This window comes from Trachinotus anak, unplaced genomic scaffold (assembly GCF_046630095.1).
Source record: "Trachinotus anak isolate AG129_WGS33_773 ecotype Australia unplaced genomic scaffold, CSIRO_AGI_Tana_v1 ptg000013l, whole genome shotgun sequence".
Taxonomy (NCBI): domain Eukaryota; kingdom Metazoa; phylum Chordata; class Actinopteri; order Carangiformes; family Carangidae; genus Trachinotus; species Trachinotus anak.
The window spans coordinates 16,949,029-17,482,381 of NW_027273864.1; the positions used below are offsets into that span (position 1 = coordinate 16,949,029).

The 533,353-nt window shown below is 38.5% G+C and overlaps 29 protein-coding genes, 1 long non-coding RNA gene and 1 pseudogene across 65 annotated transcripts; 14 read left to right on the plus strand and 17 right to left on the minus strand.

The window, feature by feature from the left end:
• Positions 1-252: 252 nt before the first annotated feature.
• LOC139630485 (sodium- and chloride-dependent GABA transporter 2-like) lies at positions 253-17,992 on the minus strand. Of its 2 annotated transcripts, XM_071493984.1 has the most exons (16): positions 17,797-17,992; positions 16,685-16,758; positions 16,159-16,329; positions 15,140-15,274; positions 13,552-13,692; positions 13,141-13,222; positions 12,233-12,365; positions 11,430-11,564; positions 11,227-11,330; positions 10,823-10,947; positions 10,416-10,528; positions 10,114-10,251; positions 9,765-9,867; positions 5,096-5,196; positions 4,552-4,722; positions 253-809 (listed from the first exon to the last, which is right to left on the minus strand). In XM_071493984.1, exons 3-16 carry the CDS (start codon positions 16,313-16,315, stop codon positions 660-662), a joined length of 1,788 nt encoding a protein of 595 aa, XP_071350085.1. In that variant the 5' UTR covers positions 16,316-16,329; positions 16,685-16,758; positions 17,797-17,992; the 3' UTR covers positions 253-659. The 2 variants fall into 2 exon arrangements, with proteins under 2 accessions (XP_071350085.1, XP_071350084.1); XM_071493983.1 differs by lacking the exon at positions 17,797-17,992 and having other exon boundaries at positions 16,685-16,961.
• Positions 17,993-20,858: 2,866 nt separating this feature from the next.
• On the minus strand, positions 20,859-38,015 carry frs3 (fibroblast growth factor receptor substrate 3). Of its 2 annotated transcripts, none has more exons than XM_071493840.1 (7): positions 37,884-38,015; positions 33,104-33,229; positions 32,927-33,015; positions 32,570-32,756; positions 31,597-31,758; positions 29,444-29,565; positions 20,859-29,362 (listed from the first exon to the last, which is right to left on the minus strand). In XM_071493840.1, exons 3-7 carry the CDS (start codon positions 32,990-32,992, stop codon positions 28,052-28,054), a joined length of 1,848 nt encoding a protein of 615 aa, XP_071349941.1. In that variant the 5' UTR covers positions 32,993-33,015; positions 33,104-33,229; positions 37,884-38,015; the 3' UTR covers positions 20,859-28,051. The 2 variants fall into 2 exon arrangements, with proteins under 2 accessions (XP_071349941.1, XP_071349940.1); XM_071493839.1 differs by lacking the exon at positions 37,884-38,015 and adding an exon at positions 35,142-35,359.
• Positions 38,016-39,434: 1,419 nt separating this feature from the next.
• Positions 39,435-41,501, plus strand: tspo (translocator protein). Of its 2 annotated transcripts, none has more exons than XM_071493847.1 (4): positions 39,435-39,579; positions 40,322-40,497; positions 40,599-40,737; positions 40,869-41,501. In XM_071493847.1, exons 2-4 carry the CDS (start codon positions 40,325-40,327, stop codon positions 41,040-41,042), a joined length of 486 nt encoding a protein of 161 aa, XP_071349948.1. In that variant the 5' UTR covers positions 39,435-39,579; positions 40,322-40,324; the 3' UTR covers positions 41,043-41,501. The 2 variants fall into 2 exon arrangements, with proteins under 2 accessions (XP_071349948.1, XP_071349947.1); XM_071493846.1 differs by having other exon boundaries at positions 39,468-39,658.
• A 343-nt stretch (positions 41,502-41,844) lies between these two features.
• Positions 41,845-44,110, minus strand: uqcc2 (ubiquinol-cytochrome c reductase complex assembly factor 2). Its single transcript, XM_071493848.1, has 4 exons — positions 43,903-44,110; positions 42,629-42,703; positions 42,124-42,190; positions 41,845-42,006 (listed from the first exon to the last, which is right to left on the minus strand). Exons 1-4 carry the CDS (start codon positions 44,038-44,040, stop codon positions 41,897-41,899), a joined length of 390 nt encoding a protein of 129 aa, XP_071349949.1. The 5' UTR covers positions 44,041-44,110; the 3' UTR covers positions 41,845-41,896.
• A 24-nt stretch (positions 44,111-44,134) lies between these two features.
• Positions 44,135-46,686, plus strand: tomm6 (translocase of outer mitochondrial membrane 6 homolog (yeast)). Its single transcript, XM_071493849.1, has 3 exons — positions 44,135-44,294; positions 45,192-45,327; positions 45,439-46,686. The coding sequence occupies exons 1-2, from the start codon at positions 44,197-44,199 to the stop codon at positions 45,286-45,288; spliced, it is 195 nt and encodes a 64-aa protein (XP_071349950.1). The 5' UTR covers positions 44,135-44,196; the 3' UTR covers positions 45,289-45,327; positions 45,439-46,686.
• On the plus strand, positions 45,809-46,686 carry cunh1orf74 (chromosome unknown C1orf74 homolog). The gene has a single exon (XM_071493845.1). It carries the CDS (start codon positions 45,809-45,811, stop codon positions 46,598-46,600), a length of 792 nt encoding a protein of 263 aa, XP_071349946.1. The 3' UTR covers positions 46,601-46,686.
• A 1,201-nt stretch (positions 46,687-47,887) lies between these two features.
• On the minus strand, positions 47,888-51,584 carry sirt4 (sirtuin 4). Of its 4 annotated transcripts, none has more exons than XM_071493844.1 (5): positions 50,953-51,584; positions 50,135-50,204; positions 49,720-50,026; positions 48,917-49,211; positions 47,888-48,820 (listed from the first exon to the last, which is right to left on the minus strand). In XM_071493844.1, the coding sequence occupies exons 2-5, from the start codon at positions 50,202-50,204 to the stop codon at positions 48,668-48,670; spliced, it is 825 nt and encodes a 274-aa protein (XP_071349945.1). In that variant the 5' UTR covers positions 50,953-51,584; the 3' UTR covers positions 47,888-48,667. The 4 variants fall into 4 exon arrangements, with proteins under 4 accessions (XP_071349945.1, XP_071349944.1, XP_071349942.1 ...); XM_071493843.1 differs by having other exon boundaries at positions 50,764-51,584; XM_071493841.1 differs by having other exon boundaries at positions 49,720-50,204.
• A 137-nt stretch (positions 51,585-51,721) lies between these two features.
• sxph (saxiphilin) lies at positions 51,722-60,254 on the minus strand. The gene is made up of 18 exons (XM_071493838.1): positions 60,115-60,254; positions 59,461-59,521; positions 58,866-59,029; positions 58,509-58,608; positions 58,234-58,410; positions 57,944-58,106; positions 57,771-57,835; positions 56,725-56,882; positions 56,433-56,619; positions 56,191-56,339; positions 56,011-56,101; positions 55,030-55,077; positions 54,743-54,925; positions 54,443-54,590; positions 53,212-53,294; positions 52,923-53,107; positions 52,303-52,489; positions 51,722-52,209 (listed from the first exon to the last, which is right to left on the minus strand). Exons 2-18 carry the CDS (start codon positions 59,513-59,515, stop codon positions 52,166-52,168), a joined length of 2,187 nt encoding a protein of 728 aa, XP_071349939.1. The 5' UTR covers positions 59,516-59,521; positions 60,115-60,254; the 3' UTR covers positions 51,722-52,165.
• On the minus strand, positions 60,156-70,689 carry sfi1 (SFI1 centrin binding protein). The gene is made up of 32 exons (XM_071493819.1): positions 70,353-70,689; positions 70,099-70,230; positions 69,941-70,012; positions 69,706-69,816; positions 69,206-69,300; positions 69,002-69,119; positions 68,753-68,855; positions 68,476-68,632; positions 68,189-68,350; positions 67,985-68,055; positions 67,814-67,906; positions 67,618-67,715; positions 66,805-66,871; positions 66,050-66,180; positions 65,869-65,950; positions 65,610-65,788; positions 65,426-65,501; positions 64,774-64,869; positions 64,593-64,669; positions 64,373-64,475; positions 64,179-64,275; positions 63,411-63,571; positions 63,249-63,323; positions 62,628-62,702; positions 62,357-62,533; positions 62,073-62,269; positions 61,908-61,991; positions 61,612-61,777; positions 61,420-61,510; positions 61,140-61,284; positions 60,937-61,036; positions 60,156-60,294 (listed from the first exon to the last, which is right to left on the minus strand). Exons 1-32 carry the CDS (start codon positions 70,403-70,405, stop codon positions 60,166-60,168), a joined length of 3,573 nt encoding a protein of 1,190 aa, XP_071349920.1. The 5' UTR covers positions 70,406-70,689; the 3' UTR covers positions 60,156-60,165.
• Positions 70,690-70,991: 302 nt separating this feature from the next.
• On the plus strand, positions 70,992-83,608 carry eif4enif1 (eukaryotic translation initiation factor 4E nuclear import factor 1). Of its 12 annotated transcripts, none has more exons than XM_071493831.1 (20): positions 70,992-71,328; positions 72,052-72,199; positions 72,289-72,362; positions 73,679-73,806; positions 74,167-74,441; positions 74,740-74,938; positions 75,129-75,292; positions 76,012-76,171; positions 76,555-76,731; positions 77,640-77,911; positions 78,552-78,626; positions 79,184-79,370; positions 79,967-80,055; positions 80,404-80,540; positions 80,937-81,018; positions 81,121-81,244; positions 81,774-81,919; positions 82,010-82,046; positions 82,275-82,445; positions 82,659-83,608. In XM_071493831.1, the coding sequence occupies exons 2-20, from the start codon at positions 72,101-72,103 to the stop codon at positions 82,844-82,846; spliced, it is 2,784 nt and encodes a 927-aa protein (XP_071349932.1). In that variant the 5' UTR covers positions 70,992-71,328; positions 72,052-72,100; the 3' UTR covers positions 82,847-83,608. The 12 variants fall into 12 exon arrangements, with proteins under 12 accessions (XP_071349932.1, XP_071349931.1, XP_071349929.1 ...); XM_071493830.1 differs by having other exon boundaries at positions 70,993-71,328; positions 82,010-82,088; XM_071493828.1 differs by having other exon boundaries at positions 70,993-71,328; positions 81,774-82,046.
• A 1,837-nt stretch (positions 83,609-85,445) lies between these two features.
• patz1 (POZ/BTB and AT hook containing zinc finger 1) lies at positions 85,446-99,837 on the plus strand. Of its 3 annotated transcripts, XM_071493834.1 has the most exons (6): positions 85,446-86,902; positions 88,873-88,936; positions 89,047-89,218; positions 90,189-90,347; positions 94,789-95,001; positions 95,423-99,837. In XM_071493834.1, exons 1-6 carry the CDS (start codon positions 85,647-85,649, stop codon positions 95,899-95,901), a joined length of 2,343 nt encoding a protein of 780 aa, XP_071349935.1. In that variant the 5' UTR covers positions 85,446-85,646; the 3' UTR covers positions 95,902-99,837. The 3 variants fall into 3 exon arrangements, with proteins under 3 accessions (XP_071349935.1, XP_071349936.1, XP_071349937.1); XM_071493835.1 differs by lacking the exon at positions 94,789-95,001; XM_071493836.1 differs by lacking the exons at positions 90,189-90,347; positions 94,789-95,001.
• A 1,538-nt stretch (positions 99,838-101,375) lies between these two features.
• Positions 101,376-107,391, minus strand: LOC139630480 (solute carrier family 2, facilitated glucose transporter member 11-like). Its single transcript, XM_071493963.1, has 11 exons — positions 106,863-107,391; positions 105,961-106,121; positions 105,503-105,627; positions 105,274-105,403; positions 104,780-104,928; positions 104,291-104,478; positions 104,073-104,183; positions 103,373-103,474; positions 103,216-103,291; positions 103,003-103,130; positions 101,376-102,901 (listed from the first exon to the last, which is right to left on the minus strand). The coding sequence occupies exons 1-11, from the start codon at positions 107,034-107,036 to the stop codon at positions 102,707-102,709; spliced, it is 1,539 nt and encodes a 512-aa protein (XP_071350064.1). The 5' UTR covers positions 107,037-107,391; the 3' UTR covers positions 101,376-102,706.
• A 3,179-nt stretch (positions 107,392-110,570) lies between these two features.
• Positions 110,571-122,200, minus strand: LOC139630479 (solute carrier family 2, facilitated glucose transporter member 11-like). 2 transcript variants are annotated; one of them, XM_071493962.1, is made up of 12 exons: positions 122,057-122,200; positions 118,953-119,051; positions 117,650-117,810; positions 116,506-116,630; positions 116,181-116,310; positions 115,954-116,102; positions 115,535-115,722; positions 114,765-114,875; positions 114,176-114,277; positions 113,430-113,505; positions 112,738-112,865; positions 110,571-112,089 (listed from the first exon to the last, which is right to left on the minus strand). In XM_071493962.1, the coding sequence occupies exons 2-12, from the start codon at positions 119,025-119,027 to the stop codon at positions 111,871-111,873; spliced, it is 1,464 nt and encodes a 487-aa protein (XP_071350063.1). In that variant the 5' UTR covers positions 119,028-119,051; positions 122,057-122,200; the 3' UTR covers positions 110,571-111,870. The 2 variants fall into 2 exon arrangements, with proteins under 2 accessions (XP_071350063.1, XP_071350062.1); XM_071493961.1 differs by lacking the exon at positions 122,057-122,200 and adding an exon at positions 119,505-119,801.
• On the plus strand, positions 121,971-129,087 carry tgfa (transforming growth factor, alpha). 4 transcript variants are annotated; one of them, XR_011693162.1, is made up of 9 exons: positions 121,990-122,281; positions 123,038-123,067; positions 123,195-123,362; positions 123,563-123,742; positions 125,187-125,301; positions 126,063-126,212; positions 126,375-126,466; positions 127,024-127,196; positions 128,955-129,087. XR_011693162.1 is itself a non-coding variant. In XM_071493965.1 (8 exons), the coding sequence occupies exons 1-8, from the start codon at positions 122,242-122,244 to the stop codon at positions 127,029-127,031; spliced, it is 783 nt and encodes a 260-aa protein (XP_071350066.1). In that variant the 5' UTR covers positions 121,990-122,241; the 3' UTR covers positions 127,032-128,787. The 4 variants fall into 4 exon arrangements, 3 of the variants coding, with proteins under 3 accessions (XP_071350067.1, XP_071350066.1, XP_071350069.1); XM_071493965.1 differs by lacking the exon at positions 128,955-129,087 and having other exon boundaries at positions 127,024-128,787; XM_071493968.1 differs by lacking the exons at positions 121,990-122,281; positions 128,955-129,087 and adding an exon at positions 122,308-122,366 and having other exon boundaries at positions 127,024-128,787.
• Positions 129,088-130,675: 1,588 nt separating this feature from the next.
• Positions 130,676-134,670, minus strand: hdhd3 (haloacid dehalogenase-like hydrolase domain containing 3). 2 transcript variants are annotated; one of them, XM_071493970.1, is made up of 3 exons: positions 134,648-134,670; positions 131,653-131,987; positions 130,676-131,394 (listed from the first exon to the last, which is right to left on the minus strand). In XM_071493970.1, the coding sequence occupies exons 2-3, from the start codon at positions 131,980-131,982 to the stop codon at positions 130,999-131,001; spliced, it is 726 nt and encodes a 241-aa protein (XP_071350071.1). In that variant the 5' UTR covers positions 131,983-131,987; positions 134,648-134,670; the 3' UTR covers positions 130,676-130,998. The 2 variants fall into 2 exon arrangements, with proteins under 2 accessions (XP_071350071.1, XP_071350070.1); XM_071493969.1 differs by lacking the exon at positions 134,648-134,670 and adding an exon at positions 133,891-134,125.
• Positions 134,290-138,335, plus strand: trub2 (TruB pseudouridine (psi) synthase family member 2). The gene is made up of 8 exons (XM_071493964.1): positions 134,290-134,541; positions 134,712-134,846; positions 136,174-136,248; positions 136,335-136,396; positions 136,487-136,568; positions 136,884-136,956; positions 137,107-137,243; positions 137,325-138,335. Exons 1-8 carry the CDS (start codon positions 134,424-134,426, stop codon positions 137,645-137,647), a joined length of 1,005 nt encoding a protein of 334 aa, XP_071350065.1. The 5' UTR covers positions 134,290-134,423; the 3' UTR covers positions 137,648-138,335.
• A 1,718-nt stretch (positions 138,336-140,053) lies between these two features.
• On the minus strand, positions 140,054-158,234 carry rab44 (RAB44, member RAS oncogene family). 3 transcript variants are annotated; one of them, XM_071494024.1, is made up of 10 exons: positions 158,044-158,234; positions 145,479-157,660; positions 144,449-144,522; positions 144,041-144,126; positions 143,829-143,954; positions 143,664-143,745; positions 142,154-142,268; positions 140,633-140,731; positions 140,435-140,511; positions 140,054-140,311 (listed from the first exon to the last, which is right to left on the minus strand). In XM_071494024.1, the coding sequence occupies exons 2-10, from the start codon at positions 157,644-157,646 to the stop codon at positions 140,224-140,226; spliced, it is 12,915 nt and encodes a 4,304-aa protein (XP_071350125.1). In that variant the 5' UTR covers positions 157,647-157,660; positions 158,044-158,234; the 3' UTR covers positions 140,054-140,223. The 3 variants fall into 3 exon arrangements, with proteins under 3 accessions (XP_071350125.1, XP_071350126.1, XP_071350123.1); XM_071494025.1 differs by having other exon boundaries at positions 143,829-143,951; positions 145,479-157,664; XM_071494022.1 differs by having other exon boundaries at positions 145,479-157,664.
• A 107-nt stretch (positions 158,235-158,341) lies between these two features.
• On the minus strand, positions 158,342-164,385 carry srsf3a (serine and arginine rich splicing factor 3a). The gene is made up of 7 exons (XM_071494029.1): positions 164,290-164,385; positions 163,027-163,077; positions 161,827-162,037; positions 161,606-161,740; positions 159,288-159,326; positions 159,103-159,189; positions 158,342-159,016 (listed from the first exon to the last, which is right to left on the minus strand). The coding sequence occupies exons 2-7, from the start codon at positions 163,031-163,033 to the stop codon at positions 158,989-158,991; spliced, it is 507 nt and encodes a 168-aa protein (XP_071350130.1). The 5' UTR covers positions 163,034-163,077; positions 164,290-164,385; the 3' UTR covers positions 158,342-158,988.
• Positions 164,386-174,032: 9,647 nt separating this feature from the next.
• Positions 174,033-189,295, plus strand: fkbp5 (FKBP prolyl isomerase 5). Its single transcript, XM_071494028.1, has 11 exons — positions 174,033-174,272; positions 180,214-180,346; positions 180,528-180,672; positions 181,814-181,956; positions 183,040-183,154; positions 183,279-183,435; positions 185,430-185,520; positions 185,732-185,815; positions 185,905-186,090; positions 186,289-186,528; positions 187,301-189,295. Exons 2-11 carry the CDS (start codon positions 180,242-180,244, stop codon positions 187,400-187,402), a joined length of 1,368 nt encoding a protein of 455 aa, XP_071350129.1. The 5' UTR covers positions 174,033-174,272; positions 180,214-180,241; the 3' UTR covers positions 187,403-189,295.
• A 2,160-nt stretch (positions 189,296-191,455) lies between these two features.
• Positions 191,456-208,044, minus strand: LOC139630502 (sodium- and chloride-dependent GABA transporter 2-like). 2 transcript variants are annotated; one of them, XM_071494027.1, is made up of 15 exons: positions 207,867-208,044; positions 202,386-202,576; positions 200,870-201,004; positions 199,858-199,998; positions 198,372-198,459; positions 198,133-198,265; positions 197,158-197,292; positions 196,573-196,676; positions 196,206-196,330; positions 195,880-195,992; positions 195,009-195,146; positions 194,802-194,904; positions 194,617-194,717; positions 193,801-193,971; positions 191,456-193,723 (listed from the first exon to the last, which is right to left on the minus strand). In XM_071494027.1, the coding sequence occupies exons 2-15, from the start codon at positions 202,570-202,572 to the stop codon at positions 193,610-193,612; spliced, it is 1,788 nt and encodes a 595-aa protein (XP_071350128.1). In that variant the 5' UTR covers positions 202,573-202,576; positions 207,867-208,044; the 3' UTR covers positions 191,456-193,609. The 2 variants fall into 2 exon arrangements, with proteins under 2 accessions (XP_071350128.1, XP_071350127.1); XM_071494026.1 differs by having other exon boundaries at positions 207,822-208,043.
• A 14,024-nt stretch (positions 208,045-222,068) lies between these two features.
• LOC139631067 (sodium- and chloride-dependent GABA transporter 2-like) lies at positions 222,069-231,705 on the plus strand. 2 transcript variants are annotated; one of them, XM_071495028.1, is made up of 15 exons: positions 222,069-222,620; positions 223,807-224,008; positions 224,360-224,494; positions 224,803-224,943; positions 225,050-225,134; positions 225,250-225,382; positions 225,558-225,692; positions 226,056-226,159; positions 226,266-226,390; positions 226,483-226,595; positions 226,708-226,845; positions 227,201-227,303; positions 227,687-227,787; positions 228,380-228,550; positions 230,225-231,705. In XM_071495028.1, exons 2-15 carry the CDS (start codon positions 223,813-223,815, stop codon positions 230,387-230,389), a joined length of 1,845 nt encoding a protein of 614 aa, XP_071351129.1. In that variant the 5' UTR covers positions 222,069-222,620; positions 223,807-223,812; the 3' UTR covers positions 230,390-231,705. The 2 variants fall into 2 exon arrangements, with proteins under 2 accessions (XP_071351129.1, XP_071351130.1); XM_071495029.1 differs by lacking the exon at positions 222,069-222,620 and having other exon boundaries at positions 223,615-224,008.
• A 12,550-nt stretch (positions 231,706-244,255) lies between these two features.
• On the plus strand, positions 244,256-248,331 carry LOC139630488 (green-sensitive opsin). The gene is made up of 5 exons (XM_071493988.1): positions 244,256-244,714; positions 244,890-245,058; positions 246,411-246,576; positions 246,751-246,990; positions 247,809-248,331. Exons 1-5 carry the CDS (start codon positions 244,351-244,353, stop codon positions 247,905-247,907), a joined length of 1,038 nt encoding a protein of 345 aa, XP_071350089.1. The 5' UTR covers positions 244,256-244,350; the 3' UTR covers positions 247,908-248,331.
• Positions 248,332-249,789: 1,458 nt separating this feature from the next.
• On the plus strand, positions 249,790-254,114 carry LOC139630202 (green-sensitive opsin-like). Its single transcript, XM_071493394.1, has 5 exons — positions 249,790-250,211; positions 250,358-250,526; positions 252,058-252,223; positions 252,844-253,083; positions 253,540-254,114. The coding sequence occupies exons 1-5, from the start codon at positions 249,848-249,850 to the stop codon at positions 253,636-253,638; spliced, it is 1,038 nt and encodes a 345-aa protein (XP_071349495.1). The 5' UTR covers positions 249,790-249,847; the 3' UTR covers positions 253,639-254,114.
• A 5,100-nt stretch (positions 254,115-259,214) lies between these two features.
• LOC139630201 (green-sensitive opsin-like) lies at positions 259,215-261,362 on the minus strand. Its single transcript, XM_071493393.1, has 5 exons — positions 260,915-261,362; positions 260,630-260,798; positions 260,327-260,492; positions 259,950-260,189; positions 259,215-259,849 (listed from the first exon to the last, which is right to left on the minus strand). The coding sequence occupies exons 1-5, from the start codon at positions 261,297-261,299 to the stop codon at positions 259,751-259,753; spliced, it is 1,059 nt and encodes a 352-aa protein (XP_071349494.1). The 5' UTR covers positions 261,300-261,362; the 3' UTR covers positions 259,215-259,750.
• A 3,846-nt stretch (positions 261,363-265,208) lies between these two features.
• Positions 265,209-267,407, minus strand: LOC139630203 (uncharacterized). Its single transcript, XR_011693129.1, has 2 exons — positions 266,903-267,407; positions 265,209-265,349 (listed from the first exon to the last, which is right to left on the minus strand). It is a non-coding gene; the product is annotated as an uncharacterized lncRNA (long non-coding RNA).
• Positions 267,408-267,884: 477 nt separating this feature from the next.
• Positions 267,885-270,390, plus strand: LOC139630200 (green-sensitive opsin-like). Its single transcript, XM_071493392.1, has 5 exons — positions 267,885-268,376; positions 268,498-268,666; positions 268,839-269,004; positions 269,147-269,386; positions 269,498-270,390. The coding sequence occupies exons 1-5, from the start codon at positions 267,992-267,994 to the stop codon at positions 269,594-269,596; spliced, it is 1,059 nt and encodes a 352-aa protein (XP_071349493.1). The 5' UTR covers positions 267,885-267,991; the 3' UTR covers positions 269,597-270,390.
• Positions 270,391-279,733: 9,343 nt separating this feature from the next.
• Positions 279,734-293,847, plus strand: LOC139631402 (green-sensitive opsin-like; annotated as a pseudogene).
• LOC139630199 (green-sensitive opsin-like) lies at positions 284,610-286,746 on the minus strand. The gene is made up of 5 exons (XM_071493391.1): positions 286,291-286,746; positions 286,006-286,174; positions 285,727-285,892; positions 285,350-285,589; positions 284,610-285,249 (listed from the first exon to the last, which is right to left on the minus strand). The coding sequence occupies exons 1-5, from the start codon at positions 286,673-286,675 to the stop codon at positions 285,151-285,153; spliced, it is 1,059 nt and encodes a 352-aa protein (XP_071349492.1). The 5' UTR covers positions 286,676-286,746; the 3' UTR covers positions 284,610-285,150.
• A 5,244-nt stretch (positions 293,848-299,091) lies between the features above and the next one.
• synprb (synaptoporin b) lies at positions 299,092-303,998 on the minus strand. Its single transcript, XM_071494211.1, has 5 exons — positions 303,863-303,998; positions 303,114-303,238; positions 300,054-300,252; positions 299,687-299,878; positions 299,092-299,603 (listed from the first exon to the last, which is right to left on the minus strand). The coding sequence occupies exons 1-5, from the start codon at positions 303,884-303,886 to the stop codon at positions 299,226-299,228; spliced, it is 918 nt and encodes a 305-aa protein (XP_071350312.1). The 5' UTR covers positions 303,887-303,998; the 3' UTR covers positions 299,092-299,225.
• A 9,223-nt stretch (positions 303,999-313,221) lies between these two features.
• On the plus strand, positions 313,222-380,136 carry cadpsb (Ca2+-dependent activator protein for secretion b). Of its 7 annotated transcripts, XM_071495170.1 has the most exons (30): positions 313,223-313,809; positions 329,451-329,564; positions 331,543-331,875; positions 339,515-339,595; positions 339,887-340,120; positions 341,559-341,680; positions 348,618-348,729; positions 349,812-349,951; positions 350,386-350,452; positions 350,833-350,941; positions 351,034-351,246; positions 357,437-357,573; positions 357,668-357,855; positions 358,666-358,767; positions 358,874-358,937; positions 359,033-359,156; positions 361,490-361,522; positions 364,420-364,526; positions 366,361-366,390; positions 368,975-369,131; positions 369,237-369,378; positions 370,147-370,308; positions 371,594-371,749; positions 371,887-372,034; positions 372,148-372,222; positions 372,346-372,429; positions 372,847-372,879; positions 373,083-373,190; positions 378,646-378,750; positions 378,845-380,136. In XM_071495170.1, the coding sequence occupies exons 1-30, from the start codon at positions 313,477-313,479 to the stop codon at positions 379,019-379,021; spliced, it is 3,990 nt and encodes a 1,329-aa protein (XP_071351271.1). In that variant the 5' UTR covers positions 313,223-313,476; the 3' UTR covers positions 379,022-380,136. The 7 variants fall into 7 exon arrangements, with proteins under 7 accessions (XP_071351277.1, XP_071351278.1, XP_071351279.1 ...); XM_071495176.1 differs by lacking the exon at positions 370,147-370,308 and having other exon boundaries at positions 313,222-313,809; XM_071495171.1 differs by lacking the exon at positions 366,361-366,390.
• Positions 380,137-380,828: 692 nt separating this feature from the next.
• Positions 380,829-480,288, minus strand: ca16b (carbonic anhydrase XVI b). Of its 2 annotated transcripts, XM_071495169.1 has the most exons (30): positions 479,518-480,288; positions 465,813-465,903; positions 456,679-456,783; positions 426,492-426,671; positions 421,317-421,465; positions 414,922-415,017; positions 412,793-412,859; positions 409,703-409,860; positions 408,419-408,611; positions 403,008-403,192; positions 400,478-400,586; positions 400,337-400,386; positions 399,492-400,233; positions 398,345-398,483; positions 395,593-395,684; positions 393,593-393,684; positions 392,202-392,298; positions 392,001-392,083; positions 391,365-391,499; positions 391,119-391,253; positions 390,095-390,267; positions 389,817-389,952; positions 388,516-388,662; positions 387,973-388,066; positions 387,326-387,402; positions 387,011-387,139; positions 386,589-386,735; positions 386,319-386,461; positions 384,938-385,073; positions 380,829-384,040 (listed from the first exon to the last, which is right to left on the minus strand). In XM_071495169.1, exons 3-30 carry the CDS (start codon positions 456,722-456,724, stop codon positions 383,894-383,896), a joined length of 4,077 nt encoding a protein of 1,358 aa, XP_071351270.1. In that variant the 5' UTR covers positions 456,725-456,783; positions 465,813-465,903; positions 479,518-480,288; the 3' UTR covers positions 380,829-383,893. The 2 variants fall into 2 exon arrangements, with proteins under 2 accessions (XP_071351270.1, XP_071351269.1); XM_071495168.1 differs by lacking the exon at positions 465,813-465,903.
• Positions 480,289-533,353: the final 53,065 nt, after the last annotated feature.

Here is a 533,353-nt window from a genome sequence, read left to right on the forward strand (position 1 = left end):
ATAGATAATATTTATACTTAGATTGAATTCTGTCCTGCACCTGGCCTTGTGTAAAGCAGACCATATCAAACACATACAGTATTTTAAGGTTAATATGACAGATTAAAAGGGCAATATTTAACACTTACTTCAATTCCTTTTTAAGGCATTCTGCATTGTACGGATACATCAGCTGCCACCATCTCTGGAGGTGGTGATTTTAAAAATCTCAGGTTCAGAAAGACTCAGTAGCATGACTCAGAGACACTGGTAAATAGTCAAAACAGTTCAACTTTATTAAGGCTTGGCAGGCAGAAACTGGACAAGTGCAAATAATAGGTGAAGTCAGGGTGTGGACTGCAGTCAGTAACAGCCAGGCAAAACCAGACAAAAGGAGCAGGATCATAAAAAAAAAATGCTGTAAGGAAAGGCTTATTAAAGGTTTGCTTTAATTGAAAATGGATTTAAAAAACTGTACAAACTTTGTGTTCTCTATACTGCATTTGTTGGTTTAGCATAGGGACACAAGACTCCCTGCTTACAGTGCAAGTTGCAGACCTGACATAGTAACCCAGCAGAGTTTATTGCTCATCATAATTTCTTAAAAATGCTCAGCTTGAAAACCTAGAGCTAAAAATAAGAACATTATATTCAAAACATTATCAAAAATGTTCAGTACTTCACACTTGCATCTCCATCTCAGATCCACCACTTCCCTTGTATTCATTGGCAGCAGGAGTAAGAGTGTCATCTGGGTTCAGAGGACACTGCTCAGGCTGCTTTGCTGTGTTGTGTGTTTTGTTTTCGGGGCGGCAAAGCTGCCTGAGGTTCTGTGGAAACAGGGTGGGTCAGTCAATTCACAATAGGTAAAAAAATCCAGTCAGCAGGAACATATAAAAAAATGAGGGAATAAACAGTCCAAACAACATCAGGCTCTCTCAATATTCCTAGCTCACTGTTAAATTATTGCTGCATTATATGTATACACACATATAACAAACAGGGAGGAGCACTGAGAGAGGAATATTGCCATCTTGTACTCGTGCTTGATACCCTGACTTTTCCTCTGGTGCCATAATGAAGTTTGCATTTGTGGTTTTTATTGGAAATGTCTCAGCATCCACTGGATGGATTTTCATGAGATTTGGTATAGATATTCAGACCGCCCTCAGGACGAATTGTAATATCTTGGGTTATCCCCTGCCTTTTCATTACTATTAAATGTTTACATAAAGATATTGTTGTGATGTTTATGGCTCTCCTGGCCTGTTTGGGTAAGTTTAGAGAAATCTACCAGGAATTTGTACTACACATACAGCAGTGGACTGACCAATGCCCTGTGTTGGTAGATTATGTTGCTTTGAGCTTCTTCCCGAAGCAAGGGTATGTTCACTTTTTTTGCTGGATCCTCTTCACCAAGATCTGTAGTTCCAAAGCAGTGGTCACACTGAAATAAATAAGGAGGCTGGGGTTTTGACTGTATCAGTAAAAAACCTTTACTTAAAACTGGAGTTGGAACATTACAGTGATCACATTACAGTCAACACACCTCTGCCTCCACTCTCAACCCTAAGACTCATTACCAGCATCTTGTATAAAAATGTCGGAAGGGCATCTCTAACAATAAGACGTTAAAGACATTGGTTTCTATTTATCTATGAAAGCCCCTAATGGCAACATGCCATCATACGTCACCATGACCACAAACTACTCTGCTCTTGAATGTAACTCTTTCTAACTGTGTTCTGCTGTTGTCTGTTTGTTTACCTGTTCATTATTTTTGTGTACTCTTGACATAATTGGAAATGAGGGCATGGCCTCAATGACTTGTCAAGATTTAGATGACTGAATAAATGAAATTAATGAGTTGTTGAGTGAAAGAAAAATAAAATGCAACTATTAACTATTCTGGCAGTGTGAGAATTTGATACTTTTTCTAGTCTTATGTTGTAGTAAACTAAATAGCTGAGCTTTGGACTATTGGTCAAATATAGTAAGCTATCTGAAGACATCACCTTGGGCTCTGGAAAATTATGATCATTTTTCACCATTTACTGATGTTTTACAACTAATCTAATCAAAGAAATGTATGTCCGATGAACTGAAAATGAAAATAATCATAAGTTGCAGGCCTAACTAAAACTATGGTATTTTCTGTATTGCAGAGTGTATATTCTGTGACCAGTGTTATTTCAACATTGTTTTAATAAAGTTAAATGATGCGTGGATTGATTGATTTGTCCAACAATAAAATAATAATAATAATAACAATAATAACAGTTGATTCATAATATAAATAATCTTTCAGTTAAAAATGTTTCACCTTAATTGTTCCACTGTATAAAATATGACAATTTACTGTATTTCTTTGTCTTAAGTTATAGTTAATTAAATATCTTAACAGTTTTGGACCATTAGTTGCACAAAACAAGCAAAAGAGGCATTTTTCACAATTCTTTCACAATTTTCAAACTTTTGATATAGAAAATAATTAGCAATTTACTCAGTCATGAAAACAATTATTACTTGCAGCCCAGACTTTTTATCATATTGGTAGTAAGCATTCCAGCGGATCTACCTGTCAAAATGGTGGGAAAATATAACCCCATACATATGTACTCAAGTGCTTACAGGCACAAATGTATAAATTGTGCAAAAAGTAGAAAGGCCTGGTCTATAACCTCTAGTTTCTCACATTTTTAAGCATCATTAGTGTCAAGTTGAGTTATTCTGCCGCACACAGAGGCATGTGCAGCTGTATCTCCTTCACTAGCTTCTCTGTCTGGAGGGCAAAATACGAGCTGCTGTTTAAAACTAATTCTGCCTTTCAACTCTGATGCTTGTTGGACAACAGCACTTGTAACTATTGCAGGGTTTAAACTGGTCTCACTGTTGCATAGAGTCTTTGTATTGTGCCTGAATGAGTTTTATTTTCTGCAATGTAGGCGTGACCTGTTACCTCAGCATCTTTCTGATTTATAAAGACAAATACAAAGCTGATAGTTTTAAATTTGTGTACTATGTTGTTCTTTTCACTATCATACATTACAGGGTATCTGCACACCTTAAAAAGCCTGAGAAAGTGAGATCAGTTTCTTCAAAAAAGGCCTCATGTTACACGTATGTAAATTATAAATGCGAAAGTTGATTGTGCATGCAGGAATGCACAACTAGGTAGGAAAGTAGCTAGGAAACATCTTAATTAATTGATATTTTTTGTATTTTTGCCACTTACCTAGATATTATACAACTGGGATATATATATATATATATATATATATATATATATATATATATATTATAGTAACTGTTAAATCATGTCATGACTGGACTGTAAAATCCTGCTGGGAAGAATTTGCAATTTGTTGGTGGGATTGCCTCCACAGGAATATGATATATGTTCTTCTCTGCAGCGAGTTTTTCAGCTTTTTTTTGGCACCTAAATAGATCCACACCATTCGTCATAGAAACTTCATTGAAACGTCCAAATATGCGGCTTGATTGGGAGATTCTGAGCAACTTTTCTCAGTGATATGACTCATAATTTCTGAAATATTTCCAAATATTTTGTCTGCATTTTTCACCATAGCAATAAATGGACGGACTGTTCAGAAGTAACAGTAGGTAACATCACACGCAGAGTGGGGAGAGGGTCTTAAAATGTTCTGAAAAATTTCTGTTTAAATTGTCCTCACAACCACAAATTTCACAAATAATCTTTTTCCTCGGATTGTAGGCAAATTTGTTTCGTTTCGCAAAATGTGACTACGAAAGCACAGTGACTCGAACAATTTATACTATGAGCTTCAAAGTGGCAAGAGTACCATCCCATTGCTCCAATGACTCTTATGTGAACTGAGAGCAGAAAATCAGGAGGAACACAGGAAGTGCGTCATTTTTGAATTCGCTGCAGATAATTTCAGCTGATGCTTCTAGCTGACTCCACACACACAAAAAAACTAGACAAAGAGGTAGATCACTTCATAGGACATTATGTTGACTTGCAATTATGGGTGTGACACATACAACCACAAACACGCACACAAATAGTTATTTATCCAGAAAAATAGAGAATAGAGGCTAAAAATGTTCCAACGAACTGTTTCAACATGTAACTCAACAACATGTAGTAATGATAATACAGGTGATCAATCTGAACCAGAAGTTATTCAGCAGTCATTTGCAGTTGGTGGATTCCAAACAATGCAGATTAGCTGTTGGCATTTCAGATAATGAAGCTCAGGCTTAGGCTTTTGTTTTTAGCAACTAGAAATACAGTTTAGTGCCAGCCAGCATTCCCACCACAATTTCTTCAAAAATTGCATAGGCTAGTTTGGATAGACGCTGTCTAAAGGACACAGAATATGGGAAGTGACACAGAATACGGGAAGTGACACAGAATACGGGAAGTGATCTTACTCGCTGTCCTTTAGACAGCGAGTAAGATCAAAAAACAGAGGCTACCACACAGTCTTATCACTAGACTGTGTGTTATCTTTTAAGTGTGAATGGTCACATAACACACACATGATCACATATATATATTTCCTTTTTTTTTTACTTAGTACATACCTGTATTATTGTCCCTTTCATCTGAGTAACTTTAAAGATGATCCACAAAGGTACTAGGAGAACACAGAACAGCCCAAGAAGCCAGCCCAAGGCGTAGGCCCATGTTGGGTAGATGTAAGTTTTGTTGAACTTGAGAGGTTTGTATCTCACCACTGAAAAGATGAAGGTACCCTGACAGTGACAATAACAAGAACAACAAAAAATTGTTATTTTCATATACTGCCACTGAAATGTTTTTGGCCAACACTTTTTAAGTTCCTGAATGAAACTAGGATTTTTAAAATCCTAGTTTCATTCATTTGCATCTCTTCCTTAGTCCTCATCTTTCACCATTTACCAAGCAAATAAGAAGCAGTGATGAAATCTGAAGACAGAAGGAGACTGGCAGTAAACCCCAAACATCAATGAATTTGATGTTTTAATGACCAAAAGGAAGTGAGCATTTGTTCATTGCCTTCACTCACTAATCAATCTTTTTCATTTTATGCACAAATAAATAAAACTACTTCTTTTAAAAACTACGTTTTCTCCTTATTTCACTCACTAGACAAACAGCAGGGGTAATGTAAAGCCAGCAATACTTCATTAGTGGCCTTGGACGATAACCAATCATGTCCTCAATGTCGTCGAAGAGGTGGTCTGCACCTGGTAATAAAAAGGAAAGTCAGGGAAAGTCTCAAAGAGTTTTCACTATTTTCATATTAGACAAAATTAGGAATAATGATAAAGAAATTTTACACATGAAATGTCATCAAATAGTCAAATGTAGAGTAGGCCTACAGTGTGGAGTGGTTAGCTCTGTATACAAGCAGAAAACAGTATAAGTTATAAAAAATAATGTACTGCTTAGCTGTAAAGACCCATAGATAAGGTTTTCTTTTTTTTTTTTTTTTTTTTAGCAATTATGGAAACAAACCTGATTTGTAAACTTACTTCACAAATGATCATGATGACTGATTGACACCACACTGTACTGAAGTGTCTGACACCTGACTGAATGAATATTTTTTTAATGCCCACAGTACTAGCATCTGGTAGATTACAGTTTTTTTCAGTTACATAAGCCTCATATCAAGATCTATTATCAATAAATGACTTCTTTATAATTAAGTCTATGCAGTGTGAAACATTCAAGAAACTATATCATATATATCATAACTATATATATCATATGAAAGTTTCACATTTTTTTCATTTGTTATACATGGTGTTTTTAGGACAAAATGACAAATTCATTCATAGGTTCAACTGGTTCAACCTGACAAATATATTTGTAGTTTGAATTTAAGATTAGCTATTGTATGTGCTGGTGACAGTTATAATACTTTTCCTAGTCTAAGTTTGCTTTAGTTATTAACACCATAGTCACATATTTTCTCACTCTAACTTCAAACCCTGTGAGGCAGTATTTAAATCCCCTTTGACAAGAGGTGGGAAGGTGGGGGCAGGGTGAATAATGTGTTTTTGTAAAGTGAGTGTATAGAGCTCTTTAAGATCTTTTGTATTCATTCACTTTCAGAGAAAGAATGCCAAAGAAACCAAACACCCCTCCTAAAGAGGGTCCAGTGTCAATCAAGCTTAAATAAGCTTAAACAGGAATGATGGAGGGAACAAAGCTGAATGTAAAAGAGAACATAGAAATTAATGTGAGGACAAAATATCTACCCAAAATCAAATGACCCAGGAGTGAGGTGGTTAGGTTTTAAACTCAGTGAATATCAAGAGTAAAATGTTGGTAACAGTGTAACTGTGGAGATAATGTTACTGTTTTCCAACCCAGAACAAAAAGGTGTTTTTTTTTTTTTTTTATCATCATGTGTAGAGTAACTGTGCAAAGCAGTCCCACTGTGAGGATAAATTGTAAGATGATTAGTACTATTTTTTTGAGGCGGATACTGATGTCCTTATTTTAACTTAAAAATTGACAATTATATATTGGCTGATTGTTTTCTTCCATAGGAACACATAACATAAACATAAACCTTTGTGACAATTATGCCTTATATTTTGGTATTAAACAATTATCACTAACAGAGTGTAAATGTGCTAGTGCTCTCTGGTGGACAAACCATGTAATGGTGTCACTACATCTAAATGACCTCAAAGATATCTTTGCTATTACTTTTCTGAAAATTCTTGATGTTCATGAGGTAACATAAATGTCACTTCCCATATTCTGTATATGTGCTACGATAAAATCAACATACAAAGAATAACTCAGGTTCTGTTTTCTTGTATGGGAATCATTGCTTAAATTTAAATATTCAACAAAAATGGTCTCATGCTGTCCCTCAGGTCTTATTGACTTTATTTTCCACAGCTTTATGTTTCTGGTGCAGAAAAAGTCAGCAAAAGTGTTACAGAAAGTATGGTTTGAGCCCCCCCTTTTTTTTTTAATAAATTAATGAACAATTATGCTGTGAACTAGCTCCTTTTATAGGGAGATTGATCAAATATTTTGAAGGCCTGTAAGATGCTTGGCTGGCCAAATATTTGGGAATCAATGTTTAATAAGGTCTGGGTTGAAAACCAGTGATTTTGTGATTTTTTAAAAAATTCTAATATGTAAATTTGATATATTTCATGGTATAGATAGCATTCTCTAATAGCTACTGTACAAGGTGTTGCCACCAAATGCTCACAGACAGATACAGATTTTTATACATGGCATTACATCAAATGCACAGCATCTCGTCACAATCTGGGTTGACACACTTCCCTGGATGTGCAAAACAGGTACAATCCACTGACTCTGAACAAAATATATTATCACACCACTAAGGCTAACCAAAACTCAAGAAATATCACTGAAACCACTGCTAGGCCAGAGGAACTCCACACCTGATAAGTCAGACACTATTCTGATAGGGAACTCAATAATCAAGCAGATAAGAGTGGCAAAGACTGAAATAGCTCTGGTAACTCTGTCAGGGAGCTAACAGGGCTGTTGCAAGTTATCCTCTCTACACCACTCTCTACATCCAAGTAACATGAGGATTATTATCCATGCTGGGTCTTTTCACATTCTGCACAAGATCTCTGGCTCTGAGATCCTGAAAAAAGACTTTTCCCTGCTCCTGGAGACATTTAGTGACTGTTCATAACATGTATTCATCCTAGCCCTCATTTCAACACTGGGGAAAGGAATCAAACCTTTTAGCAGACTGCTTGGCCTGAACACACGGCTGGTATTTGTGTGCGGAGCACACAAGCAGAAAGTCTGTATCTCTCTCCGTTAACCTGATCCTCTGCTCCACATCACCCAAGGCATTCAGAGGATGTCTCTGTCCCAGTCACATGACTGAGTCATCGTAAATGTGTCACTGGTGAGCCACAGTCAGTCTCCCTTACTGTCACAAAATCCCAACAGCTGAAATTAGCTCTTTTTAATGTCAGATCATTGGCAAGCAAATCATTTTCGACCGAGTTTTCGAGTTGAAAATAATTTGCAGTGTGTGTGTTTAAATTGAGCCTTTGCCCAGGAGTATATGTCATCAGGTTGTAACAAAATGGTAACCTCCCAGGTTGAAAAATGAAGCCAACTAGGAAGCACCAGTAACTGCAATTCTTTAAATGGCCGCTTAAGGCTGGCTCCAAAAGCGAGTCAATCCCCAGAGACTCCAATGTTAAAATGCCCAAATTTACAGCTGGAATAAACATGTTTACAGCCTGGTACAAAAACTATTTTGGTCTCTATACCTAATTACCCCCATTCTTGACAAATGTACGGGGGTGAATTTTTATATACTGTAACTTATCTGTTTCAATTTTATTAAGGCTTAGAGTTCTGCATAACTGAGGGTGTGCCACTTTGAGTGAAAGGTGAGTGAGTGTATGCTTGCCACAAAGCAACGTGTATCAAAGTCTCAACTATACACACGCTCCACCTCTTTGCCCATTTTTGGATTAGCCAAAGGCACTGGCAAGATGGCGACGGTGGAGCTGCCCACTTTGAGCTTCGAAATCACTCTTCAGAAACCTATAGGTGACATCACACAGGCTACGCCGATCTTTATTTACAGTCTACGGTTGTAACCAACTTTCACTGAGTGTTTCAACCCTTAACCACGACACTCTGCAGTCAGTGATGGGTAAACTACCCATTTGCTCCTGGCCTCCAGCATCCTTCCTCATGCCAACTCTACAGGTATATCCAGCAAGAGATCCATTGTGCCTCCTCTCCATCAGGTGAGCTGCTTATGTCTTGCTCCTTTTGTCCAGAGCTGACAACAACCACCATGTTGATTTGGCTGGAAAGCCTCTGCAGCTGATCTCCACAAGGAACAACCCATGATTGCCATCCCTTGACCTTCCACTCCGGAACTAATCCCTCCTCCCATGGTACTATCATGGTACTATTTTTGGTCTTTGGTCGACTACAATACAATATCTGGATAGTGGGTCACGTGTGCATCCTCTAGGAATCAAGCAGACCCCAGCCTGTTGTCTACTGACATATACATATAAGGCAAGACCACATTATAGTTTTAAACTTTTATGTAGTAAACCACATCCAAATAATTAACTCACCTTAGCCAAGTGTTGTGAGTGTAAACCAAAATCCTTGCATAAACCTAACAAAACAGGACTTGGATGAGAGCCTCTGGTGTGACAGTCATGTGCTTTGTGCTCCATAATCCACCCCAACCACCTCCTGGCAACTCCACTGATGTTGATAAATTAAGTGCTTCTTTCATTCAAAGAATATATTCCCTCTGCACATTGATAGAACGATGCTAAAGGGCTATCCAATGTGGTAAAAAGGGTCCCTGAAAAGGGGTCCATGCCTGACAAGTTAGGAGTGAGAATGTGTTGGTCTGTGCCTAGGTGCCCATTAATTGTGTCATAATCCAACCATGATCATGAGCATGGAAAGACAGGTTAGACAGCAATGTTATGGCCTACCTTTGCCAAAATCAACTTCCTCAACCTCATGTGCTCTGGAAAACAATCCTTTACACTACACAACAGGTGCCTAGTGGCAGACAATCCAAAAACATATTGACCCATGGAACAAAGGCTTTTAAATAATTTGTCACAAAGAATATGTGTAATTTCATCTGTTAAGAGAATTTTTTTCACTGAAGAGTTCTTTAGCCATGACCCAACCACCTAAAACCTTATGATATTTTAGAATAAAGAAAATTCCAACATGCACAAAATAAACGTATAAGGATATTGTTGATTAACTCTGGATAACCATAATAACTCACCATATATCCATCCAATTGCTATCGACTGACACACTGAAAGAAGAAGAAGATTGTTGCCACTACAAACATAATGGTCAAAGAGTTGAAGGAAATACAAGCCACCCTGCAGGAAGATAGAGGTTTGATTGTTACTGCACATCAACACAAAACACACATTCTTGTACAAATTCAGTTTTGCTTCATTACAGTTAGGATAGTACTAAAGCAGCTCACCGTGCTGTATGACAGATTGTTCATAAAAAAGGTTTGTTGAGTAATCAGTATTGGCCAGTTCTTGGACAGTTCACAGACTCTCTTTTACTCACTGTGAACTGACCTCAAACATGAAAAGTTCTGGGAGACACCTCACCTCTGTGACGAGAAGGAGGCCGAGAAAGAAGCAAACAGAGCAGAGACAAAGCAGCAGCAACTCTCGACGATAAGCTCTTCGAAACACAGTGGGAAACATGTCTGTCACTGAGGTCATCAGGCACTCAAGACTCACAAACTGCAAGAGACACAGACCAATGAGCAAACTGACACACGTCAGTGAAAAACAAATACTAATCTTACCTGCAATTTATAATTTTTAAGTTTAAAGTATGGAACTAATTTAATGATTAAAAGTGGCTAAATGCAAATAAGTGTTGTTTTTTTTTTCTTTTATCTCACCTGTGTATCTGCACCTAACAGGATGACCATAATGAAGAAGCATATAGCCCATAGCTGAGGGAAAGGCATCATAGCTACTGCACGTGGATAGGCAATAAATGCCAAGCCAGGTCCTATATTAAGACACATGTTCAGCCATTTAATGTCACTTCTATAATTCTATTCAGGTGATGTTATGTCAACATTGTGGGTAAAAAAAAATCTGATAAAATATCAGATAATGTAATTGTTACAAATTTACAAATATCCCTTAAATTCTTACATGGTTATTAAGGAATTGTGACCAAGATGCAGCTTTATACAGTAATATCTGTGGGGCAGCCTTTCAGGTTCACAGAGAGGTTTATTTAATAAAGTGATCATTGAGTGTATATATTACAACACAAGTTGTGTGGTGGTGTTTTTACCAGAGGCAGCCACTTCAGATATTGGCAGTCCTTGTTCGTAGGACATGAAGCCCAAAACGGAAAAGATTGCAAACCCTGCCACAAAACTGGACCCACCATTTACCAAACAAAGAACAAATGTGTCTCTGAGGAGACAAACACACCAAAAACACCAACATTGTTAATCAAAACAGTGGAAAATGTTACACCGAGATTTATTTATAAAAATAATAATAATAATAATAATAAAGAAAATAATTAGTATATTAATGGATAATGAAAATAATTTTTAGATACAGCCCTAATCTAGTAATTATAGTGAACAAGAGAAAACCTATTTGCTAGAATATCAGGCCAGCCTTCTGTATGTGTTTTACAAATGCATTTAAATATAGGACAAAGCTCAAAATGCAGAGAGCACTTACTTGTAACAATCATTGTTATACTGATTGTAACTACCCAGGGCGGTCAAACTCCCCTGACAAATCCCGAAAGAGAAAAGAACCTGTGCACCTGCATCCATCCAAACCTAAACAAATTCCATAACATAACATAAACATCAGTAAAGTTCCAGAAGTTAAAGTACTGATGGAGATGTCTGCTGTTTGCTGTATGACTTTTTACTTACTTGAGGGTCCACCAACCTTGTTGGGTCAGGGTACAGGTAGAAAGCTAAGCCATCCATAGCTCCTGGTAGGGTGAGTCCACGAGCCAACAGAACCACCAACATGACATAGGGGAAAGTGGCTGTAAAGTAAACTACCTATCAACATGAGACAAAGGCAGGTTTTTGCTTTTAATACATTGCAAAAATTAGTCAATTAATCGATTTGTCTTTTGACAGAAAAATAATCAGCAGCTATCTAGATAAACAATTTAATAGTTTTAAGTCACATTTTAAGACAAAAAAATGTCAAAATTCTCCAAATTCAGCTTCTGAAAAGTGAATATTTTCAGGCTTCCCTAGAGCTTTGAGAAATTGGCATTTTTTGTTGCAATCTTCTGAAATTTTATTGGCCAAACAACTGATAGTTGCAGTCCTGGTCTGCATTGTTTTTTTATGCTATATGTTTGGTGCTGGTAGTGTTTGTTGGGTGGTTATGGTCAGGGATAGTGAAAACAACAAGGCGCCTGGAGAGAAGCTCATTGCTCTTTTTTGCTAATGCTTGACAAACAGTATTTGCATTTGGTAATTAAAGCCATTCCCATTGTAAAATCTTTGCTGCGATTATTGCTATTCCCCTCCTCTCTTTAAATTATATTATAAAAACAAACATTCTAAAAAAGACTACTTGATGAAAAAAGAACACATACATCTTGCATTGGCAGAGGTGCTGCTACGGCTGAAGGATCAGAACATAAAATCAATGACCCTCATGCAAGAACCACTCATCAAACAGATTCAGTGTCATCTTCTTAACTTAGCTCTACCTTTCCAGTGGATCTCACTCCTTTCCAAACACAGAAGTAGCACAGGATCCATGCCAGTAAGAGACACAAAGCCAACTCCCACCTCAGGCTACCAATCTCTTCAATCCCTTGAGATATACCCAGTACTCGTCTCCTGAAAATAAACACATAAAATTGTTAAAACGGAAGACAAAAACAGTGGGAACTGTTCAAGACTACTGTCAGTGTGTATAAGATAAGTAAGAAGGTTATGAAGATAGTAAGGAATGGCTAATTAGTGTGACTGATCTTAAAAATCAAGTGTTCTTGGCCATTTACCATTTGAATATAAATGTCATCACTTCATCATTTTAGCTTCTTACACATTTGTGTGAAATTATCATGATTAGCATATGAATTATTGAGTTGTGACCAATAATGTGTTTTATGAGGTCACTGTGACCTTGACCTTTGACCTTCACCAACCAAATTCTAATCAGTTCACTGGTTTGTTTGTTTTTTAAGAAAAGTCAACATGTCAGCCAAAATAATTTATTATAATGGGCTGGATCATACTTTTTGGTGGAAGGAAAGTTTGTTCTACAGCCATGCTAGCCATAGCAGCTCTGTGACACTGCTAGCATGGCTAGTATGGTAATGTCAGTATGTTAACATACTCAAGGTACGTTGCCTCTAATGTACAGATGTACCCAAAATTTTGTTGTTAAATTTGTTGTACTGACACTCTATGTACCAATGTACCAACAAAATGTTTTGATAATTATGATTTTCCATTAGCATTATTTCTATGTCATTTTAGCAGATTCCAAGCCATCACCACACAATGCAGTGTTAAAAGGTTGTGGACAAATACACGCAAACCGCAGGGTGCCTATCCACCTTCAGCGTCAGTGACAACTAACAAGAAGACAGATATGAATTATACTTACTCCCAGAATTCAGTTGCAGGTGTTGTTGCGTTTGCTGTCCAGTTTAAAGACGCATTTGTTTTATCAAATTCTACACAAAACTCTGAGAAAAAAACAAGTGATATTTTATTGGATGGAGTGTAGATAAACAAATTTGATAACAAAGCGACACATAGTTCTACATACTAATAAATTACAAAATAATCCCGACAATTCTACACTAATTTGAGATGTGAACAATCTTGGAATACCACTGCGACAGGGCTTAAGGAGACCACTCACTTGAGCAATCAATCAATCAAGGATGCAGGCAATTTATTAGAAATTCTTCTATTTCTCTTTCAATTCAAGTCCAAGTTCATGGGTCTTTTTCTGTTACTGTGTTTATGAAGATATAAGGTTCTTGATTTCTGTATCTGTCTACATGTCTACCTGTGTTCCAGGCGTTTCTGCAGCTGGCCCATGGGACTTCAGCACTGAAAGAGGAGAAGAGGTAGAAGAATGCCCATGCCTGGATGACAATGTATGACACAGCAGCATATGCAATCACCACCTGGGTAGCATAACCAATTCCTGGGGAGACAGACAAAGTGCAATTAATGTTAATTTTTGACAATAATGGGAAAAATAATAAAGCAGCATGTATAAAATCTGTATTCTTAAAGAAACAGTATCAGCTGGCCACAAATGTGAAACAGGTTTTGGTGGGATAATTTCAGCACAGTTGGAAACACAGCTATGCCAGCTGTTCTCACAACAGGCATGCCTGTTCACAGTTTGGCATGGATCAGTAAGCTTTAAACACTATCTGAAGAAGTAGAGTTTCGTCTCACTGTCCCAGCTGGCAAACCTGCCATTGTTAAGGTTAATTGACTGGTAAGATGTTTGCGGGGTCTGTGATCTTGTTGATACATGGGAAAGAAAGGGAGAGTTGTGTCACAACCTGCATAGTCATCTTGGCTTATACCAACTGCTCACATAACCAGTATTCCTGAGCAAGGATACATAACCTGCACATCAAAGTGTGAAATTAATCCATCCATCAATTTACTTATTCTTATTGTCATGCATACATATAAATGCCTCCGAAGATTATGATTTATATCGAAAGGTGGAGCATCAGGCCCTTAAGAGAATGTCAACATGTATGCCTATTCCCTCATTAACCACTCCAAGTGCATCTCAAAGTTTGTACTCTTGTCTGGATCATATAATCTCCGATATGAAGGACTTCCATCCAGGTACATTCACACCCCTGAGTGAAGAGGGTCATTCAGGTTTCTCAGGTGTGATAAACAGGTCTTTTAAGACACGCAGGTGTTGATCATTATGGCTGATTTCGCAGTGAAGTACAGTTACCTTGTTGTTCTCAAGTCAACCAACCAATAAATCTCTTAAACTTATGGGACTGAAGTTAAGAACACATAAGCACTTTATTGATAAATAAAGCCAATAAAGTCATAGTCAAATCAGGCAATGCCAAATTTGCAGTATGCCAATCTCAATACAGCAAGAAATATCCATATTAGAAAGTAATTCTGTTCTGTACTGAGGTTATTTCCCTTTAAAACAGGTGAAAAAAAAATCAACACTGCTTATACTCTGTATTCTCAGTATTTCTTACATTGCTGGTACTTTATGACATTTATTTCCTACAATTTAAAACTACATGCTGACTTAATACAGTGCACCTATGTTGTATTAAGCTATGCCATATTGGACTAACATATCAGAGCTTGGAGTGGCATATTTATTGTGCTCAGAGGTAGATAGATGATGATAGATGAATCAGCTTCATTATATATCGCTCCTGAAGATACTCAACTCAATTACTATACATGTGTACCCAACATTTGAATACATTTTGGTGAAATGGTAATGAAATGTTTAGCCACATTTCCTTCACGAAATGTTTTTTGTATAATACTAGACATAGACGTTTGTGTGAAAACCGTGTGGACGGAAAGCATCTTTGCACGCTAATCTGCTAATTACATAATACTGTTCTGTTTACACTGACCTTCAAACAAAGGGCAGAAATGTCTCCAGCATGTGATACACCCCTGAGATGTGAACTGTCCCATGGCCGTCTCCAGGAGGAACATAGGGATACCGCAAGCGAGCAGAAACAAGACATATGGAACCAAAAATGCACCTGAGAGACACATGATGAGTGTGACAAATAAATCAAAACACTGTTCTCTCAGGGTTCACCTGGGGCACATCAAGCATCTTTGTTCATGTTAATAAATCAACTTTTTTTTTAAAGGAACACACACACATTCGATGAAAGAGGTTGTTTGATCACACATAACAGTTTACAAGTCAAGATTTTACAAAAACATTGTCTGTGGCTTTTTTGGTCTTGTCTTTTGGATGGCAAAAACTGTAACCCAGTATTAGCCCACATAGGTTCTTACAGTATTTGCAGTAGACACTTTTAGCAGTACAATTAATTTTAAAGGACCAAATCTTGTCACAGATTGGGGCCTCGAAAAATGTCAACCACTGGGTGACCTGATAGCTGAGAGGTCAGGGTGTGTCCCACATGAGCACATGTGAGCAGGTGAGTCACTGGTTCAAGTCCTGACTGGCCTGGCTCTTTTGTGCATGTTGTTCCCCCTCTCTCTGCCCTTTCCTGTCACTCTCTACTGACATATTAAATAAAGGCACAAATGCCCATAAAATATCGCCAAAAATATATCAAACACTGCTGGAGTATGGCAGAGTTTTGGGAATGGTGCAGCTTTAATGTCAAACAAATGTAATTAACAATGGTTTTTTAATAAATAAATGACTGACTTCCCAAGTTGGCAAAAACAATGGACACCTTTGTCCCGTGAGCTGCATTTGATTACACAAAGAAACAAATGAAAAAAACAGTAGCTTATCATTTCAATCTCTTAAGGTGTCAAGGTTATTTTTCCATATTTGTTGGCATTACATTCTGATTAAGTGCGATTGCTTGACTTTGTGCAGAATGATAAATATAAAAGCATAACGCATGACTGATATTTCTAGAGTTGCCATTCTGCTTACCTCCCCCATTTTTGTAGCATAAATAGGGGAACCTCCAGAGGTTTCCCAAGCCGACCAGGGTTCCTGCAACAGCCAGCAGGAACTCCAACTTGTTCGCCCATTGGCCGCGGTCCAACAGCTGCGTCTTTGTCACCAGTCTGTTATCTTGACTGGGCATCTCGAGGCTGTTACCTTTGAGGAGGTCCATTGACATGTTCAGAGACAGAAGCAGATTAATTACAAAGACGATGAAATCTGACCTGAAATGTCCTTCCACCTCCTCCACATTTATAGGACAAGGTCTTTCAAACCTGTGGAGCTCTGAGTTATGCACAGAGACAAAACTACTCAGCTGATTATTTGGCACCGCTCACAAGCTTTATTTATTTATTTGTTTGTTGAACTTTAAACTTGCCGGATTATCAGGAATGGAAAGTTTTCACCAGCAGGTGTTTATCAGAAAGCTGCACTTATTGGAGCACATGCCAGAATGAAAGTGATGCATTTAGCAGCCTGGAATGAAACAAAAACACAGTGAGGCACTTACCCCTCCCCCAAGAGTTGCTTACAGCAACAGCAAACTGATCAGTATTCCTCTCAGCCGGGTGCACCGCAGCATCTCTACACAAACATGTCATGAGCAGAGCCAGAGTAAGAAACAAAGTGGCTATGGTTTCCTTTGGCTCCTCAATGACCTAAATACTGTCGGATTGGTCCGCACAGCATCATGTCTCACTTGAAATAGTGTTTGGCTCTGACATAGGTCCAAGGTCTACTTCCCTTCTGTATTTTTCCACTGAGGCAGGAGCAGCTTGAATCATTGAGATTAGCCCAGTTGCTAACAACTAAACCAAATCAGCTGAGTGTCTCGGCTATGTCAGTGGCTGGAAACAGGCTTCAGTTATCTGCCAAATGGGAATTTGGAGTCTTGGGTAATAAGTCATGCAAAACAATACCAATAACCATTTCTGTATGCAGACAGCCATTACTGGTGTGCATAACTAGACCTGACTATCTGGATAGATGTATTTTACTTGTCTATTTTGTTTGCACTCATATTGTATGGCATGTTATTATTGTAATACAGTTAGTACACAAAGTACAGCCTTATCATGTACATCTGCAGATATTAGTGCACTGCTCTACTTTTTCTTTGTATATTTATTTATATTTAATATTGCTGTTCATAAATTATTTATTGTCAGTTTTATATTTCACTTGACTTCCTTTTTTCTAGTTTTTATAGTCATCTACTCAACTGTTCCTCTCATGCTACAATGACTGTACTATCAGTAAAGTTCGTCTTATCTCAGCATCATAAATTGCCACAGATATGGAAGCTGGAATGTGCAATGGTTCATTATAGTAAGACAAACATTTGATGCATTTATACAAATGTTAACATAAAACATTTAATTTATAATCAAATTATATTATAAATATCTTGAAAAAAAAAGAAGGTCTGGTACAAAATATTCTAGATAAATGAAATAACTTTGTAAATAGATTTGCAAAACATTTTTTTAATGTGCATTCCATCTCACAATTAAATAATCTCCTCTTCTGTAGTGTTTGAATTTTGAGACTGCAAACCAGGAGAATTGCACGGTTACTAGGTACATGAAACACAATGTGAAATAAATTCAAGCTGCTACTCACCAAGTCTGATGATACATTTATCTGAATGAACAGATGGAACAGCTTCTATATTGTGTGAGAGGGTTAGGCTAAAGTCCAGCTCATATTACACCTAATTAGCAAAGCTTTCTCTTTGGTGAAGGGAGCAGCACAAATATTAATTCTTGGAACATGACTGGATAAGGGAGTGTCATACAGTGCACAAAATCAACCACCTCCACTCGACGTATGAAAGAATTCTTTCATGACGCCCCTGAGGAAATGTCATGAGACGATCAGCCAAGTTAACACCAATAAGGCAGTAGTCCAACCAGAAGCACAGGTTCACCCACAAAGTCCTCTCACAGACAGAAATGTATAGTTATTATGTAAACAGTGGTGTCGGACTACAGTGGATCTTCAAGGTTGTTGTGGTTGTTGAGGTCTGTTTGCCTAAAACCCTAATCCACAATATTTTGACCACCAATCATAAATCGAGGCCTTTCGTTGTGCCTTTTGTCATCAGCACTATGCTCCTCTTCAGCTCACCACGAATAAGCAACACATGAAAACAAAAATAATCCCACTACTCACAGTGTCTCATACTGAAGATGAAGACAGAACAGATGGTACCTTTAACTAATAGAATGAATCCTATTGACTTTGGTGACCTGCTGATATTACCTTTAGAACCACTAATGGGTCAAAGTTTTCAATTTTCCAGTGAAACATCTCAAGTTTTACCTGTACTGGCACATTTATGTCTCCTGGAGGAGTCCTGATTATTATGATTCCCTGACCAGGGTATATACAGAAATCCTGAAATTAAATGTAATACCGTTTAATACCTTTTTTAATACCTTCTCAATATTTTTTAAAACCAACACGACATTGAGTTGCATCTGTTTTAATCTGCCACTTTTCTAACTTTTACACTGACTTTGAGATCTATAAAACTACACACTCTGGGCCAATACGACAGAATTTAAATAGGGAACATGGGTCAACAGAATAGATTTAGAGACTCAGTCATTTTGAACACATCTTGTTTTTTTTGTTTTTTTTACTTTTTTGTTACAACTTCTTGAATAAAAAACATAATAGATTATATAAAACGTTCATATAAAAAGTTCCAACACACTGGCATACACTACATGGACTAGTTATGCCATTACAACCAGTGAACGGACTCGAACCTGTTTAATAGCAGTGTGTGGACACCGCAGAAGCTCTGCACAGTGTTAGTGTGGCGCCCGCAGTCACCGGGGATCTGCCGCCGCTGCAGCCGCAACGTCGGCTTGGACGGCGGCACTGGTTTGCGGTGCGGCGCAGCAGCACAGAAAGTAGAGACTGATCACTGCTCTCCGTGTATTCCAGATTTATGGCTAGTGCTTTGCATATATGATATTGATGTTTTTGTTTGTTTGTTTGTTTGTTTGTTTTTTACAATCCGAACAGTAAGTCTCTATTATTCCCTACCGGTCCTTAAACGCCGGGTCCTCTGGCCAGTTGTCTGAGAATTTGCATTTGCCCAAGACGACGACACGTTTGGTTGTAAGATAGGCCTAATAAAGTTTAATACCTCATAAAATGACGTTTAACACATTCTAATACCTTTTAATGGCCTTAATTTTTTTGCTAATTTTATTTACTACCTTTTAATACTTTTTAAAACCTCTAATGCCAGGTACTCATTTGTGGTTTTGAGAGAAATGTCTCTCCAACTTTTTGACAGGTATCTATGAAATTTGGCACAGACATCCCTGCCTCCCCTTACAACTTTGGTGATCCCATTACCTTTCATCTAGTGCTATCAACTGGTTTGTAAAAACAAGTATAGCCTCACAGAGCCAGCAGCATGGCTGAAGACTTAAAGTCCTGTTCATTTCTGCTTTTGCTTGATGGGTTGGCTTTTGTAATGACCTGACTTTGGAGTCTTGTTAGGGTTAGAGTTGGTGATTGCTCTGAGCTGTTTAGGTCCAAAAGAAAAGGATGAAGAATCTGCAGGTGTCTTTATAATCTGAGAGTTTGGAATTCCTCCCAACTTTGTTTAAGCGTGCACTTAACTAGTTGTGAACATACCACTAAAATACATATATCACTATATTAAATTGATATTGCTGTCAAACAGTTGCCACATCCAGCAGTTGCAGTGCAACATTGCAGAGAATTTTTTTTACTCTGTTTTTGGTATCCAACTTCTGAAAGAAATATCTGGCTCTTTAGCTACTAAACACTCTACTACATTCACCAGTTTAGTCCCTGACAGTGTCTGTCTGCTGTTGCTGAGCAGATAGTGTAAAGTAGGTTTTTAGAGTTCTTTTTTTTTTTTATCTGTGAAAGCAGCTGCCTGCTGGAGCCGAAACAGTGAGAGTGAACCGAAAGCGAAAATTTATGGACAGCAGAATGCAGAGACTCACTATAAATCTCCTCAAAACCAATGGGATCTGCAGAATCACATGATAATGCCCTGCGGGTGTATCACTACAAGCTATTTCTTTCAAACTGTCATATTGTTTTACATTGTCATTTTATACATTGCTACTATGAAATATCAATTATCACCACTTTAAGTACCCCCAAAACACCATTACATGACCTAAGATAAAAAAAAATACATTGCACAATAATGATTGTTTTTTGGCTCAATAATAATGCACTCTTACAGTGCATGAAAGGAATTTTAACTCACATATCACTAGGCACGTAATTATTGCAATTCACATTCAACTGGCTTATCCGCAATTCAGAAGTAGCCAAAACTACTTTTTGTGTCTTCAATCTCTTTTCCTTTAAATGTGCAGCCCTACCACAATTTCCTGTCACAGGTTTGCACACACGGAAAACACAGCTGCTGTTTGTTACACAGTGAAACAGCTGAACTGTTTGTAGTGAAAACTGCAGTGGGAAACTGGAAGTTCGAGATGATCGTCTTTCCGGTGGTCGGACAGAAATCCAACACTCAAATGACAAACTGTGGCACAAGTTTCATGACATCATGTACAGGCATTGTCTGTCTACCTGTGTTCAGTTACAACAAAATGAATTATTGAGCGCTTCAGTTAAGTTCAAACCTCTCCAGACTTTACATTACTGACGCCAAGTAGAGTAGAAACAATAAAAGCTCTGCTTTATTTGTGAGGCTCCTCTTTTGATACAATAATTCAATAACCATAAAACAAGACAGACATACGAACACAAGACAAGACAGCTACTATTTAAGGCATATATTTACAGTTTGCTGTAAATCTCTAGAGCTAACAAGAACCATGCTCTCTGTACATCAAATTATTAAAATTGTTTACACACAGGCAGACACTAAGTACATGCTCAAAAGAAGTTAATATTCAGCTGCAAAAACAAATGTTGAATTAAAATCACGGTTTAATTTCTGGTTTAAGCAAAAATGGGAAACATGATTATGTTCACTTGGATAATTAGTAATTGATTCTGGGCAGGTTGTCGAGCTACAGACAGCTGTATATGTCAACACAAGAAGGCAATCAACTCTGAATGGTGTTAACCCAGTTGACATAATCTCTCTCCTCAGGGCACAGACATCGCTCACACAGCGCAGTTATTCTCAGCTGTTAGGCCGAAGGATGAATGACTATCCACACAATGGTTTGAGTTTTGTATTACACACATTTAAACAGGCCCGTTTCATGTATGTCTTAAATATTCCTTTGAAAATAATAAATAGACCAGAGCAAACAAAGCATTTCACCTCCAGGAGTGATCAGGTTTGATCATCAGCCCAAAATAAGGTTCAGTGTTCACATAAACTGCTTTGACCTGACTCGTTTCTTTCTCTCTTAAAAAAAGATTTTTTTTTTTTTTTTTAATCTTGTACTGTTCAGTTTGTCGAGCAGTCTGTTCTGGTATATTTTATAAAAATATTCTAGGAATACCTTAAAAATATCTTGCAAATGCTGTAATGTTAAAAATTTTACATGTTATGAACTGAAAGAGGCACGTGATCCTGGAGGGAAAAGCTTTCTTTGCTCCTATGCATTTATTGATTCTTTGAGACATTAAAAGTTTGACTTAAAGAATAAAAAATGGACACTGTTTAGTGCGCAATAAGATATTTTCATAGCTTCATTTTAATATTAGAATTACATTTACTTTTACATTTTGCACAAATCCACACTCTATAATTGATAAAATTCAGGGTAAAATTCACCAAATGTCAGGCTCACTTTGTTTTTGGGATGAAGAGGAAGTCAGATAACATACAATGCATTTCTGTGAAATGACCCAAATGTTTCTTTTGACAGTCCAACAAATGAAGCAAATCAGCTTTTTATATTCACCTCTAATGGCAGCAATGATGAGATCCTCACTGCATACGTATTTAAAAGCCATGGATGGACACAGAAACATACAACAAATATCTGAAGAAACCTTTTCAAACCGTGACAAAAACATAAAGAAGTTCTCCCTCTTTCAGCAAAAATATTCAGCATGGTTAAACCTTCAGCTGTGCATTCATATCACAAGTAGAGTCTACAACAGCAGTGAGTCACTCCAGCCTCACTGGATGAGTCAGAGAGTACCTGCAGTTCCTTGTAGGTCCCAGGTTTCGTTATGCTCAAGCATTATTTGGCACTCATTCAATTCATAAATTGATATAATAGTCACAAAGTTCAACCAATGCAACCTGTATGTAAATACACAAATCTGTCACAAAAATGTACAGCTCAGACCCGTACATGTACATCACCCGCTGATGGCAATTACACTCATACCAGACAAAAACAAACCAGATAAAAAGAAAAAGAAAAACACAATAATAATAACAATAATAATAATGATAATAAGAGATATTACAGTTTTATGATACTTTTCAGTATTTTGAGATTCATCTTGTAGCATGAACATGTAGTTGAGGTTTTACAATGTCATTTAGATTATCATTGTTTGATGGGAGATGGGAGAACATGATGTACAAAATCACTGAAGAGCTGCTGCTGATGATGATGAAAACTATGATGTGAAGCACTATGTTGCAAACCACCTTTCTCTCTGTTCTTACTATATTCTTAAAATCTAACTTGTATGTGTATTTTTGTATTATATTATCTCACACTTTGAGTAGTTGTAAATTGGGAAAGCACACAAAAAACAGGAATCTCTGAAAGGAGGTTTATTTCCACATTCTTCAGCACTATGAGAAGAAATGGCAGCTGATGAGAGATCAGATGGTCACGGAGTGCAACACAGCCACATGGCATTATAATGACAAACACAATGAAGTCTTATAATTAACATTGTATGCTACAGAACATGAAGGTCATGATTAAACACCTTTTCAGTCACATTGAATTTGGCTATTACACTGCATCTGACAAACCACTGAGCAGATTATTAAGGTCAGGTTTTGTCTCGTGTAATCTCACCAAATTATGATTCATTCAATTTTCAGCTCTATAATTTAAAGGAATAGTTCCAACATCTGGGAAATATGCATTCTTGCTGGAAGCTTGATGACAAGACTGATAACACTTGGCAAAGTCTACTATCTTTCAACCCAGTTTAGATAAATCCATGCCACTCCCATATGACGAAAGCCTTGACAGAGGGACCGTGCCCAACACTAACCCACATGAAAGTGGATGTGGTCTCATCTGAACTCAGCTGGAAAATAAAATACAGTCGGCATGGCTCTGTCTGAACATACATACATACTTCCCACTAGCACCACTAATACTCACTAATTGACACATTTTAAAAATCAACAATTTTTCATTTTATTTATTTATTTATTTTTTCTTGGCCTGGGGCAATGACTTCTTGGAGTCCTCACCGGTTGCCTGGCAACTGCTGTCCAGTCCACAAATTGCTGTTTTGACACTTTTTGTACGTATTAAACAAATGAGATATAATGTGTGAACTACTAAACTTGAGGTGCTAGTAGTTGGATTTTTCTTACTTAGCTAAGCTAATCTTCATATTTACCGACAGACATGTGAGTGGTATTAATCTTCTCACCTAACGCACAGCAAAAAAGTGAATAAGCATATTTCCCAAAATATTCCTTCAGTTTGGCACATTTCTTTCAAATCCAACCTGAAGTATGAAACCTTTTTGACTAAAACCCCTTTAAACTTCAGACTTTCAACAGGCGGTGACTTTTTTCTTTTCCCCATCAGGCCGCCCTCATAAACAGCACTGAAAATGTTTTCCAGCTTGAATTTGAAAGGCACAGTGAGAGATATCTCTAAATGGACATTAAGATACATGTTCATGTTTGTACAGTGAACACAGAGCCAGCCCTTTTGTTAAACAACCCATTCAATAAATTCGGTTTGGTGGAACTTGGTGACAGGAGTTGTTATCTCAACTTGTTTGCTCCTTGCCCTGCAGATTACACCAGCAGAACCAATCATACCCACGAGCGGCGCTTAATCATTTCAGACACCTGTGAGAAGCACGCCTCAAGCATAAACACTGAAGGTTATGAGGATGAAATGCTTGAGATAGCATTGACTCCAGCCTGACAGAGTAATGTGGGTGAGAGTTGCACTTCGTTTGAACTCAAGTGAGATCACATGAGAGGTTTTAGAGCTGAATGATATGAAAAACAATTATTAAATATATCTATTTATTTTTTTATTATTAATCAGTAAACACAGGAGTGTGTGTTCACATGCAGCATCATGTGGTAATGATGCTGCAATCACTTTTAACTAGTTTTGGGTGGTGGTGAGGTTACGGCGTTATGACAAGATAGTTGACACATTTAAACATGGACTCTTTTTTTTTTTTTTCTTAAATGACCATAAACATAAAACCACATTTAACAATATTCTGAGAAATTAGATGAACCTCCTGCTGCTTCCTGTATGAAACATTGCCACTGGTTTGAGAAAAATTTATACAATACAATAAAATTTAAATGAAGTACTGGCAATGGTCACCTACTGTATGGCACTGTTAATGTGAGTTTAAGCAAACACACTGTCTGACAATCAAGAAAACAGGCATCTTTTTTTTTCTTTTTTTTTTTTCTTGCCTTCATAGCTAAAATCGCACTGTGAAGGTTGAAAAGAAAACATTGTACCTGAAATAATAGTAAGACTGCTGATTCACAGAAGAACAGGCGATTAAATACATTAAGCCCACAGCTCTATAGACTACTATTTAAATTTCACACCTCACACATTGGTCTGATTTCGATTGACAAAACAATAATTCACCTATTATTGCAAAAATGTAAACATCCCTCCAATGTATCATGACAATATCTTTGCAAATACAGTCAAAAATGTAAGTATTGGGACAAGTTAAGTTTAGAGTTGGCTTTTTTGTTATAGAAGAGACAATTTTTTAAATCTCATATCAAAGTGTGATGCTCAAGCAAAAATACACACTATCAACTTTTCACTTGGGGTTATTTAAGACTTCTATGTTAGGAATGTTTATCAGAAAGTAGACAGAAACTGTTGCTCCCTTTTCACATTTGCATTACTATCAAATCAGTGGCACTGAAGTCATCACTCAATTAACGGATTATCAAGTAAAATTGTCAAACATTTGTTCATTTGTGACGAATTTTTCTGTTTTTACATCTTGTAAATTGAATATTTTGATTGGAAAAAAAACATCACCATACAATTTTGATAACTAATTAATCATTTGAGTCATTTATCAAGGAAAAATGCCAAATATTTCTTTATTATTCATTGATTAATTGATCCCAGATGATAAATCTTAGTCCATTTCAACATTAAGAAAAAAGAATGCGAAACATTTCTGTCTCCTCACAAAATCTGATGCTTTTTACTGTTTTACCATCATAAATTAAATGTCTTTGGGTTTTGGGCTGTTCCTCTGACAAAAAAGCAATTTAAGATGCCACCTCAGGGAAGTAATAAAAGGCATTTTTCATACTTTGTTGACAGTAGGCTAAATGATTGACACTTAAATTATAACTTTTAGTAATTTCATGAGAGATTTCAGTTGGAAAATGGTCATGTAAGTACTTTTGTTTTTCCACAAATTAATTTCAATAATCATCTTTGCAATTCAGTTAAACTGCACTTTAACTCATGTTACACAGAAGCCAGAAAACCCTCTTCATCAGAAGTTGAGAATTTGTATTTGTGTCTCATATTCATCTCTGTAACTCTGTTTAAAAAGATCAACTCCAGCAAAATGCCACAACACATCTGCATTTGCAGGCCTATAGACGTGTATAAATCTAGAACATTTTGGCCTTCGTCTGGCAGCTGTGAATATCAACTTGATATGAGCGCTCAACAAAAAGGTGACAGCATCAGTGGGCCTGTGCTTCTGCTATCCCTCCGACCAGACAGCCAGTTTGTCAGGAGAACAATCTCAGTGAAATTTAATTTTGTCCAAATGAAACATTCTCTGAAATGGTACAATACATTTCTACTGTTCAGAAAAAATCTCAGAAGAACACAACAATGCTACTTCTATTAACAATATGGTAAAAGAGCTGACATCGCAAAAGTTTCACTTTGACAAGTACCTGTAGCTTACATGGGCTACTGTTAGTATTTACATGTAGCAGCATAAAACCACCCCAGCTGTGATTATCAGACTACAAGATTACCATTCTTATATCTCGCTCTGAAATGGCTGTTGATGTGGATGAGGTGGAACGTGCGGTTCTTATTAGTTTAATTTCTATTTTCAGGTTGTTGTTTTTTTTACAATTTATATCCCATCTGCTATCACCTTATGCCTTTCTGTCCTATAAGTCCTAATGGCACATTAGATTTTATTCATTATACAGTTTGCAATTAAGTTTTGGCACTTAAAATATAAATACAGTCTCTCTTTTTTTTTTTTAAATATAATTACGCACAGTTATAACAGTAATATACCAGTGTCCAGTGATAATTTGAGGTGAAACTTTGGTCTCCATATTACCAACTGGATTACAAAACGCTGGTCATCACATGGAAAACAAAATTATTACAATTGAAAAAAAAAGAATGAATAAATAATGAAATAAATAAATAAATATCTGACTAAGAAGGTTAATAAATAGCCTCACAAAAATCTTCACTGCATGACTTGGCAACATACTTGATTACCCTTTAAATAGACCACTCACACCTGATCACTGACAAATTATAGATTCAGCACATTTTAAGTGAGGTTATAGCTTAATGCCACTATTTGAGGTTATCGATGTCTCCATCAAAACATTTAAATAAACCTTAACTACAATGCTGACTGAGAATGTCCATGAAGTAATTGGCCCCTTGCTTTTGGTAAAAGGAAACGGTCGAACCTGTGGCTCCAGTGGAGAGGGAGTAGTTACAAAGACCGTTTCAGCGGCCCAGGGTCAAAAGTGCAACGTGACAAGCGTAAACAGCTGTGGATCTCCCGCGGGTCTGGGATGATGTGCAGGAGGTGTGATCAAAGATGATATGCTACTTTTTCATCTGCTGCATGTGGATAGGAGGGAGCCAAAGCTCTTTTATTCCATGTGTGCTACTTTTACCATCATTCAGTTTAAGTCTAATTCTCCAAATATCACCAAATATAGTTTTATTCCATTTTTGAACTGGATGAAACTATTTCTATAATATGATAAAATACAATTCCATAGGATTGTGTGCAAAATGCTCTATAGGCATATAGTAACAAAGAATGGTCTCTTCCACCAGCCACAACGCTAGATTTAGGTGCTTGTGATGAGGTATGAATATTGGCCAGTATCTTGGAGGAACCATTAACCTTCTTGCATGCCAACAACTACTCTAAGCCATCTGTAATGAGCGTCACATTTCTGACTCTCATTGTGTTTAAGTTAAAAAAAAAAAATACCACATGGATGTAGCATAACTAAATGATAGGGACAATAATATTAATGAGTGGAGATGGGTTTAAGAATTCAAATTTGCTAATACAGTATGGCAATGAATGCTTCCACTGAACAGAGGTCACTGCTCTAAGTCATAGCTAAGCATAAAATCATACATGTGTGTTTTTCATATATATGTATGATTGTATGCTTATATAGAAATATCCATATATCCAGCAAACAGTATTTGCAGTTAAAACTGCAGATTTCTCAAGAGGGCTTCACACTACATATCTAATAAATAACAAAATAAAATGGCAAATTCTCTTCAGAGATTTCTTATTTCCTTTTATATGCACAGATAAGTTTCAGTAAGTTTCTAATTAGGTACCTGTATCGTATTAGTCAGCCCGACAGTTGAATGGATGGATGACAGTGAAGGGTCCAGTGTGCTAAGATGAGGATAAGCCTTCATCTGTCTTCATCGCTCCTCTTCAGTTTGAACACCGTTTACAGAGGCAGGTCTGTGCTGTTGTGGCGAGTCTTTCTGGAAGTCCCATCATCCCTGGGCAGAGCTTTCTGCAGATTGGACATGGCAGCTGTCTTCTTTAGGTCAATGACTGCGTAGCACTCACTGCGCCGGGGTGCCTGTGGGCCACATTTTTTGGGTGGTAGGCGCTGGTGCTGTGGCTGGGTCTGGGCACCCCCACTGCTGAGGGCTTGGCAGGGAGTTTCTCCCTCTAGGTCCACCTGGATGTAATTCAGCTGCCGCGATGGAGGCATGTGGCTGTGCTCACAGCCTCCAATCCCTGACCTCGATCGCCTGCCGAAATCAAAGCTAAATATTCGCCCCCCTCTGTCTGGCTGACAGGGCCGTGGATGTGGGGGGCAGGCATGTCGGAGCCGGGGCGGCTGGACCTGCTCTGTGTTGACATAGTTCTGCAGAGCATCTCTGTGGATGCCCCGACCATCCTGGTGGTACCCGTTTGGTGTCCCAGGACCTTCTGAGAACTCATAATCATCAAAGTCTTCCTCTTCCTCTTCATATTCCTCCTCATCCTGCTCATCATCTTCCTCCTCTTGCTCGTCATCCCGCTGCAGAGCTCTGTACTCCCACACCGGGGGCAAGGACGGCAGGTTCTCGTAATTAAGCAGAGCTGTCCGACGATGACCTCCACCCATGCCCCTCTCACAGGCGTAGCCCTGTGGGGGCAGGGACGACGGGCCATGGGAGTGTGGGTGCAGGAGGGAGTGGGAGTGACTGTCCCCAGTGCTGCTGCTGCTGCTTGAACCCACAGACTGCGACACGCTGCTGGGACTCAGACGCTGCTTCCGGCCGCTTCTCAAGCCGTTGATGTTCTCGTAGGTCAGCTCGCCACTCTGGCAGCCGTCGGGGTGCTCGTGGCCCGGGTGGCGGTGCGCATGGTGATGGAAATGGTGATACGAGTGAGAGTTGCACAGGTGCATAGAGGGCTCATCTCCTTCCGTCTCCGAGCCTGTTGCACCCTCTACTGGCTGAAGGTTGTGAGGATTGTGCCCATGCCTCTCCCTCTCTCTCTCTAGCAGATGGCGTTGTGCTGGAGTGGGGCCCAGCATGAATTTGACCTCCTGTGAGGACGGCTGTAAGAACACCTGAGGATCTTTATGCTCCTCGAGGGGACAGCACCGCAGGTTGGACTGCGGGTTTCCTTGGCCCCCGACAGGCATGGCTCCCCGTGTTGTTTCAGGGAAAGTGCTGGGCCGCACCTCGGGTAGAGAGTGCACACAGTGACGCAAAGAGAGATCCCCCTCCATGCTAACAGTATTTACATAGGTGTGGGTCTGTCAAGGAAAACACAAACAGGGTCAAACTGTGAACTATGACAGACATTGTGAGCTATACGGAGCATGGGTGAGTCTTACCTGATCTTCCAAACCCATGAGGCTATGTCCATGATCATCAGCAAGAGAGGGTTGGGAGGAATCGCCTCTGATTGGATAACCAGGGTATCCATTGGGAAAAGCTTGGACAGGGAACGCTGGAGCTGCAAACACAGGTATGTGACAATATAAAGACACAGAAACAACAGCATGGTGGCATCTGTGGGCAGGTGGAAGACTGATTCAGTCAGTATAAAGCCACTGATCTCTCTGGAAAGTTAAGGTTCTAAAAGTTCATTAAGAAGTTACAGCAAATACACTTTACCTCCCATTCACTGTATTTACTTAATTTATTGTACTGTTATGAAGTATAATTCAAATGTTTTTGGTTTACAACTGTGGCCAAAACCTGACTTGGCTCAAAACATTCAGCACTAGGCCTGTGTCAAAATTAAAGTTTTATTCCCCAAATGTTTTCAGCAAGTTTGCCTTCATCAGGGTGGTCATATAGTAACAGGCACGATTCATTCATTCATTCATTCATTCATTCATTCTCAGTTTAGCTTGGCTTCGGACTGTAAATGAAGCACTCGTATTAATGACAACAATCAAGTTTTCTGAGGAAACAATATTCACATTCTCATTTTGTTATAATTGAGGTTATGGTAAAAGAAAATCCTGTGTTCACCCATTTTACTTTATTTGGACTAACCTTAGGAAAAAATGTTTCTCTGACATGAAAATCACATCAGTATTTCTCAGGGATTTTCTTTTCTCAATGCGTTTGAGACAATTAATTCCAAAGAGACTATATATCATAAAAACAAAATTATTATAATTTTACGGTATACTGCAAAAATCTGTTATTTTCTTCTCACTGCAGTACAGCACTTTGTATATAGAAAACGCCTGGGGAAAAAAGAGGCTTAGCACAAGTTTCTGTTTTTATTTTTTGTCTGTTAACTGGTGGTAAACTAAGCAGACTAATGTCAACAAGAATATAACCCCACAACATGGCAAGACCAGTACTGCAACCATAACCAAGGTTGCATCAGCGATCCCTAACTACAGCAGATCTACTGAAAAAAAGTGCTTCCTACCAACACTGACACCAGCCAGCTGTCAAACATAGCTCTCACACTGCCTTGCTCTGCACAGGGGAACATGGAGCTATTTACTCACATCAGTGATATCTATTTTCTCTAAGATTTGGCTTAAAAGATGTAAAAACAAATTCTGCCAGACAATCGAACATCCTCCCTTTACACCAAGAAAACTGCCACATGGAAAGTAATATCAATGATATTAATTGTTTTTCCTTCACTGCTTTATTTTTCAAATTGGTACATGACATGAGGTCCCAGTGGCACAGCGGAGGTGTCACTCACTCACTGTTTAAATCTAAAATAATAGATTTTTTTTGGCCACTTGGGGGCAGCAGAAACGAGTCATGAACACAAGATTGACATATTGTCACATTTTAAGTTGATATGGGGAACTTGTGAGCTGACAGTTGCTTATTCACACATCCAGCAGTTACAAAGCAACATTATGAGCGGAAAGCGACACTGTGAGATCAGTGAAAGTGAACTAAAACAGTAGAAGCTGTGAAGTGGAAAATCAACAACATCATCATGTGCTGAAACTTTTTGTAAGTTGCTGGGAGCTGTGATGATAATTCTCTGTAGGTCCATCACTATGAGTGGCCTCTTTGTTTTATGTTGTCATTTGATAGGCCCACATTACTATTATAGAAACACTGATCATAGAAAAACACACTAATGTCTAATATTGAAGTATTCAAAATAACATGATAAAAGCTGTGATTCATATCAGACTAAAATCCTGAAATTAAAAGAATGACAGATTTTCTCAGGAAATTAACATTTTGCACTTTCAGATTTTAGTAATATTCAACTAGAATTCATTTAAACGCAAAGACTATGAACAACAATATCCCAATATGAGAATTTCGACACAGTACAGTCATAAAAAGAGACATTTGACAACAACAGGCTTAGTTTCACCTGGTGTTATTTTGATACCTTTGTATCTGTGACTCAGTCCAACCTGTAGCTATTAATAGCTTACATATTCTGCTAAATATACTGCTTTACTGCTGCATGCAAGTTCTACAATTAATCACAAATGAAGTGTATAATTAGCAGCACTCTGCTTGTGTTTGTGTGACTCACTGTTGGGAGTCTGTGGCGTGCGAGACATCTCCATCTCCGGTGTGTGACCACTGCGACTCATCATCATCGACTCTTCCACCACGTTGATGCTGTTACATTGCATCAGCTCCTGGAGCAAATTGAAGATCTCTTCTGCCCGGGAACACTTGAATGCAAAGATTCCTAATCAAATGAGAACATTTACAAAATCGTTAGAAATTAATCTGTCACCAATACCAAAAACCCCCACAAAGAACTATGGCTGAAGAATAGATGGTTATATAAATGATTTACACAGACCATATCAATAATTGGTCAACTGACAATTTGGCTTTAGGTTACTGGCTATATTTTCTTCTTCTACTCCCAAACAACAAAAGGTTCCTGTGGCTAAATATCTAACACCTTTAATTATTTCAGTAATTCAGTTAAAAATGGAAAAGTGGTAGTGGCCTGTTACAAGGTTACAAGCATACATGAGAAAACGGTTTGTGAACATCAGTGTTGTGAAAAACTTATGCCAAGATCAGACTTGTCAACATTTTTGTTTAAGGAAGACTCACTGCATCAGATTAGGTTCAGGCCAACCTGGCAGCAATAACAACAACAAAGGGCTTTTTTCCCCAGTCAGTAAGAAGAGGGTAAGTGTGTGAGTGCGTAGTGTGCATATATGTGTGGAGGCTTATGGGTCACACCTAGAGGTGTGAATAAATTGGTGAAATAGTAGTAATGCTGCAGGTGCACAGAAATAAAAATAAAAAATAAAAAAGCTTAAAGTTTTATGAGAGGTTTCTGTGCTGCTATGGGTCAATGCCAAAAAACACATCATATAAGTTGTCAAACTAGAGAAGGCAAAATAAAAAATGCTGACGCCCAAGTCTTTTTGTTTGGATGTCGTGAGGCATCCAAGATTCTGCAACTTCCAAAAATGGTTAAATGGAACAAATAAAACTAAATAGAGAGAAACCAGAGACACAGAGAAAACTTTTCTTACCCTGCCCGGTTTGACAGCGACGACCACTCTCAAAAGAAAATAGGTTGGAGTCATAACCGTAGCGCCGCAGGCAGAGATATGGCCACCGAATGGCATCTCTCTTGCGTGTGTGAAGAATGAGCTCGGTCTGTGTGAGCTCCATGATGCCAGAGCCCAGCTCGTTGCCCTCATCGTCCACATTAGTGACCTAGAATAAATAGAAACATGAACTGAAGGAATCAAAAGTGCAGATATTTACACTGTAAAATACTGAAGTTTATCACAGCCTAAAAATACATCGAAACAAATCATACAAGTGGTGCTGTCACAAAACAATCACAGTAAGACAGAGCTTAAGAAATATTTAGGCTTATTAACCTTAAATTTAGTGAGATGGTTGTCTCGGATGGGGTCTCTGTACAGACAGCTCCAACAGCTCCCCATAGCTTCAGCAGGCCAGCTGAAACCTGTCACAGACGAAGCAAACATCATCTCCCACTGCTCTGAACAACATCAATGTCTCCTTCAGGGAAATCTCACACTTAAACGTCTTACCTAGTCCAGGCCATCAGTGTGAAGGGATTCACGTCTCAATCCCAGGATCTTCTACTGGGCATCGGCATCACAAGCCACTTAGTTTGCTGGACTGACATCTTCAAGTGAAGCATGACGTTGTCCCCCCTGAAACCATGAACCACATTTAGGTTTAAACAGAGAATTTTTTATATATCACATATAAATTTGGTTAATCTTAACAGTAGTAAATGTGGATTCAGAGTATTGTGGTGGTGAAGGGATTTAATACGCTGAACCTGTTGCATGTCATCCCTCCTTCTCTCTCCCCTCATTCCCTGTGACCTCTCTACTAGCCACTATCAAAATAAAGACAAAAACGTCCAAAAAAAGAAATGAAGGCATACTTCACAGGCAATGTCTATGATGACGCCCTTAATTTTTTTCCCTTTTATCTTAATCAACAACAATAAAAAACATTAAATAATTTCAAAAGTTTCAAAATCCTTAAACTGAACTGTCATATAAAAAAATTCAAATTATGATCAAACATGAAATGTAAAAATAAATAACAAAATAAATGTCTTAGTTTGTGAGGAGAGTGAAATGTGGTTAAAAGTAGAGATGCACTGATTGAAAACACCAAATCTGTACCAGCGCCATCACCGACCTTACTTAGTGGTTCAGATATCAACCAGTCCACACTAACTCCAGTTTCTTTGTCAATTTTACTATAAAATTTATTGTTTTCACTATCATTTACATCCTTACACATTAAACTCCATGTTACCCTGAAGTAAAAAAAAAAAAAAAATCCAATTAGAACTTAAATGAGAAGTCGATTGATTATTCAATTAATAGAAAATTCATCTGCAACTGTAGCTGAATAATCATTTAAATAATTCTTAAGTAAACATTCTCTGGTTTCAGTTTTTGAAATGTGACAATTTGCTTTCTTTCTTTGTCATACATGACAGTACACTGAATATCTTTGATATGATCAGACCAAAAAAGGCATCTGAGGATGTAACCCTGGACTCTTTCCTGACTTTATATAGACACACAACACAGACAGAACGATTGACTGACGAAATAATCCGCAGATGAATCAATTATGAAAATAAACACTAGTTGCAGCCCCAATCCAAATAGTGTCCAGATTTTGAATTTGGGGAATAAAGAGCACAGGTATTACACTGTTAAAAAGCTGTATCACCGCATTCAAGTTAAAAGCTTCAAAAAGCAAGTAAGTGAACCTCTGAGTTGAAATTATTTTGTCACAGATCTCTTATGAACAGTTACAAAAAAAACAAAACAAGGCAAAACCCCAATACCACAAATTACTCTAAGAATAATAATGTACTCATGGAAAAAGTACTGAGTTCCCTGTAGTTATTCCTGTGAATCACCCACAAAAAGTCAATATATACCAGACAAAGTGGATTATTATTATTATTATTATTATTATTATTATATCAAATACACAAGCTGAGCTGAGTTGAGCTCAACACTAAAATATACCACTGGACACCACAGACATTATCTCCTGTTCTGTGTGCTCACTCCTGCACCTGTGATCATCGACCTGTGATTTCTGCTCCTAATGTCACCCTAACGCAAGCCACAAACACGTTTCACCACCGCATTATGTGAGCTCTAACCTGGGCCTCCACATCTGACTGGAGATGCCAGGCTGGACTCCACACCACACACACACACACACACACACACTACCTTGAGTCAATGCGAGCAGGCTAAATAGCTAGGCTACATTTCACACTTGCCACACAGTTAGAGACTGAATGTGCTTTTCCTCCATCTGAGCCGTTTGCAGCCTTTTGCTCGATCAGCCAAGCCGACGCAGAGCCCCCAAAACAAGCCGACGGCGAGGCTCCCTCTGCCCCATCAGTGTGCTGAGACCCCGGCACAGCCATGCTACCATGAAACCCGTACACTGACACTAAATGCACAACGACACGGTTCAATGACCATTTCTCCCCATTGGTGTGAGGGTACAACAGCGTGAGCACATAGCAGTCAAAGGGTGAGTGGAGAACGACAGCGATGGTTTGCTACTCACATGTCTGGCACGGATTTTTTTTTTTTTTTTTTTTTTCTCTCCTCTATATTAGCCCTAATGCGAAATAAGCATTGAGACAGCGATTAGTTATCGGCGCGGCGCCTGCTGCTGCTGGTAGCGGGATGTGGCACTTGCACGACAGAGACGCGAATAAAAGATGCAGAGAGAGCAGTAAAAAAAAAAAAAAAAAAAAAAAAAAAAAAAAAAAAAATGTTGTTATTTTATTTTTTTTTTTTCCTCCTATTACGCCCCCCTACTGCAGCACGGGCCTCTCTGCCTGTGTGACATTTCCCAAGCAGCTGGGGTGAGAGTTCACAGCCAGACAACGAGGCTGAGAGGAGCGGCAAGAAGGTAAGAAACGCTGGAGGACCAGGGAGGAAAGGTGTGCCTGCCTGACAGACGGTGAGGAGGGGCAAAAAACCCACTGTACTAGGGAGGAAAGAGCATCACCAGCAGTGCATACAGCGTGGTTTTACGGTAAATAATACAAAGTGTTTTTTTTTTTTTTTTCCCTCCACCAACACTTAGGCTAAAAGCAAAGTGCCCCCAAGGGCCCCAAAACCTTCACTTCGTATCACTTAGTTCTACATTATTTGATTAATGGCAAATTTGTTGGACCGTTGTACAACTGAAGTTGAAAAATAGGCTATCCAATGTTGCTTTGTTGGGCCCCCAATCTTGTGGCCCTGGTCATGTGGACGGATTCTGTATCAAAATATAGTTTCAAGTCATTCACTGTTTTAGTTTATATGGAGCTTATTTGCTTCCTGGAGTTATAGTTACATTCCCTCTCAAATTCCTGGGCAGGTAAACATGAACACTACAGTTACATTAAATACTAAATGCAATGTGCAATAACTCCCCTATTCTTGTTCCAATCACACAAGCAACCATGCTCTTGTAAAATCATTACATTTTATTGGAATCACTAAAAGACACAAACCTATTAAACCCTTCAAACAGCTCAGAGATCTCAAAGGCCCAAATAACTTCCTGGTACACAAAAACTATATAAATACCACACAGCACAAAATCAACAGCAACCTTAACAGCACAATGCAATCCCATAAAGTTCGGTCCATTCAACCGCATTATGATACAATCACTGTTTTTCATGCAAATAAAAACATGAAAACAGTTGTGATTGCAACAGTGTATAAATACATGAAACTTTTGATGCAGTGCCAAGCTTGAAACACGTCCAGAGAAGCTACTTCAAGCTACTTCTGTGTTCTCCGTGCCTGTATTTGTGCACAGGAACATCTTAAATTCAATGACTTCCCCCCTTATGTGTAAAAATATAAATAGCAGAACATTTGGTAATCACAGTCTTCACCTGTACTTAAAGATCCCATCCCTGACTTCTCAAATTTATTTTTACCAATATAAAACATATATAAGTTTGTTCAACAATTGCTGCAATCACGAAATGGATTAGTGACATACTTGTATAGTACAACACTGATCCTTTACGTCACCACTTTAAGTGCACTAAATAATGGCCTGAATTGTTTTTGCAGAACATTATGATGTCACAGTGAAGTGGATCTTTGACCATTTGGATATAAAATGTAATTAATGTAATGTATGTAATGTAATAAAATGTAATTCCCTCAAGGTGGTCTTGAGAGACCACATTCAAGAGGCCAAAATGTGTTTTGTGAGGTCCCCGTGAGCTTGACTTTAACTACCAAAATCTAACCAGTTCAGCCCAAGTGAATGTTTGTGACAAATATGAAGAAAATCCCTCAAGGACTCACTGAGATACTGAACTCACAAGTCCAAAACCATGCTTCATGAGATCACTGCGACCATGCCCTTTGACCACCAAAATCTAATCAGTTCATTATTGAGTCCTAATGAATTTTTGTACCAGATTTGAAGTAGTTCCATCAAGGCATTACTGAGATATTGCATTCACAAGACATACTTTAGTCACAGGGCACTAAAAAAAGTTCTAGGTCAAAGTTTAGGCTGCAAGTTACTATTCATTTTACTGTCAACATTATAGGCTGTGGGTTAGCACAGAGGCAGACAGACAACACGAAAACACAACGCCTCCAGCCCCGGCTGTTGCCGGCGTGGAGGCAAAAAAGGCTCAGTAATTTCCTAAAACAGCTGGGCACTGTAGTTTCAGGTTGTATTACTCCTATATGAGCGGGCGTAATGTGCTTTTTTGAGGACTATCTTAAACTGTAAATTAATTTTTGTGAGAATGGACAGATGCAACGGTCTGGCTAATTCTTAGATTAGCTGAATAGAGCGACCCAGCAGAGGGCTCATTAGGTCCCTGGGCCAGATAATCTGTTTTTCTGCATTTCTTCTTGGGGAGACTCACAAAAAGAAGCAATATGACTGCAAAGACACTAACCACAACGAAAGAGACACAAATTCCTGCAAAGACAAGCAAAATGACCACAAGGAGATGAGAAAGCATCTCAAAGAGAGACAGACTGACCACAGAGAGACATAAAACAACTGCACAGAGATGGTAAACACTTTCAAATCATCAATCTGTGTGCTCATCAGTGTGTTTACTCAAAGTCTATGGCAAAGAGGAGTAAGTTATATTAGGTTTTAGGTAGAATGTTTATAGGATCAATTACGTGTTGGTTTCAGATGTATCTTTGAACAATCAATGAGTCAAACCTGCTTTTGCAACCAGGCTAACTGTTCAACCTGTTGCCAGAAGTAGCCTATATTTGAACTTTTCGCAGAAACTAAGGAAAAACGGAACCTCACAGGAGAGCAGAAGCTGGCGATGAGCGAGGGGCGGGAATTATCTTGACTGTTTTGTGATCTTTGCCGTCTCCTCTCCAGTCACGTATTCAGCTGTGTGCGTTTTGTAACCATCGAGGAAATACGAAATAACCGGCCGAGCAGGAAGCAAAGGTAACGATAGCTTCTGCTGCTCCTTTTTTTTTTTTTTTTGACCTTTGGACCACCGTCGCGTTATAGCCTACAACATATTTGTTTAACCACGAAATACTTCACCGACCAACCTGTCAGAAGTTCGCTTGTGATTCACAGGTCAGGCAACAGAGTTACAAGCGAGGGCCCGTATTTACTAAACTGCTAGAAATACAAGTTTGATCATAAGTGAAAGATCCTCAAGTACTCCCACTCATCAACGTAATAATAAAAACTATTTATTCAATTATTTATTTTTTTTACTTACAACACATGCACACACATATGTATGTACATAGGTACATAGCTTTTGTATATTAGTCTATTATTTGCATTTGAACAATGGATGCTAGAGCCCTGTTTTTTTTTTTTTTTTTTTTTTTTTTTTTTGCATCCTTTAAGGGTGCAAAGGGTTCCTTCTCTGAGCAAACATGTGATCACTTTGGGGTTAGTGAATTTACTGTTACACTTGGCTGCAAGTTCAAGAAACTCACTTGGAAAAATATGTCTCACTCAGCAAGGAAAAGAAGTTGGTACTTTATATTAAGTGTGATTTTCAGAATTTGGTCTGGCTGGGGAAAAGCAGTGAAATCAACAATTTCTCTGTTCTCACAAACAGAATAAAGGTTTCACAAGATGGACGAGTATAAAGATAGATGTTCTTAGCAAGACCTGGGGCCTGTTCTTCAAATGTAGCTCAACTAATTCAGGCTAACATGCTGATATCAGGCAAAAATAATCTTGTTACTTCTCATTCAACTCACCTGATTCTTTGAATGCCGTTTGAGGACTGATTTGTTCATGCTTGATGAAATAGAGTCTAAACATGTCTCACGTCTCTTAAAAAGCACATTTAAATGCATTAACAGTTATCACCTAGATGAGCTCCGTAGTTAATCATTTAATACATTTTATTGTTCAAATGACAATTTCCCACTGTAATGTCTAATTACATGTCAAAAAAAACAGTAAATATTGTCATAATTTTCTGATATACATTAAAGATGCAACATCTTCATGAAGGGAGTCCAAGTTATAGAATATCAAGAAATGTTGACGTGCTTTTTTTTTCTTTTTTAATGACATTATAGTTTTATCCCTACCTTAAATGTATTAGGATGATCCAGCTAACTTTCAGTAAAACAATTTTGAGCAGGTTTGGGCTGAAGGATTTCAAGTCAAGTTTTAAACCAGTTCACAAGAAAAAAAAAAAAAAAAAAAAAAAATCCGGACTCATATTCGCTTGCAAACATTATAATATGGACACTTTACATGTTACCATATATGAAGAAACCCGGTTGTAATGTCTTTTTTTTACCCCCCCGGTTGTTGTCATCGAGTTAGAAACCAGCTTCAATGACGTCACTAACTGTCTATCCTAAGGAGACGCCTGGTTGGTTGCCGCGCAGTGACGTCACGGTGTTTGGCTCTGGGAGTGTCTGCGGAGTGACCGCTCCGATAAGGCTGCCCTGCCCGTCCAGCGCACTTATATCACAACACAGCAGCATGTCGGATGATTTCGCTGTAGGTGTGTAGCTTGCACTCGACAACACAACATATATACTGTAGCTACATACTGTGCGGAGGAGCTGACACCCGAGTTAGAGGTAAGTATCTTAGCCTACAGCTAACCCACCACCTATAATGTTGACAGGAAAATGCATAGTGACTTCCTGCAGCCTAAACTTTGACCTAGAACTTTTTTTTTTTTTTTTTTTTAGTGCCCTGTGACTACAGTATGTATTGTTAATGAATGTCGCCTCCCCCTTATCAAACAGCAGCCGGATAGTGAAGTAGTAGCTGGTGAACATAGTGGAGCATGCTAGAAACATGTTTTTCTCAGGAGAGCTGGAGGTGAAGGAAACCATCTGCAAAGCCAGTTTAATTGGGACAGCAGTTGTGTGTTTCTCCCGAGTCCCATGATGCAGTAAAACATTTAGCTGTTGGCTGGCTTGATGAGGACGGAGGATAGGGCTGGGATATTGTTTGGATGTTTTGACACTAGCACTAGGAGTAGGAAAGTTTGTGTACATTTTCCAATGCTTTGAAAAAATAAACATGTTTCTTCTTTAAGATCTTTTTTGTCAGATTTAACAAAGGAAGCTAAACTTGTTAAGATGTTAATGTCTAGCGGTGTGAGAATATTGTAATGTAAGAATGTATAAATTTAGATTTAAATCGGGAATCATCTGTTTAAAATTTACAGTAAGGAAGACAGTAGTTACAGAGCAGAGGTTAAACATGTATACTGTGCCCTGCTTTTATCTCAGAACATGTGGCTGCCTATGATTGGGATGACCGCCCTGCCACACCTGGGAGGGCTCTATGGCGGTTATATCACCCGCAAAGAGGTGAAGACCTGGTACCCAACCCTGCAGAAACCATCCTGGCGCCCACCAAATGCAGCGTTCCCAGTGGTGTGGACGTGTCTATACACTGGCATGGGGTAATTCTCACTGACTTGAGTCCTACAGTGTTTGAGGTGTACAGCTGCAGTTTTTTTGCACCCTCCTTATCCATTATCTTATTTTGAATTTCATTGCGCAGGTATGGGTCCTACCTGGTGTGGAAAGAGCTGGGAGGTTTCACTGAGGATGCACTGGTTCCACTGGGGCTTTACGGGCTACAACTGGCTCTGAACTGGGCCTGGACTCCTATTTTCTTTGGTGCACACAAGTTGAAATGGGTGAGTTTAACATTTAAATGGAATTATTTCATTTCATTGGGACACCATATGAGAAGATAATGGAGAGCAAGTGTGAAATTTCAATATCCTACATTGTTATCCATTTAACACCCTCTCTCTACCCAATTCAGGCCCTCATTGAGATTGTGTTTCTTACTGGGACTGTTGGAGCCACCATGGTTTCTTGGTATTCCATTAGCCGCACTGCCACTCTGCTCATGGCGCCCTACCTGTCCTGGCTGTGCCTCGCCACCACTCTAAATTACTGCATCTGGAGAGACAACCCTGAGAAAAAAGAAGAGTAGGAGACAATTCTGTGTACTTTTGAGAGACTTCTTAAATTCTGAATCATTGCAGATTTGAATGTTTTAAAATCCTTTTTCTATCTATAAAATTACAGTGGAGTTTCACAGCTTAGTCCAACTGATGTTGGAGGATTGATAATATAGAATCAGCTCAAAGATCAGTCTGCGTATATGATGGCCAATGTCCAAACATTTTTTTAATAAATCATGATGACGCCAGTTAGAAATCTTTGGTTAAAATAAATCCAACTATTACAAGCTGCTAGAAATACCCGTATATCATAGAAATGTGTCAATACCAACACAAAATGCAACATCAGTCGGGCTACGTGATTAAATAGAAATCATTGTTTTTTTTGTCTTTTTTTAGTAAGACTGTGCCATGTGTCCATCTATGATGAATGAAGTCTTTTGTTGTAGTTACTGGTGTAACTCTTAAAATAAAAGATTTCTGTCCAATTTACTATTTAAATGTGTATTATTTCCAAAGCACAGCCATGGATGAATGAAAAACTTTCATTCGATTTTTTCGAAATATCCTAAATAACAAACAGACAAACTGAGACGAGACAAAACTTTGGTGGAGATTAATTTCATTTTGCTATGTAAAATGTGTCTCTTTACAGTGTTTTTAGTCTAATTTATGTTTAGGAGAAAACTGATTTCCCCTCATTTTTCTTTTTCCTTTTGTTGTGTCTCTTTCACCCTTCAAAACAACAGACAATAAAACTAACAAATGCAGTTGAAATAGTTTGAAAAGTTCATTTTAACAATTCATTGCAAAAAAAACAGTCCAAAAAGATACCAACAATAAGCTTTATTTCTGTACATGCAATGAGAAAAGAAAAAAAAAGTTATTTTTCAGGAGCTTTCTCTGGAACATCTTCTGGCGATTTGGAGGAGAATCTCTCCATCAATGACTTCCACAGACCCTTTTTTTCCTCATCCATCTGTTGCGTACTACCTGTAAAATTAAAATAAAGATACAAATTAATTTTCATTTTACAAATTAACTGTAATGATAATTTTTTTTTGTCACTTTTTTGGAAATGGTCAAGAGAGAACACAGCACATGTGATACCTGACAAAATCAATTTGCATTCTTCCACCGTAACGCCAGTAAAGCTTGTGTCTCTTACACGAGGAAACTGTGGACAGATAGAAAAGAGATGTTTGCATTAAATACATTAAAGTCTTTTTATACAGTTGACTGGATTTCACACATGAATAGATAAAAAACAAACACACATTCCAATGATTTTCAAAGTGCCGCTATATTTACAGACAATCTGCAAAAAACTACTGACACCTTTGTACCGACTATAAAATGTTTTATTATCCTTATCACAGAATGAACACTACAAAGTGACTGTCACAAGATTTTCTTTACAGTCTTAAACAAGATGGAGAAGTTATTCTTTAGATGATACATTTCATGCTAATGACAGCTGTGGAGGGGGATGTACTTCAACAGATGGATTTGTCTTTCAACTGTTGCATTTAAAGGGAAAACTGGCCAAATAATTTATTTCATTTATTTTGAGTCATCACAAAGAAACACCTGACATTTGTGAATATATACTTACTCGTTGTCTATATACGTTGCCATTTATTCGGGCCAAACTTTCATACATCTGGTCACATTTCTCTGGATCTGAGATCTGGAGGGAAAAAGTTCAAGTGTAAGTAGTTAAAATGTAAAGAATTGGACAGATGTCCGCAAACCAATATAACTGTTGAGTGGTTAAATCTATAATGATGAGCTATTTTTCACTCATTCATCATATTTTCAATTAATTTTTTTTTTTCTCAAAAGTAACAAGTAACTTTATAACCCAACTGATGCATCGGCAGGCTGATGTTCTCTGCAAATATCAGTATTGGTGTGAACTGCATGTTGGCTGATAGGTTTGTGTTGTACAGTTGTTTTGATGCTTCATTAATTTGCAGTGAAGTTAACTTAAGATTTTTTGTTACGTTTGCTGTTATCTGTTTTTGAAGCCATAAGATAACCAGCAAATATTTTTTACTTCTGCAACTTGTGCATCAGATCGAGATGAGCTTATTGCTATATCTGGTGCATTAAATGTATTGTGTATTGTCCCTGTTAAACAAACAATAAATAATTAGTGTCATGTTTTTGACGTAGCACTCATTTCTTACAACATTTTGATCAGAGAGCCATTATTTTACTTTGCCATTTTTATTCAGTTTTAATTCCTCTTTTATTATGTCACTGAATTGGTTTTATCTTTTTATCTCTTATCTCTATGATTTTGGTCTATTTTGCTGCCCTGGATGAAACACTTTGTAACCTGAGTTTTGAAAAGTATTCTCTACAATTTTAAAGGATCATTAATAAAACTAAAACAACAACAACAACAACAACAAAACACTTGTTCAAGAGATACGTTTATGTTTTTCAAAAAAATTATCAATGTAGCATTTATTTAAACTCCCAAATATCTACAAAGTAAGATATCGGGAAGATATAGCAAATAATAACTAGCCTTAAAATACATTGAGTATTGCTGTATAGGTAGGGTGGAATGCAGTAGCTCCCGCAGAAGTGTACTGCAGTACCACAGTGAATGTACTTACACAACCACTTACAAAACACTGTTTACATGATGAATTTTGCTCTCTTATTAAGTTGTATTTGCCGTGTAGATATAAACACAGCTTAATTAGTTCAAGCCTCTAAAGCTGCACCTATGCAGTTTATAATAAAGAAGCTCCTCGGTTAACAACAAACGATTAGGGCACACAAGGTCGCCGTGTGTTCGTCCTCCTAACGGCCGGTAAAACCCTCAGCTTAGCTCGGGTTGTTCGTGTGGCGGAGCTGCGGCAGCGACGGTACCTGTGTGTTTTCACCCTCACGGAAGGCAGAGGCTACTCTCTGCCGCAGGAACGTGCCCAAATCGCGGCCTTTCTTGGTCTCATCCCGGGGCCACTCCTCGCACAGCTTCAAGAACCGACGGTACCGAGTGGCAGACATATCGGAACGACGAACAATTATCGAGTTGAGTAAGGACGTTAGAGGTTTGAGCTTTGTCGCGCACCGTAGCGGTGTTACATCTAAACTCTTCCTTCTCCTCCTGCTGATTGTTTGTTCCGCCCGTTGCCAGTTATCCTTACACCACACGTTAGCACGATGAACGGTTCAAACGGTAAAAAGGGCTCATCCCCCGCTGTAACTGACTGGATCCGTTCAGCTTGTCGATTTGCAACAGACCGAAACGACTTCAGAAGGTGAGTTGATGTGGATAATGTGTGGTTTTTTTTTTTAACATGTGCTAACGTTAGCCACACGGCTAGCATCACTGATTCCATGAGGGGGGTTGCCCTTGAGTCTCTCGCCTGGATGTAACTACAGAGCTTATTAGTCGATTAATCATCAGCTGAGTTAATGAATAGAAAGTAGCCCGTTTTCATAATAACTGTTTAAGTGACTGGGCATGTTGTGGTTCCAGCTTCTCACGTGTCCGGATTTGCTGCGTTTTGAAATATACATTAAATATATCTGAGTTTTGGATCATTGATCTGACAAAGCAAAATGATTGAAGGTGTCATTCTCAGGTTTTGGGAAATAACATTTGAGATTTTCCTCACCATTTTCGCCATGTAATAGACTAACTGACTATGCGATTAATTGAGAAAATAATCGATTGATTAAATGATTATCATAGTAACTGGACCATCTTTTTCTAACCATTACCAAGCAAGGTGGGGAACTGGGCTGGGGCCCCAGAACTCTAGGTGCCCCAACAGCTCCAGGCCTTCTGTATGTCAGCTGTTTTGTTGATAATTTTTAATAAGAAAACTTAAGCACCACAGCACAATGAAAACTTTATAGGTCTTGCTTTATTACTTTACAATGCAACAATATTGTCACAATGCACAGACAGTGGAAGAAACAAGATTGTGATGGAGGGAGCACAGCAGGTCATTTTTGCTCCCATTTTATAGCCATTGTCACGGTGTATCATTATTTTTTTCCCCCATTTTGAAAATGTATTTTCAGCTGATGGAGAGATGTAGTAAAGAGAGATGTAGTAAAGAGATGTAGTAAATTTTTATTCCATGTGTTAAAAGCTTTAATCTTGTCAAAAATAAATCCTGACTCAATGGATGTTTAATCTCCTCCAGGAATCTTCTGGTCAACTTGGGTTTGTTTGCAGCTGGTGTTTGGGTTGCAAGAAATCTCTCAGATTTTGACTTGATGTCACCTCAGCCTGTAACATAACCTGGTCCAAAATAGAGCGCCACCAAAACCAGGATGATGGTGAGATCATCACATTATGTATATCTCTTAATATGTAGTGACAAAATTACAGATTAATATTAATATGTGAGGAAAATATTTGTAACTGACATGATGCTTCTGTTCTTCTAGGTATCTTGGACCAACAAAGAAGAAACAAGGGATATGAATAAACAATCACAAAACTTTTATGACAAGTTGTACTTTGAAAAACAAATCATCTTGTTGACCTGAATTTGCTTCACTTTTCTGTTCTGGTGATTTTTTTTTTTTAATTATTATTATTTTTGTCTCATTGTAGATGTCTTGAAAACAAATAATAACATTCAGTCAATGTCTACGTTCTTGTCTTTGAAAGATAGATTTTTGAAATAGCCGTTTAATTTTTAAGAACTAACATACTTTTCATTACGGGAAGTGCATCAGAAACTTGTCTAGTTATCGAGGTGTAACATTTTGGTACATTTGACTGTTTGATCTGTCTGATGTGATTTATTCAGCTATGTCCAGTCAGGAGCTTTTTGTTGCTGCAGCTCGTAAAAGTCTGTGCATTGGTAGAAAATCTCTCTCTGTTCCTCAGAGTCTGGACCTGGCTGCTCAGGTCTCAGCTGTTGATCTGGGGTTGAAACCCGCTCTGCTGTATGACAGTAACAGTGCCAGTTCAGAGCAGGTACAGCAGTATTTGAGCTCTTTGCAGTCTTCCCAGCTTGTGTCTAAATCACTTCTCACATTGGATTTAAATGGAAACACTCTCATTGTTAATCCAGTTACAGTCAGATCAAATATAGAGCTGACACTTCATGATGGCGGCGTGGCTGTGATTGATGTCTGCCACTCACTGGAGAAGCCCACCATCACTGACCGGCTCAGAGGGGAGCTGAAGAGCGTGATAGAAGATTTACTGCTTCTTCTCAGAGGGTTTGAACAACTGAAGGAGGCTGAGAAACCTCTTTATGTTGGAGAGAAATGTGAAGAGTGGAACCTGTGCACAGTCTTCGGTCTTTTATTGGGTTTCCCTGTCACCTACTGGTTCAATCAGACCAAAAGCTTTGAAAACTGTCTGTCTATGACTCCCCTGATGGTGACTACAGCTGTAGCAACATGGCAGGCAGATACTTCTGGTCACAGATGTTGTCTGTACTCTTTCAGCGTCCCTGCTGTTCTGCTTAAAGAGACACAGGCCAACCTGGAGTGCTGGGGTCTTCGTTTACAAGAAAAATTTCAGCAGCAAAATGTCCTAAAGGATCTTAGCATATGTCAAAACACAGTTACTCTGCCCTCAGTCTGTTTGTGATGCTAACATATGTTTGTTTTTACAATACCCTGATACAGAATATATGGATGTACTTCATCACTCCATTAAAGTTTCTCAAAACAGAAGTTTATTTCAAAATGTGCAATGGTATTCAAATCCCGGGTTAACAGTAGCATCAGTGGTCAACACAAGACATACATAACCTGAATTATGACAAAAGTAACTGAAAACAAACCCTCAAGGAACAAGAAAACAAATTATTCCATCATTCTAAGGCCATTTTCAAAGTAATAATACAGAGGTATTTGTTTATGTGCAGGTATGTAGAATAATGTGCTTCAAACACTCCACTGAGGAAAGAACATGACCAGAGTCACTGAACAATAAAACACACAAAAAAAAAACCATTTAAAAATAAAGCTATGTTAAATCCAGTCACGAAGAACTGCAACACAAATCATTTGAGTACTGTGTGTTTCATCAACAAAACAGTTGAATTTAGTGTGTCCTTGAAGTGTCCTGTAGTCTTGTATTGCAACATAATACTTTTCGTGCATATAGAGGAAATTAAATGTTCTTTTGACCAACACTATACAGTTAATGGCCAATGGCAAGTAGCAATTACACACCTTTTCCATTAGCAGCCTTTTGGTTAAGATGCATAATGAGGCTGCACTGTAATTGGTGGTGGAAGAAGTATTCAGATCCTTTATGTACATTGTTGGTACTAATGCATCCACAGGTTCCACTGGTCTAGGTGGAGCTAGGTGGAGCTACTGTACACACACACACACATTATATGTATGTGTGTGTGTACAGTAGCTCCACCTAGCTCCACCTAGACCAGTGGAACCTGTGGATGCATTAGTACACACACATACACATAATGTGTGTGTGCGCGTGCATTTTTAGAATATATATATATATATATAGATGTATTTTATGTATTAAAGTGAAATATAGGAATAAAGTAGCAAGAAATGCAAATACTCAAGTAAAGTACAATTGCCTCAAAATTGTACCTAACAACAGTACCTGAGTAAGTGTAACTTTCCAACACTGCATGTCATTCCTCATTGCTCCCTGTCGCCTCTCATCTGTGTCTCATCTCTCGTCTAACTTGTTGATGTCAGGGGGCATTTTAATTACAAAAAGAAATGATATAGTTAGCTAAAATGGCCACCAGTGGTGTTTTATTTCATACCAACAAATTATGATGTTTCAGGACATAAATGTTGCAACATTTAGTTAATCTGAATTCAGCACTACAACTGCAAAATTGTAAATTTGTGACAAATAACACAGAAAATGACCTGACATGTAAAATGCTTTAAAATAATTTATTTAAAAGAACTAAAACAAGAGTTTCTGTTATGACATTTCAGATAGAAACATTTGCTTTAGTTAGTAAAACAAGTAAAACAAGATCCACTGCTTTACAGTCCGTTGGACAGACACTATTTGTAACACAGTTTAAAAGCCTGACAAAAAGGTCCACTCTCTTCACTGTTATTTAATGCTTCTAAAATGTATGCCTCAATCTCAGCATCACATTATATAAAAACATGATCATATTCCATTCCAGGATAACACAAATGAAACCTTTCCAAAACCATCTGATTGTAGTATATTTTTGCATACTGTCTTGAAATAGTTTCCAATTTATTAGATACTTATCGATTGTGTCTTAACCTGCTACACAATTTTATGCCTTTTTCCAATATCAACCTGCACTTCTAAAAAAAATTCTTGTAGTTTAACATAATACAAACAAGTCAGTTTAAGCTGATTTGTCTGTACAATATCTTTAAATAAAAGCAGCATCAGTGTACTTTTAGTGAACAGAGCCAAGATATTGATCCCCTGATACTGATTTGTTGTTTCCAGTGAAGTTGGGTTTCTGAGACAGGCACACATTTTTCACTAAAGGACATTTATATTATTAACATTCAGTTGTTCTGCAACTGAATGTTATACAAAAAGTGTCAAACAGCTGAGAATATCATCCTGGAGGTGGTTATAATGATAACTTGTTAAAACTGAGGTAGTGTGCACAGCCTTTTTATTAGCTGAATGCAGAATATTCAAACTTGATGTCCATGACAGTCAGAGGGGGTGAATAACTGACAGCACTTCACCACATCGGCCGCTCACTTTCAGCTCAGCCAGGTGGTCGGCTCTTGTGGGCCCGATGTTCAGTATGGCGACTGGCATTTTCCTGTCACTTGCTGCCAGTAAGAACCTGTATCCTGAGTATACCTTGGGAAATAAAGTGGGACACAATTTAATGCAAAAATTCAGAAATAATTGTGTTGTAACCGAGTGTTATTGTGACCAAGTCGCTCCAAAATCTACCTGTAACGAGGACCCCACGACTAGCACCGCGTCCGACTCTGCCAGTCTATCATGCACAAACTGTACCGTCCCTTTTCCCACGGTGTCTCCAAAAAACGTGACCTCAGGCTTCAGTATTCCTCCACAGTCGTCACAGGAGGGAACTCTGAAATGAAGGACCTGCTCGTCCTCCAAGAAGACATCACCGTCTGGCGCCACAGCACCAGCCTGAACTCTCCAGTCTGGGTTTAATGATATGAATCGTTTCTGGAGCTCCTCCCTCGCTGAAATGGCACCACAGCCTAGGCACAGCACCCTGAGAACACCCATATTTCATCATCACATTTCAGCACCTGGGTGGTGATTTATAATGTCAGTGCAGCCACATAACAAAAACATAATTTCTTAATTACTCCCTGTAGCTTAGCCAGTTTTGGTTTTATTTGCTCAGGTTTTGAGTTATTGGTCTCAGATATTTATATATATTTCTGTCAAACTATTTCTAGTCTCAATGAAAACAGTTAACAGTGAGGTCTGTGGATTATTATTGTAAATCTTAATGCTAATTTTTTATCTATGTTTATATGCTGTGACCATTACAAACAAAGTCGATTCAGCATACATTTTAGAGTCTGATACCTACAAACCTGTCCAATAATATTAAAACTATTGATGTGGCTTAATAGCACTAAGAGAGAAAATATGCTTTTTTTTCATTTGGGGTGAAGCAACCCTTTATTGCCGCTGTTACTCAAACAAGGAATCTGAACTTCACCTATACCAGTGAGAGCTCATGATTAAGGTATCAGGTGATGTTTTCTTACCTGTGGGCACAGCCATGGAGCTCAGTCAATCTTTTCTGTCCTGCCTTTGAGTGAAGCGCATCTACATTTTGTGTGACCAGCCAGTGCAGCTTCTCCTTCTCCTCCCACCGCTGCAGGACCTTGTGTGCAGTGTTTGGCTGATGTGAGGAGAACTGTGGCCACCCGACAAAATTTCTGGCCCAGTAGCGCTGACGGGACTTTGCGCTGCGGACAAACTCTGCATGCTGCATGGGTCGTCTATCAGTACGGGCGTACAGTCCAACGCCCTCTGAACGGTAATCGGGGATGCCTGACTCTGTGGAGAGACCTGCTCCACTGATGACAAACAGGCGTCTGGCCCGGGACACAAAGTGCTGCAGCTGGTTCAGTAACTGGGCATCAGTGGTGCTGCAGGTGGGGACAAAGTTCGACATACCTGCAGGGACTGTGGATGCCCTCCTTAAAGGTGCTGAGTGTAACGTGAGGGTCCACCAGGGCAGTCTCATCTGCATCAGGACAAATACATTGCTAATGGTTATAAACTGAATCACTAGTGTCATTACACAAATTATTTAATCTTCCTCCACCAAGGGGCAGTCAAAAAGTCAAAAGACAAAAAATTGTGAATGCAAACTGTTAGGTACAGGGTTTCTGCTATGATGGAAAACCAGGAGAGATGATATGATCTAGAATTATTTAACAAGTGTCATGCAATTAAAAGTCAATTTATTCACTTTTATTTTACATTGTTGTCATTATTTCCTGGCATATTCCTAATAATAACATTAAATAATCATGATCAACATGATCTAAACTTGAAAATGAATAAAACGGATGGATGGATTAACCAATCAAAAAAATAACTAATTAATTTGAGGTCGGAGCCAGGTTTTTCTGGACATTTAAAATCTCCGTAAACAAACTTTAACACTTTATTTATAGCTCCTAAAGGAAACTTAAATCAGCGCTCATCACTTTACAAACCCTGCAGACACGCTGAAGGTAGCTAAGACGTTTTACGACCACACATGCTATCACAGTTGCTTAACATGACATAACACTTACCCTATTTTTATGTTTTATTCGCTTTAATGCCAGTAAAGCTTGAATATATGAACAAAGCCAGAAGCAGTGAACGGGTCACTATTCACTTTTACATAAGCTGCCGTTTCAGCCGGTAACTAACAGCTGGCTAAGGAGAGCTAAAATGACAGCTAGCTAACTCCGCTAATGTCAGTTAGTTAACTACTGTACCTTATTTGTGAGTTACAGCGGTAACTACAGTTAAACGTTGTTGTAGTTTCTGGCACAACAAAGTGTCTGCGGCTACTGAGTGTTGGTGGAATAACATGACAAACCGCGACAGGATGATATAAGATAGGAACCTTAGCCGGACTGTGACACTGACAGGAACAGGAAATGCCCGGTTTTATGTTAACACCAAACATAGTCGCGCTGGAGTCTGGGAGTTGTAGTCAAAGGATTTTCGTTAAGGTGAACTGATTTTCCCGAAATGAAAACCGGGAACATTTCCAGTTTGGCGGTCAATAAATCATTAAAATATCCTATTTTTTTCATCTATGAAATAAAAAAAAAAAAAAATCTTGGAGGAACGTTAATTTTTATGACACGTATTTCTTCCTAACAAAGACAATAGTAGAGTGGACCATTTACACCAATCTATTTTTATCTCATGTATGAGAGGGGTATAGTTCTCTTTAAATAGATTATCTAACTGTGGTGCAATATTTATCCCCACGTATTTAAACCTACTGGAGTGCAGTTTTTTTTTTATTTCTATTTCATTATGTCATTATGGGGTATTGAGTGTAGATTGATGAGGGAAAAAATATTTTTATATTTTAGCAAAACAAAATGTGAAGAAAATGAAGGGGTCCAATGACTTTCTGAATGCACTGTATCTCTTACAGGTTGTATTCTCACCTTCATTTTGCCTTTTAATTACAAATACAGTGATATAACTGGCCCATGTAAACAGCTAAGAATTTAGGTGAAACCTAGATACACTTGCACATGGATATATTTCCATATTCCACACACACAGATATCCTTTTACAAGTGTAGTAATCTTAATGTGGCATGGCAATTACTGCAGTACTGGGCATCACCACAGGTCCTTTGTGTGAGACCTTGCTGAGATAATGTCATGTAATGGCTTGAAAACATTTGCTACAGCAAAGCATTTTGTGTCATTGAAAGACACAGAGATTATACATAACACACCACTAATTTATAATGGCATCTAAAAGTTGCAAAAGTGAAAGCAAAGGTAATGACCGACAAAAAATGTTGCAGTTGTTGAAAGGTCCTTCACTTCATTTTGCATGAAACCTCAACCCCTTCTGTGCATAAGTAGTCATCCAGCAGAGTTTTTGGTTGAACATGAAGATACAAGCGATGGTTTTAACCATTGAGAAGCACACGAAAGGTTGTTTCCTTCTCTCTGTTAGAATATGCTGCACACGTCCTGACTGCAAAACTCCAAGATATCTGTAAGGAAATGCAAGGTATGCATTAGCATTAGTGTTGTTTATGTATTTGACATGCATGACAATCGGCCAGTGTATTTGGTTGTAGTTGTACCAGAATGCGTGCAGTTGAAGACGGTTTCTGCATGAGTGTAAAACTCCTCTCCGAGGATGGAGCGATAGTCCTTATGGCTTGTGTGGACGAAACACTGTGTTGCATCTTTAAACAGCAGATCACTTTCTCCATATTGCTGAGACTCAAAGAGCTTGAACTCCGTGTTTGGATTAGCTGCCAAAGTTTCCTTTATGATTTAAAAAAAAAAAAAAAAGTGTTTAAAAAATTAAGAATGAATTGAGAAAGAACAAATATCCACCTACAATGCCAAAGATCATAATTCAAGAGTCTGTCCTGAATTACGTCAACATTCATCAGAAGAAACAAAAAAGTGGATCTCTCCAAAAAGTGGAGCTGCTATCAAGACCTTGTCAATTTATTGAGGCAAGGATCTTGTGTGGCTTCGAAGATTTGTTTACAAGTCAAGTAAAGCATCAGACTGTGAACTGAAATAACCCTGTCCTAAATGCAATGGCAAGCCCTACGGAGGTTTGGAGGCTAACAACAGCATCAGGTTTTACTTTAGATGGTAGAGGTGCTGTTGAGCCACACATGTGTACAAGGAAAACCTGATTTAAAACACCCCAATTTATCATTTAAATCTGAATACATAAGCTGACCTGCGACTTCATGAGGAAGTCGTAAACTCGTGCCGTGAGCACTGGCCGTGTCATGATGATGTTGGGTGGGATGACTCCGAGATTACAGCTCTCCCACTCTGACAACGGGGCTCGGCGACCGTCACCACACAGCAGCTCAAAGTCTGATGGTGTCCACCCCTCTGCCCAACCAGCAGAGCTCAAACCTGAAGCACGACATGACAAAAACATAATGTGACATAATAAACATACAATATAAGTAAGCATCAGTGTGTGTGTTTATGTAAAAACTTTCTCTTGAATATCTCACCGAGGATGTTGGCCTGAAGGCTGTGCTGCTCAAGGAAGGCCACATCGCCATAGCTTTTTCCACTGGGATCTCCAACCAGACACCTATGAACGATGAGTAAAGGGGTAAACGGTCAGTTCAACCAAATTATATAAAAATCAGCAGCAGCAGCATCCCCAGCTGTTGGGATGCGTTCCCCGCTGATATTATGGGGGATTTGGGTAATAACAAGCTGAAATTTACACGACTTACCTTTTATAGGTAGACAAGTCAGCAGAATGAATTTGATAGATTTGTGATCTTCCCTTCCTATTAAACTCAGGGGGAATGGTATCTGACAGCAACATTCCCAGCTGTGAGGTCAGGTCAATCTATCGATCTATCTATCTATCTATCGATCTATCTATCTATTTGTACAGGGCTAGGGGGGAACAGATCTCGATGGGAAACAGACTTGGACACAAGTTCATAAATTAGCAGCTAGTTAGATTTGCAGTTTTAGCCCCAACTCTTCCCTGTTGCCCTGTGTCCACTTTATAGTGTCAGCGAAACACTGACTTTAAATGTGAAACTGCATTCAGTTCTTTTAACGGTTATGATCACCGGATCTGTTTATTTTGGAGAGGAGGAGACCTCTATAGATAATTCCAGCTCCAGGTAAAAACCTTTTGAATGACTGACACTGAAGAAATCCAAACCGGGAGAAGCTTATGGCAATGGTGGTGAAGACAACAACTCCCAAGATCCCCAACCTCATGATGTCATCCAACGCTGTCTTTTGTTATATTTTTGATTGAGAGACCCCTATAGCGGCAGAAGTTACATACTGTGCATTTAAGAGACAGATATTTAGTTGTTGGAGAAAAGAAATAGCTAAAAGCAGAGTGAATATTGGACTTGCACTTGTCCAGCTGACACTAACACTACTCCAAATAAAAGCACTGCTGTATGTGTAAATGAGCAACTTGTTACTAAAAAGTTAAATATATGAACAGAACTGGTGATAATATGTCAGTGTTGGGTTTACAGCTGCCTCCAAGTGGCAAGAAAATCTGGTAATTCAGGTTTAAATATATTTTTGCACCATAAACTTAGTTCCATTTACATCACCTGCAGTGGACAAATATTTAAAACAGGGACGTATAAAACCTAATCTATCTCAATGGCTGAATACAACTACAGGTAAGGGAGAAAATGTACTTCTTCATAATTTGAGCAGAAAACTCTGGCAGAGGGAAGCCGCTGGTCATACCTTAAAGCCCCCATGTTGCCATAGAACCGCTCATTGTGGTTGTCAGTGCAGCGTTTGGTTGCAGCCTCCCCGGTGCCTCCCATACACACTTTACACAAATTCCCCTGAGAGCCAGGAAGACAGCCTTTCCAAAATACCTTGTTGTACACTAAGAAAACACAAAGTGATAGACAGCAGTTACATGTGTGGGTTAAGTTTAAAATGCCAATAAGACAAGAAGCCAAAAACAGGAAATTGTAAATGTGAATATTAAACAAGTTTAATAAAGCAGGACTCCATATGAATGATTGGAAACAGCACCTTGGTTTGGATCACAGGGGGAGCTGCTGTTCTGCTCAAGGCTTAATGTGTGTCTGTATGGCAGCAGCCAGCCTGCGGGGCTGTACATGTGGCTCTGACAGGAGCGACGCCCTCCAAGGTTCCCGATGAATATGTTTCTGCTGGAGCGCTTCGCAACTGCTACACCCACCACTGAGGGCAACACTGAGGAGACAGACAGCGGGGGTTTCCATGTAAAGGCAACAATCACATAAGCTTTCAAGATCACTCTAAATTAGGCCTTAAACTGGTTTTTGTTTTCATCTCACCATCTGTCTCTAAGTGAGTTGATCCTTCAGAAAGTGCACATTTTCCCCCTGAGAGAGTCCAAGAGAAGACAACAGAAATGGAACAGATAGAAGGATTAAATATTAGGACAGCAACTCATCTAATGATTAATCTGATGATTACAACCAACCATTTTAAGTGCTGCAGGCAGAAAAGCCGTAAAAAGTGGCAAAAAGTGGCTAAAGCCAGAAACAATCTTTAGGATTGAAAGAATAACTTTCTCCATATGACTGCAACAGGACAAGTTCTTCAAGTAAAAATATGGAAACTTTACATCCATTAATTGTTTCATGTCAAATTTGTTTTGTAGTGAAGCAAATGAGAACAAAATACAACCCTACGTCCGGGTTGTCCATCCGCCCATCTCGTTTTTGGGAACGTGATAGCTCAGTAATGCCTTGAGGGAATTTCTTCAGATTTGGCACAAAAATTCACTCAAGGACGAACTAGAATTTGGTGGTTAAAGTTCAAAGGTCAAAGTCACTGTGACCTCACAAAACACACTTAGCCATAACTAAATAATTCAAACACTAATTAAATGCAACTGGACTGGTTGACGGAGGCATATAAATGCAAGGCACTCATTCTAGTTAATGTAATTTGTTTATACTTATATTTTATAATTTCTTCTCTTTTTTTGATTTCTCTATAATTATTTGTTTTTGTATTAATATCTATTATTGCTATTTTAATTTGTATCCTTTGTTCCACAATGATTAAAAAATCCTGGACAGTGAAGGATTATACATTGCATTACAATTGCTAGTGTTTAGTCAATTAGTTCATAGACTAAAAATTAAAAATCAATTTATCATTTGAGTCATTTTTAAAGCAAAAATACCAAACATTTACTGGTTTCAGCTTCTCAAATGTGTGGATTCTGTGTGTGTGTGTGTGTGGGGGGGGGGGGGGTGTATATATTATGATGTGTCCTTAGAAAAACAAAATACATAGATTCTTACCGTAATATTCAGTTACTACAGGGACAAGACCACATTTCCCAGCGATGAATGAGTGAGTTGCATCCAGCGAGACAGCATCCACCTCATCCCTCTGTCATAAAGATACAGGTAGTTGGAGCATAAATGATAGTACTTTAAAAATAATAAAAATCCTGATATTGTGCAATTTCTATGACTTGCCTTAATTTTCTCGATACAGTTCCGCATTGAGACTGCGCTAACACACACCAGTGGGTCTGACTTAATACTGAGAGCCCACTGTTCACATTTCTTCTGCTCTGCGTGGCTGATGCAGCACCAGCGCACAACACTGTCCTCCAGTGAGCTCCCTGCACACATACAGGTACAGTGACATCACACAATCACAGCCAGTCTGCTTTCAATATAAAAATGAACAACCACACATCAGTGGAGTTAAGCACCTTCGTGTCCAAGACCTTTGAGGAGAGCTACATAATCAAGTCCCAGCACCTGACTGACGTCCATGTCATCTGGGAGAACAGCTAATTTATCTGTCGCATCTTTGAAAAGAAGGTCGCTTTCCCCAAAAATCGATGAGTTGAACAGTTGGAAGCGTTGCCTCTCTCTTCCTCGTTGGCCAAACAGCATCTGAAGAATAACAGGGAGTCCTTAAAGAATAAACAGACATGGAGCACACAAAGAAAATGTGGGATATTTGTGGGAAAAGCAAAGGAATGACCAAAAAAAATGTACCTGCACAGTCAATAGAAATTTGCGAGCAACCTTGCGAAAGTTGAATCTGGTGACCATGCCCCCTCCTGGACCACGTCCCAGATTACAGTTTCTGTAGTTGCTGAGAGGAGCCTGTGTACCATCGGTACACAGTAACCTGAACTCATCACTCTCACTCTCTGACAGAACAGACAGAATATGGAAGGAGTTGTGAAAAAGCAGGTGATTTCAGCAGTTTTTGTGCAGGTTTGGCAGATGCAGGCAGTTTCAATCATATATCCATTACTTTAAGCTCAGTGTAAACTCAATTAGTGGCAGCAGGTGGTGTTCAGGTGTAACAACTGACTCAGGCTGATGGTAAACCTTGTAGTCAGCTTTGCTGGTAGTTTATTATTAAATATTAAAGACCATCTTGCAGTTGGATCATACCAGCTGTGACAACTGAAAACAGGTTGACATTCCAACCCAGGACGAGTAGTAGTTATTACTACATGATTACATGAGCACACAGTACTCATGGGTCACTCATTATTTATTTATTTATTTATTATCAAATTATAATTTAGATTTTTTCAAATTAACTGAGCTACTCTAAACTACCCCCTGACAACTGGGAGCAGTGGTGGCATAAAGGTTAGAGGAGCAGCACTTATCCAACCCTCATCAGCACCACTGGGGTGCCTTTGAGCAAAGCCCTCCACTGCTCCAGTGGAGCTGCTCAGTGGCCAACAGGTCAGGCTGTGGTTATACTGGGCAGCTTCCAGGTGTGAATGTGGGTAACTGTGTGATCGTGATCAGGACGTTCCTGTCAAAGTCAGATTGCCTCTCAGGGAAACTACTCTGAATAGATAAAGGTTTAAGAAAAAATGAAAACTGCAGGAGTAGATTAACAGTACAGAGAGAGAGATTAGCTCTGACTGGACTCAAACTGGGGATGTTGCAAAGACATGGTCAGTGTCTTAAACCCCTAGACCACAAGGATGCTGCAGAAAAGTTTTTTCAATTGTAACTGAATGAATAATTAGTAAGATAAAATAGAAGAACCTCCATTAGAAGATATTGTTTACCTTCAATACTTGTAAGGGCTAAATGGTCCACAAATGCGACATCCCCTGCTCCGCTCTTGAGACATCTGTGACAGAACAAAACCGGTAAAAGGAGAAATTCAGTAATGTTTTTACTGTTATTTCACATGTGTATAGTAAATATGCGTCCTTTTTGGTCTTTAGTTAAGCCTGACCTGAGGGCTCCCTGGCTGTTGTAGAACGGCTCACTGTGGGATGTTTCACAGTGGTAATTCTTCTGGCGAATATAAGACTTCTGGCCTTGACACAGAGTGCAGAGAGGAGGTGCCATGGCAGAAGCTCCTGGAATACAGCTGGCACTGAAAAAGGTACTGACATCTGCTCAATAAGAGAAAAGAATTCAGGGGACTGAATAATAAGAGAACCAGAAAAGAGAAAATAGAAAATAGAAAGAGGACACTTTCACACTGTACTGCATTCACTGGTTGCTGCTGATAATTATTACCCTGACTGAGCGGCTGCTCCTTTGACCAGCTTAGGTAGTTTCTGGACAACAGGAAGCCAAGAGGAAGACTCCATCCAGCTGTCCATCGAACCCCACTGTGACAACTCCTGGTGCCCTGCAAGGATCGTATGTCCAAGCTGCTGTTTCTCACCACAGCCACAGACAGAATACAGCCTCCTGCAGAGCAGACGCAGGTGGATGATCACAAACAGGTATAACTGGCTCAGAACACGGTGATGAGGAGACATGTATCAGAAATGTGAAGTAAAACCTACCATCACTGTATATCTCCTTGGCAATGGTTACGAGGCCGAACTGCTTCACAGCAGAATAAACTTCTCCTGCATCTAATGTCACTATATCAGCACGGTTTCCCTGAAACAAAGAACGCAAGCAGTGTTTCCTCACTGTTCATACACCTTCAAAGTCCATTCATTATACAAACATCTTTTTACATATATTATATTATATATTTAGAATTTGGATTTATCAGTAAGGGGTAACCAAATCTTACATACACAGCCTAGTTTTGATATTTCTTTATCATCTTTGCACATTTTTTATACCTCCATCAGTCTGAACAGGTTCTAATTAAAAATTATGTAGTGCATTTAATGTGAAGGATGGCTCACCCTGATCTTATCGATGCAGTCAGTTGTGCTTGACGCTCGGATGCATGAGAGTCTGGCAAAAGCTGCCACGGCAGCTGGAGGCAGTGACGCCACTAGAGCTTTAGCTAGTTCTGCACACTTCCTCTGTTCAGGATCTGACACTGTGCACCACCGCATCTTCTTAGCTGTCATGCAAATAACAGTTCAAACAGTCCACACAAGTCAGTCAGAAGAGTAATATACTGTGCACCTTCTGCAGAATTTAGTTGTTTGTCAACTTGACACATATTTGTCAATATTTGTTTATTTGTTTAGATGCAGGTATTTTATGAATTTCTTTGTGCATTCATTAATCAAGAAAATCTAAAGCTAACTCTGCGTATCAGTAAACTGTGAAATGATTTGACAACATTTATAGTTTTAAAACCAGTTTTAATAATGTCCTTAAAAGCAAAATGCTCCACAAAGAGGGCAACAACTTTCCCAGCAACAATCAGATGGCAAAACTAACAAAAGAAAAAACAGACATAGAACATTCAACAACAGTGAAACTGAATATGAGCAAAAAATGACTTATCGTTGTAAATACATGAACTGGTTCAGTAACAAAACTTACCCCTGATGCAGCAGCCAAAGATGAAAAAGAGTAAAATAGCATAAACTCCTCGCATTCTGCCCTGTAGTAGATAAAAGATTCAGACAAATCTGTCTTATGCAGTATGCAGAGCACAACAGACAGCTGTCCTCTCCGTTAGTCTGAAATCCCTGATTTTTCTGCATAGATTTTCCAAAGTATTAGAGGCACTGGTACCAACGGGGAAACAGAAAGCTTATTGCGCAAGGGCTACTCCTCTGAAAACAGTAAAGTCACTTTTTACACACATATGGAAAATATTTAGCACCATCTGTCACAAGGACGACCCCTATCCAATGTTTTGTAGAGTTAAAGCGCAGAGGTGAAAGCTGCTTAAGGGTACTGGGATTTTATGTTTCTGGACAGGCTGAGATAAGTTTAAGACTGTTAACATGATATTTAACAATAATAAATAGCATTACCTGGACATTAAGGTATCCATTTTCCTATAAAAGGTCATCATGAAAGTTCAAACAAAAAATCAAGCAGTCTTATAGCTAAATATGTGTCAGCAGTTTTCTCCTTCAGTTCTCAAGTCAGTCTGCACATTGTTTTGAGAAGTCTGATTGCAGCAGATGAACAGCAGTTCAAGCAATCAGGTGTAATCACTTTGGGATCATGTGTGAGGGCCTTTACCGTTTCCTGTCACGTTGTAAACACACAGTCAGTTTCCATGTCTTTTATTTTTCAAGGGAGAGAAGAAACTCCTGAAGCATTGAGGACAGTCTGTAAGTGCTGGATTCTCTCTGCATGTAGCAGCATCGCTGGCTTCCGTTTTGCCAGTTCAGTGGACAGTCTGCTGATGCGCTCCTCCAACTGTCAATATCAAATACATCAACTGTGATACAGATTAAATCACATTCTCTGTCAATGATTTGATATAGTTTCCCCTTATGTGACCTCTGAATGCTGAATTTCTTTCAACAGCCAGAGATTTAGTGCTCAAATGAGGCCTCAGAAGAATGTGTGCATGCAAAATTTAAACCATCAGTGCATTTGGGAAGTTACCTTGAAGTAACTTGGCACTGACTGTGTGCCCTGTCTCTTTCCATAAATCAATTACCTCTTACAGTTTAATGTATTTCCACTTATGATAGAGCAATACTGCATAAATTCTGGCAAAGCAATGAAGAGATGCTTTTTCCCAGTTTGGTCCAAGTGAGTGGATAGAGTACTTTTTTTCTCATTAGCTATATTTATAGGCAGCCATAGTAATGAAATGAATGGCGTGGTCATTTTTCTTTTTTTGAATGATTTTACAAATGAAGAATACACTGAAGTGAACTGAAGTAACCTCTGATCACTGTTGATGTTTGAAACACACATGTAAACTGTGTTGAGTTTTGAAACACCAACAACGACCTGGGAAAAAAATCATAAAATGATTTTTGAGTGTCAACACAAAAGTGTTGTTACCTGTTAAACATAAAAACTGTGAACATTATCTGATCTTCTTACCTCCTTCAACTCCTGACAAACAGAATCTTTTTCCATTTGTTCATCCTCTCCACTGGTCTGCAGCCAACTTTGCAATACCTCTTTTAGTTTTTGCCATGCCCTGAATGGACGCATGGACACACACAAACAAACATAAGTTACTATGGTGACAACGTGGATAACAACACAAGAACAGAAAAACTGATCTTTTCTTTCTTTCTTACCGGAGCTGTTTCCTGTCCTCTTGGAAACGTTTCATGTCCAGCTGAATGCTGAGCAGTTCTCTTGTTAGAGCTGATACTGGATCAGTTAATACACCATCTATATGGGGACCCTCAGTTTCTTCACTGGATGCTCTCAGATGCATCTCTTGACAAAGCACAACAAAAACTTGTTTTGGCCATGATGTTTACGATGGTCTTTATAATCCAATCTTAACAATCATGTTTTATAGAATTCATTTAAAATAACTCATTACTGGGAAGAAAAGTGCAGCTACCATACCTGGATACCTGGAATCATGTTTAAAGGGAGCAAACTGATGAAAAGGCACAAGTGGGGCATCTCCAGAACCTGGGCTGTTTGTTTTTCCCAGCTTGAAAAATAAACCCCAACACAATATAACCCAAGTTGAGTCACTTAATTTAACACTGAATGCATATTGATAGCTGTCTAAGTCAAACAGATGATTATTACCATATTTTGAGACTCAGTGGTCATGAAAGCAGAAGGAGGTAAAAGAAGGTCTTGGTCTTGGGTTTCCTGAAAGGAGTCTGCAGGATGGTTTCTCTGTGAAGGCAAACTGAACTCCAAGGGTTCTGGAGCTGCTTCAGTGCCGGCAGTGCCAGACAGGCTTTGAGGACTAGAAAAAAGAAAAAAACCTTTGTCAAGGGTTCCTACTGAAATATTTTTGACATGATGTTTCAATTTTAAATTATTTCTAACATGGAACAGATGCGTGATTAATATAAAATAAACATGTAATGCTCTACCCCTTATGTGGAAAGACCGTCAGAGGAGACTCAAACAGCTCTTCACAACAACGCGGCTGTCGTCGAGGCATACGGGTGGGAAGCCTGCAAAAAAATGACAGACTCTGTGAGGCTGAGTCCATGTGCTGAACACAGATTCCCAGCCTGTCAGGGACTCAGACTCACAGCTTGCTAAGCGCTCCATCTTCAGTTTCCTGCTCCACTGAGTCAGATGAGGAAACACTCTTCAGTCCAGGAGGAGTCAAACAGAAGGTCACACTCTTTTTTGGTGGTTTGACTGCTTGCTCTCCTGCTTTACAAAGTGCCCGCTGTTTCCACCGCATAGCACAACGTTTAACCACTCTCTGGAGGTGACATGACCTCTGCAGAACACAGACAGACTTGAAGGGATCTACATGTCTGAAGTGAATTGACCATAAAATTGAATAAATACACACACACATACTCACTTGCTCTTGTCTGTGTTGTGTGAGGCTCACTGTGAGATCATTCATGTGAGCAGCATATGTGAGGATGCACGTCACGCCCTCCCTCAGCAGCTGGTCTCTGTAGACCTGTGCAGCTCTGGCTGCCTGCTCTTGCTTTCTGCGTTGCTCAGTGACCCACAGCCTCCATCCATACAGGACCTGCAACATCAACACACATTAAATCCTGTTAGCACCAATTCTACAATTTTTGTGTTCAATTTCCTCGTGAGGCCCTGAGAAAACAATGTGTTACCTTGGCCTGAAGAGTGAGGGACCAGTGCCAGAGCGCTCGCTCCGTCTGCTCAACTTCTCTCCGTCTGTGCTGCAGCTGTTAGCAGGAAGTAAATCAAAGTCACTGCCAGTTTAACTGCAATAAGTCAAACCACATACATGCATATTGATTTGCGAGTCTGACTTTGATATCTACTCACTGTAATTCTCCACATAGCAAACAATGGACAATTAGCACCACAAGTAAGAACATCTTACAAACAAAACAGGGCTAATTCTCTTCTTTTCCCTATGATCATCAATTTCAAAGGGCAACTGTAACAATTTTGTATTTTATATTCATATTTCCATAATATTGGGGGATATGTGACAAAAGAATCAAATCAAGAATCAAGAGTCAAAATCAAAGCAACATGGATATCCTGACTTTTAATAATAATATCAAGCTCTAAAAACACTGGATCCTGCATTTTTTTTCAAACTTTTCAAAGATGTTCCAAAGCTGCAGAGACATTTTACAACTCTTTTCATTGGTTGAATAATACAAGTATTAATCATCATGACAAGTAAACTGACCTTTATGTGTACAATCAGTGGAGTGCCTCTTTAAGTGTTCAGCATGTGAAACATAACATCAACAAACCTTTATTTTCCACTGTTCAAAGTAGGTCTGGTACATCTTTAATCTCAACAATAAGATCCCTTGTCGTTTCATCACCTATGAAATGGTCACATTTTTAAGAATTACTCATTAATCATAGCATGTGGGCTTTATATAAGAGTTGAGGGAAAGTGAATTATAAACCTTATGTTTCCGGTATTGGTAGTGATGCTTATTCCACATTTTCAGTGCTTTAGAGAGGAGTTTGGAGTTATGGTGCTGTCTGGCTTTTTCCATATACATCCTCTCCCTCCGAGCCTCTCTGGTTTGTCTCCTCCAATGTCTGAAATACCGCAGCTGACGCACTAAACAGAGAAAACATCAGCTTACAGCACAAAGTGTATTGCATTTGAGGTACATGCTCCTAATCTTAACAGTAGAATTCTTCTTATGATAGTAGTAAAATCTGTGGTGAGGACAAATACGATGAAAAAAGTGATAAGCAGATGATGATTCCATTTGTCTGGGATAACTGGAGGAATCAAGTTTCTTTCACACAAGAAAACACTATAGAGAGGCTAGGATCAGGGATATTGATTTTTGGTTGTCTTTGGTTTGTAATATTAAGGTTTCCCAGTGTGAGAGGTCTCACTTCATCACAGTTTTTGTTATTTTATGTGTATCTGAAATTTGGCCAATCGGCTATACACAGTGATTATGAGAGCAAATCAAAAAACATTAAACAAACACTTCTTAGCTATGGAGCTGTAAGTCTATCAAATGTACTTCACTACCAAAATACTTTGGTAGAAATGTTGAAGATCCTCTTGGAAAATTCTGTTCGGGGTTGCTGAGAGGTGACATTCACGTAAATACAATTGCAGTTGTTTTTTAGAAAATAAATATTAAAATGGAGAATGTTGTGTGTGAGTTCATGTTGTTTGACTTTTGTATATAGTCTATGGTTGTTACCTTGATTTATGGACCTCTGAGCCCTGCTGACTGCTTCCTCCTGCTGGTGGCGCTTTGACACTGCATGCGTTGCTGCTTCTCTCCACGCAAGAAACACCTTCAAAGATTTAGTGCAAAGGAAGCAATGAGCAAAGGCACTGAAAAAAGGAACAGTTGTATTAGTATTGAGGACTAAGACCAGACTGCTTAATAACCTTAAACTGAAGAAAGTGCTGAAAGTGATTCTGTGCTTGTTGCTCCATGAGCTGACCCTCTGCCTGCAGCACTGCATTGTCCCTCCACACTGACATAACCATCCTGGTGAGACATAAGAGAAACTGATGATGCTGATACATACTTGCGGTTTCTAAATAGAGAAAGCCAGACTTTGATTTTAGATTTTGGAGAATATATCTATGTATTTGTGTTTAATACCTGAGAGAGCTCTGTGTTTGCCGTCTGTAAAGTTCTTCTGTATGGCCATAGATCTGAGACATTTGTAGGTGGTATGTCTGTGAATAAACCAGGGCATGGTGTATCAGCTTTCACATTATCTTTATCGCACCAAATGTATGATATCATGTGATTATATTTCCTGTAACTGACACTTATGTACCTTCCAGGCCACAAAGGTGTGTTTGAGAAGTCTTGCTTCATGGTAACGCTGCATTTCCTCCAGTTTGCTCTTTCTCTCTCTCTGGTTCTGAACAAACTGATCAAAACACAAGAGAATCACAAACACACAGATACCAAATACAAATAGTTGTGTCTACTTGATTTTCTTTAAAATATATAGAGCTGCACTGATTATTAGATTAGTTGATCGACAGAAAGTTTAGATAATCAATTAATTAATTTTAGATTTATTTATTTATTTTTTTTACCAAAACCACCAAACATTTGATGGTTTTAGCTTTTCAAAATGTGACAATTTGATCTTTTCCTTCTTTCTCAAACGGGAAAGTAAACTGAATATCTTTGGGTTTTTGACTGCTGTCTAAACAAAGCAGGACATCTGAAGACACTGCCTTGATGGGCCTCTAAAGGGGGAAGCATCAGAAACTCTTGTTATATTGAACAAACTAATTGAAGGAAGAGGGTAGTGTTTGTGGGACACATTCAGCAGCTTACAAAGCTACAGCAGTCTTCAGAATGTTTTTTTGTTAGTTTTGGTTAATTTTGTTTATCTTAAGCCAAAAGCACTGACACCTCACAGTGTATGTAATGATGGTGTACAGACTTGACAGGACAATGACTACAATAGGCACCTTTTTCCATTTTTCCAGAGCCCGTTTCATGCAGCGCAGGTCACCCTGATGACAGGCCTGCTGCTCACGGTTTCTCCTGATGTGCAAACAAATAAACAGACAAATCTGTAAAACAGCAGAACCATAAGCTCACAGCTCTGACGTTCTCCAATAAATCACTTCAGTAGCACTAAGTTTGCCTCACGTGTCTCGAATCTCAGTGCTGTTGTCCTTCCACTGTGTCATCGTCTTGAGGAGAAGTCGGTGCAGGTACATAGAGTCTGAAGCTTTCTGTTTCTCCTCCTCATTGATCTGCTGCTCCGTCCTTTGCCTCCAGCGAGCCCAGGCTCTCTGCATGTGGCATCGCTCTTCATGAAGAATTGCCTGTTGACAACGATTTATCAGTCAGTGTCTGATACACAGCTGTGCTCTTTATCAACAATATGGTTTTAAAGCTGGCATACCATCCGCTCAGAAAGCATCTGCTCCTTGTGCTTCTGTGACCGTCCCCACCAGGTGTAAAACACCCAGGTGTACTGACGCTGCCTAATAACATAGTGTACAAAGAAATCAGGCCACCTCTGCTTGGTTCGGACACAAATCTCAAAACAAGTACAAGTCTGGAGGAAAAAGACAGTAACTCACTGATTATAGACTTCTGCCTTGCGTCTTCTCTGTGTGTGGAGTCTCCTCTGCAGAGTGAACTCAACCCATGAATTGAAACACTGAGGCAGCATGCGCTCTGCAAACCAAACGTCTGCACGATGCTCCAATTCCTGCAGAACAGCATGATATTTTTTCGTTAACTATCAAAATATATGCATACAGGAAATTATGATTATAATCTACTGTTTGCCTAAATTTTAGCATCAATGGTTAGACACATAAAGGAAATGATTAACTGTTATTTCATGTTGGAAATATTGCAGGGCTGCGAGTTAAGATTTTCATTATTAATTAATCTGAAGAATCTGAAATTATTGGGAAATTATTACAATTTTTATAGAACCCAAGGCAACACTTTCAATTTGCCAGTTTTGTCTCACTAACAGTGAGAACTGCTTTTAGAGAAGAGCAAAAAATACTCACATTTAAGAAGCCACTTGAAAATGTTATCAATATAGTTGTTGAGTAATTTCCTGTTAATTGCCTAATTAATTCATTGACTAACCATGTCAGCTCTGAAATGTAAAAAGAAATATTTTTTTCCAGCTTTACCAAAAGTCTGTCATCAGGGTAATTAAAGCTATATTTGAGTGAGTAACTCAAGGCAATGACATAATGGCAGTTTAGCTGAAGTCCATCTTGGCAGAAAAATCCCTGTAATTTTTGGAAAGATATGCCTGTTCTGTATGTAATGCTCTTGTACTGAAAATGCTTTCTTTTCATATGAAAAATACCTGCATATGTCTCTGCTCAGCAAGTTTCTCCCTCCAGTAGTGAAAACAGCTTCTCAAAAGGGATGTGCTGTCAAAGGATAAATCACTTAAGATAAATATTTAAATCCAAATTAATCACACAGGAGTAACTTAACATTAAGTTTTGAACACATAGATGCAACTCTCTATACCAAGCAATATATTCTTTGACTCCAGGGCAAATGTAGGTGAAGCCACCCAATGAAACTAGAATTATCGCCTTGCGGTTGTATACCTCCACCACCTGGCCTGTGGCAGGAAACATGGTCACAATCGCCCCTTCCTGTGTTTTTGCAGAACATTATGATGCATAGTGACGTTGACCTTGGACAATTTAGATATAAAATCACATTACTTCATTTGATCCTCATAAAATTTGAGTTCAATTGTGTCATAATTAGCATATGAATTTGTGAGTTATTCCAAAATGTATTTTCCGAGGTGTCAATGATCTTTGACCACCAGATTCTAATCAGTTCATCCTCGAGTCCAAATGAACGTTTGTCCCAGATGTAATGAAATTCCCTCTGGGCGTTCCTGATATATTGCATTCAGAACAAAATGAGATCACCGTGAGCTTGAACTTTGACTACCAAAATCTAATCAGTTCATCTTTGAGTCCAAGTGAATATTTGTGCAAAATCTAAACAAATTCCCTCATGTGCCAAATTTGAGGATGTTCCCTCAAGGTGTTACTGAGATATTGTGTTCACCAGAATGCAACGGACAGAGGGACAATCCAAAAACGGCCCTGGCTGTCGCCAGCACGGAGGTATAAAAAGTAAATAAAAGCACCTGTAGTTAATCTGTGCCATTTCTGTTAGTGACTGAAAACTCTTGTCTTCAGCCTCCTCCAGGCGGTCCTTCCACAGCCTCCAAAACTTCCTCATCATCTACAAGAAACACAAACATAATATGTCAACCATTAATGCAAACTTTAATTGAAGTACTTAACTTACAGTATAATGTAATTTCACTGTTGATCTATTACAGTTTGATAATAATGCTGGAGAGCCATGTTGTTGTTCAAGCGATGTGTTTTGTTCCAGATGACGTTGAGAGAAAGTCCCTGCAATCCAGCACTCTGCATCAACAATACACAGTAATCAATACACGAAATGATCACATTCTGTACTTAAGTTGCTTTATTTTTGGTTCTTACCAGTAGATGATGTTGGTGGTGTTGAGTCGCCATCTGGTTTATTTCAGTTTTGTTTCTGCACAACATCACATCTACTGCCGAGCTCAAGAATCAAGCAACTGTACTGGCAATTATAAGAACTTACTATCCTACGTTTGACTATAGTAGTAGTATGAAAATAAAAGATATGAAAGGTATGTTAATTTTATGTATTGATAAGGATACAAGCTCTCCATCGCTCCAGTGCTCTGCGTTGGGTGCTCTGTATGGCTAACTGCCCAGCAGCTTGCAAACGGTCCTCCTCACTCCACCTGCGATGCAGCGCATTTCTCCAAATACTCCAACACATCCTCGCCAGACGGAGATTACAGGCGCGCTGAACTGCAGCTAAAAAAAGAAGAAAGAAAAAAAAATTCTGAAAGGGAATATTAAGAGAAAACTGTGCAATAAGGCTCAAAAGGTGAACATACACACCAAAAAAGTATGTATTCTAGGCAGGTATTTAAAATGACCTTGTGACTTTCTTTTGGTTTGGCAGGAGGACACATAACCCATCCACTGATGAAAAGTTTTTCTTTTCAGTTTGAGAATAAAGTGAAGTGAAGCCTTGGATTCTTTCTTTTTCTGGCAATGGGAAGCTGTGTGCATTTCTTTCCACTGAAGCCAAGTCTTTGCAAAGAAAAGAGCAGCGGACACATTACACAAAGTAGAAAGGGAAATAGTACAGAGATCAGTATTTATGTTGAGGCTAAAGACATGAGTTATGAGTGAGTCGGATAAGATGTTTACCCTCCTCTGTAAAGTCAGCGCCTGGTGTTTGAGGGCTTGTTCCTCCAAAGTGTAAAGGTCCTGATGCTGCTGCAGCCTAGTTTGCCATAAGCTCCATGCAGAACTGCACAAGTACAAAATAAAAAAGGGAAAAATGTATAACTTGCTAAACATTATGAGCGTAGATCTACAGTATTGTGCAAGGGCTGCAGGCACTGTAGATGTTTAGCATCTGTATAAAATTGTGCTTTGTAAATACAGTAAACCTACTGCAGAGTTGCAAGTCTGTTCTGCTCAAAAGCTGATTCAAGCATTCTCTTCTTCATTCGCTGCATCTCTGTGAAAACCTCCCACCTGTCCCAAACCAGACGCATGCGTTGCCTGTCAGCTGGAAACAAAGTGATAAATGACACAACAGCTGACAAAACACGAGGCTAAATGAAGTTGGATATGTTCCCATTTGTAAAATCATACCATATGATTGAGCAATTTGCAATTTGCTATTCTTTTCCCTCTGCGATGACATAAACATTCGCCAGCTGTGGAATACCAAGTTATACAGATAATACCTGAAACACAAAATAATTTATTAGCATACACAATACACAATAACCAACTGTGACCAGCTTTCTGGGCTACAAGACTGTAAAGTCCAGTGGTGCAGGAAATACTCAGATCCTTTACTTAAGTTAAAGTACCCATACAAAAATGTAAAAATACTCCATAACAGTAGTAAGTCTCGCATTTAAAATCATACTTAAGTCAAAGTACAGAAGTATTATCAGCTAAATTGACTTAAACAATTCATAGACATTTGAAACATGAAGAGTGGCTCCAAAAAAGACAATAGTCAGTTGTCACAAGCCCAAAAGGTTGGAAAACGCAGGTTTAATCTTTAACAATATGTTTGGTTTTTTTTATGTATTTGAGTCTTTTATGTAAATTTTGTTCATAAGTATAGTACTTGAACTGACCTGTAGTGACACTCTGCCCGCATTGTAAGACTCCACTCCCTCCTCGACGTCCACCACTCCTCTCTCCATCCTTCAAATGCTCGTCTCAGCTCCACGCTGTCATGATGAGACCTGCAATATGAAATACTCCCTTGAACTAGATAACTAGACAGTGATCCAGCTTTAAAAATAAACCCATCTATACATATAATTTATCTCCAGAACTCGACTTTGTAAAACAAATGTAACATATTACTTGGCTTTATGAGGTGCAACTCGTCCAAAGGTGTTCTGCATCCATATCTTCAGGAACTTTCTGGCCAAATGCCTGCGATGGTTGAAAAAGTCAGGCTAAATTATAAATTATAAAAAAAACCCCAGCAAGTTAAAATACAGTAAATTAAATCTCAGCACCTTATTCTCAGCTCCTTGAGTCTTCCACCTTTGTTCCAGTTGTATCCAACTCTGTAGGGAACCTTTCTGGTGTGAACTTTGCGGACTTGTTTTGTTTCACCACTGCTCGGTCTGTGTCGTCCCTGCATTGTGCTAAATCACGTCACGGACATCGGTTACAGAACCGAAGCATTAGCGTCAGTTTTAAAGCAAAACAAACAGTGTCCAGCACTTTTGAACCTCATTACATAACGTTATTAACATCTTTTATCAACCTGAGGAAACGGTTCAGGTGGTGCACCGCCGCGCTTTTGTTTTTCCTTGTCATGTGACCGCGAATGTGACGCCGCGCGCCACCAGGGATGTTGTTGCCAACGGCAACGGGCTACGCCGACGTCCAGAGCAGTGTACACACTGCATCAACTCCACACTGAGAGAGTTAAACGTGTCTGTCTTTTTAATAATCTTTTCATTTTGACGGCTGTTTCGAGACCCCTTCCCTCCGTACATCTGTTAAAACTGCGAGTGACATGTTTACTCTCCCTGTGCGGCGAAAAGTCAGGAACACAGGCAATGTCAGCCCTGGACAGCCCGGGAGGGCGGGATCTTATATTCTCACATTACCGTGAGGAGATCGCTATGACGGATTTACAAATCGAACACACCCCAAGACAAAAAGTAGCTGCCCCAAATAATGCCCAAATAATGTGTTCTAAATTTAGTGTAATTTATACTCCTACAAAACAAGTTGGGTTTTTTAAACAGTTTATATAGCTGCACATAAATGTCTTACGAGTAACATGTAATTTCTATATTATTGTTTAAATATCAAAACGCAACACAGCTGACGCACGCCAGACTATTTAAAATTCTACAAAGGCGCAGTGGGCACAGTGTAATCTTTCCAAGGACCTTCTTAAAGCGGCGATCTGAGGAAAATTGGTGCTACGACTTAGAAAACAGAGAAAGAGCAGGCTATTATTTGAGATTACACAGAGTCTGTGTGAATTAATTTGTTATTTGGACCTGTATTTATTTTGTTGAGTTTCCCCAGTACAGTTTGTGTTTCCTGAAATCTCTGCAACAACTCAGCCGGCTTTAAATTTGGTACTCGCTGGGTGGGCATTATCCCCCAGTCCCCAGCTAGTTAGCTAGCTAGCTAAGAGCTCTAGGTTAGCTAGCTAGCTAACTATCGTAAGCTGACGCTGCTCGGCCGTCAGCTGCCGGTCCTCCACACAGCGTTCAAACTGAGTGAGTAAGTTTTATTAATGTACTACCTAGACAGTCTTTTGTGCAAATTTAGTATAACGAACGAGGTGTAGAGTTAACTATATGTGGGAGCCTAGCCTAGCTAACCCTCCACCAGTCTCTGGGCTAACTGTTGTCGTATGTTCTCCCGAAACTCAGTGAAGAGTTGATTCATTTGAACAAAGACTGGTAAAGTGGCGTCAGTGTTTCATACTGGCTGGAGATTTATTTGTGTTCAAAACAGCGTCGCTTACAATCCAGAAGCTTCGGACAATTTGTCAATTAACGGGAGGTAATTTATTTTAATTGACGTGTCACGTCTCATGTCAGCGTCTCTGGCTGTTGTCAATTAAGTTGCTAATTAGCTAGCACCGTTTGCTAATACAGTCCTCATGTAAGTAAGCCCCACCTTCGGTAAATTGTGTTAATTTGATTATGGTTTTCTTTTTGGTTTTGTTGTGTCTTCATGTTTGAGGCCGGGTCGCTTTTTTTAATGTTTGTTTTTCCAACTGACCGAGAATGCCACTGCGTTGGTTAAATTTTAGAAAATGCTTTTATTGATCAGTTGATCGACTTCAGCTGAAGCAGTGAGGTAACTTTAACGCTGTGCTGTCAGGACAAAGCCAAATTAGTTTTTTTTTTTTTTTTTTTTTTTTTTTTTTTTTTTGGAGCTGCAACAACTGTCATGGATGAATAACGTATAAATCTGAACTTTGTTTCCAACAGGACAGAGACATTGTCGGGATAGAAGCGGTTTGTTCCTGTCTAATCAATCATGGAGAATGATACTTGTGTTGAGTCGAAGACTGGTGATGCTGCTGTGGATCAAGTTAAGCAACAGCCTGCAGCCACAGCTCCTTACAGATACACTAAGGTGATAAACAACAACTATATCATCATTAACAGGGTATAAAGAAGTATTCCCTAACTCAACTTAACAATTTTGATAATGTTATTGTGTAGGAAGAGCTTCTGGAAATAAAAGAACTGCCAATCTCCAATGAAAGGCCAGAATGTCTCTCAGATAAATATGACAGGTAAGAATTTAATTTCTGGGATTTAAATATTCACACCATAATAACATTGAAAAAATTATCTGGGTCTACAAGGGAAGAGACTAATTTTGTTGAAGGAGCTTTGATGTGCTCCACTGAAAAATGGATGTCACTTTTTTTTGGTCTCTTTTGGACCATAACCTTAATTTGATCTGATCATATATATGTGTTCACTTAAACCTTGAGCTGATGGGAATGAAAAAGCTTAAGCATTTATTCCAAGTCTGCAGCATTAGTGGCTTTCACTAGAAGTGTAAGACCATTTTGGAAGACAAAACTGGTGGAGTTAATTTATGGTTAACTTTGGGCCAAGAGGGTAGAAAGTTCTGATTTCATTATATAAAGTTATACATTGCTTGAAAAAACAGGCACTGTATTCAGTGTGTACAGATCAAAGCACCATGTCGTCAAGTGCCTCTGATGTCCAAAGTACATCTTGGCATAAAGATCAAAGTCTGCATTAAGTAAAGCTTAATCAAATTTTGTGAAGTGTGTTTGATCATTTGATGATTTAATGGATCACATTCTGAAGTACAGCAGGTAGGCTAATGAAAATCAAACACACCAACTTTTCACAAAGTGGTCTGAATATCCTCAAAATCTGCTCTTGATCATTAATATTTATTTCTGCAGAGTCTGAGAGCAAACCATATTCATTTCTTTTTGAACATAGAAGGTGCTGCATGTGGCTGGTGGAAAAATTGGTTCTGACGTTAGTGATGCCGTCTTGAGTATCGGCACATGTATCAAAAAAATGGCTGGTTTGCAGTTGATTTAAAATTTTAATTTGATTCTAAGAATTCTAGTGAGTGTTAGCTTGAGCCAAAGGTGGGCTTGGACTTTAACATTTTGCAATAAATGTTCAAGGCAGATTAGTATTAAGGAATTTTTTTTAGTCTCCAGTCATTGATATCTTTATAATCAAGGTAGCCTTTTAGCCGATTGTCAGGACATTCAGAGGTTGACTGATAGATTAAATATTCTGATGTGTTTCAACCTTCTTTAGCAACCTTCCATGGCAAGCTGTTTGAAATATCAAGCAAGCTTGTAATGACATCACTGGTTTTTAAATAAAGTTGGCCATACTGATTCCTATAAAATGTAGTTACATTCTACTGTAATTGTTATTTCTAATGCACAGAAGTGATTAAATACCAGCATTAAAGAAAAACTGACATTAGACATGTAAGCTTTGTTTGTTTTTGGAATTATTTTATATCATTTGAATTATTTGTCTTGTCAGTAAACATGTGGGTATGTATTTTTAATATTGTTTTTCAAATGGTGTTTCGATACAGTGACGGTGTCTGGGATCCTGAGAAGTGGCATGCCTCACTGTATCCCACTTCAGAGCGTAGCTCTCCAGTGGAAGGTTTTAAAAAGGATTATGTGGATGACAGAGTTCCTCTGAAACGAAGAATCCCAGGTAAATGATTGTTTATAGAGGCCAAAGCCAGAAGGGGCAGGCTGCCACGGTCTAGGTAATTGATGAGAAAACCCTGGGCTGTTGAAATCTTATCTAGCAGAGTTTTCTGTAAATATAATGCTCATAACCACTGAGTATACAGTATCGATTATGCTCAAGCAAATATTTAAAGATTTTTATGTTAGAAAGTAAAAAAAAAAGTATACATGTAGTACAAGTGAAATGTATTTATTAAAAAATTAACAAATTCCTCTTCAAACCAGAGTCCTGCATTGGACTGATGACTTGGTATAATGTGACTGTTGGTGTAAATTGTGTACTCAAACATCTAAAACCAGCCTGTTTGCTAATTATATTCAGATCCTCGTGAGCGGTTAAAGGAGGATGATCTGGATGTCATACTGAGCCCGCAGCGACGCAGCTTTGGAGGTGGATGTCAAGGCAATGCTGCACCTGCACCCTACGCCCGTCGTCCAGTCAGCCCCCTAGAAAATAAGGAGAATGAAAGTCTCCGTCTAGGAGGAGCACGCAGAATCGGCAGTGGACGCATAATTGCTGCCCGAGCATTTGAGAGAGAAGCTCGTGCAGAGAAAGAGAGGGAACGTGAGAGAGACTTTAAAGACAAAAGATTCAGGGTTGGTGTTCACTGCTTTCAGTCTATCAATAATACATTTCCCTAATTGTCCAGATGCAGTGCTGTTACCATGTCTTTACAGTGCTAAGTAGGATTGCTAAGAAAGATGTGCATAATAGCAGCCACACAGCATTTAGTTTTTCACTAAAAATGTGGCCCCTTACTTATTGCAAAGTGTACAAAGAGTTCACCTCAAGACTGGTCCAATCATTTAGTATAATTTTAGCAGCATGTGAAGGTATTTTCTTCAATTTTACCTATACAGTAGAATTATATTTGTCTTGTATCATCATTTGCAGAGAGATTTTGGTGACAAACGTGTGTTTAGTGAAAGGAGAAGGAATGACTCTTATGCAGAGGAGGAGCCAGAGTGGTTCTCTGGGGGTCCCACAAGCCAGTCTGAGACAATTGAACTCATTGGATTTGACGACAAAATCCTGGAAGATGATAAACGCAAGTCCAAGCGGTCAAGGAAGCGGACAGAATCTATGAAAGAAGGCATGTCTTTCTATGAAACTGTTCATCTGAATGACAGCAACATAATACATATTTAATTGAATTTTATTTTTTGTTTTTAATTGGTTACTTAAGTGCATGGTATAATTTTAATAACTAGCTTAGTGGGACAGCTAATGTATGAGGGGGTTTTTAAGATTGCGATCTTTATTGTCACATTTATTATGTGCAGTGGTGGAATGTAATGGCGGACAAGCGGAAGAGCAAGATGCGGGTTTGCAGTCTACAGCTGATCAGGAGGTTCCCCACCCTGATGTTCTACCGGAGCAGTCAGCTGGAGACTTTGACTTCAATGAATTCTTCAATCTGGAGAAGACAATGCCAGGACTCGCTTCTGTAAGTACTGGGGTGCACTGTGTGATTTTATTTTATACATTTTTTTTTTTTTTTAATTTATTTATTGGTTGGTGATTTAAAGGCATGAATATCACAGATGGGATGGCATTTATAACTCCTAAAACCCTATCAATTGATTATTTTACTCTTGCCTGTTACTTATGCTGTATACTAAACAGTGAAAGCTCAGCAGTAGAGGTTTTCAAGTGTATCTCCATTATACACTTATGGTACAGATTTGACCTGACAAATTACATGGTCTGCCCAAGCTCAGTCTTTTTGAACCCAAACATTAGGTCTGCAGAATACTTAGAATACGAGAACCTCTGCTGCACAGGCTTGATCTCATTGAACTTGATCTGAGGTGGTGGGTATTAATCACTGAATGGTGCACTTTTAAAGAACTTTGCCAGTGGGCTCTTGCACAGGGTTAAGGAGAAGTTTAAAATGTATCAACAATCCAAATTTATGCCCATCATTATAGCTACATTAGACTTTTTATCAATTTGAGAACTAACAGAACCAGTCTACAATCTAAATGAGATTGTGGTATTAAATCAGCACAATGCCAAACAGCAGTGCATTCATTGACACTGCCCTCAATCTTCTAGCACATTTTGTGCTAAATCGATGGAAAGCGAACTAAACGTAAGTGTCATCTCTTCTTGCAACCTTCTACCTTCTGTCTGCCCATTATTTTCTTTTTCACTCTCTCACAGGCATCTGTGTCTGTCTTACAGATGATAGAGGATGTTTTGGGGGAGGGCCCTGTATCAGCTAGCCGCTTCAGTCAGTGGTTCTCCAGTAACCTGAGCCCTTCAGGCAGTCGGTCCAGCAGTCTGAGGTCCACACCTCATGAGGAGCTGGAAAAACTAGCAGGTAAATTATTTGGTTTCCTTGCCTTTCCCACAGTTTGTCTGAAGGTATTTCATTTAACAATATAGCCTAAAACCAGGCCAGACTGCTCTTTGGTGAAAGAATCTCAAAATCAGGGGTCTGTTCTTTAATAAAACTGGTTTAATGAATTATCAGGATAACTTTGTGTTTAAGATTTAAGGGTGTCTTGGATTTTGAAGTTAAAGAAATCTAATCTGCACATGTATTATTGGCTTTTAAATTCGTCAACCCCATCCTGCTGCTTTACTGCGTCAGCCTAAATGCTACATGAATGCTAGTTCATTTAGTGCTAGCTTTGTAATGTTCATATTCCTAAAACAGGTTGAATATCTTAAATCTTGAACTGTTTTTCTCCCTTTTTAAAGGGCTTGAGCCATGCTGTACATCTCCTAGCCAAGGCCCTGCCCCATACTTCACACCTATTCATTCATCAGAGTGCAAGGAGAAGGTGGACATCCTGGAGCTACTGCACAAAGCCAAAGTAGACCTGAAGCCCCTTCTTTCCACCCTGTCAGTCAACAAAGCTCGGCTACGGGAAAGCAGTAAGTTTCAGTTCACTAAAACATTCCACGGTTAACATGACACAAATGGGAATATGAAATGCACTAGATAACTTGTTCATATATGGTTAGGCAATATGGATAATAATTTAAGCATGGTATATTTCAATTGGGAACAAAGATGGAATAATCAGGTGGGTAAAGTTTTTGGCTAATCTAGACTAATTTGTATAGTCCATAATTCATTCCATGAACTGATTTGCAACTTTGCTTACAATTGCCAGAAATTCTGTAGAAATGGTTATGTAAAATCTGCTACTAAATGTTTTGTCACAGTATGTGTTGTCATATTCCTTAGACCTAGTTCCATGGTACCAAAGATGATTGTGAAAAACAGAAAATATTAACCTATTCAAAAGATTACAGTTTGAGTCTTTGTGGCTGTCCAGCATCCTGTTGCCATGTTACTAATACACTCTAGAGAGAACAGGTTTTCTATTTACTTTGATTATTTTATTAATATTTTTGCAGCTTACATCTGTGATTTTGATCCTGGTCACAGCCTCCCTTGATATGGCACTTCATTGGGTTTGTTGACACTAAGGCTGTGATCAGATCCACAGAGGACTCTATTTAATTATACTTTAAAGAAAAAAATGCATGCTGATATTAGGTCTCACTGTCAGAGGGAGGGAAGAAGGAAAAAAAAAAAATCCAGGGTTGTCTGTCTAAAATGTTGAGCCTGGCTAAGCGTTCGCCACAATGCTATGCAGTTTCATTGGCCACAGCCTCTGTTTACCTTGTCATTGGACAAAAGATGAAATGTTTCTCTCCATAATAATTTGTTTTCTTAAAAAAAAAAGTGTGCAGTGTCCAATTATTTTAAATCTCCTCAAAATTCAGTTTTATCAGTTCTCTTAATAGTTTTTAATGTATTTGTCTGTGCCCAGCTAACTCTGGAGTGGTGCTCTCGCTGGAGGAGGTGGAGGGTGAGATGAAGGGGATGAAGCTGGACTCTGAACCACAGGTGCGAAAGGTGCCAACTCCACAGAGAGGTAATGGCACGCCCTTCATGGCTGAGCATTTAGAGGAGGCTTTAACGGGTGGCTCCAGCGCCCGTCCACGCTCGCGGGACACAGACATGTCGGCCTTTAATAAACTCGTCAGCAGCATGAAGGCAAGTGGAACTCTGCCAACTCACCCCAAAAACAACACAAACAATGTAAGTATTTTTCTTTTTTTTTTTAAATGTATATAGCCCCAGGCTTAAACTGGATAATTAACAGCTCTGTGCATGTTGAAATGGAACAGGTAACTTTTGAAACAAATCTGTCCCTGAGTGATGTTTGTTAGCCTTAAGACTAGGTCCCCCCCCCCTTTTTGGAAAAAATTCCAATGGAATAAAAGGTGATGGGCATAAATTTGCTTCTCAAATGTTTGAGGTTTGTTTTGTTTTTAATGTTTATTTGAAAGCTGTAAGTGTCCTTTTTTATGCAAGTCTCTTTCTGAATTGGTTGTACTGAGGCAAGAGCCAAAATTTGTGTCACTGGATGGATATTCATCAAGGGAAAGTACATTAACCCAAAAGCATAACTGACTTGCATGAGGGACATTTTGATTGTGACTCACTTGTAAAACTCTATGTCAGTGGGTTTGCAGTGACTAAATTAATGGAGGATTCAGCACATGTCCTAACTTTTACATATGGTGTCACCCTTTGAAAGCCAGTTTGTATTCCAGCTGCATTTCAAAACGCCTGCCACAGTCTTCACTGCAAAATGCTTACTGGGATGGGTTTTTATAAGCAAAATGTTTTTTGGTTGCATAGCACGCATCAAAAATTTTGTCCCTGTACAATGCAGCAACCTTCAGACCCAGCTGTGGTGACGTTGTCTGAAGCTCAGGTGCCTGCTCAGCAGCAGAAAAACATATTCCAGGTGTGTATTTTTATACTTGTATTACACATCTCCATTGTAGTGCACCATTATCACAGAATAAAACTTTTGTTCAACAGATGGAGAGAGTTATCTGAACCGCAGGAGAAAAATGACATGTATAATTGGTCTTTGTAAATGTTGCCTCAGCAGCTACTGTTGACAAAGTCTTCAATGCTGCGACAAGCTGCAAGGCACATCACATTAAGGTTCTGAAAAAATATACACCAGAAACAGTAGATGCCCTTGTTAAAATTGGATTGTGTTTGAGGGGCAAGCTGAATCAAATCATGTCATTCTTTGTCCCAGGGTGTGAAACCCAATGTGCAGCCAGAGTTTTTAAAACGCTACATTATGATTTTAAAAAAGAAGAAAACACTGTAACCTTGTGCCTGCTGCTTTACTAGAGCTGTTGAGGATGGCTGCTAGTTCCCAAGTAGGCAAATTGCCTGAGTCAACTTTGAGGGATAAATACTCTATCCCACATTTTCTGAACAGCAGTTCTACATTGAATCTAACTCATACCAATAACATTAAAATGAATGGGTTTTGTATTGTAGGAGCTCTTAGGTGGCCCTGCTCGTAGTGGCTCCCCTACGCTACTTGGCAATCTGTTGGGCAGCGCTGAGGGCCCAGCAACCTCTGCCCCTCTTCATGGCCTACTACACAAGGGCCCTTCCCCCCCTCTCTTTCCACAGAGGGCACCCTCACCTGACTACTTCAACAGTCGGTTGCAACCTTCAGCAGGTAAGTTCAAGTTGCAAGTTGCAGCCTTAAAAAAGACTTGTGAACCATACCATGGAATTGGAAAGAACATGCATGCACAGAATTTCTTTTATGATAACTTTACCTTCACATTTCATTATCACATAATCAGAAATGCAATTTTTATCAATATCCATCCAAGAATATTTAATTATGAGTAGTAGTAGAAAGCTGTAAATGTGAAGAAACTAGAGAAATTGTTTTTCCACTGTTAGGCAATGCAATCCAAACTTTATTACAGCTCTGATGGCATACCAAATTAGAGCAGAAAAGACTGAGGCAACAGGTGTGAAACAAATCTTAGAGGCTGTGCCTCACAGGGGCAACAATTACAAAAGCTTAACATCGTGAGCCATTAAAGTGCTTTTCTCTTCTGCTTTCTTCATGACCACAAATGTTAGGTAAGTTTACGGTTATCTCCTGCTGTCAGGATGCATTGGAAATGCATATGATCACAACACAGCTAGTAGTGCAAAAGTGGGTCTGTGGACATCTTTACTTAAGCATCAGTTTTGTTTTTTCATTTGATAGTTTTTTTTATTTATTTTTTTTAAATTTTTTTCCCTCTCATATCCAAGGTTTTCCTGTAGGTCCTCAGCCCATACTGCCAGAACAGTTTGCTGAAGTACACCGGTCCATCAGCCCTGGATCTGCTGCACAACAACAGGTAATATAGAATTAATAGCTATATTGTTGGATTACTAAAGATAGACTTCACACATAATACAGTTACATTTTATTTTGGCCTTTTTGGGTGTAATGGCAGTAAACAATACTAATGGCTTGGATTTGAATGGTTGACTTAAACTTAATGTATTTTTGCTGAACCTTATTTTACAAGATTAATGCATAGTTGAGCAGTGCTCCATGTGACCTCAAAAAAGGAGAGGTTGTAATGCATGTAGCAGTTTTAACCTCGCTGACATCAGTTTTCAATGGAACAGAGAAGTCCTATAAAAGTTGCCCTGCAGACATCTTTTGGGGATCTCTTCAGCTGTATGTATTGTTTGTCCAGATGAGGGCGCTCTCAATACCAGTGAATCAGGCTGACCTCGAAGCACTGGCGTTCCAACAGGACCTTGCTCTACATGCCCACCACTCATTCCAGTCCGGCTACAACAAGGCACCACAGGACAAGTCTTTTCGAAATAGGTTTGGGTTTTGTTTTTTTGTTTTTTTAAGCATATTCAAATACTGCACGGTATTCATGGTTAAATGACTCTTGAATTAAATGTGATTTAATGCCTCCTTAGCTAATTAGCTGCCTTTTTATCCTTGGAAGAAGACATTTGTGTTGGGCTTCTTTTCTTGCTAGTTAATTTTAGCAACTGAAATGATGGCAGATGTAGCTGATGTGTTACATGTTTTTAGTTTTAGGTTGTTTTGTTGTTTTTCAAAAAAACAAACACCTCTTCAACCACTGTTAATATTTTGATACTGGCATTAGTCTACTTAATGTATGCAACCAAGCAAAGACATATTGGTTAGCATTTGCTAGTTATGTATGGCTGATGTGCCATATGATGCTGATGTGCTTGCAATCAACAGACCGCAGCGTGTTAATCGCTCCCCTGGTCCAGGCCCTCAGCCTGCTGGGAGAAACTCTCCAGGCAATGCTGTCACCAGCATGGTGAGTATTCCCCCTCTAAAGACCAACTAATCTGCCTAAACTTTTCTGCCTTTTGGTATTGCTAGTATTAATTTTTTTTTTTTTTTTTTTGACCTTCTACAGTTGTCTCCTTCATTTACACCCACATCTGTGATCCGCAAAATGTACGCCACAAAAGAGAAAAGCAGAGATGAACCATTAAGTCGTTCAGAAACCAAGGAGGAGGGAGCCGCACATTCTCAAGATGGTATAGAGCATTCATTTTTTCAATAACAATAAATAAGATAACATGTTAAAGTGAAAAATACTTATTTCCAACATGTTCTCAAGATGTTGAAGGACAAAGAAGCACAGTACATTTAACATAAAAACTAAGCAACACAATCCTAAAAACCTAAATTAATCACCCCAAATGAAAAATAAAAAAGATAAAACTACCACATCTAAAAAAAAAAAAAAAAAAAAAAAAGACAGTTTAAGTGACAGTGTCATTGCTGCACTCATTATAAATCTGTTATCCTGTTGCATTTAAAAAATCCTAACATTTATAAGCTTCTCCTATTTTAAAACTGGATGTGTTGCAGAAGGCTGCTCCACAACATGGTACCAGTGTAATAAAAGGAACTCCTGGCTGCATTATTTACTCGAGGCACTTTACAACGCACCTTAACCCCGGTATTATAGTCATGCTGAGTATGGACCATAATCCTCAATGATTTGAATGTAGGTTGAAGTACTACAACACTTACTTTGAGATTTGGGTTATGTGATTACAGACAGCAGCTCACCAAATCTATACCTGGAAGCAATGGATGGAAATGCTGCCCAGTCTGGGGGAGTAAAGGCCAGCTCGCAGACCTTGCCAAGCAAGGAACAGGAACGTCTCAGGCCTGGCTCCGCTGGACGACATACACCTACCATGGTACCTCCAGGACCATCCTCGTCTTTTCCTCGTCCCATCTACCCCGTACCGCTGCTATCTCATGTACCTATGGTGCGTCCTCCTCCCCAGCTCCACCCCAACGTGGTTCAGCGAATGTTGGCGCAAGGTATCCAGCCCCAGCAGCTTGGACCTGCTCTTGTGCAAGCCGGTTAGTGTGTGTGTGTGTGTGTGTGTGTGTGTGTGTGTGTGTGTGGCTTTTTTTTTTTTTTCTTTCTCCCCCATTCTCATCTTTTATAAAACTTATTTTTACTTAACCATTAAGTCTTTTTGTCATTGACCTTATCTTAAACCTCTGACACTGAGAACTAAGGGAAGCCTTGACTTGTATGCACAGGTATATTTCCACCACATGTTGACCTTGCACAACTTCAAGGCTTGCCTCCTGCCCTGCTTGGACAACCGCTGTACCCTCTAAGTGCAACAGGGCATCCACTTCTACCTCCCAGAGCCAGTACTCAGATGCAGTTAGCAGTAATGCAGCAGCAACTTCAGCAGCAGAGACCAAGTAAGTTGATGCAATGTCAAATATATAACTGCTCAGTGTGATACTGGCACAAACTGGCTAGAGCTATTCAGAAAAATATACAGTCCTCATACATAAAACTATGCTATTTGTACCACAGAACCGATATAACTGTAGGAGCAGAGTTGGGTTAAGTTAAATGGATAAGAACTTGGCATTAAAAGATGTTGTTTTTTTTTTCCTCTTATCTTGCAGTACATCCAAGTGTCCCAGGCCCTCAGTCACAGAGCCAAGGTCCCCACCGGACAAATGGCTCCCAGCAACACGGGGGCAGCCCTCCTCTAGGCCTTGCCAAGTGGTTTGGATCAGATGTGCTAGAACAGCCACTCCCCTCCATGCCGGCCAAGGTCATAAGTGTAGATGAACTGGAGTTCCGGCCCTAAGAAAATAAACACTGCTGGATAGCAAGATTTTCTTTGTTTTTTTTTTTTTGTTTTGTTTTTTTTTTTTGTTCTGCCCATCTCCACCTCCTCGTTACCAGAAAAATGTGAACTTTAATTTGAAAGACAGTGCACAGAACTGGACAGTCTAACCATGCCATGCTTTGTCTTCAACTTTGAAGTCACTGCTTTTGAAGAGGTGAATGATGGAGATGTTGTTGCAGCTGAGTGAATTTTTTTTTCAATTAGACTCTGTGCAGTAAATAATGTATAGGCCTAATTGTACAGACAATGGGAAAGAATCTTATTCTCCCTGTAAATAGGTATGGTTTCTTTAACTTGGTATGGGGAAGGTGAAATTATCCTGCAGTTAAACTGAAAACTGTGAGACAAAGTCACCAAGAGCTGGTAGCATTCCTCCGTCGTGTTCACCGTAATACCCCTCCCAACCCACACTGAGAAAGGGCCACTACTAGTGAGAAATATTAGGTTGATGAGTAACTTACGTGTATACTCAGACTTTCCTTTGTGGCATGGCTAGTGGCCCTTTTCTGTAGAAGGAGCATTTCAAGATAACTCGAGGGGATGGCTGTGCCTTTTTTTTTTTTTTTCTTCAACTGTATCCTCTCTCATCCATTCTGTCACTATGAGGAACAACACTGCTCACACTGTCAGTTTTTGGAGGGTGTTTGGGATGCAGTTTATGTGCGACTAAGTTATAAAAAAGCACAAATAGAATAAATAAATAAAATCTTCAGTAAAATGGTTTGTTTGTTTTTAAATGCTTTTTATTACTTTTGCATTGTTATCATGATCACAGAAGGCTGGGTGATATTTGTACTAGCCATTTATATTAGCTATAGCAGTACAATCTCAAACAATGCAACAGCTCTGCATTAGATGCTATATTATCAATGCTATTGCAACCGTACTTTGCTGTGGTGTTGAAGTGTTTCTAATGTTCTGTCCACCTGATTTACACAAGAGGGCAGTACAGTATTAAATGCATTGACAGGCATATCAGTACAGCACCACCATGACCTTAATAACATTAGCTGAATTAACTTAGGATGTGTCAATAAAAAGAAAACTGTCCATGATAAGTTTTGTAAAGTTTGAATTTATGATGAGCTGTTGTTGAATTGCTTTGTTCTGTACTAGTTCCCCTGCTAAAGTTGCTACTTGATGCAAATCTAAATTCTCGCTTTGCAAAACAAGTGACGGTGGTCTATTTTTTTTGCACTTGTCAGGGGATGTACTGAAGGCTGTCTTGTAGGTTGTCTAATCTCATCCAAAGCATTTGTATAACAGGACACTGACATGACTACACATGTAGAGAGATTCAACACCATTATGGTGTGCAACATAATACATTTACAATGATTTGCCTGTTGATGCAAGGGCCAGTGTATTTTCATATATTGTGGCTTTGGCAAGTTTGTGGGCTGATAATTTTTGAGATATATTAGTGCAGGGATCTCAAAGGCATGTTTTGAGGTCTTTAATAAATATTGTCTACTATAAATTTAAAATTCAAAAATCTTGGTTACAATTTTACACATTTAATGGATCTTTACCATTTGTGATTTAAAAAAAAAAAAAATCATCTTTGAATCGAGTCTGAATTCCTAAATTAAAAAAAAATTTCTTTCCTCAAATCTAGTAAAACTGTTAATGTTCAGTATTTTTTGGGCTGTCAGGTGTTGATTTGACTGGTTATTTTCAAGATGCCATGGTAGGTAGTGGTCAAGTTAAACTTAAAGTATCCGTATCAATTGCTGATGGGGCACCATTTATAATGGATCTATAAGTTGTAATTAATGGCTTCATTAATGTTAATTTACCAATGCTTTATGGCTCAGTTATAAGCTACCACTGATAACTCTGGGGTTGCTAAGTCGTGGAAATCCTCCAACGCAACACTTTTGTCCTATTACCAAGTTCTTTAATCTGATGGACTGTTTATCATTAGTGCGGCAGGACATGCAGAGAAAAAAAAAAATCAATTTATAAACAGCTTATTAACATTTACATCTAGAGACTTAATTGTGTGTAGAACCTGTAGAATTAAAGGTGATTGACTAACTTCTTTGTAATGACTCATTTAGACAGAATCGAAAAAACTGGAAAAAAAAACGTGTTATCCCAAGTAATGAAAGATTACACTGTCCTGAGCGTCTACTGTACTTTATATATAATTTCACGGGGAATTTTTTTTATTGTCTTGTAGTCGAGCCAGACCTCACCTGAAGCGACCAATGCAGTGTAATGTTTTACATGTGTCTGACTGAGCTCAGAGAGGAAGAGGAGGAGGAGGAGGGGGGGGGGGTATTTCGGCTTGGTTTAGTGGGGGGAGGGGTTTTTATAATCAGACCAAGCAGGAAGAGACCTGCGTGTTCACATTTTGGCTTAAAGACATGAGAGACCCCTGCGGTGCTGGGGCTCTTCTGCTCCTCTAAATGACTGACACCGCTATGACAGAATCGTTTAAAAACAAAAAACAACAACAACAACAACACACATTTCAGTGTAAAACCCAAGAGATTTTTTTTTTTTTTCACAAAACAAGAACGACCCCCACCCCTCAAGAAACCGGGGTCAAAGTTCACAGGAAGCTGGGGGGCTGCCATTTTTCCCTGCTGCTACTGCTAACGTTTAACGTTAGATGCTAAAACCGACGGGGAGGGGCGGTTGGTTTTGGATTTTGTAGCTAGCTGGGATCAACCGATCGAAATCGTTACACACAATCCGCCATTCCTCCGGCCGCTGTCGTGAACAACCATCGTTATTGGATGAATTCGGCATGGAGAAAGTAGCGGAGCCGTCTTGGACTTCTTCGTACACCTACCAGGTGAGCAAGCACAGTGCGGAGATGCTACACAACCTCAACGTTCAGAGGAAAGATGGAGGCAGGTTCTGCGATGTGGTCTTGCGCGTCGGCGAGGAGAGCTTCCCTGCCCACAAAGCGGTGTTGGCCGCCTGTAGTGAGTATTTCGAGTCGGTCTTCAGCCGCCAGACGGAGGGCGACGGCGACGCAAAGGAGCTGGAGATGCACACGATCAGCCCGAAAGTTTTTAAAGACATCCTGGACTTCGCCTACACCTCCAGGATCGTGGTGCGACTGGAGTGCTTCCCGGAGTTGATGACAGCTGCCAAGTTTCTGCTGATGCGGTCGGTCATTGAGATCTGTCAGGAGGTCATCAAACAGTCCAACGTCCAGATCCTCGTCCCGACCTCTCGGGGAGGAGACGCCAGCCTTTTCCAGGCCACGGGCGCCACGGAGCTGGGTTTCCCGGTGGCACAGCAGGACGTGGTAAACGGGACGGGAATGCTGGTGAACGGTCAGGGCTTTGCTAACAATGCGCCAATGCATGTGGAGGGGGCTGAAGACGCCGCCGCCGCCGCCGCCGTCTTACTGGAGGACGGCGGCGAGTCGTCGGTGCCAATGCTAGAGCCCGTCGAAGGACTGTCGGTGTCCCCATCGACGGAATTAACGGGGAACACGCTTCATCACGACGCTGGCTCCCCTGGGTCAAAGAGGGGCAGGGGGAGACCAAAGAAAGCAGGTGGAGCGGTGGAGGCTGCACACTTCAATCACAGCAACCAGAAAGACAACGGGCTGTTTCCTTGCGGGACTTGCGGTAAAGCTTTCACAGAAGCCTCCCGCCTGAAGAACCACGAAGCGCAACACGGAGCCTCGACTGGCGGTGTAAACAACGTCGGCGACAGCCTGTCAACGACGGGGGGCATGTCTTTAATGCCTCACCCCGGCCTGGCGGAAAACGGCTTGCAGTTACACGGAGGGCTGACGCTGGATAACGGTCGCAAACGGGAGAGGACCAGGCGACACGTCGGCTGTGACATTTGCGGGAAAGTTTTCCGCGACGTTTACCACCTGAACCGACACAAGCTCTCCCATTCGGGAGAAAAGCCGTACGCATGCCATGTGTGCGGGCTCCGGTTCAAACGCAAGGACAGGATGTCATACCATGTGCGGTCCCATGACGGGTCAGTCGGAAAACCGTACGTGTGCCAAAGCTGTGGTAAAGGTTTTTCAAGGTGAGACGAGCTTTATTCCCACTGACAGCATGCCTTTTTGTTTGGGAGGAGCAATGACTGTGCCTCAATACCTGGACACATTCCAGGACACTGCACAATTTGCAGTGCTGCTCTTCTGTTATGGTCACAGTTTGCAAGTCTGTCTGTGTGTAGAGTTGTTAATTAGCTTTTGAGACATGATGTAGCCAGCTAGTTTATCACTTGCAACTTAATTCAGGATTTAGTCCAAAATTAAGGGGAATTGGTTAAGATTGATAGATGGTCATTCTTTTGAGTTGGTACCATAAACAGAAAAACACTTGCCACTTTCTGCAAGCCCTGGTCCAGTCGGTGTAAAATGTAGCAGTCAAATGTTGGCAATGACAGAACTTTCAGTTGTTGTTGTTATTGGGTACTCTGAAACCGCAGAGCTGTTTCAGAGTGCCTGTCAACACCATACCCATACCACACACACCAGTTTCCCAGGCTCGATGTTCACAGGCCCTGTTACAAGCTCACTGTCACCACCTACTGCTTTGGAGGTTTATGCGCAGGACAGATAGATAAAAATCAGTCACATGTTTAAAAAAAAAAAAAAAAAAAAAAATCCATAAAACTAGTAAAGGGATAGAGTGGATGTTTGTGTGAGAGCCATCACAGTATTACTCATGAAGACTTTCACTGTAATTTAATCCCACCAACAGGTGTGCTGCATACAAGGAGAAGAGTTACTACAGAGTATTTTTTTTATCTTCATTGTGCCAGCACGTTAACGCCTTCGGGTGTGAATGAAGGTTTCTGACTGATTTATATTTGTGACACTGATAATGTTAATTTTTCACAGAAGAATTGATTTCCATTTAGTTGCTTCCGTTTCAGGGTCTTTATAGCGTGCATGCCAGCTCTCTGTCACACTGTCATGGTTTAATAGGGTATTTGAACAGAATGAAGCCATCGTTAATGTTATTTTACTAACATCTGTGCTTTTCTAGTCTGAAAAGTCAAAATGGCTGCTGTGAGAAAAGCCAGCCACCCTTTGTGTTGGGAGCTCCTTCAGTGCTCTTTGTTGATTGTTTGTGATGGAGGACCTCTTATTCACTACATGCATAAGTACATCATTTAATTGCTTGTCATAATTTCCTAGGCTATGTTCATGCTATTACCACGAACATTATCTTCATCTCTTGTATTAATAGCCCTATAAGGGCCACCTATTGTTACATATTGTTTCCCCAGTCCTCAACTTTCAAGTGATATTTTAAAATACGACATTAGTTTACACTAACTATATTAATTTCATGGTATACTGAACAGTTGTCAATTTTACCATTACTTGAATCCAGTGTTAGATACTTAGTCTTACTAATACGTTATTATTTTCATGATATCTTGTTGTTCTCCATTAAGTCTAGATGTGATTGTTGTCACATGAAAAATTGTACCTCTGATAAAAATCTAGTGAAAAGGAATGATCTGTTGGGTAAATGTGACTGACTGATAGAAATTTGTTGCAACTGAGCTGCACCATTTGTTTTCATACTGTGTAACTACACGTAGCTTCCTGGGTTTGATTAGTTCATAGAAAAAACAAGCAAATTTAGCCTTAAATTAGCCTCAAAATCTACTGATCCCATGGTAAAGTAACACTATTTTAAAACCCTCAAAAGGTTTGAAATTCTGGATTGTATGCCTTCAGTCTCATGCTTTTATTCTAACCTCTTTCATAGATTAGTCAACCTCTGATATTTGACAAGACTTGGTTTGTAGGTGGATTTTGATTCTACTTCTACTAGAAGAAAATCTTTTTAAAAGTGATATCTCACAAATTGAATGTAACATTCAAACTCTAAGACAACGTAGAATGTGATCATAGTGGGGGGAATCGTATCACATGTCAGTTTGCATGGGAAAGTCAACACCCACCAGGCGTCTTTAGCTGCGTGGAAATATATTAGAAATTAATAGTCACAGATTGCCTTTTTTCCTTCCAGACCTGACCACCTGAATGGACATATCAAACAAGTTCACACAACAGAGAGACCCCACAAGTGCCAGGTAACATTTAGGATCCGTATATTGGAGTGAATTTGAAAACTCACAGCTAATGAAGGTTTTAAATTATCACATGTAAGAAAGGCGTTAACATGTTGATTTCTTTATTCCAGATTTGTAATGCCTCTTTTGCTACAAGAGATCGCCTCCGATCACACCTTGCATGCCATGAGGACAAGATCCCCTGCAAAGTTTGCGGCAAGTTTCTGCGTGCTGCCTACATGACGGACCACCTCAAGAAACATAGCGAAGGAACGCATAACTACTGTGGCATTTGCAACAAAGGTAATCCTTTAAAAAAAAAACAAAAAACGTCTGCATACTACATGCTCCACAAGTTCCTCTGACACCCATGTCCTGACAAATATTCAGAGGTTGCCGTCTGAATTCTGGTCGGCAGTGCTGTATGTTGAGCATTGTACAGCTTCCATGTGTGTGCCAAGCAAATACTTGCAAATGCATGTACCAGATTCAACATGTTGTGGAGTTTACCTGACAGGTTTTGCCAAGGAGGTGGAGAACATTACTGTCACAATAGAGTTGTAATGAAGACCTCAAGGAAGTATAAATAGTGTTTTAGTGTGCTTGTTTGGTCTTCAGACTGAACACTGGTTCAGATTTCATCTTCTCACCAGCACCATGGGCCTTTCCTCGCACTTCATCGATGTAATAGTATTGTCTTAACACAGCCTCGCTGGCAGGGTTGGGATTTGATAGCAGTGATAAGTGACTCATCGCTCTGTTGGTCTTGCTGAACTACCAAAGACATATAGTTTTCTAATATATTTTTTATTAATAATTCTATTTATCAAAGTAAGGTAACTGGCTAGCAACAGCATAGTGTTTTTGTTTTTTTGTACCTGTAGGTGAATAAAGTGGCAATCAGAGGGTGATACAAGGCTGAAAGTATTGTTATTTGCTCAATAAGAACATCTATTTGCAATTTGCATCACACTTTGTGTTAAAATGTCTGTACTCTGTTGCTGATAATGTTCCTTGTGTGGATGAAGAAAGACCCAAGGCATTTGAATGAATTAGTGTGTTTGCTTGTGGCAGTACTTTTGCCAGAGATATTGTGATGCTGTTCACTGTTGTGATTTACAATTTAAAAAAATGGGTATTAATTGAACTTCCCGGTGATTGCAAACATCAGTACTTCAGCACTTTTGATCATATTTCCAAATCAGTCAGGGTTGACGCTGGACAGCCTGTCCCTGTCAAACAACTGCCTTGTTCTTTGTTCTTCTGGTCCCAGGTTTCTCCACTGCGTCCTACCTTAAGGTGCATATAAAGACACACCATGGCTCTCCACTGCCCCCCTCTACCACAATGCACACCTTCCCTGAGCCAAGGGGGGGACTGCAGATGCACAACGGCACCCCTTACCACATGGGACGCCAGTGCTCAGTGGAAGGCAAGCAGCCGCCCGCCCCATCCCAAATTTCCATGTTTCTGGCTTTCATGTGCACTGCTGCTTTTTGGAGAAACATGCTGCTGCTGCATCTCTGTGTATGTTTAAAACACAAGCATACATCAACCTCTGCTGCCAAGCTTTTTCCTCAAACGTTTACTATCGTGCATTTTCATCTGCTGGCTTTCTGTTAGCTAATTGTGGGTGTATTTTATTAAGAGGAGGCAGTGTATACAAAACCTCTCTGTGGCAATTAGGTAGAGGGGAAACATCTGGGAGTATTGTATACCTCAATGAGGACATTTTCGGTTATTATTATCTAACTACTACATCATTTTAATATGAACTGCAGATAAGTAGCCCATAATCAGGCTGTTCCACATGAAGAGCTGGACTTGGTTGTACCAGCTCTTCATAAATCCAACACTAAGTCTGAGGTCTGTTTTAAATTCTTAGCAACTAGTAGCTAGTTTTGAACCAGTGATTTAGTAAATTGTTGAGTTGCACCATTAAAACCTGTCTTAACTGGTAAAGACTTCAGTATTGGTTCGTAGGAAACATCTACAGCACAGTCTAATCAAGAGCAATGAACTGCATCAACAAGAAGTCATTGTAGCATCATAAGCTAGCTAAAAAAAAGATAGCTTCCAAAAATTACAGCTTAACAGATATCTTTTGTAAGAGTAGCCTATTACTTTGCTGTATTATGTCTGCATTTCAGAATAGTATTCATACAGTTTAAAATGAGAGGAAAATATCAGATTATACTGACCTAGTTGACGTTATTTACTTATTTAGTCAGATGTTATTGGCATAATGTTTGTTAAAATTGGAGGTATGTTGGGTTATTTTTTGTGACATATAATTTAAAATCATTAAGACTGACATCAATATCAAACAGTATTTATCGAGTTTCAGGTCAGTCAAGCGTACTTCACATTATCTCTTTTAATCTTTTAATCTATGCTAATATTACCCAGTGAAGTTGGTTTGGCTGGTGGTGCAGTTACACCTGGCAATTACTAGGTGAAAATATTTAGTAACTGACCTCCACATAAGAACTAGTTTGTGTGGCACAACCCGTTTCAATTTAGTAGTATAAAACTAGGCTAAGTTTGACCTTATGGTCAGCTGGTGCAAAAGGCAGGAGGAAAAGTGCTGGAAACATTCGAAGCACACAGTTGTTTCACTGACTTTTGTCAAAGGTCAGGATTGCAGAAATGGCTAATGGAAACCCTTTTCAATCATAAACAGTGCAGATTTTGTTATAGAGTGAATGCAAGTCAACAGGCAGGCAGCTCTATAACATGGATCTCAAACTACATTGGAAATCATGACCTTGTCCGTGGTTTGACAAGTTGGGATATCTGATCCTATGTGTCCTCATATTCTACTAAAACACAGCATTATTCCTTAGATTGAAGACTTAGCTTTATTAGGCTGGAAATTGGGAATATAATGTGGTTAAATTTCCTCATCATCACCTACAGTAATTGATCACATTGACATTTGTAGACTTAAAAGTTGACAGTTCTTACTCATAACAATGTAAGAATGTAGAGTGCTGAGTCACCTTTGCTTTTGTATGTGTGTGTCTGTCCAGCATGGCCATGGCAGTATATGGTTAACGTGTCTGTTCCTGCTTGGCTGGTCCATCAGCAGTTGTTCAGCAATGCACAGTGTTGCATGATCGTCCTAATATGTGCTCCATTTGCCCTGGATTCATTGAAACTTTTGTAGATGTGCCATTTCTGTTGGAGAACCAGTAGCATAGAGACAGTGCACAGCATACTGTGAGCCACAACCACAATTGGCAAAAATAACAGCAGAAAATAATTTTATCTCTTGATTTGTTATTGGCACCGACAAATGGCATGACAAATAAGTAAGTGAGAGTAGTGCTGAAACAATTAAACCATTGGATGGTAGTAAAGGATGATAATAATAATAATAATAATAAGAATAATAATAACCTTCATTTATAGAGCACCTTTCTAAACACACATTACAAAGTGTATCACATAAGGCAACAGCAAGCCAATCAAAAAAAACAATTTCAAATACAGTAATAAGCAAATAAAATAAATAAAACCCAACACAGTGTTGCCAACAAAAGAGCAGTCCATAAGAATCAAGTAAAATAAGGAAAAGGTCTCTGATAAAAGTATGTTTTAAGAAGAGATTTGAAAGAGGTCACTGATTCTGCTGACCTGATTTCCTCAGGCAGCTCGCTCCATAGATTCAGGGCTCTGACTGAGAATGCTCTGTAACTTCTAGTTTTCAGTGGGAACAGATAGAAGACCTCCACCCAAGGACCTCAGGTTGCATCCTGGCTCATGTGTGACGTAGAGGCTAGATATGAGAGATATGAAGAGCTTTAAATGTCAACAGTAAGATCTTAAAATCAGTTCTAAACACACTAATTTTACACTGGGATCCAGTGCAAAGAGGCTAAAACAGGCACCAAGTGGTCACAAGCCTGGCAGCTCAGTTTAATGCAGTCTGGAGCCAGTTAATGGGTTTCTGCTTGAAGCCGGTGAAAAGGCCTTTGCAGTAGTCGAAGCATGAGGAGATGAACACATGTAAAATAGTCTCTGTGACTTTTGAAGTTAATTGATCATATTTTGGAAATATTTCTAAGATGATAAAAACTAGACTGCACAGGTCGTACAGTGTTCTGCTCAAAGCTCAAGTTTCCATCAAACCAAACACCAAGATTCTGTTCAACAGGCGTATTATGTTCCAACAGGGAACCAGCAGATGGCAGGATTCATTTTGCTTTGTGCTGAGAACCAATTATACCAATTGCCGTTTTGCTTGAGTTAAGCTGCAGAACATTTTGTAATAGTTTTTGACATCACAAAAGGAAAAAAGACACAGAACCTCATGTTTAAAAGGTCTGAAGAGAACCATTTTAATGCTATACCAGATATTTCTCCCCAGTGCCTCAGTGATTCCAACACAGTGAAATTGTTATTTCTTAATCTTGATCACATGTGCAATTAACTGCAATTTTTGGTTATTCATATTATTCATATTATTATTATTATTATTATTATTATTATTACTATTTTTAGCATTAGCATTGTTATTATTGGCATTAGCGTTCAGTTGCATCACCATATTTATCCAGCCCCAGGTCTGTTGGCAAAGACACAAAGTGTGGTAAGATCCCATGTTTTTGCTGCTGAGTTATTGGAATATATTGTCAACAAATTATATACATGAGCCTTTTCCTAACTTGTTTCCTGTACTGGGTCGGGTGCACAGTAAGCAACGGCAGGGGAACAAGGGCAGGCTATGTGTGTGTTTATTCGCTATTTCTAAAATTAAGTGAATCATTTGTAATAAACATTTTTCAAATGGAGTCACAAAATGGGAACTTTTAATGCAGAAAATATCTCTACACAGTCTACCAAAGATGAAGATCAGAGAGCTGTTAAAAACAGGATAACTGGTGAAAAACTACTTGCAATGAATCAACAATGTAAAAATAATTAGTGTGCCATTTGGGCAGAATATTTGTAGTTTATTTGCTTGTTTAGATTATACTTAATGCATATTGCACTTTCTTTCTCTGCAAATTTAGCATTTAGCAAAGTTTAGCAAAGTAAGAGAATTATGGGACTTGACTGGTCGGTTTTAGCAATTCCTCCAATTCCTCTTCTGCTATAGCGTGGAAATGGCCATGGCCAGAAATGTGTGCTGTCACTATATTTACTGCAGTTTTCACTGTAGTCTTCATTTAGCATCATGCTATATGTGAGACAAACAAGTTGTGTGTTTGAACATTACACTTTGTTATACACAGTATGGGCTTTTTTCTCACAGGGATATTCTGATATGTCACAACAGGATACACAAGTGTAACTAATAACATTATTACATTAATGATGTGTGTGTGTGTGCGTGTCGGTGAGCCAGCATTGTGCAATAGCAGAGTGCTGACATTTTTTGCACCTATATTAAAAGTATGTAGTTTAATGTTTTTAATTACATCTGTGATCATAAGTCAAAATGTCCACTGTGAGAAAATCCTGTACTCAACTGGCTTAGTTTGTGTTATTTTATCTGATAAAACTGGCTTGTTAGTCGTATGGATGATATATGGAGGATATTCAGCATATTTTTTCACAAACATCAACTGTTTTAGTTAATTATTTTGATAATTATTTGCATTACAAGTGACTTAGTTCAGGAATTTGGTATTTGCTGAAAGACGAAAAAGGCAAAAGTTAATTTATTCTTCGTTGACAGCATCAGTGATGGGACTCACTCAGCATGGATTCAATCATACTAGTAAACCTGTCTAGTATACTGTGTTTACAGACAGCATTTCAAATACTAGTGATGAAATGAAGGTAATTCTGTCCATATGGTTTCCGCCGGCCTGTTATGTCTGTCCTTCCCCCCTTTCCTTTCTCCCTGGCGGGGTGTTGTGTAGACCTGTGCGCCAGTCGCCAGCTGCTTCTCACCTCGTCTGAGGCAGAGGGTCGCTTTCATGGGCTCTCTGGACACCCAGTTCTTCCCCAGCCTGGCCCTCCAGCCTTGGGCCTGCAGCCTGAGCTGCTTATGGGGAAGCCAGGTGGGACTCCATATTTCTGGGAGTGTCGCTCTGGCGGGGTGCCTGGCTTCCCCGTCCATGGGCCTGTCGCAGGTCAGTACAGTCCAGCAGGAGGGTGGGTTGGGGGCATGGTGCTAGCATGGCCCACTGGTTGGATGAGCGCAGTACAATTCTCAGTGGACACTGGGCAAATGGACTGAGCTAGATGATAGTATGGTTTAATGCTATAGCCACTTTTTTGAAGCAACTCCTTTTTCTTTTTACCCTATTGAGTTTTTGATATGTAAAATAAGTTGTCACAATTTGTCCTAATTGTGCTTGTTGCCTTGTCACTTAACATCTAATGTTTAGTTTTGAAGTTTTTGCAGGTGCCAGCCAGCTACTGGAGTAAAGATATATTTGACAAAACCTGTTTTATAATCTAATTATCCTAATTCATGGCTCTTCTCCCTCCCATTTCCCCTTTTTCTCCTTCCTCACTATCCTCCTCCTACCCATGTGCTGTTCACCTCAGACGGACAGGAAAATGCTGGGAAATGTCCACATCTGGAATCAGAAGAATCAGATCCTTCATTTGGAGAATTGCCCAACGGTGATGACCTTAAATCTCCACACAAACCCGATAGGCCGGAGCTCGAGATGCCCTCTTTAGCCTGTAATGGAGCCTCTGTGGGGGCACTGGGGTCCCCAGAGGGATCCAAAGCCAAGACGGACCCTGAGAAGAAGTTTACGTGTGGGATCTGTGGTCAGGCCTTCCGCACCAAGTCCTACCTCAACAAGCACCAGCACAGAGTTCACAAAGCCCAGAAGGCCCAGGGGGTTTCAGGGTCTGGCTTAAGTGAGCTGGCCCCATCCCTGACCTCTCCTTTCTCCCCTCAACAAAACATGTCTCTGCTCGAGTCCTTTGGCTTTCAGATTGTCCAGTCTGCTTTTGCCTCCTCACTGGTAGATGCTGAGGCAGGTCAAAGTGGAATGGACTTTGGAGGGAAGTGACATAAGTTGTAAGAAAGCTTCTCACTTGTTGGACAAAGCCGGATTGCTCACAGAAGATGCTCTGTATTTGGGAATATCTTTGCCTCAAGACTACTTCTTCTGTTTGTTACGTTGCATAATGTGTATTCAATATTTTTGTCAGAGACCGCCATACGATTCCTACTTTTTCTACTTTTTCAGAGTATGAAAAGTGTACGGTGTTTATATTTTCTTTGTAGAAAAATGACATGAAGGTTTTATTTCCTTTATCTGATGTGGATCTGTTGAAGTTATGTTTGGTTGGCTTTCAGTTGTTTTTGGCTTGTGTGTTATTCTTGGCTGCACATATGTTCTTGACATGAGATGAATTATTTACTGCATTCTTAAAATGAGGAAACTGTTGTCTGTTGGCCCACTTTAATTGCTCTGATGTACTTCAATCAACCCTTGGCCATTACAGCAATTTTTAATGTTTCATATTCCTCGTTCCCCTGAAGGCTATAGACAGTCTTTACATCAGAGCAACAAGAGGGCTGAGTTCTGTATTTATGTTGTTCTTTGCTTCTTTTAAAGAAGACTTTGTTTTTCTTAAGGACAGGGATTTAAATTGGCCTCAATTTTGATAGCAGCTTTTGCTTGGAATCTGTTAATTGTGAATAACTTACCATATTCCCAACAGGCCCACGGCATATTTCATTACTTGTTTATTATAAGCAACGACTTTGAACAAAAAAAGTCAGTTGACAGGCTGCTGAGTAGCACTGAGCTTAAGGAATTGCTATTGAAAGGATTGCAGTCGACAACAGACAGTTCAGAAGCACTTTTAAAACATGTCATTCAAACTATAAATTTGAATTGTTACAGCATCTATAAAAAGAGCAGCTGGCAGCGTAAAAGCTACCAAAAAATGATCTTACCTAAAACAAATGAATAATTAAGCTACCTCATAGAAGAAATGAACACCATAGTGCTTTGTTGATCATAGCTTAATCGAGTTTAATTATTCTGCTAACGTCATTGGATTAAGGGAAGAAAAGGTCATAGTTCAGAAATGAAAGAAAACTGTATTTAAATATAAATACACCAAAGCTTAAGATCCCAATATAAAAGTGCAGTCATACTGATAGTGCTACCTGTTTTTACATTATTTTAGAAAAGTTTTTGAGGATTGTTATTATTCACCATAAACCCAAGTGGATGTGAATCTTAACCAGAAAGCATTGGTACACTAATGTGACAGCTGAAAAGATGTGAAAATATACTGGCAGCTCATTTGGATGTGAAAAGCCCTTCATTGTTTTGATTTGATGATTTGTAAAATTAATTATTCATATGGAAAAACTGCAAAAGTAAGGAGAGGAAAGCCATTTATGATTGTGATCTATACTGTGTACAGGAATATTTTGAAATGAAATGGGATTGTTTTTTTTTGTTTGTTTTTTTTTTTTTTTTAATTGTCCGCATAAATTTTGATTCCAAATTGGTCTTGAAACATGCCTTGAGCTTGTTGGGAATTAGCTTTGTATTCCCCCCAGACCCCCTACAATGACGATATTTCCAGTTATTGTTTGTTAGGTATTAAACAGGGACCAAGGTCAGGTATATTTTCAGTATATATTTTGAGAAATGTAAATTATATTTTATTAACTTATTCATGCCCTTGGTTTTGTGTACAGTTTTCTTTTTAATAGTCAAACAAAAATCTTGTGATTTGCTCATTTTGATAATTTTTCACTCTAAATTATGTTAAATGGAGTTGTGTGTTTTTTGTGTGTGTTGTACAGCAGTTAAGGGGTTAGAGAAAAGATTCACACCCTGATCCACCAGCCTCTGGACCGACCAAACGTAATGCAACTTTTACAGAGTCAAGTAATTCAGCTCACTTTAATTCTCCAGTGTTTCTTCGTCTTTATCACCTTCACATCATGTATTGATCACCCCCCCCCCCCCCCAACACCACCACCCCCCCCCCCCCCCCCCCCCCCACCCCCCCCCCATATCAGAGTATTAGAGTTTCTTTTGCTGTTGTGTAGATGATAACAACTTGTGTTTGCACTAATGGCTGCTCAGTTAAGGCACAAGCTATCCTTCATGTTATTGTATAGTGAAGAATTTAATCCAGACTGTTGAATCCAAGACATTCCTCTCATTAGAACAAACTTCACTTAACAGTTTTTGTACTTTAACCCAAAGGGATGTTATTGGTTAGAAGAAATTGTATAATTTGAGTTAAATTAAGTTTAGGTCTGCAACTAATGACTATTTTCATTATTGATTAATCTGCAGATTATTTTAGAATCAGCATGTCCCCAACATGGTAAAAAAAAAAAAACAGTGAAAAAGAAAACCAATGAAATTAAATTTAAATAAAAAAAGATATTGTTTGCTTTATTTGTTTGACCAACAGTCCAAAACCCAAAGATATTCAGTGTACTCTGATACATGACAAAGAAAAGCAGCAAGCTCATCATGAGAGCTGAAACTAGAGAAAGTTTTTTTCTTTTTTTTTTTTTTTTTTAATACAAAACAATTTCTTATTTAAATAGTTGCCCATTAATTTTCAGTTTATCAACTAAACAATTTAATGGATTGAGAGAATGAGTTTCAGTTCAAAGAATAAATCACACAGATTATTTTCACACTACTCCCTCTTGGTTTTGTATATATTGGAACAAATGTACTTTGTCAAAATAACACAATTACACAACATATGATTTAATTATTGGATATCATAAGGAACTCTCATACAACACACTCATCAGCTGATTAATATATTTCTCACAGGTTGATGTTGTTTCATTTTGTTGTAAAACTTCCAATAGTGAAGGGGCTAGTGGTGTCTGTGTATGTGGGTGGGTGGGTGGTGACGACTGTAAAAAAGAGAGTGTATACATGTGCTCTCTGTGTTTTTGTCTCTGTGTTTGATATGTGTTTCCTGCTTTTTGTTTTAATTATTATTTGTGATTAATTTAGTCTGTTAAATTCAGTACATTCCTATATTATTTATGATTTTATTGTGATTGTATCAAGTGTATATACCCTTCATATACACATTCTATAGATTATATATAAATATATATAAATATATACGAACGAACCAATATGATCAGTGTTTGTCAGTGGTGGTCCTGTACATATATAGATTTTTGTTCTTGTCTGTTATGTGGAGGGGTGTTAAGTTATGGCCGTTATGACCGATTTGACTGAAAGTGTAAACTGCATGTTCTGGCATGCGAGCTGAGCTGGGGACTGAATGTCGATCACTGGTTGGTGGCAGTGATACTTTCACTGTTCACCGTACTGTCACTCTGCTCTGGTAGCGCTCACACTGCCAGCTGCACGACTCGTGTTTGACCAAGTTTTTTTTTTTTTGTTTGTTTGTTTTTTTTTTTCCTTTTTTTCCTTTTTTTATCCACTCTGCACTAGTATTTCCTCCTTGAAAGGTAATAAGGGTTGTGTTGTTGTTGTTATTGTTTTAAATCAAGTGGAAGATGCCGAAAGGAAGGAGTGTTTTTCTTCACTGGGATGTATGATTTTGTTTCACTCATGCTGGTACTCGTGCAAAAGATTTTTGATGGATAATTTAGGCCTAAATGTTTTTGCTTTCTGCTTTTGGTCTGTTGCAAAGTGCCTTCCAAATACTGATTGTGCACAGCAGTGGATTAAAAAAGGTCCTCTTTTCTAAAGGTTGATAATTGTACAGAGTGACTTGCATTGACACTTTTGTATAAAAACACACAGAAATGTACAATATGTTAACTTGGTATTTTATCATCGTACTCAACAAGATTGCTCTTAAAACATGTGAGCTACATGTTTTGTTATAAGGTCTTTGGACATATTTCAATATAAGCATACTTTTCTATAGATATTTGTTTTTGTACTCTGTTATTGAGTCTCATCTCTTGTTGGTACAGAGATGGGCATCAAATAAATTGCAATTGAAAAAGCTCCTAATATTTGTCTCAGAATTATTGGTGGTAGATATTGACACATATATCTGGTTTATATACTTTGAAACACATTCACACAAACAGACAATTTAAAGTTCCCTGTTCAAAAGTTGTTGCTGTTGTTATTAGGAGACAAAGCACCAAATATTCATTGAGTTCTTTCTTTGTAGAATCTTTCTTTTCCTGCAGTCAGAGCCCATTGAACCACTACAGCAGGGTGCTACATATGTTTTATGTTTCACTGACATAAGATTATGTTTGCATTTAAATACCATGCATCACATGAGTGATATGAAAGGCAAAACTAAATCATAAGCAAACAAGTGAAAGTTCATTATCATAGAAGAAGAATGTAACGAGGCAAATGATATATGAAAAGCAGGTCAGGGTCTATTGAAAATCGTTAGTAGTAATGTTAGTCAGATAAAATAATGGGTGTTTGGAAAGTGCTGTTGTCTGTACCAGACTAGATTTGTGATATCCTTAGTTGTCAATCTCACTAGTTACACACAGAAATGTCAAATGAGAATTTGGTGTGACCTCCCTTTGTCTTTAAAACAGCACCAACTTTCAGTTCTTCAACGTACTTTGCAGGTAGGTTACAATTAAATGACAACCTCTGGCTTTGAAAAATGAAGTCAATATGAGAATGCCAAAAACTGCAGTTCCTCAAATGGTGACTTGATGTTGTTTTCAAAAGCGAGTTAATCCCTGTGTTAAAATGTCCAAATTTACTGCAAAGATAAGCTTGTTTGCAACCAGGTACAAAAAACTGTATGGCTAATTTCCCCCTTCATGACAATGTATGGGGGGTGAATTTTTATATAACTCACCCCTTTAAATTTTATTGAGGCTTACATTTATGCCTGATTGAGGGTGTGGCCTCTTTGAGTGACAGGTGGGTGCTATCACAGTTGGCCAGCTGTCAGCTCGGAGTCTCTCTTCAGAAACCTATAGATGATGTCATGGATGCTACTTCAATCTTTATTTACAGTCTATGGTTACAACCATCTTGGAGCACTTGCTACAGTTCTGTGGATTTTGACCCCATGATGTTGAGATCAGGACTCTGCAGAGGCCTGACCATCTCCTTGGTATTCTTGTCACTGAAGATGGTTCTTGATGACTGTGGCTGTAAGTTTGGGGTCATTGTTGTGCTGCAGAATGGTTTTGGAAGCGATCAGACGCCTCCCTGATGCAAATGTGTGATGGATAAGAACCTAAACATCTAAAGTGCCAAAAACCTTTGCACAGTGCAGCAACATATTAATTGCATAAAGGTTAAAAAAGATATTAGACTGCTGAGCAGAAGATGAATATGAAACCATGCTTCCTACAGGTCTCTGTACTGTTACTTAAAGCAACCAGCATGTCCACAGTCAGTCAGAAAATTATATCCTCATGGTTTCATGTTAATAATTATAAAGTACTCAAATTGTATTATTTAGACTAGTAAATGTCAAATTCAAATTACTGACTTTTTTTTAGAACTGAATCGTAAACCTAGAACTGTAAAAAGAGTATAAGAGAGTTTAATAGAAGCAATTAGAACAACAAGGTCATTTAAACATTTCTTATTTCCCATGTTTTAGGTAAATAACTATAATTAGGTAATAACTTACAAATGCTTTATTTTTAATGTTAATATATTTACAGCATTCACATTCTTAATGTCAGCAGTCTGTGTAATTTCACTGACAGTTTATTAGACACCTTTGCTCTTGAAACAGTCTCATTGCTTTATGGCATGGATTCTATAAGATGTTGGAAACATTTCTTTGAGATTCTGGTTCATGTTGACATGATAACATCACATCATTTCAGCAGATTTGTCAGCTGCACATTCCTGCTGCCAATCTCTTGCTCTTCCACATGTTCTGCTGGATTCAGATCTGGTGACTGAACTGCACTGAACTGTCATGTTCATAAAACCAGTTTGAGACTTGCTTTGTGACATGGCGCATTATCACGCTGGAAGAAGCCATTGGAAGATGGTAAATAATGACCTTAAAGGTATGCACATGGTCAGCCTCAGGTAGGAATTTGTACTAAGGGGCCCAAAGTGTGCCAAGAAAACATTACCCACACTATCACACACCAGCGGCATGCCTGGGCTGTTGACACAAGGCAGGTTGGGTCCATGGATTCACGCTGCTGGCGTCAAACCTGCATGCCTCAGCAGAAATCCAGGTTTATTAGACCAGGCTACATTTTTCCAGTTTTTAACTGTCCAGTTTTGGTGAACCTGTGCCCACTAAAGCCAGGAGTGGAACCTGATGTGCTCCTGCAGTTTTAGCCCAGCCGTCTCTGAGATGCTTTTCTGCTCACCACAGTCGTAAAGTATGATTACCAAGTTACCTTTGAGTAGCCTTTCTGTCAGCTCCAACCAATTAGTCAGTCTGGCCATTCTCCTCTGACCTCTCTCATCAACAAGGTTTTTCTATCCAGAGAATGACTGCTGACCGGATGTTTCTTGTTTTTCCTCACCATTCTGGATAAAAACTCAAACCCATCACATTTTTTCCACATTCTGATGTTTGATGTGAACATTAGCTGAAGCTCCTGATCTGTATCTGCATGATTTTATGTATAACACTGCTGCCACATGATTGGCTGATGTGAGCATTGCATGAACAAGCAGGTGTACAGGTTGTTCCTCAATAAAGAGCTTGGTGAGTGTATATGATCTGCTTAAAACATTCCCGGTGTTAGATGTTTATGCTGAAAGAGACAGTTTGCTTGTGTAGAATAACTCATTATTAAAAGGTTGGTCCCAGAAATACATGTAGTTTAGTGTTGAATCAAAAGATTCTTACATAAAACGATATTTAAAAAATGACAGAAGTCATAAATAAACACATTTTTTAAAAAAGTTATAATTTAGTTGTAAGACTATCGTCTGTCTTTTCAATGTCAACTCCACTGTTCTTGTAATTCAATTTGTTAAAGTCCTCCATAATCTCAACCATTGTTTTTCCTTTGGTCTCAGGGACAAAATGAATCAGAAATGCTGCACTGAAAATGCAGTAAACCACGAAAATCAGGAAGCAGAACTGCCCAAGTAAATCCTGTATGGAAACACATAGAAACAGGCTGTGTAACATTAACAGCAGGGTGACATAAACACAGTATGTAGATTAGGAGAGAGATGTTATACACTGTATCTCACCACTATGTAGCCGAATAACATCCCAACAAGGAACATGCTGAGCCAGCTGATCGTCCCACTGATCACATAAGCAGAAGGACGCCAGGCTTGTAGGAAGAGGTCAGCAGGAAGAGCCATAGACACTCCGGCTAAAAAAGGCAACCAAAAATAATTAGCTTGAGCAGTGCTTATTGTTTTACTTGTGAGGACAAGGACAAGCAAAAGAAAACTCACAAGGTCCAAGTCCATAAATGCCGATGACGCAAAAGATCAGGCTGATGTTCACATATGGGATCCACGAATTCAGATCCTGCATGAAAGGACAAGCACTTAGATTTTTTTCCTCTACAAGACAGAGGGGAGGAAGTGTGCAGTGTTGGAGTGCAGTTACCTTGATGGACAGCATGACAGTGAGTAGAGACATGGTGACGCCCATCAATAGATAGCCATAACCCATCAGCTTCTTTCTGCCAGAACGATCTATCAAGAAAGACTGAGACGGGGGTGTAGTGTAAGGATTACAAATCATGTGAAGCAGCAGTTGCTTATTCAGTTCTTTATCACAACAGTGTCTCGCAGGACTTAATGCCTTATATCATATCTACTTGAAAAACCCTCAAAATAATGTGCAGAATATTTCTGATGTCTAATTTTTTATTCAAGTGACCACAGAAAAATAGGAAACAAAAGGTGTGTTTTTCAAAAATGAACAGTTTTTCCATATTTGCCCATTTCTATTTTGTGTTATTATTGTGTGTTTAGGTGCTTGCTTGTGGGTCTTACTGAAAAGTTCCCCTTTCCCAGTCTTTTCTGTGCCCCTCTACTTTCATTTTTATTTATTTTTTTGTCAAGAGAAGCACTGTAATAGTGTTGTAGGAGTGAATGTTACTGAAGTACTAGATATTATTCTCCCACAATATGACCTAGTTAAATCACGTACACTATAGGAAACTGAGCTCTGTGATAGTTTGTGCATCCAAACTTTAAACCCAGATTTTTAGACTCTTAGTAGATGTAAGCTGTTTGTTATTGTCCTCAAGTTGTCAGCATCATTTCATGATTCTGATGCATTCTACTTTAAAGGCACTTACACACAGGGTTACGGTGATGAGCTCTGCTGCTCCAAGACCAATGGCCAAGTAATGCATCTGGTCTTCAGGCACTCCTGACTCGCGGAAGATGTCAAAGGCGTAGAAGTACAGCTGAATGAGAGAATGGAAGATGGAGATGAGAGGCCAAGGGCAAACTAGACCACGCTATGTGAAATAGCTCTCAGATTTTTTTTTTGTGTTATTCAAAATGAACGTACAGCATTGATGCCGCAGAACTGAACACCAGCACAGGGGATGGCCAGAGTCAGCAGCTGCCATCTCACACAGCGAGAGCTCAGCACGTCCTTCACCGTCTTCGCCTTCTCTCCCTGTGACTTCTCTCTCTCTTTCTGCATGTCGTCCAGCTCCAGCTTTAAGTTATCCTCCCGCCACAGCCACTGCAAGGCTATTACACATAACACACACATAAGGAACACACAAAGACATTCACAATCTATTAATCAGTGGCATTATTATGATATTACTGTTATTATTTTTACTATAACAATCAGTCTGAGTACTGAAATAGAACAGCATATACAGCTGTTCCTTGCAAGTCCACACTTCTATCAGTGATAATTTGGGTATTAATGATTCAGAAACGTTTTCCTCAGAAGTCTCTTCTATTACTGTCAACTTTTTTCCAAAAACATTAATTTTGTAACCTTTGTAATCCAATGTGAGATGCAGATTCAGAGTCCACTCACCTCTTTTGCAGCCTTCAGCGTCTCCTTTGTCGATGTAAAGGTATCGAGGTGCCTCAGGGAAGAAAAGCAGGGTCAGAAACTGCAGGATGGCAGGAACACCACTAACAGCCAAGAGATAAGGCCACATTTCTTCTGTTCCCATCATCTCCCTAAACAGTGAGTAAAACAATGAGTTGGACAGAAACTTACATTGGTAGAGTAATTAATTATGACTTTGTGCCATTTATCCCGAGCTTAGCTTTACAAGGTTTAACACTTTGATCTGAAAAAAGACAAAGTTTTTGATCATGACTTGAAAAAGCTAAATAGCTGTAAAAGCAATTTGTACTCTACGTGAACAAGCATAAGAGACTGAATTACATACAGTCATTTGGTAAGTGGTAAGCAAGTTGTTGTTTTTCTGCTCAGTTTGTCTCACTGTTGTTTTTGTTGTTGTTGTTGTTTGTTTTTTTGTTATGAATATTATTTAGTTTTAAAGTTCAGTCATTTCTTACTTGATACCAATTATTTGACCCACGATTTTCCCAAAGCCAATGAAGATCGAGGTTGTGAGAGTCAGGAAACCTCTGAGTTTCTTTGGCGAACTCTCCCCGAGATACATGAGGTGAACGCTCAGGCCAAGACCTTTGGAGAAAGACAATGTGAAGACAAAACACCAAGAGAGCCTGACAAAAACTAGAAGATGAGAAAGAGAATAACACACTACACATCACCAGAACATACCAACATTATATCCGTAGAGAAACCTGCCCATCAAAATCATCTCAAAAGATTTGGCCATGCGACTGAAGAGCATGAGCAGGGCAGCGACGATCGCCACAACATTGTTGAACAAGAGAGCTTTTTTCCTGAAAAACCAAAAGATACATCAAAGAGTTTATTAAATGACTTCAAATTTAAGTTAATTTAACTTTTATGTTTTACCCACATGATTTCAGCCTTCAACATTTACATCTATAGCTTAACCCTTTGGCAAACACAATTAAGTATTTGTCTTTTTTGGCTTCCAGTTTACAAAGTGGTTCTTTTGGTTCCAAACCCGTAGTTTGGCAGGTCACAGAATTTTGAAAACCAGACATGTCAAGTAAATAATTATTGAGTGTTGGCTATATATTAACAGCCCTATCCAACCCCACAGATATAGATGATATAGCCATGATGTTTGTGTGTGTGTCTCTCACCGGCCATAAGTGACAGGAAGGCTGCCACTGTGAATAGCCCCGGCCCAGGCTCCAAGACTTAACACAGCCACAATGAAGGACCAGATAAGCTGGTCAGCAGAGTCGTCCACTGGAGTTTCATACCTTAACATCCATGTGTAGTTTACAAAACTCTGAATGTGCTGTAGAAAGTTCAGAGAGATCAAGGTCAGAGTCTTGATTTTCATGTCCCTCACCAATGATGACACCATGAGCTCTTATGATTACTGAGTTGTGACTGGACGAGGGTGATTTTGCGTCCGTGACAGAGACCTGCTTCAGATAAATAATCCATCATACTAGGTGGATTGTTGTGCTTGTTATTTTGTCAAAGCAACTGTTAGCGTGTTTGCTAGATTAGAGTTTTGAGAGTCAAATGCTGAGCAGAATCACATTGAAAAATAGTCGGTGTATATATAGTCAGTGTAATAATATAATAATAACAACAAAGGTTTTAAAAAATAAAATGCTCAAAGGTTTTGCTGCTACAGCCTTATCGGTCTGGTTTGACCAGTAACTTATGGTGACTAACATTAACTAACTCTACATGGGTTTTGATGTGCAACTCACATTTTTCAGCCTGTTATGAGCGTCACAGTCTCACTTTAAAATGATATTACCAATACAAAATTGATACAAAAATACAATACAATGTTTGGCCAAAAGTCCAAACCTTAGCTGAAGTGCAGCTCATGAAAGCAAGAAAATAAGATGTCTGCACTACATTGAGTGTGTGCAGACGACACAGGGAATACAGAATGAAGAAGGAAATAATAAGGTAAAAGGTTTTTGTTCCTGTTGATGCAGGTAACCTGATTCCTGCAGCATATGTTGCCGTGATACATTTTAATGCATGCTTTGCATCAAACCAACAGAAAACTCACCGCTGCAGGAGAAGCGATGACAGACACTTGAATCCCATACTGAAATGACCCACCAATTCCCAGCACCAGCGACAGCACATAAAGCCTCCAGTACTGCAGCTGAAAAGTAAAGTGGAAGTGGCATTTACATAAATTACTTCGTCTTTCAGCTGGACAGTTGTTAATTACAGACATTGTAGCAGAGGGCAGCGAATGTGTGCTGATTCTTTTAATGGTTCACTGACACGGACCCAACATGTGTTTAATGATTATATGTTTATAAATGACATTATAAATGACATCCATGACCTTTTAGTATGACATCAATCACACCTTAAGTATAATCATTATATGTTATATATTTTAAGTTGTTTTACATTAAAAAAAGTTATGTAAAAATATATATATATTTAAAAAGCTAAAAAGCAAGCTTTTCTCTTTTCTCTGACTTATGATTAATTGCTGTATATGGTTAAGTGTGCATGTCTGTACATGTTTTGTTGCTGCACTGAGCTTACTGCCTTGCCAGTAATCAGTGATAGAAAGTAACATTTACTCGAGAACTGTACTTAAAGACAGTTTTGAAGTACCAGTACTTTACTTCAGTAATTCCAGTTTATGCTGCTTTATAGCTCTTCTCTACAATTCAGAGGGGAATACTGTACTTTTTACACCACAACATTTATCTACAGTTACTTTAATTTTACATACAAAACCTACAATAAACTTAAAAGATATGATGCATTATTATAGATTAAAGGTCCTGCATACAAACACAGGGTTCTTTGGTTATAACAATGATTAGACCTACAAGTTGAAGTTGTGGGATTTATGTGAGAGTTTATCTGCAGAAAATAGCAACAAATTATAAGTTATATACATTTATAATGAAAAACATATCATCTTTCGCAACCTTGTGAGATCCATAATTTAACACATTGAAAGGGGCAATTTTGCTGGTAATGCTTATGTACTTTTTCTCAAGTAAAATTTGAATGCAGAACTTGTATTTTTACATTGTGATATTACTTTTACTAAGATAAACCTTACTGAAACTGTTTTTTTTTTTTTTTTTTTTTTTTTAAATCAGACTTAGTTTCAGTGAAAACAATCCAAACAAGTTCCAGTCACCTCATGCATTTTATGTATTAATAGTGGTCTATAAACATTTTCTTTATGATTAATATGACAACAAATATTTTTCATTTTGCTTAAGATTCATTTGATGCTGACTATTAACTTATAAAAAGTTAAAATCTTTCAAAATTATAATTATTATAAAGTTATATGAAGTGGCCAACAAACTGTAACTCACACTAGTACACTGCCGATTTTTACTCAAATAAAATATTGTTTGCACTTTCTGAACACCATAATTAAACTAGCTATTGGATGAGTGAAGATTTTGAAATCTGTATTCAAGTATTCAAAAATACTAAGCTCACACTATTGAGAATCTTTTTCCATAAACATTGCTGCAATGTAACAATCGTCACATACCTTTTTTGATGCAAACTTCATTTTCTGCACCGGTTCCCTGGATGCTGGCTGCAGAAGGAATGCAGGACCACCATATATGAAGGATGCCACCTGAAGTTACACATCAATAGACTTTAGTTGTCCATTCATGCTGTTAGATCAAGATCGTCATGTTTGACGTGAGTGATAAGGATGACCAAGCGCTGTACTAGCTTAAACCTGGTCTGTCTGGCTGATTCCTGTGGTTGTTACAAGTCCAGTATTTCCTGCCAGTATATTCTGTCTACTAGTTAGTCATTATATTAATCTAAAGAGGGAGGTGAACTCATATGGAGCTTGTATTTTACATCACTCATTATAGACAATCCTATGTAAATGCAGTACATGCAGACATTAAAGAAGCACTCTGCTGATTTTACACATGACAATTAGTTTGCTCATTAATGGGAGTAATGCTCAGTCTGTAAAAATAGTTTTAGAATTTCTTCTGAGGCCCTGGAGGAATTTTCTAATGCTTGAGAAAATAACCTTGATGATGTAAACAGTGTTGTAATCAGGGCTATCTAAGCTTGTGCAAGATAATGTTTAGCAAGAAGCCTCTGACAAACTGGAGGTGTGAAGTTAAAAACAGACAATCAAAACACAATCTTGAAGGGCACAGTCAAGTTGCATTATGAGAGTTGCAGGCCCCATCACTTAGAGATTAGCCAATATCAGAGACTAAATGTCAGGATTCAATGCACAGATTTTGATCACCCTTTTTTTTTCATGTCTCTCACAAGTAACTGGACTTTATGGAAGTGCAATCCTAAGCGGCCGGACTGTCCCTTTAAAATTATAGTCTGTTTAAGAATTGTTTTTGCACAAGAGCTGAAGATCTTTAGTCATTCCAAAATTGAAAAAAGTCATAAACACAAACACAGACACACACACACACACACACACACACACTTACATATGATCTATAAATATATCTTTATGAGAATTTGATACAGTATATACAGTATTCAGCTCTCTGTGAGAGGAAAACCAGGCTAATGTGGTGAGTATGCTCCTTTTGAAAGTGTGGCATCAGTGGGGCCTGCCTCTTTTTCATACCAAAGTCACTGGTCACAATGTCAACATACATGGCCAAGATCCCATCTGACAAATATAACAGCATTACATTTTGTATCTGTTTGTTCCAACATTGTACTGACAATATATGATACTTATTTCTTATATTGCACCATTTCCATCAAATAGAAATATTTTCAGTGTCTTGTGTATCATATCATTCATTTCATGAGGGTTTTCCCAAAATGTAAGCTTCTTCATGGGATCTTCAATTTATGCTCAAATGACGAGAACTGGCCCTTACCTTATCTGCATAATTTTTACTGAACATTTCCCTTTTTAGTTATTTCTCGTCATATCTGCTTATTGTGTCTCTTTATTATATGTTGTTTGACGACCCCTCCACGTGGGCACTAGGTGTCCCTGTTGTTCTCTGTTCGCCTCTGTTTCACAGGAAGTTGAATGAAGGTGTGCTCCACCCTTTAAAGTCCCTCATTCTGCACCTGGTCCCTCTCTCGCTCTTGGGGTGCTTCCCTCTCCCCATCAGCCCCTATGACAGCTGCTGAGCTTTCTGTTACTTTTTTCTTTATATAGTTGTTCTTTAGTTTTCTTGGGTTGACTTCTATTAGCTACTTTTTTGAGCCGCCTACTGATATGTGTTTCCCATTTTTGTCACAGTCTTTGAGCCGGATTGTGACAATAAAATGTGAAATACTCAAAACTAAGATGGCCTGCTCTAATGAGGTCATAACATCAAATGAAACGATTCTTGTTTCACCTGATGTCTTGTGCATCATTTTATGCACATTTCCTTGAAAATCAGTCTCACGTTTGGTCATTTGATACTTTGTAATTTTGATTATAAAGTTCTGTGCATGTTTCAACCAAGTGTTTCTGTACAATGGATGCAGATAGACCAGTCAGTGGTTCAGATGCATTTCAAGGTAATAGGAATTGTCACAGTTTTGATGTTTTAAACATGTTTTATTCTGTGAAGTGAAGCTACTCCACAGTGCCACTTGCCTCCCCGAACTCAGTGCCAACACTGTGGTCTAAACAATCTAAAGTGAGTGTTTTGCCCAGTCCTTATTTCTCAGACATAGCAAAAAGCTTCCTGGCTGTCTGTAATGTCACCCAGTGTGATGTTATTTCATTGTATTTTGTCTGAAAGGGACATTTTGAAATGGTGAGAAATGATGTTTATGTAAGGTACTTTATTTGCTCAAATTCAGTTAATTAAAACAAAAAAAAATAATGACTTTCACAGTCGACATAAACATTTTTCATCCATGTACAAACGGTGGGTTACTAATTCCAGTCTTTAGTAAAAGCATTAATGCTCAACATCTAAGTACCATTTTCATGAATGAGGTGTGCACAATGTTGCATGTACAGTCTGTATTTAATAAGGTGCAAGTGAACCTGACTGTGTCTTTGTTTTCATATAAATACATTCATTTTGATAAGGTCAAGCATCAACCACACAGGGAAAAGTGCAGTACTCTGTAGAAGGACCTGTGTGCAGTTTATTCTGACTTTTAACCTCCCAAACAAGAGAATAAGGCAACAACTTCTCTTTGTCACATTAAAAGCTATTTGTAAGTTTTGCATTTGCTACGTAGCCAACGTCAGCATTAACACCTGTTTTGCTTGCCAAAGTAAAACTTCAACCATCTTTGCATTTACAACACAAGAGGTATTATATGCCCTCTGAGAAGTGCTACCACTTCAGGGCAGACTGGACTCTACAGGGACTCGCTAACGGACCACCTGGACCTAGGGTTAGCTGGTTAGCATGCTAACTTCAGTAGAACGCAGGAAGTGACAGAAATAGAGGCGAAACAAGAGGGTTGATTTCCACCACTAAGGAGTAAAGGAATGAAGTTTGGTGCTGAACTCTCAACATTTCTTCTAGACTGGTAAGTAAACAGCTGTTAATGGTAACACTGGATATGCAGCGATAGCAAATCTTACAGACAGCTCATTTCAACAAGAAAATATGTGAAATATCTTAACAAAATGCATTGCAGTTTATTTACTAAGCTGACAGGCTCATTCTGCAATTATTCTAAAAACACCTTTATAAATAAATGTCAGATGTGTTTTCAGAGGTTTTTTCAGCAGCGGCGGTCAACAAGTCTTCCTGCGGACCGTCAAATCATTTTTTAATTTACTGAATCACTTTCTAATCAGCAGTTGATTTCTTTTCTGCCACAGAGCTGGCTGAATATACTGTAGTTTTTAATTAGCTTTGCTTCATATTAATCAGTGACACAGAGTAGCAGAAAATATAAGTGTATACATGTGAAGGTAATTCCTTTAAATGACCATAGAAAACACACCCCAGATAAAGGAGTTATAGTAGACCTAATATAAAAGTGAACATTCCCCTGTTACTGTCAGACCGCACATGACTTCTTCCAGTTCAGGCAGGTCAGGTGAAAGTGAAACATCCAGTAGATGTGTACTGTATGTTTAAGGAGGAAACGTCCGTCTACAAGGCCGAGGAAAGGCACACTTCACCCAGCTGATACTGAGCTTGAGTCTGTGATGGGCACTTTTTGTCCTGGCCTTTGAAGTTGAGCTTGTGGAATTCACTTGTGATGACTGACAAAGACTTCCCCTTGGTCTCCGGTAGAAACAGGCCGACATACAACGCAGACAACAGGCAGACTGCTCCGAAAGGCACAAAGCAGTACTCACTCAGCTCGCTCTGTGAGGGTAAGGCAAAAGAAAGCCGTCAGACTGATGTGAAGTATGATTTAAATCGTGTCTAATAAAATGTCTAATTGTATGTCTTAATCTAGACCATCTTCAAATCTATCACAAAACACCACCATTATTTTATTTCTTAACTATACCACTCGTGTTTTTTTACCAGTGTTTCCCCTGGCACAGGGTATGCTGCTGTATGTTACATGTTACTCTATGCCTCTTCACCTCCTGGCCCCAATAAATCACTATGATTTAAACAAAAGCCTTAAGGCGCCTTCAGACTTTGTGATTACAATGATTGTGTAAGTTTACTGTCACACTGTGTGGGATGTGTCTAATAAAATCCTGGTTTACAATCTGTGTCATACTGTACGATATCAATTTGTGGCATGTCAGAACGCCTGGTGATTCATAGCTCTATGATGTAAATAGACAAAAGAATATGAGAGCAGAGTCACATCATCAGCGACATCATACATCTGTGCATTTAATCTTTCCTTTAGTCTCTCCTATTGAATAATGTCTATTAATATAGTTCATGTTCACTTTGTTTCAAATTGTGGGTATAATTTTGGAACAAAGCACTTTATATAAAATATATAAATATGCTTGTTTATTGTTAGCACGTTTGTTGTGAGAGACTGACCACCAGAAATGGAAAGATCATCCCAATGATGAAAAGGTTGAGCCACATCATGGAGCCAGCGATCATGTAGGCTGCAGGCCGAGCGGTCTGATTGAAGATCTCAGTGGGCAGAACCCCAGTCACTCCAGCTGAGAAAAAACAGAAAACATTCATTACTAACCTAAATACTAAATAGTATATCTGCTGCTATAAATGTACACAGTATTGTAAATAAATATCTCTTCACTTTAGTATTGAAAATGGCTACTGGATAGCAGGCCATAATGATTCCTGGTAGAAGTGAGGTATTACTCCATATCACCTGAAATATGCACAGAGGAGCCACTTTGAGTTTTTATATAAATGGAAACAGCTGTTGGGATCTGCAGGGAGCAGCTGTGTTTATAGCTAATTTAGATGCTAAATGACCTTCAACATCCAAGCTTCAGTTAGCTTATGACATATTTAGCATTTTGTTATATTTAGATTTAAATGGTTTACTGCAGCATTAATAGTTTGTAGGACTTGGTGAGGACATGAGAATGGATATGTTGATATAAGTCACTAAAATGTAAAGAATGGAATAAATTGTGTACATATTAAGTTCAACATTGAACTGGTCAGTCTTGACTATGTTTATTTTCATTTCATGATTTAACTTGAGACATTTTGTGATTCCTTCTGGAGTAAACTGATAGAAATGGCACACTGACCTGGTCCCATGCCAAAGCTGAGAATGTAGGTGAAGATGCAGGCCATGCTCAGGTACGGCATCCAGGATATATAGTGCTGTTTGCAAGTGGGGAAGAAAGCAAAATACATGCAGTGACCAACTCAAATGCAAGAAGAAAATAAACCAGATCAGACATTCTGCCACTATCTCATACCTCATAGATGGGTGAAACCATCTTCCCCTCAGCTCTGTTTCTCAGTCCATTAAGTTTATTTTTTTTACCCCAAACATTAACCAATGCCTGAATCTTGACAGGGTGCCTCCTAGTGGACTAACAAACATACTAAAAATGTATGAGATGACCAGCAATGTCACGTCAGTGCTCTCACACTGGATGTATTCCTTTACACTGCAGCACCGTGTTTCCATGAACATATACAGTGAGCGTGACACACAAATGAATGGGTGATAAAATTTGGTTTTCAGATTTTCAGTTAATCTGGCAAAACAGGGAGGCTCTCTCTTGTCTGTGACTGTGAGCTTTTGTAATGTTTGTCCAACAGTCTTCATGTTAGATTCAGTTACAGTCTAGTTCTCAATTTGGTTAAAATTAACAATTTTCAAAAACTGATCTGTAACTCTGACTAGACAGCTCCACAATACCTACTCAGTAATTACTAATTGTTCATCACAGACAACTCACATAATTATCCCCATTAATACATTTTCATTGTTGACTTATGATTGGAAAAGTTCAGTGTGTAGGTCATTTAAGTGGTTTAATACCTCAAAGGACAGAGCGATTGTGAAGACAACAGCCCAGATGGTCATGAGGATGAACCCTCCCATCAGCATGAACCTCCGACCTTTGCGCTCAATCAGCAGGTTCTGCAAAATATCAAAATATCTACATCAGACTCCGTTTTTAGTCTTTATGCTGAGCTAAGCGGAGACTCTCCTGTCTGTGGCTTCATAGAGCGTTTTGGCAAGAAAGTGAATAAGCATATTTCCCAAAATGTTGAACTATTCCTCTGACATAACATCTATTCTTTAGTGACATATTATGTACTATATAGTCAATACAGAGATATCCAAGAACTCCTTGTATATATTTATTATTTAGCAGCAAGTTTCAGCTCGGTTCCTCTCTCATTTCTTGGAAGCTACACAGGTATTTGTGTAGTGTGTTACCATATCATGTTCGTCATCATATGGCAATGTTCAACAGGGACAAAGAAATGCACAGTACACGGCGCTGATCTTACACAGAAACTATGCCATTATCCTGCAATGAATCTTTAAGAAGAATGCAAACACCAGTTTCCCTTTGCCTCCGGCCGGTTACATAACATGTGCTTTAATGATTGATACTTACACACATTATACAGGCTGTAAATTCACATGTTCCGGTTCCAATTGTGACATACTGGATTTTATCATCAGCTATTCCTGCCTCTTTAAACACATATGATGCATAGAAGTAAATCTGGAAGGAAAAGAACATAGGGAGACATGAGAGTACTGCAGAGCATCATTACAAGTATTTGAACTGTTGCTAAGCTGATTAAGCATTTTGTACACTGAGTAATTGTGTTAATACCCAGCCACCCCTCTAAACCTGCCAAGCATGTGGTTAAAAGCCTTGAAACACGGGGGTATTTAGTCAGTATTTTCTGATGAGAGAGCAACTTGATGCAGCTCTGAAAATCAGTCTAGATGTGTTCCCAATGCTTATACAGAGCAGGAATGTAAAAGACAAATATCGATAAATGACAAAGCCCTTAAGTCTTGTATCTCATACTGCACATTTAAATCATTAATCATTCACTGTGTGTTATAGTGAGGCATGACACTCCCTCACCAGTATGCATTATTAATATGACCTGCAGGAATGTAAAGAAATCCGGACACCACGCAAGCCGCTGATGGATCATCTCAAATTTCTAATCAACTGTTGGATGTAGCAAGAGGAAACTGTGACCAAAAGAACATATGATACTGTTACTGTAGATCAGTATCATTAACACTGATCCTCTCGGGTTACATAAGATGATTTTCTATTGAGAGACCCCACTACACCCTCAGGAACTCAACACATACTGTAAAAATCTCTCTGATTGTGACATTAATGCCTGTTCTTCTTACCGAGTCATTACCACAGAGCTGCATAGCACTGCTGATGATCATGACGGAGATGAGCTGCCAGCGAACAGAGCGGTCAGTAAACAGCTCCCAGGGTCGCTTGGGCCTCATGCCTTTGGTTTCAGTCTGTTCCTGCAGAATCTCATCGAGCTCGCTGTTCTGGACCTCACAGCCACGTAGACGTCTCAGAGCTGGCCAGGACAAAAACCACAACTTTACAACCTGCGAAGGTTTTGTTCCTTTGTAACATATTATTTTATATATATTGCTGATGTGAAATAATGTATAATACATTCTTATGTGCTTGGTTTATGGTGGTGGAAGAAAGATAAAAAGTACAATACTTCCCTCTGAAATACTACGGAAATACTACTTTTAAAGTACAAGTACCTTAAAATTGGTTGACATATCTGAGTACCCACCATTAATACAAGCCTCCTTGTCTCCCCTGTCGATGAGCAGGTATCTGGGGCTTTCTGGGAACCATGGCAGGGTCAGCAGCTGAATAAGGCCAGGAATGGCATTACTGGCAAGAAGGTACTGCCAACACGGTTCACTGCCCAAAATCTCTCTATAAATAAATAAACCAGTGTTACTGTAGATATCTTTGAAATCTACAGCACACATTTTTATTTCATACAGCCCATACCTGAGTCCGACCACTTGTCCTAACACTACACCAAACGCTGTAAAAACAGCTGATGACAAAGAGATAGCCCCCCGTAAGTGCTTTGGTGCACTCTCTCCAAAGTACATGGGCTGCACGTTCATGCTGATTCCTGCAAAACAAACAGTGGCTTTACAATTTTCGTTTCCGTGTCTCGATTATTGCTTAAATGTCAAAGTTACGTTTAGTTCTATTCAGTCTGCTGAATGCAGGATGAATATATAATTTAAGGGGATCATCAGAAGTTAATTATTACATTGTCAGAAGGCAAACATATAAAGTATATCTACTGACGTGACAAACATACCAGCATTTATTCCAACTAGGACCCGTGCCATAATGATCATCTCAAAAGACTTTGCAGCTCTGCTTGTCACAGCTAAGAGTGCACCCGTCATGAGGAAAATGTTGTTCAACAGCAGACATTTCTTTCTTTTGAGGGAGAAAGAGAACAAAATTAACACAATGCTAATAGCATTTGGTGATCAATTAAGTTTAAAGAAAAAAAGCATCAATGACCTCATCTCTGGCCATCTTGCAGGAATACCATGTGGGAAAATCATGAATATAACCCCCAAAACCAGCAATGACTAGATCCTACCCACAGGTATATTCTGTGTGGCTCATATTGCAGAGCTCCATTATTGTCCAACAACTACTAAAACCATAAGTACAAGCCACACTGTCGCACTGGGTGACATGTTCTGTCATTGTGATGAACATGGGCACTGTTTATTTTTAGTCAGTCCCATGCACACAGTCCTGCTGCCATAACAGTGATTAGAACAACAACTGTGTATTAATCCACCAGTGAAAATAGTCCCAACAAATGCACTGTTTTATTCCTGTCAGAGTTACTTTCGCAAAAACTACAGTGCCCAGCTGTTTTAGGAAATGAAACATGATATTTGTGAGCTGTTTTTAAAGAGATGCATCTTTATTAGGTACAAGTGGTCCACAGGTAAAGGAAGTCAGAAATTGCTGAGAAATGAACAAACAAATATATGGTTTTAGTCTTTTTATGGGATTTGTTGACAATAAGAAAAAATAATTCTTTAAAAACGATGTTCATTGTTTTTTGCATATGTGGTAGTTCCACCTGCCAGCCTTATTTGTAGAAATTTAAATTTTTGTTATCTTAGTTAAGTAAACTCTAATTTGTGTTAAATAAAAACCTGTTGTTTTAGTTGCACCCATGTGTGTCTTCCCTTATTTGAGAACAGTAACAGTAACAGTAACAAAAACCTCAGTTCACCAAAGGGTCATATGAATGTTAGCACATGATAGAGGACAGTAAATGAACAATCTATGTATTCATTTATATGTGTGTGCATCAGTGGGTTGATCATTGCCTCTCTGCATGCTGCAACAAAAATCTCAATTTCTAACCTTCTGCACTTGTGCATTCATATATTTACATACATGCAGCATGATGGAGCCTCTTATATTACCTTCCGAAGCGTATGGTCATAGGTCCTGCAATAAGAGCCCCTGCAAAGCCCCCCAGTGAAAAGATGGAGACAATGATTGTCCAGATGAGCGTCACCTGGTAGTCCTCCAACTGGATGTCCCAGCGCTCCAGGAACGTCTCATTTATGAAGGTTTGAATAAACTGTGGGAAGAGACAAGATGGTTAACCATTAAATTCCCACTGAGTTAACCAAATACACACACACACACACACACACACACACACACATACACACACACACACACACACACACAAACACACACACACAAACAGAGAAGGAGTTAAAGCTGACATTGATTACCTCTGCTGAAGGACTTTTTTGCATTACTTTCTTAGTCTGTTTACATGTTGGTGGTGATGCACATTGTGATTTCTGCCTCTTGGTGATTTAACTTTTTGATTTATTGAGAGAAAGGCTTGACTCCTGCAGGGTCAATCTGCAACATCAGCAAATCAATTTTACTGTTATTCTGAATGTTGAAATATCTGTTTCTATTGGCAAGGAGCAGGATTGTCTGTTGTTGGTGGAAGTTTGTGCTCTTCATTTTCAAGTGAAGCTGCTGTTGGTTTCATTACTGTAAACACTAAGAAAAGATCCTGTATCTGCAATTATTTTCCACAGCACAATAAAATTGGATATATTACAGAGAGAATGACTAATCACTGACACAAGTAGCCTAATTCTTGTTCACGCCAAAACTGTGACCCAAATATGGAATAATACATATGCTGGTCTGCACAGCTTGTACGGTCAACACCAAACATACATATAGAGAACCCATAAGATCTGTATTAATCTACTACAATTCCAGCCTTAGTGCACACTAAACTGGCAATTTATTAGGTACGCCTAGTTATAACTTATAATTTCTAATGGAACTATATGATCATTTTGGAGGATGTAGTTTCGGGTGCTGTTGAACTACATTACATTATACAAAGAGGTGTTTCCTCCCCTCACTGATATAAAATCAGGTGGACAAAAAAAATAGAAACGCCTGTCAGCATAACACAGCACAAATCAACAGAACCACAAGCTACATCCTCAAAATAAAATAATAATAAAAACTGAACATTATAACCTACATGAAGATGGGAATTATTGCAGGATTGTTGTATAAGACTGCATTAGTTATAGCTAGGAGTTTCTAATAAACTGCCAACTGAGTGGCCCCTCTCACCTCTGAGCCTCATCACCTCTTTAAATAGATAATTAAACATACTGTATACACAAACACATTAAATACAGTTTGATGAACTGAATTAGAAACTCAAAAACCTACTGTTGTTGGGGAATTCATTATGGCAAGGTTGTAGCCATACTGCAGAGTTCCTCCAATGGCTGCAGAGGCAACCATTAGCACCAATATCAGAGAACTGCCCTGTTGATGCAAATAGACAGACAGGCATGCACTTTACATTTTATACAGCAACATTTCATCAAGTACTTGGTAATTCGCTTAAATATTGTAGAATCAAGTCAGATAAAGGATCTGTTTGTTTCTTTGTTTGCTGTAAATCTATTATTTGTTGCAAAACTATGACACTAGCAAACATTGCCAGTCAAAGTTTAGTCTGCATATTTTGTAACTGGGCACCGGTCTTTCGCGGGATTGTAAATTTTGTTGTTCATGTATTTAAATAAAATCACATTAAAACACAAAAGATCTTCAAATAGCAGCGCAGTTTATAGGAACTACATAGTCACCAGAATCCAGATTTTCTCATGGATCTCCTGCATGATGCTATCCGAGTCTTCTAATCAAACAACAAGGGAATGAAACTCCAAAACAATCTACAAATTACTTATTGAAAAGTGTAACTATCTAATGTACCTTCTGTGCACCTGGGTGCGACATTGTTGGACCGTGGTGGTAAAGAGGTAAAACTTGACTTGATAAAGTCCGAAAGCAGAGAGCCACTCAGCTCAGCCCACCTCCTGGCGATCCGCAACAGCACAAGCTTGGACATGCGCTTGCACCGTGCGTGAGGGGTCGTTAGGCCTTTTATGATTGGCCGCATTTGCGCAAGCCTTTTACGCACAAGTGGTCAAATACTTAGCTGACGTCTCACCGGGACTCCTGCCTCGACAATGATTTACCGTGGGGAAGCAAGAGTGTGATGAAAATTAATACCACATAATGTTTTCAGCAAGTAATTCAGAACAACACATGCGCAGTCTGGTTAAGGGAGGTTTTCCATCAACCACAGAGGAGTGGGTAGGTAGGTGGGAGGTGGTGCGGGCTGACGCCTGGGTTTTCACTTCATAAATAGATAAACGAGGGGAGGGTCAGCTCCCAGTATCTTAAGCATGAATAAATCACCTGCACAATGCTCTTGTGGTTCAGCCTGATTTTCACTGAATACAATTCTCTTCTGATAGACCTCATCAGTGTCCGATGAAGTGTGTTGTTTAAGCAGCTTTATTTCTGATGTGAGATTTTCAAATTAATATATACCTACATTCATTTTTTTGTTGTATGTTTTAGTCTAAGTTTGGCAGTTTAGAAATAAACAAATGCATTAAAAATACTGTTCTTTATGTATCACATACCCTGTTGACAACTAGCAAGCACCCTCTATGCATTATGTATGTACCAAGCAGGACTACTCTATGCTGGAATACTAGAATACTCTAGATCTGGACACAGGACCCATCTATTAGGCTACAAAATTAGATAATAATAATGCAGGGCCTGCCTTTGTTGACATTGTACCTAAATTACGCATATTCCTCAACAAATGTGCGGTTAATCAAATGACCAAAGCCCAGTGAAATGCAGTGAACCTGAAGCTTTAGGGTACCCGGGGCCCACCTCACCTTGTTAATCCAGTCTTCCAGTATCTACTTAAGGTCAACATTATTTTTATTGTTTTATTATTTTTGTATAAGTTGATATACAGTATTACTGACACATTGTTTTGCAATATAATCTCATATTTATTATTATTATTATTATTATTATTATTATTATTATTATTACTGTCATTAAGCGTCATGGAAATATGTGTCCTTAGCAAAGTAACCGGTCATGTCCAGCAGATGGTGCTGGTTTGAAATGTTGCAGGCTGCTACAACACAGAAATCTGTTCATTTAGTAGTCAATAAAAAGGGAAGTTTGATGGTAAAATAATAAAAAAATTAGAGTATGTTTACATACATTATTAAAGAGGGTGCATCATCATTAAAGTGATCAAACAGTAGTTCCTGTTGTCTTTTGAGGTTCAGATGACTGTGAAATAATTCCAGTCACATCTACCCTTTTTATTTTTATTTTTACAAAAAAACACAAATTACTGTAATTTGAGTGTTTAAAAGGAAAAGTAGAAGTAAATAACTGTTAAATCTGAATCTATACCATCAGGAGATAGTTTCCTCTCTTAAATCAGTCAAGTGTCAGATAAAATAAGGAAGGGAGACCAGGAAATTACTTTTGACTACCGCTGGAAGGAAGTATAGAGTGCACAGATTCCCAGTCAGTTTGGGAACAGCTTGATTGTATCCAAGAACACTTAATTGCTGCACTTTCCAGGAAAGTTTGGCAGCCTTTCTGAACCTGATGCGGGTTACAGCGGCACTATAAAATCACTAAAAATCACTAAAAACATAAGAGATGCTCCTTCGGAGCTCGTGAATATCCACACCAAATTTCATGGGAATCTGGCCAACTTTTCTCAAGATATCTCATTCTGGACCAAACAGTTTGACAGATGAATGAACAGACGGACCAGGAAAGCTTTTCTTAGGCCCCGCTGCTTTAAAGAAAGACAAACAAACAAATGAAAAAGCTTTTGTTAATTTTAGAACCCAGTTAAAGAGAAAAACATGTAAATCTGTTAACTTTTTTTTGGGAGAAGAATAGTTTTATTTGTATAGCTCAGAAATACAAGTAAAGATCTCTGCAACATAGAATACATAGAATACTAACATCTTATTCCAACTAAAGGGGGGGTGGGGGCTGGGGGGGGGGGGGGGGGTAATATCCATGGAATTATACTTTATCCTAAAATACTCAACTTATTTTTTCTAGATGTTTCAGGGACTGTTATACAACGCACTGTACATTTTACATGCAATTTTAATTTAAATATGTATTATTTAAAATAGCTCAGTTGCAGTAAATGAATCAGATATAGGCTAAGGTTCATAGCATAAATGCAACTTAAAAAAAAAAAAAAAAAAAAAGAAGTGTGATCTTGAGGTCATAATGAGGCGATGCCCCTTCCTCCCCCTCCCTCTCTGTCTCTAATTGGTCAGCCTCTGACAGGATTACACGAGTTTCCTCAATTGAACACGGGGGGGTGGTGGTGGTGGGGGGGGAGAGTTAGACGTCCGTTCATCCTACAGGAGGAACAGAAAGGAAGAAAGTAAAGTGACTTCTCCTACCGCAGCCTCTCAGCTATCAGTGGTTTGACTGAGCGTTTTCTGTGCCGGTGGCCGCTGCTGCCGCCGCCGCCGCCGCTCGTCCTGGGGTCTGCAGCGCTGTTGACCCGTGTGGTTCCTCACCACACGCCCGCATTTCACTGAAGCTGCTCCTCAAGTGTCTCTGGCTCGGGCTTCAGATCGTCAGGATGACGCGGATCTTCTGGGATACAATTTTCCTCATCAGCGGTGAGTAGCGGCTTCAGCAGGAAGGAGGCTAAAGTGAGCTCTGTCTTGTCGGTTTGAAGTTTAGATAAATGTTGAAATGAAACATGTAAGTTGATATATCTGAATGTGAGATGAGGCTCCTCGGTCCTGCTCCCCGATGATTCAACATTAATTCAGTAGATTGCATTACGTGCTTTCTCTGTGCTACTCTGTATTGATTTGTCGGTTGCATTATCCTGTCTGTGCTTCATGTTTCTACCCCACGGTGGTAACAGTATGCTTTTTAGTAAGTTACTCAACGTATGTAAACTAAAGTGGCTGTATTATCCTGATGGATTAATGTGCTCTAGGTTTTATGGTGGTAAAATATTTCTGAATTCCTTTTGGCTTCAATGAACCTTTTTGCATCAAACTCCTCTGGCTGTGTGTTTTTTTTTTTTTTTTTAAAGCTAGTTTGAGTCTAGTTGAGATTGCGTGTCTTCACAGGACCTTATGTATTTATAGTGCTTTAGTTTCATCCTTTTAGTGGATGCCTGACCCTGTTACTATTGTTGGGTACCAGTTACTCAATGAAGCATCGATATTACATTGAAGACCAGGTCACATGATCATAGCAGCACAGTGGCAGATTATCTGGGTCTAACCCTCAGGTTGTTCATCATATAGTAGAATATGTGACACCTAGTGTTGCATATTCTAATGTCACATATCCTGGTGTTTTGGGGTGGGGGTGGGGGATTCACAATACAGTAATATATATTTTTTATATTCCTATAGGTACTTTTAGTATGTCTGTGGTACTCAATGGTGAGTTTACAGTGAACTTTTTGGTATTTCTGTTATTATATTCTTGCAGGGATTTGTTGTTATTCCTATAATTTTTCACATCAGGACTGTATCGTATTCTAACAGATGTTTGGTTTCCTCTCTGCAGGTTCCCTCTTTACATTTGGAGCAGGGCCAAGCAATTCAACAATTATTGAAGCTCGTATTTCCGTTGATACAAACTCCACTGCTGCTCCAAACACCTCCACAAGCAGCTCTGCAACAACCAGCAGCACAAGCGCCACGACAACTACAACAGACATCCCTACTGTTAATAGTAAGTCTGAGTACTGCCATATTATGTGAAGATGTAGGGGAAGGTTCAAGTTCATTGTCCGGCCAAAAAAATCTTCTGTCTCTGTAGTGTTGGAGCTGTTTATCTGATATTATATGACTGTAGGTATTTGTAGGTATTCCTTTAATTCTACACATCTGACTTTATGATGTGTTAACAGCTGTTTATTTTCCTCTTTACAGATTCCCTCTTTACATTTGAAGCAAGTCAGACCAATTCAACAATTATTGATGCTGGCATTTCTAGTACAAATTCATCTGCAGCTCCAAACACCTCCACGAGCAGCTCTGCAACATCCAGCAGCAGGAGTACCACTACCACAACTATTGCAACTACAACCCTTAGCATCCCCCCAGTTAAAAGTAAGTTTTACTGTAGTTGTGATAAGATGCAGGGAAGAGTTCAAAGTCATTGTCAAACAATCTCAAGAAGAAAAGTCACTGCATTTCAGATGAACTGTGCCAGTTGTCCTCAATTCAGCCCTTGATACACTCTCACTGCAGCGTTTCCACAGCAGGAGTTCTCGACACTGTAAAGCTCCCCACTGAGCTGCAGTGCATCAACATTATGCAGACAGTGTGGCGCGCACTGATAATTGATCCTCTTAGCGTGAGTGAGGGCAGCAGTTGTGGTAAATTAAAGACTATGAGCAGTATATTCAGCATTTCCTCAAAAGCTGCACCTACAGTATTGGGTTATTATGTGAAAAGCACCTTACTTGCCCTAAAGGCTGGTTTCTGTCTCCATGTTCTCGCTCAACTGCCAAAATCACATGGAAAAGAGAGAGGGGTTGGTAGGCAGATGCCTCAGGGACAACAGAGGGCTTTCACAGAGTCTGAAAGAAGGAGACAATACATGTAGGCTGCAATCCAAAAGGCCATTTACCTTTGGAATGGAGTGTGTGACGAAGGCTGTTGAGCAGCTATCTGTCTGCTTGTTCATCCTCCTTCCCACCCTGAATGCCACACTGTGGCATCTGTTTCAGCTGCTTGTGGAACACTGACGTTTGTTTGAGTCAGTTATGTAGGAATTTGTCTGACTGTACAGCTTGCGGGAAAAAAATGTCACATTTTGTCTGGCTAGTTCATTCAATCCCATATTTTTGTCCTGTTATTTTGTTTGTCGGAGTGAAAACTAATATAGTTGCTTAAAAAAACAGCAAGCTACAATAAAGGCTTTAATTTCTGCTGAACAATAAGGGTTCCTGCAGGGGTGTGTTCTCCCTTGTGTCCTAATGCAGGTTGATGGACAGAGGTTTTTGTTTGTAGTCTCCCACCAGGAGTTTTCTTTGACTTTCCTTGACTCTAATTGCCGCTCCCAGGTACAGTGAGAGATATAAGCCATCCCACATCCACACGCAACTGTGAACAAAAGGCTTCAGTCTACCGGTAGTGGCGTGGGTGTCAGCTTTAGGATTTAGAACATGTTGTTGTTTCAGGTCTCTGTGAGATTAAGGCTATTTTTAGATTTATGATATTCACCCGAGTCATGTTCTGTACACTGACTAAGGTCAGTTGAATTACATTTGATACTGTAAATTCAGGGTAGAATTCATGCACTGAAGTACTACTATAGGTTGAAGGTTCTTGTTCTTGTGTTCCCGTCCTTTACAGTAATTCAACTAAATATTACTCTCAAAACTCTCGAAGAGAAACGGGGCCACACAACTGCAGCAAGAAGATTTATTCTGCATTGGTTTGAAGGGGAAATATTAGTGGTCATGATCTGAGAAAAAGCAGAAACACTGTCCTAAACTTTCAAAAACCTTACATATACGTCTCTCTGAAAATGTCAACGTCTTCACAGAGTTCGTGGCTGCCGCCGTTTGGTCTCATTTCGACGACTGTCCGGACTCCCACCGCCATTTCTGCTTCCATGGCACGTGTCGCTTCCTGATATTAGAGGAGACGCCTGCATGTGTGTAAGTCAACACTCGTCTCTCTGAATCTTTTTTTCATTAGAAATGGAAGCATATACTTTAAAATCACATCAATCATAATTATAGCTGAAACTACTCTCAAAATGAAATGTGATACAGTTTAGAGCACTTTGAACTTCAGTTGCACTGGGCTTTGCTGTGCAGTGCGGTAGAGAGTTTAATGTTCTGGAATTTACATTTCGTTGGAGCAAAATGCTGTCACCCCTTTTTAAAAGAAACATCAGTGAAATCACGAGATCCAAAGCCATTAGAAAACTTGTGTAAGAAAGCTCCAGCTGGAGTGATTTTGGTCTCTGTGTTTCTGGAGAAAGCTGCAGATGTGAGAGGAAACGTGCATGCAGTTTGATGTTTAATCTAAGTGAGCAGAAGAAAACAACCTTCTCCAAATCTGAAGAATACCATGATTTATTTTCAAAATAATTCTTATTCCCAGAAAACATGAGCTCTATGTATTCACATCTACAACTTAATAGGCTACCAACCTTTATGCCCCTCGGCCCTGTAACCTCATATTTTTGCTTTCAGTTTATCTTTAGTCTTCAATATGATCAGATGATTGTTTTCATGTCATTGATATTTTATTTTCCACTGAACTGTGCTCTTAGATTGTGACAGTTTTAGCATTTCAACATCTGGAAGTGTTTTGACTTCACCTGTTGGCCAATAACACTTTGATTTGAGCTACATATAAAACTCGTTAGCCACAGGTTCTCTTATTAGACTAATTTGACTCCATGTTTCAGTTGTCATCCAGGCTTCATCGGGATGAGGTGTGAACATGCAGACCTGCTTGCTGTGGTAGCAACTAATCACAAACAACAGACTGTTGCCACGGTGCTGGTGCTGTGTGTTATTGGGTGTGTTCTGATCATGGTGTTGTGTACACTTTTACAGTAAGTAACAAGCATATCTTATTATATTTTCTTCTTTTAACAATATCAATCTCCCTCTCCCCTGCGGCGCTCTCTGGATACATAGCTGATAAACTGCGTCTAGGATAGCAAACATGGCAAAGATCTTCAGGATTATAAGTACTCAAGTTGTTTCTTTTTCAGTTGCTGGTGGAGGCAGGACTGTCGCAGGCGGAACCATGCACATCATTATGTCCCAGAGAAGCATGTAGCATCCTGCTGTCCATCTGAGAGCGGTACCTTTCTTTATTTCTCATATTTTAAAAAAAAAAAAAAAAGAAAAGTGAATTTCCAAGGTTGTGTTTGTTTTCATTTACCAGCTCTTTGTGATGCAAATGACTAGTAAGTGAAATTAATGCCTGACAGTCGATAGCATAGCAAGAACTGCATGAATATGGATGGTTCAATGCATGCTGTGTACATATGTATGGGTAGTGTCTCAGTGCTTTCCAACCTCCTTTGTATTCTGTCTGTGGCACGAAGCTGTTTGCTCTTAGATTAACTAATTTGAAGAGGTCATAAGTATGTAGTTTGATTTTCAACAAAAGTACTTTCCTAGCTTTCTTTCCTCAAGCAGGAGTAAACTGTATTTGCAGGAAACTATTTTCAGCAGCGGATTAATACTCAATTGGTGCAGTAGGGAGTATTTATGGTAGCATGACGTATGAGGGATGTACTTAAAATAAACTACAATGGCCACGTTTAGGGTGAACATCAGGTTTCACCCAGTGAGACGTTGTGGCATATTGATGTGTTTCTTATAGTTTTTGGACAAACATTGTTTCCCTTTCAGTGGTTTGAGACGACTTCTTGCTGGAACATGAGCTGTTTGCATCATGGCGGGTTTGATTTTCCTCATCTGTCTGGTCTGCAAACCCTCAGGATTGCATCGAAAGTGGCATTCACATGTTTTGCTCAAGCACACCTGCCCAGAGGCGAAGAAACATTATCCGCAGTGTGGCTGAGGTAGGCCTGCTTGATGTGCGTGGTTAAATGCTCCATGACATTTTTTTTTTTTTGGGGGGGGGACTTTTGGACTGCAACCCAGGAACATGTTTTCTTCACTCTTTGATTCTATGGAAATGCACACAGAACTGCAACAGTCTGTCTGAAGCTCCTGCCAAATCCTATATGGGAAAAGAGCTCCATGTGTCCTGATTACTGTTTATGGCTGGCCTAGAGGACATGGGAAATGATCTACAAGGCCATTAATCATCCTGTGCAGATGTCGGATAGGAAAGGTGTCTACTTTGGGCTGCGGGACAACAATAATTCATTGACTTAAGTCAGAAGAAGACCCCAATTCCTATTTTTGTCTTTTAATATCTTTGCACACTTTTCATCAGAACTCTACAAGCACAGAGGACATTTTTCAAGAAATTACGGTGGGGAAAGTGATGCTTTAAAAACATTTTAGTGTCTGTTTTTAGAGAAGGAACTCACTTGACCTGACAGGAGTAGGAATTGTAACTGGACTGACTGGTAATGGATTAAAAACCCAGGACATACATGGACTTCCATCATTAATTATACAGAAAGGTTGCAACTGGAAATTGTTTAAATATGGTTTTCATATGCATTAGAGAAAAAAATCATTCAGGCATTATTTCAAATGATTTGATAACTCCAGTGTTGCTACTGAAGCTTAAATATCTGTCAGTTTTATTTTTTATTCCTGAGCTGTACTTGAACACGTTAATGCATCAGAGGTTTTTGATTTGCAAGCTATAACTGTACTGACACATGCACATCCTTGGTGGCCACATTGTTTCTATGGTACTATGGTAGAATTGCACTTTTCTGCAAGCTTGCTCACTCTTCATAAAGAAACCTGCACTTACTGTACATTGTAGTCACTTGAAAAAGCGTCCACATAATAAGAGATGCCAAATACATGTGTTTCTACTTTGCCTCTATGAGCACTGATGGGAAGAGGTGCAGGGTTTATACACATCCTCTTGAGCATGCATGCACTTAAATCACGGCTTGCATTTTTAAAGCAACACAAAATACTTGTTTATTTCAAGTGTATTATAGCATTGCCTCTGCTTTGAATTTAAATACTTTTAAAGTGAGAAAAAGCCTCTGAACATCAGTTTAAAACAAAAATATTTAAGATTTTCTTAAACTGGAGTTATGATTGGTAAAGGAATTAAAAAAATGATTATTACAAACTGACACAGACATAAAGTGTGTACACGCTTTGTGTTATAAGACAAAGAAAAAAAAAAGAATTTGATGGCATTTATATGCCAAAAGACTCTGAGGAGATGATATGCTTGTCTTTGTTTACAGTATGTGATGATATTTACATTCATAATGTGTGAATTTCTGTTATTACAGCATTGATGTGTAAATATCAAAAGCACACAGAAATATTTTGTATGTATGTATGTGTGTGTGTGTGTGTGTGTGTGTGTTTGTGTGTGTGTGTAGTGTCAATACAAATTCATCTGAAAATGATGATTAACCCTTTACTGTCAGATTTATGTTGTCACAATTGGAAAGCCTCTATTATCTACATTTGTTTTCCAATGAAGAATTAAAAATGCAAGTATGTGTTGGTGTCTGTATTTTTTTTATTTATGTACTTAATATAATTTCTCCCTCTCTCTTGAGTCTGTTTTTTGATTCATCACATGACCCTCTCTTCACTTCTGAAGCTCCTTCCGTTTTAAATACCCTGATTTTCTGACACTCAGCTCTTCTGTCTTTCTCTTCAAGACGAAAATGCCAACATGAAACCCTGGACCTCAGGCACAATTGAACAAAGAGCCCAACTCTTGAGTGCTTTTTTAGCTGAAGGAAATATTTCAGTCATCTTCTATATTGCCATTAAGTATTATTTAATTTATTTATTTGTCATTTACAGTTCACAGAATTATACCTATTCATGTTAAAACAGTAGTTCACTGTAGAAGATTGCGCTGCATACACCCTGCTTGTTTATTTCCATTGTATGTCATTGGGTTGATGTCATGCTCATAATGTGGTGCATCTCCTCTGCTCTTTCCTTTCGCTCTCTGCATGAGGAGCTTTTTTTTTTTTTTTTTTTTGTTTTGCAATCCCATTATGTCTGCAATTGGATTTCAGTGGAGCCCTTTAGAGCCGTCTGGCTGAGCTACTAAACCAGCTTTGAATTAAGCAGCTCTTGTGGGTGCTTCCCTAAAGATACACAATACTCTTTAACATACAAAGCAGTGCAAGGGGAACCAAATGGAGGCAAGTGAAAACAAGGCAAAAGAAAAGGAAATAAAGACTTATTTCCCTGGGTGTTGATTCATATTTTTTTTTGAAGTGCAAGATACGTTTTATGTACAACAGGAAAGTCTCATGAATTCTTTAAATCTGATTTGGAAAAGTGTCAATACCTATTCCCCATAAGAGGTTGGGGCTCTGCTTTGAATTGCAATGCCATTCTGTTTTTTTTTTACTCTGCTTCCTCCTCTGGTCCTTTTGATCCTCAGCCCAACATTCTCATTATCTGCCTCTGACCAGATGGTTTGAAATAAGAGTATTTACAAAGGTATTAGGGTTAAGCAACCCTGCCATGTTCTCCTAACTGCTAAGCACTGAAACAAATCATTAGGAATGATGAAAGCTCTGTGCCTTCAGTTAAAAGTTCACGTCACCCACATCACCTAAAAAGGAATGCAATCTGCACTTGTAGCTGCTCCTGAGAGTGTGAGAGCATGAATGTATTGTTTAGAAATAGAGTTTGGTACCCATTCTGTCTCCATGATTCTGCGTTTGTCTTGCTAAAGTTATTTTCATTTGTTAGTGTTCCCTTTAATCACTTATGATGACAACCTTTAATCTTTGGTTAAAAATATTAGTATTTATACTTATACTACTTATAAATATTTGAAGAATCATACAAAGCCACAAAATAGCTGAAAATTCTGTGACGACCAAAACCGCTCATGGGTTAGAGGTACCACTATAAACATCAGAAAATAGTGAAAATATTCCAGTCTCACAGATTCCAAGGTGACACCTTCAGTGTTTTGTTGGACCAACAGTGCAAAAGACCAAAGATACTCAGTTTACAGTGATGTAAAACAAAATGGGAAAAAAGCAACAAATCCTCACAGCGGAGACGCTGCCACTAGTTATAAGTTTACAAGTTATAAGGTCAAAAATGTGTGTCAAGATGTTTAAATAACAGGAAATAAATGTTTCCAAGACATTAATTAACACAATAAAGTGTAAAGAAAGTAGTTGCTGACTAATCAATAACTTGACTAATCATTGCAGCTCTACTCCCACTAGAATGCTGCATGCAATGCTTGGTTATTGAGAAATTGTGCTCAAGTGAACTCAGTGCTCAGTGGTGAAAAAACTAAATTACCTCCAACATATCTTTAGCTTTTCTGTACTGTGATTTCCTGTCACCCATCAGTCAGTGTGAACACTGATAACAATCCATCTGTGATGAGCTAATATCAGCCATGCTGATTTATTGGAAAATAGCAATTTTGTCATCAGATGGAAAAAAGGCAATGAGTCAGTTTCCTTTGATATACTCAGTACCATTAGATACTTATTGCTCCTAGTTTATAAACAGCAAAAATGCATGATAATTACATAGTTTATATATTACTCTGGATTTCTCTGTACATTTCTGTCAAGAGCCTTTAATCTGTTTCGTGAAGAACGATGAATTGGTTCAGTATAAATAAACATTGCTACATCTCTGGAACGAGGTGCTTAACTGTACCACAGTGAGACTGGGTAGCTTTGCACCTGAGCCCATGACTGTTTGGCATTAGTCCATGTGCTGCTGAAGCCATGGCAGCAGCTCCTCCAGGGAGCTGATTCGATGCTCTCGAGGAACATCAGGTAGGTTATGCTTGCCGTATCTGTCTAATAGGAGCCCATGGATGCCCACAGACCGAGAGGTGAGGTAATCATTCACATAGTGGTCCCCAATATGAGCTACGCACGCAGCTGGTACACCACATTTCTGTAGTGCCTGATCAAAGATGACTGGACTGGGCTTTGCTACACCTGCTACCTCTGATGTTATCAAGAAGCTGAAGTGAGACAGCAGGCCACAAACACGTAAAATTTCTTCTAAGCGGCTGTCAAAGTTGGAAACCACACCTAGCTTCAATCCTAGAGAACAACAACCCTCCAGGGCCTTCTTTGAGTCCGGAAATACCTAAAACAAAGGAAAATTACACAAAATTAATTGCTATTTTCTGTGTTATCTGTTAATGTCTGCAGATATGTTTCCGATAGCCCTGCCTTAGCAGAAAATTGATGACAGTTATTCCAAACAACGCAAATAAAAACCTTTGCTGTCAGCTTGTTCACCTAAACCTGAAATAATTTAACAATTTTTAACAATAATCATACATTTTTAAAATAAATATTATTAGAAATAAACAACTCCTGGATCATGTCATCTGTTATTTACCTCCCAGTTCTCTGCATTGCAGAAATTATGATAAAGGTTGTAAGCCATTGTATTTAGCAGGGCTGGGTCCTGTACCCTGCACTGGAAGAAAGTGTCCCGCACCACCCCCATCCACCAAGACTGTCCATCAAGGCCCTGAGAGATGCCGTAGTTTGGGTATCTGCGGGAATAATTTCGATATGCATGGCGGAAAGCAGCGTCGACCTCCAGGGGATTGAGACTCAAGCCCACTCGCTCAGCCTCCTTGCAGTACTGCTCTCCCACAGATAAACGCACCTTCAGCAGGGTGTCCTTCACATCCCACAGCACCCAGCTCAGACGAGCTCGCATTACACCTGCACAGGTAAGACCAGAAGCATAAGGCATGGTAATGTTTAAACAAAACCAGAGAAAAACAGGCTGTTTCTATCTTCACTGTTCACTTTACAGTCCACTACCTTATTATTGGTTTTTGTAGTTTTGTTCTGAATGTCTAGTGAGAATCATTGTATAAAATTTGATATAGAGGAATCAAACTTAAAAAGGTCTATCAGCTAGGTAGCTGATTTTGCAACCAGACACATCCTATAGTCCTCTACAGACAGTTATCACTGTATGGGGAACTGTCTGGCAGGATAACCAAGCAGGGCAGTGTGAAACTACCCTTTTAGGGATCTCTAAGACCAAACTTTGTCATGTGTCATTTGGTTTTTAGTCATTTAATGTATAACTAGACTTACTGCCTTGCAGTTGTATGCCTTCGCAACTCAGACTAGTTTCAGATTACATCCCTGTTTATTCAGAGTCATATAAAATATTAACCATGTGTGAAATTTTGTCATAATTGCTGTGTGAAGTCTTGAGTAATGGTGATGCTTTTCATGAGGTGTTACAGAGATATTACGTTCACAAGGCCAAAACCACATTTTGTGAGGTCACAGTGACCTTGACCTTGGACCACCAAAGTCTAATCAGTTCGTCCTTGCATCCAAGTGGACATTTGTGCCATGTATGAAGGGATTCCCTTGAGGAGTTTGAGATATTACGTTCACAAGACCAAAATCATGTTTGTGAGGTCACTGTGACCTTGAACTTTGACCTTTAACCACCAAAATCTAATCAGTTCATACATACAAGTGGTTGTGTCACAAGTAGAGGGCCAAAAGGGGCCTACAAGATGGTTAATCCAACTATGGATGGTATAGTTTTGATCTTTACACGCCTTTTACACAGAAGACATTTTAACTTTTCATAGTAGGAAAAGCACAGGTGCTGCTAATAATAACATTACAGGACCTGCACACTTATACAAGTGTTTTCAATTATTCTGTCTGGTTAGACTATTGCTTAGGTTGAGGTGAAGTGTAGCAACATTGGTAATTACACAAACTTATCAGACTCTAAATGACAATGAAGTCAGTTGTCCCAGCTTAATATCAGGCAGATTAAATGAAAACAGCTGTGGTTTTGTAATGGCTTTGAGGCTGGCTGTTTTATTCAGCTGTCCCAGCCATTACAGTGAGACAGCATGCACAGTAACAGGATCCCGAAAATAGAGCAGCTAAATTGAATTCCACCATCATTAATCTTAGTATTTACATCTGTGCTTGTTTGCATGTCTTCACCATCGAGCAATGAACACTGACACCATATTTGATATTTAGTTTGTGTTCATAGTTAGAATTTACACATAGTGTAATGCATTTTTAATGCTGTTCACACTCTATTTAACTCCAACCCTTAGCTTTAGGTGCAATAATTTGAGACCAGAAACCAACCGCAAAATTCTCATTCTGAATTAAGCAAAATTGTCAAAAGGTCGCTGGTACCAGCATTTTTTTTTTTAACAAAAGCAATGGAAATTTCAAATGTATCAAATCACGGGGACCCTAATGATATGAAGTCAACCTGAACTTTTAGGGCCCCTGTCTGAGGGCCCATGAGCGGTTGCCCACTTTTTTGACCGATAGGTAATTCAGCCTTGCCTCTACCGCCCTCTACCCACAGACATGTTAAGAACATTATTGACAAAATGAACATTAAAACACCCAGACCCCGACTCATTATTGCTGGAGTAGAAACCACTTCTGACGGACGATAACATCAAACTGTTGTGTAAAATGTCTTTGTACTTTTTGTTTGCCGCTAGCTAACTAACGCTACGCTAGTTCACTGTATACAAGCTGTCAGCACTTCTTCGCGCAAGAGGCTATGTTAGAAAGCTACTCCAACAAAGACGTCTTATTATAAAACTTGTACCAGTTAAAACGCTGAAAAGTCAAGACTTCAGAAATGTCACCGGTTGTAAACAGTTAGCCACAGTTAGCTTCCTCCTCCTCCTCCTTCTTCTTCTTCTTCTTCTTCTTCTTCCCCACTACTGCTCTTCTTCTTCTTCTACGAGGTTTTACGGCAGCCGTTGTCGTCTTCTGAAATTTTAGCTCCATCCCCATTCATTCCTCTGAATTTAAAAAATATATATTTAACCATCTTCTGCCTCACCCAATTCTTACCACACATGATCCCGCTAATATTTTTCTGGTAAGTGCTGCTGAATTTCTAAACACATCCATGGATAAGCATCATCATAAACCTTTTTTCCCCATACATGCCCGTCAGACATCCAGGACAGCAGGCGGCGGCACGGCCGGAAAGCACAGCAAACACACTGTGTGTGAAAAGTGCTCGCCACATGCGCACCCGAGGGTGGAGGAAAGGCTTTAGAAATCCTATGACCTGAAATAACCAAACATATATTTTTAATAATTCAAGGATGACCTGACGTTACAGGCATAATGGCAACCCCAGCTGTTCGCATGTTTCGGAGGTTGGAGGGTCTGTTTTGTGTGTACAAACCCTCCGGTGTTCACTGGAAACTCGTTCGGGACAACATCGAGACAAATCTCCTTAAAGGTGAGGATGACACATCTCTGCCTCTCGCCATTAAAGGCGTATGTCTGCTGTGAATGGACGTACATTACAGCAGATCGACATTCAGCTAGTCACTCAGCAACGTTACCTTTAACCTCGCAGTCAGAATAAACCCTAGTCTGCTGTTGACATCTGTGTGTGTCACCTTGCAGGTCTGAACGCTGCACCTTCCCAGCCTTGCCCTCAAGAGGTCCGTTTCTTGGCACACCCAGGAAGTGATGCTGAGGCACCCAAGGGACTTACTTTGTCTGTATCTTCTGTGCCTGTGCTGTACAAACATCCTCTGGGTATGTGTGGTATTGTTTACATGCGTCACCACACTGGTGTCATACAGAAATACTTTGCTGTTTGAGGTAGTTTTCCTGTAAGATACCTTGTTCAACTTGGGAATGAGTCCCCCCCCCTCCATGACGGAGAGCTGTCCGGGCCCAGAGGCAGCAAAGCTCCTCCACTCTACTTCATCTTTGCATAATGTTTTCATGTTGATGCGCAGTGCGATTTTTAAACCACGTTCTTCCAAAACAATTTAACTTGAATTGCATCAGTCCACAAAACATTTTCCCAGTAGCACTGTGGAGTGTCAAGGTCCATTTGGGGACCAGCAGCCTTCTTCTTAGTGTCCATGCCAGGACACCATGCTACATGCACCATAATAAACATATGGCAGAGATAAGCTGCTTCAATGTTAGAGCAGCTTTAAGAGCCTTTAGAGTCATCTTAGCTGGACCCCCACTTCTAGAGAGAGTAGCCACAGTACTATAACATCGTACTACTAGACAGTATGTCTGACTGTGGATTGATGAGCTCTAAACCCTTTGAAATGATTGTGTAACCCTTTCCAGCTTTATGCAACTCAACAATTCATGATCGTCAGTCTTCTGAGAAGTCTTTATTCACATCAACAGATGCTTCTTGTAAAAAGCATTCCCAAAAACTTTTTAATAAGTCAAAGTAACCCTAACCCACACATCCAGTCTAGTCTTATTGACTGCGCTCCAGGTTTGACAACTCCTGACTCCAATTATCTTTCATTGATGTCATTAGCCGAAGGGTTCACATACTTTTTCCCAATGATGTTTTTTCATATATCGACAAAAACAATACAATGATTCTTCGCTCTTAGTTAAAATGGATTGTGTTTGTTCATAATTGAAATTTAAATGAAGAGCTGTCCATATTTTAAGACACATTTATTTTTTTTCCAGAGATTTTGACCTGTCATAGGAGCAAAAGAATAGTTTGGACTAATACCATTAATGATAGCCTTGTTTAGCAAATAATTGAAATGCAACAATTAATAATCTGATTATTTGCACATAATTAATTGTGATAATTGTTTGTTTGTTCATGTCAAAATGTCTCCTCTGAAAAAGGTTAATTCGACTTTAGCTTCGTTCCACATGTCACGGGCAACCACTTAGGGAGGCCTGTCCTCCAGTTTGGGAACCAGTGGTTTAACTTAAAATAGAGAGTAAAGGAAATTAGGTTAGATGGCTCATTAGTGACCTTGAAGTGCAGTTTGCTAACAGCTGGAATGACTGATTGACACTAACATCCAGCTGTTATGTGTCTGCACATTGATACGAGTGAATAATGTGTTTTTCTGTGTTTTAGTAACTGGACCTGAATTTCAGCGTATTCAAGTTGGAGTAGGACATCGCCTGGACGCCTTTTCCTCTGGTGTTCTAGGTATGAATGTTGTGTATTTTGTTTAAGTCAGTGTCGTATTATTTTATGTAATCTCTCAGAATATTCTCACCCTTTTTTATCTTCAGTTCTTGCAGTTGGGAATGGAAACAAGGTCCTGAATGATCTCTACAAAACACGAATCACAAGGGTGATTTCTATTGGTTTCATATGAGAAATGAAATTAAGATGAAATGAAGTCACCGTGCACACAGGTTTAATGCTGTTTAATATGTTTCAGGATTACACTTTAGAGGGTGAATTTGGGACCGCAACAGATAATTTCTCTCACACGGGTCGTGTTGTGGAAAGATCCACCTATGGTAGGATATCTCACTTTTTCCTCCCAGTTTATGAAGAAAGTTAAATTTTTTTCAGTTTTATGAATTAATTCACTTGATATCACATAGTTTTATATAATTTCATTTGATATCAGGATAACAAAAGCAACTTGATTCCCTCATCTAATTGATAGCACAGCTCATTACTGAGTTACAGTAATAATATTGTCTAATATATCCACTCTATAATATTTGATATGAATTGCTTTTTATCTAGTGTACTTACATTTGTGCATGTTTTACTGTTCTTTTACTATTTTACTGTGTCTAACCTTAAAATGTTGTTGTGTTCAACAGATCACATCACACAGGATAAGGTGAACAGAGTACTGGCCATGCTGCAGGGAGCCAATCAAAAGGCCTTGTTAATGTATGATAACTGCATTTCTTATTAATAATTGCATTCCTCATCAACATAATATTGGCAGCTTTAGCTCTTAATTTCCTCCTTGACTAGATTATAGTCCGGGTAGGTAGGTTGGTAGGTGACTTGTTTTTTTGTTTTTTTTTTCCTATATAGGTATTCCAATGTAGACATGCGCTCACAGGAAGCCTACGAGATGGCTGTTCAGGGTTTACTGGGTCCTGAGGGGAAATCACAGCCTATTTTGACAGGCCTGCGGTGCATTCACTTCCAACCCCCTAACTTCACTTTAGGTAAATAATCGTGAGTTGAACACATTGAACATCTCATTTCACAATTTAAAAATGCTGATCTTTTTTCTCATGTACTTGCAGAGGTGCAGTGCCTAAATGAAACCCAGAAATTTTTGCGCAAAGTTGTGCATGAAATAGGACTTGAGCTGCGCAGCACTGCAGTGTGTAAAGGAGTTAGACGGACTAGAGATGGACCCTTTACACTGCGGGATGCCCTGACACATAACCACTGGACTGCTTCTGATGTCATGCGGGTCATCCGACAATACCACTCCTCCAAGAAAAATAAAAAATACTCCAAATCACAGATCGAGAAACCAGGATTACAGCCACTGGAAGAGGATATGACAGCCAGTCAAAATGAATTCAATGAGGGAGCAGTGGCAGCAGGTAGTATTAAATAACTTACTGCTGTCATCACCAGTTGATTCAAGCTACTCTGGTAGATGATCACAAAAATTACGCAAAAAAGAGGAATGCGCCACAGTGACCCTATGAGCCTGGAGACTGCATCACTTTGGTCTTTCGAAACTTTTTCCGACTAAGCTAAAATCAGAGATCCTGTTTCTGAAAGAGAGAGTTCATATCAATATGGACACAATTCATCACATTATGCATTTGTTTAATATGCAAAACTCTCTCCATCTACAGAGACAATTGTTTATCATGTAAATGTTCCAGTTCTTTCCACCATTGTTGTATGTTGTGCAGGTAATTTTAACATATTTACCAAATCTTTATATATGAGGGTGGTTTATTTTTTTGTCTTGAAATAAACTGAAAACGAATTGTTGATTGTGCTACCATTACAATTTCAGCTTGACTCAGTGTGTACAGACAGGATGTGGAATACTGCATTTGTACAAAGTTGATGGCACCATGTATGAAGTGAAGATAAATCAACACTCTGGAAGGTCTGTAGATGAAATTATTCACCTGCTTTATCTGCACGAATACTCCCCCAAGTGGCTAAAGTTCAAAGTTCATCTCACTGACATGTCTGATTGTTTTGAACAAGTCATCTCCGGGACAGTGGAAATGTTTAGATGAACTGGACTGATCCCATTCACATTTATTATAAGACTCTTCAGATCCCCGCTTTGGTTGAGTGTTTCTGTTGTCATGAAAAAGCAAAGAAAATTTGCAAACAGCTGTCAGCAAGCTCTCCTGCTGACTTGAAGTCTCTAGGTTACTGACTTAGCATTGTCTCTGTTTTCCCTGAAGTTAGTACCAAACACCTTGTTGTTTCCAGAAGTTGTAGACAAAGGGAAGCCTTACTTAAGGCACACCGGCACCAAGGATGTAGTTAAAATGCTTTTATGTAATAAATATAAAGCATTACTGGGTTTTCTGATGTTTAATGTTTTAACAAAATTACAACGTTTGCATGTTCCAGTCTAAAACAGAATTATCTGAATAACTGAGGGAAAGAGAAATATTCTCCTGGTGTGTAAATGTAACCAGAGAGGTCAGTGCCAATCACTAATATCAGATTTGCTGTAATTGTCTCGGTTGTCTGATGACATTGGAAGACGCTGTCTCAGCTTTCTGTTTCCCACAAAAGGTCCTTTGGGGATGTTATGAGGTTATTCCAGTGGCGCCATTGTTGCCATGCTCTTCATACCACTGAAGAACTTGTTGTTCCAGTGGGAACACTGTTGTCTTTGTCAGTTTGAAAACACACAACTTCCATGAGGACACAAATTAAGTACGAGGGCACACTATTCATTGTTTTGGAGGTTTATTAAGCAGGAGACGTGACATTAGAACAATTTGATTAAAGGCAATCAGTGACACAAGTTACAGGGAAATAAACAGAAACATAAAAATAAATTTGACATTTATATTGAAAGTCTGTAAATCATTTTGCTGCCAGTATCTGACTGAGGCATAAAATTTATTTATGATTACCTGGCCAACCTGGTAGCTGTGAGACAAATGCAAAGAAAAGACCATTCACTTTAGAACAGATGGTAAACACAAAATCACAATAACTGTAACATAATTTCAGATTTTTTTGTATACTTAAAGCAACAAAAATGAAAATATTTATACTTGTTCGCAGGCATATTGCATGTTTTAATAGCCTTAAAACTACTGATTGCCACCATGCTCTGTAACCTCTGAGCTAATTTGCCTGTTAAGATTAAGCAAAGACAGAGAAATTTTTACATATACCATATACACAACACTTATATTTATTTCATGAAAGTAACAAAACACATAATTTCTATATTTTTCAACCTAGGACCCGAGAAAGTGCTGAAGTACTGAAAGTTCGGTTTCTCACTGAGATTATTTGGTCATTTGAAATTGCACTAGTAGAGTACTGCAAGAAACTAAATTCATCTAAAATTATAAAACATACAATGCAAAACAATATAAAGTAGCATCTTGCAAGATAAAAAAAATCTGTTATTCACCATTTAATTGTTTCCATGGTTTCAACTGTTTACTGACTAGGGAAAGCTTACGCCAGCTGTGTAATATATACATATATAACACACACACACACACACACACATATATATATATATATATATATATATATATATAACACACACACACACACACACACATATATATATATATATATATATATATGTATACAGTAAGAAAACATCAAGACACTCAGAAAGCCTGGTCACCTCTGTGGCTTCAACAGTATATATATGTTATGCTAGTATGGAGATTTCTTGCTCTCTATATATTGTTCTTTAAATCAATAAAGTTGCCTACTAGTTAAGGCTTTGGTAGAAATAATAAAATAGCTAACGGTAAATGAAAAAAAAGGAAATTTAACATATATATATATATATATATATATATATATACATATACATTTGTGTATCCTAATACAACACATTGGATGTAAAGAATGGTTTGAGTATCAGATTTAGTTGTGATGTAAATAGACATGGAATGTCCACCGTGTGCAGGATTTCACCACTCTTCAGACATCTTAGACAAACACGTGTGTTCAGCAACATCCTGATCTTTTTTTCTGTGGGGGTTCTTTGTGCAACACCAATGCTTCCTCTGTTGTGTCAACTTTTTGACTCAACATCCTGGCAACAACACAACAATAATACCACAATCAGCTGATATCATGAGCGTGACATTGCAGCAGAAAGTCTGGTGTGATAGACGACAAAAAACAAAGAGAATATGAAGGATGTGACAATTATTACCTGGCGACAGTTTCCAAGGACTGAATCACGTTTTCACCCGTGGCAGCGCTACACTCCATGAACTCAAAGTTGTACTCCTATGGAAGCAGAACAGCTGCCTTTAGTGTGGGAGTTTGATAATTACAACTATTTCATTGTTTTCTGTGGTCATCAAATGAATTGAAAGTATGAGAGGATGTTATGCATAAGAATCCGTACCTTAGCTAGACTTTCTCCCTCCTCAGCTTTAACCTGCCGTTCTGTGCAATCACTCTTGTTCCCCAGAAGTAAAATGGGCATGTTTTCTGCAGCCCCTTCCTGCAAAATATGGATTCATTTGATTATTGTTTGGATTGCCATGCACACACCTGTACAGTGTCTGATCTGTCTTCATGGCTTCCTGACATTTAGCTTCCATGTGATGTAAATCCTTAATAGTTTACAGCAAACAAGATGAATTAGTTATTCTCCAAGGATCAGGTGTTACCTGAAAATCATTTCAAATTTTAATGCACATTTTAAATACTCTAGGTACTGTTTTGTTTTTTCGTTGTTTTTCACTATATCCTTATTATGTTCTTGTGGAATTTGACCTGTAGATTAAATATACATAAGTGTCCTTAAGTCAGTATAACAAAAGCACAGAGTATTGTAGGAGCCATTTTATGTTGTTCCATGTTATTTTTGTATTATATGCATAAATGATTGCATAAATTAAGTGTATAATAATCTTTTTCTTCATCTTCTTCTTTTTATTATTTTGAGACATATTTAAGGAGTTAAATGCAGTTGGGTGCAGGTGCATTGCTGCTGTATAATACCCAAGCCTGTGTTTATGCACAGGTTTGTTGATTTGTACTTTCTGTGGAACATTTTTGTCCATCTATGCTGTTGCAGCAATTAAAAAGCTGTAATTATATATGTAATATGTATAATATGTAAGCACTTATATTAAGAGCACAATTTATATATTTATCATAATAACTTGTATAATAAACCTCACTTTTGTCTGTTGACAAACTGGGCATTTTGTCAGAAGCAAGCATCATGGAAACAGCTAACAGAGCCCAGCCCTAGCAGCACCTCAGTGGCATTTTAGTGTAGCAAATAATTACTACACCCAGTTTATAAATCTAAACTAATTTTTAATCTAATTTTAAAGTATGCGTGAGGCCAGAAGCATAAATGACACGTACACACACATGAATTGGTATTTATAAACACAGAATGTGTGGTGAGAGTGTGCGCACTTCACGCATTCTTTTTACCATGCGTGCATGTTTTTGTTTTTTGTTTTTTTTTAGAGCAAGCCAAGTTAGATACAGTGAAGTGAAGTTGCAAAATAAAGAGGAGACACGGAATTTACCAAAAAACAAAATAGTCTTCACAGAGCTTGCATTCTTTATTATCTGTCTCGACTTTCTTTTCTGTGCTTGTGGCACCGACAGTATTTTTTTATGCAAAGTGATGTATTAAGGGAGTGTGTTCATCCATTTATGGCTAATTGTGGGAGTGCAAATGAGGCTCATGCATGTGCGCCAAATTTCTCCATGAGTGACGTTTATAAACACATAATTTTGGTAACGCATCTTCACAGAGTTTTATGCATCTGGCCCCAGGTCTCTAAAAACCTGTTATTCTAACAACAGTTAAAAACATTGTATCAAGAAAGCCTGTAGATTGGTGACATTTCACATTTCAACAGTACACACATGGACTGAAGATTTAAATGCACCATACCTGAATACAGTTTGCCCAGTAGCTGACTGCAGAGAAGCTTTGAGAGGAACTGATGTCATACATCAAGAGAAATGCCCGAGCTTTATGAAAAACCTGTCTTGTGATGCTGTGAAACCTTTGAAGATAGTCAAGAATATAATGAGAGACAGTCTAAACAGAGATTTGAATTTTTTTAAATCAGAGGGAGATGACTAACTAACTAACTAACACAAAACTAGCCCCTTTTCATTACTTTTCCTCAGATACATTAGTGAACTTCACATATTTGTCTTGCAATGTAGTGAGAAACTGTGCGATGACAAAACATGCACAACAGAGGTAGAAAGCTTGTTTCTGGTAATCTAATCATACTGGTTAGTTGAGTTTGCAAAAACATTGCTAAAGCTTGTATGTATGCAACACGTGGATTGAACATGTGGACATCTACATACTCCATGCACATTGCACGCAGCTCTGCTTTTGGGACATCTGCTGTTCTGATTCCAGTAAAAAAAACCTTGTTGAGATGTGCAAAACCAGTTCTGAAACAGGTTACAACCTGGCCTGAAAGAGACTTCTCAACACTTTCAAAGTGTTTTGAGCACATTCTCTGGCTTTGTCTGTTTGGAGGCTGCAACAGTATCTGTCACTGGCTACAATGACGAGTGCATAGAGGATTATGTAAGCATTGTCACATGTGCTCATCAGCATTCTTGGCTGATTGCCGAGGTGTACACGTTGCTGAGAACCCAAGATGCTGCCTTCAGACTGGGTGAGGAGAAAGCCCTCAGGGCAGAGACAACCTGTCAGAGACAACCTGTCCTGAGTCACCAGAGAAGTGACGCACATCTATACACAGAAAGTCCTCTGCCACTTCCAGGAATAAAAAGACAAATGGCGCATTGTGGCAGAGTATTTAGGCCATCATAAACCACAAAATAACACCTTTCACTTTTGATGGCGATGCCCTGTCTTCAGATATGCTGAATGAATTCTAGCCCACAACCTTCCCACCAACCAATGACCAAACCCTGTGCTTACATCAGGAGGACTCTATTCACGTAGGTAAAGTTGTGCCAGAAATCTCTTCTCTGCTTGAAGACATTGACATGAAGAAATAAATCGTCCCTATGTGCTTCAAGGTTACCAAGATGATTCCAGTACCCAGACCCCAAAAAACTCAACTGTGATGTGCGTTGATGACAACAGATCCGTACCAACAACCCCAGTCACCACGAAGGACCTCAAGACACTAGTCACAAATGCCCATTATATCTATGATATTTTTTATGATTCTTGATCATGAAATATACTGCGAGACAATCACCTACAGTACATACTGTATCAATATCCGTGTAGAGGAAAACAGGCTCTAAAAATGGTAAAATAACTTAATAAAAAGCAGGGATCACACATTTATTGTCTGCATTATTGCATTACAAGGCAATTTCACCGGTAATTCATATGTCAAATAACAGTAATTGGTGTGATTTTCTCAATGACGTATTGTTACAGCAAACAGGAAACTTACCTTTCTTGACCTGCTGTATCCCATAACTGAAGCACCACAGGCTTTCCATCCACTACCACAGTCCACATGCAGGAATCAAGGCCTACAGAATACATTTATGTAACATTACTCTGTATGTTTACCTATAGTTATGGGAAAATAATTGGCTAAAGATCAAGATCTTACCAACAGAGGCAGGTAAATCTAAAGAAAACTTCCCACTCTGAGCTCTTTTCATGAAGGAGGTCTTGCCTACATTGCTGTTTCCAACCAGCAACACATCATAGCTTTTTGATCTGACATCTGTTCCTGCTGAAAGGAAAACAAAAACACTTACTTATCACACATAAAACCTCTCTCTACAATAAGGTGAGTGTAAGTAGTAATGTTCTGTTTACCAAAGGAAACCTTCTTTCGACTCTCTTGACTAAGGCGAATTTCAGCCTGGGGATATTGAACTGGAGTCAGTTTAGGTGCCTTCTCACTGTAAAAAAGACAGGCAAGTGTTATATAATACAATATACAGCATATACAGCATACCACAGATTATTGAAATGACATTCTGCTGCAGTTTTTAGTTGTCAGTCATTGCCAGAATTGCAGAACTGTACAAAATATAACCACAAGTTTATATTTGAATTAAAAAAAAAACTTAAAAATTGGTTAAGTACTTTTTGCAAACAAATCAACAGAAAAACATGAGTGAAAGCACAAACGGTTGATATGAATGAAGATTATTCTCTGATGGTTACCCAAACTGGGAGGTCAAAACTTTAGTGTGCTAAGCTAATTAGGTATTTACTTACCTCTTAGGCCCTGTGTGCTCTGTTGCCTTTGAGATGCTGATATTCGATGATGTTTTCTGGTTACTTTCATCAACCTGGAAGCAAAAAAATCCCATTAATGAGGTAACTGAGTTAAGGCTCTAGTCTGATATTTCATCTTGAATCAATTTAATAACATTTTGAGAAAGAGTAAACATGCTGTTTTTCCCTTTGTTTGTCAAATGATAAAAGGATAATGTCCAACTGAATTATCCTCTGTTACACACTAAGTGATGTTTGTTTCCTGAAGTTAAGAATTTCAGAAATGTGTACTGTTTGCACTCCTTCTGATATGTGATGTTACAACCATTAAAATAAGACATTTTGTGTATTACAAGAAAAACATTTGGTAATTCTGTTATTAAGTTTTGGCTTTGCATGATGTGCTTTTGGATCATTTCACATAGCATATCCATACAAACATATTATGTGAACGCTTTCAACAAACACACACCAGCACAGCGATCAAGAAACAGATACATGTTTGTGTTCTCCTTTTCACGATGTGAAACTTGTAGCATGGACCACACGTTCCTCATTTTGGTTCATTGTGTCATTTTGTTGCTCTTGAAACAAACTCTTGACAAGTGTGCAAGAGGTTTCATGCAAATAGGAAGCACAACCCAATTTAGACTTACTGTGTCAAAGTACACTTCTACTACCACCAATGATAGATACAAATTCACGACTGACTGACTGAAGGAAGTAAATTAAGAAGGCAGTTAAGTTGAGCTGTGTGGCAATTTGTTGACCTGGTTGATTTGTATAATAAAAGTTTCAAAAAGAAAATCTAATCAGGGAAACATGCAAAAGAAAAAAATTCCAATAATAAGGAACAATGAGACCAGTAAGTTCACTTGCCACAGAAACTATACCTACATGATTTCTGACCTGTGTTCATCTGTTTAAGCAAATCTGACACTATAGTAAATGAAGATTACACCTACACTTTAACTGTGAAACAAAAACAACAGACTCACACACATAAAATCTTTTTTGCTTTGCTGCTTACCTCTAATATTTCGTCCAGGCTCAAAGATCCTTCTGTGTGCTCTTTCGCTGTCTTGATGGCACTCTCATCTGTCAGACTGACATCTCTCACTTTTTGTACATCTATTCTGTCCTCTCTTGCAGTTTGGTTTTCAAAGCGTTGATGTCCATGTGACTTCCGGTGAGATCCCATTTTTCGTCTTCTCCCTCCAGCAGCTGATTCTGGCATAACATCATGTTTGGGAGAAGTGGATGGTGTTGCAGGGAGGTGATCTGGACTTAGCTGATGCTCTGTTTCTACTAGTTGGCTGAGAGAATCAGGATTTTCTTCAACTGTCTGGTAAACCACAGGTTCTAACTGAGATTCACCAATGTGGCTGTACTCCACTGTTTCAAATACTTTTTCTTTCCTTTGCTCAGAGTCACCATCTTTGTGTTCACTGTGAAGTTGCAGCTCTTTTTCTTTGATGCCTGGGACACCCTCGCTCAAAACATCCCCAACATTTGTGGCAGTTGCTTCATTATCCACTTCTTGCTTTTGATGTAAGTATTCCCCTTTGGATCGTGACTCAAGATTCCTGCGGGTGGAGCCCAATTTTCTTCTCCTGTTGGTGGAACTGAAATTTGGACTTGCATTCTTCATCTCAACGTTTGTGTCTTGAGCTTCTTCATTCACATTGTTTGGCTCTTGTGCACTTGCCTGTGCATTTGTATTCTCTTCTACAACTCCTCCCTTGACCACAGAATTTACTTTTGCCAAATCTGCCACAGTCATAGTGGGTGCCTCTGCTGAATTCAAAGCTTGGTCATGTAGTACTTTTATGACCTCTGTACTTCCCTCATCATTTTGTGTACTTTGTGCAGTCTCAGAAAAAGACAGTGTGACATCAGAGTCAGTGTTTACAGCACCCTCAGTATTTGAAGACAGCAACTGATTTACTGAGTGTCCATTTCTTCCAACAACCATCGAGGTTGTTCGCATCTCAGTACTTGCAAAATCATCTAGCTGCGGTGGCACCACACTAAAATCTACATTTCCCTCACCATCCCTCACATCAACTCCATGAACAAATGTAACAGGATAAGCAACTTCCTCATTGTGGGAGGCAGACCACTCAGGAAGGTGAACCATTGAATCATCTATGCCTGCTTTAATATTGCTCTCTACAGTCTGCAGGTCAGAGGTACTGCTTTGTTGCATTTGCTGCTTATCATGCACAGAACCAGTTTCATTAGTTTCCTGTTGTTCTTTATACACAGTTCTCAGTGATGATTGTGCATTTTCTTTTTGTGATACTGCTGTTGTCGCTATCAGTGGTAACTCCTCCACCTCCATCCTGTCAAGATTTCTCACATCAACTTCCATGCCAAAGTTGCTTTCAAATGTTTCGTCTTTGTTGTGTGTTTCTCCCTCTTGTTTTCTGTTGAGTTGAGTCCTGCGAGTAGAGCCCATCTTTCTTTTCCTCTGTTTCACTTTTTCAAGCAAATTTTCACTGTTACCTACAGGATTTTTTTCTTGTATATCTTGCTGGCTGTTGACTGCGTCTGTTGCTGTAGAAATTCCACTTTCCTCAGACACATCACCAGCTGGATTGGCTGTTAACTTTTTCTGATGACCAATGTCAAATGTAGCCCATGTGTCACTTTTATTTTCACATGCAGAAGAAAGTTCTGCATGTGTGACTACATTTGAAATATTTATTTCCTGGGCTGCATGGTCTTTATTTGCAGGATCTTCACATTCTTCTCTCACTTCAACCTGACCAGGCCCTTGCACATCTATTGATGTTTCTTCTGAGTCTTTTTCAGATTGTATCAAGTCTATTTTAATGGTATCATATCCTGTAAGCACAGTTAAATTCTCTGGCTCTTTTATGTGTTCCTTTCTTTCCTCACTGACTTCTTCAGTGGGTTTAAGAGAGTCATTTTTGTCTGACCTTAAGGTAGTGTCTGTTGTCACAATTGTACTGCTGTCCATGATATTCTGTGACAAAGTTGTATCTTCTCCTGGCATCTTTTCCTCTTTCTTTACAGTTGATCTAATTGTTCTTATTTTCTCAGCAGGTTTGAAACCTACATCAGTATGATCTTTTAATTCTTCCTGCTTTGCTGTCTCTGTTCCTAATGGTATTTGTTGTGTTTCAGAACCTTTATCACCCCTGGTATTTTCAACAACTTCTTCTTTAAGTTTGGTGTATGGTTCAGGAACAGAGTCTGGTATATGCTGTCTTACTTTATTTCTTCTGCTTGACCCCAGTTTTCTTCTGTTCCCTGTGGATTTGAAGCCTGAGTCAGTTTCTTCTTTAATGCTCTGAGAATTGTCCATAGGTTGGGAGTCCAAAGGAGATCTTACTTCTGATTGCAGAGTTTGTAAAGAAGGACTGCTCTCCTTAATTGAGGAGTAATCAAATTGATGCATTTTCTGCATTTCTGGTAGCTTAATCTCCTCTTCTCCATGCACTTCACGCACAGCCTCCTCTGACTGCTGACCACTTTTGACTTCAGAGAAGTTGAAATGCTCATTTTGTTCCTCATTTGTAGACAACTCCTCTTTTGGTGATGAAACTGTTGCTTGCTCAACAGTGAATCCAGGTTCTGTGTGTTGGCGGAAGCTGTTTTTTTCTGTGGTTATCTCTGGTGTGATAGAAGACTCTATACCCTCTGAATTTAAATGTGACACATTCACCAAATTGATGGCCTCTAAAATTCCCCACTGCCTTAGTAAGTCTGTGTCCTCGTCTTTTTCTTTACTTTCTGTATCGGTTGCAGAGGACAGCATCTCCCTGTCATTTGATTGGTCAGTTACTTGTTGGTCTACTGTAGGACTTGAATATACACTAATACTAGTTAACTCAGGGGTGGTAACATGTGCATTTTCCATTATGTTATCACTAATGTCTTCAGTCTGAGAAAGATCAAATTTGTCTTTTCCTTCCAGAATGATTTCCATTGATGTTTCCTGGACTTCTGTCTCAATCGTTAATGACATTTTTGTTGTTTCAAGGGCTTCATTATCAGTGGTATTTCCAACAACATCCTCTGTAGGTTTGTGGTAAGATTCAGCACCAGAGCCCTTATCATGCTGCCGTCCTTTATTTCTACGGGTGGACCCCAGTTTTCTTCTGTTCCCAGTGGGGTTTAAGTCATTTCCATTTTGTTTGTCCATTTTCAAAGAATTGTCCTGAGGTTGTGAGTCTGAAGGAGCATTTGTCTCTGATTCCAGGGTTTGTAGAGAAGATTTGCTCTCCTCCATTTCAGAGAGGAGTTCCGGCTTCTCCTGATGACTTGTCTGTACAGCAGTGGGTTTTATATAATCCTCTACTCGGCCTTCATTCTCATATGCCTGACTTAGTGCAGTGTCCGCTCTTTCAATGTCACTAGTCTGTGATTTGTTTGTATCTTGTGCAAGATTATCTTCATCTGTCTGGTCTGAAACCTCCATGCTGCTTTGTTTTATAGGATGCTGGTCCTGTTTATCATCAGGATCTGAAACATCCTGCATGGGAACAGGATCATCAATACTTTTCACAAGCAACTCAGATTGGTATGTATGCCTGACTTCATCTTGGTCTGTCAGGTTTCCAGAACAGGAATCAGAATTTTCTGCTGTAACATGTGTTACACTTTCAAAGAAGTAGTCACCTTCATGTATTTCTTGGATTTGTGTTGGCTTAATTTCCTGTTCATGTACTTCATTTACAGTATCTTCTGAACGAGTGTCATTGACTTCCTCACTCTGAAGAGTGTCAGATTTGTCCATTTCTTCCAGTGTGGCTTCCATTGATTTATCAGACATTTCAGTTGTTGTTGCGCGGTTCTGAACCTCAGAAGAATAATCAGACATGGACTCTGAATTCAAAGTATTGGCGCCTATCACAGACAGGATAATATCTTGCTCATTGTCTTCCTGACTTGTCTGTAATGCTAATGACATTGTTGTTTGGAGGTCTTCATTCCCCTTAATATCCTCTATATCTTCCTTTGCAGGATGGTGGTATGATGCAGCACCAGAGCTCTTATTATGCTGTCGTCCTTTATTTCTTCGACTAGATCCTAGTTTTCTTCTGTTCCCAATGGGGTTGAAGTTTGTGTCATTTTGCTCATCTATTTTCACAGAATTGTCCTGAGGTTGTAAGTTCAGAGGCACATTTGGTTCTGATTCCAGGGTTTGTAGAGAAGATTTGCTCTCCTCCATTTCAGAGAGGTGTCTTTCCTTCTCCTGATGACATGTTTGTTCAGCAGTGGGTTTTATATCATCCTCTACTCGGCCTTCATTCTCATACACCTGACATAATGCAGTGTCTGCTCTTTCTATGTTACTAGGCTGAGATTTGTTTGTATCTTGTACGAGATAATCTTCATCTATCCGGTCTAAAACCTCCACACTGCTCTCTTTTGTAGGATGCTCATCCTGTTTATCATCAGGACCTGAAACTTGCTGCGTGGGAGAAGGATCATCAATACTTTTCACAAGTAACTCAGATTGGTATGTGGGCCTGACTTCTTCTTGGTCTGTCAGGTTTGCAGAATAGATTTCAGAATTTTCTGTGGCATCATGTATCACACTCTCAGAGGAATAATCAATAAGATGTATTTCTTGGATTTGTGTTGGCTTAACTTCCTCTTCTTCATGCACTTTCTTTACAGCATCCTCTGAGTGCTGAGCTCCCCTGACTTCATATAAGCTGAAATGCTCATTTTGTTCCTCATTTGTAGACAACTCCTCTTTTGGTGATGAAAGTCTTGCTTGCTCAACACTGCCTTCAGGTTCTGTATGTTGTCCGCGGCTGCTTTCATCTGTGGATATCTCTTGTATGTTCGAAGACTCTACACCCTCTGATTTTAAATGTGACTCACACACCAAATTGTTGGCCTGCCTTAACAGGTCTGTGTCCTCATCTCTTTCTCTACTTTCTGTATCTGTTGCAGAAGACACACCAGGAAGTTCCTCATTTTCCATCTCCCTGACATTTGAATTGTCGATTACCTGTTGGTCAACTGTAGGACTTGAATATACACTGATACTAGTTAACTCAGAGGTGGTAACAAGTGCATTTTCCTTTATTTTATCACTAATGTCTTCAGTGTGAGAAAGATCAAATTTGTCTTTTCCTTCCAGCATAGTTTCCACTGATGTTTCCTGGACTTCTGTCTCAATCATTAATGACATTTTTGTTGTTTCAAGGGCTTCATTATCAGTGGTATTTCCAACAACATCCTCTGTAGGTTTGTGGTAAGATTCAGCACCAGAGCCCTTAAAATGCTGTCGTCCTTTATTTCTTCGAGTAGACCCCAGTTTTCTTCTGTTCCCAATGGGGTTTAAGTCATTGTCATTTTGTCTGTCTATTTGCACAGAATTGTCCTGAGGTTGTGAGTCTGAAGGAGCATTTGTCTCTGATTCCAGGGTTTGTAGAGAAGATTCGCTCTCCTCCATTTCAGAGAGGAGTACTTGCTTCTCCTGATGACTTGTCTGTACAGCAGTGGGTTTTATATAATCCTCTACTCGGCCTTCATTCTCATATGCCTGACTTAGTGCAGTGTCCGCTCTTTCAATGTCACTAGTCTGTGATTTGTTTGTATCTTGTGCAAGATTATCTTCATCTGTCTGGTCTGAAACCTCCATGCTGCTTTGTTTTATAGGATGCTGGTCCTGTTTATCATCAGGATCTGAAACATCCTGCATGGGAACAGGATCATCAATACTTTTCACAAGCAACTCAGATTGGTATGTATGCCTGACTTCATCTTGGTCTGTCAGGTTTCCAGAACAGGAATCAGAATTTTCTGCTGTAACATGTGTTACACTTTCAAAGAAGTAGTCACCTTCATGTATTTCTTGGATTTGTGTTGGCTTAATTTCCTGTTCATGTACTTCATTTACAGTATCTTCTGAACGAGTGTCATTGACTTCCTCACTCTGAAGAGTGTCAGATTTGTCCATTTCTTCCAGTGTGGCTTCCATTGATTTATCAGACATTTCAGTTGTTGTTGCGCGGTTCTGAACCTCAGAAGAATAATCAGACATGGACTCTGAATTCAAAGTATTGGCGCCTATCACAGACAGGATAATATCTTGCTCATTGTCTTCCTGACTTGTCTGTAATGCTAATGACATTGTTGTTTGGAGGTCTTCATTCCCCTTAATATCCTCTACATCTTCCTTTGCAGGATGGTGGTATGATGCAGCACCAGAGCTCTTATTATGCTGTCGTCCTTTATTTCTTCGACTAGATCCTAGTTTTCTTCTGTTCCCAATGGGGTTGAAGTTTGTGTCATTTTGCTCATCTATTTTCACAGAATTGTCCTGAGGTTGTAAGTTCAGAGGCACATTTGGTTCTGATTCCAGGGTTTGTAGAGAAGATTTGCTCTCCTCCATTTCAGAGAGGTGTCTTTCCTTCTCCTGATGACATGTTTGTTCAGCAGTGGGTTTTATATCATCCTCTACTCGGCCTTCATTCTCATACACCTGACATAATGCAGTGTCTGCTCTTTCTATGTTACTAGGCTGAGATTTGTTTGTATCTTGTACGAGATAATCTTCATCTATCCGGTCTAAAACCTCCACACTGCTCTCTTTTGTAGGCTGCTCATCCTGTTTATCATCAGGACCTGAAACTTGCTGCGTGGGAGCAGGATCATCAATACTTTTCACAAGTAACTCAGATTGGTATGTGGGCCTGACTTCTTCTTGGTCTGTCAGGTTTGCAGAATAGATTTCAGAATTTTCTGTGGCATCATGTATCACACTCTCAGAGGAATAATCAATAAGATGTATTTCTTGGATTTGTGTTGGCTTAACTTCCTCTTCTTCGTGCACTTTCTTTACAGCATCCTCTGAGTGCTGAGCTCCCCTGACTTCACATAAGCTGAAATGCTCATTTTGTTCCTCATTTGTAGACAACTCCTCTTTTGGTGATGAAAGTCTTGCTTGCTCAACACTGCCTTCAGGTTCTGTATGTTGTCCGCGGCTGCTTTCTTCTGTGGATATCTCTTGTATGTTCGAAGACTCTACACCCTCTGATTTTAAATGTGACTCACACACCAAATTGTCGGCCTGCCTTAACAGGTCTGTGTCCTCATCTCTTTCTCTACTTTCTGTATCTGTTGCAGAAGACACACCAGGAAGTTCCTCATTTTCCATCTCCCTGACATTTGAATTGTCGATGACCTGTTGGTCAACTGTAGGACTTGAATATACACTGATACTAGTTAACTCAGAGGTGGTAACAAGTGCATTTTCCTTTATTTTATCACTAATGTCTTCAGTGTGAGAAAGATCAAATTTGTCTTTTCCTTCCAGCATAGTTTCCACTGATGTTTCCTGGACTTCTGTCTCAATCATTAATGACATTTTTGTTGTTTCAAGGGCTTCATTATCAGTGGTATTTCCAACAACATCCTCTGTAGGTTTGTGGTAAGATTCAGCACCAGAGCCCTTAAAATGCTGTCGTCCTTTATTTCTTCGAGTAGACCCCAGTTTTCTTCTGTTCCCAATGGGGTTTAAGTCATTGTCATTTTGTCTGTCTATTTGCACAGAATTGTCCTGAGGTTGTGAGTCTGAAGGAGCATTTGTCTCTGATTCCAGGGTTTGTAGAGAAGATTCCCTCTCCTCCATTTCAGAGAGGAGTACTTGCTTCTCCTGATGACTTGTTTGTTCAGCAGTGGGTTTTATATAATCCTCTACTCGGCCTTCATTCTCATATGCCTGACTTAGTGCAGTGTCCGCTCTTTCAATGTCACTAGTCTGTGATTTGTTTGTATCTTGTGCAAGATTATCTTCATCTGTCTGGTCTGAAACCTCCATGCTGCTTTGTTTTATAGGATGCTGGTCCTGTTTATCATCAGGATCTGAAACATCCTGCATGGGAACAGGATCATCAATACTTTTCACAAGCAACTCAGATTGGTATGTATGCCTGACTTCATCTTGGTCTGTCAGGTTTCCAGAACAGGAATCAGAATTTTCTGCTGTAACATGTGTTACACTTTCAAAGAAGTAGTCACCTTCATGTATTTCTTGGATTTGTGTTGGCTTAATTTCCTGTTCATGTACTTCATTTACAGTATCTTCTGAACGAGTGTCATTGACTTCCTCACTCTGAAGAGTGTCAGATTTGTCCATTTCTTCCAGTGTGGCTTCCATTGATTTATCAGACATTTCAGTTGTTGTTGCGCGGTTCTGAACCTCAGAAGAATAATCAGACATGGACTCTGAATTCAAAGTATTGGCGCCTATCACAGACAGGATAATATCTTGCTCATTGTCTTCCTGACTTGTCTGTAATGCTAATGACATTGTTGTTTGGAGGTCTTCATTCCCCTTAATATCCTCTATATCTTCCTTTGCAGGATGGTGGTATGATGCAGCACCAGAGCTCTTATTATGCTGTCGTCCTTTATTTCTTCGACTAGATCCTAGTTTTCTTCTGTTCCCAATGGGGTTGAAGTTTGTGTCATTTTGCTCATCTATTTTCACAGAATTGTCCTGAGGTTGTAAGTTCAGAGGCACATTTGGTTCTGATTCCAGGGTTTGTAGAGAAGATTTGCTCTCCTCCATTTCAGAGAGGTGTCTTTCCTTCTCCTGATGACATGTTTGTTCAGCAGTGGGTTTTATATCATCCTCTACTCGGCCTTCATTCTCATACACCTGACATAATGCAGTGTCTGCTCTTTCTATGTTACTAGGCTGAGATTTGTTTGTATCTTGTACGAGATAATCTTCATCTATCCGGTCTAAAACCTCCACACTGCTCTCTTTTGTAGGATGCTCATCCTGTTTATCATCAGGACCTGAAACTTGCTGCGTGGGAGCAGGATCATCAATACTTTTCACAAGTAACTCAGATTGGTATGTGGGCCTGACTTCTTCTTGGTCTGTCAGGTTTGCAGAATAGATTTCAGAATTTTCTGTGGCATCATGTATCACACTCTCAGAGGAATAATCAATAAGATGTATTTCTTGGATTTGTGTTGGCTTAACTTCCTCTTCTTCATGCACTTTCTTTACAGCATCCTCTGAGTGCTGAGCTCCCCTGACTTCACATAAGCTGAAATGCTCATTTTGTTCCTCATTTGTAGACAACTCCTCTTTTGGTGATGAAAGTCTTGCTTGCTCAACACTGCCTTCAGGTTCTGTATGTTGTCCGCGGCTGCTTTCTTCTGTGGATATCTCTTGTATGTTCGAAGACTCTACACCCTCTGATTTTAAATGTGACTCACACACCAAATTGTCGGCCTGCCTTAACAGGTCTGTGTCCTCATCTCTTTCTCTACTTTCTGTATCTGTTGCAGAAGACACACCAGGAAGTTCCCCATTTTCCATCTCCCTGACATTTGAATTGTCGATTACCTGTTGGTCAACTGTAGGACTTGAATATACACTGATACTAGTTAACTCAGAGGTGGTAACATGTGCATTTTCCTTTATTTTATCACTAACGTCTTCAGTGTGAGACAGATCAAATTTGTCTTTTCCTTCCAGCATAGTTTCCACTGATGTTTCCTGGACTTCTGTCTCAATCATTAATGGCATTTTTGTTGTTTCAAGGGCTTCATTATCAGTGGTATTTCCAACAACATCCTCTGTAGGTTTGTGGTAAGATTCAGCACCAGAGCCCTTAAAATGCTGCCGTCCTTTATTTCTACGGGTGGACCCCAGTTTTCTTCTGTTCCCAATGGGGTTTAAGTCATTTCCATTTTGTTTGTCCATTTTCAAAGAATTGTCCTGAGGTGTTGAGTCTGAAGGAGCATTTGTTTCTGATTCCAGGGTTTGTAGAGAAGATTTGCTCTCCTCCATTTCATTCTCATATACCCGACTTAGTGCAGTGTCCGCTCTTTCTATGTCACTAGTCTGTGATTTGTTTGTATCTTGTGCAATATTTCCTTCATGTATCTGGTCTGAAACCTCCATGCTGCTTTCTTTTATAGGATGCTGGTCCTGTTTATCATCAGGATCTGAAACATCCTGCATGGGATCAGGATCATCAACACTTTTCACAAGTAACTCAGATTGGTATGTATGCCTGACTTCATCTTGGTCTGTCAGGTTTACAGAACAAGAATCACAATTTTCTGCTGTAACATGTGTTACATCTTCAAAGGTGTAATCACCTTCATGTATTTCTTGGATTTGTGTTGGCTTAATTTCCTGTTCATGTACTTCAATTACAGTTTCTTCTGAATGAGTGTTATTGACTTCCTCACTCTGAAGAGTGTCAGATTTTTCCATTTCTTCCAGTGTGGCTTCTTTTGATTTATCAGACATCTCCACTTTAAAGTCAGTCTCTCTTTCATCATGTCCTTCTTGAAGATATTCACTTTTAGGAATTAAACTTTCCAGATCAGCCTCTGGACTTAATTCTTCCTGAATTGTCTGTAATGCTGATGACATTGTTCGGAGGGCTTCATTGCCCGTAATATCTTCTACATGTTCCTCTTTAGGTTTGTGGTGTGATTCAGCAACAGACTGGTATGTGTCACTGACTTCAGCTTGGTCTGTCAGATTTGCAAAATGGATTTCAGAATTTTCTGTGGAATCATTTATCAAACTCCCAGGGGAACACTCAGTAAGATGGATTTCTTGCATTTCTGTTGGCTGATTGACATTGACATCGTCTGATATCACACGTGACTCACTCACCAAATTATTGCTCTGTAAAATTCCCCACTGCCTTAACAAGTCTGTGTCCTCCTCTCTTTCTTTTCTTTCTGTATCTGTTACAAAATCCACTCTGGAAAATTCCTCATGTGGCATCTCCCTGATATTTAATTGGTTAATCAGCTGTTGATCATCTGAGGGAGTTGGGTGTAAAGTTGAACTATGTAAAGCAGAGTTGTCAACAAGATGTGCAATTTCTTTGATTTGACCACTAAGCCTTTCAGTTTGATGATTATCAGAATTGTCTGTTCCTTCCAAAGTGGTTTCCATTGGTGATACCAGCACTGCTGTGTTTATTACTGATGATGTTTGTGTTGTTTCAAAGGCCCCATTTCCCCTAATATTTTCAACAACATCCTCTTTAGTTTCATGATCGTTTACATGCTGTCGCCCTTTATTCCTACGTCTAGACCCCAGTTTTCTTCTGTTTAAAGTTGGGTTGAAATTTGTGTTGGTTTGCTCTTCTATCCTGACAGAGGTGTCCTGAGGTTGGGAGTCCAAAGGAAGGGAGAACTGCTTGTTTGGGTTCTCATCTGCAGGCAATTCCTCTGTTGGTGAAGATGAAGATGTTCCCTGCTCAACACTGCATTCAAATTCAGTATTTTGTCTCAGGCTATTTTTATCAGTGGTTATCTCTGCTGTGGTAGAAAACCCTGGGACTACTGATTCTTCATGTGACTCACTCATCAAATAGTTGCTTTGTAAATTTCCATCCTGCATTAACAGGTTTGTATCTTCTTCTCGTTCCCTGTTTTCTTCTTCTGTTGCAGAGTACACACTGAGAAGTTCTTCTGGCATCTCCCTGGAATCTGATTGGGAAATTAGCTGTTGATCTGCAGTTGGACATGAAAGTGTGCTTGAACTAGTTAAGTGAGAGCTGTCAACATGGTGTGTATTTTCTTTAACTTCCTCACTCTGAAGAGTGCCAGATTTGTCAGTCACTTCCAGAATGGTTTCCAATAATTTACAAGAAAAAGACGTCCCTTCAGAGTTAGTCTCATTTTCATCTTGGTCTGCTTTTTGATTTCCACTTTGAGTAATTAAGTTCTCCAGGACATCTTCTGAGCATTTGGTTGTGGTAGGGTTCTGGACCTCACAAGAATAGCCAGATGTGAGGGCAGAATACAAAGAGCTGTCATGTGTTGCAGATATATCCTCCCCACTCCCTTTACTTAATTCTTCCTGCCTCTCAGACTGGGCTTCATTACCCTTGCTGTTTTCCTCAACTTCCTCTCTATGTTCGTGGTATGTCTCATTTGTCGAGTCCTTAACATGCAATCCTTTATTTTTTCGTCTAGACCCCAGTTTTCTTCTGCTCAATGTGAGGTCTGGTGAAGGTGGATGTTGGGTTTCAGGCTGTGAATCAGGATTAGATAATATGCTCAATGACTCACTATTTTCTTCTGGTATGTGGCATTGCGCTACAGAAGTGCTGTCCATTACATGGAGCTCGTCAGCCTTGGGTGTTTCATTTTGATTTGCTACCCTGCGATGTGAACCAAGTCTTTTTTTCTTTGTTCTCTGCGTAGACATGATTTCTAATCTTCCTTCCTAAGGCATGAGACATTTAGTCATGCAATGTGTCAGCAAAGTTCAATTCTCATACCCATCAGATAACATCAACTGAATCTAGAGAAAATTGTAACAAAGCAATTTCTGTCTTTAAGTCTTGTTAACTACTTTGAAACACTCAAAACTATTAATTCATTCCACAAAATCCCACTTACAGAACACAAAAACATGCCTACTGAGTTTTGAGACTCATGTTTAACACACGGTAAAGCCTCTTAATTAAAAACTGTTCATTCAGTTCCTTTTAGAATTATAAATTCCAACAGTTACATTAACTTAAAAGCAAAACTGATAAGTAGTTAAAATTAAATTAGATAAATGTTTTCAAGCCTTCCACAAAATTGTTACATGTGCTTACCACCCAAATCTGGCACCTCTGTCGTCTCCCAGCATGAGCTGCTTTGTAATGTCAAGTCATCTGCCTTAGCTACACGGTAGTTAGTCTTCACACATGGAGGTGTTCCTATAATGCATCTCTGACCGACAACTTCCTGTGTGGGCTACACTTGCAGCCTTCATCAGTTAACAGCAACAACATACACTTCCTGGTTGAGTCAAGCTTAATTTACCTCACAAGACTCTCATTTGATCATCACACAAGGCAAGTTTTTTCTCCGTAGCAATCTCAAACACAAAAAGAATGGGCAACAGGAAGATAATTTCACCTGGAAAAACATTTATTGAACAAGTTGTTGAACTGCATCAGCATGAATTGTCAGAGCTCAGAGAATCAAGCAAAGTAGAATAAATGCCTTCTTTTGCAAAAGTGACAGAGGTAAAAAACAGAATTACAGATGTTATAGGCTTCAAGGATAGCCTGCAAATAACAGCACCAGTATTAACAACATTTGCTGAGACTCTGCTTTCTATCACTGGTACAAAGTATGCTCCTTCTACTGGTGATGCTCAAAGTAAACCATCAAAAGTAATTTAAGAATCAACCAAGAATAAACAAAACCAAATAACATTACATGTACTTTAATTCAGTGAAGCAGTTAAAAAAATAACAGGATGGTCATGTAAAACTAAATCCAGTATTCAATTTTAGAACATGCAGGGTAAGATAAAATTCGTTTCATGTGAACAGTAAATTCGAAGGCAAAACATACTGTTGAAAAAACAAAACAAAAAAAACCAAAAAAACCACATCTTTTGTTAATTCAACAGACTATTACACCATATTTAACAAGCTGACCTTAGAGTGATGTGATCTGGCAAACAAAATCTAAAAAGAAAAACATGACTATAAAAAATTTTGTCAAACCATAGCAGGATCCTGCAGACAAACCATCCTTTGAGATCTTCATTTCCTCTCGTTAGACCGTGAACGACTGTAAAATACACAAATTGGTGAATGAACACAAAGACTGAGATTAAGCTTTAAAGTACATTAGTCAGCACTAATACTCCAACATACCTCCTTGACTGTGAGAAGGATCTTGAGCGCTTACGATTCTTGTCTCTGGAAAGAGACCGATATCTACGTCTGTCTCTTGAAAGAGACCTGGTGGGAGAAAAAAACCCAAAAACCAAATAACATGAATTTTATCACATACATGAACACACAAATAATTTCAATAAAAACTGCTGTTACGAGCCTACCTGCTGCGACTGCGACTGAAGCTCCTCCTCCTTGGTGATCTATGTTGTAGGTGAAGTTAAAAAAAATAAAACAAAATTATGACAGAATTTAACCCTTCCTATCACTAATGAAACCTTTGGTAATCTTGATCTCTAGAGAGACACATGTGTGGAAACGTGGCTACACGTAGTTCCTCGTCTTTTTATAGAAGGATCATCTGCATCAATGAACCGCATCACAATCAACTCATTAAAAGGAAACTTTGGCTAATGAGGACCAATCATGGAGTCAGATTTCAGAATCTAGAACAAAATCAGGGCTCGACATTAAGGCTTACCTGGGACAATCAGACAAGTGCAAAAACGTTCTTAGATCATATGTCTACATCTGTCGACTACTATGCTACAATAAAATGTTTTTAAACGATGCTGATGGCACACAGCTTGCGCAAAAAATTATCTACAAAGTCCATGATAAAAGTAAACTGCCCCTTCAGTGGATGTGATCAAAAGCAGTGGTGACTGAGACTGTTTTCACATTTATATCAAAGAAACATGGATGTGGGACATATCCTGAATCACTCAAAGGACTAGTTACTGTAGCACCAAAGCCATTAGTAATCTTCATGAGTTGGCTCTTAATATTGCTGCAGATAACAACTTTGATAACAAATAAATTTTAAGTGTTTTTTAAATTAGGAACCTGGTGCACTCATAGTAAAAGGATATTTTCACTGAAAAGGGAGCTAGCATTAACAAAAAAAACTAAGTACAATTTTTCCATGGATATCGCTCATGATGGCTTAATGTCGAGCCATGAAAATAAACTTGCACTGTGAACATCCGATAAAAGTAGTTCATTTTTGCAAATGAAAATTGAAGATTTCGAGCTTTAGATTGTTGCAGCTCTGCACTGAAATTGCTCAAAATTATATAACTGTTGAGGGAAAAATGTCAAGCAGTGTTGAAAGCTAGATTAAGCATAAAAACTACAAAGAGCAGGATAAAAGAAACTTACTATTTTGGGGGATTTGGACAACATAGAAATGACGCAAGGAAGCCAGACTGATGGTGAGGGAGGTCGAATTGCAGAGAGGATTTGCCACATGATGCAAATGTTGGAGATATGAAGTTGCTTGGTGGCTGGTTGGAGGGGGTAGTTGTAGATTTTCCCTGCCTTTTTTGGGGGGGGAAGATGGGGAGGGAGGTAAGCCAAGGGCTGTTCCCGTTGATACAGTAGTTGTGTGGAGAATAGAAAGAGTAAAGACGCCGATTGGTTGATAATGTGAAGTGGACCGCTGTCGATTGGGTTAAGGTTGGAGGAAGAAGAGGAGGGTGCTGGGAACTGCATGCTCAGGAACCAAAAGGTTGGTGGAACCTGACGACTGGCGGTGCGCCTGGGTCATGTGACAACACCAGCCAAGCTGATTGGGGCTCGCTGGTCAGCAGTCACATGATGCTGAAAGAGGACTAGTTGACTGACTCAGATGGTGAGAAGCGTGGTGGTGACTCTGAAACGGGGTTCAGTTTTATTAATAGATGGCAACTGAACTCAGAAAGAAAACAAAACTTACACCTGCAGAAAGTCTAGTTTCTATAAAGTGCCGATAAAAATGTTTGATGGATGATGAAATGCTAACCTCTTAAGATGCCCCCGTAATGCAATTTAGCTCTGACAGAGCTTGGTGGTTTACAGGCATACCGTTTTAAGAGTTCATAAATAGTCAAGCGCTGACATACGTTGCCATTGGACTCGGCTTTCAAAATTAACAAAATTAATAAAATTATCAAAATTGACACTGACAAAACAAATACCCTTCACGACAGTGAAATAATGAAATTTTGTTTAAAAAGCATAACTCCAGTTAAGGTAGGATTAGATTTTTAAACAAATTAAGAAAAGGGGGTGACATCAATATGTCAAATCCTGAAGCAGCCACATCCACAGATTATCTATTGATGAACTCAAAATGTATGTATGCTAATAATAATAATAATAATAATAATAATAATAATAATAATAATAATAATGAAATTTTTAAAAATGATGTTTTATTTTACTAGGCCATAGAGATGACCAGTCAGAAACTTTACTCCCTACTTGGCTTTGGCTTGAAGGATGACATAACTTTAATAGGTCTAAAAAGATTTGCCTGTTGGGTGGTTGGTAGATTTAAACGGCTTTACAAAACAAACTAATATTTTGAAGGAATTGTAAAGCTAAGGCTTACACCGTGTGAGAAATTTAAATCTGCTCTGATATTTTTGTTTTTACACGACACTGTAATTGAGACTGTAAATAAAACAAAAAAATGAATTATCAAGGGGGAAATACATACCTGCGTCTGACTGGAGGACTCCGTCGCCTTAAATCATCTCGAGGGCGTCTACTCCAGGATGGAGGAGGGCCACGGCTCCTAGAGCGCTTCTCCCCAGTAGATAACTCGACACGCACTCGACAGCCACACATGGTTCTAAAAAAAAGTCATCACAGGTGAAAAAAAAAAACAAAAAACAAGCACTAAAAAAGAACAACTAAGAAATGTGTTTAAGGAGTTACCTTCCATCTAGTTCTCTCACAGCATCAGATGCATCTCTGGGATCTTCAAACTCTACGAAAGCAAAACCTGGTGGATTCCTAGCAACCCAAACACTTCTTAAAGGACCATAGTACCCAAAGGCCCTTTCTAATTCTGTCTTATTTCCATTGTTTCCTAGATTTCCAACATAAACCTTGCAGTCAAGGGGACAGTCTCTGTGAAGAGCAGGGTCTGAAACAAGAAGAGACACAAACAAACATGAGATAAAATAAATGTGGCCTAAACAGGATTTTAAGTCATTCTGCATCATCCAGCCAAGAATGGTTATTGACTGTAAAAACACATTTGAGGGAAACTGAAATTTCTTGCTGTGGCACTCTACAGTACAGAGTGATTCAAATGTCCCAAGTCATTTTTCCCCAATTTCATTTATGGCTTTAATAATCATCAAGTTTTTTTGAGCCATTATCAGTTGAGAAATTGCAATCATCGGGTCCTGAGAGCAAAGCTTGAGCCTTCTGTGCTGCTATTTACTTCACAGGTTACATTTTACATCTACTCATTTGACGCTTTTATCCAAACAATTTACAAGTGAAGGACAATAGTAAAGCTACAGAATATATTACTACAATATAATAAAGTCCATTGCCAGGGTTACCTAAAAAACAGTCATTTCTACCTTTTTATTATATCTATAATCAGTTTATCAACTAAATGCCCAGGAAATTTAGCATATCATAATATAAATTTGTAGAGCAATAAAAAAAAATGAGATGTACTTTCATAGAAGATTGTATTCATTATGCCCTTTATAACTTATATGAGCTACTCATGAAAAATTAAGGTATGATGGAAGAAGTGCTCCAAAAACTGTGCTGTGAATTTTCACCATTTAAAAAAAAAAAATGTCTTTTATACTTCACAATTAATTGAGAGAGACAAAATGATAGATAAACTAATAATGAAAATAATGATTATTTGAAGCTAACAATCTTTATGGTTAAAAGCGATAAACTGTAATTTCACATTGACAATTACACACAATTAAAGAGTTCAGCCTCTGTTTAGGTGGTCATCTATTAAGTTCAAGTCATCACGTTGACTAGGTAGTCAAAACAAGTCAAGATCTGGGTGTCTCACAGCCTTGGCTCAACAATTTATTGGGGAAAAACCTGTTTTGAACTGCAAGGAAAGGTCACAAAAAAAACAAATTATCATACCTCCCATTTTACCAAATATCTTCTTGTTAGAGTCCTACAACCAGATAAGCCTGAAAGGAAAGAAAGACAGGAACTGTTACAGCCACATATCTTGAACTCTGCAATGAATGCACTGTACCATTCAACATTACCTTGTTGAGTCCATTTTGAAAACTCACGTATCACTGTTTGGCAGTACATTAACAGCCTGAATGAGAGAGCATTTAATATCTTTCTAGTTTTAAGTGCAAATCTTGAGCACTATAAAGCCTCCTCAAACTGCAGGAGGGCTGTGCAAGTTTACAAACACTGCTGTGACTGTCTTTAAAGTTACATCACTCAGAGTTGGCTGACTGTGCAATGACAACGATAAAGAGGACTCAATGATACACTGAGGTTATTGGCAACATCTAGCTAAAACTAATGCAGGCTGATGCAACAGTCGTATATTAAATCCTTCTAAATGAGGATTATAATGTTCACTTTTTATATACGTTGTTTCAGAGAGGTGCTGATTCAACTTCATAATCGTTTTGAAGGAAGGTGTATTTTGTGGGGGTATTAAACGGTGTTGCATTATACTACTAGGTATCACTATTACTTTGTGAAGCACTTTACATCAAAGAGTGAAATAAACAACAGAAAGACATCTTTGTATAATGAAAAACAGTTCAACAACAGCACAAACGACTTTCTTCAAAATGATCATTCAGTTTACTCAACACCTCTCTAAAACAATTTTGATAAAAACTGAATATTACAATCTTCATGAAAATAAAATGTATTGCTGAACTGTTGTATTGGACTGCATTAGTTTTAGTAAAGTGGCCCAAATAAACTGGAAACTGAGTGTAATGTTTGGCCTATCAGTATTTAATTGTCAGCGTTAGCTCCACTCAGCCCTGCTAACGCAAGCTAGCAACCAAAAGTAATGTAGCTCGGTTTCGTTAGATACTGCGTAACGGAGACCCAGCTAACGTTAACTTCATTTAAACGCTCTTGATTAGTTTAAGACTCAAATTCCGCTAATGTACACAATGATAAGATGAAGGTATTACTTGGGTTTAAATTAGCTGCCACACATTTAGTCAGGGTTCTCAGCCACCCCGTCAACCATGCAAACATTAAAGCTATGCTAGCTAGCACACAATGTGGCAGCTAGTACGACGACACGGTAATGGAGAAAATTACCTTCTGAGCCACCCGCACACTAAACCAGAGTTACACGATATGAACATGGGCAGAATCCAACATATTACTGTATTTAAGAAATAAAGCTCACCTTTTTTTGAAGCTACAGCCAAACAAAATGTTAGCAGCAGAATTCACGCCCCCTGATTCAGCCGCTAGCTTAACTTGTTGTTAGCAAGCACCGGCAGCTCGGCGGAAGTGAGCCAAAACAAGGCGTCCTTCTTCTTCTCTGTGTTTATGGGCGCAAACCAGCGTTAAATGTACACACCGCCACCTACTGTACCGGAATGGACAGTGGGCCACACTACACAAAAAAACACAGTGTATATAATATTCCCCTGTCCAACTTTAACCAGAAATTATTAGAGAAAAGGTTGTTTTGGTTATCTCTTATCTGTTCTTCAAAAAAGCTGTACTACAACACAAAGAGTGTGTCAACTCTGTAAGTGGTTTTGTGAATCTAGGCAAAGACGGGTTATTGAATGTGCCTACAGGGCCCGGGGCCCAACAGGTCAGGTTGCCTTGTTTGAACCCTCTGTTTGAACTTACTGTTAACGTTATTAGTTGGAAAATCAGGCAAATGACCACATGTAAAATGACTACCAAGACTGGCAAAACAACTACAGTGAGATATGAAATGACCGCAAAGATTCACAGAATAACTACAAAGAGACTTAAAAGGACCACATTGAGATGTAAAGCGAACAAAACGACCTAAAATAGCAAAAAAAATTACCATAATGAGATATGAAATGATGACAGAGATATACAAAATGACCTCAAGGGGACACAGAACAACCACAAAGAGACTCAAAATGAATCTAAACAGACACAAAACTACCACAAAGAGACACAAAACAATCACAAAGATTGGCAAAAAGACCACAGAAAATTGCAAAATGACCACAATAACTTATAAAATGATCACAAAGAGACACACAATGACCACAGATAGACACAAAAGTATAACAAAGAGATGCAAAATGACTACAAAGAGAGACTAAATGACTACAAGCAGTGACTTAGTCTTTGGTGTTTTGCTCCCATGTAGAAGTGGTGGGGATCTCTGCCAAGGGTACCCATTGCTTCATAATCTGTCCATGAATCTAGCTGGCTACATCTGAAAGAACTCCATTAAAGTGCTTTCAAAATTATAGTCAGTATTATTTAGGAGAAAAATGATCACAAATGAGAGTAATGATCAGCATACCTACAATACAGTGACTTAACAGCTCCACTACGCTATAATATGTCGAGGTTATCTCACAAATAAGAGAATCTGGGCAATTTTAAGCCTACGTAGTCCTTCTAATCCTGCATGGGCTGTAATAACCATTCAGCCAATACCATCAGCATCCCCATCAAAGTGAGTCACCACAATTTCTCAGGCACATTTTCTCCCATCGCTATCACCACCTCTCTGTTCACAGACAAATAGATACAATAGAATACATTATTAAACCTGATGGGAAATTTCAGGGTAGAGCACCTACAAGTAGCTTAGTCACATAATCATGAAACAGAAGAGATACAAACACTCAAGAAGGCAGGAAAGAAACAGAATTCAATAAAAGACATAGGCCTGAATAAGTCTGGGATAGAAGCTGAACTAAAAGCTTATTGTACTCTACTGTATATATTGAATGTACATTATACATTTATTGTGACACAGTGATGGACATCATTGCAAATTGGTGATATAACAATGTATTATAACCATAGAGACAGAAATTGTGTTTTCTTAGTGAATAGTGTCCTCCGCCTTTGTCTGTTTTTTCCTCTCTTCACTGATGACTTTCATTTCAAACCTTGTCTTCAAGGCTGTAGATTTTTCTTATTGGATGATCTTTTATAGACATTTTTTCAAATATTACATTTCCACTGTGTGAAGACACATGACTTCTCTGTCCTTAAAACCCCCCCTGTCCTCTTCCATGTCACTGAATGTTTTAAAACACAAACTGGCAACATGTATGCATTACTATAGTATATTAAACTCTGTGTCCTTATGAAAAACCTACTAGAAAATAAACTGGAACAATGATGTTTGAAAAAGAACACAAAAGCTCTAAGAGGAAGTTACAGAGTTCAACAAAGTACATTTACTCAACCACTATACTTATAAACTTATACTATACAATACGGTAGGGACCAGTGCTGTATTTATGTCTGAGGCCACTTTCCCATTTAAGTGGTCTGAAATATTTGGGCCCCACTGTATGCGGCATAATGAGCCTGAGACAATTCACTGTCATGTCCACGCCATGTTAGATCAAATGCTGTGCTAGTACAGATAGTATGTCATTTAGTTATGTTTTATTTTCACAGGAAATACAAACCTTATTTCTGATTTCTGTTTTAAGGTCAATCTTTATTGCAGTTTGACCTTAAAAACAGAAAACAGTTCCTGCCTGCCGTTACTGCCTGCTTACCAGTGATTGCTGTGCAGGGAACGAGAGTAAATCAACAGAGCTGGAGGGGTATTGCTCAACAGGAGGTAACACCACAAACGACCCCTTGTAAGAGTTCAGGTGGGTGGTTAGACACTGCATGTACACTTCCCGTATAGAGACACATTCAAGAAGTAGTGCTGAGCAGGGGAAAAAATGTAAGTAACCGACGTCTATGTGCAGCTCTGACCACGTATCTAACCTCCAAGGACATGCCACACGTCGCAAAATGAAACACACAGTAAAAGGAGGGGAAGACTGTTAATATATTTTGGTGAAAATCTTTGTACAGATGCAGCTGACAGTGAATTGTGTTACCACAGTAGTCCTTAATCAAACACATTTTCAAGTCAGCATTAGTGCAGCTGACTTTATTTTGAAGCATTTCTTTTGTAAACCAAACTGTCACATATTTTAAAGAGTAAAATTAGTGATCGAGCAATTAGTCTGACATCAGGTTTTGATAAATGATTTCCTGACATGACAGATGTAATTGCTACATACAAGGCGTTCTTGTAACTGTTGCCAGATCATTTCATGAAGAATAACAACCCCCAGTCACACAGGTTTTTATATAAATGTTGCCCCAGGAAGGAGATAGTTGTTTCAATTTCAATTTTAACCCTTGTGTTTTGTGGACAGAGTCCCACAAACCCCACTGCTGTATGTCAAATCAACCAATTCATTTCCATCCACCAACCTTTTTAAAACTCAGCATGTCGGAAACTAGGGAAGTGGTAATCTTCCCCGAGCCCACAAACTGTGCTTAAACATTGGATGAGGGTAACAAAAAGTGGAAATAAACAAAAACCATTGTTATTAAACCAAATAAGGAAATATGTTATCTTTTATACGTTATTGAGGCTACTTCACAAAGGTTATAATGTTCAGTTTTAGAGAGGTATTCATTCAACTGTATGGTTTTTCTGGAGGAAGTACTTTGTGGTGCTGTTGAAATTTGTTGTGTTATACTGACAGGAGTTTATATTTTTTGTCCACCCCTTTTATGTCAGTGAAGGTAGGCTACATAACAGAAACACCTCTCTGTAGAAATCAAAAGAGACTTATTTGGGGATTTTGAAGGGTAGTGCTACATTAAGAGTTCTTTCAACATCAGTCACAGACACAGAACAGATTAATTGTGTTTAATCATGTTTTACAGCTGGAGACTCTTAGACTCCAAACACAACTGTGTAATCTTCTGTGGTGGTCATAAGTTCAAAATCATGTTTATTTGTAATTGGTATAAAATGAGAAAAAGTAATTAAGTATTCAGGTGATGAAACATTGTTAAGTTGTGCCCTGGATTACAAACAAAACATTAAGGTGAAGTTTTTTTTTGTCTTTTTAATAGTAAAGAAATACTGTCAAATGAAATTGTGTTTATTTTTGGACGATATGTCAGACAAAACATAAAATCACCAAGACAAAAAGAGCCACACATCTGGAAGTCTTTCACTCCTTTAATCCTACTGTGTACCCATCATGCATGGAAGTTACCCAGTGCCAAGGATACAAAACAAGCTCACTCCCACAATAGTGTGGGGGAAAAACATTCACACAAAAGCACCTACAATGAAATATCATCAAATGATATTTATAAATGAACACAGAACAGAACATTGTTGTATATTGCTACTTAAGTAAACTGCCTGAATACCTTTCACTGCCACTTACAACTGTGTGTATTTAAAGTTCAACCATTTCCCTGATTAGTGTCATGACATCAAATCTAAAGAAGTCATCGTAACTCGTCATCTAAGGGGAAAAAAAATGGCTTCGTTAAAATAAGGTCATTTAATGTTCAAGCTGACAGGATAAAATATAACTAACATAACTGTTCCAGTGTGTTTCTGTGTTTCTCGGCGAGGGATCATTTATTTAGGGCCGTTGGCAGACACAGCAGTAAAGAACTCTTGTCACAGGTCACAGAAGTTCAGGGATAAAAGGGATCACTCAGGAGATTACTCCCATGTACGTAACACAGACGCCTAGAACACAAACAAAGAGCATTATGTTGCTCAGCTTTATTTTAGTCGCAGCGTGCATGTTTGTGTGAGAGCAAGTGCTTCTCTAACCTTATCTTCACCACTGGCCTTTTATATCACCAAATGAAGAGTTAAGCTCATTTTTGTTTTCTTTGTATGTATCCTCCTGCTGCCATAGGATTCTCCTTTTAGCTGTTTAAATGAAACATCCTTTTTTTTCATGCATCCACTCAGGGCAGTGTTTTTCAATCAGATTAGTACAGCACATTCTGTTCTGTTTCACTTCCTGATGACTGTGCAGCCTGTATCCCTGTATGAACTCACCCGCGTGCTTCTGGTTACACCAAGACACTCATTCAGACACACATATTCTAGCATCTGCCTGTTAGATTTTAGTCCTACATACAATATTTAGTAAATGTGTGTAGCCAATTATAATGAATACCTACTGTTTATTGGTTTATTTTAGCAAAACAAACAAACCTTTTTAGTGAAAGCTAAAACTGAGCTGAGCTAAATTTTCTTACTCAAAGCAACAAAGTACCATAAAGCATGGTTTTACGTGTATATATCTATATGCATATTAAATAAATAGGATTATTCTGTGTAAAAGCTGATTTAACCTTTGACCATCTAATTTTCCTGTTTCCTACCAGATTGGTGCTATTACCAGAACAGAAACAAGATGTTCTTGGTGTTTCAGGAAGGAAGACAAAAGCTCAGACCATGTGTCTATATAGAAATCTATTCATGCATTTCAGTTCAGCTCAGGTCAGTGGTGTTCACTTTTGACCTCCACAGGCAGGAGACAGTGCCAACAAAGCTACCAGGACACCGCAGTACAGACGAGGGTTTGGGAAAACAAACATCTCTGCCCAAGCTGGAGTCATCTGTCTTGGAGAGTTTAAAAAAAAAGCCTGTTTATTTATTGCTAAAAGCTTCAGGTGGGTGGTGGTGCATGGTGACAGCTGGTTGTGTTTTTAGATCACAAGACCACAGTTGTTCTGTTTCTGTGCTATCTTTTCCTTTCAGTGTGAATGAAATGTTCTAATACGAGAGTGTGTGAAACTACTTTTCTTCCAATAAGTGATTGCTCAGAAGATTACTCAGCCGGTTGACAACATCCCTGGAGCTTTGCAGAATCAGGTTCACTTGTGTTGTTATGTCACCTTTATAATTAACGGGATCATCATGTTCCCTTCAATAGCTGCCTGGCCGTCTGCCAGCACTATGGTCAGACAGTGTCCTCACCCCCTCTGATTGTGGGATTCACCCACCAGAAACCTGCAATAAGGGTTTAACCGTCTGAGCACCTCAGTTAAAACAACAAGGAACACACTGAGTCTCACATGAAGAAATCTGGTTAAACTATTGTCAGAGACCACACTTACACCAGGAATTTGTGCCGTATCTTACGTTTTTAAAATGTTTTAATTCAAGTATATGATGAACATAAATACGTGTAGCAGCTATAAAACATTCTGTATTGCAGACATTGTATATGGATGTAATAACATACAGTGCCAGCACCCTCAGACCACAAAAAGCACAAAAGCAAAGCCATAAAATCTTTTATGAGTTTTATGGGAACTTCAGCTGTTCTTGCTCACACCCCAGAATATGCGTTTTGGTTCAGTAAAAGTGTTACTTCATCAAAGAGATTCTGAACATGAATTTTCATTTATAAACATCTCAACCCTGTAGACGAACATTAGTGAAATACTCTACGTTAAACACAGTGCAACACATAAATAAGCATATCAATCAAATTTTTTGCCTAATACTATATCTGATTATACAATGAAAAACAAAACAAGATTTCATAAACATGCAACAGGTGATTCTGGGATTTTCGTCCACAGGGGATGTTCTCACTAACTGTCCAAAGTCTGTATTTAAATTAGGACTGACCAATTATTTATTTGATACACAAACACCATAAGAGTCCCAATCACATCTCTCAACATGTCGCTTAACTACAGTAAAACCAAATGAGCGCGACAAGTTTTGATTTACCAACTGTACATACGTCAACTTTGAATATATATGCACGTAAACTATGGTCACGTATACCAATCACGATAAACCGCATTGTTCTTAGTCCCTGACCCTTTTTCCTTCCCTGCATGACATTAAAAACAATTCAGAACAAATCTTATATGTTTTTCCAAACAAGTTAGACAATGGCCCCCACGACTCAAAACCACTCTGTTCCACTGCACACTCTTTCATGTGTATCTCTGTCCCTCTTTAGTTTGCATTTGAACTGATGACCCTCTGGTGGATCAGAGAGTCACGTAATGAGGTCTTTTGCCGCAGTGAAAAGCCCATAAAAGAAAATCAACCCTCAGAACAGGTAGATACAGTGGGTCGAAACATTGCACAAGTCCAAACTTTTTGAGAATGTTTAACATATTTTATGGTGAGAGGATGACGTGATATTGTTGAATATTACTCTGTGAACAGAAGCAAGATTTTCTGTTTAAATTTTGCGGAGTATTACATCATTCATAACATTACTGATTTACTTTAAGACACTAAAGCAGGTGTTGTCTTTTTAAGAAAATGTGACTGAATGCAGGTTAAAGGTAAACTTATTTGACTGGTCACATGGAAATTTATGGGCATTTGAGATTGGTCCTCTTGAGTATTTAATTACATTTCAGATGAAATTATTGAACAATATTGGATATTTAATAGTTTTTGAATGCTAGGTCTAAGATGTCTACTTAATACTTGTTGGATCACAGAGGAAACCTAATATAGGCTACTGTAAGGTCAGAAGCAACTAGCGTACACATTCTTACCCAAATGACAGTTCTGACATTCATACTTGGGTTTTTACATTTTTTTTAATCTACTACATTTCAGGGGACATTATTGTTTGTTTTACTGCACAATAGCTTTACCATTCTCTTTACTGATTAATGTTTGACTTGTAACACAAGAGCTCATGAGATATGATGCAATACACTACTTTGCTACTAACAAGATATAATTATACATAACAACACATGGACAGGTTTATTACTTTGAGCTGTTTTTTTTAACACATTGACAGAGACTATTCTTAACATTAAGTACTTTTACTCTCACTACTCAGTCTTCTAATAGTTAGTACTTGTTTTCTATTGTGCTCATTGGAAACCTAATTCAATTCACATTAAAAAAACATTTTGAGATACAGGCATTTAATGTATGTCTTACAGAAAAATAGCTTAATTATGTTCTTTATTTAATTTTCTATATTTACTTTGCAAAACAGGATTTCATAGAATGTAATGCATTTACTTTGCAACATTACATGAAGTACTTACAGCATCTTGACGGGGTTTGTTTACATTGTCATTCAACACTGACAGGAACTATCTTTTATATTACACACAGTACTTTTACTTTTAATACTTAGTATTTCAGTATTAGGACTAATACTTTTAACATGTGTTTTATAATACCGGTCACATGGGAAACATGATTGGTCAACAATTATGGATTACATGGAAATAATAGGAAATACCTTTACTTTCAGTATTTGTTTGATGCTTCTAATGTAGAAAACATAAGTAGGCTCCAGAAAGAGGTTAGATAGGAAGTAACTTAACATATTTACTCAGGAGCTGTATTTAACCAACCGTATAGTTTTGACATATTGTATAATTGTATTATTGTTGTACTGTAAAATAGCTGCACTGTATTCTTTGAAGACTGATATTTGATTTGCAAATCAGGAGCTCATAAAATATAATGCATTATACTACTTCCTAACATTACACAGATATGACATACCACCACCCGAGGTTCATTACTTCAGTGCTTTAAAGTGAGTACTGCATGATAGTATACAACTAATAATAATAATAGTATGCTACTATTTTCTTCACAAATATAGTGCATTATATATATATATATATATATATATATATATATATATATATATATATATATATATATATATATATATATAACATATATTAATACTTCCTCATATTGTCTTATGCTGGTCATAGGAAAACCTTTTACCTATTAACCTATATTAAGGTTCGACTTACAGAACAAGAGCTCATAAAATATCATGCATCAAACTTCCCCGCATTACACAAAAGAATCACAACCTGAACCAGGTAATGTGAACCAGGAATCAGGTTTAGTTAAGTTAAAGTTATCATTTAACAACTTGACATGGACTGCCCCTCACTGTATATCCTTCTATATTTACTGATACTTTATTAATAGTAAAATGGAAAATGTAATGAGGCAACAGTAACAGATTGGGACAGAGGTAATTTACTCAAGTTACTGCAAAACAGCTGCACAATTTTCTTTGCAGATTAAGATTTGACTTGCAAAACAAGAGCTCATAAAATACACTGTAATGCATAACAACCACAAAAGAAAATACTGACCAACATCAACAGATTTTACAAGAACCATCTTTCTTAGTGAGTACTTTTACTCTAAATCCCTAAATGTATTTTACTGTTAAGTTTGTTTACATTGAATTTGGTCAAAACACATGACTTGTACTTGTGGTATTTTTTAATTATAGTGCTGCCACTCTCACAAAGCCTTAAGAGTTGAATAATTCCCCACCACTGTAAACACCACAGTAATGTAAACATTGGTTGTTTGGGAAAAGTAAAAAAACACAATAAAGGAAATCTAAGACAAGGCTGAGAAAAAATAAAAATAAGAATAAAAAGTAACAAATATACACATTTGTCGAAATCCCTACCTTCTAATAAGTTATAGAAACGTTACAGCAATTGTACTTTAACCAGAAAAATGTCCGGTAAACAAAAATAAAAAAAGGCGGGGTTTTTACCGTCTCTTACAGAAACAGTAATCCGTCTCACCGCGCTTCTTATCGGGCAGTGAAGTGAGCTTTTATTTCGGCTCACAAGTCCCGTATGTGCGGAAGGTAGTCGGGCTGGGGCTCGGCTATTACACAGCAGTGTTGATGATATGTGTTGTCAGCTGAGCGGAGAGGACAGCCTGCTGCGGTACAGGCTGTTCCCGGCCTGGCTCGGCACGGAACGGGTTACAGGTCAGGGTGTCTATTGGAACACAGTGTTCTCATCAGCAGCGGCAGCGGTACAGCTACAGTACAGCCGGAACATTGTGTTACTTTGTGGCTGCTTTCCAAGACCTGCCCTTAATTTTACACTAAACGCCCTCCCACAACTCCACTCTACTATATTCTACTCGCTCCCTCTCCCTCTCTCTCTCTCTCTCTCTCTCTCTCTCTCTCTCTCTCTTTTTTGAACTTCTCTGTGTCTCTCTGCCTCTCTCCGTGAGCAGTGTCATTTTGAAGTCTGAGCTCCATGCGGCTGCTAGACCGGCACCTTTAGAGAGAGAGAGAGAGAGAGAGAGATAGGGACAAAGGTGGCAGGGGGGGGGAGGGAGGGGGGACGCAAAAAAAGAGAGGAAAAACAGCGCTGGGCATCACACATACATACTCACCACATGGGCAGAACATTTAGTACCCTGGACATAAGATGAGAGGGGCGTGCTTGAATTTGGAGGGATAGACGCGGTTTAGAAATCCACCGAGTAAAAGCGGGTACCAGCGGGTCGCCGGCCGTTTCGGGGGGAGGGGGGGGGGGGGACAAATCAAGAAAAGGAGCCAGCGCAAGGAAATGTGAGTGTTTTCATTTTCCCTTCCTATTCTGCCGCTGTAAGGCTTAATTAATGAGTTCATTAAGACGTGAAGCTGAGCACACCGGCTTTCTAGTGCTTTTTGTTCACGCCTGGCTGAGTTAAAGGGACACTTGTTATACATCCTGAAGACATACCTTTTATCTGGTGTTTAAAAAATAAAAAAAATAAAAATACATTTAAACGTGTCTGATAAAAGAGTTAGGAATTAAAACAAAAGATGTCCAGCTGAAGTTGTCAGTTGTTAAGATAGTATAGAATGGATGTTAATTTTGCCATATGTCTGAGGGCATTTGAGGGTATGGCTGTATCTCATGGTGTTCTGGAAAATTAGGGCTGATAAGACTTCTTATGTGTGTGTGGTTGTAGGTGAGAGTGTGCGTTAATGTAGCACTTGGCTGTGGTTCCTAGTGGAGGTGGATAAGGACAACAGTTTACATCCAGAATCCCTTTAGGCTTAGGTGTATCTCCATAAATTACACGTTGTATAACCCAGTCATTTTTTTTGAATTAGTAACATTAACTCTAGTTCACTCTGTGCTGTTTCTTACTCATTTTGGACCTGGTTGTACATTACAGCATGGATAATGGTAGCTGCTGAATAACTTCAAATATATAGGTGTCATACATATATTTCAGATTTAGATGAGATGCAGAGTTGGCCTACTGACATGGGCATGGGTTGAGGCAAAGTCCCTGACATGAATCAGACTGCTTCAGGGACATAGTTAATGACAATAAATAACTTCTTGCCCAAATGTACCAACAAGTGTAAAGGGGACCAGCCCTCATTGCAAATTCAAGGTTTTGCAATGTCAGTAATCCCCAAAGTGTGCACAGCACACAGAAAGCGATGTCCATAAAAACAACTTTACGAGCTTTTCCCGCATCCTTTTTAATACCCTGTGATGTATTTGTCAGTCTGAAAAAGATTCCTCGGTACCAGACAATCCTCTGCTTCAGGATTTCAGTCTACAGGTTTATCATGCACAGTGTGTGCTTGCATCTTCACAAATGAATCAGCAGCAGAGTATACGGATGTGAGACCGAGTATACAGATCGTCTCTGTCTGTCTTTGGATGTGGTCTTTACTTCATTGTGTTCTGCCCCTGCATTCCTCTGCAGGGTATTTGAGTTTAGGTACATGTAACCTGCATGCCATATTAGCTGTGTTGTCACGAATCAATTTTTCATAAAGAAGAAGCAAAAGTTAAATGATAAAATTCATGTCAGCAGTAACTTTTAATGATATAATTCTATGAATAATGCCAGTTTATCACAATATTACTCCACTTGCTTTGTTTGACTTAAAATCACGTGTTAATGTAAATTTAAAGGAATGGTTGCTTTGACTAATTAAAATCTGATTGTTTCCATCCAAAAATTGAAGTCTGGTTGTACGTGAGGGGGTCAGATTGGTGAACACCATCAGGCTTTGCCAGCAGTGAACTGTGAATAGAAGGAACATTGTGTTCAGACACACACACACACACACACACACGCACACACACACATGCACACACACACACACACACACACACACACACACAAATGCACACACATCCATGCACAAGGAGTTACGTCTAAAATGAAATACATGAAATTGAAAAGATACAGGACAAGGTGTAGCCACAGAAGAGATGGACATTTTGTGCAGACTTGTGTTTAAGAGTCCAGTAATCAAACATTGGGTGAGTGACACAAAATTGAAGAAGCAGAATGAAATGTAGATATCAGTAAGACACATCTTTATGGTTTGACCCTGCAGGTTAAGGCGCATGGGTAGTGAGCACTTACTGTTGCTAAGATTTTGCTCACACTGAGCTAAGATATGATAAAATATATTTCCTAATCAGTATTCAATATGATGAGCTTATTACCGAGATGATGCATCTCAGGCCAAGCACTGAGGCTAAATGTTCATATTTACAGGCTGTTTAAGAACTTAGTCATCACGGTAGAATGTTCTAATATTTGCACATGATCATCAACAGCATCTGGGATGTCCTGAGAGTCGGGTCAGAACAACTGATGGAAAAATCTTGAAAAATGATGCAGGGAAGCAAAGAGAGCTGCCGTTCCTCTCTGTCAAAATGCACGGCCCTTGAGCAGAGCCTCAAACTGTCTCTGTGGAAATGTTAAGTGGCCACAAGACTGCTGTCTGAACAACGCCTGACATAACCTGTCCTCTCCCTCACATTACTGTTCAACCTTTGCAGTAAATATGAATATGAATTTGCTCAGGTCATCCAATTAAATATGATTTTAAAAGAGAAATAGATCAGAGAAACACTACTGTACTTTGACTCTGTGTCCAGTGATGGTGTCCAGTGCAAGGAGCTCGGATTATGGGCAAGAGTGAAAATGTGACATCAGTGAGATAATCTCTTATCTTTATTTATACAGTTCAGATTGCAAACATAGACAACATAACCATGTGCAAAACATTGCTTTTTTACTTAAGTCTTGTACACTGGTGCCTTAGCAGCATATGACCAACAATTTAAGCAAGAACTTGCATCATTTTTTGCTTGCAATATATAATTTTGAAATGATGGTCAGTGTATGAAAAACACATATTTTTTTGTCCAAGTGCTGAGTGATATCTGCTCACAAAGCTCTACAACACTGTAGAATGCTCCTTTTATAAAATTTTAACTCTATTCCATGTAGAAAAAGCACAACATGTCTGACGCAAAGTAGTTTAACACCAATATAGCAGATGAAAAACCAGTTTGGTCATGAATTGCTAATCTAATAAAGTGGAGCACACCTGTTGGTCTGCCTAATAGCTCATCAAAATATTGCCTTTTTATTTGCTATTGTTACCTCACAACTGTGGCCTAACATTAGTAACATCCTGATGGAGTTCCATCTCACCAGCTGTGGTCTGATGCTATGTGAGCAAGTGTTAATGTCTCAGCTGTCACATGTGATAATAATCACCAAATAGTATTTGCCAACATGCTTAACATAGCTGCCTAGCTTTTGCATTGTCTGCAAACAGTGTTGAAATTACTGTGCCAGGGTAAACTGGAAATGCCTGCAGCCAAGTTTATTAAAGCAGCAACAAAGTGTGTCGACAGTGATTGCTACTGTGATGAGGGAAGCAAGATTCAGCAGATGTAACACCAACAGGTTGTAACAGTTTAGTTTCTCTGGCAAAGTTGCTGGTGAAGAAGTTTTTTTTTTTTTGCCACATGAATGTGTGAGATCGAGGCAGCGAGCGTCAGGGGAGTTACACAGCATCTATCTGCCTGTCTGTCTGTCTGCATGGGGTATTGAAAACTGTCAAGTACAACAAGTTGTCATTGAATGTCCGGTTAGATTTGTAATCATGATTACATATTCTCTCATCAAATAATCCTAAATCGACCCTTATTTGATTCAAAATTATGCTAATTTTAGGAGTTTTTCATTCAGACAAATATGTTGTACAGCAACTTGAGAGCTTTGGCTTAAAAAAAAAAATGGAACAGCATATTTATGCTTCTTTATCAGATACCTTTATATACAATTCTATATCTGTCTGTCTGTAATTTCTGGTCAGATTTGTAATCTTGTTTACCCGTTCTTTGATCAGATGGTTCACAATTTAAATGTGAACCATCTATGTGATTACACATAAAGCTGGGTATCAAACCTGGGTATGTGCCTGTTCTAGCACAGAAGCTGGCATCAAATGTCTGGTCACATCTATGCACTGTATCGCTCTACTATATTGTTTTATTATGGAATTTTTTTTGATGAAAGAGAAAAGTGAGAGTTCTTTGTCTGATGATATTTCTGTGAAAGTGTTATTTTCTTGCTAAGAAATTGAAGAAGAGCAAGAAAATAAATTATATCCAGTTTTTGGGATGACAGTTGGTGCTACTGAAAGAAGAACATTCCAGGAAAGCACCATTAGTTGTGGACATGATGGCCGTGCAGATGTAGAGGCCAAATACTGTTTGAAAAACTGTTATAGGAAAAACCTGAATCAATGAATGGAGAAATATCAACCAATGTAGATGCTTCACACAGGTGCACAACTTTTAGTCATGCTGTGTGGCAGGTATGAAAATGCTGAGCAGGCCCAGTTGATTCCGAGTTTGTATCAAGATCACACAAGGAAAAGATCTGCGACTTTGAAGGAGGGTTCATTGTTGGGCCACAGATGGCAGGAGCTTTAGTCACAGACACTGCTCAGCTGGCTAGTGTTTCAATAGGAAGAGTGACTAAAGTGACATCTGCATTTAGTAGTATTAGAAAAACATCAGTAAATGAGGTTGGAAATTGCATGTGCACATTTCATGACTGTAATGCTTGTTTAGTAGTGGGATGTGTAAGGAAAAAAGAAGAGTAACTCTTCCTCACGTGACCAAGAATATCAGTGTAGGATGTAGTTAGACTGTGTCAGCAAGAACAGTTTGTTGACAATTAAATAGAGAAAGATGTTATGGTAGGGTTGTAGTGCATAAATCTCCCATTACAAAGATGAAAGCACATTTGAGAGTTCAGTGGTGCAAAAACCATAGACACCGGTCTACAGAGATGTGGAAAAAAGTGATATGGTCAGATGAGTCATCCTTAACCATATTCTCAATAAGTGGGAGAGTGCATGTGTGACGTACATTAACTGAACAGTACAGGCCTGAATGCCTGAACCCTATGGTGAGGAGATCCGATGGCTCTGTTATGCTGTGCGGGGGCAATTTTTCTGACATGGTTTGGCTCCACTTGTCGCCTTAGACGGAAGGGTCCCTGCAAATCAATATAAAGTTGTTTTGCGTGATCGCCTTTATCTCATATATATTGCTATCTTGATGTAAGTGGTCTCTTCCAGGATGACAGTGCCCCAATCCACGGGGCAGGAGGGGCCACTGAATGGTTAGATGTGTATTAAAATTATATGAATTATATGCTAAGGCCTTCGCACCTATGGGAGATTTTGGATCGATGTGACTCTCTACCACCATGACCAAAACACCAAAACGAGGGAATATCTTTTGGAAGAATGGTGTCCCTGCAGTATAGTCCAGAGACTTGTAGCATGTGGTAGCCCAACACCTTACTAATACCCTTCATGTTGGCTTTTCCTTTCATTTTTCATGTGCCTGTATATCACAATATCACCAGACTTGACCAGACAATATGTTGCCTCATATTCTCATATTATATGTATCACCACTGAGTTGAAGAATCTTGATCAAATTCATGTTTTCACTCCTTCATCACAAACACTGAGAGAGATAAAAATGATCTACTTGTGATGACGCAGCTTCGTAAGCACACTGTGTGAGTGTAGTCGAGCCCACACTTTCCTGTGCAGGAGGCTTTCACAAAGAAGAGTGTACTGGTGAAATACTCATTACAAAATTAACAGTGAAGATATCTAAATGAGGTTCTACAGTATCGCAGATTTCATTTGGTCCATAAAATATCCATTGCATAAAGCCATAAAGTAATAGTCTTGAACATACTGTACCTCTGTGAACATAGTACATACCACAAAATAAAATGACAAGTTAGCAACTAGCTGCTGCCTTTCACATAGATTTATAGTTATGTAATTACTTCATCTGTGGGGGATCAGACAAGGTGTGATACAACTGAGTGATATCACAACTGCAGTGCAAAGTAATGCTCCTCATGCTTAGGATCAATGTTAATGTTTGCTTTTGCAGCAAAACTGCAAATTCATCTTCAGTATAGTTTATGGATTTAGAGCATGTGTCCTTAAATAGCAACAAGTTACATAACGTGAAGAATAACTGATATTTTCTCGATTGATACTCTTTGTCTGAGATTGTGATTTTCCAGTCCACAAATTAGATGTATTTCATGTGTCATTTTCCTTGTCCCAAAGTGAAAAACATGTGAGCCATGTTATTTATGCTGCTCAGTTTGCTGACACGTAGATGTGTGTTCATATTCTTTTTCAGTGTTACTGTGTGATGCCCACACATAAAAATGACCACTGATCAGGATTTGCCGATGGATGCCCAGTCAGCCACAGCCGTGTTTGCTGCAAAGGGCATTGATGTAACACCCAATAAAGACCAAGGAGTTATCAAGGTATTTATTGTAATTCAATAAAATTTTAACATTTTTAATGTCAGTGTTTAGGCAGAAATAGGACTTACTGTCCCAACAGATGGCATGGTCATGATTCTTTTAGCTGTCAGCTCCTATTTCTTGTGTTTTCTCTGTCAAAAAGGTAGTTAGTTGAATTGGAAACATGTCTTTCTGTCTGCAGGTTGTGAAGCGTCCAGGTTTAGATGGAGAGCGACCGATGATTGGGGACAGAGTGACCGTCCACTACACTGGAAAGCTGCTCACGGGGAAGAAGTTCGACTGCAGTCGAGATCGCAAAGAATCTTTTTGCTTCAATGTGGGCAGGGGTAGGTGACTTTATCCTTGCTTTATGCAAGGAACAACTTGACATTTTGGGACATATACTTCTGAGCTCCTGAGAGATGAGAGGATTGATCCCACTCACATGTGTGTAAAGTAAATATGAAACTACAGCAACAGGTAGTTGTTAAATCTATGTTAAATCCCATTTGTTTCATCTGTGCAAAAAGCCATATAAAAAAAGCCAAGTTGTGGTGTATTTTGTGGTTATGTGTCTTGCCCAAGGCAAATGTCAATGGGAAATGTCAATTTCCCTACAGGGATAAAAAAATATTATTATTATTGTTATTATTGAAGAGATACATTGTGTTAATTAATGAGGTTTAGAGGTGCTGGCAAGCAGATTTTGTTACCATTGGAGAGAGAGCCAAGCTAGCTGTTTTACCATTTTCAGTCATTTTGCTAAGCTAAAAAGGAGAGCTAACGAGAGAACTTCAAACCTTGGCCTCTTTCTCACCCTCCTCACAGCTGACCAATCCTGGATTGAAGTGGGTGTGAGTGTTGGATCATTGGTTTTGGAAAGTTATGGACACAGCCCCACTAATCCGACATCTGACATGTGTCTGTGTGTATTCCTTTAATTGGTCATCTTTAGAGGTGCTTATAGGCAGATTTTGTTACTTTTGGAGAGAGCTAGACTAGCTGTTTCCTCCTGTTCCCACTCTTTAGGCTAAACTAAGCTGCTTGGCTGTTGGCCTCAGCTTCATATTTACAAGAGAGATATGAGAGTGTCATTGATCCTCACACTGAATTCTCCACTAGAAAGCAAATTTCCCAAAATGTTCCCTTTATATTTTGTTATCATTATACTTACCTGTACTTTACCTCTGCCAAGGAGGTTATTTTTTCACCTTTGTCTATTTATTTCAGGAGAATTATACAAAAAGTAGTCAATGCACTTGCACTTTGCGGGGTGGGGTCAGGGGAGAACCCATGTTGGGGCAGATCTGGATTATTTACTATGAATTACATTTTTTTTTCTGTGAAGTCTTGTGCATGTTGTTTGACATTGGCCATGGCAAAGTGCTGCATTTTTTGAGTGCCCTTCTAGCATAGATTATTTTCATCCAGTTTAATGATCCAATCATATCTCTTATTGTTTTTTTAATCTGCTTTATCCACTCACAGGACAAGTCCTGAAGGCCTGGGACATAGGTGTATTGTCCATGCAGAAAGGTGAGGTGTGCACGCTACTGTGTAGACCCGACTATGCTTATGGACCTTCTGGAAATCCTAACAAAATTCCTCCCAACTCCCCAGTAGTGTTTGAGGTAGGTGTTTCACATCAGTGCTGCTAATTTGTGCCACTGTTAATTCAGCATCATACCAAGGGACTGATAATTTAGGGGCATGTGTCAGCCTCTGCAAATGGAGCTTTCTGGTCATAAAATTAACTGGTTAGTCTATTTGCATCCCTCTCAGTCAAACAGTCAGCATAGTCCAGTTGCCAGTCTTGCCAGTCTGCTTGGAGCTCAGTGGGGATACAATTTGGGCTTTTTCAGTCCTTTACAATCAATTCATTTCCAGATAAAAATCAAAAGAGATTTCGCGGACTGCTCTACTTTAAAAGTTACCCCCCATAGACACATTTTAGTCATTAAATCGCATGTTCTACCCGCTGTAAATTTTCTTTTGTCAATTTCCCAACTGTATTACTGCCACCAATAATATAACTGTGTCAGATGTTACCAAGCGTTTCTTAATCTCGATTGTTCAGTGTTAACTATGGATGTAATCATTCATCATGGTCTGCACTAGACATATCTATCAAGTAGATGTCTATTTACTTATTTTCTAACAGAGGTACTGAATTTTGGGTGACATTTTATGTCCCCTTTAGCATGTGTAAGCAATATTTGAGAATTTTTTTAATAACTCACTATAATGCAGTTATAAAGTGTTAATCAGAGGAGATCATAAATATCATATATTTAGGTTGCAATAGGTTACAACATTAAATGTACATTAAAGCTACATACTGTAAGAGTGGAATAAGATGACTTTTCCAACATTAAAGCTACTTAAGTAAAAATGAGGGGATGAAGTGGATGTTTAGTGGTTACATCACTGAGAGAGATCTAATTATCTTAGCTGACTAATCCATTCAATTTGTCTTGTCCTTATGAGAGGCATGAAGTATATATATGTCTGACTGCACGGTCTGCCTGTATTGTATCTTCAATATTCATTATTATTTCTTATTTTTTATTTTCAAGACTTATTTGTTATTTATTTGTTTTTCTCCCCTCACACTTACATACCGTAACACCATACATCAACTTCTGCAGAGCTATAATTTTGTATTCTGCTTTATATTACTGTTTGTGATTAAATAAATGTTTACAACAAAACAGATGGAGCTACTTAAGTTTGAAGGAGAGATGCTTACAGATGATGGTGGCATCGTGAGAAGAATAAAGGTCAAAGGGGATGGTTACACTAATCCCAACGATGGAGCAAGTGTTGACGGTAACAGCATTCTTTGCTTTAAGTATAAATGATGATATTGTGCCCGTTTTGCCAAATAATCTATATATTAAACGATTACATCAGAGGTTATATTATGTCATAATTTGTATCATGTGTTCCACAGTGCACATGGAGGGGAGCTGTGGTGGCCGACTGTTTGACTGCAGGGATGTTAATTTTATCGTTGGTGAGGCTGAAGATAAAGGCGTTCCTCTGGGTGTGGACCGAGCTATGGACAAGATGCAGAGAGGAGAGTGCTGTTTACTTTACTTAAAACCAAAGTAAGTTGGTAAAACAGCTATGTCATTGCACTTACAGTGATGAAGTCTTTATGTGAAATTTCTCTGGTGCTCTCTCCTAAATTTTCATCCTGTGTTCTATGGTCCTTTATTATACCTTTAAGCCAAAATACAGCTATGTTCTCAGATTTTTTATTATTTCATGGTACATAATGTATGATTTCTGTCAGACAATGATTATATTAATTTTGCTATTTTAATATGCGGTCTTCCTTTTCTACTTCTAGACCAGTGGTGGAACAAGTACTCAAATCCCTTACTTAAGCAGCAATAACATAATGCAAAAGTTCTGCATTCAATATCCTGCATAAAGTACTAAAGCAAACTGTAGCAAACTGTACTTATGGTATCAAAAGAGAAAGTACTTATAATTATAAAAATGTGCTCTGTGACTGATAATGGTATATTATACGTATGACATTATTAGATTATTAATACTGACCAGTCAATAGATTTAGTTGGCTTTCTACTGTTGTAGCTGTTTGAGGTGGAGACAGTTTAACCACTATACAGTCGTGTAGTTAAGTCCAGTGGCAAAGGGTCACAAAATAAATATCACTAGTATTAGATATAATTGAATAGTATTATATCTGCCCTGGAAAACACTCTCTGACAGTGATTTGCAAAGAATGATGCAGTGTGGACATGGTGATGATACACTGGACTGATCAAAAACCTAAATGTTCAGTAATTGAAATGTCTTAACTGTCAGAGATCATACAAAAATCACATTCAGTTGTTGTTTTCCTTGTAACTCAAGCCATCTCTCCGTTTTTTTTTTTTTTTTTTCAAATTTTGTTTTGGACATGAATAACATAGACAGAAAAGGGGGAAAATGATAAATATGGTAGATGTAGTACAGCCATACCACATCATATTGTTCTGCTACTTAAAAAAATACTTTCACATAAATAAAAAAGACAGAAAAACAGAGAAATAGTTGTCGTGAATAGAACAAATTGTACTGGCCAACCACATCATATCACTCCTTTAACCCCCTGCCCCCACAAAACCTATCCTTCATCCCCTCAGGCAAAAGCAATACTGAGTATCGGCGACAAGTACCAGGAATTCATAGTGCAGTAACATTTCATGCTGAGAGTTCATGCCAGTACGTTGTCAACTAACACTGACACTGACACAACTCTAATAGAATTGGAAAATGAATACAGACAAACAAAAGAAACAACTTAACTACTTAACTTAACTACTACGTACAACTTAATCCCCATTTTTGTCAATGGGAAACACCTCTTCTAATGTAAATCCTGCAGTATATCTTCATTTTAAAATACTCTCCCATGCTACCTTAATTGCTTCTTCTCTTTTTTATTTACCACTTTATATGTGACTTTTATTCTAATGCCATGAAATATGTCATCTCCTTTGTCCGCTTACATATACATAGATGTTTTTTCGGTTAAGAGCAATCAGCCTCTGGTTGCAAAATACGCATGTTAATAAGTACATTCTAGAGCTGCTTTATATTAAAGTCCATAAGGTATAGATTCATAATGAATAGATTCTAAAGGGAGGTGTGTTGAAACCTACTGTTCTATTGCATGATAAACACCTTTCCAGAGGTCTTTCCAAATTCCTCACCAGCCATTCTCAAAAGGAGTGGAACATGTTCCTTTTACGTCACTGCATTTTGAGCAAGTGCCTGGAGTACAAGTAAAACATGTATAAATTTTGACAGATGTAATATGTGGGGAATTTTCACAAGTGTCAGGTTTTATATTTTGTCAGAGATGGGATTTCCCTCCTTGTAGTTTAAATGTCAAATGGCTTGAGTTGACTGTTGACAGTTGATCTAATCTTTGTACCCAGTCTGAATGCTTGACATGTAGAGGTGAAAGTGTTCCAAAGTAAAGATTTAACCGTTATAATTTTGTTTCAAATTTTGTTTCAGTATCATCAGCAGGCTCACAATGATGGTTATGGTTTTTTTTTTTTTTTTTTTTTTTTTTTTACAGGTATGGCTTTGGAAGCGAAGGCAAACCAGAGTACAAAATTGGACCAGACAAAGATATTGTATATGAAGTTACCCTCAAAGACTTTCAAAGGGTGAGCTCTCTTTCTATGTTTCATGGTCTAATATACTATAAACAGCCAAATTCTACATTACATTGCACTAGATTCAGGATCGATACATATTTGTTATTTTGGCTAGATTTTCCATTTCAGACAAACAAATTTGAGAAAAATGTAGCTCCTACCTAAAACATAAAAACTAGTGTTTACTCTTTTTCTGTGATGCTAACTGTGTTTCCACAAGGCTAAAGAATCCTGGGAAATGGACTTAAAAGAAAAGCTGGATTTGGCTGCTGGAGTGAAGCATAAAGGGAATCAGTATTTTAAGGTACAGCGCCCATGCTGCTCTTCTATCTTAAGAAATGATTTTTCCTCTTGTTTACATTTTTCTAAGCTCTTATTATCTTCCTGTATTAGACCGGGCGGTACTTCCAGGCGGTTGTCCAGTACCAGCGCATTGTTTCCTGGCTTGAGATGGAGTGTGGTACTGGGATAGAGCAACAGAAGAGGATACACGACTTCATTTTGACGGCTCACCTCAATTTAGCATTGTGTTTCCTGCGGATAAAAGAGTTCTCACAAGCAGTGGAGAACTGCAATAAGGTGGGAGGTGCATGACCCTGATGATAGTCCACATTTAAACACCATTTAATTTCCTAACTGTTTCTCTGTTGCTGCTGCTCTTCTGGATATATTCTCACCTGATTACTCTGTGTGTGTGTGTGTGTGTGTGTGTGTGTGTGTGTGTGTGTGTGTGTGTGTGTGTGTGTGTGTGTGTGTGTGTGTGTGTGTGTGTGTTAGGTGATTGAGCTTGATGAGAGCAACGAGAAAGCTTTGTATCGTCGTGGGGAAGCGCGCCTCCTCCGCAATGAGTTCAGCCTTGCCCTGACAGACTTTCAGCAAGTGCTTCAAGTCAACCCCTCAAATCGGGCAGCTCGTGCTCAGATTTCCATCTGCCAGACCAAGATTAAGGAACATTATGAACAGGACAAGAAGACCTACGCCAACATGTTCCAGAAATTTGCAGAACGGGACGCCAAGGTCTGTGAACTCACTGCTCTTGGCTTAATGTTGACAAACAGTAACCTTGACTTTTCTTTTTTTCTTTTTTTCCTTTCTTTTCTTTTCCTTTCTTTTCTTTTCTTTTCTTTTTCTTTCTCCAAGTGAATTAAATTCTAACAATCATTTGAATTAGAAGAAATAATGATAGTTATTAGGACTGACATTTGGACCTCGCACCTTACCCCACACACACTCACATATGCACCCATCCACACCACAGGACTGATATAGTCTGTTATTAATGGTCTTTTGAGAATACGTTTTGTTTTCCGGAGTTTCCAAAGCAGTTCTAATACTGTTTTATGTGTTGGTAATTTATTTATTTTTAATTCAATCATCAATTTCATTTATTACATGTATGTAGCTGATTTAGTTATTGTTTTCAAAGCTTACAGTTACATTTTGATACAATTGTCCTGCGTCCTCATCCTCCCTTTGTCTTTAGTGATACACTACTGACCTCTAGTGGTTGTTGATGGATTTGTAGTTTTCTCAACTATGGATGCTGATACCACTTGCTGTTACTCCCTTTTAAAAAGAAGAAAATAAATACAACATGGTACCAAAACACTTTAATCTAAATTTAGTTTAATAATACTGAGCTTTAACTTTAACTTTTTAGTTGATATATATGGACAGTTTGGTGGGAAATGTAGAGTCCATGATTTTAGGAATTTCAGAGTAATTTTCATCAGTCTAAGAACTTGCCTTATCAACAATTTTCAGTTGTGCTTCTGTGTCTTTTACATAGACTGGGAAGCTGAAGAGGAGGCAGGATGAGAGTGTGAGGAGTGCCATGAATGGTGAGATGGGCATTAAACGACGGCGGAGCAGCCAGGAGTGTACGTCGTAACAGTGACATTTGAAAAGGAGAAAGAGAAAGACATGCCTCCCTTTGCTTTCCAAGCCCAGGGAGCAGAGGCAGGAACAAAGACTGATAAAAGCCTCTAATCCAAACCTCTTTATCCCAAAATTCAGCGTTACCATTCCTGCATATAAAACGCAACTTGAGCAGGGACATTTGCAAGCCAAACAGCATTTCCCTGTCACATGGACTGTGCAACTGCCAGGATGTACCCCCCCAGTGGATTTAGTACTGCAGAATCAATGAGTTAAGATTTGGTGAAAACCCCCAACCCCATAAAAAATATAGCTTCTTCAAAAACACAGAGGAGTTCGACTTTCCTTGTCATTGGACTACTGTGTAAAGTTGAGATGTGCCTCCACAATGTGTTTTTCCTATTCCAAAACTGTACTCTGGTTTTCAGATGTCAGACTTGCATTTGGTATTGAGCCCTTTCTTGGGCAGCTGCATGTGTCACAAGGTGTTTGAGATTCAGGCTTGAAACTTTGCTATTTTGTCAAATGTGCAATATGTACTTCGCATAAAAGTGTAAAAGTGTGTAACAAGTCTGGTTAGCTCAGTAGTTTTTTTAAAGAAAAGTCAATTGCCCTCAACTTATAGTGCTTTTCCACCGCATGACTTGAATTGACTCGACTCGACTCGACTCTACTCGCTTTTGGTGCCAGGTGATTCTTTTTCCACTCTAGATAATACCCCTTCAATGCTTTGTCATTACAGTAGTGACAAAGTACAAAGCTGTCATGACATCATCTTCAAAGTGACACACATGAACAATCTAGGACATAGAAGGGATACCAAACAGAGAAACATCTCGACCTTTTCAATTGACCATGGCTTGGTTTTGTGTACACAGTAAATCACTGAAATGTAAGAGGCTACAGTGAGTGATGTACAGTTGCTTGGTGGGTTTGTTCAAAACATCCTGTCTCGCACAATGAGGATGCAGCAGTGACAATTTTCTCTGACCAATCAGTAGTCTGCAGTGTTTTCATGTTACCTTTTGGTAATGCCTCAGCTTGCTATGAACCCCTGGGGAGGTGATACCAAAAAAAGTTCAAGGTACGAGGTAGGCTATTATCTACGACTTTTGCCCAGTGAGCAATTTAAAAAAGTTGAGTAGAGTTGAGCATGCAGTGCAAAGGGACTATTAGCCTTGTTTAAAAACAAATAACCATAGTGTAGGCAGTTACACAAGCCTGAATTCATTTAATGTTAGGAAATACAAAAATACAAAAATACTAAAAATCAAGGACTCAAAAAAAACTAAATTATCCTTCAGATGGGAAAAACAACTAATAGGGTCCTCAAATTATCTGCAGATGCCAGAAGCAGGGAGAAGAATCTGAAAAAAGCACAAACTACAAATACAAAATCATATCAAAATATAAATCTGTAATTCTGATGTTCTGGCAAATTCTCAATTTACTTTATTTGGTTAGTTACTACTCATAAAGATTTTTTTTAAAGCCTGTAACAGATTATTTACAGAGATCCAATTCAGTTCAATTCAGTCAGACACTTGTTTGTTCTGGGCAAAGATGAGACATTGTTTTACTAAGATGGGTTAGACCATGGTCATGCACTAAAGTAATTTATTCGTGAGTACATCTATGAAAGATCATTATGGTCATTAGGTATTAATTTGTTGAATTCTTATATTTTATCCATGAAAACACACCAGCCAGTACAAACGTTTTCAATGAAAAGACCAGTCCGGCATCGTAGTTGATCAAGTTAAACAACTGAAAATAGGCATCTATGGGAGTGATAAGAGATAAAAACATTATTTTTAAGGACTGATTACATTTTAAGCCAGTGGCAGCTGCAAAAACTTTGAATGAAAAAAAGAAAATACAACTTGTCAAACTATATATATATATATATAAAAATAAATGTTTCCGCTCTTGAGCTTTGGTGGATTTAAGTGATTGACAAGTCAAAGTTTCTTCTTCTGTTGCACTCTGTTGCGTGTGTTGATCTATCAGCAAACAGCATGGCACAATCGTCAGCGCACATAAAAATCTTCATTCAAGAAGTGAATGCATGCAGCATTACTTCTACTTCTGTCAAAAATCTGAATAATTGTGATTCAAGCTTCCCACAAGAGGACTGCCCCATTCCCACCATTGTATTCAACGGGGCAGACAGACTAGTGTTGACTCTGTGAGTGCAAGAAGGAGAGGGATGCGGAAACCATAGTTAAGCTTTAAAATAATCAGAACCACAGTTTCCTTTCAATCTTCAAATTTCACAATTTTTTCAACTCTGGTAATGTGATCAGCTACATAATTTTACATTTGTGTAGTTCTTTTTGCCTCAGTCCCAGAAAAGGTGTCTCTTTATTTCATTGTATCCATTATTATTATTATTATTATTATTATTATTATTATTATTATTATTATTATTATATTTTTTAAGTGTGTGAATGTCAGTGGATAGTGGACAATAATGCACTTTGGTGACTGTCAAACCAACACTGTTATCTTGTCATGAAAAGTCTTGATAAAATCTGGACAATATTCTTGAGATGTTTTCTAAACATTTGTTGATTCAGAATGAAAACCTTAGCTGTCTTAAATATTTTATGTAAAAAAAAAAAAAAAAAAAAAAAAAAAAAATCAACAGTGTGTATGTGTGTGTTAATATATATATTGTTGTTTTTTAAACTGCTTGTTGCTAAATGTTTTCAAGTACTGCTGGCTCTACACATTCAAACATTTTGTACAGTGGAAATGAGCATGAAGTACTTTTTTCTATCAGTTATACAGACTATTTATCTCTCACTGTCCACTACAAATAGATTTACAAGCCTCTTACTGCTACATTCATCATTTTGATAACTTGAAAGTATAAATTTCAGGAATAACTTGGAAAATAGAAAAACTAGCGGGATAAAAATGCAGCTGGTTAAATTGCAGCATGGCCCATGTGAGTTTGGTTTTATTAGAAAGTGAAGTGTAATGTCATACAAAATGTTTACATGTATTCAAAAGATCATTGCCCTGTAAAGCAAAGTGTGATTAATGTTTTAAACCGGCATTTATGCAAAACAAATATTTTCAGACAAAAAACTACGTAAGGTACCTTTGTTCTTGTCTTCTTTATATATTTTTTTATTTTTTTGCACTTTAAAAGCATTAAATAAATCCAAGAGTTGCATTTAAAGAAACATGTCATTCTTCAAGTCAAAGGCCACTATTTTACAATATAATATATTTCAGTGTTGCTTTTGACATTATAGCAGTGTTATCATACAAACTGTAGAAGTTATGGAGAAGTTTTCCTTTTTCATTTTTTTTTTTTTTTTTTTTAATGTGTGGGAATCTTGCATATGAGTTGACATGGAGACAACCACAAGAATAGATACTTGCCATTTCCTTTAACTTAATTATATTTATCTTCAGTTTTTTTTTTTAACAGTTACAACAGAAACTATGAAATAAAACTGTATTCTTTGAACACATTGCATTTTTAGTATACACATATTCAGATACATAAATGTGTCTGTCTGCCATTTGGTGCTGAGCAGTGGGTTTTTAGAGCTTTTTTGCTGAAAAAAGCTGCCAGTGACAGTGAACCAAAACAGTAGGCAGACAGGTAACTGTAAAGCCGAGGGGAGCTGCAGATCCACATGAAAACTCTGTAGGTTCATCACTTCTTTCATGCTGACACATTGTTTTCACATCGTCATTTGATACATCATTATTATAAAAATAATCATTGTAGCATCTTTACCACATCCACTCAGTTATCACAGACTGAAAGCTCAGAAACAGCTGCTAAATTGACCTTGTGGTGAGAGAAGTCCTTAAAAATGCTCAAAACATAAATAATTAAAAAACAAGAAAATTTGAACCTCTACATTTCCTTGACAACTCTGCAGGTGGTGATCATGGGAACCAGTAAGAAGTACCTCAAAAGGATCAAAGGAACCTTGTGGTGAGATTGTTTTCCCATCTGTGCTACTGATGTGTGGTATTGCAGCTGAGTAGGAACTGAGAAAATTGATAATTTGTGTTGATGCATTCAAGGAAACAGTGGTTGATATTATGACTTCTTTAATAATCTTGGAGGACTACATAACCTGCAAAAGCATCTGAATCTGTTTAGCATTCACAATACAAATTACATTTTAGTAACCATTTAATTTAAAAACAGTTGATTTTCAATTCAAAAAAACTAAAGAAAAAAATAAAAAATTAAAGTCTTCATGAACCATCTTTTCTCCCAAGAAAAACAAAGTGATGACTGATTATTACTGAATGTTTGTAAATGATTCAAAAATATATTTTTTAAGTCAGATCAGTGCTCTATCCATAATTGATTTGTATCTATTCAAATCATCGAATCTGAAGTACCGATTCTTTCACCATTTAGTTTGATCAAAGGTGAAAATAGCAGACGTAAACCAATAAGGATGAGCGAGCTGCCAGGTAACTGAAGCCTATTAATACTTTATCACATAAATACCTAATTGCACTGTTTAATAAGGCTTCATCATAAACTGTTTAATAAGATTTATATAATGAAAATGATATACCAGTCCTATGACTCGTTCAATAACACAAACATTTTCATTAAGACAGCATTAGCTAACTGGTTGTTCATGATGAAGTTACTGTTAACGATGAGTAATATGAAGTGTGACCTCTAAATTTAAACATGATTTCATTCAATTGTGTCCTGCATATCTTTAGAAAACAGATATTTTCATTTAAAAAAACTAATTATCTGTTGATCCTTAAACATTTCAGATGTTTTGTTTTGTTTTCAACCATTTCATGTCAGTCTGCCTTCAGCTTACAAGTTCTGCTTTTAACCTTCTACTTCTGAAATTCAACCCTTTAGTCCTTTCAGAATTTTGTTTGAATGTGAAAAATAACACATTACAGCATCATGTCTTATAGTGAGATCTATTGCCACCATTTTCAATGATATATGATATAAAAACAATATAAAATGATACAAACATTAACTTGCAAACTTGATTATTGAGTATATTTTACAAAAACTAGAATTAAACAAGCTTAAAGCTGTAACTACAGTAAAAATATAATTTATTCAACTCTTGTTAAAAATATACTCTGTGATTCTGACAGTTATAACCAACAGTTTTACACAGTGTTTCTCTGTTGTATGTGGTGCTTCCATCATCACAGGCTCACTTGTGGTAATTACTATTTTTTAAAATCTAACACCAAATAGAAGCTTGTAAATGCTGAATAGTTTCGGGCCTGTGTGAGCACATTTTAACAGTAGACCCGTAATCCTGGATAGCCTCCTATGTTTCATGTCACTGCTGTTACAGTAATTTACATTTATGTGTAATTCATAACATTCACAGTGACCTAAAAGTGACTTAAGTGTTCAGTCTGTACCACTTATTTGGGAATTGTTTATCAGTGTTACTTTACTCCAAACAGTTATACAAGCTGGTTAGAACAAAACAAAAGGAAAACACTTTTATTCCCAAGAACTCAGTCAATCAAGCTGTTTGACAAAATACTAATAGACAACAATTTTAATAAGTGGTTCATTGTTTAAGTCATTTATCAAACCAAACTTGTTTGTGTTGTTGACCGGTAATTGGAGAAAACAAGACATCGGAAGATGTCACCTTGGCCTCTGGGAAATGGTTATGTGCATTTGTCGCTATTCTAACAATTGATTGATGATTAAAAAAATAATTGATAGATTAATGCATAAGGAAAATTAGTTGCAACCTTATTTGCTACCTTTAAGAGCTGTTACTGACTGAAAGTCACATAATGACACCTAAAACAGCTCCAGTTACTGAATGAAAACCATGGGATGTGTTTGAAAGCTCAGACACTAAGAAAAAAAAAACTAACTATGTTTCCTGTGTGTGGACCTTTGAGCTTAGATTCTTTTTTACCATGTCCTTTAAAATATTGCTGTTGAGTCAGCAATCAAACTCTGCAGTGCTTCATGGAGTGAAAACAAAGTAAATTTGAAACCATTCATTTAGTGCAGTGATTCCCAACCAGGGGTTGCAAGATAAATCTGAGGGGTCACGAGTTAATTAACTGGATTGGAAAAAAACGTAGACAGCCTGTAGACAGTGCTTTGTTAAAAGATTGGTTTAAAAGGAACTTGGTGTAGTACCAATGCATTGAGGGTAAACCGTATGTCTCTAAGTGTTCAGTGTATCTGAATTAGCTTGTTTGTCTCTTCTTATGAGGGCACCATGCTGCCAGCAGATGAGTTCAAGTCGAGCAGCTCAAACGCCATTTTCTCTGATTTGGTCGAAGGTAGGTCCTCAGCTGGAGTGCATAAGATGGAGATCCTCTAACAAAAAAGAATAAAGATTTTAATCAAAATATATAAAAACACACAAACACAGGTTTTTGGAGACCCCAGCTCACCTGTCGTAGTGTACCAGGAGTGATGCTCAGATTGTACAACATCCAGAGGGGAACCATGAGTGTAGAGGAGAGGGTGAACCACCAGCCAAGAGCATAACCCCACCATGGATATTCAATAGTGTTGTTGAACTTCAGAGGAGTGTATTTAACCAAAGAGAAAATAAACGTTCCCTGAAAAAATAGTAATGGGAAATGCTGTTTAAGTTTTTTTTAATTCAAGTTTTTGGATAATCATTTCAGTTGACATTTACAGTCAGAACAGAAAGTGTCTTTTAACCAAGACATTTGAAGAATGAATTAAACAGTCTCAATTTGATCAAATATAACCTGCAACTGTTACCATGTCCAGCTATCTTACTAACTACTTGTAACCTAATGTCACTTCCAAGGCCAAGAGTTAGCATATCATAAGCTAACTACAGTAGTTTGTGAGGTTACGGGTTAAGTAGCTCTCTACTGCAGAGCTAGTTATCAGTTAATGTTGACTTTTTGTGTCTGACATGCAGGTTTAACAGTTTTTTTTAGCACAATATTCTGCGTATAAGTATTAACTTTATATTAATGATCCCCTTTGCCAAGCTAGCTAGTTACAGCTTATGTAATCTTCCAGCAGCTGGTGTCATTACAGCCGGCAAAACTGACAGTCGCCAGCTGTCTTTGTCTGCCTCTGTCTAAATTTACTGACCCATTATACTAATCTTGAATAGTCTGACATTGTGTTCATTGTAAATTTATGTGCCATCCGAGAATGGAAAACTTGACAGGCAACAGTAAGTAAGGGGGGGCAGAGCTTTGCTAACTTTTTTTGTATCTCACCATGCAGACTACTGGAGTGGCATATTTCAAACAGTGCTTAATCAGGGGTGAAGGCTTGTAGCCAATCATGTCCTCAATGTTTTCATAAAACCGATCTGCACCTGTGAGTAGATGGAAACACAGAGGTGAGGAGGTTCAAGTTCAGTGTGAAGAGACGTGTACATTCTTCTTATTTTCTAACTCACCATACACCCATCCAATACAGACAGACTGCAGTAATGCAAAGAGAAGTAGAGTCATCCCACTGCAGGCATAGTAATCAAACAACTGGAAGATGTACAGTCCACCCTGTGTGTGAGATGAGAGTTCAGTTAGTCGTTCTGTTATAATGGTCTTTTGACATAAGGATATATAGTTATCATAATTGATTTGACATTTTAATGTAATCTTACCTCTGTAACCATTACAAGACCAATCAAGAAACTGATAACACTGATAGCAAGCAGCAGAAGTTTACGTCGATGACCAGTGTGGAAAAAGACAGGATTCATGTCAGAAATTGCTGTTGCAAGAGCTTCCAGACCTACAAACTGAAACACAGACCTCTCAGTTACACAGTAACTCTTCCCCTGATTGACAGGTTTCAAACTTTGCAGAGCTGATGTTATAAAGTACTCAGAGAGTGCATGCCTCTACGAGGACTGCACAATTCTCTAATCTAATTATTTATTTGATTTTTAATGATAAAGATTAGATGTTTTTAATCTGCACCTGAATCTGGATCTGCATTAAAATACATTTAATGCATATTAGTAATTTTAATAGTTCGAGAGAATCATAAAATGTTTGCACAGTGCAGAGTTTTCTGCATCTGAACCTTGATTTGAATCCAAACCAAGCCATGTTTACCCATCTATTGACCCATTGCTGAACTCCCTCAAGATTCATTGAGATCTGATGACTCACTTCTAAAATATCCTCCAAACTAACCCTCAGACATGCAAACAGGGTTGAAAATATGCTGTGAGTGACTGTCACTTTTTAACTGTGAGACACCCACAGACCTCAAACCAACGGTCAAATATCAAAAGCCAAAAATCCCACAGGTTCATAAGGACTGGTATGCAGTGTATACATCAAAAGTAAAGTCCATTAATGAATCAAAGCCCTCACTTTGCTCCTTTACTGTAAATTAAGTTGTAGGTCACCTCAAAGATGAGCTATTTTAGAATTCTATTTCATGCTCTTCAATCGAAAAATTGATTTATTCAAGACAGTAAAAAAGCTGCTATTATGATAAATTTCACCTCTATAGAAGTTTACCTCACTGTCCAGTCCCAGCAGAATGATCATAATGAAAAAGAATATTGCCCAGATCTGAGGAAAAGGCATCATGGCGACTGCTCGAGGATAGGCAATGAATGCCAATCCAGGACCTGCAGTGAGCATGAGATTATCAAAATAAATTGATAAATAAATAAATAAATATTTAGTTATTTTTCTGCTGTTGTGCTTTTGCTGTTCTAAATATGCTACATGTAATAATATAATATAATAAACATATATTTAATAAACACACTAATAATTTTTATTATCATAATTATAATAGTAAAAATTATGTTTATAATAATTTATTTACATGTACTTACCTGACTCTGCTACTTTTGATATGTCTGTGTTTTGCTCATATGCCATAAAGCCAAGTGCAGAGAAAATGGCAAAGCCAGCTACAAAACTGGTCCCACTGTTCAGAAGGCACAAGTACACACAGTCCCTATAGATAAAAAAACATTACTTTTATTTTGTATTAAATGCATAAAACTTTTACAACCCATTATTCTTAATGAACCAGTCTGGTTATTTTTGTTTGGCGTGACCCCTGATTCACTAGAAATACAGTAATTCTGGAGGAAACTATACTACAATACAATTTGGATAAAGTACATACATATTCTCTAGATCATATTTCATCGTATCATTTTTTTTTTCACATCACAGACATTATATCAAACTTACCTGTAGCAGTTATTGTTGTACTTATTATAACTGCCAAGTGCGGTTAGACATCCAATGCAAATAGCATAGGAATAAAATATTTGTGTGCCAGCATCCATCCACACCTACGGGAAGTAAAGGACATTTTGACATTTACAATAAATTACATATAAAAGGCTTTTACTGTGTGTTGCAACTCTTCAGTAAGTCTATACAGAATCACCTCATGAGAATTTGCTAATGTTTTACTCTGCTGACAATTTTTGCAACACAAGCAAAACATTCATCTGCAAACAAAGTTACACTGAACACTGTGACACTGTTTAAAACCATGTATAAGTAATCCTTTTGGTTTCAGTCTACTGAACTCTGGTTGGATGAATGTTACATCGTTTTGTACATGTTTGTTCCACACATTCAAGCTACATAACACTTACATTGAATAGAAAATTTAAACTCAATGTACAAAGTTACAAAGGGGTCATCAAATGTAAATATTCAAATGTCATGTGGATTACCTCCTACAAGTTTCTGTATAATTCAGCTTTACATCTTTGTAAACAGTTGTAGGTAAAGTAGTACATATCAAGTGGAATCAGTTCACACCTGTGGATCAGTGAGGCGGGATGGATCTGGGTAGAGGTAGAACTTGATCCCATCTAAGGCCCCAGGCAATGTGAGTCCACGGACAAGTAACACCGCCAACATCAGATATGGAAATGTAGCGGTAAAGTAAACTACCTGTGGAAGAACCACAGTGAAGGTTAATCTGTGGCTGTGCTGCCAGGATAGATATTCTAACATGAACTAAACACATACTAACAATCCACAGTTACACTTTATTCTGTGGAGAAGCCTGAGAAAATACAGTTAACATGGTACACTGCCCCAAAGGTGCTGACGACCACATGCTAACATGCTAACAATGACAATGCTAAGATGCAAGTGTTAATGATTACAATTTTGACCACCTCACCACCATGTGCAGGTATTTGGTAACCAAAATGATTACAGCTCATTTCAAGGGGGACATGGACATATGTACAAATTTAGTTCCAATCTGATTTCAGATATTGAGGTGTGGATGGTTGAGGATCACCAAAGTCAGTAGGATTCATCCTCTGGCCACCATCAATATTTGAATGAAATTTTATGGTAACTGATTCAGTAATTGTTGATTGATATTTCAGCTGGGAACAAAATTGGTGGGCCAACTGATGTTGCCATCCCTAGAGTCGTGGTGTTAGTGTGATTCACATTTTCTATGACACCATAAAAACGTATGCGTGAGATAGTGTAACAAGTAGCTGAAGTCCTGCGCAGTGGCTGCTGTACATTGACAGTGTTGGTTGCAGATGTGGAATAGCAATACCTCTGGTGGACAATGTTCTCTTCTACTCTTTAAAAACTTTGCAGTCATGTGACTCATTACAGTTTTATCACAGGTTAAGAACATAATGTGCTTGTACAAAGTTCATGGTTGATCATAAATGTTTCTGTCACGCAAGTATCTAATATAGGTTTAGATCTAACAATTACTTAGTACTTTGCATACAACACAAAAAGGGGTCCTTGTCCTACCTTCCCTGTGGACTTGACTCCCTTCCAGACACAAAAATAACAGATGACCCAGGACAACAGAAGACACAGAGCCAACTCCCATCGCATGCCACCCAACTCATGGACACTTGCTGTGACATTCAAAACTCTTCTCCTGCAAATCATATATGAAGTTATAATTCATAAATGTCAAGTCACTTTCAGAGTTTATACACATTCAGGGTTTCAGCTTTGATTTTGGACTTTGATTTCGTACTCACTCCCAGAACTCTCTCACTGGTGATGTTGAGTTTTCCACCGCAGTCCAATTATAAAAATCAGTCCTTCGATCAAACTCCACACAGGTCTCTGTTGCAAAGAAATATGGGATGTTTTAAAAAAGGCATTCAAGGATATATACACACAATCAAATGCTTCTTTTGTCAAAACTTTCAAACCTTGAGTAACATTTTCACATGAAGAGACAACCTGTTGTACTCCTATTCCTCTTTCTTTTACCCCTGCATGTAAATTTGTGCAAGTATTTTATTTTTGAAATGTATTTTTACTTATTGTGGAATTGGAATTGTTGATATTTACACAATAACAAACTGATTAAAATATGGCCACTGTTAGAAGTAGTTTGTAGGACTGCAGAATTACTTACTGGTGATTTAAGTCACCCTTCACTCAAAAATGTGTCATGATTTGTTACGTCACCTTGAAGTTTAACCTTCACAGCGCCAAGTGATATATATGTAGTGTATGTGTGCTGAAAGGTTCAGGTTTGCATGTGAAAATATAGTCAAGTCCATAAATATTTGGACAGTGAAATATTTAAAAAAAAATTTTGTCTCTTTTCACCACCACAATAGATTTGAAATTTAGCAGTCAAGATGCGATTTAAGTGTAGTCTTTCAGCTTTAATTCAAGGTGTTTAACAAAAAATATTGCAACAACCATTAAGGAATAACACTTACTTTCAAACATACACATTTTCAACAAACAAAATTATGAATTTAAGCATTATTTTTAATATTTGGAGGAAAATCCTTTGCAGTCAATGACTGCCTGAAGTCTGTCACCCATGGACATCACCACACACTGAGTTTCCTCTCATGAATTGCTCTGACAAGCCTTTACTGCAGTCTTCTTCAGCTGCTGCTTGTTTGTGGATCTTTCTGCCTTCAGTTTTGACTTAATTAAGTGAAACACAAGCTCAGCTGGGTTGAGATTAGGTGAATGACATGGCACAACTACAGGCAATCTGGAGTCACCAGTTCACCTAATGTGCATGTCTTTGGACTGTGGGAGGAAGCCGGAGGGTACCACGCAGACACAGGGAGAACAGAAAGGCCTCAGGCCTGGGGTTTGAACCCAGAGCCTTCTTGCTGTGAGTGACAGTGCTAACCACTGGACCATTGCGCCGCCCCAGGAGAAGATATAATTTTGAGGATTTTAATAATGTAACTGAACTTCCTTCGGAAAAAACAGCATTTTATTTGTTTGGATGGGATCTTTAAGTATGTTATGTAACATGAACACAAGCCAGCAGAGCAAACCTGGTAAGTCACAATTTAAAATGTTTCCAGAAGCTGGACTTTGAAATCCATGACTCACTGAAAATAAATAAATCAGCCACTATTATGATGATTGCCCTAAACTTTGTCATAATGCAATGAGTCATTGTTGCACTAAAGATTCATAATAATCCAATTATTTGTGTCAACATGTGTGTGCTCAGTCAGTTCTCATACTGGGACGCACCTGTGTTCCAGCTGTTTCTGCAACTCGCCCAGGGAAGTTCAGAGTTAAAAGAGGAGAAGAGATATAGGAAAGCCCAGGCCAGTATGATGATGTAATAGATGCTGGAGTATAGAACAACCACCTGACTGCCATAACCCATCCCTGAAAAAACAACAACAAAAAAAACAACAACAAAAGATATTTCAGTTAAAACAGCATCACTTGGAAGTAAGCAACAACTATATATATCTTTTCAAATACTTTTGGAAAAAAGTTACCAACTGTATTGTGGATGCTACTGTGAAGCATTGTTATTCAGAGATAAATTATTGACAGTGATAAATTACACAGAAATAATATGCAAGTGATATATCATTCACATTTAAATAAGATAAACCACTGATGATTAATGACCTTCTGTGGAAAAAAATATATAGTTTTGCAAGAAAAATACAACAGAATTTGAGCTCTCATAACACAATTCACATAATGATTTGCACATGTACAAATCTTGTACAAATCATGTCACATTTCTTGATGTGTGTGAATCTCTGACTCTACATTGACAGCAGTAACTGTAGAAAGAAAGTCACTACATAAATCTTTTGCGAAATGTGCACTTCATATTTGCATATTGTTTTATTTACGATTCACTGGCCCAGACAGTAATTTTTTAAACCTGTAATACACATTTACATAGTCATATACTGTATCTCATGGACATATAGGTTTTAAGTTATAGGTGTGTTTTCTTAACCAATGACAACTGGGAATCTAAGCCTGTTTTTTTCTGTCTTCAAAGCATCAGAAAACATCTATAACTGAAATGTAATAATGAAAGAATAATAAAAGTCCATCAATTAACTTCAGATTGGTAACAGGTTTCAGTACTGTGAAGTTTGGTAGCAAGACTTCACAGATTGTCCTTTTAATAACATTATGACATATGTTCTACTTAAAAATATCTTCAAGTGTTATCTTTTATTTTTAAATAGACTCATTTTATTTCACATGGATAAAGCTAGACATTTACCTTCAAACAGCGGGCAAATTTTCCTCCAGCAGGTAATGCTTCCCTGTTTGGTGTATTGGCCAAGAGACGTCTCCAGTAGAAACAGGGGGATGCCACAGGTAAAAAGAAAAAGTATGTAAGGGATGAAGAACACTCCTATGGAAAATGGAAAAATACACCAGAGTAAGTTGTTTGTAGGTGAAACCCTTTAAGCAATCCATAGGATTCACACTTATATAGCTGGAATCCGAGAAAGCTCAGTTATTAGTATAAGGTTAACCCTACATCAAATTTTTGTTCATTTTACAACATCAGTTAACAGAGGAATGTTTTAAGTTTCCTTTTGATATTTCTGCTCTGCTGTGGTGTGTTCAACTTGTAGTGTTCCTGTATTTGCAGTGTGCTTCTTTATAACAGTTAGAATACGTCTTGCAGCATTTTTTTGGAAATGGGCAACAGTATATGTTGTCAAATGGTAGAAACATTTTTTTCATTTACTTGTGATTGAATGAGTGCTTCCTCAATGAGAAATCTGGATCAGGCCTTATGCCCCAACCACCACCGCGGTTGTCAGGTGAAACAGCAATGTGTATCAAGATAGTTAGAGGAGGAAACAAAGGAGAGACTCAGCCATATGTTTGAGCCATAGTCAGACCCAGACTCAAGAGTTTCTGAGGAGTTTATTGTGGACTACACTAGAAGACATATCAGAATGGTAAGCATAGGTATTTCTTTACGTTGTTTTTTAGCTTGTAACTGGCAGTGGCTGATACAGTGTCAGTGGCTGTGCTAATGCAAACTCAGCCACATGTTTGAGCCTCAGTCAGACCCAGACTCAGATGAGGAATGTCTTGTGCACAAAATCGGCGACTAGCAGACATATCAGAATGGTTAGCATCTTTTATTAATTTATGTTGGTTGTTAGCTCACAACTGGCAATGGTTGACACAGTGTTAGTGGTTGTATTAAAGCAAAGTAAAGTAAGCTCCGTCCTTCAAGTTGACGGGATTGGTTCCTTAGGTATGTGACGTATGAAACCCAGGCTGTCTGAATCTGTTTTTATGAGACTGTTATTGGGTCACTGCAGTTTTAAGGTGGAAATGCAAAGTCATGGTGTTGACTGCCCATTATGTTTATGATGTCTTGTATTATATAAAAAAAAAACATTTGGACACGTTAACAAGGTTCATCAGAGAGGGTCTAAGTTGTACAGTTGTCAACTATGAAGTTTTTTAACTTGCAACACCCAACAATGTAACGCTGCATAATAGTGCATTGTGAATTTTGTGAAAAGGTGTCCCTTCAAAGTTTTCGGCACATCTTGGGAGCCTTAAGTAAAGGCTATGTTGACTTAGTACTTCTGAAGTAGGACTCTGTCTGATAATATACAGACTGCAACTTTCAGTCTAATCTAAACATTTATTTCTTGTTGCCATCGAGTGTTACTACAGTTTGAGTTGTTTCATACATTCTGTACTTATGCGAAAAGTATCTTTTCAATAGTTAGGTCTATTTTCTCTGAAAATATGAAACTCACCTCCACCATTTTTGTAGCACAGATAAGGGAACCTCCACACATTTCCCAGGCCTATGATTTGTCCAGCAACAGCCAAGAGGAACTCAATTTTGCTAGACCACTGCCCTCTGGTCACGGTGCTGGGTGCAGGATGGGCTACACCCATGTCCAGCCTGAACTTGACCTCGGGACCATGGGGCTTATCCATCGCACTGTAAGAGAAAGATGAACGGGAAAAATACTTAAAAGATGCTAGGTCCAGTATTTGTGATTTGGGTGGATTATTTAGGAGGCATACACTGTCCAAAAACACTTTAGTGGCATTTATTGGCCTAATTACAGTGTTCATAATCTGGTCTACACTTTTTAAAAGATGTAGTGTCTGTGTATTAATTATAACTAGTTATGTTATTTTTGGATTTCATTTTGGAGTAACAAACTGTATGTGAAGAACACTTTCTCTGCATTTACAGATTACTTTTCTCGACTCCCATTAATGCCAAATAAACAACTTAAAAACATAATCACTGCACAGCCGGAACTCTGACATGATTTAATTACCGTACATTAATATTAATAATCTGCACAATGCCACCAGTCTTGCTAGATTAGGTCATGAAGGTCATTCCTGCTTGGCATGAGGGTAATTCTTTCATCAATGTTGCTTTTGTGCTGCTGCCTTGGATTTAATGTGGGAGTGAAGCAACTAGACTGGAAAATATGCGTACTACTACATTACTGTTGAAAAGCTTCAAATCCTGAGATGTTGAAAACAACTTTCCTCAAGTGTTTTAGTGATCATTTAGTGGAGCCACTGAGAGGAAATTTATGAAAATCAACAGAGGATGTATGTTATCAACAGTGGAGGCCTGCAATTTTGTGTGGCACTCAAAAGCTAGAACAACAATAACAACGTAACAGGATGATCTGTCGGTAAGCTTGACTGGTGGCATTACATCACAGCAGCGTGACCGCTACTGAACTTTTGAGGCCGATACCAGTTTCGACAGTTAAGGGCTTCAAAAATTTGATAATGATATACTAGCAACAGAATTTTTTTAATAGTACTATTGCAAACATACACAAACAATCTAAAGATTGATTCCCTAGATTTGTTTTTAAAAAAATTATGACCAAGATACACTGAGCAGGACATTTTAAAGTTGAAAGATCAATCAGTGCTATCTGGTAGACAAAGTATATGATGGTGACACTGTTTTAAATGCACAGTATGTAACTTCTGCCGCTCGGGGCCTTTCATTCAAAACAATAACACAAGACGGTGTTGTGTGACATCATGAAATTGTGTGGGAATTTGTGTGAAAAATTGTCCACACTGGTCTCCTCCTCTCCAAAACAAACAGACCCAATGTTTATAACAGGTAAAACTGTGATATTTTCTCAAAATCTCTTTATTCTGCATCTCATTTTTCATCTGGGTAAAAAGTACAGTTGAAAACAACCAAGGTGTATCAAGTTTATCTTAAAAATGTGGCTTAAAACTGGATAAAAGTACATTTTGAGTTTCTGGCAGGCAACCACAACACTGATGGATGTGCATAGAGGATATTGACGTCATTGACAGGTGGCCAAATGAAACTGACTGTTACCATGATTAAAATTACAGATTTTATTAGGTTTGAGAATTGATTATTACGTTTGGGATTGTAAGAACACAACTCAAAAAAAAAAAAAAATATAACATAGACTTAGTTATTGTTAGACATATTTATGTGGAAATGTTACATATTCTAACTTTAAATAACCTCCAACCTACAGTTTGACATTTCTGCACTGTAATTTCTTGTTACTTAACAGCCGACATATACTGTACACCAATATGAAATCTCTGCAGTAAACTGCTACAACAGTCTAGTTACATTGGACACATCACTTAAATTTGACACAATTCAAATTTACAGAAATGTATTAATGGAACATGGAATAATACCCCTATCAGAGGTGTAGTGAATATTTATTGGCATACATTATCTTAAATAGCTGGTAAATATGGTTTAAAACTGGTTTTCCAGTATCACAGAAGACAGAGTTTATCTTCATGAAACAAGTCCCCCAGCCTTAAACTGTATGAACAAAATGCTTACGCCCTTCAATTCAAAGGTATTGTTTGTTTACTATGCAGTGTATGGGGTCTGACATTTTTGAGTGTTTTTTTCTTTCTAGCAGAAAACATACACACTGAAACAATGAATAAACTAGAAAGTGAGGTCTTAAATTGAAGTTGGTATTGAAAAGTTGTATGAATTTATCAAGGATATTTAAGATGGCTAAAGGCGGACCAGTGACTGTATATAAAAATGGAGAACATCACAGCTTCCCATTAAGTGAAGCCAAAACATCTTGATTGCCCCCTGGTGGCTGGCCGCAGTATAGTACAAAAACATGGGACTTGGGCTAAACTAAAAAAATCAGGAATCAAAACTTCAAATAAATAGAATGATGGTTTCTGTGATTTCAGGTAATTCTTATTAGTGTAACATCTTGATCGACAGCTGTGATTGACTTGCAATATGGATCACATCGGTCACCTCTTTGTAGCGGCAGCCTTTTCACCCTGTTTTGCAGTGTGGTCATTTGGAACAGCTTTAAACACTGCTGCTTTCAGACAACACAAAATGTCATTAGTTTATTTATAGCAAATCAGCTAAATTGTGTGATGTTTTTGTTCCTCTCTGCAAGTTCTCTTCCTGCCTCACTGAGGTTCGACACCAGACTGGTGCCAACGTAGGTTGTAGGGATTCAGTGTCTTTCTCAAAGACATTTCAGTTAGAGTTCAACTCAGCTGTGCCTGTCAAAAGTTGCATCCCTGTTTCTGTTCACTAGAGAAATTCCTCCCCTTGGTGTTAAGTTTAAACCAGGGAAAAAGCTGTACCAGCTGTACCAGTAAAGCTGAATCAACTGAGCCACAGCATATGGCACAGCCATCATATTTATTATCTATTCAGTTTATGTCCTATAAATAGTGTCATTGTTTTCAGGAAGACACCACTCAACATAGCATGGACACTCGCAATTAATCTAAATCATTAATGTCTGCATAGAAAATATCTTATTTTTGCAGAAATAGTCAATTCTACACAGGGGGAATGACATGCAGCAAAGAAACAAGCCGGTCGGGAATCAAACTTGTGATTGACCCGCTCAGAGAATATGCACTTATGTGGCATGTGCCTTAACCACTTGGCTAAATACATTTAATCAATCTATCAATTAATCTAACCCTAACCCTAACCCATCAACCGTCATATCCAGTTTGGCATGAATCAGCCTTATGGTTGTTTGTCAGAAGTGGTCAAAACTGACTTTTCACCCAGTTTTAATCCACAGGTTTACAATACACTTTTGAGATCTTGGTTGTTTCTGGCTATATATTTAGCTATATATAACTGGATAAGAGAGTTTAGTCATCAGACGGATGACTAAAATGGATCATAAATTAACAGAGAAACAACAAATGTTAATGGGAGTTTGACTTGCAGCCCTTGTGAGACAATTTTTAAAGTCAAAGTGCTTTACTCAGTGTTTTTACAGGTTTTAATCACCTGGTCCATTTTTTTTTAATTATCTGTGGATAATTCCAATAGGGCCAAAAGCCCCTGAATGATTGACACTGATGGATCCTAGCTGGGAGAAGCTGACTGCAATAACAGAAATGGTGGTGAAGACACATGATCCCAGGCTTCTTCATGATGTTAACATCATACAAAATATGTGCAGCAACATATTAAATACTAAATTCAGCAAGACTGTCATCCTGTAAAAAAAACTAGTTTGTCTGAGCAAGCAGCCTGTTAAGACCCATAGTTATGTTTTATTGCAAGGTGACCAGCAGAAACCTTGGATCTGCTTGGAATTCAGTATCTCAAGGACCCTCCTGCAGAAGGAGGCACCATTTTAACCACAAGACTACCTGTTACCCAAAATATTTTTTCATTTATCAGGCATAGTAGAACTGCTGCACAGTATGAAGTCAACAGCACCACCATTATTAATTGGTGGGGCAGTGTGTGTCTTTTGTTCCAGTGACCAACTGCAGAATGTACAACAAAAACTTTAATGAGGCCCAGACAGTTTTATTACCCAGGTTACCATGAGAAAAACTGTGTCTATGGCCCAATATTGTGTTATAAACCAAGAATTTGTAAATTGTCAAACTTTTTTTTTGCATGTGATACCAGCATATTACAGAATAGGCTATACAGTAGTATGACCCAAAGTGGGAAACAGGGAAACTAATGGCCATGTCTGGGGTCCCATGATGTCAAAGCCAACCAGGTAGAGAAAAAACAATACTGATGTATGCATTAGGTGAGAAACTTATATTCTAATGAATGAGTGTCATTTTAAAACACAGTACATAGAACTGTTTCAAAAATTGATCAATATTAACTATAAACAGAGTAAAAGGTATGTACACATGGTTCATGTTTAGTGAGTGATGTGAAAGTACACATGGTGTGTGTCCTAAATCAATCTATAAAACTCCAGCCACCACAACAGTTGCATTAGAAGAAAACAGTTTAAGCAAATCACGAGTGCTTGATATTTTATATTCAGGCCAGCAAGGTATATGTGCAGCAGGGAAGTCTCCACAAATATATTCTGTGGCTGGACAAATCTTGAATTTTGTTATCTGCCTCCAGCAGTGAAATAGAAGTTCTGTGAAGCTGTATGGTTAAATGCTGATGTTAGAATGCTATCATACTCACAATGACAATGTAAACGTGCTGATATCGACCAGGAAAATATTAACCACATTCACCATCTTGGTTTAGCATGTTACCACACAAACATTTGCTAAAACCCACTAAACACAAAGTACAAAATGAAACTGAATACTGAAACTGTTGTGAATGTAATTTGTTTTTCAGGTACTTGGTTATGACCTCCTTTTGGCACTAGATGAAATGTTGCGGGTACACAAAACCTTGTACAATTAATCTTAATTTTTTGTTTTGATTCTTTGGCCATCTCTAACCACAAATAAAAAAACATATTAACTGTTAATATTCACAAATTCTCAAAGCAATCATTAAATGAAATGTACTTATGTAATATTTCCGTTAAAGTAACTTTTTAAAGAGTTTGTTTGTAATGGAACCTCTTCAAACATTTGCACAAGAGAAATGTATCTGTCTGAAACAACATTACTGTAGCTTTTTGCAGCCATGGTCACACAGCAGCTGGAGGTGTTATACTAAACAAGGGAAATAGCTGCAGCATAGCCAATAACCTTTGCCCTACATAATACAGCTACAGGCAGCAAGCGTAAGTGCAGCTACAAACACCCAACAGTCTCTTATCTGCAAGGCTACAGTTTCCTAGTCAAGAAATGAAACCAAAGTAGTGTACACTCAAACATTTATACAAAGAAAAAACTTAAAGACAGAAAAGACCTGCTTGTGACCTTAAGGAAAAGTTATTGGTAAAGAGTACCTGAGAAAGATAGCCTCACGTCAGTAGTCTGTGGTTCTGTTATACTTCCATTTAGCTCTAGGTGGATTTCATCTGGTGCCTGTGGGGGGAAATACAAGTCTAGATCCCCGAGTCTCTCCAGGACAAGTGTTCTTCCTAGCTCTGACCATGAATGAGTCCATGTGTAGAGGTTTGGGAGAGCTGTGTTTGTGTGACAATGAGGGAGAGAGAAAGCGCAAGAGGAACAGACCGAGACAGGAGGGGGCAGGGGCATAATGTGATTCTGAATGAGCAACTTAAGGCGGAGCATGTTCCAACAGCCACATGGTCTCACAGTAAAGAGGAGGGGAGGGGACTCGCACACTAACCATGTAAACTGCATGACTCATTGGTGACGATGTAGGTTGTCGGTATGTGCACCACTCTGGGTGTATCCTTACTGACTTTGGTGTTCTCTGACTTTTCCTCTAGTGCCACCATGCAGTTCACATTTTTGCTTTTAATTGAAATGTCTCAGCAGTGAATTGAAGGAGGATGGATCCTAAGTGATCTCTTTTCATCTAGTGCCATCATCAGAAATATTTTTTCCAATACTTTGGTTTAATTACCTGCAAATCTAACATTTCTATTACCCTCAGTTGTATGAGTACTATTGAGCAAATGTCAATAATTTATTGTGTTCACTGACTAAGATGTAAATGTTATACTTGCGAGCATTGACATTGTGAGGATGCTGCAGACGTTAGCTCAAACCAACTGTTGTGCCTATAAGCACAGCCTTACAGAGCCACACGCACGGATGTATAATCCTATGATAAAGACCCACTGATAGCAGTACAATGCAAAGTTCTTCCCATTTTTTTATGGAAAGCGAGTGATTTCCTTTGAAAGGCATTCCAGGTGATGTGGAAGTGACGAAGGACATGAAAAAAGCCAGGAGCTAAATAATGTACCTTTTTGCAACTTAAAGCAAAATTTGCCTTGATGTTTTGGGATTCCACCTCCGTTGCTTGCTAGCAAGTGAGCTACCCGCTAGCTTTACATGTCCACTGTATGTCATGAACAGTTAAAAGTGTGGCACTGGGCCTTCACCATTAGTATTGTTTCTGATTTACCATTTTTGTTTTACTAAAGTTACTCTGAATAAACTGTAAAGGATTTTGAAGTTTAATTTTTTCATTTGAATTACATTTAATATGTACAAAGCTAAGATGTGTTTAGCTTAGCTTTGTAGCTAGAAACAAGGGGGAAAGACTAGCCTGGATACATAAAAATGTCAAAGATACACCTACAAAGCTCACTCACTGACTCTGGAACTAGTTAGTTTAATTGGTACATAAATAAAAACATGAAATTGACAATATGACATTTTACAGGGAGTTGGAACAACACAGTTGTTGATGAACAACAACATACAGTACATTCTCCTGTCCAGTGTCTCATTGTATGGTATAGATATGCTTATAAGCTAATTGTTTTTAATTGTAAGTGCCAAAAACTGCAATTTTTTGAGTGGCTGATTGAGGCTGGCTCCAAAAGTGAGTCAGTCCCCACAGACTCCCATGTTAAAATGCTTAACTTTACAGCAGAAACAAACCTGTTAACAGCCTGGTACAAAAATGTTTATACAACCCATCCTTTTAAATTTTATTAAGGTTTAAAGTTCTGCATAATTAAGGGCGTGCTGCTTTGAGTGACGGGTGAGTGAGTGTTTGCTTGCCACAAAAGGATATGCACTTAAGTCTTGGCTCCACACACATCCCACCTCTTTGCCCATTTTTCGAATAGCTGGGCGTTCAGTGGAGTCAGGCACTGGCAAGATGGCGATGGTGGAGCTGCCCACTTTGAACTTCAAAATCACTCCTCAGAAACCTTTGGGTGACATCACGGAAGCTACGTCCATATTTATTTACAGTCTATGCGTCTGCCTAGGTTCTGTTGTGAATTTTCTTTTGCCTGGCTCTTGCTGTTGTTGCCTTTCATTAACATCTCACGTCATGCAGACACTGCCACTCCAACTTGCCCTGCAATTACCTTCTGCCACCTGCGTCACCTCCTCCTGCACACTTGTTTCTCATTGGCTCAGCCCTGCTCCCATGGTGATTCTGACCTTTGCCTGCCAGCTCTTCGCCTGATTTGTATGCTTTCTGACTGTCTTCCTATTTGTGACCTTACCTGACCTAATTAAAGAGCTTTTGACTTACTTGCCTGTCCCATTAAAGGCACAGTGGTATTAAACCTGGGACCCCCACTATGACAAGACTTTTGTATATTTCACATGACTTATTGGTCATCAAGAAATAGAGAAATGAAAGTGAAACTGTCATTTTTACATATCTGTTCATGTAAGCGAAAATTCTTTTGAGACTAGAATTTAAAGTTATAAAATGTAACTTTTCCATATCAAAATGTCTAAAAATGAGCAGACCTATGTTATATATATTTTTTGAGTTATGTACTTACATTATCCCAAATGTTTCCAGCAATTCTCATACCAGAGAAATAGTGATTCTAATCATGGTAATGGTCAGTTTCAATGATGTCCTATCCCCTACGCGTATGCGTCAGTGTTGTGGTTCCCCTGAATGTTTTTCTATAAAGACTGAAAAAAAAAAGCATTGTGGGTGCTTTCCAGAAGCTCAAAATTGACTTTTATCCTGTGTTAAGCCACATTTTAAGATACACGTTTTGCACCTTGGTAATTTTCAACAATATATTTTAACCAGATGAAGGATTTCAGTCATTGGACGTCTGGATCTTAAGTTATCAGAGAAAACAGCAAAGCAACGGGAAGCTCAGGTCCCATCTGCTCATGGATGTCCATGTATCCGCTCCAAGACGCGCCATGTCCACCGAAGAGCATCGTGAACCACTGATTTTTAAAGTGAAACTGCTTTATTCATTGTTTCTTTTATTCCCCTGGTCTGTTTTTTTGTGGAGAGGAGAACACCTCTGCTGATCAGCTGCTGCATTGATGAATCACCTGGGTTTTTATGGAAAGGAGAACACCTGTGGTTGGCTCCTGGTAAAATATAGTGATGTTATGTCAGACGTCAAGGCTTCAAAGTATCAAGTAACAGCCAAGCTTTTACAGTGCAGTATCTGTGTGTGCATCATTTTAGAAGTATGACATAACTGATGACATACTTGACTGTTTCTCTCCTGTACATCTCCCTGAGCTCACTTCAACAGTTTCATCATCTAAACCATCGACTTGTCTTCTAGACCCCGTTCCAACAAGGTTGTTCAAAGAAGTTTTTCCTTTAATCGACAACTCTATATTAAGTCTGATTAACTTATCTTTATCAACTGGTTATGTACCGCAGGCTTTTAAAGTTGCAGTAATTAAACCTCTACTTAAAAAGCCTACTCTTGATCCTGATGTTTTAGCCAATTATAGACCTATATCCAAACTCCCCTTTATTTCCAAAATCCTTGAGAAGGTTGTTGCAAACCAGTTATGTGATTATTTGCACAGGAATGGTTTGTTTGAAGATTTTCAGTCAGGTTTTAGAGTCCATCATAGCACAGAAACAGCTCTGGTTAAGGTTACCAATGATCTCCTCATAGCTTCAGACAATGGACTTGTCTCTGTACTTGTCCTGCTAGATCTTAGTGCCGCATTTGACACCATTGATCATAAGATTTTATTACAGAGACTAGAACATATGGTCGGCATCAAAGGAACCACACTAAGCTGGTTTAAGTCATATCTGTCAGATAGACTCCAGTTTGTTCATGTTAATAATGACTCCTCTATCATCACAGAAGTTAGTCATGGAGTTCCACAAGGTTCTGTGCTAGGACCAATGCTCTTCAGTCTATATATGCTCCCTCTGGGAAACATTATTAGGAGGCGCCAGATGAATTTCCATTGTTACGCAGATGACACCCAGCTGTACTTATCCATGAAGCCAGGTGAGACTAACCAGATAGCCAAGCTTCAGGTGTGTCTTAAGGACATAAAAACCTGGATGACCACTAATGTCTTACTCTTAAATTCAGACAAAACTGAAGTTATTGTAATTGGCCCAAAACACCTCAGAGATACACTATGTGATAATATACTGACTCTGGATGACATCACCTTGGCCTCCAGTGCTACAGTCAGGAACCTTGGTGGCATTTTTGACCAGGACTTGTCCTTTACTTCACATATAAAGCAAGTCTCTAGGACAGTCTTCTTCCACCTGCGCAATATTGCTAAAATCAGACCCATTCTATGTCTAAAGGATGCTGAAAAGCTAGTTCATGCATTTGTTACCTCAAGACTGGACTACTGTAACTCTTTATTGTCAGGATGTCCCAAAAATTCAGTAAAAAGCCTCCAACTGATCCAGAATGCGGCAGCACGAGTACTGACAGGAACTAGGAAACGGGATCACATCTCTCCTGTGTTAGCCTCTCTGCATTGGCTCCCTGTAAACTCTAGAATCGAATTTAAAATCCTCCTCCTCACCTACAAAGCCATTCATGGTCAGGCACCATCGTACCTTGGAGAGCTTATAGTTCCCTATTTTCCCAATAGGACACTTCGCTCTCTAAATGCAGGTCAACTTGTGGTTCCCAGAGTTTGTAAGAGTAGAATGGGGGGGAGAGCCTTCAGCTATCAGGCTCCTCTCCTGTGGAACCAGCTCCCAGTGTGGGTTCGGGAGGCAGACACCCTCTCTACCTTTAAGATCAGGCTTAAAACAGTCTTGTTTAGTAAAGCTTATAGTTAGGGCTGGCTCGGGTATGTCCTGACCCATCCCTTAGTTATGCTGCAATAGAGCTAGACTGCTGGGGGATTCCCATGATTCACTGGGCGCTCTCTCTCTATTTCTGTCTCTCTCCCCCTCTCTCTCTCGATAACTTCATGCCATTAACTTTGTATTTTTTCCCTCCCGTAGTTTGTGCTTCTCCTCTCTCTCCCTCTCTCTGTCCTCATTCTGCAGGTATCTCTGCCCCGGGAGCGGCAGGACCCAGATCCACCACTACTCATCTTTACTATTAACCACTGTTACCTGTCATTATTATTGATAACACCATTACCGACACAGCTGTTCCTGGTCTCTCTCTCTCTCTCTTCTCTCCCCTCTCCTCCCCCTCCCCCTCTTTCTATCTTCTCCTAAACCCAACCGGTCGAGGCAGACGGCCGCCCACCCCGAGCCCGGTTCTGTTGGAGGTTTCTTCCTGTTAAAAGGGAGTTTTTCCTCCCCCCTGTCGCCAAGCGCTTGCTCTTTGTGGGAACTGTTGGGTTTATTCTGTAACAAAGTAAGGTCTTGACCTTACCCTGTAAAGTGCCTTGAGATAATGTATATTATGATTTGGCGCTATACAAATAAAATTGAATTGAATTGAATTGAATGTGAAGTCTCGCTTCTCGCCTTGACCATGTGAACATTTTTATCAATGGTTTAAGTTTATTTAACTAGCTATATTTTTTTCCAAAACATATTTTGATTGCTTTTACAATAATTATCATAAAGTTATGCGCAGAATAAAGATACAGTTATGGCTTCCCTTATACTGATACTTTGTGATATACAAATGTTTGTGAATGAATTTTAAATTCTGGCCAGTGGATGTTGCTCTGTTAACATGAAACTCAAACCACTTTACTGGTTCAGTGCTTCATTAAGCTTTACCCACCATCTCGAGTGAAAACCTCCTGAACGCCTGGTTCATAAGTTCGCAGTTAGTTAGATTAGCATACCCGATGTCCTGTGTCCACTGTACAGCACTGAAACTGCTTTCAGTGCTTTTAACGGTTATAATCACCAGGTGTGTTTATTTTGAAGAGGAGGAGACCTCTGTAGATAATTCAGCTCCAGGTAAAACCTCCCGAAAGACTGACACTTTTGTTATTGTTTTGATTAAGAGAGACACACAGCAGAAATTACATGCTGCGTGTTTAGCCATTTAGATTTTATTAAAGTAATTTCTCAAAATAATGACTGTTTGAAATGGAGTGAAAGTCTCATCCAGCGCATGAGCAAACACAGTCTTCTGTCTTCCTGTCTCCCTATCTTTGCTTGGTTCTGTTTGACCCATTTAGACTTTGCACTGGGATGACATCTTAAACACCCACACAAAGAAAATAGCTTTTCAACAGTCTGGAAGAATTTTACACACCCCCATAGTTTAAAAATGCATAATAGAAAGAGTAATAATAGAGTAATAACTGATCCTTTTTGGAGTTTGTTGTGATCTGCTAACACATGTAGAGTCTCTGTAAATGTGCCTTTCTTAATACACAATAATGGCCATTAAACTGGCATCAAAGCTGCTAGAAACTAATAAAGACTATATACTCAGCTGTCATTATAAAACAAATGCTGTCTTAGTCAACAGTCCTGAAATAAATCCTCCCTTCATGATGGTTACAATGTTAAGATTTTATTGAAATTGTTTTTAGAGAGGTGTTGATTCAACTGTATGGTCATTTGGAAGGATGTCAGAGCACTGAACTGAAGATGAACAGACACAATGATTATGATTATAACTATACATAATAAAAATAAGAAACCTGAAAAAGCGAAGAAACATGTTAAAAACTGCAAGGTCTTGTAGTCAATCAGAGTAGGGTAAACAATTTCTTACAGCCACAAAATCATTTTTACTGATACAAAGGCACAGCTGTTGACCCAAGATGATCTGTTCTCTCCCTCCCTCTGTGTCAGTCTCTGTCCCACACAGGCATCCTGAGGTCCAGCATTCACAGTCCTCCATCACAACAATATGTTACATTCAACAGAGATCATCTGAACACACATTGTATGAAATAGCACAAATATATGCAGGCTTTCTCCCCACTGCACAGTATGACGAGATATGTCTCCCAATAAAATAGCTCTGAATATGTCCATAGAATAGCATTGCTAATATAGTTTCCCCCATCTGACATTCAGGTGGAGGCACACAAAGGCCGAAACATGACATGACTGATAATGTCAGGGGAAATAATTCCTGTGCACTCAATCACCATCAAAACTGTGGTATTTTACTTGTCATCTTGTCTCCCACCTGGAGACAGCTAGCTCATTGCAGTAGCCTCTTCCTCTGCCACCAGACCTCTGTAGCTAAGTATGTGGCTGGCTGTGGTGTTCAGCCTCCAAAAGTTCCACTCTTTTAAAACTATTTTCACTGTCAAGAATTAACTTTAATGCTCAATTGTACGACCTACTGTGGCAATGCTGTCTACAACCATCATCATACAAACCTGAATTTGAATTTGTGTAGTGTATAGTTGCTCCTACATGCATTTGATGCAAGTTTAGTTTTTGTTTGTTTTCAGTGTAAAGTCACATATGTAAGCCAAAAAGGGTCAGTAATTTGAAAAACCGTATTGCTGTAAGATCCAATTGCCTACCAATCAAATTGAGAATCGTTCTTATGTATACTTACAATTTGTCATCCTCCGAAGCAGCTTGATGTCCTTGTGGGTGTCCTTCTGATTTTGTTTCAGCTTTCTCCATTTCAAAAAGCTTTCAGGTTTGTGCTGGTGTCTCTCTGTGCATCTCTGAAAAAGGAGCTTGCAAAGAGCATGTAGAGCATCGTAAGATGTTGGACAAATCATTATACTGGCTGTTAATGAATTATCTTTGGCAACCTCTTTCGAAGTGGGCCTGTGCAGGGGTACTCAAGTTCAAAGCAACACAGCTGTCTCCTTAGTTAACAAGGCATGTCGAAACTTTCTCACTTACACATATTTTAAATTTTAAATGTTACTTTATGCTTTTTTAAAATTAATTTATATACTTAAAGAACATTTTAATTGAAATACTGTATTTCAGAGGCATTGCATATTTAGTAAATAGTGTGGGTCTGGCTAATATAGACTGAAAAGATATTAATGCTTCACACATTGTATGTATAGCTTATTGTACTATCACTTACATTTTCACCATTATAAGAATAATTTATACCCAAAAGTATGTCATGTAAATGCTTTGTTGTAGCCACAAAATTTAAGGTCTTCTAACCTTAAGTTAAGCTCTATGCTGTTTCAGCTACTAGGAAAAATTGAAAATTAATATGTCACAACGTAAAAGAAATGACACGGAGCCTTAAATACGATATATAGTGGTTAACTGTTAACTAACTCCAGTCTAGGCAGCCTAGGTAATGTATTAAAACTAACACTGAGTTAGACAATTACATACAGTATATAGTATGACATTCAAAAGATAATATACACTGAATTTTTGTATATCAGTGACTGAAGACTGGAAACTGAAGACAAACAGGAATTACATTGAAAGGGTAAAAAAGAGGCTACTCACTACAACATGTTTGTTCAAATGTTTAAGATGACTTACTGTATGTGGATGTTCTCCTGACATACAGCTTCTTGTGGGCTTGTGAATAATGACCGTCCTCTCTAACGGGCAGATGCAGAACTAGTGTGATTGTGTAATGTTAGTGTGTCGTCTTTCTTTTATGGAGGAAGTTTGGGTGGATGGCTGGGGTTTAGATGTCTGACATCAGAAACTGTGGTTCACATCCCATCACCTCTGTCAACCTTTATCACTGTGTTTTCCTTTGTACTCAAAAAAGTGCTGGGTGGGGTGCCTCAGTGCTCACCATTAAGGCTTAGTCCTAACTGCAGCAGCCTGGGGTCCAAATCTGACCCGCGGCCCCTTGCCGCATGTCATCCCCTCTCTCTCCCCTCAACTTTTCTGTCTCTCTCACTGTACCTATAAATAATAAAAAAAAATAAATTCAAAAAGTGATGGGTTGTTTCTGTAACCACATTATTGGGTTGATTCTGCTCATTCATAATTCTAGGTCATTTGCGGTACTATGAACACACTGTTGGGTTGCTCATGCTGGGTCAGTGGTCAATGGGCAATGGCTTCGTTAACCGGTGACCACCTGGTTTGGTTACTTTGCGCCAACTGGTCTTTGATTCATTTTTCCGCTCAGCCATTGTTGAACTGTTTGGATCCATCTTTTTTTTTTTTTTTTTTAAGTTTTTTTTTGGCCTTTTTAGTGCCTTTATTGGATAGGTCAGTGAGAGAGTGACAGGAACGTCAGGGAGAGAGAGCAGGGATGACATGCAGCAAAGGGCCACTGCCTTAATGGTACGCGCTCTACCAGGTGAGCCACCGAGGCGCCCCCTGCTTGGATCCATCTTGAGTTCAGGTATTCACAAGACAGATGGAAGGCAGGATTTTATGGTTGGTTAATACTAAATGACTGTATCATCAGCTGCTTATTCTGGCCATCAATAATTTCATATTATGAAATAAATAATAATATCCAGTTAAAATGTAATAATTTAATAACATTAGCTGCAATCATTTTCCACCATAAATGTAATGTGTACAAGAAATTAAAAAAGAATTAAAAACATTTGGTGAACAATCTAATATTATTATAAAATAATAATAATACAAATACAAAGTTAAAGCAGCTGTGAAGTTCGCCATTAAACACTGTATTTCCTGTTAAAATGAAAACTAACATTACCTGTTAAGTTTGACGTTCCACAACTAATATCAAGAGAGAACGTGAAAGTGACAGCAATATTCTGACCATCATAAGTTTAATATTGATATGAAATGAAACTATCTAGCTAAACTATAATGATTAATTAACTGCTAACTTAAAAAAAAAAACATGTTGATGAAATTAGCTAGTATATTGGTTGTCAGTGTTTTAATGAGAGGACAAGTAGAAAAACTCCAGGTTATATTGTCTACTAAGTTTGGCCATACAACATACATTTCATATTAAGATGCGACCTTTTCAGTAACTTTAGCTTCTATTTTGGCCTTCAACAATTTCATGTCAAGGGAAAAGAAAAAGTGACAGTAACATTAACTGCTAATTCTTGCCATATATCATATCAATATTAATCAATATCAGGATACCAATATCATATTTAATATTTATGAATGAAATAAAACAGTGTAATTACTTTACCTGCCAGTACTGCCAAATTGACACTAAGGTAAAATTAATAAAACGAAAGCATAATGAATCTAGCTGCTAACTTTGGCCACCACAAATCTAATGTTTGAATAAAAATAAATGTCATTAACATTAGCTGTTAAACAGGCCATTGATCATAAAATCTAGATCAAATATAATATTTTCAATAACATTAGTGGCTAGCTTTTGCCACCAAATATCCAGTGTTTGGATAAAATAAAACATCTTGTGAACATTAGGTGATAATTTGAACATGAAGGTTCTAATGACAAGATAAGATGAAAAACTCCAGGTTAAATAAGCTGCTACGTTTGTCGATTAAACATACATTTCCTATTAAAACGAAACACCTTTTTTCTTGACAAAATGAAAAGAAAAATGAACATGTTTAGTTGCTATCTTTGGGTGTCACAAAGTTAAAGTGAAGGTAAAGCCAAAGTCATTAGGCAAACTGCAACCAGATGGAGCATTATCGCCACCTACTGTTGTATTTTTGAGTCCTTTCTATTATTGTTGCCAGTCCAATGTCATTGTGACAGACCTCTCTAGGCAGGCCTCTCCCTGCCTCTGTCCAACCTTGAGATGGGTTGTGACAATCATTTAGGAAAATAAAGGTATGTGTCAAAATACTATCCCTAAGATTTTTGGGGAAACTATTAAGATATGTGCATTTGATTCATCTTGTTCTGGGTCCTTAATGTGTTCCTCATTTCCATATTTTGGGCAGACAAAAACACATGTTCCACAGTCTCTTTTTGATTGCAGATGTCCCTGTTTCCATTTGAATGTTTTCCAAAGATGGATTAAATTTGGTGTGATTTAATCTTATCCTACTACCCAAGCTTTGCTCTCTTCAAAATCCCCCAATGTCTTTTCCACTCCAACCTGTTGCTGGATCTGGCGCAGATGTCTTCCTTTCAAATCTTCATCCAATAATTTTTCCCACTGCATCTTATTTTGAGCCAAATACACGGTTTTGTTTCTATTTTACTTATTGGTATCTCTATTTGCTTGCTTCTAATCCACTTTTGGCTAGTCGACCCACTTTTTTATTCCCTTTAAGTCCTATAGTCCTATATGAGCTGGTTTCCACAAAAAATTATATTCCTAACCTAAAAATTCTGTATAATAACTGCAATATTTCATAAGAATGTCTTACCTACATTTTGAATAAGTATGTTTTAAACTGTTCAGCCCAACTAAGAATTGCACAATGACTTGCAGGTAAGAGCACCAACAAACTGATAAAAATGTCATACCACATATTGGTGTAGATGGTAATTCAAGTGATGTTGACATGTTAATGCCTGTGATTATATTGTTTTTGTCCTGCAGAAACAGAATGTACAATAAACTATTTTGTGTGTGCAGATAGTAGATATGATCCGGCATCATTTTACAAAAACAATGTTTTATTATTTCATAATTGTACAGCTGAAAATAAATGAATGATATGGCTGACATCACCAAGATAGTGGTGATGGTACTCGAAGCAACAAAGCTATGTTTTTTGCTTGCTTTGCTTAGGCTACATAAAAAAATATGTTTGAAATATGTAGTGCTTGTGTGGTGATTCAAATGTATGTAAATCAGAGAATATTTCCTCTGGTTAAGTCTACATGGTAAATACTGAACTTTTTTCTAGTGTTCTTTGTTTTCCTCACCACAAAGCTTAATATCACTTGTAGCTCTTATCCTCCATTGCTCATGATAATATTTTGAAAATGAACAGACTGTACTGAACTGATAAGCACTGAATTTTATTGGGGGATGGGTCATGGGCCAGGGAAGAACCACTCAATTTTGGGCCATTTACTATGACACGGATTGACTACTGAGGAGGCACAGGAGGGGGCTGCTATAGGGTGAGAGAGTGAGTGAGAGAGCAAGAGGGAGAGAGATCATTACCACTGTGTTGTGGTGATGAGGCCAGTGAAGCAGGCTGTGTGGCCTACTGTGGTTCAGTGTGGCCTTAAGCTCCCTCGCATCAGCCTCCCCTGCGTTTGGTTTGGTCCTGTGCAGCAACAGACAGAGTGACTTCAGGACCACAACTGAGGGTGAGTCCAGTTTTACAGTTTTAAGAAATATGCAGTTTGTTTGGCAGAATAATATTGTATTGCTTTGTTTTCTGCTGTTGTTTCATCAGAAATTCTAATACGCTAGTTAAAGTTGTCAAAGTCTGATTAGCTCAGATGACATGATACAACACTGGGAGAAAAACCACTAAAATCTAAATGTCTGTTGTATTTCCTGCTGTCCCGTCTGAATTCTGGTCTAACACTCGCAAGAAACTTACAGAAGAAAATGACAAAAGAGTTTTATATGCTACTTGTTCTATTTCATGTATTGTTCTACAAGTTATCATAATTAATTTATTGTCTGTTTACTACTTGATTCTTGTAAAGTGTGACAAGTTGTAGCCTATGTGATGGTGTCCCTAGATGGGTTTTGGTGGGCCAGTCCAAGTCAAAAGTCCCAGGCTGATTTTTATTCCTACTACTCTGGTTTTTGTTCTTTGACATTGGCCTTGGTGGAGCTCTGTGCTCTCCTGAGCATGGTTTATCATTTTTTATGTTATTGTAGTGATGATAGTGGAGTACATGCATTGAATTCCTTAGGTATGGTAATGCAGTGTTCTAAGCAGACTGGAGAATATTTGTTACAACCAATGGACTAGTGAGCATCTCTGGTGTTTACACAGTCATATCCTGAATATGATCCAAATAGGATGGCTTATTATGAGGACGCTACTGTTCACAGTGAGTAAACATAGCAGCCTACTCATTGTTTTCAGACAGTTTGATGAACTCAGAATGGTCACATTGTCACTTAAATGTGTTAGAATGAAAAATAATGCTTTAAGACCAGGAAAACAAAATGATGCTACACCATGTTATTAGAAAAACCCAAACTCCAAAGTACACAGTTCAGCAGCATAATTTACATTTGTTAAACTTATAGTCATATATGATCTGTTACATTATGTTCAATAAAAAAAAGGTGTCAAAACATTTATAGTTAAAAAAATAAGCATTTATTGCAATTGACCTGAAGAGTTAATTGGAATAAAACCTGTTTGTGCCTTTTATTATCTATTATTATCTATTATCTAAAAACATCTTTTAAGTCTTTTATCTTAAAGTTACATTTCTTTAAGTAACTACTAAGCTCATTCAAAACATCTCAATCTGAAATTGTATTTCTATTTTACTCATATTTATTCTTATGTAGCCTATAATTATGTAAATACATCACAAGACCTATTGGCATCAAATAAAAATGACTCCTGTCTGTCTTTAATTTTCTTGGAGAACGATGAGACTGTGAAAGGTGAGAAACTGTGTCCTGTGATCAGATGTTTTTATCCCTCTTGTTATGTAATGTGATATGGAAGAGATGAAAAAACAGTTAAAGATATCAGTTCAAAATCTGTTTAAGTTCTAGCTTTAAACACAAGTTTCTGAAATTACTTATAAGCATGGTGGGTAACATAAGGCAACATTGCTGCTCAACACAGCTTTCTAGCAATTGAGCTCAAAAAGAAAACAGATTGAGGCATGAAAAAAAAATAACTGCAGCACTGATGGAGTTTTTTTTTATATGACTCAGCTTCTTCAAATGTTTTTTTGCAGAATAACAAGAGGGAAAAGAAGCTTACATGAAAGCCTGTAGCCCCACGATAAAGGAGACCCCCCTCTAAAGTGGTTATCTGCTTTATCTTGGCAAACAGACAAAACAGACATTGGGCTCTATTTTAACAGTGCAAATCGTACGCTCTAAAGCGCATGGCGCAAGTGCATTTAGGGCGTGTCCATATACACTTTTGCTACTTAAACGGCGGAAAAATGGTCGCAGCACCAGACACATGGTTCAAAAGAGTTGTATTTTTTTTTTTTAATTTTTTTTTTACTTAATCAAGAGTTTGTTTTGGTGTAACATACAATAAACCAATCAAAGTGCCATCTCCCATTCTCTTTAAAAGCCAGGCGCGCTTGCATCTTGGCTTCCTATTCTAGTGGTGCTTCAAAAGGAATTAGATTCTGTTTGTGGTGCATTGATTATTATTGTGACTGGGGCAGTGAGTCTGGTCCGCTCTGTGCATCCCAAGGGGCAAGGAAGGGCTGAGCCAATCAGTGCGCTACGCATAGCTGTTCAAAGAAGCAAAGGCACAAATAACAAGTTACACATCTGTTGTGGTGTTTTATGAGAAGTGTAAATAAATGTTGGTTCATTAATAGACGGTGGTGGGACAAATTTAGTCTAAGCAGTGAATTATAAAAATTGTGGTGGATTTAACTAGGAATAAGAAAGAAGGCCTCTCTGCAGAGCCACATTTATGTCCAAGGGACATCCATGACGCACTGCAATGTTACAACACAGAATACGCCACAAAGAATGCTCCGATTTTCTGAGGGTTATATTGTAATGTTCCACCTTATCCTAGCACCTGAAGCACATTTTCAGCACATTCTGCTTGTACCTAGCAGGCAGAGGGTACGCGCCGGTCATAATGCGCCCCAGCTTTCCGCTGCATCAAGACAGCGGTGCGCCTGACCACACCTAATTTTACGACCAAAACTCAACGCGACCAAGTGTATTTGCTATTAACCCACAGGCACTGGGTCGTTTGCCTTGGCATTGCTTTGCCCCTTGTGTAAGGAAATACCAATTGACAGCAAACCGTGTGTGTGTGTGTGTGTGTGTGTGTGTGTCGCATGTGTGCCTGTGTGAGTGCCCTCCTTGGTTTCTACTGGTTCTAAAGAAAAGACTGGTTGTGTTAGTTTCAGTGGCCACTCCTCACAGAAACCTATTAAGGTCATTCTTTAGCGTATTCTTGGAGAGGAGCTGGTGGTGTCATTTAGAAAACAGTTTTCAGAAGAGGAAGCACCTCAACAGCTCAAGGTAAAGTGTGCATCTTTATTTGCCTTCTAATTTTATATTATGTTTTTTTCTTTGAATTGGTTATTTATAGGCCTACAGTTAAATCTTTTTTTCTTCACTGCATCTATACGCAGAAATTTGAAATTTAAGAAATGGTTTGGCTTATGCAAGGGCATATCAAGCTATAAATGAATGGGGAGAGCTCAGAAATTAGTTAACTTTGTAAAGAAAATCTACCTCTTACTTCAGCCATGCTCCAATTTATTTACTCAGTTTAAGATTCTGCAATTAAAAAATGAGTCCCCAGGCCAAGCAAGGCTGAGATCACCACACTGTAGTCAGAATTCTGCACTGACTTTGAACTGCTAAACAGGTCAACACTGTAGATTAAAATAGCCAAACTTGTGTCAACTCCTTGTAAAAAATACCAAGCCTTAAAAAAAGCAAAACATAAAACTGGGTGGGGATAGAATCACTTGTTAAAAAAAAGGTCTTAATGTGCTCAGATCATGTTTTTTTTTACATTATTAGCCAAGCCAGGGGCTCCAAAATTATTTTTTTTACAGACCTTCATGGTCTCCACCCAGTGAAACCTGATCACTTTAGTGATTCCCAGACTTTTCCTGTAGCACCACAATGAGGTTGACTTTTGGCATTTTTAGTGAAATGTTTCATGTTTTTGAAGAGTTTGAATTTGTCTGGTATTTTGGTTTATCACTTTGGTTTACTTACTGGTACTTTGGTTTATGACTAAATACCTAAAAAGTTACTGACATACAGCTTCAGCTGTAGGCTACTTTGGTGCTAACCAGCAAATGATAGCATCCTAACATGTTAAACTAAGATGGTGAACATGGTAAACATTATGCCGGCTAAACAACAGCAGCCTTGCATTCTCTTTGTGCGCATGTTAGCATGGAGACTGCTAGCTGCTGGCATAGCTGTATACTCTACAGTTTCATAATGTTTTCATATCTGATTTTGAAGATGGTAAATGTGGTTTATATCTTTGGCCCTGTTCAGTTGTAGTATCTAGTCTATCCAATGTGGTATGCCATTCGGGAAATAGTGCAGAGTGAAACCTGAGAAACCAACATGTAGCCTATCCCTGTGTACACTAGGCTGCTTAATAATGCCTAACAACAGCTTCATGTACTCTCCTGTATTACACACTTACATAAATACACTGTTTTAATTCTTACTAAAGGTTAAAATGGACCAAAACCAAAACTCACAGGGGAAATTGAATCTGATGAACCTCGGGACCAGACCAGGACAAACTCAACCCAAACCTCAGGAGAGGGGCCAATGGGCCAATAAGGTGGAGTTCATCCTGGCAGTGGCTGGACACATTGTTGGTCTAGGAAACGTCTGGAGGTTCCCGTACCTTTGTTACAAGAACGGAGGAGGTATAGCTTTGCTTTTGCGGCCAGGTGTAGCCTACATCATGTACACAAGACTGTATTGTAGGTTGCCTTGCCAGGGATTAAGATTATGTTCAGATAATAGTTAGCTTGTTGGACTACATTTTGCAAATGCCAACAGTGAAAAAAAAACTTGAACTCTGTCAGTATTGTTATAAAGTGATTCTGCTCTCTTGATGTTAAGATAATTACAACTCTTTGGCTTCTGTATAACCCCAAACGACAAGCTCATAACTATTAATTAACAGATCTTTCCTTCCTAACTGCATTCATTTTTACGAATCATTATTTGTGTACACAAAGATTATAACAACATATTTCATTTTTATTTTAAAGGGGCTTTCTTCATTCCCTATGTTTTGTTCTTGTTCACGTGTGGCATCCCACTCTTCTTCCTGGAAACGTCTTTGGGCCAATTCACCAGTCAGGGCGGAATAACATGTTGGAGAAAAATCTGCCCTCTTTTTGAAGGTAAATCTTCACAGTAGCTTGTTTTTATATGCTAAAAATATAGAAAATATTAGAAAATATTAATATCATGTGTTGATAAAGACCACCAAAAACAATAGCTTTTTAGTATTTGCCATTATTCTGTAGGTTAATTGTTGTTTGTTTTCTCAGTTCCCCATTGTTCAGAAAAAGTTACACAGATTCATTTGATTAATTAATCTAGTTTAATCTAGTTGATAGGTCCACTATCTGTTAGATTCTCTGTCATTTATCATTATCAGATGTCTACATTTTTACAGTTTGAGTTTGACATCACCATCTCTCAACAGGTTTAGGTTATGGAAGCCAAGTGGTTGTTTTGTACACTGGGGTGTATTACATCATCATACTGGCCTGGACATTTCTCTACCTATTTTCATCCTTCAAGCCTGAGCTTCCGTGGGCGAGCTGTCACAACAGCTGGAACACAGGTACAGCGTAACAAGACTTTTTTTCGCCATCTGTGATGTATACACCTGTGTGGTGTGTTTACTCTGCTGATCAGTTGTCACAGCCTGTCTTGTTCTTTCATGTAAGATGGCTGTTTTGAGCACGGTCACAATCAAACATCCCCTCCGCTCCTGTATGGAAATAGCACATCTTCAGTTGTAGAATTTTGGGAGTAAGTAGCATGAATTAATTATTCATTAATTAATTAACCATCACATAAGGGGTGGTGCCCCCCCCCCCCCCCCTTCGCCTTTTTTACTATGTTCCTTAATTGTACTTCATTACAGGCGGAGAATCTTGGGCTTGTCCAGTGGACTTGAGAAAATTGGAAATATTCGTTGGGACTTGGCCCTTTGTTTACTTCTTGCCTGGGTATTGTGTTACTTCTGTGTCTGGAATGGAGTGAAGTCCACAGGAAAGGTACAGCACAATCATAATGCTAATATATCAAATTTCATGTAAATGCATGAAGTAGGACTGATGTGCTTAATTTGTAAGTCACTTTGGATAAAAGCATCTGCCTAATGAGTAAATGTAAATGTAAATATTTAATCTTAAAAAGTGCCACAAATATTGATGATTGGTTATGTCATAGGTGGTGTACTTCACTGCCACATTTCCATATGTAATGCTGGTGGTGCTGCTTGTCCGTGGGCTTACATTACCAGGGGCCAAAGATGGAATCAGGTTTTACCTCTACCCAGACCCATCCCGCCTCACTGATCCAGAGGTACCGCTATCACAAATTCAATTGTTGCTATCCATTGTCATCCACATTCTACCTTATTTCCTAAAAAATACATTTATGTACTACTATTTTGTTTGTCAAACATGCTTCAGAGGAAATGTAATTGTTGCCTGGATTATGCTCACTCACTATGTTCTTTTAGGGCATGAGGGTTGCACAGATGTAGTTGGGGTGTGGTGATTTTGATAAATCGTACTCACATAAAGACATTCTGTCACCTGCTTTTAAGTAGCTTTTGACCTTTTCAGTCTACAAGCAAGATCACAATATATCTCTAACCTTAACCAATTGCTGTGACTGCTCACATCTTTACAAACCTAAACTGAACTCATCCAAATCCCTCAGGTATGGATGGATGCTGGCAGCCAAATTTTCTACTCCTATGGAGTTTGTACAGGTGTTCTGACATCTCTGGGGAGTTACAACAAGTACAACAATAACTGTTACAGGTTTGCAATATTATATATTCACAGGATTTTTATTCAAACTTCTTAATACCTACTGTGGTTTGGATTGGAGCACAGGATTAATCATTTCTCAAAATCCCACCTACAGAGACTGTGTTTACCTGTGCCTGTTGAACAGTTTCACCAGCTTCGTAGCTGGCTTCGCCATCTTTTCTGTGCTTGGTTTCATGGCAAAGGAGCAAGGTGTGGATATATCACTGGTGGCTGAAACAGGTATGGAATTTTGATAATGCTTAATGGAAACCCAGAGTAATGCTGTTTGAATTATTTAAGAATATGACCATTTTCCTTATGTACCTTTGCAGGTCCAGGTTTGGCATTTATTGCCTATCCTCGAGCTGTGGCTCTAATGCCACTTCCTCAGCTCTGGGCTGTTTCCTTCTTCGTTATGATCATCTTCCTAGGATTAGACAGTGAGGTAGGGCAATACTGTACCTACTGAATTAGCTCTGTTTGGAATGTAATTGTTAGATTCAGACACCATAACACAATTCTTTTGTAATAACAAAAAATAACTTTTGTTACCACAGTTTGTTTATCAAGAGTCGTTGGTCACAACCATCTCCGACATGTATCCCTCATTCTTTCAAAGCAACTGTCGCCGTAAACTCCTCCTTCTTGCTATTAGTGCTGCAAGTTTCCTCGTTGGCCTTCTGATGGTTACAGAGGTGAGTGGATTGTGATAATGATTTCTTTAATCTGTTAAGGCTTTATTTGTAATATATATCAGTGTAATCAATTCAGATTGATATGATTTACATGTGAACCACACAGTTATAAGTGAAGTCATGAAAGTGAGGGACAGATGAACTAAAGGAAAACATTTAATTGTACAATAATTTGTATTATTATTACATTTTCTCTCTTTTAAGGGTCATGTTTACAAGAACAATCCATTCTTGTTGTGTCTGTTTATAGTCCATATTTTCAGAATAACTCTTTGGACAAACACAATATGTGGATGATGCAATGACAACCTTGTATTGACATTCATTGATGGATTCAGTTTTTTTTCATTTGCAGGGAGGCCTTTATATTTTCCAGTTGTTTGACCACTATGCCTGCAGTGGGATGACACTCCTACTTTTTGCTGTCCTTCAGTCTCTCTGTATTGGATGGGTCTATGGTAAGAAGCAGGTTTAACTTGGCTTGATAAAACCAACCTGTCTGATGTCTTTTTATAGACTGATGTTGTACAGCCTAGTGGTTTTTAAATCAGTGGTTCCCCAACTGAGGGGTCATGAGACAATTAACATGACAGGATAGCAGAAAAAAAAAACTTTTAACAATTTATGCCATAAAAATACTTATTATATCTTCACATTACTCCAATCTTTTCTTGTGAATTACTATGAAAATAATTCAAATTAAACAGGGAAAAATCACTGGTTTGGTTAACCTTATCATAGACATGTCACGTGTTGGATTGTAGTCTTTTTCTAAAATTGAAACATAAAAATGTGTAAGGGCCTTACAACTGAAATAACTAACGCTACCTGTTTTCTGAAGGTGCAGATCGCCAATATGATAATATAAAGGACATGATTGGATATCGACCATGGCCTTATATGAAATATTGTTGGATGTACTTCACACCAGCTATCTGTACTGTAAGTATTGGAAATGTATACAGGCCTGTCCAGTAACTTTGTTCATGATTTACTAACAAGCAAGTGTATCTGACAGCTGCCAGAGGCTTCTGTCCTGAAGATGTCTCAACCAGATGGAAACCAGTACCATTGATGGGGTACAATATAGCAACTCAAACCTGTTCAGTGTCATTTTGAATGAGGTGTCTAAGGAATCTGTGCAAGAATTTAGTTAAACACTGTTTTTTTTCTCTTGAAGAAATATTAAATTATATGCTGTTCTAAAGAACTCACACATGTGATATTTTGGCAACGAAATCATGAACTGTAGCGCTCACCACCACATTTAATTTAAGCCAAAGGATTTAGTGGTTGGTGGAGCAGCAGTTGCAAACACTGAGGCTATCAGCAATAGTGCAAAGCTTATTAGTCAGCTGACAGCTGGTGCAGGTTTGACTTTAGTCTCATTTTCCACAGCATGTTTTTCTTTAGCTAAATAAAACACACAATAGCAAATTGTTAATTTGCTTTTCTGTATGTAATACAAATTACTAATCTGATCATTTTTATCTTGTTGTCATTCCTTCCATTCTTTTCTCTCTTTTTTTCTCAGTTCACATTGTTCTTCTCAGTGGTCAAATATACCCCACTCAAATTCAACAACACTTATGAATACCCCTGGTGGGGCTATGCCATCGGAGGATTTTTTACTCTCTCATCAACACTCATGGTGCCTCTGTGGATGCTGTACGCTGTGAGTGTCACTCCAGGAACACTGAGACAGGTACGCTCCAATGTTGTTTATGTAACAAACAAAAGTAGGTCAGACATAATGGTTTCAAACTAAAAACCATAATGGTATTAATTAGTTAGTATCTCTAACTGGGTTTTGCAGTCAAGTAATGTAAATTTCTACCAACACCAACAAAGAAACTGTAGTCTATATCGATATTCTATACTGGTCACATCTAACTGACATCTGATCTACCTAAAAAAAATCAGTATTAGCACTAATAACAGTCTTATATATTAGATCTGTTAGATCTGACACATGTTTCCTTACAGGTCAAGGGGCAATATTGAACTAAAATAAAACTAAAATAAACTTTAGGTTTATTTTGACCTCCAACAAAATCAATAATAAAGTTAGTTAAGGTGGAACACTGCTGGAAAATTATGCTATTGCTGCTATTCTAGTGACCCTTTTCTAGCAACACCTCCTCTGTGTAGGAGGTCAGGATTAAGTGCTATATGAAGGCAACTGGATTTGCTTGAGGTTCTTGAAAACCTTTTACCTCTCATACAAAAAGGTGTCTTTAGTCCCAACTGACTGGTGGAGAATCCTGAAGAAGCTGTTGGTATGATAGGTGAAATGTCTTCAAGAACCTCAAGCAAGTCCAATTGCCTTTGTATAGCACTTGGAGATACCATGGCCTGGATGACCGATAATCTTCACTGATACATTGTTCTTAACTGCAGTTGAGAATTATACATACTGTTTATTATATTTTAGGGCTGTCAACCTTAATGCCTTAATCGCGATGAGATTAAGGACTGAGCATAACGCGTTTTTTTTTATTGTGTTAATCGTGTGCTGCCAAAGATTCTCTATTTTACATCGTCACTGGTGCTGTTACCAAAGATTCTAGAGCGCTACGTTCCAAAATCTTTGGCTGCTACTGTTTTGACCCTTTGACACATCCTTACTTGTTGTCAAGCTGCGACAGACACTTCCTACAAAGATTTTACATGGCCGAGAAAGATACTTCATGGCAAGTCATGTCTATGGGATAAAAAGGGGTAAGGTTCCAGTCTGCATAAAGGGCCGTGTCGGGAGACCTAAAATGTTTAAATCCAATGCCTGAATCGTTGTTGGTGAAGATATGATGAGTTGGAAAATAAAAATATAACTTACCCAGAGCTCGTCTATGGATAAATAAATTATCAGACATCTTCATAATTACATGTCAGACATTCTAACGTTAGCTTCTAGTTCAGACAGACTGACGGTTAGAGAAAAGAGAAAGAGAAAACAGTTCTGAAATGCGAAATAATAGAATTTTAATCATGTGATAAAATGTGCATTTAATCATGAGTAACTATTGAAATTCAGCAATTAATTGCAATCAGAAATTTAACTGTTTGATAGGCCTATTATTTTTCTGACCTGACACCTGTATTAGAGGTGAGAGGAAGGTGAGAGAAAACCTGTCTGTTCCTGTTCCTGTCTGCAACAATACAAAAGTTAGTAGTGATTACAAGGAATGCATGAGCTACTGAGCTGTACTGTTTGATTGTACTTGTTCTTGATTTCACTGAGCCTTGATTGAGCCTTGAACTGTGCCCTTTGTCTTTATTATAAGACACTGTGGTTCAGCAGATTTGGTATTTTAATTAATCACAGTCAACATATTGTGTTGACATTAACTGAAATTTCTCTTTCCTTTCCCTCACACAGAGACTGAAAATTCTGTGCACTCCAGCAAAGGACTTACCTACTGCAACATTCAAGAAAACATCAAATCGTGAAGCTTTCCAGACTTTCACAGACTTGTACACACTACGCAAGACAGAAAACCCTGATGATGGAGAAGGAGGTGTTCAGAGAACATCAATTATTTAAACTGCAAGAGAAAAAAAAAGAACTCTGCAAAGAAAATAAATCTGTATCTCTTGTTTAATCCAGCTGGCAGTATATTTCTGACAACAACTTATGTTAAAGAACCTTGGAAATCACACTGTAAAAATAATACCTGCAGGGTGCATTTTATTGATACTGGGTAATAGTGCAAGAAGTCTGGAAGAAGGGGGTTTTCTAGGGAGTTAATCTACAAATAGGTTTCTTTATGTCTGAGGAAAGAAAGAAATGTCTTTCCTTTGATTATAAACGGTATTATATACAGTATCTCTTGTGTATTCTGGTTGGTACTATATAAAACAATATATTTTATAAAAGTTTTACTGGTGAGATTTATATTAATGTTAAAAATGTTGTTATGATTTTATCATTTCAGGTCACAAGCATGAGGTGTTGAAAACCCTGGCTAAAAATATTTATATGTAAACAAGTTTTGGTTTTAAAATTATGATAAACTAAAATTAATTAAACAATTTAAATGCAGTATGTTAAATACATAACTATTACTATGTATTTACTAATAATTACTTTTAATTATTATACTATTATTACTATTAATTTGGGAACAAACAAGAACAAAAAAGACAAAAAAGGCCATTCCGATGTAGCTGTTTAATATAGTTGTTTGTGTTTGCAAAATAGTGATATACTTGAAAATAAATAGGGGAAAAAGGTATTTAAAATGTGCAGTAAGGTTAAGAGATAAAGAAGGTCGAGTTGTTAGGTAAGCAAATGACTTAACAATGCACCTGCAATGCAGTGACTGTCACAGGTATAACAGACCACACCTTTGTGTCTTGAACACCTGAAACCATATGAAAGCTATGCAGGCTGTATTTAACAGATTAAAGGGTAATATAAAGCCACAGTGTTCAGCTGTGTTATATTTCAATTACAGTGTAAGTACAAATTATATGGGCCGTATCTCTGCTACTCTTTATCAACCTGCACCCAGTCCTACAAACCTGATGGCTGTTCCCATGCTGTTCAAGTTTAAACAACTGATGAGCTGGTGGCCTTTGTTGTGAGGATGCCCCGACAATGACCTGCCTGGCTCAGGCAGAACTCTTCAAATATCTTCTTTTAATTTGCTCATCAAAACCAGTAAATGGCTAACTTATAATCTTATTTTAACTTGCTAACACATTTTAACTCATCTTTGTTCTTACTATTTGACTGATTTTTACAGGACAGCTGATGTTCCTTATTGTTTTATGTTTGTTTTTTATTGCAGTGATTGTTGATTTTCTTACATGTAATAAATAAACTTTATCATCACCTTTGTAGAGTGAAGGTGCCACATATAATTAGACTCCTTTATTGTTCATGAAATACTGTTACGAGAGCACATAACAACTGATCGGGGAATGCTGATTTTCTGTTCAGCTGTACTTACCTGTGGGCCGGCTTACTTTGTAGCTAAGCTTCATTTTTCACAATCTTCTTATCCCAAAACTACATTATTATATCCAAGAGTAGCCATGTTTAAAAAACAAGCAAACAAACAAAGAACAACTAGTATTGAACTTGCTATGCCTATTACAAGACACCCCTTTACTTGACATGACTGATGCACTCCATATTTCATAACATCTTTGTATGTAATTTGCCTGAACCCTGTTATTTTTGGCACCAAAATGCACCAAATGTTATTTTTTAAAGAAATCATATCACAATTACTTTATGTGTTTATGATCACTTTCCTGCTTAGTGACAGTACAACTGTACTGTGCTAAGTAATACGTAAAGGTTCTGTTTGACCCCCCTCATACTGGTCATTGTCTATTGCAACTTTTGGCCTCTGGGAGGCGCTGCAGGTCTCTGTTCTAAACGTCCTGATTCAAGAACAGTGTGTTTCCTGCATTAAGGACTCTCAACTCTGCCTCTGGTCGGCACGCAGTGGTTTACACTGTTGCCTCAGAGCAAGAAGGTTCTGTTCCGTGTCTGCGTGGGTTCCCTCTGGATTCTTTAGCTTCCTCCCACAGTCCAAAGACATGCACATTAGGTTAATTGGTGACTCTAAATTGCCACGTAGGTTATAATGTGAGCCTGAATTATTGTTTGTCTCTACATGTCAGTCCTGTAATAGACTGGCGTCCTGTCCAGGATGTAGCCCGCACTGTACTGTAAACATTTCCACCAACTGTCTTTGTGTGGTCTTTAAAGGGAAATAAATTAAACTGAAGTTATGTGCTGTTATATACTCGGTATGTGAACTGAAATAAACAGGTGAGACAGCGCTGCGGACTGAGTAGTGTCTGTTGGTTGAGACTAAGAGTAGGACATCTTCTGGCTGGACTGTCACATTACACAGATACAGAAAGGACCATGAAACTGCTGCTTGGGTTATTTTGTTGATTAATGATCACTTAAACACACCATTGTGTGAAAATATTTAATGCACACACACACACACACACACGCACACACACACATATGTATGTATGTATATATATACACATATCTATATATACACACACACACACACACACACACATATGTATATATATATATATATGCACACACACACATATATACGTGTACATATAAATATATATGCACACACACACACACACACACACACATATATGTGTACATATAAATATATATATATACACACACACACATACACACACACACACACACACACACACACACACACACACACACATATATATATATATATATATATATATATATATATATACATATATATATATGCACACACACACACATATATAATGTATATGTAACATTATCAGAACTCTGTATGAATATGGGATAGATGATGATGAGATGTTACTTTTTTGAAGGACTTTTAAGAACGATTATAATTTCTTGAATGCAGTCTTGCCGTGTTGTAACATCTACGCACAGGGTTGGTGGGAGAGTTGAGCATTAGAACTTAATCCTTGGTGCACATGAGTGTCTGGGCCACTGTGGCAGCAGAGATCAGACAGAGCATAGATCTTCTCAGTCAGAGGCTAAGACAGTAGGACCTCAGAGAAAGTGTTCACTTATTTAACATTTATCCCATTGAAACACCATGACCTAATAGGACACTTAACAGGAACTTCATCAGAATTTTTTAATTGATTTTGAGTCACATGTCAGGATCACTTCACATAAGGCAACTCAAATGATTTTCATGTTTTCAATTAGACCTCAAAGGAAAACAGCTGCGATCTTACCCCTCTTACCCAATGATGACTGACTTACTGCCACGTGAAGCATGGCAATTCGTGAGAATTGTCAAACCAAGCAACCAATCCATGCACTACAAGAGAACATGAACAACAATACTCACACTGAAGAAACTTGAATGTTTTGCATCTTTACTTAAAATATGATTAGAATCACTAATCAACCCTCAAATGGTTTGCTGTTGATCAACTTATTGACTAAATGTCTCATTGTAACAGATATTACAAATGCAACAGTCACTAACATACTGCATGTATTTTAATCATATACACAGGAAAAATGGATTTCTGTATTCTGTGGTAAGTTGTCTGAATTATTAAATACAACAGTACAAGAACAAAATGTTCCTTCCTCTTCATATCTTGCTTCATAAAATTACTTATTGCTTTCACCATAAGAAATTCAGATAAAACAAATTCTGCATGAGATGAGAATATTCAGCTTTTTTTTAATCAAATAAATCATATTTTAGCATTGGAGTCACCTTGAGTAAAAACAAATAAAATGGATAGTCTTACTTTCATTGGATGACATTTAGTGTGATATAATATGATAGGTCATATGATGTGTCTTCCTGACCCAGTCATAGATTAGCTGCAGTTCCTGCTTGTCACAGGTACAGGACCTGCTTTTACAGTTTCAACACACTTAGCCTCCACAGGAGTGTGTTAAGTACTTGTATAGCTGTAAAGCAGGAGGCTAATTCCAATTACCTGTTGATTACGTGTGACTTTAGGCACGAGGCAGGAACCGTATTGATCTTAGCTTTTTCAGACTTCTCACCTGCGTCAGGCTTACAAGTATCTACAAGCTTCTATATCAATCTCATTTAGAGCTCAGCTCTCACATCCTCGTTGTACCAGATGCCCCACATGAGCAAATCACCACTCTGACCTTCCACAAACGCTAAAAAACAGCTTCTAATGCCTGGATGTTTAAACAATAGCATTCATGTTCAAAACTTAATGCATATGATACACAACTTTATATCTACTAATACCGCAAAAGCTCACAATTGAATGAATCAGTGCCTGGTTAAACTCAAACAACTGGACAAAATGAGATTTATTTAAACATTTAAATTACAGCAAATCAGAAGTAGTTGGTTCAGAAAATACATAAGCTACCTAAAATCTGTCCACAAATGTAAAAAAAGATTATGTGATACTCTATCTATCTATCTATCTATCTATCTATCTATCTATCTATCTATCTATCTATCTATCTATCTATCTATCTATCTATCTATCTATCTATCTATCTATCTATCTACACAATATGAAACACAAGGGTTCACAGTTCAGGTAGTTTCAGCCTAAATTTATTTATGTGAATTTATGTGATACTGCGTTTATATTTTAATACATATTACACATATTTAACGTTTGAAAGTTACATGAATTTAAATCACAAAGATAAAGCAGCTAACACTGAATTTTATTAGACTGTTCATTATTAGGAGTGCAATGGTGCCTATAGTGCTCCCTAACCCCCCAAAAATGTCATCAAATATAGAAAAAAAAAAACAAAAAACGTGATAAGATATGTATGACCTTCAGTCTCTGCACTCAGAGACAACCTGAGGTCTTTGACCTCCAGAGTCAGTCTGGGGTGGCTGTAATCACTTTTGAAGACTATGTGAATTGAGAGAGACAGGTGTCACCTCTAATGTGCGGCCTGACTTCCAGACAACCTACTCAACACCTCTGAATTGCGTACAAAGTGTGAATCCAATTTGTGAGGATTGAAGATTAGAAAGGGCCAAACCCCTCCGGTTTAACAGCTTGCTAGTGACAATTTTTGGATGCTAAGCAGATAAACACAAGCTCCTTGGTGTGGAAATCCCACTTGTGGGAATTGGCACACTTATGAAAGCTGTCTGACAGATGGTTTCCTGTTTGTAATTCCAGGACATAGCCATATGTGATTGTATTATCATTAACATTTGTACAGATCACTTTCTAATGTCAACAGTTTGAATGTTTGATTAAAAGAAAACAACTTTCTTGCTTTAATAGAGAAAAAAGAGTGGATATTCTTTATATGCAGGTTAGTTGTTAATATGTGTATGAAATGCATTTATCAAATTCTGAAATTGATATGTTATACCAGAAAAACACAGCAAATAGCAGTAACAATTTAAAATTTCAAAAAATGTAACAAATTTATGAGTAATCCTGAACTCACTCCATATTACACCTGCTAAGAGCTACACTTACCAACAGGTATTGAAAATGTTGCATGTCTCTTTTTCCAGCAAGACAAAATTTTGAAATGACAAAATGACTTCATGTCACTGATTAATACACATTTGGAGCGTACTAGTTTGACTTGTTGGAAAATCAAGCACTGTGATCCAGCTCCTTAAATAAAAGCTTTTGAAAATATATTTTCAGAAAAGGAAAATCTCTCCCTTTATTATGTCACCTCATGTGACTAATGTATTTACATTACAGAGAGGAACAGTATGTCACAACCTCAACCAACCTGCATTTCTCCTGCTGTAGGCCATGCAGTCTGTTTCTTCAACACTTTGTAAGATTAAAAAACTGCACAGACCCACACACATTAGAATGTCTCATTACGTTTGTACAAACTGTCATTGTGTCCACATTATTTCACTACTTGTGACATTTTCTCATTGTGTTGATGAATCTCTCATCTGACTGACTGAACTATTTGTACGTTCGACAGTCAGAATTACAGACCAGTCAGACACTGTCAGTGGTAGGAGGTAAAATTGCCCTTCAAGTGAGAGCAAACAAAGGGTTAGGGTAAGGGTAAAGGTTGAAACAAAGAGAAACACATGTTCTCAATCTTGTATCACAGGTGCATGTCATGGCGCTGCAGTGATTACCCACAAGCATATATGGAAGCTCAGGTTTCATCTAGTGTATAGTGTTGACCATGGAGCAGGAAGTTACAGGTACAAGAACCAGGCCTTGTGAGAAGTCGTGGTGTCCGAATGCATGGTATGGCAAGAGGGAGAGGAACACACAGAGGATAAGGAAGAGACAGGTGTAGCAGGAGGTACAAGAGGATGTCTAGCCAACAATTGTGGCCATGGCCTACGATGGGCTGAAGCTGTTCAACGGGTGTAGCCTCAGGTCACACAGTCTACTGTGGCATCGGTAAAACAGACATTCAGGAATGAGAACAGGTATCTGATCCCTTATTTTCATTAGTTCTGTATTATATGCAATACATCACATACATGTCTGCAGTATGCAGTAAAAAGTAGAATCTGCGACCTCTGCATAGTACTTGATATGTCACCTTTTGTGTTGTAAGAATAGAGGCCAACACTGCCTTATTCTGGTGGGAGAGAACCATTTTTGACACATGGAGAAGATGCCATTTTTTAAAAACATGGCCTCTGTGAGTCTCTCCACCACCGGCTCCTTCACTTTTTGGATGGGCTCTACAATCCCCCTCATTTCAGAGGATTAGAGGGATTGTGAGGGCCAACATGCCATGTGTTGATTTGGGACAGTGTATGTTTTTACCACTCCAATCATGTGAGGGACCATAACCCTCTCCTCAGTTATAAAAACCATATTGTGTGAATTCAGTCGTAAAATCATGACATTTCATTGTTGTGTCTGAACATGTGCATGTACTCTTTTCCTAAAGTCAGTAAGGTTTTAAAATATAAAAACATTTGGTGTCTAACTGTAAACAACTGTAAAAAAAACACCAATCAGATTGGTGTCACATACTATCAAATACTGAACATTGATATTTAATAACAGCCTAGTAACTTCTGGAGACATTTTTCTTCTCACACTAACAGGATGTACAGATATACAAACATACATAAGCAAAATAGTTTTCAAATACTAGCAGTGTTGCCCAATAATTAGAGACCATTTATGTAGGATACATTTTCATTAACAAATATTTCTTTAGTTTTCATTTGATCATGCACTTCAGGGGAAAAATAACATATATTCTGTAAAAACAAACACAAACAAACAACTCTTTAGTATTTCAAAATTGAGGCTCCTTTCATTTTAAGAAAACCCAACTGTTCTCTGTGTTAACTGACAACTCAAATATTTTATCATTATCATATTCTAGGGTTGGCATTAATATTTCAAGTGGATGACTTTCTAATTTCAGCAGAGCACTAATGTCTCCAAACATTTAATCAAACAGTTGCTGACACAAAAGAATTTGGAAGTAAATTTAAACAATACAATACTAAACCATCTCTGTATATGTGACATATACATTTCTGCTTTTGAGGAAATTTTAATCGCACAAATAAGCCACTAGTTGCTAGCTGCCGCTGTGTGCTAAGGGAAAGCAAAGTGGTTCAATTAGTTTTAGGGCTTTAAGTTTAATCAGGTAATTGAATTTGAATCTCTAATTAAGTAAGCTCACTTTCCTCATCAAAGACTGAACCTTGTAATGTGATAGCCTTCGTATTACCAAACATGGTTCATCACAGGACAAACAGACTTAGTCCAGCTAATCTAGTTACTTAAATTGGTATTAAGGCACCTAAAGTGTGGCGGCCAAAGCACTTCTGGTAATTTCAGTACGGATCTTGTATGTACTGTATATCTAACTCAGAATCAGAGTTTGAACAACATGCTTTAATCTAAAATGAGGAGGCACATGTAGTAGTTCACTATTTATCAATTTGTAGCACAACAAAGTCTTTTCTCTCTCTTAAGGCAATAATGCAGGCTATATAGCGAATGTAGACTGAGTCTGAAAACAAGTACTCAAGAATCGATTCAACCCTGTCAGACATGTCTGAACCAGCTACCAAACATCTGGACTGAGAACCTGACACATCACCTCTTCAATCTTCCTAAGATCTATTACTTTAACTATTAAACTCACTTAAAATGAGTTGTGACTCAGCAACTGCCTGGCCTGTTTCAAATCTCAAAATGTAAAAATAATTGAAATTTTGACATTAAAATACAGGCAAACTACAATGGCACCCAATAGAGCACATACCTCCTCCAAGGCCACACAATCCTACATGTCTGTCAGATCTAGATTATTATCTGGATTTCCACCAAATTGTTCAAAGTCATACATCTCAACACCATTGATATGTCTGATGTTTTACATCAAGATCTATACATTACTTCCTGAGAAATTGACCTGTGCAACCTTTGTGTATCCTCAGGGAAAAATGCAAGTTTCTTCACTAAGTGTGTCATTTCCTTTTTTTTCATAATGTTTTGTTGGCTGTCAATATAAAGGCTATCAAAACTTGCTATAAAACTAATAATTTTACTCATATCATGGAAAAGGCAGAAAGGAAACGAGTTAAGTAAAGAGGAAATGTATCTCTGGTAGTCATTTTACTAGTTGTTACAATGTTTCCCTGAAACAGGCTCTTGTAAATGGTTTAGTAGCGGACACTCTTACAGTAATTGACAAATAGAATGGATGACACTCAGCAACCCATCTGGTTATCTAAAGTGGTATTAAGATACTGAGTGTGGCAGCCAACAAGGATCTTTTAAATTTTAATTTTTAATTTGAAGTTATTAAACAGCACCTGTCATACAAGTTAAAAATCAAATCTAATACTGAACTACAGAGAAAATGTGCTTGAAATTATGAGTAAAACCTAGAATTTTGCATTTTATAAATAATTATCAATTCATGGAACACAACATCCTGGGTTTGAATAAACCAATATAATGATATTAGTGCTTTTAAGAGTCAATAGGTTTTTCAATTAAATGTATCAAATGGTATAGAAAATCAGAATCAGAATCAGTTTTATTGCCAAGTATGTTTCCACATACAAGGAATTTGTGCTGAAAATTATGCAACTTTAAAGTTACTGATTAGAAATTTAAGCAAAACACTAAAAACACTGAACATATTAATTATAGCTTGTAAACACTAACATGCTGCGCAAAGTGGACTGGACGGGTTTTGCTTGTTGCTTCAGCTACTGTGGCTGTTTTTAGCTGTAATTGTTGTTTTTAGCTAACAAGTCTTCAAAGCAAATACTGATCCAATGTAATTATGTTTTTTAAGGACAATCTGGGAGTGAATGAATTAAACTTCCCCTGAGAGCCAAGTGTCTTCCCCCGAGAGCCCATTTGGTCTGTTTAACAGCAGAAATTGGTTTACTGATGGTTGATGCCATTTGCAAGCCAATGATAATGAGGTAATAAGTTCTGGCTTATTTAATTAAATAAGAACATGAGCCCCATTATCTGCTGGAGGATGGACAGACTTCCTAATAAATGGATTACCTCAGTCCCAATTATTAGTCAGACCTGCAGGAACAACATTCCACCAAGTAAACATGGTAGCGAAGAGAACAATCACCGGCCACTCTATTAGGCACACCTGTTCAACTGCTTGTTAATGCAAACTTCTGATCAGCCAATCACATGACAGCAGCTCAATGCACTTAGGCATGTAGACATGGTCAAGATGACCTGCTGAAGTTCAAACTGAGCATCAGAATGAGGAAGAAAGGTGATTTAAGTGACTTTGAATGTGGCATGGTTGTTGGTGCCAGACGGGCTGGTCTGAGTATTTTAGAAACTGCTGGTTTACTGGGATTTTCCTGCACAACAATCTCTAGGGTTTACAGAGAATGGTCCGAAAAAGAGAAAATTTCCAGTGAGCTGCAGTTCTCTGGGTGAAAATGCTTTGTTGATGCCAGAGGTCAGAGGAGAATGGCCAGACTGCTTCGAGCTAATAGGAAGAAAACAATTACTCAAATAACCACTTATTACAACCAAGGTATGCAAAAGAGCGTCTCTGAGCACACAACACGTCGAACCTTGAAGCAGATCGGCTACAGCAGCAGAAGACCACATCGAGTACCACTCCTGTCAGCTAAGAACAGGAAACTGAGGCTACAATTTGCACAGGATAACCAAAATTGGACAATAGAAGATTGGAAAAATGTTGCCTGGTGTGATGAGTCTCGATTTCTACTGCGACTTTCAGATGGTAGGGTCAGAATTTGGAGCCAACAACATGAAAGCGTGGATCCATCCTGCCTTGTATCAACGGTTTAGGCTGCTGTTGGTGGTAAAATGGTGTGGGGGATATTTTCTTGGTACACTTTGGGCCAAGAAAATATCAACTGAGCATCGTTTAAACGCCACAGCCTTCCTGAGTATTGTTGTTGACCATGTCCATCCCTTCATGACCACAGTGTAACCATCCTCTGATAGCTGCCTCCAGCAGGATAACACACCATATCACAAAGCTCAAATCATCTCAAACTGGTTTCTTGAATGTGACAATGAGCTCATTGTACTCAAATGGCCTCCACAGTCACCAGATCTCAATCCAATAGAGTACCTTTGGGATGTGGTGGAATAGGAGATTCACATCATGGATGTTCAGCTGACACATCTGCAGCAACTGCATGATGCTATCATGTCAATATGGACCAAAATCTCTGAGGAATGTTTCCAGCACCTTGTTGAATCTATGCCATGAAGAATTAAGGCAGTTCTGAAGGCAAAAGGGGGTCCAACCTGGTACTAGCAAGATATACCTAATAAAGTGGTTAGTGAATGTATACTGATATGCACAGCAGTTTCTTTTTTAAATGTATGTTTTGTTATTTCTATGACTGTCATCAGAGTCAGTAATTGTACTGTGCTGGATGTTTATGGACAGGTATTGAAAAATGTGTTAATTTCATGAAAGGCTGTTTTCAAAACAAAGCCAATATTCCCTGTGTTATAATAATGAAATAGACAGATATAAAAGAAAAAAACTAAACAATACTTGCTGTTTTTGTTATTGTGCCTACAAAACCATCTCATATGTGGTTGCTGAACCCAGAGGCTTCCCATGTAACAGCTTGAGGCGTGAGGAGCTCTCTTCCACCTGGCTTTACTACTCACTAAGTGGATTATCCCTTGGATAAGAATGAGTGGCTCCCTAATGATGGTGCCTGAAGTTCAGTCAGCCTACAGTTAGTGATGAATGGGAACTAGAGTTGACAAACACAAAAATTATATTTCACTCATACTCCACTTCAGACTCTTCTGCAAAGTTTACTGATAAGTGAAATTTCATAAGTACATTAAACACTGGTACAATGAAAAACTTTCCTAATGGCCAAGTATCCCCAGGAATTATGTTCATATTTGATTAATCATTACCTCACAGTTTACATCCAATAAAGAAAGGCAACACTTAATGTTTCTTTGTCAAAACTTGGATTTTTCCATTTTACAGCATGTGTTGTTGTATTTTTCTACTTGCCTCCTCATTCCTCTAAACTTTGAGTATATGTTTTCTATCAGATGTTGCCATGTTGCCATAACACTTCTGAAGATGTTTGCATTGGATGTACAAAAAAAATTTGTCACTTTAGTCACTAAGTAACCTAGGGTTTCACAGAATAATCTATATCACATCGTTACATAAGGTTGTTGTCTGGTGACAGGATTGTGCCAAGCCACTGTTTTGGCAAGTATGGTGGATCCATGGCGCAGCCAAAAGTCTGCTGTAACATGAGAATTCCTGGCAGAACTGCAGGATAAGGGTGGTAAATCTGATGATTTTACATTGTGATCAATTCTGAACATTTCCATGATATATTTTTCAAACAAATCATGGAGATTGTGGCATTTTGCCACTGTGCCAACTGCACCTGGTCTACCCTAATAATGTGGATCTACACCACATTCACAAACCAACAAAACAATTGCCTAATAATTGCCTTTGTGTTTCGCCAGAATATATCTCGTGTCTCTATCATTGGTTCTCTTTCATAAGTGAAGTATTTGGAAAATAATTCAATATCTGCTAGCAACATGGCAGATGAGCTGGTGCCAAGTAGTGTGGTGGTGTGATTCAGGTATGCAAGTTCAAATATTCCTCAAAGCAAAGTTGTCTGTAAACTTTGTCAAATCAACAGCTGGCCCTTCTGGAGGGTGTTTCACTCAGGTCAGAACACCCCATTCATCTGTATGTCATGAGGTCCAGAAACATAAACAGTTATCACTGCCTGAAGCCTTAGAGCAGGTGAAAGAATACAATACAAACAGCAAATGATTGAAAGAGGTGACTGGGTCGGGCACATCCCATCGAGCTAAGGATATGGTGTCATTCAAAGCTGTGGACAACATGAGATTTGAGACATTTTGATAATTTGATTTAGAATGTCCACCTTTACTGCAGAGAAACTATTTTACATGTCTGTTCCACTGTATTTGTATATATCTATATATAAGATATCTATATCTTAACAATTCTTATCAGAACTGACAGTTCAGTGGGCTGCACCAGACACTGCACAAAGAAAAAATGAAAAAGGGAAAGTAAAAAGGAATGGGAAAATTCTATATTTAATGAAATTTTATTTTCATTAGACATTATACATTTTTTTTAACATCCCAAAATATTACAGTAATTAGTGAACTGTAGCAATAATTGACAGTTGTATTAAATAGCAGAGAAAACCATAACAAGTGCCCATTTTCTTTGGATTAAACCTCACTAGAGAAAGACTTCAGGCATTGCTCCTGCATTGAACCTTGAAGGACAGTTAGTTTTGCCTGACCAAGTAATCTCCTGACCAGATAAAATTGATCCAGATTTGACCTTTTAACCCCCAGTACTGCCTATTCAATCTACACAGTTACAGTATGTTGTTAAATACCTTTATTTCATAGTGAAAGTAAGACAAAAATGAAGTCAAATAAAATGAAGAGAACAGTCAATGGTGTTATGCAGTGGTGAACACACCCGAACTATTGTTATTTTGTTTTTATGTGTCATTATTATTTATTTAAAACATCAGTGAGCAGTTTAGCCTTAGATTGTTACCATGCTGTATGAGCAACCCTTGTCCACTTTGCTCTTGTAGCAAACTTATACTGCAGTTCTACAGCTTAAGTAATGCTTTATTTGTCTTTCAAAGTCAATTAAAACCATCAATGTTTTCAGTTCAGAACAGTTGAACCACATCTTTAACTAGTCCTCCTTTCACAACACAGAAACTGTCCACAAATGTGAAAAAAATAAGTTGATATCATACTCTTCTAAAAATTGGACAGCCTCTATCTATCTATCTATCTATCTATCTATCTATCTATCTATCTATCTATCTATCTATCTATCTATCTAAAATAAACAGCATTCTGTCTTCCGCTACAGTACTAGTGCAGCTGCACGCGGACTGACTTGCACTCTGAAATCTTGTTAAGCAATTGTTGCCGCATCCAAACTAAATGGATAGTGACCTAATCAAATTATAATGATCAGTCTGAGTCTTCATTTAATGGTGTTTAGGACATAATACATTTTGTTCAATTAATGAAATTGTGCGCACACACCTTGTGTTTGAAGTACAATTCAGTCAGCTTCAAAGGAAATGTCATACATGAGTAGAAACAAAGATGGGTGGATAGACAGGAATTTATGTCAAAGCTGTTCATGACAAGAAAGTATCTGCTGCACCTTAGAAGGAAGAGACAAGAATCTCTGCAGTGATTCTGTGACTTTCATCGTTTGAATGATGAAACACATCTTAAGAAAAAACGTTGTACTCTGCTCTGGGGGGCAACAAGTGACTATACTCTGAAAGATTATGAGCTGAATTCTCATGCAGATCCTCTTTGCTCAGCATCTTGATCCATTGTAAGTCTGCCCCTGGGGGCTATATAACCATAGCTGCAGTGTGACATGATAGAAGTTGGAGAGAAGACTCTTGGGTGCGTTTACAGTGGTCCAAGGTTATTCTCCTCTGCCAATCCAAATACAAACTTGCAAAGATGGAGAACGGCACGGAGGGCAAGAACTTCTACATCCCCATGAACAACAGGACAGGGCTTGTGAGGAGTCCTTTTGAATATACACAGTATTATTTGGCGGATCCATGGCTATTTAAACTACTGGCTCTCTTCATGTTCTTCCTGATCTGCACTGGCTTCCCCATTAACGCGCTGACATTGTTGGTCACAGCTCAGAACAAGAAGCTAAGGCAACCTCTCAACTTTATCCTGGTTAACTTGGCTGTGGCTGGACTGATCATGGTCTGCTTTGGATTCACAGTCACCTTTTACACTTCCCTCATGGGCTATTTCTCCTTGGGACCATTGGGTTGTGCTATTGAAGGCTTCATGGCTACAATTGGAGGTGAAGTTAAGAAAAAGTCACATGCATGTCAACACATGCAGATCGTCTAGATTGTTCATCTAATAACAATTCTTTGACAGATGAAGTTGTAAAACTAAATTAGCTCTAAGCTGTTGTAACAGATGGCAAGATTTGGAGCTTCTCATGACAACTTCTGCTCTTTTTTTATCAACAGGTCAAGTGTCTCTGTGGTCTCTTGTGGTTCTAGCTATTGAGAGATACATTGTGGTCTGCAAACCCATGGGCAGCTTCAAATTTACAGCCACCCACGCTGCAGCAGGTTGTGCATTCACCTGGATCATGGCTTGCTCCTGTGCTATTCCTCCCCTGGTTGGGTGGTCAAGGTAATGGACTAATTCCCCAAAATGGATCACATGACCCTGTCCACATCAGGGGTGGCAGAATGGAGAATGGAGAGGGCCTTTATTGAAACTCTTTCTACATCAGAATGCCACTATCTTCTAGATTTTTGTTTTCATCTGTGCAACCTGGCTCTTATTGTTGTCTTTTCCATTCCGCTTGTTTAATCTGGAAACATTTTACTTACCAACTTAATTGATGTTGTGATGTTACTGGAATCCAATAGGGCTACTACCCTCATTGTTGGGGTGTGTTTATTCCAAATTTCATCAAAAAATGGGTAATATAATTGGTTGAAACCAGAGGTTTGTTCACAGCCAGGAAGACACTGGATCTTGGTGACTTAACAACAAAATATCAACCTCAGCTGTCCTCAGAAGTGTATGCATTAGATGTTATCCTGAGGTTTGGTTACTTGTGGCTGCAACCTACGTTCAACCAAATATCATTGTCAAATGACATTGGTAGCCAGCGACTTGCCTGCAGGTTGCAGGTTTGCTACAATGAAATGACACTGCATTTGTAGTTTCATATTTGTCAAACTAATTCACCTGAAAACAAACATGTTTACGAGTATGTGCAAATGAGAGTCAAAAGTACAGCTATTGCCATATCAGAGAATATTGGTACATTTGCTTTGCATCTTAAGCTGTGCTTCTGCTGATTGAGGTCTACAGACCTTTGCTTTTCATCTATAATTTATTGAACTCTTCTGCATAATTCACATATGATTTAGGTACAGTCTTAACATCAGATTAGCATCTTTAGCCTCCATAAATGTTTGGAGATCAGTTCTCTCCCTTTCAGATGATAATCATTTACTTTAGCCACTGCTCCCAACAAAACCTATTGATTATTTTGGTATTTTGTGGGGCAGTTTGAAATCATTCCTCCAGTCATGCGTAATCAAATATTATGGACATAGAATAAATATAGCTCCACCTGAAAGCTCTTCCGAACATTATGTTTTTGACATTTGTCTGTTTTTGGTATAGCAAACTGTAACGACATAAAATTAATTATCTTCACACACCAGTCACCATTACTAAGTAACACACAAATGATTACAACCACACATGCGGCAGAGCACTAGATAACCATGATGTGCAGAGTTGTCCCCCACTTTTGGTGCTGCTACCAATTTTACTTTGAATAATAGGATACCTGTACTGTAGTATTCTCACTGTAGTCTAACACAGTATATCTTGAAGTTACAGTTCATCCTGAAACTGATGTGCTTGACTTTCAAAATCTTAGGTCAGACACAAAAATGGTTATGATATATTATGTAAACACTGATATATTGTATCTAATACTGTATGTCTTGTATTCACAGGTACATTCCTGAGGGTATTCAGGTTTCCTGTGGACCTGACTACTACACTCTGGCTCCAGGCTACAATAATGAGTCGTTTGTCATGTACATGTTTAGCTGCCACTTCTGTGTTCCTGTCTCTACCATCTTCTTCACTTATGGAAACTTAGTGTGCACAGTGAAGGCGGTAAGGAAGTGTAATTTTAGATATTCTTCACGACTGCATATAAAATACTTGTTTATAAGAAAAACATATGGCTTTTATGACTTAAGTAAAATCTTGATCCTGTTGCTGTGTTAAATGTGAAATCAACATAAAGAACACAATACAAACAATAACTGATGATGACCTAATTTTCAGGCTGCAGCCCAGCAGCAGGACTCAGCATCCACCCAGAAAGCTGAGAAGGAAGTGACACGCATGTGCATCCTGATGGTGTTGGGCTTCCTCGTGGCCTGGACCCCATATGCCAGCTTTGCTGCATGGATCTTCTTCAACAAGGGAGCTGCCTTCTCAGCTACAGCCATGGCTATCCCTGCCTTCTTCTCAAAGAGCTCAGCGTTGTTCAATCCTGTCATCTATGTGCTGATGAATAAACAGGTATAGTACTTGTCGTACTTCTAAGCAGCGTACTAAACTTTTGATAACACCCTATACTGCAAAAGACAAGTTGATCTTACTTATAAGACTCTAGGAAACTGATTGCCTTGACAAAACTAAGTAAATATCACTATTTGCTTAAGTAATATTGACTTTATATCAACTTAACTTTGAGTTAAATTTACTTAAAATTAAGTTGTGTTTACTTCATTTTATGAAGTTGTCCCAACTTAAAAATAGCAACTAAAAGTAACCTGTTCTTTTGAAGTGTACTAGAGTAGTAAGCAGATAAAAGGACACTTGTAAGTGTATATTAATGTAATATAACAATTATAACTTCCCTTGTAACATACAGTAAAACATTACATGATTGTAATCATTATTAATTATATACAACTGAACACATGAACAATTGTCATTAAGAGATATGGCATTAGAAATTTAATAAGTTCTCATGGATATAATTAAAAATAAAAATGTTTTCATTCAAAATATGCAGACATATTTTACATTATTACTATTGTTATTTAGTCAGTTCCTAGTTCGCAGTCTCTTTTATTATCTATTTATACCCAAGTAACATGCTGGGATGCCTCACGGTAGAAATTATATTTGTTGACAAATACATCAATGATCACTTACATTGTCCATAATGCTGTACATATAATATACAACTATATTATAGTGTGTTATAAACCATATATATTCATTTATATACTTCTTAATGCTAAAAGTGTCACCATTACAAATAGTTTTGTGTTTGTTCACTGTTCACTAATTCTTCATGTTTTAATCATACAATATTGCTCTGTTTTCAGTTCCGTAACTGCATGCTGAGCACTGTTGGACTGGGTGGAATGGTGGAGGATGAGACCTCAGTATCAACCAGCAAAACAGAAGTGTCCTCTGTTTCCTAAACACATACGAATCTCAACAACTCTAATGGATTTTTCACATGGACTGATAATATTTCAATACAGACAATGGTATCATTTTGGTACATTCAGTAGGGTCTCCAAGAAATACTGCATGTTCCTAAAAGTCACCTAAAAACCTTCACACACTGTACAGTAAGATCTGACATCAGGTACAGTGTGTGAAGCTTTTCTCTCACAGCGGCATTTCTTTTTGTCACATAAGGTGAAGTATAGTAGTTCTGCTATTAAATTAAAGAAAATATCAGCATAAAAATCATAAAGATGTACCAGCACCTATTTTGTTCTGCTGTACTGAAACTTATTTTTTTGAGTGCCAGAACAGTTTTTCTTGGCAAATTGTGTATATATTTTATAAATACTTATCACATTGGAAATGTAGGTAAATAAATGCATGCATCCAAAATGTGTCTGTTTCCTTTAACTCACCTTTTATGAAAAAAGCATAATTATACACAGTTTTTTAAAGTTTAGCTCATCCATGTTATTTTATTTATGAAACAACTAACAGCATCTGTAGTCCTTTTCTGCCTGTAGACACTGTAGAGGAAATATCTCAGCTCTTTTTGCAATTTGCATGGGCATATTAAAATAAAAAACAGCAACTATGATTATGATTGGATGGCACAACTTCCAGGTGCTCTACATTTCTCTCGCAGGCATGTAGGTCAAGTGAATTAGTGGAAGTAAACCTGTCCTGGTTGTATCCAACCTCTCAGCTAGTGTGAGCTGGGATAGATTCCATAATCCGTCCAAGGTCATGGATGAATAGATGGATTATTACAGTTTACACACAATTTTTACTTTATTTAAACTTTATATAGCATCTTTTCTCACAAAAAATGCAGCTCAAAATGCTTCATCAATCTAAAAAAACAAAATAAAGAAAATTTCTGTTGTGTGATCTTCCTTCATTAGTGTCAGTCTACTTTTTGTTGTCTTAAAATAACAAAATGGGTCTTTTGTTATAAAAAAAAAAAAAGACGTCACTACATCTCACAGCTCTTGGTTAATGTTAACAGAAGACCATGCAGGTACCCTGAAAGTCATGAGGAAATTTTTTGCCATCCAAAATTTTTGCAATCCAACATTTAAGAATTTTTATGACACAAAAGATAAAAAGGAGTGACCATGAGCATGATTTACTTTAATGTTGTACAGTACATTTTGTACAATCAATCATGATCATTCATCCAGCTGAAATATTTACAGTTACAAACGCTGGACACACTACAATAAAGTCAAAAAAAAGAAAAAAGTAAAATTAAAAATGCCCAGAAATATTGTCTAATTTCCAAGACAGTGTTCACTGCATCTGTGGAGCTGTTACATATTTATTGATTTTAAATGAAATGAGAAGTAAAGCCATCTCAAGCAATTTAATTATATTATATATATATATATATATTATTTTATATTGGAAGTGTCAGCCTTCATGGTTGTGTAAAATATATTGCATTTAGAAACAATCATAAAACAAGGGCAAAAAGGTTCCAGTTTCTCAGTCATACAAACAACATTAAAAAGAAACACCGAAATGTGTAATAAACTATCAGTTGTGTGATCCTACATACAATGATTAAAAATTAGAAGATGCTTTTTTTTTTCAATCAAAGAAGAACGGTCTTCTCCAGATGAGTTCAAGATTTTTTAACTTCAAGCACAACCTCTTGGACTAACTCAATAAGAAGAAAAAAAAAAGAGGGACAGGGCTGTCTTGTTGAGACTTTCATAAATACACACCCCACCGACAATTATCCGGTGTAAGGATGAATTACTGAGGCTTACCCAAAAGATTTATTCTCAATCCCCCTCTAATCCACTTTTTGAACAGTATAAAGCTGACACCTAGACCTGAGATCAGCTGCAGAAGGGGTCCGTCACTGCAGTGGGCAAACTACACACACTGTCATTAAGAGAAGATGGAAAACGGCACGGAAGGCAAGAACTTCTACATCCCCATGAACAACAGGACGGGGCTTGTAAGGAGTCCTTTCGATTATCCACAGTACTACCTGGGAGATCCATTGCAATTCAAAATGCTTGCTGTCTACATGTTCTTCCTGATCTGCACTGGCTTCCCCATCAATGCTCTGACTCTGGTGGTCACAGCTCAGAACAAGAAGCTCCGGCAACCTCTTAACTTCATCCTGGTCAACCTAGCAGTGGCTGGACTGATCATGGTCTGCTTTGGATTCACCATCACCTTTGTAACCGCTATTAATGGCTATTTTGTTTTTGGACCAATGGGTTGTGCCATTGAAGGGTTCATGGCTACTCTGGGAGGTACATATTGCTTGTTACTGCGAAACTGATACTTTTGTCATAGAAGAATATTTAATTTATAGTAGCCTACTTTAAATATCTACTGAACGGGTCTTATGCAACTTCTTCTGTAAACAGATGTTTCCTATTCTTTTGTTGTCTCACAGGCCAAATTGCTCTCTGGTCTTTGGTTGTCCTGGCTGTTGAGAGATACATTGTTGTCTGCAAACCCATGGGAAGCTTCAAGTTCACTGCAAGTCATGCAGGTGTTGGAGTTTTTTTCACCTGGATCATGGCTCTCTCTTGTGCCGCCCCTCCACTGGCTGGCTGGTCCAGGTAATTCAAATATCAAACATCTGCACCTCTGAAATAACACTGAAGCATTCAGAGAAACTACACATTGTCGTGAAAAAGTACTCATATGACCACATGTACAGTGAAACAGGGTTAGGTCACTGTAACTGCTCAGCATGGACAACAGCAATGTACAAATAGGTATCAAAGTGCTATTTAAAGATAGGCGTGATAAAATGCGAACCAATCCTTTATTATCGACAATATGTGAGTCAGCCTGATGTCACAAAAAAAGCAAAGGAAAAGAAATCATAACATCCTCTTACAATCAAAGCGAAACTAAAACAAATCTCTTAAAAATCTTGAAATTATGATGTACAACAAGATGATATGTATCATTGATGACATCACCCTCTGGTCTCTGAAGGGATACTGACCCTAATTGACTTAATAATTAATTGACTAATTCTCTAACTAATTATAGGGGGGTGGGGTTGGGGGGATGGGGTTTGCATGTATGTGTGGAGGGGAAGTTGGCACCTCAGAACAAAACTGTACACAGCTGGGAATTGTTTTCTCCTCCTTCACTTCAGTAAATGTAATTCTGCAGTTTAAAAACACTCAATTGCAAGTTAAAGCCATGCATTCAAAATGCTACCTGAATAGGGATATAATAAACTACAAACAAACAGTATCAGAAGTAAAATGGTCAGTGTCATCGCAATTAGATTATCATTCCTGCCATATTAACATGTAAACAGTATTTTAATGGTGCAGCTGGAGGAGGTGGAGCTAATATTTGCCTCCTTTATGGTCTGTTTGGTCAGTTAGTCTCCAAAAATGCATCATATTTCATCAAACTCATCATATATTTTCATGTGACCTGCAGAGTAATAGCTTTTAAATAATAATGTAGTGGAGTAAAAAGCCTACATTTCCCTCTGCCAAGTACTATAACAAGTAATAAAAAAATAAGTACCTGTAAATCATACTTGAGTGCAGTACTTGAGTAAATGTGCTTGCACTGCACACTGTTGGCAGCATTACTTGGGTATTTGCACTTAGAGAGAAGGAAGCAACAGCTGCTTGATGGAGATGTAAGCTCACCCTGAGAAGATGATAAACAAAACAAAAGCAGTCCTCTGATGATCTGCTGTCAGACAAGATTTCAACTGCAGCCCACTGCTGTCTGACACAAAGAGCTGCTTGTGCTGTCTACACAAATGTCATTTTTCTCACTGAACATAAAGAAGTGAGACCATATACTTTATAGTGTGCGTCATCCAAATCTCCTGCTGTTTCTTCATTTGTTATTCTACAGCCTTTAATATGGGCAGTTGTTGCCAACGTGTATCTAAGAGGGAAAAAAATCTGAATCTGTAGCTATCAAATAAAAATTGATCCAAAAATAAAGCCATAAAAGTTTAGCTGAAAAAAATTTTTTGCTTCCAAAATGCAGTTGAGTGAGCATGAAATGTATGTTTATTAACTTTACTACAGTTTACTTCCATGAGCTTATTCACTGTTCACTACTAAATGATTTTCTCTTCTGTCCCTCTCTGTTCTCACACAGGTACATTCCTGAAGGTCTGCAGTGCTCTTGTGGACCAGACTACTACACTCTGGCCCCAGGCTACAACAACGAATCATATGTCTTGTACATGTTCATCTGCCACTTCTGTGTCCCAGTTGGCACCATCTTTTTCACTTATGGAAGCCTTGTGCTTACAGTCAAAGCTGTAAGTCTTACTTTCTTAACTCTAATATGTTAAGAAAGGTTTTGTGATAGTCTGTGGGGGGTGACAACTGCCACACAACAGATAAACTCCCCTGTCCCTTGACTTTAATGGCTTACCATCCCATACCACACTTATCATCACATTCGTAGCATTTTCTGCTATGTTCTCCTTTGATGTAACGTGTCTTTAAATACACAGAAAAACACTATATAAACCAGATATGTCAGTGTTATTGTTTAATAATTTTACTCTAATGTTTTATTGGTAACACTCATGCAAAATTATTTTTAATAATTAATATACATTTTATTTTGCAGTTTCCTTTTTCATAGAGTAAAATATAAAATATCATATCATGTGAAAAGACTATTCTATAGTAATATAATACCTTCCACAGTTTCCCCTGTGGAGTCTTTAAATTGCTTTTCTGTCTGACCAACAGTCCAAAACATCATAATATTACATTTTTGATATAATAAAACAGAGAAAAGCAGAAGATCCTGACATGTGAGAAGCTGGACGCAGTCAGTGTTTGGCATTTATGCTCCATATTGTGCTTAGAGCTGTTGTATGTATATCTAACTAAACTCACTCCTCCTCTTCTGTTCAACACGTTTCAGGCTGCAGCCCAGCAGCAGGACTCAGCATCCACCCAGAAAGCTGAGAAGGAAGTGACACGTATGTGCGTCCTGATGGTGTTGGGCTTCCTCGTGGCCTGGACCCCATATGCCAGCTTTGCTGCATGGATCTTCTTCAACAAGGGAGCTGCCTTCTCAGCTACAGCCATGGCTATCCCTGCCTTCTTCTCAAAGAGCTCAGCGTTGTTCAATCCTGTCATCTATGTGCTGATGAACAAACAGGTCAGTTTATTACTGTGGTGTAACTGTTACTGCAGAAATTGATTCTGCTCTGGGAAGATGGATCAAAGGTAACTCTTTATGATAAGTTACCCTATATAAAGATTTTATAAGTTGAAACTATTGGCTTATATTTCAATTTATTACCCATGAACATGAACAATTTTATGTGTAGCCAAATTGTGAAAAATCCTTCTGTTTTTGAGCCATTAAAAATCCAGGCATTAGTAAAGATGAATAAACCACCAGATTTGCAGTTATGTAACAAATACTTAATAAATGGTACAAACGTCAAGCCTGTAGTTATTAGAGGTTCAAGAGTTTCTCACTTTTTGGTTAGGGCACCTAGTACATGGGCACATTTGCTGCATGTCATTCCCCCCTCTCTCTGTAATTTAAAATGGGAAAGTGTGGACCAACTTTTGACTGGTATTTTAACTCATGTTTTCTCCTTTCCAGTTCCGTAACTGCATGCTGACCACAGTTGGAATGGGTGGCATGGTTGAAGATGAGACCTCAGTATCAACTAGCAAGACAGAAGTGTCCTCTGTCTCTTAAGAATAACAACTGCACTTCTCCGGACATCCACCTTCCTGATGTCTTCCTGATTCTGAATGGCTATCTTGAAATGAATATATGCAAATGGATACAGGCAAACGATCTTTTTCTGCAACAAATGGACATAATCTCAGAATACTTGCCAATGGCAGCGTTAAACCATACAGATTCTTTGTTTTTGTGTGTGTCTTTGATAAGAACAGGACTATCAACTGAACCACAGCTTAAAAAGGGTGAAGCAAAACAAAGAAAAAAAGAAAAAAAAAAAGAAAAAAGCGAAACAACACAGCCTGAAGTGTTCTCTTGAAATAAATGCTTGTGATATCGCTGCATGTTTGAGTGGGTAAAAATCACATTTGTATATTTATGACATGGAGAGGTGAGCATATTGGTTGGCCTCTGTCACAATATTCTGTATATATTTTATAAACAAAGAAAAGTGTAGAAAAAAGTTATTAAATGCATGCATGAAAAGACCTGTTGGTGTTGTTGTTATTTTTAGCATTTAAAAGTTTAATTCATACTTAGTATTACTTGGAAACTGTTCAAACAATTTGAGAATTGCAAGTATTGAGTCATAATTTTAATCAGCCCAAGAGGGCAAATGTCACTCCACTACTCATCAACCTACACTGGCTACCCATGGTCGCCTGAATCAAATTCAAGTCACTAATGCTTGTCTTCAGAGAAACTGGTCTGCACCCATCTACTTGAACTCAATCACACAGCCTTATGTTCCTTCTCGGCCACTGTGTTCTTCCATGAAGTGTCGCCTGGCTTTGCCATCCCTGCACACAAGGCAATCTCAGTCCAGATTGTTCTCATCTGTGGTTCCCCGATGGTGGAACGAACTCTTATCAACCACTGGAAGTGCTTTACAATGCAAGCCACATTCACCCATTCACACACACACAGTTATACAGTGCTTACATCTATACGTAGAGCACTTCTACTTTTCACACATACACATAGACTGATGGAACAGCCATCAGAGGACAGTTTGGGGTCCAGTATGTTGCCCAAGGACACTTCGGCATGTGGACTGAACCATCTAATTAGTGGATGACCCGCCCTACTTCCTGAGCCAACGTTGCCCCACTAATAAGTGCTGTTACTAGTAAGTAACAGTTATTTGTATTTCTTAAATAGGTGGCACAGGAAAAAGTTACATGTTGTCTTAGACGTAATAATTTTATCCAGCGTCGTTATGTGCTCAAACCTGGCAGGATACATGAACAACTGCACAGGATTTTCTAAAAATTAGATAACATAACAAGTACATAGCAACCATAGTTGCAAGCAGACTTTAGCAGAAATGAATCTTCTTCAGACCTTAAAAGAGCAACATGCTTATATCACTGTTACATCCCCTCCATAGGTGAATGTAATTTTTTGTTGTGGGTTAAGGTTTGTATACTGTGCTGCTCTGTAGGCCCAAAACTGGATCCACCCTCTTCCTTCATGCTCATTGGTTGTCCCAGAGACCCAGCAGCTATCAGTCCAGCCCCTCTAGATCATCTGGTGCATATAAGGACTGAGGAGCTGCACATCACCCTCTCTCTGCCATGCTGCTTGTTGCCTGTCTTTTTGTATTTGTGTTGTATGTATTTGTACGTTAATGAATGAACAAAAGAAAAAAAAGGAAAAAAAAAAAAAACACACAATACAAAAATACAAAATATTATGCTGTTATGCCATTATGCTGTTATATATCATCAGTGTTTTGTCAGTAGTACATTCTGTGGTTAATATCCCCTACTGGTAGGTGAGGCATAATGAGACTTAAAGGATAAATGACATGAAATATAGGGGCAAACATGTGTAGAAAGAGACATTAATGTTAGATGAAGATTACCACGACCTTAAGAATACAAGAAAAGAAGTACAGCAGATATTGACTGTACTTCTGCACTGACCCTAATAAGAGGTTAAAAATAGAAAGGTCAATGAAATAGCATAAGTAGTAAGAAAAGGTTAAATCGTTTCTGGGGCTAAATACTCCTACCTGAGTGTCACAAAATACACTAACCTATAAAAAGTCCCCCCAGTCCCCTTAGTGTAAAATTTCACTGAAAGACTATTATGTGGGAAAGGTAATGAATACCCCAAATAACTACATTATACACAGTAAAGGTTACATACATAAAAAGGCCCTACAGAGGATGTATTGTGGATGTGACGTCAAAAGTACATCCTCTGCTGTGCCACATGCGGGAGCTGTTGACCCAGTTCTACACAGCAGTCACTGAGTCTGTTCAATGTGCTTATCGGCCCTCCTTCTAGGGTTTACACACCTCCTGAGTTAGAAAACAAGCAGGAAAAATTAAGAGCCTTAACCCTGGACATTTCAACTTCTCTCCTCTGGTGGGCACTACAGATCACTGTCTACCACACTAACCAGACTCAAGAACTGCTTCAACGGGGGTTACAGAATGAACAGTTAAATCAGCCATGTTACTATACTATGTTGTAACATTTACACTTCGCAATACACACATTATAACAAAATATTGTCATAATATGGCCTAATGTAGGCCTAATGCATACTGAAGAAGGCAAGCAGACTGCAGACAACTACAATTGTGCCTGTACTTCTTCATCAACACAGGCTCATTAAACCATAGATGAAGTTATTATACAATATATTTATTCCAGCATTCTTTGTAGTGCAGTCGATACTTGTACCACGACTTGTACCACAATCCTGCACAGTACAATATACAGTAATCATTAAGTCTGCCCTGTAGCCTATAAACACACTTTAAAATGTTGTATTATTAGCTATATATTCATTAGACTGCTATGTCACTTTAACTGTATGTCTATATCTGTATCCCGATTTACTCTTGTTCTGCTTTTTTGACCCTTTTTTCTTGTCTGTTTTTGTTGTGTATGTTTTTCTTTAGTTGTTTTTTAAGAAAACAAATAGTTTTTCAGAACATTCGTCTCTGTTCCAGGACACAGATTGGATAGTTGCCAGTTCTAATCACAGTCCACCTGTTGCTCCAGTGGTCCTTCCAGCACTATCTGTCAAAAGTGTTTAGGCTTTGTGTGTTTCAGTAATCTCATGTTACAAGCTCAAACTTTAAAAAATGTGGTATATATGGCATGTTATGTTACTGATGTTGCCTGGGGCCTTTCTGTGTGGAATTTGCATGTCCTCCCACAGTCCAAAGATATGCACGTTAGGCTGATTGGTGATTCTAAATTGCCCGTAGGTGTGTGAGTGAGTGTGTGTGTGTGGTTGTTTGTCTCTATGTGTTAGCTCTGCGACAGATTGGCGACCTGTCCAGGGTGTACCCCCGCCCTTGCCCAAAGTCAGCTGGGATTGGCTCCACTCCCCCCCATGATGATTTGGATAAGCGTTATAGATAATGGATGGATGGATGTTGTTGATGGGATTGCTAGGTCAGAAAAACACTCATATGGGCAATGGTTGAAAGTTACCTACATTTACTCCAGTAACTAGGCTACTGCAGTCTATAATTTTGAAGTAGCTACGTGCTCCTTTTTACTGCTATTACTCTACTATATCATAATGTTAAAATATATGACAAAGATTATAGACTGTTATGGATTAAAGTACTCATTAGTCAGTAGTCAGTAGGTAAATGACTCTACCAACATTAATATTCTGCTAACATGTCAATGCATCACATAGAAATAAAAAAAATCCCATAATAGAATATGTATAATAACTGTCTAAAGGAGGTTATTCTACACTAAACTGACACTACTTATATCCTGCAGGACAAATACTTGTATCAAAGTTATTTTAAATGTAGCAGGCCTATAAGTTTTCATTTTTTTATTAATCTATTTTTTTAATATCTCAACCCTTATTCCATAACCTCTTGTTTGCTTCCCTTACAGTTTTATTTTTTTGTGTGGTATATGTGCTTGCATGTTTTTTCTCTTTTCTTCTTTCCTTATAAGCCTTTTAAGTAATGCAGGCTATAATCCAAAAAAGATAGAAATAAAAATAGAGAGGAAGAAATAATTAACTAGAGTACACACAAACAACATATTTTAATTCAAGTCCATGTGCTTGGTTGGCAAGGTTTTTTTCAAAAACCCAGTGATTAATAATGTGATACTTTTTGGGAAGTTTTGTTTGGTTTGAACCTTCAGTAAACATAAATGCTTTTATGTTGTTATTATATGGACACATATAAAGCTGCTGCTTCAGTTTTGACTTTTTGTCACTCACTAGGACATGGCAGATATAGTCGATAGCTAACTAGGACTGACAATAAGGGACTGCATTCAAACCCAGGTGCAAACTAACACCTTGCGACACTCTGTCAACTTTCGTCCTGTAAGTAAAAAGAAAGTAGAGACCATTTTGTGGTGTGATCACACCAATCAGTTCAATTTTATTTGTATAGCACCAAATCATAATATACATTATCTCAAGGCACTTTAGAGGGTAAGCTCAAGACCTTACTTTGTTACAGAGAAAAACCCAACAGTTCCCACAAAGAGCAAGCGCTTGGCGACAAGGGGGAGGAAAAACTCCCGTTTAACAGGAATAAACCTCCAACAGAACTGGGCTCGGGGGGGGGGGGGGGGGGGGGAGGAGAAAAGCAAGAGAGAGAGACCAGGAACAGCTGTGTGGTGTTATCAATAATAATGACAGATAACAGTGGTTAATAGTAATGATGAGTAGTGGTGGATCTGGATCCTGCTGCTCCAGAGGCAGAGATACCTGCAGAATGAGGACAGAGAGAGGGAGAGAGAGGAGAAGCACAAACTACGGGGGAGCGAAAAAAAATACAAAGTTAATGGCATAAACACCAGCCTCAATGTCCATCAACATGTTGATGTTCTGACCCATAAGTACTCAGTAGTCATTACTACAATATTGTATGAGTTCTAAGTATTCATGGGTCAGACCGCACCCATCTTGAAACTGGGCCTTCATTTTGATCCTAACTACACATCTGTAAGGTTTCGAGACTGTATCTTGCATGGTTGTGATGCTATTGCATAGAAACAGATAACCTGCTAACTGAAATCCACCTTGGTGGTTCCCACTGCAGTAGAACTATATTTCATCATAATGACACACACACACCTGCATGTACCCAGACACACACACACACACACACACACACACACACACACACACACAAACACACATATTCTCACCACCACCATCATGTAATATCATTGTTTGGTCACTGTTAGTTTATCGCCCTGCCAGTGAACATAAGGCCAGTGAGACTTGTAACACTCTGGTGTTCTTATCCCTGCTCTTTTCCTTGTTAACTGGATTAACTTGATCTGGCTTTACCACACTCCTTTTTTTCTCAGTGCTGTCATGATCAGGTGACCCCAGTGACATGATCCTAACTTGTCTCCTGTTGGTGATAGTGCCCTCTACGGACCAGATACAGAAGGATGTGACAGTGATGACGGACATTTGGTCATTCAGTTAAGCTCAGAACAACATGAGAAACATAAGCTTCTCTGAGTTTCTGTAAATCCCTTTGAAGCGCCTGATGAACAGAATGGTTGCACCTTTATAGTAATGGATGCCAGTTTTTATAGTCTGATGAAATCAACTCAATATGTCAGCCTTTTTTCATGCATGCATTTATTTATCTATGCTATTTAAATATATATACAATGTTTACAATTCATGATGACAATCTCAACAAGTGACAAAAAAGAATTTTACATTGTATATAGTTGCTCATTTTGAAAATACAGTACAAAACGTGCTCCCAGTGATGTAAAAAATAAACAAATAAATAAATATTATGGCATTTGAAACATGTTGTTTAAGGTTGTTATGTAGATTCATTGGTGCCAAATAGCTCAAACATCTCAGGGATATCTGTGCCTCAGAGAGTCAAAATGAGCATCCATATACATGTGTTCACAGATCTGAACATTTTTTACATTGATTTTGAATTCACATTCATTTCCAACATCCTTCAAACAAAAGGTGGAAAAATTCAGTTCATGAGTTTGTTCCTGGGGCCATTCATCACTGGTCAGATAGTTCAGATGTCCCTGAACTTCACTCAGCCCACATTGAGGGTTATTCCAGATCAAAGAGACAGAAAAAAGGAAAACGTCCAGGTCAATAAGAATGTCTCTATATTTAAGACACAGAGGACACTTCTGTCTTGCTGGTTGAAACTGAGGTCTCATCCTCCACCATGCCACCCATTCCAATAGTGCTCAGCATGCAGTTACGGAACTGAAAAAGAACAAAAAAGATGTTAAAATAACAAGCTTGTTCATCGTGGTGGTGTTAAATACTTAAAACTGCAGGTAAGACCATTTTCATAACAACCAACCTGTTTGTTCATCAGCACATAGATAAGAGGGTTGTACAAGGCTGAGCTCTTTGCAAAGAAGGCAGGGATGGATGCAGTCAGGGCAGTGAAGGCAGCTCCCTTGTTCAGGAAGATCCAGCCAGTGAAAGTAGCATATGGTGTCCAAGCTACCAGGAAGCCAAAGACCATCAAGACACACATGCGTGTCACTTCCCTTTCAGCCTTCTGTGTTGACTCTGACTCCTGCTGCTGGGCTGCAGCCTGAAATGTTTGAGACCAAAAAACATCATCAGAACTCACAGAACAGACAGTTTTGCTGAGCTTTAAATGAAAAGCAACTATGCTTCTCCAAGATGTGGCTATAAGCTAAACATCTCATGAATTTAAATTTTACTCACAGCTTTGACTGTCAGCACAAGGCTTCCATAAGTGAAGAAGATGACAGCGACAGGAACGAAGAAGTGGACAACAAACATGTAGATAACATATGATTCATTGTTGAAGCCTGGGGCCAGAGTGTAGTAGTCAGGTCCACAGGAGCACTGCATGCCCTCAGGCATGTACCTGTATGAGATTGAAGAAGAGCCATAATTGTAAATTATTAAGATTCTATTCACTTTTACTGTCATTTTCTTAACATGAATGTTTTTTTTGAGTGGTTCTCTGTGCTTTAAAAATTACAAATAGAACTGTGAATTAACCTGGACCAGCCGAAAAGTGGGGGTCCAGCACATCCAAAAGCCATGATCCAGGTGAAAAGGACTCCAATTCCTGCATGAGTTCCAGTGAACTTGAAGCTTCCCATGGGTTTGCAGACAACGATGTATCTCTCAACAGCCAGGACAACCAGAGACCACAGAGCAACTTCACCTGTAGAGAGAAAAAATGGCACCTTTCAGGTTAACTTGCAAGAATTTCATGCAACTATGGCAGGAAACACTGAGGTGAAATTTAAGTACTATGAAAGAGAGTGGTTGACATTTTACCTCCCAGTGTGGCCATGAATCCCTCAATAGCGCAGAAAGTGGCTCCAAGAATGAAGTAGCCATTAAAAGCAGAGGTGATGGTGATGGTGAATCCGAAGCAGCACATGATGAGTCCGGCCACAGCCAGGTTGACCAGGATGTAGTTCAGAGGCTGCTGGAGTTTTTTGTTCTGAAACGTCACCAGCAATGTCAGGGCATTGATGGGAGTTCCGGTGCAGATCAGGAAAAACATGTAGAAAGCTAGAAGTTTGTACATGATGGGGTCCACCAAGTAATATTGTGGGTATTCGAAAGGACTTCTAACAATCCCAGTCCTGTTGGACATGGGAATGTAGAAGTTCTTGCCCTCTGTGCCATTGGGCTCAATTCCTCCTTCCCACACCATTTTCGGTTGTCAGCTGTTCTGTTGAGCTTCTTCACTAAAGGACTCAAGAGTGCTGATGGACACGAGAATCAGAGTTGCTCAGTGCGATTTTTATACCTCAACACTAACCCTATTGTCAAATTGGCAAAATGAGATTACAGGATTGTGAGGTAGTACAGAAGGTAAAAGAGGCCAGTAATTAATCCTAACGCCCCGGATAGAGAGGCCAGGATCCAGTGTAATTTGCTCCACTTCTCAGGTCCAGAGGAATTCTCTTAATCCCAATTAATGAATAGGAATTAAGTTCAGTCAACATCTTTTGCCAAGCAAATTTAAACTGACATAATGAGGAAGATATTGAGTTTATATTAAATTTATTATCAATAGCTAATAACCATAGTTTTCAATACAACATTGTTGTATGTATTGATCAGTTTGTGTTGAAAATGGACCAATAAGGAAAAAAGTAATAGATACAGTAGATAATGCTTTTTATGCTGTACTTCAAATAGAGGCAAGGGCAGGTGCATGTGTGCTCTGATGTGACCTCATGTGATGAGCCAAATAGAAAAACCGCACTCATTGACAGTTTTCTTTCTACCTTCATTTCCTTAATACAGAGAGCTAGTTGGGGGAGCTCGGGTTTTTAGAATTTATTTTATTTGATTGTTTTTTCTTTAAATACACCGTGTTGAATGTTAGTGTTTATACTAGGCCAGACCAACAAACTAGAGTTTCACTATCAACATCCGTTTCCAAATGAAGGAACTGTAGGTGTCATTATCCTGATCAGATTAACCTCAGTGCTTCACCTGCATGGCCTGGCTGTGATGTAGCAAAAGCTTACTGTCACAGGATGGAAAGGTAATGTCTGCTAAAGACTATCTAATTTGTTATCTTCCTTATGCCATAGCAACACCATTAGTGGCCAAGAACATCTGTATCAAATAATGTCTTCTGTTTTCTTGAAGAGAACCCATTTTTAAAAAACTACAGAAGTCAAGGGCTGAAGACAGAGAATGGATAACCCAACTGTCATATTTAGCCACATTCATGGTAGTGGACTGCAGATGCATAAAATTCCTAATCCATTCTTAACAATTCAACACTCACTGTTCACTATAACTATTGTGTATGTGACGAATAAACAATTTTTAATCTACTGCAAGTAAAAGCTGCCCTGTTAACATTCACTGTAATGTTGTTTTTTCTAGTTTTTTGCCTTGGGGTTTTTTTTGGTAAATGTGGGGTCTACTTGTTTTCATTGTAGGGGTCTGCTTGTCTAATGTAGGTTTTTAATTGTCAACCGTATTGTTTTTTTGTTTTTGTTTGTATGTTTTTTTTATTTTTATGTAAGGCTCTGCATGTTTAATGTAGGTTTTTATTTGTCAACTGTGTTATTTTTGGTTTTTGGTTTTTTATGTAAGGGTCTGCTTGTTTAATGTAGGTTTTTGCTTGTTAACTGTATTCTTTTTGTTTATTTTTTAACCTAAGGGTCTACTTGTTTCATGTAGATTTTACTTGTTGAATGTAGTTTTTTTGTTCTGCTCTATTTGTTTAATGTAGTTTTTTACTTGTTAATGTGGTTTTTCTCCATTAGTGTAGTTTTTGCTTGTTTCATGTATGTTACGTGTCCTACATAACATGTATCAAGAGTTACATAGATGTTAACACGACTACTTACTATTATTATTATTATTATCATTAATAACAGAAACCAACTTCAACAGAAACAACAAAAAACAAACAAACAAAAAAAAAACAAACTGCAATGCCCTTCAATCTTATCACACTCAAGGTGTCTCAGATGGCACCCTGATTATCTGCCTTATCACCTAACAAATTAAGCGGAGGAATTAGAGCACCATCCGGGGGTTAAGAACGTTTAGAAAGTATTTCTACTTACCTGACCCAACCTGAAATCTAATTTTGTTAATTTGATGCCGTCACCGTTTATAAAATAGTCTAAGACTCTAATTAATGGGGGATTCTGTAAATATACAAACAAGCTCAGAGTGTCTATCCACTTACTGAAGTTGTTAACAGCATCAAGGAATGTCTTCATTCTCACATCTAACAGGACAGTGAGTGTGAAGTCTTTTTGAATAGCCACAGTTTTATTTGATAGATCTTGGTAGATTACTACATTTTTGTCCTGTTTTGTCCTGGAACTTCACCACAGTATCAGGACTCAGAAGCTCGATCTACCATCTAACTGTTCTGGTGGACTCAGCTGTGGTTGGACAGATGAAGAGCTGCTTTGGATTCACCATTACACCCACTAACCATTGTCTGTGTTATTGAGGGATTCGTGGACGTACTTGGAGGTAAAGTGCAAATGAAGACATCAGAAATGACTTCTGTACACTTAGAGTTTCTCATTGCTTTGAAATAATCTGTTTCCACAAATTATTGACTCTTGTCAAAAGGTCACTATACTTTAAGTGCAGAGGCTTAGCAGTTAATGTTCAAATTTCAGTTTCAAAGCAAACAATAACTGTTACAATATGGGCACATAAATGTCTATGAATGGACATCATATTAGTCATCTCAAGTTGATGAATAAAATTAGTCTGATGCTATGTTTAGGTGCTGCTGTTAAAAGCGTGTCTCTTTGCTGAACCTACTGTAGGCTGAGGTGTACTGAGGTGCACGTGCTACTTCTGCTACAACTACAACTGCTGCTATCAGTTTTGATGTTTAACATTGTTTAAACATTGTAGCACTTTTCATCATCAAATAAAACCAAGTTAGTTATAACACTAATAAAATTATTAGTCTAAGGGCCCTAACAGCAAAGATGCTTACAGTATCACCTTTGCGTTTAGATTGGAAAACAAAGAAAAGAATACATGTGTACATTGTATAAATTGTCAATTTAAAGTTAATTTAAAGGATTATTTATTTACATGCCTATATGCCAATCCAAGAAGAGGCAGAGAGAGAGAGAGAGACACACACATAGAGAGAGAAAGACAGACAGAGAGAGAGGGAGAGAGAGAGAGAGACAGACAGAGGATTGTGCCATGGCTGCAGGATCAGCACCTTGGAGAGCACCACAGTCCTGACTAAGAGATAAGGCAGTAACAGAGAGTCATTACCGTAACTACTGCCACAGTGAGGCATAGTCATATGTACTCAGCACAAAGTGGAACATTTATCTTAAAGAATGATAAGGACAGTCCTGGAGCAACATTAAGACCAATGTAGAAAAAGAGACACTTTTTACAGTCAATAATGGAGCATTTTATCTGTTTATCATACAATGTAGTAAACAAACTATATTACATTTTAATCATGATGATTGAAATATTTTACCTTCATATTCACTGGTGCATGCCTAAGGGTTCTTCAGAGACAGGGGAATTGTGTTGACAATCAAAGCTGTATTATATTTCAGTTTATTCAGATATTTACAACTAACTTAGTAAAAATCTCTGTGTGATATGATAAAGATGCATATCTACAGGTTGGATTATTTGCTGGTGCAATAGCAGCATCTATTGAAGTTGTATGTTGCCTTTGTAATATGCCTTTAAGTGTCTGTATTTGGGTCCTATCCCCCATAATTTTGTTACCCAGTTTGCATCAATTGTGATTATTGAATTGGTGGTATCAGTGTATACCCGTAAGACAGTATATCAACTGATTACCTACAATAAAGGCCTTTACCCAGCTCTGGACATTCTTCTTTCTATCTGATTTGGTGGCATTATGTATATGGATTGATTTTACCAGTTTTACGTTGAGAAAAATGTACGTGTAAAACATTTTGACCATTATGTAAGTGGACATTGGTAACATGGAAATTTGGAATGTTGTTATTGGATTTATTTGTGTATAATTTTAATTTGTACCTGATTAATTAATGACGTGTTTTGTGAGCCCCAGAGGTGAGCTACATAGACTGAAATATAAGACTTGTGAGACCTGAGTTGCCCTTGCAGGCGGATCGTCTTTGCAGGGATTGTTCCACCCGAGCCATGGTCTTAAGCCTCACATGAAGCATCCATGAGGCCAGGGGATTAACCAAGCGTCTGTGACCCATTGGTGTTTGTGGAAGGATGTCATCTGGAAAATTCAATCACCAATATAACACTCTTCTTTACTTGAACACTACTGCACAATATTTTAAATCAAATATAATGACATAATTATCTGCAGTATACTCTTTAGCCTTGAAAACATTAATTATGTGATTAGCACCAGGCAGCAGAAACATGATCAAACAAACAAGATTATCAAAAATCTGAAAAATATTTTGAGGAGAACATTATTTTAACCCTGTGGTGGAAAGAAACTAAGTAAACTGACTCCAGTATAAATTTTAAGTACTTATTTTAACATACTTTATACTTTTGACTCTACTAGCTCAATCTGACAACTTTAGTTCCTGTACATATTAAATCTCATTAAGTCCAACAAAAATGGTCAATTTATCAAATACAATGCACTGTTGTATCCAACAGTCTTACAAGTCACTTGTGGAAGAAGTACTTTGAGCTTTTACTCAGTATAAGTAGTAATGCCATGGTGTTTAAGTACTCCATTACCAGTAAAAATTTTACTTATGCAAAATACAAGTGTTAGCATTAAAATATACTTTAAGTACCACAAGTGTAAGTACTCATTTCAGAATAATGTATACCTGTATTTGTCTTATTGTATTGTAATTATTGATAGGTTAATGTGTACAAGTAAAACTAATTTTAATTATTTTATATACTGCTGGGTAGCTTGTGAATTTGCCAGGGATCAACAGTCCTCTCTTATTGTAAGCTATCATATTAAAAAAGTTATTCGGTGGTTATATTTTCTGTTTCTGCAAAGAAACTAGTTACTAAAGTTAACCTATCAAATACCTCTAGTGGAGTAAAAAGAACAATATTTGCTTCTGAATGGTAGAGGAATATAAGTAGGCCAAAGTAGCAGAAAATGTATATATGCCTGTTCAAGTAAATCAAAACTGTACTGGAGTACAATACGTAGATTTCATTGAGTTGATTGTTCTTGAAACATTTCGCCTAGATTATATAGTCCATGACTTGTGTTTAGCCATGCTGTGCAGTGAGTATTAACAGGGGAGACTTTCGAGGAACACAAGGCGAGCATGTAGACTTACAGCCTACAAGGTAAGCGCTGTGCTCTGTGCGCCAGCAGAGAACGGTGGACTACATCAGCGTAAATCTGCATTCAAGTCCAGTTGCCCTCAGCTCCACCTTTCTTGGATAAGCATGACCTGGATGACTGAGAATCTTCACAGTCATGGTATTTTAATATGAAGGTGCTGTGCTACCCTTCCCAATAAAACTTTTTATTAAATACGGTTGACCCAAAGTTATTTAACACGCAGTTTTGACAAGACTCTCGGTCCTTTGTAAACGGATACGTTACAAAGGACCTCAACCGCTAAACTACTGAAACTACAATATCACAATATACATGATTATGATTATGATTAAATTTTACAAAGTCATGGATCAAAAAGCCATTGCTATGTAGCCTATATGATTTTTTTTTTTTTTTACATCTAGATCCATACATGTAGCCTATGGATCTTGATTTCCTGACAAACTGACTGAAATGGTAATGAAAGTAATTAAGGAAAAAACAAACAAACATACTGTATCGGCCCCTTTCCCCAGATCCGCACCAAACTTCTTCCCTGGCCTGTGCCCCATCCCGAAAACTAAGTTTGATGAAAATCGGTTCTGTACTTTTGAGAAATCCTTCTGACAAAGAAATAAAGCAAACAAAACGGCATGAGTAAAAACATCATGTCCTTGGTGGAGGTAAGGGATTCTGCAAGGCAAACGGACACCAAGGCAAGTTTTCTAAAGCTATCTTACTTTATTTAATGACTTACCGGATTTCCAAGTGTTTGTCATGGTCTCACAGCAGACTGTCCCGATTTCCAGTGTTAGCTGAACATGCATTTTGATTGGAAAAAAATAAAAAATAAAAAATCAAAGTGATTGCCATAGAATCAAGATTGTTGCCAAGCAGAAGGCTGTCTGTGGTCAGTGGTAGGAGGCAGTGAGAGGCTGCTTAGCAGGAACTGTAAGCTGATCAAAGTCTACTCTACCCATTGTATGCAAGTTAATTCAGTGAGCATGTCTCCATACATTTTTAGATAATTATCAGTCTTCATTGCTTAAAAACAAAATTCCAACCATTGTTCATTGGAATACTGAAAATAATTAGCGCCTTGGTAATTCAGTTAATAAAAAGATTAAATATTCCTACAAAGTTAAATAAGATTTTGAATAATTTTCAGAGGTTAATTGAACCTAAATTGCTTTTACCAGAATACAAGTTTTAAAGTTTCTGCCATAAATAGAGAATAGGTCATCCTTACATTAAATTGTGGTGTATATTGTAATGCAGCATTTCCTGCTAGCTGATCTATCATTACTCTTCCAAATGTAGGTTTAAAACAGTGTGGATAGAATTAAAACATGTGACCTATAAGTCACTGCAACTCAATGCTAAAGTCAATTATCAATCAGACTTGAGCTGTCCACTTCCTCACAATCCTCTTGTAATCTAATTTTGCCAATTTGTGGATAACGTCAGGAAGGTATAAAACAACACCCAGGGATGCATAAGCTGCCTGTGTGGGGTTGGCTTACACCACTGGTGACTACTGAGTGGCTTCACATACTTTTTGCACTCTCCATCAACTTAAGCTACAGCAAACTAGGCAACTGAAGATGACTTGGGAAGGAGGATTTGAGCCCAATGGCACAGAGGGCAAGAACTTCTACATCCCCATGTCCAACAGGACTGGGGTCGTTAGAAATCCTTTTGAATACCAACAGTATTATTTGGCAGATCCCATCATGTTCAAACTTCTAGCTGTGTACATGTTTTTCCTGATCTGCACTGGAACTCCCATCAATGTCCTGACATTGCTGGTAACGTTTCAGAACAAAAAACTCCAGCAGCCTCTGAACTACATCCTGGTCAACCTGGCTGTGGCCGGACTCATCATGTGCAGCTTTGGATTCACCATCACCATCACCTCTGCTGTTAATGGCTACTTCATTCTTGGAGCCACTTTCTGTGCTATTGAGGGATTCATGGCCACACTTGGAGGTGAGAAAGAAGAAGCAAAAGACCTGCGAAGAATTATAGCAGAAGTTATGTTTCCTATTAAATTGTCAAGTGTATGAAATAAATGAATAAATTGTCTTACCTTTTCTCATTGTCTCTACAGGTGAAGTTGCTCTGTGGTCTCTGGTTGTCCTGGCTGTTGAGAGATACATCGTCGTCTGCAAACCCATGGGAAGCTTCAAGTTCACTGGAACTCATGCAGGAGTTGGAGTCCTTTTCACCTGGATCATGGCTTTGGCTTGTGCCGCTCCCCCACTTTTTGGCTGGTCCAGGTGATACTCGCATTTTTTTCATTTTTAATTTTAGTGTAATAGGGTTTTGTATTTTAAAGCCAGTTACAAACTGTCAGTCTGTTAGTCATGAGGGTCTTACCGTAGACGCAGAAGGCAAAAGTCTATTTTAATTGAATGTCCACATGATTTCCTTATCTTCAATCTCACACAGGTACATACCTGAGGGCATGCAGTGCTCCTGTGGACCTGACTACTACACTCTGGCCCCAGGCTTCAACAATGAATCATATGTTATGTACATGTTTATTGTCCACTTCTTTGTTCCTGTCTTCATCATCTTCTTCACTTATGGAAGCCTTGTGCTTACAGTCAAAGCTGTGAGTAAAATTCAAACTCTTCTGACATTATTTAGGCAGGCTCTTAGCCTTGTGTATTTATCAGTGCAATGCATATATAGTTGAATTTATTTAATGAACTTACCACATGCTTATTATCCTTTTATTTGCCCAAACTCTTCAGGCTGCAGCCCAGCAGCAAGAGTCAGAGTCCACCCAGAAGGCTGAAAGGGAAGTGACACGCATGTGTGTCCTGATGGTCTTTGGCTTCCTGGTAGCTTGGGTACCATATGCTTCTTTTGCTGGCTGGATTTTCCTGAACAAGGGAGCTGCCTTCTCTGCCCTGACTGCAGCTATCCCTGCCTTCTTTGCAAAGAGCTCAGCCTTGTACAACCCTGTGATCTACGTGCTGATGAACAAACAGGTTGGTTAAGTATATTTTCTAGTTTCTAGAATTTGCTATTTCTTCTTTATTCAATCCTGAACTGTGCATATACTTAGTTTCTGAATTTGCTCTCTTTGCTCTCCTTTTCAGTTCCGTAACTGCATGCTGAGCACTATTGGAATGGGCGGCATGGTGGAGGATGAGACCTCAGTTTCTACCAGCAAGACAGAAGTGTCCTCTGTGTCTTAATCACGATGACATCTTCAAATTTATGGACATTTTCCTTACTGATTGCTTCCAGATTTGAAAAGATCCCATTAAAAAAATTCTTGAACTTTTGCCAAATGGATTTATGGATATGATAAACGGAGTCTGGACCAAACACACCAAGGAAACGCATTTTCTGTGGAGGTTATCTTGTACAGCATTTGTATGTTTGTGTGTGTGTGCATGTAAGAGCCTGTGAGTGTGTGAGTGAACTATGACTCACTGTACAGCTTGTGATGACACTCAGAACACCTCAACTATCAAGTCAAACTGTAAACCTGCTGAAGTGTGACAACACTATCTGCTGTGATGAATGTGTAATCACAAATGGGGTATTTTCATGTAATTATGTGGGGGAGCACATGTTTACTGGTCTACCAGTGGCATTATTTTTATGTATTTTATGAAAAAGAAAAAAAGGAACTATAGCATGGAGTAGATAATAAATGCATGCATGAAAAAACATACCGTTGTGTTCATTTAAGTCTTTACATGCTTGTTTGTTGTCATGTAGTGCTTGTTTGTTGTCATGTAGTGTTTAAACCAACGTAGATATTCATATATTTGAGGTACAGAACATGTTAAAACTTAATTACCAGCCTCTGACACTTTTTTTTAACACATAATATTGTTGGTTGATTCAAAAAATCTTGATATTCAGCTTAGTTTTCCCAGTTGGTTACAGCAAATGTCTCAAAGGTTTTCACAATCTGTGCAACGTACAATAACCTCTACTCTCAGCACCTGCATTTGAATAAAACCTATTTAAAAAAAACTTTAACAGGAACAGAAATTGAGACACTTTAAAAAATTATGAATTCCTTCTGAACAAAATCTAAAAATGTGAAACTTTAATGGTTTTCATGAAATTCTCATTACATCCCCCTGTAACATTGTTTGTGTAAATACTCAAAGCTGTCTCTGTGTGTGTGTGTGTCAATGAGGCACTTCTGAAGTGATTTGGATATGTCATCATGTCATAATACCTCATTGTAATCCCTTGTGAATCCTCTAAAGCGGCCATAAGAGCAGAATGCATTCAAATAACTGCTGCTCCACCAATTAGTCCTGGTAGATGAACAGCACTTATTTATTTTTGGTAACATGAATGCAATTTTTAAAACAATGAATTCCTGAGATATGAAAATGAGAATGTGACCTAGAGTTTAATTTAATGAAAGCTTGGTATCTGAACATTTGCATTTCTTTTGGCACACTGGAAAACACTAAGAAAAAGTATGACATTTCTTTTATTTTAAGTTGCTGAAATTCTTCCCGTCCTTTGTAAAAGCTGTGTTGAACCTCACAGTGATTTAGAAAAGTTAATGAGAGACAGTTCATTATCTGTGCGGTTGAAAATGATCTCACAGAAGGGAATGTATCAATTCATCTCTGGGTAAAGGTATGACTTTGAATTTCTTTCAATTTCCTCTTACTATGCACCAACTGAAAATATATATTTGGATGTACATGAAAATTAATCAAAATATATTCTAGAGATCCTATGTCCATGATAACTGAGAATCTTCACATTCAATGTAACATTCAGCACACATTTTGACATGAATCTCAGAGAGTAAGAGTGTTTTCTTCTGCAAATGCAGATGCATTTCTTTTATTCACAGGTCTAAATGTTAAGGACCTCATCTGAAGTTGTCCACATTGTAGATTAACCACGTGTCTATGTTATTAAATTTCATATGGCATGGTAATGAGCACTCCTCCACAGACGGTATACTTCTGAGAATTGTGTGTGTTATCAAAATGTGGAATAAAGAAATCCACTGACAGGTGAAATTCTAGTTCAAAAGTTCTGTTGTGGTTTGCAATGAATATGTTCTTTCTCTTCTCACAGTTGAAGAGAACAAGTGAAGTGAAGAAAGTGTTATGTTATACTACCCCCTTGAGGCCAAAGTCATTATTAATAACTTTGACATTACACTGTATCTGAAGGGCAGCATGCCACAGTGATTGGCTTTAGACAATGCAAATGTAAGCAAAAACTGACTCACACATAAATCCTGCTCAAATGGTATAAACTTTGGCATATTTGAAAGTAAAAGTCCTAAAAGCAAATGCAACTAGACAATTTAAAAATCCAAAGTAGCAGGATCCTCTGCTGGAGAGCCTTCAGTTTCAGTATTAAGACAGGTGGATGATGCCCCCTGCAGGTATTCACAAAGAAGTGAAAATGTCCAATATTTCCACACTGTGCACCATGTGTAAACAAAAATCAACATTTTTATGTTGTGCAGGGCATACAGACATAACTAACAATAAATGTTACACACCAGTCTATAACATGTTACAGCTCAGAGGGGATTAATTACATGTAAATACACCCTTCTTCTATATCCAAAAGGCCATCTATCTCATGATGTAGCCCTTTATTTCCTGCTGATAACCTGACCCTAATTATCATGCTGTGGGCACACACACTGTAATTTTCTTCAAAGAGCCTGCTATGGACACCTGCATGTGCTTAGTCTCTCTGTCAGGGGGCCGGCAGAGACGAGAGTCGTCTCTCTCTGTTCTAATTACTTGGATCAGATAGGAGGAGCTGCATACAGAGGTCTTAATAACAAACTTGGCATGAACTGAATATATTTCAAGGCTGTGGGGAAGCCTGGAAGAGGGCAACAGTTCTGCTGGCTGCAATCTGCAGTGAATAACCATCCATGATAAGCTTTACTGATGAGATACTGTATTGATATTTTTAATATTATTATCAATATTGTTGTTCTTATTGTTGGGGTATTATGACACATTAATCACTGCCAGTAACCACCAGTAAAAAAAAAGTCAAGATATTCCTTTGTGGAAATTAGCAAATGTTAGCTTATCATACTGGTAAAGTTTATACTTATACTATGACAGGAAGGTGATCCCTTTTTCAGGGCAGACAAACATGCATTAGGTGTCAAATGGTTGTGTGTTGCCATATTATTTCCGTTACTCAGATACTGGTGGTAGCACTCCTCATGAATTGAACATTATGTGTAAAGTTGGTGGAGTGTCCCTTTAAATGAATGCCTAACAGAAGGTTTATTGACAGTCATCACCACTAATGGTCATGGACACAGTTTTCATTAAATGAAATATTTACTTTCCCTTTGGTAAAGTAAAGAAATGGCTCATTTTTAATGATGAGACATCACAGAAATAAGATAAAGATTTGTTCAAGGTGCCACAACTGTTCATTCAAAGTTAAAATAATCAGCAGCTTTAATTCACATAATTCACATATAATGCTTCTGACCTTTTTTATTTTTTTCAAGTCTGATTAACCCATGTGTACAGACCTAACTTTTCATCAACAGATTTCAAACACTTGAGGTTGTATAGAGTGGTAAGAGGTTTTAGGTATTAGTATTATGTTAACTCTCTTAGACAGGATTAAACTGACACCCTGAGAGATTGTCACTTTGGCCTCTGGAGTTGAGATAATCCTGATACACAGTATGAAACATGCTTTAATGTCTGTGCTGGTATCTCCATGACAGTGGATAATAATTAGTAATTCCCTATACAGACTTTCCAAATTTCTTTTTCAGTATTTCCTGACTTTCAGTCTTCTCTGCTCTGTTTCTTCTCTCATATAAAAGACTAGACACTCACAGATCTCATCATATAAGAAAAACCATGGTAACAACAGCTTCACAGTGCATATGCTCACTTTGATATCAGTTACTAAAAACAGTATCATTGAAGAAGTTTGCAAAGAAAATCTTGAGACACACTTAAAGAAAAACAAACTTCATATATGAAAATTAACTTATTACCTCATTATCCTCAAAAACATCTCAAATCACTGGACTTATTTTGAACTACATTTTTAAAAATGATATTCATTTGTGAAATTACAGCTTTAATGATCAGTGTAGCGCAGAGCACTGTGACAAAAGGAGTGTGGCAAAAGCACTTTGACATATTCCACATCCAAATTAAGTTATCTTAGTTTGTTTTGTATGGAACATAGAATTCTTCCACTTTGTATATAAGTATAACAAAATGTGACTATGCATGAATTTAAAAGAATATGCATACAAAATAATTACAAAAACTAATAACATATTCAAAGTTCCACTGATATACTGAAGTTCCATATTGATTATAATATCAGGAATGACAAAGGGAATAAAAGATACAATCAAACATTAAATATTTATAGAGCAATCTGCCCGAGTCTTTCCACATTTCTGAGTAATTCACTTTTGAAACAGGTTAGAGTGAAGGAGAGAGTCTGCAGTGTTTGGATTAAGCTGGCTGGCCCTTGGAGAGGCCTTGTATGTACCACCCTGGTATGTACCGCCAAGGGGCCACCAGCCGGTCCCATGAGTGTTGGTTCTGTGGCTGTGATAAGATGTGCATAGTCTGAGCCAATGAAAACAAGAGGAGATGCATGTTCAACAGACTTTAATGGAATACCTCTAAGGTGGTGATACTGCTCTTGTAGTTGCTTCACAGGGTATGTGTGCTCTGACAATCCAAGATTCTCTGCAGTGAATGCTCCATTGATGACGTACCTTTCCGTTGGCTGGTTAATAGGGGAAATTTCAAAGGATACAGATGCTCCAGTCAACTGCACTATATCCTGTCTCACTGTGCATAGTGAGATGATCTCAGGCTGGTGCAGGGTCTGGGCATACTGCTCATGTCAGATGTTGTTGACAGGTAGACAGAGGAGACTTGACTAGAGGGCTGGCACTCTTTCCCAGTACATGGTCTCTCCTGTTTGTGGAACTCAACAGCTCTCTCAGATATATGTTTGCTTCTTGCCTTTGACTGTAACCAAGTTGAAAAGTCAAGGAGGGAATAAGTTTGGTTTCCTTGCCTGGTCAGAATGCCATGGTTAATACAGTGCTCAACAAATCCATCTCTATACTGGACAAGGAGTTTACTGAGGAGTCTGTCAAAATGAGAACCACATCTTAACTCAGACCCATTTGGGCCCTCCAGGGACTGCAACATTCCCACCAGAGAATGTGCAGAAAGGGAAAAATTATCAAAAGCCTCTACATCATCTATACAAATGATGGGGGAATTCAATATTGCTCCAATATCACTCTGATTTCTCATATTTCTCTTGAAGAGCTTGGAGAGCAGTGGAATATGGTCTCGAATCATGCATGCTGGATCTGGCCAGTTTGTTAGCTCCTGGGTACTGAAGGTGTTCTAGGAGGATCTGATATTTATACTGCTCAGACAGATGGGAGTGATTGTCAAGGAGGTTATCAAGAGCCATTTTCAGGAGGGCAAAATCACTCTCTCGACCACTCTTAAACACAGGAAGTGAGGGTCTTTGTATTCCATAAGAAGCCACAAAAAGATCCATCACATTTGGGGTTTGAATGTATGAGCAAACAGATTGTTGCTGGGATAAGATGTCATGCACTGGGGGAAGACTACCAGTCAAAGTGGGCTATACAGGGCCAGGCATGGAGGTAGTATAATTAGGGGCTTGGGCAGTGACTGGAGGTGCAGAGCCATGCATATTAGAAAAAGAAGAGACATGGGAAGGGTTTGTTGAGGAAGTGAAGTTGACACCAAAGGAGTAAATATCCTGGAGGGAGGCAGGACATAAAATCAAGAGGTGGCTACTTTACCATGAGGAGATGAAGGAATAGGAGCGAAGTCTCCAACAGGGTGATCATCATCAGATATATTCTGTCTAATATAACTAGAAACAAGCTGGGCTGACTCAAGCTCTTGTTCTTTAATTACGAATGTGTTGGTTCGTTTCAACCCATCTGACAATTCTCTCTCTCTCCTTGTGTGCATCCTGCTGCATATATTGGGCAGCTCTGGCTTTATAATCAATGAATTTTCTCAGCCTCCTGTCTCTGCCTTCTAAGCTCCTCCAGTCTGTCTCTCTTTGCCTTTTCCTCAAGGATGCTGGCTTGAAGATCACTCAAGTTAGAAGCATGGCTGCCGTTAGTATGCCTACTAATTTGGGAGATTGTAAGGAGACTTGCAGCTGACTGGACATAATGAATCTTCTTGCTGTGAGAACAGTGTGAGCCATGAGCCCGTGTTAATGACCTCTGCTGTGGCTTATGAACCCCATAGTAGTCAGGGGGCCGCCTATCCCTTTTAGGTCTAGCCTCTGGGTCATGGCTAGTTGAAGGTTTAGCTAGTACTTTGAAGGTAATGATGGCAAAGGGACATGGGCTGCTTTTTGGGAGGTAGGTAATAAAGGTCGAGGTGAAAGGCTAGGCTCGGTTTGGTGAGCAAGTGTTTAGGTATTGTTAAAGACAATTCTGAGGTAGCCTTGTCCATATTGGGGTGGGTTGAGTCTATTATACCTTGGAATCCATCCACATAATCAGTAGGAGGAGCCTGACCTTCATCAGTGGGTTCATCAATGGGTTTAATACCATCGATCTCTGAAGCAGCCATTTAGGCCACTGTGTGGAGTGTGGCTCAGTATCCGGGTTGAAGGACCATTTGTTGGATACTTAAGGTTCTAACTGGAGCCACAAATCACCAGGAAACAAGGGTAATGAATAATCTTCTGTTTTTTCTGTTAATTCCATTTATTCAATGGGTATGTTGCTTGCCATGGTTATTGAAGATACATCAAAAGACACATGGCAGACACCCACCAGAATTCAACAAGGTGTAGAAGGTTGCAGACAAAGAGGAGGAAGTCCTCATCCTGACCTCTATTTATAATGTGGGAGGAGGCGCATTCACAGGGTGAGGTACCACTTGGTGCATCCTTGTGGAAAGGAGGATTATGAAGTTGGAGTTTCTAACACACACAGTGTTCTGAAACCTTGCATCACTGTATAAGCAAGAACTTCTGCTAAGGTGTAGGATAATAATTCAGAATCATTTCTGGTAAATGTTAAATAAATTATTTAAATAACTTAAATAATAATACATTCGTAAATAAGTGAATAAGTTAATCACCTGAAATAAACCAGATAAATTACGTCAATAATAAATGACATAACTGTCATTTTGCTGACACAAAATAATTTAGACGTAAGTTTTATTTTGCACACAGTAAGTGCAACACTATTTGATTCAGTTTTTAAAGTACACTAAACCATCTCTGTATAGGTGACATGTACACTTCCACTTTAAGAGAAAGCAAAGTGGTATTACCGAGCATTGTTTATCACAGGACAAACAGGCTTAGTCCAGCTAATCTAGTTACTTCAATCGGTATTAGGGCCCCTATGATGTGGCAGCCAAAACATTTCTGGTTATTTTAAATAAGTCCAATATGGCTCTTGTATGTATATATAACTCAGAATCAGAGTTTGAACAACATGCTTTAATCTAAAATGAGGAGGCACATGTAGTAGTTCACTATTTATCAATTTGTAGCACAACAAAGTCTTTTCTCTCTCTTAAGGCAATAATGCAGGCTATATAGTGAATGCAGAGTCTGAAAACAAGTACTAAAGAATCAATTCAACCCTGTCAGACATGTCTGAACCAGGTACCAAACATCTGAACTGAGAGCCTGACACATCACCTCTTCAATCTTCTTAAGATCTATTACTTTAACTATTAAACTCACCTAAAGTGAGGTGTGACTCTGTGACTGCCTGGCCTGTTTCAAATCTCAAAATGTAAAAATTATTGAACTTTTGACATTAAAATACAAATATACAATTATTATCTGGATTTCAACCAAATTGTACAAAGTCATACATCTCAAAGCATCTGATATGTCTGATGTGTTACATCAAGATCCATACATTACTTTCTGAGAAATTGACCTGTGCAACCTTTGTGTATCCTTCAGGAAATATAAAGGCTATCAAAACTTTTGCTATAAAACTAATAATTTTACTCACATCATGGAAAAGGTGGAAAGGTAAGGGGTAAAATAAAGAGGAAATATATCTCTGGTAGTCATTTTTCTAGTTTTTACAGTGTTTCCATGATTAGGTTCTTGTAAATGGGTTGGTAGCGAACACTCTTACTGTAATTGACAAATAGAATGGATTACACAAACAGCACCTGTCACACTGACTGCACATTGCAATGAAGGCCTGTTGAATGGTCAAGCGGCGTCAGACCCACAGAAATTCTAGTCCAAATTATTGCAAGTTAAACATTTTATGTAATACTGAACTAGAGAAAATGTGTACGAAATTATGACTGAAACCTAGAATTTTCCGTTAAAATAAAAAATAAATAAAATAAAAATAAATAATAATTAATTCATGGAAAACAGCATCTTGGGTTTGAATAAACCAATAAAAGGATATTCAAACTTTTAAGAGTCAATAGATTTTTTGATTAAATGTGTAAAATTGAAATAGAAAATTATGAAACCCCAAAGTTACTGATTAGAAATTTAAGCAAACACTAAAAACACTGAACATATTAATTATAGCTTGTAAACACTAACATGCTGTGCAAAGTGGTCTGGACAGGGTTTTGCTTGTTGTTTCAGCTACTAACTGGGGTTATTTTTAGCTGTTGTTGTTACTTTTAGCTAGCAAGTCTTTAAAGCAAATACTGATCCAATGTGATCATGTTTTTTCATTACATATCTGGGAGTGAATGAATTAAACTTCCTCTTAGAGCCGAGTGTCTTCCCCCGAGAGCCCATTTGGTCTGTTTAACAGCAGAAATTGGTTTACCGACGGCTAATGCCATTTGCAAGCCAATAATAATGAGGTAATAAGTTCTGGCTTATTTAATTAAATAAGAACATGAGCCCCATTATCTGCTGGAGGAGACATCAAACTGATTTCCTAATAAATGGATTAACTTCGTCCCAATTATTCGTCAGACCTGCAGGAACAACATTCCACCAAGTAAACATGGTAGCAAAGAGACCTCATTCAGGTGTGGAGATCAAATGGAGAAGTGACTGGGTGAGCAGCAAAAGAAGAAAGCAAGAAAAGCCACACTTAATGTTTCCTTGTTAAAACATGGATGTTTTCATTGTACAGCATGTGTGTTGTTGTTTATTTCTACTTGCCTCCTCATTCCTCACAACTTTAAGTATATGTTTTCTATCTGATGTTGCCATGTTGCCATAACACTTTTAAAAACTTTTGCATTGGATGTACAAAAAAAATTTGTCACTGTAGTCACTAAGTAATCTAGGGTTTCGCATAACCGTCTATATCACATCATCATACAAGGTTATTATCTGGTAACAGGGTTGTGCCTACCCACTGATTTGGCAAATATGGTGGAACCATGACGCAGCCAAAAGTCTGGAGTAACATGAGAATTCCTGCACAGGAACTGCAGGATAGGAGTGGGAAATCTGATGATTTTATATTGTGATCAATTCTGAAGATGTCGATGATATATTTTTCTAGCAAATCATGGAGATTGTGGCATTATATCATTGTACCAACTGCACTTGGTGTACCCTAATAATGTGGAGTATTTCGAAAATAATTCAATATGTGCTTGCAGCCCTTTTGGAGGGCCATCTGTTCAACCAAGCATCTGAAGGAACATGATGAGAGTGTTTCACTCAGGTCAGAACACCCCATTCATCTGTATGTCATGAGGTCCAGAAACATAAACAGTTATCACTGCCTGAACCCTTAGAGCAGGTGAAAGAATACAATACAAACAGCAAATGATTGAAAGAGGTGACTGAGTCGGGCACATCCCATCGAGCTAAGGATGGTGTCATTCAAAGCTGTGGACAACATGAGATTTGAGACATTTTGATAATTTGATTTAGATTGTCTACCTTTACTGCAGAGAAACTATTTTACATGTCTGTTCCACTGTATTTGTATATATCTATATATAAGATATCTATATCTTAACAATTCTTATCAGAACCGACAGTTCAGTTGGCTGCACCAGACACTGCACAAAGAAAAAAAGAAAAAGAGAAAGTAAAAGGAAAGATGGAAAAATACCATTGCATATTTTAATAATTAGACATTATACAATTCTACATCTAAAAATATTACAGTAATTAGTGTACTGTAGCAATAATAACAGTTGTATTAAAAAGCAGAGAAAACTTTTTTGAAAATTTTTTTGGATTAAACCTCACTAGAAAAAGACCTCAGGCATTGCCCATGAATTGAACCTTGAAGGACAGTTAGTTTTGCCTGACCAAGTAATCTCCTGACCAGATAAAATTGATCCAGATTTGACTTCTACATCCCCATGAACAACAGGACAGGGCTTGTGAGGAGTCCTTTTGAATAACCACAATACTATTTGGCGGATCCATGGCTATTCAAACTACTGGCTCTCTACATGTTCTTCCTGATCTGCACTGGCTTCCCCATTAATGCGCTGACATTGTTGGTCACAGCTCAGAACAAGAAGCTACGGCAACCTCTCAACTTTATCCTGGTTAACTTGGCTGTGGCTGGACTGATCATGGTCTGCTTTGGATTCACAGTCATCTTTTACACTTCCCTCGTGGGCTATTTCTCCTTGGGACCAATGGGTTGTGCTATTGAAGGATTTGTGGCTACAGTTGGAGGTGAAGTTAAGAAAAATGGTTTATTTGTTATTATAACACATGCAGATTGTCTAGCTTGTTTATCTAATAACAATTCTTTGAGAGATGAAGTTGTAAGACTAAATTAGCTCTAAGCTGGTGTAACAGATGGCAAGATTTGGAGCTTTTCATGACAACTTCTGCTCTTTTTTTTACCAACAGGTCAAGTGTCTCTGTGGTCTCTTGTGGTTCTAGCTATTGAGAGATACATTGTGGTCTGCAAACCCATGGGCAGCTTCAAATTTACAGCCACCCACGCTGCAGCAGGTTGTGCATTCACCTGGATCATGGCTTGCTCCTGTGCTATTCCTCCCCTGGTTGGGTGGTCAAGGTAATGGACTAATTCCCCAAAATGGATCACATGACCCTGTCCACATCAGGGGTGGCAGAATGGAGAATGGAGAAAACCTTTATTGAAACTCTTCTAGATTTTTGTTTTCATGTGTGCAACCTGGCTCTTATTGTAGTCTTGTCCATTCTGCCTGTTAAATCTGGAAACGTTTTACTTACCAACTTAATTGACGTGGTGATGTTACTAGAATCCAATAGGGCTACTAACCTTTACCTCAAAGTTGGGGTGTGTTTACTTCAAAAACTGGGTAAGTTAATTGCTTTATAACAGAGGATTGTTAACAGCCGGTCTTGTCATGTGACTGCTCATGTGGCTTGCTCTGCTGGCTTCTGTTCTGGTGATGAAGGAAGACACTGGATCTTGGTGACTTAACCACAGAACTTAAAACCAACAAAATAGCAACCTCAGCTGTCCTCAGTATTGTGTGACAAAACAAAACAAACAAAAATGTGAAAGGAAATTTGTGACCATGGATATCGACTTCAGTCTTCAAACCAGCTCAAACAAAACATCCAGTTTTACTTATTTAATTGAAAACAATGCAAGTGTAAACAAAATGACCAAATATATGACTTATAATGTATTGATTTAATGAACTGGAGTATTGGAGGAAATGGTTTGGCAGTTGCATTATGGCTATATGATGGCTTGAATTGTAGAAACACTCACCAGCCACTTTATTAGGTACACCTGTTCACCTGCTCATCAACACAAATATCTAATCAGCCAATCACATGGCAACAACTCAATACATTAAGGAATGTAGAAATGGGCAAGATCACCTGCTCAAGTTAAAACCGAGCATCAGAACGAGGAAGAAAACTGATCTAAGTGACTTTGAACACCTTGCACCGGCACCTTGTTGCATCTATGTCACAAACAGTTAAGGCAGTTCTTAACGCAAAAGTGGCCGATGATTCGAAGCTCAATATCTGCAAGCACCAGTCGGGTCAGCATTGATATGTGTGTAAAAATATGGATGCTTTGTGACTGTGGAGATGGGTGTGACCAGGTTCAGTATTACTGGCATGTCTTTTATAAATCCAATTTGGCCACTAATTACTTTGCTATTACAGCCAATCATCAATGAATGAAACTCTTGTTCATACAATGAAATGAGATCAGTTTTCTCCCTTTTAGATTATTAATTTATTTGAGCCATTGCTTCCAACAAAAGCTATTGATTATTTTAGTATTTTGTGGGGCAGTTTGAAATCATTCCTCCATTAATTTGTATTTACTGAAAAAAAAAATAGTAATGGACTGCTTATATAGCGCTTTTCTACTCTTATCGATTACACTGTAAGCCACATTCACCCATTCACACACACAGTCATACAGAACTTACATCTATACGTAGAGCACTTCTACTATTCACACATAGACTGATGGAACACCCATCAGAGGAAAGTTGGGTGTTCAGTATCTTGCCCAAGGACACTTCGGCACATGGACTGAACCATCTGATTAGTGGATGACCCGTTCTACTTCCTGAGCCAACGTTGCCCCACTAATAAGTGCTGTTACTAGTAAGTAGCAGTTATTTGTATTTCTTAAAAAGGTGGCACAGGAAAAAGTTACATGTTGTCTTAGACGTAATAATTTTATCCAGCGTCGTTTTGTGCTCAAACCTGACAGGAGACATGCACAACTGCACAGGATTTTCTAATAATCAGATAACAAGTACATAACAAACATAGTGGTAAGCGGAAGCACTTTTTAATGATGGATATGCAGCACAGACTTTATTCAGTGAGATGACAATGCAGCAGAAATGAAGCTTCTTCAGACCTTAAAAGAGTAACATGCTTATATCACTGTTACAAAAAAATCAATCATTAACAATTGATTTTCAAAATTTCTTACAATGACCAACAACAATCCTAAAGATGTTAAAAGGATACCTACCACAGCACAAATTTTCTGGCAAAATGCAGTTGACAAATGTATATTTCCTCCCAGTATATATTGTCATATCACCCACCCTGACACAGCAGTGTTATTTATTACTTTCAGGGCATCTGGATAAACAAGTAAGCAAACAAAAAAAAAAAACGCAATACAAAATATTCATTATGCCACTAAATATGACATTATATGCCATCAGTGTTGTGTCAGTGGCAAAATAGTACATTCCCTTGTAATATCCCTTGTAATATTACTCAATGAGCAATGAGAATAAATATGGGGACAAACATGTATAGAAAGAGTTAGACATTAATATTACAAGAAGATTACCACTACCTTGAGAATACAGTAAAAGGAGTACAGCAGATATTGACTGTCACTTACCCTGACCCTAATAAGAGGCTAAAAATAGAAATGTCAATGAAATAGCATCAGTAGTAAGAATAGGTTCAGTCATTTCTGGAGCTGAATACCGCTACCTGAGTGACGCAAAATACATTAGCGTATAAAAGTCCCCTCAGTCCCCGTAGTGTAAAATTTCACAGAAAGACTATTATGTGGGAAACGTAATGAATACCCAAAATAACTACATTATACACAGTAAAGACCACGTACATAAAAAGGATGTACTATGGATGCAACATCAAAATTAGATCCTCTGCTGTGCCACATGCGGGGGCTGTTGATCTAGTCCTACACAGCAGTCACTGAGTCTGTTCAATTCACTTATCTTCCCTTCTTCTAGGGTTTACACACAGTGGTAAAGTGTGCTTTGTTTTAGTGGGTATTCTGTTGACATTACAGCACCCATTTTTTACATAAACAGATTGTTGACGTGCTGTTGTTACATATCCTTGTGTAATTATACAGTAATTCTGGAGCTTTCTTAGTGGGTATACAGTGTATACCTGTGTATCACATAGATTACACCACTGATTACACAGCTCCTGAAGAAGAAAAAAAAGGAAAAATTAGCCTTAACTCTGGACATTTCAACTTCTCTCCTCTGGTGGGCACTACAGATCATTGTTTACCACACTAACCAGACTAAGGAACTGCTTCAACGGGGGTTAGAGTCTGAACAGTTAAATCAGCCATGTTACTATACTATGTTGTAACATTTACACTTTGTGATATATACACTATCACAAAATATTTTCATTATATGCCATAATGTAATACGTACAGAAGAAGGCCAGCAGACTGCAGAGATCTACATGTTGTCCCTGCACTCCTAAAAAAAGAGAAATAATTGATTAGAGTAATAAAACACCATATTTTAATTCAAGTCCATGTGCTTGGAAAACAAACACACTATGACACTTTCCTCCTGTAAGTAAAAAGAAAGTAGAGACCATTTTGTGGTGTGATCACACCAGCCTCAACATCCTTCAACATGTTGATGTTCTGACCCATAAGTACTCGGTAGTCATTACTACAATATTGTATGAGTTCTAAGTACTAATGGGTTGGACCACACCCATCTTGAAACTGGGCCTTCATTTTGATCCTAACTACACATCTGTAAGGTTTCGAGATTGTATCTTGCATGGTTGTGATGCTATTGCATTTACAAAATCTGTCCACAGACATAGATAACCTACTAACTCAAACCTGCTAAACGCAATTCCCACTGCAGTAGGACTATATTTCGTCATAATGAAACACACACATGCATGCATGAACCCAGACACCCAGACACCCACACACACACACAGACTCACAAACAATACCAGCCACATTGTTGTAACTGATTAACATGCAAATTCTTTCTTCGGTCAATTCTCACCACCACCATCATGTAACCTCATTGTTTGGTCACTGTTAGTTTATCGCCCTGCCAGTGAACATAAGGCCAGTGAGACTTGTAACACTCTGGTGTTCTTATCCCTGCTCTTTTCCTTGTTAACTGGATTAACTTGATCTGGCTTTACCACACTCCTCTTTGTCTCAGTGCTGTCATGATCAGGTGACCCCAGTGACATGATCCTAAGCTGTCTCCTGTTGGTGATAGTGCCCTCTACGGACCAGATACAGAAGGATGTGACAGTGATGACGAACATTTGGTCATTCAGTTAAGCTCAGAACAACGTGAGAAACAAAAGCTTCTCTGAGTTTCCGTAAATCCCTTTGAAGGTCCTGTTGAACAAAATGGCTCAATGTATTTAAAGCTGCTATTTCATATTAATAAAAACTTTTGAGGTTGCACCTTTATAGTAGTGGATGCCAATAATTATGGCCTTATGTTTGAAATCAACTCAATATGTCAGCCCTTTTTCATGCATGCATTTATTTATCTATGCTATTTATATATATGTATATATATGTATACAATGTTTACAGTTCATGATGACCATCTCAACAAGTGACAAAAAAGAATTTTACATTGTATATAGTTGCTCATTTTGAAAATACAGTACAAAATGTGTTCCCAGTGATGTAAAAAATAAACAAATAAATAAATATTGTGGCATTTGAAACATGTTGTTTAAGGTTGTTATGTAGATTCGTTGATGCCAAATAGCTCAAACATCTCAGGGATATCTGTGCCTCAGAGAGTCAAAATGAGCATCCATATACATGTGTTCACAGATCTCACCCTTATTTGCATTGATTTTGAATTCACATTCATTTCCAACATCCTTCAAACAAAAGGTGAAAAAATTCAGTTCATGAGTTTGTTCCTGGGGCCATTCATCACTGGTCAGACAGTTCAGATGTCCCTGAACTTCACTCAGCCCACATTGAGGGTTATTCCAGATCAAAGAGACAGAAAAAAGGAAAACGTTCAGGTCAATAAGAATGTCTCTATATTTAAGACACAGAGGACACTTCTGTCTTGCTGGTAGAAACTGAGGTCTCATCCTCCACCATGCCACCCATTCCAATAGTGCTCAGCATGCAGTTACGGAACTGAAAAAGAACAAAAAAGATGTTAAAATAACAAGCTTGTTCATCGTGGTGGTGTTAAATACTTAAAACTACAGGTAAGACCATTTTCATAGCAACCAACCTGTTTGTTCATCAGCACATAGATAAGAGGGTTGTACAAGGCTGAGCTCTTTGCAAAGAAGGCAGGGATGGATGCAGTCAGGGCAGTGAAGGCAGCTCCCTTGTTCAGGAAGATCCAACCAGCGAAAGTAGCATATGGTACCCAAGCTACCAGGAAGCCAAAGACCATCAAGACACACATGCGTGTCACTTCCCTTTCAGCCTTCTGTGTTGACTCTGACTCCTGCTGCTGGGCTGCAGCCTGAAATGTTTGAGACCAAAAAACATCATCAGAATTCACAGAACAGACAGTTTTGCTGAGCTTTAAATGAAAAGCAACTATGCTTCTCCAAGATGTGGCTATAAGCTAAACATCTCATGAATTTAAATTTTACTCACAGCTTTGACTGTCAGCACAAGGCTTCCATAAGTGAAGAAGATGACAGAGACAGGAATGAAGAAGTGGACAACAAACATGTAGATAACAAATGATTCATTGTTGAAGCCTGGGGCCAGAGTGTAGTAGTCAGGTCCACAGGAGCACTGCATGCCCTCAGGTATGTACCTGTATGAGATTGAAGAACAACCATTTTGTAGATAATAAAGATTCTATTCACCTTTACTGTCATTTTCTTAACATTAATGGTTTTTTTGAGTGGTTTAGAACTGTGAATTAACCTGGACCAGCCGAAAAGTGGGGGTCCAGCACATGCAAGAGCCATGACCCAGGTGAAAAGGACTCCAATTCCTGCATGAGTTCCAGTGAACTTGAAGCTTCCCATGGGTTTGCAGACAACAATGTATCTCTCAACAGCCAGGACAACCAGAGACCACAGAGAAACTTCACCTGTAGAGAGAAAAAATGGCACCTTTCAGGTTAACTTGCAAGAATTTCATGCAACTATGGCAGGAAACACTGAGGTGAAATTTAAGTACTATGAAAGAGAGTGGTTGACATTTTACCTCCCAGTGTGGCCATGAATCCCTCAACATCACAGAAAAGGGCTCCAAGAATGAAGTAGCCATAAAAAGCAGAGGTGATGGTGATGGTGAATCCGAAGCAGCACATGATGAGTCCGGCCACAGCCAGGTTGACCAGGATGTAGTTCAGAGGCTGCTGGAGTTTTTTGTTCTGAAACGTTACCAGCAATGTCAGGGCATTGATGGGAGTTCCGGTGCAGATCAGGAAAAACATGTAGAAAGCTAGAAGTTTGAACATGATGGGGTTCACCAAGTAATATTGTGGGTATTCAAAAGGACTTCTCACATTCCCAGTCCTGTTGGACATGGGAATGTAGAAGTTCTTGCCCTCTGTGCCATTGGGCTCGATTCCTCCTTCCCACACCATTTTCGGTTGTCAGCCGTTCTGTTGAGCTTCTTCACTAAAGAACTCAAGAGTGCTGATGGACACGAGAATCAGAGTTGCTCAGTGCGATTTTTATACCTCAACACTAACCCTATTGTCAAATTGGCAAAATGAGATTACAGGATTGTGAGGTAGTACAGAAGGTAAAAGAGGCCTATAATCGATCCTAAAACCCCGGATAGAGAGGACAAGACCGAATGTAATCCAGAGGAATTCTCTTAATCTCAATTAATGAATAGGAATTAAGTTCAGTCAACATCAGTGTTCTCATGTGACCTCATGTGATGAGCCAAAAAGAAAAACCTCACTCATTAACAGTCTTCTTTCTACCTTCATTTCAATAATACAGAGAGCTAGTTGGGAGAACTCGGGTTTTAAAATTTATTTTATTTTAATGATTTTATTTAAATACACCGCGTTCAATGTTAGTATATAGTATGTTAGTGTGTTTATACTAGGCCAGACCAACAATCAAGCATCTATCAGCATCCGTTTCCAAATGAAGGAACTGCAGGTGTCATCCTGATCAGATTAACCTCAGTGCGTCACCTGTATGACCTGGTTGTGATGTAGCAAAAGCTTACTGTCACGGGATGGAAAGAAAATGTCTTATCTAATTTGTTATCTTCCTTATGCCTTAGCAAAACAATTAGTGGCCAAGAACATCCGTATCAAATAATGCCTTTTGTTTACTTGACGAGCAATCTACGGAAGTCAAAGCAAGGGCTGAAAACAGAGAATGAGTAACCCAACTATCATATTTAGTCACATTCAAAGTCAAAATACTGACGTGCTAATTTTAGCTATAGCTATCAACTGCATTAAGCTTTTAAATGACTAAGACTTTCCTAAATGGCAGAAAATTCAACTGGAGAAAGTCTCACAATGAATTCTACTTCCTTGAGAGGGATAACATTATGGCATTTGCCAACATTTTGACACTTTGTGGCAGAATAAAAATTGTGACAAACCTTACTCAATTGAGGTTGCCTTATCAATGCAGCTCTGGACATCTGTGACAAAAAGCTGAGCAGGTTGTCGTGACGCTGTGTCTTTGTGGTGACAGAGACTGTTTGGTGAATGTGCTCCAAGGTTGAAATCCAGAAAAATTAAATGCAAGCTGCAAAAACAGCCCAAGCCCTTTTGCAAGATCCTGCTCTGTCAGTTAATTTTTAAATCTTAGAAATCTCTTAGAAATCTTAATCCCTGTAAATAATGGCATTCTCTGAAAATGCTGTAATCATGTTTTTTTTTTTCTCCCAGATTGCATTGCAGTTTACAGTATGGCACTGTATGACACTATTACAGCAGAATATTGTTCAGATTTCGCTGTAAATTTACATCAAAGGTTTACAGTGTAGCTAGCAGTCCAAAATAGGAAATGATGCATATCTTTGAAAAAATTACAGGTACTGACACAAAAACTAAAGTAAGACTTTGGCATATCACTCTTAGGCTCTGCACAAAATTTGTGTCAATTAACCAGTAGGTGGTGTAGAAAGTTTATATCTCATAATTTAAATCTCATAATTCAATCATAAAAAAAAAAAATGTGGTGTTTGTCATCAATGGTCACTCCTGAGTAAACCCCAAAAATTTGGTAATGATTGATGGAAGTGGGCATGGCTTACCACAAAAAGTCCTCCATATTTCACCTTCAAAACTTCAAAAATTCAAAATAAATTAGCCATATGTCCTACAGACTTGAATTATTTTTGCTTGTTACTCACTGAATTGTAACAAAAATTTTTCGAGTCAGTTCTGAAGTCCCTCACTCTACTCTTTTCAGAGTATGCAAAATCAGTAAACATCTATATCTCCAAAAGTCTTCATTGAAATGGCACCAACATTGACACACACATTCTCTAGATAGTAGATATGAAGTGTTTCAAATTATGTTCTGATAGATCAAACGGTAAATCCATGATGATATTGAAGACCTGTAATCTGTATTGTACGTTCAACATTTTCTATTTCATCTCATTTTTAACCAAACTTCACCAAGATATTTGACAAAACACTTGAGCACAAGACTTTCATGTGTGATTTATTTTCAAAATTTTATATACAGTCGAATTTTTTCAAAAAGTCACATTTTCAGGAGAGGTATTTGGTGCATGTTTGCTACTAGGTGGTACTTTTGACAAAGGTTGAGCACTCAGAAACTAGATCAATATATACAGCCTGATGGCAGTGGGGACAAAGGATCTCCCAAGCTTCTCAGTCCTGTGGTGCAGACAGATGAGATGTTAGCTGCAGCTGTAGGTGTTTCTCTGACAGGGCCTGTGAAGGAAATTTTCTTCACTTTCAGTGTTTCTCTTGTTTTCCTAGGCCTCACTCACACTCTGAGAGTTCAGGCCGTAACAACCTTCACTGTTTCACTGTTTAGCTTCTGTTGTGATGTTTTGTATTTGTATCTACATGGAGCCACTGTTATCCTCCATAGGTTGGGTACCCAAGGTCTTATAGATAAGGAGGTAGAAGGAAAGCATAAACTTACGAGATATTATTGCTAAGTAGGTGAAATGACAAGAAACATCTGATATTAATTAGGTAATTAGGTAACATTTGACAATGTGGATTTTGGTGTCCAATAGCATCTTCACACATGAATATTTAGACTATAGTTTGGCCTTATTTGGAGTAAGGTGTGGTAAATGTTGAAACTGTGTGAGACCTGGAAAATATATACTAATTGTCAGACAAGTCAACTACAGAAATTGGTGTGGCACTACTATGATTCACTTGCTGTCTTTGTACTGCTCATCACTTTCTCCACAGTGTGTAAGTTTACAATAAATACATCTGCCTGAGACATCTGAACTCCTGTCTTCTTCAGCTCAAAAAGAATTTCCATCACAGGGTTGTGCACAGACATTTTGAGGGCAGGTGATTAAGATGACAAGAAGGGAGCATTATGCTGCCATTTTTACCTCTCAATCTCGCAATGCAGCAAGATGAGATTTTGGTTGCTTCTGTAGCTGCTTTTCTGTTCTGCTAGAATGTTGTGGAAAGGATGATTGGAGTTGTCCATAATGGCTGCATCTGTGTCATTTATGCTGCGTGCCTAGCGGATTGCACATAAAAAAGGACATTCTCCACCACCGAGCTATAAAACATATTAAGCATTTCGACAAATATATTCAGTCCAGTTTATTCTCCAGGTACACACCTAATTAGTTGTTGGCCTTGGATATATGGGAGTTATTTGGTACATATTCGCCACTAGGGGGCAGTCTTTCAGGATTTTTCAGAAACCTTGCCAAGTACAAGGTGTGGAACCTGTTATTACTTGAGTTTGACACTCTTAATGCTGAAGGATTGTTTCTCACAGTTTTTAATGGTGGAAATGCTTATTCAAGTGTGTAACTTTGCAGTGGTGAGCAGTAACAAAGTACATTTACTTGAGTTCTGTACCTTAATAATTTTTTTTCAGTATCTATACTTTATTTGAATATAATTTTTATCGGAAACTTGTGACTTCTACTCCACTACTCTTAAAAGACAAATATTTTACTTTGACTCCACTACATTCCTAAGTACACATTATTTTGAGAGGGGCTTTTATTCTGTGGAATTAATTTTATTTATTTATTTTTTTAGAAATATGATAGACCATACGCAACACAGGAGAAAAAGCAATCGCACTCAACTTGCACACTGTCAGTCATGTTGTGCTTGCTGCATTGTTGTTCAACACTGCTGTTCAGCTCAGTTTGAACTTGGTGGTGTCCTGACAATGGCTACATTAGCTAAACATCAGGCTGCAGATTTCTCACTAAAGCACCACATCCTTATCTTAAGTCATTTTAAAATTAAAGCTTACTTTTGTTAATATTTGCTTTGTTTACCACAGCCAAACTTTATCACGGTCTACAAAAAAAAAAAAAAAAAAGGAAAACAAGAATTTCAACAGCTTATGTCATTGATTCAGTTGTGTTTTATGGTAAGGTATGGTTTTAGTTTCTTGTTATTATGTTATGTAAATGTGGAGCAATACAACAATATGAATAAGTTGAATAACTTCCCCTTGTATTAGAGTAATATTTGACTGTAATGTTAAGAATTTTGAAGAATGGATTTTTTTAATGTAGTACAAACTTTCCACCTCCAGTGATAAATGTTGCAGACTCTATTTAGCGAGTAATGAATCCATAAGAATACATTCATGGTATCTGTTTACATGTGAACAATAGTTGAACATTTACAATTTTGGATCAAAGTCTTTTATGTAAATGTGATCAATTAATCTTATTTTCAGTTGTTGGTGAGGTAACAATTTGACTGTAACCTTAAGCATTATCATTAAAATCACCCATTACTAAATTATTAAGAACAGTATTCAAGTTGTTTTTAAATAGGCTAATTTTGTATGATGGTGGCACTATGGAAAATTATGGCTTCCAAGTCACTACAAGGCAAATCGAGAACATTACAATTAATTTGGCTTTTGTGATAGCTGCCAACATCACGATGAAAACTGCCATGTTACTATATGATTGCGATCTCGCTTTATGGTTAAATGTCCATCCTCGCATTGCAATGTTATTCTCTGGCGTATTGTGTTGCAGCCATATTTCTGTAATACAAATTATGTCAGCATCCATTATCCTGTGATCATGTTTGAAGTCTGTTAGGTGTACAGTAGATCAGAACCTTGAATGCTATGCAAACAGATTTTCAGAGACCTTTCTGGTCTTGTTAAAGGAGGCTCAACATATTTTTTGCACTGCATTTTTTGCTGTTTTTTATCAATATCTTTTTTTGAATACATAGCAGCAGCTTTGAAATCTTGAATAATAAGATTTCCTAAAGATGTCACTCAACTTAAACCAACATATGCTCAGCCAGACACCACTGCTTTGTCTAAAGTTAAACCTTGCAATTTATGTACTGTGCAAGCCCGGGCTAGATGCAATAGAAATTGTCATCTAATTCCACAACTGTTTGTAACTTTATTCTCATTAGTGCCTATTTTTACTTTTTTAGTTTTGAACAATTAAATAATTTATTCAAAAGTAATTCTAGAATTGAATCAAAATTAAATTTAAACTGAAAAAACTTTTCCTACACTTATTTTTCATTTTAATTCATTCAACTTGAACTTTCAGTTTCAAATTTTAGCTTGTCAATTACATAACTATTGGCCCTGATTTGGCTCCATACAACTCTCACTACTAAAGTTGACATAATTTACCAAAATAATCTTCAACCTATAATAGTCTTATTTCATGAGAAAACACGCAAAGTGACATCATGTCTGCCTAAAAAGTTATAAAAATTGCAGAGTTGGTCTACAAACACACTCTGGAGAACAAAGACTCAAACTCATAAACTCAAAGAACTACGAATCAACATAAAACACAAATAATTTCAACACAATTAAAACAACAACCAACCAGCTTCTGACTTATCTACTGTGACTAAAATACTTAAACAACAGCATTTCAAAAACATAAACCAAACAGAAATATAATAACAACTTACAAATTTATATACCTGAAGTATTACTGCACCAAAAGAAAACAAAAAAAAACAAAACAAAAACAATAACAATAACTCAACAAAATTAATTGCAAAATTACAAAAATACAAATAAAACCAATTCAACACAAAACATAATCATAGCCCTAACCCACTGACCACAGTAAAACTTAAACAACGATTCACATCTGAAGCACACAAGTGAAGCTGCTAGCTGCAGCTTTAGGTGCTTCTGGAGCAGGGTCATGCACAGACATTTTGAGGGCAGGTGCTTAAGCAAAGAAAAACGGAGTCCACTCCTAATTATTAAATAAAGTTCCTAACATATTTATTCATTTCAATACAGTAAACTTACAGATGTCTAATAGTCAACGGATTTCAACAAAATTATCAATTCACACAGACACAAGGCTCTTTTGCATTCATTATTCTACATTTATCACAAGAACAGGCAACAACAGAGAAACGATACCACACTGTGGGTGTTTTCACATGCAGCATCTTACAGTGCCTGAGTCTCTCCACCACAGTCCGGAGTGAATCCAGACTCCTGCCAAGCACAGACCCAGCCTTTTTAACCAGCTTGTTCAGTCTCCTTGTGTTCTTGTGTGACACACTGCTGCCCCAGCAGACTGCAGCATAGAAGAGGACACTCTCCACCACTGACTTATAAGACATATGTAGCGTTTCACAATGTACATTAAAAGGCTTGAGCATATGTGTATCCTGATGCTCTTTGGCTTCCTTGTAGCTTGGACACCATATGTCACTTTAGCTGGCTGGATTTTCTTGAACAAGGGAGCTGCTTTCTCTGCCCTGACTGCAGCTATCCCTGCCTTCTTTGCAAAGAGCTCAGCCTTGTACAACCCTGTGATCTACATGCTGATGAACAAACAGGTTGGTTAAGTATATTTTCTAGTTTCTAGAATTTGCTATTTCTTCTTTATTCAATCCTGAACTGTGCATATACTTAGTTTCTGAATTTGCTCTCTTTGCTCTCCTTTTCAGATCCATAACTGCATGCTGAGCACTATTGGAATGGGCGGCATGGTGGAGGATGAGACCTCAGTTTCTACCAGCAAGACAGAAGTGTCCTCTGTGTCTTAATCTCGATGACATCTTCAAATTTATGGACATTTTTTTACTGATTGCTTCCAGATTTTAAAAGATCCCATTTAAAAAAATCTTGAACTTTTGCCAAATGGATTTATGGATATAATGAACGGAGTCTGGACAAAAACACACCAAGGAATTCTATCTCATCTGTTAATATGTATAAATGAAGAGGGTATGGAAATGCATTTTCTGTGGAGGTTACCTTGTACAGCATTTGTATGTGTGTGTGTGTGTGTGCATGTAAGAGCACATGTTTACTGATCTACCAGTGGCATTAATTTTATGTACTTTATGAAAAAGAAGAAAAAATAACTATTGCATGGAGTAGATAATAAATGCATGCATGAAAAGACATGCTGTTGTGTTCATTTAAGTCTGTACTTTATATGCCCGATTGTTGTCATATGTTGTTTAAACCAACATAGAAATTAATATATTTGAGGTACAGAACATTTTTTAACTCAGTTACCAGCCTTTGACACTTTTTTGACACATAATATTGTTGGTTGATTACAAAATCTTGATATTCAGCTTAGTTTTCCCAGTTGGCTACAGCAAATGTCTCAAAGGTTTCCACAATCTGTGCAACATACAACAACCTCCACTCTCAGCCCCTGCATTTGAATAAAACCTATCAAAAAAACGTTAACAGGAGCAGAAATTGAGACACTTCGAAAAACTATGAATTCCTTTTGAACAAAGTCTAAAAATGTGAAACCTTAATGGTCAGCTATTCATGAAATTCTCATTACATCCATCTGAAGCTACATAGAAATTTTTTTGTGTAAATACTCAAAGCTGTCTGTGTGTGTGTGTCAATGAGGCACTTCTGAAGAGATGTGGATATGTCACCATTTTATAATACCTCATTGTAATCCCTTGTGAATCCTGTAGAGCGGCCATAAGAGCAGAATGCATTCAAAGAACTGCTGCTCCACCAATTAGTCCCGGTAGATTTACAGCACTTATTTATTTTTGGTAACATGAATGCAATTTTTAAAACAACAGTGAATTCCTGAGATATGAAAATGAGAATGTGACCTAGAGTTTAATTGTATGAAAGCTCTGAACACTTTATTAGATACAGATTTAATTGTTTGCATTTCTTTTGGCACACTAGAAAACACAGAAAAAGAGTCATATTTATTTCATTTTAAGTTGCTGAAATGACCTCACAGAAGGGAATGTATCAATTCATCTCTAGGTAAAGATATGACTTATATAATCATATATTCTAGAGATCCTATGTCCATGATAACTGAGAATCTTCACAGTCAATGCAACATACAGCACTATTTTAGATCACAGCCTAGCTGCAATTCTTGCATATTTTTCCAGTAGATGAATCATGACATGAGCGATGACGTGAGTCTCGGTGAATAAGAGTGTTTTCTTCTACCTTCAAATGCAGATGCAAGTTTTTTTTTATTCACAGGTTTAAATGTTAAGTTGACCTCATCTGAAGTTGTCCACATTGTAGATTAACTACCTGTCTATGTTATTAAATTTCATATGACAGGTAATGAGCACTCCTCCACAGACTGTATACTTCTGAGAATTGTGTATGTTATTAAAATGTGGAATAACGAAATCCACTGACAGGTGAAATTCTAGTTCAAAAGTTCTGTTGTGGTTTGCAATGAATATGTTCTTTCTCTTCTCACAGTTAAAGAGAACAAGTGAAGAAAGGAGGTTTATGTGGCGATGTAGTAAGACACTGTTAATACTGTTAAGCAGGTCACTGTGACGAAGAGCGCTTCGTCACCTGGCTTGTAAATATGGCACCATGCACTTTTGACTGTTAGGGGTACGGAAACACATGGACTTCAGTAATTGCACAAGCACTTTAATAGGAGCAATAGGACTTTATTGAAGATTTGCACAATACATATGATAACATTACATTTTTCACATGTGTATGGCTAGACTTTGCACTATTGATGAAATATTTGTCTCCATATTTATTGTTTTTTTTAATTTTGATTGGATGGCAGGTGCTGTGTAGGCCACACAGCTCCACCTGAAAGAGAGGGACATGGGAGTAAATATGCAGCCATGTTTTAATGAATAAAACAATGAGCTTCGAGTTAAGCCAAAAGAAATGTAATGGTTGATGTAATGTGTAGTATGTGTGATAAGTGTATGAAGGTGCAATGAGGGAGCATAAAGTATGTTAACTAGTCTCTTTGTCTTCAGGGTGTTCAGGCAAAAGGCTTCCCCAGACAACAGACACCATGTTCTATAGTTCCGGGGGTAACCAAGTGTAAATTGGTGTGGGGTGGTTTGGATGTGTGTATTTTATTGTGGTAAATGTAATGTGGTTTAATGGGGTTTTGTTTCATTGTTAGTGGACAAAATGAATATGTATTTAGGGGTGTAAGGATGTGTGTGTGTATAATTATACAAAAAGAAAAGAGTGTGTTAATATGTGAGCAGGCAGTGGATCTGTGTGAGTGGAGTCTCCCGAGGTCATTAGCTGAAACACAGTATAAAAAGGCACCATTTTAACAACTTGTGTGTTGCTGGTCTGATGCTGGGTGATGCTTGCTCCTGAAGATGGATGAATAAAAGGCCTCATCTGTTACACATGCCAAACCTGCCTGTGAGTCATTTTATCGCTGTATCGTCCAACCATAATTGTGGTCCATCTTACAGTCACATCATCTGAGGGAATCCTGTAGACCGCTGACAACTCATGTATATTTGGTGTGATGTTATACTACCCCCTTGAGGCCAAAGTCATTATTAATAACTTTGACATTACACTGTATCTGAAGGGCAGCATGCCACAGTGATTGGCTTTAGACAATGCAAATGCAAGCAAGAACTGACTTACACATAATTCCTGCTCAAATGGTATAAACTGTGGCATATTTGAAAGTAAAAGTCCTAAAAGCAAATGCAACTAGACAATTTAAAAATCCAAAGTAGCAGGATCCTCTGCTGGAGAGCCTTCAGTTTCAGTATTAAGACAGGTGGATGATGCCCCCTGCAGGTATTCACAAAGAAGTGAAAATGTCCAATATTTCCACACTGTGCACCATGTGTAAACCAAAATCACAACATTTTTATGTTGTGCAGGGCATACAGACATAACTAACAATAAATGTTACATACCAGTCTATAACATGTTACAGCTCAGAGGGGATTAATTACATGTAAATACACCCTTCTTCTATATCCAAAAGGCCATCTATCTCATGATGTAGCCCTTTATTTCCTGCTGATAACCTGACCCTAATTATCATGCTGTGGGCACACACACTGTAATTTTCTTCAAAGAGCCTGCTATGGACACCTGCATGTGCTTAGTCTCTCTGTCAGGGGGCCGGCAGAGACGAGAGTCGTCTCTCTCTGTTCTAATTACTTGGATCAGATAGGAGGAGCTGCATACAGAGGTCTTAATAACAAACTTGGCATGAACTGAATATATTTCAAGGCTGTGGGGAAGCCTGGAAGAGGGCAACAGTTCTGCTGGCTGCAATCTGCAGTGAATAACCATCCATGATAAGCTTTACTGATGAGATACTGTATTGATATTTTTAATATTATTATCAATATTGTTGTTCCCATTGTTGGGGTATTATGACACATAAATCACTGCCAGTAACCACCAAGATATGCCTTTGTGGAAATTAGCAAATGTTAGCTTATACTACGACAGGAAGGTGATCCCTTTTTCAGGGCAGACAAACATGCATAGGTGTCAAATGGTTGTGTGTTGCCATATTATTTCCGTTACTCAGATACTGGTGGTAGCACTCCTCATGAATTGAACATTATGTGTAAAATTGGTGGAGTGTCCCTTTAAATGAATGCCTAACAGAAGGTTTATTGACAGTCATCAGCACTAATGGTCATGGACACAGTTTTCATTAAATGAAATATTTACTTTCCCTTTGGTAAAGTAAAGAAATGGCAGATTTCTTACGATGAGACATTACAAAAATAAAGTAAAGATTTGTTCAAGGTTCCACAACTGTTCATTCAAAGTTAAGTTAATCAGCAGCTTTAATTCACATATTGTGAATAATTGAATTTAATGTTTAATGTTTCTGACCTTTTTTTTTTTGAAGTCTGATTAACCCATGTGTACAGACCTAACTTTTCATCAACAGTTTCCAAACACTTGAGGTTGTATAGAGTGGTAAGAGGTTTTAGGTATTAGTATTATGTTAACTCTCTTAGACAGGATTAAACTGACACCCTGAGAGATTATCCCTTTGGCCTTTGGAGTTGAGATAATCCTGATACACAGTATGAAACATGCTTTAATGTCTGTGCTGGTATCTCCATGACAGTGAATAATCATTAGTAATTCCCTATACAGACTTTCCACATTTTTTTTCAGTATTTCCTGACTTTCAGTCTTCTCTGCTCTGTTTCTTCTCTCATATAAAAGACTAGACACTCACGGATTTCATCATATAAGAAAAACCATGGTAACAACAGCTTCACAGTGCATATGCTCACTTTGATATCAGTTACTAAAAACAGTATCATTGAAGAAGTTTTCCAAGCAAGACTTGAGACACACTTAAAGTAAAACAACAAACTAAATTTCATACCTGAAATTAATTCAACAACATCTGAAATCACTGGACTTATTTTGAACTGCATTTTTTAAAAATTATATTCATTTGTGAAATTATAGCTTTAATGTAGTGCAGAGGACTGGAGATGGAATATATGCAACAAAAGCACTTTGATATATTCTACATCCAGATTAGTTTAGTATGGAACACAGAATTCTTCCACTTTGACAAAAGTATAACAAAATGTGACTATGCATGAATTTAAAAGAATATGCACACAAAATAATTACAAAAACTAATAACATATTTAATGTTCCACTGAAAAAGCATCCAGTTTCCATTTGAAATCAATATCCATTTTAAAAAGAAAGGACAAACAAAGATGCTGGAGTGACATATTGATTATAATATCAGGAATGACAAAGGGAATAAAAGATACAATCGAACATTAAATATTTATAGAGCACATTGATTAGTTATATTTTATCACTTATACTGCACATATTTTCCCATCAAACATACAGTAGACTATAGATCAAAATACGTAATGCTTTTTCATAAAAAAAAAAAAACATTTCACCAAATAAGGGAAAAAGGAAAAATTATCCATTTACAGGTAAAAAAAAAATGTACACGTAATTTTAACATGTAATTAATAGCAGTTTGTATTGTGGCATACTTCAACACAATCTCTAAACATGGAAAATGTAATGCAGTAATAGGCCATCACAGCTAAAGTTTGCTGTGATATTATATGTTGTCTTTTAATCATGTTGCAACAACTGTGCTGCTGTTGGCATAATAACTTCTGGCATAATTAATAGTCACACAAGAAGCTTTTTGAACACGTGTTGTTATTTGTTGTATATCATGCAAACACTGAACACTACAAATCTGTTGAGAAAAGTCTGAAAATTTAAATTAAGATAAGAAAATTAATCAAACAACAACAACTTCTTTCTTTGTTGCATACAGCAACTACTGATAATGTCTTGTTTTATCATGTTACAGCATCATGTCCAGGTGTAGTTATTTGTCAGGGTGTATTGCATTTATTCTCTGTGTTACTAACGGAAAGTAATGCTATTGTACATTACATTTAACATTGTTCCTGTATAAGTATTATATTTATTCCCTTATATTGGTAAATACTGATCTATAATATGTATCATTATTTTCATCCTTGAAATAATTAATGTTCTCAATGGCAAAACCATGTTGGACTAGCACTGATACACAAAAAACATACCAACAAAAAAGATTACATGATTAATACTATATATGTCAAATACTTTTCATTTTATATTCAGCTTATGATCAGGTTGGAAATGACAACAGCACATATCTAATTCTGTTCATTGTGTAGTCATAGAGCATCATCAGGCACCAAGTCAAAATCACATCTCATTGACAAATATCATCGGCCCTTGAGAAGCCACTTTGTTCTCCATGTCATGAGTTACAGGTTTACCAAGATATGTCTGTGGTAAGCTAAAGCCTACATGTGACTGGTTGAGGCTAGCTTGCCTGTGAACCTGCTGACCAAAATCCTCCTTTGACCGTTTCAAACTGTCTTGTCTGGAGGATTGTGGACCAAAACTCTCCTCTGGCTGGTCGAAGCTGCTCTCGCTGTAGAGCCGCTGTCGCATTTCACTAGACCGTTTTCCAGAAGCACCCCTGGTCGGGTATCTCTGACCTGTCTTGTACCAGCCTGTCTCTTTGAAGACAAACCAAATATTTCCAACCCAGAGGACCACGTTAACAAAACCAAAAACCTGAAGAAAGGAGAGGGGCAGGAGTAAATGACTTGCTTTATCCAGTTTTGTTTCAGTGTTTCCTTTGTTGACTCAATACTTACCACAGATGTATTAAGACGCGACCAGAGAGGCTCCTGGGTGGCTGTACATTTGTTTTCCTGAGCTCTGCAGGCTGAGATGAGCAGAAGCACCTGTGTTGGGTTTGTGGCTGTTTTGATATCAGTAAGAGTTTTGGCCCAGCAACAACTGCTGACCAGCCACATGAAGGAGAAGATGACTGTAACAAGAAAATCCTGCTCATGACAGAAGAATAGAAAAGAGATAAAGGGAGAAAGTCACACACAGGATAGAGCAGTCAGTCAGTCAGGTCCATGTATTTCATGTCATACAAACAACATTCTCACACGTCATTGTACCTTATCAAAACTAAGGACAAAAAATAAGAGGAGGAGGTACAAACTCACTCACCACAAGTGGCCCTCTGTTGTTCTTCAGGTACTTGTTCTGGTAGAAGACATAGACAATAGTTGCCAGCAGAGAGTACAGGAAAGCAAAAACACCCACAGTCACGAAAAACTGAGCAGCTGAAGAGAAGTCGCCATCCAGGATAATAATCTCTTCTCTTTTCGCCTCGCACAAGGGAGCTTTAAAATGCACTTGCTGTAATCTACAAGACAGAAAGAGGAGGTTTACAGTGAATGAAAAAAACAGGTTGTAAAGTGACATGTGACTGACTCTGTAGCAAACATGTCCCTTGTTACTTGTCACTAGCTGCCCATTGTTCACTGGCACTTTGAGAGCACTTTCATTAAGCAAGCCAGAGGCTAAAAAAAGGAAGGTTCAAAAAAACAACAGAGAAATACAAAAGAAAGAACTTCTTTGAATTTGATGTGGCATAGAAAGGGAAGATCTTACAAGACTCACAAAGAAGCTGCCAGTGCAGAAAGACAAGCAGTTCTGCAACTTCTCTTTTTTAAGGAAGTATAACGGCATCAGGACGGAAAAAAAGTTTTCAACTCACTTTCAGACAGTGGCAAAGGGAGGAATTGTCACTATGAGAGGACCAGGGTCAAATCCATTTGGTAGAGAGAGCTCCTTTCATCATATAGACATTGAGCATTAAAAAAACAATCATTCCCAGGGTTTTCATGATCATTTTATTGTTGTTTTGTGATTGATAAAGTACTGAGGCAGATAGTGCTGGGATTTTTTATGTATTTTGTTTCAGCGTTAGTGTTTATTTATTTATTTTTTTAATTCTATTTTACTCATTTATTTATTATGTACAATTTATGCTTTCAGCAACAGTAGACTGGGAATGGCATGCTATAAAAGTTATAGCCAGATCCAGACAGGGGACATAAGGAGGATTTGCTCACGCTGTAGCTGGTAGCAGTATTATGCTATATATTAAAATATAATCTATAGTCTAATATATGTTTTATAGTCAAACCAGGTAAAACAATGACTTTAAATACCTGATCTATTAACACAATGCCAGTCAATCACATTCAGTCTCATGTATATCACATATCACATGTGTTGACAATTGCCCAGGACGCTCGCTCGTACCTGCCAACAGAGCACGAGCAACAGGATGCTGAGTCACCAGTGTCACTAATCATAACAGTTTTCTGAATGTTATATGTAGTTCTGTATTTCCTCAAATAACAGTTGGGGCCTTTATGTACCTCAGCTGCAGAGGACAACAGGCCTTTTTTGAGTTAGGCTTTTATTAGAGCCAGGCCTCTATTTCCAATTCCCTCTGTTTGATAAGTATATTTAGCAGGAAGCCTTGTTTTGATTTTCTCCTGTTTGCCCAGCCTGTACATGGGGGCAGACTTGTATTTGCTCCTGCTCACCACACCCCCAGCGATTAGGAGACCCAGCTTTTAACTGACTGGTTGAATAAGACCGTGACAATCGACATTGTTTTGCCAAAGTTGAGCATAAATTTGATTGTGCTTCTTATATCATTGCAATAAATGAAGCAAAACTGCCAGACATGTATCTAAATACAGCTAAAATACCCCATTCAAGAGTCATTCCCCCATTTTGTCAGAAACTTTGCGGATTAATTGATATCTCTGAATCTAAACCCATACTGTGCGGCACTTGAAACACATAAGACACTGAATTGTGTTTGGTACAATTGTAATTCCATTTATAGAGAGGTTTCCACTGAACTAACAAACAAAAGACTGGTGTCAGGCCAGCTGAACTGTTAATTAGACACTTGGCCATCACTCAGAGACTCTGAAGCATGGAGCATGGGGGTGGTCGATCACACTGTTGCACTGCTGCATCACAATACCACCTAGTTCACAACCACAACCACATCCACAGCGCACATTAATCATTCAAATGAAATGGTAATCATTTCCTTTCCTTTTATAATCCATTCCTCACATCCAGTGAAGTGGTATCAAATGTGTGAAATTTTTAAAGATTCTTGTACAATAAGAGTAAAACAAGTTTGATCATTGTTTATTTATGTTTATATTTTCTGTTGCTGAGTCAAACTCATAAACACTTTTCTTTTGCTCAACGTTTTTATTTTTGTGTATTTGTATGAGAAATTTCCAACTGAAATAAAATTTAATTAATAAGATTATGGATGACTGCATTCTGTATTTCCGCTGTGGATACTAAAACGAAATAATTTTTTTCATAGCCCTGTAGAAAAATTGCTTCACTTAAAATAGCATCAAATCTATTTGGCAAATAGAGTCACTGTTTTTTCATCCTCCAGAAAGTCGTGTTTGTAAGTGTGAGTCGGTGAGATGGTGATGGTGAGATGGTGCAGAACATGCAGGTCTTCAGAAGCAAAAACGAAACAAGACACCATTTTCTCATCAGCTTATCAGTTGACCTCTAAGAAATTACATCAAGTTGCAGGTACATGCTGCAAAGAAAGATGTGGTGGTAAATCGCTGTAATATCACTGAGACCACCTGAGTTTAAGTCTTGACTGAAAGGACTTCAGGTACAGTTTCATCAAATGATGCAGTGAAACGTTTTATACTCTTGGATCTGAATTTGAGCCATTTTAATACTCAGCTGTCCAGCTTCCTGATCCTAAATCGGGCAAACTCCAAGAGAGAATAGCTCCTCTCTACTGAGCCTGACAACATGATGAAGTAAAAGTATGCAATTTTTAAATCTTCTTTTTCTGCCTGACCACTTTCCTGAAATTTAGACAGATGATTACTAGGGACATGTCTGGCTAGGTTGAAAACGTACTTTTAGGGTGTCTGATAAAATCTTCACTCCTTGTTAGTCATATAAAGTTCTTTTAATCAAACTGTCAAAGATTAAAAATATAACATAAACACAGAATTATTTTTATAATTAACATTTGTTCTTTATCTATATTCAAAAAATGTTAATTATCTAATAAGATCAAAAGTCAAAAGTAAAAATCCTTTATATAATGTTGAGTTTTTTTGCTGGATTTGCTGTTTTAAAGGTTCAGGCATTTGAAACAAGAGGTTAACATAATGTCAAAGAAAGCAACAGTTACTTCACCTGAACGGATAACCAAAGTCAATGTTGATGCTGAGGTTACTCTGTTTCCTGTCTGCACAGTCCACTTTAACCTGGAGATGACCATTGTATCCTCCACATGTTGCAAAAGCACAGATGGCAAAAATCTATGAAAAAAAAAGACAAAAATGAGTCACTGATTGCCATCTACATCAACTGATAATTCACTCATTTACTTGATCCAGTGTCAGTACTGCAAGTGGCATTCTACATAGTGCATAGATATCAATAAATTACAGGACAGATTATTAAGATTTATAACTGGTTTGAAAGCAAAACCTGAATAATTTAAAGGTCGGAAGACAACTAACAGAGCTGCTTACTGTGCACTGGAGGGTGGCCACAGCAGTACAGCGCAATTCAATAAACAACTCTGAAGTCTCTCAATCTTTTTGTCTATATAGCTGCTATACCATAAATCTGAATATCACTCACTTATAGATTATCAATTTTAGAGAGATTTATTCTGTGTCAACTACTATTAATAGCTTTTCTTTACTTTTGAACATGTGCTACATGTTGCAATGACTGTAACGATGGCTAAACCAGACATTTCATGAAGTCCTCCTATAATCAGCAAATCATAAAATGATTAAATTCATTAGAAATACCGTCAAGATCACACTTGTCATTGTTATTCAACATGCATTAAAGGGAAATTGAGCAGGGTCCACCCAAAACAACTGAATAAATGAAAAGAACAATGACGACACCAGAGAAATAAAACTTACCGGAGCAAATATAACCATACACATTTAAAAATCACAGAGCTCAAGTCCAAGTCCTCACAGTGTCAACAGCTTTTGTTTCCAGGCTGAAATACCACTGATTTAGAAAGGAAAGAGAAAAGAATGACTCTTTCAGCAGGGGGGGAGGGCTGACAGGAGATATCTTCCCCAGGGAGGAGTCTGAGATCTTCTGTAACCCTACATTTATTGCAAAACACCGCAACAAACTGCATCAATTACCTACATCAAGTAAATGTACAGAATATTGTTTATATTGTATTGTTGTATTGTTCTGAATCGCACATCCCCTTTGTGTCTGCACAATTGTTATTCTTAGTGCATCCCAACATTGCTCTTAAAATATAATTTTCTAAATAAAGCTCCATTAGGAACATGAAACAAATGGAAATATCTGGGACTGAATTTTCAGCATATCAATCATTTCCTTTCCAAGTTGATGTTAATACCGGAAACCTTTGAACTTGTGTTACATGTACCATATAGTGCCATTTTAGGCTGATCTGATTTTGTGCATTTACATATTTTATCACAAGGCTACTTAGGGGGTCATCATAATCACAGAAATATGGCAAACTGACTGCCTTTGATCTGGTTTGCTGTCGGTTAAAAATGCAGAAAAGTCAGTGGGAAAACTTTTTGGCAAAAAATAAATTGCTTCTCTGTTTTCCTGAACTCATGGATGGTTTTGTAGGTGTATGATAATGTAAGGTAATAAATCTAATTTACTTGAATATAGCCTACATCTAAACAAGTCATTTCCTTACCAATATCTGTGTTGCCATGGTAACTAAAGTGTCTTGTTTGCATATGTGTTAAAATAAAAAAGTAGTTCGAGAGCTAAGCAGGATACCTCTGGGTGCCAAAGATTCTTGCTATGGGCCAGCCATAAATACCATATGACTTCCAATAATACAGTTTATATCTGTGTGGTAACATGTAGTTGGTTCTACAAACCAACATTCTCTGCTGTGATACTAGCATTGATGTATTTAATTATTGATGATTTTAAATATATATGCAGCTGCGGGGTGATAAAATATAATACAGGAGTGTAGATTACACATGAATTCGGTTTGATGAATACTTACTGATGATGAGGCCATTTGTACTGGTATAAAAAGGATTCTGCTGACCTCTTTTGGTTAAAATCTCAATTACAGATTTATTCTTGTACACATTACTGAATGAAATAAAAAGTGCACCGCAACTTGGATTTTAGGTATAATAATTAGGAAGCAATATTGCAGGCTGGTCTAATTTTGTGGATCTGGACAATAATTTATTCTCACACTATGTTTAGACGTGAAAGATAGATATTGGTCTTATAACATTGGTGAATGTTTCATAGTTGGTTGGTTTCATCATCTTTTCTTCTTTTATATGAAAGTTTTAATGAATCCAATACATTAATTTTAATCAACAACTGGACCGCACATGATGATACTTTGCATTGAAAATATTACCAACACTTTTTGTGGGGCACTTTTAAAAGTTAAGTCAATGTTTTTTCTTTGAGAGACTAAGTAAAGTATGCAAAGATCTAATGTATGTATTAGAATGGGATAAAAGCATAAAACTAAATGGCACTCAGAAGACCCCATAAGTCTGCCAAAGAAGTCATAGATCTCAAACACATATATATGTCTGATTTTTTTTTTTTACAACCAGATCCACACCAATGTTGAAAATATATTCCTGGACCCACCCCTTTAACCGGATCTGCGCCAAAATTTCATGGGTTCTTACCTGGCCCATGCCCCAGTTTGGTACAAAATGGTTCAGTACTTTTTGCATAATCATGCTGACAAACAGACAACCAGACAAACAAACAGACAAACAAACAGACATTGGTAAAAATATAACCTCCTCAGAGGAGGTAATAAAAGCGTACAAATGAAAAGGATACAGATCCAATGAATTCCAGTGCATAAAACACTGGTTTATTGAATTTGTTTTGGTTGTACAAACATGCGACCACTGCTTTATTCTTTGCTGTGTGGATGTTAAGGTATTGTTATGTGTCATAGTGTTTTATACTCTGTTGTTAATTACCCAACAAATACATGAGTTTAAAAAAAGGTCTGCAGTTGGAGCCTTAGACACATTTTTAATCCATGTGGTTATGGTAAAGACTTAAACTTAAAGCTGCTGTAGGTTTGGTATTGACAAAAAATATGTAACATTATTAAAAATATCTTAATACACTTTATAAATTATTGGGATGTATACAGCAATAAATGGACCATCTTAAAAGTAATACAACAACAAGGGTGGCAGCCAATTTACTAAAAATATGAAAAACAATGTCTTGAAAATCATTTAAAGTCTGTCCTGAGAAGTTTTTTTTTTTTTTTTTTTTGAAGTGACTGATTACTTTAGTCCCTCATGCAGGTTTTAGTCTTTAGGCTTTTAGTCTTTTAAAACCCATTTTGTCCAAGCCAGAAGCTGACAACAGGAACATTAAACTGAGGTAATAAATGGTTGTTGATGCAGCAGTCTAGATGAGAAGAGATGAAGACATGACAGCCATCCACTTTGGTCAAAGACAAGGATAATTGTTTGTAACTCTCATTTGAGCAGAATAGCCTTAGTTTCATTTGCACCAATAATCAGTCTAAAAGTTTGTTTTGAAATATCCATCCAATTACAGCTTTTCATTGAGGCTAATAGATAAAACACAACAGCTTTAGAACAAAACTTTCCAAAATCCACTCTGATGTTTATGCTGTGTGCTGTTGTTTTGAAGGCTTGGTATATATATCAACACTAAGCAGTGCTTTACCCCTCAGGTAATATACAGTATGTTGTTGGTGAATCCTTTGAACTAACAGAGAATATTCTGTTGATTTACTTCAGTGTTGCATCAGTACTTATCAACAAGTAAAAGATGTTGTTAAGAACTTGTCAGTCTTTGCACTCCCATATGAAAACAACACTCCTCAGCAAAGGTGGGAGAAATATTCAAATCAATACCCAATTAGCAGTAAAAGTTGTTGTTCAGATTAAAATTTCATATATAAATCTTTTGTATGTAAAATCTTTTATAACACTGAAAAGTAACCAGTAACTACGGCTGTTAAACCACGGTGAAGCAAAAAGTACAATATCCCTCAGGCATGGCAATTTCCCTCAGAAATGTAGTAAAGTATAAAGTAGTATAAAGTTAATATAGGCTTGCTCAAACACAGTGTAAGTATCTTACTTCAAAACATAAATACAGTACTTGAATAAATGTACTTAATCCCTGTCTAGTACTGCTCTTTAGTATGAGTATACTCAAACAAAACAGGCAGATTGTAAATACTGTGCATTATAGCGCAGTGACTTGAGACACAGCCTTGTGGACTTATGCAAGACAATGCAGGCCACGACTGGGCCCCCAAAAACTCACTGCATGACTTATAGAGGGATCCTGGATAATAATCTAGTTTAAAGAGCTTTACTATCTAGAGTATCTCACATGGTACAGAGTACACAAATTAGGCAACATTGCAGCAAAAGAGTGCTTGTTGTTCTGGATAATAAGAGATGCACTGATCACTCCTGATTCCAGTTTCATAACCTCAACCAATACGATACTCTTAGAGCCGGCTCTATAAACTCAGTTGTGGCTGAGCATGACTGACCAAATCCTACTGTCAGCAGAAACAATTTCATAATGACATCGGTACAGACACTATATTCTGACACATCATAGCTGCATCCTTTGACACAGTGGGATTCATTTCTGTGTTAAACTTCCTGTTGTGGCTTAAAATAAATTATTTGGCGTATAATTGTTTTGTCACTTTCATAAAATAAAATGAAAAAACAAAAAGAAACCAAACAAATAAAAAAAAACAGTGATGTTTAATCTAAAAGACACACATTTGCTGTGTAGTGCTTTTTCATCTGCCTCCAGTTGAAACTTTAATCTTATTAGGAATGTAGCCAAACATTCACTTTGTTTGTAGCTTTGATTTATCAAACGCAACAAAACCATTACTTTAAATGCTTTTGATTATTCAGCCAAAAGAGGGCAGTGCTTAGCCATGATGATTGAGAAGAGAATCTGTGACGCTGCAATGATAAGCTCTTCTTACTTTCTCACTGCGTCTGATCTTTCTTCCTTATGCAAAATCTCCAAAATTGACGGATGTGTACTGCCGTATGTACAATAAGCTAAATACACAGAAAACGATCGACTGTTGTGCCCACTCACTGGATGAATCGTGTAGTCCAGCTGAAGAGAACACTGTGCTCGTTCAACAGCTGTAGGGTTTTTTCATCATGTTAAAGTGGTGAGGCTCCAGCCTCTCGCTGCATTATTAATGACTCTTTTTCTGGCATCATCTTCCCTCTCTACCCTGAAAACTGTGGGAGGAAGAGAGGAGCATAAATCTGGTGGTTTTCAACTGTGGAGACCTCCACCTGTCACTAAGCAAAAACACATACAGCTCACACTAAAGAAATGCACTGTCCACCAATAGTTTTCTCACAGAGAACCACCTTTGGCTCACAACTAATCTGAAATATGCACAAGAAATCATAATTGAGGCTGATTGGATACAACATACTGTATGTACGTTCAAAAGACAGATCATTCCAGCGTAACCTGAAATTATGAAAAGGAACCTTAAATTGTGGAAATAATCTATAAAGGTCAGGTTTTATAGTGTAAGTAAAGGGATGTCAAGAAAAATCTGGAACAGATGAACCAAAAGACTAAATGTGTTCCTTGATACCTGCTGGGAAGCCACCTCAAGGTTTTACTAGTTGGGAAAAAAGGGAGACTATGTTATGTTAAAGGGTTTATACAGATTGATAATTTCTTCAAAATTAAATTCTCCTTATTCCTAAAAAGGAATTACTACCAATTACTACCCATATTTGTTTGGCTAGTAACAAAGATTGTTTGCTAGCAAAGATTGTTTGTTACTGCCCAAATATATGTATAGTCATTCAGGATGTAAACACCTTCCTGGGGAAAATGTTGAGTGTCATCTTAGGCTATAGTATTGCCGGGTGTGAAACCCTCTCTGAGATGACTATAGTAGCAGCAATGCTGACACTGACCCTATTCCATCAATCTCACATTAAAAACGCTCCAAGCATTTAAATATTTCAAAGAGCTCCTCAGCTAACGCCAGAGAAGCTCTGAGCCTCTCTGTGTGTGTATGTCTGTGTGTGCATGTGTGCTTGTGTGCATCACTTTCCCTCTGACAAACACTTCTTTAAACTTAGAGCTTATGCCTGGTGACTAAACACCAAGCTAATGTCAAAAAACAGGAATGATACAAACTGAGGTGAACAAGTTAAATCTGTTACTGAAACATTTCCTGCATTCCTTACTAACACTCTGTCACTCTTTAAGAACACATACTGAATAAAATAAACATGCTCTGTATAGGGTTGTCAGGAACATATCTTTGTGCAGTTATTCTGTGATGTTTCAGCTGGACTGCACAGTCTTTGTATGTCTGTATGGGCTTTGCATGTGCTGTCTTTGTCAACTCTCCAAAGACATGACAGTGTGCAAAAGACTCCTGCAGGAACACACACACACACACACACACACACACACACACACACACACACACTCACACACACACAAACACACACACACACACAACTCTAGTGTCCATATATTGGTTTTATTTGTGAGGTTATTCTTATTATGATTTCACATTTTCTTTTGACCATGGCTCTTGTATTCTTGATGGTTTTAATTTGCCCTGTGATGTGTGGTTTAAACATTTCAATATAAAAACCACTTGGAGACAGAATGAATGAAGAGACTGTTAAAAAGACACTCAGAGTGGCACCAGATGTGATGATAAAGTCAGACAGGTCCCCATAGATCACGACTGCAATTAATAATGAATATCTAGGGTAGGTTCAAGGGAAGTTCAAATGATTCATCTAATCTCTGCTGATGGTAGTCAAATATCTAATATAGCAGAATAGCGCAACAAGCAGTCACTTTACTTTCTCCTGGTTGAACCTATGCTTCAACAGGGACTTCTTTATCTTATTTTTGTTCAATCTTTCCAGTTCGTTTGACAGATATGTTAATATCGTTTGCAAATTGCTTATACATTAACTGGTCATGTGACTAAATGACCTCACCTAAATTGCGTGAACATTGAGGCTGAGATTTCATTCTTGATCTTGAAAACCTTGATCCCTATGATTAGCATAATTCCCAGCCACAGCAGGTCACCTTAGCTTTTCAAAGCATGACCACTAACCATTCTCTAACCTAAACCACATGTTAATTATTGTAACCATGATGACAGTGCCATCTTAAACCAAACCTTCACCTTAATAAAGTACTTTTAAACCCAGAACAAGATCTTTCCCATGAGCAAAGTGGACCACACAGTGGAGCATTTAGCAGCTAAAGACTCAGATATTTCCCTAAACTGATGTAAAGGGAAAATGGGTATTAGGCTTTACCTTAGCTTTTAAACATTTCACATTATGTTCGTCTTCAATAACTGATAGCGTTTTTTTTTTTTGTTTCAAATTTCAAATAAGTCGATGAGAATTGTGTGACATGATCAAAGGGTCTGGAACAGCTACTAAGTAGACATTTCAGTCAGATTGTTTTTAAACCTCATGAACAGTAGAGTAACAATGGAAATTTACCACAAAATGAAGCAATAGATGTTCTCTCACAATTCCAACTGTTCTCATATGGAAAAACTTGTGCGTTTCTCTTCACTGGCTTTTGTGTTGTTGTACCCTGAAGAACATCAACATTTAATGTCTACACTCTCTAGCTGAAGTAGGGGAGCACAGCAGAGAACATCAGTCAATTATTAATGTTTAAAAGGTTTAGAGAGTTCTGCTGCTGAGGTTGGTGCAAGACTTCTCCGAGGGATGTCAGGAGTGTGCAGAGAGAACTGAGGGGTGTCAGTCTGCTAACTCCATCACCCATCCGCAGCTGGAGGTGGCCTATTGAGAGCATAACCAGCTGAGGTATACATGGAAAAAAAAGGCAAACCTCATGCTGAGAATCCACAAGCCTTGTGAGTCAAAACTAAAGAAGGACTACTAAATGCCAAGTCAGGGCAACAGGAGAGCCTCTAGAGCAAAATCAGAGCTGCAGAGTCCTTGAAAGCATGGCAACCTGCAGGGAATTTGCTGGTCAGACACATAAGGAACATCTGGAGTAGCAGCTAGTCAGTCCAGCTGTCAGATTCAATTTAATCTCAGAGGTGAAATGTGCAGGCCTGCTCAACCTCTGTGCAGGCTGAGCTCACCGTATAAAGACCGTCAGGGGTATGATGCCACTGCAAGAAGTCTGAGGGTGGGGGAGGTGAGCACAATGCAGGGTCAGAGGGGTGATATGAGTAGGAAAGATGAGTTCTGCAGGGAAAGTAACATAAAAGTGCTGAGCTGGTTTCTTTCAGAGTGGTACAAGTTTTAAAAGACACCATCTACAAAGATTTAATCATTGTAGCTTTGTTTATATTTTCACCAGACACTGAGACTTGGTCAACACCTAAACAAAATGATAGACGGTTAAACCCTACGCATGCTCCCTATAAATTTACCTCCTGAACTGAACGTAGAAAATATGACAAACTGAAGCAGCTAAATGGAAATCATCCATACCACCATCATCCTGTGTTGCAGAGAAAATGCCAGCTGTGGATTATGTTTGGATTTTGAGATGGACCACTGCCAATAATTGATTAATTGATCTCACCCATATCCATATTTACAGACAGGTCAGAAGATTAAGAGGCAATAGAGGAAAGTGGTTCAAAATCGAGGGTGCAGAGAAGACACCCACATGAGTTTCAAGATAAATCTGAAGGGTTGGGGAATAATTAAAAAAAAAAATTCCTGATGCACAAATTATGTTTACTTTTTTCACCTCATCAGCAGGGGGAGTTACTGTGTAATTATTAACTAATCATCTCCTATGGAGTCTCAATACTCTGAGCGTTAGATAAGCAGAGGATTGTTTGGTAGTTGAGGTAAGATTTTTAAATATGCACCCATATTTATGTATCCTTAAAATAACATATGTGTTCCTAAGTCGTGTTTCTGCATCCGAGAGGGTCTGTGGCAGTGTATCTCTGCCACCTTAATTCATTCAGGCCAACAGTGATTTGCTTGTCATTTTAATTAAGTCAGTAGATGTAACCCAACAAGGTCATCCTGGTAAGGGGTGAGAGGGTGAGATACTGCAAGTGTGACAGGTCTACTTTCCCGCTATCATTTTCCAAGAGAAGACCATCTGCTGTCTTTGTATAACAGCTCAAAATCTAAGTAGGTTTTTGCATTTAAACTGCATTTTCTCTGCCATGGTGCCGTCTTAATCTGCCTCCTGTGATTTGGACTAGCAAGAGTTATATATCTTATTCGGACCAAAGCAAAATACATCATTTATAGTACTTAATGTTAGGAATCTTGGAATTGTGGAAACCTGATATTATATAATGGTGGTTGAATAAAAATGCTGCATATTGTTGTTCTCACAAACAGATGTCAGGTTTCATGTTAGAGTGATCTGTTTGTACTTGTTGTGCTTGCATTATTTGCAGGCTGTACGGGGAGGCTTCACACTTACATGTAATACACCATATTTGGATGTCAAGTCAGAGGTTACTGCACAAACGACAGCCTTTTGTTTTACGCTGGAGATTGGACATTTGCATTTGGCCAGATACAGTCTCAAATTCAGCCGAACACCCGATCATTTGGCTTGAGTAATAAATCTGTATTTGTTAGATGAAGAGCTTGTGTGACTGCAGTCTGATCCAATTCCCTGACAATGGATACCAGCACATGCTGCAACAATCAATTTCTCGAGCCTACAGGCTGAGAGCGAGCAGCTGAGTGTTTCTGGCCACCCCACCCTTCAGCAGCGCACAGCGTGGGGCAGCCATTCTGAAATCTTTACACCTACTCCTCTGCGTCCCCAGCACTGCACATAAACTGAGTAATGCTCCCCATTTCAGTGACATTATCAGAGAAAATCCTGTGGCAGCCATCTTAGGTGTACTACCACTGCAGGACGATATGATGAGCTACTGGAAAGGACGAGACGCGCATTCTTCGCTCTCTCCTCCTGCCCTGTGCTCAGGACCACGGCCAGCTCCCAGCGCCTGCGTCCCGGCCTGGCAGGCAAGGGAGAGGCCATCGCCCGCTTCCACCAAAACGAGAAAAAAAAAAACAAAAACAAAAAAAAAAAAAAACAAGCCGCTCTCCTTCCCCTCATCTGTACAATACACTCCCCTTGCCCCATCCCCACCGCTCCGCCTCCTCGCCCCCCCCACTCACATCCGCAGCAGTGACTGGCCAATAAAATACAGAAAATACGTAAGCATCGACGAGTGCTCGGCGCAGGCGGAGAAAGCACAGTGTGAAGCAGACTAAACCTCCTCCAGCATCACTGCTGACATCTCTCAGCGAGCAGCTACAACTAGGGCCTATCCCTGTCTTGTCACATTCATATATCCATACATCTTGTACATTATATCTAGGGACGGATACAACGACAACTGCACAGACATCATCAGGGGACGACAAAAACAAAAACAAAAACACCAATTCAGTAGGTTAGGTTATCTGTAGGGGCGCATCACCTCCAGAGAAAGATGTTAGATCCGTCGTCCAGCGAGGAGGAATCTGATGGGATAGTGGAGGAGGAAAGCAAAGAGGCGATGGCACCCCAGGCCGGATCCCGCATCTCTCCAAGCAGGACCAGCGAGAGCTCGGGTGGACTAGCGCCCAGCAGCAGCCGCAGCAGTGCCCGTCCGACCAGCCCGAGCCCGTCAGCCGCCAGCGAGGAGAAAGAGGATCTGGAGAAGCTGCAGAGGGAGGAAGAGGACCGTAAGAAGAAGCTGCAGTTGTATGTTTTTGTGATGCGATGCATCGCTTATCCATTCAATGCAAAACAGCCCACAGATATGGCAAGGCGACAGCAGAAGGTAAGGGCCCTCGGTGCAAAGGCATAATTAATCACCACATGCTGACGAAATGCCCCGTTTCATATCTCAGATGTTCTCTTTGATGACCTACATAAAGCTAGAACACAGAGGGGTTTTGGCCACTAGGCCTATCCGATAGCGCATGGATTCAGCAGAGTCCCAGTGAAACCACTGTTTGTTTTTTGACGCAAAATGTTGAAATCCTCGGAGCATGACAGGAGCGCATAAAGGCGCTTTGAGCTCCGGATAGTGAAAGGACACATGGTAGCCTGCTGCAGAGCTGCAGACTGAGTGCAGTCCATGTTTCTCCACTACTCAGGCTCACAAGTGAGATTAATCCCAGAGCCCAGCAAGCCCATTAACTAAAAGGGCGTTCAGGAGATGGTGGATGGCGATTTAAATCAGGACGGTGTCATTGTCCTTGTTGGCCCACATCCCCCCCCAAAAAGTCCTGCTTCACGTTTGTTATGCGGCTGTATGTTTCTCTATGTCCTGCCTTCTTGGCGGATACCCAATTCCAACCCGTTTGCGCCATTACTTATCCCGTCAATTTGGCCTCCCAAGGTGACTTTTGGACACAGACCTCTTGAGGAGGGTTGCTTAATAGCCTTTCTCCTCAGCAGATGAGCCAGGCTCCTCTAGGTGGGTTACAGTATTTTAATTGCATGGACATTTGTCTGTGTCCACACATCTTATTTTTTTACGCAATTTTCAGAGGAAGAATTTACAGAAGGTCCAGCTTTTGAGATACTGTAAGGGACAAGGCCCACATCCTGTTTCACACTGCTGCTGTGTTGCTCCATTGATGGTGAAGCCAGTTTTGGGTCATGATGTCCTTACTGTCAAAGTCACAATGCACAGGCCCTACTGTACTACAGGATCACTGAATTGATCGTAAGCCAGGACAATAGTCCCAGTTTATTGTTTATTATTATGTGCATTTAACTGTCACAACAGGAATAGGCCACCTAGTGTTTGTACTCCAAGACTGCCAAACAAGTTGGCTGTCATTTATTAAAATGAGATATGCAATGATGGGCATGTTTTGTGTAGGGCTACCACCACAATGTGGAAAAACTGATCATCCCCTGGCTCAGTGAGGCAGTAGTATTGGTTTCTTGTAGCTCCCCTCACAAAGCATGAGTTGCATCCAGTGTGGTTCTGTGGACCAGTGGAAGATTCATCCAGCTCAGCTAATCTAAGGCTGATCATGTATCACTCATGCAAGGAAACACTGTAAATGACACAAAATTTGGCTAGTGACTGTTGTTGTTGTGCTTTTTTTTTTTTTTTCAACCTGCAGACAGTTTGTCTTCCTCTGGACACAGTTTTAGCCATATGGTCTGAATTTTCTGCTGACTCATGCACAAGTGCATGTGGGAGGCATAAATAAGGTTTCCATTTATTTGTTTGTTTGTAGTCCCGTTCAGCATGGGTTACTGATAGTCTAATGCCTGCTCAGTAATGCACTTTCATATCTGGTTGTGCAGGCAGCCACAATCCTCTGCTGTGGGTGAGTGAATATCTGGACCAACAATCCAGTGCTTGCTGTCAGACCACAAAATCAAAGTGTGTCTGTCTGCCTACAGTCTGCCTCTAGATTTTCATTTGGTCCGAATTTGCATTTTTTGGAATAAACCAATCTCTCCAGAAAAATGATACACATTGTGCAACATTAAATGACAACAATTAAGTGTTTATTTTCACCACATGTAATTGGTTTGATTTTGATGACACTAAAAAAACAACAATGCATTACACAGAAACATTTAACAACAGAGAGCAATTAAATGTAAAGTGATTTTCTGGCAGTTATGTACGCATATAGTGACATGACATTTTGCAGTAGTCATCATTTCACTGTCATTTAACTCCATTTCGTCCCCATGTGGTTATGAAGAACAATTTATCACTTAATACAATAGTGAAGAGAGAATATTCAACATTGGTCCAATATTTTTTCTGCCGTGTACATCCTGTGTATGTGGGCTCCTCAGATGTCGAAAAACAATAACCTATTTAGGAAATTCCTCATAGCGTTGGCTACGCAATCTAATATGTAGCCTATTACAATTTTGGCTATAATAGATTAGTCACAGAAATATGATGAAGCAATCGCTGTAATGAAAAGACTTAAAGGCCTCAGAAAAACATGTGGAGCAGCTCCATGATAATCCGTTATTAGAAGCTCTGGCACACAAACAGCGGTGATGGGCTATCACAGAGAAACAGACCAGGCTGCAGAGTATGCAAGCACCACTGCTGCTTCTTGAAATGTATTGCTATAACCTTGTGAAAGGGTAACAGAATAGCACACTAGCACACTTCCTCTTGAGGGGTGAGGGAAATATTTTCTCCTTCTGATGTCTTCACTTGCGGCAGCATGGAGGCTGTTAAAATGTTGGTGGAGTGTCTGTACATATTTAACCGGTGATATGTGTTTGCTTGTCTTGGGATACATTTACAATCTTGGTCACCTCCCTAAACTGTGTGCACACAGGAATTAAACATAAAGGATAATCCAGATGCTAAGAGCAAGATGGCATAAAACTTGAGATTTAGAAAGACATTTTACGATATTTTTCTATGGATGGCAATATCTGTCCTTTGATTGCTGAGTTTGTCGGTCGGCCTGCCATTTCTGTCCAGACTGAAACATCGCAACAAATGTTTGATGGATGGATGGAAACATGCACAGACATTCATGGTCTCCAGAGGATGAAACCTGCTGAGTTTGATGATTCCTTGACTTGTAATTTAGCGCCACTAACAGGTCAAAGTTTTCACTCACCCAGTGAAATATCTCAGTGTCTGTTTAGTCCCAGTTGTTGCGTCCTAACAGCTTTGCAGATCCTCTGACTTTTCCTGCCACTATCAGCCTCACATCTGGGGTTTTGTGGAAAAAGCAACTTCTGCATGGATTGTTATGAAATTTGGTTACATCCATTTATGTTTCCCTCAGGATGAATTGAAATAATTGTTGTGGTCTCTAGCACCATCATCAGGTCAGAATTTTAGCCGTATTTTAACAGTGAGCAAGGCAACAACGTACCTGCTAAACATCAGTATATGTTAATGTTATCACTTAACAGTTTAGCATGCTGACATTAGCAATTAGCTTAAAGTTGCTTAGTTTTGTTAGGTAATAAGCAAAACTATTCTTATTGAATGAATATTTGATACATAAATTAAAGTTCTCATGAAGTCAAATAGAATCTAAATCCAACCCAAAAGCCTTTTATAGAACACAGTGTTTGTACTTTGCAGACTTTTCTCAGTTTGAGGATTTTTTTTCAATAAGAAAGTGTGATGCCCCAAAGATAATTGGATCCAATCAACACATCTGCCAGCAGATTTGTTTAATAGAGCGCCTCGGCATTCTAATACTATACATTGTGCTGTTGATACTCTGAGGGAGAGCAGCTGTGAACTGTGCAGCAGGCTTTGTGATATGAATGTGAAGTGGACTGAAATTCACATTAAAAGTTGTCATACTTGGATGAAAGTAACCTCTTTGGCGTTTATAGCTAAGCCTGGCAAGGGAATTTGGGTGTCCCATTGTGGGTTGGTTTTACATGAGTTTTATTGTATTTTCTTTTCCTTTAAAAAAAGGACACAATAGCCTTTTAATGAATGCAAAAACAAATGCACTGTATGTACGTGGTGTATTTGGAGCAGACCTGTCCATGCCCAATAAGGACAGTGATAGTGAGTGGTGGCATGAGTGTTATCTCCTCTAATTTGCAATTTGTGTTTGTAAAAAATAGAAAATGTTGAGACAATATGTGGATAAAACTTAGTAATTAGACTGTGAAGGCTTATTGTTCCTGTGCTTAGACACCAGAAAAACAAACAAGAAACATTAAAGCTCTATGGAAGAGCTGAGAAAGCTGTCATGCACACAAGGTCACACATGGACGTATTTATTCAATCTTTGCTGATGACTGTCGATACATTTGTTCTGTGGATGAATATGAAAAGATGATATGTGACAATGATTCAGGTAACTGTGCCATTTGAGCTGGTGGATAATGGACAGATAATGCTGAGATATGAGGATGGAAACCAGAGGAAGGAGCTGAGGGGAGAGAGAGAGAGAGAGAGAGAGAGAGGTGAAACTGACATCACTGCCAGAGCCATGAGTAACATTAGCAACATTAAAAAATGAATAGGAACGCACTCCAACTGGTGTATGTGCAGTAGGTATCTTCAGAAACAGTTTTGAAAATCATAATGTGTATAGACTCTTATCTCTTACGTCACTGGGGTGTGTTGTCCCCTCTTTCTCCTCAATTCCTTGAAAGAAATCAGGAGTCATTTTGCAAGACTATATCTGAGCGATGAATATGTAGATAGAGATAACTGAGGTTGAACTGCTCAAGTTCATTATGTTCATGAAACACACTTTTCGTGTAGACAAAAGAGAGCGGCAGTAAATGGAGAGCTGAAGCATGACACTGAAATCATTTGCATTATTATGTAATATCTTTAGATGACGTTCTGCCTGGAAAAAGGCATCCTTTGACAATAAAAGGAGCTTCGCAGTTGGTGTCAAAGTCAAAGCTTGGAGTTAACAATAAAACATGCCAATCAGCAATTGAAAGCTAGTGCTGAAAAATATTTGTCTCTCTCATTAAGTAGCAGTGTATTAAAGAATAAAGGTGTTCATCAAGGGTATGGATATGAAAGGAGATTCAAAAGGGATGACAGCTGAAAAGCAGCAGGTGAAATACCCCCTCACCCACAATCTGTGTAGCAGCGCATTACATATCACAGCTTCACAAATTAAACATCTCCTCTGTCTGCATATAACCAAGAGGGAAAGCTAAGATCTTATTTGTCAGAATACTAACAGCGTCTTTTCCCAAAGGTTTGAGTACTTGGAAAGCAGCAATCACATTCAGGATCAAATTGACTCGTATTTGCCTGTTTGAATAATCCAGTAGTGTGACTTGATAAATGATACACAGGGCAGCCATGTACTCACAGACATAGCTACAGAAATGCAAATGTAACAGCAGAGTTTCTGTATGTGGATGTGCAGGATTTTATGTTTGACGGAAGCGTTGTGTAAGGGATTGTGCCTCATAAGAGGCAAAGTTGTATCTGTGATGTGGCTTGAAAGCAACATCTCACATATAGAGTTGTTTCTCTCCAGAACAGTATGTACTTGTTAATTACAGTAGAACCTACATGTCCTCACAAAGCCTATGAAATCTTGTCTGTTGTCCAAAGCGGCATAACACAAGATGATCCCTAATTCCTGAGGGACAGAGTCCTTGGACATGAAACAGAATTGTGTGGTTATAGACAGTTAGTGTGTCTTCATAATATACATGGATGGATTGAGACAGATTAATCTGCAGTGCTCCTGTCATTTTTCTTTTTTTAATTGCTGTTTAAGATATAATCCTTGCCCACAATGCTGCACATTAGTCATACTCAGAAAAAGTGGAAATGAAAGCTGGTTTGATTAAAGTGGACATGAGACATCAGCAGGCACGGCTGGCAACGCAAGTGGAAAATGCAGATACATTAGTGCTTTTATTGTGATTATAATAAGATTCTGACTAACCTTTTTAAAATCAAAATTAAGGCTGCAGCTAACAATTCTTTTCATTAGCAATTTTATTTAGTCAATTACTCATTTTTGTCAATAAAATACCAAAACTAATGAAAAATCCCAATCACACAGCCTGGTGCAACATTGTCAAGTTGCTAGTTTTTTCTGAACTGTCAAAAAACTAAAATATTCAATTTACTATCATATAAGGCTCAGAAAACCATCAGGCATTCACATTTTAGGAGTCAGAACAAGTGATTTGCTTTTGGCATTTTTACTTGAATAGAATGACCTAATTATCAATGTCAAAATAGTTGCCAATTAAATGTCAGTCAATTGACTAATTGATTACTAGACTCATTGTTTCAGCTCTAATCAAAAGTCAGCTGGTAACAAAAAACCATTTCACTGGAATTGTGCTGGAAGAAAACAGCTGGGCTTTATTTCCATTCAGATGTTGATATCAACACTGCAATGATTTAAACAGGAGCAACCTCAAATAGATCAGTGTGTGCTCTGTGTGCTTGTGCTTGAACAATACCAGCGACTACACATGGCTGTGCTGTGTTGACATGTTCATTATAATTACTCAGACACATCAGAACATCTATGCATCCAACTATGGAGTTAAACCAAAGCAAATTCAAGTTAAATCCGCTAGTGTCGTCTCAAATTGTTTTAATTACGTACTTTTTTTTTTACACCGTAATTGTGATATTTTTTTCTCGTAATTACAGGAACATTTTCTCAAAATTAAGAGAAAACTAAGCCTCAATTATAAAGTATGGAAGTTATAATCACTGTACAAGAAAACTTCGGTAAATTCTTAAAGTCTTGAAAGTGAAGGCAGGCAGCTGCTGGTGGTCGTTAAGGGCACATGAATGTGTTTGCGCTGGTATCTTGAACCATATGAATGATTGCTGCAAAGGGGAAATTACTGGCCTAGGAAAAGAAAAAATGAACAGAGACTGAGAGAGAGAGAGAGATTAGTAGTGGTGATTTTCCACATTAAAGAAAGAGACAGAGGTAAGAGCTATAGCCGGATCATTACTGCTTGCCTCTGTTGAACCTCTCTTTCTCTGATGACTCTCACTGAGGCATAAACATCATAAACAGCAGCCTGGAGCAGACATGATGAAGTTTCTCTCCTGCACTGTTACATGTGTCACATGTTCCTGTGCCACGTCCTTTAAATGGAGCCACAGCACGACTCACCTCCTGTCAAACACCAAATGTAAATCTGTGTCTGACACCTTCGGCTTTTTGCTCAAAATCATTGCTGTGAACACTATCATTGATGTAAAATGATAGAAGGAGCATTATCATCCATGCATAGTTCTAATGCAGTAGGACAATATAAATAGTAAAGAGATAAGAATGCAAAAACAAAGCTGAACAAAAAGGTAAATTAACTTGTATTCATATGTTTTACTGTTTAGCTTTCACATTAAATTGGTAAGTTACACCTACATGTTTTTTTCAAACACAACCCTTAAATATTCATGTCTACTTTGTTCCCTAAGACACTAAGAAATATTTTCCAAATTGTTACTAAACACTCAAGTAAAGAGCATGTTTCAATAGTCTGATTAATGTCATCTATGTGATCTGTTTTCACTACATCTTTATCTAAAACATCAACCAGGACCAACAGACAGGCACAAATAAATAGATATTTGAGATGAGAGCGCCGTTAAAAGCAGAACAAGTGAGTGAGCAATTGAGTCAGTGAAAGAAGGAAAAAGACAGAAAGTGATTTGTGATTGGAGGTTAGCTGGAGAGGATTTATGTCTTAGACTCTTGATGAGAGTAATGCACCAGCAATGGACAGAGACACCAACCCACAGTCAGCCTGACAGTATATTCTCCACAGTATGAAGTAGCCTTGCAGCACTGCAGTACTTTTTATTTTGAACCAAAGCTGCGTAACACGATCAGAAAATGACATGAATGCAAAATGAATAAATAAGCGGAAAAAGTGTTGGACAGCTTTAACCTTCAGTGCAATTTAACAAAGAACAGTCAGTGATCGGTTGGGCTTGCATAGCAAAAAACTGATCTGAAAGTCATTTTGCCACACCCAGTAGCTCTAAGGACCCTTTCAGATTTGAGAGGAATGCTTGGGGTTAAGATTTTATATTAAACTGCTTCATACAAGGGCTGTAACTAACAGTTATTTTCATTATGAATTATCTGTTCATAATATTTTTCAACTGCTTTATCATTTGAAAAAAATTATCATTTATCAAAAAGAAAAAGGCTCATCACAGGGTGTGAGAACTGAAGGTTACATCTTGTCTTGTCTCCTCTAAGAGTCCAACATCTAAAAATATTATTTAAAAGATTGTATAAAATGCAGAAAAGCATTGAAATCTCACATTTAAGAAACTGACGCAAATAAAGCAGTTAATGTTGCCAAGTTTTGTTAATAAAAACAACTGAAACTATTTATCAGTTATTTATTTAATGATCTCTTTAATTGTTATTTTTATATGGACAAGCTGCCCATACAGCATGACCCACCGCAAACCACAGTATTTATAACCTAAGCTAATTTGTAATGCCTCTCTGTAGATGGGCCTTTACACAAACACACAAAATTCAACAGCAGAATACATACAAATCAGTACACCACACAATGATACATTAAAATGACTATAAAACTCTATGACAAGCACCAGATCATTTATGACTACATGAATGAAATAAAAATAAAATCTTTGCAAATGAACTTTAATCAGGTGCAGAAAAACACCACAGAATGGTTCTTAACATGTCAATGTCAAGTGTGCAATGGAATGGACAGGATTGATTTTATTGTTTTGGACCAAATTTATGCAAATTGTCCAATTGATTTTATCCCCTCATTGCCAATACCATTTATGTTATATTAAGTTAAGGGCTTATTTTCATCTCAGTAACTGAATGAGCATTATGAGGAACCAGCTGAGCTGTATAGCAGCTGCCAGTGAGTTGGTGGTGTGATAATGGATGACTGTTACAAGAAGGGGCTTAGCTGGTTGTGAACACAGTGTTCTACTGTATATATCAGCAGTGCCACAGCTCCTGAATGTGACAACAGTGTGTGGAACGGTTATACAGAGCCAGCGCTTCCTGTTTTATCCCTGTTTGCCGTACCCAGAGTGTACACCTGGCTGTTGACTAACCCAGCCAAGTGGTATTTACTCACACAATGCTGTGTGTGTGTGTGTGTGTGTGTGTGAGCAGGTCTGGTTGGGGATAATAGCTTGTGCATCTGTCTTTGTATAACTTTAGTTTTGTGACCACAGTCACTACATGATGCTGGTGTTTTGTGTTTGATGAGGTCTGGTGCTGGTAGATTTTCTGCAGCTGTCATGCAGCGCTTGCTCCCATACTCCTGTTTGCTGTTTACTCAGATGTGGGCCGGTGGTGTCATCTGCAACATGAATAACGTGTACTTTGTCGAGTGAGGGGATTTCACCATACCATGTTTGCTGAAAACCAACATCAGCACTGGAAACAGCTCTTTCCTGAACAAACTAATTTAAACACAATAAGAGCATTAGGTTGCATGATATCCTTTTACAACTTTGTACATTTGATATGAGTCCTTCACTTCTTCATAAGGTAAACTCAGAGTACATCTAATGCATCTGATGTTTAGTCTCTCCATTCATATGTGACATTGCATGTTTTTATCATAGTTTTTACATTTTGATGTTGCCTCAGTCCTTTTGACTAGCGTATAATTTTGGTCTCCTTTTTATGAGTCATTTACAACTGCTCACTGCTAAAAACTGCTAAATCTAATTTGTAGCCATTTAATTTTGGAAAACACCTTAATTTAGCTTCCCTTTCCAATGTTATGTAACTTCTAGAGGAAGCTAAAGTGTGAGTCAGCACAGCGGAGGTTTCACTGCGCTGAATACGATACAGTAGCCTCAGTATATACTGCATTCAATTAACTAATTACTGCACTCATCACAGCCCTGCAAGGACAGCTGATATGTTGTATACCTCACAAGCCACACTGATTAAAAATTTCCTAGCGATAAGAATGAGATTAATATGAATAGTCATTATATATAATCATTGTGTATTTTATGTAATCTGCCGTTTTACTGGTTAAATCTTTCTTTCACATGGCAGTATACAGCAAATGCTGTAGTTGGCTATAGTTGGTCAGTCTTTACAGTACCCCTAATGTAACCGTCCTCCATCACAATGTAGGCAGTGATTGACAACTGTGAACAATTCAATGACCTTTTAAAATTTGTAATTTTCTCATTTTTAATGTTTTCATTTACAGTGTGTTTCGTTTAGTTTTTATATTAAAAAGCTTCCCAGTATCATCTGCCCTATTGTATATGACAGACTATATTTCAAAAAAAAAAAAAAAAAAATGCATAGACTTTCTCCTGCACTTCAGAAAAGAATTGCGGGAAAACAGACAAAACACGTATTGACAGAGCAATATGTAGAAATCTTTTTCGGTTCACTGAAGAATCACTAAGGGCAGCTTACTTTTTACAAGATATGTGCCTGAAGGGAGGTTATTACTAAGAACCTGTGTTAGAGGCTCAATGGGCTCAGAGATGCAGGACATAAGCTATATTTTGAAATTCCTTACAGTTCAAGCTGACAGACTTTTACTGTAATATCTGTAATATCTGTTTATCTCTAAAATGTACTGTTTTTAAAATGGTATTACATATACATGTATAATTTAACTAATTATATGAAATATAAGGGATCAAAACAATTACAATATGTATATTTTTTATAAGGCCAGTTTTTAATTAAAGATTATTGATCATCAAATATTTCACAGCAACTCCACTATTTTGTCAGCAACATGGTCGAACCGTAAACTCAAATTCATAGTCATTTTGAACTGTAATGAATTTACTGTATATCAAGCCCATGCAATATGCACATCTCCTCTATTGGTATGTGAAGGGTGATTAATGTCACTGCCTCCTTCATTGCAAGCCAATGAATCAAAGTCTAACACTGCAATCTTGATAAGAGCCACAGAGAGGGAATCAATACCAGCAAAGCAGGAAAGTACGTCTTGGGAGTCTGGCAAAACTGATGAAAATGGAGGCATTTGTCTGACATCCATCAACTAGGTTACTAATCAGCACAGTTCTCTAATCAGCAATGAAATAAAAAGTATGCAGAGCTGAAAGTCATAAATATTTTATACGGTTGAGCTGTGATTTGGTGGAAGTGGAAACATTTTACCTGGTTTATTGCTTTGTGTTTGGCTTCAGTGTCACCTCTCCACCCACACTTTCAAGTTTGAGCATTTTCAGTTACTAGAATTTGCTGTTCCTCTGTCATAGTAATCCAGTAATATTTGGATTGTTGATTGGGAAAAACAAGTTTTTAAAGAAATCAATTTGGGCTTCAGGAAATTGTAAAGGGCATTTTTCACTATTTTCTGATTTGGACTCAATCGGCATATACCTGTGTTTGGTTGTATTCAGGAAACCTACAGTCTGTGTGACCTCAGGTCTAGAGGCACGAGTGCTTACTTTGCCCTGAAACATTTTGTCAACTTAGTTCAAGTCTGTTGTCAAAAGCCCAGCAGCCCTTCAACAGAAACTATGTTAGGCTTTATATTCTACCTTTATATACTATTCTTACTAGTTCCTCATGTTGTTTTTCTTTCCCTCTTTTTTATTTGATGATGCTGAGCACATGCCTACATTTCATTCTAAGTATAGATTGATACTTTTTTGTTCTTAATGAAAATATTTCTCTATGCAAGACTGCTACATAGAATTATTGCTATTTCAGAATTTAATAAGAAAGAGAAAAGGGAAGGACAGTCTCATTATTTAATTTAAGTATCTACACTATATACTCTATCATCTTGTACAGAATATATTATACACTAAAAGGCCTTCATGATGTAGTAGTTTGAATAACATAAATTTGAACTACCTCATCATGTACATTATGACAAAAGACAATCCAAAGCAAATTTATTATGTACACATATCTAAAACTAATGTAGTCTAATGCAACAATTCTACATTATTTTGTCTTAAAACTGTTTTTTCAACTTTATGACAATTTTGGAGGCTGTGGTTTGTGGTGCTCTTGAATTGTTTTGTATTATACAGATAAGTATTTCTATTTCTATTTGTCCACCTTACTAAATAACAGAAATAATGCTTATGATGTTATGTTATAATGCTTATATAACCTTCACGATGGCAGGATTTATTGCAGGACTGTTGTAGTGGACTGCATTCATTTTAGTTATATCTATGTAATTATCTGCCAACTGAGTATATTTATCCTCACCCTATCACTTTCAGAAATGGACATGTAACTGTAGATGAGTATGTTGAACCTCCAAGTGTCCCCATAGATCAGACTGATTTGAATACTGGTGTTAATATTAACATTTCTTGTCTTAGGATGTTTCTCGAACACCACGGTCTATTAAAACCTATCAGGGGTGTTTCACACTCTTTCTTTAATCTCACGTCTTGCTGTTGCCAAGATGAATAAACCTGAAACCTTGGAGGAGAAGCACAAGTATTGATCTCTGATGTTGATATGCTGTTATGTGTCATAAGTGGATCTTTTCTGTTTGGACATTGAGTGGTATGTCATGCTGAGATTCACTCTACCACAAATGATTTGTTCTTTGAGTTTGTGTTTGTTTTACTTTTATTGACAGTAACAGATTTGTGATCTCTTTGTCAAACTCATCTGTGTGTATGTATATTTTATGTGTGTATTTATACGCAACTTTGTGAAGCATTTCTTATTAGATGAAACTTGAGCATTTTTACAATGGCTCTGATAGGGGAATCTGATGTTAGATGACCTTCATTTTCTGAACATTACTGGAGCACTGCTGGGGTAATACGATGGACATGCCGATGGTGTTGAGATTGCCTCACAGGCACATGATATGTGATACTTTTCCATAACACTCCTACACCAAAGTCTGTCACTTGCAATATGAGGCTGAATGCTCACAGACACACACATTACCAGCAGGTCCTTGTGCTTGTTTGACATATACAACAGCATAAACTGTAAGATTGAAGGCAGTTCTCAGAGGGAGATTGTCAGTCTATTGACTTTTGGGTCACTGACTCTGTAACCATGTGTGAAATCAATCCAAGGACATGTAGACCTGAGTGAGGATCGAAAATGAGCAAAGGCAGAGAAAACATCATACATTTGCAACGCAAAGTATATCATGCTAACAAGCATACAGTTAGCATGCTAACATGTTAATTTGTAGCAGGTATAATGTTCACATTGTTCACCATCTTTGTTTTGCATTTTAGCATGCTAGCAGTTGCCAGTTAGCACTAAACCTACCTCATTGCAAGATGGAAAGCTGAATGAATGATGAACAGAAGAACGTAATGATTAGAATTCATCTTGAAGAGATGAATGAAAATTTAGTGGAAATTTAATGGAAATTCATCTGCAAGTTTTTTGTTTTTTTTTTTAGATATTTCTCTGACCAACTTTTTAGATTTGTGATTTATTACCTTTTTATTTGATGTCTATGGTGTTCATTATGGCTCTCATGAAATATTTTGTTCCTCTAAACAAAGTGTTATGTTAGTGTTATTCAACGCACAGTGTGTAACTTCTGCAGCTAGAGGTCTCTCAATCAAAACAATTACAAAAGATAAAATTGGGTAATGTCATGAAATAGTGTGGGATCATGGGAGTTGCTGTCTTCTCTCAGTTTGGATTTCTTCAGTGTCAGTCGTTTTTTTTTTTTTTTAACTTACAGCCGAATTATCAGGACATCAGGTAAGAGTTGGGGGCTAAAACTGCTAATCTAACTAATTATATAACTAATTTATGAACCAAACGTTCCGGCATTTTTTTTTACCGGCAGCCAATTATCTGCAAAAGTGTTCCCCTCTCCATGACAAATGCACCAGTGGATTAAGACCAGTAAAAAGCATCAAATAAAACAGTGTCACTTTAAAAATCTGTGATTAACCAGCGCTGTATGGCAGACACAGGACATCAGGGAGGAGTTGGGAATTAAAATTGCTAATCTAGCTAATGTAACCGTCAATTTATGAACCACACATTAAGGAGTTTTTTTTTTACCGGCAGCCAAATTGTGATTGTGAATTGCGATTTAAAACTATATAAACACTGGATCAAGCGCTTGGAATGGCTAGAAACTGAGACTCCTTACCTTTGTTTCTTTGATAATTCAAGAACCAGACATTCAGGATGTTTTTACAGGCAAGTTGTCTGAAGTCTATATTTTTTGAATGTTTAGAGATATAAGACTCTTTTAAGCGTATTCTTAATACGCTTAATCTGAACATGCTCAAGTGTCTGTACTTAAATTCAGATAGGGGGTGCATTATTCAGAAGGGCTGATTTTGGAGCTGCCGAGATTTGCATCCTCTTGTTTTTTAGCCAAGATGAAATATTATGTGTATGTAATTTACAATGATAAGCTAAAAAAAACTAACCCAAAATACAATGTGGATGACACTATTTGATGCTGAAGTGTCTGTGCTTAGATACAGATGGGAGGTGCATTATTTAGCAGCTCTGATGTTGGAGCTGCTGAGATTTGCATCCCCTGTTTTAAAGCCAAGATGAAATGGTAAGACATCCACATTATGTATATATAGACATACGCACACACACACACACATATATGTATTGTATGTGTATATATACATATACACACACAAATACATATAACATAGGTCTAGTCCTTTGTAGACATTTCATTGTGGAAAATATACATTATAACTTTCAGTTTCTGACAAGGGTGTGCTTTTTCACCTCTCCTGTCTGTCAAATTTATGGACAGGATATTAAAGTTGAGCTGAGGCCAGGTAAGTGTCCAGTTGAGGGATATTATGGTGGCATCTCTACTATTTGTGGATGATGATGTCCTTTTGGCCTCATCGGACCATGACCTACAAAGTACCATGGAGTGGGCCTGTGAATATTCTCATTTGTCCAGGTCATAGTATCTCAAAGGAGTTTTAAATCGAAAGCAACTGGACTTGGTTATTTGTCTAGGAAGACGTTTCACCTCTCATCCAAGAGGCTTCATCAGTTCTTTCTCGCACCTGACCAGGCTGGGACTGAAATGTCTTCCTAGACAAATAACCAAGTGCAGTTGCTTTCGATTTAAAACTCCTTTGAGATACCATGGAGTGGTTTAAAGCTGAGTGTGATGTGGTTGGGGTGGTGGATTGCTCAGTTCAGGTTAGTGAGGGCAAGTATATGAGTGGAAGAATTCAGGCACCTTGGGGATTTATTCATGAGTGATGGTAAAAAGGATTGTAAAATTGACCGGCGGGGACACTGGTTCCGGTAATGCAGGCTTTGTATCAGACTGTAAGTTGTAAAGACAGAGCTGACGCATAAAGCAAAGCTTTCAGTTTAACAGTTACAATCTCTGGGTAGACTCAAAGAATGAGATTTTGGATGAGCTGAGATAATGTGTCACTCCATGTAATAGCATGATGATCTCAGAGATTTCAGAGGACCTTATGGAACTCCTTGAGTTTCTTGAGTGCAGCCAGTTGATGTGATTTGGGCACCTGGTAAGAATGCCTCCTGGACACCTACCTCTAGAGGTGTGCAGAGCATGACTCTTCAAAGTCAGACTCAGATTACAGGTTTTTTGGGCCAATCTATTCCCTATTCACCCCTGCCGACAATCAAAGGAGAAATCTGCTCTGGGACCTATGTCAGTTCCAGTGTTTAGTTCTGCTCGCAGACTCATCGGGGCTGCTCTGATAATATCAAATATGTTTAACAGTTAAGAGTTCAAATCTGGATGATTACAATAATGATTACTTAAGTACCTTCACAATAGCTGGTGAGAAGGTAGACTTTGGAAACACTGGAGGGGCCTGAGAGTACTTAGTGTTTCCCCAGGAGGAGCTGAAGGAAGTTTCTGAGGGAAAAGGATGCATTGCTTGCCCTGTACCCAAAATAAGATGTTCAAAATGGATGGATATCACTGTTGCTTAAACCAACGTGCTTCTTTTGACACTTTTTCCTATCCTGGTCTTAACACTGAGGTGTCCCCTGTTTGCACTTGCTTCCACAGATATCCAAGCAGCAGCTTCAGCAGACTAAGGATCGTTTCCAGGCCTTCCTAAATGGAGACACACAAATTGTGGCTGATGAGGCATTCATCAACGCTGTGCAGAGCTTCTATGAGGTATGAACTCACCATAACCATAGCAGCACAATTACAGTCAGAACCATTTTGTTATCCAGAGACTTGATGCTTTCAAATCAGTCACTGAATGTGTTGTGCATATACATCATTCATATGTGTGCATTTCTGGCGTTTCTCTCTTTAAAAATGCAGCTAAAAATTAAACCATGATAATCATATCAATTTTGTGATGTTATCCACAGTGTACATTTTTGTATATGCATCATACCTTCTGGATCACTTTTTTTTTAGCAGATTCAAAACAGGAAATGACCAGCTCTCAGTCTAAAAAGTCGAAAAAGCACTAGACAGTCCCATTGCTATTCCATGTCAAAATGCTCGTACAAAGGCGGCTGAGTGGTAAAATGGTGGCTGAAGCTTTTCACTGCACAGATTATGAGTCAGACCATGTGGCTGACACAGCCATCTTTTCCAACCTCACTATTCAATCTGCAGATGAAAAAGTCATCATTACCATGCATGCAGTACAAAAGGCAGTGTAGGTAGTGGGACATGTTAAAGGCCAAATCCATGATAGAAAAACAAGTGTAGATTGGAACCATCAGCATCTTGTATGATGCTCACACACATAGTGCATAAAAAGGCTTGACTGAAAGTGATTGTGGAACAAAAGTCTCATCCTACCATCACCAATCTCTATCCAGTCTCCAGGCAAACATACTTTATAAAGTGAGGAGCAGTTTGGCAAGACGTATTTATGTAACTATGACATAGCTGTGATTCCCATTCTCTCTCTACTTATGAGTCCTGTCACTTTCTACTGTAAAAATACAAATGTACAAATGTGCAATGGAATGAAACAATAGAAAATTCCATCTCCAAGATGAGCACATTCATAATATCTCTTTTTTGTATGTCATCTATGTGAAATGAAGGTGAGCTTCACACCTGGCAATGAACCTATGGTTCTAATTAACAAGACCTATGATTGTGGCTGTTGAAACAATTATGTTTTGAAGTACTGTCTATTGATGCATTGTTGTTATGATAATTATTGTTGCACTTGTGTGGATAAGAGGCCCCAAATGATACCAGAATACTAAAACACCCCGGAATATATGCTGAACGATAATATAATTAGATACACTTGAAATCAGTATGGCTCAGTTCTTGTTTTAAGAAGTGTGTTCGCTAGAGTTAAGTAAGACACTGAGGATTGTGGAGTGACTAAAACCTTTTTTCTTTGCCACTTTTTAACTTCAACAAACTGCACTATGTAAATATAACATGTAAGAGGAGTATGAAAAGGCTATGTTTTTACATTTTTCCTTGGGTTAATGAGCACTTTGTGTGCAGTGTGTAAATCTTTCTCTTTATATCTCAAAATATATTGTCAATTAATTTTTATAATATGCTAATTTTCTCATCCACTTAAATTACAGTGTAGGCCATTATCAAAAGTGCAACTGTTGATAGTCATAGGTTGCTCTGTGTACTTTTTACTTTCTGTGTACAGACTAACATTATTAATTTCAGCTGCAAACATTTGAGCAAACAAACATTCACCAATTGACAGGGAAGCGTACCATTGTACTGTAATGTTTCAGTATAGCAGTCATTGCTCTTTAGACATAATGGATGCTAAGAACAAAATGTGACTGTCAGAGTGACAAAACAGTCAGCTCTGATGGTTACCTCACTCGATGCTCATCTGCCTGTGTCCCTGTCAGTCTGTCATTAGCAGGAGACAGAAAGCAGCCTTGGCCGTGTTGAGTCACAGCCTTACATACTGTATATGCCTCTTATTTTTCTATTCAGTATCATCACAAACACAGAATCAGTTTAAAAGTCTCCTTTTGCAAAAGAAGACAGACGTGGCAGTGTATTATGAATACGAGTCTGTTCCGAAGTCTTGATCTCATCATTACTCATCATTTAAAACATCAAGTGCTCCTTTTTTATGCATCTTTAGCTCTTGTATAACTGCAATTAGTGACACTGGTCTCTCACAATGTAGGTGTTCCTAAAGAGTGACCGTGTGGCTAAAATGGTCCAGAGTGGCGGCTTCTCGGCCAATGATTTCAGGGAAGTGTTCAAGAGGCACATCGAGAAGCGCGTGCGCAGCCTGCCAGAGATTGACGGTTTGAGCAAGGAGACGGTGCTCAGCTCCTGGATGGCCAAGTTTGACACCATCTATCGTGGTGACGAGGATCCACGCAAGGCACAGCAACGCATGACTGCCAGTGCGGCATCTGAGCTGATCCTCAGCAAGGACCAGCTGTACGAGATGTTCCAAAATATCCTCGGCATCAAAAAGTTTGAGCACCAGCTGCTTTACCAAGCCTGTCAGGTGAGTTTTTTTTTTAAGCATGTAGGTGATACATCTCATAAGGTTTTTACACTAAAATACTTGCATTTTACATCTGTTTTCACACATACAAACTTTTCAAGGCATTGATTGATTTTCCAACAGTATACACTATCAACGACATTTCAGTCATGAATGCTATTTCTTATAGTCTATACATCTCATACAAGGGCATACTCGATTGTGTGTGGAGATTGAAGGTGGATAATAGAAGACACCAGTGTGCTTGTGTCAGACATAAATCTCCTTCGCTTGCTATCTTCACTGCTTTACCACTCTCTATGGGAGCGCAGAGAGCAACACTAATGTATTTTTTCTTCAGGAGCTTGATTAAAAGTCATATCACGGCAGGCTTTGGAGGAAGCCTCCAACACATTTACATTTGCTCATCATTTAATGCATAAAAAAACGTACCTCTTCATTTCATTTAAGTCCAGTGGACACACCTCTTAGAAGTCAATGAATTTAAAACGCTGAATTTCTTTGGAACAGGCGTCATCCTTCTTTCATTAGTTTCTAACGTATAAATCTGTGCAGATGGCATGAGGTGCTGTTAAACAAATTAGATTATTCAGTATTGTTCAAATGTCTCAGTTGGCAAAGATCAATAAAGGCTCTGTTCTGTGGAGTGCTCATTAGTTAGATGCCTCTAATGCTGAGGTGCAGTACATCTCAGTAGCCTCCAAATCCAGAATGCATTATTCCTCCCAAGCCTTTGAAGATGCTTAACCTAGTTTTTTATGTCCTGGCAGCAGAGCTGTTAGTATAGGGTCAGAAATCTGCATGCAGAACATAATAGCTTTTCCCTGAACAAAACCCACACTGAGCAGTACAAAGCTACTGAACAATACACCATTATAAAGGCATACTTGCAGCAGAAAAGTGTATATACAATGTCATGCTGTGCTTCAATATTGGTTTTTGACAACTACAGGAAGGCAAAATGGCACATGGATCCAGGTCACAGATGTAAAAAGGGACAGATTTGTTTTAAATGGATAATTCCTACACCTACATGGAATGATCAAAATTTCCTCAGAGAATTAAAACTTGTGTTTCCATTTTTCTCCAGCTGCTTTTCCAGCTGTTCTTGAATGAATGAATATATCTGATTATACTAATGGTGACCTTGAGCATCCTCTCAGTAAGCAACCAGTCGCCATATATTGCCCTGTACTAAATCATAAAATCCTCACTAAAAAGGAGACATGGTAACCCAGCATAGCTCTGGGCTGATTTGATGAAAGGTTTTCATGGACTGGCTAGGATTCAGAGGCCATCTTTTTTTTTTTTTTTTTTTGCTGTTATCGTTGGGGATTTCCATTTTTTTTGCAGTTACATCCAAATAGTAGAAACAAAGCATTGGTCTATTTCTATCTTGTGCTGAAGTAAGAGCAGCCTCTGAAAATGACTAACAGACTGATTAGACTGGTACAGCCAGCAGCTGCACCAGTCTGAGCATGCTCCACTCCCTGATGGCTACAGTTATGTAGGTGTGGTGACAGCAAGCATGACTAAACAAATGTAAGAAAATGTCTTTGTTGTCTACTCTGCAAAATCATAATTGGTTTAACTATATAAATAGAACTTTGTGTTGCACACTGCATTTCTTATGTTAACATTCCCTAAAATAAGACATATTTTTGTTTCAGTCATATAGCTGCAGAGAAAAAGTAGATGAGCACATGAAGAAGAAAGATATTCTGTATCTCCCAAATCCTTTGACCAAAATGCCTTTGCTATGCACACATTTCTCTGAAAGTACAGCACATTCTGATCAGAGCACATCAAACAGAGCGCGATATTTACCAGGTTCTCATTCAGTTTTGTTCAAGGATTTATGGTGTTTATTATGACAATAGTTTCTAAACTGATTGTTCTGTGAGTGGTGAAAGACAAACAGAGGAATCTCAAACAGGAGCTCCAATATTTCAGTTCTCTCATAATTATCTTGTTGGTGCTTTACAGGGAAAAAAAGGTTTCTTTTTTTTTTATTGATAACATTTATACTTTCACTTTTATACAGTTTGTGCTTCAGAATGTTTTGTATGTGTTAAAAAGACATTACATAGGGCTACATTTCCTCATGATACATTTTCCAGAATCTCAAGTTTACAACTAGCTACTACTAGCGGATGAACTCCAAAGCCACCACCATATTACCAGGTTGTTTGGACTGCCATTAGCAAACTGTCACCTACTTTCACATCCTACAGATAAGGAACAACATTTGCAACTATTTAGAGTTGTATTTCTGGCAACAAGACGATTGTATGTAATACTAACTCTCCTTTTGGCTGTCATGTGGTCTCTGCCAACTCTGAGACACTTAGTCCCATTTCTGACATCAGCTCTTGGTTAATCCATGATTTGGTCAGACGACAACGCCCTATGCAAAGATGTCTATCTAGCTGGAATTATAAAATGTTTCGCCGGGGCGAAAATCCATAGTTTTTATGTAGGAGTCTATGTTTTAAACCCACTGCACACAGTGCCTTTTCTCCTCTTCTTCATAGGCAATGTTGGACTCACTTAAACGATTGCGTTAACACTGCATTCACACCACATTCATATCAGCAGAATTGGAAGGAAAGAAAAAACATTCAACCGCTTTCTCTCTCTGTTACTTGAATGTGAACACAGCAAATTGTTGGTATCTTCAATTGCAGATCAGAACAGGTCAAAATATAAGAAATCTATTTTTTTCCTGAGGTTTGCTGTTGAGAACATTATGTAACCGATTAACCAAGTATTTATTGTCATCTATCAACTAAGTAATTAATCGACAAATTGTTTCAGCTCCAGTAATATTAAGACCACTTACAGTTTCTCAGGTTTGAGGATGTGAATCATTGATAGGTTATTTATTCACACCAATGGATTCTCACTAATAAAATTATTCCTTAATCTCAAGTGGCTGATTAAATTACCTAATGCTGGAAGTCAAAGTAAGCCACAGGCACATCAGAATGAGACTTTTCCCCCTTAGAGTCATAAATCATGCCCTGTGGGCTTGCCGGACTGATAGACACCGCCCCAATTCCTCTTTAATTTGTCTTGTCAGCAACTGTTAGTTGGGAAATGAGGCCTGAGCTCTTCCTGGTTTAGCCTGTAGCTGATATAATTGTGTAATGGAGCTTCTTCACTGCACACAGGATTGGGAGAGGATGAAAGCTTCTGCTGTGCCTGCCTTGCCACTTCTAAACTGAAAAAGTAGTGGTGCTGAAATGCATGGTGAAGGTTGACTACACCTTTTGATACAGGTTTGGTATCTGGACAATGTTTATTATAAGGAAAAAAATAAAAATCCCAGGTTTGTCCTTGATAGATATGTCATGTCAGTTCAACTACACTACAACACCTTCGAGTTCCTGTGATTTCATAAAATCATTTTCTTAAGAAAAATCGCCAATGAAGGATTATTTGATTATTTGAACCTGTCCCCAGTAATGTTACAAATCAATTTGTTTTAACAATAATTCTTCAATCCTGTAGCAACTAGTTTGGGCTTTTGGCTTTAGGTTAGCATGGCAAATGCGCTAGCAAACAACTGCCCGTATATACAGACACAGAGCAAAATTAATTATTATTAGTAGTTGTGCTTTAGGTGACTTGCCAAATGTAAATCCAATATTCACTCTCTTTTTAGCTCCGTTTTGATTTATAGCAACTCCTGGGGGAAATATTTGGTTCTTTTGCTGATAAATGCTCCACTGTGTTCGTATGCTGGTTGCTAACTGTTTTGCTGAAAACAGCTGCCTGCTGTGTCTGAAAACGAAGCTAGTGAGGGTGAACAAAAACATTTTGTGGCCATAAAACCAAATCCATGACACTGAAATGCTGTGTTGAGCTAAAGGGAACTTGATGATTCTCTCTCTCTCTGTGACCCTTTCACATTACACATAGTAATCTAGTATAAATAAACAGATTTGCACAGCAAACAAGATCAAAAGGCGACATAAACCAAACCTGTAACCCCAGTCTGACAAAAATTCTCTTGACTGTAAGTTGATTAAGCTGTTAGAAGTTGAGGTGAAGATTTTTCTGCAACGTAAACTTGTGAGCAAATTTTCTAATTGCAAATGAGAAGCTTTTTCTCACACTGCACACTTTTTAACACATACACACACACATACAGCCACAAACAGCAAGTCTAAATATAGACCAGCTGCTTCGACTCCTCCAGGTCCCATCCAGCTCAGATGTAGCCCTGCCCGCCCAGTCTTTGTTCTCTACAAGAATCCGCCCCTGGCAGGGTGTGCTGTCTGCTGCTAATGTCCCAGCATCCACCTGGGAATCTGTCATCAGCTGGGCTGTTAACTACCAGCCTGCCTCTGCTCCGTCACCTTTAACCTGCTGTCAGCTTGGCTAACACTGAGGCAGTGTCACCTTTATTCAGCTGCAGTGCTCCTGTCAGTTTCAGTAACGCAGAGAGAAACTTACCTTTTAGCCAGTCTTATTTCATATGAGATTGCCTGTCCACCTATATCGTGCCTCTGGGCCATTGACAACAATGACCTTTCAGAAGTGGTAGGCCCGTTAAGATTGGGCTGCTGAGGGGCTCAGTAGGGGGTGGCTGTTAGTTCACACATACGCTGACCTCCAGCTTTACTTCCTCCCACATACAGGACTGTCTTTGCTTTTCACTCCAGTCAAGGGAGAGTTGGGAGTAATAGAAGAAACAGGCCCCATCCCCCTTCACATTACATGCTTCAGAGTCACTCCTCTCATGTTAGCCATTTTGCAGATGAGCTGCAATCTGCACATAGACACAATGACCAGTATAAGATTGCAGTTCTGAAGTAGTGCTGAGGATTTTGCAGTTTTGAGAATTTGCCTGGACATATGGATTTATGTCTATTGTAGTTTTTGTACATAGATGAGACCATAGAAGTGCAGTGTCAAACACTGACAGGTCAATCTACTGGATTTCCAGGCATGGTGCTGACAGTTCTTTTTGGATTGCTGGCACCGCAGTCCAATAGTGCCCAGAGCTCTGAGCGTTTTGACACACGGCACAGGATCGGCTGCAGCAGGGGAAAAGCAGCCGTTCACGCACAGCTCAGGCAGAAATGCAAGCAGTATCAGCCACAATTATGGTTGTGGAAGAGTCTGGTTTTCTGATTTTGGAGATGCTAATGAAAAAAAAAAATCCTGCTTGTGAGACTTCCCACCACAGGATGCTCAGCACTGTTAAAGTGTCACTGCGTGGCAGCACAGCACTGAGTACTACTGTGCTGCAATTCTGCTGCAGCTGGTGGCAAAGTCTGATTATGTGCTCTACTAAACAGGAACTCTGGGTTATGTAGCAGGGTGGCTGTTCAGTGGCCATCACTGGCTACACACTAGACTTGACAGTTCACACTAACTGTCCACCATTTAAGAAGCCATCTGGTCGCTATCATTTCATAATGTGCACATCAGTAAACAGAATCGATTCCAGAAAGTTGTAAAGCAGGAAGAATCTATATCAGAAAAAGATCTGGATTTTAACAATAAAAAATGATCTCATGTGTATGATTCTCATTATTCCTATACAACTACTGTTTTCATCATTGTGCAGATCATTCTTTTCCCTCACACATTTCCTCTCTGGTTCTAGAAATAAACGATTCAATCTTTATTTACCACTGATGAGACGATAAAGGAATATATTTCCTTGTATTGAAACTCACATTGGTCTGCTCCTCACTGTGTCTGCATAGATAGTAATAAAATCTAAACAGAAAAAAACGCATAAATCATAAAAACTGGGTGGCTTTTGGAAAAATGCCTTGCTGCTAATTTAAGCTTCATTAGAAATGCCCCTTTTTACAACGTCACATATGTGCTCCAAACTGTAGCAATAATATGTTACCCCAGTTTTAAAAATTTGTGTAAAACTCAAGGATTTTGCTATAAAACAACACCAGGGTGAGGTGAGGTTGATTATGTTTTTCACCAAAAATTCATACAACATTAAAAGGTTTGCGACTCCCTAGGTACAACTGTGCTGCAGCTACGTCTCAATTAGTCTAACGATCCATACAGGAAAAGGTGTTTACTGGTGAGTTACAGCATCACATTTGACAAGAATTAGATGTTAGGCTGAGAAGCATACCGATGTAGAGAGCAAGAAAGAGACATCAGCCCTCTCTTCTATTTCCTCATGTCAGCTAATATAAAACTCTCATTCATTATTGATGTGAAAGAGCCATGAATTTCTCATGGCTTTTCATTACTCCTGGGCAAAAACTGGGCTAACAGATGTCAGGCATCTTTCGCCCGGAGGTGATACAGTCCACTGCAAAACTATTTGGAATAGTTCATTCAAGTCTAAGTTTTTCTTTATCATGTATTTCATTGTCTTATTTTACAGATATAATCCTTATTTGTACTGCTTCTCTCTCAGCCTGACCTTTTCTGAGAGCCAAAATTTTCATTCTGCTGATTAAAATCAACAAGAAAAAGGAAAAAGTGCAAACTCAGACTCAACACAAAAAGACATCTCCACAAACAGTAGTCAATTCATGGTCTCTATGGTGATGGCAGCATAGTTCATATGAGGGAGTGATGGATTTCCTTTTGATTTTGGTCTTTTCATGTTGCCGCCACACCATGCTGCTATGATTGCAGCCTGTTAGAGCTAACACGAGCACTAATTAGCCTTTTTATGTGCTGCTGTAGCAGTCGTCATCATCACCAGTCTGCATGAGCACCTTTTGGACTGCATAGCAACATCTGATTCTACCTGCAGGAGCTGTCTCTTCATTTGGATTAATTTAGATGTATTTCATTTAAATCCAGCTATACCTCACAATTAGCATTAAAGCCTGGTGGAGTTATGTTTACATTCAGTGTTTGTCACCAAAATATAGTTTGTGTCTTTGATCAAGTATACTGGCGTCTTCACAAACATGCTGAATATATTTCTTTCCTCATTAAACATTTCCTATTAAACCTTAACATCCATGTTTGCTAGCTTGCAGTCTTGACTGCCTTAGCAGGCACATTTCTACGCTTCTTTGAATGTTACCACCGCCAACAGTTCATCAGCTGAACAGTGTGAAAACACCATCAGGGTGTACTCTATGTCACCTGCTTCTGTCATGTATGTGTTCATCTAAAATACAAACCAAACTGGGACCCTATCTTAAAAGCATATCTCCATTATGGTTGCCCATCCATCACTCACTTAACATTTTGCCATTGTAGCAGTGATCTGAGACTCTCTGCTGTCTCTGAACATATATTATCGCAAATGGGAATAAAACTATTCTTTCTAAAATGATTGAGGTACCTAGTAAGGGTAAGAAAATGCTTGTCCATCCTTTATATATCTTCATTTCTCTGCAGGTCACAAGGGGCTGGACACTATGTTAGCATGCACATGTATCAGGATATATATTTATTTTATATGTTCATTGCCATATTAAAAATATATTCTAACAAAACCCCAAAATGTATCATTACATGTTATAAACAAGAAATGTAATTAAATATATATGTTGTAGTAAAGGATTTCTCATCTTTCATGGTCAGATAAATGAAGCTGGGAGTTGTAGGTGACCTTTGACACTGACCTCTGGCTCTATTAAAGTACCATGACCTCATTGACCTCCTTCTCTCTGTTTATCAATAGCTGGACAACCTGGATGAGCAGGCTGCGCAGATCAGAAGAGAGCTGGATGGTCGTCTTCAGATGGCAGACCAGATTGCCAGGGTGAGTCAGACTCTGCAGGGGACTCAGATTGTTTTTAATATGCTTTGTTACATAGTTAATATGTCATTAATATGGTGTAACATCATAGTGTGAGCTGCCACCCACAAAAGAAAACATGAGTGTAGTCCACAGAATATGTATTTTTTATAATATTAGTTGTGTTTCTTTTATACTGAATTAGGTATCCATAATCTGAAAAAGAGACACCCATGCTCCTGCTGATTTTGGGATTTTGTTCCTTTTCATCCAAGCTGCTGTTCTTTGCTGAGTCTTTTCTGGTTTTGTCAACAGGGTGGTAAGTTCCCCAAATTTGTGTCTAAAGAGATGGAGGCCATGTACATCGAGGAGCTCAAGTCTTCAGTGAATCAGCTGATGGCCAATCTGGAGAGCATGCCTGTGTCGAAGGGTGGAGAGTTCAAACTCCAGAAGCTGAAACGTGGACACAATACCTCCATCATCGACATGGGCCAGGAGGATGAGAACACGCTGTCCAAGTCTGATGTGGTCCTGTCCTTCACTTTGGAGGTACCCTGCATGAAGCCAGAGTGTATACAGTAATTGGGTGTATGGTAACTATATTGCATTACAAAGTTTTAGCCATTCTGAGATATTTCTCAAGATGTCTAACTTTACCCAAATGGAACAAACATTATGGTGTTATCTAAACTCATAAATCAGAGCTGTCATAGACTACTTGTCTGCTGCAGACTAAGTATAGAAACAGATAGCAGACCTGTTCAGGGGGATGAACAGACGCTATGTGAAGAACAGACTGACACACACACACACACACACACACACACACACACACACAAAAACCCATTTACCTGCTGTTTAACAGGGAACGTGAGTCATCCTGTTATCAGCTTGTCTGAGATGAACTATCACCACAGAACAGGGATCAATCGCACCTCATTCCTTATGATGTGGTGCTATTTCAGAGTCAGGAAGTACATAATGTTCAAAGAATATTAGGTAATTCCACTGTGTTTTGGTGAAACCTAATTTTCAAGTGTGTTTAGTTTCCAACTGATTGGCTGCAGCAGCTGCCAGAAATCCCTCAGCAACAGACCAGGAAACCTTTAGAGAATATAGTTGGAATCAGCTGTAAGTCAGAATAAGTCATTTAGCATTTTTGATCCCTCAGGATAACTGTATAGCAATATTAGTATCATGATGATGCTCAGAGACACACTATTATGTGTGATTTTTGTAGTAATTATAGTTATACCTTTGGAGACTAAAAACTCATTAAAAGGTCATTTCGATCATGTCATAAATGCAGTAGTTTGTTAAATGAAATCTAACAATTGTGGATGTTTTAAATCTCTTTTAACTCATCCATTCAATAGGACTTAATTTACATGAAATTTCATGTTTGTCTATCATAATGTTTTTATTTACAGGTGCCAATTTAGCATGAAACTGTAGCATGGCTGGACTGATAAACTATATATTAACTGTGACAGTCAAACCAATTATATTAGCACCATGAGGACGGCAGTGGATCTGGTGCATGTTTTCATTCAAAGCAAATGCATTGTCCTGACAGCACATATTTCTGTCTTTGGTTGTCCTACCAAGAATTTACAGTTACTATATAACAGCAACCCCTGGCAGTGTTAGCACTGTATTCACTGAGTCATTAAAGATTGCATTTAAGATTTGATGTGGTAGATTATGCCTACGAACAGCTTTGATGATAGAGAGTTTCGTTTTATAGGAGGGATGGCTACAATTTTCACGGGGCTGTTCTATTAGAAAATTTACATTTTTGTAATATGAGGGCACCAGCGACAAGCGAAATTAGTGACTGAGGCTGTGATAGTGTGTTTAAAATTTCTATCAAGCAGGAAGGATTTACCACCTGCACATCTGCTGTGGACTTTTTCCTCTATGACCTCTTTCAAGGGATGAATCACTCCTCGTCTACAACCTTCACTGAGGTGTCTCTGCTTCCCAGGTGGTGATTATGGAAGTGCAGGGGCTGAAGTCTCTGGCTCCGAACAGGATTGTCTACTGCACCATGGAGGTGGAGGGAGGCGAGAAACTCCAAACTGACCAAGCAGAAGCATCCAAGCCAACGTAAGGGCCTGAGAATCCATGTGTACACAATCACGCACATTTGTTTTTCATGTTTTCAAATGAGTCTGAGCCATTTTCCACACTGCTTTGTTCGCTGAACTGATAACCTACTATGCTTTAAAGTTAACCTAGCTTTCAGAAACAGACAGGAAAACTAACAAAACAAAAACCAGTGACCCTTACTGTAAATGAACACATTACACATGCATGTGCATTCATCTGACATTCTTCATTCCTGTTATTTGGACTTTATGTTCCGAATCAGACCTTTAAAACATGAATACCATCACCTACATTCAGCTTAGCATCTGATATAAAGTATAAAATATGAATATAATATGAATGCAAACTGGTTTGCTTTTAGTGTAAGAAGAAAAAATCCATTTTCGGTATCTTTATTCTTTTGTAATGCAGAAGAGTACCAAGCACAGATGTTTTCGCTGATGCCTTCTCCGTGTGCAGACAGGGCATATTTGAATTTCAGTGATCAGAATATATTTTAGATTTCTTTACATAATGCATAACGTTTTTCTGTCCACAGTCAGTGATTCCACGACTGGCAGTCAGTACAATAGACAGAGGCCACTTTTAATCATTTATTTCATCCAAAGGGAGAATGTTACTTCAATGATTTTAATTATCTTTCCAATAATTTAACTTTGTTATTTTAAGCCAGTACAGCTGAGATTCTGCCCCATTCTTTTATTGATCTTTGGTGCCTCCTGTGATTTGCCTCAGATGCCCTGAGTAAAATTAGCTTGCAAGAAAATACACTTGAAACTTATTGCAAGCCCACGCTGCCAAGTTCTCCTGCTTCTCAGTGGGTTCTTGGCTGTAGAAAGACATTTCCAGCATTTTTGCTAGTGTTCTCTGATGTGTCATTCCCTCTCCAAGGCACTTTGTATGTGAGACACTGTGTTTAAAAAGAAATTGGACTGTGCAGTTGAGCAAAACTTCAATTTACTTCTTTGAACTCTATCAATTATTTGGTCCATAGCAGCAGATTCTGCTCTCGTAGTCACACAAAATATACCTGTTCCTGAACCTGCACTTAATGAAATATAAGTTTAATGAGAATTTGGGGTGTGGTGAGTCTTAACATTAAATCCCTAACCCTGTGGGAAAACAAAACCCCTTACTGTCTCTGCTTTGTTAAAGCTGCTTGAGTCACTCATGATTCACAGCTGGGAGATTTTGACTCAGCGGATCAAGGTGTAGACATTCAGTGTTATTCAGAGTATATTAATATGAAATGGCATGGTTTATAAAAATGTCTCGTCCCAACAATTTGCATATATCCCAAAACTCTTTGTTACCCTCATGTCTTGTTATGCCTACATTCCTTAAACTCTATTTATAACAATGATGGTCTCCAAGTGAAGGAAAATATATCTTCCACCAAACACATCCACCTTTTTTCAGTGTTGAACAGTACAAGATACAAGAGAAAATGGCCATGAAACATTCATGCAAATTTGAGCTATTTTAAGGCCCAGATGTCTTCTTCTGATCTCCCTAATTCAAGAGCCATTTTATGAAGAGAGTGTGAGAGAGATGGAAGGACATGAATGAGAGAAGTGATTAGAGGAGAACAAGGCAAGGCTGTGTGTGTGTGTGTGTGTGTGTGTGTGTGTGTGTGTGTGTGTGTGTGTGTTTGTGGGATATAAAACATAGATAAAACACATAAACACACAAGATACATATTTGCATACAGTAATTACTTGTATTTAGTAACTGTGATCAGATTGACATTCAGCTATCTATTATATATATTTATACGTTGAATTGATTATGAGGTTGATGTAGGATTTTTTGGTTTTTTATGTTGTTGTTTTTTTTGTTGTTTTTTTTTACCCATTGGAGCACACAGAGGGTTTTATATATTTTGGAGAAAGAGCTGCCGGAGCACAGCACTGTCACATCCATTAATAGACCTAAGATTGATACACAAGGTCACCTTCATGCCAGAACAATGCTTCCATCTGAAATCAACACAGCTCACCACTAGCTCCTCACCACCAGTCAGCAGCTTCTCTGCTCTGTATATGTTGGAACTGCAGAATCTTTATGTACATCAAGTTGCAATTAATTATGAATGTTAGAAGTGCTTACAAGAAAAACAGCTTTCCAAGGGTGAAAATTGACACCATGTCCTCCATGCCTCTCTGCAGAGAGAGAATTCAGGCATCTATATTGGAGTCCTAAGGCTGCACATGGCAGCATGACATATTGGCAGCTGTAAATGGCAGAGAGATGTAACAAAAGCCTCTATATGTTGTGTAACATGATTACAGTGAACCACATTCTCCCTGTGTTTTTTTTTGTGCTTCTTTTAGTCCTTTGGGCTTGTGAACGTGTAGCCAGTCTATGAGGTTTAGTCATTATTAGTAATTTGCACTAAATGGATGAACTTACATTTTTGCTCGATGCTCACATGCCCATACGTACAGCACTGCTGGTGGCTTTAATCATTTTGGGAAATGCGCTCATTTGGTTTCTTGCCAGGAGTTTGATGATCATTCCTATGTCTGTAAGATAAATCCAATGCATTCAGAAAATGTTCAGACCCCTTCAAACTTTTAAACACATTAGAAGGTCAGGGGGTCGATCTCCGGCTCCAGGCTGCGTGTCAAAGTGTCCTTGGGCAAGATACTGAACCCCACCTTGCCCCTGATGGCTGACCCATCAGTGTATGAGTGTGTGTGTGTGTGTCTGGGTGGGTGGGTGTGATGTATGAATGTCTGAGTGAATGAGTGAATGTGGCAACTATTGTAAAGCGCTTTGAGTGGTCAGTTTGACTAGAAAAGTGCTATAGAAGTGCAATTCCATTTACCTTTGACCATATGGTAAAATAAAAACGAAAAAAAATCTTTTCATTGGAAATCTACATACAACACCCCATCATGACAAAGTGAAAACTGAATTTTAGAAAGTTTCACAAATGTCCTACTTATTATTACTATTATTCAGACCCTTTACGCAGTATTTAATTGAAGTACCCTTGGCAGCAGTAATAGCCTCAAGTCTTCATGGGTATGATGTGACAAGGTTTGGGGATTTTCTGCCATTCTACTCTGCAGATCCTCTCAAGCTCTGTCAGGTTGGAGAGGCACGGTCAGTGGACGGCCATTTTCAGGTGTCTCCCCAGATGTTCGATTGGGTTCAAGTCAGGGCTCTCACTGGGCCACCCAAGGACATTTACAGACTTGTTGCAAAGCCACTTCTTGTGTTGTCTTGTTGTCCTGTGTGCTCAGGGTCATTGTCCTATTGGAAGGTGAACACTTGGCTCAGGATGAAGTCCTGAGCAATCTGGATCGGGTTTTCTCTGTGCTTTGCTCCATTCAGCTTTCCCTCAAATCTGACAGTCCCCCTGTCCCAGCCTCTGAAAAACACCCTGCAGCGCGATGAAACCATGACCACACTTCACTGTTGAGATGGTTTTGGGCAGGGGATGAGAGGTGCCTGGTTTCCTCCAGACATAATGTTTAGGATTGATACCAGACAGTTCAATCTTGGTTTCATCAGACCAGAGATTCTTGTTTCTCACAGTCCTTTAGAGAGTCCTTTAGATGCTTTTTTGCAAACACCAAGTAGCTCTCATGTGTCTCTTTCTTATCAAGGCTCTTCTTCCCTGACTGCTCAGCCCTGGTTCTTCCAAACAGTTCTGGGGTCAAATTATTTTGAGCCTGTTTTTTTTTTTTTTTTTTTTTTTTTTTTGTTTGTTTGTTTCAATTCAATTCAATTCAATTTTATTTGTATAGCACCAAATCATAATATACATTATCTCAAGGCACTTTACAGGGTAAGGTCAAGACCTTACTTTGTTACAGAGAAACCCCAACAGTTCCCACAAAGAGCAAGCGCTTGGCGACAGGGGGGAGGAAAAACTCCCTTTTAACAGGAAGAAACCTCCAACAGAACCGGGCTCAGGGTGGGCGGCCACCTGCCTCGACCGGTTGGGTTTAGGAGAAGATACAAAAACGGGAGGGGGAGGAGAGAGGAGAAAAGAGAGAGAGAGAGAGACCAGGAACAGCTGTGTGGGTAATGGTGTTATCAATAATAATGACAGATAACAGTGGTTAATAGTAATGATGAGTAGTGGTGGATCTGGATCCTGCTGCTCAAGAGGCAGAGATACCTGCAGAATGAGGACAGAGAGAGGGAGAGAGAGGAGAAGCACAAACTACGGGAGAGAAAAAAAATACAAAGTTAATGGCATAAAGTTATCGAGAGAGAGAGAGAGAGAGAGATAGAGAGCGAGAGAGCGCCCAGTGAATCATGGGAATCCCCCAGCAGTCTAGCTCTATAGCAGCATAACTAAGGGATGGGTCAGGACATACCCGAGCCAGCCCTAACTATAAGCTTTACTAAACAGGACAGTTTTAAGCCTGATCTTAAAGGTAGAGAGGGTGTCTGCCTCCTGAATCCACACTGGGAGCTGGTTCCACAGGAGAGGAGCCTGATAGCTGAAGGCTCTGCCCCCCATTCTACTCTTACAAACTCTGGGAACCACAAGTTGACCTGCATTTAGAGAGCGAAGTGTCCTATTGGACACTATAAGCTCTCCAAGGTACGATGGTGCCTGACCATTAATGGCTTTGTAGGTGAGGAGGAGGATTTTAAATTCTATCCTGGATTTACAGGGAGCCAATGCAGAGAAGCTAACACAGGAGAGATGTGATCTCGTTTCCTCGTTCCTGTCAGTACTCGTGCTGCTGCATTTTGGATCAATTGGAGGCTTTTTACTAAATTTTTGGGACATCCTGACAATAAAGAGTAACAAATGCATGAACTAGCTTTTCAGCATCCTTTAGACACAGAATGGGTCTGATTTTAGCAATATTGCCCAGGTGGAAGAAGACTGTCCTAGAGACTTGCTTTATATGTGAAGTAAAGGACAAGTCCTGGTCAAAAATGCCACCAAGGTTCCTGACTGTAGCACTGGAGGCCAAGGTGATGTCATCCAGAGTCAGTATATTATCACATAGTGTATCTCTGAGGTGTTTTGGGCCAATTACAATAACTTCAGTTTTGTCTGAATTTAAGAGTAAGAAATTACTGGTCATCCAGGTTTTTATGTCCTTAAGACACACCTGAAGCTTGGCTACCTGGTTAGTCTCACCAGGCTTCATGGATAAGTACAGCTGGGTGTCATCTGCATAACAATGGAAATTTATCTGGTGCCTCCTAATAATGTTTCCTAGAGGAAGCATATATAGACTGAAAAGTATTGGTCCTAGCACAGAACCTTGTGGAACTCCATGACTGACTTATTAACATGAACAAACTGGAGTCTATCTGACAGATATGACTTAAACCAGCTTAGTGCGGTTCCTTTGATGCCGACCATATGCTCTAGTCTCTGTAATAGAATCTTATGATCGATGGTGTCAAATGCAGCACTAAGATCTAGTAGGACAAGTATAGAGACAAGTCCATTGTCTGAGGCTACGAGGAGATCATTGGTAACCTTAACCAGAGCTGTTTCTGTTCTATGATGGACTCTAAAACCTGACTGAAAATCTTCAAACAAACCATTCCTGTGCAAATAATCACATAACTGGTTTGCAACGACCTTCTCAAGGATTTTGGAAATAAAGGGGAGGTTGGATATAGGTCTATAATTGGCTAAAACATCTGGATCAAGAGTAGGCTTTTTAAGTAGAGGTTTAATTACTGCCTGCGGTACATAACCAGTTGATAAAGATAAGTTAATCAGACTTAATATAGAGTTGTCGATTAAAGGAAAAACTTCTTTGAACAGCCTTTTTGGAACGGGGTCAAGAAGACAAGTCGATGGTTTAGATGAAGAAACTGTTGAAGCGAGCTCAGAGAGATGTACAGGTGAAAAACTGTCAAAATATAAACCAGACTCTGAGGCTGCTGAACTGGACAGTACATCTGAGCCAGCTGTGGGGAGGAGATGGTGAATTTTTTCTCTAACAGAGACAATTTTATTTGTAAAGAAGCTCATAAAGTCATTACAACTGAGGGCTAAAGGTATAGATGGATCAACAGAGCTGTAGCTGTATGTCAGCCTGGCTACAGTGCTGAACAGAAACCTGGGAAACCTGTTTGAGCCTGGAACCTCCAGAATCAAACAAATGTAGTTTTAATGCATTTTATAAAATGAAATACCTTATGCATTTGAAAGATGCTATACAAATTATTGTCTTGCTTTTGAGACATGCCTGTGTTAAGGGATAAATTAATACAATACACTTGACAGCAGAAGTTAATTTTAGCCAGTCTGTGGCATCTCTGTGTTCCCCTCTGTTGCAGACCCACAAAATCATTTTGGCAGAGAAGATGAGTGTTTTGTTATAAAAAAAAAAATTAAAAAAATCTTGCCACGTGAAGCCTTAAGGATGTCTGGTATATAAATAGCAGAAATGCATTTAGAACAAGTGACAGTTAGGCAGAGGAATAAAGTGCGTGTGTTATCTTCTGTGGTTTTATCCTGACTTTGACATGCAGTAGATCTGTGTGACTCTGCAGTATTTTGTCTTCTATAAAAGACTTCTAGTCAGTGCCCCATCATCTTTCTTCTATGATAAAAAGATATACTGCTGTTTGTATGCGTGTGTGTGTGTGTGTGTGTGTGTATCCATGTATCCACAATGAGACAATGTATTGTCTCTCCTCTGTGGTATACAGCAGTCCCTGTGGCCCCAAAACTGTCAGCTGCCATTTCAAGGCTGCATTAGATTATCTCAAAACAGGAATTTTATTTCTTTGATTAATGCTGTTTACTTTATTTGATTTAAGTTGGAAAATATTGAGAGGAAGGTGAAATTACTCTTCCAGACATTAGCTTTTAACTGACAAGTAAAAGTGTTGCAGTGATTGCTGCAGATGAAGTCACTGTGTGGGAACACCGTGCTATCACGCTGTCATGGAAGCTAACCCCTGGAGTGTCTTTTGTTGTGTCTTTCAGCTGGGGCACCCAAGGGGACTTCACCACCACACACCCTCTGCCTGCTGTCAAGGTGAAACTGTTTACAGAGAGCACAGGGGTGCTGGCATTGGAGGACAAAGAACTGGGAAGGGTAACACTTCCCTTCATTTACTATGATTACCAGCTCAGAAATGATCTGATCCCAACACGCAGCTGTGAAAATCAGGACTCACATGTCACATAAAGGAACACCAAACATGTATTTAGCACAAACTCCACTAACTTACAAATGGAAGTACGTACACAGTGAGTCCTAAGATTCAGGACCACTTTGTTGAGAGTTTGTGCATCTAATATAAGTTTGTGTTTAGCTGAAGCTATAACTGCATGACATTTGATTTTGATAAGCTAAACTGCTTCTCTAGTGTATTATTACCTAAATGTGACTCAGAAATAACCTTTTGAATTTTTTCCAAGTTAAACATGAGGTCAAGTTGTCAAAATGAGAAAATATTTTGCATTAATAGAGTCTCTGCTCTTGCCCCACTGAATTTAGGTTTTTCAGTAAACAATAATACATTTGTATGCTCCCAGCAAACTCAATTTTTATACTTTCACATTTTGCTTGATTTCTTTGACCAGAACGCAAATCAATTCTACTGCTGCACTTATCTCATAAATACAGAAGGAGACTGGTTTCAGAACAAACTTCTTTTCACATTGCTAACAACAGATTTCCAGTTTTTTGAAGATCATTTAATTATTGAGTATCTCTGACTCAGTTCTCCACCCAGCACCTTCCTGAGGTGTAAATGTGTAAGGTTACTGTAATAGTTGGTTAAGGAAGGTGGTGTTGCTGGTTTCCATTTGGGCTGACGCCTCTGTAATGGCAATGACCTTGGCTGTGACAAGGCTCTTTGATCTCCCACTGCAGCAGCGTTGGCAGGAAAGCAGGCTTCCTCAAAGCTCTTTAACTCAGCAAAGAGAGATTAGGCCTCCCCTTCGGGGAGGCAGAGCTAAAGCGCTGTTCTGTTTCTCGTCACTGACTCACGTTTTTCTTACACTTTGAAAAAATATGAATCGCAAACACTCATAATCACCAGTACTTGCAAACACACTGATTGGTGTTGCTGAGTGTTGCACAGGATGAGATCAAAGATTAACCTCCTGGATATCAGCACGATTAATTATGGCGTCTGACTCTCTCTGGCGTCTCTTTTCATTTGAGTGCAGGTTGTCCTCCACCCAACCCCTAACAGCCCCAAGCAGTCAGAGCTCCATAAGATGACTGTGACCAAGGCTTGCCCCGACCAAGATCTCAAGATCAAACTGGCCATACGTATGGACAAACCACAGAACATGAAACACTGCGGGTAAGAGAGACTCTGCCATGTAAATCCTGTAGTGATGTTCCCATGTGCCTTTCATGTTCCATGTCTTTCCTATAGAACTCCAGCCCTCTCAGCTTCTTGGCCTCATTTCCAGTCACGTACCATGGAAAAATACTGTGAAGGGCACTACTCCCCCTGGTGGACTTTTGTGTGTAGTTCAGATTTTTTTTAATTAGAGGCTGCCAAAAACACTCAAAATATTGAAGGCACCATTAATCAAATTCCATTAATACACGCCCTTATATTATTCACCTAAAGAATTTGAATCAGCTTTTTCTCATTTCTGTAGCCACATTTTTTATGTCAAATATAATGACATTAAATGTATCTGTATGCCAGATACATTTCATAATTTGTGTTTGTTATGACTGGTGACCTGGGTTTTGTCTCGTTGTGTGTGAACAATGTTTTGACAGGTATCTGTGGGCTTTTGGGAAGAATGTCTGGAAGCGCTGGAAGAAGCGTTTCTTTGTCCTTGTGCAGGTTGGTTTTCTTGGAAATAAAGCAGTGTTTAGCCAAACTGAAGAAGTAGTGACCCTCTTATTTGAGGTCATTGCTCTTGAGGTTTTTAGCCCATCTGTTGGCTTTCAAGATCCCATTAAAGCTACTGAGTCACAAACTTGAGTGCTACTCAAGGATACTTGTATGTACTGCAAGTATTAGTATTGTTACACTGGACTGTATTAGACCACAAGGTCGGTTTATATTTCACTGATATGCAGGGGCAAATTTAGACTGTTCTTATTGTATTCAAAAATCACTGACTATGACTTTGAATTTCATTATGCAAGAATGATACAGAATTCAATACCCTAACTTTTTCTATGGCTGGTTGAAGTGACGGGGAATCCTTTGCTCTCTAGGTGAGTCAGTATACGTTCGCCATGTGTAGCTACAGAGAGAAAAAGTCAGAGCCACAGGAACTTCTCCAGCTGGATGGGTATACTGTGGACTACAGTGACCCCCAGCCAGGTGAGCCGGCACACCTACGCAACTACAGGTACACGTGTTCCTGCATTGTAAGAAAAATGACTCACTTGTACTTGATCAACCTTCTGTCTCAGGCTTGGATGGTGGCCGGGCTTTCTTCAATGCAGTGAAGGAAGGTGACACTGTGATCTTTGCCAGTGATGATGAGCAGGACCGCATCCTGTGGGTCCAGGCCATGTATCGCGCCACTGGCCAGTCCCACAAGCCCGTCCCACCCACTCAGGTCCAGAAACTTAACTCCAAAGGGGGTGCCTCAGCCCAAATGGATGCTCCCATTTCTCAGTTCTGTAAGTAGCCCGAAACACAATGCGGTCACTTAAGCAGAAAGCAGTTTCCATCCACAAAGCAGTGAAAGCTCTAACCCATAAATGTCTCACGCCATGCGCTCCACACTGCAGTCACAAAACGTGCTGGTAGCACTAACACACAAGCACGCACACACATGCCTTGATCTCTCACAGATCCCTCCAGCATCTGATGGACTTCCACTCATTGTCACCACTCCCACAGTGTTTAAAGGTGCAATTCCATGCTATTCCATCAGTCTGTTCACACGGACCAACCTACCTGAAAAAGACTATCATACAGCAGCAGGATATGGTGTGCAAGCTTTGTATAAAAACTAAATAGGTCACCACACATAAGATATGAACATTCAAGCCTGCTGGGGTTGAATTCAGACTGACAGTGCCAGGGTGTGCTGCTCTTGTTCTAACCGTAGGCCTGTTTTAATCCAGGTGTAGCGCTAGAGGGCAGCTGTGAAAGCAGCCGTGGCTCTGAGACAGTTTCTCAGATTGTTCCCTTGTAACTCAATGATGGCCAACCCAGACATGTCTAAAGTTTTAACCAACCTGTCACTGTACTTGCACCTCTAAGCAGCCCACAGGTCAGGTAGCAAAGTGAAGGTAAGACTGTTACAGTAGTGTGGCATCTGTACCAACTTCTGTTGTAACCGTCTCCTGTGTCCCCCCCTCATTAAAGAAGGGAGTACGATATTTTTTGTAAGTATCACCACAAATTCAACCAGCAATGCTTCTTTTCACACAATCTGTATATACTCTAGTTGGTTTGTGGCCTATCTTCTATCATTTTCCCTTTTAGTCTAGACTGAAAGTTCAAACTAGTGTATTTTTGCTCATAACAACACTGACCTTTCTAACTTAATGTCACATACTGCTTAACAATCCACAATAATAGATCCTGCTATTCAGAACAAAACTTATTTTTTGTGTGCATCTTTTTACTTCACAGATTCAGTATAATTTCTTCTCCAACTCTAATGATTTTTTTTCTCAGAAGGATGATAGAAAAAAATAATTGGCATTCAATACAAACACTAATAAAATGACACCTAGGGTTACAATAATAATAATAATAGTAGTAGTAATAATAATAATTGTAAAAATCCCCAAGTCTATGTCACTCTCTGTTAATCCTTTCATTGTAATAGAACAATATCAACTACATGAATTGGACCAGTTACTCACAATCCTACCACATAAATTCTATGTTGTTTCTCCATTGGTTTCTTTGTCCAGTATGTGATCGTTCTTGTGGTTAGTTGACGCCTCTGATGCCAGCTGTTGCCATTCAAAGCCTCCTCACAGTGGCACAGACCTCCTACCCCCTCCCTGAAACATTGTGGCACACCACGCGTACATGTTTCACCCCCTGGTGGTCTTGAATGGCACTGGGACCATAACATACACAGCCCTCCTGACTCTGCTGCAGTGGACTGATGGAAAACAAGAGTCCTATGAAGGTTCTGACTGAGTGATCTGCACACGTTTGAAATAGTTTTTTATTCCTCCCCAGTTAACCAGTTTCATACTAGAAAGTGGTTTTAGTGCACATCACACATGATAAGCATTCTAATGAATGTGGACAAGGTTACTGTGTTGGACTTTCTGTGTAATAGATTGTACAGAAAATACAACATATATCATACTGATCAAAATCTGTAAAGGTGACTTAAAGGGGTACTCCAGCAATTTCCATTAAGTTGGGGGACTTGTGAGAGAAAAAAAGATAGTTATCATTAAAGTGGCTGAGATGTTTTGACTTTCAGTCCCAACTATGGGCTAAGATCTAAAAACAGTGGTCGGTCTTTTGTCTAGTAGACACAAATGTGTCTGAGTCCTAACTAATCTCTCAGAAGGTGTGTATGCATTCTCCTGTTTTCAATCGACACGAAAAAAAAAAAAAAAAGAGTTTTATTGCATGACGTGGAAAGGTTGGGGTAGTGATAAAAGCAAGAAAAGTAAGGATTTAATTATAAATAAAATAAATCATAATGTACATGAGGCATATGACTTAAACATCCCCTGAAGTTTCTGCTCCACTGGAGAGATGAAGAATAGTGACAGATGCAAACATCAGATCTGTGTGGAACAAAGAGGAGACATTGCTCAAATTAGTACTTGAAACAAACTAAATGTCATATGTCCACGGTGTTTTTTTAACAGTTTGAAGTTTGACTTGTGCTCTTTTAATGATGTTATCTCATTGGGCTCTCTTCTTCTGCAGTAGCTTAAAAACACACCCAAGTGTCTATTTCAGTGTGTCAAATTCCAATATTCACATAAGAAGAGTGGATGAAAACAGTGGATGAAAACAAAACAAAAAATTTGTAATATAATTGGATTGAAACCAAATTTCAGTGGTACTAACCATCACAAGTAAACATGTAAAATCAGTGGAGTGCTCCTTTAAAGCATGTCAAGATTTATTGCTAAAATCCTGATCAGTTTTCTCATTGTTGAAAACAATTCCACCATTTTCACCAATAGTGTCACCCCTTGATTTATTTCAGCCTTTCCAGGACCTTCATAGTCTCTTTCCTTTTAAAAAAGACACCGGCATATTTTACACATAAAAGTGAGTGTTGGGGTTGACTTCATCATGTAGGTGTATGTGTTTGCCAATGTCCCTTTTAAAAGTGAGCCTTCTGTTTGATCTGCAGTTAGACTGAGTGACAGTACTTAACGTGTAGCTCTTGACTCCTTAAGTACTTGTCCAGAATCCAGAATAAATAAACTGCAGTGGAGTGATGAGGATCGTAAATTCTCTCTTCCTCCCGCTGTCTCTCTCTCTCTCTCTCTCTTCCTCTCTCTCTCTCTCTGTCTCTGTCTCCCTCTTTCTCTTTCTAATATGCCTCAGCATCTGTTGTCAAGTTCACATATCCTCACATGTACTCACACACCACCGCCCACAAACTCTCATGTTGGTATAGGTTGTTGTTTTTGAGTTGTGTTTTCTTCTTCATGCTTTGCCTGTACCCTTCTTGAGTAATGCAGCTGCTAGGTCAGGGTCTTTCGTGATTGCTCTCCTCCAGCCTTGTTGCTAGTCTTTATGTTATTCTGGTTTGTCCCTTCTTACCCTGCTGTCTTCTAGCTGGACTCAAGGGTAAGTGCTTCCCTGTAGCCGGCACAGCTCAGATAATCCCCGCTGATTATCTGACAAATGCAACGTTCTTTCTCTCTTCTTTCCCTCTTCTCCTTTTTCACGTCTCGCTTCATGTCTTAGATATTAGTTGATAACTTTTTTTGTTTTTGACGACCTCTACTTGAGGATCAGAGTATAAGCATCCATTCGTGCCAGTATAGGATGCATGTATTTTATTCTAAGAACATATTATTTGACTCAGTAATGGTTAAAGTTGATATTAAAGTTGTTACTGCATAATTGCCTTCTCTCTTTATTCACATTGGTGATGGGACCCCTCAGAGTAAAGCGATAATAAAATATGACTTACTATTAAAAAAGCAAGTAAATGTTTCTTATGTTATGAGACAGATTTAAAATGTATTAATAATGTAAATTTCAAGAGCTGAAAACAAACAGATGATTCTTTTATAGCAGTTAGATGACACCTAGAAAAATCAGATTTTTATATACATTCAGCCAAAAATAGACATTTGAATGAAGTGTGAATGATGATGACAGTCTGGTGATGGTATGTTTAAATATATATATATATATATATGTCAGTGATGCATGAGAGAAATTAGTTTGGGCACTTCCTAAGCGTTGATCATGCTTTACGTCAGAGGGCTCAATTGCTTTTAGTTCTTTTTCTTTGAACTTTTCTCAATGAGAGTTGGCAAATATGTATGCGGAGTATTCTGAATGCCAAAGACAAGGAGTAGTTAATGCCGCCCCTTCTTACGATAAAATACTCCGGTCTCCTCCCCCTCCCTTCCTTCCTCCTACAGTAGATGGGCTTGTAGATAGAGGCTAGACCAGTGTTACACCTCCAGAAAGGAGAGATCTCATTTTGATTTCTTTTGATTGCCTTTTGTTTGCCTGAATAGGAGAACACCTGTGTCATGTGTCCATACTTTTGTACAAATACAGGAGTTTTCATTCATTTCCCCCATCTCCCAGAGAATGATACAGTTTTGCCTCTGTCGGCTTCATGCTATTTACCCATGTACTTGCACCAAATTGTATTGCTACCCTATTAGAGTTCTCCGGTAGTGGTATGCCTGTTAGTGTGCTCTGTAGAGATCATGAATACACTGCAACATATTCAAGTATTGTCAACTTGCAAATGCGTAGAGAAAAAAAAAAGGAATGCCAAAAAAGGAAAAAAAAAAAAGCAAATTTGAAAATGGGTCTGCAGATGTGCATGACATTTAAAAGCTCAATGAAAGTCACAATGTTCTCCAGCATGTGATAATTTATAAATGTATGCAAAAGTACTCACCTATTCACTTTGGTAATTTGGTCATTTTTATTCATGGTTGAAGTAATTATCAAGACGTTATTGTAAGTTATGATAATGTTAATGTAGTATTGAGTGTATTCTGGACTTCAACTCCATTTCCTCTTTTAATCCAACCAAAGGACATAAAGCCCACTCACTGTGTGTCACAGCCCAACCCCAGGCACCTTCTGTTCACTCTTTGGATGTTTTCTCACTGTCTTGACACTCCTCCACCACAACATCACTTCCTTTGTAACTTGCCCCTGAGTGAATCTTCCTCTTGTGGTCATCGGTTTCCTCCAACACTTGTCTGACCACTGTCTTTGTTCCATTAAAAGGTTGTCTCACCCACCAAAGCCTCTTCCCTCCAGTCTCTCACCGTCTCTCATCCGGCACTGGCCTCACTGCCAATCACTTTCTTCGCTCAGTGTTTCTAGACTTTATGTGTTAACTGTCCCACTCTTTCACATTATGACTGACTATACATGTCTTGTCCTTCTTCCTTGAACAATCTCTGTTTCCATCGTCCACATTTTACTTGTTGTCTCACAGGTTTTCCTTCTCAGATTGGAGTAAAAATAAGCTAATTTCCTTAAGTGTAACCCTCTGTAGGTTCATTTTTAGCACATTTTTATGAATGTTTAGTACCCCCTCCCCCTTCCCTCTCACTGACCTGGAGGTTGACAAATGTCAGTTGTGTTCTATTTGGTACTCTGGCCCTGCCCACCCAAGATCAGGCCTCCACTTCCCACCCTCACCCCCAAATCATCATCACTCATGTCAGTGTCTCATGGACATGACACCTGTCACTCACACAGAGGACATGACGTGCATCTCTTATCTATTTTGAATCATCCTTGTCCCCATTATTTCGTCTCTGACAGCTTTATTGTTTACAGAGCGAGAAATTAAGGTCAGTTTAGTTAGTAGACGATATCTATTTATGTTTAGGGAAGTAAAAAAAACTGTTTATTCCTCCAACCATCACCCATATTTACTTAGTTTCATTATAGGTTTCATTGCATTTTCTTATATACAGTTTGATGCTACTAATATTTTTTCTTAATTGAATTTCACAGAGCAGGTTTAGTGTTTTCAAAATCTGAACATCCTCTGGATACAGAGAAGGTTAATGGCAAAAGTTATGAAGCGAGTCAAACAATAAAAACAAGGCAGAGCCTGGTTTTCCAGGATCTGTAGCTGGAGAGAAATGTGCAAACCTCCAGTCGATAACTTTTTTACAACTTAGCTTTTTTCTTGAATTAGCATTTGATACTGTAGCTATACAGTGTGTTCAAATGAATTACACGTTTGCCATGTTTGTGTCTTTTTTCTAGCACACGTCTCAATATTTGTCAGGACCTGAGTGACCTTCAACAATCGCGAATGGCAGAATCTATTGAATACATTAATCAGAATGCATTTAATTTTATCCAGCAGCACTTCTTCAAACACGTTTTGGATATGTAAAAATGTATTTCCCCTGCATATTAAGATTCATGCATGCACATACAGTAGAAACACCCGTCCCTCTGAGCTTAGCTTCAGATCGAGAGAATCTCATGCACCAATACATCAAATCTCTTTACGCTGTCTGACATAATGCAAGTTGACAATGTAAGCTGTAAGTGTTTATAATTTGCCCTTAGAAGTAGCCAAAAAAATCCCTGGTGTTTCTGTGCTGTGATGAAGACCTGCTGTTTGCCTGTGCCTCACTGATGTCTTCTCCTCTGAACCGTGTGCTTTTCCCTGTGCTGTTGGCTGGATAGATGCTGACAGAGCTCAGAAACATGGCATGGATGAGTTTATCTCCGCTAACCCCTGTAGCTTTGACCACGCCTCGCTTTTTGAGATGGTGCAGCGACTCACGTTGGATCACAGGCTCAATGACACCTTCTGCTGCTTGGTGAGTGTCGCCACATAACACATCTATTGCGGTGGGCTGCTTTTGCTAGCTGATATGCAGTAGTGCAATCCCCATCTGTGCTTGTGTCGTGCAGGGATGGTTCAGCCCCGGCCAGGTGTTTGTCTTGGATGAGTACTGTGCCAGGAACGGGGTTCGAGGTTGTCACAGACATCTGTGTTACCTGCGTGATCTGCTGGAAAGAGCAGAAAGTGGGGCTATCATTGACCCCACTCTTCTCCACTACAGCTTCGCTTTTTGTGCTTCCCATGTCCATGGGAACAGGTGTGCGCTAATCCCTTCTTTTAAAATGTTTGTGCTTTGTAAGTGACATTGCTGAACAAGATCTGAAAGCAGATAAAGATCTCACGACACTAAAAACTCCTTTGAAACCAATACAAATTTAATTCTGTTAGGCAAACTGAAACCTCCTATATACTGTACAGAGTAGGCGGGCATACTAGATCTCCGTAAACATCAAACATCTGTTTGTCTTCCATCTTTGTAATTTAGCCATATTTATGTTCTGTTGTTTTTCTGTTATTGTTATGTTTGTTTTTTTGCAGCTTTTTGTGTAATGTTGTTAATCAATTCTATATCTCTATATATTTCCTTGTTTTCTACCATTTTTCTTTGTTTTCTTTTCTCTCTGTCCTTTGTTGCCATAGTCTCTTACTGTCCATATTATTCATCCTCCCATGCGTCCGTTAAAGTCAGAGAGGGCAGCAATTACTGGGGGCCGATGGGCTATGAGGCCCTCATGTCCCCAAAGAGCTCCCAAAGCCCAGATCCTCGCACTGCCTCTAAACGAGTACGCATATTCAAGTTTAGAAAGAGAAAGGATTCCAATATACCGCTCTTTCAAGGGCCAAAAAGGTGAGACATTATAAGTTATTTGTATGTGTAACACAAATGGAACTCAAGAAACAAATCTCACACAATTTGCAGTCAGTTCCAGGGGAGCTGATAGCTGTCAGCCAGTGTGTTTTTCTTTTTTCTTTTTGTTTCTCCTGTTGGACTCAGATGAGAGGTTGCATAAGTTGAACCTCTGCAGGGTTTCAGCTGGGTTAAAGTGTGTGGGTGTGATCCTCATAGGCCAGACGGGCTGAGCACAGTGAAAGTGGATGAGAAGGAGCGCTTTGAAGACATCAAGGAGCGGTTGCGCGTGATATTGGAAAACCAGATTGTAAATTTCAGGTGACTGCCAACTCACCAACCGCACATTACCTGAAGTTACAAAACATTATGCCTATTGGTATTTTTCCACTCTTATTACATCTTCTGTCTACATCTTATCTTGTAGATATTGTTTCCCCTTCGGTCGTCCAGAGGGTGCACTGAAGGCCACTTTATCTTTGCTGGAGAGGGTTTGTAAATAATGAAAAAAAAAAAATCTATACCCCATGAAAGGACAACTGCAATAAAACTAGCTTACATAATTCCTCTTTAATGCGCCCTGCAGGTCCTGATGAAGGACATTGTGACCCCAGTTCCACAAGAAGAAGTTAAAGGAGTTATCCGCAAGTGTTTGGAGCAGGCTGCCCAGCTCAACTACGAGCGGATTAAAGAATACGCTAAAATTGAAGGTAACTGGAAACACACAACCCATCATCACATCATGAATGCTGGAGGGAATGTCTTATTGATATAGTGATTAAAAAAAACATCTACTGAACAATGATAATGATCATTAAAATATCAGTGTGTGAAATACATTCATTTTTTATGGTTTGAGTGGTGGTTGTGTGAGAAATAAAACAGGAAAACACACTTTTTGATTCTTTTTTTTTCCAAATGTCCTTTTACTTAATCCAGTATGAGGTTGTATTTATTTATTTACACATGGAGACTTCTCTTGGTATATGGTATATTTGTGTCCGTTTACCAGATGATTTTTGGCATCCCAAATTATCTGTGACAGTGTGTCGGACACTTTTTGTCTCAGTCCAATAACTCTCTCCTTTGTTTCAGGCCTGCTTTAGCTCTGTGCTGTTCTGTAGGTCAAGTTGGCTTTTGTGTAGAGGTGTGTGAGTAAAAATGCATTCAAATCCAAAGCCCTGAAATCTGTTGATGTGCTGATCTCTCATTGTGCCTTGACTATTCAAGCTGTGCGGTATCCTGGCCTCTGACATTTGATAATTGGACTGTGAGTTCAGCTTAACTGAATGCCCTGACTCCCAGCTCCCAGTCGACGCACACTCCCCCTCTCCTATTATCTTACTGTAGCTTTTACCTCTCTGATTACTCCAGCTGACGCTGCCCGCCCCCCTTAACACCCCCCTGCCTTGAAATACCAGCAGCTCTCCTGTCACCTCTGTCTTATGTTCTTGCTGAAGACCACTATCTTCTGCTCCCTGTCCCTCCCTCCCTGTCTGCTCTGCTTTTTTTCCTCCTTGCTCACAGTTGTTGGCTTTGCCACATTATCACTTTATTTGACTATTTTATTATGTGATAAGTGGCTTTTAACCAACGGAATGCTGGGATTGAACACCAACAAACCAGCATCAGACACCTGCATGTGCTTTGAGACAGAACAACATGGTTTTTCTTTATTGGCATGGATTACATATCAAAAATTACATCAATGACAAGACATTTTATAATGTCTTATTCTCTCTTGCTGTTTGTTTTCTTCCAGTATATTCATTTAATGCATTGACATGCACTTGGCATTTTCAGAGAACTATGATGTTGTTTATGTTTTGAAAGAAATCCCTCAGGGTGCTAAAGATACTAAGGATTTAAACCTTACTATCTTGCCATGCAATGTGAATTAACTTTCCACTGTCCTTGTGAGGCGCCTGCTTCAAAACAAACCAAACATTTGACTTTACTCCTGGGCCCCCTGCCCATCAGAATATGGTTTTCACCTGGACAGCCCTCTTCCCATCAGCCTCTGACCTCTAGCCTTCCCACCTCTGACCCCAGCCTCTTGCATGCCCCGATCCTTTTTTATAGGGAAAAAGAGGGAAATGTATGAGCACCCTGTCTTCTGCTTGGCGTCTCAAGTGATGGATTTAACCATCCGTGAGTACCTTCATCATCCTCTCCCCGGTCTCTCTCCTCCTCCTCCTTCTTCTCTTTCACCTCATCCCCCTCCTGCCTCTCCTCTTTCTTCGGAGATGTTGCTCCTGTCATGCTTGTTTTTATCTGTGCCTTTTGTCTGTGAGAGTGAGTGGGGAGCGCACCAGTCGAGAGATCTGAGCAGTACCACACCAAATCAGTCGGGGTCCTTTTTTAGTACCATCTGTTTGTGATGGACATGAATGAGCAGTCTGGTCTGTAAGCTTCTTTCTTTTGGTTGGATGCCCATTCCTTTGACTTGAATGCATTTTTACATTGCTTACATTGTTATCTCCTCCAGTCATTTGGTCTGATCATATGTCAGTGGTGTGCCGTACCGAGCAGGTAGGCTTTTTTTTAATTTTTCACTGTGACACCAGAGATAGTGAAGGAGCATCTGTCGACAGAGCTATTGTATGGGGAGGACAGGCTAGGACAGGGTGTCTGGATTTAACAGCTCCTGTTTGTGTTTTGTTTTTCCTTGAATCAAATCAATCCAAGTCACTCAGTGTGTCCTGTCTATGATCCTGGCAGCTGTTTGTGTGTCCTACCTGTTTATGATAGTCTAAGCTTTTGTCTGTTTGTTAACAAACATCTTATCACTATTTTAATTTCCAGTTTTCCACAGGGTAATGTGTCAGTGTTTCTGTTTTTATTATATGTTTGTGACGTTTGTCTGTTGCCTAGAAACCTCACTCCCTGGAGCTGAAAATGTCCCAGCAGATTCTTTGAAAGGGTCACATGGTGATGAATAACAACTCTGAGCTTTCCCCCTCTAACGTGAAAATAACCCTAGAACCGTGCTAATTCTAAACATCTCCTCTTTATCTTTTCTCTCCTTGTTTTCTCGCTGAAGTTGAGAAAGGTCAAAAGGATCAAAAGGATCCAGGTGAACTCATGTTTAGCTTGTGGTTTAGCCACAGCGCTCACATACATGTACATACACACAAACCTTAACCCCTCACCCCTTGACACACATGTATTTTGTCTATAGATATAGAACATATGCATGTATGCACAGAATTAACCTGTAACACATCCTCCATACAGTATATTATACACACTGGTAGTATACACACTCATTCAAGTTCTCAAATGTCTTGCCATGTTTTAAGCATCTAAAGTAAATGAAGTGGAGATTGTATTACTTCATATCATTCCAGATGTGGTTCAAGACTGTTGAGTTTATTTTGGAAATTTAATTTTCGTTCAGTTCAGATTGAATCCAATATTCTGTTCACAGAACAATTATGTGGTTAGTTAGGTTGTTTTTTTGTGGCTGAAAAATATATCAAATACATAACAAATCAACATTTGTGCATGAAAAATTATAGAGTAATACAATCTCTAACAATAAGTTTTATATTGTTATAAATGTTGAAGTAAAAAAGAAAAAAGAGTGACATAAGCAACATATTAATGTGAACCTCATCACCAAATGCAACACAAACATTTCAGCTAAATATCGTGTTTTCGATAAGTATATACGTACATGCATTTTCTTAATGTCATATATTCCCTTATATCATTGCACATGTAAATCGAATTTGCTAGTCATTTTGGATACTTAAATGGTCAGTTCCATATAAAACAAACAAACAAATTCTACTGTTGTGGTATTCACTCATGCAGATACTTATGGTTTTATTTTAACTTCCACTTCATCTAAAATGTAACTTTTTATCCCTGAGATGAAATTAATAGAAAAACAGAGAGCACACATCAAACAAGTAAACTTACACATAAAATACATAAAACATAATAAAATGAAAAAAAACTAATAAAACTTTATAAAAATATAAACTAAAAGCCAGCACACAGGCCCATGTAAAACTGTTTATATCAGGTGACAGCAAATCATAAAACCTGGCATGGCACTTGCAGACCTCTTCATCCAGCCAAACTATTCGCAGCTGGTTGCAGATATCTGCCTCTGACGCTTTTGTCTCTACCTGAAACAATGCAGACAAACCGAAACTATCTGCATGACTAAATATCACCAGGGAAATGTTAAGAATTTGTTCAGCTTCTTTGCGTTGTTTCTTGTAATTTCGGTGAACTGGCCTTTTAATATTCCACAGTAGTCAGACACATTGGATATTGGTGTCAATTTACCAGCCAGTATATATATATATGGCATACACTTTCTGATTGTAATGCCTGAATGGTTCTCTTGAACCACAAAGACGTGCTGCGCTGCCCGTACTAGACCAAACCCTGATACTTGCTTTCAGAGAGCTCTCCCTTACAGGACAGTATGACCACAGGACATATAGGTCATGTAATACAAATCCATGTGATCCATCCATTAGGGGCGATAAATGTCCCTGAAGACAAAGGCTGAAATATTACCAGCTCTTTAGATATCTCAGATTTCTCCTGATGATAAACTTAAACTACATGGGAATTGAAGGCGTAACCTGAAGTAGCAGATCAGGGTTTCTTTAATCTGTTACACAGCGAGGATCCAAAAATACATCCATGAATTCATTTTACTATTTACTATATAGTAAAATAATAGTGAAAACAATGAAATCCCAGTCAGAACTCCAGTCTTTAGTTAGATCACTAATGTTTTATGTAGAGTTATGTATTTATGTGCTTTTGATTTCAGATTTGTGTAGCCATTCACTTCCATGTTCAAATTATACACATATCATTCCACTTGGTCGTGCTGCTTGAAATATTCCCATTTCATGACATGTAACTGTCTTATCAGATCATTCTGTCAGCAAAGGTACAAGCAAGTGATTTGGAGCTTTTGCAAATTATAGCCCAAATTCAACAGCGACTGATAAGTGAAGGAGTCAGAAGCAGCTTTTAGTGCACAAAACCTCAGTTGATGGCAGATACAACAGGATCACACTGTAAAAGTATTCATTAAAACTCATCTAAGGTAATTAATCAGTAACTGATTAAGAAATCAGTAACTAATTTATGAAAACTTCTTGAGGCAATAACATTTTTAAGTATGTTGTTAACCAAACACCTTTTGCATTTTGCTGAATTGAGTGAAAATCTTGTCATTTTGCGTAGTATTGTCAAAAGATCATATAATAAGATGAAATTCATCCTAAATCAAAAATGTCTATGATATCCCTACAAATTGTCTTTAAAAGTATTGAAATTACCCGTAGAAATGACTATAAATGTCATTTTAGTAGATTTGTTTTGTTTGTTTTTATAAAAAAATATCTGCACCTATTGATGAAATTATTGTTACGCTTTATCAATTCCACTCTATAGCAGCACAAGTAGTAAAGAAAAAAAAAACTAGACTTGTGTCAGTAATACGCTATTAGACATAATTGGATATGGACTGAAAATCTTGAAATTGATTTGAACAGAAGTAATGAATGATGTTTACAGTGTGTGATCTGTGAGGTTTTTTTGACCATTTTATGCCATGCGACAGCTCCTTATACAGATGGCTTATTCAGTACCGCTTCAAAAAATGCATGTTTTTGATGCCACATTGCACTTCCATCTCAACGCCACTATTCTTGTGCCTGATACTCTTCCAACACAAATCTGATTATCCTACAAACACATCACTCCTGTTGCTTTATGTCGTGCAGCCTAAAATGCATATAAATGAGAACACGCTTCACTTGTTTAGGGGGTATGGTATGTAAACATCACAGTGTAAGTGCTGTGTTTATACTTTTATCAAACGGTCAAAAATATAGACAGGAAAAAGCTTCTGAATAGTCATAAAAATCCCCCTGGAATCCTTCTCTGTGCTTGACTAACCACTCATCCCTCACCCTCATCCTTTTGTCTCAGAGAACGTAGGCCGCTTAGTCACGCCTGCCAAAAAGCTGGAGGAAACAATTCGCCTGGCGGAGTTAGTCATAGAGGTCCTCCAGCAGAACCAGGAACACCATGCGGAGGTGAGTGAGAACCCTCTCCTCCTCTCCTCCTCAAAACACTTTCCCTCTATGCTCTCACTCTTATCTCACTCCGCCCCTCAGCAGGGAGTTAGTCTTATTATCAGTCCTCTATAAATAAAGCTGCTTTCATCTATTGGTAACTAAAAAAAAACCCTTTCACAGATGAATTTAATTTAGGAAAGCTCTAATTGGTGTTCGACAGACCATGGCTACATGGAATCAGAGTGCTATGTTTGAGCAGAGGCTGTAAATTAGACAAAAAATGATATAATGTGTGCAGTTCTTTCCTCTGATCACAGTTCATAGCTCAGTGTTGCAATGTTCAACACACTGCTGAAAATGGTAATATTAATATGTATTTCAAGGAAGTCCAGTATAAACAGAAGGCAGGAAGGTAAACAGGATGCAAATTAGAAATACAGGCCCAGTGCACGTTGCTTGTGGCTTCTGCGTGCTCATAGTGTTGTATTAAGTTTCCCTTTTGCTACAAGACAAGATAGAAATGAGGTGGGAGAAGTACTCAGATCTTTTACTTCAAAGTCTGGATTTGCAGTCCCAGTAAAGTAGAAATACAAAACTATTAGCAGTTAAATATACTTTAAAATGTCAAATGTAAAGATTCACTTCAACACACAGAAAATAATATATTAGACTATAAATACTGATGCATCAGTGATGATTGAGATGAAAGAGAAAAAAAGATGATTAATGGGGTGGTAAAGAAGAAAAAGCAAAGTTCTGCTAAACAAATTTGTGGCAAGTGGCAAATCTTTTTTGCCAGGAACATTTTTCCAAGTTTTTTTTTTCCATCTGTGAAAACAACCAATTTTTTATTTTTTTTTGCAAGTACCATTTTTTTGTAATTCTTATTTCAGCCACAGGAGGCTGATGTGCACCACTACCCCAGACTTCAAAGCATTTATATTTTCTATAGGTGATCTTTATGCACTCTATACACAAGGTACATATGTTGCTTGTTTGCAAGTTATGTAACATCACAGTTCTGTTCCTTCTTTTGGCTAGAAATGTATTTTAATTGGTGACGGCTTTCTGCCAGAAACACTTTCGGAAGTCAGGTGAGATGATATAAAAAGCAGGGCATAAAGTGCGACTGGCAGAGGAATCCTGTTATATTATAGTAATATATAGTTTTTTATTTATTTTATTTATTTCTTATCTTTCCTCCACAAAGCCTTGACAGCACACTTCTCCCATGTCATGAGAAAATTAAAAAAAGAAATTCACCTGTTTTACAAATGAAAAAATATGCCTGGAAAAAGATTTCCCTTGCCTCTCATGGCTTCCACACTTATCAATAAACCTTTTGTACTTCTTTGAGCATTCCACAGTTATTTAAATAAAACCATCTGAGAAGTCTAGACTTGAAATTTCTCAAGGGCTGTCGTGGTTTATAAGCTAAAAAAGATGAGAAAATGCATTGTATGTTGTAAGTTTTTCATATTTATTAATGTAAAATCTTCATCTGAAAAGTAACTAGCAACTAAAGCTGTCAAATCAGTCTAGTTTAGTTAAAAGTACAATATTTCCCTCTGAAATGTAGTGGAGTAGAAGCATAAAGTAGCATAAGATAGAAATACCCAAGTAAAGTACATGAACCTCATGATTGTACTTAAGTACAGTACTTCAGTAAATGTAATTAGTTACTTTCCACCACGGAAAATACCGTCCTCACGGCTATTTGCTACTATAAACACTGAGCTGATGGAAAACATGATGAGCATGTGTAGTTGTGTAGATCTGAAGGTGATCCAGTGTGATCTTAGAATATGCAGATAAAGCAGATTTATTGTATCTTTCTGAATATGCTTGACAGGCGGCAGTCACAAGTTCTGGAGATCAATCGGTACAGTATTTTTATTTCTTTTTCCTCTTCAGCCCCCATCACGACCCTCCTGTTTGGCATGTGCGCCACTATGGCAAGAGGCACCTTTCTAGGCAGAATGAACTTATAGATGCTGTAGCAGTGGGTGGGTTTGTAGGCATAGAAGTGAGAGCAAACTTGTTTAAAAATTAAAAGGCACTGTAGCTTGCGCAACATAATTGTGGTCATAAAGCATGTTCATCGGGCCATAAGGAGGTTTCCTTTCTCTCCAAGCATGCTGAACCAGTAAATTTCCCAAAGTATGCTCCATGTGAACCTTTGAAGTTTGATCCACCATAAACATTTGTTTCCCCCTCCATCCAACAATTAATTTCACAGTCCGCACTTGTTCAAGCATTACTTCCCCCGGCTTCTCCTCTTCCATCCCTCTCTGCTGTCTATTCTTAGTTTAGAAAACCCTATAAAAACATGCCTTAAAAATACATTACTGTTCTGCACATCTTCTTGTGTTCTCACTGTCATATGATTGGTGACTGTCCAAGCAGGGAAAAGAGGTATGTAGTCAAGTTGAATGAGAAACTCCCATAATGCTCCGTGCATGTCCAATAGATGATGCCCCGTCTCCTCACCCCATCCCCCCCTCCTCCCCCCTCAGCATCAGTACACTCCCTCAGGATCTGTCCCTTGACACAGTTGCATTGATATAGCACTTTAAGTCTGTCTGGCTGAACGCTGGGTCTGCCATAGAGCTCTCCCTTTATCTCTATCAAAGGTTGGAGGCCTGTCCGCTTGGCGACCTTTGAGCTTTTTCCCCTCCCTCACCTGTCAGAAACTTATACGGTCCCCTCCCTTAACCTTCCCTGTCTGTATTAAGAGTGTCTCTCCTCTCCTTGAATGTGATGGAGAAGATGTTTGTTTGCTGCCTGTTTGTCAACACTAAAACTATCGAGCTTTTTAAATGTTGGGAGTGGGCAGGTAAGTAGACAGGTAAGTAAGGTTTCGACTGCCGTTGTGGTGGTTAAGCCAGATGGGAAGATAAAAAGACAAAAACTGTAAAAGAAAGCATGCAGCATAATTTGGAAAGATTAAGCTTTTATTGGACTTGGCAACTTGTTAGTCTGAATGATAAGCAAATAAGCCAAGCCAAGACTGCCAGCAAAGCAACAACTGTACTTTTGCTGTCAAAGGGGCGAGGAAGTCCTGACGGTGCGAGAAAACGGCCTGCTGAATCTCAGAGACTTACTTAACTAATTGGAGAAGACGCACTCCAACACAAGAAATGCTGTGTGCTGCAGTCCTTGGTGTGCCTAGTTGAAGATGTGCATGAGTCACATTCACATCTAGTGGGCTATGGGTTTGTTAGTGATGTGAATGGTGGACCCCCTCGTCTCTTAGCTTGAGAGAAAAGCATGGAGGGAGCTCCACATTTGCATGAGAAAAGCACCTTTCCCTTAAATCGATAGATACTGTCATGAATATATAACAAGGCACGAACATGCAACCCCTGCTGTGTGATTCTTTTGCTGCCTATAAACTGGATTTATAATTAATCCTGCCTTTAAGCCCTAATCAATGAAAGCTGTGGACACAGCCTCAAAGTACATGGCGGAAAACACACACACACACACACACACACACAAACATGCACAAGTCATGCAGACAGGTTTGATGGTGTGTCCTTTTCTTTCTGTGAAATTATGTTTGGAAGGAATTACCCAAGAATTTCAGAGTCCGTATAAAGCATGTAACAGTCACAGACACAATTATTAATGAACATGAATAAATATTTCCTAACACTAGACAACAAAGAACATCTAATGCATACTTAAAGGTGTAGTTTGGCATTTGGGAAATTGACTTATTCACTTTCTTGCAGAGAGTTAGATGAAAAGATCAATATCACTCCCGTATCTGTCTGAAAAATGCGAAACTTGAGCCAGCAGTCAGTTAGCTTCGCTTAGCATAAAGACTGGAAGTGGGGAAACAGCTAGCCTGGCACTGTTCAAGGAAATCCACCTTCCAGCACCTCTTAAGCTCATTAATCAACACAGTACTTAGTATCTTATTTGTTTAGTGTTATGTACAGTTGTATGTATGTATGTATTAGACTACTCATGGCGACAGTCACTGTAACTGGCCAAGAAATAATAATAATGGCACATAATCAGCTGTAAAACCGAAGCCTGTTGGTTTGTGTAGAGAATAAAAAAAAGATATGGTGTATCAGTAGGTGAGCTTTATAGGTGCTGGTAGGATTTATTTTTATTTTTTTTAGACAGAGCCAGAGCAGCTGTTTCCCTGACTCCAGTCTTTATGCTAAGCTAAGCTAACTGGCTGCTGGTTCTAGCTTCAAATGTAACAGACAGACATGAGAATGGTATCAATCCTCCCATGTAACTCTGGGTAAGCTACCAAATTTCCCAACATATTGAACTATTCCCCTAATATATATAAAGCACACATGAATTCAGTGGTATTTCCTTTCTAGGACCAATGAGCTCCAGTTGTGTGTATTAGTTCCTACTTCCTTCCTCCTTGTGTCGCCTTATGTCTTTAACAGGAGACCTTGTTCACCTGCTTCCATTCCCTCCTGCTGTGTCTCTAGGCATTTGCATGGTGGACTGACCTCATGGTGGAGCATGCAGAAAACTTCCTGGCCCTCTATGCCATCGACATGGATGCTGCTCTGGAGATCCAGTCCCCTGAGAGCTGGGACAGCTTCCCTCTCTTCCAGCTGCTCAACGACTTCCTCCGGACAGACTGTAAGCCTCTGTGCTTGTCCCGCATTTATATTATAGCTTTTTCATGTATCTCAATGTGTAAAGGAAGGCATTAATATTTTTCTATCACTTCCTTTTTTTGCACAGATCATCTGTGCAATGGAAAGTTCCACAAACACCTTCAGGATCTGTATGCTCCTCTGGTGGTTAGATATGTGGATCTGATGGAGTCCTCCATCGCACAGTCAATTCACAAGGGCTTTGATCGAGAGTCCTGGGAGCCTGTAAAGTAAGGAGCCTCTGTCTTTATAGCTACGCTGTTGGATGGTTGGAGAGATGCAAGGCTTTTATATGCAGATGACAGACTGACTACGTGGAGGCTGAGAAATCTGTGAGAGCAGCTATAATGTTCACCCAGGCTTCCTGTAGGTTCACTTTTAAAGAATGATCAAAGCGTGGGCTGAATAACCTATTTTTTATGTGAAAGAAATAGGTTATTTACTCTGAAAATAGTCTTTGACTAATGTATGTGTTTTGCGACTCTCTCTCCGACACATTGGGATCAGGGCAACGCCTAATATTTCCAATATTATTTCTGTTGTTTTGTTTTGTGAACTAACTTTCATAATGTGTGCTTTGACATGTTGCCACAGAATCCAAAGGCCTCCAGTCTGTTATGTTACTGTTCTGTTATTTATTTGTTGTGGCTTCCACACTTTTGCTTTTGCATTTTTTATTATGAAGATTATATGTAAGATTTATCAAGGTAAAAGATATTTATTTGTGTTTTTCAGTATTAAGTTGCTTCTCCCTGTCACTGCATTTAATACAGTATATGTGTTCATGAGTCCAGCCCTCTTTCACTCTGTAGGTCTTCTCATATAATGTGCGTCTTTGACAATTACTGTTGGTCTTGTATATGTGTGCTACTGTATGTTCCTGTCTTCACCTAATTTCAGATTTTGTGTTACTTTTATGATGAGTGTTACATGGCTTTCTGCAGCTCCCACACCACTGTTATGGATTCTTTTTTTCTTTTTGTCTGTCTTTTCTGCAGGAGTTTAACAAGTAATCTGCCCAATGTGAATCTACCAAATGTGAACCTCCAAATTCCCAAAGTACCAAATCTGCCAGTGCCAGTAGCAGGACTATCAGTTAACCTTCCACAAATGCCTAGCTTTTCTACCCCGTCATGGATGGCTGCTATATATGACTCTGAGTGTGTATTCAACTAGTTTACTTTAGAAATCATTAAGCAAGCAGAGACTGCCTTGGTATGAAGATGCCCTCAGATAAAGACTGCTTTAAAAATCTTCAATATACGGAAAAAATGTGTTGTGTGGATCTAACTAGAAACAAAATGTCCCAAATTGAGAAAGTAAAACTATGATTTTTCTCATCATTTTTCTTGAGAGTGAATACTGTTCATGTTCATGCCAAGGGCGCTCTGAGAGGTGTTAGAGTAGATGGGGTTCTGCTTTCTTAAATGAGAGGCTGAAACACTCTCATTTGTCTCAACATGCATGTTGTTGAGCCGAGGTGTGGAGATACAGGCCAAAACTAAAAAATAAATATATTTCTCTGAGGCTATTTGGGGATTTACTGTGCAGAGAGGAAAAAAAAAAGTATTTCCCCATTTGAAAACATTTGCAAGTCAAGATCTTCGTTCGACAAAAGATGTATCTCCTCTGAGTTGTCGTCCACAGACAATTGCTTTAGTGATTTTTAGCATACTGTAGATCGTACATGGCTGTAGGTTCATTCCTGACCTTGACCACCTGCTAGTAGCCTGACTGGGAGAGTAGAGAGTGGGCTGGATTGGAGATGATAATATGGATATGCTTGGCTGCAGGCGTTCAGACCTGTGCCACTCCGTCTTATCACCCTCCCTCCCAATTCCACATCTTTCCTGTGGCACTCTCCCAGTCAGCTCTACTCAGGATGCCCACAAAGGTCTGCATGGTTTGTTTGGTAATTCTTCCAGGGGCCCCACCAGCCTGGGGACATGGATGTTGAGAGAGGGCCTGTGATGAGAGAAATCAATTTGGAGATCTTTATTTTTGCGGAAACAGACTTGGACCATTAAACACCATTTTTACATGCCCTCCCTCACTTCTCCATTCCCTCCTCCTTTGTCTTGACACAGTGTTGATTAGCTCCTGTATCTGCAGTGACTTTACCTGCATGTGGCCACTTCACATCCCAGTCAATAATCATACTCTGCAGCATGGTTATTGATTTGTTACAGTAAACCCTGCCCGCTCCTTTTCCCCCATACACTGACTGTCCAGAAACACCTGAGCAAACATTTGAACAGATCTGTCAGTATATGGTTGGAGTGAAACTGAACAGTGTTTAGGTGTAGAGGAACAGCATCCTCCTCTGCACCTGCCACAACAACCCCCCTTTCCCCTCCCCTTTCCACCTATTGACTCCCTCTCTCCAGGGGCGTGAGCTTTGTCTTCTGACCTGTATGCGTGTGTGTGTTTTTGGGTCAATGGCAGTAACGGCTCTGGGACGTCGGAGGATCTCTTCTGGAAGCTGGATGCCCTCCAGACTTTCATCAGGGACCTGCACTGGCCCGAGGAGGAGTTTGCCAAGCACCTCGAGAGTCGCATCAAGCTCATGTCGAGCAACATGATTGAGAACTGCGTCAAGCGGTGTGTTTGTATGACTCTGTGCACGAGAGGAAGAACAACTGACAGAAATACTTTGAGGCACCAAATGTTGAGAATAGACACTGCATTAACTGCATTTTTATATGATGATGTGTAAAAATTTTACACTTGCATTGCAGCACCAGGATGGCATTTGAGTCCAAGCTGACAAAGAGCAGCAAGTCCACAGATTTTCGCATTTCTCCAACATTATGCACCATGTTCAATGTGATGGTAGATGCCAAGGACCAATCAGCTAAATTGTGCGCTATGGAGATGGGCCAAGAGGTAAAAGTGACTGCATGTTAAAAATTTATATCTATTTGGTTTATATCCACCAGCATGAATGCTTTTGTTGAAAATGCTGAAACCCCCCTTTTTTTTTTTTTTTTTTTTTGCAGAAACAGTTCCACTCCCAAATAGACGAACTCATTGAGGAAAGTGTGAAGGACATGATCCAGCTTCTGGTTGCGAAGGTACGCCTGTACATCAGCTGTGGTAGCACTTTATAATTTTGGTAAAAGATCAGAATAAATGGAAAAAAACAGAGCTTTAATCTATTACAAGTTATGACTTTACAACTTTCCTTTGTTTCTCAGTTTGTTGCCATTCTTGAGGGTGTGTTGGCTAAGATTTCCAGATACGATGAAGGCACCCTCTTCTCCTCATTCCTCTCCTTCACGGTGAGATGAAGTTTCATGTTCTTCAATCCCTCAGTGCCTCATTGTCCTTGAACCAGATGATTCTTCAGAATCATTCAGTAATACTCAGGGCTGATTATCTATACTTTTTGGATATCTACCAAAATGTGCCAATAGAGTAACTTTAGGTAAATTATACCTCAGGTTCATACTCATACTGTTCTTTACTTCTTTGATTAGACAGATTCTGTCTTCATTTTGTCAGTTTCAGATTGTACTTTATTTATCTTATTTCTTTATTTTATTTAGCTTTAACAAGGTATCAAAAATCCCAGGCATTATATCGGGATTAATATCAAAACTTTTTAAAAGACACGCAGGCCTAATAATATAAATAGTAACTGAAATGTTCTCATATAAACTATTTGCCTTTGTTTGACAATTATGTTCTGATTTCAGGTGAAAGCTGCCTCAAAATATGTGGATGTACCTGTAAGTTTAATAAGATCCTACCCCTTTGTTTGCTTATGAGCTTGTGTGTTTAATAGTTAATACTGCTGAACAAAATCCTATGAATTTTAATCAACCTCTCTGTGTTTCTTTTCTGCCTTCTTTGATCATAGTAATTTGTGATACAGCCGGTGTTTGATCATTCCTTTCCTGATCGCTGACCCTGTTCTATTTCCGTCTTCCAGAAACCTGGCATGGACGTGGCCGATGGCTATGTGACCTTTGTGCGCCACTCTCAGGATATGCTTCGTGATAAGGTCAATGAGGAGGTGTATATAGAAAGGTTATTTGATGTAAGTAAGATGCCGTCTCCTCCTCACAAGAAGGGAGGGGCCTTCCAAAATGTGGCAAAACAACAGGGCAGGGAGGGATAAGTCCCATTTTGAGACCAGGAAATGTATTTCAGCCTGGCAGAAGAGGCTTTTCTGATCCTCTACTCCTTTTGACTTTTCTGTTTCTTCCTGTCTCTCTTCTCTCTGAACCTTAGCTGCTGCCCTCTGCATTCTGGTGTGCATTGCCACAGTGCTTTTGGGCCTTTGTGTGTTAAAAAAAAAGGAAACTTTTATTTACAAAGAGTCCATAAAAGCATCCTCAAAAAGGATTATCTGAAGCAGTGCTCTCTGGAAAGAACAGAACTATCCATAGTGATCATCTGTCAGCGCACTAGCTTATAGTGAACCACTGCAACCAGATACTTTCCAGATAAAGCATGTCAGCCTGCTGAAGAAATGACACTCAGCCCTCTTGGTCCAGTCCACAGGGGAGCACCCATGCAGTTTTTCTATGTGAGCTGAAAATGCTGGGTGTAAGATGCACTGCTGGATGGGCCAGGGAGACACAATGATGTCAAACTCAGAGGCTGGCATGTCACATACCCTTGGTCTGTTAGAGCAGTGGTTCCCAACCTGGGGGTCAAGACCCTGCTAAGGGGTCACAGGATAAATCTGAGATGTTGCGAGATGACTTACAGAATAGGGCAGAATATGTCTGCTACGCAAAACAATGTTTATTTCTCGTGTGAAATACCTCTACAGCAGCTTATTGCACCAGTTTTAGGCTGAATGAATGAATATTGTTTATTAGAGTGTCCGTTTTGGCTTACAAGACACTTAACCATTAAGTTGATGGCAACATGACAAATCGTCACATACACTTCCAAAATTATTACAAGGTTCAAATCCATCAATTATGTTGGATAGAGCATCCTCTGTCTCATCAGCCAGGCTTCTCCGATGAATCTTGCCAAAACAAAAGTCTCCAATTAAAAAGCCGACTCAGCACATCAGCATCAGACAACCACAAACAGATCAGGGTTCTTCGATTGAATCTTGTCAAACAAATATTTCCGTAAATCAGAGTTCAGAGGGCAATGGAATTCAAAATGAAGTTCATCCTCAACGACCCCAAGATCACATAAAACACAGAAACGTTGCTCTTTAGGAGGGCCTTTGTATCTGCCTACCTCAAGCCTAGTGCATCTTTCAGATTAAACGGGGCAGAAAGCCATTACTAAATAGTAGAGTGTTTAATTGAAAAGGAGAAAGTAATGTGTGTGGTCAGACAAAGAAAAAGATTTGAGAAGCTGGAACCGTAAAATGTTTGTTATTTTTTCTGGAAGATAAAGATGGCTGTACACATCAATATGCTCTTTAATATTAACTACAGCAACAAAAGTCTCTTCCATCAGACGCTGGACATCAATTTAACATCAGAGAGATGTTGGACTCCAACGGCTCTAACGTGTGACAGATGTTAAATTTTGGTTGGAAATGGAAAAACAGGATGATGTCAAAACACATCAGTGGCTGATTGACATTGTGACATTTAGCAGACGACGGGTCTTGCTCGTGACTAGAACGTCTGTATTTTATATGTCAAGATGGCATCGGCATGTGACATTTGGAAGTTATTAGATTTTGGTTACTAAACAACACAACTTCAAGTCAGCTGTCGTCAATACTCTATGTCAAATTAATGTTGGCTTTAGACTTTGTCCTGACATTGAATTCTGGTCACCAGACGTCACAACCTACATTCAATCAAATGTCAGTGTCTAACGACACTGGTGCACAGCTGCGTGCCTGTAAGGTTGCCGTTAAACATTCTGCCAAAGTTAATACCCGTTTGCACATTTGCAACTGTCTTTGACAAAAAATAAATAAATAACCCTTCCTCAAACCGTAACCCCAGCAACCTCCGTCTCAGATGAATGCAGCTATAGGCTTCTTTTCTTGTCTGCTCCAAGTAGCTGTCGCTGCACAGCACAATACTGTGCCAGCATGTGCGTGTCATCATAATTGTAAAGGGATGTAGTGTGTCAAAGCAATATAAAAAGAAATCCTCTAGCTCTTCTTTCATTCCTTCCTCTCCTCTACATTTGAAGGACTATTGTAACTCCATCCGAACTAAGCTTCATGTGAACCTAAACATAGCTGGTGCAACAGCCTGCAGGACTCAATTAAACTTGTGAAAATGAAGCAGTCAGAGAGAAACATCACTCTGGTTAAACTGCTCACAGTTCACAAACAGGCAGCCTGTGGATTCGGATCACCACGGACTTGGCTATTAAAGGTCACGAGCCAAACAGGTTGGGAACCAGTGTGTTAGAGGGTGAAGAGAGCACTGTCTTAAAAAATCATAATCCTAACGGGATACATTGACAGTAATGTGTCCGCCATGTGTGATTTGAACGACACATAATGCTGTGATGTGTGCTTCATGTCATTCAGAAACTATTTGTATGGACCTGTGTCTCTACAGGTGTGTGACGGCTTTGTGTGCTCGACAGATTCTGTGAGGCAGTGATGTGCAGTTTTTATGTCTGAGAGACACTCAGAAATCTCCCTTTGGTTTTCCATTTTTGTTTTGGCTGTAGAAGCGGGAGTCTTGAGCCAGATTAATATAATTTTTTTTTCTTCTTTGTTTTGTGGGTTGGGAGTGAGGAGTGATGCTGTTGTGAAGTGGGTCTGCTTTTGTCTTTGAGGTCCACACTGGCTCCCCTGTCTCCTTCTGTGTTGTCAGTTTTTCAAGTGTGGACTTTTTCCTCCCCTCTGTGTCCTCTGTTTGGCCCCAAAGTTGCACCGAAATCCTACTCAGCACTGTCATGTTAAATTAAAGATTCCTCCAGCTGTTACTGTTTCAGTTTTAGTTTCAGTTTAGTTCAAGGATGTCAATGTTCTTTTCTTTCGTTTTAACGCATTTCCATCCATCCATCCGCCCATTTGCATGCATGTGAAAAATGTTTCTAGATGTTGCATAGGCTCTACTTTATCTCTCTTTCTTCCACTAATTGATTTCAATCCTTTTTATCTCCTCTTTTCTGATTAACACCATTTCTGCTGCCTCCTCTCTTCAAAAAGTGGCACTTATCTCTAGTGTTGCGTTGCGTTGTTTTATCACATTATGTTGGTTGGCATGATTTTAGAGTCAAATAATCTTCCTGTGTACATCTTCTAGCATGACCCTCCTCCTCAGAGTTCTGCCTCATTTGCACATAGAGCAGTCTTCCTTAGCACGTACTCTGCCACCCACCCACGAGGTCTGCATGCACTGCACGCTCAACTCGACTGTGAAGTGGACAGGCATCTGCATATCCGGCCTCAACTCTTAAACCTTTCCACCATTCAATTAATTGTGATCTAAATAAACTAAAAACTAAACCTCAGCAACCAAACAGATGAAATCCTCACGCTTGTAATTCGGGCCTTATAAACACTCTTGCGTTCCTGCCTACTCACATGGTTAAAGTTGGCTTCTTTTCTTGATATTTGAGGTATGACAACTGTTTCTACTAGACTTTGGTGCTGTTTTCTTGTAACTTTAAACATAACACAGTCTGGGAAATTACCGCCCAAATCTAAGTAGGGAAAAGGTACAAGAAAATAACACTGCTGCTCCCTGCCTGCTAACCATTTACTCACTCTCATTCTATTTTTCTTTTGCTAATGGACTTGTGTCAAAACTATAATTTCAATTCCCCATGGTAGTTTACTCTCCAACCAGAGTAGGGTATTTTAAATGCAGCTTGGGTTTTCTACTTGAATAAATTAAAAACAAAGGCAAAGTAATTGCCTTCAGTGATTGATGGGCCATGCAGCTTTTACAAAATATTGACTTGAATTTTCTTTAGTATTTCAAAGGGTAATTACAGTTCAAAAAAGATAAATCTGTCAACACTTTATGACTTCCCTCTGTTTTATTATTTCTGTCAAGTAGCTGTAGTGTCAGTGCTCTGAGTAAATTACTCTAAAATGCCTCTTTTCAGCTCTTCAGACTGCCATGAATGCAGTTTGTGTGTGGTTGTCAAACTCGTCGTGTGTCTGTGTTTGTGTGTGTGTGTGTCGGCAACGTTTACAGAAAATAACTATAAGGCCCAAAGTGAACAGCTTCAGGGTTCAGTTTAGTAGGTTGTAGATGTAATTTAATTAGATGAGATTTGTCATTATGTTATCAATAGTGATTTAAGTTTTATGTTAAATTCACAAATATCTGAGGGAGTAGGTATTACAAGATTATCAGTAGGTGAGTCTCTGTTTGATCAATTTAAAGGCCCTGAAAACCTGTTTCCACAATCAGCTTCTTACAATCAGTGATGCAGTCCTACATTAAAAGAGTAGTTCAACATTTTGGGAACTACACTTATTGTCTTTCTTGCTGAGAGTTTGCTTGTTTACAGAGGAGGAAAAGGTATCAGTACCTGCTCCAAATATACTTATTACAAGGTCCTACAAGGAAGTATTATCAGCAGAATGCTGGTAAAGTAACAAAAGTATTCACTATCTGGAATGGCCTGTGTTATATTATTATATATTTTATATTACTGGGTGGTTATGACTAATTAATAAACATGTAATGGCAGTTGGATAATTTAATCTGTAACAAGGCATCACAGTTCATAAGATGATCACATGTAGCCTACTTTATATGAGGCAGTTGGCTACATGTGATAAAAGACAGACTCTGTGCTCCTCTCTCTGGGTTTAAGTGGACTGGACTCATTTTGAAGAAGTTGATGTCACTCGGCTCAGTGAACCAATCAGCATTTAGCCACAGTCAGTGAAATCTATTCAAACCATACCCACACAGTCCTGCTGAAGTAGTTTAGCTCAGCTTTTGACTGGTAAACTCTGAATGACTTATACTCGAGAAGGAAAGTTCCTCTAAACATCAACTTTGAATGTGACTTATTAGTCTTTTTTATTTAATGGTACCAAAAGATCTTTAAAATGTCATGTTCTCAGGGGCTTTAAACCAGATGGAAACAGATGATGATCTGAGTAGTGAAAGTTACATTATTGTTTCATAAAAGGTGCATGATTTTAAAAAACAGAAACAGTTGAAACAATCACACTATACTGTAGCTTGTGATTCTTTTGTAGCTGTTAAGATTTATTTATTTTGAACGTGACTTCATTCTTACATACAGCCTGTTAACTTGCATTGATTTCTGATTAGGACTCATGAAATGCAAGAATGTCCATCTTGTGAGGTGCAATAGACACTCAACATTAATCCTCACCAACTGTACACACGGGTGAAATGAATGGAGAAACCATCTTGGAGGCTTTATTGAAGTGATGCTGAAATACACACACAGGGGTGCTTGAATGTTAATGTTATTGTCATATGCTGTGTGTTTAGTTTTTCAGTGCTTCATGTGTGTCTTAAAGGTTAGTTCTATGTTATGATGTCTTGAGTATGTGTGTGAGTGTGTGTTTTGCTGGAGAGTGTTGTGTTTATGTGTTTCAGCAATGGTACACTGCCACCATGAACCTGCTGGGGACCTGGCTCACCGAACGCATGGATCAGCAGCTCCACGTCTACCAGCTCAAGATCCTCATCAGGATTACAAAGGTAAGAGGGCAAACAAACACCTGGCAGCTTGATAAAATACACAGAGGTCAATGTGTCCACGCTAATGCATCTCTGTCCTCTTGTCCTCCTGAAGAAAAAGTACCGGGACTTCCGCCTGCAGGGCGTCCTCGACTCCACCCTGAACAGTAAGATGTACGAGACGGTGCGCAACAGGCTGACCGTGGAGGAGGCCACTGCTTCGGTGAGGGAAGGGGGAATGCAGGGCATCTCCATGAAGGACAGCGATGAGGAGGATGAAGAGGACGACTAGAGCCCGTGCACTGACACTCCAGCCCCTCCCTCCCTGAACCTCCTCACTCTGACCCCCCTTTAACACTTTTGACTTTAGCCTGGTTACCGATGCATGTACCAACTCAGATAGCCACTCTAGGACCTCTTCGTCAGCTCGAAATGCCTATGAAGGAACTATTAACTATAAAAATAGTACTTATACTGAGGAAAATCAAAATAAAAAAGTTAAAAAATAACCATGATTGGCAGTTTAGCTGTGTCATGATAAAGATAGCACCTATCTTTGTTTCATTTATTTCTAAATTCATTTCTATGTGTTACTAAGCAATATGGAGAACCATTTGTTTGACAATGTTGAGTGAGATTAATAGGTGTGTCCCTGTCCAATGCAAACCTATATGGCGCTTCTTTGTCGTATTCTACATTCATTAATGGTACATTGTCGTGATGATGAGTGTGTGGACCCTTTTCTTTGTCTTGTCTGTTTCTAAGTGAATGCCAACTGCTTCAAACTGAAAATAAACCTCTGTATTTGTTTACGGCTGTTACAGATAAACTGTCGTCTACTCACTGTTATTAACATCAACAGTAAGTCTAGACCTGCATTTTTATCATGTGTCAATGCTATGTGATCTCATCTCAATTACTAATTAGACATGGTTCAACAGGAATCTTGAACTTCAACAAGTGGGTATTCTAGAGATGCAATATTCTCATAGCTCCATTTTGATAACTTGGGAGATTCTATTTTTATTTCAACATTAAAAGGCCTTGAAACAGGTTCTATTTTAATTGAGTTGCACTTTTACAGAGAAAAGAGCAAAAATAATTTTTTTTATTGAAAAAAAAGTTGGTCTGTCTTTGTTCTGTAATTGTGTAGAATGAGATGTCTGGCATTTGTTTGGGTCTCACTGTTGTTTTGTATATATTATATAAATATATATATAAATATAAAATGCTGTACATTGCATTCTGAGCCATTGCTGCATGCCTGTGGGTTCCCACCCTCCCCAACGCTTTCTGTTTTCTGTGTGAATTAGCTGGTGGATTCATTCTTGCTTTTGCCTTATGAAAGCCAACAGTTGTAATATGCAAGAGCTGTGGCCTCTAAATAAAAATTATTGTACATGTGCATCCTCCTGTCTTGTTCACATTGAACTGTGCATAAAGTCTCTGTTTGGCATTGGTGGAAAGTAACTTAAGTACATTTACTCAGGTATTGTAGGCAACTTAAGGTACATCATGTACTTCCTCTCGGAGTCATAACCCATTTCATGCCATAGCAAATAAACGTTCAATAATCCACTTAAATCAGAGAAAATGGTGCTGCTTAAAACTCCAGAACTTGCCTGGGAATTATCACACTTTAAAGTTTTCTTCAGTATTGAAATTATCCACTGATATTCGTTTGTACATCCACAGACACATTGCAAAGAGGGACAGCTAAGAGATAATTTAGCATACTTTTAAAGGTGCCAATGATCAAAAAATGTAAACAAATATAGGCTATAAAAAAAAATAATAATTCAATGCTACTTTCATTTTAATGAATCAGGATTAATCATCCAACATGAGCCATTCTGCATAGTTAGTCCTTTCACTTTTGATACTTAAAGTGAATTTTGTTGCTGATTCTTCTATACAGGACTTTATTTTGTAATTGCGTGTTTTCACTGTGCTATTTTTTACTGTAGTTAAAGATCTGAATATTCCCTCCACCACTGTGGTTTGCTGACAGACTGGCAGCAGGGGGCGACAGGACAAAGTGGTCACTAATTTGCTTTAAACAACAACAAAAAAAAAAACAAACAAAAAACTCATCCATCCATGGTTGCATGTAATACAAGGATGCTGTGCACCCAAACCCAGACTTTATTTAATGTAGAGCAATACACTTTACCTATTAAATAACACTATGACACTATAATATGTTATATAACAGTATCATAGGAATATATTGCTATGATACTATCATATACATGAAGGACAAAACCATTTTATCATTTATTTAAGTTACAAATCAAACTCTACCACCACCCTGGCTGAAATCCACTGAGGATAACATCCTAATCCTGCATCCCTGGACCTAAACACCAGCATGGACCTCTCAAAGGGGCAGGTATGATGGTGGATGTTGGGGACTTGGGCAGTGGATATTTGAATAAAGTACAATCTGTCACAGGGTCACTACACAATTCAAATCTTTGTATGAAAATACAAACGTCTATGGTCACAAAGGTTAAGGTCATTTGTTTTTGAAGCAACACGAAAAAAAAAACAACAACATTTGCCAAGAAAACTTCTGTTGCAGAGCTAAATGTTAAGCAATCTGGAATATTTCTCCAAATGTTGGAGTTTTCAGTGGATTTAGTAAACTCCCCTTCAGCAGGGAATTATCTGGGGGAAAAAATCATCATAGAATACACGCTATGAAGATACGCACAATTCAATCAGGACAGAGGGGTGCTCAGGGTTGAAAAGGGCTTATAATTAATAGCCACAAAATAGTGCAGAGACAGAATATCAGCCCAAATAAAATCCATTTTACAATCTGAATTTTAAACATTTTGTCTAGTGTGAGGAAAGCATTGTGTACTCTGATTATCTATATGGTGAGTTCCTGAGGCTAGAACAGAAACATGCTTAAATGTGGTTAAATTCACACCTTTGACACTGGAAATCTGTACTGCAAGATTCAACAATTTTGATTTTAAATTCTAGTTGATTAAATAGATTTCAGGACAAAACCACTTACATGTTGCAAACTGGAACCACATCTTTGGTTACAAATAAAGCATCAAGCCACGGAAAAAAGAAACTACACTGCCTATAAAAAGTAGTCTCTACTATTTTGACTTTTTCATGTTAGCAATGTTGAATCACAGTGGATGCAATTTTAATTTGTTTTTGCACTAATCCAAAGAAAAAGACTACTGTCAAAGTCAAAACAAATTTCTATAGGAATGACCTAAGTAGAGATAAAACAACAAAAGCTATTATAGTTAATTTTCTGGCAAACCCACATTATGAAGACATAAATATTCCATCAATTCAGAGGCAAGTTTACTGAAAAGTACCAATAAAGAGAGGAATTAAGATTATTTCCAAGGCACTGAATATCCCTAATACCATAATAACAACAAAAAGAGTGTGGCACAGCTCTATATCTACCTAGAGTAGACCATCCTCAAAAGAAGGAGAAATAGAGCACTAGTGAGGCCAATAAGAGGGCAGAGGACTTGGTGAAGGAATTGCAGCTTTTCAAGGCTGAGACACAGCAGGAGACACTACTGCTTGTTCATGAAAAAGTGTCATATGAGAAGTCACTACTGAAAAAAGCACGTGGGAAAACTGCAACAAAGTGGGAGGTTTTATGTTCTGATGGACTAAACATGAGAGGAAACACATCATCAAAACCATGCAACCTGATGAGGATGCTTCTCTGCAGCAGGTTCCGGAAGGCTTGTGAAGGTAGAGAGTAAAAAGAATGCAGTAAAATATATATATCAAAAAATCCTGCAGCAATCTCTGGTAGAACTGCAAGTTTTATTTTCCTTCAAGACAAATATGAAGCCAAAGCTATGCAGTAGCATTTTTTTTAAAACAACATTTGAATGTCCTGGGTGACAAAATAAATTCCCAGACCTCAATCTAGTCCAGAATTAATGGCAGGATTTGAACACTGCTGCTGCAGTCACAGTTTGACAGAAGAATGAGAGAGAAATGCAGTATCCAAGTGTACAAAGCTGATACACACCGATCGACAGTTATAATAAATGTAGTAATTTCTGCCAAAGGTTCCTAGACTAATTATCGTCTTGTAGGTGGTGAACACTTGCACAAATCAATGTTGTACTTGTAAGTAATTTTCAATCTATTTGTGGACATTTGTTTTCGCTTTGACTTTTTTTTCCTGTTGAATCATCATCTAAAATGAACCCAAATCTTATCCACCGTGATTCAATGTTTCAAAACATGAAAAACTTTGTGTGTAGTGAATTCTTTTTGTAGGCACTGCATTGTGTCAATACAGATACGTATTACATGTGTTACAACTGTTGAGCTTTGATAGCTGAGGTTAGAAAAGCGGAAAAATAAAACATGGAGCTGTGTAAGCCATTCATGATAAGCTACAGATCCTCCAAAAATATGAATCTACACCAAGGCCAGTGGACAAATAAAAAAACAAAAACAACAAAAAAAAAAAACATTGGCTAGCTATTAAGGATATAATATATATAGATATATATATATTTTACAAAACAATATGACAATATAAATCCCTGTAAAAAGCAATAAATGTTCACATTAGATGTTGTAACACACAAAATAAGCCATAAGTACATTATACAAGACAACAGTGAGATATTTGGACAATATATGAATATTAGGCAGGTAAGAGTCTCTTCACGTGTGATAAAGAGCTTCACGCATGTGGAGCAAAGCCTGAAAACAGTTAGTTTGATCGAGGTGACAAAGTGACATAATGCATGCTGGGCTTCGGTGTGATGCGATGTTTATTTTTTGAGACATTCTTGTAGGTGGATCGCCTTTTCCCATCCTGGTCTTCATGCTTCAGGTTCGTCTCATTGCGGTCCAAAGATCCCAGTTTTGTCGTGTAGCCAGGATTTAACTCGCTGGATTTAGGCAGTAACACTGATAGTATAGTGCAAACTGGACAGAGCTGCTTTTTCCTCATGTCAACTTAAACAGGTGCAAATGCTCAGCAGGATAACATTTAAGACAAGAAATAAAGGGCAAAAACATAAATATCAAAAAACATTTATCAGTATAAAAAGTAATAAGGTTATTCATTTAATCAATAGTCTGGCAAAAAAGGCCTCAGAAAAGTTCTCATATTTTTACAAATTAAGTGCCCGTAAGAATGTCCTCAGACGAGCGACTCCAAGCTCTCTGCAGGGTCCGACTCGTCTGCAATCACCACCACTCCGTTAGTGTCCATGTGCATGGGGCTCAGGCCACACTCTCTGTTACCAACCAGGCTGAGCATGGCTTTGTAAAGGTACTGGTACTGCTCCTGTGCACATAAACACACACACACAACAAGTTAACACTACAGATCTTTTTGACATTAACACAGAATCCGATGATGAAAGGGGTCACCCAACAAAACACCCAACCCTCTTATTTCTATCTTCTTTTTTGCCATTTTAAACTCGTTGTTTTGGCCTAACAGCAACATATTTACTTTATGGTTCATCTTGAATCAGTCTCATCAATCTTCTTAGACAAACATTTGCAGCAAAAAAAGCTTTTTGAAACCCACTGCACACCACCTGTCAAACACCAAATGACAGACAAATAGTGGCTGTTGCCACACAGATTGTTCTCTGCTTTAGTGGACACCAAAACAGAGCGAAATGGAGAGTGAAAATTGGACTTCAGTTTCTCGTATGAGTAGAGAAACGACTCCAAGTGAATGCTCATGTTGATGATAATGTGGCTCAGAAGTAATATTAGTAATGTTCTTTTGATGCCCCTTAGTGGGGAAAAAAAAGATGTAATGCAGCTTTAAATGTTGCTCAATGGTTAAAGCTGTATTAATTGCTTTTTTGGGGGCAGCAAAACAAGCTGCAAATATGGCTGAAAAAATATTACTTTATAAATGTGATATGAGCTTTTTTGCTGAAGAGCTACCTGCTGCAGCTGCAAACATGTTGAAAACTGTTGTTAGCCTGAAAACCAAAACAATCAGCTGAAAGTAGCTATAAAATTCAATAGAGCTAAAGCGAACTGTAGAAGTGAGTTAATAACTATCTGTGTGTCCACCACCATGAGCAACCTCTTTAGCATTATAGGCAGTCATTTGATCCGTTAATCATATAAAATTATTGGATTAACACAGCTTTAAATATTGACAGTTACTAAAATGTTCATCCCAAATCCCTCCCTCCTATCTTTTACATAAACTTACTATATCAGTGAAGACTCCCGGCCTCATGAGATTGATCATCTTTGCCACCTGATAGATGTCGACAACGCCCTCATTCTCCAGCTGCTGGGACAGTGTGGTGAGGGCGCAGAGCATCCCTGCTGAAACTGCTCCACACCTGAGTGGAAATACACAAAATAGCTCTGTAGGACACATTTCTGTCTCAAACAACAGTCATGTTCATGTGTGATTAAACAATATCAATATCACACCACCTAAATCCGTGGTTTAACTCCATCACTTCAAATGATAATGTGTAGGGCTGTTTTCTTGTGGGTTTTAGTGCTCAGATCTCATCATCACCTAAACTTATTGCAGGTTGTTAAGTTATTAACCAAAGTACATTCCTCTGTAATCAAACTGTAACTGCCAAAATACAATACACTGCAGTCAATGAATGGATAAAATGTTGTTTCCATTTATGTTAGGCTAACATGTTGCATAATTGCATCATGTTAGCAGTAACATAAATGGTATAAATTGGTGGGGAGACAGAGTGGCTTGTTATTAAGTCTGTGAAACCTTCAGATCAGAGCTTTGACTGTCCATGAGATAACAATCATTATCTCATGGCACCTTGCAGAGCAAGACCTTACAGTATTATAGAGAGAAACCCAACAGTTTCCACCATGAGCAAGCACTTGATAAAAGAGGAGAGGAAAAACTCTCTTTAACAGGAAGAAACCTTTGACAGAACCGGACTCAGGGTGGGTGGATGTCTTTCATCGGGTTGAGAGAAGAAAAATGGTGGATTCAGTAATGAAGACTATTCAAGTCACTTATGTTTTCACTAAAAGGAGCTGTGGTGCTATAGGCACAGAGGTCTGTAGGAAAGACATCAGCTGGCAACCACTGTGGAAGCTGTTACGGTTGCCTGGTTACTAAGAGAATTTAGAGTGGTGGTGTTTATCCTGGTAGCCGTCAGTAGATTTACAGTGCTGGCATATACCAAAGGACGCAATGACTCAAAACTTAAGCCATGGAAAACAATCAACACTGAGAACCTTATTTACCATCATGCTAATGCAAGCATTACATCCAGTTCATCAAAGACAACTCAAAAGCAATTAAACAACATGATTCTTTTACCACATCTGAACCCCTAAAATTCAGATCCAGATGCAGAATACAGATACAGCACATAAAACAAAAAGCAAGACCAACAGAGTGTGATAAAAATCAAGTGTCAATCAAATGTGACTGGATCTCAGGAGAATGAACTGAACCATGATGACAACAGATCTCTTTATGCTATTAAAATTTTTCCTGGAACTTGAAGTTCCAGGAAAAATATTTTGTGTTTGTCCTTGAAAGAAGACTTCCTTAGCTGACAGATGAAAACATAGCAGTAAACTCCACATACTCATCGTGCACAATGGTGGGACCATCTCGGGTCATGGCCTCCTCCTTGATGACACTGATGAGCTCGAAGGTGCTGCTGAGAGGGGCGTCAGGGTTCGGCCATTTAGGGCACTGAAAATGTCTCACCTCGAGAACGTAGTCATCCTGTCACACACAGGGGAGAAGTGTACACACGTGACATGATGTAAATAATGTAATGGCTGAGAGTCTTCATGTCACAATGATAAAAACATTAAATATGGCGCATGTAACGATGCAGGGGAGCAGGTACCTGTGTGGCCTCTAAGATAAAGTCGTGGATGATGATCTGTTCCTCGTTGGAGAGGCACAGTCTGTCCTTACTGATGAGTGTGACAGTGAAGGCGATGCAGTTCATGGCCTCTTCCCGACTCGGCCAGTAAACAAATTCATCCTCAGCCTGCAGAGAAACAGCAACACAGGTGGCTTTTTTATTAAACCTTTTCACTGATGCTTCATTTTACTGTAAATATTCTTTTTTGTGTACGAATGCCAGTGTTTGACAGAGCAAAACTTTAGGATAAATAAAACAAAACAAAACAAAAAAACAAACAAACAAACAAAAAAAAATATATATATTATATAATATATTATATAAAATATACTAATTATATATATATATATATATACATACATATATATATATAATTTTTTTTATGATTCATTGTTGCGTACCAGGCCCTGGTTATCAGGCAACATGACAATAATTTGAGCATTATGGTCCCAAATCATCCTCCAGAAGTCTGTGGTGGTGTGGGGCAAGGGATGCTGGGTAATGATGAACTCGTTACTCCTGTAGTAACCCTGAGGTGACAGAGATGAGCTGTTAGTCTTTGTGAAGCTGAGACCACTTTTACAGATGGACGATTGTGAAAACTAACAGACAACCACTTATTTTTCAATAAACTATAATAAAGAACTGTACGAATTGTCAACACAGTTCTCCAAGAAACACACATTGAGCGAGAATAAAGAGGCTGGACACTGTACCATTATGTAGGACGCATTAATGTAATCTGTTCCTTTCATTCCAGGCAGAGTGGTGAGTCCGACCCTTGCTCGCTCCGCTGTAGAGAGGCAGAGAGATGGAAAAACACACTTTAAATCACGAACCAGGGCTCTATAATATTGCAATGGCTGATAATGCACACATTCATTACCAGCCCTCTCTGTTGCTATAGCAACAAGTATCTCTGTTTCCCCTGTCAGGGAGCCGAGAATGCATATAAAGATTAACTTATAGGATTATGGAAATAGATTCTAATTTTGGAATATGAACTGTCGTTAATAATTTACTGACTGGAAAATGTGGAAAATTACCTCAGAAAATGTCCTGATTCTGATCCTAATTGTCTTTCATTTCAAAAACAAGGGAAAAGTAATCAGCACTTGATAGATTTTATTTCTAACAAATGCTTTTAATGTATTTTTACCCATTAAAATTGAACGCATCATTGCTTTATGAATCTTTTCAAGACAGCTGCCCCTACTAATTATTATGCAAACCCACTCTAACCAACCCTCGTGACACCCCTGAATGCAGATTGCGGCAGCTGTACATGTTTGATATGACCTTGCTTGTCCAAAACCACAGCCCAGTTGCAAGCATGCTGTGGTAAAACAGATAAGATACTCACAGGGAACCACTGAGGAATTGCGGTTCTTCTCCTTGTTGCAGTCTTTGTGAGCACTGAAGCACTCCACAAAGCGCGTGTTGCACTGAGTCAGCAGCTAGTGAGAAAGAAAGCAAAGACCAGAAGAAAATCTGAATTTGGAGAGTCACTGGAAATTAAAATCAGACATGAAAATAAGATATAATGTTGTTTAACACTGTAGATTAATAGCAAGTCTTTCACATTAACAAAGAGTCTGTGAAGCTCAGGAGGAATTGACATTATGTGGGAGCAATTAAGTTTGTCTCTGCTGAAGTTGAAATAGCAGGAGCTTGATGAAACATTCATCAAGCTTTGCATAAGGCAGCAGGGGTGACAGACACAACTTTATTATAGCCAACATCAGAGACGCTCTCAGTCTATTCCCGTCAGGAAATAGAAAGCCTCCGTGCACTCTGCTAACAAGCTTCTGATCCAAAGACCGCCTCAATTTCAGCTAGTGTTGCCACTGCAGACGGTGACAGCTTGTCTAACCAGACCAGTCAGATGCCCAGAAGCTTTGCTCACCCTGAACTGTTTCTCCAGCCGTGTGCGGCCTGTCGAGTTGGGCATGAGGATGCTGTTGACATAACTGTGGAGCTGCCAGGCAGGCACCTCTGTCTCTCTGCTCAGGATGGCCTCCATCAGAGCATCGTGGATGAAAACATACTGCTCCTAAAGGGAGACAAAGGATTTAGAGACCCAAAGTGCTCAAAATTACAGTATGTAGAATAATAAGAGATTATGAAATAAATAATCATACAAATAAATACATGTAATATCACCATGAAACATTTTTAGGTTGTTCGTTTTTATTTAATTCTAGCAGTAACATGGCAGAGCCAATTACATGACTGACTATTAACTTCTTCAGATGGAAGTAACAGCCAATCACAGTCAGCCTGTCTGTTTCTGATTATGAAATAAAATGATCATTGGGAAAAGGCTGTTGACATAAAAATAACCTGGAGTCAATGGCAAGAGAAGTACACAGATATTTTTTATATCACAGTGTAGAAATACTTTGTTACAAGTAAAGGTTGTGCATTTGGAATTTCTTTGAGTTACTTTGTGTCCCTGCCTACAAAACACTCCTGATAAAATTATATGACGTTTTATGATAATTATCCAACTTTATTAGATTATTTCACAATTATTATACTACATTTTTTGTCAGTAGTTATTCATGTTTAATTCCATGTCTCATTTAAATGTCTACGTCTCAGTTAGAGGGACAAAGAAAAGGAAAAATGCCTAGAGAAAGAAATTGAAAAAAAAAAAAACATTTATAGGAAAAAACCCAGGGCAATTAAAATACTTCACATCAGTTTTACACAATTTATTCATGAAATAAGTGAATTAAACAACCAATTGCATAAGAAATATTAAGTTAGGAGACTACTTGACATTGGATAGAGGACAATCTAAACAGTGCCCAAAAACATGGTTTCACACCTACAGAAACTGACTGTGGATAAACCTGTGTGAAGGTAGGGGTAATTTAACACACATAAGGTAAGGAGGACCATGATATCATTATTTTATAATATGAGACCACCTTCCAATTCTCAGACTTTTGGATCTCACTGTACAAAACTGTGGCCTGAAGACAGTCAGTGTGGAACTATTCTAGTGTTATACATTCATTTGTATTGTGGTGAGTATATAACAGTTTGCACTGTGTTGCAATGATATTGCATCAAGCGTGACCTTTACTTGAGCCAAATTGGGCAGCTTTTATAACTCTCTATCCATCTTTAATCCTAGATGACCTTTTTTACTGTATGAAAGGAATACAGTTTCCGCGCTGATGATTTAAGGCTTCTTACCTCAGTTTGGACTAGGTAGTTGCGTTGTGTGCGGATATGTTTGAGAAAATCCAGGACACTGACTGTGCTTTTGTCCTTGATCTGTTGCAGCATGCTGTCGATGACTATGTACGTTCCTGTGCGCCCAACCCCTGCACTGAAGAGAGGAGAGCAAAAAGCAACATGAGCATAATGACAGGCCCATAGAGGGAGCTGTTAACCAGGTCAGCAAAGAGGAGAGTGTGACGCTCATAAGTAACACTCGTTTAGCTCAGGAGCTCGGGAATAATGAACTGTACCTGCAGTGCACCAGGACAGGGCCCATGTCTGCAGTGCGAGCCGCTGATGAGCGGTTGATGAAGGTGAGCACAGGGAGGGTGTACTCTGGCACTCCCATGTCAGGCCACTGAGTGTAGTGATACTGGACCACAATACGTTCATTTAGCTTCCCTTTAGGATTCCCCTTCTGGCCCTGAAACATAAGAGCACCGTGGTGAGAACACAATACAGACCCTTCATTTATTGTACATAGAATCCAATCATCCACGCCATTGCAACTAAGTGTTTACTATGTGAAGATTTACGCGTCACTAAACTAAAATGAGTTTCACCACACAAACTAGTTCTTATGTGGAGATTATTTGTTCAGCTGCCAAGTGTAATTGTTGTGTTGTCGACTGAAATAACCTATAAAGTCAACATGTTAATATGACCAATTAAGGTTCAAGAGTCTGAGAGGAATTATGGAATATAAATAATTTACAACATAACCCAATATACATCAAATTGTAAAACATGAACATGAGGTAAGTGTAATCGGCTCTTTCACACTCAGCACCTGAGGTAGCCTGGAGTCTCTAGCATCAAGCAGAGCTGAGAAGCAGACTTCGGAGGTCTGGTAAACTCTCCTTCATAACTTCACACGCCAAGGCTTTTTTTTAATTTTTAATTGGTGGTCTTCAGACCCAACTGATGCTGACTCAAGTGACATCACTTGAGGACATTTATCTGACTTCACACAGCTCCCTCTGGAGCCACAAAAGACTTTACACAACTTTTTTTCACATTCTGTGAAACTCCCCAGACTTTGATGTTTAAAATCAGATGAGTTTTAATGGTGCAACCTGATTTAGTTAATCACTAGTATGAAACTAAAGAGCAGGTACTAAGAACTCGGGGAAGGACTTAACACACAAACTTAGTAACTGATTTAAGAAAAGCAAGTGCAACCTGATTCAGGTTCAAAAAGCAAAAACTCATTAAACAAAACAGATCTGAAGAAGATTCACCAGTGAGAACAAAGTCTGTCTGACTTCTAGTTACCTTTTTAACTTTAGTGTTCCTTATAAGAAAACGCCGCAGTGTGTAGCAGGCGTGCACTTTGGTGCTTTTCAGCGTCACCACAATGTTTCCATACTGCTCACTGTTCTCTGTCGGCCAGTACTGGTCACATTTCCTCTGAAGGAAACAACACAAACAATGAATGAAATTTTAACATGTCTGAAACACAGCTATACAGTCATCTCTGTTTTCTATTTTCAGTTGGTGAATTAATAGAGGTGAACCTACCCTCCCTTTCTCCACCAGGTTTGTGATCATGATGATGATTCCAGTGTTCTGCTCCCACACCATCCTCCAAAAATCCTCAAACGTAGACTTGAGAGGACCCTGAGCAGCTATGTAAGCTCTGGGACGGTTATAGCCCTGAAACAGGAGAGTGGTAGAATATTGTTACCAGTAAGATGCAATCAATGTTGTAGCAATTACCCACAACCCCTTATAGAGCTTGTATGACTGGTTTACTGACACAAGACATTAATAGGTCATGAAATCCTCTCCTTCTTCTGACAGAAATTGTAAATACTTATACATTAATCAATATATTTTTCTATTTCAATTCGACCTGTCCAGGGTGTATCCCACCTTCGCCCGAAGTCAGCTGGGACTGGTTCCAGCCCCCCCCGACCACGTACGGATAAGCAGTATGGAAAATGGATGGATAGATGATATCTCAATTGATATTTTAAATAAAGCAGTCAGCATGGATTTAGTACCATGAATAATTATTTTCACAACACACTCTTATTTCATTCAGGACAGCACCAAGCAAGGGGATTTCACAACCTTCCAAACACAAAAAGAGAAACCCAATATACGATCCTCGGGAAGAAAACTAGTCAATGTCAAGTGGTTGGTCAAACTCACATCCACATAGTTGGCGTTGATGTAATCTGAATGTTTGGCATCTTTTCCCGCCAGGGCTCGTAATTTCACCCTGCTGTGGTCATCTAGGGAAAGCATTGACATATTTTGGTGAATTATTAAAAAAGGATGAAAACGTGTTATTAAAACATCATTGGATTCCACAGCAGTAGACATCATAATCAGATTTTACAGCTGACTCACAGGCCACAATGTTGATGTATCTGTTTTTGTGCTTGTTGTCAGGATGATTGGAATGTTCTGCGGTGATTTTCAGGTCTGCTGTCGAGCGTTGGACCTCCTGGAGAGAGAGAGAGAGAGAGAGAGAGAGAGAGAGAGAGAGAGAGAGAGAGAGAGAGAGAGAGAGAGAGAGAGAGAGAGAGAGAGAGAGAGAGAGAGAGAGAGAGAGAGAGAGAGAAACAGGCAGATAGATTTAATTAAATGAGGATAAAAGATGGAATTGAACTACTGATGGAATGGAATTTCCACCTGTAAGTAAATTATAATTACTTAATCTGTAACAGTGTTTTCATAGAAACTGTGGGTTTTTTTTTTTTTTTTTTAATCAAAGTAAAACTTCTCAGATTTCATCAATTTCTGATACTATTGATCTTGAAAGGGAAACCCCCCCCCCCCCCTCCCCCAGGATGAACTGTAAAACTCAAAGTCTGACAGGGATTCAGTGTCTCAATCAAGGGTGCTTTAGCAGAACAGATGTTTACTGCCACTGGGGTTTGAACTCAAGGCTCCAGTATGACGAACTTCTTCTCTTCTTATTCACTACACCACAGTGCACCCACCAGCCCCAAAAATACTACAATCATTTCACATGAAAAATTATGCACACAAGTTTCACATCAAATGACCCCAATTAAAAGGAATCCTTTAAGGAGTGATGCTTTTGCCCCGTTCCTTAACCTGGCTACACAGTAAGTGTGTTCCCATCCAGTCAACCAGCCGGCAGACCTTCTCTAATTACCCTCGTCTCGCTTGATCTTTCTCTCCATCTTTCTCTCAACCATCTGTTCAAAATTAGCAACACTGCACACAAACACAGGCAGAAAATAATTTCTAACCAATGTTCAGACGCAGGCTCGTTTGCAGGCAACATTTGCACAGAATGGGCTGTGCCGAGAAGTCTGTCATAACTTACTTTAATCCAGAAAAGAAAGTCTACAGCTATGCTAGCAGCTCTGTGAGGCTGCTTTTAGTCCCAGCTTTACTTTGAGCCACAAACAAATGTCAGCATGCTAACACAATCACAATGATGACGCTGAAACGCCGATGCTAGGCAGATACCAATGTCTGCCATGTTAACCTTCTTAGTGTTAATTAGTGCTCGATAGCAGTAAACTTGAAGTACAGTGGAGGCTGATACAAATGCCAGCAGAAAAGCAGATATTTGGTCATAAACCAAAGCCCTGGACAAATTTAATTTTTATGGCAATCCATCCAATAGTTGCTGACACATTACTAAAAAGCACAAATGTGAAGAAATTACTAAAGCAAACTTGCTTTTATTTATTCTGCAGCCTGAGTTAAATACTGTAGCAAATGCTCCAAAACTAATCATCAAAATGATGTTGAAAGCATACCTCAAATTCCTCAGCAAAACCTTGTAGGGTGTTCTTATAGAGCTCCATGACGTGTTTAACAAAATGCTTAACAGGGATGGCCTCCATGTCATCTGCAGGAGAAAGAGAACAGATAGCAAAAGTCCAGTTACTGTGTTTGAGGTTGATATCCTGCATTATCAGGCGTCAGTTATAAACCACTATGTGTACAGAATGCACAGTATGTGTGTGAGCTGATAGTAGAGTATGTTGGCAACACACACAAGGAAACTAATGTCATCAATAAATTTTAATGGAACCAGGCTATAAATCTGATGTGAGGCTTGCTGACCCTGAGGGTGTAACCCACAGTCTTACAAAAGAAAAGAAAAGAAAAGAAAAGAAAAGAAAAGAAAAGAAAAGAAAAGAAAAGAAAAGAAAAGAAAAGAAAAGAAAAAAATTGTTTTATATTGCACACCATCCTCTGTCACAAACACTTAACATTAGTATTTTGAGTATTCATAGGTGGGAGCATCTGTCTCATCTGAGCCAAATCAGCCCCAAATCACACACGAGGGATCTTTGATGAGGCTGGTCACCATCTCACAGGGACAATAGTGCAGGGGACCCAGCTGTCATCACTGCTGATGCTGGCCACTGCCTTAACTAATACACCCTTGCAGCTGGGGCCTTTAGGGCTCTTACTTGCTTCAGTGGTTACAGCGTAAAGGTGAATTCTGGTTTGTTAATCTGTTCATTTATCAAAATGTCTCCTCCCCTGTGTTAGTGTCAAGAGACTTATCACTACAGTCTAATCACTTCATCAGAATTGTTCTGGGTGAAATGTGGCTTTAGGAGCTAGAAGTAGAATGAACCGAGGCTGATTAGGCACAATTTTTCTTAACAAGAAATAAAACTGTACAGAGGTATTTTCACACAAGTGCTTGAATGTCCCACAACACTTCATGCAATACCTTTAACAGTGTTCAAATTTGGTCATTTTTTGTGTTTGATTCATAAAGCAGTGACTTGCATGTTTTAATTTCAAACATTTCAATCAATTACATGGTCAGTCATTCAGAATATGTGTGATGTGAGAAAAGTGTCATTGTTTCTAAGAAAGGAGAAGAAAAAAAAAGAAAGAAAAGAGGAAGAAGAAATAAAGGGAGAACGAATGAAAAGCCAAAGCAATAAAAGCCGAATGAATGCAGAGTCAATACTGGCGTCAACTGTGCTCTTTAACTACAATATCACAGTCTTGAAATGTCCCTGAGCTTTAAGCGACTGTGAAAGTAAAGTCCGATATCGACTATCTGCCACTGCACTGCTGCCTGGGACATTAAAGGCAAAGAAAAGCCAGTCACACAACTCCCACAGAGCTGCTACGGAGTCATTTCACATGTAAATGAACAGAAACTGAGCGAAAACAGCCATCAAGGTAATAGAGAAAACCATTTGAAAACAGTTAATGGTGACTTGCGGATGTGCACTGTATCAGTAGACATTAATCACTTAAAGTAAATTAAGATTCCTTTGTCATTTTGCTGATTCTTTTCAGTTTCAGTCTTTATTATGATAAATAATACAACGTAAATTGAATTTTAATGATATATTTAACAGAACAGATTTCATTTTCTTCTGGGGTGTACTGTAGGACTAGAACATCTACAACATAAATGGTGAAATAAACAGTTTAAATAGTTAGCTTAAAGTTGAAGCTAGTTAAACACAGTGTTCTGGTGTTATAGTTGATTTAATATGAGTACATATTCAGTATACATATATTTTCTTTTTTTCAAATTTGTAGAGCTAACCCACAATGTTATCACATACCCCAAAGCAACTGCAGAAGTAATACCTGGGGTACACAAGCAGCACACAAGCACCACACTATATCACACAAATATCCCTGGATGGGAATCATTGATTTAACAACTGTAACAAACAGTGAATGTTAAGTATACCTTGACACAAAATTATGGATTTGGATTTGATCGCTACATGTATGAATATTCTAATATAATGAATAAAACATGGCTCACCTGGTATAGGGATGACTGGAATATTCTCATTGGCCACAACCCGTGGAGAGCTGCTCTCCTCCACATAGAAGTGAGCTGTCTGGAAAAATCTCCTACAGGGACACAGAGAGAGCTGCTCAGCGGGATGCAGCACAGTGAAACCACACACTATCAGCATAGATAATGCCACTCTAAAGTGAATTAGGGAGTCATTATCCCATTGTTCTCAGATCCGGTCTGTGAACATCAGCATCTAAATGTTGAATAGAATGACACAAGAACGGCAGAAAACTGCTAATGAAAACCCCAGAGTAGTTGGGACACAGCTGATCGCACAAAGATAGAGTGGCTCCTGGAAACACAGTCTGAGTTGACTACAGGGAACAGGTAAACAACTCTCAGCGACACACACAACGCAGCACCAAATTTAGCTCTTTACTCAAAGTGAAGACAACTAATCTAAACACATTCCGTCCCCAAAGGTTCCCTCTCCGGGACAACACACACCACTTTTAAAATATCCTGCTACAGTTTGAGGACAACAAAATCAACTTAAAGGTGCGTTTTTCTTGAGAAAATACTCCTAACTGTTACCATCGGCTGCCACTCTAAAAGTTAATGTTCATGTAAAAACTTGATCTTTATCTTGATCAAATGAAAGTTTTGAAATCCAGCACCTCTTCATAGGTTATTGCCAATGCACTCACTGTTGGACAATTCCTCCAACATTTTACACAGTTCAAAGTCCAAAAACTCACAGACTAAAAATCTACATTAACACTAAATCTAACATTAAATCATTAAATCTAACAATAAGTGACCCGCACATATTCCCTAATTTTTACCAAGCCCTTGAAAAACATCTTAAAAGGTATTCCTTGCACATCCTCTCAAGCCTCCACCTTCTCCTCATCACACACACATAAACAAAATGTATATAAAGGAATGCATATAAAAGACCCATATTTCATCCCAGTGCCAGCATTTCCCAGGTTTAATCCTACCTGTACTTGATGCAGAGGAGGGAGCAGATGCTAGTCATTCTTTAAGACAGATGGAACAAAATAAAAAGGCTGCACTGCATTTAAAAGATACAGAAAAAGAGATGGAGGGAGAAAGAGGGAAAGGGGAGGGTGGAAAACAAACGGGGGAGGAGAGCTCCCCCCAGGCTTGCGTCACACCCTCCCAATCTAATGGCTCCCCGTGGGTGCAGATGCGGTGCAGGTAACGAACCGGCATTGTCGACACCTTCTCACTGACTCTCTCCCAGAGTCTCAGAAGAATAGTTTGCTTTGGGGGAATGGGATGAAATAAAGCTTTCTGAATGAATGTCAGGTGTAAAGAAACTGGAGTTAGGCATCCCATTTAACACCGGCACCTCAGAGTCACTAACACAGGATAGGATTTGTTCTCAGTTCAACATCTGTGAGTTTTCATATACACCTCGGGCCTCAGAGGCTTCCAGATGTGTTCTGTAACTGCAGCAATTAATTCCACTGTAGAGAGACTCATAACCCAAGATTATCCAAACAAGCATAAATGAAAAAGCTAAAAATAAGACAAGCATATTAAACTTCAGTAGCTGGTCCATTGATTACATATTTTTAAATATATATTTATAAATCAAATGGATCATGATATTAAATTGTTAATGACCAAAACATCTGTGAGCAGAGACATTCACTCGCTTTAATAGCTGCACTGTCACCAAGAGAGACTACGAAGAGCATGAACAGTGTGAATGGGTTGATTTCATCTTCCATCATGGTCTTTTCCCCAGGGGAAGCAGAGATTGTCTGTGAACTGTCTGAGTTGTCACAACAACAGCTGGGATGGCCATTTCTAATCTCAAAGCTGCTCCTGCTCCTCTACTCAAATACCACAACTCTCAGTAATTCTTCCATCGACTGAAACTGCTACAATCATCTCGTTTTCAGCTGTCTGTGTTTTTACACCTCTATGGAGATGATAACCAGGCTTTTATTTATATCATGGTCTTACACTATCTGACACCACACAATGCCACAGTAAGGTGTTGTTGGCTGAAGTCAACTCACATTTCAAAAAAGTATCCTGATAAAGAATTTATAAAATGCATCAAAACATGCCAAGTATTAACCCAGAGAATAAAAATAATCCTCAGACCATAAACAAACAAAATCCTACCCAACTAGGAGCAGAACCTTTGCAGACAGCAAATATGGCTGGGACCAGCTGAGGAAATGGTCCACAGTGCTGTTTGTAACTCATTAACTACCCCACATGTGCAAGTGGCCTGGCTAGTGTAATTACTGGAGCTCCAATAGCGTGGCTGGAAATTAGCCCAGCAGATGAAGACACAGCTGGGACCCCTGCTGGTGCTGCAGAGCCTTCAGGTCGCCAGCTCCTCACTCGGATGGGTGATGGGTCTGATGTACAACGTGCAGGCAGGAAAGTGGGCTTACTACCAGAGTAATGCACACAAATGGAGGCATGTTCTTAAAACAGACACAGCCAAACCAGACAGGTCTGAGTGTCGAGTAGGCAGACTGGAAAATCCAGACATGCATGTGATTGTGTCAATTAACCTAAAATGCGGGTGTGACAAGATGTATGGATGAGGTCAGTGCGGGTGAGGAGCAGCTCATTTATTCATCATCAGTGATACCCTTATCAAGATGAGGTATTTCTGTATTAAACAGCACTTGATATAATGACATTTTACAGCTCTACAATTTTTTTTTTTTTTTGTCCACTCTGGAATCATGTTAGATATATTGAACTTCTTGCTTACCTCCAGTAGACCATCACAATCAGCAGCATTATGAGGCAAAGCAGAGTGAGAGCAGACACCACCACTAAGGGGACAATCCACACCATCCTTCCCATCCCCGGAGGAGGATTTCGGGTAACATTGGACAAAGTGGTCCCGTCTGAAACATAACACAATGCATATATTACTAAAAATATTCTACTGAGTAAACACCAACTAATTTGCCAACCTTAAATCGCATATGCAAAGGATTTTTATCACATTATCTCTTCTGACACCAAAAGTTTTTATTGGCGGGAATGGAAGAGTGTATTGGCATGTATTGGTGTCTGATACCATGTCCGTTTTGATAATGCCACAGGGAGTCGCCAAAGTCTTAACAGGAATTATAATCTTTACCACTAATAACAAACTGCTGGATCCAAAAATTAAACAGCCCACAGTAGTTCAATCTGAGCTTGAGCTCTATAGTTAGCTTAGTTTAAAATAAAGCTTTAGAGAACAATAAACCTACAGGCATAAAACACACACATTAAGCCTTTCATATGTACGTCACTTGAGACTGATGATAAGAAAACATAATGGCAATGAAAGCAAACCAGCTTTGGTCAGGGCCCATCAGATTCAGATGAGCATCACTAAATGTAGTTCCTTTACTTTATTTTGCAATAGCAAAACACTGACTGCCCGGTTATAGTTTTCAATCAATGTTCATGATACTTGTGCTATTTCTAACATTATGACGATAGGGACGGTAAAAAAAATCTGGCAAAAAAGTATCTTGAAAAAACACTCTCCCTTGAAGCAAACTCTTTTGAAATATGCTTAAAGGAATTCCTCGAGGCAGAATCCCTCTGGCAGACAGCTCATTTCTGCCTTCAGGCCTCTGTGTTGTACTGACACAAAAGCCTGGAGCTTTGTCTTTGACTGAGATGATAACCAGTGTACTTACTGTCTTAAATCAATTTATTTGTTATGTTAAATTGGGCTCCATAACTGTTGGTAGTGTGTGCTGAATTCTGCTTTGGAGAGAAGTCTTGGCTTGTATGATATCTGATAACGAGGGAACAAGGCTTATGGAGGGTTAAAAAAGGATTTTTCTGTTTGGAAGGGATGTAAACTGAAAGAAAATGAGTCTCTTCTGCGTGAAAGAAAGAGGACTGCTCACCAGTGTGGACAGAGAAAGGCCATCCTTTCTTCTTATTTCTTTCTTTATCTGGAGAGAGTGTTGAGCTGTGGGGAATCTGCATCTCTGCACTGTCATTACCGGGCTCCTGAGTGGAGACTGCATTTACATCTGTGGGATTCTTCTCTACGTTGACCAACTGCTCATCACCAGTGCTTGCAGGTGTTGTGGTGCCTTTGACTGTAGGCTTCCCTTCTCCTTTCTCTTTGGCTGTGGATGCGGGGGTGGGGACTAAAGGCTCTTTGGCCACAGTGTTGTTCCCTTGTTTTTCCTCATTATCAGGTGTCTTGTTCTTTCTCTTCTTGTGTTCCTCTCCCTCCTCCTGTTCTCCTTCTCTCTCCCCCTCCTCTTCCTCCTCTCCATCTTCACGTGCAGGCTGGTTCTCCTCAGACAGGGACTCTGTCTCTGAGCCCTGGGGCGCTGCCTGCTCAGTGCTGGACTTTTCAGGCACAGCGGATGGACGGGTGGGGTTGTGAGTGGCTTGTGGAGCATGTGTGGGCCAGACAGAACTGGGCAAGGAAGAGATGACCCCTCCGCCAACGCCCAAACCTGCCAGCAGGGAGCTTGTCACTACTGATGCCACTGTGGCCTGGCTGCCACTAGAGGAGGGGCCCATCCCCGTTGCCATGGACACAATGGAGAAGTGGATGCCAGATGACGTCCAAGTGGAGGAACCAGAGCTTATTGGAGCCATGTCTGCTGAGGATGCTGGAGAAATCGTCGGCTGAGGGAGACAGGCAGAGAAAAAGTGGTTACCCAACGGTACCGCATGACTGTCACAAATATGACAAAATAAAATTTGCACTGCCATCTCCTGGTCAACTCACCATCCCAGTCTTCACAATACGAGACCCTTCAAATATTCTTGTTGTATTAGCTGAAAAAAAAAGGAGGAAGCATTTCAAAAATTCATTTCATGTGTTTGATTTGTATAAATTATTTCAAAATACATATCGACTACCAGCTACCTCTGAACAGCAGTGTTTGGCTGAAATCACTGCGCAGGTCATGCTGACAGACTGCCTGCACTCTGAACAGGTACAGGACGTCAGGGGACACATTAGTGATGACTGCTTTCTGCAAGAGAAAAGACCCACATACATTTGCAAAAATATCATAAATAATGTTTGAATTTGATGTGAAAATACATTATAAGTGTGGATGATGTTAATTCATTTTGCCTAAAATGAAAATATACAATGGTAGGCTCCTGTTCTGTCAACAGTAGCTTTCACCCACAAGTTCGATGCAGTTTAAAAACCTAATTTCCTGCCTAATTTAATTGTGTTGTGCAGTTTGCAGATGGCGTTACTTATATTAAAATTGGTCTTCAGAATGGATGGGTGATTGCCTCTGGTGTTGCAGAGCTAGTATTTCTCTAAAAATAAATTCAGATAAAGGTGTCCAGAGATACAAACTGAAAATTGAAATGGAAATGAAGTGGACAAAATAAGAAAGAGTGACAGCAGATAGAGAGAGGTGGAGAGAATACTGTCAAGGAAAGAGACTGATCGACTCTATTTACAGTGGAAAACTACATAGACAGAGCATCTCATGAGCACATTAATCATTCTTTCAGTCAGCCAGGAAATACATTTATAGTAATAATAATAATCACATAACCGTACAAAACCCTTTAAGAAACACAAAGATATTAACTGATAGCAAAAATAAATTTAATTAAATGAATTTAAAATTTATTTAAATAATTAAATTAATTCATTCTCTAAAAACAGTAAATCCTATGTTAAACAAAGCCTCACAAAGCCAACAAGTCCCACTTGTCATTCAATGTTCAAATGTCAAATATAGATTTTAACAAAGGACTCTACTTCTTATTTGATGCCTATGCTTCTGAAGCAAGTTATTCAACAGTACTGAGACTCTCAAGTATTGAGACTAATAGAGACTATTTTGTCCTCTTCTGTCTCACACCACAGACCACAGAATAAAGAAAATGAAGACTCGGCTGCAGTGATATGTCAGCTCTGCCAGAGGACCTCGGGGTTCAGTATGGCCAATGGGGAGTAAAAATTTCAGCAAATGTAGTGGAAGGAAACTAAAAACACAAAGTGACCAGCACACGGGGACTGAAATAGCTTCCAAGTTTAACATCAGAGATAATTTTTGTGGCAGCTTTCTGCACAAGTAGCAGGTCAGGCATGGACTTCTGGGGAGTGCAGGAGTTAAATGAACTACAGCAATATAAAGGAGAAGAAACAAATGTTAATTTATTTTAAGCTAAGGACTGCATTAGTTTAATTCACGAGGCAGGTCTTAAGTGTAGGAAGCCTGATTGCATATGCATCGCAACCTGCACGTCCATAGATAAACTGTAATCAAGGAACGCCCGGAGTCTCAAAGCTTCAGTAACTAACTTCTGAGTTAATGTTCATTAATTGGTTATTAGCAAATGTGTTTGCAAGTTTCAACTGGCAGAAGTCACTAGAGCAACATTAATGCAATATTCGTCACCGGCTTCCCACCCATGACAATGAGCTCCTGCAAGGGAACTGATCCCAGGACTCTGAACTGGTGTGCCAGTGTTTTGCTTCAGCACTGTGTATGTCTGAAGAGGCAGTCATGCACTGTCAAGACAGCAGGGGGTCAGTGGGCTTTAAAACAGTCACACAGCTGGGTATTGGATTCCCACGACTGTAAGAATATGTGACCAGGGAGAAGAATATATAGTGTGGAAAAAGAACAGCCTTATTGGTGTAAACTCCTGCAGCAGGAAGACATATTTCTGCAGAGACAGTGAATGTTCTGTTGGAGAGATACAGTAAGAACTGGAATGATAACTTAATGTTTAAGGCAGATGAACAGAGTTATATATTAATGGTGTTGGAAACTGCGCAGAGATCTAAAGAAATACACTTTCACAGTTGCTTGCATTTGTTGCTAGAAGACAGTTTGTGTTCAAAGAGCTGTCTCCACCGCCTGAAACCAGGCTGGAATTTATCAAACGATTATTGGTTTTCATGCAGCTAAAATAAAAAGAGCATATGTTATTTTGTTTATACTGCTTTTGTTTTAACAAGCTTTTGTTCTTTGACCCTAGAACACACAGACCTACTTCAGAGAATGATTCTTTTTTCAGCATTCATTTAAATGCTAAATAAACAGATGACAGAAAATGCTAAGAATGACAAAAGGCCACAGGTGTATTCATCACACATTGCACATACATCAGGGGCCTTAGTGTGTGTGACAGGCCTGTGTGTCTATTCTTAGACAGGTAAGTGACAGGGGAGTGTCCGGGCCCTCATATCAACCAAGAGCCACAAGTCCATCACAACCTGTCACCTCCTATACACACTGTCACTGATCCAGCCACCCTCTGATCCTGCCAGATACACCTGAGGCTCTGCAAACCAATCAGACCTGTTCAAACCACATCCATCTAAAGAAAAGAAAGACATTTTGAAAAAGAAAGAAATCTAGACAGTCCTGGAAATCTGCCTTGATCTCGTATGAGCAGCTGATGATAATACTCACCATGCTCTGGTCCCCAGTCTTAGTGAAGGTATTTTCATCTGGAACATCACGCTTCACCCAGCTGTAGGAGACCATGTAACTGGTGATTGGTGGGTGGTAGATGGTCAGAGGGCGTTCCCAGCTCACCATCAATGCCGTCTGGTTCAGCGGGTGGATCTTCATGCCCACTGGGGCACTGCTGCACACTGAACGCACAGAGAGAAGAGGAGAGTATGAGAAACGAGTAGTATGAAAAGAAAAATGAACAGTGTTTCGTTTTTCACTGTATGAATGCAGTTGGGTCAGAATGAATGGCTGTGGTTGGGAGGACTGCCTGACCACATGAATTTGAGTCTATTGATGTGAGTGGGCAGAATTCAGGTTGCCTTTCAACAAACCTATTATTACTGTCTGCTGCTGACATGAATCAAAGCCATTTCAATTTGAGAATCAGCTCAAAGGTTGAGATAATACAGTAACTCAATAAAGAAAACACTCCTGGAGGCTTGACTGGGGTTAGGCCCAGCCTCAAGTGTCAAGGCAGACTGTCTAGACACTTGTCTTTCTCATGCTACAACACTGCAAAAGATTCTAGGTGGAATACCACACAGCCAGGTGTAGTGATGAACATGTGGCACTCCAACTTCCTGTCCATGCCTTATTTGTAAGATCTTGTCTATGTAACGGTAAACAGTATGCAGGAGGAGGACGAACAAAAACCTAAGTAAGTCAGCCTCAAGGTGGCAGTGTAGGCTGCAGCATGGATATTTACAGAGGGATATGTCAGTATGAGTAAGGGACAATCTGGACATGCTTCTCAGCACATTGGGGCAACAGCAATCAGGATCTAGTGTCAGCTGACTATGTACTCACAGGGTTTCTGCCAAATTGAAATTGTCACCACAGTTTTCTCCATTTGCACAGTGAAGCTATGGTGCAAATTACGCATCATATGTGACAGAGAGACAGGGTGGAAGGAAATCAGTCAGAGGGACGCAGGGGGGGAAATGCAATAGCAAGAAAATCTTAGGGTGTTGATGAGGTATGACAGGTGTGAAATACATTATAACCCATCAGATGTTCGTTGTCAACTTTAGTGACTCAACAACAGTCATTTAATAACAGCTGAAGACATTGTCGTGATTTTACAGGGTGTATCATTACTGTCATGACAGTCATTATCCTTTTCACCATCAACACTGGAGTATTGGTAACATGAAAATCAACAGCAGGTGAAGACTTGTGAGATAAATAACTTGTACAATGCAATTCTTTTGGGATTCTTATTTGTATTTATGATGAAAATGTAAAATTAGGTCCCAATAAATGGGGCAACTTTTCTTACATTTGGTCTAGTGATGAGCGAACATGGCCTCTCTGTGTTAATTAGAAACTCCACTGATCTAAGGCCGTTGTTCATTTTCTGAAAACCTTTTTAACATAATGGCAGATTGGCAGAAAAATGTATCACCTTTGTTGAAAATGTGCATGTAAATGGGATTTTGTCACATCATCTCAGGTTCAACTGAAAACATAAACTTCAGCTGTGGCACAGTATGAATCAAATTGTGAATAGTACATAATATTTCATCAGTAACACAATTACACAACCTGCTAGTGACTCTCTAGAAAAAAAAATCCCATTATTTTTCTGTGAATACATAGATTATGAACTCCCATAATAAGCCTCATAGTTGTTTTCGCCTTAGCCTGCAGTACCACTCAGAGCAGAGCATGAATCTTTCTCCTGGCAGCTTCTACCATGAAGGGGATGAATTGACTCCAGTCAACAAACAGCAATTCCACTGCTTTTCACCTCTCAAGGCTGTACAATTTTAAAGAAGTATGGTAAAAACAAGAATTTCACTGAAAACACAAAGGAGGAAATACAGTCGATTTTAACACAAATAATCAGCATTACTGAGCTTTGCAGGAATGTGAAGTTACCGTGCTGAAAGTATTCACTTTTTTTCCCTCATGTAATTATGTTGCAGCTTTATGCTAAAATCATTTAAATTCATTTTTTTCCCTCATTAATCTACACTCAATAGCCCATAAGGACAAAGCAGAAACAGAATTTTAGACATTTTTCTTATAAAGGAGAAAAATAACATGTCACATTTACATAAGAATTAAAATCCTTTGCTATGGCACTCAGGTGCCTCTAATTCTCGAACTCTGTGATCAATTCAATTAATTGGACATGATTTGGAAAGGCACACACTTGTCTGTATAAGGTCTCACAGCTGACAAAGCATATCAGAGCAAAAACCAAAGCATGAGGTCGAAGGAGCTGCGTCAGAGCTCAGAGACAGGATTGTGTTGAGGCACAGGTATGGGTAAGGCTACAAAAACAGCAACCAGAGGAGAAGGGTCTTCGTAAGAGAGGTGACCGAGAACTGATCCACTGATCTGGCCTTAATGGCAGAGTGGTCAGAAAGAAGCGTCTCCTCACTGAAAGACATATGAAAGCTTCATGAGTAGTGTTTTTCAGTGGCAGAGACAGGGAGACGGGTTGAGCAAAGCAGAGAGATATCCTGAATGAAAACTTGATCCAGAGCACTCAGGACTTCAGCCTGAGCCGAAGGTTCACCTTCCAATAGGACAATGACCCTGAGCACACAGCCAAGACAACACAGAAATGGCTTAGGGAGAACTCTGTAAATGTCCTTGAGTGGCTCAGTCAGAGCCCTGATTTGAACCCAATTAAACATCTGTGGAGACACCTGAAAATGTCCGTCTACTGATGGTGCCTCTCCAACCTGACAAATCTTAAGAGGATCTGCAGAGAAGAATGGCAGAAAATCCCCAAATCCAGATGTGCAAAGCTTGTGACGTCATACCCATGAAGACATGAGGACATTATTACTGCAAAAGATGCTTCAGCTAAGTACTGTGTAAAGGACCTGAATACTTATGTGAATGTTATATTTCAGTTTCTCCTTTTAAATAAATTCAGTATCTTTCACAAGTTCAGTTTTTTTCATCACTGTGTGGTATTGAGCGTAAATTAATGAGGGGAAAAATTTTAACAATTTGAGCATCAGGCAGTAAAATAACAGCCTATAAAAAGGTGAAGGGGTCTGAATACTTTCTGAATGCACTGTATGTCATCTGGGGGCTAATACCCAACACGTCAAATGCAGTACTTATTTTCTGATAATGTGCAAATCTTGCTACAGCTACCACCAGAGTCTTAATACAAACTAACAAAATCACTATGTTAGATTTTTTGACTGAGAGAAAATCAGCTGGGTAGTACTTAGATAACTGGCTGCTGTTTCAGTCATTTTTCAAGCAAAAATTCAATTTCTCCAATGTCAAGATTTGCTGCTTTTCTCTCTTTTCTATCATTGTATCAATATATTTTGGTTTTGTAATGTAAGTCGAACAAAACAAGGCATCAACGGGGGAAATTGTGATGGAAATCTTTCATTATTTTCTGTTGTTTTATGGACAAAATGATTCATCAGCTAATTAAGAAAATAACTAGAGTAAATGATAATGAAAATAAAAGTAACACCAACAATAAACGAATTCTTAACAGTGATACACTAAATCCAGTCTCCATGTGAGGAAAAGGCTTTTATGCACAGGATGATAGTGCTTGTATTTGCACATGTAGTACAAATGTACAGTATTAGAGAAAACACAAATGTAAATGTAAATAATGTTCCTTATATCTTGGCATTATCACTGGGCAAACAATGAATCTGCACCACAAAAAACAAATCTGCAACCTGTACTCTGCATCAGAAAAGGTTAGCAATGCATCTTTAATGGCCAAACAACCCTCTTGGCTATAAAAGCCACAGTGATGGAACATTCAGTCAAGGTGTGGCCCTGACTCTCACAACATTTACAAGCAAAGCCATCATTTACTGTGCGCAGATAAATATCCCCCTTTCTCTCTTTCTGTCTCTGTCTCTCTCTTATACACACACACACACACACACACACACACACACACACACACACACACACACACACACACAATCTTGACAGATGCCACCCTTGAAGATAAGACTGACACTGTTTACTCCCAGCACCTCCCATAAACTATGAATTCTTACATTGTAACACAGAGAAATAGAAATGCAAGAGACACAAAGAGTAAATGAGCAAGAAGGAGGGGAAGCGGAACAAAAAATAAATAAAAAAATTGAGAGATACTGGTCCACATTCATTCTGCCTACTGACATAATGCAACAAAAGCAATTTCACAACTTAATTTGTATGAGTCTATTTTAGCTGTGCCACATATTAATGATGATTGCTGATCGGCTCCGTTAGAGTGCTCCAACTTCATCACAGGCATTCCCAATCAATTCTCCCCACTAGAAACCAACAATACCACTTTAAGGAGCAGCAGCCTTTCTCATTAGTCCCCATAGTTCTAGTACTGTTCTGTTAAAGCAAGTGCTGCGAGATGCACACATAAGAGAAAAAGACAAACAAAAATGCTCTAATCAAGCCCTGCATGACATCTGTGCTTGTCATTAATATGTCCTTTGACGTAAGAATGAGTTATAATGAGAGGATGATGTGCACTCTTCTCACAGGACCAACTTTACCCAAAATCTCAAGAAATTTAAATTATTACCTATTATTCTAGTGAGTTTAATCACATAATAATGTGTTCTCTACCAAAAGGATCCGGTCCTATTATATTTAGCGACCTGCTGATTTGAGCTTGAATGGGTCTGCATGCTGTGCAGCAAGATGAGTTTCCTTAAATTTGGGCCCAAAATACTATCAAAAGATCTCAGTAAGAATTTTCACTGCAGCCACTCAATTTTTGACCAGAAATTAAATAGAGCTGGAAAATGAGAGGCTTTATAAAAAAATGGTATGAAAGATAAAACATGGTCATCTCTTTAATTTACATCTCGTGATCACAAACAAACAATGTCTGCAACCAAACAGAGGAGAGGCGCAGATAGTAATAGTCCCGTGTAAGTAGGACTTACATTACTACTCCCATTTACATACAAAGACAGATCATTTATGAACATGGTATTTCTGACACATTCTTTCTACATTAGTATGAAGGACACCATTTACAAATATTTGGTCACCTTTGCAAGGAGGACAATGTAGAACTCTAATGACCATTTGCTAAACCCCTCCCCCTGGACAATGACTGTCCAGTCATAGCTCAGCACAGGAGGCCCAACAAACAATACCCGAACAATACCCAGAATTTGAAGAATTTGGAGAGTGATGTCTTGTTTTTAAGTCTTTTCAAATTAAAAAAAAAACAAAACATTTATTTGCTCTCACATAAGCTGCAATCACTAGCATGTCCTGCTATCTACCCATACTCATAACCTAACATTAGGCATTACCACTCATGGTACAGTGCAAACCACAGGAAAAATACAGTGTACAATGCATAGTACAATGCATAGAATGTATAAAATGTCACTCACCTCTTGAAGCCTCAGTGCTGTGAGGGCTTCGCTGGATCTCAGTCAAATCTTTCTGCCATGCATCTTTCACTGCTGATTTAAAGACTTTCCTATTGTCCAGGTCCTGCAGGGGTCTGAAGTTGTTCCTCAGATACTCTACAGACTTGACATGGTCCTGTTGCTCTGTTGTAAAGATGGAGTAAAAGGCCTCCAGCTAGATGAAGAGAAGCAGAGAATAGCTATTTGAAGCAAATTTAAGCGCTTTGTTACTATGCGTGTGTGTGTTTGAATATGTGTGTGCTGAATATAATATATCAGGCAGAACTGCATTTGTAATCATTTGCCAGCAGCTGACTGTTCACAACTGGAGCACAGTATTTGCAAGAGACATTCACACCAAAGGCACCAGCAGGCGTGGACCTCAATCATCATCCTGGCTACCTACCAAGCTGTAACTTCTCAATGGGGCAAAATTTGTGGCCATTGATTGCCATGAATGATCTCCTGCCGCGTGCTGTAATGACTACACATTACAGATACTGGGGAATCAATGTGTCCTATGTGTGTTTGGAGAAATGAATTACAGGTTAATAAAGACTATCTGTGAGCGTCACAAACATTGTAGCGGTGGTCAATATTCTTGCAGCACAAGTCATTTTGGAACAAAAGATTTGTCCTCCTGCATGCTGATAGAAATTCCACTGAGCCCTGCAAATTTCTACAGCACAGAACGCTCTAGAGGATATGCAGCTGGGTAACCCAAGAATTGTATATATAAAAAATGCTGTGTATGGGATCAGCAAAAAGCGTGGGGCATGATTTGGCATACATTATCTCTCAAAATCACAATTGCTAAACCAGTAGGAGGTAAGCTGCTGTACAGCACATAGGTGGCTGCTGTAAAATGCTACGTTTTCCTTAAACATACTTTAAACTGTTACAGCAGTAATTCTAATTAATCAACATTTAAATCCATGTGGAGCAGTATTCTTTTTAAGAGCCTATAGTCACTGTCTCACACCAACAGTATGATATATGTATATGGGCTATCTCACACTTACTATGATTCAAATACTAGTAATTGGTTCCCCCATCCCACTTAATCATCCTCTATATAGCCAGTTATGGCTTCATATGCAAAGTAGTTGAGGAGGAGTGAGAAAGAGGAGAGGTAGATGAGGGGAAAAATTGCTTGTGCGTCGAAACTGTGGGGCAGCAAGTGATCCACTGGCTGTGTGCGAATGGGATCTGACTGTGCATGCGGAATGTAGCCATGGTGTGTATATGTGTGTGGACCGAACGCACCTGAGAGTGGGACAGATACACCGGCCTGGAGAAGATGATCCACTCCACTACCTTGCTGCAGGGTGGCGTGGTCAGAGAACCAGTGTATCGGTAATAACTGTCCACTGATGATGGCAGCAGATCCCTCAGGATGAAAGACCTGAGGTTGGTCTCCTTTTCTGTGTAGAGCATGGGATCAAAACTTGTCAATAAGCAGGGATGAAAAGAACAGTGTCCTGTGCAGCTACAGAAATACCAAATCTTGCACTCTTCATTGCTCTGCTAAAAACCCTGCATATCGTCAGTTACATTTACACCAACATTTACAAGGTCGTTTCATTTCAATCTCCCTGTGGCATTTTTACTGCTTTCCTGAAGCCTCCTCTAGTGAAATGGTGGAAGCAGTTAAAATCGTCACCACTTGTTATCACTCTGGCCAGATCTCTATACTCAGATGGGCTGAGAGAGAGGTGCAAAAGGAGGGGACTGATAAAATGGCCTGCTCTGACAGCTGATCTTTGGCTGGGTGGTAGTGTGCTCGGCTCCGTGTAACAACCATGGCATGGGCCACGGGGATTAAGACAGATTCAAAATTAAGACAGATTAAGACAGATCCGTGTAAAATAAAATAACAACAAGCAGCAGTTTGTGATGCAGAGGAAGATCCCTTTATCTTCTGCGAATACGCCATGTGGGTTATGCGAGTGGGCTTGTTTTTCTCCTTGAAATATGACATGAAAAACCCAAATAAAGCTGAATTTATGTCAAATCCAATCTCTCACAGCTCATGACCTTATCCAAAAAGAAACAGAGGTTTTAGGGTCTGGTTTGCATTCAATTGCGCTACGGAGGCACTGGAGGGCTCGCTCCCATGCCTCATCTGTACTCAGAGTCAGATTCAGTATTCACAGCCTTTCTTCTCCCCGTCTTCAGGCAGTGTACGTGCCCTATCGCTCATGGGCCGCCAAGATGCTGATGGATGGATGACTGTGGGATAACGAGCTAGTGGAAAACCAACCACCCAAACGGGGGAGGAGGCGAGGAGCATTTAGCAGCCAGCAGGAAGACAGTCCAAAACCCACCACACCCACACTGAGCTCTCTTTCAGCTGGGAGATGAGAGATACTGTGGTGTTAGCACAAACATCTGTGGAGCTGCCCAGCAGAGTTCAGCCACTTTCGGAGACTGATAGAGAGTCATGAAATAAACTGGCGTAACCAATGTGTTTGGCAATCTGCCTTTATCAAGGTTATATAACAAAAAAAAGTGGAGTTTAAATACCTCTGTGAAATGAAAACCACAGGTGAAATGGCCCCCAGCTGATAAAAGACCAATCAGAAAATGGGTTATTTTCGTTATTGCAATTACTCCACTGAAATTTGAAGTCTAGAAATTTCACTGAACAAAGTGACCCATATTCTGATTCAAAGGCGAATTCACTCGCTTCTTTAAAATAACCTCTAGTGAGCTCTGAGTGAGCTTTTCTCCCTTTGTGCTTGTCTTTTCCTGTTCATTTACCAAGTTGCAAAAGGATTTTTTTTTTTCCAGTGCTCAACAACGTCATAACCTCATCAGTACAGATTGCAAAACATTAAAATGTCCATCTCCAGAAAGTACAGAGAGTGAATTACAATTAAAGATGACTCAGTGAAGCCCAGCACTTGTCTTGTAAAACCAGCATGGGTACAGACCAATTACTGCCTGTGTCATGGTTTTGAGTTTCATTCAGTCCAGATGTTTGTGCATACATGTTCTAATTCTGCTGTCTTGTCAGACCCTGCCACCGCCACCTGCCTACCTGCCTTTCCTGCAAGTGGAATCCCATGACCCGCTCCTCCTCCCCACTCATCTTCTCACGTGTTGCCCATTCCCTCATTAGCTGCCTGTTATATGTACTGGTCTGTTTGCACTCACACTGTGCCAGCTTGTCTTTGTGCCATGTGCCTTTCCAGGGCTCTGTTCTTTCCTTGGCTGTTTTGATAGTGGTCATGTTTTTTTTTTGACCTTGTCTGTGTTTTTTGGATTTTACCTCAGCCCACCCCTTTGTACTCTGTTTGCCTACTTGGATTCTTGTATCCTTGTTTTGTTTTTTTCCAAGTATTGACTCTTTATATCCGCCTCCTTAGTCGTGCTCTTGAGTACCTTTTCTGAGAACGGTGACACCAAGCTTCTATATATCCTCATCCATTTACATGTTCTTGTCAGTGTTTGATTATGCTCACATAAGGACCGTCAGCGGCAGGTTGTAAAACAAGCCATACGTGTCCGTGTTAACAGAGCTGCTGTGTCCCAAGCTGTAGTAAAGGATTACACAGTCATGCTAAAACATCTGCTTACGGTCTGCATAAGTCATGCATGCAGTGAAGCCAGCACAGCAGCAGTAATTTAAGACAATACGCCATGAGGAATAGCGCCATGACATTCACCACAAGACGTTAATAGTTTAAATGTGAATATGAGCCTTTGCAGGAGCTGCAGGCCATGAGAGTGTATACATGTACATCTGAGTCAGACTAAAAGAGTGTTATCTAATTGAGGCTCAGATGTAATTAATAGTTCTGTCTCTGTGAATGAAGCTCCTTGGTGGTCTCCTACTGTGGAGCTATTCCAGCGAGGGAGAGGCGGTATCTTGCAAATTTCGCCTCCTTTTGAAGTTAAACACTGCTCATATCTTGTGTTTAGACTAATTTGAGATAGAAAAAACAACAAAAAAAAAAAAAACAGTGTTTAAGCAGTTGAATAGAACAGCATCATTTAGCTGTATGGAGGCAGGGAGGAGCACCACGTCTGCACTGTCACAAGGAATTTACCTCCTGGATCAACCAAAATATCAACAACAGCAATGTCAGAGTGATTTTGTATGGGATTATTTCTTTTTCACATGAACTTAATCCCCACAGCAAATGTTTCATGTGGAGGAGATTTAAGTATGACAGATAAAAAATTAACTATGGAAAAGAAATAAAATATACAGGCAGTGCAGATAAAGAAGATTTTGTCCATAAACAAACATTCATGGACATTATATGTAAATGCACTCACCACATAAATACTATAAGATTGTTTTATATGGTTCAGAGTTTATAAGGGGCTTCCTTTCCCATTACTTACCATGATGCACTACTCCTTTCAGTCCCTGGATGATGGGGTCGACCGCTGGATTGTCTTTTTGCCCCATCTGCAGAAAATGCCCACAGAGAGCAGATTACAAAAGGGATTACAAAACTAGAATAATAACCTAACATAATGACTGAAGATGATCAATATGAACAAAATACAGGGTAGGACAGAGTAAGGGCAACATCTCTACAATACAATCTAATCTAGCAGCATCAAATGCCATCTGTCACTATTGAGAAGTTCATGATATTAAAATTTCGGTAAGATTTTGTAGGTTGACTATGCCGTAGAGTTGATTCAGACCTCTGGTCATTTTTGAAGCTGTTGTTTGTGGTGTTGTGCGAGACAATATTTAGACTGTTTAAGTACAGTATCCATGTACCAACAAAACATCATTAATAAAACTATTCATTTGATCACTGCTCTGCCTTCAAGCCGTTAACTTTTATTGTGTGCTTGCTGCTTTGATTTCTATGAGACATTGAACACACCCAGATGACTTCAAAGGCTGTTGCTAACCAGTGTGACCTCCGCGACTCCACGAGATATGAAGCCTTCTGGCTGCAAACTATAATCTCTCCAGGCAACTAACAGGGTTGACTCCTTACTTATCTGTTAGGCCTACTGTTAATTCCTTGCAGTGACTGAAGACTGGAAAATATTCAGCCCAACATTCTACAATATTCCCAATGTCCTACTTAAGAGACAAGACTGGACAAAACAGTGTTGGGATGCGGGGACTAATCTTACCTTGCTCATCATTAATTCAGGTCAGTCAGAGGAGAATAATTGTGTGGAACTGAATGCTGAATGTGGATAATATGCACACCTTAGAGGCCATTAATAGGTCTTTGGGGAGCATAAGAAGAACTCTTCTCATTGATTAGAAATGGTAAATCTGAGCCAGGGTGTGTGTATGTGTGTGTCCACTTAAAATCCCTCGCACTGTAAACTGCTATTCAGCGGATTGTGTATGGTGGTACTAATTGCAGTAAGCAATAGGGCTGTCAGGACCCAGCGGAGGCATTTAGGTCCTCGCACACACACGGTTCATCACTGTCTGAGAGTAGACCTACATTACAAACACCTGTGTCCCCATTCCAGCCTCACTTTGCCTGAGAGCTGACCCTTGCCTATATACTATTAAGCTGAATGTTAGCAAGCATTGATCACCTGCCATCAGTTGCAAAGACAGTGCTAATAGAAAAGAGAAAAAAGAGTCTAACATGGAGAGGGACCCTGAAGGTGTCAGTGCTGCAGGTGTATGCCTTTTCACGCTTCATAAATCTCTGATGTGTTTTTACAGTTAACAGAAATTAGGACCATTCTTGTCCATTAAAAGCTTATGTGCGCAGACCTTCAGGGGGCAATTTGTAGTATCTCAGTAAGCAATCTGCAGTGCACCACAGAACAAGAGAAATAATCAGCAACCAGGTGAAGAGAAAATTTCCTATCACAACACAGGTGCCAAAGATCATTTCTAATAAATATTTATCATTTCCTGACCTCAAAAACATATTCAGATATTTATCTATTTCATAATTGGACAAACACAATTCCAACTATTCCCCTAAAGTCATAATTGCCTGGCTGTACTACAACATCCTTTTTCTCATTGTTATTATCTTAGTATACTTAATCTCATTTTTGCCAGTTTCTTTCAATCCACTCTATATACATTAATTCACTTATCTCCCGGGTTTTGTAAGCTATTTCTAACAGCTGGCTATTAATGTTCATACAGTTATTTTCTATCTGGATAATACTACTCTAAACAGAGTAGTATTTACAAAGAGCTTTTCCTAAAGAGCAGTCTTCTGAAAAAGTCTTTCACCTGATGATGTCGTTGCATGAAAAGTCAGGGCCTCATCAAAGTGATTACAATTCAATCTGAGATGGACAAAAAAGTGTGTACTGGGATTTTACGGCAATCCATGCGATAGTTGGTGATGCATTGAGTCTGGACTAAAGTCCAGGTGGACTGACCAACACACAGACCTTGCCATCCCTACAGCCATGCTACTAGCATAATTAAAAAGTCTACGCTCTATTGGTGTTTTCATGTAATCTTGGTTTTCCTCTTATATTTGTCTTGACCTTGAATCTTGGTGATACTTTACCTCAAAGAAGACGGCCATGGCGGCAATGATGCGTCTTTCCCTTATGGCAGCGCTGAGGCTGTCAAAGTCATCTGAATTGTAAAGGTAGATCTGCATCTGTGATGGGAAACAGAGCATAAACAGCTTGAGGAGTGGACAAGGAGAACGAACAGTGCTGTCATCAATCACTTGGACACACTGCTGAGGAGCTGATGAAAAGCTGTTTTGAGGGGCATAAAAGAGGGTGTATTTATCACTCTCATAAATCTCCCATAATCTGTGTCATTCCTTTTTGTGTGCTGCCACTCCTGGAGGATGCTAGAGAAATACAGTCGCCCATTCCTCAGGTCGACTGCCCTCGCAGAGACAGTTCCGAGCAAAGAGGAAGAACTGGAGGAATGCGCTCTTTTCCTGTGGTGAGATCTAAGAGAATGGTGCACTTTTAATTATTGCTCCCAATTACCTTGAATCACCCACAACATTGCTTCTGATTTCACAACAAAGCTTAGGATGTGTGGGTATAATCCAAAAGCCATCATACACAGAATACATCACATACCTGCCATGGCTATGGTTTTCTATAATAAAAAAAAAGTGCATTCCTTTCCTTTCAAAGCAAACGCATTATAGTGCCGATCAAAATCAGTAAATGACTCTAAAAGTAGCAATTGGAGCTGTCCATCATCTCACTGTCTCGAGCCTCTTTAAATCAGAAAATGCTTTCATGTCACTGAACCAAGTTAATTGGCAATAAAAAAAGGTCCTAGATGCTGATTTAATTAAAAGCTATGTTTGCCTTTTTTTTTCTTTTTCAAAGGAAAGTTATGAGAAACCCCCAGCCACAATTGGCTGTGTTGACAACCGATGCAAAAAGTCAAAGTAAATAAGCGTATAAATAAGAATAAATCCATTAATGTGTACCACAGGGCTAAACCAGGTACAAAATGACTCAGTCCAGATCATTTAAGTTAATCAGTTTCCTACAGAGTTCCTTTAACTGCAGCCTTTAATGGAGCTAATTTGTTGTCTGAGAATTCAGCAAGAAAGAGCACTGGCCATTCATCACCCTTCAGATGTTATTAACTACATTACCCAATTAAGCCGGCCCCCTTAGGCTTCATTTACTCACTGAGATTGGCTCATGTGACCCACTCTAGTTAACACCGCTCTTTGGAAAACGTGATTATCAAACAAATTATCAATTATCAAACACAGTCATAGCAGCCAATAAAAATAAACGTTGCCAAAAGTGATTTGGATCACTCGACTGAACGCTTCATTTCACTGTATGTTTTTGAGATGTGACATGAAACTCCTCGTTGGAGTAAACTTCATCCACAGATATTGCTTTAAGTTGTTGATTTTAAGAAGGACAAATCTTTAAGATATCTTCAGAGATCCAGACACAGTCATACACGTTTGCTTTTATCAGTACAATGAACAATACTGCTGTATGTAAATATGCAAAGACCAATCTGAAAATGTTGAGTGCCAATAACCAGTGACAGCTTGCAAGGGAACCCCTTAGGTTTCATTTACTCGCTGAGATCACTCAGAGGAAACAGGTGGAAACTAAAAGAAGACAAAACATGATTTGAGTTTTATAATCTACCTCCACTTTTTCTGTGCAGAGCAGACAGCCCATGCTGTCCATATCTCCGGAGCTACTCTTTTGTCGAGATTCAGTTTATAGCCCTCATTTTTTTTTCAGTTTTCCAGCACAAAGTGAGTGCAAACACAAGTGCTGAAAACTGCTCTGCATTCCCAAGTTCCACTTAAGCACAAACAGGTGAAAAAACAAAGTCATGTTTGGCATGATTTCCCAAGACAGCAAGATATTGGCCAGACAAGAAAATGACAAGAAATAAGTTTGTGTGCAGAGAGATCTTAAATTTGTCACAGCAGCACGAATATATTCTTCTTTCCTTTCCTTTATTCTTTACAACAACTGTGCTACCACAGCATTTTGTTGTTAACAGGTAAATGTGTCCTTTTTAACACAGTATGATTATCTCACTCCAATAACACATAACTATCCACCTTATTTTTTCACTTGAGCACCTACAAAGTGCTAGAGCGCTCATTTTCAAGAAGAATTAAGTGTAAGAAAATTTTTACAGTGGGTGTTGCTGTAAAAAGGAATGCACAAAGATCTGAATTTGCTTTGCCAATTTTCATTTTGACCTAATACTGGTAATATGACGTAATACCACTCAACACCTGAATGGAACCTCACAAATACCTGGTAAATACATGGGAAAGTGGTCTCAGACGTTTGGACCCCACTGTATATTAACACTGGTTCCGGTGATACAGTTAACATGACAGGCGTTTTTTAATATCAATATAAAAAGCCTGTCATATAGCTCCTCATAAAAACCTGGCCACTATGTTGTTCATGTGTCACTGTTGCTATGAAGACTGTTGTGAATTAGACACTCTAAATCTATAGTTGCCCTGGGAGCTCAACACGCCGCAAGGTTTCAGACAAAACACAAGAAAATGAAAATACTAAATAAATAAATAAAAAATAAAACATTTTTTCACCATTTCTGATTGCAGGATTCAGATACTATTGTAAATAGCCTTACCAGCCACCCAATTCATTGTTCGCTCATTTTCCAACACCGCTGACAGGGTGTTGACTTCAGTAATTCCATGCTCCACCAACCACAGCAACAACTCACTCATTCTGGGATGTTCAACAGTTTTTAGTTCCATCACGTTTTAGGGATTTTGTTGTGTTTTCCCTGTTGAGTTGTGTTTTTTCTATGTAGTTGTCCTTAATCTCATATACTTTCTGTTTTTGCTTTTATTTACTATGTGTGGCTGTATTTCTTTGTATTAACAGCACATATAGTTATGCTTCATATGATTTGCTAAATTGCTGACTGTGTTTTTCAATTTTCAAACACTTAGCTGTGTTTTTTTTGTCCAAATGCTGCTTGTGTGTTGTCTAATTGGTGAATATGTTTTCTTCAGTCGCTTGTGGTTTGTCTGTCTCCATGGATTTTGTTGTTGCAGTGCAATGGGATCTCAGAAATGCCGTATCCAACCCCATTTGTCTTGACTCTTTCTGTATATGTTCTTAACTTTCTGTTGCAGAGATGCTTTCAGTGCTATTGGAGGTGTTCTCTTTCTGAAATGTACTGTACTGTACACCCACTCTAACACTTCATACATCCACAGTACTGTGTGCAAACGCGTACCCTTCCAAGGTATGATTTGTAATCCATGTATAATTAATCTAACCTTGGTGACACCCTAATAAATTATTTGAAAAGATTTCCCTATGGTAGCTTGAGGCAGAAAAAAATCCACTGTTTCATTTTTCATTTTTCATTGTGCTGTTTGAGCGAACAGGTGGTCCATCTATCGATTTCCCCACTTCACTCCCATGAAAAAGACCATGGTTAGATTAATGTCAAGCTCAGAAGCCACAGGCTGAGCCGGCCATCAGTTGTGTTTTTTACATGACCATGTCACAGAGACAGAGCAGTTCTATAATACAGCTCGCTGAATTTGTCTTTCCACTCCCTCTACCCATGTGTGAACTATATTTGTGTGTTTTCAAGCTTCTGGGCAGGTGGGATAAACGCTTTGGAGGATTTTTTTTTTTTTTTTTTTCCCTATTGTAGGAGTAAATGCCTTATGCTGTGTGGTATATGCAACTCTGGGTTGACTGTGACTCATTTGGAGTGGAGAGATAATTAGACAACAGATTGGAAAACAGTCTCTGTTTAGAAGAGACAAATAAGCCCTGGAGCTCAACCTCCAAGGTCATGCTGCTCAGCTCTCGTAGAACAAAACATTTACACAACAATGCAGAAGCCAACCTCTGCTATAAAAGATCACTTGGTGTATGGAACACAAACATTTAGAAAAATGTTGAGTTTTGCTGCACACGGTGCCAGATGTCATACAATCTCAAACATATCAAATATAGTCAAGGCATAAATATGAAAAATGAACACACCACATCTTACAGGATGGAACGGCTAAATGGCCAAAGGCTAATTCCTATATTCCTATATTACCCTTCAACTGCTCTCCATTTGATTTGACTCTTTCACCTTCTGATCTACAGTGTGAAATAACACATCATATTTGATACATGTAGGCTGAATTATTGATAGTAGAATTCTTTTCTCTTGAACACTTCTCCATGGTGTCATTTATGAAACCTCAGTCCCCATCGCTCTGTATGTCAAGTCAGTCCAGTCCTGCCTGTTTGTGACATGAAGAAAATACCAGACGTCATTTGCATCCAAATGGCAGCATTTTATTTATGACTGCTGTCGTGGGCTCTTAGCCGTGCATAAGCACAAATGCTCTAATTGATGAGTAATGATTGTTATTTAGCCCTCTTAATTTGCATGCCTGGATAGGGTTGCCTTGTGCATAATGTACAGGATACAGTAAAGAGGCCACAGCTTGGGCTGAGCCTTTTTTCTTTTTTCCAGCAGGTATGAGCAAGGTTTACGTATGTATTATATGCTTAAGACCAGCATCAAACCATTTGTAATAACAGAAAATGTGCAGACATACATTTTTTTTACCAAATCATTAGCTTTAGAATCCATGTTATTTGACACGGAGGTCAAAATAAAAACCTTCATCTATACACAGAGGCATGCTAAGCCATATCTCACACAAATTATGCATCTGGAGGGCATACTTTTCTTGTTCTTGCTCAGCTTTTTTTTTTTTAACAGCTGCTGCAATTGGTCATTAAAGTGAATTCCATCATCTTATTTAGAAGCACACCATCAAAGCAGCCATATGCACAGCAGCTTTGTAATGGCTGTATATAATCTGGTGCCCTTTAACACTACGCTGAACACAAAATGATGTGGCAAAAAATAAATCTAATTACTCAGCCATTCAGCATCAAAAGCTGTGCCTGCAGAGAGGGCTCCAAAGAATATGGCCAAGAAACAAACAAGGAGGACTCGAGCTGCGTGTTTGGAGATAGGACAGAGACACACTGACAGCTATTTTTTGTTTTCACACACTGTTATATTTCCACTAATTATTTAACAATAGAGGGGGTAAAAAAACATTTTATTCACCCCCTAAAAATATAAAACCATGACACATTTGCAAATTCATTTTAGATAGTGAACGGTAATGGCATTGTAAATGATAAAATTTGAAAGGCACTAATAACTTATTCTCCGCACCACATAAAAAGAGCGGGATTTCTGCTTTAATCCACGAGCCAGAATAAATAATACCAAAAGGTTTCAGACTTAATACCCTTTATATCACTGCTACAAGAGTTGGTGATGTCTGTTAATTTTTTTCTGCTTTCCCTTTATTACTTGCAGTCTGTTCTCCTTTTGTTTTTTATGCCCGTTCTTTGTCTTGTGGCACTAATGGCAGTGATAAATCAGTTGTGACCTTCTGCATGAGCAAGAAAAGTACCAACTTCTGTTTCACTTCTCAATTCATTTCAACTCTACAACAAAACTTTCTTTTCCCCACACATTTTTGCTTGACTTTCATTGATGTGATTTCCCTGCTACTATATTGTGTTTTTATTCTATTTTGATTAATACCTGAATATTAAAGTGCCAAGTATGTAAAACACAAATCATTTATTAAAGTTTTGAATGTTAATTAACTGATAACTTGCAGTCATTTTCAACATGTTACTGTTCTTAAAAATCTCCAGTCTTACTGGTTTAAAGGGGTGCGCTGCTAATTTTGTGTTCCCCTCTCATAGTTTAAAGTTTCATAAAGGAACTCACAAGATAGCGTTTAAACACTGACTCCTACACTTCCCATAATACAACTTGAAGGTTTTTTTTTTTTGTTTTGTTTTTTTGTTAAATTCCACCTCTGTCAGACTCCACACCCCCACTTTGTAACACAGGCTTTCTATTCTAGAAATTTGTACTCTCCAAGCATCATCATTCAGCATCCTTTGAAAGCTGCAGTTTACCTAAAAATAGCTATTGACCAAACTAGATTTTGTTTTCTCTGATGGTCTGAAAAAGCTTCAGCCCTCAACCCACTAGAGCTTCCTGGAGGAGTTGAAACTGGATTTTAGAAGCATCAATGCACTGCCTCAATTCTTCACCAACTCTGTGACACTATTGAACTTGTGAAGACTAAAATACCTACTGCATATTTAAAGCACGGCTGAATTTCAGTCAAATCTACAAACAAAAATGTGACTTACCTTTCATTTTGCTGTTCAAGGTCTTCATTATATCTAATTCATATCATATATAATTTCTTATAATAAAATATATATTGGCTTAAGAAGAGTTGAACAATTTGTTGGTCTCTATAAAAACTCATCTACTGAAACACTGCAGTGACTTGCTGATTCTTATACATTCAGCTAACCCCCCGAGGCCACATATTGCACATTTGTCAAAATGTAGTGTAGCGACAGGATGTTTTACCTCTACAGGGAACCTTCTGCCACTTATGCTGTGTTCTGAGCCCGCTGATCCATTACTCTGGCCCCAGTGAAACTCCATCTTCTCAGCCTTAAAGCGCCCTGGCAGTCCAGCACCTCTCACAAAGTAGTCATCCTTAAGGAGAACAGCAACTGAAGATGAAAAAAAAAAAAAAAGAAAAAAAGTAAAGAATTAAAAAAGGATGCAATCAAACAAAGAGGGAAAATTAAGTATACTGCAGCAAAATGTAGATTAGATTGTACAGAAGCTCAGAGCTGCGGCGGCTGATCTTTTTCTTTCACGCCTACTATCTCAAGATCAGAACTTGATTCTCATTATCTAAATTCTCATCTGTTTCTTGTAATAACAGCTCAATTATTGCAAAATAATACATTTAAATTCTCCAGAGATTATGCATTTTGTTATCTTTAAAAATATTAAACATAATCTGAATATAGTGTACAAAAGAATGACACAACACCATTTCTACCTGCTTCAGACACTTCTAATCTATTAATAACTCAATGTCTCCCTGTGATAGTTGTCAGTCTAAGCTGAAAACTTAAATACACTCTTGAGGAACATGACACAGTATCCCTGACTTGTTTTAATATTTATTGCATGTGTGAATTGTGAAACTCCACATTTCCTTTTATTTGGTTGACAAAATTGGATTTCAATTAAGATGCTTTTGTCTTTATTTTATACGGAAATTATTACACAGCAAAACTGATCAATGTGCTTTTATCCTTTCATTAGCGGTGATTTAAGAAGGGCCAAGAAGCTGTAAAGCTGTAAAATCTCAAATGATCTGGACTTTGTGGGAAGTGAGCGTTGCTAAAGGGTATTTTGCTATGTGGCGAAAGTCTGAAATGGTTTGCATCTTTAAGACATTCTATGCAGGAATGCATTTCATTGCTGGATACAAAGTCAGTGGTAGCCACTGATGTGCCCTTCAGAGAGAGCGCCTGCCGGCCTCCTCCTGTGGCCTTCACGTTCCATCAGTTGACTGTGGGAACCTACATAGTGAACAGCTTCAGACAAAGCCATTCTCTTTTTAACTTGTTGCATGGTTCACTAGGAATACATAATGGCATTCACCTGATTTGTGATCTTCCACCTGGAAGCTTTTTGAAAGGCTGTAATGCCATAGCTTCCGTCTGTGAAAGCAGGCATTGTAACATTTTTTCTCATGCCATATTATTACTGGTTTCTGCATTGCAAGTTTCTAAGCAACATTTTGGTGTGAAAAAAGATTACATTTAGGCATTAGGCATTTTTATGGCTTTTTTATGCAGTGTCACTGTTATTTATTTATGCAGGACCTTCATAGGCTGTGATGCAAATATTTTGCACAACTTCAAAAACTTTAAAATTACATCTGTCTTCTGAAAATCACTTGCTTATATAGCCTCAGGTTTCTATCATTATAAATTTGCTGTGGAAATTTGTTTATTTTATTTCTGTGAGCGCCTCTTCTGTCTACTGATTACCAAAACGTACTCAAAACTAAAATAAAACCTAAATATTAAGAATGACAAAATGATTTTCCTTATTCTGTCAGTTTCCCTATGAGCTTGATATTTCTATTTGGTTATTCACTGACCGTAGGATGTACAGTGCGTTCAGAAAGTATTGATCATTTTAGTGGTCTGAATACTTTCCAAATGCATTGTAGTAGGGCTCCCAGGAGTATTCAGTCTAAACTTGTTTCTCTAATATTCTCTAAACTGCCCATCAGAAGCCTGAGATTCAGGAAGTGAAGCAGTACGTCAATAGGTCTCCACTGTATGAGAGATGTTTTTGCAAAATTAAACTCTGCAGACCTGAACCATCAGTTGACCTAAAAAATTACTACTTTTGCAAGATATTGATGTATGCTTAAACAACACTGACCACATCAAACACTATAGCTTTGCATAATATCTGTCAAAAAAAAAAAAAAAGCTTCTCCAAAATTTCCCACCATGCACTTCTGAAACTCTGCAATGGCCTCTGGGATGGTTTTTAACGGTCATACGCTTTTCAAAATTCATAGCAGCCCATGTAATTCTTTCCTGAAGACATTTCTGCTGTCATGAGGTTTTCATTTGCCATCAGCAATTTGGATTCACCTTAAAAGTTAAGTCTGTCTCCTTCTCTGGAAAGAAACATTTGTAAATGTACTGAGCTGTGTCATGTGAGGGTGAGTCTGAGCTGTGTTATTTTTCCGTGGCATCTGAAACACTATCATGACAAGGAAGATTATCTTCCTTCTGTTGTCCTGGCCAAGGTTACATGTTAATGTATCTGTAACCCTTTAACCATGTCTACATTTGACATCATTAGCCAGATTAGACCCGGTGCTCTGTCGGCTGATCCTCCCTCGTTACAGAGAGATTTAGTCAGCCTCTCTGGAGAAGGACAGCCCATTTTTAATCATATCACAAAGCAAACCCAGAGGATGAGCATGTACAAGCAAACACAGACTGTCAGTAAACACAGATGACATGATGAACAAGCTGTGTGGAGAGAATGAATGGAATCAAGGCAACAGAAACAGATCCCCATTTGATAGATGGCAGGAAGAACCATGAAGAAAAGACAGCGAGATCCAGAGAAAAAGGAGAGAAGAGACAAGGAGATGTGACGAGAAGAGAACCTCATATGATGAGGGATGAGCTGAGCCCCTGTCGTGAGGCAAGGAAGAATCTGCCAGCAGTATTAACGTGCCAGTGCTGCTTAAACTGATGGCCCACAGCATGAAGGAAAAGCTCTTAGATGCAGGAGATTTCCAAGATTGAAAGCATCAGGTCAAAGTGAACACCAGTCTGCACAGGAAAGAACTCCCCTTCAAATGATGATAATTGTGCAGCTCATTTGCAGACACGTAAAACATTTACAGTGATGGTAATAAATCCCTGCTATTGCTGTTGTTGAAGTGGTGTAATCCTATGTGCAGCACAAGGAAAGTCAAGGATAGGGGGTGCTGGCTGGCCCTGGGAGTTTCATTAGGAATGCGGCCCTGGGTGTGTTTGAACCCTCGAACAGCAGAGCAGGAATTAGAAGCTTAGCCAAAAAGACCTTGAATCACAGCCTGTGAAAGAAGAGGAGTATGTGCGAAAGTAAATCCTTGATCAATGCAAATGTCTCTGGGGTCCTCCGATTCCTCATGAATTTGGTTGAGAGTTGTTTGAAATTTTACTGAGAAATGTTTTGTTGAGGAATGCGGCTTGAATGGCGGCCAATCAGCTCCATCTCAAAGCGGGTCAAGGCACAGGGGAACTTTGTGAAATCAATCGCACTGAACTTTTAAGATCTGTTCACTCAGTTCTTAATTAAAACATTGATTTTTACATAGTATGAGGTTAAAACCCCTTTATGCAAGATTCAAACATTTCCACTTCTGCTCCCCTTAGTGGCAGCATCAAAAAAGACAACAAGGGACATAATGATGCTTTTCAGTGAACGCAGCCACATGGTCAACCTCACTATTTTGTCATTTTCTTGTGGTTCATGTTCTTTCTATAGACCCTAGAGATTTTATTTTCCTTTTTCCTACACCTTTCCTACATTCATGAGAGCCATAGTAATCACTCCTCTTATAACACCCTGCATGAGTAGTGTTTTATCTGTAAGAATCACATTTTAATTGCCTTTGATATCATTGGTACGAGCAATACGTGTATTGTATATACATGTAAAATGATAGTATTCTGGTGCCATTCTGACTGATTATTATACCTCAGAAACTAAACATTTGAGAGTCCAACATCGCTCTTTTTGTAGCAGTCAATGGAAAGAAAGGACTGAGAGACCCTGAAAGCATGATTTCCAAAAACATGAAGGATGAATTCCTGTAAGGATCAGAAACTTACTCTGTCTCAGACTCATTCACCCATACTCAAGTGGAACATGAATCGAATCCAACATTAAAAATAAAGACTGAGGGAGGTTTCTGCTTTTTACCTTGTTCTTAACTTTGGCTTCTGGGGTATAGTATAGAGCATCAGCAAACCAATTAATGATCAATCATTTACCATCTTTAAATCATATTTAAAGTTATTAAATATTTAAAAACATATATTATATTCAAAAGTACAATTTATCTTGGTAACTGATATCAAATCAATTGTCCAATACTGTGAGGTGAATTTGTTAAATATTAAGTTGACCTCTTCTAAATAGCCTTTGCATAATAATATTTTGTGGTAATGCGGTTCCATTTTCCTGATTTTCACAGTGCTCACCAATCTAAAATTCCCTCTGTACTTTATGTGCCCAAAATTACAGCCAGCCGTGTTATTTCCATCTTTGTAAATAAGCAGCCTGAAGCATTGCTCGGCTGTCCCAGTGGCCTTGGTTGTCATGGAGGCTAACAACTCTCATTATGATCATACGCAAAATATGACACTAGTCTCTGAGAGAAACAGCACCAAAAGCAGAGGAGATCAATTAAGGTCAGGGTTTTCACACCAATGGTCCATGGATTTGCTGATTGGAAAAAAGTAATTGTGGCAATAGTTTGAAGTAGCAGTTAATCAAATAAGCCTCAAAATGTTTCTGTAAACAAGGCATGCAGGCTGTGTACAAAGAGGATGGTGAGAGATGGGCGCTCCGCACAATGAAGGCAAATAATAAAGGAATTACTAAAACAGACAAATTTACAAGAATCATGGCTGATACTGTTATGTGTGGTTGTTATATGCGTCACAGAAATGTTCAAGCTTGGTTTTGAAATTTGCCATATATATATTAGTCATATATACACAAAAAGGGGTCTGAGCACTTTCCAAAAGCACTGTATATTGTGGAATGCTAAACTTTCTGGACATTCAGTTATTATCTGTTTATAGATAAAATCACCACATGATTTTAATTAATCTTGTGAAATAAATACCTGGAATTATAATGTCATATTGCACCCTACACATCCTCTTATCATTTGAAACTAACAATTATTGAAATCATTACCCTACAAACTAATCAGAATTAGGGACTTTGTTGTCATTGTGTTATTATTGGAAATTTAGTGGGGTCTACAGAGCCAATAAATCTCATCTTGACATTTGTACTGTGTTATTGTATTATCAGCTTATTAGTCATATCTAAAGTGTTTTGAACTGCATTAAACTGTATGAAAGCTGCAACACAAATAAAGTTTGATTGACTGAACAATACAAATTCTATGATGCAGACCTGTCTTTCCAGTGTTTTTCATGGTGGTCTGGTTGGAGGACTCAGTGTTGAACTTGTCAAGCACCAGCTCTTGGTACTCCTCTGAAACCAGAGCTTGTTCATCTGCAATGTCCACAGGTGATTGGTTCTTCGCAGCACATTCTGGATATGAGGCTGCCCAACCTCGAGGTCCATGGCTGCCTGTAGGAACAGAAGACACAAGAACGTATAAAAAAATTTAGCCTGGTCCTCAGAAATCACATTAGTCTAAAGATACTCTAAAACACAAAAAACACTGAGACAATATTACTGCTATGGCAACAGCAAGGTTTCAATATGCCATTAATGGAAATGGAGATGACAATGATTCTTTCATATTCATATAGCTGCATTGCCCCCATCCCCACCACAACCGCTGGGAAAACATGTAAACAATGAAAATTCATCATCTGGCCACAGGCAATTCCAGTGTTAATTGTCCATATATCCAAATGAGGCATATTGCTACATATTCCTACTGACACTGCATTGAGAATGTGTAAAGAATTAATGGCTGTGATGTGTTTAAAAAACAAAAAAAACATTAAACCAAAAAGGCTATTCAATAGAAAATACTCCACTTTAAACAATTCATGTGCAGTGTGTGCTGCAAACGAACTTCCTGTAGAATCCCCATCCACTGTCTGCTCTTTTAATCCTCTATTCCCTACAGTGGCACTTCTACAAAGGAATAATCCACAACCGACAGGGGTCCCCTTGATCTCTTTGCGGGTACAATGGGCCAGTGCAACAACAAAAGCTGAGGGATCAGGGGAACAAGGAAGCATGCATGGATTTTAACTTTTCTGGGTTAACACAATATTCATGATCCCATTCCCTACAGATATAGGGCAACTTTGCTACTGGCTCATGAAATGATATGAGAACTCCTCTTTACAAAAACACCCTGGATCAAGGGTGGCTTTATGTCTTGCTATGTATAAACACCTTGCAGCCAAAGACACTGTGTGTGAGTCCCTCAAAAACACAGCATGATTTAGGATTACTTTGAAATATCCAGTGTTTTACCACATCAACCAGTGAACAACCATAAACATGCACTGTGGGGTGTGCAGTAACATAATCAGGAATCGTTTCATCCATCTCTCCATTGAATATGCCACTAGGTTAGGAAAAGCGTTCACTATGAAATGCCTCGGTTTTGTCCAGTGACTTAAATTAACATCAATTGTCTTCTAAATACCACCTGCAAGATTATGGATTTACACGGTCTGGATTGCAGGGAAATATTGGAATGGATTTGAGCTGTGTTTCTAACTAATGACAGCATTAGAAAGTAGGATTAATTTTGTCAGTCATGACTTTAGACTTACCAATATGTCTCTACCAGTACAACTCTAATATTCCATACCCTGGAAAAAAGTCAATTATGAATGCAATACTAATACTATAAGGCAAGAGACAGCGGCTTGCACAAAGGATTTATATAAAACAGAGTGAATGTTTACCATATTCAAATTGAATTTCTTTGTGTACAAAATATCTGTTAAGTCTTTATGTAGACAAAAAAAAAATCTATCTATTGTCTTCCTTTCCATTTGATACGTGATTGCTGACAAGTTAGCCATAACTCTACCCTCACCATGGAAGATGTCTGAAGTTGTCTTAAAACCAAATCAGCTCCATTAAACAATACTGTTATAGCTCTATGAAGCAATATTTTGATACCAACACAGCAATCAGCCATTCCTTGTCATATAAACTCCCTGCAACTAAGGCCAACCTCACTGAGAATCAACAACCCAATCAACATGGGAGGGCTTAAGAAGAAAGTCAGAGATCTAACAAGCTGAAGAGAGGGAGGTATTAGCCTTGGCTAAATCTCAAACCAGGCAGTCAGAAAGGGGATGGCAGGGATTACCATGTTGCTTAGTTCTGTTGAATGGGGAACATTTAATACCAACTCATCATTCTTTGCCATTTAGTCACAACAAAACTGACCTGTTTCGCTTTTTTCCTCTCACTTTTTATGCCATATCTTACTGAATATGGATATCTGTTCATTATTTCTGGTACTATTTTGTTAATCAAAGGAATTACAATAAAATAAATGTTGCTTTCTTAAGTCTCAGGTCAAAGAGCAATATAGTCTCCAATATTAGCTTATTGCAAATATATATTATTATCAGATTGTTTGTAATCCCAAATATCAATATTAGTATTGGTCTAAAAAAACAAAAAACATAGTATTGTTCGGGATACAATATGTATTAATCATAGTTGTGCGACATGTAATGTGTAATATCCACAGAATTATATTAACTTTCAGTGAATGTCTCTCAATGTTTCTAAGACACTGAAGCACATACTAAAACTCTCTAGGGTTAGCTGTACATTTATAGAGTTTGGGAAATGTTGTTGATAAAGTAGTACACACTTGAGGCAGTTGCACAATTGGTTTTGACTTACTTCCATCCCATTTGGGTTTGCAGAAAATATATATTCTCTTTGGCAGAGCTGTATGAAGCACAGTGCCTCCAGTTGCTTCAAACATTTGCCATTTCCCTTACCAACAAAGAGTGCTATGTGGGCTACCAACTGTATAAAACACTGAGAACTATCCTGGATCTCCAGTGGGCAATTTCAACCCCTATTTTCTTCTCTCTCCTCTTGAGTGAATTGTGGCAAACTACAAAAACCTTCTCAGATGTTACTGAGATATATAGGGTTTCATAAAACTTGACTGACAAATCTCAGAACAACAAATTCCACGGGTCATCTGTGTGGAGACAGATTAAATGTTCACTCAGAACACAAAATGAGGCTTCAAAAGAAACTTCCCTACATTTATCATTAGTTGGCCCTGCAAACACACAGCTATGGCATAAATATCATCAAATAAACAAATGTTATTTTATCACTTCTTTTTATCGCTTCGGAATCAAGTGTTTCACAGGTCACTTTTATTTGAAGTGTAACAAAAAAGTGTAATCTTTTGCTAATTTTCCATTCCAACACACATTACATCTCATTTACTGCTACAGAGATAATTCTGCCTTTAAAGAACAGAAAGGGAGGAGCAGCGCTAAAATCAGATAAGTGAGGGTTGCACAGCAGTCGATTAATCTGTCTCATTGCCATCCATCAGAATCCTAGTGGTTACGCCTTCCACACTGCAGCCCTGCAGCTCTATAGGGTTGAGGTGAACAAATCTAAAATACGTATGAGTTTTCTAAAGCATTACTTGCCACATTTGCGGCTACATTCAGCATATGGCTCTAAGAGAAGAGCTCACACACTGGCTTGCATGACACACTTACTCTAGTGAAACTCTTTATAGGAGCCATCAAGTCATTCATGCAGCATACTGATAGTTTTATATGATGGACAAAGTTTGATGAGGTACACTGATGTAGGAGCTCGCCTTCCAGGACTATCACAACACTTATCAGAATTTATCTGTAAACGGCATTGCGTGGAAAATTCATCTCCTCCATGGCAGTTACTTAGCGTGGTTCAAGATCTCTGAAATACCACTCACATCTGTGATTTGTGCGGTGATTCAAAAGGAGTGAGTGGAGTGAATCAAAATGGCAATTTGGTCTGATAATCAGGCTCGTACAGTAGCTGCCTGTAGTTATGATTACAAAATATGCTTGTTTGAATTTCAAGACCAGTTCTAGGTTGGAAAAATAAAAGACAAACTCTCTCCAGTTCCACAGTAACTATAACTATTGCCATTGTACCTGATGAACAGCTGTTCCAAACAAAATGCCCAGTGGTAGCAAACTGTAATTGTACACAGCAGCTTGCAGATGTGATTGTCTGGTACAGTATGATTAAAGAAATGTCAGCATAAAACACAAAGCATATTATCAATGATGAATAACAAACCAGAATCATAATACTGAAGAGGAAGGTAGGATGATTGTTTTTTTGTTTTTTTTTTTACATTTGTTTAATCCTAAAGATAATAAGATGAGCTGATTATATCTGTTTGCATCATCCGTACTTTCAACAAAGACACACACACAGGTTAGATACGATATCACCAACAATTGATAGGTGTAAGAAAACACAATGCAACAGTGCTGCAACAAATCCTACCTTTGTAGAGCTTGTAATGTTCTATATTTGTGGAGACTGTGAAAGCGAGGTGTGATTATTTTTTAGGCATTAGCTTGTTGTGTTTTTTCAGTGGATGGCATTATGTACTGTTGCTGTAGCTTGTTTGTGTTATTTTCTGTAACCTCTGCACAAAACCCAGTGTGGAATAAATTCAATCAATCATGAGGGAACCAGATGGAAAAATGATAGGACTCTGATGGAAATAAGTGCCAAATAAACATTACAGACTGAGTCGTCTTGTCAGCTGTTTACAGTAGAGGCAACAGCATCTAATTGCAAGAGATAATTGAAAAGTGGCTCATTTGTGTAGTCTGGTGTCCTTGAAAGGATTTACACAATGTTGCATTTGCATGTATGTATACAGTTTGTTTACACATTAATATTAATCCTATAGGCAGCAGGTCATTTCAGAGCATTTCAGAAATGTGGCAGCAGCAACACAGGCATACAGCCATAAGCTATCACAACAAAACATACAAACTGAAATGGATTTAAGCAGATTTGATGCTAAAACATACATGCGACTACATTTATCCCCTGCCTTTATAACATCCATAGTTCCCATAGACTGCTTTTATCAATTCCCGCATTTTTAATATATTTTACAACTTCAAATGTATGATTTGACAGATAATATTTTGAATGAAAAAAACGACCTCACATTTCAGTGTTACCAAACCCTTTAACATGTTTTGGACGATGGCAGCAGAGTCTGATGACACAAAAACATCACATCTGCATTAGGATTTTGAGAAATTCAATCATTCGTTCCTTATTATCTGTGCTAGAAGTGGAATGAGTGATGTTTATAATGTCCATTCAGTTTGTTAGTCCGACCTGCTCTGGGCTCCCGTCTGTGTGATATGACACCACTCTCTGTTACCTACTTGTTTTAAGTAAAACAGGCACATGTTTCTCTCAATATGGTACTTTCAGTTCCAGGTGTCATCCCATTAACCTTGGGATAAACAGCTGTGCCTGTGCTACCATGGCAACGCTGACGGAATGGCGATTGCCTTGTCATTTCCGTTTTGTCCCTCTGAGAGAAAGCATCCACGCCGTATGCTGCCTGGCAGACCTCCCAGGATTGGCACAAGTGCACTTGCAAAAATCTGCGCTGATCAGTCCATATGTATGAGTAGCACTGACAACAAAACATGGCAAAATTTCAGCAATCATTTGATACGACAATGTTCTCACTTTTGTTAAGATAAAAACCCACTCTACCGGCAGTATCTGTTAAAGTGCTGCTGGACATTTTCAGAATACATTTGTAAAAACATGTTTATTTAAATTTCTCGAAAAAATTGACATTAAAAAAATTACACATACATTGCAATTGAAGCAGACAGTAACTCAACCTGCTTGGAGAGTGTATAGTGCATTTAAAAAATCATGTGCAGTATAAGTGTGTCGACCCTGTTAAACGATGGATTTGAATAATATATTATATAAAACAATTCTGCCAGGTTCAACTAAACCAAAAGATGACAAAGGGGGAGACTTTTAGTCTTCAGGCATGTGGGCAGTTTTATTTAAACACGGTGCTTCGAGTTATATATTATCATTAGCATGCTGACAGCTCCAAATGACAAAGTTTTCATGCTTATGTTTGGGAGGTATAATGTTTACCGTGTTCACCATCTTAGTTTAGTGTGCTAACATTTGATAATTAGCACATCATTTCATGGTTATTCAACTTCCAGTTGTGGTGGTGGAGTCATGCTACTAGCACAGCATTATTTTGGCCTTTTCTTCTCAGATAAGCGAGATATGAATAAACAACACACTTTCCCACCATTTCTATTGCAAAGATAATCTAGATACAGATTTTTAAAACAGTATGGACTAGTTCATTATGCATTTTGCACATTGTAGCCTTTACTATGATTCATTCATTCATTATGATTCATATTCTAAATGAACTCTTAGCCATGCAAGTCCATGGCACTAGTCTGTCAATGCATAAGCATATTACAGTCCTATCTATAAGAAACCGCAGCACCAGAGCTCATTTACACAAAACAGACTGACAGACTCTGTCCCTTCCTCCAGCATCACTTCATTCCACTGTCTCCGTGTCGTACTTCTTATATACTTCATGGCAGCTCTGTGACCTGATGGCTGGGCTGCGATGAAGAAAATGGAGAGAGCTCAGAGCACAGCTGAGTCAACTGAAGAAGAGGAGAGCAGATTCAGTCAACTGAGTGACGCTGATTGTAAGCGTTTAACAATAACGACACCAATCTCACTGCATCAGGTATTACGAACAGCAGAAAAGGGATGTTTATGGTCTATGAATTCGATCACTTGACCATAGCTTCAAAATTTCATGGTTTCCCAAAGAACTTGAGTGGGGCTAAATGAAACATGTCTTTTCTTCATGTATCTGCAAAGTGATATCCTGGGTGTCATAAACAACTTTCTTGCTGTGTAATCGGCAAGAAATGGCCTCTTGAAAAGAATAAGAACAGTGGAAAAATCTACTATCTCTCTTGTAAATGTGTCTGAATATATTTGATACTGCATCAGACTGCATTCAACTACAATCAAATTGAGGAAAATCATCATGGCGAAATTGGGGCAGCCAATTTTGGTGACTGCCTGTTCTCCAGTTTAAATGAGTTCATGCAACCAAAACTACAAAATGTTACCTCAAAGTGAAATATGTGACTAAACAACAGTTCGACCAGAGACAAGGTCTTTTTCACTGTCATTACTGTACTTTTCAACAAGTAAAACACTATTAAAAGTTGTACCATGCCCACAAAGATCTTACCAAGGGAAAAGTGGAAACATTCACGAAAATGGAAGAATATTTATGAAAGTGAATCATCACTTGCAACAATTATCCTTCCATCTCCCGTATGTGTGATTCTGCATTCACAGGGAACTGTACTTTCAAATGAGTTTCTTGTCAGATTCCTTCACTGGCCTGTCTGCATAAGACGACTCAATTATTAGTGAACCATGAAGGTAAAAACCATAATGCCCTCAGTGGGCGTCAGTAGGCTTCAAAGACAAGTGAGGGAATATGCAATGAAGAACAGTGAATGATTTTAACCTCGAAATTATAAAACTAGAAAATAATTGTGGAGAATGGTTGCATGCTTTTAAAAGCGGTTTTTTCAACATTGTCTAACATCCATTTGTCAGCGGAGATCTAAAGCAACAGGTACTCGATGTATCAGTGAAGTATGCAAGAATGAAAAGAGGCACCCTGAGTCACTGCGTGGGACATAGAGGCATGAGTGAATCTTCAGTTACACTTCCACAAATTAAAAGGCGCATTTATTTGACCTTGTCAGGTCTGTGGTGAACAAAGAGGCAGAGGCAGGAGCACAGACAAAACTGGTGCATTTGTATTCCTCCACACTATTATAAGCCTATTATAAGCCAGTGGCATGACAATAAAAATTAAGTTAGCATCACCCTGGTTCCCTCGACAAGAAGCCAATGGGATTTTTGTCTCTGGTGGACTGCATTATATACTTTTGGATTACTGCAGAAAATAAGCTCTGAATACAATCACTACAAGAAAAAAGTTAATGCTATAAACTAATTACACCACAGTCGCATGGCTTCAACGCCACCACTTCTTCCAACTTGTTTGATTTAGTGCCCTTTTCTGCAAAAGCCTTTCCTCATTCAAAGTTAGTAATAGTTTGCAAAAGCGTAAGGAAATAAACACAACAAAGCTGTAAAAACAGACTGGGGAATAGATCAGTTTTCATGTTTAGTGTGATATTTAATGTGCCCAACAACCTCTGTAGTCTTATTTAGCCACCTTTTAGCAACCAGCTTTTTTTTTTTTTGAAGAGTCGTTTAAGCTTAAATAAATCATGACTGGAGTATGTACTGATGTATTTTTTATTGTAGAATAAAATGTCAAAATGTCTTGAGCATTTATTATCTAGACCTTATTTCAGTCATCTAACCAAAAACCTATTCAAAAAACCAATAGACTTTGGAATGAGGGAACCAAAAGTGCTAAAATGGTAACTAATTTCCAGGTTTCAGGACTAATTCCTGCAGCACTCTAAAGCCTATCTCGCTGACCAGTAGCTCTGGTCAGTGAGATAGGTCAGTGTAATAAAAGCACAGTCATCTATGCTGAAGTTCATTTGTTCAACCAAGACACACAGAAAAAGAGAGCAGGAGAAGTCATTGCTAATTGTTAAGCTAAAGTAACTAGCAGATCTAAATAGTGTGTGAACAACAGTGGAATTAGTGAGAAAGTTGATAAAATACACATTAATTTCTTTATGGACTATAAGTATTTTCCTTTTTATCTGTCAAATATACCTCCCTTGTTTGTAGACCTATGGCAGGACTATCATATTTGACAAATATAATAAAAACCTGCCCTATAGTTGTAACTTATCATCATTCCATCCAATCTAGAACTGCACTATAAGCTTCCTTGAAGTTACTGCCGACAGCAGCTGTGACAGGTGATCAAAGGTCTTGCTGTTCTGGAAGATAGCTGGCAGGGGGTTCAGATAAGATGACTACTTTCACCCCAAGTGCTATGCCAAAGCCCAAGTGACACAAAAAGCGGACAAGATCCAATGAATCATCAGAGCCAATTGATCATCAATAATCCTCTCCTATCTCAACCATCAAAATGAAACTCCACGAGAGTCATTTTGAGGTTACACTCCTTTTTGCTGATTCTGCCGGTCACTGACTGACCCAGGTTACATAAGTTCAAATTGGTTTTTATATAACAGGGAGCCAGTTACTTTAGATTTGGGTGATGAATGATATGATAAGACACAAGTTTTGTTAACTTATTCTGTCCTTTCAGTTTAAATCATGAGCCAGATTTCTATGCCTCTGTCTGCTTATTGGGATGGTCCGAAGTGGTACTTCACTTTGATATTAATCTGCTTTATTAGCCTGGAAGATCTGCATTCATCTATCACTTCCTACAGCTACAGCCCAAGTCACCACCATGTCTCTGCTGAAAGCTGTAATCTGCTGCTGTCTGCTTGCCATGGAGGTTGTAGGCCAAAGTAATTTCTTGTACAGTAACAATCTTCAAGCACAAACAAGCTTTCTGCCACTACATTAGACATGGAGTGCTTCGGATTTAACTAGACTATTCTCAAAAGCTTTGCTTTCTTCAAAACAGTCTGATTTTATGAAATTGCTACAAGCTCCCATGACTTAACCAAAAAGAATCAGACAGGTCGGTCCTCTCAGAGGCAATACAGCAGACCAATATGCCATTTTCTGTCAAGCATTTGAGGGCAATCTGATGACCAGTTAGCAGGACTGTAGCCAGATGATCTGAAGAGATTCAGTCCAGGACTCATTTCTGGCCAGTTTAAAACAGTTCATCTTTTCCTTTTCAACTATTCTTTTGTGCTGCTAGATGTGAGCTTTGGGTTGTTGTCTCGCTGAAAGGGCCAAGACCTTCACCTCAAACCTAGTTTTCTGAAACTGGGTAACACATTTTGCTCTAAAATGCCTCTGTAATCATCTGATTTCATCATTACCTAGATACATTCAATGCCTCATCCGCCATGTTTTCATGTAGGTAGAGAGTATTTTTCCTTGTGTTATTCATGTAATCGCCTGTAAACAAACTGATGCACTGCCTTTCCAAAGAGCTCTACTTTGGTTTCATCTGTCCATTGAAAATTATCCCAGAACCTCTCATGCTTATCTATTAAAGTTTTTGCAAACATTACTCTTGTCTTTTTGTGCCTTTTCTTTCAATAGTGGTGTCCTCCTTGGCCTTAACCCATGGGCCCTAACCTGGTTCAGTATGTGGTATATGGTGCGGATTGAAATCACCACTTCAGATTACTCCATTTCTGCCTGAAGCTCTTTAGATGTCTTTTGTGGTGTTTGTTTCCACAATCTGCATCAACCTTTGCAGACTTCTTACATTAAGTTTCTTAGTGCTACATCCTGGAAGCGTCTTAACAGTTGTATGACTGTGAAACTTCTTGATAACATAAGGAACTGTTGAAAGAGGGAGTAAAAGATCTTTGGAGGTTACCTTGTGGCCTTTAGAACTGTCAAGGTTCTGATGCCCTCAGACAACTGTCTTGTCTGCAATTGTGAAAAAGAAACTGGAAACAGCCCATTGTTAGACAGTGAAACCATTATTAAATGGTTAATTCAGGTAGAAGTGAATCTTGTCTGTATTTTATTTTGTTTTAGTAACTAATTTAAATTCCTCAAGAGGGTGCCAATAATTGTTTCCAGGGTACATTTTGTCTTTGTATTATTTAACTGCAATGTAAGTTTTGCTTAGACATTTTCTTAAAATATTCTGGTTATGCAAAATTGGTTCATGTGCATATACAGTATTTCTAAAGATAGTCTGCATTACTAACTTGAAATACAAAGGTAATTTTGACCAGAAATAAGTGGATGTTAAATGTCTTATCTCCAGAGAAGGGGAGAAATTAATAAGTGCAATATCAAAACTGCCAGAGCTGCATTTTTTTTGATAAAGGTAAAATGTGTCAAGACATACCATAAATGAAATATTGTGGTGCTACAGTGATGCTCCGGCCTATGTAAGGGAACATGCTTGTTTGGTCACCAAGTCTAACCACAAAGTTACCATGTTGACAACAATGTTGGACCTTATTGTAAACTATCGTGTTTACTAGGACATCACAAAAAATAGATGTCCATAGATGTCTCCATGACTACAAGAGGACAAATGATGACACAAAGTAAGATACAACCCAGCAGGATAAATATTTTGTATTCTGCTCTTTTGTAGGGAACCACTATCTTACTGTTATGTTAGACTAAGAGTTTGATGTGTGATTAAAGTTAAATAATCTAATCTGGAAATTTAGTCTGCAGAGCAAGCAGAGATGTATGGGTCAGGGAAATTACACAGGTTTCCCTGAAGAAACAACAAAATTGCAACATGTTTGTAATGGTCCTTCAAATATAGCAGAAACATGAGAAAATGGGAGAATGTGCTGATTTGGTACATAATTCTCACTATTTGAATAATTAAACCAAACAGCATCTTTTTTGCATATTAGAATAGTTCCAGTAACCATGAAGAAGCTAAAAGGGAAATTTTCATTTACTAAGTTACATTAACTAAGTAAACATCTCATCTGCCCCAGCATAATGGCCTTGAAATGAAACAATGACCATGAGGTTAAAGTTTGAGGGTGTTATAATCCCATCAGGGAAAATTACCATATTAGAACACAACCCCTTGAATTCAAAAGTAACAGAAAGTAAGTGGTCATGTTAAACTGAAAATAAGGCATCATTTTTCATATGTCTTTGCAAATCCGTCTGCCTGAAATCTGTTACCCCTAGACAATGAGCAGACACTTTGTGTCCTCCCTGGCAATGCTCTGCCAGAGCTGTACAACAGCCATCTTCACTTCTTCCTGGTTTCAGTGGCTTTCTGCCTCGAGTTTGGTCATCAGCAAGTGAATTGCATGCTCATTTGGATGATTTCGCCAGTCCAGAGCACTCCACTGTTTGCCCATAAAAACCTCCTAGTTTGTCATCCTGTTCATATAAGACCACTGTTATACTCCACTGTCCTTAACTTGATGGATTATTCACAGCAGGAGGTGCTGAGTCCTACACTGCACACCCAACATGAACATTCCCAAACATCCTTAAAGCAGAAAAGTCAGCACTCAAAGTTGATCGTAATTGTTAAGTTTCGGCTCAGTGTGCTTTAACACACAGCCAAAACATTGGAAAACTTTGAAATGAAAGACCGCACTGCACATCTTTATCAAATTTAAGTTGTTCCGATTTTAGGTTACATAACACTTCCTTTGAGGCGTTATCTTAACCCAGACATGTTTCATTATGCAATTAACAGAGTGACCTCATACCCCTCACTTCACCCGGCCATTCAAGATCTGGGCTTTACTTCCACCCATGTCTGCAAGAGAGGGTGGGGTTAAGACAAACAATCCATCTGTCTCTTCGCGTATACAGTACAATGTGTCTCAGTAAGTAAAGACAAAGGACCCATAATATTTAGCCACTGACTTCAAATTCTTAAATACACTGTACATTTTCTAAGTTGATTATTGATGTACTGTAAATCGTAATTTGCTGTAATGACTGCCTTTTACAATAGAATAGTAGCAACCGATAGTTCTTTGACACTTTAAACATTCATGAATCAAGCACAGCAAAGATCAAACACTGTGTAGTTGATTGGGTCCCAATGTGAGACCTTTGAGAAAATTGCATTCAAAAATAAAAGTAGCACCAGAATTATTGGTAATGGATTTAATTGTACAAAACTGATATTTAAAATTAAGTCCAAATAAGCTCACTGTCTCCGAGTGTGTTAAGTCTAGCAGACAATACAACCATTGATTTCAGGTGCTGAGTTCTGAAAAGTAGGCATCTGATAAGAATGGCGCCACAAGCGTCTCAGAGCCTGAGCTCAATCTTTAATCAGGGGTCATTGTGTTCCACACAGCAGCCCCAAACACATAAAAGCAGGTAGAGGAAGTGGTAAATCATACAGGCATTGGGGTCTAATTGGCCACCAGAATGAGCTCCAGCCAAAATATTGTTTTCCCTTGGCGCTATCTGCTTCCATCTCGTGGACTTTCATAGAAACTGTGGCTTCCTGTTCTTGGGTGTTGGCCACTGCATAAGTACAACATCCCCTAGTCTGTAAAAATAATCTGCAGGACTTGTGTAAAGAAAAAGAGGGACAGAAATACATTCTGTCCCATGAGGAAGAGCTTCCTCTACAATTCAAAAACTTTACCGACTTCCCCTTCAATATGGCAGGAGGCCAACATGCCAACAAATGTTTCAGAAGCTTCAATTCTGAAGGGATCTATGGGTGGTCAGCATGCAATAAATCTGACAGTAGTCTAAAAATGGTACATTAATTCTCATTCATGTATATTACTAAATTAGTTTGTGTTATTTGTAGTTTTTGCTAAACCATTTAACTTAATCATTGTAACTACAACATATGTATTTGATGCCCAAACCTCACATGACCCTGCATTATGTATATAAAGACATTCCCCAACATAGCCAGAATAAGTCAATAACATACCATCATGCCCTGTTAGACTCATTCTGAGTTGCACAACACTATAATTGAATACAGTGGGTCTTACACAACTAACTTATGTAGCATGCTGGAGAAAGAGGAGATGGGTGCTGTTTGCAGGCCATCACTCTCTATGTGTCCCTGTCCATCCGATATGCCTTTAAGCACAGCTGCTGTTCTGTGACGGGCGATGCAGGTGATTGGAGAAGCAGCAGCAGGCGAGCAGCTCGCTATGTCAGATCAAACAGCTGTAGACTGTAGTATGCGTCCGTGCCCATATCCACAAAATAATTAGCTTAACTCTGGTAGCAATTTTTCAAAGCTGAGAGACATATGTGACCTGAGTGATCAGAGTCTACAGCCCTGGGTAAACATGTTTATCTTATCAACTACACTTTTAACATCATATGATTTGTGAAGCTGAAACAGCTACTAAGTGTCTCTTATCTCTGCTGAACTCAGTTTAAAATATTCTAACACTAGGTGAAGGTTAAGGAAGCAAAAAGCTTAAATTCAAAAAAGGATGGGACACATTCTCCCTGAGCACCCAGCCTGCTTGTACATCACTATGAGGAGAGCAAAAACAATAGAAATACTTAAGGGGTGAGTTTTTCTGACTGAGAATTTCAGCTTTCATACCCTTTATTTAAAAAGTCAAAACATTTTTTTTATAAACTACTACATAATTGCAGCAAACACCTTTACATTTTCATCTCCTAGCTGTAAATTGTATGTGTTCACTGTTGGCTTGAGTCCAGTTCTGATACTAACCAGTGAACCTCACCAGTTTACTGCAGCTGCTTGCTGTTTTACCATTCCCTTCTGTCTGCTGTAGTCTTTTGCAAAAATTCATCACCCCTGACAATGTCAATTTTCCCATGTCTGATTTTCTCAGCTCATTTTCTTACATTAAAACCAGTAAAACCAAAAGCTGTTGTCAGCATATGGGAGCAACACAATTCTTTTGCTTCATAGTGAGCATTTGGAAGCCACAGCCGTTCTTGTTGACACAGGAATCGGGTAAGCATTAAGTGTCCCACATGTTTTGTCCCTTCAACATTACGTCCACTAGCAAAGCAGTGTACAATTACTGCATTAGTTTAATCTTCTGTATTTTGTTTGGTGACTTGTTGAGTCACATGATGCAATTTTGAGTGCTGACAATATTTAATTTAGTTGAATAGTTGTCTATGTAACTTGTGATTTAAATTCTGTTTAAATGCAGAAACAAAAACAGCCAGTGTCAACAGTGTAAATAAATCTTTAATCAAGAAAAGTATTTTGTGTGTGTGTGTGTGTGAGTGTGTGTGTGTGTTTATATAAGAGCAACTTGTTCAACGCAAGATGAGAGGTGACAAACTGATCAGTCGGCCTTTGCTAGTTCTTTGAAGCCAGCTTGGTTCATCAGAGCCCTTAGTTGTGGATTAAATCTGATGAGGGTTTGAATTGAGAATACTCCACAATTTGAATGTTTGTCAAAAAAGTTGCAGTGTTTTAAGGAGACAAATTTATTCATTATATTTGTGCATTCACCGTGTCAAGAGATAAGCTTCACACAAACAAGCACTACATTCTCTGGGAACATAAAACAAAGATTCATTCATGTAATCAAATTATCAAAATCTAGTAGTAAATAGCTGACCAGTAATTGCATTTGGGACAAAAACAAAATACATAAATGTTGCATCCCTTGTGGAGAGCTACACTGAAAGGGGCAATTACATTTCTAGCTCCAAGGGTATATTTAAACATCTACTTATGCAATTCAAGTGCAACAACATCGCTATGATGCTGTAATATAATGGAATCCAATTATGTCAAAGTTTCGGTTTGTATGGAACTTATATTAATATTGAAATTGTGCTCTCAGGCTATACCTCACTGTATCAAATGTTGTGTAATCATGTGTTTATTGCTTTTATTCAAAAAATAATCAAAACAGAAGCCAGATCAAAAGAAAACATCTCTCATAAACACATCAATCAGAAAAACTGCCACATTCCTAAAGACATTTAACCCTGATTGAAAAGGTAAAACATAATTCATGACAATCTAGAGAGAGAACCCCTTACGTTTCAAATGCAAATTCTAGTGCATCCTGCAACCATGTTCTTTGTTCGTGACTTGTACTTTCCCCAGTAATGCTTGTTTCTGTAACTCTTGGGCAAACTTTAGTTTGTCAAGCAAACAGTCTCCTCTACAGAAATATTTTTATTTAGATCCAGCTCAAATGAGTTTGGTCCCTGAAACTCAAAAGGACTATATTTGATGTAGAAGATGTCTTATAAGACACTTCCAGCTAATTTAAATCATTTCGCTTAAGATTTCAAACCGTATGTTTGTCTGGCTAATGACCAAGTCTGAGGAGAGAGGGTAGAGCCGGGAAATAAAAATAAAAGTTCATAGTTGCTTTTTCACACATTTAAAAGCCGTTTTTTTTCCCAGCAGGAAAGACTTAGGTAATGTTTTCTCTATGGGTTTTACCCTCTCTGTGTATCAGTGCACACTGACACCAATCCAACACTGCATCAGTGAAAGGAAACCTCTTGCTAATTGTAAACAGGAGATAGAGGTGAGCACTCTTTCGAGCAGAACACAGATCCCCTCTGTAGAGCCGCAAAGTGAAACACTGATTAGTGCCGCTACATTACTCCGCTTTGTCCAAGGGCAACTGTTTCATATCAGCTAACTGTTGGAAACACGGGGCTAACCTCAGCACTCATAAATGTCCTGCAGCTGCATGTGATGGACGTTTTAATATCAGAAAATAGCGACTGTATTCAAGTCACAGTCAAATTTATATTAAGGGATAATTAGTGAGTATTTCAGTAGTCATTTAAGTCAGAGGGCCTTTAAAATATAAATGACAGACTGAGGCTGAAATAAATTCACCACAATGTGTTACTTCCTCATAATATGTCTCAATGCTAATATTGGTCTCATAGCCAACAGCTATGTTATGAATCCCCTATTTCTTAAAATTGAACCAAATATGGCCTTGTGTAATTATGCTGTGCACCACACACACACACCACAAAAACATCTCCATCTATCTATTCCTATTGATACGCTTCTATTCAGACAGTACCTTATCTAACTCTAAGCCTTCACCTCTTCGTGAACTATCATACCTTAAGATTACATTTATGCCACTTCATCCATTAGTTTAATCATCTCTACTTTGGCTCCAGGAACTTCCACTAAGCTATGACTTCAGCACCTGACTATTAGAGAAGGTAAACTGTGACCACTGTCTCCATCCACGAGTGTGAGTGCAAAACTGTAATGATGACAACGCTGGCTGGTCCGTCTAAATCACTTTGGTATAAGAGGCAACACAGTCCTCCATGTCAGTTTTAAGTACACATTAAGGTTAAGGTAGATTGAAAAACAACAATCACCGTCAATACAGTAACATGTCAATATGGCTAATTTTGATTTACTGAGTTGAGATTGTTCCTCAACTGGTGAAAATCAAGTTCCCACTTTGTGACACTGTATGTGTGACGTCTAACTCCACGGTCTTCTCTTCTATTTATGTCAGTTGTGACAGGACTGCTGCATATTGTAAGACGACTAAGAATCTACAGCCACAGTAGCAGCTCTGTGAAACTGCACTCAGGCACAGTGGTAATTCAAGCTAAATGGTAATGTCAGCATGGCAAAATGCTGATGTTAAGCTGGTACAACGTTTCCAATGCTCATCTAGTTATTTTAGCATATTAGTATGCTAACATTTACCTCTAACCACAAAACACAGATGATTCTGTTGGGAATGTCATTAGTTTTCCAGGTATTCAGTCAAAAACCAAAGTAAAAAAAAATCAAAAATCAGATCTGATGATCTGATGATGGCACTAGATGAAACATCAAGTTAAAATTTAATGGCAATCCAGAGATATTTCAGTCTGGGCCACAGTGGGGGAATAAGACACAGACTGACGTTGCTATCCCTAGAGCCATGAAGCTAGCATGGCTAAAAATGCCAAACGCATCCCACAGATTACAGAAACCAATTGTGTCATCATTCTTGCTTTAAGCAGCTGGCCATCAGAAATGGAAGGGCAGAAGGAGCAGTGGTAGTTGCCTGCCAAAGGGCCCTCGTCCCCAGGACTGAGGAGCACAACGGCAGGAGGATGAGTTGACTGTGGGTCACGGCAGAACGATAAACCAGGGCAGGCGTACGGAGACAGGCAAGCTGCTATCTCCCAGGGGACAGAGGTTGTGAGACACACAGAAGCCTCTCACTTACCTGCCTGTCATGGCGTCAGGATAACCCCACAGCATGAGGTCACCACTAAGCAGACCATTATCCACAGTCAGCAGGTGGAGGAGAAAGATCTCCACCCACACAGTGAACCCTCAGATGACATGTTATCTGGAATTTTATTTTGCCAGCTTGTACATGTTCTTTTACAAGAACAGCTATTTTAAGTGTTTGGTTCTACTGTGCCAATGTAATACTGTGAAAACCTGCAAATGTCACAATAATCCTCCACAAATTGCCTAAAATATAAAAGCTTATCTCTGCCAAAATGTCTAAAGTGGGACAAGGCAGTTATAGATATACTGTAGAGAACATATCTCCCTTACAATGTGTGCGGGGGACAAACCTTTTCTCTAATATTACTCATAGTTTTCAATATCAGATACAGGCTGTGAATGAAACTTTGGACAATGTGCACATCTGATTTTCATCTTTCCTCACAAAGCAGATATCAGTTCTGCAAATAACATGTACACAAGCTGTCTGGGACTGATACAGAGATCCATGCACTGTCCTGACCTTGTAATTATCTCCCAACGGCTTAAGAAACACTCAAACACTCAAATGTGCAAGAACACACACACACGCACACACACACACACACACACGCACACGCACACACACACACACACACGCGCGCACACACACACACACACACACACACACACACACACACACACACACACACACACACACTAGGAGATTCACTAACACGAAGAAAGATAAAATAACAAATTCAGTGACAGGGAGCCAACAGCGATATGTTAGGATGAATTTTCCTAGAAATACTACAAGAAGTAGTTGCACTAGTATTATTATTAGTAGTATAAGTAGTAAAGCAAAACAAAAACATGAAACCAATTAACAGAATAAAAAGATAATTATCTAGTCCTAATCTAATCCTAATGTTTTCCCGAGTGGATTTTATTGTACTGTTACTTTTTCATTCACGTACTTAATAAAATAGTCCCTGCTTAATGACCCCCTCTTTGGTAAAGTCTATTCTTGATGTAAGAATTTTTTACCCACTCTTTCTTGAAGATCACTTCATGTTCTGAGCCTTTCACACACAGCCTATTGAAGATCTCTCCACAGTTTTCAGTGATGTTCAAGTCAGGGACTGTGAGGGCCGTTCAAAAGCTTCACCATGTGTTTTTTGATATAGCTGGTGGTATTAGTTGACCTTTTACTTTTGACCACCAGACTGTAATAAGTTCTTCTTTGAATCCAAGTGAAAATTTGTGAGTGTTTTGTGAGGTCACAGTGACCTTGACCTTTGATCTTTGACCAACAAATTCAAACAAAATGGAATTCATTCTTGGATCAAAGTGAATGTTTGTGCTAGCTATGATGAAATTCTCTCTGGGCGTTCCTGATATATCACATTCAGGAGGGGTCACAGTGACCTTGACCTTTGACCACCCAAATCAAATCAATTAATCCTTGAGTCCAAGTGAACATTTGTGCCAAATTTGAAGAAATTTGAAGAAAGGCATTTCTGAGATATCAAGAATAGGATGGACGGACAGACAACCCGAACACATAATGCCCCCAGCCACAGAGTGCGGAGTTCACCAGTGCATAGACATAAAAAGCTTTAACATTTTGAAATCTTATATTTTCTAATGACTTAAGAGGTTGTATTTACCTATTGTCACTTAAAAAATCAACAGAATATATAATTTTCCCAGAGGTGGCCAAACTGTAATCGACAGTGTCCTGGGCGATTAATACAGTAAAATGGTTGTGTGATGATGGTGATTGTACAGGAAAGGTCACAAGGCGACCGCATTTAATAAGTGCCTTCTTCTTTGTTCTGTGAACTCTCTCCAGAGAGTTCACATCTAAACACAGCAAAGTCCAAGCCAATGTAGCCATTAGTGTGCAATATGTTGGTAACAGGCTGAAACAGGGGTCATCTTAATGCAACCTTCTTGGCGGAGGTAAACATTGAACAGCTAAATTACCTTCCCGATTTGCACCTGTGCACTTTGACCTGAACTAAATGGACATGTACCTATTTACTCCACCAGATGATGAAAAATAGTCTGTACAGAGAAGCCTCTATCTGCAGCTAAACCCTTATGTCTGCTGCTTGTTCACATGATTTCACAGTCATCCTTTAGTTGTATTTTTACATCTTAAGAGTGGGAGAGTGTGCATATGTGGGTACATGTGTCAGTCAGTAGACACAGAGAGGGAAGGGAGTGGAGGAAGTGAAAACCGAAGGCAATCGAGAAAGAAATGGCGCAGGTTTTTTAGCTTTGGGTACCCCGAAACCGCTAATTAGGTCACAAATCACAAGATAGCACATGACCATATCCTCAGATGAACGCTGAGCTAAGAACAGCGAGCAGCCATTTTAAATCCAGCCTTAATCCAGTGGGTGTCCCACCCTCCTCACTACCCCCATAGCATCCACATGCGAACCACCGCTCAGAATTGAGATGTGGCCAGCATTAGGAAAGATAGATGAGGAGGGAAATTAAAGAATAGAGGGGAGGAGGGAGCTCACACAGAGGAAAAGAAAATTTATTCCAGAGGAGAGGTGAACGCTGGTGAAGAGTGGTTAAATCCATTTAATAATTAAAGCTGCTCTAGGTAGGTCTCTACTAGGTACAGACATAAAAACGCATATGAAAGATTCTCTGAAATATAATAAATCCAAATTCTCAACTCCCTTTGTGTCATATTCACTACACCTACAGACACACATAGTAAAATCAGAAAAAATATAGGCTTAGTGACATTACCAAAGCAGCCAATGGCTGAAACTGTGAAAGCTGGGGTGTGCACACACAGATGATTGACAAAGTGGTCTTTTACCGCCTGGCTTCAAAGTTTCCCTCTGCTGCCTACTGCTGCTGAATGAAAAGCATAATTTTCAGGCTTTAGTATAAAAAAAACAAAATAATATCTGAAAATCAATGAGGATGTTTGCATACTGTGCAGAAGATTTAGCCTATCAAACATTTTAAAATGCAAGAAACAGCTTCTACCCCAATAATTTCATAATACATCTACATTATTTATTACCCCTTGCAGGTATACGAGTTCCCACTTAAATGAGTCATGAGACTTTACAAGACAATGGATGACAGGCCTGAGTGATATTCCCACTACTTGCTACAGTGAGAATATAGAGCTGGATCACCCTAAATAAACATAAATGTCTTTGAAAGAATGTGGTGGAAACATATGGGCTGAATACAGACTTTTAAACTTTAAACTAGACAACAATAACTGTGACTAATAAACCATATTATCAACCCAATATTATTCAATTTATGAGTAAAAATCTATTCCACATGTTTGGGTTACAGAGAAAAGTCTCTCTTTTTGTTTTTAACTAAATCACATCGCCCACTCCACAGGCACCATTAGCTCTCAAAATAACACCGTACAACAAAAAAGGCCTGAACCACTCTGAGCTATTGCCCTCTCTAAGCTCAGCTCACTCCCTCAGCAGTCATTATTCTTCTACGTTGCAGTTGTTCTGCAAGTGAAGCAGGGACAATGGCCACATGTTTACACAGTAAGTGTCCTTATAATTTAGAATCCAGACAGAAATCAATAGTTAGCAGTGCAATTGGGTAAACTACAGATAGAAGTACAGGATAAACGATCTAACAAACCTGGAATGCCAGTCCTATAGAAGTGATGCAGTACTGAATACCATCAATTGCTTCTATACAGTTACTACTCAGTGGTCTAAGTATGATTTTATGCTAACATATCTCACAGCATTTGAACATCTAATTAATCAAACATTTTTCTATAATTCAAGTGAAGCGCTGCACATCTTCCAGCGTTGTGCTATTATGCCACTAACACGGCCTTGCCCCCTACAGTTACCTCCTCACCTCTGGGGGTGCATGTACTCATTACAAAGTAAGTCATCATGATTATGAGTTTAAAAATTTGCTGAGCTGCTAGCTAGCTCATTCCAGCTCATCAGCATAACCACATTAGAGAGGAAACCTGTGGGCTGGCAATCGCATACTTCCTCAATATTGCAGTCCCAGCAGGCTGAGCATGACCACATCCATTACGTTGGACAAGAGCCACCAACCAGGCCTAATATGCTGCCACAAGGCACACCAACACCATGTGACACCCGGAATTTAATTAATTAGGTTTACATAGCAAACATGTCGGACCAGCACATCAATCTGCCCTAAACAGGGAAACCAGAAAATTTGGCTGTATTTATCATAGTTGCTGTGCATTGGGGCCTGACTTTATGTATCCTGCTGGCACCTGCCCAGGATACTGTTCCCTGTACATGCCAATGTGACATTACAAACACTGAACTCAACAAAACCTATCTGATATTGTATTAGCTCAGGGCACGGGAATCCCTAATTTATTTCTATCCTTAATATATTTACCTCATCTAGAGAAAGGAAACAGATTGTGGGAGGCAGTGGGAAGTAAGATGATTTGGAGCTCAATTCTGCTAAATTGGTTGCTGCCAGCGTGATACATCATGGAGAATTAAGATGCCTCTCCCCCAGCACAGAACTTCGGCAGCCATATTGGCACATCTGTCAAGGGCCCACCCCTGACAGAGACAAATGGACCAATTCTGGCACACGAAGGCTGATCCAAAGTGCTAGCAATAACTAAGATGAATAATGAGTCAGCTTGGGCCCCAGGAAAATTCATTTTTAATAATTAGTGTTCCTGCACCCCTCATTTTCTCAGAAAATGAGTGCAGGTACAACTATAGGTTGATACAACACATCAGCAAGACTGGAGGAATATAGATGATGTTGTGTTAAACTTCCATCATCACAGAGAATGGCTGGGACTATAAATGCAGGGTGTAAGACAGATGAATCTCTCTCTGTTCTCCCAGGAACAGGAGATTAATCAAGTCCAGAAAGCACTGTGGCTACAGGAGGCAGTAGAGGAACGTTACACAACGAGCGCAACAAAGTTCAAAAGGTCTTAAGGCTGCAACACAAGTCACAACTGTAGCCGAACACTGTTTATATAGTCAAAATAAAAGGAAAAGCAGCAAATAGATGAAACACATGCACACCGGTAGTGTCGTGTAGTACTGCATCAACAGTAGGGATGAGCACTGACACCCAGAATTAAACGACCCCTGGGGCTACATTTATAAAGACTGTAGTATCAATAAGCCCTGACGTTATTGGTTCTGCTATCTTTTCTTATGTAAATAGAGTTTCTAATCGTTATTGCTAAGTAAGAGAACACAAAAGTTCTCTCGCACATTTCATCTCACCAGCTCCGTTTCTGATGTAGACATTCGTCTATGATGCATTTTTGCTATTCCCAGCGCAGGAGAGAGACCTCCCTCTTTGACCCCTGAGTGCGTGAGTGGCAGCTCTGTCTCATACACTGGAGCATTGTGCAGCACACGCACACACACACACACACACACACACACACAGTGACCCTGTTCTCAGTGACAATGGTGGAGACAACTAAACATTCAAAATTGTGGTTAAGTCTGTTGTTTTACATTTCAATCATTGCAAAATCTGTCACGGTGATCTGTTCAAAACAATGCTGTTGATGTTTGCTACTCAGGAATGTTAAATGAGCTCACAGGAGAAAATGCAGCAATGTTTTTTTTTTCTCTTACAAAATAACAAAAAGTACAGATAAGAGTACCGTTAAAGTACTGGATCCATTACCGTTCAAATCTTACCGAAACCCATCCCTAATCAACAGATGCCGGTAGCATGTTCAAGTGCCTCATGTGTGAATTCAGCGACAGAAAGTGATAAAACGTCTTCTTCTCTGAACAGCTGACACATGTCAACTGGCAAAGACATTTGTCAAGATGCCGCCATTGTGTAGGCTTACATGGAAAACAATGGATGCAGGTGTTTTGATGCGTGTCATACCCTGTCCTGAGAGGAGTAGCTCTAACTGGTTTGAATATATTATAGCATTTAGTAAAATAGCTGTACTTAATGGGCTTCCAAATGATTTGGCAGCACCACACCATTTTGTAGTCGCTAAAAAGAAAAATACATTTGTTTGATGTGAATTTACTACTGGTGTCACTGGGAATGACACATGAGAAACAATGCAATCTACATCCCCTTTGGGGATATGCACAATCTAAGTAACAGAACGGAGCACGAACACATAATACTTTACAGGCTTAACTAGATAGTATTTAGTGGGTGGAGGTTGGAGAGTCAGAGGCACAGCTTTACCAAGCAGCAAATGGGGGCACAGCAGTTAGTGAAGCGAGAATCAGTGAAAGGTTTGATTTGAATAGACTAGTGGGAGGTGTGCATAGCGATCCGATGACAGATACAAGAGCTACAGCAGTGTCCTCCACGAACTAATATGAAGATTCTGTTTAAAGCACTGACTGTTTAAAGCATATGCTTGCCTAAGGACCAACTAATGTATGTTTTTGCCTGGGTGATGCAAAAATATTGTGATAATTAGTACACCCCCGTATGAGATTGATATTGCTTCGGGTCACTTTGTTTGGAATATCACGCAACACATTGTTTAACTGATGGTAATGTCGCTGGATTGCATGGTAATTGGAAATTAAATTCAACTGTGACTTTCAGGTGTCATTCTAAGTATTACATTCTGGCAGAAATCTGATTTAACAGCTGCTTTGCAGTGTTAATTGGGAAAACAAAAATGATGTATTATAATTCGTGACACAAAACAATTCCCACAATGGTTCTAATGTCCATTATTCGATTTTCTCAAAACAATCAGGAGCAAAACACCATTATTTACAACGAATCAGATTCCATTAATGACAGCATTGTGACACCTCTGGAGCTCTTGTAAAAATTACCTATATCTTTTCTTATCAGTGTATTTTTTTGTCTTCTTTCCTGAGCACTGAGTCCCTGTATGTGATGGTTCCTACTTCACCCTCCATCCTTACCCCGTGTACAGCTGTGTAGTCAGGGAGCTTCGCTTTAAAGTCAAGTGCTTCTCATACATGGAGGTCTACCGGGAGCAATCCTCCTCTCGATTCATTACCTCCAGGAGGCAGAGCTCCTTCTATTGGGCACCATGACAACATGGCATTGCTCTTTTCCCTCCAGTCTTTGTAAGGGGGTGTCAAGCCACAAGAGACAAAGTGCACTGCCTTCATAAGCACCTAGCTAATTTAAGGTTATACGAATCATAGGGTTTAACATGTCAAACCCAGCTAACCAATGTGAGAGGCATAGTCACAATTTGAAATCGACCCAAAAGCTCTGAAATTCTGATATGTGCTCAGACTGTGTCCTTACAAAGATCTATATCTATGAGATCGTTTGTAGTCCTGCAGAGTCATTTAAGTTTACCTTAAAAGCTGAAAATAGCTAATCAGCATACTTTTTAGCCACACATATTTACCAAAAAGTTAAGGGAAAAATGTGACAGATCTGACATGGTGAAGGTATACATGTAGCCACAGCAGAATTGAGGGTTAATTCAAAGCCAAAACAAACAGCCCTGGCAATCAAGAACAGTGAGTTACCTAATCTTGTTTTGTATCCTCTGAAGTACTAATTAAGTTGGATCAACATAGCAATTGATTGAAAGTGACTTCATTCACTTCATTATGTGAGACATGAGTGGAAAGATTGCTAATGATCACCGGCAACCTCAGTGAAGTGGAATAAAATAGTCAGGCTGCGGGGAAATATAATCCACACGTATCAGACAATCACAGCCTCTTTCAGCGGCTACAACTGCTCGTCAGGGTGGCTTCCTTTTAAACATCCATGACTGCTGGAAGAAAAACAGACAGAGGCTCTACCCATATGAAGCACTGAGCTAGGACTAAGCTATAAATGTTATACAATTCAGTGCTTTCATGGCTATATTATTCATTTGTGGAGGTAGACCACCATATCATCTGGAGGATTTTGGGCTACACTAGCATGTGCTCCTCGCCGCATTTTTATATTTCTAACCAAAATCCCGGGTTCTTACAGTGAACATGCATCTTATTATTAAGTGGCTTCATATCAGTCTGGAGTAACAGTTGGGGACTTGCCAAAATCTCATAATGCAGCAAAAATGAAAATCTCGACGCGGCATTAATCTATATCTTTCCGCATCTAATGCTGATATTTTTTTTTCTTTGTTTTTCTTTTTTCTTCTTTTTCATGCTACACACTGATACAGAGGATCAAGCATAATGCTTCTGCAAATGCACATTAAGGTACTCCAACTGTTGTGCTGTAATTAAACTAGAACAATAAATCAACAAGAGTGCAATCAAAAGCAAACTACTGACTATATTGGCCCAAACCATAAAAGTACTGATAAAGGAAGCCAGAGAAACTAACAGGGACGGTGTGCAAACCTGCAGAGATATAAAAAGGGGGAAAATGATGCATAGCCCTGTTCCTGTGGGAGTCTTATGGTGAGTATGATATCATCCCTCTTATGAAAAATGCCACGCATGCACACGAGCACACACGCACACACACGCTCACACATACACACACATACATGTGCTCAGCGTGCCTTAAATAACTTTTAATCAAAATTCAGGGCGTAGCTTTCGAGGCTACTTACATCAAGGTTCATAACCAACGCACACAGGGAAGTGACATGTCATGGACTGATAAGAGCTCTCATTGCACTGTGTGCCTCATTGTCGGTGTAGTGGACCGAAGTTAAAATACGACAGCATGTTTCTTATCATGAAAAATATAATATTATAAATAAATATATATAAATATTTGATAGTGCCAACATTAATGTAATTAGGTAATGAAAACCCATTATGTCATATATTACCAAAAGGCTGAAGCGTCATATAAACTCAACAATTATGTGGAAATTGTTTATTTTCCCAGGGTTATTTCAATACCGTACATTTAACCTTTACAACTGAAAAATCTAATCTGAGCTAAATCTTTTATTTCTACACTGTCGCTCAATTTGCTCCAGTTTCTATTTGTTGCACTCTCGTCTTCAACAGCTCTCCCCCAGAGGTGTCTAGACTGTAGGATATACAGTGAAGGGTGTGGAAAGTCTGGGTGAAACAGCGGGTGATGAGGTCCTCTTTACAATATGTAATGTAATCTCTGAGTGTGACGCAACTAGAGCTGAAGTCTGTCTTGCACCAGTACCTTCCAGCTTCAGGCTAACCCTACTGTGTGCATTTCTTTTACACTCACTTGCACAGAGCAAATGCCCTTAATAACCATTTAGCTGCTAAGGCACGTTTGTCTGTCCCCCATTCGCAGCCTTAGCCGCTAATTACCTTTCCAAAGCAATGGACATTTTTGTGTTCCCTCAATGCGTCCCTTTTTCTCAGTACAATCAGCCAGCTGCCTTCACTGGTAGGAATTAGTGCTCTGCACGGCTTGAAATGAATGTCCAAAATCAACCCATGTCAGCCAGTTCCCTAACAGAATGGTTCATTTTTTTTGTCCACCCTGCCTATATAAACATGTTATAACATTGAGAGATCCTATTTTCACCCAATTACCAGCCTATCTCTTCCTAAGCACGCATGCTACTCTGCACACAAACACAGAACATTAACACAAAGCCAAATATTTTCCCAGAACAGTTACACAATACAAGTATTAAAACAGCCCGCAGCTCAGACTGTTTACAAAGACATACATAACAGTCTGTCAAGTAAAAAACATATGGCCCTAAAACGTATTCGACCAAAGAAATGTGCCAAGTCTGACTCCAGCCTGCTGTCTTAATTAGAGAGTGAGAAAGAACTTGAACTGAATATTCAGACAAGATCAGGTCCTGCTGGAGTCTGAAATGGAGGTTCTTCTTCCTCTACTAAGAATACGATGGAAATGGTCATTTGAATAAGCAAACACAGACTAAAATTAAAGATCTGCACATAATGACATTTACAATGCAGAGTACAATTGCCCAGTGAAGATGTACAGAAGCATAATGAATATAACGGTTTCCTGCAGTGTTCAAGGGCGGAGGTTTGCCACCTCTAATGCATTAAAAACCACCACCACTAACATTAATAAATAATATACTTTCAATAAAAAATAGGAAAATGCAGTAAATGCCATGACGCTATCATTGAAGCCATCGGTCACAACCTTAATTGATCACGAGAGAAGGTGAGATATTGTGAATATTTTTAAACGCTCTGGCTCACAGGCTTACTTGGCCTCCTTCCATTTTACTTAAACTAACAAACAGCTACGAGCTGAAAAAATTTATCTGAATATCAGATAAGTTGCATATTTAGGAATATCAAATAAGCAAAAAGATGATTTATGTTAACTATATATTAAGTTTTTCTGTTCTTGGAGCTTTCCCGAAAAACAGGACCATGTTTGGAATGATTAGGATTCCCGTAATGGGCTCAACACACCTAGTAGATAGTGAAAAAGCAATCTTGCTTGGATAGTCCAAGCAGACTTTCAGTGCCTCTGCTTGACAACTGGGGGAGACGAAAACCACTATGAGGAGTGACAGGAATACCAAACAAACTTGAGTCCAAAGTAAGCACAGTTCATTTTTTTCTGTTATTTGCACCATTTTCTTGCCTGAAACCACGGGATTCTGGGCTCACAACAGCAGTGCCAAAGACAAAATATTCCAGCAGTAAAAATAATTTTCAGGGCTGTGATGCACTCCAACAGCTGAGGGACTGAGTTAGTTATTTGCCGGGTGGTGTTTCTGGACCTTGGAACCTGTAAATATAATTTTACTTCTGCTCCCTCCCTTCCTGAGCTCTTCTGGTGAGGTGCCCTCGATCAAAGCACATAACCCCTATTTCCCACCGGATCTGCTCAATGGCCAACGGAGGGCTATGTTTGCACTAGGGTGTGAGTGTGTATAGCTGAATGCGAAGCAGTACTCTGAAAGAACATATGTGCTTATCAGAACTGTTCCAAGAAAAAAAAAAACACAACTTGGTCTGATTACACCTGCCTAAACACATTTAGAAATATCATACTCTTATACAAGAACGTTTACTCATTGATTTTTATGAGCAACCTTTACAGTATCTAGACATATTGGGCAGGTGGATACAGAACTAGTTTACCCCATGAGTGTTGAAAAACACGTTTGTTTAAATAAAAAAAAAAATAAGGTTGACAGAAAAAAATTAGTACTTTCTATCAAACACTCAGCAGGTACTCAAACACTTATACTTATGGTCCTGTAAAGTACTACTTATGAGCCACTCTATCAGAGATAATTAAGGGAGTTTTTAGTTTTGGTGATGAAGAAATCTGGGAATTTCTGCATGTCTACTGAGTATTCATAACTGCAAAAAGTTACATAAAAAATAACATGATAGTAGTTGGTGGCTAGACAGTTAAAATGTTATGTTATGTTTCTATGTCGCTGTACATAGAAAATATATGTCTTTATATGCGTACTGTGACATGCCTTTTTAGCAGAATTTATGTTTATGTCTGTGTTTTGCTAAATTTGTTTTTTGAAAACTTTGAAAACAACCTTCTGAAGCTTATAACTCAGCTCCTGCTTTCAGTGAACAGAGTTTACACATCAATTGCCACTTTCGCTTGAAAAAACACGCCCCAACTTTACCACTCATATACAAACACATAGCGCTCTGAGAATACTTTCAAGCATAAAAGTGCACATAATTAATCATCCATTAGAGCATACATCTGACTCTCAGCTCCCATATCCGTCCATCTTTCCAATTTGTTAAGGTAGATGGTAAATTAGAGTAGGTAAGCCTAAATTCCCAGAAGCACTTGCGTAAAAGCATGCGTACTATCACTAATGGAGGCAGGAATTAAAACAAGCACGCATACAGTGAGGCCTACTGTGCTTCTGATATGAAACTTCAGGATAAATGAAAGTAGGTCTGATGAAGACTCCTGCCTACTGCACCAAACGCTCAATTAAATGTGACATACTTCAAGTCATAACCTTCTTTTATAACGTGTTAGACTTTTTTAAAGAAGTAGGGTTTTATCAAATTACATGCAGTACACTCAGAGAGTATTCCCCCCTTTTCACTTCTTTCTCTCTGTAATGTTGAAGTCTTGTGCTAAAATCATCTAAATTATTTTTTTCCTTCATCACTCTTCACTCAGTGCCCTATAATGACTTTGACTGTCACCTGTGACACCTTATACGGTGAGGTGTGTGTCTTCTCAAATCATGTTAAATCAGTTGAATTTAGCACAGGTGGATTCCACATCTCGAAGACGATCAAGGGAAATGGGAGATACCTGGGCTGATTATTAAGTATCATAGCAAAAGGGTCTTAATACTTGAATGTGATATTTTGTGTTTTTCCTTTTTAATAAATTTGAAAGAAATTTCTACAATTCTCGTTTCTGGAAAAAGTGAAGGGTTGTGAATACTTTCTGTCTGCGTACACAAAAATAGATCCTTATGTATTTCACAATTTGTAACCCTGGCCCAAAACTGATAGGAAATACATTTACATACATTTTACTCAAGTCAGCTCATTATTTGTGGTTAATCACAGTTGGTTACAACATAATCTGAACATCAGCTCTCATTGTTCTATGCCAGTGGGTTTCTTTTTTTCCTCTCTCCAGTGCATTAGTATAATTACAGTCATTAAGAGCAATGAAAACATACAACACAGGTATACTATTAGATGAATACTAAATGCCTAATTCAACCATTAAGACTACAGCAGTGAGGAGGGAGCAGGGGTTACTTGCAAAATGATAGAAAAAAGCAAAAAGGGAAAATCATCGTCAAGGTAGAGGAGAGGTGAGAAAGTCAAATAAATGCATTTCCCTTTCCTACTGAGGGCTTTGGTCAGCACACAAATGAGAGCTCACCTGAATAGGACCAGTAAGGGTCATCAGCTGCCCTCGTCTCCCTCATTACGCCTGTGCTCCCATGATGCCCGTCTCCACCGTAGTTAAGCTGGTCACCCGATGCAACTGCGGGAGGCAGAGAGAAAAAGAGTGAGAAAGGTCAGAAAATTCACAGGGGAAGAAAAGTTTCATATAAAAAAAAAAAAATTAAATACTATGACCACTTATTCAGCGATCTATTAAAAATGTATGAGGAGATGGATGAGGCTGATGTCAAAGGTGAAAGACTTAAAAAAAAATAATTTAAAAAATTCAACTCTTCAAATTTTATCTAGCGAATACGAAGCCCAATGCAGAAACAAGTGTTCCCTCAACACATCTTAAAAAATGTGAGGCTGTGAATGTCGACGTGATGGATGGGTGTGTAATGAGTGGGATTCATGCCCTATCTTCTTTTTTTTTACCTTTTATGAACTTCAGCAGAGTCATATTATGATAGTGTGAGCATAATGTTATCAAATTGCAAAATTAATCATTTTAAGAAAGGGTTTAACATAAACTAATCAAAAAAGAGTTTTGCTTGATGTAATGCATAATAGTGAAGCAGAGATCACTGCACTGAACATCAGTCCACTCATTTTATATGTAATTTTGAAAATTGTGCTATATAGATATCGACTTTGGAAAAATGCTGCTACTAATGTTGTCTTGTCACCTCATGCTATCATATTAGACCTTCCTCAGAAATAGTGGGAAAGGTGTTAGCTATAAGCTCTTCACTATGCTGTTGTGCAATTTTATAAGAATAATTTTAAGAAATTGGCACTGAATTGAAAATTGTCATTGAAAATTTTAACTTGACATCATGTAACAAAATCCAGTTTTTTTTGTATTTATTTTCTTTAGAATTGTCTTAGATCACTGCTCTGTTTTCCTAATGGGCTATAAATACAACACTTACATAAATGTAATTTAAAAAAAACACATGCTCAAAATTACAGTTTAAGTGCCTCTACACTTTAAATAATGGTCACATTCAGACAAAGTGCCTCAAATCTTCTCCCAAATTGCAGCTGCTGTAGCCAGGACTATGACCCTCAGAGGTGACAGAGACTACTTTAACAAGGACAACTTTTACCAAGGATCTTCAGGTCCCTCTTCCCACCTAGCTTCTGTGACAAAGGATGGTTTCCTGGACTTCTTAGCCCCACAGTTTGAACCAGTGAAAACAAAAAAATGTCCAGGTGCAGTCATTTGGCACAAAGCCTTAATGGGTATTAATAATAGGATCTGCAGAAAACAAGAGGAGCTTCTCCTGCAGCCACTATGATGCTTCCTGTTCTCCTTTAGCTCAAATCAATCAAATCCTTTGCAGCTGCAGCTTTTCTGGGAAAGAAACTGTAAATGGACTGGATGATCAATAAGTTTGTAATATATGTATGGATGAAATAATACCATAACAACTTCCCTGCTGTGCTCCTTTGTGGAAACTTGATCTAGTAAAATGCAAACAGCCTATGTTAGCAGGAGTGTAGACAATCAGTCCCATGTATTCAAATACAAATGTCTCTTTAACGTCTTAGAGAAAATTTCCCCAAAAGAAATCAAATATTGTCACCAAAATTACAGCGAATGCTGGCAGCACAAATTGTCCTTAAGCATACCCAACTCCCGAGAGCTTGCAGACCGGGGCTTACAGCAATCAAAGTCATTACAGAGAATATGCTCCACAAATGATGCACCCATGCCAGTGGAGAGGAAACTGTCTAACTGAAGCCATTGTCAATCAGGTGAACAAGCAAAACAGAAGTGTTCTGTGTTGCTTTAAGCTGTCGAAACCCACTGTGGCATTCAAAACCTGGAGATGTATTGGCTAATATTGGTTCCCTGTTGCTAGAGGGATGCAAACAATTGGGCAAGCAGATTGTTGCTGTGTAAAATTGGAACGGGAGGAAAAACTAAAACAAAACCAGAGATGACAGTTTGCCAGAACCAAAATGGAAGCAGAAATCACTGTTTCATGCGCTAAAACCATTTAAAAAAAAAATCCATTTAGATAATCCATGTTGTATCAGCTGTTTTTGGGTTGCAAATTTCGCCATTTTAAATCTCTTCGCTCCGTTTCCTTTACAAACATGCAGCTTGCCACAACAGCTGACCTTCCACAAAAATCCAGTAGCACCAGTACCAGAACAGACTACTGAAGTGTGATATATATGTGTGACTATTCAAGTGTGTTCAAGCAGAATGTATACACTTTGTAGGAATTCACTTTTTTTAAGGATTTTTCCCACAAGACCCTCAGTTTTAAAATCTCAATACACATGCGACAGGATTTCCATTGTTGTAAAAGCATATGCGGCACGACCACTGTAACCATGACAACTACTGTATATTACATTTGTTATTTGTCTCATGAGGTTAAAGGGAACATTAGAACATTAGCTCTACTCCCTGGACTCCTAAAGCTAAACCACCATTAGACGGCGAGTTGTATTTGGCTTGATCAGCATCGCCACACATCAAATACAAATACACACACACTCACACACATCTCCAGCCACTTAAGACAAGCTCAGCTCTTACTAATAGTTGCATCATTACCAGGGATTAATTAAACTGAGCACTACACTTTCCTTGCACTCAAAGTCAACGTATTACTGTCTCTAAAAATGGTCTTCGCACTGTTTTCCAAATCAAATTCATCGCTCGGAGGGAGGTCACAGGGGCTGCACGGGTACAGTCATATATGGCTGCTTTGTTTCCATCAGATGAATCAATTCACTATGGGGAAACACAGGTTAACATGAAGTGTGAAACAGAGAGGGAGGGAGTCTCGGTGGCAGAGACTCGGAGCATATTTGAAGGCAGGTTGTGAAACGAGGGGGGGCTGCATCGTCTTTGATCAGAGAGCATAGGAGACGGCACCATGTCAACAGTTTACACTCATCCATGTCAGCCGTCCCCTGTGGGCAAAAGGATTAAAGCCACAGCATCTCTGATAGAGCAGAGCAGACAACACAGTCGGTGCTGGGCCTGAAGGAGACTGAGGAGAGCCACGCTATACTCAAACATCACACATAAATCTGAAATCCAGAAAACACAAGTGAATGGCAATTTTGTGGTATGTTATAACAGTAGTTTCAATGAAATGCTACATACAAAGAGTTTGGCCTGAAAGACATTTTTTACATTTAGGCTTTGTGAAACTTCACATCTGAGTATTTGTTTTTAGAAAGCTCAGAGAAAACAAAAGGCTTCAAAACACCTACAGAACAACACCTTGTACAAAATCATTTTCCCTTTTTCATTGCCCTGAGGGCAGTTAAATCATCTACACTACCATTAAGCCCTGCTATTTGTTCCATAATATCACACTCAACAACAAGGCAAGAACCCATGAGAGCCCTTGAAAAACAGCAGCCTAACAACCACCAGGAGCGTTTAACTTGCATTAGTCATTGGGGGACAGAGTTAAAATATCAATCTCATCACCAATGTTAGCATCAGGTATGTGAAGTACGGTCCGGGCGGCTCGTCCATTTCACAAAGAGGACTATTAGGGGGTGGATTAAGCTATCAAATACATCCTGAGCCACAGTGTCTATGTAATTCATGTAAACAAAGAGTGCTGGTGTTTTTGAAGAGGCGAATTCTACTATCGACAAGTAAAATAGACATCTACATTATACACTGCATGCTGTTGTTTAAGTACACTTGCTAGGGATGGTAGATTTCTTATTATGTCTGTGTCAGACCGGTGACTTACACCGTGCCAAAAATGAAAGAAATTATACAAATAAATAGAAATATTTATGTACTGTAGCAATTTTAAAGAAAATACATGCATGCAAAAACCAACAATGTTTTAGTTCATCTTTCAATCCTACTGAAGATAGAAATGTTTGCACAGGGGTCACTAATATGTTATACTTTGATTTTTAGGAGGAGCTGAATAATTTCCTAATTACTAAAGCAGGGCGGCGTCTGTGGGAGTGACTCAAAATAAACTACAGTGCCCATGTTCATGGTAATGAAGATGTCACAAAGGAACAACAGTGTGGCTCAGTGATGCGTTTTTAATCGTTTTTTGGACCAATATTGAGCTCTATGGCACTGGGGACTTCACTATTTCCAGCTTGGGCAACTCAAGACAATATTTATTATTAATAAAATCAATTCATTGTTAGTTTCATGGGGTTTTTACCACAAGAAAAATCTAAAATATCAACATTTATCCTAGAAAGGCAGTAGGATAACCATAGTATTTTTGCTGTGGTCTAGACAAACCATCATAACCTTTTCAACCTTAATCTGGGAATAACACGTGGCAGTGGAACAGCTGAAATCCCATGTAGGCACACAGCACTGGTGTAACTTTATGTTTCCACTATCACTGAGAAAAGTTCAGTTTCTTTAGATGTAATTAACAAGGGACAGTCAACTTAGCTCACTCACACTCTTTCAGCACTAGACGGCACTTCACCAGTCAGCCGCTCCAAAACACTGAACGTGAAAAACAACTCTGCAACACGAACTTCCCAGAAGAGCATGCACTTTATTCAATGAATATGTTTCAGCACATCACCTTCATAAGCCTAATGAAGGCCACAGACCAAATAACATGATCGAATAGAAGTGGATAATTTTCCAACAAGTCCGTCAGTGTTGCTGTGTTCTTCACAGCCTCTTCCAGCATTGTCCCGCTTTACACTCATACAGTTGCATACACGCGGACACTTCCACGGTGGTTGCTGAGGGAGAGGGAAGCACCGCTCATGTACTTCACCCATCCCCATTTTCTCAGCTAGTTTTTTAATTAGGGAGAGAGTGAAGGCATATCGTTAAATGTACTAATTAGACAAACTACAGTCTAAACAACTTTTATATTATTCCGTCTGAATTCGTATGAAGCAGAAGCGAGCTGTTTTCACAGGCCTCGTGAATGAATGAAGGGCAGACTCTTGATGCAAAATTGCTATGTATACGAGAAACAAATGTGCATTCTGAGGGAGACAGCTGCTGTCTGCCTGATCTCATCTGCAATGCATAGAGCAAACCGTCAAATGCGAGGACATCTACTTAGCTTTCTGGTTTGAGGAATCACTAACATATATTTATGACAAACATGTGCTGAAACAGCTCAGTCTCTCCACAGTCTGTCAAGCTCTTCATGGTTACCAGTACAAGTAATAGCGATAAAACAAGGCTGGGGGGTCTCTCTCTGTGAAAAAGAGGAGCACAGAGAAGGAGTAAGTGGAGCTTGATCTTGAGAGTGCATGTGTTTCTCATTTCTCGGGAAGTGGGCGATGCGGCTCAATTTTCCCCGGAAGTGTTCGAGTCACACCAAGGACCTCGGGAACATGAGAACTGCCAAGATCAGCCAGAGATACGGCACAGAGGGAGCCAAGCCTTGGGGCTAAAACATCAAGCTCAGAAATAATAAAACAACAACTCAAATCCCAATGCAGATATTTAGGCCGACACAGCTAAAAGCAAACAAGCAGTTTCAGCAAAGAGGACATCAGCACCCTTGGGCCAGAGAAATGTAGCCATATTACAGTAAAATTAAGCCCATTAGTCTAGGGTTAAAATTGTTCTTTGACTGACTCAATAAAAAAAATAAAGCTAAAATAAAAATTCAGAGAACTCATTTAAAAATATCCCTTGACACCTGGTCTTAATCCTTTTTTTTTTTCCTTTTGCACATATGAGCATGTCTGTGTGCATGTCAAGACCTGTCTGGCTTTTTGTTCATCATGTTAATTGACAGGAAGTGCTACTGCACATTCAGAGTTGAGGCGAGATGTTTTTGTCAATGTCATGCAGGGTGCTGATAGCCTAAAATACAACTTCATAGTGAGATATAGAGACAAGTAGAAATAGGGAAGTGACAGAAACTCAAGACTAACTTTTAATTACATCCAAAAACAGAGTCAAACACACACACACACACACACACACGCACTTGTAGGCATTGTGTGCATTACAGCCTTGGACCTCCTCCCAAATAGAAAACATTTTTGTTTGTGTTTCATTAGGGAACTTGAACAACAAAGCAAGCAGAATAGCAGGAAGGGCAAAGGAGGCATACTCCACTTTCTCATTATGCCACACTTGCTCTGCAGTCTATTCTCTAAACTTATCTGGTGAAAAGTGGATAAGACCATCTCATTATAATTAAATCCAAATGTGTCACCGTTCTCAATCCACTCTCAGTTGAGACGCCTGCCTTCTCTGCAGTTTTTCTCCTCTTAAAAAAAAAAAAGGCATATGTGACGATTCATACTATACTTATACTATAATTTTACTGAAGGCAAAGGTTATGAGGCTGGAGCAGTGCAACATGTCATGTGCTCTTCAGCCTTTTACCACAAGGAATAAGTGAGAAACACAGGACATCAAACGTCAGACTTTGATAGAGCATGTGGGTGAAAAGGTCTAGATAAAGTCTCCAGTGTATTAAGTCTTCCTTCAATCGAAAAAAAAAGAAAGAAACAAAAGAAAAAAAAGACACACATCCTGGCATTTATTCTCTATTCATAATAAGCTGCTAAAGAACTATGAGCTATTGTTCTGTTGTCTGACCAAAACTCTTTTATGAATTAAAACTACAAGACTTCCTGTGGAGAAGTCGATGCTTAAAACACTCCCCTCACTTAAAGGCTGAAACTACACTACATGGCTACTCCTCAAAAATGGTGAAATTATACAGTAAATCTGAATTGTGTCAATCTGCTGTTAAATGTGCTACTAGAGCAACGCTCTAGTACAGTGAATGAAGTGCATTAAATAGCTGCAGCACTCACTGATTGAGTGCATCAGGGGCTCTGATGAACACCATTAACAAGATTAAACAAATTCAGAGCTGGTGACCTCTTTAATAGACCAGCTATAGCTTGTTCCCTTCACGGGCTACAATAAACAGTCCTCAAACATGTCTCCACACACAGTGGCATGACCATACATAACAGCTCTGATAGTGTTAGGACTTTACTGTGTAAAGTGAGGCTTTCAATTTTCAATGTGGCAACTGGGTCACTTAAGTGCCAAGAACGTCTGAGGTCATACCTAAGGACACAGTGTGCAGCCCCGCATGAATTGTCTAGCTATTGATTCTGAAATAAATTCAGCTGCCTCTGGTGGATACATTACACTCCTCACACATTACTGGTGTTCATGAATGGTGATGGCTGATTACTGGAAATGTAAATGGGTCCATCTGAGTCAACGGGCAGACCGTGACACTTATATCGCCAGGCTAATGATGTGGACAGCCAGGCTGAAAATTTATGTCTCTGTATGGCAGTGATTTGGGTTTCAAGTTGTAAAATACTGTTATAATACAGCTGAAATTCAAAAATAAAATAAAATAAAATAAAATAGAAATATGTGGAATCAAATGGGCTTTAGTAGAAAACGACACTCTGGTACTGAGGAAAAATACCTAACCTGCAGCTTGTTGGCCAAATGACTCAGTGTTAGCCATAAATAATACCACTGCGCCAGGACTTTGCATGCATCACTTCCATGCATCACTTTCAAACAGGCTCTTCATGCCTGCCCGGGGCCATACAAGCAGTGAGACCTCCTCCTTTCCTCTTTAACTGCTCTTTGATGTTGGACTCTAATCAATACTTGAAGGCTGAATTTAGAAGTGATAAATAAAAACCATGAAGAGCAATGCACTCAATATCTCTGTAAAAGACTCTTTAGTAGTCTCACTTGTATGTAGTATTTACAGTACGTATTTCATTATTTCCAAAGAACTTGACTTGGACCAAAACGTAATGGCAGGTGTACGACACAGGCCGACTGGACCAGAGTGGTCCAACGTACATTTTACACTGAATTATCAGTGCAAAAATAGCAAAATGTTATCATCATCATCTGAGTTTTAAATTATATGATTGAAAAACTGACACCTTTTCATACAACTTATACAGTATGAACTGGATATTAGCAGTGTATTTACAGGACTTTGGGTCCATATTTCCCTTTGACAGTTTTTCCAAATTTTTACTTTATAATGGAAATTTAAATTAAATTTCTTTTGCATAGTAAGTTGATATTTTTCCTGCAGAAGTCATGCTCACTGAAGCTGTATGTATTCCCAGTATTCATGATGTATTCATTACCTGCTATTTGGTTTTTAATATCATTACACTGCCCAGAATTAACACGCTAAAACCTAATTACACATCTAAGAAAATGATTTGGAATCATGTCTTTCTCACATCAAGCTGTTCTCCGTCGCCTGTTGTTACCCTCATCCCCACTGTTCCTTATTTTGCAACTAATATGACAGGATTTGTTTCCACCTGTTCAAAATGGTTTATTTTACTATGACATAAATCATGACAATTTTTAAGACAAGTAAAGAAAACACATCTATAATTACCGGCAGTGGTAAATTTAGTCAAGGTTGAGAGTTTAAGACCCAATGCGCTTAACAAATAATATCTGAAGTAATTGAGAAGGGAAATAAGAAATGACATATTTAAAATTATGTACAGTTTCATAGCTGCAGTCCAAACAATAGGAAAATGCTCCTGATAGTTAACTTTAGAGGTATTGTGACGGAAGAAATCGAGTGGCATGTCATGAAAAGATGGCTGCTAATTAGCCAAATGGGATTACAAGACTATTAAAGTACCCATCATCAATGCCAACATACAACTCATGACAAATGAGGACATCTGCTCTGATGATGGCTCCTCCGCATTAGCACTCTTGTTTGGCCTTGCCTTCATACATGGCAGCCTGGTGGTTGTCTGTTTGGATATGAAAGTGTATCCCATCCCGATAAACATTGTACTATCAAAAGACAACAATATAATTGCACATCAAGCTTACTGAAGCCACCTTGGCACCAATTTCATCACCTTAAATGTAGTCAAATTTGCATCAAAACAAATCCAAGGCTAACATGAGATCTAATGCACACATGAGCGAGAGTAAACAAAGAAAATACAAGACTGGATTTGTACTTGATTGAAAAAAAAAAAAAACACATGAAAAAGGGTCTCAAAACATAGCTTCACTTCTGGTGTGTGTTCTGGTGTGTACTTTTAAATGGTTGATGTTATGGAGTGTGTTTGCTACTCTAACAGTCTGTTTGTCAGGCTATCACAGATAACCATAATATTTGGTACCTGCATGTTCCTTCTCAGCTCCTCTCAGGTTCTTAAGTCTTTGTGTGAACTTCCACTGACCGGCAAGATTACAGCAAACAGTAAACTAGTGCTGAAACAAGGGATTAACAGAAAATTAATCTGATGCTATAAAATCAAGCAAAAATGACAAATATTCTCAGATTATTCATGAGTCATTTTTAATACTCTGATCAATTAAGCCTTCTAATAAAATGTCATCATATTTTAATAAAATGTCATAAAAACAGTAAAAGGTGCCCATGATAATTTCCTAAAGCCAAAGATGATTCAAATTAAAGCCAGAAATACTGAGTTTGCAATCAGACATGATCAAGAAAGGCACAAACTCATCACATGTGAAAAGCTTTAACCAGTGAATGTTTGGTATTTGTGCTTCAAAAAGGAAAAACGATTAATTGATTATCAAATTATCTGCCAATTAATTTTCTGTCAGTCAACTAATAGATTTATTGACAAATTGCTGCAGCTCTAAGTACAGGTTTAAACATTCCCTATGAAAAACATTCCTCAGAAATATACAGCCTATGATTCAATGCAAGGCCATTTTTAAACTTTAAAGCTACATTATGCAAGTTTCTGAGATCAAGCAAGCACTAGCATGAGACTCCAAATCAAAAAATAACTCCACTCTACTGCTCCCATCATACCCCCCACCCCCCTATACTGCAGCCTTAATATAAATTTTATTCACATCATACTCAGCTGCCTTTATGATTCTAGAGCTGTCTTCTTTATTTTAGAAAAACACAACTTTTTACCTTGGGCATGAAAAAAAGATTAGCAACAGAGGTTCAGGCAACAAAAGATCAGAGGGACACTTACAACAACTGCCTGCCCAAATATCAGTCACTTCTATAAGTTGTCAATAAGTTGCTACATTCTACAATAATTGATTTTAATTGACAGTATATTCAAATTTTCTAAAGCCTACATGTTTGTCATTATTAGTAGCAACAGTAAGGAATATATCTTTTTTTTCCATCTGCTGTAATGTGCCACCTACCCATCTACATTAGTTCTGCTTTGGGCCATGAAAGAGGAAACCCAGCTACCTACCTTCTCAACCTATTATACTTAAGATCATGTAGGCCTGACTACATCTCGGTCATTATCATCTCGCAAAAAAGTTTTTACAGTTGCGGTTTGGACAACTGCTGTCGACCTGAGCGAAGGGAGTGATACTGAAACAACTTACAGCGGTTACCTGGATGAAAACAACAAAAACGGCGACTTACAAGATTCAGACACTGACTTCAACCTACTACGCTGCTAACCAGCTAGTCTGTGGGTCAGGGTGGGTCATGCCAGAGGTGGAGGGGGAGGAGGAGGACCGGTCAGCCAGTATCACTGCTAGCTAGAGGTAAAGATTCACCTGATGCAACGTTGTCACTATAACATCTATTAGTCAGCCTCTGAAGCAGATAGAAACATGAAATAAAAATCCTTTGAGAGTTTAAACCTTTGACTTTTCTTGTGAATCATTGGCTTTGCCTCTGGAGCTTTACAGGGTGGCTGGAAAGACATGCGCATTTGTCAACATTCTCAGTTCAGTTCAACTTTTTTTTAAGATTTATTGACTTTTTAAAAAAAAATGTTGATGAACATTAGGATAAAGGCAATACACTGCATAGGTTTTAGAACGCTTTTTTAGAGGGTGCCTTAGGTCTTAATGGGTTAAAGACGAGTCTGCTATATTTTTTTTCAAATGACAGACACATTGTAATAAGCCTTGGAATACTGACCTTTAAAATAGGACCAAATACAACAAGGCTTATTGTATATTTCTGAGTTTCTTTACCTTTAATTATTATTTTCTTGATTAATATCAATCGTTTTGTCTATAAAATATCTGAAAAGTGAAAAATATGTTACAATTTTAACATGTCAAAGTAATGTCTTTGAATGTCTTGTATTGACTAATTAACAGTCCAAAACCTAAAGATGCATATTTTACTGATGCATATGACAAAAAGCTGAAATGGTTGATTTAGTCAATTAATTTTCTGTCATCAATTGATCAATGAATCAACTAATTGTTGCTTTTTTTACACAAATCAGTTATAATGTCATTTTCTTACATGGAAACAATGGGTCACAGCAACATGGTGAGTCCTGTCCAGGTTAAGCTAATTGTCCTCCTTGCTACCCTCCGAATCCTCTTTACTGAATAAAAATACTTTCATCTATCCATTGAGACAGGAATTATAATATTCATAGGCTTGAATACAAAATTACCCCCTCTTTATCTCCAAGCAACAACTTCCATTTCATCAAGATGGCACTCAGTAATGTCACTGGTGCCATAAAGCCTACTCAAAGCATTTAATTCTAAACATTACAACAACACAGATGATTGTCTTGAGAACCGTGAGGCTATTGAGGCAGAGCGGTTGCTAGCTCCCACCTGCCTCACGCTGACTGTAAAGTGTGGGAACAGATGATCTCTGAAATCCCTCAGTGATTAGTGGTTACCTGGGGATAGGTCTCCTCTCTGCAGCGGTAAACACTTGTGTTGTGAGGTTTAGATTAGCTGTGACAACAACATGCAGCAGCTGTCACACCTTCAGCTCACACCACAGTTTGACAGATAAGCAGACACGCAGGAATTTGTATGACAGCGCATCTAAAATTACCCGGGGATCAACTGGAAAGTGTTTTTTTTATTTTCATTTTTTTTAAACGTTCAACTTATTCAGCTGTTGGCCATGTCGTCATATAAATTCTTTTCACCATCTAATAAATACTTGAGTTGTCTTTGTTGAGGAAGCGTGAAACAATATCTTTGTGAAATATGAAAATGTCAAAGGAAAAGGCCATGGTATTCAAATCCCTAGTTAATTAGGGTTCCATTACCAGGAGGGTTTGAATGTTTGTCTTGAAGAACAGAAGCATTTGCATTCCCCAAAGGGGAGCATGTCAACAGGATCGATAGGGTAGTCTCTAAACTCCTGTTCTGCCTCCAAAAAACTCTAACTCAGCACATCTTCTCCCTTGGAAATCTCTGAAATTAACCAACACAAATTTTCACACTAGCTGCCTTTGTCATGTTTACAATGTCACACATTTATTCACAAAATTTACTTTGCCAAACGCACAACGTCCAAAAGATCTTAATAAATTAAGCACCTGGCAAAGGCGTACCACCATCTTAAATGCTTAGCTGTCTGTTTAGGGTTGGTTTGGTTTAATACTAATGAACCCCTGCCATTGTTTGAGAGATTTCTCTAGAAATAAAGAAAGCTCCCAGAGAGACAGTCCAAGTGTTTGAGAGAAACAAACAGAACATCAATCTCATTCTAAATCTAAAGGAAAGAACCTGGGGACTGATCTGTCAGTGTTAACTTAGTGAGGGGAGGGGAAAAAAAACACACTCAAGGAATTAATGAAATGGGTTTAGCACTGGAGTGGAAAAGTGGGTATTGACTCAGTGTTAAACTTATACCTGACCAAACTATATTTGATTACAACTCTCTTTCTGTATCTACCACTCATGTAATGAATGACCCTCAATATGTTACACAGTACTATTCTTCGTGTACTATTCATTTAGTGTATGGTGCAAAATTAACAGTATATAATCAAGCTATGATGCAATGTTATAGCAACCTAATTATAATACTTACTTGACAGAGAATGCATTTACATTCCAAGTACCCGCATTTTTCTTCATATTGATTTTTTTAGCCTTCATCTGACTTACTCACTGCTGTATCTCTTTCTAATTTTGGTGAGTGGCATCATCACTAAGTCTTATACCTATTTGGAAAGATGGCAACATTGTAGAAAATCTTTTGGATAGCATTTAGGCTATTGGGTAGTGAAATCTGTTTCCCCCTTTGCAAAGGGACCTTTTCAGATTTCCTACAAGCAAAACTCTCAAAAATGTAGAGGTTGGTTTTACAGCATTGAGGTGCAATTATTGTCAGCTGCTTCAACAGTCCCATCTGACAAGTGAGTTAACTACAGCTAACTATAGCTAATTGTAGCATCTCATTTTCTTAAGATGACTCTTCAAATCAAACTCCTCTTTACAAACATTTCATCTCGTGAATTCAAGAATTGGAAAAACGCTCATCATCATTTTCTATAGAACCGTGAAAAATTACTATTACAACTATATTTCTGTATATATTAATCTTAATACCAATTGATATGTTAAGAGCAGAACTGATAAATAACCCAGCCGATATCATCTTAACAGAGATATTCAGTATCATACTGGCCAATATGACGGCCAATACATAACAAAAGTCAAGTACGGGAAAACCAGAGATAATGTTTTCATGTATTATTCAGTCAAGTTCATTGTTCCTAAATAACCATATTTAATGGATTGTAATTAAAAATGTCTGTTTATGCAACAACTATTGGCTGGTGTATTGTTATCAGGGTTAATATTGATGTTGACCTCAATAATTAAATATCCGTAAGACTGACACTTAACAAAAAAGGTACATAAAAACCATAGCAAATAATGTCAAAATAAATCTTTTACACATTTTTTTAAATCAGTACATATATAAGCAGCCCACTGAAAATGTTAGACACAGTAAACCTTCAAGTTACATAAAACCAATACCCTGGGGTGTTCTTTTTCAAAATGTGCTAAACAGCTAATGCCAAAGATCTAAGAGCTGTCGGGTTTACATGGTATTGTTTCAGTTTCATTTTAAAGCATTCTGTTACTGTTCCATTGAAACAAAGCCCACGTCTGTCCCGACAGTGACATCTATTCTACACAGTTACACAGTTATCACTGCAGAGTTTCAACAGCTGACTAATGACTACATTTTAACTTATAAATAGTGACTGCATTTTGCAATAAAGGTAACCCCAAAGGTATATTTCCCACTTTCTACAGCTGCTCAAGAAAACAAAGATATAATTTATGCAAAGTTTAAAAATCAATTCATCAAACATAATTTGACTCCCATTCAACGAGCTTATTTTGCATTCTGCAGGGCACCTTGAGCTTGATTAAACATGCACAGCATAATGCTATATCTTCAGCGATTGTCACCATAATTCAAGACAAGGAAAATGAGCCTTGTGGACGGGATAGCCTACTTTTGAATTTGTTTTTCCTCAAGTCAGAAAGAGACAATCTTGAATGTAGCCCACAGGAAAAAAAAAAAGACAAAGAAAAAAAAAAACAATGAGCACAAAGCAAACACATGCTCTGCTGACCCACAATAACACAATGCAGGAAGAAGGAGCCTGAAGGTTCTATTGTCTCCGCTCTCACAGGGCAGCAGTGACTGACAGTTCAGCTGTAAGTAAAGCTGACACAGTATCACGTCGCGGCAAGATTGTTTAAGGGCAAAGAGGACGTGGCGACTGAAGGGCACAGGACATTTATTGATATGGCCAAGTCCTTGAGTGCAGCAGTGTATGTCCTTCAGTGACAGTGCCTTATTGCCTGGACATTAATCACTATTGTCATGAAGCACAGGAAATAAGTACACTAGTTTCCCCAGCAGCATGTTTCCTCCCTTGTTTCAAACCAGCCTGGTCAAATCCAGTTTGCGTGTGTGTGTTCTCAGTTGGATGTTGCTAGGACGGATGAAATGATTCGGAGTGAAGTGGCTGTGAGTCATTCTAAATGATTAAAATGGTGCTGTGACCAGCTTCGAGTTATCTTGGCTGAAACACGAGGTGAACTCAACCATACACACCAAGTAATGAAGTGATGACCAATTGCCTTGATTAACATAAGTTAAACAAATAAACTCTTTAATCACAATTAATGTCAAACTACTGTAATTATCATATAAAATAAAGCATTGTTATGTTGCACTTCAGTATAATTTACTGCCAGAGCTGCTCAAGTCTCTGAAGCGTGAAATTCACTTGTGAATATGAATAATTTTTTTATTTAAAATTAATACAGTTTATGGTGTTTGTGCCTATAATTGCAAAGCAGGAGAAGACCTGTTTTGTTTTCCTTCTATATACACTACTCAGGATATACACTGATATACATTATTCAGGATATACAGACACAAAATGCCTGTTACTACTGTAGCCATAAATGAGCTGCAAACATGTATTCAGTAAGCTTGTATAGTAAACATGTCAGCAAAGCAACAATACTGTAAATGGTGGTTACTGAAGAAGAGACTGCTTGAAGACGCTCTGCCTCTCAAACGTTATTTAAATCGTGACAGAGATGTGGGCACAACTGGAAGTCAAGGCAGCTATATCAAGTGGACATGGGGTCATCTTAAGCCCACACTGTGAGGCTGATGATTACAGATATAACACAATGCACAAAATAATAATGATTGATTTGTATGTCATTTAACTGTGATAGCAGAGAGAAACGGGGTATGGATGGAAGAAATGTTTACACTTCTCTTGATGCGTTTGTCACTCCTCTCATGATCTCATGATCATGCTTTGTCCAATCTTCGCTACTTTGATCCAGCTGGCGTCAAAGGTACCCTGCGGTAGGTTGTGCAATCCCTTTTATTTGTGTTGAACAAGGACACACATGAACACATGCCAGCAGGTGGGCGACACAATACACATCCTGCCACTGGTTTTGTGCTATTCAGCAAAGGGACCACAAAAGCAGGGAAGAAGAAGAAGATAGCTAGCTAATGAACATTAATGCATTAAAGTTAGGATTTAAAATATTTTTTCAATCTGCTTGGGAAAAGTTTTGTGACGGCAATGCATTCAACACGTTTGATAGACAACAATACACACAAACCATTTTGGTAATACATAATTGAATGGAGAACTCCAAAGGGCACCTCTATGGAGCAGTGCAGCCTCTAGAGCAGTGCTTCCCAACCTGTGGGCCAGGACACATTTATTGAACCGCTAGAGTATGTTCTTGAAAAACATTAGAAATGTTTAAAAACTCCTTTCATCCTTTTTTTGGTCGCATTAATGCCTATCACTGTGATAAGCCAATGACAGAAACTTTTATCTTGTCGTCGGCTGGACCACTGTGCCGCCATAACACATTGTATTCTTGTTTGCTATCTCAGTCTGAATGTGTGCTAAAAGATTACATCTGTGGCAAAAAACTAGAGGATCAAACTGGATAGCTGGTTAGCAAGAGAATTAAAAGGAAGAGTCAAGAGACAGATGGTGAAACGACCACTGATCTCTCCCCCCTAAAATAAAAAAGAACAACAATAGCTTCGCCAGCACTCAGTTCAATCCTGAATGTTCCATTGTTATCATTAAAATAAAAAGTGCTCTGACAACGTGTTACTTGACCTCTGTAGTGTTGGGTGTGGGCTGCCAACATTTGAGATTTTCAAATGGGCCAAGAGTTGGAAAAGATTGGGAACAACTGCTCTAGAGGTTGTAAATGCATAGATGCATACTATGCACTAGTGCTTATGAACTTTTGAGTATGTATTATGTTCACACTGGAAAAATGGTTCAGTCTAATGGATAAAAATTATATTATGAGTTTTTGCATAAAGAAATCATTTTGATTTCTGAATGTGGCTTGAGTAAATACTGTGATGGGGATATTAAAGCATGGGAGCCATTAACGGCCGAAATACACTTTAATTTATTGTTAATGGTGGGATAATTGTTGGTTGAAACTATAGATATCTTGTTTGTTTGTTGAGTTTGACTCACAACCTATGACCTGCACTTTGTCATATTACTCATAAAGATGAACTGATTTCTTATACAGCAACATATTTCACTTTCATTATTTCCATTATTACTCATACAGTAGCACTAATTTAATTTGTTAGTGCTCTCGATGACTCTTTGGTGTCAGGGCATACAGCAATATTACACCTAGAATGGAAATCACATAACAAGTATTCCTTACTAAAAAAAGCTTGAAAAACATGAACTAACATTTTCAAATGAATAGCCTCATGGACAAAAATCTGACATTAAATTTTTATGTGATTGAATGAATCGTAAATTCGAAAAGTAACACAAGGTGGCAAATGTTTACTTACACTTGCCCTGACTACACAAGGGAATTTGTGAGCAATTTTTCAAACTGCATTTTCCATCAGAAAGAAAAAAAAGAAATCACACTCTTCTACAAGAAATCATTCATCCTTACACAGAAATAATTTCCTATACAGAATGAAACCTTAAATGACTCCTCAAGTGTAATTTTCTATACTGTCTTCTCTGCTAAAAAAAAAAAAGCTGTTTATTACTTTAAATATTTTGCATTTATCAGTTACCTGATTAAAAAGCAAAACAAAACAAAGTTGTAGCATAAGCAAAAATTTAAATTTAGGTTATTTAAAAAATACAATTTATGGAGGAAACTGTGGGATAATAGGAGGTGGCTCATTTCACAAGCTATTTTCAGGCAAATGAAGCAGTTTTCCCCCACAGCACTTCAGCTTGAAGACAACGTTGCTTTTCCCAATCCACAACAGTGTTCACTGCTTAATCACCATAACACAATATAAACAATACACAACTGTTCTGCGGAGCCAGACTACTGTATATCTCAAGTTGGCACTAAGGATGTCACAAAAACTGATAGTTCAGGATCAAAGTCAATGCCGAAATTCTGAAAATGTGAGGGTACTTATTGATCTACAGTACTGTAGGAACCGAAGGTAGCGTAAGTGTGGTATGTACTTGTGGTGTGATTCTTCTTGGACTGACGAGGGCAGTATGAGAACCCTGCAGGCGTTCTAGTTTGACGAACTCTAAGCGAAGAAGAAGGCAGGCACAGTAAACAATAACAACACATGAAATGGCAGCAGCATGTGTGGGTGCAGCAACATATCCAACGCAACTTGTGGGAAAAAAAAAAACAAACACGGAGAGTGTATGAAGATATTTTGCACTTGACACGGATCATCAAGGACGAGCCATAAACTACCAAAAGCCAGTTTGCAAATGATGCCACAGAGCATTTCAGGTGAAAGGAGGAAACACCTCAAACTAATCTAAGCTCAACGACAAGCATCCAGATCTTTAAGCAAAGTTCAGGGTGAGTGGGCTTAGTAGTTGCTAACTTTATATAGACAACCTGTCGTCAAAATGTTCATGTTGTGTAATGTTAATTAACTGCTACAGCTGACATCTGTTGTAGCAATGCTCCACACACAACATTCACGTGGGCTAATGTTATCCTGTTTAGACTACTCGTGTGTCATCATGTGTGTCACCTAGTCAATTTAAGCTTGGACACTGACTATATGAAGGTGTGTGTGTGTGTGTGTGTGTGCTCACACATTGTGTGCAGCAGCCTCTGTTGTTTACATATTTTTGCTGTGGTATCAAAGTTGGTATCGAGAATCCCGGAATTTTGTTGTTATTGTTACCGACGACCAAATTTCTGGTATTGTGACATCCCTAGTTGGCACCATCATAGTTTAAACTATTATAGTCCAATAGCAAAATTTCATTATTGCTTTGAAGTCTATCCATTTTCATTAGACAAATAAGTTGGCCACTGAATTTGAGAGCAATGAGCAAAGTATGAGCATCACTTGCAAACGGATAAACAGTGAATTATCTCCACATGAGTGAAAAGTGATTGCAGCTGCAGTGTTTCCCCATCGGACCATTTAGTGGGTGGCACAGGCAGCTGGTGGAGAGACAACAGATAACAGTGCACTGAGCTCATCTATGATCGAGACTGAGCATATGTTACTGATGCTATTTTAAAACCAGGGTAAAGTTAGTGTGAACATCAAGTGTCAGTACTGTAAATACTGAACCAATTATCCAGGGAAGATGGAGAGGACCTTGATGATAATGATGCTGTTGCCAGCTTCAGTGATGTCCAGACAGCTGGCATCCTGCTGGCACAACGGTACATCAGGAACTCATCAATAGCATTAATGACATGATCCTGTTTGCAGTGGACAATGATGCTGTTTTTTTTAGTATCCCTAAAATATAAAAATACAAAAAGTTTTTCTTTTTATTACTTAAATTTCCAAAATCCTGTTCACATCCTACTGTCTGTACTCCCAATTATTCCACAGCTGTATCACGAGGCGTCACGCCTTTCGCTTTTTTTAAATCAAGCCATATTCACATAAACTTGCAATAATTCCCTCATTACTTATGCAATTAAATCGGGAGCATTTCTATAATTAGAGGCAAGCTATGTTTCTGATGATGACAAGAGCTGCATATTTTCAACCGCACGATCACACATGGCTGTATACATGTGTCTGCGCTACAGTATTCAGGAACACCACAACTCCTGATGTTTGGGCGTACACTTTTTTTAATCACCATAATATTGTAGAGAATGGCATTTTCAGGGAAAAGATCCTGGGGTGTGAGAGAGGAAAAAAAACATGCAAGTTTTTCAAAATAGGGCTGTTTGTTTTGTATTACTGTCGATTGCCTCTAAAGATATACTTGCGATAACACTCTCTAAGATAGCATGAAATTAAGGCAATTTTATAAGCAGCTACACTTTTCAATTCCATATGCATTGATTTAAATTTTATTTTCATACACCAGTTTATCAGTACTGTCAATGATACAAACTCCAAATTAATATTGCAAAGATTTAGGTCATAGGGCCTCTACCAGTAGATGAACATAGTTACATGAGCAGTGTACAAGTAGTTAAATTGGATTCATGCTCCACCAACTACTAGCTGGTCTGCCAGTCTGCCTGTATTGCCCTTCTGCCATGTGTCAGAGGTCGTGTGTGACATGCCATATAAGAAAACTCGGTTTTGTTAGGGGCTTGTAATGCTACTAGTCAATAAAGCTGCAAACTGAGGACGTGGAAGCATGGAACTGGGGGATTTTGGGGCAAGGGAGGGGGGGGTGACTCAGAGAGAAACCATTCTCCAGTGTTACATCACTGGTACTTCACTATGGGGGATGATTGGTGCCACAAAGTAGTGAATTTGTCAAACATATTTAAGATGGACACACCTACGCTCTCTCCAGTTGCCACATGTTTACTGCAGTGCATAATAACCTTTCTAAGATTTTTACTTATAAGGATCATAACATACTATGCAGTGTAGCTGTCACTGCTAGTTAGTTGTTTTAAATGCTTCTAACAGTACCATAATACAGCCTGGGTGATAAACCAGTGGGCTAAAATCATAGACTGATATTAGCTAATTGCAGATATATTGATCTCAGTGTTTATGTCCAATGATACATGACAAGGATTTTGCAGAACAGAAATGTTAAATGTGTTTGTAGTAATGCAGTTAATTGTGTTGCCATCACACAGCAGAGCTAATTGATTAATTGATTTGTGAGGGGACAGAAAAATAATCACCACCAATTTTGGTAACTGATTAATCCTTTTGTGTCATGAAAATATGTCTCAGCTTCTCCAATGTGAATATCTTGTGGTTTCTAGAGTCCTCTGCGATAGTTAACTCAATATTTTTGGGTTTTGGACTGTTTCTCAGACAAAACATATTGGAATGGACATTTCATTTCCAATTTCTTGACATATTACTGACCAAACAACAAGAGACAAAGTGTCAAAAAATGTTAAGAGTTAAAATACAGTTTCCAGATGTACCATTATCTCAAATATCAATATCTACCATAAAAATCTGGTAGGTGTCCTTTGCTATGTCATAACAATAATACGAGATAGCTATTGAAAAAATTGTAATCGTGACTTTCATGATTTTTAGAGGACACCAAACAGCATACCACACATAACATCTGAGCCCATATAAAAGAACATATCTTAAGATAGGTGCAGGATTACTGATCAGGGCTGGCTGTTTCTGAACATTATGTGACAATGTATCAAGACAATACAGTCACAGTCGAGATCACTTATTTCTGAATGAACTTGCATTGTGCCATTTACTATTTAACTCTAGCGCCTATGTTCTTCTGAGTTCTTGGTAAAGGGTGTTTGTCTTTCATTGTTCGTTGTTGCCATTAGACCTCATACGAGCTACCATATACCACTTATTCTGCTTTTAGTCACTTTTTTGCCCTTTAAAAGCTGTACAGATGTTGCATCAAAGTGTTTTTCCCCCCATTGATTTATGTTCTGCCTCTAACTGAATCTAATTTCCTACCTGATACCAACCTGTCGAATTGTAAAATGATCCAATTTCAACCAGTCATCTGTGTGGTGCCTAACCACAGACTTACATTAATATTAGCCAAAATCAAGCCTCACCTCAAAACAGAGAGAAGGCCTTCAAGAGACACTAATCAAAGGGGGGGAAAGGAGTTTAAGACAAAACCAGTGTTGCACCATTCTGTGACCTGACTGAAACATCTGCTATATTTTCATGGCACAAGTCTTTACCATTGTTATTTTCTGTATTTTTATATGTTATTAAAAGTAGTGGCAGTAACAACTATAAAAAACAAATCTTGATGGCTTTGGTGTCCAATAGTGAAGCTGCAACAAACGCTTGATCAATCAATTAGTCCATCAGCAGAAAGTTCATTAGCTACAACGTTAATAAACAAGTTATGTTTTAAGCAAAACTGCCAAAAATTCTCTGGTTACAGCCTCTCAGCTGGGAGGATTTGCTGTTTTTCTTGGTCTTGTAATGATAGTAATCTACCTTCAAAATCTGGACTGTTGGTCAGACAAAATAAGCAAATTGAAGATATCACGATGTGCTCTGGCTGGACTAGTATTTTAAAGGCCACACAATTAATTAAGAAAATAATCAACAGGTTTGACTGATAATGCAAAGGATTCAACCTGGTGGCTGCAGCATCTGCAGTGTGAGAATGTATTGCTTTCCTTCATTTTCATCATCGCAAAACTAAATACCTTCAGGTTTAAAAAAAATGGAAAAATGTGATGATGAGGATTTTTCTTTTTTTTTTTTTTTTTTACTGTTCTTGACATTTTACAAACTGCAAGATTAAACCTTTAATTCAGACAGTCTGCACATTAACCGATAATGAAAATAAGCAGTGGTTGAACCCTATCCAACAGAGCCTCTTTTCTCCACGGTTTAATCTCTGGCGGCACAGAATCTGATCGGCAATAGATTTTCGGTGCATCAACAATAATCCAGTGATTCCAGGACTACATCTCCACTCCAGTGGCATTAATCGCCCCTCATACATGCACATCCATCTACGGGCCAACAGCGCTAACTATCGCCTTCATCCCCGATCCTTCCTACGCACATGACAGCAGACACAGAGTAAACCTCCGCACAGATCAACACCTCAACTATAACCAGCCTGTCAAAACTTGGGACACCTTATCACCAGCATTAACAAAACTGCATACCAAACAGATGGCGGGATGGAGGGGGTGGTGGTTAGTGGTAATTTCACAGGAGATAAAGTGAAATACTATAAAGTAGGCTGTAGTCTCAGAGCACAGGAATGTCACAGCACGTTTCCACGGATTGATGAAATCCTCCGATTGTGCACCATGTTGAATGAGGAGCCAGGGTTGTAGCTTATGTTGTAAAACGGCAGGGTCAAACAGCAGCAGCAGCAGTCGGACCAAATCCCAGGACAATATATATATTTTTTCAGCCTAATGTTTAATCCAGGGGGGCAGTTTTTTTACGCCATACACCAGCTGCCTAATCAATAACCTGCAGGGTCGCCGTTAACCGCCGGACGTTAAACTTAGCTCGGCCCTGTAACCGTTAGTTGGACCCGGGCTAAACGTTACCCCCGAGAAACAAAACCCGCTTTTACCCTCCTTCAGAAACGACCGGGTCATCGCTTTTAGTTGTGCTAAATACACGATGAGCCAAGCCGTGTTGCAAGTACTTACCGGGATGACAGTCTTTGTGTTTGGGCAAGGTTAAAATCATCAGGGATAAAATCCACCAGTAACTCGGTTCCCGTATCCTCCGCATGTTAGTCTGCTCATCGAGAGCAACAAGAAGGCAACGGGCGACAAAGTTTTTCAGTCTTTTCTCTTCTTTTTTTTAAAAAGAAACAGCAACCACACACCAAAAAAAGAAAAAAAAAAAAAAAAAAAAAAAAAAAGGGGGGAAAGAAAATCACATACACACGGTCAAAGCTGAAACGAAGTTGGCACGGCAGCCACGAAGGCAGAGCATCAAAGTAATGGTCGGCGGTGAGACTACAGAGCCGCTGCTGTGTAAAGACTAATTTGTTCGCCTCCGGTCCGAGCGGGGGCTGTTTTTAGCTTCGAGGAACAAAACGCTGCGCACACCACGGCTGCTGTGCAGGGACAGTTCAAAATCTGCTGTCGGACTCCACCGCGCCTGTAGCGGGCTTCCAGATAGCGACATTCCCGGAGTGTGAGAGGGGGGTCAGTCGGCGATCAATCGCTGCCTTTAACTACGAGCGGAAGAAGAAAAAAAAACCAAAACAAAAAACAAAACAAGTGGTCGAATAATATTGATTACACGTGATCATTATTAAGTGATTATCCGCGGCGTCAGCGTGACGAGGGGCAAAGCACAGCGCGAAGAAAAGTGGTGCTGGAAACGTCCCATTCTTCCATCCAGGAAGTAGACTAGCGGTCAGGCATGCATGGATATCTGGCTGCTGGTCCCATCCTACCGGACAGGCTGCGTGTGAGCGGGAGGGAGGGAGTCTGTACGGGGCGGGGGCAGCGGAGGGAAGAGAGAGAGAGGGGGGGGCGGGTCTTGGTTTTTCTGCTGAATGCAGAATGGCTCGGAACGGACCCGGAGGCTGGTTTCTAGTTTTCTGTTTACCGCCGCTGTGATGAGGAAGACTCCTGAAATCGGTGGCTCATGTCAGATTGTCAGGTCCAGGCTGGATCGTGCGGCTCCTCTTTTAAATGTTGCATCAAACATGTTGCATCAAACATGATGAAATACTGTTAGGAATATTATCTGGCTGAGGCCAGAATCTACAGGGGATTGAAGCCTTGTTTCTAAAAGAGGAAATGTGAAATAGTGTCCCTGCTAAGTCCATTGATTCCAGCCCCCATCCTGTCATCTCACTGTTTAGTTGCTTCCTCCCAGGCCCCATTATTAAAATGACCCTCCTGTGGCCACACAGCGATGTCCCTTTGCCTCCTGCTGGCAGAACTGTGAATGGAATACTTTAGCAGTAATCATCACCTGGAATATCACCATGTGTGAGTGTGTACTGATTGGAGAATTATGCATCCACCGGTGACACTCCCTCCGGTAAATGTGTAGTCAGTGGTGTTCTTGCAGAACTATCCAGCTGGACATTTAATTTGAGGAATCTGATTAAATTTCTCATTTAATTACCCAGTTCTCTGCAGGGCCATTGAGGACAGTCACAAGGGCCCTTTGCTTTTAATGTGAGCCATCTGCTTCCCCTCCAAAATGCCTACCTTTTCAAAGCTCACACGGCCTCGTGGGCATCCTTGCACGATCCTCCAGGCTGCACTACCTCTGTACACACAGCAGAACACCTCCGTGGTTGATAATTATTCCAGACCTGACTGTATCCTTACTGATCAAATGCAATTAACCTGAACAAAAGTTTTTCAGCACTTTTCTGTTTTGCTGTCTGTCTTGTTCTGTCAGGTGATGCAGCAGAGTCAAGCTTTAATTAATTCAGCAGACTCCAAAAATGTTGTGTTATACCCCCTGTCATACTGACCCATATGAGTACAGGTAAATCTCCCCAGGCTAGTGAAATATCACAAAATAATATAAATGACTTTAAATAAAGTCAGTTGCAACTATTTCTAATCTACATCAATATACAACTTATACATGTATCAGTATCATAAAATGTAAAAATAAGTTTTGGCATAACAATCTTAATTCAAGCTCCACTCACGATATTTCACTTATCAGAGTAGAATCTGCTCAGTTGAACATCACCTACAGATGACACAGTTAATCAATTAATCAGTCATCACAAACTCAATCAGCAATCATTCTGACTATCAATTAATCAATTAGACAGTAATCACTCAAGTAAAAATGCAAAAACAGTTACTGGTCCAGCTTCCCAACTCGGAGGAAATGAATATTTTTAGGTTTCAGACCATTGTTCGGACAAAATGTGAATTCAAAGACATCACCTTGGGTTCTGGAAGGACATTGTCACTGCTCTCTGGCATTTTAAAGACCAAACAATTAATCGATTCATTAGGAAAATAGTCCTGCAGTGTCCTTTCTCACTGCTGTTTCAGCAAATCACTTTTCATGTCGAAGAATATACAAACTCCAAGTTGAAAAAATAATAGGGCACAAACAGTAATCAGTGCAAACTTAATTAACAGAAAGTCTCAAATTAAATGGCCAAGGGAAAATTTGTTGTCATAATTTAAGCAATAAGCCACAAGGCTCCACAAAGCCAAAGCTGTGGTGTGTTTGTTTTCCTTTTAAAAACACTGCCTTAAAGCTGTTTTGAAATCAACCATGACATGATCCAGGCTTATAGCTTTAAGAAAAAAGATAAGTTGCAGTGTTTTTTTCTTATTTGTATGTTCAATGAATAGTATGCTAATAACAATAAAACAAAACAGATGGGTGACATGTTCTTCATGATAAATCTTAACTTAGGATTATTAAAAACAAGATGCAGCCAAGGAGTTCTTCATCAGATGAGTGTTTGTACTTGTACACTAATTTTGTGAGCCCCTGTTGAAACTCAATTTTCTCCTGAACTGTAACATTTATTAGCCTCCCTGCATGCACTGCACTGTGATTTTCTAAGACGTGTCAGAAAAGGGAACGTTCATTCATTCATTTGCCATACCGCTCGTCCATACTGGGGTCGCAGGGGGGGTGCAGCCAATCCAAGTTCACAATGGGTGAGGGTGGGGTACACCCTGGACAGTTCACCAGTCTATCACGGGGCTGACATTTAGAGACAAACGACCATTCACACTCAGTCATTCACACCTATGGGCAATTTAGAGTCAGCAATTAACCTAATGTGTGTGTGTGTTTGGATTGTGGGAGGAAGCCAGAGAACATGGAGGACACCCACACAGGCACAAGGACAACATGCACACACGGAATACACATCCACAACGAACATGGTTCAAACCAAGAACCGTCTTGCTGTGAGGTGACAATGCTAACTGCACCGCCATGCCGCCTGAAAAGGGAATAGACAATACATTATAAATAATGATAATGTAAAAAGTTCATGGTATTTAGGCGACACGCCTCATGGTTAAAGTCTTGGCTTTTCACGCAGAGCCGCTGTTTTCTCTTTAGTTACAAACACACAAAAGCAGCCACAGCTAGCAAAGGTAAAATGAGTCATGAGCATTATTTTGTCTGTCGTGAAAGCAGCAAATAGACCAAAACTACCCTCCCCTCTCAAAGTATTTCTTTGCAGTTTCTAGTAGTTTCATGAGGCATTTGTAATGTGTGCTTTGACATTTGACATTCTAATCTTTTTCAGCCTTTGGGAGCTGAGAGGCAACCTAAACACTTTCTTTGACAGTGAAATTGTGTTTCAGATTTTAAAAAAAATAAAATAAAAAGTGAGTTATATATATGATTCACGCAAGTCCGGCCATGACACCGGCATTGCCCCACGGGCATCTTCTTCCTCTTTGCCCTTAAGTGGTTTGAAGATCACACTTGTATTATTTTTTCAAACACATTTCACATGTTGACAGTTGGTACATAATGTACGACTGTGTGCATCAATTATGTAATGCAATTCAGGCTATGACCATATATAATTTATTTGATTCTCAATCTCCTACATTATTGAATCAAAAGCTATTTTTACCATTATTACTCTACCCAAATAGTTTTATCTTTTGTTGGTCTGTCCTCTAGTTCTTCACATCAATGTGTCATGTTTCTACTCTGAATCTACTCTGCATTAATGCTTTAGGAGGGTGTCACGAGCGTCTGTCTGCCACAGCAGGACAACCTTAAAAAGGGTAGCACTCTAAAACTGCAAAGAGGGGCTCAAAAGTAAGCCTCCAGGAAGCTAATAACAGTTTTTGGTTTCTTTTATGCTATAAAACTAAAATGTCAGAGAAGTGGGATGTGCTCCAGGATTGCAATTAATGCTACAAACTGGAATCTCCCAGTCCAGTGTCTTACCATCTTGATTAATGGTGAACAACTGCCAAATGAACTCATATGAAAAATGTAGGTTGTGTTATATTTGCATTGGCGCTACATTATAAAAAGTAATGTTCTTCCTTTTGAGACTGAGTTGTTTTTGAAGCCAGTTTTCAGAGCTGATAAAAGGGCTGAGAATCAGAAAAGGCAGTGTGGCTAAGAAAAACTCAAAGTTATGGCAACTTCTGTCAGTTGATTCAAAGATTAAAAGACCATACCTGTCTTTTGCATGTTTTTATTTGCTGGAAATGCATTTATTTTACATTACTGCCAAACATTTTAAGACATGTTTTTGCTGCTTTCTTGGCAGTCACTGGTTCCACTTAATCTCTGTATGGCATGACAGACAACTTAATCCACTACAAAGAACATCACGTCTGATTTTATTTTTTGTCAAAGTCATATTATGCTGAGTCAAAATGCATGGAAAGATTTGAAAAGTCTCTCCGTATGATGCATCCAAGTGCCGTGAGAAGACAGATACCAAACAGGATTGCATTCATGATTTATGCTTATAGAAAGCTGTGAACGCAATCAGTAAGTCAGTTTTGTAGGTTTTGAGCAATTCTTGCACGTTGAATGTGCTCAGGATTCCCATTGAGGATTTAGGGTTTGAATTTTATTTTAAAAGTTGTGCATCAAAACAAAGTTACCCCAGAGTACAGAAGGCTGTCGATAGTAATAATTCTCAAACCAAGATAATTCTGACAGCAGAAAATATAGGCAGATAAAATTCCTGATGTGGTGCTACAATCCTATGTATTGATTATGGAGAATATTCTATTTATTATCTGTTTCTAACTGGACCACTCAGTTTCCCCTTTCTACAGTTACTTTTTAAATCATAATTAGATCATACAGCTGGTTCATATGTGCAAATTACTTCATTCATCAAAGTAATACAGCACCCTCAAATGCAGAGAGGCTTTGCTGTGATGTAACATGCTGGCGCAGCTGACCTCATTTCAGAGGATGGAGAATAATTTTCTGTAACGTGCAGATAATGAGAGAAACATGGAAAGTTTTAGATTTGGGTGGTCAGTATTAGATAAAGGAAATGTGAGCACAAGTAAGAGCGGCTGGGGCAAAGAGAGAGAGGAAGAGTTGTGACTTGAATAATTCGAGCCTGTAGTAGTTACTATTTGAAGCCAGTAGAGGGTGTCTGCAAAATTCATGTTGCCATTAATCACTGCAGTTGTTCAAACCACCTAGGACCATCCGTGAAGCTCCAGAAGAATATAATAGATTCATTTGTCACGGAAGGGCAATGAATCCCAGCAAAGAACTCCGATGGATGCTTTAATAGCCAAGAAATCCAGTTATAAAGGCAGTGTGTCAACATATTTAATATGGTATATTGAAGCCCCAATAATTTACTTGATGTCAGTGTATCAAGGCCTTGTACTCAGCATTCGTGTTGCTGTCGTCACTGGTAACCACGTTCTAAACAAAACACCCACTGTGTCTACAGTGTAAAAACAGGTTAAACACAAGAAAAACGTGAGCTTACTTTTCCATTGTGACTTATTTATAATATCAGGCCGTGAGACACCAATTTAGATCCTTTGTCAGTATCTGCTCTCAACACATAGCAACCACTTTTCTTCACATGGCAACTGCTGTCTTCTTCCAACATGGAATTTAAATAGGTGTCCCAGAATATTCAGTGACAAGTCTCCATTTGTGAAGTAAAACATGAATGTTTTTTTTTTTTTTTTTTTTTTTTCCTGATACAGATAATTTCTACCAGGATCAGCAAAGCTCTGGGATCAATTTTCATTCCACTTCCAACAATGTGAGCTAATTTGCAAGTCGCAGAGGATTGTTGAAAGTTATTATCTCGTTCCGAGACACTCCCAAAAGCACAACAGAGGCAATGATCGCGGCTAACGAGTCTTTACTGGAATCTTCAAAATAAACCAGGTAGGAAAGCAAGCAGGTGAACAGACGGACAGTCGAGAAGAGGAATCAGGCAGGTATACAAACAAAGGTAAGGAGAGGTCGTCAATGAGCACAAAGACAATCTGACAACTGGTGAGGGAGTTATCTATACAGAGTGGATGATTATATTTAAATGGGAACAGGAGTGTGCAGGGGCAGAGGAGCTAGCAGGCCGGAAACCAAGCAGAGAGGAGTGGCTGGGTCTGAAATGACATGAGAGTCAGTGATAAATGAAAACACAGAATTGGAGGAAACACTAGACGAAATGCGAGAACCATGGCAGTTATCACCATTTATCAAATGATGCAAAACTGCTGGAGTGAAACTGAGAGAGGGAATAACAGAACATAGATCATCTTCATTTGAATTCATTCATATGCGAGCTAGGATGGATCCAAAATGGTTACGTCATGTAGGTACTAAGGTACAGAGGAAAATCATACAGTTATGGTTTAAAACAGGAAACATTTTGTTATTGTGCATATGTTTCAATTTATCACCTTGGCTGTTTCCAAAAAATGGCCAAAAAAGTAATATCTTCTGGCTGCTGCATCTTGGTCATCAATTCAAGTTTGTGTTTCATGATAAAGTCTGTTGTTTTTGCAGTGGGATCTCCACTGATTCTAAAATAGATTAGAAGTTGGCTCATTGTTAAATGAGAATATGCTTTTACATCCTTGCTCTGATTGAAAAGAGCACTGACAACCCTCAAAATCCCCTTACGTCTAAAGTCATTAAAATTAAGATACCTCTGACTTTTGTCAATAATTTAGAAGTTGCTGCATTTATCTCCTTCCTGGCACTAGCTAGCGTCTTTTTAGGCACAGAGAGATTGCTAAAGCTGGCAGATGTTTGGACACATGGCCACACAGCGCTGAACAAAATAAGCTGTCAGAATAATGCGTCCTGATAAAGGAAATCAGCCTGTCAGCACTGCAGCAGAGAGACGCATCCTCTCTTTTGTACATCCAGTGTTGGGGAGTAGTAAAATACATCTAATTAAACCAGTAGTTTAACTACATTTTGCAGTAGCTTGCTGGTAGTTCAACTATATCCACATGTGTACAGTAATTCAAATAATTAAAATACTCTTTGCCATTTTGTGTTGGTAGTTACTGAAACTACAAACTGTTTGGGGCCATTTTTCTTTGATTTTACCTTTAGCTCTCTACTGTAACTGAACCTCCTTTGACCAGCCCTGCCCCCTCTTTCCCTCATCCTGACTACTGTGAAGATATACCCAGGCAATGCATTTGTCAGGCAGGTCCGCACCACACACTTGACCTTTGTGTAGAGCGTGTACAAAAACAAAAGGCAGGCGCTGCTCAGTGGTCTCACAGCTACAACGTCATCATGGATAAACCTCCTGAATCTCAACCTGAGGAAGAATCATCGTGGCCAAACTGAAGCAGTTATTGTATACAAAGCCAAAGTGGACATGCTTTGGACCTTTCCATGAATAGTGGGGCGTTTTAGTTTTTTGGTTCATGTTTTGACCTGTGACCAAGTACACACCATATGTTTACTATATTTTGTTAGAATTTCTTATCACAATTTCATCATTTTTTACAAAGTAGTTTGAAATACTAAACTAAATAAAAATACTAAACTAAATAAAATTCTAAGTAGCTTTATTGAACTAAACTAGCTTTCTCAACAGGGTAAAGTAGTTGTTAGCTTGCAAATCTATGCTTTCAAAGTGGCTTCCTCAGCACTGTGTACACCATATGATTTGAATCATGATATCCCTTAGTAGTGTTTAAGCTCATGGTTGTGCCTCATTCTGTCTTTCATGTTAGTTAACAACTGCACGCATTAAGCATGAAGATCCTCAGAGCTTTCTTGTTAAACTTGACATCGTGTTCATTAGTTCATCCACAGCCTCCCACAAACATCAGGTATCCCAGGTTCTTCTTACCACAACTTTAAATTAGTGTCCACACACCTGCATAATCACCAATATAAAACACCAAATTCAAACATGGTGTATGATCCCATCAGTGAACTTACAGACAATTTATTCCAAGACTAATTAAACCTGCTGAGGGGAAATAGTGTCGGCCTGATGCAGAATTTCATTATAAAGAATAAACAAGGACAAATTTTTAACCTTTCAAGTAGGGGTAGCACTGATACATATTCGATCTCTCTACCCTTTTTGCTGCACTTTTCCTGCTCATTCAAATTAAATCTAACATTTTCAATCAGGTGCTTTTACGTTCAGTGGGCCTCCATTAACTCCAGAGGACTGAAGAGGTCTGGAAACTTGACCTGACACACTTTCACTCCTCCTGAATTTGTTCCACAGTTTGATATTATGGGTCATCCCTGTTGGCTTTGTGGTATTCACTTTTGGACCAATTAATGATGTTCAACCTAGACATAATTGGTCTTTCAAATCAATACAGAACTAAGATTCATGCAAATACTTCACATAATATGCGTTAGTAGTAAACAAATCAAGTAATGCCATTGATTTTTTAAATTTTAATTTTCTTGAACATACCTGACAAGTGAAGTGTAAATCATTTTTGGTTCAGGTACATGTTGTCTGTCTCCTCAGGGTGTGATGTGTTACCAGTGGCTTGCCTAACTTGAGATTTGGTGTCATCCAGATCATAAAAGCATGGTATACCAAAACATTTAAAGAGGAACTCACACATCAAAGTCTGTTTGCAGGTTTCAGGGGTGGGGTGGGGGGTAGGGGGTAGAATGCCTTTTGTGGCTCCAGAGGAAGCTGTGAGAAATCTGACAAACTGCCTCAAGTGAAGTCACTTGAATCAGCATCAGTTGGGGTGGAGGACCACAAGTCTGAGAATGAAAAAAGAAGTGACAAACCTGAATCTCTGACCAAACTGTCTGCAGATGAACTGCATTCTGGATAATGTAGGTGCCAAGTTCTGACGCGGAGAGAGAATGTGTGGAATAAAAACAGACAACATCTCTGCTGCTGGTTCTGCTGCTTTTGTTAAACTGTCCATCATGAGTCCAACGTTAGAGAAGCACAATGCTAAATATTATTCCTTCTTTTAAGATTGTGAGGATTTCTTATTCCAAGCTATTTGATGCAAATCTATTTATGAGAAACTGAAATTGAAAAACTAAAAATTTACCTGATCAACACCAGATGAAGGACATAAATTTGTAGGAGGGGGTATGTACCTAGAGAACACACACACACACACACACACACACACACAAATATATCACATATATAAGCATCACTATATATATATATATATATATATACACATACATATCCCCAACACCTGGTGTGGACCTGGGCTAGATATTCATGGACTATAACAGAGAATATGGAACTGTTGAAATGCTACTATACAAGCAACCCCAGTGACAGAGCCTACATGCGGGGGCTCTGACCCCCAGACTGGGAAATTGGCTCCGGCAGATTCCAGGTACAACATCTGAGGTCTCTGTCCAGGAGATTACAAACCTAGGATCATCTAAGATTCTGTGCAGAACCCCCAAACTCCCAGGCCTCTGGTAGAGGAGCAGAGCTTGAGGAAGACACACACACCACCCCAGGGAGGGTGAGAGGGAGATTTTTTTTTTATATATAAAAATTACATCTGATAATTAGATATAATTTATGTGAGTCTCTCAGATTGCTGTTTTTACACAAAGACACAGCAACAGCGAACTCACCCAGGAGGATTTGAAGTCAATTACATTACATAGTCACAGATGAAAGTGCTATACAATTAATAATATCTGTAAAAGTATACAACTGTATGCACAACTGATAATTAGATGTAATTTATGTGAAACTGAAGGATGAATATTTTACTTGCTTGCTAGATTTTTTTTTTTTTTTAATCACAGATCCAAGTGTGAAAAATCACTAGCCAGATTCTGAATGCAGCATAAGGGAGAGCGCAAAGCAATAGCAGCCAAATAGTGCTGCTGGGCAGGTGCCTGGAGTTCCATTTGAGCAAAGCAATTATGAAAATTGAAGTTATGCAGATGAAAAAAAGGATTGCTATTGGGAAACGTGTCATTGTTGTCTATTCTTGTCATGCACAGTTACAAAAAAAAAAGAAAAAGGAAATATCGAAAAATATACTTGCTAGAAACTATGACCATGTGGAACATGGAACTCTTATATGTCTATGTTTTTATTGACCAAATCAACTTAAAAGAAAAGTTATAAGAAAAATTGTTTCCAGGCAATAGCTGTGCTTGGCAGTGCTTAGCTCTACAAACAACCCAGAAGCAAGGTCAAACTGCTTACAGCACTGTATTAGTATGAATTAGTTTTCTTTACTCTCATAATGGAACAATCTATCGCTCCCCTAGCTGTTGTTCTAAACAAACATAAAGTGTATTTCCTTTATACTGTCTGTGTCTACTTTCATTTGAACATTCAACTGACAGTTACATGTACAGTAGAGTGTCATGTTTATATTGGCTTTATTTTCCCTGTTTCAGTGTTATTTTGCAGTACATGCCATGTTATTTGCCTCGATTGCTGGGCAAGTGATGCTTTATAAAACTGGTATATGTAAAGATGTACATGTATAAGAAACAAATCTCAGTTGAATTCCATATAAATATTTTATAATGTCTCTTTGACCTGTCAATAAACACAGTTTATGTTAAACTGACACTTGTGTCCGTACCTTGGTTTGTAAGTCTTCTTGACATTGTTTTGTTTTCTAACTAATTCTCCCTAACGCGTGGACTCCAGTGAAGAAATCTATATGTGCTCTCAACACAATATGTCGCTCAGACTCATGCATTCAGGCGTTCGGCTGGTATTTGACTGTACAAAGGCGAAAGATAACACAATAAAACTAGGCAGTCAAGTGTGAGATTACTGCATATTGTGGTGTTTCTGTACATTGGAGAAGTGATATCATGTGGAGATGGAAGGACAGAAATCAATTTTACCATCAGTGCAGCCTCAGAAGTCATCTTTATGTGCCTCAAAATGTCTTTTTCTTGCTCTGGTTGTAATAGTGAAAATTAATTAAAGGCTTTATGTATGCTCTCTATGCAGCGGTTGCTTAACTTTCCTTTTATGTATTATATTTGAAATATGCATATGTATTCATATTTTTTTTTAATCCATGAGCTGTTTCCCTTCCCATGTCATTCCTACAGCATCTATCCAGACACCTTAATTTGATAGTTTTGCAATGAGAGCTTTGCAGACGAGCTCCATTCAGTCTTCCCACCTGAATCATTGCTGGATTGATGCAGGAGGAAGATCATTTTCTGAGCTACTCTTCTGTGTAGTGGCTCACATCCAGCACATGCTTTGTTTTAGGTCCCAGGGAAAAAGATGGATCCAAATCCAAGAGTAGACAAATGGAAGCCTTCCCTACCTGGATGCCAGGATTCTACCTCGAATCAGGTTAAACTACATTATTGAATGTGCAGAGTAGACTGAAAATAAATCAAGCTTTATTGTGTGGAGGAGATAGATGCATGTCCCGTGGGAGAACTGCCATATCACAACATGCACAAGAATTTTAAATCAAAGGAAGAACACTAAAGTGCTGCAGTTTTTCAATAGCAAAAAAATGAAGCATGGTTTTCTAAATAATGTTGTCCAGGTGTCTTGCACTTTTAAACTTAGCTCTCAAGAAAACTCCCCAGCTGAAGTAGAAATATATGCGTGAAAAGGAGGACAGGCAAACACATTTGATCATTTCCTTGCTCCTTTCATAGCAGAAATCATGCATCGCATTTCCACTGTATACTGCTGCAGCAATAATAGTGCCTTACTCTGCAGATATATGATACTGGCCTGCATACAGATCATAGATTCAATATAAATGTGTGATGGCAGACCTGACAGTTGAAAAAACAATAGACTCCTGATGCTCTCCAAGCCTTTGTTTTATCGACCTGCCTCCCTCCGCAAACACTGTGGAGTCAATAATAAGAATGCATCAGATGCGTCTCCCTGTCCTCAGTAGAACGTTACTCAGGGGACAGCATGTAGACCTTTATGAGAGCTAATGACCCACGGCTTTTAGAGTTCCACAACCATCAGCATAATTAGGTTCAATGTCTGTGCCCAACCTCTCGTTTATGTGCCCTTGAAAGCAAAAATGGCAAGTGATATTGATAAATGAACAAAGGGATCTGATGCAGATGGCAGGGACTGTGTATTTCAGGTGATGCTGCAGACAACATTCCCTCCACTCCAACACTTGACTTTGACATCTGCTATTTAGCATTTCTAAGCAGTATATGGACACTTAATACATTGTTTGTAACATACCATTATGTAGATGTAAGCAGTGAACAGTTATAACTTTATCTATAATAAACAGTGATTGGTAACACACTGGGAAGATATTCCATGTAAAATGGTTACACACAAATCTGTACAGTGTGTTACAAAACATTTATTAACTATGAAACATAAATGAATCAAAATAACCATATTTTTAAATGTTAAAAGTTAAATGATTAATTTAAGAAATGTCATTAAATAATAATTCATATTTAGGTAAATATTAAGAATTTATATAGACATTGATAAAACATTAATAAAAATGTATTCTAGTATCAATGTCAATCATTCATCATCTGTTTATACATCAGTCATGAGTCTGTACTCTAAGAGAGTATGAGAACATCTTGTTAAGGAATCACAGTCATATCACTTAAGTGTGCTATGATGTTTATGAATGCATAATAAAAAATAAAGAAACTGTTACCAATTTCAGTTCATCGGTGGAATAATTGTAATTTACAGGGTATTTCCATTTCTCACTACTCGTATATTTTATTTACTGAGCTTACAAAATATAATGTCAAACAAAGTTAAAGTATCAGTAATGATTGTCTGATAATACATATAATAATACAGTACTGTCAATTGTGCTATTTTGCACAATAGTATTTTCACTTTTGATGCTTTAAGTACATTTTGTTACAAATACTTCTGTACTGTTGTGATATTGTGTGATATTAAATACTTTTACTCATAATGGGGTATTTTATGCTGTGGTGCTGGTGCTTCAGCTTCAGTAAGAGATCTTAATACTCCCGAGAAGCGGTGCCAGACTTATGGACACCACTGTATGTGTGTGTGTGTGTGTGTGCCCGTGTGCATGTCTTCATACATATATAACGTATATATATATAACTACATATAAAAACTACATATAAAAACTACATATAAAAACTACATGTAAAACTACAGTGCCTGGAAGATTCCACCCAAAGTCCATCACTCTGAGACTCTACAAGCAAAGAAAAGAGACAGGGTGAGGATTAGTGAGTGTCAGAGCTTCCATGAATACATCAGGAAGATGCCCCCCTGGGATGAGCTGCTAAGACAGTGCCTCAGGCAGCAGAAGACAGAGGGGTGACGAAGAGGAGGAGAAAATATCATAGACGACCAAGCCCCTTCTTGGGATGTGCTATTGGCAGACAGAGGAAGGCTGGTGTCAAGAAATCCTACCAATGGTTAGGAAAGGCCACCTAAAGGACAGCAGAGAACCTCTGATCTGAGCAGCACAAGAACTAAGCACTAGATCCCTATATAATCCCTAAGCACGAGATCCACAGATCCATGGAATCTAGGCCCAGGGTACAGGCTGGGCAAACATGCCCAAGAGACAGTCCAGCACATAGTAGCAGGGTGTAAGATGCTCGCTGGGGCAGCGTACACTGAGAGACATAACCAGGTGGCTGGGATAGTGTACAGGAACATCTGTGTTGGGTATGAATTAAAAGTCCCTGGGTCCTGATGGGACACACCAACGAAATGGTTGAGAACAACAGATCCTGCTAAGATCCTGTGGGACTTCAAGTTCCAGACTGACAAGCAGCTGCTGACTACCCAACCAGACATCGTAGTGGCTGACAAGGAGCAGAAGAGGGCAGTTGTGATAGATGTGGCAATCCCAGCTGACAGTAACACCCGAAAGAAGGAGCACAAGAAAATCGAAAACTACCAGGGGCTGAAGGAACAATTGGAACATACACACACACACACACACACACACACACATGCACACAAACTTTTATATGTATATATACTTCTACACAATGTATATTAATGCAAAAGCTGTTCTGCCATGTCCATAAAGGTATTTGTTCTCTCTTGGTGATCTAAATTTATAGGTAAAATAATGAATTATGTATGTGATCCCTCGTGACTCGTTACGTCCTCATACCCCATATGTAACAACAATTAGCACCGCATACTAATATGGGAGTTGCAAAGTGTCTGAAAATTCAACAATCTGTAACAGTTATTGTCTCATTTGTTTTTCCTATTTTGCCTTTTTCATTTAATGGCTTGCTTGAAAAGTGTTGTGTAATTAGAAAAGCTGCAAAATGTCTGCAAAAGTTTACAGTGTAGCAGTGAGGGGATATAACATATAATATGATATAAGTTATATTTGCTGTAATATCTAGTGCTGAGATTTTAAAGTTCACTTGTTTTCAATTCACTTTCATTTGTTTAATTGAATTTATTGTAATTTTTCTATCCTTGTTTCAAGATACTGACATTGTTTTAAATGCACTGACAACAATTTGACTGATTCCTCTACCGAGATTTTCACTTATTTAAAAAAAGGGAAGCTTTTACTAGTCTAAATCAACCTTTGCAGCACTGTGGGTGATACAGCAGAATTTGGATGACATGCAGAAAAAAAAATCAAGAAATCTGTTTCTCCCCATATGTAGAAAGATGTCATAATTGATCCTGAATCACAGCAATAAAAACTAATTTGACTGTACATATACATAATTCATGGAGGAAATATACATTGACATAATGTAATTAGAGCAAATGTCTAATGAAATCTTAGCTGACACAATATTTTGATTGGGGAAATGAGAAAAACTATCATCAAATCCATAGAAAGCTGCATCTGTATAGCAGATATGCAATGAAAAGGAATCGTCCTAACTGCAACAGATGGAGACAGCTGATTGTATTTAAAGTAATTTCTGTTCTCCTTCCACATATCTTCTCGTTAGATCTGAATCGTGAGCAGAAATGTCTTCAACACTGTTTTTTCCATTCAGCAGTGTTAAATTAACTCCAAACTGTGGGTGATGACAGTGGTGGTCATCTGTCTGCAGTGAGTTCAAAGCCGAAGGCAGAAAGTGACAGAAAGTTGAAAAATATAAAACATTGGAGAGATTATTCTTTCTTTTTTTTTAAGTTGATCAACCTTTTCATATGTACAAATTCATAAATCATACAGATTTAAAAATCTGAAAAATAAATTATTTCATGTTAAAGTAGCAATCCTTAATAGCTAACAGTGAAAAACTAGAGCTGTTAGCTTAATAGGAAAACAGATGACAGAAAACAGAAAACAACGGCCCACTAATGTTACCAGATTGACACTCTGTATTAGGATCTAGGTTATGGTTTCTCTCTGATATAAAATGAACATATGTTTATGTGAAATAAAATAATGATGACTAAAATTAAGAAAGTGAGGATTGGCTGTCTGTGGTTGAGTCCAGCCAATTCAATGTTCATTTAAGACTTTTTTTGTTCAAGTTTTGTTATGTTGTGGTTGGTTAAAAAAAAGGAAATACTTCTGTTGGTAGTCTGCTTAAGTTTTCTTTGCGAAGGCTCTCTCTCAGTGTAACAGCAGCTTAACTAAGTGGACCCATCAATAATGCTACTAATGAGGACTTAAAGTAATACACCAGGGTCTGTGAGTTAATTGTTACGCCAAAAACAAAGTAGGAAAGTGTGAACGTGAGCCTAATAACATGAGCCTACTACTTAACCAAACACCCCACAAGTAGTGATAATTAACAGGGGGCTGTGTTTAGAAAAATACCCTCAGTAGATGGAAGTACAGATGCAGATCCAGATCCAGCCTGTACAGGTCTACAGCCCCGAAGCCAAAGTGTCTTCACCCAATCTACAGCTGTTTCTCTTGTACAAGTAGTGGGGGATTTTTTTTTTCCCTCATCAACCTACACTTTTCCCCAGATATCTCATTCCCAGGATGTCTCTCCGTAGCTGAAAGCAAGAATGATGCAAAGGTTATTGGACTTTCATCTTTCGTGACGTGACATGACTGCACCGAGCCGAATCTATTGAAGTGGTAAGAAGGTCAAACGGTACCTTCATATATTACTATCAGTCATAATGTGTAAGCGGCTCCAACCCATTCTCTTTCCAACTGGTACTAGTTGTAGGAAGGTGGGAGTTTGGAAAAGGATTGGTTGTATTTTGAAGCACTGCAGAAGTGACAACTGATGCTGCCAGTGTCTCGGTAATCACATTCCCTCCTCCAATTTTGTCATCCAACCCTCCACTTTCTATCTTTTCCAGCACAAATGAGTACACACATGGGAAGTTTCATGTGTTTCACGAATCTCCATTTTTGCACTGTTGAAAAAAAAACAAAAAAAAAAACAAAAACAACATCAAGAAGTCACATTTCAGGTTACTTATGATGACGCCACTGGTTCCTGTCCTTTCACAAAAAAATCCAAATGAAGTAGATCTGCTCCACCATCACGACGCATGGCTATGTTAAGGTTGAGAATACAAGATAATTACTATGTCATACAGAAATTTTGTAAAAATAGATTATAATGCGCCATTAATTTCATGCAGGCATGTGTCGATCGCAGACAGGCTCAAATCTTCTTAATGAGCAGGGCTTATGCTTGCCACAGTCAATGTGCCTGTGATCACTAAGTGAGGCTATTACCGTGTCTAATGAAGCTGATTTGGTTTTTACTGGATTCCACCACTCTATTCCAAGCTGTTATTCTTTCTATAGAAAATTAAAAATGACATTCATTGTACAGTTCTACATGCAGTAATGCTTGTTATGTGGGATCTAGAGCGCTGCAATCCTCCTGCGTGTGCGTTGAAGTGTCTGAAAGCTATTCCACTGTTGACTATCCCCCAGTGAGAGATGGCTGCACTGAAATGCAGAAAATTTGCAGGAGGATCCCATTAGATTGATGGTCCCTTCTTTTCGGCGCATGTTTCATTTCTATGTCATTTGCCACTAACAGCAAGGCTACATCTCGATGTAATTTCCCTGTGTGGGTGAAGTTTTACAAGTCTAATTTCAGCCCTTGAACTGAATTACAAAAAGCGGCCACAGCCATACAGTGTATTAGCATTTGGATCATTTAATATTTTACCGTCAAGGGTCATTAATCTTGTTCTTGTTTCATATACAAATTGTGCATCAATAACGTGGAGGGAGAGGAACAAGGAGATATAAATCACTGGGGTAATACTTTCGATTAATCACACATCCAATTTTTTAATCAACAAGAGAAACAGAAAAATTAACAAAGGATTCAACCTTGCTTCTGCTCCTGCTCCTGCTCCCATTTTAGATAAACGTGTATCCTGTAGCATGTTGGCTCAAACAACAGACACAAACACTTTAATTTGTAATCCTCTGCTTCAGATAATCACAAACCGACAGAGCATATAGCAGGAGGAGCGTAACTGTGCAAAGATGACAGTAACATAACAGCAGCCTTACATTTAGACCCTTTAGCCAGCTCATTTAGCACCGCACAACACCCACAGCTTAATTAACTCCGTCACTATCATCTGCAACTCTGAATGTTTTCACTGCATCTTTTTGATTCTTGGCTGAATGACACATTTTCTCTCTAATTTAGCTGGCTACTAATCTAATTATTGCTATATCTTGGGAGTGTTTTCTCACTTTAACGGGCAGTTAGCTGTGATCTGACAGCCTACATTAAAGCCTATGCTGTGACAGCACTACACCAATGTGTGTGACGTGCGAAGCACTAATTGCAGCAATGATTAATAAGCAAGGTTGTTCGAGTTCTTTCATCAGGCATGATCCTGTGGAAATCATTTTTAGAACCAAAGTGCTTCTTTTTTTTAACACTTAGATTTTATTACAGTACAGAAACATATTTGCCAGGCACAATAACATCCACAACATCCAGATACCAGAAATGATATATTATTGGTTATGAAAACCCAACCTATCTGTTGTGTCTATCACAGGCTGACTTCTTAATGACACAACTTTTAACACTGTCTGATACTGGGGGAAATGTATGTTGTACATAAGCAAGCAGTTAGAAATTAGGGACATAGTGTGCAGCTTGCACCGTGAAGAAGAGAACAGTTGAGCCATATTTGTAGTTCGGTGTCTGAACATTTAGACACAGTTTTGGATGTGAATGGTGTTGAAACACCGGTACGATCACTAACTGCTGCCAGAAAACAGGCAATAGAATAATAATTGTATTTTGCCCATAAGGTTTGTGCTGAGAAGCCTGTGTGGCCAAGTCACATATGGGACCGCACATACCCAGATATTTTCAATTACTTCATTATAACCAATGTAAATGACATCCAGAGTGATGAAGATAAGACCAAAGTTGTAATAAACTATATTTTTCCTTTTAGCCTTAAACATAAAGTATATTGACTCATTGTTTTCTCATTCCTGTGAATCTGAAAAAAACCCAGTACCTGCTACAGTGAATGCCAAGATACTCTTCCTGTATAAGGTGTTTTCTTAATCTTTTTTTAAATAAGAAAATGGTGATAAATATTGATGAGAAATATCTTTAGTGCATATGTGCCCAGGTAAATCCTCTGTAATCTTTCCAGTTCTGTCACAGTCTACCTGCTCCTTTGTACCTGCAGCGGCAGATCTGCTTTAGTATTTATTTGTTGTATGCTAATAATGTATTGTATTTTCTTCTGCATTTCATTATGCACACTGGAAACATTCCCAGGCTCATTAGCTGGTTGAGATAAATCTTCCCGGCCATGTTTTGGTATTAATGTGATTCTCAATTGCTTTATCTCACATCAAAGCCGAGGAATTGGCCTGATGATAAAAGGTTTCGCCGAAGAAACTTATTCTATTGACTTTTAAAAAGATAAGCGTCTCTCTGGAAAATTAAGCATGATTATTAAACATTAATGAGTCTGTTGTTTAAGGCAACAACAGAGACAAGGTTAAGGTTTGGCGGATTGTGTCCATCGACTAAATATAGCAAATACCTGAATCAGCCCAAAAGGTGTTAGAAAGCAAGAAGATGTACCCATTATCAAACTCAAAACTGTCTTCTGCATGGTGTTCTGACAAATAAAAATGAAACCTGGACCATTTCACAGCAGTTTCGCAATACCTGACATGTGGATCAACCCCAAAATAAGCATAAGCATTGTAAGCATTTAACTTGTCTTTACTCAATCATGTGAAAAAAGAGACAGACAAGTTTTTAGTTACACATGAACTCCCATGCTCAGACAGATGCTCCACAGTTATTGTTTTTGTCAAACTTAATCAACATCATCACTAAGATTCACGCGCAAAAAATAATTTTTCTAAAACAATGTAACCTGAGTTTAGATCTACTGCTGTATAATCATGTCAATCACTTAGGAGAACAGGTGCTGGAGCTTAAATGCCGAATCACTTTGCTGAAGGTAAAGATATAAAACCACAACAGAAACAAAACAAGAGACTTAAGAGACATAATCACTGAACTCTCAAATGTTATGTTTGTTGGTAGTTTGCCAATATTTTCTAAGTCGAACTTTATTTTTACCAATGACTGAAAGATTTAAGTGAAAGCTGTAATTACTGTATATAGCTGATATATGACATAACATATATATGATGGCTGTTTGGGTTCATTTGTCCAGTCATTTATTTGCTTGTTATTAAAGAATAGTTTAATATTTTGAGAAATATGCTGATTCAATTTTACCACTTTGGTTTTTTGTGACGATTAAACAAACAACATTATGAGTTCCTTATGAGCTTTAGATATGCTGGTAGTGGATCTTGTTAACTTTGGGCAGAGCCACGATAGTTGTAATAAAGCTCTTTATATTTAAAATCCTCTGAGGAGGCTCTTTTTGCCTCTTATTGTCCACCATACCTCTTTGTCATTACTGCATAGTTTATTCTATATCTTTCAGTGCTGTTTAGTAATGATCTCAGGTAAAACAACTGCATCCAGGTTGTATAAGTTTGTAATTTCTGGTGTTGATTAAACAAGTTACAGCAAAGTCATTATTGAAGAAATATATATAAATGTTACAATATTTGTTTTTATTTGAAAGTTTCTGTGACACAACGTCCTTTTTCTAAATGGCGAAAATAAATGTATTTTTTCTTTAACGTTACTTGGAGCCATCATCTGACTGAAAAGGGAATCCACTAATTGGCACCAAGTTAGCCAAAAAGACAGAACACAAATCACCTAAAAAAAATTTCTGTGACAAGTAGAGGGTACCAAAGTCCCCTGCTGAGGTCCTGTATTCTCCCCTTCCAGATACACTGGGCAGTCCATTTCTGTGCTTGGGTTCAAAAAAACACTTTGATTTGTTGGTTTGTTCTCTGTGCTTCAAATGTAATAACATGAGGGAAACAGCAACACAACAGCAGCTTTTTATATTTGAACCCTTCGGCCAGTTCATTTACCATCACACAACACCCACTGCTTAATTAGGTCTGTCAGCGTCATCTACATTTCTGAATGTTGTCTCTGCAGCCTTGAGCAAAGGACACATTTTCTCTGTAATCTAATCAGTTACTTATTGAGGCATTGCTACAGGCCTGGCAGTCTTTATCTGCAGTCTAGCACACCATCTCACTGTCTACTGAAGACCCTGCTGTCCTGCTGTCCTCTACATGCCTTATTGTCCATTGCACTGCAGGAAAGGGATGCTGAGTGAAACCCAAGTTAAACGGACGTTTTTCCACAGCTGACAGTTTTAAGTTGTGAAACACAGGTGTAACTTTATTGTTGCATTGCATGGCAATTGATAAAATAACAGAACATTGTTGCTATTAGTAGTTTTACCTGTGATTTACCTGCTTTGACAGGTCAAAGTGTCTCCTGTCACAAAGATCTATGAATCTGATCCATTTAAAAGGCAATTTTGTGACAGAGGTGATGGCAATTAGTATGTATCATAGATATATGTATATAAAGAAGCCTACTTTGCGCTTGGTTTAGGTCCTAGTGTAGCAGGAGAGCCTTGTGTCTTTTGTGGGTAAAGCTAGGTTTGGCCAAATTTTAAATTGCAGTTTTTGTTAGCACAGCAGAAAGAAATAAGAAACACTAATGGAAATAAACATGTGGATCATGGTCTCAATCATGTCTATCATGTCTATTATGTTTTCAGTCCAATTCAACTTCGTTCTTTTTGTTAATAGTTTCATTATAATTAGTTAAAATGCTATAATTCACTGTCAGCTTTTGATAGGAGGCATGACAAAAAAAAATCCTGCAACAGTGAAATGTGAAATCAGTTATATTTGCCTTATCTGGACAAAGGAATGATTTACAGAGCATAAAGATGCACAATGTAGAATCCATGAATCCATTATCTACGTGTTGAATCTTGAATCAACATGAATTTCATAGCAATCTACATTTTTTACAGGCATCTTGAAAGCATACAGAAGGTGTTGGAAATGCAAAGATCTGGTTAGATTGTACTTCTTTTTTTAAATTTAATTAAAAAAAATTGAACTTTAACTATTTCAGACTGCAAATCTATAGGCAATACAGCAACTCAAAAATCCAAAACGACTTCCTCTCCTTCTTAATTTCTTCTCAAGAAGGTTCAGAGTAAAAAAAGATAGTAGCCTACAGTAACTGCTTGTTCCTCAGCACACTGATATTTAAAGAAATGTTGGAACTACAAATACTGTCCATGGCTGCACCATTACATCAAATAGAAAACCACAGATACCTGGTATCTTTACAGGCCAAACAACAAAATAACATGTATTGATCAATTGTCCGAAGGGTCAGTTGGGTTGAAAATGTTGATGTGAACAATAGACTGAGAAAAAATTCAGTGGCTGGTCACCTCTTGGAGTATCTATTGATATTGTCTTGAAGTCTTTTTGGCTATTTTGCAAAAAAAAAAATCAAAGAAGGAGTGGAAAATCAACCATGTTAAAATTCAGTTACTTCTACATTACTAGATACTGTTTACAGTAAGTATTGTCTCAAATGTTACCAGAAAAACAAAAGCTACAGTGGGATAGAGGAAGCCACTGAGACATCAAAGCCCCATGTACACCTGGTATTAACATGTGATCTGCATAACAACATCTAATCCATAGGCCTTTGCATTTACAGTGGTGTTAATAAGCATTCATGTTACGTCTCTTCTGCCGACTCAGCTACCAGATACTTGACAACTTGTCTTGTGCCTTATGTCAAAATCTGTTTCCACATTGATTTGTGATTCCCCTTACCTTAACCCGAACCAAACATACCCATATTCTGTGATGCTTAACCTCAACCCACCTTTTCTCTAGTCAAAAAACATTACACTTTACAATGCTTGACCATAACCTGGCTGAGCCCCAAAGCCCAGCCAGAGAGGGAAATGGTGCAGGGAAAAACCATTTGAAAGGAAAGGGAAATGCTATTCAAGGGTGAAACAAACTGGCTTGCTCATGTTTTCCTTTTAAACTACAGGTATGAAAACAGCCTCAGTGAGATTTGATGAAGGGATGTGGTTGATTTGAAACGACAGTAGGCACTAATGTGATGTAGTAGGCAGAAAGAACATAAAGTGCAGTTGCCATGCGATGGCTGTTTTCCATAGAAAGGTAAAGCTGATCAATGTGTAGACAACACTTAATGATAAGATAATGCCTGTGGTGTCATCAGAGGTAAAAGTATTTGGGTGCTCTAAATAGCCTTCACACATGGTAATAATGCCAAAATGTCCTCATATGGAGCCATAAATTCCTCCCGGCCTGCTCACTGTGCTTTACTATAGTATAACCCTACATACACTGTGTCTATGAGAACACAACATGAGGAAATGGGAGAAAGTTTGTCACCAAGAAAATCTCAATGCTATTCTCTGTAAAGGTCACAATCACTTCGAATCACAGTAGCATGAAGGAGTGGAACAGTTTTCCTTGGTAAACTTGATAAAGCCCATTATATTTAGTGGGGGAAGCAGGAAGCTAATTTCTAATATTGTGAAAGCTGCCAAGAGGAGCCTAAGTCTGTCTACCAGTAACAGGTGTTAGAGTTAGATGTGTTGAGCTGAAAACAGCTTGTATTCGTTTGCTACCGCAGCAGATGGAGATTGTTTTTCTCCGAGTGTGCCGTGTCATATGCAAGCGCGATTATACCAACGACAAGTGAGGAAGCAGAGAACCGGAGGAACCTGTTTTAAGCCCGTTTCATATAAACATGTCATATTTATCAGCTGGGTTGAACATTAAAATCTGGTCACGAATACAATGAGTCATAGAGGAGGAGCTGTAAGTGCAGCTGGCCAGATTTAGATCATTACTTTAAGTTATGGTATGATGCTGCAGCAGTAATTGCAGTATAATGGGCCATCAATGTAAATGTGGATGTTGATAATCGTAGCTGTCTACACACAGCAAGTAAGAAAGCTTATTTTACTGTATATTTGTGGTAGTATAATGTTTCCCTTTTTTTTTGTCTTTTCACTGGTTGACATTCTACATGTTTGATTAAAAATAATTATTCAGTTGTGTCCTTCCTATTGTGGCAACAAGATGAGGTGTTGAGGTTAGATGAATTTAATAAGCTCGGAAAATGATAGTGACTGCCATGTAGACATTTCAAGGTGCTGCATTTGACTGTGTGTTTGAGGTCACTGTTTTTAGACCATGATCAGAACGAAAATGGCAAGCAATGTGTCGCTCAATTAAAGAGCCAATCGCTCCATTTATATGAGCTTTAAAACAACCAGTATGAGAAATAATTTCACACTGCAAGCAATGTTCTGCTTGAGTGAAAGGGCACCACAGGCCTCACATCACTATCTGATTGATATGCATACAATAAGATAAGAGCCTGCCAGTATCCTCTTCTTCACCTTAGCATTAATTGTTAGCTACAGTAATGACTTTGACCTTCACCAGTGAGTTGCTTAAATATATTATGTGCTCTTTCCTACACCTGCGCTGCAGCAGGTACTGCTTGTCATTGGCATAATGAAGAATATAAACACGTTTCCTGCACTGAGTGTCCTAATTGTTTACTTTTTAAACTTTTTTCAAAGTTGTACAGAAGGACGCAGCAAACTCTATTACCAAAGAAGACAGTCAATATTTGACTAAAAAACTAAACAAAACAAAAACAAACAAAAAACCCAGGATTACTTTCATGTTTTTACATCCAATGTCAATGTGTTTAAAATTCTCACTTTCTACATTATCTGTGCGTAGGAACTATGGCATGTTTCAGGTTAGGGAAAAGTCATGGTAATGGCAAATAAAATATGGTTGATGTATGGTTGACTTACATGCAACTAAAACAGTTGGATAGTTAAAGTTGTTACTGCGAATAAAAAGGCGAGTATAAAGTGAAGGTCTTTTCGACAGGACGCGAACTCTCCTGCATTAGAATCAGACAAGCTACATGCCCATCTCCACTACCTCGATCTATGGAAGCTTACTTTCCGTCTTGCTTGGGGCACACTTCTTTCTTACCTTGGCGCTGAATGTTGGCATTTGAGTTCCATTGTGAGGTGTGAAATAATCCAATACGAATAGAGAGGCTCAGCTGCATTAGCACTGAAAAGATGTCTAGCACCAAGAGTTGGTGCTAAATGCTTCCTTAGACTCTGACAATTTTTGAACGTTCAAATTGTAATTTTGCCCATTTTAGGCTGCACTTTATATAAGAAAAGTTTGAAAATTTTCAGACGACATTCACAATATGAGACATTTGTCTTCTTTTGTTCAACTAAAATTAGGGTTTTGTAGAAAAGCATGTTTGTATTCCTTCCTCACAATAAAGCAAATGGTTGCTCCACATTAGTTTCAAATCACAAACCATTTCTTCCGTTTTGAGCCACAACTCACACAGTCCACAGAGTAGGTGGATGGCATCAACCTGTAGCATTTGGTGCAGGTTGTTGTAGGATCAGATGTAGCTGCAGGAATGGCACCCTGAAGCCTCCCACTTAAAATATAGAACAACTACTGTTTATTATAACGGAAAAAACCTGAGGGGTTTTGCCTGAGGAATATAAATCACATCTGGATCTGAATGAAACAAAGGATGATAAGGCCAAAATGACAGCAGATCATGCATTGGCTCATGTGCTTGCAGATGTTTATTTTCCCCCTTTTTTTTAATGTAAAATAGCTTCAAATTGTTTCAAATAGAAAATGAAAAATAAGGTGCACCGGCATCTTCAGGTGGCAGATGCAGCAGTTAAGTGCTTGCTGTCTAAAAGCACAGATTACCTATGGTATTTTAAAAAGTAGTGTTTGGTTTTGGCATCGAAACTCAGCTCAATGTATCTAGCTGTGCATCGTGAGTAAGCAAAAAAAATGATATAAAATCATTAGAAATGAGTTTTTGCTGTACTGCGGTTTAGATGTTATTTGACCCCCCTACTTCTTTATTACATAGATGGAAACATTTTGCCATTGTGCCCTTGAGCAAGGTATTTAAACACAAAGACTGTGTGCTGTGCAGCTCCACACCAGTGTGTACACTGTTTGTTGGGCAAAGAATAAGCTGAATGACAATCCATTAGGAGGCACACATGATAAGCATCTAATATATTCTCTTCTGTTTTGAAATGCTAATTGGTAAACATTTACTCAATATGCATGTGTATGTCTGTGTGAGAGAGAAATGAAGAGACTATGCATAACATCAGGAACTTATTCGGTTTGTAGCACAGGTGTCTGGTGTTGAATAAAAATGTAACACTCATTTTCAAACATAATTCTATGTGAGATACAGGAAGGGTTTATAGAAGTTATATAACTCTTTAGTGAATAAGCCAGCCTGGATCAGCAGGATTTTCTATGACAAATGGCTTATTCACCAAATCATCACATAAACAGCTTTGCCTGATACTCTGTATGACCATTCAATGAGAAAATACCAACTTGCCACCAATGTTTTTTTTTTTTTTTACCCTTGGCTGCATTATCAATCCTCTTAGCAGGATGCGAGATTGGGCTTTTTGTCACGGTGCATTCACAGGTGCAGCAGCACAGTGGCGGGGATGGCGCGTCTCCACTGTGAGCAGATAACGATCACGAGCCACCACAGCTCATTCAGGCCCTGCACCAATGTCAGAAGCAGCCTTTTCAAGATGTTAGCGATTAGCATAGGTTGGCCTCGTTGCTAATGACATTTCAGAGCATACTCCAATGACAATGCTCTTACACCGCTCCCATTAGCATTCAAGCCACGCCAGGCCGGGTCAGAGGTGGCAGGCAGGCAGGCAGACAAGCAAGCAGGATGTCTGACAGCATGCCAAAAGCAGCACAGCTGTCCACTTTCCTGAGGACCACAAATGCCCTCTCAGTCATCCTCAGAGTCCTGATGCTGTCTCACAGTCTGATACGCAGGTTGTTGCTGACTCACCCAGTGCGTACAGTGGCCACAAACAGACTGTGATGAATGATGAGCAAGTCAGCTGACAGGTCCCTTCTTCCATCTGAGTTATTTCCTCTGCAGATACGCAAGTGGAGGAAGGAGGGGACGCAAGTGGAAGGTACGGTAGAGAGGGTGGGCAGCAGGAGAAAAGCAGCATTATGTAGCTCTTAAAAGTACTTTCTCCTTGCCGCAGCTGCTTTCTGAAAAACAACACATGATTGCGACATGAGAGAGAAGCTGGTCACAGAGTCCAGCTTAGTCCAAGAAAAATTGAGCATTTCCTTTGATGTAAAGGCACACACACACACACACACACACACACACACACACAGACAAAAAAGAAAAAGATGACACATTTAAAGAATGGCAGCCAGCGTGTCTCTCTTGATCTCCCTGTCATATCATGTCATAAAATTCCTCCTTTAAAGTGTTTTTTCTCTTTAGTTTGATGGAAATAATGCCATAATAATAATAATTGCTGAACAGGCACAGTAACAGATGCTGACAGGTAAGTTGACAGATGGCTTTTTAAAGTCCACTGCTCTCAGTAAAGAAAATAGATAAATAAATAATAGTAAATACAGCTTCATCTCAGAGATTAGATGCTACTGCTTTCAGCACCATCACTCTAAGCAGAAGTCTTAGTCTCAATTATTTTCGGCAACACTAAGATGGGAAGACACACTGGCTACATGCCCATTACCGTGACATTTGACCCCAGACAGGTGCCAGCGATGCTTCTGTTTGATGTTGAAGACTGAGTCAGAAATATGATCTGGGTGGTGAAACACTGTGAGGCTTTGCTCTCTTCTGTTTTAAAAATTAAAACTGCAAACCTGTCCTTTAAAACTGACCTTCAATATGCATGTCTGTCTGTGTGTGTGTGTGTGTGTGTGTGTGTGAATGTGTGAAACTGTACATGTGGGTGTGTGGGGATGTGGGTGGAGGGTTAAGGGAGGGCTGATACTCAAAATGGTAATCACATGTCTCGTTGCATGTATAATGAATCACTGAGAGTGAAATAGGCGATCTAAACAGCACTAACATTTTATTATTATGTGGAGGAAAAAAACATGAAAGATTTACAATTTCCTATCATATCTGACAAAGAAAAAGCAGCAAATCTTCCTCTTTGAGAGGCAGGAGCTAGCATGTTTGGCATTTTTGCCTGAAAAATGACTGAAAGGGTGAATTAATTATAAAAGCAGTTACTGATTAATTGTCTGTGGATTGATGAATCATTTTAGCTTAATCACAATCTGAACTTGTAATGTAAAAAATGTTTCTTCCAAACCACAGCAAATGATCAACTGCTCTACATGCAGCCTGAGCATTGCATATGAGCATCTTAGAAAGAAAAACATGAGCAAAGTTCGGAGGCAGTCAAGAAGAACAGTACTAATAATCATAGTAAGTCTAACATTTTGCAGTGGGAAGATATGACTTTTTGTAAATATTCTCTTTTGCCAAAGGCATCCCTGAGAGCAGGAATTCAAACGAGGCACAGGAGGTGAGAGTGGTCCTCTCAAATAGTCTGGGCTTTGTTTTCAGTTCTTATAGTGAACAAATTCCCACCAGATTCTGTGGTTTCCCAGTGATTTTACTGACTGTTTTTGTCTTTACAACTAACCTGTCCACACCAAGATGTTACATTATAAGGTATGTCATCGTATACTTGCTTTGGTTTTTTTATCTTAAATGAATCTTGCAGACTTTGTAGTGTTCAAGCAGGCAGACAATTATCATTCTACTTTGGAAACACTCTGGATCTCCACCTTGTTGTTTATTTGGGTTCCTATCATCCAGTTGCCTCTCTCTGCTAGTCTGTGCTGCTTCACAGCATCACCACTCCACCAAACCACTGTCACTAATGTCAAGGCCAATCTATGGCTTCCCGGAGAGATCTCCGATTGGCTGCTATTTATGGTTCTGCCCCTATAAATCTTATTGAACCAATTCTAAGCAAAGCCTTTGTATACTTGTGGTTTTTCTAGGCTAGCTATTGGAAACAGCATTGCAGCTGGAGAATGTTTCTAAGCGAGTTTGCACATAAAAAAGTGAAAGTGGCTTATTGTCAGTTTCAAGATCACCTATTTGTTTGTGTTCACTTTATCAAAAATAATAGCTAAGTACTTCACTGAATGAAAGGTTAAGGCCCAAACCCAACAGTCCACTGCTGCTGAATACGCTGTTGGGGGATCAACAGGCTGACTCATCAACCCAAGCTGCAGCTTGCAACTTACACAACAGTTTAAACAGCTCACACACAAAAAAATTATTTCTTGCCAGAGTTATCCATATAATAACCTCTGTCTCACTAACCACTGTTGACACCTCATTGGATAATTGGATAGTGTGTGTCCTTTTGCCCTCTGTCAGTGGAACACATGCTCCACAACAAATTAAATGATAGAAAACCTCAAGAAGATGATGAGTGTTACTCTATAATGAATCATAGTCCAATAAAAAATACAAACAGAATAAATCATGAAGCTTTATAAAGTTGCATTAGGGTATTCAACATTAAATATAAATTCTCTGAAAATAAAATAAAATAAATATTCTTTTAAATCTTTTAAATGGTAATGTTTTTGAATGTAATTGTTTTCATTAGGAACTGATCTGTATTCTGATTGTCTGCTTTGTTTTCTTTCTGTTTTTGTAATCTCGGCATCATTGAAAATGAGGGTCACCTCTCAATGTATTGCCGAGAAAATAAATAAAGGTTGATGATGACGACGATGATGACAGACAACAGAGAGCAGTTATTCTTGTCAGCCTTTTGGTAAGATATCATCTTTCAGAAACAAGACTACTATGGACAGAATGTTGCACTTCACAGGATTATTCAGACTCATTTTCAAATGCATTTTGCTTACATAGAAAAATACAGCACTAATTAAGATTTTTTTCTGGCCTAGGTCTGTGTTTCCATGCAGAGGATCATTGTAGATGTTAATGGGTTGACAGTTTTGCCACTCAACTTGATTTAATTTAAATTAGCGCTGGTCACAAAGGGATCACTATCAACGTAATTAATTCATGTTTGTTTATTGTTTGTTTATTGTTCCTCTATGTGTCCCATCTTTTCCTTGATTTGCCTTGTTTTTAATGTAAAGCCTTTGGAGGCTGTAACTATGTGCATATTTCTATGCAACAAAGATTTTTTGGCTAGACTGAAACAGTGGGGCCAGCCCTATAAACAAATGCCTGTGACTGACTGACTGACTGAGTGATAAAGTTACATGATCAAGTTATACCACTGGTCAACCCATTTCCCCATTGGCTGACGTTCTTTCAAAATGATTTGGCACAAATGATTTGAACATTTTGTTGTTATTTGAAGCTCATTATATTGAGCTATCCTATTTAATGATACATTTTTTAGAGTGTTTCTTTTTTTTTTGTTTTTTGTATGCGTAGAAAAGTCTGAAGTGTCATTGGGAAAAGCCCCATGGCCATTAGATTGCTATACACAGTAAAATGCGATGATTGACTTTTATACCATTTAATATATACACTATTAATTTGACGGTGTAACAAGGTCCTTAAAAATAACTTGTGTGTTTTTCCGTACTGCTGATTTTGATCTTCAACCGTCAAATACTTTTAAACAATTAATTCATTCCTTGAGGGATATTATCTACCCATTTGATATGCAATGCTTTCTTTTTTTTGTAAATACTCATTAAAACCTCGCCTCAGGTTATATACACAGGTACATGGTTTACAGATGTGCCTCATCACATGCTGTGTGCATCAAGATACTTTGCACCTCTGAACACAAACTCTGCATGACAAAATGCAAAAAATATTTCTATTCACTGAACCCCAAGCAAGGTCTTTGATGTAAGAATCTATGACTGTAGTAATATCTAGAGGATAATAATAGTTGATGTGCCAAATTGAGGTCCAATACACTGCATGAAGAGAAATATTTTATAATAAAATGGCAAAATAATAAGCAAGTAATGACAATACATTTACATTTGCAGTTACATGAATTCATTAATTAGATAAAGTAATTCAGTTTATCTTTTCTAGTTTTTTTTTTAAAGCTCATTTCTCATGGAAGAAAACAACACTTTGATTTTAACCTTGGCTTTGAAATGGCTAAGAGGCAGGTATGCACATGATTAAATATCTAAAGGACCAAGTGGCTTAACCATTCACAGTGTTTATGAGTCAGTGTAAATGCCATTGAAGTATACTATGCTGAAAATTTCAGTAATGAAGATTCTCACATACACGTACTGTTCTGCTCTCCTCATCTGACGGACACAATAATGTGGCCCTTTAGGAGACAACGTTTTTTCAGATTCCACTTTTAACCACTTTCTGGTGCATGTGGCTGGGAATTGTTCTTTGAGCAATCACACCAGGGTCACGAGCAAACCTAAATAATGAGGTATTCATGCTTAAAACTCTCCAATAAGTCTGCACACAAATGAATTTATCATAAGAGTATCGAGTCCCACTCTGAAATATAATGGATTAATAACAAGCTCTAAACCAAAGATCTAGCAAAATACTTGAGCCTTAATTTAGTCTGATAAATCTATATGTAATGATCTGAGCTCTGCCCTTGCCCCTCTCATGCAGGCGTACAAAGTCTACCCAGCGGTGACTCCCTATTAAAACCCTCTATTAAATGTTACATCTAGTAAAATGTAATCTGAGCAGAAGCAGCAGTAGTAGTAGTAGTAGCAAATGTTTGCAGTAGTGTTACTGCAGAGTTTGCAAATGAACAGTGCAACCGTTGACCTTACATCATATCACAGGGGGAATGTACTGTTTCGGGCTAATAATATTGATTTGAATCAGCTTTCGAGAACGTATCGAACTGTCAACTAAGCAATGATAACTAACAAATAAGACATTAGTACCTGTGTGACAACAACTATTACTGCTATCATTACTGTAAATTTAGCTTTTGCTTCCTTTTTAACTTAATATTTATATAGCTGTTATATTTCGTGTTGACTTAACTTAATGATTATTTTGGCAGCTGCGTTTTGTGTTGCTGTCGAAGTGTATTGCATTGTACTGAGAGGTTTTCCTAATATTTAACGTATCATCATTAATATAAATGAGGGTAGACTCAATTATTATCTATCTGTGGTCTACAAATTACAATTTTAGTAGAACTTTCAAAAGTGTGCTTTTTTGTTCCTCCAAATTGCTTCAGTAAAAAAAAGTGCCATGATTTATCTTCCCACAAACTTAATTCTTAAACTATTTTATTTTTTATTATTCAGTGCATTGTTCTTGCAGAAACTCAATTTTATAGAGACAACAGATTTATGAGATCAGGGAACTCCACTGCAGTTAAATTGAAAGAAGAAACATCCACGGTGCAATTTCTACCCATTTTCTTCACAGTTGTCTGTGGGACTGTAAAGCAGCACAAGGGGACATAGCTCATTTGTTCGATGCTAATGTGATAGAAAAAAGATGAGGTCAGCAAGGCATCAGAGTCACCAAAGTAGAATTGATTCCAGCTCAGATCTCACTTACATGAGAAACATGGGTGTAAATGTATTGATTACAAGTGCTCAGAAATTCTCAGTGCCTTAGGCCAGATTAAAGATGCTGGAGTCAGAAACAGCAGTGTCCTTCTCCTCGGGCTCTGTCCTTCGCTGACAATATCGTGATTATCAGGGATCTGACTCTGTCAGCTCTTCCCACCATTGGCTTCTTGGCATTAACAACTGGTCAGCATACCTTTACTGGAAATCACACTTGCTGAAGGTGTTAAATTAATAGCTACAACTTCCATTTGCAGGAGTATTCCCCTGGTATTAAATTCACGAAGCAGAGTATTTTTTGTTATTTACATGACAATGAATTAAGTCCCTCACTCTTGACACACAGCGCAAAAGTCTATAGCTGTGCTGCCAGAATTTATCTTCAAATGTCTCTCTTTTCTCTAATCCTGGCTCAGGTATTTTTACTTAATTTAGTCGAAATTTAAAGCCATAAGAGTGAAACAGCTTCTGTGCAAATATGTAATCATTCACCATGTGACACTTGTAGACCTCAGAGGCGGTCCTCCTTCACAAGTCTCAATGATAATCTGCACTTACTTACATCATTGATTATGTCTGTGGAAGAGAAAGTCCACCGGGCATTCAATGCCGCTACCGCACAGAGACAGAAAAACACGAAACAAACAAGATTAATAATAGCCTGAGGTGCTCATCCCTGGGGCCAAGCAGCTAACAACTCTTGACAAAACAGGGTTTAGAACGGCAGATGGATTGTCTGTAGAAATGAAGGGAATGTGCACTGGGAGTTTAATGAAGAGAGAGGGAGCGAGCTAGGCGCAGCCATTTCCCAGAGTCCCTTTGAACAAGCCTATGGAAATTAAATCAGCTTGTGACAGCTGACATCGACTGATTCCACCTAGGGACAGTGACCACAGATATGAAAATACACTAATCAGCCTTTGTTTCAGCTGAAGAAACGAATGCATTTAATAATCACAAACAATACTCTTGTGGTCCAATAAAAAGACAACCAGTCCTTTGGAGATATACCACTGGGTCGACTAAGAAATTGAACACAGGCATCAATATCTTTGCTGGCTGTGACGAGAAACGTGAGATGCATCTATTTATGAGAAGGGTAAAACCAGTGGAGCATGTTTAGCTTCGGAAATTGCAATTTTCTGATCATCTTCAACATCAAAGCTTTCAAGCACCTTCATGTTAATTAAAACTCTCGCTTCTCCGGGTTGCTGAGTCTGTGTACAACTTTGGGTGAAACCGGAGGCTGAGAGGACAGCTAAGTGACATTTTATCACTGTACAAAAACTGTTCATACAAGAAGATGTCACAGCAAGGGTACGTCTGGCTAAAAAAAATCTTATTTTCTGAGCAAGTTAACTGCTGATTTCTTGAAAGATACAACTAAAAAGGTGCCAGAGTCAGATGATCACGTAGGTACTGAACAAAGCACCAGATTCATTTAACTAATACTGAAGGATATTAAGAACTGAAGGCAAGCAATAAAATCATTACCCACACTGATGTAAACATCTGCATAGTTTACATACTGATCTCCAGGCTCAACTTTGAGCTCCTGTACTTGCCATGGTTGTGTGTGGACAAATATTTCCTGAGCAATGAGGGATTATTTCTGACATTTAATGTGTGCTCACCTTCTGTTTTACCTCTAAATGAAGTATTTTCTGGATAAGCGCTTCCCGCTCCACTGCACACATTATAACATAGATTTTTTTTTTGTGCATATGATGTTGACACAGGTGACTTTTCCAACAAAGCTTATATTGTGCATAAAAGTTGAGGTGCCTGGATCTTAAAGTTCGGTTGAGCCGAATCCTCCTGCACTGTTGATGTAATAGGGAAGACTCCGAGGTCTATTTTGTACATTGACACAGACACAAGAGTCCAACAGCAGCTTCTCATGGCTGGTTAGCTGACTACCAGCTCTACATCCTCCTGCCCTAGCAACACTGAGTGGTGGTCAGTCATTCTCCCCTCATGTCGGCTGTCATGTCAGATTGCCTACACACCCATCCACACTGACACCACCCACTTACTTTCTGCATTGCTCCATGAAGATCACTCTTCTTCTCCTGCACTGGAACTGAACATTGACAGTTGGAGTAAATGTGAAGTGTGGATTCGGCCAATAGCCATGCAGGTTTATTTATATAGCACCATTCAGACATAAGGCAATTCAGAGTGCTTTACAGAGGAATGGAAATACATCTAAAATAAGACATTACAAAGACATTAAAATTGCATTTAAAAGATAATAAAAGCAAGGCAATTTGAGCTGCTACAGAGGAATAAATTAATTAAAAGCGTTTTGAATAAGGCATTGAGAAGACATTAAAATTGCATTTAAAAGGCAAAAAACAACAAAAAAAACAAAAAAAAAAAAAACAAAAGCAAACATGAGCAAATAAATAGTTAAAGATTAAAAGGATGTAACATATGTAATTTATTGGGTTGTCCTTATTTAAATGAACTGACAGTTTTAGCAGACCTCAGGTATTCAGGAAGCTTGTTCTCCAGATGGGGAGCATAGAAACTAAAATCTGCTTCACCATGTTTGGTTTTAATCCTGGGAACTCTGAGTAGACCTGTCCCAGATAACCTGAAGGTCTGGATGCCTCGTAATGTGCAAGTAAACCAGAGCTGTATTAGGCCCAAGACCATTTAGTTTTTTATATACAATTATTAGGGTTTAACATCTATTGTTAGCATAACTCTCAGGATACAGGAGATCCTGGCCTCAGGTGGCATTCCAGGTCGTGAAAAGGGCTAGAAAACCCCACTCTGGAGCTCTAGCTGGATTACCCATCTACACACCGAATAATACACCTGGACCTGCTAATGGAACATGGTCTTTAATCATAAGCTATAACTACTAATGTTGTGCTCATGTCTGTAAAAAATAGTCATTACAGATCAAATCCAGAAGCTGTCAGGAAACTATACCCATCGGAAGCCCCCAGGCAGCTGGCATCACTGAAGTGATGTGAAGGCCAACTACTACCTGACACATTTAATCAAGTGAGAGGGTCTACATTTAGACAGGCATGGTCCAGGGGGAACGTGTAGAGGGTCCTTACAGCAAAATGAAGAGAAAGGGAGAAAAAGACCATCTTCTCTGATTGATTCTTTCGGTCCTTGGCCACTGCCATTTAAACATACTTGACGAGGAAGAGGGATTTGGTTTGAGCACTTTAAATGAAACAATGCCATCTTAAAATGTTAAAAAAGAACAATCATTTTGTAACTTTGAAAGTGATGTAGAAATTAATCTGGCAACAACGGCAAAAAAATATTTGAACTATATAATTTTTTTTTTTTTTAATTTTCTATGGGTAACCTGGAAGTCAAGTATCACCATAAGATTTGTTTGATGTCTTAACACCTGTGAACACATTAATATTATTCTGTTAAATCCTGTTAAGATTTGGGTATAGATAAGTCATGCTAATGTCTTTTAGTCAAGAGGAAAACTATATGTGACAGAAGATCCTTGTGGTCTGTCATGTGCCATGCATGCCAATTTGTTCTGACTTTTGACATATTGGTAGCCAGGTTTCTGACACAGATAAGGATGCAGATTAATGCTGACAGTAGCCAAATTACCACCTATTTCCATGAAAGAACTTAAATTTTTACAGATTTCTGAAGTGTTTTTAAAGAAATACATAAAAATAGAGCTAAACACTCTGTTGTTGCAAGTTGGTTTTAATGAATTATCAGTAACATATTTCGAGGACTTGCATCACTGCAGACTTAAAATATGATATTCTGTTTTTGTTTACAGTAATTTGATTTGAACATCAAGGACTGTGACTTGGGAATAACTTCAGCTCTAGGAAGTTGCCTATTTTGAAAGCAATATCAGTTAAATGCACAACATAATGAAACTGATAAGTGCAAGCTTTATCAAACACATAGTCTGGCTGCACTCAAACTACCTTTTATCTAGAAATAGCATCATCTTGAAGAAAATAATGTATGTTGCAGATATGAGCATTCCTCACAAATGTCAGTTCTAATTACTTCAAGTAAATTTAATCTGTCAAAAACAACTGGCCACTGTGAAAGTGCCATTGTGCCATCTACTGCTGAAATTCATTACATCTTTGACCTGAGAGCAGATGCTCATACATAAGGAGAAATAACCATTTATTCTGTACTGTGCACAGGAAAAGCAACAACACTTGCACAACAGGTAGGGGATGATGAGGTGATGCTGCTTGACAAGAGAGGAGCCACCAAGGCTCACTAACACCTTTATCGACTGAAATGGTTGAAGAACAGCAATGTGTTTACTGCAGATAGATAGATAGATAGGGAAGAGAGAGAGAGAGAAGTTTGGGCCAGGCATGCAACATTCAGCAAGTGAGCAGCCAGAAAACAGCTTTTCTTCACCATACCCATACTGGTGCCCTGTACTGAAATTGTCTGGCACCGTCAGTTGCCTGAACATAAACAAAATTGGTTCTGGCATAATTGAAGCTGATCCCAGGGCTGAGAATGATAGGACTGCACTGGTAGCTAATGTTGTTGCATTGTACTTGTGCTCAAAGAGCTTGTGCTTGTGTTCTGGGGGAGCTGCTGCAATTTCAAGCGCTGTATTATAACAATTTGATGCGAAATGCTATGATACTATGGGACTGGTTAGACACACCATCTAGGACCATCAGGTGGGCGATACCCTCCATTACTAAATCCTGCAATTCTCATTCACCGGTTATTTGGATCGCCCTGGTGGCTTTGTTGCAGGAGGAGCATCTGCCGGTGTCTGGCATTATATTACTTTTACTTGAGGGAGGTTCGGCTTAGGGTTGCACATGGTGGTGTCAGATTTTTCCTCTCTGCTCTGTGAGGCAGTGGGGGAGTTGGTCACTGGTTGGATGACTCCCCAGTATGTTTTTTATTGGGGTTATGTGGCAGTAGGGTGTTGTTTAAGGCATCATGTGTGACTGGGGAGTGATTCGTGATTCGGATGAGCTGATTGCACAGCTTTAAGTACATGAATTAACAGCTGAGTAAACAGAGCGTACACATAGCATCCATAATGTGAGGCTGGGTCCACACACATAACCAAGCTCAACACAGATCATCGAGTGAAATGCTGGCTTTTGAGCTCCCAGTGTTGTTTTTTTTTAGTTGTTTCATTTTAATGCTGCGAATGATTGTGAGCAGGTGTCACTTTTTGTCCTTCAACAACTTCAGTAAAGACAGACTCATAACAACACATTTCATCTGAAGAGCTTTCAAACAACATAGATGTGAAAAATCTGATTTTATGCACATAAATTATTACATTTTATCACACTCCAGCAGTGCCAGCTATAGAATATAGAAATATATGGTTTTAGCCAGGGTGTTGCCAGTGTGTTTCTCAGTAAATCATATGAGAGATATTATATTCTCTTACCTCCAGGGTGAAGCTTCATAAATTAAAGTTAGCATAGCGTCTTTTTCACCCTTATCAGGTCATGTTCATTATTCAAACAAACAGACGTTGGCACAGATTCCTCACAAGTATCAGTTATAAAAGTTGCATCGAGAAAAAAAATAGAACAAATTGTATTGTATTCCACAGCATATGTCAGCATGAAATTTCAAAATGATTGATCTGTCTCTGTTTTTTCTCATCTATAAACTTCTGTCAGATGACAAATGGGAATATAACACAACAGGCATATAATGTATGTAAAAATATTTTTCATGCTAAGTCTCAACCTCTATTCCACATTATCTCCTGGAAAAGTTAATCTCTAACTCTCAACACAGGATCACGAGCACTGAGAGCGCTGCCTGTGTTTTTGTTGTAATGAGGCATTAAGAACATTCATCAGAGACGGGGTCTTTCGTCACTCAAGTGGCTGCACGATGCTTGAACTCATTTAGCTGAACATATGGAGAGTGCTATCAAGGTCTCTTCAGCGGTTTTCAGCGGAGACACATGTCATCCACCAATCCAGCACAAATGGCATTGGCAGGCAAGAAGAATCAAGCCCAAAGAATGTGTATTAAAACGCGCTTTCCTATAAACACTACTCACAGAAAGATCCCTGCCAACAGTGGCGTAAATTGCTGTTTGAATTTATAGTTTTAAAGTTGGAGGAAGCAGTTTCAGCTGTGCAGCGAAACACGGTTCAATAAGTTTAAGATAAGGACTTTTTAAAAGCCTGTCCACTCCTGTTATTCCAATATCTTGTTGAGAAGAGTGTCCTTTTTTTCCATAAACAAGTCTGTTATTAACCATTATTTTTCACTAGCAGAAGTCATCACTCTCAATGCGTAATTCACTCGACCACATCACTGGTTTTCATTCATTTCTTTGAATTTGTGTGATTCTTTGCTTGCACAGTGTCACCATGAAAACAACTTAGATGATTGCACCCTTTAATCTGACCTCAGACGGTTTTTTTTTTTTTTTTTGGTTTGGTTTGCTTATGTTTGTCTCTTGGTTTGCAATAAATCCAAAAAGACATTCAAATGATTTCAAAATACAGTTTCATGGTTTTAATGAATGTTTGTTGATTTACAAATACAGATATCAGTGAAACTGTGAAAATCTAAGTAATTCTTTGACAATTTTAAATGTTTTTGATATTACTATCTATCATTTTGTTGTAGATCTGATTGCACATATAGATTATAAAGACTAAAAGTCTATATCCATGCAGGCGGCTCTGCTGACACTGTCCTCCTAAAGAAAAACAAATCAGTTGTTTCAGAAAATGCCCAGAAACATTTGTTTATGTGGAAGTAATGAAGCCCTCTGTTGGCTTTAGTAATTATGACTCTTGCCCGTTTGGCTGCTGTTCATTGCACTGTACTGAAGCATGCCAGCATTTTTCTACGAACGTGCTTGTTAGTGGTAATAAGCTAAGCCTTCAGATGTTAGTATAGTAGCTTGTTTGTAGTATGCTACACTAGCATTTATCCAAAAGCCCAACTGAGAATTACTCAGTAATTAGTGGAATTAACAGAATTTCTGACCTGGTTTAAATGCCACTAAATCACTGGTAATCACAGAGCAGATGACTTTTGATGACATTTTATTCAGATATGACTGAACAAAAGAAAAGTTTTTTTTTTTCTTCACTTCAGAGTTGGCCTGGAAAAATTATACCACTCTCATATCTCATATAGCAGGGGGAAACTACTAGCCTTGCTCTGTAACTGCTGTTTTTGTACTGATAATAGATTAATTGTTAAAAAGTGTTAATTAATACATTTCAAACTTATTTCATTGATTGAATTTCTATCGCCTCACCATCAGCATTTTGGATTTTTTTGGTGTATCGATTCACTATGGCTAGAGACAGAATACCTATGACTGTATTCAGTAAGAGTCCTGCTGTTATTCAATCCCTGTAAAAGGAGATGATGAGTCAACCATTAAACTCCCTTGTCCCTACAGCTGAGGAAGATTACCTCTTTAAAGCACCACATCTTATTTGTTATTCTTTTATCGGGTGCACACAAACAAAATGTACTGAGGATAACTTTAACAAAGGGGGGTATTGGATGTGATCAAACATCAGTCAGTGAACACCTCTATCAAAAAAATAAAAAACACTGGAAATAGTTTATTACAGAGCTCAACTGTCTGATTAAGCAACAAAAGAGACGACATGAACATAAGAAGAAAATGAACCCAAGGACAAGCAAGCATCTCCACCCCTACCCTCACACTTTCTGTTAACAACCAAACATTTTCTGTCCTGCTCCAGATTTTTTCCTGTACTTAAAACACCTGACTGCACTATGCTTTTGTGGTTTCTATGGGGCAAACTATATGGCCCATGGGATCACTTAAAATGGTGTATGAGCACAAGGTGTATTGTGTGCCCACCGCAGGCGAAGTGATGACCTCACCTTCCCTTAAAGAAAACATCCTTGGAGTAAAATAACTGGGATGCTCTGGGGCTCAGAAGAAATCTCCATCCCCAGAAGAGAGTTTGGCACAGACAGACATGCTTTAGGAAGAGGAGCGGTGGAGGGCCTGCGGGTTGATGAGTCACTTTGAGGCAGATCTGAGAATACAGTTATGGCTGCAGGGGCTGGAGAATTGTCAACCATGTGGTCTTAAACCTGGAGAGCTGAAGGAGGGAGTCTCCCCCTCACTTCCTCACTGATAATAAATGACAGCGAATGAATCACTTTTTATTACAGTTCACATTTATTCAGGGCACAAGTTATTTAATTATTGCAGTCATGCTTTAACACCTTGCCTGATGAAGAGTTAGAAGCTCGGAAATGAACATAAGAAACACAAAGAAAAGGGCCATTGACACTACGCAGGGAATAATAGTCTCTAGACTCACAGATAATGAAGTAGAGATTCTGTCTTAAGTTCAAAATGCCACACAGCAGAAAATGAAAGTTTCCGTAGGGTCTTATCTTTCTATGTATTAGAAATAACTTTTTTTTTTTATCTTAAGAAGACTGTAGAAAGGCATGAACTAAATGCAGTGCATAAGGTCTCCTCTAAGCAGAGCCAAAGATTACCTTACTCTATTATACAGTAATTTGAAAGTGAGGTAAAGGTTAATGATGAAAGGAGGGCTGCTGTCTGTGGTCAAAGGTGCCGTGACTCAACACTTAGGAAGCTCTTCCTGTGATGTATTCATTAAATTCAATATTGATTTTCATTCGTCTGTCATAGTGAGATCTAAGTAAGTAATTTCCTGATTTTCTATCTTACAAGGTCAGTATTTGCATTACTCAAGCATGCTAGTTCTTACTTGTTCCTGCGTATAGTCAGCTGCAAATTCATATAAAGTGATATACTGTATGTTTATGTAACTGAGAATTTAAAAAAAATGATAAGTTGGTTCAGTTCAAGAATATATATAAAATAAAATGAAAACCATATTAATAATGTAAACGAGTTGACCTCAGGACATCAATCAAAGAGGCTGAGGTTGTTATAGCAACATGCTACGGCAACAAAGATAGCAGAGGCATCCACCAACTGTATGTTAGAGTGAGAAACAAACCAAACTGAAAATACTGCAAAGCAGCCCACCAACATTCAACCTAAGATGCAACCCAATGAAAAAGTTTGTTGTGCTGAAAGCAGCCAGAGAAATTCGGCCCAAGAAGTGAAACCTGCTGAACATTACACTCTTCGATTCAATACAACAACCCAATGAATGGAAAAAAGGTCTGTATTTCACTGTGTGCGTGTATTTGAGGCAGGGAGCAGACCGTGTTAATAAAGTGATGCCAACATGCCCTTTAATGTTACACAAGCGCCAAGTGCTGAGCTCTACAAAATGCCAACAATGGAGCCAGTGTGTCCTGTACTAAATCTTGTTCACTACGCCCGGTTTGTTTTGTATTGAGACCTGGCTAAAACGCACACTGCATATAAATATCCTCTTTCACTTAGAATTTGTTGCTTGTAGTTTTAACATTGAAGCTTCAACTTTCATTCCAGCCAAGTGGACAGGTTTCTCCTGTAATACTTTTTTTTTTGCATTGTTCAAGTCTCCACAGACATCTGCAGGCTGCACTGTTTTTCACTCTAACTAGTCGATTAATGATCCGGCAACCACACATCAAAGAAGTCGCCTGGGTCTGGATTCTGCATTTGAAAATGTTCATGCCTGCAAAGAAACAGCCAACCACTGTCCACAACTGCTGTCAAACCAGGGAATAAAGACAATAAAATTAAACAGTCATCAATTAACAAGTATTGATTACATTACAAGGAGCTGAGGGTGGTATGGTATTTTTTTTTTAAAGATTTAAAAACATACTTAGATCACATGATAACATCTTAACCATCTTTATAACTACTGGAAAAACCTCACCCACTAATGAAGAGCTCAAAATGTGGATGAAAGTGTAGCTTGTGGTAATATTTTTTCAAACTGCCATTTCCAAGGTCAGTTTACAAAATATTGCTCAGAAAACACTGATAGAGTATCAAGGTTTCTTGCTGTGAGTCTCTCTCTCCTCTGGTTATGAAAATTTGTTTGAGGCAGCTTTAATTATTGTTCTTATTTATTTACTGGGAACAATGTCACCAACCAACCAAGCTGTGTAACCATGCATAAATATTACCAACTTTTGCTTCATAACCTTGACTCTCAGTCCAAACTGCGCAGCAATAATATGTTTATTCTGAATTTTCAGCAAATCGTGTTTACTGCTTCTTTGTTCTCATATCTTGTGTTTAAACCCTTAAACATACACCTCACTGTCTTGTGTGTCACAGATTATTCCTCTCTTCAAAACTTTAAACCACTTAGGAATAACTATATTGCATTAGACAATCTTAGCTTGTGGCAATGCAAGCATAAAAGGTGAATAAATTCCCCCTGTGGACGGGACATTATTATGTGCAGGCATGTGCTCAAGATATAGCTTGCTTCAGCAAATGCCTCATACTCAGGATCAAATTAAATTAAAATGACCAATAGGGATTACAGAATAACGTGAGCCAAGTCAAACTATTTTTGTTGCTGGCACTAATGAGAACGAGCCGTGTGTCAGGTTTTGATTAACATGCCATTTGCATTCAGTGACACAGATCATGAAGATCGTGATCATGAAGGGGTTAAAACAAGCTTGCGTGGCGGATTTTGGCAGTTCCTCATTACACAAGTGAAACCGACTTAGACTGGATGGTTCTCTGATTATTAATGTTTCCTGTTCTCATGTCTTCCTTGACAAAGGGATCTCGATCTCAAAGAGACTACCCGATAAAATAAAGGTTATATAACCATACTCCATTGGACGGCAATCATTCAATCATATTGCAGGCAAAAGAGTCCTGGTTTTCCTTCCTCTAACTATTAGTTATTATTTAGTTCTTCATCAATATTTTCATGGCCTGTTGTTTTCAGTGGTTGTATTTGCCCTACACAGATAATGTGTGATAAATTGTTGAAATGTTAATGCAGACTGGCTCTGAGTCGCTCTCCCCTGGTCTTTAAATAAATCTCTTATCTTTTAAGTGGATTGCAGCTGATTGCCATTGACTTTTTTAAGGGTTATACTCTTAAAATGAAAGTGCTATTCATAAGTCATTGCTCAGGGCGTATATGTGCAATCACACCTAATGGCATCTTGTCTTCAGTCCTCCTTTGTTCTCATAAATGGGCAAACTGGGATCCGTGTAATTAGACATATTTAAGAGAAACTGCAAATGTTTGCAACATATTCAGCAAAGGAGTGGACAGCAGAGAAGCAGATTATGTTGCACAAATGCTTTGAGATGTTATGGTTATTTCAAAATCTCTTTTTTCCATCATGAAAACTTGTTAGAGTGTTAGAGTGAATGGTTGAATTCAAGCTGATCAAAGCTGCTGCACCTTAACTACCGGGACACGTTCGGCATGAAATATTCCCCGAAACACACGTCTCATTTCGTCCATGCAGTGAAAGTGCTACTAACCAGGATGAGTGTACTCTGGATCCACATAAGTCTTCAGTGACTTGAGATTCAGATAACAGCACCAGTATTATTATGTGTAACTGCAGTTCGATTTTAGAGAGGCATTCCCCCTGAAAAGGGTTTGATTGCTTTACTGCAGTGATTCATGGTTAATGCCTCCCTTATGTTAGATTATAAAATAATACAATCCCTATATGATTATTATATGTTTATGGCACCATGTCAAACACAATGGGGATTATTAACAACAAAGCAACCCATATACCAAATTGCTTGTAATGCAAATGTATGATTTTTGTTTTGCTGTTCATAATGTCCACCTGCAGGAAGCTACTAACAACCACATCGTGCCAAGCCCACCTCCACAGCTATAAACTGAAACACACCCACAAACTGGCATCTGTGAGGGATCAAGTCCACGATTCCATGATACCAGCTCCACTGAGAAACATGTCTAAATAAAAACAAGAGATGAAATCTGAAACTATATATAGATCAAAAACAAAAATGACAGGGCAAAGGTAAAACTGGGATCAGATGAAAATAACAAAATGACAGGGCAGTCTTTTCTGGCAGGTAGTGTAGGTGTGCGCTGGGTAGCCAGTAATGTGCAGCTGTCGGCACCGCTGAGCCATATCAGGGTTAAACAAAACCACCACCGAGCTCTCAATGAAGCTAAGCCAACTACGACAGAAAATAGCCAATTCTGTCTGTCTTTCTCTTTCCAACTCTCTCTCTCTCTCTCTCTCTCTCTCTCTCTCTCTCTCACACACACACACACAAACATGTTCAGCTACAAAACTATAACTTTTGCAAAGGGGGGAGGGGGGGTCAAACGAACCAATCTTGAATCCATTCACAGCTGTCCAACAACATGAAAAGAACTGAGCCGGTTAGAAAAATTGGTCTTCTCTCTACTGCGTCCCAGTTGTTTTGACTGCCCAACAGCGGCATACCTCTCATTAAATCAGCACAAAGCCTCCGCACAGTTGCGGTTTGAGATGGACTGTGTCTTCGATTCATACAATTAACAAAATAACAGTAACATCAGTAAGATGAATGGCTTATCATTTCCGTTTTCAAAGCACCCTGTGTGCATAGACGACAGTGTTTGGGCATGATGTTGCATTATTGTGATGAATCTTGAGACTTCCACTTCTTGTCAGTCACATCAGCCTGATGTGCATTTGGCTTTGGAAGCTGGCTTTATAGGTATTGAAAAAAAAAAAATGTCACAGAGGACACAGGAACACAACAAACATACACTGAGAAGGAGCCAGACTATTTTTAATGACCATTATAAGAGTATTCCACTAAGTTGGGTTGTCATGTACCATGAAAATATCATAATGGACTTTAAATCCTATTACTTCCAACTTACTGAAGGATAACATCTCATATTGCACCATGCAAACACATTGAAAGGTGTCATCAATAATAAAGAGATGGTCAGGATTTTAATCATATTCCTGAACTGAGCAGCTCAAATAGTCTGTTTGCCTGCTGAACAGTTTATAAACATGTTTCATTATTACTGTATAGTGTTCATCACAACCTGACAGACAGGTAAACAACAATAAGTAAACAATCCATCAGTGGAAGAATCGATTAACCAGTTGATGAATATGTAATATTTGATTAAATGTACGACTACCTCCACTGAATTTGAATAGCTCTTTCACATTCTCAGACTGAAGTATTTCCTGCAAAAAAACCCCCACTAATGGTCATTAGAGTGGGAATTAATGAGGCCTGTAAATCTTCCATTTATCTGTCTTGCCATTCCTCTGCCTTGCCAAAACATTAACAGAACCTGGTGAGAATGAGCTATTAGCTTTGCCAAAGCACAAGTTTTGGTGTTGCCAGCTCCTGTCATGTGGACTGAGGTTTTGCAGTAATTACTGCTGCCATGAAAATTCTCTTGCAAAATCCACTTTATTGGAAATCTAAATTATATGAGACAGGCTACATCGTTTTCAGTCCAAGGAAGCAGACTCTGTATGTTCCCCACTTTGACTGGTTTGTGGGTAATGTGTTTTCCAGCGAGCAGTGCCAACAGGAACTGCACTCTAAGTGCATGTATTTGTTGGTGTAAAATGTTGGAAACCACAGCTTAAAAACCATAGATCATCACCGACTTTTATCACATTAAAAACAAAAACGCTTTCCGCCCTTACACAACTACAAGTTATACTATTTTTGTTTTCAGACACCGTGTGATATGTGGTTTTATACAGATACCAATATTTCCTATGAATTTTGCATCTGTAAAAAAATAGAAAATAGAATAGAAAAAATAGAAAAGCTCAGTGATGTTTATTTCCCTGTAGTTAAAACGCATTAATTTGCTCAGTAACATTTAATAAATTTAATTATTATATACAGCTTTCTACTCTTGTTTTGGTTTTGTTTAAGGCACAGAGGGAGAGGGTAAGAGTAAACCTAGTTCCCAGAGTCAAAGAATCAGAAGTACTGATACTTTAGTAGTGCTCTGCTCATCCCTAACATATGATCTGGAGTTTTAAAGAGTTTAAAATTGCAAATTTAAAGTCACATTACAACAGACTGTAGGTCTGGCCCTGTATAGGAAGTGAGGGTCTTGTGCATGCACGGTGACTGTGTGAGTTATGCTGTATGTTTTCATCTTCCTAGGTAGAAAATAATATTAGAATAGGGGGATGGGTGGTTGAACATTGATCCATAGTCCATTTTTCATCATTTCCTTTAGTAGCTAAGCTACTGCAACCTGCTGCAGAGCTCTCGAGTTATCTTCACAAAGATCAGAAAGGCAATATATTTTCATCATGTGTCTTGTGGTCCCAGCCAATTCAAAGATCACCAGCTTAGTGTCTGCATTTCACAGACACAGTCACCAATCTCTGCTGCTCTAAAGCTTTAACCCAGGACACAGTTGTGTTTAAAGATGAAACACACAGAACAGCAGTTTGTTAAAGCTTATACTGTTTTACTGCTTTCTCTGTCCATTTAGCTGCTTCCCTGCAACCAGAGCAGCAAACCTCTAACTTGACACCCTACTGAATACTGAAGGCAGCCTGTCTGTCCACAACCATGCATGCGAATTATCACCTGTCATAGAGGTGACCCGCACTTTCAGAGCAATGAAATGTAATTTGGAAACAGCACACTTCGACAAGTTAATCAACACTCTCCCTCATGACAGAGACTTTACCGACTTTGGTTTATATGCCTCGGGCAAATTTTTTCTGAATGACAGTCCCTGCTCATTATCCGCTTCCAGCTCACTTTCTAGCTCAGGTTTTCTCTTGTAGGATGATAATTGATTGGATGGTAGTAGGTTGTAATCCAAAATAGCTATAAAATGATAGAAGACAATATAAAAACCATTGGAATGAATTTTCGGGAAAAAACTGAATTACTAGTTGAAGCCTGCATAATGATGTGTCATTTAATAGCTTGTGTTACATAGGGAAGCAAGATATGGCATTTCGTTTTTTAATCAAATTATTTAAGAGTTTCAATTACTAAGATTTCAGTACATCAGCAGAAGCATAGTCACTTCTGTTCAAAGCAGTTTAGGGGTCACAAATTCTACACCAAAACACCGTAGTATGAAGGAAAACTGCATTAATAGATGTAGTTTAATCTCTTTGTTTTGAACTGAGAGTGTATTTGAAACCAAGGCTATCTACAACAACGTCTTAATATAAAAAACTTGTTTTTATTAATGTATGCATTTAAGTGTTAAGTCTATAAACTACAAATAGTAGCAAGATATTTTAGTACCCTAATGGTAATATGAACTGATTATACATTCATACATTATCAATGCATTTTTGACAAGTTATTCTATTATATTATATGAAGACTTTGACATTTAATTTGAACTCTAGAGACAAAATGTAGACTGACATTTCTACACATGGACTCGATTTTGAATAGCATTTAAAGTAGTTGATTTTTTTTCTGAAATTACTTTAACCTTTTACCAGACACCCCAATTTTTGTGCACATGCCTGAAAATCATGTATAAAAAACTGTTCTTTGCAATCCTAGTCATAACCATGGTTTCCTTTAAACAGTAACTCAGAATGAGTATTAGAAATACTAAAGTTACAAAGACACAAACATGGTGTCTTTGGGTTTTTTGTTCTTGGGATAAAAAGGGAATATAAGGCCTGTAGTAATACCTTTTTTGTGGAAAACAGTTTGAAACCATAGCAACAAGTCTGAATCAATGCTGTGTCAACAGCTGTTGCACTGATATGGGGATCCTACAAACACAATTCCACAGAATTAGGATCCATGGAGCTTTCAAATGATGTATAATTTGTAAGCGTTGCGTGAGGAAGAAGTCCACTACAGACCAAAACACAGCTAAAATAGTGCTACCAAGGCCAAAGTGCAGCTGTGACTGTGCATTTCATGAGTTAAAATACATTTTTAGTTGAAAATGAATAAGCTTAGGTAGTTAAACCTCATCTGTTACTTGTCAGCTTCAGTGAGTAAATGATAATAGGCCTTTTCTACAGCAAACATTTTAATGTGCCATGGTGGGAAAAGCACAGGCTTTGCTAATAACATTAACACTGGCTCTGTTCTATTCAAGAGTCCCAGTAAACCATGACAATGGCCAGCATGCACAATATCAAGACCCTGAAACTGAAGCAGCTAAATGGGATTCAGTCATGATTCTGTGAAGAATGCCTACATTCTTTCATATAATAATGCTTACATAAAAAGCTTTACAAAACCTTTGCAAAACCCTAATAATTTAATTTCCACTTTCATCCATAAGGAAATCGGGGTACAGGGTCACACAGGAAGTGCTGTATTTGAGCTTGCACAGCTTGGACGAGACGCTAGCCCCCATTAGTACAGGATCAACTTTTTAGAGCTCAGATTTTTCTTTTGACTTGTGCCCAAAGAAAGGTTTCAAAATATTACAAAAAAACTGTTCCAAGTCTTACAAGCATGCAGGCTGCAAAAATTGTTTTGCAAGTGAGCAGACTCCAGTTGCAGTGGTGCCGCCCAACCTGACTCCCTCTCCCTGACACTAAATACTGTATGTGTTCACCCACTTGACACTCAACTATGCACAACTTTAAGCCTGAAGTGACTTCATCCCCATACAGTTACCACAAAGGGGGGAATTAACTACAGAGACAAAAAAGCATTTTTTCTGCTTTTGTTTTACTTTTTCGCCATCTTGGATTTTTGAATCTGACCTGCTTTGTACTCTATGCCAGTTGTCAGTATCAATTTAAAAATTGATTTAATAGTTTTTAAAATTCTTAAAAATGATCATGTTGTACTGAAGAAGACTTGAACCTAGTGATTGAGGCCATAAACTCATTAGCAAAACGTTTTCTGAGGTAATAAATCAAGTGACAATCTGATCAAGAATAGGCTATAACAAAGAACACAGTGACCTGGATACTGTATGTCTCCAGATATAAATGAAGAACTGGCCTTCAAGGTGATGCAGTTTATTAGGGCAGAGGCTGAGCCCCCTCACTTAAGCCTCCAATTCACTTGTAAATGGCCAGACATTCACAGTTTGTTTTCACTGAATGCTGTGCAGTGCATGCTACAGACATTTTTCTGGTAAGAATTAGTAAAGACGGAGGATCATAATAAGGCAACGGACTGGTGGTGGATTTGGAACCTTTTCAGATATGAGGGAAAGGACTTGTTGGGTAATATGAGCAGACACAATGCATTAGAAGCTTTGTGATTTTCCCAATTAATTTCTATCTAAGATTAAAATCATGGCTTTGTGGAATACAAAAAAGAGGTCATAACAGAGAATTTGTCCCATTTACCACCAGCAAGAACAGCAAGTGAGAAGATGGAGGCTGGTAGATGACCCTGATTATGGACGTCTTACTTTGATTAGTTTGTCTTTGTGAATTTATGACTTATGGCAAGTCTCTATAAATACAAGTTGCCTACTCAAGGTTACACATTAAGAGAGTCAAGATACTGTTAAGGTGACTGGAATGGTACATGTTCCTGTTTTTAATTTTATTTAAGTGGGTCACTTATGTGAGAGTGAAACAAGCATATAACTCATGATGAGTTTCTTTTAATGTTCATGGCACATTAGGTAGAACCTTCAAGAAGACACAAAAACTCAGAGTTGTCTTAATCCTAGTTACAAGCACAACTCCAAAGATAGTTCATATCAAGTTGTTGAATGCAAATAAAAATTACAGTTTTGGCAATATGAAGTCACATGACCAGCACTTTTGTTTTAAAAGAAACTCGTGACAACTACCGATGCACAAAAGAAACAAAATTATCTTTGCCTTACTTGGCATCAGACAAAAATGACAATGATGAAAGAAAATCATGAAATAATATCAAATAGAGACAATTTACATCAACACAATAACTGGTTGAAAGAAATCAACAGGGATTTGAAAGACATACAATACGTCCATAGGGGGCTGACGAATGATGATAACACCTAATATGATCCTATTTAGAGCAATGTTTGCAATAGTGATTTTGTCGCTCTAATGTTTAAGACCCTTTTTCTCAAGTATCTATTTTGCATTAACCTTCTTAAATCGGTAAAATTGAATATGAAAAAAGTAACGAAAACAGATAAACATTATATTCCACTATATCTCTTGCTATAACAGTATTGAATCTCTCATTTAGCTATTAAAATGCCTGCCCGTCAGTGAGTTACTAATGCACCTATGAACAATAAATGTCTTTCCATGGTAATTTATTTTTTTCATTTATTAATTCAGCACATACTTCTGAAAATCACTTGCATAAAGGGAAACTTACCTTTTTATTTGAGCAGCTTTGTTGATATATATTTGGCCTTTGGGGAAACTGTTTTCTACACTGTCTCATAGTGAATTATTACACTTTTACTCTGAAAGAGGCTCATGCTTTATGGAATAATGATGATGAACACTGGGAAGAAAAACACTGAATCGATACAAATACGTTTACGGTAGAAGTCAGCTGCTGTGTGGATGATATACTCTGAGATGCATTTTTGTCAGGCAACTCATCTGTAAGTTACAGCAGACACTTAAGCCTCCACTCACCAGAAAACAAACTGAAATGAAATACTCTGTAAATGCAATGCTGATCATATGTAAGGTAAGGATTCACAATAAAACTAATATTTTGGGAATATTAGCTGATTGTGATTGTGGTTATTAAAACAATGGGAAAAAAAACCAAACATCATCTGTCACTATCTCTCTGTAGTATATCAAAACTAACATTGTCTGCACTAATTTATGTTTTGACTGATGCAAATGAATAGATGCTTTTCAAAATAATGAGTGAATAATTAGTCATAATTAAGTGTGCTAACAAGTGCTGCTGTATTACCTGATTTCTCCATACTGGCTTTGTCAGTGTTCACTGCATGCCAGGCTTTATTTTAATGATGCTGTCTGTCCCAATCAGTGTCAACCTATTCCTGTAGAGAAAAAAGTCAATTATGAACCTTTCAAATATGCCATGCTCTATTGATGCAAGTTCTATCTTACACAATTCAACATTCAGTGTCATAATAAAGCAGTAATACACAGGGGACACTCTTTACAGTGATTGTAAATCCAGGGGCGACGCCACTATAGTAATTTGTTACTACTAGTAGTATTTCACTGAAGAACTTCATTACAGATAAGAGTGAATCACATGTGAACTTGTTCAGAAGTAAAATTTGTAATATTAACATAGCTCCCTAGTTACCAGTATCACACTTGGAGCAAGTTATCAACACCATAGCTCTGTTAACAAAGTGAACATTTTGGTCCTTAGACCACAATAAATGTCCTCTAAAGGAGAAGGAGAGGAGAAGCACAAAAGAACTCAAACACACACTATCCAATGTACAGGATAAATTCAATTCAGTACACTTGACACCATCTCATAATGGTGATATCATATAAGAAATCCATTTGCAGTAAGCTTTGGGCAGTATCTTATATGGATGTCCAAATTAATGTTTGGTGGCCCAAGGGTAAAAATTTGCTTCTGTCTAATGCACTGTGAATTTAACCCTCCAATTTGATGCATATTTAAGTATGCTTTTCACAGCATTACACTAAATGGCAACTTCATCATATGCAAAGAGAGGTAGTGACCTATCTTTTCTTTCTGCACTTGTTTATCACCTAACTCTGTTTTTTCCGTGTTTAACTTCCTTTATGACAATTTCCATAACATGTAGGAGTATGCACCACTTAAACGTAAAGTATGTAACTTCTGCCACTAGGGGTCTCTCAATCTATAAAATAACAAAAGACGGCGTTGGGTGACGTCATGAAATAGCATGGGATCATGGGAGTTGTTGTCTTTATCACCATTGCCATAAGCCTATCCCGGTTTGGATTTCTTAAGTGTCAGTCATTCAGGAGGTATTTACATGGAGCTGAATTATCTATAGAGCTCTCCTCTCCAAAATAAACAGACCCACTGATTATAACCGTTAAAAAGAACTGAAAGCAGTGTCACGTTTAAAGTCTGTGTTTTGCTAACGCTATACAGTGAACACAGGGCATTGGGGAAGAGTTGGGATCTTAGACTGCTAATCTAACTAACTGCTAATTTCTGTAACAGACATTCGGGAGGTTTTTACGAGCAGCCAAATTATCCGAAGAGGTGTCCTCCCCTCCATATCAAGCTGATCAGGGGATTAAAACCAGTAGAAACACAGAATCAAACAGTGTCACTCTAAAAATCAATCATTTTCTGACGCCTCTTAGTGGACACAATGTCTTTGTATGGCTGGAAACTGAGACTCCTTACCTTACTTTGTCTATGATTTATGAAAAAATGTTCAGGATGTTTCTATGGGCACATCACTTAGCCACTAATCCACCAAGCAGGCAAGTCCTGGAATTTTACTGCATGTCTTTCTCCTTCTCTCTGTCAGTCTTTACTGGTTTTTACTGGCAGCTGCAGAGGTGTCCTCCTCTCCATAACAAAAAAATCAATGATCCGCTAAGGCTCTTTGATGGACACAGGGCAGCTCAGAGTTGATGCATGGACATCCATGCCTGGCTGTTTTCTCTGATAACTTAAGATCCAGATGTCAGATAACTAAAATCCTTTTAAAATGTACAGTTTAAAACAACTAAGGAGTAAAATGTGTATCTTAAAATGTAGCTTAAAACAGGATAAAAGTCCATTTTGAGCTTCTGGCAAGCAACCACAATGCTTTTTTTTTATTGAAAAACATTCAGGGGAACCAGATGCTGATGCATGCGCACAGCTGGTATGACATCATTGACAGGTGACTTACTGAAACAGAGCATTACCATGATTAAAATCACTATTTCTCTGGTTGGGGAATTGCTAGAAACATTTGGGATTATGTAAGTACATAATTCAAATATATACATATATTATAGGTCTAGTCATTTGTAAACATTTGAATGTGGATAATAAGATATATAAGGTTTTGAAATTGGATTTTGACACAGAGCCTACAAAGTAGGACTCTTTTGCACACATCAAAAAGCATTACACAGAAACAGCTGATTCAGACGCCATCAGGCTTGAGGGGCCCCTGTACATCTAGACCCCCAGAGCAGATACCCACTTTGCCTGCTCGGTAATCCAGCTTTACTTGCATGTATTTCCATGTCTACTGTATGTGTCCTAAAGCTCTGTCATATAACACAACCAGCAGGAGTTTAAACAGGATGACTAGCTCATGCAAGAATGTCACTGTGGGGAGATTTGGCATCCTAACTACTATATGTTGCATTCCCATTTCTACACTGCATTCTCACTTTTCATCATAAGAATGTTTTAAGGACAGAAATGCTCAGTGTTTGCTATTGCATCATAGGACCGTTTTTGGTATCACTACAACCTGAGCACTAAAATACATGACAATGAAAACAGGGACATTGATTTCAATTTGCTCAAGAACAATAAAACTCACTGTAGTCACAGGTGTAACTGGACAGATTTCTTTTTTTTTTGTGTGGTCTCTTTTGTCCTATATCCATAAATAACTGAGACCACCTTGTGTTTGAAGACAGATACTCGCAAAAATGTTAATAAGTAGTAAGCCATACAGTTGTACTTCCGGATGTAGTCTCCCTCAGTAGTTAATTAAAAAGACATCTTTTTGATCTCATAATAGCCCTGCTGCCAGGGTAAAAAAAGCAAGTGACAATGACACAATAATGGATTTTGCATTTCAAGAGAAGATACAACTTTAATACAGTTCTATTTTTAACTGCTCTGTTAAGCAACATATTTAGGTATATAAATTCTTCTTGGTAATATTAAAAACATCCTATCCCATGCTCCACAAAATCTATGGTTATTGTTACCGCCACAGAGGAGGCTGTGATTTCACCTCTGTTTATTTGT

Bases quoted from the DNA above. Each gene is read 5' to 3' on its own strand.
- srsf3a (XM_071494029.1), bottom strand. The intron at 161,741-161,826 runs GTAACTCCTTAA...ACTTTTTTTTAG, and splicing joins GTGAGAGAACTAGATGGAAG to AACCATGTGTGGCTGTCGAG. The intron at 159,190-159,287 runs GTAGGCTCGTAA...TTCTCCCACCAG, and splicing joins TTCAGTCGCAGTCGCAGCAG to GTCTCTTTCAAGAGACAGAC.
- LOC139630201 (XM_071493393.1), bottom strand. From the start codon at position 261,299: ATGGTGTGGGAAGGAGGAATTGAGCCCAATGGCACAGAGGGCAAGAAC. The intron at 260,493-260,629 runs GTTAATTCACAG...AATCTCATACAG, and splicing joins CCACTTTTCGGCTGGTCCAG to GTACATGCCTGAGGGCATGC. The intron at 259,850-259,949 runs GTTGGTTGTTAT...GTTCTTTTTCAG, and splicing joins ATGTGCTGATGAACAAACAG to TTCCGTAACTGCATGCTGAG.
- trub2 (XM_071493964.1), top strand. From the start codon at position 134,424: ATGGCAACCCCAGCTGTTCGCATGTTTCGGAGGTTGGAGGGTCTGTTT. The intron at 134,847-136,173 runs GTATGTGTGGTA...TCTGTGTTTTAG, and splicing joins GCTGTACAAACATCCTCTGG to TAACTGGACCTGAATTTCAG. The intron at 137,244-137,324 runs GTAAATAATCGT...ATGTACTTGCAG, and splicing joins ACCCCCTAACTTCACTTTAG to AGGTGCAGTGCCTAAATGAA.
- eif4enif1 (XM_071493822.1), top strand. From the start codon at position 72,101: ATGGAGAATGATACTTGTGTTGAGTCGAAGACTGGTGATGCTGCTGTG. The intron at 72,200-72,288 runs GTGATAAACAAC...GTTATTGTGTAG, and splicing joins CTCCTTACAGATACACTAAG to GAAGAGCTTCTGGAAATAAA. The intron at 82,089-82,274 runs GTTAGTGTGTGT...TTGTATGCACAG, and splicing joins ACCTGCTCTTGTGCAAGCCG to GTATATTTCCACCACATGTT.
- patz1 (XM_071493834.1), top strand. From the start codon at position 85,647: ATGGAGAAAGTAGCGGAGCCGTCTTGGACTTCTTCGTACACCTACCAG. The intron at 88,937-89,046 runs GTAACATTTAGG...TCTTTATTCCAG, and splicing joins AGAGACCCCACAAGTGCCAG to ATTTGTAATGCCTCTTTTGC. The intron at 95,002-95,422 runs GTCAGTACAGTC...TGTTCACCTCAG, and splicing joins CGTCCATGGGCCTGTCGCAG to ACGGACAGGAAAATGCTGGG.
- tomm6 (XM_071493849.1), top strand. From the start codon at position 44,197: ATGAACGGTTCAAACGGTAAAAAGGGCTCATCCCCCGCTGTAACTGAC. The intron at 44,295-45,191 runs GTGAGTTGATGT...AATCTCCTCCAG, and splicing joins GACCGAAACGACTTCAGAAG to GAATCTTCTGGTCAACTTGG.
- LOC139630485 (XM_071493983.1), bottom strand. From the start codon at position 16,775: ATGACATGTTTGTGTAGAGATGCTGCGGTGCACCCGGCTGAGAGGAAT. The intron at 11,565-12,232 runs GTAGAGCTAAGT...TCATGTTGATAG, and splicing joins GAGTGAGATCCACTGGAAAG to GTAGTTTACTTTACAGCCAC. The intron at 810-4,551 runs GTATGTACTAAG...CTGTTTCCACAG, and splicing joins TGAAAGGGACAATAATACAG to AACCTCAGGCAGCTTTGCCG.
- LOC139630502 (XM_071494027.1), bottom strand. From the start codon at position 202,572: ATGGATAAGCCCCATGGTCCCGAGGTCAAGTTCAGGCTGGACATGGGT. The intron at 196,677-197,157 runs GTGTGAACTGAT...TACTTCCCGTAG, and splicing joins CCCGCCTCACTGATCCACAG to GTGTGGATGGATGCTGGCAC. The intron at 194,718-194,801 runs GTGAGTTAGAAA...ATCTACTCACAG, and splicing joins CTGTATTGGATGGGTGTATG to GTGCAGATCGGTTTTATGAA.
- sxph (XM_071493838.1), bottom strand. From the start codon at position 59,515: ATGCGAGGAGTTTATGCTATTTTACTCTTTTTCATCTTTGGCTGCTGC. The intron at 59,030-59,460 runs GTAAGTTTTGTT...TTTGCATGACAG, and splicing joins CTTTGGCTGCTGCATCAGGG to CTAAGAAGATGCGGTGGTGC. The intron at 56,102-56,190 runs GCAAGTCATAGA...TCTTTATGACAG, and splicing joins ACTGTATCGAGAAAATTAAG to AGGGATGAGGTGGATGCTGT.
- ca16b (XM_071495168.1), bottom strand. From the start codon at position 479,602: ATGCGGAGGATACGGGAACCGAGTTACTGGTGGATTTTATCCCTGATG. The intron at 426,672-456,678 runs GTGAGCTCTCAT...CTGTTCCTACAG, and splicing joins CCCTTACTGGTCCTATTCAG to GCAGCCATGGACCTCGAGGT. The intron at 392,299-393,592 runs GTATGCTTTCAA...CTCTCTCTCCAG, and splicing joins GTTTTGCTGAGGAATTTGAG to GAGGTCCAACGCTCGACAGC.
- LOC139630200 (XM_071493392.1), top strand. From the start codon at position 267,992: ATGACTTGGGAAGGAGGATTTGAGCCCAATGGCACAGAGGGCAAGAAC. The intron at 268,377-268,497 runs GTGAGAAAGAAG...TTGTCTCTACAG, and splicing joins ATTCATGGCCACACTTGGAG to GTGAAGTTGCTCTGTGGTCT. The intron at 269,005-269,146 runs GTGAGTAAAATT...CAAACTCTTCAG, and splicing joins TTGTGCTTACAGTCAAAGCT to GCTGCAGCCCAGCAGCAAGA.
- LOC139630480 (XM_071493963.1), bottom strand. From the start codon at position 107,036: ATGTCTGTAATTAACAACTGTCCAGCTGAAAGACGAAGTAATTTATGT. The intron at 105,628-105,960 runs GTGAGAGACACA...TTGGTTTTTCAG, and splicing joins CTTCCTGTCACTTATGGCCG to GAAAAAAGCTCTCTTGTTCA. The intron at 105,404-105,502 runs GTATGTTCTGGT...CTTTCTCCAAAG, and splicing joins TCTCTACGGATATAATGTTG to GTCTTGGCCTGAGCGTTCAC.
- cadpsb (XM_071495170.1), top strand. From the start codon at position 313,477: ATGTTAGATCCGTCGTCCAGCGAGGAGGAATCTGATGGGATAGTGGAG. The intron at 359,157-361,489 runs GTAACTGGAAAC...TTCTCGCTGAAG, and splicing joins AGAATACGCTAAAATTGAAG to TTGAGAAAGGTCAAAAGGAT. The intron at 373,191-378,645 runs GTAAGTAAGATG...TATGTGTTTCAG, and splicing joins ATATAGAAAGGTTATTTGAT to CAATGGTACACTGCCACCAT.
- cunh1orf74 (XM_071493845.1), top strand. From the start codon at position 45,809: ATGTCCAGTCAGGAGCTTTTTGTTGCTGCAGCTCGTAAAAGTCTGTGC.
- rab44 (XM_071494024.1), bottom strand. From the start codon at position 157,646: ATGTCTACGCAGAGAACAAAGAAAAAAAGACTTGGTTCACATCGCAGG. The intron at 144,127-144,448 runs GTAAGTAAATAC...TCTTTTTTACAG, and splicing joins GAGCACACAGGGCCTAAGAG to TGAGAAGGCACCTAAACTGA. The intron at 140,732-142,153 runs GTATGGTGCATT...CATATTTTGCAG, and splicing joins ACTGGGCAAACTGTATTCAG to GAAGGGGCTGCAGAAAACAT.
- fkbp5 (XM_071494028.1), top strand. From the start codon at position 180,242: ATGACCACTGATCAGGATTTGCCGATGGATGCCCAGTCAGCCACAGCC. The intron at 180,673-181,813 runs GTAGGTGACTTT...ATCCACTCACAG, and splicing joins TTGCTTCAATGTGGGCAGGG to GACAAGTCCTGAAGGCCTGG. The intron at 185,816-185,904 runs GTACAGCGCCCA...TTCCTGTATTAG, and splicing joins AAGGGAATCAGTATTTTAAG to ACCGGGCGGTACTTCCAGGC.
- tspo (XM_071493847.1), top strand. From the start codon at position 40,325: ATGTGGCTGCCTATGATTGGGATGACCGCCCTGCCACACCTGGGAGGG. The intron at 40,498-40,598 runs GTAATTCTCACT...TTCATTGCGCAG, and splicing joins TGTCTATACACTGGCATGGG to GTATGGGTCCTACCTGGTGT. The intron at 40,738-40,868 runs GTGAGTTTAACA...TACCCAATTCAG, and splicing joins GTGCACACAAGTTGAAATGG to GCCCTCATTGAGATTGTGTT.
- hdhd3 (XM_071493970.1), bottom strand. From the start codon at position 131,982: ATGCGAGCTCGTCTGAGCTGGGTGCTGTGGGATGTGAAGGACACCCTG. The intron at 131,395-131,652 runs GTAAATAACAGA...CCTTTGTTTTAG, and splicing joins GCAATGCAGAGAACTGGGAG to GTATTTCCGGACTCAAAGAA.
- sfi1 (XM_071493819.1), bottom strand. From the start codon at position 70,405: ATGACAAGGAAAAACAAAAGCGCGGCGGTGCACCACCTGAACCGTTTC. The intron at 69,817-69,940 runs GTAATATGTTAC...TTCATATTGCAG, and splicing joins GTTGCACCTCATAAAGCCAA to GTCTCATCATGACAGCGTGG. The intron at 69,301-69,705 runs GTCAGTTCAAGT...TTTGTGTTTCAG, and splicing joins CGGGCAGAGTGTCACTACAG to GTATTATCTGTATAACTTGG.
- frs3 (XM_071493840.1), bottom strand. From the start codon at position 32,992: ATGGGGAGCTGTTGGAGCTGTCTGTACAGAGACCCCATCCGAGACAAC. The intron at 31,759-32,569 runs GTAAGAAAAGTT...TCATTTGATTAG, and splicing joins TCGCTGTCAAACCGGGCAGG to GAATCTTTGCATTCAAGTGT. The intron at 29,363-29,443 runs GTAAGACTCACC...TTTCCTTGACAG, and splicing joins TCATGGGTTTGGAAGATCAG to ACCCACACCTATGTAAATAC.
- LOC139630488 (XM_071493988.1), top strand. From the start codon at position 244,351: ATGGAGAACGGCACGGAGGGCAAGAACTTCTACATCCCCATGAACAAC. The intron at 246,577-246,750 runs GTAAGGAAGTGT...CCTAATTTTCAG, and splicing joins TAGTGTGCACAGTGAAGGCG to GCTGCAGCCCAGCAGCAGGA. The intron at 246,991-247,808 runs GTATAGTACTTG...CTCTGTTTTCAG, and splicing joins ATGTGCTGATGAATAAACAG to TTCCGTAACTGCATGCTGAG.
- LOC139630202 (XM_071493394.1), top strand. From the start codon at position 249,848: ATGGAAAACGGCACGGAAGGCAAGAACTTCTACATCCCCATGAACAAC. The intron at 250,212-250,357 runs GTACATATTGCT...GTTGTCTCACAG, and splicing joins GTTCATGGCTACTCTGGGAG to GCCAAATTGCTCTCTGGTCT. The intron at 253,084-253,539 runs GTCAGTTTATTA...TCTCCTTTCCAG, and splicing joins ATGTGCTGATGAACAAACAG to TTCCGTAACTGCATGCTGAC.
- uqcc2 (XM_071493848.1), bottom strand. From the start codon at position 44,040: ATGTCTGCCACTCGGTACCGTCGGTTCTTGAAGCTGTGCGAGGAGTGG. The intron at 42,191-42,628 runs GTAAGTATATAT...ATCTGTCCACAG, and splicing joins GCAACGTATATAGACAACGA to TTTCCTCGTGTAAGAGACAC. The intron at 42,007-42,123 runs GTATCACATGTG...TTAATTTTACAG, and splicing joins ATGCAAATTGATTTTGTCAG to GTAGTACGCAACAGATGGAT.
- tgfa (XM_071493965.1), top strand. From the start codon at position 122,242: ATGACGCGGATCTTCTGGGATACAATTTTCCTCATCAGCG. The intron at 122,282-123,037 runs GTGAGTAGCGGC...ATATTCCTATAG, and splicing joins TACAATTTTCCTCATCAGCG to GTACTTTTAGTATGTCTGTG. The intron at 125,302-126,062 runs GTAAGTCAACAC...TCCATGTTTCAG, and splicing joins GAGGAGACGCCTGCATGTGT to TTGTCATCCAGGCTTCATCG.
- LOC139631067 (XM_071495028.1), top strand. From the start codon at position 223,813: ATGGACCAAAACCAAAACTCACAGGGGAAATTGAATCTGATGAACCTC. The intron at 225,383-225,557 runs GTACAGCACAAT...GTTATGTCATAG, and splicing joins GAGTGAAGTCCACAGGAAAG to GTGGTGTACTTCACTGCCAC. The intron at 226,596-226,707 runs GTAGGGCAATAC...TTGTTACCACAG, and splicing joins TCCTAGGATTAGACAGTGAG to TTTGTTTATCAAGAGTCGTT.
- sirt4 (XM_071493841.1), bottom strand. From the start codon at position 50,204: ATGAGACTGCCCTGGTGGACCCTCACGTTACACTCAGCACCTTTAAGG. The intron at 49,212-49,719 runs GTAAGAAAACAT...GGGTGTTCTCAG, and splicing joins CTCCATGGCTGTGCCCACAG to GGTGCTGTGCCTAGGCTGTG. The intron at 48,821-48,916 runs GTAGATTTTGGA...TTATTTCCCAAG, and splicing joins TCGTGGGGTCCTCGTTACAG to GTATACTCAGGATACAGGTT.
- LOC139630479 (XM_071493961.1), bottom strand. From the start codon at position 119,528: ATGTCGCACCCAGGTGCACAGAAG. The intron at 116,631-117,649 runs GTAATATAAGAG...CTCCCTCAAAAG, and splicing joins ATGACCATACGCTTCGGAAG to AAAGAAATGTCTGCTGTTGA. The intron at 115,723-115,953 runs GTGGGTACTCAG...TGTCCTGGCCAG, and splicing joins CAAGGAGGCTTGTATTAATG to CTCTGAGACGTCTACGTGGC.
- LOC139630199 (XM_071493391.1), bottom strand. From the start codon at position 286,675: ATGGTGTGGGAAGGAGGAATCGAGCCCAATGGCACAGAGGGCAAGAAC. The intron at 285,590-285,726 runs GTGAGTAAAATT...CAAACATTTCAG, and splicing joins TTGTGCTGACAGTCAAAGCT to GCTGCAGCCCAGCAGCAGGA. The intron at 285,250-285,349 runs GTTGGTTGCTAT...GTTCTTTTTCAG, and splicing joins ATGTGCTGATGAACAAACAG to TTCCGTAACTGCATGCTGAG.
- synprb (XM_071494211.1), bottom strand. From the start codon at position 303,886: ATGTGTATGGTTATATTTGCTCCG. The intron at 303,239-303,862 runs GTAAGTTTTATT...TTTTTTTCATAG, and splicing joins GTATGGTTATATTTGCTCCG to ATTTTTGCCATCTGTGCTTT. The intron at 299,604-299,686 runs GTAAGTATTGAG...TCCTTTCTTCAG, and splicing joins CGCGTCTTAATACATCTGTG to GTTTTTGGTTTTGTTAACGT.